Raw genomic sequence first — 563,823 nt, forward strand, 5'->3', positions numbered from 1 at the left:
TAGCATTCGCACTTTTTGATTTGATGTTTTTGTTTGTTCGCTTTTTTGCAAACCTTTGTGCGTGTCGTGTCCTTTGACGATCGATCGCTTTTTAGAAGCAATCAAGCAGCCAGGAAATCAGAGGACCTGCCACTCCTGACCTGCCACCCCGTCGCTAACTAATTAGATTTCTTCAGAATTTCTAGCTAATTGAAAGGTGAGGAGTACGCTTCAACTCCTGTCAGTTCACAAGTTTTAAGCTGTGGCAAATTTCAGGAAAACTTTACAGTTTGAGAGGAAAGTTTCTAGGCAACAGCTTAGCAATAACTCATTATTCAACATAAATATAAACGGTAAAACATATTCATTTCAATGTTTTGCTCTTACACTTATATTATAAATATGTCCGAATAGCTAAAAATACTTAACTTCGAAGCATTACAAAAAAATAAGTGACAAAAATATTAATGCATTAAAGACATTTCAAGTTCTAAGCCAAAAAATATGATATTCTCTAAGCTCTTATTTAAACAATAACCAAATGGCGACGACGGCTGGTTTTACTCCGAACAACAACTGCAAGTTATTCATCTTAATTAAAAGGGATCCTAACGGCCAAGGATTAAACAAAGGACTTAGCTGACGGCGACGCGACAACGTTTCAAGCCAATTGCTTGGGAGACAAAAGAGTCAAGTTATTGTTGTTAATTTAAAAATAGTGCGCACCCAGCACAAAATGGATCCTTAAACAAGGAACTCCTACTCAAGCATTCGTAGCTCTGACATTTATTTATATTTTATGATAGTACCGCAAAAAAGAGAAAGAAAACAAGAAAGGAAAGCTAACTTCGGGCGGAGCCGAAGCTGATATACCCTTGCAGAATACTCTGTAAATTATATTCTCCAAAATTATTCATATGATGCATTCTTAATACTCATAAAAAATCCCAATTTCCTAACTTTAAAAACACCAAAGTTATGGCATTTCCAATCGTTGAGTTATATGGCAGCTATAAGATATAGTCGGCCGATCCTTATGAAATTCGGTATGTCGGATTGATTGGCCAAAAATAAAACCCATAGAAAGTCCCAACTTTTTATCTTTAAAAACACCAAAGTTATGGCTTTTCCGATCGTTCAGTTATATGGCAGCTATATGATATAGTCGCCCGATCCGGCTCGTTCCGACTTATATACTACCTGCAATAGAAAGACAACTTTTGGGAAAGTTTCGAGCAGATAGCTTGAAAACTGAGGGACTAGTTTGCGTAGAAACGGACGGACAGACGGACAGACTGACAGACGGACAGACGGACGGACAGACGGACAGACGGACAGACGGACATGGCTAGATCGACTCTCCTGGTGATACTGATCAAGAATATATATACTTTATAGGGTCGGAAATGTCTCCTTCACTGCGTTGCAAACTTTTGACTGAAATTATAATACCCTCTGCAAGGGTATAAAAACATAATAGGAAAACGTAAAAGTATTTTCCTTTTTAAAATAAAAATATTTTCTTTTGCAGCCACGTAAAATTTTTAAATTGCTTCTTTATTATTAATATTTTTTAACTTCATATCATTTAAAATAAAAATTGAAACAGTTGATCAAGTAAATTTGCAAATGTGTTTAGAAGCATAAGCAAAACACTATAATAAAATGAATATTATTTGTGAAATGGAACATCTAGGTTTTTTAAATTGTCCAGATTTTAGTAACACTTTTATTTATAATCAAATCGAAGTATTATTTTTTCAGCACTAATACAATTATGTAGTTCACAGCTGTGTATCCCCTGTAATTATTTTTTCGATATGTTTAGGTGCTAATTTTTTGGCGGCTTTTTCAATTGCGGTTTTTGCAGGTTGCAGCTGCCACGTGACCGCAAATGTCCTGCGGCATGTCTATCCTTTGTAACTTAAAATCATGCACTTACGTTTTCAACGCGATCAGTTGACAACGGCGAAGTAAATTCAATTAACTCGAAACTAGTTTGGCACATGAACAAAAATGGAAAAAAAATAACGAAATTGAAGGAGAAGTACACTTGCACACACAAAATTAAAATATAATATTTTACTTTGTATATTTTTTTTCGTGGCTCTTTCAAAACTGGTAAGAATCGTTGGCCGTCTTGTTGTTGTTGTAGTTTCTGATCGCGGCACAAAACGATGCTCTCTTCGAAGAGCGCGCGAGAGCACAAGGATATGGATAAGGAGAGGAGACGTCCTCGCGCGAGCAGCACCAAAATCCAACTGCGGCCGAATCCCACGAATCCCATGACGACGACGCCGGCAGCGCCGCAAATGCAGTTCACTTGCCACATTCTAGGCCAAAATGATAGTGCTTATGTGAGAAATGGAAGTTAAATTCCTCAAATCCAATTTAAATTCCAAAAATAAAATTTAATAAAATAAGGGTTTTGACTGTGGTTGGATTCGTTTAATTCTTTGAAAATAACAAAAAAATAAATTATATATTGTCTGATATACACAATATAATTTTGTGTACATTCATATGTACTATGTAAATTGTCAGACCCAATTTTTAACACAATGTTGAATGAGTTGGGAAAAACAATATTAAAGTTTTAAGCTACCAATATTTTTGTCCGCTGCTGTGCGAATGGGGTGCAGAAGGAAAGGAACAAGAACTGCCAGCTGAAACAAAAACAAAAAGCGGTAAAAGCAGCGGCAACAACAACAAGCTGATGCAGTGGAGTTGTAGTTTTAGTAGGAGTTGGAGCTTGAATTGGAGTTCCAATCAGACGGAAAGCAACTAGCGACGCGCGCGCTCTTTTCCGCTCTCTCTCTCTCTTTCTCTTTGCCTTGGCATTACGTATACGCCAAACAACGTAAAACTTAAACCGGCATTTTGTTAAGCGCACGTTTTGGGCCTCCGAAAAGAGGGATCAAGAAGGGGAGACAGGAATAGAGTAGAGAGGCAGGAGAACAGGTGCGGATCAGCTTTACAACGGTGCAATTCTTAATTTTGTATTAATTTATTAGGTTTTTTAAAACATATCAAAAGGACACTTAAAACTAATCATCACACATACGAATGTGCCTTTATAAATTTAAGGTACATGTAAAAAACATACACACTTTATTTTCTTTTATGTCTGGTAAAAGCACCTCCTTAAGCTAAAAACCCAACTAAGTAGGCAATATAATCTTACCAGGTTTTCCAATGGGACTTATTTAATTAAGGTGATGCTAAGATTCATGGGGATCTTTATATATTTTACATTTTTTAATCTTTCTCTGTTTAACTGTTTTTTTTTAATATTTTATTTATACTTAAAGATAAAATCTGTTTAAGATTACAAATAGTTTCCTAATAGTTTCTTGGTGCTACTAAAACGAGCAAACATTTTTTGATAAAAATATCTCTTATTTGTCTTATTCGCAAAATCCGCCCCTGGAAATTTAGCATTTTCGCGCGTGCAGCAGCCAATGCAACAACAGCAACCCCATTGCCGCAGGAGAGAGGAGAGTGCATCGGTGTGTGCGTGTGTGTGGGTGTGTGTCAGTATGTGTGTGTGAGCTGCAGCTGGCAGAGAACTTCCTACTCTATTACTGGTTTCCAACTTAATAAAATATGTGGAGCGTCGATGTCGCCCGCTTGATTTACTCTCAAAAAGGATTCATTATGGTAAGGGAAGAGAGGTATTAAGAAAGAGACTGGGAGTTAAGAAAGAGAGAAGTTTGGTGGAAGGAGGGGCTAAAGAGAGCGACTTTCTTCGCCAGCTGTTTCACAGAGCTTCTCCCGTTGCTATTTGTTTTTGCCGCGCATTCGCCGGCTGGGATCTCTTTCTTTCTCCGTCCCGCTTCTACCTTTTGCCCTCTCGCTTCCGCACCAGCTGTTGCATCTTAAGCGCCAGCAAGCCTAAATACACTGACAAAAAAATGTAAGATCATACTATTTAACCCCAAGCTACTATAAACAAAACTCTTCGATGAGAATGTTTCTTAAACTATATTCAAAAATTAAATACAAATTCCATATCAAATTATAATGTACAACTAAGACTTTTCAACATTTTAGTAAGCATAAAATACAACAAAGAATACCTGTTTGGTCAAACATAAAATTATTTTTTTTTAACTTGGAATATATTTTTGAAAATTGTGGAGTAAGACTATTCTATGTTTTGAATACAAAAGGTTTAGATTTTTTTAAATAATGTTTTAGCTTAGTCAAAAACACAGATCTGGGTAAGTTTACGGTATAACTAATTAGAACGAGTCCCTTTTGTAAGTTTTTCTTGTAGCCCAGTGTAGCCAAAAGCCCATAAATTGGTATTTAAAAATTCTTTAAGTGCATACACGGATTGCAGTGTGTGCTGTGTCTTGTAGTTTATTGCAATTTCATATTAATAAGCGCCTTTTATGTGGGGCCGGGCGTTAGTGCCGTCCCAGGGGCGACATTAACGTTAATAATAATAAAATGTGTAATTGCATACAAGGAACAAGAAGAAGAATATCAGCTTCACCTTCTTCTTCTTGTTCTTCTTCTTTTTGCAACCAGTTTCGCAGACGTCGTAAGCCCCATCTTTTCCCCCAACTTTTTTCAAAGCCAGAGGTGTAAATCATTTTCTAATCGTAGCCAGCAGATCACATGCACACGCATCAACAAGCCAGCACACACACAGATACACCTCAGAGCACACTGATAGATACCCGGGACACACAGATACTTGGGACACACACAGATACTCACTCGCACAGGAAAAACAGTTGGACACTCGAGTGGACTTGACTTTTGTTTTTGGCACTGCATTTACTTTATGTTTACGTTGTCGGGCTGAAACTTTCCAGATTTTCGGTTTCGGCCAAAAAGACAATATTGTTGTTGTCGAGTGGGTGAAAAAAGGGGTGAAAAGGGGGTGGAAAGGGGGCGCAAAAGGGGGTGAAAAGAAGGCTGAACTGCAGCCAAAAGTCGAATGCAATCAAAGCTCCAGCGGAAACTTGCGTCGCCAGAGATGCAAAAGTGGTGAAAAGTTATCCGAAATTAAATCAACTAAAAAATATAATTACAACATAAAACATTGGCAAGCTATTTAGTAAAAAAATATTTAATTATCAGAAAAAAAAGACCGAAACAGATAACTAATAAAATAAAAACAATGTTTGGTAATGACAAATATTGTACACAAAATAAAATGTGGTAAGCCGATTTATAAACAAGAAATTCAATTATTTTATTTAACAGGAGCTTTTGATTTGATTGGATAAAATGTTTTTTATAAAAACTTTTAAGCGAAAATATGAGGAATAAAGAAAAGTACAAAATGAAGTGCTTGTAGGTGTTGGATTTAAAACATTTAAGCTGATTGCCTTATTTGGTTCTTACTAATAAAATATTTTGGACATTTCCCTCTGAAAGGCATAAACTTTATTGTTGACATTTGTGTGCATTGCGTCCGAAGGATTTAGTTCCATAAATTCATCGAATGTTTTGTGGACCTTTGCTTGCTGCTGGCATTTCCTAATCGAAGTGGCTCGTAAAAATCCCTTGGAGGTATGGCATTATATGTACTTCGTAATGCGTCTGGCTGGGAAAACTTTGGCGACTGCAAAACTTTGCTCGTTCTTCTCGTGGCATTTTGTGTCTTAATTTCTGCATTATCCTGGCAATCTTAATTAAGCTGCCTGTCACAAGGCGCCACGCCCACCGCCGTCTGCTCATTTGTTTGCCGCCATGTTTCGTGGGGTGTTTGCCATTTTTTTTTCAAAGCTAGTACACACTGTACAGAACTTCCGGTTCCGGTGCCCGTGGCACATTGCGTATCCGCAAGCCACATTTCAGTTATTGCCATTGTCCTCGCGAGTTGGCTTGGATTTATTTTACGACGCCTGTTTTCGCATCTTTTTATTTAATTGTTAATTATACACCGAGATACTTAATTATGCTAGTATGGCCCTAGATAAGAATAATTATATCATATAACAAAAATATTACGCATACGTAATCAAAATTGTATTCAACAATAACAGAACTAGTTGTTGACAAAATTACAATTGGGTTTTTTGTGATTTTATTTAACTTTGATTTTTAGAAGAAACTTTGAAATACATATGTATTTTTGAATAATATCCAATTGTTAATACATGATTATTACGTATACGTTATGGGTTATACTTATGCTGGAATTTTTCTTAATATACATTTTTTTAAGTTTTAAGTTGTCTTATTCAACTCAAATAGTTCTTTGGTAAGAACTCAAAAGTCAATTACCGTTGAATTTAGAAGAATTCTGACAATAAACCTGCCCACACCTTTCTCTCAGCCACTTCTTAATTGTTTAATTAGTTTTTTAACAACTTGGCAATGGCCATCAACTGAATCAAAGCGATTTCATTAGTTTTAGCACTTTTATGGGCCATTTTAGAAATGCAAATCGAAATTCAAGCACACAAGAGCTCTCAAACGGAATGCGGAAGAGCGCTTGTGTGTGTTTGTTTGTTTGTTTGCTCTTTCCCCTTTTTGCACCATTTTTAGAATGAGGGGAGAAAGAGGGAGGCAAAAGATTTGAAAATGTGTGTTCCTTTTTTTTTAAGTACGCAAACAGCGCTCTTAGCTCGCTTATTTCAATTAACTTTGCTAAATTTATTTATGCATGCGATTGCACTGACATAAATATCACAGAACAAACTCACCATCATAAAAGATTTAATAAAAATGTACTAGTTTTTAAAAACCATATCACTATTAAAAAAAATTGTTGGCTCTAATAATTTTAATCGATGTTTTTATATGTATATTCTTAGATTTTAATTTTAATATTGTCCTATTAACACAGAACTAAAATTATTTATATTTATAATATTAATTATACGTCTACTTCGCTTTCTTCTTTCTACCGGGAGCTTTTAACAATTCTAACTTGACTTAACTTTATTTTTTTCAGTGGATCCATGCGCTTATTTATTTGTGGGCGTGTGTGTATTGTCAACAAGCCCGTTAACAGTTAACAGGCACTAATTGTTTTTTGTTTTCTTTGGCTTACTTGTTCTGACTTCTTTTTATTTATTTTTTTATTGTTTATTATTTTTGTTTATATTTCCCTTTAAACTCCGTGCTGGTTTTTAATCCTTGACGGCGGGGTCATAAAGCGATCGTTGCATCTTAATCCTCGCCATAGAACCGCCTCCTTTTTGCCAGTGGGTAAAAAAAATACAAACTATGCGGCGGTTTCATTCACAGAAATATGCAAATGGGGGTGGGGAAATCGGGCAAATTGAATGCGATGCTGGAAAAACACAAGCCCAGCACACCCATTCCGTTGGGAAAGCGGAAAAGCAGACATCGTTGCGTACTACGCGGCTTACAACTGCAATTACAACTGCGACCACCACCCACGCTCCACCTGTTGGCCGTTTTCGGAGTCTATCCTGCTCTCTCCCTTCCACACTCACACGCTCTCTCTTTCTAACCCCTATCAGTGCTGTAATTATAGCTACTTAATAGTAGATGGATCTTTTTCTTTATTTAATCGGTAGCTCTTACACACTTACCATATCTTAATGTTGTATCTTTCACAAACCCAAATATACTTATTTTCATTAATTCATAATTCATAATTAAACTTTGGTTTCAATAAAGAGATAATAGGCATCCATACAAATATTATATCAATTAATCCCCCATTCAATTGCAAACCTAATTTTGCATAAGTAAAACTTTTTTTGTTTAGAGAAATTTAAACCTAGAAAAAGCCAACATTTATCATCAGTTATTTTAACTTAAGAGCTAGCCATTGCTAAATTCTCCATGGAAACAATTTGAATAGGTCTTTAGCCATTTCAGGGGCATACTCCGACCATTTTCATTAGTCAATAGTGGGCAGCACTACGGGGAATTAACAATGAGCCAGCAACGATGTTAACTGAAAAATGCTTTTCGCTTTTGCTGAGCTGTGGCTGAATGCCGGGGATTTGGGAGTGGGTTTAGTGGGTTCAGTGGGTTAGGGTTTCGGGGTGGGAGCCACAGATGCAGCTGGAACTGAAGATGGGAGTTTTGCGGGTGGGTCGGCGGTTAGTTGCCCCACCGTCGCCATAGCCATCGCCATCGCCATCGCCACCACCACGGTGCAGTGAACCCGCCGCTAAGTATGCAGCACAGAACTGAAGTTTAATTGGGAACGAAATCCATCGAAACATTCCTGCGGCAGTCGAAAGTATTTCGCTAGCGGATTTTATTTATTGCTGGTGCACATATATTGAGGTGATACATTATATTTATTGTATTTCATATTATATTTATATTAAAAAAAATAAAAAAATAACTAGAAGATTAGTATTTACTTTCCGCAGCGGCTGGTGCATGGGAAACTGATTATATTACTATACGGTTAAATATTGATTTGTAGATTCTTTCAGTACAGCTGTGTTCAAAATAATAATACAAGTGGACAAAAACACCAATTTGATAATTTTGTGCATGCAAGTACCAACATTATTTTATCCACAGCTGTATGTTCCAAATATTTTTTTTTATGTTTTTGGATATTTCATATATCATTTGCATTATCAGAGAGCCGCCTCCACTCCACTCCATTTTCTATATTTTTCTTAATTTTTTAATAGTGTATTTTTTAAAATAAATAATCGACAATTTTTCAACAGAGTTTTTGCGTTTGGTATTTAAAGTTTTGTATATATAAAAATTTATTGCTTTCTTGTTTTAGCTTTTAGGGCATATATTGCGAATGATCATAGGTTGTCCAAGGATTTTTTGTATTACTCGTATAACCATTGTCGGGCAAAACTTTAGGTGTTCTATAATAGTTCTTTGTGTTGTTCGAATAGTCCTAAAAAATTGTTTTAAAAAAAATGTAAGCATTTGCAAAAAGATTAAGTTTTTCCGATGCACTAACCTTTAGGTTTTTTTTCTGATGAGGTAAGAAAGGATTCTGTGATCCTGGGGCTTCCGTGGCGGGTCTCACCTTCAGCACCGCCGACGTGGGCCCATCGCCAACCCTTGATGTCGAATGGGATCTCAAACTCAATCCCAAATCTATGGAGGGTGGTGGCTCCCGCCGGATTCGCTCCTCGATCTCGTAGAGCTCTTGCTGAAGTGTCGAAATGTAAAACATCCCAAGGCATATACATATATATAAGCTTCATGATAACTCACCCGATTTTTATAGACCATGCAGCAGGCTCGCAGAGTAAAATAATAGATTATCTCCACACCGGAAAGCAGTGAAAATCCGAGAAAAAGACTGGCAATTCCGCCGAAGGACACTAAAAGATCCACCCAGCCGAAAAGGACCTCACGTTTGTAGCGAATAATCGGCCAGGTGAGAAACTCCACCAGAACACCTGTGCTCTCTGGTCGGTCCACTCTGAAAAATGAGCAGGATATTGATCACTTTTATTTAATAAACACAAAAAAACATAACCCACATTTTGATAAGCTTGTCAATGTTGAATACGGTTTTCGAGCAGCTGAGTTCGCACTGAAGGCAGTCCTTGATGTTGGTGATGTTCGCCTTGAACTCATAGAGGCAATCGAAATCCTTGATCATGCACATGGGCACATTAGCTGAAACGATTAGAGATGATAACAATTTAATTTAGGCGGTGCTACATATATCATTTGGGCTTTAAAATCACTTGTAAACTTGCTTAAAAGTATGAAAAAATACAGTTTAATTTGAAAAAGTCCAGTAAATTCAATGGAAAATCCAACGTTCTTAATTTAACTGCATACTATAAGACAAATTTTTAAATGACTGCAAAATAATTTCACCTATGGGCTTGTAGAAGGGCGGATTGCATTTGCAGAGCTTGATGGCCTTGTTCATGCGGCACTGCTTCATGCAGGATGAGAAAGTGTACGCATCCGGGAAATAGTTGAGCTTCACCTCGTCGCTGAAGATGCACTTCCTCTGGCCAATCGACAGCTGGCGGGCATCGTCCGTGGTATAAGTGTTCTTCTTGGAGATCCTTACCTCCACCAGCTGAGTCTCCGACCAATCGATCTGCGCGTTGAAATCCGAACCAAAGTATTCCTCGTTGGAGAATATGTATATCTATATAGAGTATTGTTATTATAAGGCATCAAATATACTAAATAATATTGTCTTATCTACAATTAATTTATTATACTTTAAAAATTAATACAACAAAATTGGTCCACGTTAAAAGGACAAATTTCCACAGTACATCAGAAATTTAAAACTAAGTAACAGGATACAGATCAAAAAATGTACATATTTAGATAATTAAACCACAAGTCTTTAGAGGTGCCACTTTTAAATCGGCTTAAATTTGGTAAAGTTATGGAATCTAGAAGTCCAATTTTGAGTCACTCTTTTACAGACATCGGAAAATAAGAAATAACTAACATGAAAATGGGTCAAAAATTTTATCAACGTTAAATTAAAAATTTTGTATGCAGATTTTTAGAGGATCCAACCACAAGACTTTAGAGGTATGCCACATTGGAATCGGATTAAATTTGGGGAAGTTATGGAGTTCAGAAGTCCAAGTGAGGGTCACCATTTGACACATTATCGGAAACTTAGAAATAACTAACATGAAAATGGGTCAAAAATTTGATCAACGTTAAAATGAAAATTTTGAATGCAGATTTTTAGAGGATCCAACCACAAGTCTTTAGAGATATGCCACATTGGAATCGGATTAAATTTGGGGAAGTTATGGAGTTCAGAAGTCCAAGTGAGGGTAACCATTTGACACATTATCGGAAACTTAGAAATAACTAACATGAAAATGGGTCAAAAATTTGATCAACGTTAAATTGAAAATTTTGAATGCAGATTTTCAGAGAATCGAATCACAAGTCTTTAGAGGTATGCCACTTTGGAATCGGATTAAATTTGGGGAAGTTATGGAGTTCAGAAGTCCAAGTGAGGGTCACCATTTGACACATTATCGGAAACTTAGAAATAACTAACATGAAAATGGGTCAAAAATTTGATCAACGTTAAAATGAAAATTTTGAATGCAGATTTTTAGAGGATCCAACCACAAGTCTTTAGAGATATGCCACATTGGAATCGGATTAAATTTGGGGAAGTTATGGAGTTCAGAAGTCCAAGTGAGGGTCACCATTTGACACATTATCGGAAACTTAGAAATAACTAACATGAAAATGGGTCAAAAATTTGATCAACGTTAAAATGAAAATTTTGAATGCAGATTTTTAGAGGATCCAACCACAAGTCTTTAGAGGTATGCCACATTGGAATCGGATTAAATTTGGGGAAGTTATGGAGTTCAGAAGTCCAAGTGAGGGTAACCATTTGACACATTATCGGAAACTTAGAAATAACTAACATGAAAATGGGTCAAAAATGTGATCAACGTTAAATTGAAAATTTTGAATGCAGATTTTCAGAGAATCGAATCACAAGTCTTTAGAGGTATGCCACTTTGGAATCGGATTAAATTTGGGGAAGTTATGGAGTTCAGAAGTCCAAGTGAGGGTCACCATTTGACACATTATCGGAAACTTAGAAATAACTAACATGAAAATGGGTCAAAAATTTGATCAACGTTAAAATGAAAATTTTGAATGCAGATTTTTAGAGGATCCAACCACAAGTCTTTAGAGGTATGCCACTTTGGAATCGGATTAAATTTGGGGAAGTTATGGAGTTCAGAAGTCCAAGTGAGGGTCACCATTTGACACATTATCGGAAACTTAGAAATAACTAACATGAAAATGTGTCAAAAATTTGATCAACGTTAAAATGAAAATTTTGAATGCAGATTTTTAGAGGATCCAACCACAAGTCTTTAGAGGTATGCCACATTGGAATCGGATTAAATTTAGGGAAGTTATGGAGTTCAGAAGTCCAAGTGAGGGTCACCATTTGACACATTATTGGAAACTTAGAAATAACTAACATGAAAATGGGTCAAAAATTTGATCAACGTTAAAATGAAAATTTTGAATGCAGATTTTTAGAGGATCCAACCACAAGTCTTTAGAGGTATGCCACTTTGGAATCGGATTAAATTTGGGGAAGTTATGGAGTTCAGAAGTCCAAGTGAGGGTCACCATTTGACACATTATCGGAAACTTAGAAATAACTAACATGAAAATGGGTCAAAAATTTCATCAACGTTAAATTAAAAATTTTGAATGCAGATTTGTAGAGGATCCAACTACAGGTCTTTAGAGGTATGCCACATTGGAATCGGATTAAATTTGGGGAAGTTATGGAGTTCAGAAGTCCAAGTGAGGGTCACCATTTGACACATTATCGGAAACTTAGAAATAACTAACATGAAAATGGGTCAAAAATTTCATCAACGTTAAAATGAAAATTTTGAATGCAGATTTTTAGAGGATCCAACCACAAGTCTTTAGAGGTATGCCACATTGGAATCGGATTAAATTTGGGGAAGTTATGGAGTTCAGAAGTCCAAGTGAGGTATATTGGTGTAATTATTTCACACATTATAAATTTTATTCAAAAGTTTGTGGACTTACCTTAGAAGTGCTGTTGGGCACAAAGAAGAGCGCCCACTTCTTGTCGGTTTCGTAGAGATCATGAGGGGCCCCGGTCTTGACGCTGTGTTAATATATGTATATATATATATACCCGATAAATCCGAGATCAGACAGATCCCGCCCTGGGGAACTCACTCTTCGGTGGCCGTGGACTTGAACCGGCTGTTGAAGGCGTAGCAGAAGCCGTGCTCCGTGTAGATGGGCTCGAAGTGGTCGCAGCAGGGTATCTCCTCGTCGCGATACTTGCAGGACACGAAGGTGCTCTCGCAGCTGATGGATCCTTCGAAGGCCCACTGCCGAATGGTGTTCGCATCCAGCAGGTTCTGCGGGATCGAATGCGCCAGGACCTTGGCGTCGCGGATGTTATCGAAACTCAAGGAGGTCAGCAGACGCAGGAACGGACTATACAGTAAAGCCTGCCCATTATCGTAGTTGCTTATGGGTTTAAACATGTATTCAAATTACCATACATTTTTTTTCTATATAGTAGCAAGTGATATCATGTGAGTGAATAGCTTTTGAAAATCTATGAAACCTGCATATTGCTTATTTTTTAGCTTCTTATAAATAGACCTATTAAAAAATAAGTAAGTAACTAAAACACTTTCAATTTATATGAGGCTTCTTTTTGAATGCCCAAATTTGTTATGAAAACGCTCCTTGAATTTTCTGAAAGTTTTCGAGTACTCACGCCAGTGTCTTGTAAACCATCTCGTAGGTCTTGTCGTGGTCGAAGGCCGCCTCCGGACAGACGACGGTGGTGGGGAAGACCACGTTCTGGTTGTGGAAGTCGGTGTCCAGGCCCGTGATGGTCGGATTGGTCTGGAACTTCTCCCAGAGGCTCATGATGATGACCAGCGCGGTGACCGCCCCGATCGATGTGAAACAGAACCACATGAACTTCTCGCCAATGGGGCGGCCCGTTTCCGCGATGTAACGCACTCCGTGGAGCGTGGAGTTCTGGAAGAACTCCTTCGTCTGGTAGATGAGGCTGCGCCGGAAGATGACCAGGGTGTGGAGGCCACGCTGCCTCTTCGTCTCCGGATGGTGATTCTCTTGCGGCATTTTCGTTTCAGGAACATCGCACGCCGCCACGGCGCAGAATCGAAATCAAAATCGAAGGCCTAGCATCCGATCCAAAGCCAATATTTAGACTGAAAGTGGTCAGAAAAACACCATACAACATATGGATAGCCCAAAACCAAATCGATGCGTGGGTCATTGGTGGCTGCGTGCGGTTCCTAAAAGCCTTTCATTGTTTATATAATGCCATTTGCATGCTTTTGATTGTGCCACGAATTGGGGCAGTTTACGTGGCCTATCTAGATCTATATACCCTGCGTTTTTTAGTTAGGAAGCCTTAGAAATACCCGCCCATTGTTAAGTGGTGCTACAGAATGCGTGGTTATGAAATCACTAGCTTTATAAAATCATAATTCAATAAATATAATATAATATAATAAATATAATATAACTATAATACAATTCATTAGACGCAGTTATTTTTTTCATTGCACACTTTGCATTCCTTTTATAGGTGATTTTAAAACCGTAGTAAAAGGTAAAAAATATCTATAAAATTGTTTTTTTATTTAAATAAGTTTTTAACCGTGGCAGAGTTTCTTAAACCTTTTAGTTTAGTTTAACAAATTATAATATATAATGCAAAGGAAATTAATTTTTAAATAAAGCAACTTGCTCATATGTATTCATTTGTATAAATTAAGATACATTTTTCTCTAATTGCCATAAACTGGAAGTATGAAATTTGCAGGGTATATATCGAACTCAATTCCCAAAACATATTTAGCCGTTCTAACATGACGAAATGCAAACGAAAGGGCAAGAATTTAGGAAAAGTCCTGCGCATTTGTAGGTTAGTCCAGCTTTCGAATGCAGCTGCCTAATATTAATGGATGGATTGATGTATGGATGGATGGATGGATGGATGGATGAATGGATTGATGGCTTGATAAATGGCTGGTTAATTGGTCGAGGCTGTCTGAACAGCTTCCGGCGCCGCCTTGCATTCCAAAAAAAAACGCATATCCCCATATGGGAATGGCCACTCCACTCAACGCCACTTCACTCCAAGGATCGGAGGAACTTCACAAGTTTTGTGTGAACTTCTGACACGGCCCAGACTCTCTTTGTTAGCTCTTTCGCCCTCTCTTTCCCTGTTTTTTGTTAAGTGTTCTCAAGTTTCACAAAAAGTCCAGAATTGGGTTTTGGATTTTCTGTTTTCGGTTTTCGAACAAAAGAACTGCTGGAATGAGTTGACCCTGATGGCGGTGGTCAGATAATCGGGGCCACTGGCGCCAGTCGATTGGCATCCCTTTTTACCCCGCTTTTTGTTCACCTTAATCCTACATAGTCTGGATATTTGCATATATATTATATTATTGTAGTTTTAGGTTTAAAAATGCATCATCTTTTTGCGCATTTCTTGTCCTGTTTGAATTGGCTTTAATATTGATTAATTTGGCTATATCTTTTATACAAAAACTAACGTATAGAAACTCTTTTCCAATTCACTGTCATATTTTGAACAACTAATCTATGATTATAGCTAGATAACTATTTTAATACAAAAGTACTTTGGCAAATAGTAATTCAACTAGAAACGAATGTCTTGGGTTAAAGGAAATCCTAACGGACCGTAGCATAAATTATCCAACCCCAAGGATCCGAGGCTGCACCTGCGGTGGGAGAAATAAAGTGAGAAAGGGCACTGTAACTATAGTATACTAGGCTGGAATCGCGACCCACTTATGGGTCTAACCCCCCATAACTCCCCTCACCCACGAAAATTCCCCGTAACTCCCGCTCTACCAAATCCATTGCCCCATAGCCTCTCAATTAGTTTCGCTTTTCGTATTCTCCCCCGGTTCGGTTTCTTATCAGCGATCATTTGTCAAAGCCCTGCCATTGAAAAGTTGCCCGACCACTAAACGAAACGGCAATTGCAACAAATTTGTTCGCTAACCCCTTCCACATGCCACATGCCCCACACCTCTGCCCCGCCTCCTTCTGCTCCAGTTGACAAAAGAAGAGGAGCAGAAAATACAAGACACCAAAGAAGAAGGACAGCGAGAGAATGTGGCGACCCAAAGATACTCTGGTACAGGCAGTTAGATATTGAAAATTCAATTAGTTAAAAAAAAAAGAAATATTTATTAAAATGAAACCTTTGTTCTTGGCTTCTTAAGAATAATAATTAAAAAACAATTATATCCGTTTCCTCTAAATATTTGTATATCCTTAGGTGTATTGTATACTTAATTAACTAATTTTTCTTACAAGATACATTATTTTAAGTGTTTCCATTTTACAATATTTAAATCACTGAGTATCTCTATGTAAAGTTTTTTTATAAATAATCAAGGGATTTTAGGGGAAACGTATCTCTTGGTGTTTTATATTACTTTCACAGGAAGCTGAATTAAATGTTATTTAAAGGTATTTTATACAAAGTTAATTTAAATGTATAAATAAGATACCACATTTTTAGTTGTTAACCACTGGCTTATCAAAAGTAACCGCTAACCAATCGGGAAAGCTATATAGTTTAAAAAATTAATATAATTATTTGATTGTGAATACTTTTAAAGACCATTTTCAATTCTAAGTGTTTAAGGAGGAGAACCATCTTGCACCTGCTGGCACCGCTCCCCATCGAAAGTCGGGTATACGTAGAAATACCCATTGTAATCCAAGATCTTTGGACGACAAGAATCAGCGCTGCCATCGTCGGGAGCACTCTCATAAATAAGAAATTGAGAGTAAACGAGACCTGGTCGGGATCGTCGAGGGGATCCCCTGAGCAGGGGCAGGATCTATGGGTATACGGGCTTCGATAAACTTTTTTTTGCTTTCCCTTCTTTTACATTATTTTTTTTATGCCGAGCGGTTTCAGTTTCTCGTTTTGCATTGCATCGAGCACCAAGATCGATCGGTGGCGAAGAATGTTCCTTTCAGCCGCGATCTTACCCTGCGTCTGGGTCTCCACTCCACTGTCCGTCCTTTTGTGTGATTAATGGTAATTGCTTTTATGGCTTTCTACGGCGCTGCTCGGCCACAATTTGTTGCGGTAATTTCGCTTTTAGTCGCAGTCGCAACAGTTGCAGATAGCCCCCCTTAAAAAAAAACCGGGAAGTATTTAGAAAAGCACTGATTCGATTCGCCGCGAAATAAACTATTTCAGACTATTTGAAAAGTTTATTTTGGTAGCTTTGAAAAGTTATTATATACAACGACTAAACAAGTTAAAAGCGTCATATCAAGGGAATTAAAACACTTAAAAAATTTACAAAGCCGGCAATGTTTAATTCACAAATTCGCAGATTTACCTTTAATTTTTCATATCATTTTGATAAGTGAATCATCTTAAGTCGAAATGAATTTTACAATTCTTTACATAAAATAGGCCAGAGCGTATAACATCTGCCTTTAGTAACAAATCCCTCCGCAGCCTAAAATTCTTTTGTAATTTATTAACTCAATAAATAAATATCGTTGCTTTGACGTGTTTATATTAAATTTAAATGCTGACATCTGGTTAAAAATTATATGTAAAATCATCAAAGTGATTATCACATCATATCAATTTTTCTTTTTGTGTAGCAAAACAAACTTATGTTACAATTAGTAGCAAAAATTTTGAGTGTTTTATTTCACTTATTTCCATGATTTTCAAATAGTATAAAAAAAATTAACATTCATGCGACTAACATAATAATGGGTAATGGGCGATGAAGGGTACATAAATGTAAGTATAAAGACGGCCAGCACTTTTCAGTCGCTATTTTCGTTTCCTGTTTCCGGTCCACATCCGTTTCTGCTGCCGATCGGCGTGTCTACCTCGTTGTATGCCCGTTGATCTCGATATTGACTAAACAATCCGCGCACTTTGTTCAGCGGTGTTTGGAATGACGCCGCAGCCGACAATGCCGAAAAAGCCCAAAGCGGCGATGAAGCAGCAGGGGCGGCTACCGTTTCGCCATTCATGCTGGCTGCAACTTGAATACTTGCGGCGGACGGAGTGCGCGGCAGGCGCGGCGGAACTGGCGGCGTTAATGGTCCGGAGCCACGCCTTCCGGCGGCCACGGCACACAGCTTGGGGGTGGCAAGGAGCCGCTTGGGATGCAACGGAGGCTGGCTGTTGGATTCCGATTTTTGCACTTTAACGTTCTTCGGCGACGGGAAGCTGTAAAATAAATGGGCGAAATCATATTATTTAGACTATGGTATCCAGTTGCTTGCTATATTCTTTATAAGTTGACTATACATATTAAAAGAAGGATCAGAAACACTGCATTTATACATTAAAGTCGATACATTCTCTTTAAAACACCAACACACATTAAAAAATGGTAGTAAAAAGAAAGAAAGCTAATAAGTAAGCTTGGGGAAAAATATTGTTAATACAAAATATAACACCTCTACAATCTTTTCATTCTGAATACAAAATGACAATAAGTTAGCCATCGCACTTGAATCCCAATGTTTGTGCTCTACACTCACAGATTCATTTCAGCATCGGAGAAGCTCTCCATAGCAGTCTTCCACGCGTGGACATGCGGCAGCGTCTCCTTATCCACGTCCACACTGGAAATGGCATTCAGAACATCCACATCCCGCTTTGTTGGCTTGTCTCTGCAGAAGATTAATACTTAAAAAAACATATCGAGGTAAAGGCATTGCAGGAACGCACCCACATATAAACAGCTGGTACTGCGGCTCCAGATCCACGGACATGCGTGGCGACAAGCTTTCTGGCGGCGTACGGAAGTGCTCCTCGTCCTCGCTGCTGCTGCCATACGGCGGAGTAACCTCAGTGCAGTCAAACTTGAAAAATTAAACAATGTAGCTGATTAATTTGCATACTACTTAATACACAATAAAACTCACAAAGCACACATCTTCGTCGCTGTCGTCGTCCTCGTCGTCACTTTGCTGCCCGCGCCAAGCGGTTTTCGAAACAGGCGCCACGACAGCTACTCTGTGCGCTCCCAGGCTCAGCGAGACGTGCAGAGCGGTGGAACCCGCTGCATCGGGCAGCTGTCCATGCGACACAGGCTGGATAGAGGCGTCTGCGCGCAGGGACTTGGTGCGCTTGCGCCGACTGGTCTTGCGACTGAGACTCGCGTCCCAAAGGCAGGCGCAGCACTGCTCCGTCTCCCAGGCGGCGGAGCACAGCTCCTCGGTCTTCAGAGTGTCCGGCAGATGAACGGCGGTTGTCGGCGCCTGCTCCAGCATAAGCAGAAGGCTGCCGCACACACAGCCCAAATATTGCTCCCTGCCACGCTCGTCGGCCAGCACTTGGCGCAATGTCCGAAGCATCTGCAGCAGCTGGAGGCGCATGGCCACACTCACCTCCTGCGAATGGGTTACATAGCTAGCCACCAGGTGGGCAATGCGCGAATGGACCTTGCTAAAGTCTACACTAATGAAGCGGGCATCATCCTAAAAGATTTACAAAATATTTGTATATTTCAACAAACCATAAACACAATTTTACTGATCACCTTAAAGCTGACAATCAGCGATTTCAGTCTTTTCAGCTCGCATAGCAGCGTATCGTTAATGGAAACCATGTTGCCGATTTTGTTGATAAGTGTTTTGGTGATGCGCTTGGCGAACACTTGAAGAGATTTCTCCACGCAGGTGTACGGGGTCATGACCCCGGCAGATGACGAAGTTGCTCCAGCCGCCGCGTCTCTGTCTTTACGGAGCTGCTGTTGCTGCTGATCATCAGCCATTAAATCGAAATACTGATGCAAATGGGCAAAGTTCCAGATCGTTTCCGACTTCTCCGCCTGTCGCTCGGCCCTTTCTCGCAGATAGGCGTCCAGACGGGCCAGGCCATCGTGCGTACTGAAATCCATGAAGGTGTCGAGGAAGTCCCAGTGCTCGCGCCACTCAACCTGCTCCTGGCGCGCCAGCTGACGGCCCACCACCTCCAGTCCCTTCTCGATGTCCGAGTTCTTAATGTCGCGCTCCCGAAAGCTGTCATTCAGCGACGTGTTCAGGCTGCGGCTCAAGCTCGTATCCAGCAGCAGGGAGTTGTCGGCCATCGAGGGCGAATCGAAACTGTTGTTGTTGCGATAGGCCATAAATAAAGCCGGTTTCAAATGGCGTATGGGTGTTTCCGGTAATTCCAAGGGATACACGGGCTTGATATTGTTGTTGTTGTTCTCACACTCATTATTGCCATTGGGCAATCGTTTTGGTGAACTGGTCACCGCCGCCATGGGGCTGAATAGCACCCTGCGACCCGTGTGGACAGGACTGGTGTTTCCAACACTGCGGTTAAAGATCGACTTGTTCGGCGTCACCTTAACCGGCGAACTAAATGGCGAGCTGGCCATCGGTGACATTGCATTACTGTTCACCCGCGGCGGTGTCTTCCACCGGCGATGGAAGTTTATGGCCTTCTCCCGGGACATGGGTCCAGCCAGAGCGCTGATGGTCAAGTCCACACTGAGGCCCTCACACTCGTCCGTCTTGTGTTGCAGGTTCTGGAACATATGGAGGACAAACATTAACTCGTTATTCATTATAATTTAGTTCTAAAAATAAATAAGATTAACAACAATTGACGTGCTTGTGTTTCTTATTTCATACTCTAATGACTTCAGTTAATAATATAATCCAGGGAGCTTAATTATTGAACAAACAAAACCATAACTCCCACCTTCTCACTTCAATTTTAGGAAGTAAATAATGCTAACCATACAATTGCCTGGGGAGGTTTTAGATTTCTTTGAGAAAGCCTCAGCTCATATTCTTGTTAAATAAAGAAACATTTCAGAAAACTTTTTTCAAGACATTAAAGCTTGCCATATATATGTTAACTTTTGTTCGATAAGGCAAAGATAAATATAATTGAATAATAGTACTACAAGAACTGCGTAATTAAGAAGTGGTTCTTTTAAAAATTAATTTTAAGAAAATGTAAAATAATTAAATGTGATTTAGGATTGGGGCGATGAACACACTTAAGAAACATGCAAAAGATTTCTAACATACAAAATATTTATTCAGTGAAGTTAGGCCCTGTGCCAAAATATTCATATATATTTAAAATAGTCACTCACCGGCGGCTCTCTGGGCGAGAACGGTTGACCCACTTGCGGGGGCATTGTATTGGACTTGGATCTCAGCACTGGCACAAAGTACGGATCGTGCAGGAGGAGCTCCAGTTTTCTGATGGTCACGTTTGTGGCCTGCGCATTACGTAGACAAATAATCTAAAGGGGGAGAATAAAATACATTTAGATATATGGACTGGGTGAAAGGATTTTCTACTCACCTCCCTGGGCTCCTTGCCCTCGTGATTCGTCAGCGACTTGCACTCCGGATAGGAAATGAGCACCTCGACCATGGACACATGACCGTTCTTTGAGGCAAAGTGGAGCGGCGTCTCGCCACGCGCCTTATCCGGCATATTCAGATAGTAGTCTAGCAAACTCTTGTTGAGGGCGGCGCACATATCGCCGCTGCCCTTCTTGCCAACATACAACTGCGTGAACTCCCGATCCGAAATGGTCTTCAGCAGCAACTGGGCGATCCTGGCCTTGTTCACCTGGGCGCATATGTGCATGGCATTATAGCGACAGCCCTCCTTCAAACTCGTCGGCGTATCGCCACTGCTAATCAGAAATCGTGGGTTCTCCCACACAATCCTCTTGACACGATCGATGTGGCCACCTTCGATTTGCTTGCGGAACTCTTGCAGTTCCTGTTTGGTGGGCGCCCGGAACGGTGGACGTTCTCCTGACAAATCCTGCTGCGGCTGCTGATGCTGCAACTGCAACTGCTGGCGGCCATTGGCAATGATATTGCTGGTGCTGCTCGTCGATGAAGTGGGCGAGCTGCTGAGCAGTAAACTGGACATTGAGGGACTGTTCCCTAGGGGACTGATAAAACCACTGCCACTGCCTGTGGGCGAAGAGGAGTACGAACTGTCGGTGGAGCCCGGTGAGCTCTTGTAACCGCCGCCGCTTAGCGGAATGGGCTCTGAAAAATGTACATCTATTTAGTTAAGCAGCTTGAACCCTTCCTAATATTGCTCTACAATACTCACTGCTTTCTGTCTTGGCCTTGCCGAATCTCTTAAGCGCCTCGATGCTCTCGAACCCAAACTGCACGTAGCTCTCCGCCTGCTCCAGGTTGGGAAACTCGCGGAGGCGGGCCTCCTTGTAATGCCGCAGGACGTCCAGCGCCTTGGATTTTTCAGTAAAGATCAGCCACAGTGGCGAGTCCGCTGCTCCGCGTTGATGTTGATGATGTGTGGGCATCGAGAGGAACAAACCATTAATAAATGAGCTGGCTTTTTGGTCACGCCATCGGGTTGGCGAATAGCGAACGAGTGGCGAAAGCCGCACGAGTAGAGGATTGTGTTGAGCAAAACAAAATAAAAACAAATACGAGGGGGCGTTGGGTGGCCAGTGGATGTCGGATGGTGGGTGCGCTACATGCGTGTGACGCAGCTGTTGGCACAACGCCGGCAAAAATTTTCCGAGGCGCTCCCTTATCAGAAGTATCAACAGTTTTGGTATAGAATTGTCACAGATTTCAAAGATGTGTATTGGCTACGATTTTAGGCAACAAATGAAATATACAAGCTTTTTACAAAACGTCCACGTTTTTTTTTACCACTATTTATGTTTTAAAGGATTTCATATTAAAATTCCCCAAAAATAAATATGTTTTTAATTTTCTAAAAACTAATACAAAATTTATAATCAAATGAATCTTAATCTTTTTTTAGAGGAATTGTTTTTCAATTTAGAAAACAATTTTTTTTAGAATTTCAGCTCTCTTAATTATTAATATATTTTACATTTTTATTTTACTAAATTTCACAGCACTCTAAAGACTGAATAGACACTATTGAAAGCTATGATCACTTGGGACTAACTAACCCATTTAAAGTTTACTTGTTGAATTTATAAAAAACAAAAGCAGATAAATTTAGATCGCAGCTGTGGCGTAAAAACATTTCATTTATTTTTCTCAACATTACCACTTGAAATTAGCGGGTATGCCATAATTAAATTTACTTTCAACTATTCGCAGTGTGCGAGCAAAACAAAAACATGAACTAGAGGGAAAAGCACCGCACAGCCTTGGAGGTGTAGTTCTAATCAAAGATCTGATAAAAGCTAAACATTATAGCATGTAGAAATAACTACAAGTGTAGGCCAACAGATTGCAGGTATGAAAGTTCAAATAGTAAGGCATAAAACATTTTCTAATAGATTATTGAGACACTAATTAGGGGTATTTAGGCTGCTTATATTTGATCAGGTTAAAATGACATTTTAGTTCATCCCCACAATGAGGAGCAATTTTTAAAATAAAATTACCTTTGATACATGAGTTGTTTGTGCACTTAAAATACCAAAAATTATATAATATTGGAGTTTTAAATATATTCCAACCATTTTTGGAAGCGATTATTTTTAAATTAATTAATCCCCTAATTTTAGGGTATCATATAGGCCAGTAGATTTAATTTTCCAATAATGTACTCTCTTGCCTTTGCGCTTGTTTTCGTTTTCTGGGCAACGACTGTTGACTTGGGCCAAGTGACAGGGACAAGGGAAAGGGACTGGGACTGGGATATAAAAAAAGAGGCAGACACAACCCACAATAACACAAGCCGGCAAAGCTGAGGGTATATAAATATTGGATCCGGGGACACTATAAGTACACGCACACTCTTTTTTGGGGTACTTGATCTGCAGCTCGCAGTATAAATAACACTTAAACAAAATACAAGAATTGGGGGAATACTGGCAGATATACATTAGCGACCGCAATAAGAGTTGTTGTAAAGATATTTGTTAAGCTCTGCCTCGTAGGTTTTAATATTTTGATAACGATTTCAGAATAAGCAGATATTATCTGTAGTATTTAAAAAAATCCAGTCGGTAAGAAATTTAAGACATTATTTAAAACATGAAGAATTAGTATTCTTATAATTCCTATTAAAATACTTGACCAATTTAAAGACACAATCCAATTTTTAATAATAATTTTTTTTATAGAGAATATAAAAATGTTTACATTTCCATCAAAAAAATGTATAAACCTATTGTTTCATTTGAAATATTTGTATACTAATGCGAAAATGTTCTATACAGAATGCAGTGTAACTGCTGTAGAAAAGAAATAAGGGGGCAAAAGAGAAGTGGGCAGTGGTGACAGATCAAGGTCCTAGTAATGTACCCATTTTGGCGATTGCCTGGAATGGATATTGGATGTGGAAGGGGAATGAACTCGCCCCAATCGGTTATTGTTTTTAAAGCGCATTTAATTGGATTAAAGAGAGAATGAGATGGCAGTGAGCAAGCGAGAGCGGGACAGTTGCATCTAATTAAGCAGGTAATGGCAATTGTTCCAGATTTGTTTATAATTAAACCGAAAGACCGCTCCCAGACAAGGAAATCGACTGTGCGAGCGGGATAGTCGCACAAGTTATTTTTTTATTTTCCTAAAATTCTCAGAAGTGTGCACACACACATGGTAACTTCTTTATGGATAGTTAGTCACGGAAAAAAAACAACGAAATTTCAAAAACAAAGATATAGGAATCCCGAAGTTGGGAATACCCTCAATAACTATTTTAACTGATTTTCGAATTTTTATAAAAAAAAACCGGTTTTGGTGGATTAAGATTAGTAATCAAACAAGATAAAATGTTATGAGGATAATACACTAAGCCGATCAAGAATATTCCTGTTGGAAATAAAAATGTCACCCCCCTTATAGAACAGACCTCAAGGGTTTCAGATATTCAATAAATATATTAAATTTCAAGAGTAACTCAAGGGAAAATCAAACTTTCTATCCTGAAAAAAGAGTCTGCAAGCAAAGCGAAAAATGGACCCATTGGAAGGATCCTGTTAACTTGATACCCTTGCTACGAACTGACCAACGAACCACACACGCCTCTCAATTATTGGGTAGCACAACAGCAACAAGCGGCAAATAACTGGAACGCAACACATACAAATCCACACCCGCACGAATATATCGCCCGCTCTCTCTCCTACTTACGTGGATAGTCGGGATCCTCGTACTTAACGGCACTACCTTCAGCTGTAGGTCCCGTCGATTTGTAGGTTAATGCCGATCCGGATGGAGATCCAGCCGGATGATGTGGTGGCTTTATGTTCACCGCCGCTATGGACCCGACACACAGGCCCGCAGATCCCTCAAAACAGCCCGATTTCAAGGGCGGGATATTGACTCCAAAATAGGTCGACATCTCTGCGGAAAATGGCGGCTGGAAGATTAATAACTGTTATAAATAGGTATTCTCGTGAAATACCAGGCAACTTCATCGCCTCTCTTGTTGTTGTTGTTTTCGGCTGCACTCCACACACACGCAAACAAACATAAAGACGCAAAAAACAGGGGGCAAAAACAGCCAACGCTCATCAACAATAATGACGAGAACTTGTGAACATATCGGAAATTCACGATTCGGCTCAAAAACACTGCTATCCCGTTATTCTTACCTCTTAAAACATCACAACATCTAATATAAAATTAAGCGTCTTTCAAACAAAATGTGCACAAACCGAATGAATTTAGAGGTGGGGTGTCGTTACTTTAGGGGGTGGAGAAACATCGATTGCTTTTTCGTGGCTATCGATGTTTGTGAGTGTCCGTTTTGTCAAACGGAATTTAAAATATGTTTAATTCCATTTTAAATTTAAGTACTCGAAGGCCCAGAATAAACTATCGTTATTTTGAAACAATTTGAAGAAAGTAATTACCAACCAAAAAGATAAATTTGATTGCGGATTATTAGATAAGAGCAATGCCACTTTAAAATACAGTTCCAAGTTATTGTCTCAAAATGCATTTTTGGACCCGTTTTATAACAAAATTATTTTTGCCAGGCTCTTTTCAGTGGCTTAAGTCCGTACTTCTTTATGTGGTATTATTTGCCAATCTCGAAGAGTTATACCAAACAAAACGTGAAATAGCTTTGACCAGTTAAAAATATTTTTAGAATGAGCAATTTGCAATTTTTAAAGTCTCTCTTCAAGCTGTTCTTGTGAAAAAGTATATTTGACTGGTTTGAGTCCGGGGTGGATTTCTTGTATGGTATTTTCTTGGTATATTTAAAAATCCTCCAATTTACTGGGGGATTTCTTGGTCATATTTAAACGGCCCGCCGACGGTTGCAAACATAACGTTCGTGAATTTCGAGCAGAAAAGCGGGTTTCATTTCTCGCGCGATCTTCTTTTTTTTAACGTGTATGTGCTGTGTGTGTTTGGCGTGCGGCTAACTTTATTGTTGTTGTTCTGGTGTTGTTGTTGTTTATTGTTGGTAACAACGTGCGGCGCGCGCACTTTAATAAACAACAAAAAGAGATTACTATTCCCAAAAGTGAGTTGGATAAAAGGAAAATATATATACTATAATTTAAGCCAAAAAGGTTTGTTTAGTTAATTAGCTGGTGTTTCCAAGAGTTATTTTGTTTTTTTTGGTAGTTCAGGGATACACATACACAGCAAGGGTGTGTTTTCCTGCGCGCGGGTGCGTTTGAGTGTGTGTGTGAGTTTTGAACCTGTCTCTTTTTCTTGGCTAAAAATCAATAAAATAAAGCAAAAGTCGAAACAACAAAGTGCAGGTCCTTTTGTATCCGTGCGACTATGTGTGTGTGTGTGCCTACGTGTGAATGGGGACTCTTGCAATTGTTTTTCTTTCAGTGTGTAGCCGCAATAAATAAATAAAAGACCGTTAAACGAAACTCACTTAGTTAGTCGAGCATGGCCAAAAACCCCGAGTTGCCAATTGCCAATTAAAAGCCCAAAACAAACGAAAAATACAGTGAAGCACGGCTAACGGTAATTAGGCGATTACCCGCCCTGTAAATTGCACCTGTATTAACCGTTCGTTTTACAAACATTTCCCGTATCAAATGGCCAAGTTAATTGCCGTTTTTAAATATAAGCATCTAATTGATTTTGGTTTGTTTGAATTTCATTCATAATTACTAATCCTTAATTAAATACCTCTAATTAATTTAGGTTTTTTAACAATTGTCTTTTATTTGTTTATTAATTTGCATATTCCAATGGCTAAACGAAATTTGTTGTTTAACTAAAAATGTATGTAACCAATTTGTTTAGCTGCATTCTTAATTTGTTTATTTTAATGAGAACTTATAAAGCAGTAACAATAAACAAATTTCTTACCAACATATGTACCTATACATTTGAAACCGTTTTTATACAAGAATTAATGAATTATCATTCTATTGAAGAACTTTTAGTTTTAACATTTACAAGCTTTTGTTGTATTCTTATCAATAACCACTAGCAATGACGTATTTATTTATTTTTTGTATAATGGAGATAGCAAATGTCTCAAAATGTTGTTCCATTATCGTCCAAATTCTTTTAATGGTTTTTTCCCATTTAAAGAAACTTCCTGTGTGACTAATATCATCATCTTCTGATCGCTAGAACTGTAGTACTGAAATGGCTTAGAACAAGGGAGCAACATAAGGAAATATTGTCAATGATAAATTGGTTAAATTATAAGAATTTTTTTAAGAAAGCCAATTATTTATTATATATTCTACCCGCATTATCTATTAACCGCTTATCGCTGTAGTTGGCCGCACTTTGGTGTTAAGTGATATATGATAAAATGAGTTAAACCCAAAGAAAAAGCCTCGAAACAATAATCCCAAGACCCCATATTAATAGTAGTAGTGTAGTGGCGATTTTATCTCTCCGCTCGGCGTTTTGTTAATATTTTCTTTACAGTTAGCGAGCAGCTTACTGTTTTTTTTAATGCCTTTCTTAACTGGATTGGCAATTGCTGACTGTATATTAAATCATTTACACTTTGCCAGCTGCCATGCACTGATTCTGATACAGCCCCTCTCATCCATTTCCCCTATTGTCTTTTGTTTACCTCTTTCTATTTGTCTATATATATATAAACATATATTTATTATTTTTATCAGTTGTGGCTTTATCTAATCTGAAGAGGGTGCGACGATTCCTGTTGCTGAATGAGTCACACCGCCATACAATATTGTTGCCATATTTATATGTATCAAGTGCAGTTGGACTGTCAAGTCCAAGTGCAGCTTCAATTGGCTGATTAACATTTTTGTTGTTTCGCTGGACTTCATAGTGCCTACCTGACTATATCCATCCCCCTCTCTTTCTCCACCGCTCAGACCCTCTCTTTCACCCCGCTCGCCTGTAGAACTTAAAGTCGTTAAACCAGTTTATGACTGGCCGGGCATAGAGGCCATACGTTAAGTAAGTAGAATCAACAGACTCTGAATCAGCTGCGGATCTTACGGCCACAGCTACTGTGGCTGTGTTTATGACCTGTAAAACAGTGAGAGCAGAAGTGTATTGGCCAGAAGAGGTGTTATGGTAAAGCTCAAGCCCCTAGATCTTCCAGCTAGACACATACAAATTGGTATGCAATTTACTGTATACATAGTTTCTAAAATTAATTTAAATATTCCAAATCGCCCTATCTTATGATGCTTTGCAGCTATAGACAGCAATTATTCTTAATAATATGTATAGAAAGCATATTTTTATTGACTAATAGTATTAAATCCTTTATTTATAACCAGTTTTATAACACCTAAATACTCGATTTAACACTAATGAAAACTAGGGTATCTTCTAGTTGAAAAGCTCAAACAAAGCGTTCTTAATAGTATTTTCTTTGTTGCTGTTGGGGGGGGCTTGGGAAAAAGCGGAAGAGAAAGGGGTGAAAGAAGTGAGGGGTATTCACTTTTATGGTTGGGGGAAGCGTGCCCGTGGCTGCAACTTCCTCATATGTGCGTTTAATGAGCAGCGACCGTAATCGGTTTTTATAAAATAGTTAAAATTAAATGTTCAATCCGGGACAGAGCTTTTCATCGTCTCTATTTCTGTAATCAAAATCATCGAAATTGGTTTTGGTTTCCCCTTATTTAACCAGATGTGTCACCCTTTGATTCTAGGCCCTGAAAAATCCGATTTGTAACTTAATAGTTGTTTAACCAAAATCGTATTTAAATTTAGGCCAATGTCAGACGGGGGGGGGAGTTGGGGAACGGGCTAACTGAAATAATTGACCAAAAACAATGATCAGAAAGATGATTAAACATTGAGTGATCAATGAGGCAAGTGAATTGCCGGCGGCGAGGATGGAAGCTTCACTTTGAGTTTCGTATTTCAAGTCTTCAACAGCTGCGCCCGATATTTACCTGTCTTGGAGTTTCAGTTTTTTGTACATTATTTGTTTAGTGGTATATTTGTACGGTTTACTTCACACTTCCTTGTTGGCTCGACTTTGAACTTGGCATCTTCTTGAAGATCGTGGGCCTTTTGACCTTCCCGGTTCTCTAGGATCGATCCATGGTCGCCTATTCACCCGTTGACCCAAATGCTGTCTTATAATGGATGACTTCCACGCAACAAAACAAATTTCGCATCAAAAAAAAAAAAAATTTAATAATACAAACAACTTATATATTCAACGGATTGCAAATGCAGCCACAATGGCTATAGTTTAGTTTATTGAACGCACAATAGGCTGAATGAAGCATGCAAAAATGTTGAGCCAATTCGAAAATTGTGTCGGCAATAACAGCATCCAAATCCACGTGCCAAATGGCCGAAAATCAATTTGTATTATTTCCCCATTATTAGATATTTTTAGAAAATAAAGGTACTTCGCTTTTCTGCAACCTTGAATTACAGATTAATAAATATAATTGCAAAGATTTACTTTTATGTTCTTATTAATAATTTGTTTAATTGAAAGGATTTTAGCAAGCTAGAAATTGTTATACCCATAAACAAAGCTTAAGCATGTAGTAAGTAGTGGTGAGTTGATTAATAAAAATGATTAAGGCTTACTTCGTTTAGGTGGCTTTTCCAATGCCTCTTCATTTCACTAATTACAAGAACGTTAAGATAACAGTTTCGATATAGCGGATGGCAGAGATACATATATGTTTGGGACGCCTCCTGCCTGTCACTTTTGTCTAAATTACTTTCGACCCTTTTTGTGGGAAGACAATGTCAATGACGGCTTTTTTTTGGTTTTCGTCTAACGATGACGAAGGCGATCGCAGATGACTTGTCTTTCGGATGCCAAAAAATTTCTAAACATCATTATGGGAATGACAGTGCCTTGAGATGTAGATGCAAATGCAGATGCAGATGCAGATGCAAATGCCGTTGCAGTTGCATTTGCAGTTAAACAATTTCATTGTCGTTGCTTTATTCATATTTTTTTGCATTTTTTTATTGGGTTTTATTTTTGTATTTATTCGGTGTCTTTTGTGACCTGAGACAACAATGGGATTTGATGTCTTCACCAAGGGCTCTCTGTTATCGATTGTGCTGCATAAATTACACGCTTTGTCACCTCGATTCGATTACAAATTTATGCAAATCGCTCTTTAATTTATTTAACAGCTGCGAGCCATTGATGATGGCAATGTAAGTGCGAAACAAGTGGGTGGGTGGGTGTAATACCTATACTATATGGTAAATACTGTTTAACTGTGATGTCATCACCGCCGCATTCCGGGGCAGTACAGTGAAGCACCGTTTTGTGTTACAATACCCAATCGAAAGTACCGTTCACATGCAAAAATGCAACAATAAAAGTAAGGGGTAAAAGTACACAGTGCAAAATAAGGTTTTCTCTTATAACAAAAATCAAAGCTCTTATTATTTACCACAAAATAAATTGAATATGATTTCAAAATGTAACATAAAATTAGATTATGGTTGAAAATAAAAATATAACTATATAAAAAAAAAACACAATTATATAGTATAGTATAGTTACTTAGACTAACTAATAAAATACGCAACTACACAATGTGACTGTTTTAAAAAATCATAAAAATGTTAATTATCAGTCAAATGTGTATTTTGTTTCGCTGTGTAGCAAGAAATAATTAGCTCACATACGTTTTCCACTCTAAGCATTTAATGAGGCCTCTAAGCTATTGTCTGGCCCCTGTACATCCCATAGCACCCGCTTAGCCCCCTTCGATGTTGTGTAATTTGTTGTTAAACTGTCAATTCAATTGACGTTACTCATACGACCCGTTGTGCAGCGGATGTTTAGCGCAGCGAGAGCTCCCCTCTCTTTTTATTTTGCATTTCTATGACAATTTTCCCCTCGCTCACTAATTTCTAGTTCAACAAAGGCGATTTCTCAGTTCTGCAAATAAATGCGGAAAAGGTCTCGGAGCCTTAACTTTTGCCTTCAATGAATGTTGCATAAGAGACTTTCAATTTCCGATTTTCATCGGCTTTAATCAAGCTGTTAAGACCTCAATGGGATGTTTTAATTTCGTTTTTCTTGGCATCTCTTTGATGTTGTGCCATAAATTTTCCTTAAAAATGCCTGGAGCACAGCCAAAACAGTAAAAATAAAAAAGAAAATTCAATGTGCAGCACGTGTGTATGTAATCAATCTGGAAAAATTTATATTTTATGTAGAAAATATTTCAAAGAGAGAAAAGTGGGAATATAAAGACGTCCTTGATTAATTACCTAATTTATATGACTTGGATTGCATTACAAAAAACAAAAGATATACTTCGCAATCAATATGGAAAATGTAATTTTTTAGGTTTTTATGTTTTTGTTATGTAAAGTGTTTCGATTCACCCAACACCTAAACATTTTCTCCTATTAAAATGTAGCCACAAGCGGAACGAGTGAATTGTCGCTCCAGCGACTTTTCTTTTCTAAATGTTTCTGCATTTCTCATTTTCTCGTCTTAGATTTGTGTATTCTATTTATTTAAAGCCAGAATTACATCCTTGATTCGTATAATTAGTCTCGAAGGTGTGGGTGTACCCTGTAATTAAGCTGTGATTAAAAAGGTCGCCTGAATCCGTTTTCTTTGTTGCCTTGATGATGTAATTTGAATATGAGTGGATTACAAAATTAATTTCCCCTTCAACTGTCTTTTTTAATTCTTTTTAAGAGGTTTTTTCTGCGTTTTTATACCCTTGCAGAGGGTATTATAATTTTGGTCAAAAGTGTGCAACGCAGTGAAGGAGACATCTCCGACCCTATAAAGTATATATATTCTTGATCAGGATCACCTCCTGAGTTGATATAGCCATGTCCGTCTGTCCGTCTGTCCGTCTGTCTGTCCGTCTGTCTGTCCGTCTGTCTGTCCGTCTGTCTGTTTCTACGCGAACTAGTCTCTCAGTTTTAAAGATATCGAATTGAAACTTTGCACACACCCTTCTTTCCTTTGCACGCAGTATATAAGTCGGAACGGCCGGGATCGGCCGACTATATCCTATAGCTGCCATATAACTGAACGATCGGGAATGCCATAACTTTGGTGTTTTTAAAGTTAGAAAGTTGGGATTTTCTATGGGTTTTACATTTGGCCAATCAATTTGACGTACCAAATTTTATAAGGATCGGCCGACTATATCCTATAGCTGCCATATAACTGAACGATCGGAAATGCCACAACTTTGGTGTTTGTAAAGTTAGGAAGTTGGGATTTTCTATGGGTTTTACATTTGGCCAATCAATTTGACGTACCAAATTTTAAAAGGATCGGCCGACTATATCCTATAGCTGCCATATAACTGATTAATCGGAAATGCCATAACTTTGGTGTTTGTAAAGTTAGGAAGTTGGGATTTTCTATGGGTTTTATTTTTGGCCAATCAATCCGACCTACCAAACTTCATAAGGATCGGCCGACTATATCCTATATCTGCCATATAACTGAACGATTGGAAATGCCATAACTTTGGTGTTTTTAAAGTTAGGAAGTTGGGATTTTTTATGAGTATTAAGAATGCATCATATGAATAATTTTGGGGAATATATTTTACAGAGTATTCTGCAAGGGTATATCAACTTCGGCTCCGCCCGAAGTTAGCTTTCCTTTCTTGTTATTTAGTGAGTCACTATTGCATTGACTTGAAATACAAAACAAGCTTAAACGTAAGTTCTTTAAAAACGGAAATGCCTAAAAATGTGTCATCTAAAAATGCCTAAAATTTATAAACAATAATATTTGTAATTACTATAATACTTTCTTCACTTCTCTTTGTATTAGAGAAATTAGAGACTAAACAAAAACAAGTAAAATATTTTAACGTTTAAAGGTTTATATTTACATAGATAGAATACACAAATAATAAAAGTAAGTTAATGTTTTAAAATGTTATTACAGCTTGAATAATTTTGCAATTTCCTAATTAAATTGAAAGATTAATTTTTAAAGCGAAACTCTTAATTTTTTCCTGCAGGCACTAAAGAGTTATGTTATATTTCCTGTACCCTTTAGTAGCAGTCATTCCCCTCTTCACATCCGCATCGGAAACACCGAGAGGTGTTTGTAAGAGTAAAAGACGCAGAAAATACAGGAACTGAGGTATCTCTCCTCTAATGATCGGATTTTGTGTTGTATCGCCTCTCCTCCTCCAATTATCTATATTTAAAATCATGTAACGCATTATGACTTCATGATAGACATGAGATGGCAAATTGATTAGGCACAATTAATTGTAATTAATTACAAGGAGCTATCGTCATTATGTCACCCCGTCCAATCAATTTGCCAACTTCTTTTGTTCACCTTTCTTCGCCCTTAACTCGGTTATATTTTTCACACAAAAGGAAATGGCTTTTTAAGAGATCCATATTTTATTGTTATTAATTTGCTTTTTTTTTTTTTTTTGGCTGCCGTTTTGGGAAAGTGGCGCCGCCTGCTGGCCAAGTAGTGCAATTAGCCGAAAGTAAAAGTGGGCTTCACCGCGGGGAATCGGGGATATATATACCATATAGCATACATATATCTATTGTCTGAAACGGTAGCGAGTGGAAAGGTTTTCCCCAAGTCCATTTGAATGGTAGACGAAGATGCAATGTTTTCGAATCGCTTTGGTTCGGTTTCGTTATATATATACATATATATATACATGGATAAATCTTTCCACATGTGAGGCTCGCGTGCAATCATCAATAACCAGATTTCAATGCCAAGACCTCTTGCAGCCCCCCGAAAGTCATTAACATTAGTCAAAATGAAAGTTTTCCCAACGGACAAATAGTCACCTTGAGAACTCTACACCAGAAAAAATATTTAAGTCTAGAATGGACATGAATTTCAGTTGGAAAATAAGTTAAGAACTAGTCGTTTTTATTTTATAACAATTAAAGGTACGCTTAGGAATTCAATGTTTTCAAGTATTTTCATTTAATCTATTGGTGGAAATTATCTTCAACAAAGTTTAAATACTATTATTTGTTTACCTTTAGTTCAGTGTAGAATGCCATTTTTGGCAAATTAAATAAGTAATTGACTTCTTCATTTTTAGAATGTTGATGTTTCAAAAAAGCGTAAACCAACTTGTTGTTTTCGGAAAAAAAACTGTTGTTTCGTGATCTTGACAACCAATTTGTTGGCCTTAATTAAATATTTTATAACGAAAACCATGTCTGTTTATGATCAGTTATATTGTCCCATTAAAAAAAATGAATAAACATGTAATTCTCAATATTTAAGCGGAGTTACGTGCTTTTTTCTAGATTTAAGTGATATTCTTGATATCAGAACACGTCCGAAAAGGGTCCAACGTAGAACGCAGTATGAGATGGGAAATTCTGGAGAAGGGCGGGGTGATTTGGGGGCTGGGTCTGCTGACGTCAATGTCTTTTGTTGCCACTTTTTACGTGATAAATACGTGATTTATACGCGAATAGAACGCGGCGAAATACAGGCATTTGCATAATGAGGAAGAGTTACTCGAGAAGAGGGGAAGAGGGGGTGGCCAAACCACAATTATGCAATTTCCTGCCTGGCTCTAAGCACTTAATTATGGTTATTAAAAATTTGGCAAATAGTTTCTTCGCTTTTGCGCGCCCGAATCGTTTGCACATAGTTAGCTTGAAGCCCCAGACGCATGTGAAACATCGGAATTGGCCATATCATTATGGTTAATATATATCTGTATATATGTACATATCTATGCGGTGGCTCGGATGTGGCGTGCCAGCTTAGCCAGATTTGCAAATCCGAAACGAGTTGAACGAACGCTGGCAGCGATGTTTTGACCATCATCATTCGAGAGATGACAAACTGAACAATAGGGAAATTGTATGGAAAAGCAAAAGAAGTGGAGAGAAAGAGTTGGCAGCGAATGGTTAAATATGTTTACACAAACTCAAGAGATTAATGTCTTCATTTGTCTGATTTGGCAAATTGATTTGACGATCTCAAGTCACAATAATATTAATAAATTCTAAACTAACTAAATATGTTTTTAATGATAAATGTGTTACTAAATAGCTAAAGAGCTTAAAGAAAAATAAACAAAACTACTTACACCCTTAAGAACTATGATAAGTAGCCACTTACAAAAACCAATTAAATACGAAAAACCGATAAATAATAAATGAAATCATATCGGTCAGTGAATAAGGTCAGTAATTGTTTGTTCAGTTGGGGGTTCAATTAGCTATTATTCAATTATGCACTTATCAACCCAGTCCGGCGAATGAATTATTAAACACAAGATAGCAATGAAACCGGGTTAATTCCTGTTGGCTTTTCCTTTTGAGGTCAGCGTGTTGGGAAGTTGGGGGAAATAGCTTGGTGTAGTTAAAGTCAATCAATTCGATTAAATTTTGACTTGGCTCAGTCTCTGTGGCTACCTTATCAACCACCGGGAATCGGTGTCAGCTAATCGCACCCACAACGAACCGCTGACCTCAATTGAGGAGCACCACCCTACCAAAACCCACTTGGCCATGCCGACCACGTCTGATAGAAATGGAAATGGGAAATGAAACAAAAACAGAAGCAGAATCAGAAACAGAAATAGAAACCGAAAACAAACCTAGAAGCCGAAACCAAAACAGAATAAGAAGCGCCAAGTCCAAACATGGTCAACGAAATTGGTTTGTCACTTTCTCAGCCCAGTCCAAAGAAATACGAACGCGTCATGTGGGTGCGCCCTTCAGAAAAAAGAACACAGTTTTGGACAACAAAATAGTTGATAGGCTTGTAACACCATATGAAGTATTGCACTAGTTAGTGTTGTAAAAGTATTGTAAAAGTATAGTACAAGTATTGTAAAAGTATTGTAAAAGTATTTTAAAAGTATTGTAAAAGTATTGTAAAAGTATAGTAAAAGTATTGTACATATTCTGTAAAAGTATTTAAAAAGTTCTCAAGACTTTTTTAAAATAAAAAAGCCTATGCTAAATACAAAGTACACTTTAAAAACTTACAAAGCATTTGGTAGTTATTACTTAAAAAAAAAGTATTTTCGAATACAAATATTTGAAACTATAAAAAAGTCAATGCGTACTAATATTTTCCCCCAACTGTTGCAACCACGTCATTTGGCGGGGTTCTGAACCCGAACCCAACCCATAGTAGTTTACGTTACACTCGAGCACGTTCTTATCGCATTAATTGCCTCGCATTGCATAAGCATTGTAAAGTCTTAAAATAATAGCAAAACATAATCTCCGACTCAGCTCAGTGGGTTATAATTGTAATTAGCCAAAGCCAAGGCAAGTCTTAGGTTTGATTAACCAAAAACGTAGTCGGAGGCTGAAACCGAGTCACATTACACTATAGTAGTGCCGATATCTGGCGGAGATCGGTGGGATCAGCCAGCCGGATCCGCAGTGGAGCGCAACTGAGTGTGTCCAAGTCAGCGGGGCATCCAAATCAGACCAAAGATCTCCGAGATCCGAGGAACACTTGGGCGGAATCTAGATGTTGTCCTTGGGGTCACCAATGTGGAACTCGATTAATTATTCCAACATTTTATTTTGGGTGCCCTGAATGTTTATAGAATTTGTATATATATTTTAATTAAGTATTTTAATCAATAAACTAACTTAAGTTCTTAAGTCTTAAAATTTGTAAGTTTTAATGAAGTAATATTTTGTTCCAGACTAATATTCAATTGAAAGCATTTATTATCCCCCATATATCACATATCTCTATTAATAGTTTAATTTATTTACCTTGCAGTTGCCTCTCAAAAACAAAAAGGAAGCAAAACCCAATTGACGAGGGAAGAAAACTAAGGAAAACTGAAGCCGCAGTGAGGAAATCAAAGTAGGAACAACCACAACTGTGAGTACCACGGGGAAATGAAAACAAACAATCTGAAAATCATATGCAGAGAGTCGCAGATGGGAATGGGAATGGGAATGAGATTTCAGATTTTTGTGACCATATCCGGTTGCCAGTCGGCAGTTGCAATTGCAGCTTCCATCATAACAATAGGAAAACTGAAAACTGAAAACCGAAAGACGAAAAGCGGAGCGAACTGAAAACGCAACTTGGTCTTTTAGGGCTCATGGAAATCGCATCTTGGCATTCGCCATTGTTGCTACGGGTATGTTTTTTTTTTGGGGGGGGAAGAAATATCTTAGGGGAAATTGCGTAAAACGATGATATATTCATAGCAGATCTCGGCGATTAGATCGGTTGGCTGATGATGGGGAAATCAACGTGGTCAAAAAACGTTTCGATTAGTTATCTTCGACTTTTTCGTGCAATTGCGAAATTTAATTATTTTGGTGATGCAATTAAGAATTTCATTTAACTTGTACTTGAGCTTATTTTTATTTATTTGACTAAGCTCATTACAAGGTTAAAAGTTATTTAAATTTATACTCAATATTGAACAACCTGAATTTGATAATAGTTTGACCATTTAATTAAGTGTTATATATTATCATTAATTAAAGTGTTGTCTAAATATTAAAATATAATAAACATACGTTCGTGTAATTTCAACCTGTGTTGAAAAAGTGTTAGCTACAATCGTCCATCCAAGTAGGCTGTGCATTTTTTCAAGGCGAATGTCATTTCGTTTCCATTTTCCTCAAATCATTTTGGCATACCGTCTGAGCAGGAACACACATAACAACGTTAGAAAATAAAATTCCAACCAAGATGCCACATCGAAAATTCCCTAGAATGTCGCAGGCGCAGCTTAAGCTCTTGATTAAAAAGCAAAATCAGAATATGGAAAAGCCCATGGCCATACTGCAGCCGCCGAGGATTATACAACAGCCGCCGAGAATCGAGATGGCCAAGCAGCCGACTCCCGTTTCGACCAAGAAGCAGCCCAAAGCTGGGGCTCCTCCTGGTGGGGCTACTCCTGGTGGGGCTACTCCTGGCCCAGCTGGACAGGAGGAGACCGGTGAGAAGATGCCTGTGGCGGAGGAGGAGGAGGATGAGGGGCCGCCACAGTCGCAGCCGAAGTTCTGCCAGCAGGATAGAGCTCCCCAGCAGGATCAGCAGGACTATGCCCACCTGAGCTACTTTTCGGTGGGTCAGAGCGAGCAGGATCAGAAGGAGATTCAGCAGAGTCCCGCAGAATACGACCAGGAGGAGCAGCAGCAGCCAGAGTCGGTATCCCCAGTAACCAGTGATGATCCCTCATCCAAGCAGGATTTATTTGGCTATCGCGACAACCAGGACTGGCGTCGCATTCCGAGCAATCGTGTCGTCCCGCCAGCCGAGGATGAAAACCAGGAGCTGCCCGGATCGAGCAGCTCCTCATCCGGCGCGTTCAATTGGCCACGTCCTGAGAAATTGGATGCCAGACCGGATCGACCGGAGGGTGTGCTGCCCGATTTGTCGTCAATTGTCGATAATTGGAATCTATTCGACAGCTCCGAGGACGATCATCAGGCGAATGGCGGTTTTGGTCTATCCACCACGGTGACCATAACACCCCAGATCATGGGCGCCAACCAGCCGGAAATGACCACCACCATGGAGGTGGTGCCCATGGGCTGCTATGAAGTGCCGCCCTTGGAACCCGGCGCCCTCAACATGGACTTTCAGAGCTACATCTTCTCGGACTACTCGGTGCAGGAACCGATGGCGGGCGAGCCCAACCGGCCACCGGGATGCACTGTCTTTGGCGCCAGTGTGTCGCCCAGCGTAATGCTGACCCCGGAGCAGCAGCAACGCCTCCAGGCGGCCGTCTCGCAGCGGGAGGTGCCGCTGGAGGATGCCCTCATGGCCATTGTCCAGGATCTTCGCAAGGAGCGGCTGAAGCAGCCGACGGCGCAGACGACTTACTCCTCGGATTATCAGCAGAATGCCTATCCGAGTGGATACCACCCCACTGCAGATGCCAATGGATATCGAACTGGATATCCTACGGCAGATTCCACTGCATATCCCACCGCAGATCCCGCTGCATATGCGACTGCAAATCAAACTGCATATCCCAGTGCATATTCCAATGGATATTCGACTGGATATCCGAATGCATACTCGAATGCATATCCGAATGCACATCCGAATGCATATCCCAATGCAGGTTCGACTGGATATCCTACTGCAAATGCTACTGGATATCCCACTGCAAATGTGACTGGATATTCCAATGCAAATCCGACTGGATATCCCTCTGGAAATGCGAATGCATATTGCAATGCAAATGTGAATGGATATTCCAATGCAAATGTGAATGGATATTCCAATGCAACTGCGACTGGATATCCCACTGCAAATCCGACTGCGTATCCCAATGCGTATCCCACTGCCTATCCGTCGGGCAACCGCTTCAACGAATACCAATCTCAGCCAGGACACGGCTATGAGTCCCAGTCCTATCCCGATACTAGTAGCCATCCCCAGTCGTATGGCCAACCGTCGATGACCATGCCGATGCCGGGCATGCCCATGCCACCGGACTACAGCCACCGTACGCCGTCGCATCGCTATCCGATGATGCACCACCACCAGCAGCAGCAGCAGCCGGACTTTGGGCCACACTTCAGCCAGCGATCGCCGCATTCCAACCAGCCACAGCAGGACTTCTTGCCGGACTACATGCCCGCCTTTATGCCGGACCACAACCAGCCGCCGGACTTCAATGCCAGCAGCTCCAGCCGATCCAGTCGCTCCAGCCGCTCGAGCCGCGCCAGCATGCAGTGAGGAACCGGACGGAACTGGGAACTGGGAACTGGGTACTGTAGCACACTTACATACATCATCCATCCATCCACCCACATCATCCCGTCTGGCGAGTAAAGAGACCAAAATTGATTTTAGCCCCCATTTGGGGGTCTGTGATGTAACAGTTGACACCAACTGGAGTACTGTAGTATATTTTATTTTTCACCACTGTATTAATAAATGTAACGAGATGTGAAAAATATATTGTTTTTCAAGTCATAATTTAAGTGATTATTTTTTAAAACAAAAAAGTTTGTAAATAACACACACATTTTGGGAAATATTAATGGTTTTTTTTTTAAGCTACAACCAAGGCCTCGAAATGAATACATTTGGCAGCAAAGCACAATCATCACTAGTTGAACATTGATAAAAGCCTGGCTTAAGTATATAAATATAAAAACAATGTTTTAAATTGTCTTTCAAGTAGAGTTATTTTAAACTAAAAACAAGAACAAGTTGATATACCCTTGCAGAATACTCTGTAAATTATATTCTCCAAAATTATTCATATGATGCATTCTTAATACTCATAAAAAATCCCAACATCCTAACTTTAAAAACACCAAAGTTATAGCATTTCCAATTGTTCAGTTATATGGCAGCTATAAGATATAGTCGGCGATCCTTATGAACTTTGGTAGGTCGGATTGATTGGCCAAAAATAAAACCCATAGAAAATCCTAACTTCCTAACTTAACAAACACCAAAGTTATGGCATTTCAGATCAATCAGTTATATGGCGGCTATAGGATATAGTCGGCCGATCCTTATGAAATTTGGTAGGTCGGATTGATTGACCAAATATAAAACCGATAGAAAATCCCAACTTCCTAACTTTACAAACACCAAAGTTATGGCATTTCCGATCAATCAGTTATATGGCAGCTATAAGATATAGTCGGCCGATCCTTATGAAATTTGGTAGGTCGGATTGATTGGCCAAATATAAAGCCCATAGAAAATTCCAACTTCCTAACTTTACAAACACCAAAGTTATGGCATTTCCGATCAATCAGTTATATGGCAGCTATAGGATATAGTCGGCCGATCCCGAGCCGTTCCGACTTATATACTGCGTGCAAAGGAAAGAAGGCTGTGTGCAAAGTTTCAACTCGATAGCTTTAAAACTGAGAGACTAGTTTGCGTAGAAACAGACAGACGGACAAACGGACAGACGGACATGGCTATATCAACTCAGGAGGTGATCCTGATCAAGAATATATATACTTTATAGGGTCGGAGATGTCTCCTTCACTGCGTTGCACACTTTTGACCAAAATTATAATACCCTCTGCAAGGGTATAAATATATTAAGTACTTTTAACTCTCAGGATGAAAATATAAGTGTTATCTTAAATATATAATATATAGGAAAGCCATCAAATTTCACTTTTCATCCAACTCAAAGCGAAGAAGAAAGTGAAAAATGTGCGAAAAAAAGAGGAAAAAATGAGCAGCTTACCCACAAATGGAATGAAGGAAAAAATAAACTTGTCAGTGTCAATTGTTTGGTAGACAGCAGTTTCGTTTTCTAATATTACCAAACCAATGCCAACAAAAGGGTTTTTTTTTTTTGACCAAGTCTCTGAGCGGAAATCAAATTAGATGTGGTGCTTTAAACTGTATTCGCAAAAATTGAATTTTGTCAAGTGTAAAGACATCTTTTGGCATCCCATTGATTTACCTCCACCACTTTAAGAACTTAGTTTTTTGTTTGTTTTGCTTGAGTCATCGCATCAGCATGGGTTATCTAATCAACATTGTTAGATAACGCCTGTCAAAATAAATTAAACAAAATCAGCAAATCAATTAAGCTGTCGTATGATTTATGGAATTCAGTGCATTATCGATTGGAATCACTTATGGTTTTATAAACTATCGCAGACATATCAAATCACCTATTAAAGAAAGCTATCTGGTCACTGAACGCAGACAATTATGTAAGTAATTCGAGTCTATCAGTAAATCAATTAATTAAGTGTAATACTCTCATTAAAATATTATATTTAAATGGAATTATTGATTATGGATTGATTTTTTGATTAATAACTCGTATTCAGTTTGACTTAATATTTATCATTAATATTAAATTCATTATTCATAGTACTTTTATATTTAAACAAAAATCAAATCAATCAATAGTCATAACGCGATTTTTATTTGCATTGAGTTTCATCTGAGTTTAGGCATTACTATTTGCTCTTAATGTACACCCATTAAAAATTACCCATGGGACTCGTTGGCAATTATTTTGCAGTTGTGACACGCACGTTACTTGGTGGTGACCCCAATCTAGAGGCATTTGTGTGTCGTATGCTGAGCGCATGGAAATGAAATTTCACTTTGTTCTGCAAAGTGGGGGAGCCTTCACTTTCGATTTGCATACCGAAAATTAACTTATTTGTTAGGTAAGTGGGTAGACTGAGACAAAGAAAGCCCTCAGACTTTGTGAAAAGAAAAGAAATGCTGGAAAATGGCAGGGAGTACCAACAAAATGGGTTTCGACTGTGCCGAAAGTAACAATTACTTGCCGTTGTGGCGGGTCTTTGCTAATTCCAATAAATATATTTATTTATCCGCAGTGAATGACACTCAAACAAGAAATGGATGAGATCACCTGGGTTCTCTTGTACTTAATTGGATACCAATTATATGCATATTTACTCTCAGCCTGATTAAAATTATAATTTTTGGAATTTTTTAAAAGGGTTTTTCGCAATTAACTAGAAAATAATATAAGCAAGTTCTCATATTAAATGCAATTGAAGTCCCACGAGCATTATTTTGTATGTTTTATCAATCGAAATTTAGAAGTTAAATTGTGAATCTCGATGCTCTGAAGTAATAATTGTTGGGCGGGATTCCAGCTCCAACTTTTGCGTGCCGCGAATAGAAAGTGAGCGTCAACTTTCCCACCCACTTTTCCAGTGCCGCCCACCGCCCCTTTGAATATAATTATTGCACTTTGCCATTTCAATTTTGCCTTTGTCGCCTGCACTTGAAGGTTGCCTTGTTTTTATTTTCTTTAATTTGCGTTGTGTTCTCCCTCTTTGTGGTGCTTGTTTTCCAGCTGGGTATTTTCGTTTTTTTGTCAGATTTGTCAAAACTTAAACAAACAATACAAAAGCAAACAAAGTTATATAAATCAATTGAATGTGCTTCGTACAAAACATTTTAAACCAAATTACCAATGAATCATATATTATTTGTGCTTGAATAAATGGATTTATTTAATTTAATCTTCAATTATTTGTTCTTTTAATATGATTTTCTGGTTAATTAAAAGCCCTTATATTGAGCTTTACAAAAAATGTTTAAACAATCTTTTCTAAATTAATTTTTAAGAACACCATTGCCCAGACCAATCATATTTAAATCGATTATAATTTTAATTGTCTTAGAAACAATATCAAACTGGTTTGTTATTTTGAGATCCGGTTGTAGTTTTTTTTAGATTATCACGACCGCATTTATTCAGGTCGCTAGTCAAGCCAGTTAATCCATATTAAATATGAGAATATAAAAAGTTGTTAAATTATGGCTCTCGATGGATCTTGATAACAAATCGAAATTTAAATGTTTGAGTAAACTCCATCACTACTTTGCCTCTGGGAAAACCAATTGCAAAGAGTATCTGATGGAACGACCAGTCAAATAGGTATTTCCTTGGGTATTTTCTTTGTGTCAGGGCTTAATTGCAATGTGGAGGCACTTGCTCCAGTTTTGCGGGCATATGAAAGTGCATTTGGTTTTTTCTCCTCCGTTTTCTTTGCTCGCCTTTGCCTTTGTGGTATTATGAAATGGTCTGCATAGAGGGCCCAGGGCCCAGGGCCTTGAGTCCAATTCGAAAATGCGGCCCAGAGATGGCAGACTTACGGCCAGAAGGCTGTATTCAAAATAATGCAATGCAGTTACGAATTGAAATTACCCGTTTTTTAAATTTGTATACAAATTTGAATAGTTAATCTATATATTTATTATTAATTGAAAAGAGTACTTGTAATGTAAACTTGTTTTAACGTTTTATTAATTTAAATTCAGAAATATGTTATTAATAGACCAAATATATTCAGTCATACAAAAGAGTTTTAAACTTATTTTAAAAGTGTCCTATAATTTAAATTATTTAAGAAAGTAAACAAATAAGTATAAACTGATTTTTATAGGATTATTTTCTAGGTTCAATCAGAATAAAATGATCTGTTTATAAATTTCCAGAATCAGAGATTGTCTAAAACGAACAAAGTCTCATAAAAAAAGTTAACAGTTTTTTTCTTAGTTTTGTTTGCTATTATTTTTAAGCTATTTGTAAATAAGGTGCATCTGTTTTTCCGTCGGCTGCTGGGCAAATGGTTTTACGATGCTGATGATATTAGCATACAACTTCCCTCGGGGCTCGGATTTGAAGCCCAGTCTGGTATGGATGTCATTCGTTATGGTTCGCAGAACTTCGCTATTTGCCGCCTGGCTTTGTTTGCAATAAATCCGGCGGGCTTTAAACAATTGCTGTTTTGTTTTACGGGCCCTCAAATTACCATGCAGCATAAAACAAAAAACCAGGCGGCCAAATGGCAATTGTGACCTTTAACGCCTGATGCCGTCATGTCAACTGTGCTGTGTGCCAAGTGGCGTATGCGTAATATTCGAGGTGCACTTTCATCAGTCGGCATGTCTAGATATTTCCTACGTATCTTATCGGCCAGAGAACACAACCTCAGGCAAGACAATTAACCCAAATAAATGAGTAAAATACGTTTAACATATTCTCGGTTCGTTTTTAGCACAAGCAAATGTGCGGCGACGCACAAATGCGAATTAGGCCGGGCTTCAAATTGTGGTTTTCGGCTCTCGGAATTGCCAAAAGCTTGTGTATAACAAAAAAAAAAACAACAACAACAACAACAAGAAACCAGCTACCACTAAATTTGTATTTTCACAGCCGCCCAAAATTGGAATGCTAATTTTTTTCTTTGTCAAGTACCTGGTAGTTATGGGGAATATTCGACGGAACAAAAATAGAGCATTTAATTATCAGCAAGATTATATACATTCAAAGAAAATATACTTTTTAGCTTTAAAATAATTATTAAATATATATATATTAAATATTACATTTGCCTTCTCTTAAGTTTGTTCTTTAAAAGGAATCAACATTTATTTCAATATTTTTTAGCCAACTAAATGTCCGTTAAATAGCTTAAAAAGCTACAAAGTAAATGTTTTTTTCATTTTTGGTCTGTCAAGTATCTTGAAACAAAAATTAGCTCGATTTCCAGATAAAAGCCAGTTATTTATTTATTTGCTGGCTGGGTATTGCAGCGTCGACCCCATTAAACCGCTGTTTGTTGGCTTTATTTATATTGCCAGTTGGCCAGAACAAAGCGGCGAAACAATTAAGAGCAAGCACGAGAGGGCCGAAGTGGTGGTGGCCCATACAGTCAGAGCCATTTAAGACAGTTACATCTTTTTGTTTTTGGCGTGGGCAGAAACTCGAAATGTTATTAACAAATAAAGGGATGGGCTGGCTGGAAATAATCATTCGAAGATGCGACCGAAGAAGGCTTTTGTTTATGACACAAGTCGTCGACCTTCAGTGGGTGGATGCACAGAAAAAATAACATTTTGCTAATGAAAAATTATTAAAAATATAAGTTACTCCCCTTACTTATATTTTTAATAATTTTTCATTAGCAAAATGTTATTTTTTCTGTGCATAAATAATCAATGTTAATGTGTTGTCAAGTCTTATCTGTGGTGATAATATCAGAAAACCATAAGGCCTCAAAAATATTAAAAGGGAAGTCTCAAGGGATCTTGAGTTTCTGATAAGTATGCGGAATGAGAGTGGGGCACCCAGAAATGCCCAAAAAAGGGAACTCCTCGGGGGACAGCCGACTAAACCCGTTTCTCAGAATGTAAAACGTATTTCGTATTTCGAAAACGCGATTTCGATGACTTCATCGAGCTCCACACACTTAATGCCAATTGTTTCCCCCAACCACTGACTCATCCTCACCCACTCTTTCTCCCCATCTCTTCCAGCGTTTTGGGAGCAGTCGACGCAAGATCGCAGAACGGGACGCATCATGACTTTCTACTGGTGGTCACACTGGTTCTGGATAACCCTAATCCTGAGTGGTAAGTCCTAAAGTAATAATAATATTCACCATAATTTATAATTAAACTATATTTTTGTTGAGAAGGTTAATTTTGTATTTCATATTATTAAACACATTAGTAAGATTTGTATTATCGTGACGAAAATAAAAAACTTTAATCAAAATTAAGGAATTTATTTATTAATTTAAGTTGAATTAAAATTCAAAGTTGGTTTTCTATATCATTTGATATTACTTTATAATTGTATTTAAATATTCTAAGCAAGTGTATTTATGCAGTTAAAGCATATGTATTTAAATTTGTAAGCTATGTACCATATATAGATGAATTAAATTTAATTAAACTTTCCGCAGTTAACTTGCTGTCCAGCCATGTCCACACATATCCCAGCCAGGAGGCGGAATCGGTGGCCTCCAGTCCGCATCCGCAATCGCAGCCCGTGCGCACCACGAAGCTCTACCAGACGACGGTGACCCAGACGTGGGGCACGGCCACCCAGAGCAACATCATGGACCTGACCCACCGACCCACCACCAGTCGTCCGCTGGTGACCCCCAGTTATGGTGGCGCCGAACAGCCGGAGGTCGACGAAGTTGACCAGGCGGTGGAGCTGCAGGAGGAAAAGCTGCCGCTCAACGAACGAGAGCAGGAACAGGAGCAGGAACAGGAGGAGAATCCGGATCAGGAACAGGATCAGGAACAGGATCAGGATGAGGCAGATCCAGATGCGGATGCGGATGCGGATGCCGAGGATGCTGCGGCCAACGAGGAGCTGGCTCAGTACGAGTTCAAGCGATCGGCGGACTTCACCTCCGAGCAGCTCAATAACTTTACGAATTTCAGCAGTAGCACTAGGTGAGTCCACTAATTAAGTATTATTTATAGCGAATAAAAAGTAATAAACCTAAAAAATAAAAATAAAGAGCTAATATTCAAATAAAAAGATTTATATTATAATAATTATTAAAAGACATATATTATAATAATAGTTTTAAATATGTTTTGTTTGTAAACATTTATACTTACTTTAATTTAACTCTTGCTGAACCTGCTTCTTTTGTTCCTTCGATCAGTACAAATGGCAGCAGCAGTGGCACTACCACAAAACCTGTTGCGATCAGCAGCAGCAGTCCGGCCACAAGAACAACCACCACCACATCCAGAGCGGTGGCATCATCGCCGACCGCTGCGACATCGCCAGGACCCAGAGCCAGTGCATCCTCATCCACGCCAGCGGCTGGCTCGGCGGCTACTCCGTCGACGCCCAAGATCAACACGGAGTGGCTGTCCGATGAACTCCTGGCGGGTGCTAGTGCTGGTGCGGGGTCAGGGGTCACGGGCAACGGCGAAGGCAATGGCAATGTCGAGGGCGAGGGCGAAAAGGCACCGTTCACCTTGGAAAACGCCAACAAGGAGGACGAACTGAGGCGAGCCGAGAGCGAGCACAGATCCCGCAAGTCCAAGGTCCTGTCCGCGGAGTACAAGCACATCAATCGCTACATCAACTTCTCCAGCGACACCAAGAGTCTGCTGACCAGGTCCGCATCCGCGGCGCCCAGCGTGGCGGGGGGCGTGACCGGATCCGGGTTCTACGATGGACCCGTCGGCGACGAGGGCAAATTCGCATCCGAGGCCCTGGCCATTCAGGTGGGTTGAGCCTGTCATATCACATATGAAACATTCTTAGAAGTGAATTAATTAAAATAAAATGTTGATACCATTTCAATTTTCATATAATGTCAGATATTTTTTTAACAAATGCTTGCCACTCAAGATACAAATGTTTAATGCTTTCAATTTCGATTATCTTTTTCAGCGAACGTATTTCCTAGATGCGGGTGCCATTTCGGCGATTTGCTTCACTGTCTTCGGCGTCTGCTGCACAGTGGGCACCATCGGCATCGTCCTGTACCGTCGGCGGTATCTGAACAAGCCGCAGGCTCTTAGCGAACCGGACTCGAGTGTCTACATCGATGACAGCACCATGCGGGTGAGTGTAAGGATTCGTTGACCATTGCCATTGGCATTAGAAATTCCTATGCACTCAGTAGTTCTCTCTCTTGTTTTTGCAGGACAATTCGGATGAGATGTACAGCCTGGACAACGACTCGTTTCTCAATTCGCTGGAGGCGATGACAATACAGAACTACTGGACGGACACGGTCAAACATACAAAGCTTTAATTTCCGGCCTCTCCCGTTGGAAGTCCACCACCTCCTCATTTTTACTCGTTTGTGGTTTCATTTCGATTCCGATTTCGATTCGTTCTTTTGTGGAATTCCTGATTTAAAACCAGACATCATAATCATTAAGTAGCGTAGCGTTTAAGCGTGTGTATGTATTTACTAATGTTAGGCAACCAAAACGAGCAACTAGTTTAAGCCCAAACTACCAAAATTATGTTTAGTGTACGTGTAGATCCTAAGTGCGCAATGTTTTTGTCGGTTTTGGCTGTTAACTGAAGCCTTCATAACCACTTCCCCACTTCCCAATCCATTTACACTCCCTGCTCTCTTGATAAACCCATTCGTACTCGTATCTGTTAGTTAATTATTAAACCTTATTTATATTGTTAACTATTTTATCGACCTCCCCGCGCCCAAACCTAATTTTTAAAACAACTATTTATTAAGTTTCCAACTTTGTGTCCAACAATTAAACGCAATCATTCCTTCCAGTTTAGCCTATAGAGCAACTTTACACTGTAATTACTGTATTAAAAGCGAAGCAAGGAAACAACAATTAAAAGAAAACATCACACATACACATCGGTGTTGCTAGAATTTTAGCGAAAATAACGTGTTTTTAATGTTAGCATCAAATTCATTGATATAAACTTTTTTAAAAGTTTGTGAAATAAAAAGTTTCGATGGGAAAACAGAACTGGCAATAAGTGCCAAAAAACAACACCTTTCAAGCAATAGATATTTTTTAATATATTATCAAGCGGCTTAAATTAAATGTTATGAAATCAGACAGTTTTCTGGCAACCGCAACTCATTTTCACTGAGTTTCTAGCAACACTGCATACAATTGTTTCAATATATATTCATATATCAAAGAAGTGTAAGAACAAAAAACTGTTTACTGCCACACAATCCTTGTCAATTTTGCTCATCGAACTTTTATACACCACTTGTACTTGTATTATCCGTTCGAATGTTGCAAATATAAAACGCAAAACGAAGCCCAGATGGTACATTAATCATTAAATGCTAAACTGAAATTATTCGAAAAACTGTTATTAATTGGCGTAGCCACATCGTTGGGGAATCCCACCCGCAAGCAGTGTTGGGAAAGGTATTGCCCAAAGGGTCAAATGTACCATGGTTAAAGGTAATGTAAATTTATTTTAGTAAATAGGAAAATGCCTTTAATTTTTCAATTTAAATTTAAATTCTTAAATGTTTAGGTACGAAAAACTACTCTTCAGCACTGATCAACACTGTTATAGGGTGTTATCGATATGCACTCGACATCGATAGCGCCGAAACTATCTAAATGGTTGCCAATCGTTCTGCGCCAATCGAGTTGCTGAAGGAGTGCAATAAATATGAATTAAATGGTAAATATAAAACCGCGACAGGTGTTGTTTTCGGAGTTGTTTCGTTAGCATTGTTTTTGTTCCCGCTGCTGCACCGTTGCAATTGTTGTTGCTGTTCCTCGAGAGTCGCGTGGTTGTGTGTTGTTGTGCGACGGGTGTATGTTTATCAGTGTGTGTGTTGTGTTGTGCGGTTCCTCCACCAAAAAAAAAAGGAGCTGCGAAAAAAAACACGGCAAATCTATTGATTTTTAACAATACGCACATGTATAGACACACATAACGGTAAAGGGGGAGTTTGTTTTTCGCACGCCTCCTTTTTGACTCAGCGGTTCAGCGATTGCAACAATCGGCGACAACAAAGGGGCACCACCGCCCCGCCCCCCGTGGCAGCAACCGCATGCACCATCCACATGCACCACCCACCATCCCGTGTTGTTGTGTCTGGCTGCAGCTTCCTTTTCTGCGTTTCCTGCGTTTGTTTTGCCTGCGCGAGGACTTTTGGAGGCCAAGTTTACGTGTGCGCAATCAACCACGGACACGGGAACCCAGAAAAGGGGACACATATAGACAGTTAGTAGTGGGTTAATGTTAATTGCCCGCATTGATTTCGCTGTCCAACAAGGGTCACTATTAAACCAGAGGTCACCACACCTGCAGCACCATTAGGAAGCTCAGAATAGCCCCCCAAACACATGTACAAATGTAGTATATATGCAAAGTGATTAGGAATACCTACATATATTAGTTAAACATAACATAGGAATGCCCCCTGGCAGAATGGCCCAAAGTGGTGAGAAATTTTGAAATATCGCAGCAAAACTAGGTGTTATAAAAATATCACCCCAAAAACTAATACAGGATTAATCAAAACAAAGGGACTTAATATACACAATTAGTATTTGTATAGGCGGCTTGAATTTTGATTAAAAGGATGTTCTAAAACCGACCCATTAAATTTATAAAATTCAGAATAGTTTTATAATTCCTTTTCATATGTCCAGATTAGTCCCATATTTCCCTTTTAAGACAATAAAAAAAATTACAGTTTTCAATTTAATTTTAAAGATATTTTAAAGTAAGCTACGATAAATTTTATACACGGCATACAAAGGGTTAACAGCTAAATAGGACGTTTTAAGATATTTTAATTTCAATATTGAAATACTTTTGACTTTCCATAAAAACATAATGCCGCATGATAGGGTATCGCAACCACTACATCACCGACAGCGATGGCAACCTGTCCCTGACTTTTTGCTGGGCTGTGCTGCAGTGCAGTGATTCACTGCCGCCTTAGATCATCGACTAATCACCCATTCTCCTCCAGGCAGTGGCCCACAGTGAAGCAGCAATCGCAGCAGCAGCAGCGGATGCAGCAGCAGTCCTCGAACAGTAGTAGCTATCGAAGGAGCAGCCACATCCCTCATCCCAGGAGATCCCAGTTGTTGTCCAGCCATGAACTCCAACTCCTGCAGCGACAGCAGCAACGAGTCCATGGTCAATCCGGCGCACATTCAGATGACCTTTGGCCAGCAGACGCAGCCGCAGCAGCAGCAATCGCAGCAGCTGCAAGGACAACAGCAGCAGCAGGAGCGATATGTGTGGGAGATGCGCACCCGTAGTCCGAACGTGACGCCAGCCAGTACGGTGCTCAATTCGCCGGATCTCAATGCCGAGCTGTCCTACGTCCCAATGCAGGGTCTTTCGCCATCCGGCGGAGGGGGTCAGGTGCCCGGTGGCTATGGTTTAAATGCCGCCCGAGATTCCGGCGGCTATTACTACCAGCGACCGCATTTGCATCAGATCCGGCTGGGCAGGAGTCCAGGTAGTCAGTTCGAGTCCCGGGATGTCCTTCCACAGGTGAGAGAAACTAAGAAATACTTTTGCACTCAATAATTACATTTTTCCTCATTTTCTTCAAGGGATTGGCCAGTCCCGGCTCACCAACGGATGTGGGCAAGGCGGATGGTCAGTGCCTGCGGGATGGCGAGATTGTGGTGTTCGACGACATCGACACCAACTGGATGAACAAGGCATCGAGTGGCCAGCGACCAGGCAGCAACGAGGATGTCCTCAAGGTGACCAAGATGATTGGCCAGCTGCCCATTGCCGAGTACGAGGGATCACCGCGTCGATTTGGCAGTCAGCCGAACTCAAACACTATCACCTTGGGTGGTCCACGGAAACGACCGCCGGGATTTCCGCAAAGAGTTTCGCCCACAACCAGTGGTGGAAATGCAACTGCAAATGCGACAAATGCCTCGGCCAAGGCTTCCGTGGGCAACCTAATCGATTTGATCGATCACGAGGAGGAGCGTTCGGGGACGCTACGCGAAAAGACCCCGACTTTCGATTACCTGTACGAATTCTCGGAGACCAGGAAAGTGCTGGAGGAGTTCTTCAAGGCGAATCCGGAGGATGAGAAGCGATACACAGACTACACCACGGAAAGCGGCGACGATGTGGCCAGTTCGGTGAGTATAAAAGCATCCAAGTGGCTCAATATACCAATTTAACATTTTTTTTTTTGGGTAGCAGCAACAGGAGTACCCGGCCACGCCCTTGGAACAGGCATACATTGGCCAGCGGCTAGCGAGAATACCCAAAGATGAGCTCTACATGGTGCACCGCTCGCCTATTAAAAAGCCAGTGAGTCTTTTCAAAATAAAAACCATTAAACTTGCTCACATGCAACTCATATCTAGCCCAGTGAACAGAATCCAGCGACTGCCTACCAAGAGCACAATGACATCGAGCTATATATCGATTCGAATAGTCGCAGCAGCGGCGAGCTGGCGGACACGGAACTGGAGGCCAATCTGCGGCGGCACTCGCGAAACTTCACATTGTCGCCGGAGACTACGGATTACGATTCGAATTGCGGCGACCTGGATAGTCTGTCCAACGACATCAACTGTCCCACGGATTATGGCAAGCTGTATACGAGCATGCCCGTCTTGGAAGATGGCCTGAGCAGTGGTCACGCCTCCGATACGGAGAACAATGTGTCCGTGGTCTGTGACAAGCAGCAGTCGTCCCAGTCCCAGCCCGTCCACGAGCACAATGGGAATGGTGAGCGGCTGGAGAACGACTACAATGTGATGAGTGCAAGCATGGCCACTCTGACCACAGATGCATCGCAATCGGCACTGATTAGCGACTTCGCCTCGCTGCCCATGCCCATGCCCCCGGCTCCGTCTCCATGCTCACCGCCCCAAATCGAGATCGCCGATGCCAGCGAATCCATGACCATGGCCTCAGAAGCAGATAATCCATTGGACAGTCACTACGGAGCAGTTTATGCGGCCGCTTTGGGAGGTTCTTTAACAGAACAGACAGGAGGATCGGGACTGGGGGTGACTTCGGTGACTGCAGGGGGATCTCTGCCATCGCATGCTGCATCGGAAATCCAGGAGGCCATGAAAGAGATCCGTTCCGCCTTGCAGCGTGCTAAAACGCAGCCAGAAAAGCTGAAATTCTGCGATGAGGTGCTGCCGACAGATCCGGAATCGCCGGTTTGGGTACCTCGCAAGACAACGACGGTATCGGTGGCCCAGGCTGCTGCGGCGGCGGAGGAGGAACCAGACACGGACCTGGAAACGGATCGTTTGCTTGGTCAGCAGCGGCACGATGAGCAGGATTTTTTTGCCGATCAGGTGAGGAATACAAATATATACCCATGTGCAATTCGTTAACAATAATTTTGTTCAATCCCGCAAAGCCCCTTTCCGACAGCAATGCCAACGAGGGCACGGAGATCGCCACCAATGGGCATATGAATGGCGCGGCAGACAACAACAACCCGAATCCAATGCCTAATGTCAAGCCACAGACCTACTCGACGGCCACCATACGGCAGGGTATCGGCACCTCTCTGACGCCCAATTCGCCGGATATCTGCCAAATCGTAGGCACGGCTGACATCTCCATCAGTTCTCCGGAGAAACTGCAGTTCAGCAAGAGTCCCACGGGATCCATCAAGTCGCTGAAGGACTCGGCCAACTCGGACAAAAAGGCCAAGTCGCGAAACAAGGAGGGTAAGCATTCTGGAATTCTATGTAGTTTTACTGGGCAACGCCCCCGGTTTTTCGTTTACTGATATCGAAATCCATTCGACTTTTCACGCTGCAATCTGTACCCATTTAATGCTGATATTATGTAAGTCGCTGTTGCCAGGCGAAGATTTCGCAATATTTTTGTTTATGAGTGCACTTTGTTTATAAAAAGCAAACCTCTTTTTAATTAAAACCGTAAACCATGAACCTATTACCCCATTCCCTCAATAACAATAAGTATACATTACCCTTTAGGTCTCTTGGAACCCAAAGTTCTCATCGAGGGCGTGTTGTTCCGGGCCAGATACCTCGGATCCACTCAACTCGTCTGCGAGGGCCAGCCGACCAAGTCGACCAGGATGATGCAGGCCGAGGAGGCGGTCTCCAGGATCAAGGTAAGTAGGCTAAGCCCCGTGGAGCACTACAAAACCACCTCCATCCAAGAAACCCCGCTAGGCTATGCTCTATGTGTGTGTCTAAAACTTTCTCGTTCGCTTTTCTCGTTCCCTGCTGCGCATTCCTCTCGATAGGCTTTGGTAAGCGATCGTTGGCCCCTTAATCGTTGCAAAATAAAACCCTCTTTAAAGTATTATTTATTATAAAATGCTTATTCATATAATATTCTTACCAGGCTCCCGAGGGCGAAAGTCAGCCGAGCACTGAAGTGGACCTGTTCATATCAACCGAGAAGATAATGGTGCTGAACACGGATCTCAAGGAGATTATGATGGACCATGCTCTGCGCACCATATCCTATATAGCCGACATTGGTGATCTAGTTGTGCTAATGGCTCGTCGCCGGTTCGTGCCCAATAGTGTGGTGGATCCAGCGACCGCCAGTCCACTGGGTGATGTGCCCAGTCCGGGAATGGGCGAGGATGGGTCGCCGCCCAAGGAACCACTCAGCAAGCACAATCGCACGCCCAAAATGATCTGCCACGTGTTCGAAAGCGATGAGGCACAGTTCATAGCCCAGTCGATCGGACAAGCCTTTCAGGTATATATTTGCTATAAAATATAGTCCCACTACCACTTAGAAATTAATATATTTGCGAAAGCTTGATCATGTGCTTTAAAAACTTGATTGGCGGTTATCAATGGTTTGATTTTATTCTCAGTAATTAAAAAAAAACATTTCCAAAGTTAAATGAGTGCATATCAACAAGCATAAAATAGCAAATACATTATTTTTAAAATTATAAGTTGCAGTTGGTATTTCAATATCAGCAATTGTAGAGGGCCACAGAAATACATTATTAGGTTTCACATTTTTGACATTTTACATTTTTTTTCGAAAATTTCACGAAAAAATCTGTGAATGCCAGTCGATTTGAAATTATGTTACGACTTCGACAAGGTATGGCATTTCATTATGGGACCTTTATTTACATTGCTATCGTAAAAATACTGATATTTTTAAGCGCAAAATCATTAAAAATCACATTATTGACATTTCACATTTTAATATTTTTTAATTTAATATTTTTCCTAACTAGGTGGCCTACATGGAGTTTTTAAAAGCAAACGGCATCGAGAACGAAAACCTGGCCAAAGAGATGGACTACCAGGAGGTGCTCAACAGCCAGGAGATTTTTGGCGACGAGCTAGAGATCTTCGCTAAGAAGGAGCTGCAGAAGGAGGTGGTGGTGCCGAAGGCCAAGGGCGAGATCCTGGGCGTAGTGATCGTGGAGAGTGGCTGGGGCTCCATGCTGCCCACCGTGGTGATTGCCAACCTGATGAGCTCCGGAGCGGCCGCCCGCTGCGGCCAGCTGAACATCGGCGACCAGCTGATCGCCATCAACGGCATGAGCCTGGTGGGACTACCGTTGTCCACCTGCCAGAGCTACATTCGCAATGCCAAGAACCAAACTGCCGTCAAGTTCACCGTTGTGCCCTGTCCGCCTGTCGTCGAGGTCAAGATCCTGCGACCCAAGGCGCTGTTCCAGTTGGGTTTTAGTGTTCAAAATGGCGTGGTAAGTCGGGCACAACTCGACAATTAAATGTTGTATCCTTAATTAATAAACTTTAAATTTTTCCAAATCCCTGGCAGATCTGCAGCCTTTTGCGTGGAGGAATCGCTGAGCGGGGCGGAGTGCGCGTTGGCCACCGCATAATTGAGATTAACAATCAGAGCGTAGTGGCCGTTCCACACGATACCATTGTCAAGCTGCTGTCATCGTCAGTGGGCGAGGTAATTAGTCAATTTAAAAACAATTTGAAACCGGGGACTAACAATTATTTTATAAACAGATCCTGATGAAGACAATGCCCACGTCCATGTTTCGTTTGCTCACCGGCCAGGAGACGCCTATTTATATATAAATATATGAAACTGTTCACACGCCTGCTCTGGAATCGAAAAACTATAAATTCGTCATCTGCAATCAACAAAAATCGAATCGACTGGGAATCGATTCAAAAATAGACCAATTATTAGCCTTATATTGATGAATGCACATACCGCACTTTTGGTTTTTACAAAAGGATAATGTTAGTATTAGCCTATTTTAATGAGTCATTTATTTGGTTGAGAATTTGACAATTTGTAAATCGATTAAGCCTTAAATGAGATTAATTGTTCGTCGATAAATCGTTCAACTGCCCAATATCGATATACATGCTAAGTGCAATGGAGATTATTATTATTGTTCCAGCAAATATTACTTTTTGGTCATTTTTCCCATCTTTGTATATGAAAAAGACTGAATTTAAAGCCAGTGCGAGTGTATGTGAGCAGTCATTGTAAAGTATTCAAAAAATTGTAAACCCAATGTCCCCCAAAAAAAATATACCCAACCTTCCCATTATTCCCTCGCATCCCGTAGCTTAAGCATTCGATTGAATTTACTTGCAAGCAATTATTTATGATATGATCTAATCCATTATTTGTCATGTAAATTAACCGTACTTTAGTTCTTTAACTACATTTATAATTTTCGATAAAGAGAAACAAAAAGCAACACACCTTATGCCAAAAAAGAGTTAGATTTCGTTATACTTATTATTGTATAGAGCCATTGCGGATGATTATTGCAATACCATTACCGATATTTATAATTAATAAATAGCCTTAGAAAAACGAAGCCATGCCTGCAAAACAACAAACAAAATAAATGCATTTAAAACGCGTCAGAACAAAAATAACCAAGCGCATATTGATTCTAATTGTATATGTCTGTACAAGAAATCTGCACATTTCTCGATTGATAATTGCCATATACATAACGATATATACTCATACGAAATTATGATAAATCTAAAGCGAAACAATAAGCAAAACAGCAAAAGTAATACGAAGAACAATAATTTCAGCATTGTCTAGTTTCTGTTAAGCGAGGGCATAAATGTATAAGAAAGAGATGGAGCCACATAAAAGACAGAGATGGCGCCACAGGAAGCGAAAGAGAGGGAGATAGAGAGAGAGAGAGAGCTTATTTTTGCATACTTTAAGAAGCGACAAACAAAAGGCAAATAAACCACAAAAAGCAAATAATTAAAACCAATATGTATACATATGTTGTTAATCTAAATGGAAACGACTTAACTAAAAAAATATTTTAAATATTTCAAGTGCAGGTAACAACAAAAGACGCAAGTTAATAATATTTATATAAATATATATATAATACTTCTGATCGCCATTCGGAAGCGCAGGTGCAATATTTTTGAAAAACATAGAAACACAAAGCCATAACAATTAATTAATAAATTTCTAAGCTACTCGGGACACGGCAACAACACTAAGGAACCCACTAACGAACTCTCTGCTACTGCGCCTCTAACTAACTTCTAAAACCAAACACTAATCGTATACTACCTAATGCAATTTATTTATTAATACTTAACACGTGACCGAATACAAACAGCAGCGAGAAACAAAAATAAACTACATTTATACACAAAAGTTAAGTAATGTGGTTTGGGGTTTTCTCCGGTTATGGTGGGGATTATCCAAAAGTGTTTTTGGTAAGTTTTCAGTTTATTTCTAATAATACAACCAATGTAAGAAGTGTACCATTCCTACTAGTAATTAATTTCTTGAAAGCATTTTTAACTTCATAAGCTTATAACATGTATATTTTTTAAAATTATTGGTTTCATTTAGTTTTTAAACATTTTTTATCAGGTTTTTTTTGTTTTCAGCCATGGTTTTAATGGAAGTGGCTGTTTTTGCTGCGTTGTTTTCGATTAATTCCACCCATAAAACATTAATTGATTGCATGGGTGGTGGGGGTGCAAAATGTTGTTGTTTTTGTTGACGCAATTGCAGTGGAACGAACTTTATTTATATGCGCCGCCCATGTGAAATGTAAAAAAGTCTCGCTGCAAGCAACTTTTGATTTACGGCGGAGCTTTCACAATTTCATGGGGAAACAAAACTCAATTTGTTGGACTCTGTTTCCGGCTGGAGGCGAAAAAATTGTTGCTCCAATTACGCAGAAATTGCACTGGCTGCAATGGCACACAGAAAGAACTAAAAGCATTCATGAATTGCCTCCACAAATGGGGACGTGTTTTTGGAAACATAAAATAACATTTAATACCTTTGAGTAATCCACGCACAGCCAAATAATGACTGTTTTGTGCCGCTGAGGACCTAAACTATTGATTCCAGGTTGATTTGGAAATATATATTTATTTCTTGCAAAAGTATGTTTTATAAGATTATTTGCGAAAATTTGAGTACATTAAATTTTTAACAATTTCAATGAAGTATTAAAAATAAATTAAAAATTTTTATTTACTTATACTAATGTTTTATGGGTAACAAATTAATTAAAGAATAACAAATTGATTAGAATCAAGTGTATACAAAATCCAGTAAACATTTGTTCTATATTTCTGGAGATTTTTTCTTTCTGTGCACACCCTTTTGCTACAAATGTGGCCCAGAAAAACTTTCAATTTAAAAATATTTTTACAACTCTTTTGCGAAAATGGGATTGTAATTTTTTGCCCGGGGAAATGCAAAAGCAAGTGAAAATATTAATGTGCAATGCACGTTTACAACCATGTTTATATGTTTTAAATCGAATAAAAACGTCACTGGGGTTGCGGTAGTAAGGTATAGTGAAGGTATTTTTATCTTTTGCCATTTTCGCATCGAAATCGTATGTAAATATTTATTAATTGAAGTCATTTAAGAACGAAAAAGGGCTGGTAAATGGAAATTGTTAAAAAGACACAAGTGTTTCGACCATGGACAACCGTTTACGTATAATTATTTATAATAATTGATAAACTATAAATAAATATTAATACTTGGGTATGCCATTTAAATACAAATATACACATTTTTATTATACTTTTTTATTTTATTTTTGAAAGGTTTCTTCTGAATGTCCTTTTTTACCTGTTGCAGTAAGCTGCATCAAAAACATACATCCATTTAGCCAGAGGAAGGGAAGTTCTCGGCTTTTCTTTATTGTTTTTCCGCAGAAAATGCATTCAAATGGCCATGCAGCTGTCATATATCATGCTGCACCATATCAGATCCTTTGACCAGCGAGGACTCGGACTCCAACTGCCATCCATTCCGCACCTCCATTCCGCATCCAATTTGCGGTCGGAGGTGGCCCTTTGTGTGGATTGCCTTTTGTCGCTTTATTGCCATTGTTGGTCTTGTTTTCGCTGTAAATTAAGTGACACGAGGAGTGGAGTTTGCTCGCCCTTTTCGCGCGTACTGAGCAAACACAGTGAGTACTGGCAATATATTTCCTTTCTCTTTACCTACATTCTACATTACAGGGCTTACATAGCGCCACATTACATTACATGACTTTTTAAGTTACATTTTCTACCTACATTTCTTACTTGTTTATCTACAATTAATATTAATATTTAAAAAACCAAGAAAATATATTTAACTAATGTCTTTATAAACTTGGAAATATTTCTCACCGATTGTCGATTTAAATTTATTTTGAAGAGATTTCGACCCCGGATTTTGATTTTAAAAAGAAACATACGTAATTAAAAAGAATTACTTAAAGTATATATAATAAATGCTAAATCAATGTTTTTAAATTATCGGAACTATAATAACATAATTTTCCGTTAGAAGCCAATGTTTACTGTCCCCTTCACGTATTATGCATTGTTCGTTTGACAATTCATCTGCGACGAAAGTGGAATTTAATATGCGCTTTCCTCTGATTCTGCATCTGCCACGCCTCCTTTTTTAAACCGCCCTTTTTGGAAGCATCGAGCTACAGCAAACTTAATCAAAATGCGATGTGGTCAGTAGGGGGTTTGGAAACCACGTGTTTGGCATTTTCGCACCTTTTTTGAGAAAATTAAATTGCCTTCAATGTCATAGACTGCAATCGTTTATGAAATATTGCCAGATAATTGGCAAAGGTATTAATAGTTATCAATTTAGCCGTTTAAAAGGGGAACATAAGCAATAAACTTAAAAAACACTTTAAAAAATGTCAATAAATTACTTAAAAAAAAACAAATTAAATCCATTAAACTTTTAATGCATGTGTGTAAATCAAAATAATAACTTAAGAGGCATCTTATAAATCTGGCTTTATTAAACCAAATTATCATCATAAAACTTAGACAAAGAACTCATTTTGCAATTTTGTATTTCCCTGTGCCATAAAGAAACTATGAATAATTTTATAAATTTGCCAAAGGAGTTCCTTCTGCATGGAACCCTGCAAATTCTGCTCCTCAACTTTGTTTCTTGGCAAAAGGAAAAGTTTTTCGCACATGTCGGGATGATGGAAGGGGGCGGGGGGCAGGGGTGGTGGCTGGGGCGAGTTACAAGGGGTTAACCTGAGTTAAAGTTGAATATTTGAACTTGCATATAATGTGTTAAATAAGTTGTCTTTTGCGCCGTGCCGCACGTGGCGTATACTTCATATTTCCCAACTGAATCGCAGTCGCTGTCGCTCCGCCTGTCAGTGTTTGTTGCTTTTGCTTGTGTGCGTGGGTTGGTGATTTTAAGGCGGGATTTTTAGAAATGAGGGTGAGGGTGGGGGGCGTGGATGGTGATTCGTATTCGGCATGACCTTGCGTTGCTTGGCCCCACCCAAGGTTGATGGAGGTTTTTGCCACTCGAAACGCAGCAAAACAAAACAAAACCGAACAATTAATGCAACTGGGTTTTCGTGCCTCATTTGCATGCAGTCAAGGCAGCTGCATCGTGTTTCCGTTTCCCCGCTAAAACCTCAATTAGCCTGGCTTAATCAACAGCCAAAAGCATTTGCTCTGTATTTTTTTTTTTGTGGGGATTTTATTTCGGCCTAGAACACAAGTCAAAATGTTTCTCTCGCTCACGGGAAAATGGTTTCGCTTTTGGTTTACGAGCAATCACAGACACTTTCCACGGTCACCACTCTTTTCGCAGAAAACTGTCGAATGGCCCTTTCCGTGTCCCTTTTTTTTACTGCCCGCAATGATGCCAAAAAGTATGCTACAAAAAGTTGATTTTCACCCACGCACGTGTAAAACACACATGTACACGCACTGTCGCGTGAAGTACAGTGAAAGCTCGCAGAAACAAACCGATTTTCCTACCTTAATATAAAAATATTACGAAATTGGTATAATTTTTATTTTCTTTGTGTTTCAAATTTGTTGTATTAAACTATATAAATATAGAATACATTATAGAATTGATTAAATAATATCATGCTCATACTTAAAAATCATTTTTAGACCATATTTTTAAGCATCCACATTTTACAACTATAAATATTTAAAAGTATGTGATTCATATATTTTAAGCCTAAGGTTTCACACTTATAATTTGTACTGTAGCTGCACACACAAACAATTGAAAAACCAGATTCGTCCGAATTATGGAGAATTTTGCGCAAATGTTTGTGGCCAAGTCGTTTCATTTCCTTTTCCGTTTATGATTACCCGTCGATGGAGAGTTTTGTGTGCACTTTCGAAGCTTTCTATTCTCGCATTTAATTTAAGTTTATGCTTTTGTGTAAAACGTATATGTTCACAGCAGTTGAACAATACAACATAGGAATATGCGCATATTTTGAAGATATATAAGCTGTGGCCCCAAGATACCCATAAATACAAGCGGTTGCAGTTTGTGATTTAAACAAAGGACTCGCTAAATTTCAGATTTAGGCTAACGATTGAGTAGGATCGTAAACTAGCATTGGAAGATGAGAATTTTATTGTCACAAGCTAATATTCTTCCGATTTTAATGCAAGTTTTACTATTGAAAATGTAGATTTGAAAAAACGGAGCAAGTTGCGGGTAGAGAAAATCGTTAAAAAGTTTTTAACACGCAGATTAGTAAAGAAAAAGAATCTTAAAACCAAGATGGCCCGGATCCAAACAAGACATATCCTTTTATTTGTCTTTGCATATCAAGCTCTATTCTGCATTTTGACATGCCATTACTTAAACCCTTGCAGGGTTGTAAAATTCAGCACTTTCTTACAGTCTATTAAATTCTCAAGGATATCAAGAATGTTTCTGTCCGAAGGACCTCAGCTGGACAACCTTGAGCGAAACTCCACGATGCTTTCTGCTTCATGTTGTAAAGTTTGCTCTGTGAAGCACCTCTAGTTGCTCTATTTTCTTGTTTAAGAATCTTACACTTCATTAATTCACTTTGATAGTTAAGAACTAAATATTTTTTTAAATTTTTTAATTCCGCGTTAATCCGATTTAGGATGCACATGAGTTGAGGTCATCAGCTAGGAACTCCGTGCTAAATTGAGTTTCATGGTTTTGCATATTTCGAAGGAAGCCAATTTAATTAAGTTTACCTCGCGTTTTGTTTGGTTTGCTTCACATTTTCCGTTGTGTTATTATTTTTTTTGAAACCATGTCATTCAACCTTTCAAGAACATGAACCTTTGACTACCCAACACCCACAAAATCTTTCCTTGTCCTCAAAAACCAAGAAAAACTGTTCCCTGTGGCGTAGTAAACTTGATTTCATTCATAAATCGCGGATTTCCCCTGAGGACCGACTCCTGCGAATAAGGGGAAACTTATCCGCGCAGACGCAGTCCTCACTGTACCCAGCTGGGGTAGCATCAAATAGTGGGAAGGATATCAATTGGGGAAAATAATGGTAGGGAAAGCCAGTTAAGAGAACGAGTACTCTCTTAAATTTTTAATGGGAATGGTTTTTGCTAAAAAAAAGATTTATTTTCTTAATTCTTCTAAGTTTATTTCCTAACAGTTTTAAGATTTCTTTTTTTTTCTGTTTTAATAAATATGGGCATTTGTGTAGTCAAAAAACAAAATCCTACCGTTATCTATCGTAAACCTTGGTGTTCAAATTTAGCTTTTAAAGCGTCTTAAAGTTTCCATAGAAATTACTCATACGTTACGTAAGCCAATTTAGAACTATGTACAAAAAATCTTTACTAAATTTCTAATCTTGTCAACTTATTGATCTCGTTTAAATAAGAGTCAAAATATAGAAAACAAGAAAAACATTTTTGTGGTTAAACTAGTCTAGTCAGAGGCAACAGTGCGTATGAGTGATAAGCTTTAATGAATCAACTCAACTTTAAAATGTTGTAACAAGTTAAATTTATAATCATTTAAGTCAAATTTTGAGAACAATTTGAATTAGTTAAGTTAATTAAAATCAAAATATGCTACATTTCAAAAGGAATTACACCTACACTAAGGAGCTCCCAAAAACCAAAATTACATAAAATCGTGTACCAAATACTTTAAAAATAAAGGCCAAACTGTAAAAATATGTTGTGTCTAATGCTATGCTAACTATAAAGAAAGTAGTTTGAGAACCGAAAATGATCGCATTTTTGGGCAGTGTCTGTATTTTATCTCCCGTCTGGCAGCCTGTCATCGCTTGGTATTCCCTGCACATCCGCAACTTCAATCTGGACATCGACAGTAGACTGGAACTCGGAATCGCAACTACTTATCTACTCATTGTATTTGCACGCTTCGCTGACTCTTGCGACACTAAGCTGTCAATGGAAAGGGAGGGGGCTATTGGATAAAAAGAGACGGCACGTTGTGGGTTAAAAAGGGACATAAAAAAATCAGAAAGAAACCACATTAGAGGCGCTTTTGCAGCCAATTGCTGCATAAACTGAAGAAAATCACTGAAAACAAGTCGGAGTATAACCAAGTAAAAGGAAAAAGCAGAGAATAAATATAGCCACGAAAGAGATGGGTACTTGACGGTAGAAAGAGATGGGTAGTAGTGGACAGTATAAAGATACTGGAGAAGCAGATTAGATGCTCTGGTGACCGCCAGCTGCTGAGGATTTGTCGTTGAAAAAATCACATAAAGATATTACAAAATTGCATCACAGGTGATTCTACCTTGTCTCTTTTGCAGGTTTTATAAAGCTTATAGGGGATTATGGCACATCGATTTCATAAATTTTCACATGCTATTACCTTGACCCGCACGTGGATTAAAAATGAAAAACCCAAAGGAGATTTGTCAAAAAATCAAGCCAGGAAAATCGGCTTAAAATCCTTTCAAGATTTAAAAGTATAGTACAGCATTTTTTAAGCATTTATTGAAAATTTGTATAAGAATTCCTGCAAATAATATTTTAATTTAAAAAAGAAATGGTATTATAGACTTAATAAAAAAATGGTGGATTGCTGTTCGTTTTAAAACGATGAAGAGCACTTGTCTTTGCATTTGCTAGCAGTTAAGTGGCCATAATACTGGCATTAAACAGATATTTATATAGCAGCAATCAATTCTTCATTAATTTTTTACATCGAATTACGCCTCCAACCCTTAAAAAGTGCAAAATAAACACACTGGGCGAATAGTTCGTTCAACCCGTAATTGCTGTTCGCAGGACGAAGGACATCGGACGCAAGACGTGGACGTGCTCATGTCCTGCGGCGCATAAACCAAATGAGCGGAGCCTTCAGCTGTTAACTGTTAATAGAGAACGGCGGCAGGGGCAGCGTTATTGGGCCAAGGGGGGTCAAAGGGTATGTTGTTATTTGGGGGAAGGGGGGTAAGGGGGTCGCCGCCAATTATTTTGAAACAAATTGTCAATAAATGAAACAGAACTTTTAGATTACTTTCGCCTCTCTTCTTGGTTATTTTGTTGCTTTTGTTGTACACCATGCACACCCCTCTTCATGTATACATGTTCTTTAGTTTGAGCGCCTTTGGGGCGCCATCTCATTTACATAGACAAAAGTCCAGGGATCTCAACGAAGGCCTGGCCTTAACCCATTTGCCTGGCTTAAAACATTTAAATAACCCTCAAACGGCACCTCAGTTTTTCCCTGAATTTAAACATACCTAATAGTCAAAAAATATTCTCAACAAATATTACATATAAATAATTAAAAAATTAAAAGGGTCATTTTAGTTTTAGCTTACATAAATAATGTAGGAAGTTACATACAAAAAATGTTGTTTTAAAGTTGTTACTTGATACAATTTTACATACCTATTTTTGTTTTGTGTTTTAAGCTTAAATTGTTAAAAAATTTAACGTGATCTTAGGAAAAGTATTATACTCCAACTACTACTTTACTAAGATTTAATAATTGTGGTTCCCAAATAAGTGGATAAATAATTAAATATTGTTAAATCGTTTACTTAAATAAAGTGTGGACAAATAATACTCTGGCTTAAAATGGGTTAAGACAGGCCAACTTTATTCCAGCTGCGTCATCATCGACAGCTTAACAGTTTGCTCTTCTTTTCTCTCACCAAATATTATTCCTAAGTTCTTCTATTTTTTGATGATTAACCTTTATCGCCGCCTAGCTAAATTAATTCGATTTACGCTTTATGGTTTTAGTTAATTTGCAAAGTTACAGCGCAGCTGCTCCTTGGCACTTTTCGATTTCATTTTATTAGTTCCCTGCAGTTACATTCTTTGAAGAGTGGAAATTTTAGGACTGCGTCTTAAATAAGATATTGTCTGCATCCAGGTTTTTTTGTTAAAACTTTTTTGTACACTCAGAAAAAAATGTATAAGTAACTTAAGGTATAGAGCATTGGAGATTTTACAAATATATAGTTTAATGGAACCATTGTACATATTGCAAGTACAAGTAAGGATAAATAGCAAATAGTTGGGAAATAAAGGCCACATAAAAATACAATTCGTTTGTCAAAAATAATATAAAACATTTGTGATGAAAATAAAAGATACATATTTAAAGAATTAAAGACAAGATTTTACTGCGCAATAACTTCAAAAATGTATTTGGAAATTAAAAATAACACTAAAAAATGTTTAAGATTTCCTTAAAATAATTTTAATGCCAAAGATTTTTGATTTATAAAAAAATAGAGAAAAAACTTTTTTAATAGGTACCCAGAAAACCTTTTAAAAAACAAATATTTTCAAATTAAATGGTGAATCTTAGAAAAGTTTTCCATTTTTTTGGGCGACTGTAAAGGGCTTCGGCAAAGTTCTTGCCCACCTTCTGATGTCTGTTCCCTGGCCATATGTCAATTTAGCTAATATTGTCGACGTTTATGATGAATTTATGTGCGCTGCGCTTTTGTCTCACAACCGAAAGAGACGGCCTGAGGACGTGCGAAAGAGAGGGCTAGCTGCGAGACAGCCCAAGGCAAACAAAGCCATTAAAAAGCCAGCACAACAATATTACAACCTTAAATGTTTATAAGGAGCCGCCAACAACAATGGCAGAAACGACAACGACAGTGAAACTCAATTTGTACTTAAGCCAGTTCAGACAAGTTGAGAAAATCAAAGGTCGAGGGTAGATGGTGCATAAAACACATAACCAACAACTAACAACTTTTTGACAGCACATTGGCGTTCAAGTTCCAGCAAAATGGAAAAAATAGAGGACTGTTCGCCACTCAATTTGCCTATAGTGCCACGAAGAAGAAGAATAACAGCCGATGGCCAACGGATATAGCCATATATATATGCATAACGAGTAGCGGTAAACGGTAATGGCCAGCGATTAATTGGAATATTATCAGCAACACACTGCCCCAAAAATATGGTGAATATTAAGCATCAACTCTCACTTTGATCCCATAGAGTTTTTACATTATACTGAAGGAAAATAATATTTATAGAAACAAATTTATTTTCCAATGTTATTTTCACATCATGAAACTCATTACTAGCTTAAGTTAAAATGTTGGAATTTAATAAACTTCCAATAATGAAATTTAAAAAATTTGAATTCAAACTCACGATCTATTTCCAAAAACATTCTTTATTTCTCTTACGAATTGATTATTAATAAATACATAAACTTAAGTCAGATAAGTAGTATACTACTATAGTTGCCTGTTAAAAATAGCCTTTAACTTATTAAATGGACTGTTAACAAAGATTAGGGCCCCGAGTTGACCGCTTAGCCCAATCAAATTTGATTTATTTTACACATGTTCCCCTGACGGACAGAACCCAGTCTGTGATTTGAATTCCCATTCCCGGCACTATCCCACGTCCATTGTCGGTTAGCGTTGGCCCATCAATGTCATCATCATCGTTCTCATCATCGCCACCAGTCAACCGGATTCCATTTCTCTGGGGCATCTTCTCGGCAAATATTTGCCGAGGTAAATGGCTGTAATTTAATCTTCAAATTTGTTTCAATGAAATTTTCTCAACTCTGCTCCGTTATCTTGTCTTCTTTTGTTTTTTTTTTTTTGCCCCTCCTCAGTTTGGGTCACTTTATTTATATAGTATTGCGTATTTATTTAGTGCTTTTCCGATTTTTTTTTTGTTCTTTACCCCATGGCGGATGCGTAATGCAATTGCATTGGATTCCTTGGGACACTTTTCATGTTCCATTTGTCTGTTGAATAGGTTTGGAAAGTTTTGCCGGCGAAGTTTGCCCAATAATGGGGACTACCTCAATGGAAAAGGTATTGGAGAAAAGCGGGAATAGGGCCATTTGTCATTCAGCTTGTTGCTCTGCGAAATCTGCGGTGATTTTCGCACTCCAAATCTATAATGGGTATGTTTTTTTCAGGTGCTTTAAAAACAATTTGTACTGTTATATCAAAAATATATAATTGGCCCAGGATAACGTTCTTAAATTGAAAATTAAAGCCAATTAATTTGATATAATTTTAAACTTGATTAAAATCTATTATCATATAAATATCTATTATCATATAAGAATAATTAAATATATTGAACTAAACTCTTTCGTATAAAATTATAGCATACTTTCCAGGGTAGTCAAACATTCTTCTATTTCTGCACGGTTATCCTTTGTTTGGTTAAGTTTGCCATGGCTCACAAGAGAAAAAGGGGAAACCCGAAGGCCACTGGGGTCCTGTAAATGTCGCAGTCGATTTGTTTGTTGGTAAAGAACGCAGAGTGGGTGGTTGGGTGGCCACCCACACCAAGGTCGTTTACGCTGGTTTTGGCATTCAGAGTAAAATACGCGTAAAATGATCGGAAAATCTACTGCCAACAACAAACACCCACTTGTGCCCAAATGTGTGTGTGTGTGTTTGTTTCATAACCCACAAACACCAATACCAAAACGCCTTTGTTTGCCACCCACAAAAGAAACAAAGTGTCAAATTTCATTTTATTTTTACGCCTCTCGCTCACTCTACCGCCCGTCGGCATCGTTTCCTCCCTCTCGCACATATGGCATACGTCCGATTTCGCCTGCCATTTATTTGTCTGCATATTTGGCGTCTGATTCCCATTACTCCCCCTTTTGATACCCTGGAAAAAGCCCCTTTTATCAGCGACTCAAAAAAACACGTCTGTTTTTTTTAGGTACCCTTATGTATTAGGGAAAAATATTCCTGAAAACTCACCAAATTGTAAATCAAAAATCATTAATTGTGTATGTTTCAAAGTATCTGTTAAAAAATATTGAATTTGTAAAACATCTTTAAATATTATATAATATGTTCAAGATATAATAATTTAGAAAATTTATATTTTTCAAAATTTAAGATGTATTAAAAGCTTGTTCTAGGGTATTTCCCAAAGTCGATTTAGTATTTCATTTGTCCCGCATTTCCATTTCTCATTTGAATTCAGATTTAGTTGGTTTTCCGTTGGTGTCGCTGTGCGTTTTGCTTTGCAATTTGTTTTATTTACAGGCATTAAATTACTTTAAATGTTTTTGCACATTCGCCCACGCATTTCGTAATTAATTTCATGCGTGTGTGCCCAGGAATACAATGGATTTTGAGGGACAGGGAAAGCCTCCTATCAATGGAACTTCTTCGACTCCACTAGCCCTCCTCCATTTATCGCACTTCCTTTGACTGGTCCACACTTTATCATCATTAATTTTACAGTTAAAAGAAAGCGTTGAAATTCCATTTAACTCAACACCCCCCAAAACATCAGCCCTATGCTGCATTTCCATCTTATTTAATCATGTGCGCATACGGGTCGCCATATAATATCGCCAGATATATTATTTCACACACACAGTGGGTAAGCGAAATTGAGTAGTATACATATATAAAAAACAAATAAATAGGGAACCAAAGAAATCGTTTATTTAAGCCATATGAAGTAATATATTTTATACATGTACATATAAGTGTCACTTGCCAGTTATTTTTCTGAATATTATTATACAAAGAAAAATGTTCATTGAAATGGTAACATTTGTTATTACACATAATTTTAAAATAACAAAACAAAAACTCCATTATTTAAGGAAATATAAAATAAAAAACGAATTTGGTAAAAATTAAATAAATAAAAAACATAAATTAATATTCAATTAAGCTCGTTGTTGTGGATGTAAACGATAAACATGTTCGTAATTCGCATCCTGTTCCACGGTGTCCTACATCCTGCCCTTCGTCCTCGTCCTTTTCGGTTGTCCTCATTAATGTGCGCCGTGTGCGCTTCAAATTAGGCACGCAAAGCGTTCCCATTAAAAAGGAGCACAAAGGATCCGCGGAGGAGGTAGGAGCAAGGATAGCTACAAGCAGAAAAGGCAGAAAAAAACCAAAGAAAAAAAGAACCCACTGAGAAACGAATCTGTCGCATAATTACAAAAAAATGTGTCAGGCACGGTGGGAAAGTGGAAAAGCGGGACTCCAAGGCTTTTATGTGGAAACGTCTAGACGCTGGAGGACCCAGCTGATGGATGAGGGCGGTACGAAGGACGAAGGACGAGCCATATGTCAAAGCAAAGCGACTGCCAATCTTTTTTTCTAGTAATTGTTGTAACAAAATCAATATTTATTCCCTTGCAGAGATATTACAATTTCAGTCAAAGGTTGGCATGTGCAGGACCCTATAAAGTATATATATTCTTGATCAACATCTCCAGTCGTTCTTTCTGTCCGTCCGTCTGTCCGTTTCTACGCAAACTAGTCCCCAGTTTTTATTTGGATGAAACTTTGCAAAGTCTTGTTTTTCTTACAGTTAGTATTTAAGTCAAAAACAGCAGAATCGACCCAACGTATAACTCAGAAGGAAGTAATTCCAAATTTTCGAAAAATTGCTTTGCCTAAAACCTGAAAACAATATTAAAGAAGTTAATTTTTTGAATAAATTAGTAACATTACTATATGCATACCTCGTTAGAGGTATTATGTTACAGGACATCATAAAGTTCAATTTGCGCTCTACTTCGAATTGAAAAAACTTAGAGACGAAAATAAAATCGTTGTTTTTTTCAGATCCATAAATAATATTAAATAAATAGTACAACCCATTTTGCAAGACTTACTGCAAAAAAGAGATGTTGCAATGGAATTTTTCTATTCTTAAGGAAAACCTCTGGGAATTATGACCTATCCACACTTAAAAATAATTGCCTTTTTAGGTGTAATTTTGTATATTAATTATTATAATAATGGTACGTACCCCGCTAAATCCTTGATGCAGTGCATCCGGTCAAAGTAAGATGGAATCGCTGTGAGCCTCTTGCAGTCGCTTTTCAATAACACACACACACACAATCTGGAATTAGAATTTGAATAATTAATTAAGTGAATTAATTTACAATAGTATAATCTACATACCTTGAAAGGTCCTTGATCCTGCATCCTGGTGGACAATCCAAGTAAGATGGCATTAAATGGTAATACCACATCATCTGGATCCTCTCAAGAAACACACACTGAACTTCCGGTCATCCCAGTAAACTGATTAATGGGCTGCCACAACACCTAGGTCGTAATTTTTTGACTAGAACTGGTTGGGAATTATAATTCAGAGGGCGAATAAAAATTAAGAATGACGATGACGAGGCCAATATGCACTTTTGTTAACATTACATTAGCATTACGTGGATGTTATTTTACATTACATGGGTTTTATTTTATATTATCTAACATTTATCAAGTGTAATTTTAATTTGTTGATTGTAGATTGTTAATTGTTGATTGTTGATTTATGATTGTCGATTTTTTATTGTTGATTGTTAAGTGTTGAATGTTGTATATTGAATGTTGAATGTTTATTGTTGAATGTTGAATGTTGCATGTTGCATTTTAATTGATAATTTTTGACTGAGTATTAATTGTTCATGATTGTTAAATGTAAAATGTTGTATGTTGCATGTTACATGTTGGTTGTTGTATGTTGTATGTAGCATGTTGCTTGTTGCATGTTGGATCTTGCATGTTGTATGTTGCATGTTGCATGTTGCATTTAGCTTATTGCATGTAGCATATTTCATGTTGCGTGTTTAATGTTAAATGTTGAATGTTGTATGCTGTACATTGTCGGTTATTGATATATATAGAAAATGCATTTTGTTTCATTATTTTTGTCCAAGTGCAAATTGCCAGTCATATTCTTACCAATCTAAAGCTGAAAAATTTAATATTATTTTAAATAGTATTAATATTATGGTAGGCGGTCGTAATTTTTGTAAAATGGTTTCCAGTTATCCTTGCCTAACCCCTGAGACTGTGCCCTTCACTGCATTCTTGTGTCTGAAAGTATAATACCCTCTGCAGGGGTATAAAAAAGAGGTGTAAAGGTAATACATAAACATAGCACACAGTTTAACAAACTTGGTATTAGATATAAACATGCAAAAAAAAACACTTCATTTAAGCCTTTAAAAGCATAAAATATTGTTAATATATTCCATGTGTGTAAAATAAATTATGATTTTGGATGTTACTACAGTACACACGGCCATAAAGTACTCGCCATCAAAAGTGGTGATTCCATTCGATTGATTGTGGCTCTAAAATGAATCAGACTGAAATCCGTCTAAAATCTGCGACATTTAATGGCATGTAGAAGACCATGATGGGTCAGCATCAGCAGAAATAATAAAAACAACGAAAAGAGCTGGCCGAAAGGCAATTTAGCCATTCAGTTTTTTGCCCCGTTTTTCCTTTTTTTGGCGGTTTTTTTTCTTGTCTGGGCCAAGAAGCGCATTGATTTAAATTGGCCATTTCATTGCTTCATTATTTGCCCGGCGATTCGGGGAGATACTCAAGTTGATTGTTTGTTTTGTATGGCTGGCGCTTTCTTTATTTATTTCTGTTTATTTAGTAGTATTTATCTGGTCGGGATTTCTTGAAGATTTGTGGAATTTTCAGAGTCGCCATTGACAGGTTAACTTTCAAGTAAAGTCCCCCATTTAAACCTGATTACCAACGAAATTGGGTATAATTTTGGAGCCGAGCCACGCGCCTTTTCTGTTTGGTAAATTATGCAAATCGAGAGCAACATAAAAGTCGCTGCCTCAACATACGATCGGCGGGTCAAAGGCTCCCTCAATTTATTTATATATATATATATTTTTTTTTTTTGGCGACCCACTCGTCTCAAGTCTGTCTACAAATGTGGATTTACTTAATCAAGTATTTATGTTGGCCTACAAAAGTTAAAATTATGTGGTGCCCATGGTGGCCGTCGCCTGTCCGTGTCCTTTTTCGCCAGAAGACAAATAAAAAAGGCAGCAAGGACAAGGAATTCAGACTGAAAGGATATCCTGCACTCGGTTGTTATAATTTATCAATCACTGACCTCGGAAATATATAATTTCCATTGTACAGAAGAGTTGTAATTTGTTGGTAAAAAAAACAATTTATAATTAACCCTTGGGGTAGACAAAACAAAATATTTCAGTTTATTTATTTTTCGTTGTTGCCCCTAGAGAAAAATTACGTATACGCAATGTGGTACAAGACGGGCATGCACTACATCATTTTGTATGTACATGCATTCATACTCAGATAATATTTTATTAGTGGGTATTAAATATCCAACAACAAGATGAAAATATGTACCTCGTCTGCTAAGAAAACTCTCAAGGACGTCAACGAAATTGAAAACTTTTTTAATACCCATGGCCGTCGTCGTGGCTGCAGTCAAATGAGCGAATCGACGGCGCAAATGTGTCAGGACTCGAATTAGAATTCGAATTAAAGTCGCTGCAAAAAGGACCCCTTAAACCCGCATCCCTTGGGTCATTTTTCCAAGAACCATTTAGTTAACAGTTTCTGTTTGACTTTACAATTAGTTGGCCTGCTTGGGCGCCTTGGAAAGTCCTTTGTTTCTGCACGGCTTTCGATTTGTTCAGTCGGCCGAAAAGATGCAATAACAGATGGCCTTGGTAAGCAGAACAATGCGGTACGAAACCGTAAGGCAGGGTTTTCGAAAAATCTCAAAAGAAAATATCAAGTTTATACACCATTTTCAACATTTATACAGTCTTAATTACAAAATATCGCCAAGAGTATTAAGAGTTATATTCAAGTTTAGAATAATAAATAATAAACAAAGAACTATAGCACATATAATTTTATCCAAATACTTCTTACAGATAAAAAAAACCTCTATAAATAATTCGTATATCAAATCGAATAATTCCTAATTAAATGTGACAAAAAACTATCTAATCAATTTTGTTGACAGCCAAAAGAAGCATTTTTATTTTAGTACTAAACAAATATATATGTTATGTCTTAGACAACCTTATTGCAATGAAACGCAGCTTTCTGCTTAGCTATCCCTTCTATTGTTCTATTGAATAATTGAAGCTTTTCAATCTTATTTAATTAAGAAGCCAGGAGCTGGCCTGCCGCCACAAGGATGCGTAGATGGATGTACAGGTTTTTTTGGGGCGCGTGTTCAGATTTCGGATCCCTTGGTCTGCTGGCCACAGACAGGGCTATAAAGGCGATTAGGCATAGGGATTGGGATCGGGATTGGGATTGGGACTGGGATTGAGATTGAGATTGGATGGCTGGTGCCAGAGTCCAGAGCTCTGATAAGAATACCGACTAAAATGAATTGAATTTGGATTAAATTGAACGCATGTGCGTGTTTCGGGTGGCCTTCGATAAGCACTTGATGGACAATGAAATTAAATTTCTCATTTTCCTGGAAGCGAAACATGAAGGAGGTCCTGGGTCCAGAGTCTGCCAATTAAAAAATAATACACTGCTAGCAAACTGGGGCTCTTTGTTCGTTCCGGTCACGTCAGTCAATGCAAATCACATCTGTGCCAAGCCAGGGCCTAAATTATCGGCCAACTGCAGATCCACTTCCAAGCTCCAGGCCCTTCAGACTTCTGACTTCCTCGACACTGGGCGAAAAGTTTCAAAAAGTGGTTAAATGTATTAATTATTTTTTTTTAAAACTTATATTAAATTATCTGTAGGTCAGATTTTATAGAAAAACATAGGTAAAAGTTGTTTGAGCTATATCTTTACCAACTATTTTTAATTCTCACATAATAGGGTATGCTAATTTCTTTTATTATTATTCCTTAATATTTATTTAAATAAATTAAATGCAATTCAACAGTTAATTTGCTACAAAATCCCACTGTGCGATGTCAGTGCAAAATTTAGCAAAGAGCACGTTTGCCAGTGAAGCCCATTCCCTTGCCTTGATTGATTTGCATAATTGGCAGACTGGGCTACAAAGTGGATTAGAGTCGCCCGCCCAGGCACACACAACACACTTGAGTTTCACAATTTGGGCTTTTCTATTGCCAAAAAAAAACATTTGGGTAGACGAAATTAAAGCGAAAATAATTAACCTTTCAGTTTAAAAAAAAAGGAGTTAACCAGCATAGAAATGTGCGAAATGAACGACTAAGAGAATGAATAAAAACATCTACATTTATCTGTCATTTGCATAGGATCAACAAAATAATATAATTCATAGGGGATTCCCAGTTTAGACTGAGTTTTATTTTATAATAACAAATAAATTAAAATAGATTTCAAGCGAATTAAAATATGATAAATTGTTTATTGATTTTTATGGTTTCCATTAAACCCAAAATGAAGCAGAGGTTTTTTGCTTTAGTTTAAGCATACGTTCCTATGTGTTCAGCCTCTGAGCCATTTACCAATTAATCAAATTTCAAATTAAATTTTCATCGATATTTGGGGGGTGTGTGGGAGGTAACATCCCTTGTAGGCTATGTAAATCGCTCGACAAAGCCTGTGCCTGCAAACTAATGAAGTGCATAATTTCCAAACGATTACGATTCCCTTTGGCTGCCTTTGCCGCTTCCACTCCCATTTGTCTGGGCGCATTAAGTGATCAGAATTTGTTGCCCGAAACAGACAAAAACACTCGGAGCACCCACGTCGGCCCATATCTGTACTACTTAAGCCCAATAAAGATGTGCATATTTTTTAGGCAATTACCAAAAGTTGGCGTACGCCTTTGTACTGATGTAACGCATGGCGGGCGAAATTATGAGCTCGTTAATACAATTTCTATGCTGGCATGGTCATACAGTCCTGCATCGCTAAGAAAAATAGTGTTGATGTTACTCTAAATAATAATATGATAATAATAAATAAGATTACATTGTGAGTCCTTAAGCATAATATGGTTCCGAAAATACTTAGTTTAAATCAATCAATATTGTTAAGCTTTTCCCGATTTTCTGTCTGCTTATAAAATTACATTTAAGAGCAATACAATTTATTGTACATTTGGCAGGATTGCTCTCTTACCAGTTTTAAAGTCATGCAAACATATTTAAAAGTAAAACGGGATTTCTCATAACCAATCAGCACTGTAGTCTTCATCACGGGCCTTTATGTTTCACTACACGAAACCTAAATCAATTACCAAGAGCAGGACTACAGCAGATAAGAGCCATGATGTGCGTGCTTGTATTGCTCGGCACAATTTCTATGGTTTTTCTGGCACTGTGTGTGGGGGACACCTGTAGCACAGTCTGTCTGGAAACCTTCTAATAATAAAACAAACCACAAGCTTCCAGACTGTTGACAACAATTCTCGTGGGCCAACCGAAAGTCACTGCCAAAGTTAAAGTGAATTAAAAATATTTTTCGAAAACGGATCTCTCCAGTTAATCCTTTTAAAAAAGTTCGCCCAACTAATTGAGCAAACAAATCAAATGGCGGCCAAAACCGCAAGAAAAAGAAAAATAAAGACAGCCGAACAAAAACAAAAACAAAGGCCCAACAATAACAAAGGCTAATTAATATCACAACAAGGAATAAGCGTCAAGGGAAACAAAAGTTTTGGGTGGAATAAATTTAAATGGTAAGAGGCTAGAAGGCAAAAGTTCTGCAACTGAGTATTTAAAGTTACCGCCAAAATTTTGAAAAGCTTGCACAAAAAGCTATTTTTTTAGTCATTTGACAACACTTGATTGTGGTAGCTTAATATCAAAATAAAACGTTATATTTCAAAAGAAGGTACACAGTAAAAGTTTGTTAAAACACTAAGACATTAGTTGTTTAAAAATAATAATAATATTTGGTATAATAAGTTCAATTCCCAAGAACTATATGAGGTTCAAATTATAGTTTTGCCTAAAAAATATTAAACAATGTATAAAATATATTAAACCACTCCAAAAATCAAAATGAATTATTTAACAATTATTTTCTTACCACCCAAATAACAACACATATTTCTTAATTTGTCTTCCTTGAACATTTACTTGCAGACACATACATACATTATAATTTCTTTTAACTTACATACGTTGCGTAATATTCAATGGATTTCTGCTAATTTGATTTACTTATAGGAGAACTTTTCTAGTAAATACTGCAATAGCACTAAACAAAAATTCACTAACTTAAAAACAATTGATGGAAATATATGATGCAAAAGTTGTTGGTAAGAATACGTTTAGAAAAAAATTAATAATGTAATAATAGGATAAACACAGATATTTTGTAGTAGACTTAAATATAGTGGATCGAGACCCGAAGTGGCTTTTTTCGAAATATTCTCTTGGGGCGGGCTTTTTCTTTCTTTGCCGCGTTTACCGCGGTTTGTGTGTTTACCTTTTGTTTTGTGTTTTTTTTTTGTAGTGTATGAATTACATTTAATGATTTTTCGGGTTGTTTTGGTTTCAGTTTGGGGAATAGCATATATATCGGACTGTGGACGGCACTCCTCCAGCAGCTTACGCCTCCTTCTTGTGCTTGAACTTGTTCTTGAGCAGACCGGGCAGCAATGAGGCGCAGGCGCAGACCATCAGTATGCCCATAGAGGTCCAGGAGAAGGCCTCGCTCGAGCTGGTCATCTTCTGGAGCGTCTTGCCCGCCTGGATGGCGATTACAGAGGGCGGTGCCACGCCACAGAAGGTGCCCAATGCGAAGACGTGCAGCGGCACACCGATCACCGGCGATGCGAGGTTGATGAACCAATTCGGCAGGATCGGCGTCATGCGCAGGAATAGCATATAGTTGAACAGACTGTCCCGGTACTCCTCCACGTGCTTCGACCACTCGCTGGTCTTCTTTGGCCAGAAGTGCCGGATCAGGCGGCGTCCAACCAGATTGGAAAGTGTGTAGCATAATGTGGCGCCCAGCGCCGAACAGAAGCAGATGAGGAACAGGGCGATCGGGAACTTGTACAGGAATCCGAGTAGAATCGACAGAAACAGCGATCCGGGAATGGCGAATGTTTGCAGGCTATAAATGAATTTCAATTGGGTCAAGGCAACCAGTCGCAGGCGGTTCGATCTGAATAATAGCTGAATTATTATGTACAGTGATACCTGGTTAACAGTCAATTCCTTGGATTTAAAAGGGTTCTTAAGCATGTTCCCATATGGAAAGCTTATCTTTAAGTGTCTAAATAATAATGGTATATATACAAATATATATATATATATATGTTGTTGTTTTTTGCTTATCAATCGAAAAAATTTTTAAAATTCTGGTTTTACTCATTGGTTCTACAAATAAAAACAATTATAAGGGGCAATTCCCAGTTGAAATGTTCCAGTACTGTGGTTTCTTAGTAAAGTACTTATGTACGTATGCTCTCATTTTCTAGGAATCCCTGTGCCTGGGATTAAAAGGCAGATCGTACGACTAGTTGGACGCGTGCTCGAACGTCTTTGGGCGGGTATTTATAGACGCCAAGAACTGACAATGACACCCCCATCAACACGAAAGACCCCGAGAATCCCGCAGATTCGTATCATCTGGCATCGGACCACGTAGTCTACAAATGCCCGATAACAATTGCACGGGGGCAATAAAAATATTCACCCACACACTGGCGCACGGCCATAAAGTTACGTATTTGCTTTTGCTTTTGCTTTTTTCTTGCTGCCTTGGCTGGGGTCTAAAAACGCAATTGAATTAAAAGAGAGCACTAAACACAGCAGACAAATCAAAATACTGACGACAACAAAATTGTGTCCAGCTCAGCTGATTTCTGAGGCGAAAACAGCAACAAACACAAAGAATGCGTCACTCGAATGTCCAAAGTCAATTTTTGAGGTAGCTCATGTTAAGTGAATTAAAGTGAACCAGTACAATTATTAATTAAATTAAACTTTCAATGCTTCTAATTAATCTAAAGCTAAAAAAAAATATTTGTTATGGATTTTATGTACATAGTTATCTTCAAACATAAGCCAGTCAATATTTTGCTTCATTCAATCCAAAAATCTACCAAGTGCCCTAATAATTAATATTTCACTTGTAGCCCTAGGATGTTGTAACAAAAAAATCTGGCTTTTCTAGTGTTTGAATTTTAAGAACTGTAATATTACTTTAGAGGGAAATGTCAAGCGCTTGAAGGACAACAAATATGTCACCCCTTCGTAAGTGTGAGTAAGACTTATTACTCATACGCAATGTGGCACCATTTTTTTTAACCCTGACTAGCTTTTAAAAATAGGTTGAGAATTTAGATCCAATTATCAAGATATCCGTTTATCACTAAAACGCTCACTACAATGAATATGAATTAAAATTTTAAAATATAATTCACAATATTTTTTAGGTAGAAAACACCTCATTATTCGAGGTTTTTTCTTTAGATTAGATTTGGAAACCCCCACATACTATGGTCCACTCTAGAGAGTGCAAGTAGTAAGTGCGTGGGGGAGTGCGAGCGGGAAGGCAACAACAGCTGCTCTGCTGCTTCCTACAGCCATCGCACTCGCACTTCCGCGTGCTCCCCACGTAATTAGTATGCACAATATGACCGCCGATCGGTGATCGTGCATTAATTAAGGCAAAGAAACACACGATCATACGACCGACCGTGAATAGTTTGTTGTGCGGGGGACCTTCTTTTTTGGTATTCGGGTCAAGGTCACCGTGCCGGACAAAAGAACTCTTTGACGCTAATCTAATCGGTCTAACCGATTTTTGATACTTGATTTTTGATACCAAATTCTTGATTTTTGATATGGCAAAAAGGATACAATACGTAGGCGACCACCACGCCGAACATCACTTCGAAATAGTACATGTCCTTGTAGCGATCAAGGACCTTGGCCAGCATCTTAGCATCTTGGATATCACGCGGAATTTTCAAATGTTGTTTCTCCGACCTGCGGAAATCGGAAGCGAGACAAGGTGTAAACATAGGACATATGTATAAGTATATATATTATATTGGTGGCGTGACTCGATAAGTGTGTGTGTGCGAATAAACCCTCTCGCCAGATAGAACTGTAGATTCCGACATTTTCCAGCCGAATGTGGCTATTTTACTATAGTCTTAACCAAATAAAGGTAATACCTATCTAAATACAAAAATTAAAAGTATAAAGTTCCTCAACAAGTTTTACTAATAGTTTGTTACGGATAATAACATTTTACTATTTAAATTAAATTTTGTACTATTCTATGGAATAAAAGGTTCGTAAAACGTTCTACTATTTATAGCTATTCGTAAAAAATTCTTATCTTTACTCCCTGAATACGCCTCTTGAATGGAAGCAAACACACAATGCAAAAGATAAGAGCTTTTATAATGTTGTAAAAGATATTATCATTTGGTAACTATTGCAATTGCCTTATAATCACTATATGGCAAAACGGTAAATAACATGCCCAAAAAACACAGACAAAAAGAAAAAGCAGATAAGAAAACCTTCACCACATTATCAATTGACGACAAAACAAATAAAGTGAATCTAGCAGGGACTTAAAAAAAGATTAGAGTGATCTCCACTGATCGTTTTCAACCCCTTGCGTTTGCCAAATAAATTTGACAAACAAAAAACTAAGAGATTATGCGATGACTTGCTGATTCAATGCAAATCAAATTTCAATCAAGGGGAGAATATATGTACATATATAAACAGACGTTTTGAACTTTTCACAAAATGATTGCTTGTTATTTCAGTCTGTGACTAACATGATTTTCGAGGAACAATCGAAGGTTCCGGTTCGGAAAAGTACAACAGTACAACAGAAAGAGGAATTTCATTTTCTAAAAATGCAAATCAATATACTTAGAGTAATGTCTAACAAGTTGTTATTCCCTCTTTTGCTTAAGATACAGATACAAAAATTAAAGGTTTTCTTTGGGAAATTTAACCAACTGTCTTAGGACGGATATTTGTTATTAAGTTGTCTTTTTTAACCGTAGTTAGATGTGATCTAGCTACATTTAGCGGATCTTACACTGTCATCTCTGCTCGCAAATCAAGCGAGACCGTGCACACACACACACACCTTACCCACTTAACACCTTACAGGTGCACGAATGCGCTGGGGACACATCATCCGTGGCGGATTAAGCCCAGATAGACCGACTTACTCGTTTAGCTCGGGGAATATGGCGTACACATAGCACATGGTGGCCAAACTAGCCACGAAAATGCACGCCACGATGACCAGGGACTTTTTAGTGGCCTTCTTTTCGTCGGGCGACATGGCCTGTTTTTGCGGGGTTGCTTGTTGTGGGTTCAGGTCCTGTTGCTCCTGCGCCAACTGTGGGACCACCTGATCCTGCGACTGCTCCTGGGGCGCCTTGGTCCTGCCATTGCGCATCGTAATGCCCTTATCAGACATGTCTAGAGGGGGGAAAAACGAGAAGGTGTCGTTTTAATCACCACCGACTGACTACTGTTTAATCAGCGTTCTTTGCTTTGCAGACAGCACACTAACTACGGGTTAATCACCGTACTTAAGTACCAGCTGATAAGCAAAAACAACAAAAACGCACACCGACAAGAACTACTCACCCACACCAGTGCACCAAGACATTGCGGTTTGGGCGATGTAAACCTTATTTAAAACTTCTGCAACGAATTTATTTCACGCGTTTGTTCGCTTATACGATTGACTCATTTAGCGTCTAAGCAATTTATCAATTGTTATGGTTATGTGTGTGTATTTGCGCGCCAGCCACAATTTGTTGTTTTCCTCTCTATCCGCGTGCCCGTGTGTATGTATGTATGTGGGTGTGTGTGTACTCACAATGAATTTAATCAATATAAAAAAAAGAAGTTGGCTAACAAAGTGTTGACACAATAGATTTGACGCTGCCTGCTGGTTTATTCTTGTATTTTTTAACTGTTAATTTTGACCGACCATCGAGACGCGCACTCACGACGAGAAATTAATTTAACTAAATTAAATTAATTTCATAAATTTCCGTCGCGTCCAATGTGGCTGAGACAACTGGGTTGCTCTATGCCAAACAAAATGTTGCAAACATACTTTAAATATACCAAAAAAGATTAAACATATACTTCAGGCTGGTCACACTAAAAAAGAGGCGCGTTAGTCTTTTTATTTAAATTAATGTTACGATTGAAAACTAATTACGGTTTTAATAAATATTCCGATTAAACTGTAATAATTGGTTTTCCAGAAAACATAGCCACTTTGATTTTGTTTGGACTTACCACGAATACGAATTGAGAATATCTGTCCAAATTTATATTAAGAAACAAATCGATTATAACTTTGTAATTTTTTTTTTGGTAAAAAACTAGATTTACTAAAAATCTTATTAAACATTGCAAACCAAAATACAAAGACTTTTGTATTCCAGTAATTAACAAATGCATTTACGTAGCTTAAGTGATTAGGTTTAGGGTAAAAAAATCAATTAGTCGTGAAGATCTAGTCTAAGTTTTTTCAGGCATCCGCTGACGTCTTGTTCTTAAGCTGACGGTACAATAGAACCATTTTGTTGCGCTCCGATTCGAGCATGGACCTTGTGGCCAAAGGCAGATCCTTTCGCTTGCCCTTCATTTGGGCCTTGGTTGGCGTTTTAAATATGCTCTTTGATTTGGCCGCCAACTTGGCCCGACTACTCTCCTCTTCATCCTCCTGCTGGTCCTGGATTTTCTCAGGATCTAGTATAGATTTCAGAAGTAGATTGGTCTTGCGTCCTGGCCGCGGCACCGTCTCGTTCTTTGCTGCCTTGCGTGGCAGTACTTTAAGGGAAGGCGGGGCATGGACGATCTCCCCGAAGGCGACTACATCCTGTTTGTACTCCGTTGGCCCAGCATTCTGCTTCTCCTCAATATCAACCTCTTGCTGGGCCTCCTTGTAGGCCCGTTTGACCAGTTCCCGGCTGGTCTTGGCATCCAAAGTAGCCTTCTGTGCGGCTTTGGGCTTCCTTCGAGCGTTTTTCCCCGCCAAACGGCGTTCCTTTTGCTTCTGCTTGAGCAGCTCGTCAATCTCGTTTTTGGGCCTCTTTTGGACGGTAATCTCCCCCGTTTTGGGGTTCCTTAGGACATTCACGCCGTACTTGGCCTCGTATTGGGCTTCTTTAACGGATGCATTGGTTATGCGATTCACACGGCGCAGGTAATCCTCGTCCGTTTCGTTGGCAAACTGTTTGATGTTCCGCGTTTCCTTGGAGGCACCACTGGCCTTGGCTCCTGGCGCAGATTTCGGTTTGTCTTCCCGGCCAATTTGGGCCAGTTTCACCCGCTTGCCCGTTTTGGTGGCATCGGCCAGCTGCTTGAACTGGCGGAACTTGAAGGACACCTGCTGCTCGTCCTTTTTCTCGGGGGGATTGTTGGTGATTTTGGAGAGCCTGCAATGTGGAAATGTATTATTTAAGCGCTTTCTTATAGAGTTGAACATACTTCTTCTCCTTCTGCTCCTGCTGCTTGAGGGGATCGCGGACGCCGTGGTGCTTGCGCACGGGAATCTTTCGTTTACGAGCCATTAAGTTTCTTTATTTTTAATTTTTACAAAAGTAAACGACTTCAATAAACTCGTGGTCAAATATAATATACCAATCGCTTCGTGTTGGGAAATACCAAAAATACCAAACAAGAAACACTTTTAGCAAAGACTTCAACCTTTGGAATTGAATTATCTGCAATTGGCGCCAAAAAAATTTAATTTAAATATGATTGCATCTTCTTAAATCGTTTAAATAGTTTGGGTATAAGTATTCTGTCACAGAAAAAAAATCCATTCAATGATAAAAATAAAAGTCGTTATCTCTTCATTTACCAAGGTAGTTTTTATGGAACTACTATATTTTATTCAAATTAATCAATAAAAATATAGTATTTTAACATGTTTTATTTTACCATACAGATAAAATTATTTTAAGTATACAGATAAAATATGTGTTATTTTAAACAGAGAAATCTAAATTCAATAATTATTTAATTACAAGATTTATGAATTCTCAGTAAGCGATGCATTATCGTCAGATTGGTCAGCATTGCTTTCGAAAATTGTCGATGGGTGGGGTTGGGCCATAGGGAATTTCTTGTCATCCAGTTTGCGACGTTTGATCGCCACTGGTTCATCCTCGTCGACAACTAAGGTATGTTTTGTATAGCGGTTGCGAATGCCGGTTGAGGTGCTGGGCAAGTCGTCGCTTGCCTTTGAAGTTGAATATTTAGGTGCTGAAATACGCTCCACACTGATTATCTGCGGAGTTTCGGGGATAAAGCTCAGGTTATTCCCGCTCTTGATGGGCGACTTCTGCTTCGTCCCCGTGTTATTTGTTTTCTGCCCCTCTAGATTGGGTTTTGTCACCTTATCCATTTTTGAGGTTGCCTTGTCTTTCTCCTCCTCGCCTGATTCTTGCCCTCCCGATGTCTCATCGTCCGATCCGGAATCCTGACTTTCGGATCCCGATTTCTCAACAGATCCGTCCAGTTCTGGATCCGATACATCCAACTCAATTTCGGTAAATTTTGCTTCGGTTTCTTCCACTTCGTTATCTGAACCATCTTCTGGTTGCTCCTCGTAAAATTCTTCGTCTGATGTCTTCGATTCTTCTTCTGATTCCTTATTTGATTCCTCCTTTAATTCTTCTTCCTCCTCCTGATATGCTTCTAGTTCCTCCACTAATTCTTCCGGTTCATCCTCAGATTCTTCTGGTTGCTCCTCATTAAAATCCTCGACTGATGACTCCGTTTCCTTCACTTCGTTCTCTGAATTATCTTCTGGTTGCTCCTCATCAAATTCTTCGTCTGATGTCTTCGTTTCCTCTTCTGAATCTTTATTTAATTCTTCTGCCTCCTCCTGAGATTCGTCTAGTTCCTCCACTAATTCTTCCGGTTCATCCTCGGATTCTTCTGGTTGCTCCTCATTAAAATCCTCGACTGATGACTCCGTTTCCTTCACTTCGTTCTCTGAACCATATTCTGGTTGCTCCTCATCAAATTCTTCGTCTGATGTCTTCGTTTCCTCTTCTGAATCTTTATTTGATTCCGCCTCCAATTCTTCTGCCTCCTCCTGAGATTCGTCTAGTTCCTCCACTAATTCTTCTGGTTCATCCTTAGATTCTTCTGGTTGCTCCACATTAAATTCCTCGACTTCGTTCTCTAAACCATCTTCTGGTTGCTCCTCATCAAATTCTTCGTCTGCTGTATGAAGTCTGCGACATTCATGATCTAGAAGTTAACGCAATTAAAAATAATTTAAAGAGGTTATGTGACAATGCCATAGCTTTTAAAATTATATAAAGTTTAATTCAATTAATTAATAACGGAATGAATAACATTCACTATTCAAATATCATATAGGTTTTAAAATGGTAAATGGTACCCGGTAAAAACTTCTAGAGTATTTACCTAAAGAATATTTAAATATTGGACGTCTACTTTTGTATGATAGCTTTTGTTATTGTTAAATGCTAATTTTAATACGGAATGCTGAAATTATATTAATTAACTAAGGTGGTCAAATAATGCCTTGTCACTAAGATTTTTCGAGTTAAAAAGAGACAGAAACTTACCGATATCGCGTGACTCGAGGATGGTCTTCTGCTTCTTCTCCTCGACTATCTGCTCCTCGAGGATTCCCATTTGGCGCTGGGTGCTCTGCTCCTGTTGCTGAACCTTGGAGCGCAGGATGTCCTGCAACTCGACCTCCTCGAGCAGATGCGCGGTTTGCATGGTATTAACCAGGCAGCTATTCGTGGTGGTATCCGCCTTCTCCATCTGGGCATTGGAGCCTCCCTGTTTTTCTAGAGTTGTGTCAAACATCAGCTCCTCCAATTTCGGGCGAATCACTGTGACAAAAAAAAAAGCATGGTGGGACCTCTCACGGATTATGCGGTTCTCCGCACTTACCCTCTCCTTCGGCGTTCAGTTCGTTTTGTTTCTTGATCTCTTCCTCAATTTGCGACATTTTCTTAACGTTTTGGGCACCTTGGTCGCGAAATTCTCTAGCGAGCGAATAATGTTCCCTTTTTTTCGTTTGACGTCTTTTGACTTTTCAAGTTTGCGCGTTTTTCGATTAGCAGGTCAATCGACTTTTTTGACAGTGTTAGAAGTGGCATTTAATGCGATACATTGGAGCAGCTGCGATATATATCGCCAAAAAAAATTCTATAAGTTTGATAACAAGAAAATTATTAATATACGGGGAGGCCAAATAAATCTTCCTCCTCCACGGACAGAAAGTAACTTAATACCAGTATTTTTAGAATTTAGAAACCTTTAAAATTACTATATCTTTGAATATTGTTTAGGAGACAACGAACTTATAATTTTATTTTCTGCAGCCATTTTTTGAAAATTTGGAAAGGTTATTTAAAAAGGACGGAAGATCAACCTAAAACACAAACCAAGATTTAAAAATAGATTTTTAGGTAATTAATTCAAAATCATTTAGAAGTATGCCCCTTTGGATGTCTCTAAGAAAGGTTATGAGCTTGTAGGTGCAGTTTTTGGTCACATTTCAGTAAAACCATTTTTGAACTGGCGGAATTTAAGGGCACCTGCTGCTCGTCGTTTTTCTCGGGCGGATTGTTGGTGATTTTGGAGAGCCTGCAATGTGGAAATGTATTATTTAAGCGCTTTCTTATGGACTTGAACATACTTTATTTTCTTCTGCTCTGAACTACTATATTTTATTCAAATTAATCACTAAAAATAGAAAATTACAACATGTTTGTTATTATTAAGCTCTGGTATTATTTTACCAGAGTGAGTTAAGTATACAGCTCTCTAAGGCTTAGGAACTTATTTGTTCTTAATTTTATGTCAACCAAAATATCTGGTATTTTAACAGAGCTCTCTCTGCTCAACTGCTTTCTAAATCCAAAAATTATTTAATTACAAGATGTATGAATTCCCAGTAAGCGAAGCATTATCATCACTGAAATTCAGGAGGAAATCATCGTTGAGATCGTTATTGGGAGAGTTGAAATTTAGAGATTGGTCATCATTGCTTTCGAAAATGGTCGATGGGTGCTTGAAGTGCATAGGCAGAGGTTGGGTCATGGGGAATTTCTGGTTGTCCAGCGCCACTGGTTTATCCTCGTCGACAACTATGGTATGTTTTGTATAGCGGTTGCGAGTGCCGGTTGAGGTGCTGGGCAAGTCGTCGCTTGCCTTTGAAGTTGAATATTTAGGTGCTGAAATACGCTCCACACTGATTATCTGCGGAGTTTCGGGGATAAAGCTCAGGTTATTCTCGCTCTTGATGGATGACTTCTGCTTCGTCCCCGTGTTAATTGTTTTCTGCCCCTCTAGATTGGGTTTTGCCACCTTATCCATTTTTGTGGTTGCCTTGTCTTTCTCCTCCTCGCCTGATTCTTGCCCTCCCGATGTCTCATCGTCCGATCCAGAATCCGGACTTTCGGATCCCGGTTTCTCATTAGATCCGTCCATTTTTGGATCCAACTCAATTTTGGTCAATTTTGCTTCGGTTTCTTCCACTTCGTTATCTGAACCATCTTCTGGTTGCTCCTCATCAAATTCTTCGTCTGATCCGGAATCCTGACTTTCGGATCCCGATTTCTCAACAGATCCGTCTAGTTCTGGATCCGATACATCCAACTCAATTTCGTCCAATTTTGCTTTCGATTTTTCCAGGTTTTGGATGTCGTTTTCTGATCCCTCGTCTGATTGCTCCTCAAATTCAGCTGGTTCCTCTTCATCAAATTCTTTCTGTGATGCCTCCATTTGGTTCTCTGAACCATCTTCTGGTTGCTCCTCATTAAATTCCTCGACTGATGACTCAGTTTCCTCCACATCGTTCTCTGAACCATCTTCTGGTTTCTCCTCATTAAATTCCTCGACTGATGACTCAGTTTCCTCCACTTCGTTCTCTGAACCATCTTCTGGTTGCTCCTCATCTTCGTCTGATGTCTTCGTTTCCTCTTCTGATTCTGTATTTGCCTCCTCCTGAGGTTCTTCTAGTTCCTCCACTAATTCTTCATCCTCTGATTCTTCCGGTTTCTCGTCTAATTCTTCTGTTTCCTCTTCTGATTCTTCTCGTTTCTCCACTGATTCTTCTTTAGGTTTTTCTGATTCCTTTAAATCTGAACCCGAATCCTGCTTTTCTACTTCGAACTCAAAAATTTGGCTTAGTTCCGGATCAGGAGCAAATCGAACTTTTTTTGATGGCGATTTAGTAGAGAAAACAGACGCCTCTTTCTTACGATGGACAAAAATGGATCGCAGCGGCGTCTTCTTTTTTTGATTTGTACCTGCGTTGCTATCGTCGCTCTCATCGCCAGCCTTTGTGGGCTTGCTCAACAGAAAGTTTTTGAGAAAGTCCTTAGATGACTGAAATAATGAACCGCTGCCATTAGATGGTTTTACTTGAGTCTGTTGCAACGATGTTGGACCAACGGTTTTTGTTACTTTCTTGGCAACAATATTCTCTTGATTAATGTGATTTTGATTTTTATCGATTGTAGCATTATCACTTGGTTTTATCTGAAAAATGAGAAAAAATATTATAACACGAAAGTTTATTTGAGCTGCAGTTTTTTTTTGGTTATTAAGAAAGTACCCACATTTGACTGTATTTTACCGATATCCTTGCTGATCTGTACAACAGCGATTATCTTTTTGTTACGAAGTTCTTCCAAATCTTTAAACGACGTTATGGCCTGGCGATTTAACTGGTCTAATTCTTGTTTAAATGGAGTTAGCTTATTCTCGGCTTCATTTCTTGAGGTCTTTACCAAGCGATATTCATGAACTAGAAGTGAACATATTTAAAAATAATTTAATCATTGAAGTAAAGGTAAATTATATAATGTAATAACAGGATTAATAACATTCACTACCCAAATATCGTATAAGTTTTACTTAAAGAATGTTTAAATATTGGGGGCTTAGCTTTCTATGAAGGCTATTGTTAGGTAAGGTGGCGAAATAACACGATTAATACGAAAGAGATTTTTTAAGTTACAAAGAAACATGATTTTACCGATATCGCGTGACTCGAGGATGGTCTTCTGCTTCTCCTCCTCGACTATCTGCTCCTCGAGGATTGCCAGTTGGCGCTGGGTGTTCTGCTCCTGTTGCTGAACCTTGTAGCGCAGGATGTCCTGCAACCCGACCTCCTCGAGCAAGTGCTCGATTTGCATGGCATCAAACAGGCAGCTATTCGTGGTGGTATCCATCTTCTCCATCTGGGCCGTAATCTCCTCCACAATGGCGCCTCCCTGTTTGATCAGAGTGGTGTCAAACATCAGCTCCTCCAATTTCGGGCGAATCACTGTGACAAAAAGAAACATGTTGGGACATCTCAAGGATTATGCGGTTCTCCGCACTTACCCTCTCCTTCGGCGTTCAATTTGTTTTTTATCATGATCTCTTCCTCAATTTGTGCCATTTTCTCATCGTTTTGGCCATCTTGGCCGAGAAGTTCTCTAGCGAGCGGATACTTTTCCATTTTTTCGTTTGACGTCTTTTGACTTCGTAAGTTTGCGCGTTTTCCGATTAGCAGGTCAATCGACTTTTTGGACAGTGTTGGAAGACGCATTTAATGCGAAACATTTGAGCAATTGCGATATATCGCCAAAACAATTCCAAATTTGATAACAAGAAAATTATTAATATATCGGATATATAAATGTATAAATGTATATGTGAACACTATTTAGAATAATACAGCCATACGCTGTTACAGAAATGAAATATTCTGTATTTCCATGCTTAAAAATAACATAGCTTCAGGTAGATTTTTCAATACATTTTTCGATCGCTCGTATGAAAGATATTTGTTATAGTCGTTAGATTTTTATAGAAATAAAACTGGAATTTTAGAGATAGATTGTTTAAGAGGCAACGAACTTTTAATTTCATATTACTGCAAAGCAATTTTTGACAGTTTGGAAGGGTATTTAAAATGACGAAAAACTGACCCAAAAATACAAGCCAAGTTGAAAACACAAATTTTTAACGAATTGAACCAGAATCATTTAGAAGTATTCCACTCTGAAATCGGATGTCTGTAAGAAAAGTTATGGACTTGGAAGTGCAGTTTTTGGTCACAAATCTCCAAAGCCATTTTTCGAAAATTTTCAAAAGGGGTTCTATATTCTTATAGAATGCAATATTCTTAATGAAAAAGTAACTTGTTCGATTGACCATCTCTCACCGCCCGTGTCAGTGTTGGAAAACACGACCCCACAAATCAGCTGTGAGAGGTGCTTGTCAAAAAAAAACTCACAGCAGGCAACGAACTTCACATAAGAGCAAATTTTCAGCCTTTCTTTATTTTGGAAACGCCAGAATGCTGACGAATTGTGCCTCCAAGACGCTGGCCGCTGTGGTGAGTAATGCACCGTCCAAAATAACCATAAATGTGGTCAGGAAGTCTGCGATTACCTGCCGCCATGGTTATATAATTCGTGCCAGGAAAACAATAACATTAAGGATCTGTGATTCTTCTGCAGCGTGCCAATATCCGGGCAATTGCCACCAGCAGTGCCCGGGCCAGCGACAATCTCTTCGTGCATCGCGACACGCCGGAGGATAATCCCAACATCCCGTTCGAGTTTACGGCGGAGAACAAGAAGCGCGTGGAGGCCATACTCAGCATCTATCCGGAGGGTCACAAGCGCGGCGCCATGATCCCGCTGCTCGATCTTGCTCAGCGCCAATACGGCTGGCTGCCGATCTCCGCCATGCACAAGGTGGCCGAGATCCTCCAGCTGCCCAACATGCGCGTCTACGAGGTGGCCACTTTTTATACGATGTTCTTGCGCAAACCAACCGGCAAGTATCACATCCAGGTGTGCACCACCACGCCCTGCTGGCTGCGCGGTTCCGACGACATCCTGGAGACCTGCAAGAAGCAGCTGGGCATCGGCGTTGGCGACACCACCAAGGACAGGAAGTTCACCATCTCGGAGGTCGAATGCTTGGGCGCCTGCGTCAATGCCCCTATGGTGGCGATCAACGATGACTACTATGTAAGCATTCTCAGCTAGGAATTCCAGGTCCCTTAACATCCACACCCTTTGAAGTGCTAATAACCGGCCAAACTACAAATTTTGATTGTAAATGTAGTGGATAGCTCGCTTTTTTCCTTGAAATTAATCATCTTAATCTGTTAACCAGCAAAGAGCTAATGAAATCCTAGGAACTAAATGTATTTATTGGATATTTGTTAAAAAAAAAAGATAAAATTAATAATAATAATTATGAATGACTTAGAGGTAAAAAGCTTGCTATTAAGTTTCCCGTTATAATTTAAACAACTTGTCTTATTTTAAACGTTTTCACTACCTTTTTTATTAGTTGTTTTCTAGTTTTAATAGCTGAATTTGAGTTTAAGATTGACTAACCATTTCAATTATTAAAACTTAACATTTAATAATTTTTAGATTTCTTAAAGTATATAATAACTAGATAGATTGTCCAAAGAGGAAACCAAAAATATGTATTTTATTAACGATTTCCTTGCTTTGCAGGAGGATCTGACGGCCAAGGACATGCAGGACATCCTAAACGACCTGAAGGCGGATAAAATTTCGCCCCCTGGCCCACGAAACGGTCGCTTTGCCAGCGAGCCAAAGGGCGAGCCCACTTCCTTGAGTGAGGAGCCCAAGGGACCTGGTTTCGGACTGCAGGCCGGCCTTTAGAGGATTAGCAATGGAGCAGCACCTATCACTGATTGTCGAACGAAAGTTAAATAAATGTTAAGCAACTCTTAGAGGTCATTGATAAGTGATTTTTGACTTTTTTCGGGAAGCTTCAAATACTTTTGCGATAAAAAATGCAACCAATAGCTGCATGCTCAGGTAACATTTCCGATTAAAATATAGTTTGGTCCTTTTAAAAATTGTTTTACTGATATACATTAAGTATGATTTTAACTAATGCGTTTCAATCTTCAATTGAGGCATTTAGAAGAATAAAGTCCAATTAATGTGAACAAATTATATTTAAATAAATTGATAACGTAAAGTAAATACTAACACTTGAAATTAATTAAAAATGTTAAAAACAAAACGAATCGCCAGAGAATCCCCAGAGAAAAGGCAATAATTGGAGTGAATTTTTGACATGGTTTACATTTATTCATCATACTGGAGACTGCTGCGCCTCCTTGCTAATTATTATGTAATTATTTTGTGTACACTATTGTATACATATTTCAAATGGAGACGATTGGGAAGAAAAGTTAAGAGGCTATTTGCAGCTGTGTCAATTACTTGCGAAGGACTTCATTTACTCAAGAGACAAAACTTAGGTTACAAATTATTAAATTTCAGCTTAAGGGTTAAAGTTGTGTGTTTAGGTCTAGGTTTACATTGCTTATATCCTACGCTGGTTGAATGCAGCACAACCAGATATAATACTACATATATACCGTGCTGCAATCGAGCGCCTGACCTCACTTAAGTGCTAGGTAAATTGTATTTTTAAATGTGTTGTATTTGCTTGGGTTTCTTGTCAGGATTTCGGGGGCGATAACTTTCGGTCCGTGCCCCATTTGCTCCTTCAATCCTTCCTTGTCAATTTCGCACAACACTTCACGTACACCGCCCGCGTGTGTCCTTACACCAACGCCGAAAAAAGGAATCAAAATGCACTAAAATTCTAAGGTTGCCGCCTCCGCCGACGACCATTTCGAGGGGGCGGGGCCGCCACCTTTCCTCAGTCCTCGCCGTAAAATACACTGCAAGTAAAGAGTGATATCAATTATCATATAGTAATATAGTCACAAACTTCAAAAAAGTGAAAAGGAAATAAGATAATAATTATTCTTTAACAATTAAAAGAACCAAAATAACAATGGAGCAGCAACGTTGAGTTATATAAAAATAAATAAGCTAGTAAAGAAAAAAAATATTTTTTTTAACAACGAAATTAAAAAAATTGATCTTTCCAATTGTATATTTAAATATAAGTTTAAATTCTTTAATTAAGAACTTATTGGGATAAGCATAAGCATAAATCAATTTTTTTATTTCTGGTATCTGCCTTTAAATGGAATTTTGGAATTGGGAATTTTCGAAAACGTAAATAAAATACAAATAAGTAAATGAAAAAAAAAGACTCAAACTACAAGAAAGCAAAGAGCATCTACTATAAATTACTTTAGAACTGTGTCATTATTCTAACCTTATTTTGTATATAGAGATATTAAACGCACCGGTTCTTGGCGGCAGCACGCTTCGATGAGCGCTCAATGCGATTGTGAAGATTCGTCCTAGGGTAGTATTCGTTGACGAGTCGCTTGGTCTTCTTGGGTGATTCGCGCAGCTCCTTGGTATCTACGTTCTTCTGCGTGACCAGGTCGCGCTTAAACTTCTCAATCAACCCCTCGCAGGACAGATTTGACTCTGGCTCCCAAGTATCATCCTTGGCGCCGAAGCCCTTCCACCTGATCCTGTACAGACCGCCCTCCTCGTCGTCCACAAAGTCAATGATCCGCTCAACAACCCACTCCTTTTCAGGATCAGCTGGGGTAGCAGTCTTCTTTGCTCCGCCTGGCGGGCGTCCTCTTACGCCAGCTCCGCTTTTCTTCACGACCTTTAGGGGGGGCTTGGCTTTTGATTTTGCGTCCGGCTTTGAGTTCTTAACGATGGAGTTGACGAAAAGGTATGATAAATAGTTCATTTCTTGAAAATAATTATTTATTAATTACATTCTTAGAAATTAAAGAAAATTGGAAGGAACCTATTTATACCCAGTGGAGGGTTACACTTGATGAATGTGATTTTTGTTTTTATAATGCCAATGATGTATAAAGCATATCTGAATATTACCTTAGCACGGAATTGAGCGATCAAGTCGTCGCAGTTTAGATCGATTTCTGGCTCCCATGTGTCCGAATCCTTATTGTATCCTTTCCAACGCACCAGGAAGTACGATGCGCCGCGCATTGTCTTGTGGCCTATGATCGCCTCCACCTTAAAAAGATTGTAATTAACTTATTAGAAGGTCTGATCAGAACTTATTGTAGTCGTGTTATCAAGTATAAAAGGTTGTAATATCTGAAGTATAAACTTACAATTAAAGTTAACTTACAGTTTAAAAGATACCGAGTTTCTTGATCCGTTCAGGACATTTATATTTTTCTCAACAACTGTACCAATTTTTTCTAAATATCTTCTGTCTCATTAAAAAGATCGATTTCCCTTTCTAGTTCGTGTTTCGAAAACAACTAATAAGAGAATGAATTGTTCCAAAAACTGTACGTATTCGTTTAAGAAAATAAACTGTTTTGAGGGAATTATGTTTTTAAAGCAGCTACTTTAAAAAGGGAATGCAGTTTTCTTTGAACAATTGGACATGAGTTTAATAAAACACTATGCTTATTTATGAACAAGTCTTTCTAGTACAAGTCTACAGGACTACAGGTTGATAAATTTGTTTGTAAGACTCATATTTCGTCAAAATCTATAGGATTCTTTTAAAAGATATATATCTGATTTGAATCAATTGATATTTGCAACTTGCACTTGTTAAGAAGCTTGATTTAAAAGAAACTTTCCTTTGGAAAGTTGCAAACTAATTTAGCTTAAACTTCGCGCACTTTTTCGTTGAATTCCTTTAATTCTTGGAAATATGATTTTTCTTTTGTGCCTTAGATATTCCCTCCATACCAAGCCTCAATATAGAATAGTACCTCAGATATCAGATAGTTTATGGTAAATAAATAATTTAACCATAATAATAACAACTGCAGGGTACAAAACTTTAAACTTATCTGTCTGGGTTAATTAAATAAACTGAACTTAACCAGACTACCGGGCTTTAAATGTTTTCTTTCAGGTCCCACCTCGTATTCCTCCTCGGCTTCCGGTTCGTCATCGCTGTTGGCCAGCTCGACATCGTCCACGAGATCCTCTGGAGCGGCCTTCTTGCCATTTTTGGCGGCAGAAGTGTGGCTGGTGGCTTTGGGCTTTTCCAGCTTGCGCTTCTTGGGCGCGGATGCTCCAACGCCGGCGGAGGAGGCCTTGTTCCCGTTGAGGGGCAGGTCGTCGCTGTCATCGGAACCGGAGCGCACCGTGGACCGGGCTTTGCGCTTGGCCAGCGGCTTCTTTGCGGAGCTGGCCGTCGACTGGGAGGCCGAGGAGATGGTGTCCCCGTTGGAGCCCGGCTGGTCCTTCTCCTCGTTATCGCTTTCTGGGGCGGCACCGTTCTTTCGCTTGCCCTCCGATTCCAGCTTCTTGCGGGTCAGCTCTTCGACCACCCTCTTCTTGCCCAGCTTTACCATGTTGCGGCCGTGTTTCGTGGCTTGCGTTGTCGTTCGATTCCAGCTCGTATTGGATGCGCCAATTGTTTACCCTGCCTTCTCTTTAGCTTTGCCGCAAAAACAAATTCCCGACAGTACAACAACGCGAAAAAACTTTTTTTATTTTCCTATCGGCCTACCGATAGGCCTTCGATAACAGGAGGCGTGATGTGACGACTGTACTGTACACAATTAAAGTGTGACCGCACCGATATCTATCAAAAATACTATTGGCCCAAATATATATATACCTTTATTTACAGTTTGAGTTAAAAAACATGTTAACTAACTTACGGTATATTTAAACGCTCTGGTCACTTTAAGTCAACAGCACGTGTAGGGCATTTCAAAAAACTTAGCAAAACATTTGCTAATAGTTAGTTTAAGTTTCGAAATAAATTAAGAAAACATGGTCAGTTTGGAGCCAAAGGGAACTGGCAAGGAGGGCAAAACGGGCGACAAGCCGCCGCCGGCCTTCAAAGGTAACAAATCGCCAGGCAAGCCCGCCAATGGACAGAAATTCAATCCTGGTGGAGCAGGAGGCGCCAGGAAATTCGACAAATCTGCCGGAGGTCCAGGGAAAAAGTTCGATAAGCCTGGAGGTGGCGGCTTTAAGAAGTTCGACAAGCCTGGAGGTGGCGGCTTTAAGAAGTTCGACAAGCCTGGAGGTGGAGGCTTTAAGAAGTTCGACAAGCCCGGAACCGGCGGCTTCAAGAAGTTCGATAAATCCGGAGGAGCAGGCGGTGGCAACAAGTTCGCCGAGGGCAACAAGTTCCGGGGAAAACCACAGACACAGCCACAGGCGCCGGCGGAGGGCGAGAAACAGGACTGGAACAAGTTCAAACAGGAGAAGAAGGACCTCAAGCTAAAGCGCAAGAGCTCCAAGGACACCTACGAGATCACCAAGGAGGCCAAACAGATCTACGAAAAGCTGCGATGGTGAGGTTCCCCAAAAACCACGGGGCTTAGCTATGGTACAAGCCTTAGGAGTCAGAACTTTAAAATCAAGTCTTGGAACTTTTCCAGATATTTTGAAGTCAGCTATAAAATAGTGTTCTCTACTTTAGACCAATCATATTTGTACTTCTAAATTATCATTGAATCAAAATAGCATTCCTATACCTCTTTTAGTTTTTTAAAATAACAAGAGATGTATGACATAGTCGACTTATATATTACCTACCGTTGTAAACGTTTTAAGCCATAAAGCTTCAAAACTGCCACATCTACTTCCTAAGGTTTTTCATATCGGTAGATAGCCTTGGCAATGGTTTATATGTACTTACTGCTATGTATTTCCATCATTTTAATAACTCAATTTTATGTTTATCATGCAGCCGCCGAACAGAGAACAAGGACAAGCTGGTGGAGCAGATATACAAAGTGCTCAACGTGGGCGACACCATCTCGAAGGTGGTGAAGGCTCACGACACCGCCCGCGTGCTGCAGTGCATGCTGAAGTACGCCTCACCAGCTCTGCGAGCCGAGATTTCCGATCAGCTACTGCCCTTCATCGTGGAGATGTGCCAGTCGAAGTACGCTCAGTTCTGCGTCCAGCGGATGCTCAAATACGGTGCACCAGCTACCAAATCAAAGCTTGTGGACAGTCTGTACGGACATATAGTCCGTTTGGCCGGACATAGCATCGCCAGTGGATTGCTGGACACAATGTACCAGAGTGCCACGCCCCAACAGCGCATTAACATGCGCCAGGAGTTCTATGGCGATCTATACCGAAAATCTAAGGATTCGAGTGTGAAGACGCTTAGCGACACCTACAAGGAGGCTACCAACATGAAGGCCTCCATTCTGGGCTCGGTAAAAGCGAATCTGGATCATGTAGCCAACAAACAGCTGGTGGACAGTTCGCTGGTCCACGCCGTCATGTTGGAATACCTGCGCGCCTGCGACGAGGATGAGGAAAAGCTGGAGGAGACGGTCACGGCATTTGCGGCCCTGGTGCCTCACATGCTGTCCACCAAAGAGGGCAGCGAGGCGGGTGTCATATGCTTCTACAAGTCCACGCCCAAGAACCGCAGAGTAAGTGAACAGTATATCCCAGATGGTAAATAGAATGCAATGTTATATATGTTTTTAACATCCCTGCAGGCTATTATCAAGAACATCAAGGAGCACCTGCTTAAGATCGCCACCCACGAGCACGGACATGTGTTCCTCATCTCGCTGCTGAACGCATTGGACGACACCAAGGCCACCAAGAAGGCCATCTATGACCACTTGCACGGCGACCTGAAAACGCTGGTAGGCAACCAGTACGGCCGACGAGTGGTGCAATGGCTGGTGGCTCCCGGCGACACCACCTGCTTCCATCCGGAGTTCATTCGAGTGGTGGACGAGGGCCTGGCATTCGGCAAAAAGGAAAAGGAGCTGCGCCGCAAGGAGATCTTCGAGCAAATCGAGGCGCCGATTGCACAGGCCATCGCCGAGGAGGCAGCCTTCTGGCTGTCCAATAGCCACATCGGCCTCGTCACCTCCGACATTTTGAATCACAGTGAGTGCACTAATCAAATACCAATCAAATATACAAATATATATATCTTTAAGTCAACCTGTTTTGGGTTTTGTTTACTTTGATTTTTTTGTATGATTAAATTTATTATCACTTTATGTTAAAATCCTGTACTTTCCTGCCTTTCAGTTCAAGGCGAATCCTATGAGAAGGCGGTAACTGCCCTCGCCCAAGTGATCGCCCAGCCTGATTGGCGCATTTCAGCCGATGCCGCCGGTCCGCTCCCACAGGATAAGAAGAAGCCCCACAACGATGTGGAGGCCATCATAGCCGAGGCCACCAAACAGCGTAGGAAACTGCTAAACGCCGAAAGTAGCAGTGGCGAAGAGGATGAAGATGAGGATGAAGATGAAGATGAGGATGCGCAAGACGATGACAAGAAGGAGAAGGAGGAGGAAGATGAAGATGAAGATGAGGATGCGGAGGACGATGACAAGAAGGAGAAGGAGGAGGAAGATGAAGATGAAGAACCCAAGCTGAAGAAAGCCAAAAAGGCAAAGGCGAAGGAAGAGGAGCCGGCGGCGCCATTGGTCACTGGAATCGAGGAGGCCGGCATGCACATTGTATTGAAGAAGATCCTCAAGAACGATGGAAAACGTGAGGGTACGCCGTTCAGCCAACAGCTCCTGCAAAACTTGACCACCGATGTGGTAAGTACCTGCATTTTAGATGTTTATTTCTTCAAATCTATTTAATTAGTTTAGTAACAAAATAGATTATTATATTATTCTTCCAAATTGCGTTGAAGTAATGTTTATTTTTTCGAAGACATGGTAACGTTACTATTATTAGGAACGCATCGTATGTATGCTAAATTGATCAGTGCTTAATTATGGGTTTTAAATAAATTGAGTATTCCTAATTTAAAATTTGTTGATATTAATAATTTCATAAATAAGTAGTTTTCTATGCTTAAGATACCGAAGTAACCCAATTCATCCTGGTCCTAATTGTCTTTACGATATCATTTTTCCAGCTCAAAGTCTGGCTTGGCGTTAACCGGGCCTGTTTCGTCCTGTTGAAGCTGGTGGAGGAGAGTCCCTCGCTGCTGGACGACTGCAAGAAGGTCTTCGCGGCGGAGAAGAGCCTTACCCAGACACTCGTGGCCCAGAAGACGTCCGGGGCCAAGCTGCTGGCCGCCAAACTGAACTTTAAAAAATGAAAACCCTTTTTAGCTTAGACAAAACCTAACATTTTAAAATACATAATTCTATATTGAAATGGCTGTAAATTCCGTTTTATTTATGTTAAGTGACGTGAGCTGTGGTCCGGTGGTCGAGGAGTCTTTAGGACTTGCGCAGGATAATGTGTAAGCCGGAATCGCTGTCGACGATCCCCGACAGCTGGCCGACGTTCAATTTGAAAGCAGCCTCTTCGAATGACGGCTGCATCTGACCTGTAATAATGAAGTGGAATTAATGACAGTTCTACAAAAAGCTACAAATAGCTGGGACTACATACTATTTTGCATTATCTCGCGGTTAAGCTACAATTTTATACCAACTAACCGGTTTTTTTTAAATATTTTGGTGCAGTTTGTTTTTGATTAGGGCTTAATATTTGCAATTAGCATCTATGTGAGGAGTTATGTGTAAGTTATCTTTTCGTGCAAGCAGCTATATGAGTTGATGTTAAGAAACCTTATTAGAATCGAAATATCTTGGAATCTGCTTCTGCAGAGCTTGTAGAAGCTATCGGAATACCGTTTATACTAAGTCCTTGACAGGATGCTACCTTTCCAGAGATAAGAGAATGACCAACAAAAAACCTGGTTAAACGGGCAATGCCTTGATTTTGGTCCTACACAGATCCTAGAAACCAATATTCTGAGCTCTTTTGGAACATGCCATAGCAACGCTGCTCGTACAGAATGTGCCTACAGGATGTGCCTTTTCGTACCTCTGCCGAACTTTCCCAGGTCGCCGCCCCTCTTGGCGGAACTGCAATCGGAATAGGAGCGGGCCAGTTCGTCGAAGGTGGCCTCCTGCTGGACGATCTTGTTGCGGTAGACCTCCAGGAGCAGCTGGGCCTCCTCCTTGGTGCGGGTGATGTTCACCTCCCGCCACGAACTGGGTCGCCGGCTGCCCTTATGCTTCACCAGCAGATGCAGGCACTGCACCTCGTCGGGGCCATCTCCTCCAGCCGCGGATGCGCCGCCGGATCCTCCTCCTCCGGTTTTCTTAGCCGGCTCCGTGGGCTGATCCCACTGCGATTCCTTGGTGTGCACATTGAGGTAATAGCTTAGGCCTGCAAAAATATATATGTATTTTTTAACATGCCGGTTAAGGATTGTTTGAATTTCGGATTGCGGCTATCCTGGCACTTTTAAGGGGCATCTATACGTTCGATCCATACCTGTGGAACGGCTGGTGCGCTTCTCCCAGCCCTCGGGCAATTGTTCGGCATCTGGCATACTTTATTTTAACTTATTTATTTAAAATGTAAAAATAAATTTGTAAGTCGCGTCACACATTCGCACATTCGCCGCGAGCAAGGTCTATCGATAGTATATCGAGCGATGGAGGTGCCTATCGATAGTTAGCTGAGCGGATTCGGTTTAACAGTTCAATGAACTATCATCTGGTATATTCTAAATTTAATATATATAGACAATGCACGGGCATACCTAGCCTTCAGCTTATGGCCGTTAATGGTATATTTAAAAGCAGAAATTGGCCAAAGAACACTTGCTTTGAGTGGCCCCGTTTTATAAATAAAGTATATTTTCTGTACGAAATTCTTAATGCCTAATACTCAGATCAAGAAACAAGTTCGCCAGCGAAAAAACTTTAATCTTTTCAGTGTGACATCATTTTTGAGAGTTCACTAGAATTGAGTGTGCTACGCCCAGCTGGGTTGGTTGAAAAGCAGCTCAAATTCAAAAACATATCTGCAGGAAAGTGCCCTTGAAGAATATTTCCAAGTACCTTGGCAAGACGAGTCTTCCGGTAAACAAGAATATTAAAAAACAACACATTTTAAATTTAATAGTTGTTTTTTCATCGCCAGGCCTCTTTTTCATCCTCGTACTCAGATTACATCGCGCTGCCAACCATCTGAAATGAACTTTGGGTAAACGTCTGGCAGTGCAATACAATTTTCTGGTATTTTTTCGTCGATTTGAGTACCGATGTGAAAAATGGGGGATCTGAGTACCGGGGTAAAAAAAGGGTTCGTAAGACGTTTGCCTCTCGCTCCCTCTCATAGCTGACGAACAGATTTGGTCGGTATGAGTACTAGACTTAGCCGGTGAATTTTGTTTGCAGGATGTTCGTTTAAATGAATGCCCTTAATATCGAAAACAATGTTTTGTGGTATATACTTAAAAATTTTAAATTGTAAAAGAAATCGAGACGGTATCTTTTCCCGACTGTTCCACGGTCACATCATCACTTCACGAATTTCATTCGCCAAGTGAGCACGCGGCTTCGTCTGATTCTGCAAAAGAAGTTTTTATTCTGTGACTTTTGTGAGAAGTTAACAACTGAAGGTATTGTGCTATTTTATACATAATTATCATCTTTTCGAGCCCCCAACTACTTAAAAAAAAGACGGGGAATAAGTGCATGGTGTGCCCCGTAATTCTGCCATTGATTTTTTTGTTTCACGTCACCTTGCGCTAGATTCTGTAGTTATGTAATGTGCTAATTTTTTTATTGTGTCGGTGGTGGTTTAACTAATTTTTTATGTATTATAATCAGCCTTGGTTTGACTGCACTGAAAATAACTTCCTTGAAAGGTATAAAAAAAAGCCGAAAAGTGCTTACATAACCAGCCAAAGTAATTGTGCCGAAACGGTGTTTGCCTTAAATGAAACACGTAATAAACTGGGCATATAAACGGCCTTCTCAAGTCTCTGATCCCTGTTAATTAAAGTAAATCTGAAACGCCCAAGGAAAAATTAATAAAGCCACGCTGGATAATTTGTCCCCCATTTTTTCTTCATATTTTTTTTTGCAACCACGCTGGAACTGCCAACTTATGCAATTGGCAAAAAGTTGGCAGGCCGGCATGTCTGAACGAAAAATTTGCACATCAGCTGCGGGTATTTTCCGACTAAAATTATGCCAATTGACTTGCATTTGCATATTGCAAACTATTTGCAGGCGATTTATTAGTGAAAAGTGTAAAAATTGACTATTCTACTGCCCAGTCACACTCACGAATACATTGGAGAATAAATTCCATGTGCCAGAAGCGCCCTCTCGCTCACTCCCATCCCAGACACCAGCGGCGCGTGCAAGTGCTTAGCTGTGTTTGTGTGAGAGTGAGTGTGTGAATGTTAATGTTCCGTTTTTTTAAGAGAAAATGTAACCATTTCTCTTTTTACCCCTTTCTCTTCTGACCTGCTTTCTTCTTTTCTTAAAGGTAAAAAGTTCTTGCAAAAAACCCGCGAATCCAAATCAGGTTTTCTCCACAGTTCCGTCACTTTTTTTTTCCTTTGGGCGACTTAACCCCTTCTGACGTCAAACTTTGAACTGTGTCTACTATTCATGTGATTTTATGTTTATTTTGCCCCTTTGTGTGGCCTTTTAGCGCCATTTTGCACTGATTAGTGATTAGTGTTTAATATTACATCTCCCTGCCAAATCACATTTCTCGCGTCTCAGCGGATTTTTTCAGCTTGATTTTCAAGCATCTTGTTTATTGTACTCCCCTTTTTTTGTTTAGTCTTAGAAATCTGATTTGCAGACTGAACAAAAAGTGAGCAGGATAAACTTGGCCGCTTTTGGCTTTTACACCAACTCCGCTGCACTTTTGGTTCAATCTTTTTTTGTTTATGGGCAGCCGTCAGGGGCCGCTCTCATTGTTTTTTATGTAATTTTTTGCGATAGCGGGGGACCTTGAAAAAGCGTCGCAGACAGTTATATAAATAACTGTATTAGCAGCGGTGTTTATCTAATCGCTTCACGCACTTTTTTTTTTGAGCGCCGCCCTTCTTCCGCGTGCGCGAAAGTGATGGGGAGAGGAGAATAAAGAGAATGAGAGAGCGGTGGACAGACGTCAGAAAGCTAAGTCACATGCTAACAGTGTTGCCCATGCTATCTTTTACAACTAAGCTAAAGGTTAAAAATAGCTTAAAAATAGCTACATTCAAAAATATGTAGCTTTAAAATAAATTAAACGATTTTACTCGTAAAAAAAAACAATAAGAGTTCTTCAAATATTGTAATCGCTACCCTGCCTTGTGGGCTAGTGTTTTTGTGTCAACTCGAAATGTTTTTGTTTTAAATAGAAATGCCCTCTTCAGTCTTGTAAAGAACAAATGTTGTGAACCAAGTTATATATAATTTCTAACATTATTACACAATTTTTTCATCGCTTAGCAGCATAGACATTTGGATTGAGATCTTTTTAACAATACACATTCTTATAATTGTAAAATATTTATTAACTGTTTACTGTCCAAGTATACAGTGATTAAAAAGTATGTGAAAAATTGATTTCCAGTTTAAGATTCGATTGGCCATGCGCTTTAAAGAATTGTACATTTGACTAAACCAAATCTGACTAATAAGTAGTGGAATCGGCAACTCTGCTACGCAGCTGACTTGTCGGCTCTTTGCCAAATGTAAAATCTTGTGCGTGTTTTCTTTTTTGGCAAGCATTTCGAAAGCGCCTCCGAAAACCTCGAAAGGGGCAAATGAAAAACAATTGGCCATATATGCATTTTCGGGCATGGCAAAATGAAACAAAAAGTGCTTTACAATGAGTTTGTACTCATTCGTACAACACTTCCTCTTATGCAACAAAAACGGCATTGAATTCTTAGCAACTGATAAGAGCCGATCTATCGCTCTTTCTCTGCCCCCGCCCCTCTTGCTCTCTCTCGCTCGCACACGTGCTGTTGCTGTTGCCAACCGCTAGATGGAGCTCTCAGCATTTCGCACACTCAGTGAGAGCTCTCTCTCGCCCTCGCTCAACTGTTGCTGAACTTGACAACGACGTCAACGTCGATGCCGTCGCCGACGCAGGCAGAGGCAGCACAGGCTAGGTGGCTGATTTTGGCGAACAGAACATTCACAAGCAATTCAGTTGCCGTCCGGTGCAGACTTCTGACTTCCAAGGGAATAAGGATAATTTTTTTTCGGTTTTGTGCTGTGATATAAAACTCATACAAATAGTACGTATGGCGAAAACAAATTGAAAATCAATTGAAGTTACAACTGCAAATGCATATGCATGCATCTCATTCAAACAAAAGTGATATTTTTTTTTCCAAACCAACCTTAATCAAACTAGAGCAATGAAAATAATTTGCCTGGTTATGTAAAACAATAAGTTGAACTTGAATGATTTTTTTTCGTGGTGTGTGGTGCTGCCTTTCATTCTTATGCAATCAATAACAATGAATTAAGAATAAACTTAACCCTGGATTGGATACTACTACTCAGCCTTCGGTGGAAGCTTTCCACGTGCAACTGTAGAATTTTTCCAGCTGGGGCTATGGCTATTACATCACACGTTCTCTCTCTTGGCCAAAAGCTTCGCTCTCTTCCAGTTAATCAAAAGTTTAACCCGATTAGATAACGGTTGTTTTGGAAGAGAATTTATGTCGAAGAGAAACGCTCTCTTTTAGCCTGTGTGTTACATAAACCTTTGTCAATAGAATGCTAATTTAATTTCGCTAAATTTTATTGAAACACACACGGCTCTAGAAGAGTGGGGCTGCTCTTGAAAAATTCTAAAATTAACGAAACACGCTTCAATGGCGAATGCCAGCTGCCAAAAAAGTGTGGCCTCTATAGCCATCTTGCTCACACCCACGACAATGCCCATATACTGGCTTTTCCATTGAACTTTTTCTATTCTCTTATTTAAATTTTTTTGTGTGGTGTGGCAATTATGCAATCTCAAACATTACTCAATGAAAACCAGTAAAAGGCTGTTTTATTGAACTAGAACTGCATATGATTTATGCAATTTTATATAAAATAAATTGGATAAACAATTTATGCCACGTAACACACATAATCCCGACCGTAAAGTTAACTCAACTCCTTAGTTTTTAGCTGCAAACTGGTTAGAACTAAATTCGAATATTCTACAATTATTCATTTATTTAGCTCGATTTAAACCACGTGGCAAATTTAACCGGCCAATGTTCAGTTTTTTTTCCGCAAAACCAGTTTTGCCGGCGACTGCTCATACACTCATACCATTATAATCATTTATACATGTTTATTTGTTGTAACCAAAATGCTGAGTCCCCATAAATCATCAAATATACAATAAACTAACTTTAACCTTAAGTTTTGATTTTCATTTACACTAACACATTCTACTGCATGTTTAACATTTTCGCGTTATTTAATTTTTCATTTGTCGCTAAAACCTTTTTATTTTTAACCCCTCATTTCATTTAATCGATTAGTGTTGATCCAAAAAAGTGCATGTTTTTTGGTTTCGGTTTGTGTATCGCATCTCCAAATATCATTTAGAACATTGAATATTTTCACATTTTCATTTGGCTTTGGGCTATTCTTCTATTGTGCCTTCTGCACCTGTGTAAAGAAAGTGAATCGTACATCCACCATACATACCGTAAACGTAAACCGTAACATTATGCAACGCATGGGGAGCGGCTCCTCCTGCCTCCCATCCGTATATCAAGCACCACCTGCATGCCATTGGGATATCGTCATCCATAACCATCACAGAAGTACCATCATCGGTATCAGTATCAGTCATCATCCAACGACGGCTAATGAGACGAGCGAGACTAATGAGAGTTTCGGGCAATTGCGCGATGTGTTTACAGCAAAATGGGCAAGGATTTCGATGCTGTTGGATTCGTCAAGGACTTCGCTGCCGGAGGCATCTCCGCAGCCGTCTCAAAGACCGCCGTCGCCCCCATTGAGCGTGTGAAACTGCTCCTGCAGGTTCAGCACATCTCGAAACAAATCAGTGCCGACAAGCAGTACAAGGGTATGGTTGATTGCTTTATCCGCATTCCAAAGGAGCAGGGATTCTCGTCATTCTGGCGCGGTAACTTGGCCAACGTCATCAGATACTTCCCGACCCAGGCTCTGAACTTTGCCTTCAAGGACAAGTACAAGCAGGTGAGTCGTTTAACTCGACTGGGAGCTGTTGCAAAATTGGACCCAAAAACTAACGCCCTGTGCCTATAACGCTGTAGGTCTTCCTGGGAGGTGTTGACAAGAACACCCAGTTCTGGCGCTACTTCGCCGGCAACTTGGCCTCCGGTGGTGCCGCTGGTGCTACCTCTCTGTGCTTTGTCTACCCCTTGGACTTTGCCCGTACTCGGTAAGTTAGAAAAGTGAAACGAAAAATTGTAAGGAAAATAACGAAAATCTTTCCCTCTAACCAACAGCTTGGCTGCTGATACTGGCAAGGGTGGCCAGCGTGAATTCACCGGTCTGGGCAACTGCTTGACCAAGATCTTCAAGAGCGACGGCATCGTTGGACTGTACCGCGGCTTCGGAGTGTCCGTGCAGGGCATCATCATCTACCGTGCCGCCTACTTCGGCTTCTACGATACCGCCCGCGGTATGCTGCCCGACCCCAAGAACACACCCATCTACATCAGCTGGGCCATCGCCCAGGTTGTGACAACCGTCGCTGGCATCGTGTCCTATCCCTTCGATACCGTGCGTCGTCGCATGATGATGCAGTCGGGTCGCAAGGCCACCGAGATCATCTACAAGAACACACTGCACTGCTGGGGCACCATCGCCAAGCAGGAGGGCACTGGTGCCTTCTTCAAGGGCGCCTTCTCCAACGTTCTCAGAGGCACTGGCGGCGCTTTCGTGCTTGTGTTGTACGATGAGATCAAGAAGGTCTTGTAAATTAAATTATTAAATTATTCAAATCAGCAAAATACAACAACATACAACAAACAAACAGAAAACTAAACACTACCAGCTAATTATGTTAGATAACTGAAAGAGAACAGCTAAAGCAACAGCAAAGTTTGATCTGCAACCAACACCTCTTACCAAGAACAACGGCAAGCAATAAGAACCCTTCCTTCCTCCCTCCCCCTGATATAATTATGAAATTATATTAGTTATAATAACTGGGAACTAATTTACGGAACGATGGCCAGAGTCAATAGAACAACAATACAACAGCAATGCTAGGAGACGAGGAGACGACTCAGCTCATGCGATACCCACTACACTGAAAGACGAACGAACATAGCGACGATATTGATTAGTATTGTTAAGTTTGGGTTAGGCTATTTACTATATCCCATCATGCTGCTGGGTCGCGCCACATCTCCCCAGCCAAATCAGTGTTATCGATAAGATGCAAAGAATCGACCGAAGACCTGTAGATTCTTTAGCCTCCGACACGACAAACAAACTCAACCTCGGTTGGTTTAAAAATATATAAAAATTGAAAAAATAGTACAATGTAGTGTGTTTTCTTTCTGCGCCGTGTGTCAATGGATTAAATTGCAAAAATTAATGTGTGTTTCGTTCTACGTGATTTAAAGAATATTATATGGGATGATGATCGTTGGCTTATGTTACTAAGGGATCTTTGCGGTTTTTTAATTTAAGAATTTATAGTAGCATACTTACATTGTATTTTTGCTTAATACAAATATATATGCCGTTCTGACGTTCAAAATGGTTTAAATGCTTCACAGAGTCATTAGGGCGAGCCTAAAAGCTCACCTTTGTGTATTAATCCTACTGATGCTAGGGTAATACGAATCTTAGGAGTGCATCTTTTTACAAAACCTTTTATTTAAAACAAATATACAATAAATTTTTAAAAACCAAAGGCAATGTTCTATGTTGCTATTATATTATAGTTCTCGAATACTTTTTGAACCAGACTAGAATAATACAAATTTTAGTTAAATGTGCAAACAAAAGAGAAAGTTGCCCACGGCACAATTCCAAATTTATATAAATTTCACTTTGAAATAATTTATAACGAAAGCTAGCCTTTACAATAAGAAATTTATGGTGGTCGTTTTTCATAATCTTCAAGAATTATTGACAAATTTGGTAGGTTTATGAAGTATATTTCTTTAATTTATCAGCGAGTGCATTTTTTTTTCAAATTGTTCGTTGTGTTATACAGCAAATTAGTCACAGTTTCTTGAAATCTCAACTAAATAGTCTTGACTCACTTTTCATTATCGAGGGACTTTCTTCGACTGGTATTCCCGATTCCCTTTTACACAGTAACGTTCGATGGGAATACAAGTGGATAATGAAAAATTTGAAAACTAAGTTGGCCAAGCCAACGCTTTCGTATGTTTTCAGTTCAAACGGGCTCAGAACTTCGTCAGTCTTTGTCAGTTCAGATCTCGTTCGCTGCTGAATCAAAATTATAAATTGTGAAAAAGTAGAAGTCGTTTTAGTCTTTTTACCTTCCAACTTTGATACTAAACTGAATTGTTTTAAACTAAAGAAAACCATAAATCCAAAATGGGTGATGAAGGCGGTGGCGGTGGCGGTCATAGCAAGGACCTGAAGGGATTCCTCACGGACTTCATGATGGGCGGCGTTTCGGCGGCGATTGCCAAGACTGCTGTGGCGCCCATCGAGCGGGTGAAGCTGATCCTGCAGGTGCAGGAGGTGTCCAAGCAGATAGCGGCGGATCAGCGCTACAAGGGCATCATCGACTGCTTCGTTCGCATTCCCAAAGAGCAGGGATTCTCGTCCTTCTGGCGCGGCAACTTGGCCAACGTGATACGTTACTTTCCCACCCAGGCCCTGAACTTCGCCTTTAAGGATGTGTACAAGTCGGTTAGTTTCAACGGCGAAAGAGGAGCGCTCTTTTGTCAAAATATGTCCTTAATATCCTTCCTTACAGGTCTTTCTCGGCGGCGTAGACAAGCATAAGCAGTTTTGGCGCCATTTTGCAGGAAACTTGGCCTCTGGCGGTGCAGCAGGTGCCACTTCCTTGTGTTTCGTTTATCCCCTTGATTTTGCCCGAACCCGGTGAGTTACAGAGGCGTTCATCTTTTAACTTGTTAATTTAATTAATTAGGATGGTATACTCTTTTTGATTTCTACTCAAGAAATATAATATTTTAGGACACAAAATTAACTTTAATCCCTGAGCTTGAAATGAAAACCTGGGACTTAATTGCCAAAATTAAATTAGTTTGAAAAGCATCATTAATATTATTTATTCTTATGTGACTAACCTCTTGATAAATCATTTTAATGCTTTATCAATATACAGTTATTCATGTAATTTTTTTTAAAATGAATTTCCTGATTATTTATTTTTGTACTGATCCTTTGTCATCTCTTTTCAACAGCTTGGCCGCCGACGTGGGTAAGGGCGGCAATCGGGAGTTCAACGGCCTGATCGACTGTCTGATGAAGGTGATCAAGAGTGACGGCCCCATTGGCCTGTACCGCGGCTTCATAGTTTCGGTGCAGGGCATCGTCATCTACCGGGCCGCCTACTTCGGCTTCTACGACACGTGCCGCGACTTCTTGCCGAATCCGAAGAGCACGCCCTTCTATGTGAGCTGGGCGATTGCCCAGGTGGTCACCACCGTGGCCGGCATTGCGTCCTATCCCTTCGACACCGTGCGCCGTCGCATGATGATGCAGTCCGGCCTGAAGAAGTCCGAGATGATCTACAAGAACACGGCCCACTGCTGGATGGTGATTGCCAAGCAGGAGGGCATCGGTGCCTTCTTTAAGGGCGCCCTATCGAACATTATTCGCGGCACCGGCGGTGCCTTAGTTCTCGCCATCTACGACGAGATGAAGAAGTATCTTTAGCCCCGTTTTCCGGCCGTTTGTGGTGCGCCCGCTTGGTGGCCATCTGCATCAGGCGCACCACATAGCACACCACGAGAGCGCCCCACCGGCAGAACCCACCGTCAACACACCGGTTTCACCCCTTTATAGCAAAGGATTAGGACCCCAATAAATTAAAATGATTTGATGGTAGGTGGTGGCATTGCTGCCCCTCTTCTTCTCATTTTGTGTTCACAGTGGTTGAGAAAATACAAATAATTTATTGAACTTAAATCTTTGTTGCGCGCTCTTTGTTTTTTTTTCGTCGCGTGGTTGTTTTTCTTTCTTTTGTTTTTAGGTGCATGTGTGTATTGACTAGGGTGGGCCGCTTTTAACTAAGATTTTCTCAAGTTTACTACAATTGTTTTCCTTTCTCCTAGCTGGCTAGCACTTTCGTTTAACGATATAAATTGTTTTTTCTTAACCTGAATTAACAATAATTTTAAGCGTGTTTAAAGTGTGATTTTTTTTTGTCGGAGTATTGGAACAAAGATATTATAACAAACCAAAATAATTGCATTAAAAAAGTTAGAAGAAAATAAATACAAACCATTGTAGGGCTGAAATATTTTTAAAGACTAATTATATTTTCCGAAAAATATTTGTGGGACTGTTAGTTCCACATTTTTTTTTTGAGCTAAATAAGTATTACTCATTATACTTTTAAAATTAAGACGTATACAATAACTATTTCACCGACATCTATAAATATTTTCAATTTCTTTGGAGCGCCCACCCTAGTCTTAGACATAGATGTGTTCTTGTGCGGGTGGGTTTTAACTTAAATGTTAGTTAGGCATTAAAATAACATTAAGAACTCATCAAGTCGAGAAAGGCTTGGCTTTCCATTGAGCTGACCGCACATGCCGTGTCGATTTGCATATGTCCTCGCATAAATTAACAACAAAAACAATAATACGTTGACAAAAAATAAGAGGCGAAATTACAAGTAAGCAAACTGCACTTATTCTGTAAACAATTAGATATTATTCTACGCTAAGATCCAGCCTTGAGTTCGCCGGACTTAGTGGGTGGCCCCGGACCTGTGGGCGAAGAACAGGAAGACTGCGCCCGCCGCGTAGGCCACAAAGTTGAATAGTCCGATAGCTCCGGCAGCCGTATTAGAGCCGGCACCCTTGCCAATAACATCCGACCACCTGGCCAGCTGGACGATGGATCCGATGAAGTACAGCAGCGTCAGCACGGCGGTGGTGATCAGCTCCTGTTTGTGAGGAAGTGGTATGGTATTTAGTACTTTACTTATATATATCCTATATCCTATACTGATATGCTATGTCCACTTACAGCAAATATCCAGTTGATGTTCAAATTGAGGGCCTCGCGAATGCCCAAGAAGTAGGCGGCAATCAGCAGAATGGTGATGATGAACGAGAGCACGATCACAAACATGAAGAACGAGGTGGCCGAGGTCAGGGGCGGAGAGGCCAGGGCCATGCAGATAATGCCCAGCACCTGTGGATATAAAGAGGATAAAGGAGACATTCGTGAGTAGAAAGGCCAGAGCGATTTAGATTTGACTATTGCCAGAATTGTTTAAAAGGCTATAACTTTCTCATTGCATTGCCAAAATTAAGAATGAAAAACTTTTGCATATATATATCAATGTTAGTGCATATTAATAATACAAACTACGCCCATTAAAACAAAAAAAAATAAAAGGATTTCGTAAGCTTTGTATTACGAAGAGAATTATACGAAGATTAGGCTTGTTTAACATTTTTAGAAATATGAAAAATCACCTTCATGTTAAATTTAATGACCACCAAATAATGAATCGAAACAAGAACAATAAGGAAATTAAAGTGTAATTCCTTCTTTTTCTCTTTTAATTATATTTTTCATCAGTGCTCGCCCAGATCGTGATCTCCAATTGACGGGCGCCTCTTCAAGGTCACATTTTATATGAAGTAAGCATGCTGTGATGTCACCTTTAATTGAATTCACACTATGAACGAAATGGCTGTTCTGAAAAGCGAATGTTTTTTTCTGCCGTGAATTCCAAGATTTTTTCTGCACATATTTATTTTGGCAAGGGTTTTTCTTTTTCTAATGGGATCGAAGAAGCTGTAAATCCTTACATATGATAGCGTTAATTTACGAATTCAATTATAAAGGTTAATCGATGCTTATTTTTTGTTTTTTTTTTTTTTGGCCGATTTTCCTTTCCAAATTTCCGAAAAATGGGTTTGCAGAAAAGTGTCCAAAATCTGCACTTCTAAGCTCATAACTTTTCTTATAGACATTCGATTTCAAAGTGGCATACCTCTAAATGATCGTGGTTTGATTCCCTAAAAATCTGTGTTTTCAGTTTTTTTTTTTTTTTTTGGTCGATATTTCGTCATTTTTAATGATGTCACCCCTTTCCAAATTTTCGAAAAATGGGTTTGGGGAAAAGTGGCCAAAATCTGCACTTCTAGGCTCATAACTTTTCTTACAGACATCCGATTTCAAAGTGGCATACTTCAAAATCATCGTGGTTTGATTCCCTAAAAATCTGTGTTTTTAGTTACATTTTTTTTTTTTGAGTCGATATTTAGTCATTTTTAATGACTTACCCTTTCCAAATTTCCGAAAAATGGGTTTGCAGAAAAGTGTCCAAAACCTGCACTTCTAAGCTCATAACTTTTCTTACAGACATCCGATTTCGAAGTGCCATACCTCAAAATTATTGTGGTTTCCAAATTTTCAAAAAATGACTGTGCAGAAAAGTGATAAAAAATGTTTAACGAACTTCCCAGTCCAACTCTTTGACCGGTCTTGTTATGTTTGTCCGATATTTTTGATGACTCAACTATCTTTAAGTAAATTGTCAGAACCTTATCAAAATTGATTTGGTTGGTTAAGTACCTTTAGAACATAAGACTGGATGACAGGCTGTGATGACACACATTCTCCTGCGAGTGAAGCTCAGATGACGTGGTTGTTTGGGCAATTAAAAAGCAATAAGCTTTTGGCGACAAAAAAAAAAAGAAAAACAAATAAGCACAAAAAAAAAGCAAATGAAAACAAGCAGGTGTGCGCAGTCGACTTCAACATTTGGTTTTGGTTTTGGCTAAAACAAAAGGTACACGAAAAGTGAAAGCTGAAAGTTGGTAGCCGGGCCAAAAGCGACCTGTTGATAGCGACATGTTGTGTCTGTTGCTTTTGCCGTCTCCTTTGTTTTTTGCCATCTATCTGGCAACAATTTACTAACAGCAGCAGCGAATCAAAGGTTGATTGAACCGTCAGCGATTTGTTGATCTTGGATTGCATTCGCATTCGCATTCCCAGCGACAACAGTGAGCACTTTTTGAATGGTGTTCTTCATGTTTTTGTTTGCTTGTTTGTTTCAGGTTCGCACTGCCCCACAAATTTGCGTCACTTTTCAAAAATAAGAGAAAGAGATCTGTCAGGGAATTATACGAATTTTATCATCTCTAAACATAATTTATGGACGCTTTTTTTTTATTTGTACTTGTGTGTATATATTTAACGACTAGATCTGCATATACATGGGCGTAAATATATGTTTTACTGGCGGGGTCTGTTGGTCACAGCTTTTATATGTAGATTATGTGTGCACGATAATATATACCGAGTTTATGTATTTCGTAACGCTCCAACGGCCAAGACAAATGGCTAAAAAGAATAAGAACTGCGGTTTAGTACACACTATGGCCATATACATACATACATGTGTATAGTAATAGCAATTTGCCTTGTGGAGCATTAAACAGTGCGTAGAGACCGAATGCATCAAAGTATATCGATCACGGTTCCAGCATAATTGTGTATGTACTTTTTCTGCGCAGTCAATGACGCGAAACGCCACTGAAATTGGATATAGTTCTTGGCCTCCGATTATACGGTCTGGGTCCCAACACTCAAAAAAAAATAGCACATAGTTTTGGAAGCATTGTCTTAAAATTAAACTGTTGACATTATAAAGTTATACGATTGGATTCAAAACTAATACAATGTATGTACTTTGTAGTTTTATTTCCAGAGTTATTTTTTAGTTTGGAATTCATGTATCAATAGTTTCCTTCTCTGGGTTAATTTTTTTCGGTGTAGCATTGTCTGTTGTTTGTGAAGTTCAATGGAAGCCACAGCAAATCCAAAAGCCAGAAACACAAGATCAATTTGGACTTAATATTAAAGAAATAAAAAAACATGGTACCTAAGGCATATTCACATACAATAAATTTGTTTTTTAATATTTTTTTCATACCTTTATAGTTTTTATCTTGTAGCAGTAGATAAACTCTAGTTATCTCATAGAAAGGTCAAAGGCGGGTCAACGCACCTTCGTGTTTTCTATCAGGTTAATTTTAAAATTAACAAGAAAGGAAAGCTAACTTCGGGCGGAGCCGAAGTTGATATACCCTTGCAGAATACTCTGTAAATTATATTCTCCAAAATTATTCATATGATGCATTCTTAATACTCATAAAAAATCCGAACTTCCTAGCTTTAACAACAACAAAGTTATGGCATTTCCAATCGTTCAGTTATATGGTAGCTATAGGATATAGTCCGCCGATTCTTATGAAATTTGGTAGGTCGGATTGATTGGCCAAATATAACACCCACAAAAAATCCCAAATTCCTAACTTTACAAACACCAAAGTTATGGCATTTCCGATCAATCAGTTATATGGCAGCTATAGGATATAGTCGGCCGATCCTTATGAAATTTGGTAGGTCGGATTGATTGGCCAAAAATAAAATCCATAGAAAATCCCAACTTCCTAACTTAACAAACACCAAAGTTATGGCATTTCCGATCAATCAGTTATATGGCAGCTATAGGATATAGTCGGCCGATCCTTATGAAATTTGGTGGGTCGGATTGATTGGCCAAATATAAAACCCATAGAAAATCCCAACTTTCTAACTTTACAAACACCAAAGTTATGGCATTTCCGATCAATCAGTTATATGGCAGCTATAGGATATAGTCGGCCGATCCTTATGAAATTTGGTAGGTCGGATTGATTGGCCAAATATAAAACCCACAGAAAATCCCAACTTTCTAACTTTACAAACACCAAAGTTATGGCATTTCCGATCAATCAGTTATATGGCAGCTATAGGATATAGTCGGCCGATCCTTATGAAATTTGGTAGGTCGGATTGATTGGCCAAATATAAAACCCATAGAAAATCCCAACTTCCTAACTTTACAAACACGAAAGTTATGGCATTTCCGATCAATCAGTTATATGGCAGCTATAGGATATAGTCGGCCGATCCCGGCCGTTCCGACTTATATACTGCGTGCAAAGGAAAGAAGGGTGTGTGCAAAGTTTCAATCCGATAGCTTTAAAACTGAGAGACTAGTTTGCGTAGAAACAGACAGACGGACAGACGGACAGACAGACGGACAGACGGACAGACGGACAGACGGACATGGCTATATCAACTCAGGAGGTGATCCTGATCAAGAATATATATACTTTATAGGGTCGGAGATGTCTCCTTCACTGCGTTGCACACTTTTGACCAAAATTATAATACCCTCTGCAAGGGTATAAAAATATGCCATCGATGTAAATATTTGTTCTGTGCTTGGGATAAACAATACAGATAGCAATGCTTGTTCAAGATAGATACACGCAAAGTTGAGTGGCCAAGTGGCAAATAATCACATGATATGTTTAGCAAAATCATATAATAAATAAGGCTCTATATATTTGGCCCCTTTTTTTCCATTTTATTCGTTAACAATTTGTTAACCGGGCCAAGACGAAGCTTAAAAGATGAGCTCACTTTTCTCAGCGCAGTGCACTTAGTCAGCGTCAATTACCTTAAATATACACAAATACACAATATAACACAAATACACAATTTGCATAGCTTTTTGCACTTAGTACAGTACGTTTCGAAGCTGTAAAACTATTATGACGTAGTTAGCTACATATGAAGAGAAAATAATTATAATTAATAACCACAACTCCATTTCTTTTATCAAAAATAATTAAATATGGAAACTATCTTGAAAATTATCCAATAGTCAGAAAAATTAATGATAAATATGTATAAATATTGTGTGACCTAGACAACTGACCCAAATAGATAAACATAGCTACCTTAATTCTTAAACGTATATTTATTGATAATATACTCCTACGTCTTTCAGAGTTTTGCTATCAGAAAAAACCAATCGGCTTACGTATATGGGTCGCACTGTACCTATATGCCCATATACGAATGGATGCCGTAACGATCGATCGCATTCTCCAATCCAAAAACAAACAGCAGCAACTGTCTAAGGCAACTTTACTTTCTGGTGGTTAAAATTTCTTGAATGACACCGAATGTGTGTCATAATTTCCGCTTTTGGCGAGAACATTCAAATTAAAATCCACGACAATGATGCCAAACAATGTTGTGTATTCTATACGAATTGGCAGCTTCCAAAATATCTTACGTAATTGCTATTATAAAAAATTCTCAAAGGCAGGCACCGCGACCAACAAAACTTAATAATAAATCGTGCTTGTTCCGATTTGCATATACTTTGTATGTGTATATAGATCATACTTGGCCATGGAATGCATAAACATATACATAAAATATGTATGTATGTATGCCCGATCTACTTATAAGTTGGGGCATTTCAGGGTCCAAAATGCTAATTTCCAGGGCAGCGCACGATAAGATAGGCCGAATTTGATTACAACTCCTGGAAGTGTAATACTTTCGGGGGTTTTGTCGATATTGGACTATGGGGCGGATGAGTAATGGGCAGGGGCAAATTAGCAGTCGGCAGTCAGGTGTCAGGCATCAATTGCCTTATCACGACGATGGCTTCCGAATCTGCCTTCCCCCGTATTCTTCTCCACTCGAACAGGTGGTCGGCTCATTATCGCCCACCTCTTTCGGATAACGGGGCGTATGAGTAACATCCGATTAGCCAGTACTCCAACTATCCGCAAAATTGTGCAACATGAGTCACGGTCAGTTAACCCGTTTTAAACCCTAACTGCAGGGTAATTAGCACTTCAAGTGCTTTGCAACATATACATACATAAGTATTATTTGCATACAATACTGTTTATCAAGTTCTTTTAAACTAAAAAAATGTATTATGATTTATTGTAAGGCCGCCCTTTTTTAAAATGTGTTCTACATTGGAAAAAAGAATTGTGAGTATTTGGTTTGTATGCACATTCAATAATTAATATTCAAAACAAGTTTCAATTTCACATAGGTTCTAAAAATAATTAATAGTTTAATGAGTTAAACGCCAATTTGATAATTGGACTATTGAATTATTTATTTAGAGGGTTAAGGCCTCTCTATTTCAGTTGGGAACCAAGCAGGTGCATATATGGCCCTGTTTTTGTGGCAAAGTTAAGTGGCGCACTTTTACACATTTTGGTTGCGCTGGGACTATCAGCTGACTATCGCCAAAGGTGGCCGATAAGATTAGTTTCCACAAAAATCCTATTGACAGACACAAAGGAAACCAAAAAATGAATGGCCATTTATGACATCAATGCATAAGTAGTTAGTTTCGTTGTTGCCAAATGAATGGGATTTCTAAGAAAGCCCTTTGAGTAACTGCAGAAATATCAACTCCATCGCTCGTTTATGATAATCGCTGTTTGTCGGGGCAGAAAATCAATAAATAGCACTTTATAGCCGACAGTTTATTGCGATGGTAATCATATCAGCAATTTCGCCACCTCACCACCCCACAGTATTCCTCCCCCCAATTATATTCACTATTGATTTTGTATAACAACTGACGAACAGTTAATAATGCATTTTTCATGTGCGGCCCCAACAGTTGTCGGCGCCTGTATCCTTTGACCTTGGCTCAATACAGAATGCTTAATGAGGTAGATATGGTATAAAGCATAGGAATATTGTATATTATAGGGCGGGGATACCTTAAAACTTTCTACAACTGAGCAAGTGACACACGCAGCTAAGACAGAAGTACACACGAATTAAAAACCTATAGTTTAAATTTCATAAGAGTTATCTTAAAAATAAACTATAGGCTGTTTGAAGGTATAAGTATTAAATGAGTTCCTTATATTATACACAAGTAATAACAAACGAAAGTTTGAAAGTTTAGAGTTCATTTAACAATTTTGTTTCTATGAATATTTTTTTCTGTGTACCCCCACTTGTAAGTGCGAGTGCGAGTAACTTGTGTTGGCGTAAATGCAGCGCCCACACGACTTCATTTGTGCCCATTGCGGCTGTGGGAAAACTCAGTGCTTCAAATTCCAGGCCAAATGGAGTATTTCGTCTGTTAAATTCAACTATTGACCAGAATTTCTGCAGGGGCAGGGAAGAACCGAGTGGTAGGTGGTTTGAAAAGGGGCGCCATTGACCACATGGCCCTGGGCTCACATGTTTGCAGTTCCCACAAGCTGTCTTCCCCCTATCTTATCCGCCTTAAGTCTAATGAGATCCTGACATACCTATATGTGCGTATACACACTTGTTGATATATTTCTATAATTGAGTACACATCGAGGGACTCTTGGATTTCTTAAGTCCCAAGATATCTCAATAAAGAATGGTGGGGAAACGAAACCTATAGATAAAACCATTCAATTTGTGACGATAACAGTGTTCGCTACTTTTTTCTTAACCATTTATTTCCTAAAGTTATTGAAAGCTATTGCTCCAAATTATAAAATTAAGTTAGCAGACGAAATATAATATAAAATCCCGAGCTTTCAATCAAAATAATATTTATATTTAATTTTTTTTTTTCTGTGCACAACATTTTGAGAATATTTCTTAGCTTAAAGTGTACTCACAAACTCAACAATTTTGATAATTCCCGGGGTGGTGCGGAAATAGTCGATGTTGAGGCGGATGGCGCTTCCGAAACCGCCATTGCTTCCGACGGCCGGGTTTGCCCCACCGGGCGGACCGTTCGTCGTTGTTGTTGTTGTGCGTTCGATGTTGACCACGGTCTCGACCATATTGTTGCTGCTTTTGGTGGTTGGCGGGGGAGTTTAGCTGGGCAACTATTTTTAAACACTTGTCGCGATTGTCACAAAAAAATAAGGCAAAAAATAACCACTGGTCGATCGGCGGCTATATCTATATCTATATATTTATATCTGTATGACGCCCTCGCGCGCTTCTGATTTTAAAATATAAAGTGTGTGTACATATATATGTATATATCTGGTAGTAAGGCAATATCGCGATGCGATTGCTGCGTTGTTTTGTCCACGGCGGTCGCTTGTCGACTGAACTGCGAACCGCTGGCTGCGCCGCTGCCTTGCGGCCGCTGCAGGCTAACGGTTAACTAAATCGAGCGCCGCTCACTCTCGCTCTCACCCGCTCTCCCACTCGGCCAGTTGGTTAGTTAGCCAGTTAGTTAGTTGCGCGCGCCCTTTGACGACGCCCCTGCGCCAAGCCACAGCCCACCGCCCATCGCCCCCCCAGCGGGCAAACTAGTTTGCTGCGCCTGCGCCGCCGCTGATTCTTAAATACTGCACAATGGGCCAGGTTGCTGTTTTTTATGGGAGAAATAAAACGAAAAAAAGTTTGGTTCCCTTTTTTGTATAAGGAGCTCCCACAGAAATAAATATAATTTTAAGTTTACTTAAAAAGGTTTCTAACAGTTTGCAGCAAGCCAAAAAGGAAGTCGGTTTTCCGGAATGAAGTCATAGGACTTCCGCACTACAAAATATTATATTATTATTGCATACTTTTAGACAAATTTCTAAGCAACAAATGTTTTACTTTTAAAATACGCATAAAAATAATTAAATAGCTTGTTGAACATAAATTAGTTAGAATTGCATTTCATAATTGAAAAATATATGACTTATTGATTTATAATGCTATTTTACAGTGTGAATTAAATATGGAAAAAGTTCATTTAAAAAAAAACACTCCTTTTTTCTAATCAACTCTAATTTGGGTGTAAATCATACGGAAATCCCAACCGAATTTCAAATTTTAGTGTCGCCGAGCTGTGTAATCGAGCTGTTTAAAAGAACAGTTTTTAAAAATAGCAATCTGGTCCAGTGTTAACTGCAATTATTATTTTCGATTGCCGTCTCTTTCTGCTTCGCCCTTCTCTGTCATTCTGGACGCCCACTGTTCGACATTCGCAACTGGTTTAACGTTCTGATTCGACTTTTATGGCTGCCGCGCTGCAGCGGCCGTGGGACGCGTCTGATTGGAATTTGTTAACTGTGGAGCTTATTGTGGATGCTGTGGCAACAGTGGGTGGCATGTGCGGTGCACAGTGGTCTCGATCATGAAATAATTTGGAACACTTGGAAGCCACAACTGGTATTTATTCATTTTTATCTTATCTAAAGGTTTTTCAAAAACTTCGGTAATGAAAATGTTCTTTGGTTGGAATTAGCAAAAAAAAAAATCAAAGAATTTTTTTTTAGAAAAATATTACTTTATTTTCCTCTTCTCTTCTCTTTTTACCCTTAAATAAAAGTGTAAAATTAAACATATGTGAGAGAACCTATCCTTTTCATAAATAAATTAGATACAAATAAATGGTCTTTTACACTATAATGTAAGAGTATGCTGTAATTAAGGGTGTTCTCAGATTCAGCGCGCTGTTTGTCTACACTTGTCACCGATATCGCGTCATCCCGCTATCGTAATTGCCATGGAAGTTAAACAAGACGCTGTGTAGTTCATTTTTTTGGTTAGCTTTTATTTGGGTGCAGTACAAACTATGACAAATTTTGCCTAATAAATAGAGCTTACTTTTTGGGCCGCTCGAAGAGCCTAGACTATGAGTTGCGGATGAACTGGATAATTTTGGTTGGGGACATGGACAGGACACAACTCTGGACAGATGCCGACTCCGTGTTCGGACCTCGTATACAATTTTGGTTCAGCTGCTCGGAAATCTCATTCGAGTTCGCGATAAGTATGTGCATAGAATTAAGTGGTATTCCTAATATAAATATAACTCTGCTGCCTTGCAAACAAAAGGAATTCTCTCTGGATCACAATAAATCAAAACTATATATATATACATTTTGTACATATATATATTAAGGTATGAACGCAAAAACAATTAGCGATGCGAATGTTTTGGAGCCCCAAAATCGGGGCACTGGGAAGGACTAGATAACAAGAGCAGCACGGCCTGCAAACTACAAATAAGCGCAACTAACAGGGTGCACACTCTGCCAGGGATTAACAGTTTGACCACAGGAGTATTTCAAAGGGATCAAGTACAAAATATCATCATCTGCAGCAGCTCTCAGCGCTCCTCCTTCGTGTCCAGCTCCACCAATGGCGGCACTGGTTCGGGCTCCGCACTCTGGCTTCTGCTCCTGCTTTGGCTTGGGCTTGGATTGCTGCTCGGACTGGTGCTTGTGTTGGGGCTTGCGTTGGGACTCTTGCCTGGCTCATTTCGCTCTCGCTTGAGAGGCGGCGAGACTGAAGGGGTTAGAGGAGCAGGCAGCGTCGGCGTGGTTGTCGGGGAATTGGTCGGCAGGACGGGGACTTCGGCCGCTGCTTTTTCCTTGGTCTGCTCCGTTTTGGGAGACTGTGTCTGTGGCGGCCAGTGGGTGGACTTTAAGACGCTCTGGCTGCTGGTCGAAGAGGAGGGACTTTCAGTGAGGGCAGCCATCGAAGTTCCTGAGGTAGAGGCAGTATTGTCATCTTCAGGCTTGACCTTCTTGTCCGTCTCCCGCTCCTTGACCTTCTCCCGATCCTTTTCCATGTCGGCTATCTTCTTTAAGTAGCACTTGTCCTGTGTGGGACATTCCAGGTGGACGCAATGAAAGATCTAAAGGCAAGAATCATAAACTAAATGAAATCCCACAGACATCAAGTCGCACTGCTCACCTCATTCGCCGTGTTGCGGGTGCCCACGATGCGGATGAAGACCACGGGACGTGGAGTGAAGTGAAAGTTCTGCCAAGAGCGGGCCTTGTCATTGCGTCGGTCCACCACCATCTGCCAGTCCTTGCGGTTCGTCGAGGTTTCGATGTAGAAGCTGTATGTGCGGTCATCGCAGTCCCACAGCAAAAGGCGCATGGAGCCGACGTGATAGGGTTGGCCCAGACGGACGACGATCTCGCCGCTGCCCAACTGGTGGCACGTGTAGCCCGAGTCCCAGTCGTATCGCACATAGTCCCCATTAATCAGCGCATTCCTCGTGCGACTTACGCCGTCCGTCACAATTGCGCTCTTCTCGATGGTGGCCACGTTCGCCTTGGGCGCCACGAAATGGTCGATTAGTCGCGGTACGGCCAACGTGTGCATAGCTTCCAGGCCCACCACATGAAATACCTATTCGTAGTAAATTAAAAGAATTTTAAATCTTTATAAATCAAACTAATTTTAGAGGTGTACAGGTAAAATACATTCTATTAACTCGACATATCTTGAATCTATTTCCGACTTTAATTATTAATAATTTTACAGCCACCATTTTGTAGACAGATATTAGCAAGTCATACATAGATTAAATTGCGCGATTAACATAATTAACATGAATGGAATGAATGCACAATCAAGCTCTGATCATTTAAGACACAATAATTTCTTGTATTTTACTTACCCGGTTGACCGTATTCTGGGTGCCCACTAGGCGGATGAATCTCACGGGACGCGCTGCGAAATACAAGTATTGCCAGGAGCGGCAGTGGTAGTCGCTGTAGTCGACCACGCGCTCCCAGTGCTGCTGGTCGCCGGACACCTCCACGAAGTAGGAGTACGCCCGACTGTCGCTGTCCCAGAGCAGCATTCGTATGTGATTGATCATGCAGAGCGTGCCCAGTTCCACCACAATACCCGCGTCGTTGCTGTCCGTAATGCAGTGGCGGGTGTAGCCGTGCTCCATGTCGTAGGTGGTCACATCGCCATCCAGCAGGGCCGTGCGACACTCGCCTTGGATGCAGCGCGACAAGAACTTGGCGGTGGCCACGTTCTCCTCCGGCCAGAGGGCCGCCCTGTAGGGCAGTGTTTTCGAGGTGCTCCGCTCGTCGATGGCGTCGAGGATCTTGTCGGGCTCCAGGATGCCCGAGGGACGGACCACCTGCAGCAGGTGCTCGAGGTTCATGAGCGGCAGGCGCACAAAGCTCACCACCGACTTGATGTCCACGTTGGGATTGTAGCGGCTCCACTTCCAAACGGCCAGGAAGATCTGCACCTCGGGGGCGAAGAAGCAGTCGCGTCGCAGCACCTCCTCCAGCGATTCCTGTAGGGATTAGCTATGTTTATTGCTGGCCTTAACCAATCTCATATCCACCTACCTTTGACAGGGTCTTGAAGGAGTCGTGCTGCAGCAACTCGGCCGCATTGCGATCCATGAACATGAGGCACACCTGGGTGAGCTCCTCCAGGTTGTAGAGTCGTGCGGCATCCAGGATCATACAAACATTGTTGAGGGCCAGGTACTGGCGCAGATAGTTCGAGATGGCCATTTCGAGGTCCTGGAATCCGTACTGGTTGGCCATGCCCAGGACATCGATGACGGCGTCCTCGTCCAGGGTGGACAGGAGCAGGGTGCCCGAGTAGATGTACCGCAGCAGGACTTTGAACGGATCCAGCGGCACTTCGAGCGGTATTTGGCGCTGTGTGGTCTCCGCCATTCCGCCGTAGAGCAGGGCCCGGAAATACTCGCTGCGGGCGGCAAGGACGACGCGGTGGGCGGGCAGGCGCTGCTCCTCGACGACGAACTCCACGTCCGAGTAGCGCTCGTTCATGCAGAGGCGGGCCATGTCCGCCGAGAAGCGGTCGCCCAGGTCGATCTCGTCGGTGAACTCCTGCTCCTGGGCGCCGTTGTTCTTGCCGGAGGCACTGGATGCGGCACTTTGCATTCCGCCGGAGAGTCCGCTGCATCCCTGCATTTTGTGGTGTCCCTGGCTGCTCATCCTCTTCGTCCGTTGGTTCCCCTTCTTGCCACTAAGCGAGTGTGCGTCCCTGTTTGTCTGCGTGTGTGTGTTTGTGTGTGCCAGAAAGAACAATTAACAATTTATAGCTACTGCGTCAAACCATCGATGACACAAATAACTGTAATATCGATGGTTTATAGTTGCTTTGCTTAAGTTTCGAGACAAGACTAAAAATCTGATCAGATTTGGTGTGGTGCTGCTTTTTCCAATCGGAATACCAAAACGCGTCGATAAGATGGCGTTTCTGATCTGCCGCCAACTGGTCACACTCCCTTCGCCAGACGAAAATTAAATTAATTTTTTATTTAAAACCAAATTGCGGACGAATTTTAATCATTTTGGTAGTGATTAAATTGTAAGCCCCAAATAAATTAGTGTCGTTAAAGAACCATCCAATGTTTGCATACCTTACTTGACATCAAAGTTGAGTTGCTAAGGTTAAAGTCTCTATTCAATTTGAATCTAAGCCTTAATTTTTCCGTTATTTTCATTTGCCCCCTTTCAAGCCAACTCGAAAACAGTGTTGCGAAACGAGCCAAGATTAAAATATGTAAGTACTAAAAAATACTAAATGCTGGTATTCCAAGTTATCAGCTATTTGCTTTGTGTGTGTGTGTGAGCCGCTGATAACGCAGCTGATCGGGCAATCGGGTGTTGGTTTTAACTTTTCGATCAGAGGAAACCGGGAGCAGAGCATGGCCAGCAATTCCAACCGATCCCAGCAGTCGGACAACCAGGTCACCAGGATCACCAGCGACATGGTCAACCAGCTGCAGCCGTCTTCGAAGGAGGTGGAATCGAAGGTCAGTGCCCATCCCCCACCACGAATTTCAGACATAACCTTGATCCTATTCGGACACGGAGAGAAATTCGTTTCCAAATCGGATCATTGCTATAGCTTTTTAGTGGGTACTACAAGTTTGTTAGATAAGGACACATCTTCGAACCCTGCAAAGTACATTTATTCTTTGTTTCTGATCTATAATATATGTATACATATACAAGAAGGGCGAGTTGATATCAGTGATGCGAAGGGGCACCATTTGTGGACTTAGGTGAAATATAGCTACAATAATAAGTACCTAAACAAGATAATATGTACCTGGATCTTGATAATTCTATTTGGAAATTCGTACAATTCGACCAGACACCCGTTTGAATACCTAAAAAATCTGTTGGGAAAACGTTGTCTTTAAAATTTAATATTATTTAAGTTTATTGCCTTACTTTGTATTCTATATACATTAAAGATTAGTTAAGGTTTTTTAAAATTTGTATTTTGTAAGTTCAAAAGCTGAAGATTTACAATTTCTTGTAATGTTGCTATTCATTAAGAATAAATGAGACTCTACAAAGTGTAATTAATCACAAATAAGATGCCATATCTTAATTTAGTTTTATATACCAAAAAACCCTATTCTCAAAACCATATTTTCCATCCCCAGGTTGAGACGATCCCCAGTGTTTCCGAATGGCTTGCCCCCCAGTTGATGATCGTTTTCGAGGACGGTGATCTGCACTCTGCTCGCCAGCAGTTGCTCGAATCCCTGCAGAATCCCTTCGCCGAGGGATCCGTGGCCGTTTTAGTGATCCAGGAGAGCATTGCCGATCAGTTTGTGGGTCTGGTGGCCCAGGATCTTCGTTCGTTGCCGAAACAAGTAGCAAAGAATCCTAGTTTTATCAGCACGCTGGCCAAGATCGATCAGCTCAAGGCGAAGGTGGTAAAGGGCGTAGGCCTGAAGGCCGACGAATCTCCACTGTTGGTCTACGACTGTGTGCACAGTTTTCTGGGAACCGGAGCCACTGGAGTTGTAACGCTTCATACCTTCCGTACCGCCAAGGAGGCCGGCCAGTTGGCTAAAAGGGACCTCCTGCCCTATGGCCAAGTAAGCGTGTGGAATGAGAAACTAGCCTGTGCCTACGAACTGATACCACTCCTGCCATCCGCCATTGTCGCCCTCAACTGCTTCAATCCGGACTTGAGTCCCATTCAAAAGGCCTTCGAGGGCGATCGCAACGATGTCGCCCTGGTCAAGAACTATCACTACGAATCCCTGGTGGTAGGAGCAAAACGGAGGATCATCGTATTTCCCGTGGGCACCATCTTCGCCAACTAATAGTGGAGGTTGAGGAATCCAATGATCAAGAGGAAACTTACCAGGTGCTCTTTCAGCAATACTTTAAAATACCTCTCTTAAGCATTTTACGTGTATTTAAAGGCTTCTAACACAGTTCATTTGGAATTAGTTGCATGGAATCTCTACATTTCGAATTATAGCGAACACATTTTTACAGATCCATATGACTATGAAAGAGAAGAATTATAATTTGTTTTTGATGTATTGCGATTTAAACTTAAAGTTTAAAGGTGGCCATGATATTCCAATTGAACTGTGCAGAGGTCTTAAGCCAGAACTATTTTTTATACTTTGCCAATAATTGTCCACTGAAAAACCCTTAAAATATCGTTCTGTATCTGAGGGAGTTGGGGTAGGTCCACGGATTCCTGGATGCAACAGGCATTATCGAGACATGCGCGTATGCTCCTCAAAAATAGAAATACTTGGAAGTCTTGATGTAACCTCCTGCAAATCAGTAAAAAAGCAACGCAGTAAAAAGGCGCACCTACACTTTAGGTCAAAATAATAAAACTAAATAAATATTTTCCTACCATTTAATCATCATCATCGAGTCTATCATCAAAACCAATGAATTAATTAAACTGATAGATATTACAAAAAGAAAAATATCTACAAATAAAATTATAAGCAATTGTGATTATTATAATAATAGTCAATCATTTCTTTTTAAATAACCAATTTTTTTATTTTGAGTTCAATGTTTTGTTTTTTTTTAATTATTTAATAATAGCATAACTTTTGATATACATCATTTTTTTAATGCACCCATCGATCAATTTAACCCTTTATCTTATCTGTCATGTTGAATGCCCAAGAAAAAAGTAGAAAATTTTCCAGATGTGTGTGAATTTTTTTTTATTTCTTTTGTTGTTTAAATAAGGCTTAAATGTACGTAGAGTTATTGTGTTGGCCCCAGTTGTATAAGTGTGTGTGAGCCTGTTGGCAAATATTTTGCTTTTCTCTCTTCGCCTTAATGGTGTTGTTGTTGCTAACCTTTTGCGAGTGTTAGTCAAGTTTTAAGTACAAGTTCCCTTTTTGATTTCGATTATCTGGCTTTGTTTTGATTTCCTCACAAATAATTCAGTTCGGGGTAAATACGCCATATCAACGGTGATTGTGTGGGTGTATTTAAAGGCGGGTGTGTGCGGCTAATAAACTAACTGTAACTACACAAAGATAGTGTACTTAAGATACTTTACAACAATTTCCATAGTGCGCTCTCTCCCTCGCTTCATCGCTCTATCTCGTTTGCGCACCGCCCCCTTTCTGTTGCCCTCTCACTCTTACTCCCCTTTCTCTTCGACATTCTCTCCCGTTCTTACACCCCTTGGATGACGTAGACGCTCTTTTGCCAGCCATTCATTGCTCCACTTTCACACGGCTGCGAGAGAGCGAAAGCGCCAAAGAGCATTAGAGAGAGAGCGAGCTCCAGGGGCGCCCCGAAGGGGTATCTAAAAAATTGTAAACAAAATTTTCAAAAAATCTAAATTATTACTTTAAAAAATTATGGAATAGCTATTAAGAGCAAATTAAATGATTTTTTTTACCTATACTTTTTTGGTTCCAAGATAGTTTACGTTGTTTCTGTAATATAGTTGTAGTTTTTGAAGAATTTTTATAAAATGTATCAAACTTTTAACTCAATTTTAATTAAACTTCCATAATACCAAATTTAAAACCAATCAGATTTATAGAAACATTAAAGTTTATATAATACGGCTCAACTGTATTTCATAGGAGAGCCTTCCTATATCATCAGTAAATATGGGCATGTCATGAGCAACAAGCACAGGTAAATTACCCAATGGGTAAATAAAGACTTACATATATATTTACCTGTGTGTATTTTTAACCTTTTTCCAAGTTCTCCATTTGGCCTGCCCCACTGACTACGCCCCTGTTGTTCCTCTTGTGCTTAGAAGCAACATTTACTGGCGCTGCCTTTTGTTTAGGTTTGTTGTTGCGCTGTCCGTTGCCCGTTGCCAGTTGCCAGTCCGTCAGTCTGCGCTGGTTCCCACTGGCGTGGTGAGGTGTCCGCTCGCGCTCTTTCTATCCGAATCCCGCTTCCGTCGTCGCCGGCGTCGCTGCTGGCGCTACAACTGCAAAACAACTGCCGCTCTGGCAGAGAAAATGCGCTGGCTGTTAATGTTCCAAACGCTCCATAAGCTTAAAGCGTCTCAACCATTGAAAACGCTCCAACTGCTCCAAGCGCTGCATTTGCTCCAACCGCTCCAATAAGAATCCACTACATCAAGAAGCTAAACATAACGCAACGATGCCACCGCACAAGTGGACGGACGAGTCGCGGGACGCGTCCTGTTACTACCAGGATGCGGCCGCATCCCGATTCCGTCGGCCGTCGTCCTCCTCCAACTCGTCCGCTTCGGTGGACCGCTCCGAAGACGAGGCGGACGACGAGCGAGAGGCGTTCTGCTCCGGCGAACGACCACTAATCCGCTCCAGCGACGCAGCGGAGGGTGAGTAGACAAGAGAAAAATAGTAGATGGCCGAAAAGTACTACTAAGCCATTACAAATTTCAATTCGTTATTATTTACGAACTTCTCAGATACGGTTTTTTTTATGTTCCAATTTGTCATATGTAAATTGCTTATAAATCTTTTCTGCTTATATAATTTATATACCAACAAGTTTTCTATATTAATGCCGTCAACAATATGAAGTTGTATAATATTACCAATTAGTTAAAACCAGAATTGATATCTTTCTTAAAAAAATATTTCACATTTTGGTATTACGCTATTCAATAACGCATTTATTATTTCTCTGCATAAAAGATATTTCTAAATAAAGATTATTTGGATTTTGAAAATTTATTTTTGTTTAGTCAGACAACTTGAGATACTTTTAAAAAATGTATTTACAATAATTTTTTTTTATTACCTTGTTTAAATTGCTTACTCTCTTATTGATCTATTTGATTTCTTAAACTATAGAAAAAGCTAGATATAGCGTACTTTTGAGTAACGCAATTAAAATAAACAAAATATTTTATGGATATCTTATTTGAAAATGACTTGGGAAACTAAAATTTCCATAAGTAACTTATATTGCTGTGTTTTTCTTTTTGTTTAGCCAATCTCCGGTTATAATTTTAACGGAATATTCATTTCACACATTTTTCTGATACAGTCTTTCATGCCTATCTGTAATTTTATTTATTGCGAAATGACGCTTCAAAATTAATCGTTAAACAAAGTCGAATTTATCTACATTTTTTATTTTTAATTTCGCCAAGACAATGATTCCCAAACATATGTATGAATAATATAAATTTGTTTCACTTGTGTAAAGTGACACAGCACTCTATTGAACAACAATTGGAGCTTTAAAATATGTTAATTAAATGATTTGTTAAAGTTAAAGAAAAATTCTTAGATAATATTTCAGAATTGTTATTATTATTTTTATGATATCAAATAATACTAATATCGAAGTATGTTTAAATAACACGTAGTTAAGCTTTCGAAGGTAGATTAAGGCAATTGCGACTGCAGACTGAAATAATCTTGCAGGGCATAAAAGGAATTTTTTGGCTTGGCATTTTTTTTTATCGAATTCGAGTTGTGTTAGTGTCGAGCCAGACCGGAACTGATACCGTTGAAACGCCTCCTAATCAAGCCCTTTCTCTCCGCCTCTCCCCGCAGTGAACGAAGGCTGTGGCCCCAAGACGCGTCACATTTTCGGCTTTATGGGATTCCTGGGATTCGCCGTCGTCTATGCGATGCGGGTCAACCTCTCGGTGGCCATTGTGGCCATGGTGAATCAAACGGCCATTCCGCACAGTAACTCATCGGTGATCGACACGGACACCTGCCCACTGCCAGCACCCAATCACAATGGCAGCGATCCAAATCCCCAAAAGGAGGGCGAGTTCGTGTGGGATGAGGCCACGCAGGGATTGGTCCTGGGCAGCTTCTTCTACGGCTATGTGCTCACCCAAGTGCCCGGCGGACGGATGGCCGAATTGTACGGCGGCAAGAAGATCTACGGATACGGAGTGCTGGTCACGGCCATATTCACACTGATCACCCCGCTGGCCGCCCACTGGGATCTGCCGCTGCTGGTCCTGGTCCGCATCCTGGAGGGAATGGGCGAGGGCGTCACCTATCCGGCCATGCACGCCATGCTGGCCCACTGGATCCCGCCGCTGGAGAGGAATAAGTTCGCTGCCGTCGTCTATGCGGGCTCCAATATAGGAACTGTCATATCTATGCCCCTCGCCGGATGGCTTTGCTCTCTGGACTTCCTGGGCGGTTGGCCATCGGCCTTCTACATCTTTGGCCTGCTGGGTATTTTGTGGTTCATCGCCTGGATGTATCTGGTGTATGACAAGCCCAGCGATCATCCCAGGATCTCCACTTCGGAGCGGGAGTACATCGAAAGGTGTCTGCTGGCTCAGCGGTTGATCAGCCAGGAAATAGCGGAGCCAGAGGAGGAAGAGGACGAGGAGGAAAAGGATGAGGTGAATCTGAGGAGGCCGCAGGAAGAACCGATACCCTGGTCATCGCTACTCACCTCCGTGCCACTGTGGGCCATCCTGTTGACCCAATGTGGCCAGGGTTGGGCCTTCTACACGCAGCTGACAGAACTGCCCACCTATATGAGCAACATCCTGCACTTTGACATCCAGTCGAACGCCCTGCTGAATGCCGTTCCCTACCTAACCTCCTGGTTCGTGGGCATCGCCTGCTCCGCCCTGGCAGATTGGATGCTGGCCAAGCGTTACATATCCCTGTTGAACTCCTACAAGCTGTGGAACACGGTGGCTTCTGTGGTGCCGTCGCTGGGCTTGATTGGCATCATTTACGTGGGTTGTGATTGGGTGTGGGTCACCTTTATGCTCGCCGGCGTAGGTTCTTTTGGCGGAGCCGTTTACGCTGGCAACCAGATGAACCACATTGCACTCAGTCCCAGATATGCAGGCACCATGTACGGGATTACCAACTCGGCGGCCAATATCTGTGGATTTATGGCGCCCTACGTCATCGGGCTGATCATCAACCACCGCGAGACTCTGACCCAGTGGCATCTGGTATTCTGGCTGGCGGCGGGCTTGAATATCGCCGGTAACTTCATCTACCTGATCTTCGCCAGCGCCGAGGAGCAGAGCTGGTCGAAGAGACCACCCACAACACGCATCTCACGATCCCTGCGCGCTTAAAGCAAGCAAAACTATTCGCTATTTTAGCTAGATCATAAGCATTTGTGATAATTCCGATATACATATGTATCCCACATATATTTGGGCTCGATGTTTCCCGGTTGCACTGCAAAAGAAGTGGCTTCCAAAAACAGAAACTAGTGCTACCAAATTGGAATGGAAAATCGAAAAGGATGTTAACTGTTTTAGTGTATTATATACGTGTATCGTCCTTTTATATGGACTTTTGTTTTGCTAGACGTCTTTTTTGTATACCAGTATACCAATACCAACAATATATATATTTATATATCTAAGATATACACGCTCGAAGGCACTTAGGTCTGTCGAAATAAACAGCACATATCGAATGGCTACACCAGACTTTAATCATTAAATCGAAGTAAAAGCGTATGCCTTTAACTTTCAAGTCGTTTTTATGGATAGTTGGATATGGGTAAGTATTACTATCCGAAAATAATATTTTTTATTTAGAAGTAGTTATTAATGCAAACCAAAATTGTTAAATTGAGTTACCGGCGCATCTAAAAGTAGGCAGCATTTTGATCCAGTTAGGTTTCTGCTTTAAACTTATTTTATATTGCTGACATTTTTTAGGCTGCTTATATTTGCTGATGGCTTAAAAGCGTTGCATGTTTTTAGGATCGACCTGGATTTGCAGAAATTTAATTTTTGTGTTGACTGTTCGTCATTTTTTTTATAATGCAGCTACTGGACTTTTAGGATCATAACATTTCTGACTGATAATTCAAAATGATTCTGATTAAATTTTGTAAAAATCTGTATTTAAATCTGGGTTTGTATTTTTGGGTCGTTTTTTGGTCATTTTCAATGATGTACATATCTTCGAAAAATGGGTTTGCAGAAAAGTGTCAAAAAACGGCACTTCTAAGCTAATAGCTTTTCTTACAGGCATCCGATTTCGAAGTGGCATACTTCAAAATCATCGTGGTTTGATTCACTAAAAATCTGTGTTCTTAGTTAATTTTTTTTTTTGGGTCGATATTTCGTCCTTTTTAATTATGTACCCCTTTCCAAATTTGCGAAAAATGGGTTTGCAGAAAAATGTCCAAAATCTGCACTTCTAAGCTCACAACTTTTCTTACAGACATCCGATTTCAAAGTGGCATACTTCAAAATCATCGTGGTTTGATTCCCTAAAAATCTGTGTTTTTAGTTAAATTTTTTTTTTTGGGTCGATATTTCGTCATTTTTTTAATGATAAAACCCCTTTCCAAATTTTCGAAAAATGGTTTTGCAGAAAAGTGCCCAAAATCTTCACTTCTAAGCTCATAACTTTTCTTACAGACATCCGATTTCGAAGTGGCATACTTCAAAATCATCGTGGTTTGATTCCCTAAAAATCTGTGTTTTTAGTTAAATTTTTTTTTTTGAGTCGATATTTCGTCATTTTTAATGATGTTACCCCTTTCCAAATTTGCGAAAAATGGGTTTGCAGAAAAATGTCCAAAATCTGCACTTCTAAGCTCACAACTTTTCTTACAGACATCCGATTTCAAAGTGGCATACTTCAAAATCATCGTGGTTTGATTCCCTAAAAATCTGTGTTTTTAGTTAAATTTTTTTTTTTTGGGTCGATATTTCGTCATTTTTTTTAATGATAAAACCCCTTTCCAAATTTTCGAAAAATGGGTTTGCAGAAAAGTGCCCAAAATCTGCACTTCTAAGCTCATAACTTTTCTTACAGACATCCGATTTTAAAGTGGCATACCTCAAAATGATTGTGGTTTGATTCCCTAAAAATCTGTGTTTTTAGTTAAATTTTTTTTTTTTGGGTCGATATTTCGTCATTTTTAATGATGTTACCCCTTTCCAAATTTTCGAAAAATGGGTTTGCAGAAAAGTGTCCAAAATCTGCATTTTTAAGCTCATAACTTTTATACCAGACATCCAATTTTTAAATGACATACCTCAAAATGATTGTAGTTCGGTTCTTAAAAATCTATGCTTAAATCTTGGTTGGTGTCTATTTTTTGTCATTTTAATACCCTTCAGTCAAAAGCTTGCAACGCATTGAATACAAAACAGTTAATTTCAATATTTGTAGCTTAATTGCATTATATTTCTATATGGGAATGTAGCTCATGATCAGCAAATAACACCAGGTAACAAATCATATCAGAAAGGCCTTTAGCAGTGCATATAAACTATATGCATCCGACATTTCGTCGCAGCCTCCGCACGCATTTCAGTTTTCGGTTTCGGTGTGATTACCGTGGCACAGTTTTGGCCCCTGCCCGTCCGTAAATCTGTCCGTCCGGAGACGTGAGGCGTTGCTGGCTGAGCTGCCACGCCCCCTTTGCCCCCAGATAGCCCCAAAATACCCGCAGATACCGGGGCATTAATAATGGGTAAGTGACATTGCAGTTTTTGTGTCGCAGTCTCTCACGCGGTTTTGTTTGTATTTTGCGCTTTGTCTTATTGTCAATTTTCTCCTCATTGCATAACGATCCACGTCCCCCATTTCGCCCCACCTCCCCCCTGATATTTCCCCGATCTGCGATCTGAGTTCCCCGGTGAACTTCGCGGGGCCATAAAAACAGAGCCGCAAAAGTCAAGTGAAAATATTTTGGCGCCGTTGTTACAACAGCGACCCTCTCTCTTCTCCACACAGAGAAAATTTGTATTTTTAGGTCAATATAAGCATACTTTTTGAATTCATAGTTACATAAATGATAAAAACTAATATGCAATCCCTGTGATTTATATATTAATAACAAAGTACTAAGACTAATTTGTTATTTGTTAAAATCTAAGTTAAAAATCAAATTGTTCAAAATATTTTGATAGATCGATTACATTTTCTTTTAGTTTTCTGAGGTGATCTAAAATTATAATTTGGTAAAAATTTTGAAGAATAAAGGAATAGAGTTGTGGGAAACATATGATAAAAATATTCAATAATCCAATAAGTTTATCGCATAGGTACTTACATATGGACATTATCCCATGGTTGTAACAACTATTTATAAGATACATATTGGAATGGAGTGCCTTTCTCTCAGTGCACACTCACCTGCGCTCATTTGACCGTGCGTTTGCGTTTTTAATTAACGGTAGTTTCTTCTATTGCCACACGAGAGATTGCAAATGAAGTAATTATAAAAAAGAAATAAAACAGCAGATGAGGAAAGAAGCCGTGGCATGGACGGCGTGGAAAATAAAAGTTACGACCGACATTCGGTTCAATTTCATCCGTGCGATCTGCGTTTTTCCTTGCCAAGAAATGCGTTCATGGTCAAAGTATCAGGCGTGACGCAAGCGCAAACAGCAACAAACAATTAACATCAACAGTAACCGAACAGAGCATCAACAATGGCATTAAAAAAACCCAGAAACCCAGCAACAATGCGCCACAAGTGATCCAAAAAATGTGAAAATTTGTGCAACTAAATATTTGGTCGAATGATTTCTGAAGTGTCAAAACCGATTGTCGAGTGTGCATCAGAAGAAATCACTTAAAGAAACCACAATTTATGTGAATCTTTTTCAACGATATTACGAAACATCAGTTTCTAGAATGGTATACATAGAAACACCCACAGAAAATGACTTCAAGAAAGAAAATATTTATTTTGTTCGTCATCAGAAAACACACTATTTACATATAAAAGATTTTGTATAAAATATGAATAAACCTGCAGAAGATTACTCAAATGAATCAAATGAGCTTAAATTAGAAACAAGTTCCTATCATCTTAGTTGTCTTAATTATTTCAGATCTGTGGATCTATAAAATAAAACTGTTTTCTACATCAACCATATTATTTGCAATTTTCAAGGTTTTATTGACAAATGATTTGGATCATAAATTATTTATTAATTAAGATGATTCCGATAGAAATCGCTAAACATTGTCAAAAGACATGTTTAATATGACCTAAATCGAATGTTTCACAGAGGAAACTTTTATAAAAAAGCTATATTAACAAATTTGAAACCCTAATCCAATGAATTATGTATTGAACTACCCGACAAGTGATAAACTCTAATTTTCATCTGATTTGAGACCTTAATTTGGGGTCACCTTTGATTAATCTAATAGAAAGATCGATGGGAGATTTGCGACAATTCCCATACCCAAAGATTTGGGTTCAGTTCGGTTATCGGTTAGCTAATTGATAAACCCGGCCGGATTTGATTTCTGACTAAATTTCGTATCTCGACTTGACGCAGTGGCGTGTTTTTATTTATTCACTGTTAACTGAACCCCTTTTGGCAGTCGCTTTGCTTATTTCTTGACACTTTCACTTTTCTCATTAAGATATGAGCTCGACCCCGTTGGGCGGGGAATCGGGCAGGTGAGGCGACAGGTTTTCATACATACATATGCTGACAGACCTTACGTGTACCAACCGACCGCGTGAATGACAGACGATCGGTCAGACCCAGACCCTTACACTGCCCGAAAGTTTTAACAATTTTCGGTCAATTTTTACACCAAAGCAACCATTCGAAAGATCCATAAGTATAAAGGGGCGAAACCGTCATTTCGAATGATAAATAATTTATCCAAATTCTATTATTTGTACTAATTAGAAAAGTACTCATAAAATGTAAGACTTGGGAATATATTTTTTGGAGTTTCTTAATGCCTATATATTTTTATTTATAATTAATAGAAACATTATTTTCGACCTGTTTTTTTTGAGTGCATCTGAGATATTAAGGCTAACCTTAAATATTTTCAGATTTCATTTGCATCTTCATTCATGCCCATCGCTTCGTCTCGCTCTTACTCTCTCTCCTTCAATATCTCTGTCTTCCTCTCGGCCCCCTTTCTTTTTTTGCTCTCATCTTCTGGATGCAGTTTTTTTTACTGTATTTTTTTTGGTTTTTGCCCTGCAAACCTGTTTACCGTTGCAAGATCTTCTGCAGGCTTCTGTTTGTCTTCTTTTTTTCTTGTTGCTTTGAAAATGCACGAAATGCATTTTTGTTTCATTTTGCCACTTAACATTTAATTTTTGGCAGCCTTTCTGCTTCTTTTGGGGATTTTTTCTCAGAACTGGTTTCCATTTGCTAACGGTAAATGCACCATAATGCTGTCTCTGTCTGTTCCCAACTTTTTATTTGGCTTTTGTGGAAAATTGAAAATTGAAAAGCATTGCACGAGCAACGTCAGACGTTTGTTGGATTGCACAATATATGGCAATATATAGTTGGGGAACCAAACAGACGTAATTTACAACTTTTTTTTTAAGGAGAGAGGGGGGAGAGGGAATCTGCGCCAGGTGCAACTATCTCTTACTCCCTCTTTCCTTCTGGTATTCGCGTGTGCTTGTAAACAGGTCACCAGTGAAACAACAAAAATTGTTCCATTTCTTGCGACATTATCGTTCGCATTCCTTCATTCCCGGTATTTCAAATGGAAACCTGGAATTGGAAAGGGAGATGGAAATTAATGATTTTCATGCAAAACTAAATAGTCTCCGGAACAATTTTAATCTCTTATGAACGGATTACAACCTTGTTTTAGGATACCAGAATTTTGGTATTGAAAAAAATGAATCAAATTAATTTATATTTAGATATAATTTGTTTACTTTAAATACAATTTAACCTAAACTTCAATAACATATATGTACATATGTTTAGGCAATATTTGCTCTTCTATTTTATACAATATCAATATTTTTGTAAGACATATATACATACATATGTAAATCGCTTAACGAATAACCCACTTTTTTATGTTATTCACCCCTTGTTTGAGTGAATCATTTATAGCTTATTCATGTGCCAAAAGTTTCCAATTCTTAACATTTACATTAACTTAACATTAAGGCGAGATTTTTGTAATCATTAAATGGATACCCGCATACCCTACCCCACAAATAATCGTAGCATCGTGTTATCTTTAGATTTTACCTTAACAAAATTACCAAGTTACCATTGAAGATCTTACGGGGTAATTATGTAAAAATACAAAAAAAAACATTATATTGACACGTATTATTATTATAATTCAGAGATCGGCTTTCAAAGGGCCCGTATAAGAGGTTCGGAAATGTGATTTTGGCCATCTTGGTTGAGTGCGAATCCATTTAGCTCATTTAAGCGACTTGGCTTAACTGATTTGACCGACTTGGCTGGAATTTGGGACCGCTGGCTATGGCTATAGTGGTTATAGTGATTGCGATTGCCACTGCTCTTCGCCTCCTGTCCCCAAAACCTCGTCGCGTATTCAAATATCAATGGCTAATTTCATTTTTGCGGCCACTTTTGCAACACTCATACTCTCGCAAAATTCCATAACATAATGTTCACACACACTGAAAGATATTACCACACAGTCGATGACGCAGGGCTTTTGCTTATTTCCAAGAGAGAGAAAAAGAGAAGCTCTCCCAACGAAAGTGCTGCTAACGGTACAACTTACTTGCGCTTTCCAGAGAGCGCGAGCGAAGAGAGACAGAGAGAGCGAGAGATCAGATACGAGCTCCAGTCTGAGCTGAGATTTTTTTCTTTTTTTTGGGCCTGCGTTTTTGGAATTGTTAACATATTTTTACAGCTGCTCAAGACGCGCAGTCGCGATTCGTGGACGTGCGTTCATGCCAAGCGGTCGTCGTCGCTCCCCAAAAATATATAAAGGCGAAAACTATAAGAAACCGCGCGTGTGTTTTCAATATTATCCCCAATCTACCACCAAAAAAAAATATATAAAGAAGTGCCAAAAAATATCATGTTCTAACGGTTCTACCGAGTGTTTATCATCTTTTTTTGGTTGTGAAAATGCTGGTGCAAAATATATAAATAATTCGCTGTTAACCCACATTGGATTTTATTATTGTTTTTTTTTTTGTTCGTGTGGAGTGAAAGTGAAGCAGGCCGAAAAACAAGCAAATAAAGACATCGCAGGAACGTGCCCAGCCAATTTGAATATATCGTCTATAGGGCACATAACCGAGCGATATGATGCGCAGGACTTTGGTGCTGGCAATGCTGCTCTCGGTGCTGGCAACGCCCCAGGCAGCGATCGACAAGGACGAGGGCAAATTTCCGCCGGGCAGGCACAACCTGAGCTCCGGTTCGGACCAGCACAATGTGATTAACCTGAGTCTGCACGGGGTGCCCCATGGTGACCCCAAACTGAGCTTCGACCTGTCGCGCACCCGCCGCCTGAGGGAAGCCCTCAACGTATTCGATCTCGCCGTCCTGGCCGCCCAATGGGGCCAGGTGGAGAACTCCGGCGCAGTGTCCACCAACTGCAGCCGGGACATGCGGAGCTACCTGGCGGGGCTCAGCGATGCCAAGATGTGGGCCGTCAAAAGTAAGTACCAACGACAGGATCCTTTTAGGGGGATATTCGATATACCGCCCGAAATTTACAAGATATAATCGGACTATCTTTTTACATTTTTTTTTACTTTTACCGATCTTTGTTTGCAATTATTATAACTGGCATTCTATGAATGTGTTAAATATTTATATTTTTAATATTTTTTTTAATACGTTTATTTTTTGTTTTTAAAGAGATTACTATTGAAGATTGTAGTTATTTGTAAACCATCATAAAATCTTAAATAAACATCTCCCCAATTTTTCTGTTAAAATTTAGGGACTTAAAAAAACTGTTGTAACTTTGATTTTAACTTATTCTAGCAATTGGAAATTATTGGTTGATAAAATTTCGGTATTTTTAAAAAATAGTTTTGTAATTATATGGTCAAACAAGGATTTTTAAATCTCTACTGCAGAAATTTTTAATTGACAGCAAAAAACAGCTTGCATTCAATTATATGAAACCACCACCTTCATTGATCTCAATCTAAAATTGCTGGCCACAGAAATCAATTAACCCAAACCAAAAGGTTTAAGCAGCAATCGAATAATGTTAATAAGAATTTAAGATTGAGGTTGAATTCAAATTTTTGGAACAAAAAACATAAAAACTTTAGAAGACCTTAGGCCAACATTTTCTTTTTTGTTTAAATTCTTGTTTGTATTTAATAAGTATTATTATAGGAAGCTCCATCGAACTTTTTGTTTGTATTAGTATAGTAGTAGTAGTATTCATCTTAAAAATAAAAGTAGACATAGATGTGTTATCTTTTTTGCTTGTCAAATAAAGATTTGATACGTGAGATGGCCATTCACTTCCCCTCATGTTATCGCAATTTCCACACACATTTTCCACCTGAGACTGATCTTGTTCGCGTCTTATTCGATCGAAAAATAAAACCACCGCCGTGAGTGTTGGTGCAGTGTGTGTGAACGTGCCATTCGCCGATTTGGCTGGCGATCGGTGGAGATATATGCGCTGCTTTTATACAGACTTTGGAGATCGCGAATAGACAAATTTGCCCATAAGCACACAATCTACATAAGTGCACGATACGATGCGAGTGATCGCCAAGGTCGCAATTAGTTCTTGCCAGTGCAGCAGCAGCAACATGTACAGCAGCAACATGCAACAGCAACACAGCAGCAACTCAATCAAATTTTTGGCCTGATGGGCGGATTTATTCGCCGAATTTTTCCCCATTTGGGCAAATTGGTTTTTCCTTTTTGTTTTCTTTGTAGTTTTTCGGCCTTTTTTTTTGTTGGTCATTATGTCAGGGGGCTTGGTATTGAATAACGGAACGGATCAATTGCACGACCAGATCAAATTGAATCAGCTGCCAGTATTTGCAGTCGAAAGTGAGACAGGCCGAGAGCTAAAGCTTGAATTATGAATAAATGTTGTGCGACTTGTTTTATTTTCGGTTTTTCGGTTATTCGGCTGTTGGTTTTTCTCTTTTTTTTGGATTTTCGATTTTGCTGGTTGCGACAAGTTGCCGCACCACCCAAAAAGCAATCCTATCGATTCCAGCAACCTGAGACCGAAAACACCACTGACCAACTGACTTGGCCAAGCTGAAACCACTCTCCAGATGCTGGTTATGTAATCAATTAACGCAAAACACAAGAAAAAGAGAAAGAGAGCCGAAAAACAAAAAAAAAAAGACGAAATAAAAGTGTTTGAGTTTCTTTTTTTTTCGTATCATTTCACTGGTTGCACCATGGGCCAAAGTGCCCGGAAAGTGAGCACATTCATTGAAAGCGCCTCTTAACGACGGTTCAAGTTCATGGAGCCCAAGGAAAACAATAGAGAGAAAGATGGTGATAAAAGAAAATGCATTTTCCCCGCATGCGGAAGCATTTCCCGTGCTGTTTGAGGTTTATTTCGGGGAGAAAGGCCAACAGCGTTTCGGAAGTTCGTCTTAATTTCTTTTTTAATTAACAGGCAGTTAAATATCTCAGTTACCTCACTAAATGCACTGCGAGTCTGCATTTTGCCAGAGGAAATATCTTTTTTTTTAGCTTATCCCAGAAAATTATGCTTTTCCAGCGAAAGTAATTTTCTCCAGTTCATTTAAGCGTTTTCCATTTAATGCAGACTTTTGCTTGCGTCATTTTGATATAGTTGAATGGTACATTAGAGAACTGACATTTTCAAAAACAGCGCGATTGCTAACTTACTTGATCTTACTATATTTAACTTTCATTAAGCCCATAGCAATTAACTGCTTATAGCAAAGAAAAATATATTATATATGTAGGTATTATATATTAAATAATATTATTTGTTTGCAAAAATGTAATGGTTTTAAATATGAAGATTTAAATTTAAAGATCCCAAAAGTCCTTCTCAATTTTTATTTATTTTGACGATTACCGGGAAGATTTTTCTCCACCGCCTTCAGGTCCACCAAATGCATCATAAACCTGGGTATGGATGGGTTGCAGAGATTTGGGAGGCTCAGAGCCGGGACTGTAACTGGCATCTGTGTCAATGTCTCCATATATTGTGTGTTACATTACCACATGAACGTGTGGCCAGGGCCAAAGTTTTTCCTCGTAAACCGGACTCCGACACTGGCTGGAAATTGTTATTTAAACGGCTCGGACATAATTTTCAGCACTGGTTTCGTATCTGGAGCTCCCAATCCTCGGCCAAGATCAATGGCTAATAAATTGTGGCCGGTGTTACCTTTGTTTTTTGAGCCGTTGCTGTTGCACATTTTGCTATTTTTCTGTCTGCCTTAGCCATTGCAATTGCAAATGCAATAGTTTGGCGGCAGCTTCGCTTGGCTGAACTCGATTGGCAGGTTGAAGGTTGCCCTGAAATGCACTCGCCATGACAAAAATTGCAGTTGGAAGTCAAGTCGAAGGCCCCTCGAAAAGCCCTCGCTCAATAGATCGAAAAACCAAAACTAATTTGTTAATATTTCGGCACTGTGTTTGTTCAGTCGAGAGTAAACAGTCGGCAAAAGTCTAAGAGGAAGTGTAAATATTGTCTCATCATCGACGGCGATCGGCAAACTTCCTCAAAAATCGAAAAAAAGCTTTCACAATCTTCGTAATCTTTCTTTTGGTTTTTTTTTGCAAGTATTCCGGGAAAAGAAATATCGTTAACGACAATTACTTTGGTTTTTTTTTTCCTCCCCAAGAAAATTACCAAATCCCAGTTTTGACCTCGTCTTGCATTTCACCTGTCTGTCTGAAAAACCTGAAAAAAATAACCATAATTGAAATGAAGCCAAGTTAACCAAAAACCGACAAGTGATCGAGGTTCGATGGCTTGGTTTTTGGACTTTGCAGCCTGTTCGGTCATTAGTTGGTCACAATGCACAACGGTTTTTTTAGGCCAATATACTTAGCCGACTTTTGAGTGAGGGGTGGGGGTAAACGGGCCCAATTACAGCCTTTGTGCGAATTGAAACGTCACGCAACATAATTTCTACGGCTTTCCCGTATATAATACCACCTGCCACAGCTGTGGTCCGAATTATAGTACAAGAAATATAATACTACCAACAAAATTTAAATGAAATTACATTTGTTTGCTTAGGAATATTAACAATCAAAACATAACACTTTTGAATTTTTAACAAAAACAAAGAAAATTAAATATAGTTTTATCTTTTGGAAACTGTTTATTTGGCAGCCAACTGATAGTATTTTGAACACTGCTGTATATATTTATGCCTGCAACAAGAAGAAGAAGCAGGCACCGAAATTGCACAAGAAATAAACACGGCAGCAATATCAGCACAGCAGCAACATGCGACAAGTCTCTCTTGGTTTCTCCCCGAATATTTCTCAGTATATCTCTTTTTTTCTATTTCTCAGTTTCTCCCCCTCTCTTTCTTTCTCTCTCTCTCGCTCTCTAGCTATCTCTCTTTACTGGACACAAGCTTAGCTTATGTAATGTAACTTTAATTTGATTGTTGCAATGTCTTGCAGTTTTTTTTCGAGGTTTTTTTTTGTTTTCAGCGAAAATGAAATTATGGACATGACGACTTTGTTGTTTTTGTTGTGAACAATAACGGTTCATTGGAGTGGAGATATGTATGTAAAATACTTTCAACTTTGACCGCGATTTTGGCCTGCTTTTTTCACCATTTTTTTTGTACCGCCAAACGAATGACTTAGGCAACAAACTCGTTTTCGGATAATTGTGCGTAATTAAAATCCGCGCCACGCAATGCAATTGGCCAAGTCAAAAAAAGTGGCAGCCAGTCGCAAATCGGGGGCCAAAAGGTCTAGGCCAAATACCGATCGGTCAGCGTAAGACTGAACCAGAATAGACCACATTTTCAAGGGGACTGTTCAGATCAGAGATCACCGCCAATTATGGCCTACTTTTCAGCGTTGCGTTCTAGGAAAAATAAAATATGATTGATCATTAGGTTTTTAATGCGTTCTTTTGGCCAAACTTAATTTCAATCAAAAATATTGTATTGAATACATTAGACTTCCTTATTATCAGGAAAGAAAGTACATCATGTTACATGCTGAACTTTAATTAACAATTCCAAGCTTTAATTGTGTTTTTTAAATATTATTATTGATTGTTTTCATGACTAATTTTTCTGTTAATAAATAAATACAGGTAATCTTAGCTCGTAAATTCAAAAGAGGCTTACTAATCAAGAAATATGAAAGAGTACCGATTTTGTAAACAATTGCTTGTTAATTATTTGAATTGGAGAACAAAGTGAGGATGAGTAAACAAAGTCATTATTATATGTTTAGAGTGGCATAATAATGATAAAAGCACTTGAAGGGAAGATTTAAGAGGGAGTCTGGGTTAATATTTCACTTAGATGACCGCCGACAAATGGCAATTAACACGCAGACCGTTCGAGGGCAAACGTCTGTCTTAATGCCATAATTAGGCAACACCGAGTTGAATTATTACGACCGCCTTCCAGATAGACGATAATTAGCCAGAAATTACATTCCATCATGAGACGGCGCTAATTTCGATCCTAGCGAATTGTGTCCGTCATGGCGGGACGCTTGCCAAATCCATTTGGGGTTTCAAGTTTAATGCGACACTCGGTCTTGGGCAAACAACAAATGGCAAATGGCAAGTAGCTAATCGATCGATTTCTAGTCGAGCTGCATTTTGGCCGAAGGTCCCAGTCCCGTCCACACCCCGCGATCCCTAATGCCATAACCATGGGATCCATTTGCATTTGACACTGGGTAAAAGCAAGAAATCATTTCCGTTAGGTAAAAGTCAGCCAGCCACAATGCAAATGAATTATATGCGAAGAAATGAGTCAAAAAGAAGCAAAACAATAGCGGCAGGTGATCGTCTGATCGTTGGCTCGACGTGCCCGGCATTAATTTCCACCGATTCGGTTATGAAACGGCCGACAGCCATTTGAACGAGCTCTCAATTTGGGGTTATTGACCATAATTGCAATTTTGGGTGGTCGTATCAATTTGTTTATAGCGCATTAGGGTTATGCAATCGAAAGTGGCTGCGAGAAATGACGAAATCCTTAACTAGATCGTCGCTCTAAATACTAGACATATTATTTATTGATGGCCCTCTAAAGTTCCGGTTCGCAAAGCCATGTGTAATAACAATAACAGGTATTAAGGTTGGTTTATAGACTTTAGAATTAGCCTACTTCGGATTTGAAGATAATTAAAAACAATATTAATGCGTTATCATCCGTTCATAAAACATAAGTCACTAAGCATAAAACGCTTCAATTAATAACCGTTTTTGTTAGATTACACAGAAACCTGTGTATCGATCGTTATGAGTACAGTCCCTCTAAATAAACAAATCATTATATTTGAGTATCTGCTAGATAATAGATAAATCACTGGAAAGACGAGCTAATTTAAGATGTGATGAGCTGACGACGATGCACCGTGACGCCGCACTCTTTGGGCTAATTATTCAACAAATATTCCAAATTACATGCCCATCAAATAATCGTTTCGGCAATGACAATGACGCTCGACGGTTTCCATATGTGAGTCACATTTTCGGGGCCCCAAAAAGTGCAGCCCTGAGTTTTTGAGCCATAACTGGTAACCTGAAACCAGTTTCATCGGCAAAGAAATGCGCAGAAATAATTTAATTGGTTCGGAGCCATCATCATCATCATCGGCGATCCATATCCATTGCGCAAATGTTGGCCATGCCACGTGTCAGTGACCAAGTCGAAAATCGGAATACGAATACCAGTTGGTAGTAAGGCGAAATAACCAAATCTGAAGATGCAGCTGACCTTGTGCCGAATCTGTGCCGAGAAAAAAACCCAAAACCCCAAAGACAGGCCAACTCTTTAATTCGTTGACTCGTTGACTCTTTTTCAATTCGATTTGATTCGTTTTGACTCGACTCAACGCGACTCTCACTTTCGTCTGACGCTTTTTTCCATTACTTCTTCTTCGTGGGCGTCGAAATTCCCCCGAGGGTCTCTTTCTTGATCAGACTTATGGTAAGCCCCATTGGCCCCACAACATTGACATTGAAAAGCGGGAAAAGAAAGACGCTGACTGTGGGCCAACGAGACCTGAATACGAAAGTAAAAACACACACAACCTGGGATAGGTAGTATACAACACAACACATTCAGGAAGTAATCGCTCCATCTTATGGGCTCCTACTATCTGGGGCACTCGTAGAGATCTGACTTTGCGCATCTCGGAGCATAAAATTGCCAAACGCGACGCGTTTTATTATGTGACTCAATTAGGCAACGGCAAAGTGTAATTATTACAAGGTAGAAAAACGAGAAAATGGTAGGAGTAATTATGAATTACGGACCGAGTTACGACGGCGAGTGTTAGCCAGCCCATAAACTTTGATCATCTGTGGGACTTCACGTAGTTAAATAACATAAGCTATATGAATATTTTATGCAAGCGACTTCTTAAGAATTATTAGCAAAGGATCCAATAAAATTAAAATAAAAGGAATATACAAGCAAACCTGAAAATAGACTTTTAAAATTATAAAGTTTCTTATAAGAAAAGAATAATGAAGAGCTCCTCTAATAACCTGAGAAAACAGAAAACTAAAGAAAGACAACAAATTGCTTGGAATTCAAAGACAAAAAAAGGTTTAGCAACTCTATGAGCATAATTAGCTTTAGCCCGAAAAGTGGCAACTAATGTGTCCTCCTGATTCGATCTAATAGACACACCTCAGCAATAAGTACACAGAACGCTTCACCCAAGTTCAAAGACTTTGCCAGCTTTATAGCCAAGTTGCGTGCTGAATGACAGGAAATTTATTTGGCCAAGACAAACGAGTGAATCTTAAATCCACAACACACGCCTCTAATGTCCCCACATTACCTGCGACTTGACTCTGGGGTTCTAATGACAAAGCCAAACATTAGTGGGCAATTGCCAAATTTAAAACTGATTTATCGGCACTTAGAATATGACTTCCTAGAACCTAATTTTAAATATGCAAAACTCGAAGAAATACGTTTAAGCAATGGATTTATGGAAGTCTCAAGAGCAAGTCAAACATACTTCATGTAAACATTTACAACAAGCCATAATTTACTATTGGGCAGTCGAAAAAAATAGTTTTTAACACATAACAAATATGTGCTTGTTTAAATCTAAGAAACATTCTTATCTAATTATAGATTTAAACGTGGCTCTATGTCAATTTATTTCAGTCCTTGCTTAAAGCTAAGCGTAAACATTGTGAACAAAATTAAAAGTGGCCAAAGACTGAGAGAATGAACAGCTAAAAAAATAGTAAACAAAATATTATTTATGGATTTCCAGTGGGCTCTTTTTTGGTTCTTATGACGCAGGTCATTTAGTAATTTAATGTTTCTATTGCCTTAATTAAACTGTTAGCAGTTGAGACGCGTTGCTGTTGCAATTTGTCGTCTTTTATATTTTATTAATTTTGCCTGCTTTGATTTTGCGTTGTTTCACAACGGTTCGGAAAGTCGCGAAAAAAAATATTTATAAAAAATGGCAAAGACGAAACAACAAAGGTATTTGTATAATGGCAACTATTTGACAGCGCAGAGCACATTATTTATTGCCATTATATATTTATACAATCGTTTCATCAATCAAATGGATTTCAACAGCTTTGTCACCGGGTTTTGGCCTGGCTTTTTGGGCCCCGCCCTCATTGTTTTTTCGCCACTCATTATGGTCGACTGCAATCGGTTTTAGTGTGTTAACACATTTGCCTAGCCTGCCCCGCCTTTGTCCTTACCTTCAGTTGAGCACACATATATCTTAATCTTCTTGCAAATATGTTGAGCGATTCAAGTGCACAGTTTGATCTTGGGCAGGCTTTCAATGAAATTTCTGCGAAATTGTAAATAGCCATTATATGGCAAGTATTTAATTGGATAAGTGAATGAGCTTTGGGTTTTAATTTGTATGTTTCTTATTCTCCAATTAAAAGTCTTGCTATTTTTGCAAAAGACATTGAGTTTTGTGTGGGCTTTCAATGAACTTTATTAATTAAATATATATATTTTCCAAAATGATGTTTAGCTATTTGTTTTGTATGACTATTTTTATAAAATGTATTTACAATATACTAATATATAAATCATACTAGTCAGAAGTCAACACAATAAAAATGAATGTTTTTATGAGCTGTGATCGCACTCTGGCATTTCAATTATTTTTGGCTGTTGAGTTGTAATGTACAGAAAATTGGCTGAGCTTTGAGGTGCGGCGGGTCTCGTGAGTATTGAGTATCGATTTCCCTACCTGCTGGACCGCTTTCCCCCGACCTATATACACGATCACATGCTGAACGACCTTCCGCATCGGCGGACAAGAATACACGATGAAATCTGTTTTGAATCTGTTTCGGCATCGGCTTTCGGTAGCCGCTACCAAGTTCATCTGGCCCGGGGATTGGGTGAGCTTGGTCATGTCACCTTGATAACCTCATTGTCTGTCCCATCTGTCGATCTCGTTTGGCTCCGGCTTGGACTTCGACTTCAGCACTAGCTTCCATTTACCAAGAGCGTTAAACGCCTGAATGACACGTTCAATTGAAGAAGTACATATATCACATCGACATGTATTTATGCCGACCTGTTCGATGGAGGTTTTGTGATGAAATGCTTACTACCAGCAAATCAAATGACCTCAATCGCTAAATTAAATTGAAAACATGTTTAAACATTACACAGAGATCGGTTGAGGGATTTTAAATAGAGACTATGGCGTAGTAGGATTAAAGATTTATCTTATCTTTGCGGCACTTAATTGCTTTGTTTTTTGGGTTTTCAACATATATTAAAATCCGTAAATATTTTGGTAATTAAGACCTACATAATAAAGTATTTCTTTTTGGAGTAAGAAATACCAAATAAATTTTAAGATAATTTCATGTTCACATGATCAATAGGGAAAAACTCTAAAGTGAGTGGAATATATAATTTATATATTATATATTTAATCGGTCACCCCAAAGTGAATGTAACGGATGTTAATTTTATAGCCAATCGGTATAGGAAATACCATATGGTTTTAAATATTCAAAAAGAGCCTAACAATTGAATGCCATTTTCTTTTCCGCATATAACAACTCCGCAAAGTTTGGTTGTTAAACGGTATTTAACTGGTAAACACTTCTGATTTCGGCACATGCAAATGCTGGCAAACATATCCGTCTGCCAGCCCCTCATGGTCACGGCCGGGTCTTGTGTAACCCAGAGATTACCGGATAGTTCCTGCTTTTGGCCAAGGCTTCGGGGAAGTTGATGTGGAAGTGGGGCCAAGCCAACTTGTGGATGCTGGGTGCTCATGTAAGAGTTGCCATTTTCCTTGTGTCACCACGCAACCGAACAAAAGACCGTTGCATGACTTATGTTGCCATTTTCGAACCGAAAAACTAAAAAAAAAAAAGACCGATAAAAAACTGGTTGGACACAGTCCCAGTTCCAGTCGCCGCCTCAAGTCCCCGATCTGTTTGGCAACTGGTTGCAAGAAAACGAAAACAAAATAGCAACTTTGTGCAAATAAATCAGCAAAGTTACATTGGGCACGGACTGAATCTGAATCCACTGCAGCCGTTAAGTTGGAGCTGATTAGTTAATCTGTTAGTTGCTCTATTTATATATAGGTTAAATGTGAATACTTTAAATTCCAAGCCATAGGCTTGATATATAGTATTCTATATAATAGATTTAATATATGAATAATGCCCAAGTTCATTTTTTAAACATGTTTTAATATGTTTCTAAAATAAATTAAAAAATTAAATTAAAATTATGATAATGGGTAATGAAATGGAGAAACATTTTTACTGATTTTTTTAACTGCATAGTTAAATATGCGTTGTATATTTCTAACGACCTCCTTTAAACTAAAATAAAAGAGTAAAAAGGAATAACTAAAAATTCCACTTTTGTAACTAGAATATTATTTATTTTCACTTACAAAACTAGAGTACATACATTAAGCTGTGTAGGGTATTTCTGCGGTCGCATAGCAAGTAAGTCATCAAGATGATGGCGGATTTTTGAAGTTGGCAGCTTGACGGCTGTACTGCGATTGCATAATGGCCAGTTTTTATATGTTACATACACCCCATTCACACTGGCCGCTGAGCAGTCAGTATGTTGCATTTCGGACGCTTCTGATGCCCTTCCCTTCTCTTTTCTTCCCTTTTTTCATTTTTTTTTGCGCAGTGGACGATGCTTCCGGTCACTATACATCCGGTTTCTTCTACGGCAACAACTACTGGATGGGTTCGTTGGCCCTCTGCGATGCCATTGACGACGGCCAGATCGCTGCTCCCGGCAAGGACAACAGCTCCTCCCCCGCCGCCCCATCCTCGCCAGAAAGCGAGTCCAAGAACACCGGACTGCCCTTCGCCGCCGCTCACACCCAAGGATACAGCAGCGTCTACAACGCGCCGCCGCCCTTCCTTCCCGGATTCTACGTGATCAAGATGCAGCTCAACGAGACGCTGCCCACCCAAGTGGTAAGAAAAACATATGAAAAGCTACCGCAAGATCTAATAAACATAACAAGATTTTATATATTAAAGCTTCTTAACTATTTACGTAAATTGTATATTATAAATTAACTCTAGAGTAGAGTTTACAGAACTCAATGCATTCTATATTATTACTATACTATTCTATTTATAATTTTTTTTATTGGCCTTTGAAATATTGCCCATTTATTGGGTATTTTTTAACCACGTTTTCTTTCTGATTTCCCTCCAGCTGCGCACAATCTACGTGGGTATGTGCCTGCCCTCCAGCTGCTCCATTGCGGACATTGGCCAGATGAGCACCAAGGCCCACGTGGAGCTCGCTTCGCGGGATCTTCGCGTCCTGGACATCCGCGTGCCCACCGACAAGGAGTTTAACATCTGGGCGGATAAGACCTTCTGCCTGCTGATGTAAGTACCCGAAACAAAAAACAAACCTTAAAAAACGCAATCAAAACTTCACTTTCAAAAATGCCAGAGAGCGCTAAACAATTGACTAAACATTAAGCGGAGCTTTGGGCAAGTTGGTTTTGGACATTAGCGTTGAGACAGTCCCTTTTGTGTGAAATTTTGCTTCCCCCCAAATCGAATTATAGTAAAAAGCGAAACTCCATTTGTTTGCTTTAAGTATTAGCGGGTAATATGATTATATGCTTCCCTATGTCTGTTAAAACTACACGGAGAACAATTTTATATCTGCTAGATATTCGTTTAATAGAGCTTGACATTCATAACATTTTTGTAAAGTATTTGTTATGTTCATTCGGCAGTTAATACATACAAATTTGTTGTATATAATAAAGGTTATATTAATTATAAGTTTATAATATAAAATCTAATTTAATTGTCTTCTTTATAGTGTGGTATCCAGTATTGTGCTGTGTTTGATTTGCTGCGGCACGCTGTACGAGATTTACCTGCGTGGCAAGCTGAAGGAGGCACTGCGTCGCCAGGACAAGGAGATGATGAACAACAGCGAGACGAGCTCGGGCATTGGATGTGCCTCTTCGGACTACAGCGATACGATGACCGCCCACGACGATCCTCTGAAGCAATCGACCCGCACCCACGATCACGACCACGCCCACTCGCCGACGAGTTCGCTGAAGCAATTGGATGCCTTGGTGCTGAACCTGCCGCCCAACGATAATGACAGCGGCAATGGACACCACGATGCGGATCACGAGCACGATCATCACCGGAGCGGGAGCAACAATAGCAACTCGGATGAGCACCTGGAGGGTCATCTGCATGAGCCGGAGAAGCTGAGCATCTACTCGGAATTGCTGCTCTCCTTTTCGGCGATAACGAACTTCAATGCCATCTGCGATCGGAATGTCGGAGCCGATACCATTCCGTGCATCCATGGCCTGCGTGCATTCAGTATGGCCTGGGTCATCCTGGGACACACCTGCATTGTGGTCTTCAAGTACTCCGACAACATGGAGATGCGCAAGGAGGTGGAGCAGAACTTCTTCTTCCAGGCGATCACCAATGGCCCGTTCAGTGTGGACACGTTCTTCTTCATCAGCGGCTTCCTGATCTCGTACATCTACTTCCGGACGAATGCCAAGGGCAAGCTGAACAAGCTGAGCAAGGGCGCCAATGAGTTCACCGCCGGAACGGCCCACTTCTTTGGACTGGTCGCCTATCGGTTCATGCGCCTCACCGCCCCCTATCTGTTCGTGCTGGGCGTGGTCCAGGTGACCATGAAGTACCTGGCCACCTACTCGATCTTCGACCCGCCGACCATGGATCACATCACCTGCCCGGATTACTGGTGGCGCAACATCCTCTACATCAACACGCTGTTCCCCGTGGATGAGATGGTGAGTGGTGGAGAAGGGATCTGCGGATCTTGAATCACTATTGATATTTACTGTGTCAAGGAAGATTTTTATTACTCATAAGCAGTGTTGACGTTCCTTTTTGCGTACTTAATTATTTTTAAACTGTAAAAAACTTTATCAATTGTAAAAGTATAACGCATTTTAATATCTATATTTTACAAGTTTCTTATTTTTATAAATTTTTAAATTTTTTGTTACTCATACGCACTGTTGACTTTATTTTAAAAGTGTACCACATGTATCTATACTCCACAATTTCTTTGTTTTGATTTTGAGTTAATTTATTTTAAAATCATAAATTTAGAAAGTTTCCTTGTGCATTAACAAAAACCTAGTTTTAGAAAGTAATAAAAAGGTTTAAATGCCAAAAGAGTGTTTCTTATCACTCATACGCAGTGTGGATTATAGTGTGTGGAATATTGATCTTTTATAATACAACTTCGAAAATTGTATTTTGTATTTACCATATAAACTATCTTCTTTTATCCCCAGTGCATGCTCTGGAGTTGGTATTTGGCGAATGACACGCAGTTCTACATGATCGGCGCCATTATACTGATCGTGGGCGTGAGGCACTTCAAACTGTCGGCGATAACGACGCTGGTGTTCCTGGTGCTCTCGTGGATCACCACCGCGGTGATTGCGTTCACCAACAATCATCGGCCGAACACGGACGATCCGCTGGCCCTGTTCGACAAGATCTACGACAAGCCATGGACCCGCCTGGGTCCCTACCTAATCGGCATGGCCGTGGGCTGGATCCTGTTCAGGACCAACTGCAAGATCCGTCTGCCCAAACTGACGGTGGCCACCGCCTGGACCCTGGCCATGCTCAACCTGTTCGTCCTGGTCTTCGGACTGTACAAGGCCGACCTGTCGCAGTTCACGGCCGCCGCCTACAGCTCGCTGAGTCACTCGGCCTGGGCGTTGTCCCTCGCCTGGATCACCATCGCCTGCTCCACGGGCTACGGCGGCTACATCAACTCGCTGCTCTCGGCACCCTGCCTCTACCCCTTCTCCCGCGTCACCTACTGCGCCTACCTGGTCCACCCGATCGTCATCCGCTCCATGGCGCTCAACTCGGACGCGCCGCTCCATCTTGGAGGGGATCTGATGGTAAGTTCTGTCCCGAAACAAGTCGGTAATCTCCAACATGATACCAAATAAATCTTTCTTGAATATATTAGAAAACATATTACAAATTCCTCCGATTTCTTTATATCTAATTATAATTTATTCCTCCTTTCAGGTTGTCATGTTCTTCGGTCTCACGGTGGCCTCCTACTTCCTGTCCTTCATGGTGTCGATGTCCTTCGAGGCGCCCGTCGTCACAATGCTGAAGATCTTGTCCCCTAGTCGAAAGAAACGACTCGCCTAAGTTCCGCGTCCCAGCTCCGCCCATTTCCGATTATTTATACCCCCCATTTTGTCATGTTATCTATTTCTTGTCTATCAAGCAAAGCCCACATATTTATAGCATCGACTCATCTGCACACACACGACTCCTTTCGATCGGTTTCTATATACTCTTTTCACTCTGTGCACCACATCTTCCACTTACATGTGTTCCGCTTAAAAAAAAACTATAAAGTTGGAAAAACGACGTGCAACGTGCAAATCAATTCAACCTATATTTTGTCATCTTTTTGTTTTATAATGTGTACATTTTAGTCCCTTAATTTATTCCAAAGGTTTGGAAATTTTGCGCGTGACGAAGAGGAAGAGTTATACATAGTACTTAATAGCTATAATTATATGAAACTCTAGTACCTAATTTTATGAAATCATGTTGTATATACTTATATATACCTTTAAATAAAAACTGCTACCAAATACAATGAAGGGGAGTTTCAAAAGAAGGTCAATGTATTTTTAAAATTTTTTATATTTAGATAATGAAACAAAAAACAGATATCGGCACGAATTCCATCAGCCTTTTTCAATGCAGAAAAAAAAATGGTTTACAAAAATAAATAATATTCCTATTATTACTATAGTATTCTAGAATATTTGGTATTGACATTATTAAATATTTATGTAAATTACTTAACTGATCTATAAATATTATTTGATCTAGTAAAGAAACATTAATTCTTAGATAATGGAGTTTTACGTCAACAGGACAAATATAGACATAATGAAATGATATAGATATCTGAGAAACAAAATTAAACTTCTAAAAATTGTACTTTGATTATACTGCCTCGGCTTGTACATATACTAAACAACAAACAATGTATTTACGCTCCGATAAAAGCAAGCCACAGGTGGTTAGTAGAGGTGTCCGCATTTACTCTATTTTGGTGGCAATATGTTGTCCTCATGTGGTTGCGATTCTAGTTGGTGCTGAAGGTATATATCATTCTTGAAAGCACTTTGTGACCGATCGCAAGTGTCGCTTAAGATTTGAATTAGTTGTAAAGGATTTTGGGCAATGGGAACATTGGAACGGTCGTTCTCCGGTGTGGGTTCGCATATGCACCTTGAGGATTTCGCTGGTTTTAAAAGCCTTTAAGCAGAGGTAACACTGGTGCGGTCGATTATCTACGTGGTTTTCCATATGTACTTGAAGTCTTGATTTCTTGTCAAAAGTCAACGAACAATAGTTACACTTAAGGGAACAATTGTCTGTCATTTTGGCATTCCTATTATTAGTACCATGACCATTTTTCTTCTTAGAATGATCCTCTATCACTTGGGGAGAGTCAAATTCGGAATCTGAAATACAACAGTACTTTTCCCAGAACGAGTCATCTTCTAGGAGGTCTTTCTTGGGTTCCTCACTGTCTGGAGTGTTTGGAACTTCTTCTTTTATCGGTTGGACAACGTACTGATGGGCTATTCTCCCGTCCTCGTAGGCCTCCTCCAGAGAATCCTTCAACTGGTGACCTCTTTCGTCCGTTGGCTCCATCTCGTATGCATTTTTCGCATCCTGCAGGCATAAGATGCATATGGTTTTGGGAAAGGGATCTTCTCTCTCAACTGGGTGGCCACTCCACTGGGAAATCATCTGCGCAATGGAGATCCCCGATTTCTGGGTCGCTTCGAATATATTAACCATGTTCCCTGTATTCTCCAAACAAACACGACATATTGACGACTCCATGGCCCTAAAATCAATCAATCATTTGATAGAACTTAACGAAATATCAGTTGCGGCCGTATATTAAAGTACAATCCTTAGATATTTTGTTGTTATTACATCTCAGCTGTAAGAACCGGGAACGGTTATCGGCGGTTATCGATTGTGAACTCAACTTTGTTCACTATTAAGGGGGTTCCTGAGATTTATTATATTTTAATACTGCCCATACAAAATTACAATTTGAATTTACAATACGATTCAGTCTCTCGATTTGAACACAATTCAAAGAGTCCTAAGCAATATCTCAATTTAGATATAACTATGTTTGAAAACAAAGAATTTATTACATTTTTACCCGATCGCATAAGCTATCAATATTCTTTCGGCAACTGATGGTGCCCGTACTATCGGTGCTATCGATAGTGTCGTCCCATCCCTGTTTTGCCGGCTCCAGTGGATAGAGGTGCAAAAACATCGATGTATGGACCCATCGATGTTTTCGATGTTTTTCACCCAAAACATCGATAAAACATCGATGTATTTAAAAATTAAAAAAATATTTTTTAAATTATTAAAATGCACACTTGTGGTTGTATTAAAAATAGAAAAACAAAACATTTATTCACTTGGTTTAGAAAATGGAGATCATTTCTTAAAATTAAGTGAAACATTTTTTAAAAAAATGTGATTTTTGTTAATGAACATAAGTTGGTCAACAACATCAGCCGTTAGGCGCGGTCCTGCGGTCAGAAATAATTTGCCCCGCCTTGCTGAAGGCTCTTTCTGACTCGCAGGAAGTGGCAGGGACACATAGAAATTATTTTGACACTTCTTTGAAGGGCGCCATAATGTTCGGCGACTCCTGAAAGCATAATTAATTACTAACAAGAAAGGAAAGCTAACTTCGGGCGGAGCCGAAGTTGATATACCCTTGCAGAATATTCTATAAATTATATTCTCCAAAATTATTCATATGATGCATTCTTAATACTCATAAAAAGTCCCAACTTCCTAACTTTAAAAACACCAAAGTTATGTCATTTCCAATCGTTCAGTTATATGGCAGCTATAAGATATAGTAGGCTGATCCTTATGAAATTTGGTAGGTCGGATTGATTGGCCAAAACTAAAACCCACAGAAAATCCCAATTTCCTAACATTACAAACACCAAAGCTATTGCATTTCCGATCAATCAGTTATATGGCGGCTATAGGATATAGTCGTCCGATCCTTATGAAATTTGGTAGGTCGGATTGATTAGCCAAAAATAAGACCCATAAAAAAAAAACTTCCTAACTTTAAAAACACCAAAGTTATGGCATTTCCGATCGTTCAGTTATATGGCAGCTATATGATATAGTGGCCCGATCCGGCTCGTTCCGACTTATATACTACCTGCAATAGAAAGACAACTTTTGGGAAAGTTTCAAGCAGATAGCTTTAAAACTGAGGGACTAGTTTGCGTAGAAACGGACGGACAGACGGACAGACGGACGGACAGACGGACAGACGGACATGGCTAGATCGACTCTCCTGGTGATGCTGATCAAGAATATATATACTTTATAGGGTCGGAAATGTCTCCTTCACTGCGTTGCAAACTTTTGACTGAAATTATAATACCCTCTGCAAGGGTATAAAAATAATGACTTAAAACAATTTAGAAACGCACCTTCCAATACTTCACTTCTGCCTAATTCGTAACTATTGCTTCGCAGCGCGCCGTGGTATTTTTTGCTTGCAATTTTGCTTGCAAGCAAGTGAAATAGTCCGAAGATTCAGTCTGGCTTGGTACGGACCTTTTTTTTTTTACGTAGCTTTCCTTTGCCTTTTTCTCTTGATAGTGACGGCACAGAAACATCGATGGTTGAAAAAAAACATCGATGACTTAGAAAAATATCAAAAACATCGATGCATCGATGTTTTCATCGATGTTGCTGCACCTCTACCAGTGGACCGGAAAATCACTGGGAAATAAATAAATTAAAGTTTCATGTTGTTAAAAGTAAAGAAATGTTTGTAATTATTTTGTTGAATTAAATCCTATAACCTCCCAATCGATATCGGTCCGAGAATATCGATATCACAGCTTCCAGACTTCGGCTCGGGTCGCAACCACCTCATCACCCGCAACCACCCACCAAACACCCGAAAGCGTAAGCGGAACCGGAACGGAGATGGCCCTGCCCTCGATCTCGACGCTGCTGGGCGTGGCATTCCTGGCGTACATCGGCCACTCCATCTACCAGATGTCGCAGCTCTTCACTACGCTGCAGTGCAGCGGTGTGCCCTGCTACACATCCTTCCTGACGGACCGGCCACGCCTCCAGCTGGCGCTGTTCTCCTCCCTGAGCCGGAATCCCATCGCCTCCGAGGTGCGGGACCTGTACAAGGCCAAGCGGTTCGACTACCATCAGAGCTTTGAGCACGATTTCGAACTGGATGTGCCGCTGAAGACCCGACGCAATGGCTCCCTGTACTTCCATGTTGTCCTAGCCCTTGAGGGTGAGCCTCTAGAGTGGCGCAGCCTCCGAAGAGATGGCCCCACCGTTGTCCACACGCTGAGTCTGACGGATTACATGGTGCCGCGAGCAGAGGCCTTCAATTTGCTGGGAGAGTCCGAAAAAGGAGCGGAAGCAGCTGCTGTCCAGGAGAAGGGCAAGAAAGCATCATCCGGACGTGCCAGCACTCACATACGGTCAAATGTTTACGTTACTCTGCTGACCGATCTTTTCTCCGTTTCCCAAGCGGATGTCCCACCAGAAATGGCACCTCTGATACGTGTCAATCGCATGCAGCAGATTCTGCCCATTCTGCAGACTGACACATTCAATACGCGGCTGAAGGACCTTGTGCCCGTCACCCGGAATACCACCGAGTTCACCTTTAGCTTCCACTACAAACCCGTGGGCGTGGGCAAGCTCCGGCTGATGCTGCTCATGGAGCACGCCACCCAGGCCCTTCTCACCGTCGGATTCGCCACCAAAGACATCGACGAGGTGAAAGGCATCTTCTCTGACACCAATGTGTACCTGCTGTGCGGTACCATCTTTGTGTCCAGCATTCATGTGAGTACACTTCAATTATAGAAATAAACAACTTAGTTTTATGTCAGATTCATTAAAGAACATATTGATTTAAAATGTTAAGCTAAGAGGCAATTAAAAGTATTAAATTTAGTTTGTTAAGGAGCAAATGCCAACTGATGATTAATGGCTTACAATAACATTTCAGATTAATAGAAAAAAGTAATAAATCCATTTACACTAATACTACCAATACTACAACTAATTATCTTCTTCCGCCCCACAGATGCTCTTTGACTTCCTGAGCTTTAAGAACGACGTGGCCTTCTGGCGCAAAAAGCAGTCGTACGAGGGTCTCTCCACCCGCACCACCATGTGGAGGGCGTTCTCGCAGATCGTTATCTTTCTGTACCTGCTGGATGAGAATACATCGTATCTGGTGCTCGTGCCCGTTGGCCTCGGTACGCTGATCGAGCTGTGGAAGTGCAAGAAGATCCTGCGCCTAGAGCTGAGCTTCGGCGGCCTGATTCGTCGCAAGCTGGAGCAGGTGGACAAGCGGAATGGAAAGCAGACGGATGAGCAAAACGGTCAGCTGGCGAAGGAGGAAGAGCAAACTGACCAGTTTGACAGGCAGGGCATGCGGTATCTGAGCTACTTGCTGTATCCGCTTTGCCTGGGCGGAGCGGTATATTCGCTGCTATATCAGCCGCATCGCTCCTGGTACTCCTGGACCCTCAACTCGCTGGTGAACGGGGTCTACGCCTTTGGGTTCCTGTTTATGTTGCCGCAACTATTCGTCAACTACAAACTTAAGTCCGTGGCTGCTTTGCCATGGCGCGCATTTATGTACAAGGCATTCAACACCTTCATCGACGACTTTTTTGCCTTCATTATCACCATGCCCACGGCCCATCGGGTGGCCTGTCTGCGCGACGACATTGTGTTCATCATCTACCTGTACCAGCGCTGGCTCTACCCTGTGGACAAAAGTCGCCTAGACACGGGCCTGGCTATCGGCGAAACTACGGACACTGCCAACGAACCATCCACCACCACTGCGGCCAGTCGCAAAAAGCGCAACTGATCCCACGTCATGAAGAGAAGCCAAGATTGCTCATTCCGTCTATAGCTCCAGGTCTAGCCCGAGCTGTAGTCCATTAACATTTTTATGTAATCCGATTCCGTCTTTAGTTTAGTAGTGATATAAATCCTATGTTTTAGACTCCACTATTGAAAACGTGTGTTTAAATAGTTATTAAATGCTTATATATAAATGGGGTACTCCATTGTCGATTAGCAGGCAGTGATCCCAAATGAAAATGGCTATTAAACAAAATGCATTTTATAAACTTTTTAAACAACAAAAAGCACCAAAAGGTTGAAAAATTATGGAATCAACTAAAATCACACATTTGTAAAGTTTAAACTAAGAAAAACTGTGTAATGACTTAAACGCTGTTCAAATTTTTTATATTGTTGAGCAGCTAAAATAGCCAAAAGGTAAACTAAACAATAATATATACCCAACGTAGATCAAAAGGTGTTTTAGAAACAATCAGTTAACAGAAATTCAGAAAAGCAGCCAATAAGTGATCCTAATCGAAAATATATATTGAACAAGACAGAACGCATTTTATAAAACTAAAAAAGAACCTAAAAGCACCAGAAGGCTGCATAAATATATAATTAAATAAAATCACATATTTTAAAAATGAACTTTGAGGAAGTGTAACATTATATACTCGTATTTAATGGCAAGATTTGGGGGAAAATCACAGGAAGTAGAAAACGATTAAAACCATGTCCATTGAAATTCAAAGATCGGTTTAATATTTGTATGCCGTTTTATTAGCTTACTGTTAAGTCCAATATTTTGTGGATGTGTGTGTTTTGGATGGGGGATTCGGGTTATGGAAAGGGTTGGAGTTCAGCTTGTCGAAAAAAAAGGGATATACTTTAAGCTTAAACTAAACTGGCGAAGGAAAAAGAGTTTGCCGTGCGCACGGTTTACGGATGCTGATTGGCGTTGGTTCCAGGAATTGGCTGCTGGAGGAGATCGACGAAGCATTCGCCTAGCCGTTGCGTATGCCCAGCGCCTGCTCCAATTCGGCCCGCTTCTGGTTGACCTTGGTGAAGAAGTAGCGCGACACGGCCTCGTGCGTCCATGGCTGATAGTAGAACTCGGCCCGTCGCTCCTCCTCCGGATTGCCCACTACATCAGTCATCAGCTGAAAGGGAGAGAAAGTTTAGAAAATGTGTGTAACTCAAAGAAAGCGACACTCACCTTCAAATCTCTCGTCTGACTGATGATCCAGCGATGTATAAACATCTGCGGATCCTTGGCGAAGCTAAGGAAGAACTCCCTGTTCGTCTTCATCTGGTTGATAGTGTCCACCGTCTCGTGGATTTTGGTGTCCAGCCCCTGGATTTCTTGCTGGCTGGCGGTGCTCATCAGGAAACTATTCATCTGGTTCTTGAGCGTGTCGTCCACCTCCACATCGATGTCGTAGCAGGCGGTCTGCTTGTTCTCGGCCCCGCTCTCAATGAAGTGATTGATCACGATCGGATCGGGCGGATGCAGCAGCGGATTGAGGCGTTGCGGTATCTCCGCAAACTTCATCCGCTGGCAGCTGAATATCTGCTCCAGATATTTGTCGCAATTGATGTACTCCCGCTCGTGGGCATCCTGCAGCTTGTGCGTCTTGATGTACTGCCACAAGGCGGAGATGATCACCGGCCTGGTCTGCGTGTGGACGCCGAGCAGTCTCGCGAGTCGGGGGTCGAGCTTGAACTGCAGCGGCTGGTAGTCGAGCAGCAGGAGGATGGTGCAGCGCACATTGCGATCGCCAGGCCGCTTCACCTGGAATCCGTCCGTCTCTTGTGTGGTGTGGGTGCGATGCCACTCAACCAGATGGTTGTCCGGCCCGTACAGCTCCTTGTCCAGTTCGATAACCAATGACTTGAAGAACGACGAGAACTTGCGTTTGATCTTGGTATTGGGATCGCCCTTGCCATCCTCCAGTAGGCGACCCTCGACCCGCAGTTCCCAGGAGGCTACGGCTCCCTCTTCGCCATCGTTGGACGGCTCCTTGCTGGGATAGAATGTGTTCGAGATGAAGATGCGTAGTTTGCGCTTTTGCTTCATTGGACGCTTGAGGGCCTCCTGGATGTCCAAGCGCTTGCGCATAATGGTGGCATCCAGTTTGCGCTCGAACGTCAACAGATCCATGTACGCCTGCGACTCCGGCACCAGGTCGCGCACTTTCTGCGGCAGAATCTTGTCTGCCAGCTTCTTTTTCTTCTTGGCCGTAACGAAGTCACTTTTGCCACCAGCGCCGCCCAAACTGCGCGATTCGTTGGACCGCTTGCTTCCTCCGCCGGAACCACCGCCTCCTCCGGCGGCGCCTGTGCCGCGTAGGCTGCTCTGAAAGGCCGGCTGTTGGGCGGCGCGCTGGAGTAGCGATGGCCCGGGTACGCCAGGCACTCCTGGAACTCCAGGCACTCCGGCCACGTTCGTTGTGCCCGGAACTGGTTGCGTGGTGTTCGGATGCAGGGGAAAGCCGCGCGGCTGTGGGGAATAAGTGAACGTTATTATACTCGATTGAAAAGGAGGTAAGCCCGAAGAAAACTTACCGGAAAAGTGGCGCCTGGCGGCGGATAGGGACGCATGCCGGGTGACGGCGGCGGGGGCTGGTAGCGCGACTGCACCGGCGCTTGGCCAGGTGCAAAGCGTTGCGACATCTTCACTAGCTGCTTCTGCTCCTGCGCCTGCTTTTGTTTTACAACCGAATAAACCCGCTTTTTACAGCCAAGAAAACTTTCTGGATTTACAACAACGCGTCACACACACAATTTCGCCTGTAAAATGGCGTCAAGACAGGGCTGCACTAACGATAACGGTGGACGGCTGAGCGATATGTTTTGAAACCTCTTCCAGGGCTTTTGTATATTACCATTTGCTACAATAAATTGTTTAAAGGCTTTTATTTTAAAAACAGCTTTTATTTTAGAAAGAATAATCTACTGATATTTGGTAACAAAAACAAGAATAAAATTTCTATTAAGGTTTTAGTTTCATTTCGATATCATCGATAGTACCCTAGATACCTCTACCATCTCGCTCTGCAGTGTAACCAAAGCACAAATTCTCAGGTATTTTAAAGTCTCTGGACGACAGCCACACTAAACTGCTCAAAAACAATTGTCATTTAAAACAAATTTTCGATTTATTTCTGAAAAAGCGACAACAGACGAAATGGAAGAGAGTTGGTGGGTAGCCAGTCTGAAGGCTCTGGAAACAAAGGCTCAGCGCATGGGGGCGCTGACCAAGATGAACACTGCAATCGCCAAGGAGGCGGCTCTTCCGCGCCAAATCATCGCTGGGCTGTTAACCAACCCGGAATTGTACGACTGTGCCAGACTTTCTGGGGATTCTGGCAAAGATCCCTCCGTGGATGTGGCTTTGGAGCTGCTGGGCCATTGCCTGGACCAGCTGGCGGTAGACACCGCCGACGAGCAGCTGCCCAGACTGCTGGGTCGCGGCCTGGCCCACTCGAATCCCGCCCTGCGTTCCCTAGTGCTGGCCAGTGTGCTTAAGGAGCTACGCCGCCAGTTGAACGCCGGCCAGGTGCACACGTTGCCCGGCAACGAGCTGCTCTTCCTTATCTTGGACGAGTTGAAGCAGCCGGAGACGGAGGGCAGCTCACTGGCCATCAATATCCTGTCCATTGTGCTCGTCCAGCGCCTCAGCGATGCCGGCGTGCAGGCCAAGCTGGTCGAGCTTCTGCAGAAGGACGAGATCGTGCGTTGTCGCGCTTACGAACTGGGCGTGGTCCTGGCTAAGGGCAGCGCCGCCTCCCTCACCGCCGTGGAGTTTATTCTGGATGCGGCGCTCAGCGAGCTGGACAACGACGATGTCCTCCTGCAGGCCAGTGTGATGGAGATTCTGGTGCCTTTGGCCGAACAAAACCATGGCCTATCCTACATGGAACGACGACGCGTTTTCGATGTTATCAGCACACGGGTGCAGCGCATCGAAGAAAATCCTCTAGATGCCCTGCTGATACCCAGCATCATGAAGTTCTTCGGCAAGATTGCCGCCGTGCAGCCTCAAAAGATCATTGCCGGCTATCCGCACATGCTGGCCTGTTTGTTCCAGCAACTGCAATCGGAGGACGAAACCATTCTGCCCACCGCCATGGACACGCTTTCCAATTTGGCCAGCACACCGCAGGGAAAGGTGCTACTGCACCTGCACTTTAACACCGCCGTGGAGGAGTCCTTTAAGAAGTACAGCTCGTACACCAAGAAGCTATCGGCGCCCATCAAAGAGCGGCTGCTCAACTCGCTGGATGTGATTTATTCGGTGGAGACACCTCCTACCAAGGAAATCAAGTAATTTGCACTACATATTTTACCCTTCTTCTGTTTATAATTCCGTTCTTCGTTAGTGCCATCCTAAAGACCTGGTACGAGAGCTTCGCTGGTGGAGCGCAGGCCAATGCCATCATGGAACTGATCAACACGCCATTCCCTGACCTCCAGTTGGCCGCCTTGGGCCTGCTGAAAACCATCTGTAAGTACGGCTGGGGCATTGTTGCCTTGAAAAACACTGGCGGAGCGGTGGAATTCCTGCTCTCGCGACAGAAGGATCTGCACAAGGACGTCAAGTTTCTCAAGTGGGAGATCATGGAGATGCTGGCCATTAGCTCCGAGTTTTCACCCACCGAAACCGTGCGTTTTACAGCGTACGTGAACGAGGGACCATATCACATCCAGGCGGACGTCAATATAGCCACCGAACCGCAGGGCAACGCTTAGAGGGCGGAATGCCAAGCATTTACCGCCTCCGATTACGAATCGTATGTACAGCGACGCGTTCAACTAACATCTGAATATGTATTTATAGGATTACAATAAGATTTAACTATTAGATCACATGTAACAATGCCCCATTGGGCAGGTCGATTGATGGGGATGCAACAAATAGTCAGAATATTTTTTGGACAATTGTAAATGGTTTGCCTTAAAAACTATTGGTAAAATATCAACTTTTGTAATTATGTAAACAGGCATGAATTTCATTGGGGTGCGAAATAAACAAAATTAAATGAAGAAAACTGTACATCTTTAGTTTAACATGTTAACATTATTTTTGTGTTAAAATCTTAAGAAACTGCTAGAAAAGAATGCCTTGAAGGGCAATAAAAATGTACGATTTCGGGATGCTTGTTAAGTAATAAAAATTCCATATAAAACCAATAGTTTAAGGCCCCAATTACTTGGAAGTGTCCAATGGTTAAGCCACCCGCCCTCTTGTCCCATTTTATGTAAGTCTGTTGATCTCGTGCTGCGCCTTCGGCCGGTTAAATCCTTTACAGATAGCTCATCTGCCGGTGGGACGGCCGCTTTCGCCCCGATCCGCCGCCCAAGACGCCACCCACATGGGCCAGGCTCACACTCAGTCCGGATTCGTAGGCGGTCTGGGTCTGGGATCGGGTCTCGTTGTTCACCAGCGAGCAGCTGGGCAGGGTGTGGCAGTATCTGCGTAGCTGCTGCTTGAATGCCGCCGTTGTCAACGTGTAGAGCACGGGATTGAGGGCCGAGTTCACAGGCAGCACCAGTACCGCCAACCAGGCGTACAGATCGGGCGAGATCTCACATCCTAAAGAAAGTACAGAATTAATTAAGGGGTGTTCCGGTTCTTTTGCCTTAAAAATTTCACCCGCTTTCCTTACCTGAGAGGGCAGCCACTTTGACCACAATTATGGGCAGCCAGCAGGCGCAATCGGTGGTCACAATGATGGCGAACCTGGGACAGATGAAAAATAGATTTAATTAATAATTAAAATTAATTTGATTTTTAGACCCCTTTTAATAATGTTGATTAAAAGTATTTAACGCAGTGGAGGATACATTTTGGACATTATTTGTGGTTTTTGAAGACAGCATTTTATTTTAACCATTTGTATGTCTAAGAAATGGTCCAATAATGGAATGCCATACCTTGTTGAACTCGTAACAACATTTCCAATCGACTGGCATTCACAGCTGTTTTTTGTAAAATTTTCAAAAATAATCATGATGAAAACCCAAATGCGTTCGGACTTCCCCACAAAATGTATCGAAGAACTCACTTAATTTTGATTTAATTTCAAAGTGTTCTTCATCCAGAAATTGTAAAAACTTTTAATTAAAAAAAAATCATATTCCAATGATTTTAAAGTGTAACTCCAATTTGTAATCTGTTACTGACAAAGGGTATTATTTAATGGAAACTTACCGAGTGGCTACCACATTCTCTCGACCGCTGTGAGTGCTCCTCATCCCGCCACCGGAATCTCGTATCGCCTGCAACATCCTTATGTAGGAAAACAGGATGAAAACCAGTGACAATGTGTTGACGAAGATGAACAGAAGCGCCGAATACTCCCAGCCCTGTAAGTATAATTTTATAATGATCACCCGTAATTGTACAAAGAGTTATTAACCTTCGCATAGGGATCATGGATGTGCAGCGATAAGCAGACACCATTTGTGCCGTAAAAGTGGGTGCCAAAGTAAGGATTGGGAAGTAGTGGAGCCGCTGCCAATCCGAAACTAATTCCCCACAGGAGTAACAGGCGCAGGACAATACTGCAAGATACATTTTAAAATAATGTAATAAAAAGTTATGAAATAAGCAAATAAAATGGTATGAAAAATAAATAAGTCTAACTTATATGGAAGGGGATGTAGTTTTACTTTTGGTCAATACAAATATGATTTCATTAGGAACAAAGTTTATTTGGTAAATACAGTTGTGTGCTTTGACAAATCAACAAAAAAAACTGCAGCTCTCAAAGATTGTTAAAAAGTTATTAAAATAATGGAATAAACAAAACATGTAATGTAAAGAGGCTATATTGTACTAGTGGCAAATGTTTGTGTAGCTAAAATATTGAAGTATAATCTGATTAAGATGACAATGTTTACAAAAGAAGAGTAATGACTGCATAGTGTTGAAATTAATTAATTAGGTGTTTATGTCTAATAATAACGTATACAATTTGTTTACCCTTTATTAGTTAGTAATTTCTTTGTAGCTTAATAGAATTACGTACTAATACCGATGCATTCTTTTGGATTCATGACGTTCTTGCAACTTAATTTTCCTTGCCAATTTACTTACCGAACTTTTTCCGTATCTCGGGGCTTGAGAGGTCTCGTCACAGACATCAGACGATCCCAGGTGACCAGTGTAAGGAGCAACGTCGACGACTGGCAACTGAAGGTGCTGAGGAAGCCTACACGTCGGATACATAATTCACATTAGCATCCCATTAGGGGAAGGGTATTGGGGTGGGTAGTTACGCACCTGCAAAGGCGCAGACACCGCTGTGGCGCCAGGCCTCCTCGTATTTAATGTACTCGCCGCGGAAGCCAATGTCCGCACAGGCAATCAACGTCAGGTAAATGCCCATGAGGAAATCACTGGCGGCCAAATGGCGCAGGTAAAGCGAGTGCTCCACATTGCTCCGCGACTTGTAGAAGTAGCGCCCCAGCAGGACCAATAGGTTGCCCACCACGGCGATTGAAGCCATCACCCAAACACTGCGCAAGATTGGAGATATAATTTATATAATATATAATATATAATTTATACAAAAATTGGAAATTTTTAGTAGTTTGATCTTGCACTTTTGCCACCAGAGACAGATATTCCACCCTCTAATCTACTTGCCATTTTAGTTATTATGATTTTAAATATTGAAATAATAAATAAAAGAAGCTAACTATGTATGTTAATTTCAAATTATATAATACTATATTGTTAATTCCCATATTTGGATCTTTGTACATCCTTTCCTAAATAACGAGATGTTTTTTTGTGTATACATAATAAAAATAGTCAGAATCACTTTATAACCTTGACTCGGACAATTGTCGTTATGCCGCTCCCCATAAATTCGGGCAATTAAAGGAAATTTAAGCGTTCCCCGTGGGGCAACACTTTTGCACGCCTTGTTGTTGTGTTTTGACCTCTGTGTTTTTGTGGCTCGCACAATTGCCAATTGCCCGGGTGTCTCATTATTGCAATTCTGCTGACCGGGGAGGTGTGGCCATGGATGCTTGAGTGGAGCGACGAGACTTGGGCACAAAGCAGAAAGCACAAAGCAGAAAGCACAAAGCACGGAGCACCGAGCACCGAGCACAGCAGCAATATCAGCATGCACAGGAGCAGGAACATCTGAAGCGAGTGCTGACTCTAATTCAATGACAATTATGGACACTGCCATGATGCATATGCTTGGAAGGTAGAGCAGCCTGTAATTTATGCCAGTGCCAAGTGGTGTTCCGCTTCCCATTCATTGCCAACACTCGGTCCTTGATGATGATTGACCACCAGCAGGCTTGACCCAAGTCACAGGCTGCGAAGATGCCAATTTCACTAAATGCATATTAAATTAAAAGGAGTTGCAGCTCCTTCTCCGAATGCCAAAAGCTTAGCCTTTATAATAAGGTTGAAGAATATAGAAACCAAAATAAAAAGGGAAAAAAGGTCTGACGCCATGGGAAGTAAACCTTAATTTTAATAATTTTAGGACTTTCAGTGGGCTTACAAAATGTATTAACGGTGGCGAATAAAGAATAATTTCTGTGAGTGGGGAAGAGGTAAAATTACCTCATACCTTAAACAAAATTAAATGTTTGGGTCAAACAAATTCAAAGCAATTTTAGGTTCACGTACACTCGGCAAATTTATTCTGCAAAATAAATCGGGGTCACCCGATCCGACGAAGGGAAGCCAGCAACAAGGCATTAATGTTGTAAATTTAAGCAAAACATCCCTGGTGCAAGGCAGTTACTTTCTCCTACTTTCTCCATCCGTGCACTACTACTCGTAAATAGAGGCTGGGACTCCAGGTGGCTAATAAATGTGGAGACCAGCCTGAGAGCAACGAAATGAAGACAGCCGGAAAAACGGCAGCCACGCCAACGACTTGAAAACCTAAAGTATTTAATTTTTATGAAAACGTCAACTAAGAATAATGAAATAATGTACTAAGCACAAGAGTAAATTCTCGCTGGCACCGGCATCCTTGCAGCCTCGTATCCTTGTATCCTTGGATCCCATCACCCTTCTCTGTTTGTCTGGCTGTGTATGTGCACATGTTGGTGTTTGCTTTTGGAGATGGGAGATGGAGATGTGGATGGAGATGAAGATGTAGATGTAGATGAAGACGGCGGCATGCAGAGTGTGTGGAAAATGTGTAAAAGGCAAACAAACAAGTCGACAAGGAAGCAACGTAATTTTCATTTTCCACAGGAACACATCCTAGACGACGAACAGGCGATGGCTGGCAGCCAGATAATCACTCAGCAGACTTGATGACAAGTGAGTGCCGGTTGCCTGTTTTCAGTTTCCACTTCCGAGTTCTCTGTTTTCAGTTACCAGTTCCCATTTGTTGATGTGTCTACTTATTTGTCTTGCCAAGTAGCTACTTGGCTAAAATACCAAATACGCAGCAAATTTAAATGTTTAGACGGTGGGTCTAGCCACTTCAAAGGGCCCGAATTCGGGGTGTGAGCCATTGGCACAAGAAATTAGAACAGCGGGCGATTGGCGCCCAACGCGGGGCCAAGTTGCTATGGAGGTTACCATTAATTAAATGATTGTCGTATTACAATTGATCACCTTTGACGGGTCGTGACTCTCATCCATATTAACTTTTCTTTCACAGATTAATCTTTATATTTTTTCTTGAAGAATTTATGAACCCGACACCCATAAATATTTTAGTCTTAACCCTTCATCTTTTAGTTTACCTATGCTAAATAAGAAGGCATATGTTAATGCTTGTTATTTGCCTAATTCCCTTTACTAACTTTGCATAAATTTGTATAATTTGAGAGCGCTCCTGTACTCAGTAGTGGTACTCCTCGTAGGCAAAACAATGCAGTTCCGCCACTCTAATTGCGAGCAATCTCGGTTGAACTTGCAATGGCGGTCTTCGAGGGCCATAATGACAACGATTTAATTGCAGTCTAATGAATGCGATTTACACACAGACTGTTGCTACCTCATGCTACCCGAAAAGCCATCCAGTTAACCAGGCTCTTTTCAAGGGCTCTTAGCTTGATTAAATCGAAATCATGTTATGTACGGGGCTTAGCACTCACCTGCCTCGCAGTATCTGATTGTCCAGGAGGTGCAACTTGCTGCTGATGCCATCGCCATGGGGATCACAGACCCGCACATTCATGGCCGCGCTACACAAATGGAACCACGAGAAGTAACTGCCGGCGACAGATGAAGATGGGATTATATTGCTCATAACCATTACAATTATAGGTTTTTGGGTTATTTGTTTTTTTTGGGGATTCCAACTCACATGTAATCCAGGCTGCTCAGGTTCTTGAGCACCCGCGGATCGAGGGTCTGGAAGCGATTGCCCGTTAGCAGCAGGGAGCTCAGGTTCTCCAGACAGGCGAAGGCGTCCAGGTCGAATCCCTCGATGCGGTTCTCGTTCAAGTGCCTGTGGATGGGAACATGGGGGAAAAAAGGTGAAATGGTTTTAACACGACCAGAACTGCGCGGGTTTATGGGCCACCCCGCATAAAATCCAAGCATTCGGTTCGACTTATTTCTGTGCTTATTTGCATTCAAGATTGGTCGGAGCGAAAGGAGCTTAGGTTCAGGCATCGTTCAGGCTCAAAGTTTCATCATTAAAGTTGGCCCACCGATGCCGATGCCGATGCCGTGGCACGTATCCATCCGTTTCTCTGATGTTTTTCTTGGATATCTCTCTTCTGATTTTTGCCCTGCATGCAAATCATTCCACAGAGGTCGGCCTCTTCAATATGCATTACATGAAAGTCAGTGGAATGTTGGGAGGGACTAAAACTAGCATAAGTTTTTGAGTATAATGAAAAACTGTCAGCTTTTCGGCTCGGCATTCCTCGGCCATGAGCCGACATTGCCCAGCCCACATAGCATTATTGATAAATTAAATTCCTCGGCCAAAGCGAAACTTAAACGGCAATAAATCCAAATGACACTTTCTGCCACAGTCCACCCCCTTTGACACTTTCTCCACTTTCTCTCTGGATCAGGAATCAGAAATCAGAGGGCGGGGTGCGGGGTACGAGGTCTGAGGTCCCGAAGTCCTCTGGTCACGGGTTTTATGGAAGATGGAAGCCAAGTAGAAGGAAAAATCCATCAGAGGTCACAGAAGTGACACTTGTTTGTTCGATGCCCTGTATTTATGACCCGCCAGGGAGTATATTCGAATTTCAGAGGCATTTAGGAAGCAAAAGTAATTTGTAGATAGTTGTTTTAACAAAAGGTTCTTATTCATCAAAATAGAATTTATTAAATTACTTTAGACTAACAATCAGATTCGGGTTCAAATCAAATAGACTAGCTATTCTTTAGAGATATCCCAGGATATTATAAGTCTTACGTAAAAGAATAATAAATTCCTATTTCTTTCTTTTCACCAGTGATATTATTTATACAGCGGAGACTATAGATTTTACAGGGTATTGCGTATGTATTCTTAAAACTCTAGAAAACTTACAATCCTTGTAGATTGCTGAGATTGCAAAAGGTTTCATCTCGTATGTGGGATAATCGATTGCCAGCCAGAAATCTGCAATCGGCAACGGATTGATATATTTATAGAGGTACCCGTATATGAGGGGAGTAACTTCCCCCTCTTTTTTCCCCCAGTTTTCTACTCACAAGTATTTGAGGCGTGGAAAGGGAAAAGTGTTGGCGGCAATGTCCTCGATCTGATTCTCAGCCAAGGACAAAGTGTGCAGATTAAGCAGGGTGCTGGGAAAAATATCTGGATCCAGTCGCTTTAGGTGATTCTCGTTGAGATAGCTACGAACCAAACTATGCGTATTTAAAAAGAGGATTTTATTAAAAGCGGAACTTACAGTACTCCCAAATTCGGTAGATTGGCAAACACCTCGGCTTCAAAGTTCCCAATGCGATTACCGCGCAGGTCCCTTAAACAGAAATATATCTCATTAAGGTGTGTAATTCATTTCCAGACATTTTTCAGACACTCACAGCTCCTGCAGATGCTGCAGATTCCGAAAATTGCTTCGTTTCAGGCTGTGCAAGTGGTTGCGTGCCAAAATTCTGAAACACCCGCCCCAAACCCATCGAAAACATATGAAAAAGATAAAAAATCTCATTTTAATGCTGAAAAGTTGGCAACAAAAGCCGCTGCAATTGCAACCAGCCAGTGAAAAGTCGGCACATATATCTCGATTTTAATTAGCCATTAAGCGCAAGTAACAAACGTGCCCCGAACTCAGGCATCCACATCCCGGAGACACTATTCCCTGGCCCAATTCCCGTACTGCCATCCACTGTCAACCGGACGGAGCAAAGTTTCAGGCCAATGCCAAGTGCAGCTGGTCCTCCGGATTCGGTGGCGCCAAGGATGGAGTACGGAGCTCCTCCTCCTTCTCCTCCTTCTCCTTCTCCTTCTCCACCTCCTCCTCCTCTTCCCCATCTACAATCCGAACAATCCACCATTCACCATCCACCATCCGCCGCAAAAGTGTAACTGAGTTGTTTATGTGTTATTGTGGACCGGCAGGTTTTGTCTATTTTGCAGGGCATGCAAACGGGTATGCGGGTTGGCAAATGGCTTTGCAATTAAACAGTTGGAAATTGTCTTGATTTTCTGCCCAAAAGTACTGATTTTCCGCACCAAAATATCAGTATTTTGACCATAACATTGCAAATAATGGTCTAATAATGGAATGTCATACCTCGTTGAGCTCGTAATTAAATTCCAAATCATATGGCTTTCAAACCTGGACATTTTTATTTTTGACCCATTTTCGGAAAAAAATATGATGTTACCCCTTATGAAAAACGCGAATATTGGCAAAAAAATAATGTTGGCGGATAGTAATGGGGGTCGTTAGATTAGGTCACCAGCTGCACAAAACAGTGTGTCTTTTCGCTGTGCGTCTAATTTTGGCCAAGTTACAACAAAAACACTCTTAAAAAATCGTGTTTTTGCAAAACTCCGTGTCCTGATTTTTCAAAAAAAATTCCTGAATTTTCGCCCAAAAATATCAGGATTTTGGCCATAACAACGAAAATAATGGTCCAATAATGGAATGTCATACCTCGTTGAGCTCGTAATTAAATTGCAAATCATCTGGCATTCAAACCTGGAAAATTTTATTTTTGACCCATTTTCGGAAAAAAATATGATGTTACCCCTTATGAAAAACGCGAATATTGGCAAAAAAATAATGTTGGCGGATAGTAATGGGGGTCGTTAGATTAGGTCACCAGCTGCACAAAACAGTGTGTCTTTTCGCTGTGCGTCTAATTTTGGCCAAGTTACAACAAAAACACTCTTAAAAAATCGTGTTTTTGCAAAACTCCGTGTCCTGATTTTTCAAAAAAAATTCCTGAATTTTCGCCCAAAAATATCAGGATTTTGGCCATAACAACGAAAATAATGGTCCAATAATGGAATGTCATACCTCGTTGAGCTCGTAATTAAATTGCAAATCATCTGGCATTCAAACCTGGAAAATTTTATTTTTGACCCATTTTCGGAAAAAAATATGATGTTACCCCTTATGAAAAACGCGAAAATTGGCCAAAAAAATTTGTTAAAGAAAAGTGATAGGGATTGTTAGATTAGGTCACCAGTTGCACAAAACAGTGTGTCTTTAAGCTGTGCGACTTATTTTGGCCAAGTTACAACAAAATGACCTTTAAAAAATTCACGTTTTTACAAAACTCCCAGTCCTGATTTTTTGCCCAGAAATATCAGTATTTTGGCCATAACAACGAAAATAATGGTCCAATAATGGAATGTCATACCTTGCTGAGCTCGTAATTAAATTCGAAAACATCTGGCATTCAAAACTGGAAATTTTTATTTTTGACCCGTTTTCAGAAAAAAATACGATGTAACCCCTTATTAAAAATGCGAAAATTGGCAAAAAAAAATGTTGGCGGATAGTAATGGGGAATGTTAGATTGGATCACCAGCTGCACAAAACAGTGTGTCTTTTCGCTGTGCCTCTAATTTTGACCAAGTTACGACCAAAAACGCTTGACAATTTTCGTGTTTTTGGCAAAAGTCCTAGTCCTGATTTTCCACCCATTTTAATTTAGAAAGCGTCTCCCTATACAAGTCTTCTATCAATCGTATTATAAATGCTCTTAAGGGGTTTAGGTTCGCTCAGGTTTAATGAGATGTACGTCATGCTCAATAGTTTGTGCAATACCAAATCAAAGGGCGTATAATAGCCGGTAAGTTGACCTTGTTTTGGCCTCTACCGCTTGCTCTTTGTCAGCTGGCGTTGTTATTGTACTTTTCGACTTTGGGGCGGAGGTGGGAAAAGTGGGCGTGGGCGTTGAGCTCCCGCTCGAGTCAATGCACAAAACAAGCTTAAAACTTTTTACCGTCTGTGCTAATATTTTTATGCTTTAAAGATGCGAGGGGAGATGCGAAAAGGGGGGGAAAACAAGAAAGTGGGAAATGGGAAATGGGGAAAGGGAAAAGGGAAAGGGGAAATGGGAAAAGCGCCACAACAATGAGGCAAGAATGCGAAGTGACATTGTCTGTCGATTGGGCAAAAGGTTGGCTTTAATCCGGCAACAATGGGCCCACTTTATGGGGCTACAAAGGCTGACAGCAATGATTGTGATTAGCATCGAATAGTATGGGTGTGTTTTGTGGCCTTTTCTGTTCTGGCCAAATCTCATGTGAGCCCTCCGATATAATCGACCCTCTACGGTTATTGGCAATTACTGGATTTTTGTCATTTAGCACCTCGGGCTGGCCAAAAATAATGACTTTTTATCGCTGCACATCCCTCCGCCCTTCGGAATCCATGGAATGCATTTGTGCTGTGTGGACAAAGTTGTGCAGTGGTAAATTGCGAAAATTTAAGCCAAGTTGCTGTTATTTTTGCCTAATTTGATTTATATCTAATTAGGATTCATGCGCATATACATCGGCAATTGTTTAGCAATTGAACTTTTTATTCAATTATTTTTATTACTACGAATGGCCGGAAGTTCCCTGCAAATCGATGTTATATGTTGATGCAGAAAAATAGTATTTAAGCTGTTTTAACTACTATTTATATTCAGCTCTATGAAAGCTGAAAAATATAGGGTTTATAAATTAAAATTTTAAATATTTGTGTTACCCATTTAAAAATATTTGAAAAATTGTTTAGGCAGTTTGTAATGACAGAATCAATATTAAATAAGCTGAGATGCAGGACACGTATCTGAAGATTAAGCTTGGTGACCCCAAACCAAGTTAACTTGCTTATAAATGGCTAATTAAAGTTCCATCTTCCTTTAATAAATATCTTTAAATTTAATTTATTCAGTTTTGGCGCATTTACAATTAGCTAATATTCATGAACCAACCGGAAAGCGATCATAAATAGGGTGCGAAAAGCGCATAACCGGCGTTAATGAATATCGACTGAACCGATGGCCGATACTTACAGAATCCTCAATTGATTGCCCTCGGGGAAGAAGTGTTCCGGCAGATGCGGTAATTTATTATCGTCCATATAACTGGAAGGACATCGCGGGCATAAGTTGTAGTGGGGTAAAGTATTGAAGAACGCAAAATGAGGTGGAGAAATGAGGGGGGGGAAAAGGGAAAACTGTTAAGTGCACATAAATAATGAGACTTAATTATGAGTTATTGTTGGGAGTGGGTTGGGAGTCGCGATGTCCACGGAAGCATCCGAGATACTCACAGGGTCCTCAGTGGGTTGTCCGCCAGGCGATCGAATGCATGCGAGGCAATCTCGCGGATTGAGCAGAACTTCAGCACTCTGCGGCAGAAAACAAATACAAATACACATAAAAATACAAAAACAGAAACAGAAACAGGCGACTCCAGTGAATAAAACGTAATAAATATGAGATTCAATTGTAAACTTTGCACAATGGGGGCCGGCTAAAAAGTTCCCATAGCAATGGCTCCCATAACTTTTCAGCCCCGGCCACGCCCCCTCATCCCCAAAGGATGAGATACGGATAATAATGCGCTTTGTTTTCCTCGTGTCATTGTTTTCGGCCCAAAACTTCGGGCCTCATTTGTATGAGCAAATACGGGGCACACAAGTTAGACTTGCATTTCGACTTCATTAGGAGTCTAGGGGCCTCTTTTTCCGATGAATTCATTTACAACTTATTCCCAAATTCAATTTTATATTTAAATTCGGAAAGTTCTTGAAGTTTTTCAAGAGATTATCCTTATGACAAATATAATGGAAGCAGGAACACGATCTAATTTTCACCATTTAAATTGATTTCTTCTCCCTGATTTCTATTATGTATATTTATATATTATATATCTATATATTATTATATATCTTAAAGTAAACTGAGTGCACTAATATTTTTAATCCTTCCCAAACTGAAGTGCTGAAACCATTAGCGGCTAAAATACCCAGTTTTAGTGATACAAAAATGTATTGCAGCTCCAATTTGGTTTCCATTTGGCACACTTAATGGCTCAATAAATTTATATTTATCCCTCTGTTTTTGTTTTGCATCTTTGTATGGGCTAGATGTGGGATAAGCGTGTGGACAGAAATGTCAGCCTATTTATAGAAGTAATTGTCTCCTTCATTATTCGCCTGGAATTGGCTAGTGAAGCAATAAAAAACATATCCTCACCCACACTCCAAAAAGTCGAGTCGAGAGTGTGAAAAAGAATCCTGCCCCTGGGCTGAAATGAACATTGTTTTCGGTTTCGAGGCGTCGTTAAAAATTCATTGTCACGAAATCTGCCCACGAAATCGTGTAAAGATAAATGTATGCAATTGAATGACTTGCTGGAAATATCCCTGGGATATACGCGAAATGGAAGGGAAGGCAGTGGAGCAACCGGAATATCCGTGTTGCACCGAAGGTCCTTTGGTTTGTACCCCACCTCCCCACCTCCCCCCCCACCCCACCATTTGCACCCAAAGGAATGTGCATATTGGTAACTCGAGCAAGCAACTAAACTCCGCTTTTGCAAAACTTTTGGATTTAAATTGGAGCTGGGATTGGTTAAAACTTTAACGTCAGCAGAAAACTTGTGAAGCCACTGGTACACAACAAAAAAAAGAGAGTTCATTCTAATAAATATATCTGGAATAAGGTGTCGACATTATACCTAATGTCATTAAAAAGTTTGCAATGAAAGTAAGCTAATGTACATACAGTAAATGCTAACTATTCTACAAAATTATCTTCAAATAAAACTAATTCTTCGTAGAGTTTTTGGTACAAAATCCAAGCCTGCAATAAGTTGAAATCATAAATATTTTTGGAATAAGCTAAATGGGAACACATTTGTGTTCAACTAAATTGTGCAGAGGACTTTAGAGCTTTAAATTTCTCTGAGTGCAGCAAGTACTCCCCCTCGCTGCTTAAATTTATACCTAGATCGTACGTGAGCTTACGAGAAACAAGCCATTCCTTCGAGGACCGTGGATGTCCATCTCCAGGCGACCGGCGATACGACATGCAGCAGCGAGTGGAGGCACGAGTGTCTGTTTTAAGCCGGGCCAGAGTGTCCTTTGGCACAGTGACACATAAACTGCGAGGCATTGAGGGCGGGGGATCCTGGCTTATCCTTCCGGCTGTCTAGTTTGTATGTAATTTGTATGTACGCCAGCGTGTTGGTGTGGCCATCATACCAGTGAAACTGACACAGCGACGACTACTTAAAGGCACCATTAAGGACACAGCATGTCGCTAATATTCAATGCGGTCTGGTCTGGTCTGGACAGGGCTGGTCTGCTCTGTTATGTTATGTCCTGGCTCTCGTCCTGGGCATCACCAACCCCCCCCCTTAAAATTTGAACATCCCACATCGGTTGCAGCCGCCGCAGTCAAAGTCAGCTGCTTGCATTTCCGTTTTAATTAAGAACCCAAAGGAGTGAGGAAGTTTATTTCCAAGAATGAGAAAGGGAAACTCCATTAAACACCCAAGAAACCATAACTTGCTAAATACGATTTTAATGGGTTTCCCCTAAAGTACTTTAGCTTTGATACACTCAAGATATTTAATCCTGAATACTACTAAATTTTAAGATTATTTAGGCTTAAATTATTGTTCCATGGTGCTATTTAAATCTAAAAAGTTTATTTTTGAGAAGTTTTTCACACCCAATAGCTTAGAATTTATCTACCAATAGATTAATTTCTAGAAATATATTTTTTTCGGTGTAGTATATCAACTTACAAGCTCTCCACGTTTGGCAACTCACTAAAGAAGGACTCATGAATATTCTCGAAATTGTTGCCCGTTAGATCACTGAAATTATAAAAGGAATAATGTGTAAATAAAACTGGTAAGCTAAAATATTTATAAATTTGTGTAACGTTAATTACTCCCTCTAAATTATAACTAAAAGTTGGCCATTATTTGCTAAATGTAATAATGTATTGTGGTTAAAAAGTAACAAAAATATATAGAATAAATATAGTACTTATATAGAATAAATATAGTACTTACAGAGTTCCTAGATCGTGCTGCGGCAGTCGTCCTGGAATAACGGTAAGCTGTTGAAATCGGCAGAGGACTTGGTCGCCTCGACAAGGACAGCTAAAGTTCTCGTTGAGCCACACTGAAAGAAACGGGGTTCCCATTAAACTCACGAGAATTTTCTTATGGTAAGTTCACTCGCTTTCTTAGATAAATAATACACTAATTTTGAACCAAGTTGCAGCCCGAACTAATGATTTGTGAAATGACTATTAAGTTAAATGTTTAAAAACTATGTTTAATAATATTTAACAATGAATTTCATGATCCTATCGGATCCATATACATTCGATATCAGAAACTGATACTTACGGCACTCGCCAATCCGGAGGTCGTCGTGTCTGCCGAAGGGTTGTTTCCTGTACAGGTGGTCCCAGTACTTGGCGTCCACCTCGTTCACGCAGTTCACCTCGTCGGAGCCGTCGTCGCAGTCGACGCTCCCATCGCAGTTGGCCCGCTGCGGCACACACTGCGCCGACGTGTTGCAGTGGAAGTAGCCCCCAGGACACTTGTCGCCGGAATCGGGGGCCACGATAACGGATTCGATGGCATCGCCCACGCCCAGCAGCGATATCACCTCGCGAACGGCCGCTTCCGGCTCCTTGACGACCACCATTTCCGTTTCCTTTTCCGTTTCCGGTTTCGTTCCCATTGCCGTTCGCGTTGCGTCTGTTGCCATCCTTGTCGCTCCTTCGGCTCCCGCCGCCGTTGAAGCGAGTGCGAGCAGGATGGAGAGAGTCATGGTGATGTACAGGCGACCTGGAAAGAATCATCATTAGGGATATCGATTACAGTTTTTCTTTTTCTCCATTAATCATCAATTTATGCATTTAAATGTGTTGTAAAATTCGCATGTTAATTTATATTCTAACATAATGTAGATATTATTATCATCAGACTCAACAATTAATGCAATCTATTCAGAAATGCAATACACTTAAGAACAGTTATTATTCAAGCCTGAAACTAGAGAATAAATAGATTAAAATAGCATCCAGGAAGTAATTGGAATTTAAACATTCAAAATGAAAATGCAGAGATCCCAGAACAATTCGTTTAACCCATGGCCAAAGGGAGTCCACAAACGTGGGAGAAATTCAACGCGTCAGAACAAACAGATGTTCTTGGCCTATATGGATCCATAAATTTCTTTAGCAAATGGCTTCGAAATATTTGTTTAACCAATTAAATGGGTTAATTAGCATCCGATTAGCAGAACGGCGAGATGAGAGTGGAGGGAGAAACACTTTTTGGCCTACTGCTCATTGATGTTTCACTTGATAAACTCAACGCGCTCATGAATATATCAGATATATATATACATATGTGGGATATATAGGTTCAACTCAACTTCCCCTGAGGCTGTTTGTCAGTGCATTCATCATTTTTAACGATTGCACTTAATGCGACGCAATTTCCAGCGCCCACATGGAATAGCAATCGATTGGGATATACTAAGTACATATCAATATCTGAAGTTGAAAATTGTAAATTGCAAATATGTAAAATGTGTAATAAAATTGTTTGTAATAAAAATTACGCACAGTACATTTGTGGCCCAATGGCGATGAAATGGCCCGTGAAATCCCCCTCCGTCGGCTGGCAGGACACTTTTTTTGCCACGGCCCCTTAATATAATCCATATCCACATACCACCACATGCCCCTTCCCTTCCCGGAATCCTGTTCCGTTCTTGTTGGGGCTGCGATAACGCATCATCCACATCATCAGCATGACTGGCTGACTTTCTGATGGACACCATCGAAAAAAGCAAAAGGTACCTGCACAAAAAGTATAATTATAATGCGAAAACGGATAAGGTAAACAAATGCAAATCAAATTAAATCGAACCGTGGATATATCAGGCTCAAGAGGAAAAGGGGACTGGCGAAGTTTGTGTACTCTATGGCACTCTACAAAAAATGGTTGATTTAATTATGCAGTGGATCCTTAAGGATATAATAAATATACAAACATGCGTAGATCTAAGAGGTAAAAAAATATACATATTTTAACATAATACCATAGTTGAAGTATTAAAATATCAGGTTTTTTTTTTAATTATTGGTTATTTTAAAGGAGTGGTCCTTTTATTTTAATTCTTTATCAATTTTATTTGAATTCTTTATCAATGAATAAAAACTTAAAATGTGTTCCATATCTTATCCTTATTCGATACTAAATAAAAGTGTTATTTTTGTTAGTTTAATTGAGTTTGTAAAGAATAGAAAATTGAATGCTAAATTTAAAAATTAATAGAAAAGAGAAAGAGGTTTTAAGTATTCAGAAAATTAAAGTAAGATGCAATTTTGTATACTTAGAGTTTCTAAGAGAACTTATTTCTCCTAACAAAATGGGAACAAAAGAGCCTTTGATGATTTCCTTAAAAAACATATTTGTAGATCGACAAATGGAAAATTCTTGGCGTTCGAGAATATATGGTCTGCAACCCCGGATAAACAAGGATGCTGATGGGCGATGGCATTACAGGTCATAACTCAGGCGGCGGCGAAGACAACGGATTGCAATTACGGATGGAGACGGAGGACCAGGACAACGACCACTGCCATGCAATGGAAATGGAAATGATGAGCAGGGGCTGCGACTCCATAAAATTGTAATTAAGCGCGGCATCCGAGGCGGGGATCCAAAAGCAAGGACAAGGACAAGGACATTGCGCATTTGACACGTGTTGCTAATGTGCATGGTGATAAGGGGGCATGGGGTTAAGGGATTGGAATAGGGATTGGCATTGATATTGGGATGGGGATGGTGATGAGGATGAGGATACCGACACCTCGGAGCATCAGCCTCCCATGCAATCCAATCCAATCCAATCCAAGCCAAGCCAACCCAAGCCAACCCGATCCCCCCGTAAACCCGACGAATGCCGATGGCGTATCAACGTTTTGTCAACACATTTGCGGCAAATTGAAATGTTTGATGTGTGCGGCTTGGACTCGTCTGGCTACTGCCATGATTGATGAGCCAGATGCCCCAGCAAGGGGCATCCCCTCCTCCAGAATGCATCCAGAGGCAGCTGCAAAAACGCTCCCATCGGAAAATATACTTTTACTCATAAATTCCCATTGAGCCACTCAAAGGGTTGCACTCCCATCGATCCAGGAATTTACACGGAACAAAGAACAAAGCATCGGATATCCCCAATAATTCCAGTGCAAAAACTTGAAACAAAAATTTTAAATGGATGTATTTTGGAGAGGGTTAAAAGCTTGCATTCCGAATAATCAAACATTTTTTAGACTAAAATCCTTGTACACAGGCAAACCAAGCCTATGCAGTGAAAGAAAAAAGGCAATAAATAAATTAAAGAAAATACAATAAAATGTTTTATTCCTGCTGTCCCATTATTCAATCCAATTTTATATTCCAAAAAACTAAGTAAGAAATCAAGATTGAAATGTATAAAGTAAATGGAAGGTAAACCCTCTAACCATTATATAGGAATAATACCTTTTTCTCACTGTACAAGCACACCCAAACAAACACTTTACCCAACCACCCTCAAAATTGACTCGGATTTGTTTATCCAGTCTGACCCTTGTCCTTCCCCAGCTTTTTTCACCTGTTGTGGCCTAGAAAGTGGCCTCAAGAGGTAAAAGTTCCGAGACTTTTGGGTGGGGACAGCAATTAAAACAAACGAAAGCCTCTAATAGGAACTCACGAAAATAGAAGTCAATTGTGCCCAACGGGTAAGTAAACAAATTGTCTGCAGTTCGATGTCCGCTGTCCATTATTCGAGATTCTCGCTGTCCGCTTTTGATGTCCGCCGATCAATATATATTAGGTCATCCGATGATTAAGAGTTCTTAATACCTAATAGCGAGCTACCAAGCTTATAATTATTAATAAACTGAACCATTTAAAATGGTTTAGTAGATATGTTATTAATACAAAAAATATTTAAAGACAACATTACTAAATATAAAAATATACATATTATAAGTGATACAGCTCAAATTAAACTTTAAGCAATATATTTATGTATTTCTTAATAATTCTTACTGCCAAACTATTTTAAAACCCCCAAAAAAATTTTTTAAGGTTTTTAATTGGTTATCATTAAAATTGGCATTACAAAAGTGTTCAATTTTTTTCAAATGAGTATACAACATAGGTACAGGTAAATATTTTGTTTTATGATTTCCACCCTCACTCTTAAACGATTGGGATCTGATTTATCTGCAAACAAACTGCGCTGGGCAACATATTAAATGGATTCGGAATTGAAATAAGCGGATCTCTGTCCATTACGACATGTACTAAAAACAGCTGAGAAATTCCAAAAGTTTTATTCACTCCACGCCGTTCGACTGTTTAGATTCAAACGGATGGATGCCGAGTTCGATTTTCGGTATTGGAATGGAATTTTTATACTCACCAAAATGGGAAACATAAACAGAGCAAACCGAGAAAAGTTTTCGGCTAACAACAAAGTTGTAAACAAGAATCTGACTGGGCGGGCCCCAAAAAACAAAAGAAATAATATGAAAGAATTATAAAAACAGAACCCAGTGATAAACAGAAAAGGCTGCTCAAGTGCCCATTTGCAACGAGTTAAATATATATATATATATTTATCAGCCGGTCTATATATACACACCGACTAAATCGTGCAAATATCTGACGGAGTTTTATTTTTAAAGAGTCTGCGGAAAAGGCCAAACAAATGCAATTGGCCTGTGGGTTAATGTTAATTGTGGGACCATCCCATTCAAGGGATTCATTTGGGTGTACCACACTTAATTACTCGATGGAAATTAATCATTTCATCGCTTTTTCGGATATGTATGTAGCTTTTCCCCCGCTCCAGATCTAATGATTAGGAATGGTGGGTGGTATTTGTCAATAGAATAGTTCGGCTGTTTGAACTGCCGCTGACAGAAGCCGCAAGAGGCCCAGATACAAATGGAAATAAATGCGATGCGAAATGGTTAATGCCCATGCGTTTGCTTCTGATGGGTCAGAGGTCATGTGACACACGGACAGGGGAAGTCCCGGCGAAATTAAGCGGTTTCAGGGCTGCCTTTTTTGGTGCACTGAGACAAAAAAAATCTTAGAAATTGTTGCAAAATGAATTTAGCACAGAAGTAAAAGGGGAAACGTTGTTTTTATTTTCCAACTATTCATCATCTTAAAAGCTATGGCAAAGCAAAAAAGCTAATAGAAGGCAAATAATATTATTCATGCACTGAAAATTTTCTATAAATCCTGTTTTTTGATATAACATATGGTTATTAAAAATATTTTATAAAAATTTAATTTTAATCACTAAACAATAGCTTCAAATGTAAGGAGGTGTCTGCCAGTTTACACCACTTAATAAATATTTTTTCTCTGTGCACCTCGCGTCGGATTTGCCTTATTGCTTATATTTTCCTTCCTTTTTTATCTGTCCTTCTCAGTTAGGCTTCAATCAGGGAATTACGCTAGCCATTTTTCATTTTTCCACTTGGGAGGGTCAGAGGTCACATCACTCGCACAAACACACACACACACACGTCAACACATATGTAAATAACGTTGTTTTATCGTGTATTCCTATTTGTTTTACCAAAAAAAAAAACAGTCTGATTACTGTCCCTTTTTTTGACCTACATAGATTTAAGAGAGAAAAAAGATTGGCATAATATTAATTAGATGTGCTTTTTTTGCAGTAAATATATTCCCAAGAGAACTTTCATTTCGATTTATACTTTAGTTATTTCGTCATCTTAAAAACATATAATCGAATTTTGTTATACAATTAATTTAAAAAAAAGTTCACAACAGAAGTAAACAAAATTAAAGCCAAATAAAATTGAAATTCGTTTAAAAAAATGATTTAAGAAATGTATTAATCAAAATAACGTCACAAAAAAATATTTTTTAATTAGTTAAAGTTAATTGCTAAAATAGGGGAATGCCCCAAATGTTTCCAAGCGATATTTCGCTCACGAACTAAGTTTAACATACGATCACGTATCGATGTATCTGTATCTATGACTTAAGTCCGGCATCGATTTCACAACAACAAAAAAGTACTTGTTGCTGAACAAAAGACGTAAGCTTGTAGTTTTGTTCGAAAACATTTACATACATTTATTGGCTCTTTCAGCCAATATTGAACACCGAGAATGGAGCAGGACCACTACATGATTCTGGGATTGGCCCCGTCGGCCACCGGCGAGGATATCGTAAAGGCCTACAGGCGGATGGCCATTATTTATCACCCGGATAAGAATGGCCACCCCCAAACGGAGGAGTATTTCAAGAAGATTAAGCTGGCGTTTGAAGTTCTTTCCGACGAGGACAGAAGGGCGAAGTACGATCTCAGTTTAAGGAACCGTAATAAAAGGCCTGCCGGAACCCACAACTACCAACAAAACGATCAGGCGGAAGCCCCGGATTTTCTTCCAGCAATTTGCGCCATTGGCGGTATTTTGGTGGGTGCCTTTATGGGATTTAGTGCTTTCAGGGCTTTCAACGGATCGAACCAGAATTAAGTGCAATCGACTTCCATGCACTGAAAATATCAAAATTGTACATTGGGTGTGAGCAATAATATATACATAGTTTCGGCTACATCTCATTTAGTTATAGATCAGGCGAATTTAAACAACATCATATTGGCTTATTGATATGAAAATAGCAAAATTACAACTGTGTATATTATTTTTAAAATTCAAGGCTTGTAAAATATAAATAAGTTTTTTAATTCGAGGTGTCTTTATCAACTTATTTCTCTTTAACATTTTCAAAAACAACATCATGAAATATTCTTGATTGAAACATTTTTCACTTTACGACTGAGGAGGAATTGTCACTCCCAATTTTCTCAAAGTTAATTGTCAACTCCAGTTTAAAAAACACACAACCATTTCCTAGGACCAAATAGTGTAGACTACATTATGCTGAATCTGAGATATGCTCGGAATATATGATTCAAGTTGGACCAAAAGTTTCTAAAGTTATTTGGTGCGAAAAGTTTGCGAATGGCAAGGAAAACTTTATTGAATGCCGATTTAACTTAATTCTTTTCGATGGTTCATTGATATTGCTTTATTTTGGAAATTAATTTATTTGCTAACTTATAATAGCAAGAAAAGCTAGTTAGCTAGCGCACAAAATTCAAGTCCAGAACAGTCTTGAGGAAATAGTTAAAGAAAACCATTTTGCTTTTACTCTGACTAATGGATATTTGAGTAGTTCTAAAATTTAATAATGTTTTTTTCTTTAAACAAAAAGTTTAAATGTTTAAACATGTCGTACAGAGATTTGAGTAACTTTCTAATAAATCCAATAAAACAGAACCCAACTCTTATCGAATGCCATTCCATTTCCTTTGAAGGCTAAATGTGTACTCACTTCATTAGCGAGTTGCCTATTTTCGACAGGACCTCTGATCCCTGGGGATTACATTTCGCCACCCAAACTGGGGATTCGAATCATTCGCACTTCAATTATACGAGAGTTCCATACGCCCCCGCCCCGCCCACTGGCAATCACTTTCATTTCGGGGGATTCCCCGCCCTAGTTGTTTTTCCATTTCGGCAATCACTCAGACCGTTTCACATGTCCGATTCGGATGCGGAGCAAGATGCTCTCGCCTTTACGGCTGAACACTCCACTTCCGGGTGAACGTGCACCCTAATGAGGCATAACCGTTATGGCGGGCACTGTCATCGCCAGGCTGTCATCATTGCCGCTGCCACGGACAATTCAATTATGCGACGCCTCCGAAAAAATAGCACCACAAAATTATATGGATTACTTGATCAACTTAAAAGCTCCGCTGGACCCAATGCTCCAATGCTCCGAAACCCGATAGCGGGCCTTCAATTCATTGGCCCTCTGGACATCGGTTCATTCGGCGTCGATTAGCGTCCGCCGGATAATGATGTGGATCCGGAATGGGATCCGAGAACGTGGATGCCCATACAGATGCTGTGGAGTATTTTGGCACTCGGAGAAACAGACTCGCACTAATTAATTAACAGAGGTCCTATTAAACATACAGTTTATAGGTTTAAAACCTAGTTTGTAGTCTTTGTTATCATTTAAATATATATATTTCAAATAAAAGAACCTATTATGTTTAATGTTATCCTAAGGTTTTAAAATGCATTCAAGGAAATAAAACCATTTTTTTCAATTATGAAAATTGTTCCTCGTAGTTAAAACACTTTTTAAATAATAATCAAGAATCCCTTTAAAAATGACTACCTTTAACATTCAATTTTTAATTTTGTTTTATTTTTGAAACTAGGATCATGTTAAACGACTCTTGATAAGCTTTACAGAATTAAAAATATATTTGTTCGAGTGTGGGGCTAGGATGTAAATGGATCCGCTGAAGAGCACCCACACGCGGAGCAGTTGAAATTGTATAGCCCCTGCCCATAAATAACGATTGCTGGCCGTATTCAAATTACCTAAAAGCGAAATATCAGAGTTGGGTGTGAATGGATATATGACAATGAGGGGGAGGGGGGACCCCTCAAGCCTCCGCCCCCGAGCAGATATTGCCATATTTTCGGGGTGAACTTGGCCGCCGGCGACAAGTTCTTAAGTGGAAAATCGCTGGACCGACTTGCACTTACGTTTCACATACTCCCATAGTTTTTGTTTTTGGGTGCCTTTGGGTCATGGGAAATCGGGGAAAATGGGGGCGGGAAAATGGAGGCGGGAAACTGGAGCAAGTGGGCGGCAGCATCGCACATTTTCACTTTTCTTTTTGGCTGCCTGAGTTACAATTTGTTTTTTCCGCTTATCCGGAAATTGTCAGGTATTTTTTTAGCTTAAGCTTTGTAACTAGGATTAAGTTTTACGAAAGGTGCGCAACGTTTTTGTGTTATTTTTAGAATTAACATTGGGCCGTTGGTTAACTAGCATTTTACATTTTTCTCCTTCTTTAAAATCATGACGTAATCCCTTTGGCGCCAACAAAAAAGTTTAATTTACATTAATGAGTAGGTTTTTAAATGGCATAGAGAAAGAATTTGTGTGGTTTCTTTAAGACTTAATAAAATTATTTTTAATGGAAACATACAACATTTTACTATTATTTCTGCAGACATAGTTATACAGCATTTTAAATTAAGTGTTTGATTTTATTTGGCTGTTGGTTAATGGTTTAGAACTACGTCACATAACCGTGTTCCAAATTATATTATTATCAAATGAAACTAAAATTTATGAACGATAAAATATCAATAGAAAAAGTCATAAAAATCCTTTGAAAATAGTTTTCTTAAACAAGAAGACAGCATCATTCTTAAAACACAATACTTAATATCCCAAAAATGGCTATTATGCTCAACAAAAATGCCAACATTTAAACACAAAAACCGTACTAAATACCCCGACTAAGTAATCTGGCAGCTAAGCTACCTAATAATTACCCAAAGCAGCTTATACAAATAGTTTCTCCACAAGGATTTCGGGGCCAACATTTAATAGAACTTCAGGGGAATAAATGAGACAATCTGCGCCGCATAATTGACACATTCCACTTGTTTTTCGTGTGGTATTAAAAGGTGTGTGGTGGGAGAGGGGGGTAGGGTGAAGGGGGGCTATAGGAATAATCCGTGTGGTGGCCATGGTGCTATATGCTATATAGACTGTCTGGTCGGATTTGTCTAAGCTGCCAACGCAGTTACAACTAATAACAGAACTTTTGGGCATTCCGGCGTTGTAGGGTCAGCGCCCATTTTTCTGACCGCAGGAACCGCAAGGATCCTGGTCCACCCTAGGCCACCCTAAACCCCCCACCAGAATCACCACTATTCCCACCTCACCGGAGCTCATCCTTGGCCCAACCATTTGCAATTCATTCGGGCCCATAAATCTAAACGGCACCACGCACTTACACTTAATGACATTTTATTACAAAAATTTAACACAAACCCATCGACGGAGATAGAGATAGAAATAGATATGGCCGGCAGCGGGGAGTGGGAGCGAGCGAGAGGGCGCTAGCATCCAGTCGTTGGGGCGTCTGCTCCATTTTAATAACATAAATTAATATGCAAATTGGAACAGAATTTTAATTGAAAATCGGTTTGGTAAAAATACATTTTGGTCAGGGGGTTTTTGGTATATTTTCGAAGTGCCAAACTGTATTCATGTCAATCATCGAAATTTTGATTGGATTCCGTAGTTTCTTTGGCATAATCCAAATACTTGGCTTACTTTTAATTTTACTGCCTAAGTAATTCTCAACATTGTATCATTTTTGTATTACAATATTGATTTGTACTTATCCTTTTTTTAGATTTGTTGCAAAGAAATGTTTCTGTCAGAGAAAGCCCGTATTATTATGCACCTAGAATCCAGAAATAAAACATCTTCATGCCCTTTAAACTTTGTCAAGCACTCAGCTCTTTCCTCACATTCTGCAACTTTTCTGAGAAAAAAACTTTTGTACTTACTTCTGTTAAAAAGAATAATGTACATATCTTGTTAGTTTTACTTTTCAAATGAAGGCTTATGAATCTCTGATTTTAATCTCAGAATATATGTATAAATTATTTATAGTTTAATTGCATTTACAGGAATTTAAGCCCGCATTTATTTATTATACTCAATTAAACTTGTTTGCCAACTATCTAATGAATAGTGTTCTTAGTTTTTTTTAAATGTCTTTTCTCTTGTCTTATTTTATGTCAATTTGTATTATAACAAACCTAGTTATTATAATTCTTGTCATACCGTGTAGTCTCTGTTAAATGAATTCCCTAAAATCACACATTGTATTTAGAAATCTTCTTGATATTCCTCTTGGAATTGCCAATTATCCCACCTCACAATCTGAAAATCCCCGACACTCGCAGTTCTACAGATGGCCAATATCTTGGCCGGGTTTGTTATTTCGATTCGCGTTAAACTGCCACACAAACATTGCGGATCAAGTAGATAAAAACATATACTCATGGATAACTTGTGGGATATCTGGCATCTATAACTGCATCGATAAATATACAAGACGGGGCACTGAAAACAAAAGGGGATTGTTTATTTTTCCGGGACGTACGCATGATCGCTATTGACATCCAGGGAGTTCTCCTCACTGCCACCGTTTTATCGGGCAATAAACAATATTTAATTATAGACTTCGATGGGCACAGCACAGGAAAAAAAATAAAACTTCGCCGCACTTCGATGTGAGATCGTTCCGGGGAACCGATCCGCAGATATGTATATATCCACTGGATATGGCCGAACCGATTTTTGGTCCGCAGCGCCGCGCGTTCGCTGCCAACGATAACAAACAACTGAGCTGAAAACAGCCGAGCGCCTGCAACATGTGGCATGCGGCTTTGCCAGGTGCCCCGCCCACTTTCCACCCGGCCGCCCAGCCACCACCCACCGCACTCATTCACCGAACCGGCTGGCGATTTATGAATGAAAAGCCCAAAGCTCAGCTGAGTTCCCCAAGTTCAAGGTGAAAAGCACTCGGCGGAAAAGCGCGCCGGAAAAGCTCAGGAATGGGGAAAACAACAACTGTCCTTTCAAATCGAATCGACATTTAACTCAATTTACACATTAAATGACCAATTAATGAGGATTAAGTCCTTTAGTTGTTATTTAGTCTTTTAGTTGTGCAACTTATTTTGGACAAGTTACAAAAAAATTACGTTTAAAAAATTCGTGTTTTTGAAAAACTCCAGTCCTGATTTTTCGTCCAAAAAAATCAGTATTTTGGCCATAACACTGCAAATAGTGGTCCAATAATGGAATGTCATACCTTGTTGAGCTCGTAATTAAATTCCAAATCATATGGAATTCAAATTTGGAAATTTTTATTTTTGACCCATTTTCGGAAAAACATATGATGTAACCCCTTGTAAAAAATCCGTAAATTGGCAAAAAAAAAATTTTGACGGATAGTAATGGGGATCGTTAGATTAGGTCACTAGCTGCACAAAACAGTGTGCCTTTTCGCTGTGCGTCTAGTTTTGGGCAAGTTACAACAAAAACACTCTTAAAAAAATCGTGTTTTTGTAAAACTCCTTGTCCTGATTTTTCAAAAAAAAAAGCCTGAATTTTCGGCCAAAAATATCAGTATTTTGGCCATAACAACGAAAATAATGGTCCAATAATGGAATGTCATACCTCGTTGAGCTCGTAATTAAATTGCAAATCATCTGGCATTCAAAGCTGGAAAATTTTATTTTTGCCCCATTTTCGGAAAAAAACATGATGTTACCCCTTATGAAAAACGCGAAAATTGGCCAAAAAAAAATGTTCGTAAAAAGTGATAGGGATTGTTAGATGAGGTCACCAGCTGCACAAAACAGTGTGTCTTTTAGCTGTGCGACTTATTTTGGCCTAATTACAAACAAAATTACGTTTAAAAAATTCACTTTTTTGCAAAACTCCAAGTCCTGGTTTGTTGCACAAAAATATCAGTATATTGGCCATAATAATGAAAATATTTGTCCAATAGTCAAATGTCCTACCTCTTTGCACTCGTAATGAACTTCTAAACAAACCTGGATATTTTTATTTTTGATCCATTATAGCCAGTTACGAAGGAAAAACAGCTAGAACACTTCGTATTTTCACAAAATAAAAGGCATCCTCCTCCCTTGATAATAAAACAATTTTTCGCAATTTTGATAAATAACTTATTTAATAATAACATAATTTACAATAGAAGTAAAAGATACATAAAAGCACGATGACAAAAAAAACAAAAAAAATTGAAAAGATCCCTAAGTTAGTGTTAAGCTCAGTAGTGGTGGTAGTTGTGGCCCTGGTGCTGTTGCTGCGCCAAATTGGCCTGGGCGAAGATGTGCTCCAGTTCCGCATCGCTCAGTTGGTCGAAGATGCCTCCCTGGCTTCCGATTCCGGCACTACTGGAACTCTGGGCCGATGGCTGCGAGCCCACGGGTGGCAGATAGCCTGTATAAAAAGAAAACCGGAGAAAAAATGATTAATATTATAAATATTTGTATTATATTTCCTTAAGGTAAAAACAAGAATTCATTAACATTTATTGGACGCAATTAGATAAATAATTTATTAAGAGCAACAAATAAAGTCCAATTAAATACATTTTGAAAAACTACATTGTAGTCATTTGTATGACTTATTGAATTTTCTAAAAGTCAAGAGCTTAGAAGAAATGTTTATCTAATTTTTACAAATTACAATGTTTACAACAAAAGCAAATGAAAAACACTTTTGTACTATATTTTAAGTGTACATGTTTGTTTGTATATGAAGTTAAATACGTATAAATAAAGTGCTTTTCAATGCATTGTATGCCTTTCTTAAGAAAGATAAACAATTCATTTGAGTTGCCGTCTTCAATAGTCAATTATACTATCAAATTGAATGTAGACGAAGTAAACAAAACAAACAGAATTAATTCATTTGGATATATCAATATGAGACCGTGAAAAATGTAGATCTGATATATGAATCATAAAGATCGTCTTCTTGACAGTGAATTTCAGAAAAATTAAATTTGAAAAACGTGATCAATATATTATATGATTGGCACTAACCTTCTGCTGGCGAACTTCCGTAGGGTGGGAGCAGGGTAACCGAAGGGCGATTGGGTGACGCTGGCGCGGATGCGGTGGGTGGTTGGTAGTAGACGGGCTTCCAGGGCTGCTGCGGTGGCTGGTGGGTTGGGGGTCGCTGTGGTGGCACCTCCGCCGGGGTCTCCGCCTCCGGCGACTGGGGAATCTGCGGCGAGGCTATGCCCGATCCCGATTCCGGCTGCACGGGCGAGGATCCCGGTAGTGGGACAATTCCGCCGGGGAACTGCGACTCCGGTTGCCCGAAACTGGGTGGCTGCTGGGGCAGCGGTGGCTGGGGGGCAGCCGGGAAGAACTGGCTGGTGGGTGGACTGGGGAAGGTGGGAACCGCAGGAACCGAGGCGGGAACCGACGGAGTGGCCGGCGCCTGGGGGAACTGGGGAATCTGTGGGAACCCGGGGAACTGAGGGATCCCCGGAAATTGCGGAATTTGAGGTATGGCAGGAATCTGGGGAATCTGAGGGATCTGAGGAATCTGGGGGATCTGAGGTATGGCCGGAATCTGGGGCACTTCCGGAGCCTCGGGAGCAGCTGGAGTCGCTGGCTGGGCGGGCACAGCGGGCTGGGCGGGCACCGCTGGCTGGGCGGGCTGGAAGCTAAAGGTGGGCACTCCGGGGAACTGGGGGAACTGAGGTGCCTGCGGGAACTGAGGAGCCTGCGGGAACTGGGGGATCACGGGGAGATCCACAGCTGGGGGAGCCGGAACTCCGAAGGCCACAGTGGGTTGGACGGGCTGAACGGGTTGCACTGGGGTGACTGGCTGCAGGGGCTGAACTGGTTGAACGGGCTGGAACTGATGGGTCACAGGCTGGATGGGCTGGATTGGTTGAAGATGCTGCACCGGCTGGATAGGTTGGATTGGCTGAAAATGTTGAACCGGCTGGATAGGTTGGACAGGCTGGATGGGTTGGATGGGTTGGACAGGCTGGAGGGGCTGGATGGGTTGGATGGGTTGGATGGGTTGGATGGGTTGGACTGGCTGGACAGGCACAGCGGGAGCAGTCGGAGCATAGGCCTGCACGTAGGTGGGCTGCAAAGAAGAACGCATGAGTAAATAAAAACAAGAAAAGAAGCAAGCTTCGGCCAGCCGAAGTTATAAAAATGTAATATTTTTTATTTCTATTTGGATGCCTAAAAAAAATGGAGTTAGGTCGATTTGCCGATAAATTGGCAGCTATATGATACAAACGTCCGTTTAAAAAAAAACTAAAACCGTATTTCTGAAATTGATAGCGACCCAATAAAACAAACTAAAACAATACAGATCGGATCTCTGTATGAAAAGTTATGAGCTTAGAAGTGCAGATTTTGGTCACTTTTCTGCAAACCCATTTTTCTGAAATTTGCAAAGGGGTAACATCATTAAAAATGACGAATTATCGACCCAAAAAAAAAAAAAAAAGTGAAAACACAGATTTTTAGAGAATTAAACCACGATCATTTAGAGGTATGCCACTTTGAAATCGGATGTCTATAAGAAAAGTTATGGCCTTAGAAGTGCAGATTTTGGACACTTTCTGCAAACCCATTTTTCGGAAATTTGGAAAGGGGTAACATCATTAAAAATGACGAATTATCGACCCAAAAAAAAAAAAAAAAGTGAAAACACAGATTTTTAGAGAATTAAACCACGATCATTTAGAGGTATGCCACTTTGAAATCGGATGTCTATAAGAAAAGTTATGAGCTTAGAAGTGCAGATTTTGGACACTTTTCTGCAAACCCATTTTTCGGAAATTTGGAAAGGGGTAACATCATTAAAAATGACAAATTATCGACCCAAAAAAAAAAAAAGTGAAAACACAGATTTTTAGAGAATTAAACCACGATCATTTAGAGGTATGCCACTTTGAAATCGGATGGCTATAAGAAAAGTTATGAGCTTAGAAGTGCAGATTTTGGACACTTTTCTGCAAACCCATTTTTCGGAAATTTGGAAAGGGGTAACATCATTAAAAATGACGAATTATCGACCCAAAAAAAAAAAAAAAAACTGAAAACACAGATTTTTAGAGAATTAAACCACGATGATTTTGAAGTATGCCACTTTGAAATCGGATGTCTGTAAGAAAAGTTATGGCCTTAGAAGTGCAGTTTTTTAGCACATTTCAATAAAGCAATTTAAAAAGAAAAAGTCTATATTGACTATATACTGAAATTAAAAAAAGGATTCAATCTTATTGATTTAACATCTAATTTTTGATTTTTGAAATATTTATGTTACAATCCTAAATCGAAAAATATCTTAAACCTATTTGGACACCTTTTCTGAGTAAAGGTCAACTAATATTTTAAGAGATTGATAAGGAAACAAAAGGTATTCGACTCACCTGCACGGCGTGGACATGGGCGTGGGCGGGGGCGTGGAAATGCAGCGGCTTCACGGCGGACTGGAAGACCACGGGCTTCTGCAGGTGCTGGTGCGGATAGTTGACGCTGTACGAGGAGACGAGGGCGTTGCCGGGTCGCAGGACGTACGAGGGCGGGGCCACTCCGCCGGCGAGGGCGGTGGCCACGCCGGTGGACAGAGCGGTGGCCACTCCGGCGGGAATGGCGCTGGCCACTCCAGCGGGCAGGCCAGTGGGCAGTCCGACGGGCAGCCCGGTGGGCAATCCCACGGGCAGGGCTGTGGCCACGGCGGGCAGCAGGGGAGCGGGGGCGGGGGCCGGAGCAAGGGCAGGCAGCAAACCGGAGGCGGAAACCAGGGGCTTCACCAGACCATGTCCGTACTTCACGAAGTGGCGATGTGGCGGAGCGGCGGCCAGGAAGGCACTGCCGCCGGGCAACTGCAGGCTGTAGCCGTAGTGGGAGGCATATGTGCGGGCCGGCCATTGGCCGTGCAGTTGGTGGGCGTGGCCATGCAAAATGCCCCTCTTGTGTTTGCCCGTCGTGACTTCCGGTTCCGGTTGGGGTTCGGTAACTTCGACGGCAGTGGTGGCAACCTTCTCCTCAGCGGCTTGTGGTGGCGCCTCCTCCTCCGAGGTCACCGTCACGGTGGGCGTAGTGCTGGCGGGGGGCGTGGCCGATCGGCTGGTGTGGCGCAGACGTAAGCCCGCCTCGGCTCCATGAAAAACCAAGATGACGGCCAAAAACACCAGAAGATGCAGGCTCCTCCTCGAACTGGTCAACAGATTCATTTTGTTTCGGTGGATTGGTTTCTGTTTTTTTATAGAATGGCGTGCACTAAATGTTGTTTCGCGATTAATCCGTTTGCTGCGATCGCCGCCAAGAAAATGAAATGAACTTCCTTGGTCGCTGTTGTATTTATAAAGCGGACATCGGACATCGCGGCACAGTGGCCATCGTCGGCGAAGCACCCACTGTGCATACCAATCGGCCAGCAATGCACTGCAGATTGCGGCTCATCGGCATGGAGTACGGCGATTGGGCAGTTTATGACTTTTACGCTGCCATTTCACTTGCCGCAATCGAAGGGCCCCACCAACCGCTCACCCACTACCCACCACCCACTGCCCACCACCCCCTGCTCCTCCTCATCCACCCACCGAAGGCGTCACCTCATTATGCTAAACCCTCCGACCACGCACTGTGGTTCCGCTTATCAATCCATTAACCATTGTGAATTTACTAGTTTAAAGAATAAACCAGCATTCGACCACTATTTCCCTGACTTTTTATTAAAAAACCGAAAAAATGAGTTGATTTTTTCGGATTTTGGACAAAATAATTTTCATAAGGGGTAACCTCATGATTTTTTTTCAAAAAATACCATTTATTAGCTTTGAACGCCACGTTATTAGAAAGTTTATAACGAATTCAACAAGGTATGAAATTCCAACATACGACCACTATTTCCCATAGTTTTTATTAGAAAAAAAAACGAAATTATTGATTTGTTTTTCTGGATTTCGGTCAAAATGTGTTTCAGAAAAATTGTTGTTACTTTACTTTCCTTTATTCCATCATTCACCACAAACCTTTTCATTAAAAAAAAAATTATATGAAAACCAAGCGGTTTGTTGATTCATAACTGCTGATTAGGATTCTATTATTTTGTTTATAAATTATTAATTACCACTGTTCCCATTGGCCGGAATCCACCTACGCATGCGCCACACGTTTCCTCACGCACAAAACTTTTGCTTTCAATGGCCTGTATGTTCCGCATGTTTTTCTTTTTTTTTGTTTTTATCGCCGGGCTCTTTTCACTTTCGGCTGCCGGAGATGGGCCGAAGGTTTATGATTTGGCTGCAATTTAGATACATATCAAAAGTGTCCGCTTACATAACCCGTAATACCCAAGATGGGGCCATTGAATCCGCTCTAATCAGGCGCCGGGTGAAAGCATAATTGTAATAAAAGCAAGCCAAACAATTGACAATTACCAATTAGCATGGCACGGTCAATTATTTTGATGGCATTTCAATGCTTTTATTTGAATTTCGTTAAAATTCAGCATTCACACGCATAAATTTCACCTGCACTAAATCTGAAGTCGACTGGGCCAGGTGAACCCATAGATAGTGCTGCATTATATCACACACTAACCGTAAATGGACTTTCGATTAGCCTACATTGATTTTCACTTTTTTTGGAAATTGCCTGTAGAGCGTTTGGAATTTCAATCGATTCGCTCGCATACCACCGCCACCTGGTACAGTTCGGTTTTTGGGTTAGCAGCATATCGCTTGGGGGCATCTAAGTGGGTCTGGCACAGTCCTCAAGGTCTTTCCCAGGCCTTGCCGCCGGAGATGTCATCAATTTTTGTTGGTTTTTGGCACATGTAATACATATATTTGACAAAGAGCCACATAAACCTCAAAATGTAAACACACAGAAATAAAAGCCGCCAGAGTAGCTTGTTCAATTCGATGCTTTATGACCTGTCCGACGTGAGCAGCATGGGGAAATGTGAACATACAAAGGAGGTAAGCCCCACCGGGTTGTTTCTAAATCGCTTACAACAGAAGTCGCACGGAGATCTCACAGCTTGAAGCCGGAGTGAATGCTGACGACGCCGAAGGTGAGGTTCTCGTAGGACACCTGGTCGAAACCCGCCTGCTCGATCATCTGCTTGAACTGCTCCTGCTTGGGGAACCGCCGGATGCTCTCCACCAGATATTGGTACGCCTGCCACTGGCCGGCCAGCAGTTGGCCCATCGGCGGTATCACCTGGAAGGAGTACTGGTCATACAGCCACTGCATCGTCTCGTTCGTCAGGTGGCTGAACTCCAGGCACATGAAGCGGCCGCCCGGCTGCAGCACACGATACGCCTCGGAAATAACCTAAAATGAAAAATAAGATATGTAGATTTCATTCACGTCTTTAAAAAGTGCTATTATTTATGGGTCGCAACAATTTCCTTTCATTTTATAGGTTCATAAGAAAATTGTTTTACTCATAGACTAGTTCTTTATAAAATATATAGATTTCTTTTAAACTTGATATGCAATTTCAAGCTTTTTACTATAATAGGTAAAATATATTCCCTAAAGCCCGATCCCATTGGGAAGTTGCTCCGTACCTTGTCCACATGCGTGCAGTTCCTGATGCCGAAGGCAATGGTGTAGGCGCTGAAGCTCTCGTCCTGGAAAGGCAGCTTCTCGGCATCGGCACACTGCCAGGCGACGGTGGAGTTGGGCAGTTTGTCGGTGGTCAGGCCCAGCCGCTTGGCCCGCTCCTCGCCGACGTCCAGCATGTGCTGGTTGATGTCCGAGACGGTGACATGGCTGGCGCGATTCTGGGGATTCGGTTGGTTGGCCAGGTAACGTAGGTAGCGGAAGGTAATGTCCCCGGTGCCGCCGGCCATGTCCAGGAGGCGCATCCCATGCTGAGGACCCAGTCGCTCCACGAACACATCCTTCCACACGCGATGGATGCCCAGGGACATGGCATCGTTCATCATATCATAAGAGTTGGCCACCTGTTCGAAGACCTCGTGCACTGGAAGGGGGGGAACATGATTCATGGGTTCCTCCTTCTATAGTCATTCCTGGCTACTCACCCTTTTGCTCCTTCTCGCTTTCCCTGACCGTTTGGAAACCGAAATGCGTGGTTTCCTCCGATCCGGTAGTGGATTCCGCTCCTTTTGGCCTTTCCGCTTCGGATCCTGTGGATTCACGGGCGGATTGCGCCACCGTCCGCATGTGAACGAATCTCCTGGCCAGTGACAGCAGGCGGGTGCTCCTTGTGCCTTGCATTTTGTCGATCCTTGAAGCTTTTTCTTAATAGTATATTATGAAATAACAAAAACACGAAACAGCCGGTTAGGGATGGAATTTACGCAGCCATATGTTGAACCTATCGATTTTTAGAATCATTTTCGCAGATTCGTTGGGGGCTCTCATGTCTCTGATTTCGATATTTCTCGTATGCCGCACTTGCCGCCTAATTTAAATTTGTATATAAATCAAAAAAGGATTGTTTTTTTGATATCCAAGATATTTAAATATCACATCGGGATATTTATTGTTCAGATAAATTCTTCGATTTCTAAATGCTTGTCGTGTCTTGTTTTGTTTATTTTAAATCTAAATAAACTATAAAATATATTAGAGGTATCGGCTATACACAAACATAACTTTGAGCGTAGCCACAAATGTTGTATTTTTTGTAAATTAAGGTTTTGCATAAATAATTCATTACATATTTCATTTCCGTCTGATCCCGAAGTCCAATCCAAATTTTTATCATTTCCTTCCGATTCGTTTTAGTTAAATTAATACCTTTGTTCCTGAGTAGTAGTAGTAGTAGTCCTTTTGGCGGTGGTCCTTAAACACAATATTATTCTGCAAAACCACTAGAAACCATTTTAAACAACAACTTTCTTTTTATCCGCACATTTATATTTATTAATTGTACGTATGCGTGCACAAATCATTCACATGAGTTTTTAGCGAACATTTTTCTGTCGCCACCTCCTATCTGTTCTTCAGATGCCTCTCAATGTCTGTTGGCTTTACTTAAGTTTAGTCATTACAAGTTAATACCTAATTACAAACAGCAGTTTGATAAAAAAAAAATGCCTTAGCTTGGGGGTTTTTGTTTTGCTGCGCTGCGCTGCAGCCATCGAAATAATCTTAAGAATGTTACATTAAAAACAATTAAAAAACGTATTTATATATATAATAATAATAATAGTAATAGTAATAAATAGTTTACAAAATGTGGCGGTTTATTGTGTGTAAACGTAAGCGTTAACTTAAACCGTAATTAAAATTAATCTTTAAATCATTGAGAAAGTCCATTTATAAGCGTTTTCATTTCGTTCTCTATATATCTTTTTATCTTTCCGTTGCGCGGGTGTCTGTATGTGAGTGAGTGGGTTTTATGAGCTATGACGAGCCAAAGTCTGATTCTATCATGGATGTGTGGTATGTACGTGCGTTTGGGTTGTACATAGTTAAGTCTATTTAAAATTAAGACAAAAAAAAAATATTTGTTACTCAAGCGTTTGCTGCTGTCCTGGAGCCTTAATTCATGTCCTTCTACACATACGCTATGTATTTAAGTTTATTTATAGTATTATTTATATATATATTACGACAGAGCCTATCTTGCTGCTCAATCTCCCTAACATCCGTTGTGGATTTAAATATTGCTTGGCCTCGGGTTGGAAGATACGGGGGGATAGCGGTCTCAAAAATGAAGCCATAACAAAATCACACAACTGCAACACTGTGTCGCCCCACACTTAGTAGTTAAACTCTTCCTGCTTCTCCGAATCGCTGCGCAGATCGGCCATCAACGGTTCGAAGCAGGACTTGGGTATCATGGTGCCCACAATCTTCTCGCCCTCGGTTGTCTTCATGCGTATCACTTGCATCTTGCTGTTGGAACGTGTATTCAGTATGTGCTCCACGCGTCCCCAAACGGAGAGCACGGATCCCGCCAGTACGTGGTACAAACGCTGACGCAGTCCCACCTGAAAGGGGAAGAGGAAAATGTGGTTAGGATTGGTTCTTCGAAGAAATCTGAATTCCGTGCAGCAAGGATTCCTGCACTCACTCACCTCACAGTCGTTGCCCAGGCTCACGTTCCTACAGTTGCCGTTCCAGTAGGCGTGCGAGCAGGTATTCACCGACGCATCGTACTGCTCCGTCCAGTGCGGCTCCGCTTCCTCGCTGGCCACCTTGCGGTACTTCTTCTCCAGCTCGAAAAGCGACTCGTGGCGCACCTGGAGACCGGTGTTCGGTCGGTATATCTGGCACATGATCTCCTTTTTGCTGCGCGACTTCTTTTTCTTGCCGCCATTGTCCGAATCGGTGGTGCTGCTCGTCGAGCTACTGTTGCGCGGTGGCTGCTGCTCCAGGATCACCACCATAATGGCGGTTCGCTTCTGGTTGCGCAGCTGGTGGGACAGGTAGAAGCCCTCGTTGTCGTTGAACAGATCGGCATATCTGCGTATGGATAAAGATCAGTTTAAATGATAAAAAATGCATATTTTGTTATATTTCTTTACGTACTTATCAATGGCCTCCTGCCAGATCATGCCACGCTCCACTCGAACCGTGTGCATTTCTGTGGGCGCCACTCCAGTGGCATGTTTGCGCACAAACCGGATAAGCCGGCAACGGGTCACGTTCTCGCCGGCAGCTCCCAGATCTAGTGGATTAAAATACATTGTAATAACTTGCACCGATTAAATGACCCCCTCTCTCATCCGCACTCACCCACAATGCCCAGGTCGAACCGACCGCCGCGCTTAGCCTGCTGGATGATTGCCGTCATGGTGTCCGTAAAGTACTTGAACAACCGATTCTGCAGATCAACCGGACAGCCGAGGATGCGATTGAGAAACTTTGATATGTTATTATAGTCCTTGTCGAGACTCAGCACACCCGGATTGCTCTCGCTGTTCACGATTATGCCCACACCGACCAGGGCTCCGGCGATGTCCTTGAAGAACTCTCCGCTGTAATCCGTCGGCGGTGGCACCAGTGGCGATTCGTAGCCCATTATGGTACGCATCACCGTTTCTAGGGCCTGTCGTCCGTACTTGTTGTCAATATTGAACTGGGAGAGATCACGAGTCTCCGTGGCCCTGCGATCGCCGTGGGTGAGCGCTCCCAACGATTCCAGGCGCTTGGCCACGGTGGAGGCGAAACGTCTTTCACCAGCCAGATCCGAGATGAGAAAGATGTATTCGGGCGCGTTCACCTGATCATAAATAAATTATTATCATAAGAAAATTATTAGATATATATATATATATATATATTAAACTGACCTGATTGGATCGATGGGTACGTCCAAACTGCTGGATGGCTCTGTCGGCTGACCAGGGTAACTCCAAGGTGATGTGGACTCGTCGGCGCTGGTTAAAGACCCGCCGATCACTCTGCAGGGAAATACCACTGGACGCCGCCTCCGAGATGATGGCCACATCCTTCTGGCCGTCCATGAAGCGCTGCTTCTCTGTGATATTCAGCGTTTCCAGCGGGACATCCGATTCGGTTCTGGACTCGTATTGGATGTTGCCCTCATCGTTTTGCACTACGCGACCCCGTCGACCCGTCATCTCGGCCACGTTATCGGGACCGCCCAGTTCGTCGATCAGTTGATCCAAGGTGTTCGGCGGGAGTCGAGAGCCCAGACGCTCGATCTTGCGCAGCAGCTCCTCCTTCATCGTGCAGGCTCGTTCGATGGCGTCTTTGGGCGGAGGACCGTAGTTCAGCTTAACACCATTCACGCCCACCGGCGTGACAGTGCCCTTGAGCTCCTGCTTCTTCTGCAGCAGGTCCTGGATCTTGTCCTGCGTGGAGAGCTGAGATTTGCGGGTCTTGGCCGCATTCAGAGCGGCAACCACGGTGGCGGACATGGCCGTACTGCCACTGGGATCGGTGGTGCCTGAATTGGCTGCCGATGAGGATGCCTCTTTTTTGGGCTTCTCCTTCTTCACCTTTTTCTTGGTTTTCTTCTGGGTCTTCTTGGTGGATTTCTTGCTGCGCGCATTTACCCAGGGATCGATGTCGCTATCGCTGCCGCTGAAGAAGGGATTGAAATCGGAGCTGGCATCGCTGGCCACGCTTCGCCGATCGCTGTCCACGTCGTGATCTTCATCGTCCTCATCCTCGTCATCCAGATCACTGCGGAACTCATCATCACTATTCGCCTCGTCGCTGTCGCTGTTAGAGTTGCCAGCATCCCGCTTTCGATTGCGTTTTCTTCCCGCATCGTCATCGTCGCTATCGCTGTATTGCCAGGATCCACTGCGCTTCTTCTTCTTGGACTTGCCGCCCGTGGAGGATCCATTATCACTGTTGCCAGCTCCCTTTCGTTTGGCAGCCGCAGTGGTGTTATTATTATTGTTGCCCAAGCTGGAGGTGGAATCGGCGATGGATAACTGAGAGGGCGTCTCATCGTAGAGACCTAGGATGCGATTGATGCGATTGCGATCGGGAGCCGGAAAATGGCGCTCCACAAACGACTGAAAGACACCTCTGTGAAATAAGATTAATGATGAGTATTTAATAAATTTAAAGGAATTAGTGAGAGCCACTTACTTAGCCGTAGAGACAAAATCGGTGAGCTCGCCGTCGTCCCGCTCCAGCTGATCCAAAGTGCGAGCCTCGCCGGTGGACTGCAGACCGATGACCACACACTTGCCGTACTTGATGGACTCGCGGGCCACCAGCACCGCATGGTTCACCTTGGCGGCGATGCAAAGGTACTTGAAGAAGCGCTGATGCGATGACCAGAACTGGCCCCACATCGTCTTCTTCATGCGGCTCTCGGCATCGATCAGTTCGGCCGCCTCGGTGAACTTCTGCATGGCCTCCACCCACAGCTCCACGGACTGATCGTAGATCTTGCGGAACTCCTTGGAGAGTGGGACCTCCTCGATCTTGAAGCTGACGCCCTTGAAGCTCAACTGGCGCGCAATATACATGCCGCGCAGTTTCATATCCATAGCCACGATCTCCATGGCACCCACACCTCTGAAAATGATTTGTTAAGTATAAGTAAAGGAATATAGGATTATTTGCGAAGTAGGCTCACCGTCTCTCCACGGCCGTGATGAAATCGTTAAAGTTGCCAAAGGCCGTGCCCTGTCCCCAGAGACCCAGACGCACCATGTACGCCATGTTCTTGGGCTCGGAAGCACCCGTTGCGGATGCATACACCACTCGCGCCTTGGGCAACTTCTGCTGCAGCTCCAGCACGGTCTGGCCCGTCTTCGTTGGCTTGCCGGAACCCACGGGACACAGATTCTTGGCCTTGTGACACTCGTCGAAGATGATGAGACCCTCGAAATCCTCGCCGCACCACTGCAGCAGCTGGCGGAATCGCGATCGGTACTTGCCCGTCTTGTTGTTGGACTCACCGATCAAAGCGGAATACGTGCTGAAGATCACGCCCCGCTTGCAGTTGTTGTTCACATCAGAGCTGATCTTGGCGTACTTGAACTAAGGAGATCGAAAGTATTAGCAAAAGTGTTGCCTTCGTTAAAGTAGATACCCACCTTGTTGAGGGCATGGACATCGATCCGCGTGGCTCCAATGTCGCTGAGATCACGCTCGGCATCGTACTTGAGATCGTTGGACACGGATATCCACAGCGCCTTCTTGCGCCCCTTCAGATAGTTCTCGTAGATGATGCCGGCGATGGTGCGACCCTTGCCCACACCGGCGCCATCTCCGATCAGGAATCCAGCCCGACTTCCGTCCGGAAGCAGGTGATCGTGCGCCTGGGAGGCGTACGTGATGGACTCCAATTGCAGGGCGCTGAGATGTCCGCTGTTTATTGTCTCGAGGGGCAGGGACAGCTTGTAGTACACATCGCAGGGCTCCACGGAACTCAGCGAGGCCGTCTCCACGACGGCATCCGGATGCTTCTTGCCCAGTTTCACTGTTGGTTGTGGGAAAACGCATTCATTAACGTATTTTATGGATAATAACTTGATTTAGAACTCACATTTGGCGGGCCAGTAGTCGGCATAGGTCTCGGCCACGCCCATCTCCTCGTAGTCGACCTCGTCCTCCTCCTGCTGGACATAGGCAGCCGCTGAGGCCTGGGCCGCAGCTTGCGCTGCCGCCGCTGCAGCAGCACTGGCCGCCATAAAACCGGAATTCACCGGTTGCATGGGCGCCGGATTCGTGGGCGGACGTTGCATCGATTGCATGAACAGCTGGAACACATTGTTCGGTATACCGCTGGTCAGGTATTCCGGATTCATGGCGATTAGCTTCTGCACGGCCTCCATCATCGAGTTGTTGCCCTTGACCCCGGAGGCTGCGGTTGCTCCGCCAGCAGATCCTCCGCCTCCAGCGCTCCCGGCGGATGTGGCCACCGATGGCTTCTGGCTGTTCCCCATTGCGCCAGCCACCTTAAAAGGGCGAATGGGTGGTACTCCGCCCGCATAACTCACTGCAAGGTAAAGGGATTCGGGTTGGTTCCGGTTTATGCGGTCGGTTGTTGTTGTTCGGATTATGATGTAGTAAATTAAAGTACATGACACCGAGGTGAGTGAGAGGTGCGTATGAGGAAAGACATCAAATGGAAAGAGACAGAGGAACAGAGGGAGATGGGGAGAAAGAAAGAGAGAGCTTTGTTAGTTAGTAATTAACAAGGATGGCATTATTTACTTGTCAAGTGTTGCTAACTACTGAGGCAACTTGCCCTACAGATCTAGTTCACAAAAAGGAAAAATCCCCTTTCTACCAACAATTAACAAACATTCACACATCAACCAATGACCAATCAACCAGACTACTACAAAACTGTACTTTTAATTTATATTTAAATTTATTAATATCCCTATCCTGTTTTTGTTTCGATGAGAGATTTCTGATACAGATTATACCACACGATTAAAAAACCTTGAAAATGTACAATTTCCCACCAAAACAAGCTAGACATTTTATTTATTTAATTTTGGCGAGCTTCGAGAACGGGACACAACTAGCACTATCCCACACAATCGACCAGTTCAAAGCGACTGGAGATTATCGTCAGTCGGAAAAAGGGGGTGGATCGATTGGCAGATGGACTTTTCCAGCGGGATGCCTAGATGCTCGTTGGTAACGCGGCCAGTAGCGATTGTTTCGGTTCAAGTGCAGGGAGAACAGCGACTTCTTCAGCATCACCAGATTGACCTCGAACTGGATTCGCTCGCGGTCTTTGAAAATGCGGCTCGCCTGGCAATCCAGTTGAGAACAACTGGGGTGCCTTTTGGAGCGCTTGCGATGGCGTGCCACTGGCTGAACGGTACAGCAGGGATTCTGGAAGATCACGTCTGTACTGCGGCGCTCTACATCCGGATTTTCAATTTCAGGGGCCTGCGGCCTAGCCACCTGAAAGTCATCCGTCGGATGCAGGAACACTGGCTTGAGGCGTTTCAGCACCTTTCGCACCAGTACGGCAATCTCCCGAAGATCCCCAGGGGAAAGAGAGTCTACTTTGTTCAGCAAATGCTTCTGTATTAGGCGCTCCAGCCTCATCAGAGCCTTCGAGTGGATGCTGAAGAAATCATTCATGGCCTCGGCCACTTTCAAGTTGATCATTTGCTGGACTTCGTCCCAATTTGGATGGTCCAAAGGTTTGGGTTCCGCCTGGGGCGCTGTCCCATCACCATTGCACATCGTTCTATTCTTCTTCTTTAAGCTTAAGCTGTCCATCAAACAATTGCACTCAAAATTTTGAATAGGTACCCAAGCACACGATTTTACAAAAGTAATATGTTAAAGCTTTGTTGGATTTTTAAAATTTTTTCTGTTTTTCTGTTTTTTTTAGATATTTTTACTTCGAAATACCTTTACGAAATGATATTACGAAATGATTGCTTTTAGAGGTCGTCAGAGGGAAAATAATAGGCCTACTGTTTTACAATTTTTCTACTCACTATAGAAATCATAACCAAACAGGCTATTGAAATCTATTTATTATTTTCCGAGTAAACTCATATCTTGTAAATTCGATTGGGTTTGTGATTTTACCTCTATAACCATATCATATAGACATTTTTCATTAACAGACAACCATATTTCACACATTTTTTATGCACGCAAACAAAACAAAAACTCATTTTTCTTGGTTGTTACCAACATTAATCGACTTACTCTGCGCCAATAAAGACGCGGCCATATTGAAATTAGCAGCAGAGGCTGAAGTCGACGCCGCCGATCCGCTAAAGAAATTGCCACCGGGATTACCGCCTGGTGGAGAACTCCGCACCGAATTGGCGGCCGTGGACGGCGGCGGGGGCGGTGGGGCGTTGCTACCCTTGGCGGCCACGTAGGCGGCCAGGTTCATCAGTTCGTTGGTGCTGAGGCTGTTTAAATAGCTGCTGGTGGACCCAACGCCCCCACCAGCCGACCCAGCCGCATTGCCGGTGCTCCTGGCGGCCGGACTGCCCATAGCTAATGGACCGCGATGTCCAGGAGATGGGATAAATCACAAAACAAAAATCCAACGAACAAAACAAATATCCACCAAACAAATGAAAAATTAAGCGAACCAAAACAAACAAAATTCACAAAAACAGAACGGAGTAAACCATACAAAATGAGTTTGGCAATTATATTTTGGGTGGTGGGATATGTCGGGAAAAACCAAGAAAGCAAATTATGTTTGTTTAAGAGAAGAAATAGAGAAAGATAAAGGAAGAGAATAGCACAAGCGGCATTAATAAGTGTGATTACAGCAATGTCTATAGTGTCAGTGTTGCCAAATTAAAGTTATTCCCTGCTTAATATTATTAATTGACATCTAAACCAACTTCTTAATGGGTCGTTTTCTTGTATTTTAAAATGTTATTTACTTAAAACCCAATACTAAAAAAAAACATTGAAAAGTTCTAAGCTGTTAGATTTGGGTTCTTTTTTAAATATACATCAAGGAATTTAAAAAATGTTTTTCGGAATGAATTCTATGATTTTTAAGCGAAAATATATATGCGATATATGTATTTAAAATATTTAAAAACAGTTTGTAAGGATTTGGATTTAATTTGAGGTTAAACCACGACATTAAATTAAAAATTAATTAAATTTGAATGTTCTTTGTTTTTTAACAGTGTTTTTCATTATATATTGAACTTGATTCTTAGAACTGAAGATAAGTACATCGCACATGTTATAAAACATTTTATATATTTTGTTTCCCAAGAGAATTCAATTTTAATTAAATGCTGAACAATGTTATCAGTTTTTCTCTACGCATTTGTGTATGTGTGTGTGTGTGTAAGTGGGAGTGTGCGTGTGTGTTGTGGAATTTTATTTTTTATTAAATTACACTTACCCGTTATCGTGTTATTCAGTTTCTTTGGCATATTGTTTAAATTATTCTCTACTGCTACTTTTCTGGTTATTATCGGTATCGCTGTGATCTTTCCGCCCAGTGCCACGCCTCCAACCGTTGACGCAGCGCCCGCCCCTGTTGTTGCTGTTGTTATTATCTGGCGCACAGCGGTATTGTTGCCGTTGCTATTGTTGTTGATGCCACTGGCGATAATGTTGTTATTGTTATTGTTGTTGATGCGCAACAGCGATATTGGCTTGATATTATTTTTGCTTAAAACAATTTTGGCGCCACTAATGGGTATGGGTGTACCGCCCTTGGTCACCACGCCCACTCCGCTACGGATATTTTGGGCGTACGTAACAGCAGTATTTAGATCGCGACCACCACCTAAAAATGGATATGGAAAGTTTTATTAAGTTTTTTGATGAATATTGCACGATATAAAATATATTTTTTTCTTTCTATCTTTTATCTGTTTACAGTATTTAGTATACAAATTTACAAAATCGCATAACGAAATATCTATCTTCAACATCGATGTTGAGTAAAGTTTATTATATAAATTAAATCTCTAGTTGTAACGATAAAAGGAAAACATAAATATGCATGGGTTCCAAAGTAAATTATTTTAAATATAACTATTCTTTAATCAAATTGAATAATCAAATAAACAAAAACCTATGAATATTCTTTTATATGCAAAATAAGCACATTCTCCAATCTTAAAATATGTTAATTGGGTTTCCTAAAACAACAGACACTTGACATTAACACGGTTAGTTAATCAAAAAACAGCAGCACTATCATTGCCAAAATACAAACTTGTTTGAGATGCTCATCTAGCAACAAAAAAAAAATATAAATAAACCAACCAGGTATATGTTCGAACTTATACGTCACCCGTAATTGTTGCTGCTGATTTGATTTCGAATCATTAATGGTGCTGTCTCTTTTTCCTCGAAAGCACGTGATTCCCCCGTTTGCCTATTTCTGTGTGCGAATATTTGATGAAATTTGCACACATTAGCCCCCACAATTGCCACAAGCCTTTGATATAAATCGAAGGCCTCTCAGAATCCCCATTTCCGCTGCACAAATTGCAGACATTCCCAGTCCACGAGCACGGCACCACCCTCATTTAAGGTAAATATCTAATTAATGAGCAAAGACAAGAGTACATAGATGGACCTAAGTATGTGCAATGCTATAATGCTATGTACTGGATACTGGCAGCACATTAAGGGGAAAGGTCATGTGGCTGATACATAATCATAATTATATGTGCAGAAAGGCACACACGGCCAAATATTCTCACATATCTGTCTATATACTGGATGTGTAAGGAAATCGTAGTGCGTAATGCGTTAATGCCTGTAATTTCCCGCACCACCCACCAGATGAACGTCGCGGTCAAGATGATGGCTACAAATCACATTCGGTATGCCTGGGCCACCACAAATGTTCAAGACTCCTGGCATTCTCACGAAAAGCGCAATATGCCTGTGTACCTATGAATCAACAAATGACCAAGCGAAAGATATAACCAAAAGGAGTTGGCAACCATATATATGATAATTATATGATAGGGATTGAACAACATATTGTCCTCACAGCAATCACAAGATGCGAAATACATCAAAGTAATTATAAAAATAAGGGATTGATATATTTACATTTCAGACATTAACTACAAGAATTCACAATATTAAATCCAATCAGTTTGTTTATAACAACAATAAATCATAATAAACTGGTGCAAGGTTCATTAAATGTTCACTCAATTTAAACTTAATTAATAAATAAGACTATAAATCTGTTAATGCACTTGGTACCATTTTAATATGAATGGAAATGATCGTATTATACTTTGTTTTGGCAGTATGAATGTAAACTAAAAATGAGTCATATTTTTCAATAAAAAAAGTGATTAAAAGAAAAACTACTTGTTAAATAGTTTAATTTCAAATTTGCTCCACGAGCTCAATACAATTTTTCAAGTACCAACAATTCAAGAGGCTATTAAAAAGCAATTTTCTATTCAATTATTAAGTATGGATTTATTATTCTCACAGTTTGCACACCTGTCAGTAAACTCGTACCCGACCGCCTTTTTCACACTCGCGAAACCTTCGAAAGGAACTTCAAGTTGCACAAGCCCGTCAGAGATATTGCTTTCTAAATAATTGACGATATTATTTCAGTTTTTTTCAAGGACTTCATAACTTGGCCCCTCGATTGTTGACGAACTTATGGGGAATGGTAATGGAGTTTAATAATTGAACGCGAGATGTCCAGTCCACGGTTAATGACGCTCGGAACCACTGGCTCCTCCTAGATATAGCCAACTTATATATGGCCATAAAATCGGGGTTATGTGCCGAGGAACCCCCTACGCATTATATATGTGACGCACAATAACGGAAATATAAGCACATATGTGCGCATATATAATTCCCATATAGCGTTATATATATATATATATACCGATATCTAGCAGATCTGAAGCAAACAGAGCTCAAAGCTTTGAGCAAAGACATCCTTCGGGCTCTGGACAGGTGTGCATCCGTCTCAGGCGGAATGGGAAGGTAATTCCATTAATGTTTCAGTGACTAATGCAAGTGGCCTTTTAATTAATGTTGGCTAGATAGCAAATCAATTGCACGGGTGGGCTGACCATCAAAGGATGGGCGAGGGATTTCACAGCCAAATTGGCATAACTCATTAGGGGCATTTGGGGCATAAAGGCATGTTGGTGTGCCTACAAAAGCAGTGGTCCGTGCGGAAGTCCTTTGATTTATTGTTTATCTATTTACCAGATTGCCTGATGTAATTGAAAATAGTTTTCTTGGTAAGAGAACTACTTATAAATTGATTGAATAACTTGTTGATTTAGTTATATAACACGGTTATGTACAAGATTTATATCTTGTAAGTATTAAATAAAATATGAATAAAAGTAAAGATTTAAGAACAGTAGTTTTACAAAATAGTTCTGAAATTAGCGTTATTCGGAATACTATATTTTATATTAGATTGCTTCAGACACATTAATAACAGATTTCAATTACATATCTTGTTACTTATTGTGTAACTATATAAACATAAAGTTCCTGCGACAAGATATGTGAGAAAGTGCTATAGATTCGTTGTGAGTATCATAAACATTTTATAAACTCAAATGAAATATTTATCTTAAAATGAGCATTGCGTTTGTACACGAGGAACTTCACTTGATCCGTACAGTTGATTGAAATGCCAACCGAATAAGTTGCAGCCTGGTAACGGAACTCCACACAACCCACCCGCCCAATTGCCTGCTTTCAGCTCAATCCCTCAACCCCTTCACCCTTCAGTTTACCACCCGTTTTCCTCCCCCTTTTGAACAAAATCCCTCCGTCCGAGAGGACAAAAAACTATCCCATAAAGTTCCCACTCGGCTCTGAAACTGCAGCCAGTATGGAAGTAAAGCCCACCCGGATCCTAGTCAGTCCACAGTCCACAGCCCACGTCTCACTTCCCCACAACAATGGGGCTACCTATAAAATTGTTGTCTAAACAATAGAGAACAGAGTGCCGTGGTGCTGCCATTGCCCTCCCACTTTTCAGCCTTCAGCCAAATCCCTTTCAAAACGAACCCACTTCTCAGCATTTATTGCAGGCGAAAATCCTTAGCCCAAGCATAAGCTTCAGGTTTAAAGCATCAAAAATGATATGCAAAATGCCACTACTCACCGGGTACTTCTATTTGATCTGGATCCTCGTCATCATCAAAATCGGAGCCCGAATCGTCCTCATCAAAATTATCATCGTCGTCATCGGCGTCCAACAGGGTTTTGCGTTTTTTCGATGTCTGTAAAGAATTCATTTTAAGGAAATATTTGGCTTATAAATGGCTTTGCTTAGATGAATAGTTTTTCAATGAAACAAAAACTATATAAATATGTAAGTTTACAATCTTCAGAGGCTTGACACTGAATATTTTAGAGAAATATTTGCTCTCTTCACAGTATTTGTACTTATTTAAGAAAATAAGAAATCTCAAATAGAATATTTGGTTAAAAATACTCTATTCCTAATTTTAAAAAATATTATTAAGCTCTTTAAAAAATACTTTTTATTCTGTTTGTCGACGACAATTTCCCAATTTCTTTTAGTGCACCAGTAAAACACATCGCGAATGAAAATCGATACTTTTATAGTTTCTTAGTTCTCAAATATGACGCGAACACTCGAAAGAAAATTCCCTCTTAAATTCAAGGGGATTCACAAAACAAAAAAAAAACACTAACCAACTCACACATACACAGTGCAGCGTGAAAACGAAACGAAAACAAAGCCGAAATTTTTTACGGAAAATCACGAAGAAAAACGTGTCTATTTTCGTAGCACACTTTTGAGGGCAATCAAAAGAGCGGGGGACTTCCCCGAATGTTTAGAAAAAACGGCACAAAAAGCACGAGGAAAAAAATGCGCACGCCGCGAGAAAAAAATAGGGGAAATCCCGAAAGCACCCACGCAAAAAAAAAAGATACATATATATTTATATATATATATAAACGCAGGGACAGGGCCATATAAAAAAATAGGGGAAGCACACTCACTGAGTTTGGTGGAAATTCGCAAGACCAGCGGTCAGATGCTGTTCGTCGCCGGTGCGATGAGGTTCTGCGGGATCCTGCGACCTAAGAGCCAAGAAATCAGCAAACAACCTATTTTTGTTCACAAATTATAGCCCACTACTTTTTGAGAGTTCGGGAATTGTGCGACTGGCTCGATGCTCGTGTGGGAGCCAACTACCTAAAACCTCGGCCGGAGTTCGAGGACCGGAGCAAAGTCGAGCAGCCACGGGCCACGGGCCACTTTGGAACCCCCAAAATGGAAATTTCGCATTCACATTCACATTCACCATCCATCCATCCAGCCAGCCAGCCAGCCCAAGCACAAGCACATCCAGCCGGGCTGCAGTTTTTCGGCGGCCAGCGACAGGGAGCGGGTTAAATGGGGTTACCAACGGGTTAAGCAGGGTGTTATGGGTGTAATGGGGTGGGTTTTTGGCCAACATCTCTCCAGGCGAGTGTGCGTGTATGTGAGACGGTCAGGACGACGACAGGCAAGCAAGAACGGAGAACCGAGAATGGAGAATGGAGAACTGGGAACAGGCCGATAAACAAACGCGAGATGCCAAGCCAACCCCTTGTCACCCCTTTAATGCCAAGCGCACAGTGAGTTCAAATTGCATTCAACATGTCCTAATTGTTCATTAGAGCCTTAATGTTCTACATCAAGGTTTTGGGGTGTTGATCATTATTAATTTCCATTTTTAAATCTTATAAAAAAGCTACGAGCATAAATACCAATACCCCGTTCTAAAAATCTTTTCCAAACATAATTTATTTCCTTAGACTGTATTATATCCTTTTAATAAAATACATTTATTTTAACTTTGTAAGTTAATTTGAATTTTAATATTATGATGTTTTCTTTAAGTTATTAGTATTTAATGACCGATTTTTTATTCACAAGAGGATATGCTTAAAAAAGTAAAGTTGAAAAATATCTAATCTATACTAAATAAAGGTTTACATGGGCGAACATGGTTAATCATTTTGGGATATCCCTGTTTTCGACCACAAATGATCTAGACCACAGTGCTCCACTTTGGCCCGGAAAGGGGGTTGGAGTTTTCCCACCCCCGCTCTGCTTTATTCACCGCTTCTCCCCCGCCAATCCCCTCACTCGACGAAATTCAACGTAGCAGCAGCAACACAATGTTTGGCATGCAGAGATACGAAGTTTCCTCCTTTATGCGGAATATGCATGTGCTCTCTGCCCTCCGCCCACTCCCCGAACCCTTTCGTACACCCAACCACCCCACTAGCACCTCTCTACAGACAAAGGGGTTTTGGCTCAGTTGGCAGATGAATGAGGACGAGGGGTTGGCCAGGAGGGCAGAAGGTTGGAGGACAAGGGGAGCGGCAATCTGTAGCGCATGCACAGCAATTAGAGCAAGACAGACTGTTGTGGATGTGGGCATATCCTTGTGGGAGGGCGGGGAGGGAGGCGACGGGTCTGGTTGGCTCGTTCACTGGCTATATGCGTCCATATATACCTTGTACCTCGGTGTACTCCGGGATAAAGCAACTGGCGAGGGACTTGGCCTAAAAGCAGAGCAAACAGAACGAGCCGAGCTAAATAGTTGTAGCCACAGTGAACACTCGCTGCAGGAACCCACCAAAGTCCTCTAGCAAAAAACAATTATCTTCGTAAATGAATTGTTGTACATAATATATCTTAGAAAAAAATAATAGTTTTCTAATATTTTGAAATTATGAAAGCACGAACTTATTTTTATTTCATTGAGTTTGAACATAGAGTTAACCGAAAAGAAAACTATAAAACATATGCTAAAATCTAAATTCATTGTTTTTTATGAAAAGAATATGACATTTTATTATTAGACTTAGATTCAGAATGTTTATGCAGCAGCTCACAAATTTAATATAATCCTTCAGGACCTTTTTTTTAACCCTTTCAAATTGAGTCCTCAACGAAATCATATTGCTTACTCCCATTTATACCCCAACTGTGCAAATTTTCACCCACACCTTCGTCTATTTATAGAATGCAACATTTTTGTTGACACACAAAATAAAATCAAAACGAATGACCTTGCAACAAGGGAAATGCTGAAAATCTCTGGACAAAAACATGTGTTTCCAGCCACCCTCCCACCCACTACACAAATAGCAACATCAACATGTTGTTGCCAAAAAAAAAAAGGAAAGGGATGAAAAAAAAAAATCAACCACAGCTTTAACCCTTTGAGAAGGTTTGGCGAATATAAAAATAAAAACAAAAGGTGCGGATAAAGGCACACCAAAAAGGAAACAAACAAAGGCCAAGGAAAAAAAGCATGTAAAATGTTACAAATAAGGGAGAAAATCAGACAAAGCGGGGACCAGGGAGTTGGCAACTCGAAGTTGACCAGGCCGACGAAAAGGTGAAAAGCGCAGGCGCCAAAAAACTCGGAATGCAGTGGACAAAACGGAAATGCTGATAAATAACACTGCTCGGCTCGATGGACCACTTACCCACCCCAAACGGAAAATCCCAGACTGCAGCAGAGGAAAAGCAGCGCAGCTTGTGGGAGGGGCAACTCGCACTTCCCAGGATGCATTTCCCAGCTGCAGCCGCATCTGCAGTAACTGCGGAACTACAGTAAAAATCCCCACCGGGGATTCCCCCAAAATTTAATTTCTGTGTGGTAGGAGTCCTGACTATGTGTTGCTTGCATGTTTGTGGTTCCCGTCACCGCTGCGCAACAAGTGACAAGGAAAATTAGACAAAGTATGGGCAGAAATAATATTGAGAGTCCGGTAAAAACCCTACAACAAATTTTAAATATTATAGCAAAAATAATTAAATTTGTGCAATATTTTTCCATGGCAGCTACACGATATAGTCAATTGAATTAGTACATATTGATGTTGATGCACTTAAATTCAATGTTTGAACTTTAATAGATAAACTTTAACTATAAATTTAGATATAGTATAACTATAACGATGCCGTATACAAATTTGAAACAGTAAATACAAAATATAATAAACAAACATTTTTATATCCATATGTTTAGTACTCACTAAACATAAAACATAAACATGTTCACAAGACTGAACATCTTAAGAATAGTTTACTGTTTTGAGAAAACACTGTATATACTTTATAATGTCAAAAATGTCTCCTTCACTGCCTCCAAAACTTGAGCTGGCAAACAAATATATACAGTTCTATTACAAATACTTTAAGACCTTTAAATAACATTGTAACCAGAAAATTAAAATACTAAGTGGGAATTATTATTCTTAAAAACTAAAAAAAAAAAAAACTATTTTTAGAATACTTTTCAAACGGAATTATTATCTGCACCTGTGAAAAACTTTTTGGTTAACCAATAGTTGTAATTAAAATCCGCAATACCCTGGGCAGTAGTAAAGTAACTAATTCACAGTTTAAAACCTAAGTTAACGTAAACCTAAAGAACACGAGCTTTAATAAATGTTGAAGACTTGTTTAACAGGACTAAAAATAATTCGAAGACTTTTTTTTTTGCTTATTAGAAACTACGCCTATATTTTAAACTTGTATTAAGCCAAATGCTTGTATAGCTGAATAAATGCTTAACAAAAGTTTAAATAACCAAATGATTAATATAAATAAATAAATAAAATGTACTTGTTAAGTGAGGAGGTAAACAGTTTCAATTATAATTGCCTCTTTTCAAACATTAAGGTTACCTTATAAAATTAGACCAAAGTTTTATAAATAGGATTTTAAATATCTTTTTACAACTATAAATATGAAAATTTAAAAAAACATTTTTAAGTTTTATGTTTTAAAAACGGAAATGTTTTTTCCAAATAATTTAATAAATAACAAAATAGGCAAATTTAAGGTTGTTCGTTTATAAATCAAAGAAGTAAGGCCATGTAGGATTAAAATGTTACTTCGGACAAAAACTTCTGTCAAACTAGAGTCATGAAACAATTTCAGATACATTTGTAGCAACCGTTCCGCCCCCTGATAAATATTTTTAACTATTAAATTATTGTTTAAAACTCCCCCTGCTGCTCTTAACCCACATGTTGCCCCCGAGTCGCGTGGCCTTAACCCTAACCTAGCGCAACTTTTGTCGACTGAATTCGCTTAACTCGTGTGCGGACCACAAAAAAAAACACCAAACGTGTGCGAGAAAGAGAGGGGGCTATAGAGAAGAGGGCGGAGAGAGGGAGAGAAAAACACATGGTTCCAGGCCACGCGAAAATGCGAATTGAAATGCGTCCTTAGAAATATCTCGAATAAAACAACAACAAAGTGCAGTGTGAGTGGGCGCAGGAGGAGAGCGGCAACAAAAAGAAAAACAACAATTATTGAATGAGTTGCCACTGCTTCTTCTTCCGCTTCTGCAGGCGCTTTGTTTTTGTTTAATGCATGTGTGATTGAATTTGTGTGTGCGTCCATGTGTGTGTGGAAAATAGCAAAATTTAGCAACAAAGAAATTATATTAAGTCATGCCAGCGGCAACAACAAACAAACAATCCCGCTAACAACTACAACTACAAAACTTACCATTTTGATGCTCCAATTGCTAACTGTTCTTGTTGTTGTTTGTCACTACCGTTGTTGTTAACCACAAAAAATAAGCAACAGACCGCGCACACACGCGTTTTTCTTTCTTTTGTTTGTTTTTTCGGGTTTTTTTCTCGTTTTACACAGTTTTTGGAGCTGCCAGCGGAAACAGTCAGCAAATGCAGCGAAAAAAAAAGATAATACTCCGCATTAAGTGTTTGCAACGCGTTGGAGACGTTGTTGTTGTTGTAGGTGCGAGTGCACGCGGTGTTTGGCTTTGATGTTTCTAATATTTATAATATTCGGACGCGATGTCGTGTTGTTGCACCGCACTTGCTTGCACTAAATGCAACAACATTCGGAATCGGAATCAAGGAGGAAGGAAACGAGAACGAGAAGGAAGCGAGAAAGCCGAAAACACACGTAACATGCCAACTATCGAGCACTTCGAGATGCCAACTAGAGCTGCAAAAAAATCGATGTCACCATCGATTGAATCGCTTCGATCGAAAAACATCGTTTCATCGAATTCATTCGATATTTTCTATACTGAAAAGTGACCAGATACACTTCTGGGGGCTTTTATTTTCTTAAATTATTTTGTGCATAAATTATTTGTATATATATTTTTGTAATAGGTTAATTAATGAATGCCTTAAGCCACTGTTTCTTGTTGGTGTGTTTAAAATATAAAAATGGTATATGTAGTATTTTATTGTTAGCCAGACGAAAGATATGAGGTATATGGGTTTTCAACAAGAAACATTTTTTTTTAAGTTCAAGTACTCGAAAATACCTTAAATCATAGTACTCAGATCGATAAACATGAAGAGAAAAAAAATTTAAAAACATATACACAAGAAAGCGCCTTAAAGGATACGTCTTAATGATAATTAAGTGATAATTTTCAATTTCAAGTCGCACCCAATTCTTGCAGGCGATTTTCCGTTGTTTTTTTTTGTGGTTTTTCCGTTCATTTTTAAACCAAGAAACACTGCTCTGGTAACAGACACTTCAAAAGATTAAATTTTTTATTATTACATTTTGTAATCTTTTTGCTAGGTTCTGACGAACGTTTAGAAGAGTTTATTTTAGGAGCTTGAAAATTTGTAATTATCTGGTATTTTTCACCTGTCTGAGTACTGGGGTTAGAAAAGGTCCTGACCAAAAGTGTATCATAGCTGAGAACGGATTTCGTCAATCTGACTTCTAAGCTGAATGAATGCCTAAATAAAATGTCTTTTATTAGTATATTCATGGCTTAATCGAAATATGAAAATGGTATATTTTGTACAAATTTTTTTTTGCCAGAAGGAATATTTAAGGCATATAGATTTTCAACAAAAATACTTTTCTTAAATCCTTTCAAGTAATCACACAGTCTTAGCCTAAATAGTAGAAAATTTTTTTAATATTTTTATATATCAAATTAATTTGAGGGGACTGTCAGAACGACAGTATCGGCGGTCTGGCATGCGTCCATGCGATAGTATCGATTAAACATCGATTTTTTTCCAGCTCTAGCAGCACATGTGTGTTGTTGCTTGCCATTGGCATCAAAATTTGTCGGTAAGTCTGGTTTTCCCGCTCCTAATTTCGCCATCCGCCGACACGAGTCAATTGTACGACAATTTCAGTGCGTTCGCTGTTGAGAAAGGAAAGGAACGGAAGAAAGGCCAGAAAACCGGACTCAGGACAGGATCAGGCGATCAGGCAGGTAGAAGTTTGCACAGACACGGAACGCGAAACGCGAAATCTACATAGCAAACATGCCGAACGACACGGTGGTAAAGGTTCAGGAGTACAAAGACACGCTGATCCTCAAGGCGGAGCTGCTGATCACCAAGCGCTTCCCGGAGAAGATCGTCCAGCTGAACGAGCTTTTGGCCACGCCGATGTTTAACGAGCGCAATTTCGAGGAGGTGCACCAGGACCTCAATATCCCGGCTCTGCCGCCTGTACTGGTTAAGAACCACGAGGACGGCCAGTCCGAGGACGGGGACCATCCACCCACCAAGCGGCAGCGCAAGGATGTGATCGTCTCCGGGCAACCGGTCCTGGCATTGCCGGCAGGAACGGTGCCTTGCAACAAGCCGCTCTGCGAGATGATCAAGGTGGTTAAGCCCATCATCAGGAAGCTCGTGGAAGATTGTAAGTACTCTGGGCGCTTAGTGATCCTAGGCAACCCTACAATTTCCTACTAGTTCAGTGCAGTGTTAGCTTATAATCCATGTTTTTAAGATGTGCATATCGATTATGCTAATTAATAACCCTAATCCACTTAGAACCTTTAAAAAACTCCCAATTCCCTTCTATTTAATATTGCCGCTTAATATTGATATTTTTCATGAACTGAATTCCTAGAAATCCCTATTAACCCCAGTAAGATGCGGATTTATGAACACCTAAAAACTCTTATTAATCCCCTATTTTCTTTTCCGCAGCTAATCTCCTCAAGATGTGGATCTCGTTCATGATTCCCAAGATTGAGGATGGCAACAATTTTGGCGTCTCCATCCAAGAGGACACGTTGGCCGAGATTCAGACAGTGGAGTCCGAGGCGGCCGCCTTCTTTGACCAGATATCGCGCTATTTCCTGTCGCGCGCCAAAGTCGTGTCCAAGGTGGCAAAGTATCCGCACATCGATGACTATCGGCGCGCCGTCGTCGAGCTGGATGAGAAGGAGTACCTCAGTTTGTGGCTGGTCGTCTGCGAGGTGCGCAATCGCTACTCCTCGCTGCATGACATAGTGATTAAGAACCTGGAGAAGCTGAAGAAACCGCGCTCTTCCAACACCGAGAGCCTCTATTAGGCGTTCCCCAAGCCCAACCCCTTCTCTTTTTTTTCATCATCCTATTTACTGTTCAAGAAACAAACAATAAACAGCCCGTAGAGCGGACGGTCAGCGGTTCTTGTGGCTACTCGAAAACTCAGCCTCCCCCCATTTCGATTGAACAACATCAAGGACATCAGTCAAGTAAAGAAAAAAGAAGATAAGAGAAGCATTAAGCAATAGCTGTAGCCTAACTAGCGCCTTTATTGATCCATTTGTACTACGTCTAGAGTTTAATGTCGAGTTTAGCGTAGAATACAAGAAACCGATGCTGTATAGATTCCACTAATAGCTATAGCTATGCATATAAATAAATAAATCGAACGTTGCCTTGTCGTTGTCGGCCGAGAGCAAGAAAAATTCAAGAAAAGTAATGAAACGAAAGCGGTTTAACAACTCAAGACATTTGCGATGGATCGACCGGCGCGATGAAGCAGCTGAGAGTTTGTAATAAAAAAGAACCTTGTGACCTTTTGGCAGAGTATTAAACTGTTTGGTATTCTTTATTTACCTAAGGTGGCTTAAGATTTAATTTCACAAGTATGTGATGGCGTCATGCATTTCGCCATTTGAAGGCGCGCCAAAAACATGACAGCTATTGTATGCAATGCGTAATGTTGGTTTTGCAGTCTCACAGCAGCGGGCTTTGTGTGGAGTTCCAATAAGAAGAAGCTAATTGCTACAGCTACCATAAAAAGACTGTTTGCTATATCATTTTATACAAAATGGCTGAAAACAATAAACAAAATGCTTTTAAACATGAGGATGGTATTTTGTATTTAATTTAATTAAAAATGCCTCTCAAAAAGATAAAAAACGGACTTATTTTTTTAAAATTTATTTTTGAATTTTACAGCACTGGAGCTCCTTGGTCTAGAACTTCAGTTCTAGCATGTTCGCTTCAAGCTCCCGCCACACATGTTCGGCTCGAACTCCCGCCAAGCATGTTCGGCCCGAGCTCCCGCCAAATATGTTTGCTTCAAACGCCCGCCAAACAATAAATTCAAAACGCAAACTTTCTTTAAAAAAAAGTAATCGTATATTAAATAGATAATGAAACATAATTACTATTTACACTAGTACTATCGATTTTTTATTTACAACTAATTTAACTAAGTCTCGACACCACACATGGATACATACAAAAACTAACATCTCGAGTGTGTTTCACAATTTTAAAAACTTAGTCGACCGAAAAAAAATGGAAAATTAAACCAAATAAAGATAAGCATGGCCGGTGTGTGCTAAATTCTGTGGCTCGTGGATTATTTATAGCTAAAGTTTGTGCTAATACTTTCGTTTTTCTTTTTATTAAGACGTGTCCAGTGTATTGGAATTACGGTTCGATTTCGAGGCACTTTTGATTTGTTGTTAAAGGCAGTGTTTTTCTTTTGTATGCTATATTCGGAATTTTCGCGTCGCTCTCTTTAGCTTAGCCTAACTTAGGCTTAAATCTATATATGACAATGAACATTTTTACACAGATTATCAACGTTTGGGCGCTTAGCTAATTCTTAGACTATAGGTCAGTACTGACATCAGCTAAATAAATCGGTAGCTTGGAACTGTTTATAAACTTTCCTGATCGTACATTTTTTATTTTGATTTTTCTTTAGTAGCATATTTACCTAAGCCTACAATTTTTAAGTCTAAAATTCCTACAGGTTTTAAAAAGCACCATCGTAAAGTTTTTAGGCACAAGACCCTCTTGAAAAAATTAAAAACCAGATAAATTATTCAAAGTCCGGGATATTTAAATCCTATGCCTTAAATCATATTATTCTGTGTTGGATTTTTCTGCTAGCTTGATCCCTAGTATTTCTTGTATATTTTTGGACTTCACTGGCTAACCGATTTCCATGGCTGATGTCAGTGACTGGACTTCCTGGCTACCAACTCCATCTGGTCTCTTCCACTGAACTGAACTTAGCCCGCTGCATTAAGTAAACGAAATGGCACATTGAACCACAACCCACATGATCCCTCCTGTGACGCCTCCAGTGACCCATCCTGTGACCCATCCGATCACATGTGATGGCCCCACCAGGCGGCGCTGGCCTGGTAGTATCCATCGTGTCCCCAGCCGAGGATGCTGAGCGGCGGTGGCGGCGGCGTTAGCGAAAGTACGTCCACATCACTGTCGTTGTTGTTGTTGTTATTTCTATGGTGGTCATTGTTATTATTGGACTTGTTCGCAGTTTTCCGCCAGCCATGCCGTGGCTGTGGTGGAACTGGGAGCCGCAGGGCTAGACGTCGTCGACGCCTCCGACGGCGCACCAGATCCCAGCCGACGGTGCCCTCTTGTTAGAAACCGCGAGGCGAGCTCTTCGCCGGCGCCAGGAAGGGCTTCTCCTCGTTCATCTTCTCCAGATTGCCGCTGAGCGTCGGATCGGTGGGCCGGATGCGCTTGAAGAAGCCGCACTTCCACAGCAGGAAGGTGAATAGCGCCAGGAGCAGCAGTCCGCCCACGATGCCCAGGATGATGATCAGCCAGGGTATCGAAGTGTCGCGCTGCTGGTTCCTCAGTTCCGGATAGGCCCGCGTCTCCACCTGGAAATGGGATAGTATTAGTATCTAGCATTCCTTGATCCCAAATGTAACTCAAAAACCTCACCTCTATGCTGTTCAGCTCCATCACCTCGACGCCATAGTTCTCGGGTATTAGGGCCGAGGCCTTGGAGAAGATCCTGACCCGTTCCACCCTGGGATATTCGCTGACCAGCGTGGAGTTCCACAGGCGGGCCTTGACCACCACTTGGGCCTCGGATGAGGCTGGCATATTGAAGATATCGCACTGGATGCGCACGCAGTTCGTCGTGTCCTTGGTGCAGTCCAGCTCCACGATGTCCTGCTTCTTGCCATTGGCCCCTGCCGCACTGTCACCCTCCGGATCGTACATTAATCGCTCCAGCCGGGTGACGCGGTCCAGAAAACTGCGACGTACTCGATTGTGGGAGCTGACTTGCGAGCTATCCACGCCATCCTCCCGCTCGCTGCTGGAATAGTAGCTCCTCTGCGAGTGGACCACACTCTTGTTGTACGGATGACGCGACTGCGAGGGGAACATTCTCAACTGAGCGGGAGCCCTCAAGTAACCGGTGCTATCCCTGGAGCCGCCGGCCAACTTCAGCGGGTTGACATACTCGGGCGCCACATGGCATTCGCCCTGGCTGGCCTCCACCGTGGGTATTTGCTCCAGATAGAGCAGGTACTGGACACCTCGACCGCTCTGGGGATCACTGTACAGTGAGTACGGCCAGTAGATGACCATCTGCACCTTGGGCGCCGTCGAGGGTCCCTCGTTGAAGATGGTGAAGCTGTGATGAACCTGCGAGCCCACATCGTCCATGCCCATCGGTCCGTGTAGCTCAGCATCCGAGATGCCAGTGGTGCCGGTGGTGGCCACACCCGTCGTCGCACTCGATCCACTGTAGAAACTCTGCTCGGGAATGGCCCATCCGCGGAAATGGAGCTTCGCCCGACGCACCACATTCACCAGAAGATCCCGCTCGGGACGCTCGCGACCCACCAACTTGGAGGTGGTATTCGCAAAGATGTGGAACAGCATGGACTTCTCACTCGGCTCCAATCCTTTGGGCTGGAAGCGTATGGTCACGAATGTGGTGGTGTCGCGCAGCATGGGATTACCCAGACTGCATGCCACCAATGTGGTATTGTAGCTGTTGCAGGTGGCATTCGTCTGTGGAAGCACAATAAGTTAGAGATGGAGTGGTGTTCATTTCTGGCAGGGACTTACCGGCTTCTTGGTGGCCACATAGGAAACTCCTGCCTGATGGGCGACGAACAGTTGAGCCTCGTAAGCGGAATCCGCCAGATTGCTCACATCGATCCGAACCTCCAGTTCCGATTCGTCCAGGATCAGGGTGTAATCGTTGCCTAAAAAAAGGATAAAACAGGTTAATACTTTAATATTCCATAAGCTCATTTATACATTTTAACTAATATACAAAGGCAACAAGGAACCTTTAAGTCTTGGGGTAACTGTCTTAAATTGAAGTTAAGCATTCTTTCTCTCATGACTAGATTGATAGCTATATAATCAGGGATTCACCCTACTCACCTGATGACTGTGTAATGTTCGGCTCCGCCCGGATGACCAGGTTGCTCTCGCAGAGATCGTCATCGCCGCAGTCCTTTTGGAAGGTGCCCTCGAAGTCGATGTGCGCCTGGGTCTGGTCCAATATCGGATTGAGGCTTGTCAAAGCGGACGCAGCCAGTGGCGGCTCCTGCAGCGAGTACTTCAATCGGAAACGCACCGGAGTCTGGATGTCCCGGGTATTGGCCTTGATGTAACCCGTAACCGACTGGCAGGCCATCTTTCCGTCCGTTCGCACCGTCACCACCCGACTGAGCACATTGCTCCGCTTGTTGTCCCGATCGAAGAAGACCCGGGAGAACTTCTTCAGATGGTCGAAGGTCTCCGCCTCGACGTTATAGGCCAGCCGGAGCTCCTTGCTCTTCTCGTCGAACGGATCGATGCTGCAGCAGGCTTGGAAGGTGAAGCAGGTGAGATTACTGCTGGGGTCTGCCAGGCAGCCCGGCTGGTTGGGGTCCATGTTGTGCAGTTCCTTGCGCAGCACCTTCGTCTGGATGCTGATGATGGGCCTGGCCAGCAGGATAACCGCGGCCGAGGAGTTGAATGCCCCAATTACCACATCCGGGTAGGAGTTATCGTCCAAATCCGTGTTGCCCGATATCGATATGCCGAAGGTGCGAATGGGCTGGCCAGTGGGTATGGTGCCACCCAATTCGGAGGCCTGTATCTTCTGGGCCGGCTTGGCGTTCAGTCCCTGCCTCGAGCCCAAGTAGATGTAGACCACACCGTTACCTTCGTAAGGAGCTCCCACCGCCAGATCGTCGCAGTTATCCTTGTTGAGGTCCCCGATATTGGCCAGGGCCAGGCCGAAACGACTCTCCAGAGCTCCCGTCAACTTCAGTGTGTATTTCGAGGGCAACGTGTCCTTGTCATTCTGGTAAACGTACACGGCTCCACCCTCTGTTTTGGTGAAGTACAGTGGAGCTGCCACTATCAAGTCCGGTCGGTGATCGCCATTCACATCGGCGGTGGCCAGTTCGTAGCCAAAACTCGATCCGAACTGCTCACCGTCCAGGATGGAGTGCACCGGGATCGGATTCTCGGTGGACTTGTCGAAGATCACCACCTGACCATGGCCCTCGGAACGTGGAGCTCCGGCCGCATATGACATATGTCCGAAGAACCGGCCACCGGTCACCGACATGCCCAGGTAGCTGTACTTGTCCACCGGCGAGCTGTTATCCGAGTGATCACTGTAGTAGGTCGTCTTGTCCCGCTGCAGGTACTCCCCGCCCACCTGGGTCACCCAGATGGATCCGCGCCACGTGTACGGTCCGGGGGAGCCCAACACCATGGTGTCATCGTCCAGGAGAGCGGCCGACGTTCCCGCCTGGCACAGTCCGTAGTCCTCGTGTTGCCTGCGGGTTGGAATAAAGAAGATTAAGGTAATTAAAGGTTTCTTATTGGTCAGTTTCATTATGACTATTCACTTCTCCAAGCATCCTTCCCCATATCCAATCCTTATTCCAAAGCATTAGCTTTCCTTTATGGTATTAATTAGTTTTAATTTACTAGAAATCTACATTCAAATTTTTAATTTTAACGTTACTTAATTTTTTGACCCATTTCATGTTTGTTATTTCCCTTTTTGTAAGAGCTGCAAGGATATATTAACTTCGGCGTGCCAAAGTTTGTTTTCTTTCTTGTTTATATTTAACTTTATAGTGCAAGTTAATTGGCGATAAAAACAAAAGCAATGACCACTTCAACTTCGGTTAGTTCCTGATTTATTATAGTTTGTTTTGCTTAGCAAAAGAGTCCAGAGACATGATGTCTTGGCCCTCTTTAAATAACCCCCCATGGATTATCCTATTCCCGAATCGGGACATTAATAGATGACCATGGTCAATGAAAGGACTCTATGGGCACCCGTATCTTTATTTCCCCGTCATTTGTCTATTCCCGAATGGAGTTATGCGTTGGACATTAATGGATGACCAGGGTCAACATTTGCCCGTTGACCTCCTGTTTTCCACCTATTTGTGTCCTCTTTTTTTTTACCCCCTGCCTATTCCCGAATCGAGTTTGGGCACGCGAGTTTCAGCTCGATGAAAAATTGCATATTCAGAATGATGACAGGCCACCTTTGAACCTCCCGTTGCCAACCGCTCCTTGATTTTGGTCATCATGTGGGTGCGGAATATTATCCCCCCCCCACGCTGTCATTTAAATAAATTAAATTTCACCTTTATGAGTGTGCGTTTTTAGCCTGCAACGACGTCATCGGTGTCACACTCGAAGTGACCCTGCCCCAACTCGTAACCCCTGAAACCCCCCACCTATTGCCACACACGCTGCATGCTAATTGGGCGAAACACCCCCGCATTATTCACCGCCGCAGATAATTCACCTTGACACTTTTCTTTTTATTTCCCTTTCGCTTCCCTGCCAGGAATAAAGAACAAACACACAACTGACCCATGTCAACTGGAAAGAGAAGGGGATGGGGTGTTATGATTGCCTCAACCCACAATAGAATACCCGATCAATGTAGAAAGCGATAGCAATGACCTAGGGCAACCGGCAAGAAATTCACCACACAAGAATTATAGATTATAGAATATAATATAAAGAAAACCTACATATGTAGGTTTTTTCTTAGTAATAAATTAAGTTAATTCGTTGTTAGAGATATCTTTAATAATCACATGTATATCATATCTCACACCATCACTTTTCCAAACGTAAATAAAGGAATTTATTAATTATTATAGGGTGATCTTTTAGGCAGAAATGAAAACAAAAAATTCTCCAGACGTTATTCAAATTATGACCAATAATTAAGATATTCATAGTTTTTCCGTTTTTTAAATTGATTCCGTATCCAGAAATTTATGAAGTGTCTGTTTGGAATGAATTATACTCTTCAAATAGTGCTACTGATTCATGCTCTGACTAATTGTGGTTTCTTATAAAGTGTTTTGAGTTCTTGGGTAAACATGGAATTTTCTCAATAATATAAATAGCTTTGAAGGGAAAATGATGCATGCCCTTAACGATATTATTATTTTAAAGTGTTTTTTCAGAAGAAATAAAATTTCATTAAATACGTTGATAAATATCTGTGATCTAACTAACAGTAAGTCTATCTCAGAGTACTCACCTTTGCACAGGTCGTCCTTTGCATGGTTCGTGCACCTCTTCAAACTGCAGATCGTTCGTAAGTAGATAACACAGACCCTGGCCATAACGGTTCTCTCGAACGATGTACATATAGCGATGGGCGCAGACGATTACCTACAATGCAATTATAGAGTAATATTAATTAAAACGTTTTATCTGTGTAAGTCTACAAAACATTATAAAGGATTGAATTTATCTTGGGGCTTGCGGATATGACCTAACTCACCTTTCCGCCGGATCCGTTGGCCTGTAGGGGATTCGAACGCACCGTTACGCCCATCCACTGGTCCTCCTTGATTTCGTCATTGCCGGGAGGTGAGAGGATTTCGCTGTCGAAAGCTGAGCGAAGAACGGAGAATTCGGAGAGCGAATGTGGAGATCGCGGGAGAAAGAAAGAAAGTGCAGAGTGTTAAACAATTGCCAAAAAAGAGATGCAACGTGTGATAGTGTATGTGATTGTGTCTTTCTGTGCGTTTGTGTACAAATGTGTGTGTGTGTGTGTGCATGTCAGCAACAACAACAATAATAATATAACATCAACAACAACAATAACGGTAATAATAATTAATAACTTTAAAAAACTAAGAGTAGTATGCATTAACAACAGTATATACATATATAAATGTATGCATGTATGTGGTAAAAACAACAATAATCATTCACAAAATTTACATACGTACAATACAGTGGACTTTGTTTTGGTCAAAGATTTTCATTTTAAAAGGTGTCTCTTGCTTTTACATTAAATGCTATTCCCTAAAGATGGATGTACAGTTTATTACTCATACGCAACGTGGAAAATGGTAATAAACATTTCAATGCAACTGAAAATCTTATAAGTCGAATAAAAATATATCCAATGAAATGTTTATGATTTTTGACTTAGTTCAAATTGGTATTTTACAAATATTTAAATTTTGTAATGAGCTGTAGGTCATATATATTTTAAGCTTTGTAGAATTTGTTGGTAAATGTGATATTTGCAATGATGATCACTTTAAGTTTTAAAAGTACACCTATATTCAAAATTACAGCTATAGGGTATACAGGACTACCCAAAATCTTTAACTTCAACTGGAAATCGAAATGGAAACAAATGCAGTAAAATGCAAATTCCAACCGACTTCGAACTCCGAACAATTTAATTATTTACAGCTGATTTTCGGGCAACAAGTTTTCTTGATTGTTTTTTTTATGTTGGCGGTAAGTTGTACAAAGAGGAAAAGAGTGGGGAGTAGAGGAGGAGGGAGTGGGAAACAAAAACTTGTTGATTAAACGAAGCGTGAAACGAAGCAAAAGAGCGGGAAAACAAAAATGGAAAGCGCAGCCGCAAAAGAGAGAGAGCCGAACGAAATTGATTTAGAATGCATTTTAAAGCATCAAAGTGTTGAAATATGATAAATGATTATGACACTTGCAAGAGCCAGAGGGAGGGGTGATCGAGAGAGGGAGAGAAGAGAGTTTAGTTGCAGTGCACAGAAAAAACATTACCAGATTTAAAGATCGATCAAAAACAATTTCCCATTTCACTCTGTTTCAACTATATTTTTTGGAAATCTTAGAGTCTATGCTTTAATCCCATAAAAAAACATAATTTTTAAACTAATTTCTACTACTCAATAAGAAAAGTCAATTTTGGTTATTGCCATAGAAATGCTATCTAAGTAAAAAACATAGTTTTTGTTAAAAAATAAATTCGAGATATATCTGGGACTTTGCAGAGTAACCCTTTTTTCATAAGATAAACCTTGGTATTATGGACTTTTAAAGTGATTTCTTTCGCTGTAAAGTTTTCTTTTCGGTTTTCGTGGGGCGTGGGTCGTTCTTGACGGGTTTCACGCGTTATAAAACGCGTATGGCAGTTGCGCCTGCGCAGTGAAAGTCGCGCAGCTGGCAGAACCGCGTACTGCCACTCCCCCTTTTCAAATTTCTTCATCGCAATTTCCCCTTTTTTCTGTGCTTTTGACATTGGATAGAGTGAAAAAGAATCTCTGAAGGTAATGAAAAGAAAAAGGGGTACTGTGTAATGTGCAGTAATGCAAAGAAAACCTCACCCAAAACCCCCCGTTTTTCCTCCCCTTTTTCACCCGCCTAAATTCCGAGATATTTTCGTCCGAGAATTCGCATATGCGCTGTGTTTTTTACAATTTGCAGTTATTTTTATGCCCCAACATTTGTTTTGCCTTTCATTCGTACACAGCAAAAAAAAAACATTAAACATTGTCATTAGTTTTCAATATTATACATTTAAACAACAAGCCTGAATATTCTTGAATTATAAATTAAAGAAATTTTGATTTCCAGAGAGGGCTTAGTTTATTTTTAAGTTTTAAGTGGGAAGATAATGCACCCAATAAGTTTACACCTTTGGATATCAGTGTAGCCATTGTTCTGGATTTCGTTTTGGTATTTTTTACTGCGCTCATAGTTTGAGAAATTTGTCACGTTCTTGGGCGGCGCCGTTGGCAAAAACCCACTTCTTCGGCTTTTGTAGTTTTTTTTTTTTTAGTGATTTTTTTTTAGCTGTTTCTTCTTGAAACTGCCACGCTCTGATTGTCAAAGAGCGAAGAAGAAGAACTGGAGGAAGAAGAAGAAGCGGCAGAAGAAACCCGGTCACAGTGTCGTTCAAAAAAAATGCAGACGACCCAGATGCAAGTTAACACTTGGGGTGACGAAGGGGTTCATAAACACCCAGCAGGGCAAAAGCACAAATGGATTAACATACGGAGTGGAAACAGGAGAGAAACCGAAGCCGGGATACCCATCCTAAAAGTGTTGTCACATCAAAAGGTAGGCATAAATCATTCGCTATATATTCGATATAGAATGATTTGTTGAGCATTGATTGATTCTTTCTTTAAAATCACTGAAATTATGATCCCTTTATGCGATCGTTCCAATTACCACTCTGTCTTTACTACGATCACTTGGTAATTTACTAGACTAACTTAGAATATTTATTTTAATCTGAACACTTTAAAATAATAGCATATCAAAATAGGTTAAATTTTAAGTAAGTTTAATTGAGATGGAATTCAGAAAGCATTAAATGTAAAGTCAAAAATTGCAGCTGTTTAAGTTTCGATATTGCATTATTTGCATAATACGTTAAATACATATTTCATTTATTATGTCAATATGTATTGCTAATTTCTGGAAAAACTCATGACACCCTCGACGAGGGTGTAAAGTGATGGCTATAGCAGCTGCCAGGGCTATATAATTAGTGCTAAATGAGTCGCCAATTGAAGCCGCCGAAAATGTGAAACCACATTTATGGGGCTTTGGGATTTTTCGAGTGGCCCCATCACCATGTCATTCCCCTGGTTTTGAGTGAAAATTCCGAGAATCAGTTGGGGCACGCTAAAGGAAATGGTTAACATGTGACGTCGATAATGAAGTTGTGGCTGCAATTGAAGCGTGTAAAGATACTTAAGAAAAGTTCAGTAATACTATCGCAAGCTTAGCTGGCTAATTTGGCCATTTTATTTTAATTTATTTAGAAATGGAGATTACAAAAAATAGCTGTGTCAATTTTACTCTTAAAGTTTTGTGAATACCAAAAGCTTCTTCGGTTTCCATATATTTATTAATGGTTATTGGTCGAATAATAAAAGTTATAGCATCCGTTTGATTATCACATTCCATTTATCAACTGCGAGTTCAGTTAAATAACACCTGGGTACTTGATAAGAGTGATAATGATTACTTCACCGATTAGGTGATTATTTAATCTACATTTCAAAAGTTTATATTCACTAAACTTCTTTAAAAGTTTGTTTATTATACCCTCTTACATATAATAATAGATTGCCGATAGGTGCCGATAATTAGCCCTATTTAATAGACAAATGTGTGCCTTTTGGATTGAATCACAAAATGTTAATAACATAAAATGATAACTTAATATAATAGTTAAGCATTGCCATATTTAAATGGGTATTTGTACAGCCAGATGTGTAATTTTATATATAATATTATATCTGATTGCAATTAGTGCGAGCATGCGTGGCAGGTCAGTAAAAGTAACGATAAAAGTAAGAGTAGGAGTGAAAGGGAGAGAGGAAAGCAAGATGGCGGCCATAGGCATGCGTGCGTGACTGTACATTTTCATTCGGTGATCGGAGATTTTCATAGATTTGCAGAAGATATATGTACAAGCGATTTATTTACTTTTTGGGAAAAAGGGAAAGATGGGTGCACTGAATCGAAAGTATGGTTAATGCCTGGGTTAATTCAACGAAAAATCAAACCGTAAGTGAACGAATCAATGCGCAAACCAAAGGTATGGATACTGATTACTGGTTATATATATAAATATCGATCAAATACTGAATGGGTGTTAGCGGTTGCGATGAGATGCGCGATCCTTGGTAGGGAATCGGGTAATTGGGATCGGTTTTTGGTGGGCAATACAACAATTAAAGCACCCAAAACCACTTACTCTTATTAATCTCATATGCTCCGTTCGCTAAGGGATTCGTTCGTTCGATTTATCGAATAGGAAGTATCGAAAAGATTTGTCAGTATTTTTGGACAGTTGGAGTTGGAAGGGTTAGGATTTCAGGTTGAGTTTGAGGCAGAAACACAAATGAATTTCCCAGTTATGCGCACCGAATACGGATTTCAATTTTGGCGTAACCAAAATATAGGTAAGGGGGAAGAGAACGAAAAATAAAAACATAAGAAAGAAAAAAGAGAAAGAAAGATCAAAATAATTAAAAATTAAATTTAATGTAGTTTTCGATATCGGTATTTGTGTTTTTATATATTTACTAAGATGCTAGGACAAAAAATGGATATCTATACAGTAGGTACTATAGGATAATACGAGTATAATTATAATAAGTGCTCATCGAGTGAACGTACGATCTAAGGACTGATCGCTTGCTAAGTTAATCGTACGATTCAACAAGTGATCAATAAAACGATTAAGCAATTAATCGATGGCAAAACCCATTAAAAAAAATGGGAAATTAAGCACACACGAAATTTTGTAGCCTGATTGATTCAATCAAAAATTTTAGATTCCAATTATTTATCGATTTATTCGCTTGCAATATCGTTTAGACATCGATCAAAGCATTCTCTCCTACTTAAATTAAAAACAAAGTAGTTGTTTAAATGTTAGACATGTTTAGTCACAGATCTCTGTACAGCATTTGGCAATCGTTTATGTACAATTCGCAGACTAAGTCAGGATCCAAAATAAGATATTGGGGTAAACTGAAAATGCGAATCGGTTAGCTGGAATGAAGATTGGCTTGGCCCGGTTGACCCTTGAACCTTGGCACTCCGGTTAGTCACTTGGCAGTTGGCAGTTGGGAGCGGGATTCAGGATTAGCGGGGTTACCACGAGACCGGACAATCTACGACTATAACTAGGTCGGTATATTTATGTATAACTAGGACTGGCACAAACCAATCAACCTTCACCAATGGAAACATGTAGATACAGACTTAAAATAGAAAATAAAAACAGGGTACAGATACTGAAGCTTGGTTATAAGTTATTGACTAACTTGAGATTATATACGTACGCTGTATTCTTTTTTTTTGACTCTAATTAAAAATAAGAACCTAAGAACTTAATATTTGAATATATATTTATGACTGCAGATCCTAGTTATTTTACACACATCTCAAATATGATTCACTTACATCGCCTGCCATCGGTAATCACTTGTTCGCAGTCATCGAAACTTTGTGTCATCGGACACCGCCAAAGGGCGCCAGAATGTGAAGTGTTCGGTTGTCGATTTTGATCCAGTGGGGCTCCCACTAATACACTGCAAAAATAATGGGAAAAAACCAATTTGTTATAACACAAAATAAATAAATAAAATGTAAATAGTATGGTATATATTTGATCATTAAACTTAAAAATTAACACATAATATCATTTTCATTTAATTAATATAATATATATTAGTAAGTTGTATTTTTTAAGATTCGATATATACACAATTTTTTCTCGTTAATTTGTAACAACTGCTCTTTTTATAATATATACGGCTAATAAGTTATAAGTACGTATTATTCCTTCGAACTTCATAATCATTCAACCACAATCTATTCAAGCTTCTATCAATGCCAGAGTTTTGTGAACTTTTACACCTGAATGATATTTTTGATTATAAGTACTTAGATATTCCGCTTGAGCAACCATTTGTAGACTTTGACACTAGCATGATATTTTTGATTTCCGCCCAAGTTGGAAATTACAGAATTTAAACGAAAAAAAAAACACGTAATATTTTTTCTGTGCATATATTTAACTTAACATGTTGGTAATCTGAGCCAACCACAAAAACCCGCAAGACAAGCGATCTGCGGTCAGTTATACTGGGTTATAGTATGGTGGTAGCCATGGCTATTGGCTAATTGCGGGTCGCCACTTTGGCTCCAACTCGTAATCGATTTGTAGGTGGGTTCAACTCAGACTCCGCGACAATTGCGACTTGGTTCAATGCACTTCGGTTGGCTCTTTGCATTTTATTCGGGGCTTGGCCCTGCCGAAAAGTAATTACTCCAGGCGATAAACGTGCTCAGATTGGCGGGGGATCTGGGTGCGTCTGCACGAAAGATTCCGCTAATGAGCAGTCAAGTTACCAAGGAGTAGCCAAAAGCCCAGCAGGACATGTCGAAATATAATCGTAAAATGCGGGAAATAATTTAAAGTTTAAGGGGCTTTAAAGTTGCAAGCTGGGAATATTTTTCAAAGAGGCGTATGTAAGAAAAACCCCAGAAGCATCAGCAATTACTGAAGACGGAGTACAACATAAATATTTACTTATCCCTCATTTTATTGTTTTGGTAGAATTTATGCCAGTTATTTACGCAATCAGTAAATAAATGCAAAAAAGATATTCAAATTTAAGTACAGATACAATTTTATGCAAAATAAATTAAGCAAAAAGAAAATGAGTAATAAAAGTGTATAAAGGAAAAAACAAAACTAAAGCTATTTCGCATGGTAAATAACAAAATAAGGGCAGTCAAAGATGTATAAGATATGCTAGAGAAATGCCGAAGTAAGTCTAATTGCCGATGCATGAAATCCACGAGAAGAAAGACATTTCTCCAGCGCGAAAAGTCGCCAAAAGGCAGTGGAAACATGGCCAAGAAACACGCTAAATGGCAACAAAGTAGGGCCGCCACAAAAGGGGGAGGCTAAATTGCAAAAAAAAAAGAAAACAATAAAAAACAAAAAAAAAATACACCCACGTTCGCTCGCTTAACGTGTTTAACATGAATGTTCATTATCCTGCAGCCGTAAGCTCAGCCATAACCCACAGCAACAACAGCAACATGCAACAACTGCTGCAGCAACAACGGCAACTTCTGCGACAACAACAACTGAAATTGCATGTACGACAACTACAAAACACGAAGGCGAGGAGTGGGTTTATGGCGGCCATTAAGTGGCACCTACACACCACACACACACACCATTAAAGATTAATACACAGAGAAAAACACTGAAATGGTAAGGATCAGCAATTTGATTTTATATATATGAAACATTCTAAAGCATGTTTTCAAAGAATTTGAAATGAAATACAAAATTTAAAAATTATTGTAGTACTATTATAATTGTGAAGTGTAGGTGGAATAAATAATATTTGCTTTTTTTTCTGTGCATCAAAGCTCAGCAATCAACCGTCACAGCAGCAACATCAACAGAAAAACCGAAGAAAAATCGAAAATAAAAGAAATCTTTTAGTGCCCAAAGGCAAAACTGGTGGCCAAATTGCCGATGAGGGTGTGGGTGAGGGGCGTTGGGGGGGCGGGGGGTGGAGATGGGTGCGGGTGGTGTAGGTGGTGCAAAAAAAAAAAAAAAACAGAAGAAGGAGCCGCAGCTCATGGGCGTGCTCCGAGTTATCGCTTTTGTCGCCTCACAATTGACACATTTGCCGGTTTGGCGGTACTAAAACCACAAACATTCAATAAAACTCACGAGCAATCAGTGGGATAGAAATCGCAGTTAAACAGATAAAATGGATTAATAGAACTTTCATAAAAACACTCTCAGAGGAAGATGAAAAGATACCTTTATAGAACATCAATGCAGAGTTAGAACTATTAAGCACTATTTATTACATGAATTTTTAATATCATACAGTCCCAGTCATAACTGAGATTAATACAAGTGAAAGCTAGATTTGCAGCTTTAATTAAAAACTTTATCTAAAGAGCATTCAGATGGTTTAGTGGTAAAGTGAATATAAATGGTAAGATATTAAAATCATTCGGGCTATATATTTCAAAAAATGTCTTTAATACATTTTTTAAATGTGTATATTTCAGAACCCAATAATTCAAATAATACTTTTTATATGTTAAAAATATCTTTGGGAGACCTTTTCTCAATTTTAATGATGTAACCATCTTCAGACATTCCAAACTTAGTTTTATTTAGAAAAACGAAGAACCTGTTCGCCGTGAACTTCACTCCCAAAACAAGGCCACAAAATGAGGCACGAAAACTAGATCAAGAGCGAGTCGGAGTTTCGGGGCAGGTTAAGACCTGATCTCTCTCCTCCGCTTCCCATATTTCTCACGTGTTTGTCTTGTGGTCATTAACGCTGACACTCGGATTGCAACAGACCCAAAAAAAGAAGACTTAAGATCCCGACCCACCGACCTGACCTGACCCTTCCTCATTTTCGTTGGTTTTATGGCCGGCTTTGCTTTTGACCCGAAGTCCAATGTCTCTTTTTTCCACGTTTTTTGTTGTTGTTTGTTTGATGCTGCTCATTTAGCAGGTGCCTGCATTTTCCACGAGGTGATGGAAACCTGGTAAGGAAAATAAAACACGAGTCACATAAATCTGGTCACCAAACGCCGCTGGTTGTAAATCTTTTGACATTGCCCGAGTCCATAAAACAGCCTTAATGATCTAGCCGGAATTTTGATTTCGTTGAGAAGGCAAAGTGAAGTGGGCGGTGGACTTGGAAAACGGAGCTATTTGATTCTTTTCGGGCTGCTTGGATTCTGGAGCGAGTTCGTTTTTATGGCACTTGCCACTTAGCTTATCAATTAGCGGGGAAGTCGAGGAAAGTGGGGTGCGAAGGGGCTTAGGATGGGATTGATCCCCTCAATTATCGTGGAATCGAACAAATGAGAATACTGTAAGAAAAAAACACTAAGACACTACACATTAACTTTTCTTTTAGATTAGGCCACTGCATTTTCACTGCTCAAAAATACAGCATCTCCAATAATTGTTATTTAAAATTAGAGAAATATATAGAAGCAACAATTACAATCATATATTAACAAAAATGTATTTTAAAATTATAGTCCCTAATTGGAAATAATCACTTCATGATTATATTATATTGACTCTATTTTTGATTTTAAGATCACATTTATAAATGTTAGTCAGTACAGCAAAATTATTACAAAATCAATTACTATTTAATCATCATTCCAATGTTTATATTTAAGATATACATCATTGTCATTCAAAACCTCTTCTTTGTTTTGAAAAACCCTAGGCTTTGTATTTATTTTCAGTGTATAGAGTGATCTACTTGCTAGCTTGCGTGCAATTAAAATCCGATGACGCTGAACTTCTAGCTTTAGCTTTTGGTGGTGGATCTGGATCTGGATCTGGAGAGTATAGGGTACGCGGGGGGTGGGGGGAGGTGGGGATGCAGTGCACTGGCGACGACTGCTTAGAATGCATTTAATTAAATTTGAGCATTAATTGCCGCTTTAAGGCGTCGCGCGTGTCGCCTCAATTGCCGGGGTCTCGAAAACCCTTTCAAGTGGCTCTACTCAAGTCAACCCCTCCACTATCCATTGAATCCATCCATCTATATATGCACCCCCAACCACCACCCGCAGCTGGAGAGTCTCTTGTAAGAATTTGATTGTTTGATTGAATAAAAAACGAAGAAAGGCCTTAGAAGGGGCATCGCTTGATGTCTTGGCTCTAATAGAAAAACTCAATTATTCTTTACAAATGAAGAAAGCGAAGATGAGGGGTTAGATAAGCCATTTTTTATTCAAGATCGAATGGTTATTTTTGTAATTCAAAAAATAATTAGGCTTTCGTAGAGACAAATCTCTGTGCTGACTTTTAGAATCGCTTCCTTATGAATAAGTTAGCTTTCTTTACGTTTATCAAACGAAGATATTTTCTGCAATATTAGAAGAATTTCTTGTGATACTCCATTTATAATGCTCATTACTTTATAGTATAAAACCAAATGCTCAATTAAAATATATAAAACTATATTTTTAAACTGAAAAAACATGGCTTATTTAATGTTTTGGTTATAATAACAGATATAAACATGTTCTAACAAAGAATGTAATGTATTGATTTATATATATTGAAACTTGTAGAACTTTAATTTTTGATTTAAAGTTATAATGGGCTTTTTAAATATGCATAGTTGGTTTTTCCACTTGCACACCCTTCGGTGTTTTTTTTCAGACCTATTTTCGTAACCCCCTTCCACAGAAGTAACTTCCCGAATTGCATTTGCCAGAATTGTGAGTACATACTTTGTTGTCTGAGTTGGGAGCCCCTTTCTGGTCCAGCTGTGTTTGCCTTCATTCTTATTTTTCGGTTGCTCAGACTCGTTCTGTTTGTGTATCTTATTAGTCATGATTATCACAAGTGTTCCCAAGTGTTCGCCCTCGCCCTCGCCCAATCCCCAATATTTTCCCCCAAGTGGTGCAGCATCGTCCGAACCCACTTCTCAGCATATTTATTTATTATCATTTGTCTGCCCCAAAACCAGCCACAAAAATTCAATTCATTTTCGTCTCCCCATGACCCCGTCGAACCCCCCCTCCTCCTCCCCCTCCCCGTATATATTTATGGATCTGCTGGGGACAAAGATATGGTACATTTATGGCTGGGAGTGGAAGTGGGATGTCTCATCTGTCTGGAGCTCCATCTAGGATCGATCTGCTTCCGGCAATCGGATGCCGTTCCGATTTCGCATACGTTCCGACGATTTCACTTGGAAAACTAGCCCAATTGCGTCAGTGCGATAAGATGAGAGTACTACCAATTAAATGGAATATGTTATCACACTGAGGTGACTTTATATTATGTTTGTTTTAATATATTATATGATATTAGCTATGACTCTTTTCCTGAGAGTAAGAATTCTATTACTAAGTCCGAAATTGCAAACATTTGTTTAATAATCATGAGACATTTAAATCTTCAATGCTATTCAAAATTGAGAACAATCTTCTTAAGTTTGAGCTACTTTAAAAGAGTATTTCGGTTCTATAACTTTCATAACATTTCAGCAGCTGCTAGATTTTTAAGACAAGGCATCAAAGTATTTCGCTCAGTGTTGGGCTATCGAGTATTTGATATTTGCAGTGAGGCATTTGCCCCAAAGTCATTGTGCTGAGGTGTTGCCAGGTGATGTTGTTCGGGCCTAATTATGCCCCTGTGCCCGTAGGCCAATCGGCGTTAGTCACGTCCTTCTCGATGTTTTCCTCCTTAAGGGGAAATCAGCGGAGAGCGGGATGCGTGATTCGCAGGATACTTCCTGCTGCGACAGGATGAAGTTATCGGAGGACGAGCTCTCTACCTGAACCGAACTCTTGTTACCTGTCCGATCGGAATCGAAGATAGGCGACATGCGGTGTCGTTTACCTGCAGCTGTCTTGAAAAGTGGAAATAAATAGAAGTTGTAGTGCCACAGACTCTAAGAGGAGGCTGTGTTGTGTAGCCACCAGCAGCATTTGCGTCAAATTGGAATGCGATTGCCGATTGTCCATTGTCCATTGTCGATTGCCCACTCCTTGCGTTTCGGGGGCCTGTAAACTGACAGTCAAAGTGACCAAAATCAAATTACGAATACAGAAAGCCGGCAACAATAGCAACAGAAGCAACTGAATTACCATTGCCTAATTCAATTTGCGCATTAAGTCGACAACTGCGATGACGATTGACACTCGCACATGGGCTCAATGTCGAAGTCATCCATCAAGTTTGTGGGTCTTGTGGAATTTAAGCAATGGAAGGAAGAAATATAAATATTTAAAGAAATCTACGAATGTAGAAAACTTCTTTCGATTCATCAGAACACTCTTGTTTCATATAATATTTCGACTTTTACTTCCCATCCATCAAGTTTGTGGGTCTAGTGGAATTTAAGCAATGGAAGGAAGAAATATAAATATTTAAAGAAATCTACGAATGTAGAAAACTTCTTTCGATTCATCAAAACACTCTTGTTTCATATAATATTTCGACTTTTACTCCCCCAGTGTTTTATATATATTTCGCTTTCCATTCCATTCCCTGAAAAAATATTATATTATTATAACCATTACAGCATTTATGTGGGCATTCGTTCTTCATATTTCGTTCTCGTGCATTTCAAGGCATCTGATTTCGTATTACTCCGATCAACTCAACCCTATACATGTTTATGCCACTCCTTTCAATCCGCTGCATATGATTTGAATCCATTCTGCAGAGTATGGCCTTCCATCATCGGATCCCTCAACACACAACGTAACCTAACCCAACCCAATAACCCGGGAGATTTGTCACTTCAGAAACTACAAAATACATCCGACAAACGACAGCGAAAAACATACTTCAATAAATTTTTTTCGGTTTTCGGGTTTTCTTTCATTTTTCTGTGTGTGGGGAGGGGGGTGGAGGTGTTGGGTCGCCGCGGCTTAAAATTCAAGACGGGCAGTCACCGAATGCGCATAATTTGATGGGATTTGGTTAAGTCATCCATTGTTTGGGTGGCGAGGGAGGGGCGGCGATGTTTGGGTGGGCGTGGCATGTCAAGGTGTCGCCATGACGCGCGTGTCCAAAAAAAGCCGCGGAGATTACTTGTCCGAATGAAGTCATGCCCAGAAATCATAGGAAAACCAGAGGCCCTCAAGGGTTCTTGTTGTTTTCTTTTTTTTTTGGGGCTGTTAATCATTTGTTGCTCGGTTATAGATATCGGATCCCATTAGCTAACATCCGCGGATGTTTCAATTTGCACAAAGCCAAATCCAAATCCAAATCCCAATCTAAATCCATAATGGGAGGCAGGCACGCGTTTCCGCCGAGGGTCAAGCACATAATGTGTCCATTAACTCGCAGAACAAGACGCCGTAGAAAAACTGAAGTGGGGATCTGGCCAAGTTGATGACGCCTTCAATGGCGCCGCTAAAAAGTGCGGAAGCTTCCCAAAAAGCTGGCGGGAAAATGCCAACCATTAGGCCGAAATGTTCTATACTAATAAATCTTACATTAATACAATATTTACTCACTTGGCCATACAACTTGCTTATTATCATATAAATTTCAGTTAGAATATCTTATTAAATAAAGCTACTAAGCACAATATTCCTAACAACGTAACAGCTAGTATGAGATCACAATATATGCCTTCTATTTAGTACGTTTATAATTACCATTTGAATGGGCTTTAAGTCCATTTGGAGTACTACCCATTGTGTTAGGTTCCACCACAATAACTATGGCAGAATTAAAATAATAATAGATATAAATAATAGCTAAATTCATTTAAGTTCATCTATTATTTTTTATTTTATTATTTGTATTCACTGGAATCTGTTCAGTGCCTTCTGAACTTAACCTAGCGTAATTAACGAGAAAGAAATTTTATGGATACATAGTAGCCTTAAATAAAATGAATTATTGACAATTGTCTACTCCGCGTTGGTTTCCAGTTAACCAACTTAGGATTGGCCATACAAATACTTATTAACGGCTGGCCAAATTAAGTTGAAATTAAAATAGGGTGAGGTCTAAAGAAGCGCTCTGGGAAAATGTACGATCTGCGCATTTCGTCGGCCCAACCTCGTTCCACATTCGATTGGGTCATCGCTCACGGCTCGTTAATTTGGCCAGCCAAATGGGAAATTGATACAGGAAATGCAGCCTAGTGTTAACTGATAACTCTGCCCAAAATTCGTGCGTTGTCCGCAGCTGTGCGGCTTTGATTAATTGTGGGTCAACACAGATGCAGATGTTTGTTCGCATATGTACATATATATCTCGCTGATCTACATATGCTTCATATGGTATGTGTGTAACCTCTGGAGCGTTAAATTGCCGCGGTAGCCCGCTTAACCGCCTACCCATCGAGCCCAGCTACCCATCGCACCAAACCGCCAACCCACCATCGATACATTCACCCATCTACACAGACAAAAATTCAGCTGAGTAAGGTTAGTTACAAATAAACTTATTTTCAACTTGAATAAGTAATATGTAGTTATATGTATTCAACCTATTTTTTTTTTTTATTATTACTTATTATAACTCCATCGAAACTAAATTATACTCCAGTTTTACAGAACATTTATCCACTTATTTTTGAACTTAAAAAATGAGCTTCAAAATATTTTGTTTTAATTACAATTTCCATTTTTTTTATATTCTAAGCTTATTGTTTAAATAACCCTTTATAGAAAACCCAATTTTATTTATAAATTTTTTTTTCTAAGTGCAACTGTGGGATCCACAGCCCCTTGATCCATCAACGTAACCCAAGTAGCACAAATTGGCCCGCGGCTTTGCAGCTTATCGCGTTTTGTATTTGGATTTTCTCTTTGTTGTTTCTGTTGGGAAAAAGCGGCCCAGCGGTTTCATTTCCATTTTCATTTCCCCCGCACTCACTAGCCATTTCCATTATGAGAATTGATGGCAAGGTCAAGCGTTTGGATCAGCGTTCGGAAATTTGTCTCTGGCAAAGGCGCATGCGCAGCTTCGGGCTTGACTTGATCTCTACAGTGAATACACCCTAACTTGCATTGAGATCTGACTATTAAAAATAAGTACTAGGCATTAATAAAAGGTTTCTGATATATGTTTAGTTAGTTTATAATAAAATAGGGAAGGGTGAGAATATTTCCTCAAGTTCCGACTTATTGAAGATAGACTGTACTTCTTCGCCTCCCTGTTTTTGACTTTTACTCGCTTCGCTCATAAATTGTTGGTAAACAAATTGTTGTTGCTGGAGGCCTAGCAAAGATCAAGAGTTTTACAAAAGGGGAAAAAGTGGGAAGGAGGAGGATGATGCTTGATTAATTCGATAAACTGAACGATAAATATCGCTTGCCGGTTAATGGAAGCAATCCAATTAATTTCTAACTCTTTGCGATATGGGCCTTAAACATTGAATACGGAAGAGAGATTAGAAGATTGGAGTGTGCTTCTCTTAATCGAAGTCAATTAATCGATGGTAACCTGTTCACTATGATTTCAGTCTTTAGTTTTATACGAGGGACCATAATATTATGTTGGCATCAAAAATTAAAACCTATTGCCATTTATTTACTTAGTTGTAATTGTAACTTTTTTGAAATCCAAATTAAAATAGGCTAAGATCCTGGTTATTTTGAAATATAAATTTCATGATATTTAGTTTATGATTTCAAAGGAGAAGGAGGAGAAAATCTGGAGAACAGGTCAAGGTTGGTATATGTATGTATGTCGTTCCCGAATATCTCTCTTTCCATTCGTGTTTTTTTCTGGCACATTTATGGGAACCGACATGGCGACAATAAAAACGTTAACACGCCTATGCCCCAAAAAAGAGTGTGAGGCAGGAGATATGGAGATATAGAGGGGATGGCCATATTTAAACATAATTTCGTTTTTTATTATCCTTTCATGACAAAGACGAAGCCGCACCATAAACAAATACACGCATATGTATATCCATACAGATGTACATATATCCATATATCCAGAAGAAGCTGAAGAAGAGGCGAAGAAGGCTTGGAGACAATGACGTTTAATAGCGGTCGCTAAGTGGAAGGCAACTGAAGAAGAAGGGTCCGCACAGAAAGAAAAAAGTATATGATACGTATATCAGTTTAATCTATTAAGATATCATTTTGGTTGGACAAATCAATTTTATATATTATTGTTTAATATTATTTACATAACCAAATGATATCATGTGTATACATATTTAGAGATGATTTCTTTCAGTGTAGAAAAAGGAGGAGGCAAAGAAGAAGAGAATGAGAATGAAAAAGGAGAAGGAAGGACGTGGAGAAGGGGGAAAGGTGAGCAATAGCCGGTGAAGAGGGAAATGCCGGCATAGGTAAACAAAACAACTCGGCAGGCAGGTAAATTACAAACAGCAACAGATGAAGAGGAAGAAATGCCACAGGACACTGAGAGAAAAATGTGCTCTATTATCATTAACTGTTCAACTTTTCGGGAAATTTAAATCATTACATTTTCTAAAGTATCGAAAGTATGTTAACCAGGATTGCGTAATATAATCGATTTATTTATGTATTAATTACTCTTAAGGTTTTTCTTTCCGTGCATTTGCATGCAAAAGAGACAGGAGAATAGGAGTCTTCTCCTTCATAATTTAGTGTTGTTTTTGTCTGGCTTTAGATTTGAATTTGAAAGAATTGTGCGAGAGGGAGAGGGCAGAGGAGTGAGTGAGAGGGAGATGCCGGCGGCTGACATGAACGGCCACACACCGCGAAATACGGCAGGTGGGAAAGGGATGGAGAGAGGCGTCGTGCCCCAAAAAAAAGGGGAGCGAGTAGTGAAGCAGAGGGGCGATAAGGAGTGACCCAGGATTTTCAAATTCCAGCTCATAAATTGACATCATTTTTGTCGCCATTCATTTAAGTACAGTGGGTCTTGGCTAAGACAAAAAAATAATAGATTATCTATCAAAATAATTTGAAATTTAAACAAAAACGAAAAAACAATTCCAATGTCAAAAACTAGACGTTTAAGTATAAGTCCATAAAATATTATACATTTAAATGGTAAAATTCATAATTAGCCAATGATTACGTTATATTCGATTACGAAGTATTACCTTATTTGATAAGATAAAGCATGATCGATGACAAGGGGCGTATTATCGCCGTGTTATCACTGTAATGACCTACAAAAAAGGGGTGTTCTCTTTCCCTGTAAATGCGGGCTGTAAGTCGTATAAATTTTAATTATGTCGCCATAAACTAAAATGAAAACGACACACCCCTCCGCCCCCTAAAAAAAAAAACAGCAACAAAAACAAAGAAAAAAAACAATTCTGCGTGCGTTGCGTTTAATGTTTTTATTTTCTGGTTTTTCGCCGTCTTTGTCAGTTTTTCGCTAGCAGTACTTAATTTTTTTTATTTTTTTTGGTGCTTTGCTTTTTGGTGGTGTGCGCATAAAATTTGCATAAATTACATGCGTCGACACTGACAAGTAAATTCACTTTGAAGGCAGGCTACCCCCCCAGACAAAACCCCCCCTCTACCACACCACTGTTATTGCTTTATTTTTGTCACATTCAGCAGTTAGTCGAGTGCTGTTTTAGGCCATTATGTTAATGAGTTTTAATTGAAGAGTCCGCAATATGAGCATTTTATTTATGGTTGGTTTTTGTTGTTTTAATTTTTTTTTTTCAAAAATTTTCATTAAATTTTGGCTTTATGTGGGCTTCTGCAGGGGGTGGGAAATGGATGGGGTGGCTGGGTTTGGCGAGAATTTTATGTGATCAGCAACATGTTGTCTGGGTTTTAAATTTCCATATTGAATGGAGGATAAGTTATGTTGATTTTTCGTTGCTAAATGAAATGGATTATGTGGGTGGAAATCACATTTCATTTTCAGGCCTTAACTGGCAATTGTAAGGGACTAGTTTTATTAACCCCAAAGGGTCTAAGCACTCCAGGGGCTCATAAATATGTTAGTTATAAAATATACAAGACTTTTAAAAGATTTACTTGCATATTATTAGTTTCTAATCATTGAAGTTCTAGCAAAAGATTTGAAAAATATGAAATTATACATATGTAGGTCTGCAATAATAAGTTTTCTTTGAATTTTTGCTGACTAAATACCAGGCTCTATTAAAAATTCGCAAGTTTGGAATGTTCATAATTATCGTATTCGCATTGCTTTAAGATATAAGGTAAAATTAAAAATAAGAACCGGAAGAACTCGTTGGAACAGCAATGTTACTGCTGAAAGTAGTTGGCGAACGCCCTTCGCAGTTTGCCGAATACGCTCAGTCCGCCGGTCGAATTCCTGCCCCCCGGAGGAGGAACAGATGCGTCGGGATCCTGGTCGAGGCGACCCAAGTGCCAGCGGAGCTGCATCCGTCCGGCCACCAGGCGCTTGGCCATGAGGACGCCCCGCTGCAGGTGCTCCGCGGAGGTGAACCGCAGCTCCAGGCCCTTCCTCCGCTGGCGATACACGGACACCGAGCAGAAGCGCGAAAAGATTCTAAGCAGCGGTTCCTCGGCGCCGGGTGCGAAATGGTGCAGGCTCAGCCACATGTTGCTCCGCAGATGCTCCGTGGAGGATCCACTCATCCTGGCCTGCTCCACATCCGTTTCCGGCCCCTCACTTTCGCTCCCACCGTCACTTCCGCTCTGTGAACTTTCCTCTGACATGCTTTTGTGTTTCTGATTGCCAATACTAAATTTTGTGGCCGATGGGTTTTTCCAAGTAAGCTTAGTTATTTTCCCAAATCATGTTTCTTTTTTTTTGTTTGAAAAATTCTCCGAAATTAGAGCATTGAACAAAGCTATTCAAAATAATCTTTATTATTTTTAAAAAAATATGTATTTCCTGGAAATCCGCAACATTATTGTGTATAATATTTTTAGCTACCATAGATAAGAAACTGAAAAAAATTATGTCTTCATGTTCACAACAAGAGAATGGTAAGTTAAATTAAAATTGCAAGATAACAAAAAATTGGGCTTTAAGTTTTGCACAATTTGTGTTTACTTTTGCAAACAATATTAATGCAATACTATGAAATACATACATAGCAACTGGATATTAAATTATTTTGCAGACCCATAAACTTTGGATAAACGTGATTTTATCAACGAATATTTTTTTGTCTTATCTAAAATGCATAAAAAACCCCAAAAATGCTATCGAAGAGAGATGGGGATAAAAAGATAGAGAAAGGTAGAGGGTTTGTGATAGTTGGCAGCTGTTCAAACAGAAACCGCAACTTCAAGAAATATTCGCTTGTTATTCAGATATTTTTCAAGATAGCCTGCCACAACACCAAAACCACGTAACTTTAATGCTTTTTTTTACCAGTAAAACTAATATTATTTATTTAAAAATATGGTAAACTCTTGAATAATCCTAAAAAGATAAAGCAAATAAAGTATCTTTCGTTAGAGAAGGGCTAGGGTAACATCTGCCGAATGGATATAGAACATAGAAAATGGAATAGCATCCCAGATACTTTCTGCTCCCCCTTTAAAATTGTAAGTGGGTCAACCATTTGGGGGCCATGCGGCATCATTTGCTTCCTGATAGCCACTATCAGTGGGTGAAAGGCAAACAAATAATTTCAGTGGATGCGGGGTATTAATAATTGTTATGTCCATCGCGATTGAACTCTAATCCGTATCGCCTCATTTTATGGATGGCATGCTGAAGTGTACTTATTACAATGCCTTTGCAGTTGTTTATTTTTGGGGCCTCTTCGTTTGTTGTTGCTGCGATCATTCGAAATTCATCGCATCCGGAGGAGGTAATCAATTTTGAATTCGTTTCGATTTGGTTTTGCTTTGGTTGCCAGTTGTTTTTCAAAAGCCTCCTCTGTTGCCGCTCCTCAGAAAGTAGCCCACCACTTGGGAAACCATCAAACAACAGATCTGATTCAGAAAGTTTTAAGGCTTTTGTTAAATAATACTGAGAACATTGGCTTGGACTTTTCTTATTTACTAACAATGTATGCAAAATAAAGATCATTTTTAATCTTTTTTTTTTTTTATTTTATAATACTAACTCATAAATTTGTATGTGTCGTTGAACTCAAAAAACTGTTCTTCATAACTCTAAGATTTATAATCTTAAAATTTAAACAGTACTTTTTATTTAAATCTATTAAAACCAATTTTCACAGTATAATCAAAGAACTTCTATTGAGAATCTCTCTTCCATTTGGAACTTCTCTAAGTCTTGTACAAAAAATTGTCATTCATAGCTTATCTCAACAGATTTTATTCAGAACTTAGCAATAATAATTTAAGTGTGGGTTGGCCTTAACGTGAACTGCGATAATCTTTGAGTCTGGAATCAAAGCAAATTTTTATAAATTCGAAAGATCTGAAAATCAATGGAAATTCCGACCGCCCCATAAACATTTGCAAGTTCATTAGGACCGCTGACTTTTATGGGTGACTGTGATCGCTCCTAGCTTTATCTGGAAATCACCCACACGGATACTGAAATACTGGAATTCTCCAGGGCTGGTAAACAAATGCTTTATTCGCGCCCTCCGATATTCAGATATCGGTTAGTTTTGCACGTTTCCGTATATATATTTCTGTTGACTCTGCGAATTGGGGACGCAAAAGAACCCAAAAAAACATAAAAAACTCCAACTGGCAACAGCTAACACTCAACAGTGAAAAAAAAATCTGATGAAAAGAAGAATTCAAAGGGGAGAATAATGTGGGAGTTCTTCAGATCTAACCAAAAAAATTTGTTTCATTTTTGGTTAACAAGTTTTTAGACACCGTTTTAAGGTGTTGTGTTGTTTAAAATACTTGATTTCATTGATTTTATTTTGAAATCTGTATCTATAATTTCTAACATTTTTCAAAAGCTAACTGGAATATGTATTTTAAGAAATCTCAAGCGTTAATAAATATTTTAAAAACAAATATAAATTGTGGGAGACTATAAAATATAAGAAGGTTAAATTATTTTTTAAACGTGCTAAAAAAAAAGGGCTTTGCAAGCGTGGAATCTGATCTCTTTGCATGCTCAATTAACATTGTGAATTCTTGAGCGGCCGAGCTTCCAGTGAATTTGAGTGCTTTTGGTTTGGCACGGTGGTGCAAAATTGCTTGGTGGTGCAGTATTAACTTGGTGGCTCAGTGGTGCGGTGGTGCAGCGGTGGGTGCTGGGCAAATTTATCGCTCTGCCAGAGCTGTCAGCCTGATGAGCGTCGACATGGCAGGCCAACAACAATAAATGGCGAACAAAGCGCAGTGGCTGCTAACCCAGTGCACCACCCCCCCCCCCTTCCCCTCCAGCCACCCCCTCAACCATCACCCCATCTAAAACCACTCAAAAGCAACAACTACAACTGCTGTCCTGTCCAAGCGAATGCTCGTTAAATGTGCTCAAATTTGAAATTCAAATGCGTTTGGCTGTTGCTGCCGTTGTTAACATTTTGCTGAAGTTAGACACTGAGAAAAACGCACGAATTTCAGTTTTTGGTTACAACTAAACAATGTAAAATATAAAATTGTGTTCATCAACGTTTCTGTTTTCTATTCATCGTGATTTTTGATTTTTCAATTTTGAACAATAAATTAAATAATTATATGTTTTTAATTTATTGCTTTTAAAACCATAAATCAGATAAATATAATATTATATTCGCTACCAAATGGCTCGATAATTTTCGTGGATTTTCTTTCGGTGCTAATGTGCATGATGTTGCTGCTGCAGTTGCAATTTCTGTTGCATTTGCAGCAGTTGCTGTTGTGTGGCTGCCTCATCTGCCAGTTGTCAGCGGAAGTGTTGATGAATTTATTTGTCAAAATCGCATTAAGCGGCTGACTTAATGAAACCACCACCGTTGCGATTGCCACTAAAATCAGCACCACCCGCACTCCTCAAATATGTGTGGTACAGTATAGTCTATGGTAAACGACATGTCCATGTCCCTGTCAGCATTTTCTTTTGTGCGTATTTCTGTGGCCCTGATTGACATTTAAATGCAAACTGTCAGTGGGGTCCGGTATTTATTTTCTTTTTGTTTCTCATTCACCGCATTGTTATTGAACTCACAATGAGACATCTCAACGGTTGTGCCTTAATTAATCACAGCTGCAGCTAATGGGTTAAGCAGTACATACCTGAAAGAAGAGGGGAAAATGCTCAATTAATATTTCGAATAGTAAATATTGTTATTAATAAATAGTTAACAACTTAAAGGGAATCGCAGCAGGGAATCGCATATGCAAATATAAATATCGGGGTTCAAGGCACCCTTTCTTAACCCCCATTTTAGATATTTATTTTGGTGTTGCTGGCAGACGCAGCAGCGACTAATTTAAATTCAAATTTAAATTGTTTGCCATCGCTTTTTTATTGACAACGACAAGCTGCAGCAGCCAAAGAAGAAAGAAAGCCAAGCCAAGCTCCAGAAAGTGCTGAATACTTAGCGCTTTTTTAGCTTAAATTACTAGATATATTTTGTAACCCATTTTTCTACTTTTCAGATAAAATAATAAAAACTAAAAAAATTGGCTTTTTATTTATTGTGTATTTTAAATAATTAAACCCTGACACTCAATTATCTGTTGATATAATAAAGTGTTGCTTTTCTTTAAAAGCTGAATAAACAATCATTAAAACTGATGCTAATATAATTACTTTTTTTATGAATACCACTGATATGAAAGGGTTACTAATGATAAATAGTTGCTGCTCCATAAAACAGCTTTACAAATAATGCTCTTTGTAATTGTATATATATATATATACCTGTACAGAAACTGACTACTTTTTGTAAAAGCCCTTACTTATAGCATGGAATGTGACAATATCTTAAGATAATACCATTTGAAGGGCTCGAAGGTCTGCCAATATCTTAGCCTGGATAAGATAACGGCAGGAAAGTGGAATTGGTAAAAAAAAAACCAGTTAAATAGAATTGTAGAGACAAATTTTGTGGCAACACTGATCGTTGGATCGCGGATCGAAGTTGCATGCTGCAGATGCACGCCCGGCGATTTGCCAGTTTCGGTTTTTCTCCTCCATTGGGAGGAAGAATAATGCTGCCAGCCTTTTGAGCTTTGCACCCACGCTTCTGGTGCGGCTACCCACGCAATCGATAACAGCGAATAAATATTATATATTTATAGTACACACAAAGCCATACGCCCACTGGAAATGCGATTGGGCGCGGGAACTGTCAATTAGGAGCGGATAAAAACCCTTTAAACATTGCGATATATCTATGGAGGCATCTGTAAGTTCCATCATTCAAAATTTAGTGATTTGCTTATCAAAAAATATTCTTAATTGCGGGGAGGAACTTTGTATAATTTGATTTCACATGGAATTTGTTTTCGAAATAGTTGAGGTTTTAAAGATGTAGCCCTTAAAATCAGTTACTTGGTCTTTCATTTAAAAAAATTTAAAATATACATATTAAATTGTCTTTATCTGTATTTTTTATTTAGTTTACATGAAAGTGAATAACTATGAAGAATACATTAAAGCATATTGATATCCATTTAATATTAGAATATGGTATTTTAAGTTTCTTATTTATTTGTAGGCTATTAATATATTAAATCTATAATGAAATATTTATATAATTAAACCCCTTTTGTTTCTCATAGGTAAGTCCACCATTTCTGAGGCTGGAGGGGACTTGGCCATGGTCCACCTGGATCAAAGACCATCCCAAACAGCGATTCCTATGGACACACATGCCTTTCCTCCATCATTCCCACCACGTAATCCCCGTTGCTCCTTGTGCCAGAGGAATCGTCATGCATTGCCATTTTTGGTATTTTCAGCCAATTAGCGGCGCGAAGGCTTCAAATGTTAAGTAAAAGCGAAACGGGCTAACGAAACGTGGCCAAGGCAGGCTCCTTGGCCAACAGCCCAGCGGAGCCAACTGGTCGAGAGCAACTTCCATTTTTAATGGTGCTGCCACAGGCGGCGGCAAAGGGGGTTTCGGAGGGGGTCCGCGAAGGAGATGGAGTTGGAGATGGCGATGGCAGGAGCCTGGCCAGAAGATGCTTAGCTGAATTTGCTCCATCGAGATGGCACACAAAGCCGTGACACGATCCCCGAAAAATATTTATATTATTATAATTTTTGGGGTGTCTTCGGATTATTAAAAACAATTATCCTAACCAATTCAATATTCTCTCGGAAATCTTTAAGAACTTAAAAACAATTATTATTAAAAGGGAAGTTTCCTTGCCAATCTAGAAATCTCTAGAAACCTTAAAACAAATATTTATTCTCAATTGTCATTTGCTAAAGCAATAAACGTTAAAATTCATATTTTATTAGGTAAATTCTTAAAGAAATAACAACGCTTATTTAAATGAAACAAACCCATTTTCATACATGTACCACATTTAAGCTTTTATTGAAAAATAACCTTGTCGAAGCCTTATTAGATTTATTAAGTTTCAAGTTTGATATATTTAACATCAAAATAACTCAAATAATAATAAATGACTTTAAGCCAAAATCAAACTATAGTGATGTAGCCAGTTATAGCAAGAAAAAGTAATTCAAAATGATAAGGCAAAAATAAAATGTTGATAAGGTAAAAATAACATTTTTTATTTAGATATGTCACAGAGAAGAGAAGATCCCTTAGACGCGATAAAAATATTATACTGATGACCAATTTCTATGATGTTATTTCCCCTTATGATGGTGAATCAGTCGACAACTAATTAAAAAATCATTTTCCATTCACAATATTAGGATTCCATGAATGGAATGTTCTATTTGCCAGTTATGAAATTTGGCGGAAAATTACTCACGCATGCGACTGACTCATTTGTGATGTCCTAATCCCCGTCATAATGGAGGTAAACATAAACACCCGATAAGATACGGAAAATGGAGCATAGAGCAAATTGCTATAAGGTTTGTTTTTTATTTTTTTAATATATTGCTTGTCTTAATATTAAATTGATAAATCGCATCACGCGATCATCGCTGAGCTCGTTAGTGGATTCCAATCAAATGAAATTTATGCGGCGGCCTTAGAGATCCTCCTTTTACACAATACTATTTATATGTGACTCCCTTCGGTTCCTGTATCGCCCTGTCTCTGTCCCACCGCCCCAAATAAGGTCACGCCCGTTTGCAGGACTTTTAATGAAGCCTTAAATGTCATTGATGAAATAACTGCGCAAGCGATCGATCCATTGCGATCCGATTCGATTCGATTCGACTCGATTCGCAGCGATTCGATTGTCGCCGGCTGCTAATTAAAGCTGACCATCTAAGGTTCGAAAAAGTCACAATCCCAATCCCGGGCCCCCTTCTCCGCCCCTCGGGTAATTGGCCAGATTTTCCTTCGGGCGACAGCGAAAGTGATGACAGCTCAGCCTCTGGGGACACGGTGAAAAAAGTTGCCATCGAAAATGGATTTAAGTTGGTATCCCTAAGTTTTTACAATCTATAGATTTAATTTCAGTTAGCTTATATCTGTTTATAAGCCCATGAAAATAGCTATAGACCTTATGTGCCTAAATCTATATTTCCTATTATTACGTTCAAAATCTTTTCTAGTAATTTGATAATCATTTTTTGTACACTTTTTAGAAAATTGTTTTTGATATGTTTACATAACATAACTACGTATAGTATATACATTTACTTATATTTTATTTTTTTGCGCTAAAACTATTTCGGAATAGTTTTTTTGCAATTTTTTGCAGTGCACCTTTTGCGGGCGTAGTTGAAGTTGCATTTTGAGTCTTAGGTTTCGAGTGGTTTTTGTTTTCCATCGATCTTGGGGGTGGCAGTTGAATGGCTCGCAGTTGGCTAATTGGCTCATTGGCCTGTGGCTAATGGATGTTGACGCTTCCGTCTGTGTCAAACCTCCCCCTCCCCCCCCTGGATTTTCCCATTCCATCTTTTGATTTTCCCCTCGATTGGGCGCAAACAAAAGGGGAATTAAACAGTAGCCTGCAACGATTTTCGGTCAGTTGGTCAGTTGATTTTCGCACAGCTGGCTGGGCAGCAAAAAATACATATACATATATGTATACAAGAAGGGGGCGTTTGAAAGCCGAAAGAGGGGCGGACTTCGGAGCTCAGAATCCAAAAACCAACCATTTTCGACTTATCACGCCCGCCTGAATTTTTTTCGTTTGACGACCTTGAATGCGCCTTTAAAATTAGCCGATAAATTATGAAAGGAATGCGAGTAGCTTGTTGAAAATTCATACATATAAAACATAAAATCTGTAGATTCAAAGAAGAAGTAGAAGGAGCGAAGCAAAGCGAAAGAAGGTGCAACCCCCAAAGGCGAGCAAAAAATATAGGAATACGCAACGAAACTAAAACTGGAATTCAAAGAAAAAAGAAAAAAGAGGGGAGATCCAGAAATTATGTTCCAGAGAGTGGATCAAAGTCTTTACTGAGAAGAATGTTACACATTGTCGAATTCGATATACAATTTCCAATCAATTGGCATTTGCAGAAAAATAAACATATTATTCAAAACATTAAAAAAAAAAACAAGAAAGGAAAGCTAACTTCGGGCGGAGCCGAAGTTGAAATACCCTTGCAGAATATTCTGCAAATTATATTCTCCAAAATTATTCATATGATGCATTCTTAATACTCATAAAAAATGCCAACTTCCTAACTTTAAAAACACCAAAGTTATGGCATTTCCAATCGTTCAGTTATGTATATGGCAGCTATAGAATATAGTCGGCCGATCTTTATGAAATTTGATATGTCGGATTGATTGGGCAAAAATAAAACCCATAGAAAATCCCAACTTCCTAGCTTAACAAACACTAAAGTTATGGCATTTCCGATCAATCAGTTATATGGCAGCTATAAGATATAGTCGGCCGATCCTTATGAAATTTGGTAGGTCGGATTAATTGGCCAAACATAAAACCCATAGAAAATCCCAACTCCCTAACTTTACAAACACCAAAGTTATGGCATTTCCGATCAATCAGTTATATAGCAGCTATAGGATATAGTCGGCCGATCCTTATGAAATTTGGTACGTCGGATTGATTGGCCAAATATAATAGCCATAGAGAGTCCCAACTTCCTAACTTAACAAACAGCAGAGTTATGGCATTTCCGATCGTTCAGTTATATGGCAGCTATAGGATATAGTCGGCCGATCCCGGCCGTTCCGACTTATATACTGCGTGCAAAGGAAAGAAGGGTGTGTGCAAAGTTTCAATTCGATATCTTTAAAACTGAGAGACTAGTTCGCGTAGAAACAGACAGACGGACAGACAGACGGACAGACAGACGGACAGACGGACAGACGGACAGACGGACATGGCTATATCAACTCAGGAGGTGATCCTGATCAAGAATATATATACTTTATAGGGTCGGAGATGCCTCCTTCACTGCGTTGCACACTTTTGACCAAAATTATAATACCCTCTGCAAGGGTATAAAAAACAAAATGCCTATTTGGTTTATATATTTTTTCTTGTGTATAACCTAAGATAGTGAGAGGAAGCAATGTGTTGGGATTTATCATCAGGTAAATGGAGCTATAACTCTGGAGCCCCCAGTGTCCCAACCTGAAAAAGATAAGCCTTGATGGACAGGTGAGAGGAGGACGTGAATAATGTGGCTTAGGCGGGAGGGGGTGGTGGATCTGGGAGCAATAACCACGGAGTGACAAGTCAGTCAGATAAAAACGAAGCGGATAAAAAGCCGGCCAAACGACAAGAACGATGAATCGAGCTGAATCCAAAGGGGAGAAGAGGGTAGAAGAGGGGAGAAGAGGGTAGAAGAGGGGAGAAGAAATGAAAAGAGAGAAAAGAAAACGAGGTGAGAAAATGGCTTGATGCATTTCCGTTTACAGTCAGCTCCAAATCGAATATGTATGTCGAATAGAGAGATATGTTATGTATGTTTTTCAAGGCTAAGCCACTGAAATGCAGCCAAGCAGGCAAAAGTCCGTTAGCAAAATACAACAACAAAAAAAAAGTACAAAACAGAAAAGAAAAGAAGAAGCCGGTGCTCGGTTTCTATTTGTACTTTCCATTTGTGTGTTGTCAACAAGAAAAAAGGAGAGAAAAAATAAACGGCAGCAGCGAGTTTGAGGCATTTTAGTTCAAGTGCAAGCTGTCAAGGCGAACGGTGGAAAATCAGGGGGCCAAGGAGGAGGGGGTTACCGGGGACTTTCGGGGCTGGGGATCCCATCGCGAGCCATTCAAGTGGTCGGCATCCATCCAATAAAGTAAAATGCTTGCGCAAGTCGCTCTGCAGATCGCAAGGCGGCCTCAAAAGTGAAAGATAGACGGGGAAAATGCCAATGAACAGGGGTTTTCGGGGGCTGGAGGGCCTCAAGTGGCCAAACAAATTGAAATTGCGGCACGCAAAAACATCAACCGGACAAGTCCGACTCTCCCTCGCTCCCTCGCTCCCTCTCTCTCCCCCCATCTATATACCTATCTCTTTCCGAACTTTGCCCAACTAAACACAGAAAACAATTACTTAATTAATATTAAGAAATCACACCATTTAAGTAAAAAAAATGAAAAACACTACTCTTCTTGGAAAATATTTATAATTTCACCTAATGACTAATGACCATTTAAAATCGGCAATTTTATAAAACATTTTTACTACATTTCCAATTTTTTTTTCAATATTAAAGTACTTATAGGTCGCTAGGGCTATTTTTCTGAATGACTCTCAAGTTTAAATGTTTATGCCTACCAATAAAGATTCGACTCGAAAGTGATAACATATCTGCATTGTTGTGAAACACCATAAGATGCCAATACGAAAATAGTTCACCTGAGCCCTTGTAATCATAATTTCAAAAGTATAGATTATGGGCTTGAACTTCATAAATTGTTAAAATAAAAAAAGAACTATTAGAAAAATATATGTGTTTCATTTTTGCAATAATTTATAGCATGATTTATAATCGATCGGAATTATAATATTAAATATTTTGTGCAATTCCTTGGAGTTGTCAATGGAATTGTTTACGAACAATTTGTAAAATAAATCTTTATTTATTTTTTAAATATTTTTAAATGACCCAATATTGTTTGCTGTGTATGCAGAGATGGCAGGCATGCACTTCGTCATCATCAGCATTCATTAGCGTGAGCGGACAGCCCATCGTGATCTGTGATCTGCGATCTGCGATCTGCAGCGGCAACTGCAGCAGCTGCTGTGGCATCAATTGTGGACGGCCCTTTGCTTTTGGCACTGGATTCTGTGCCACTGGTCATGAATGTGGTGGCATTCATGACTTGCATCCGCATCTCGGACTCGCATCTCATTGGACGGGCCATCTGCAAAGTGTCCCATTCGCATTCTGATTCCCGGAGCGAACTCCGGATCATTTGCCAGCACTTTGCTAATTTCTTCAGTGGAAGGCGGCTGGGGAAAAGGGTGACCCCGACTGTGGCCAAATGATTAGCGAGCTGTGAATTGGAGAAGTTGTGATTGGAAAGCGGGGTAATGGAAGCGGAGAAATGGAGAAAGGGGGAGGGGGCCCCTAGGAATGTGGCGAGGAAAGCAAAGGAAACCATTGACGGGCAAAAAAGAGTGAAGTGAATTGAGCTAGCAAATGGAAATGCCTTCAAACTGGAAACGCAGGGATTACAACAAGTACTTGGAATGCTCAATAAATTTTACCCAGGTGAAAGGAAAATACTTTAAATACAAAAGTTAAAATATATTGCTAAAAGTAATTTAAGTAAGAAAGAAAAAAATGCAGTAAATTCCGGCATTTCAAACTAGAAACTCGGGAAGTTAAACAAGTACAGAAATTGCTTAAAAAAAAGTTGCCAATGAAGAAAGTAAAATACTTTAAGTAAAGTAAAATTAAAATGTTCCTTAACTCATTAAGAACAGTTAAAAAAATTTGTACAATATAGAAATCTTCTTTGCGAATAAATATAGATAATAACATCAAGATGAGCAATTATATCTCAAGAATTCTTGGTTGGCTGCGTTTGTTTATTAAAGTCATAAAACAGGTGAGTAAACTTATTTAGAATTGAGATTCTTCAAGCACAGATCTTTACTGTGCTGAGTAAGACAATGAAAAACAGGAAATTGCTAATAGCTAACAAAATTACTCAGCACCGGAATTAAATGTATATGTATACATGAATACTGAACCACCCAGTGAATTGATGTGTTCTCGTCGCATGGCAAATCGAAGAGGTTTTTCAGGTCCCCAGTTGCCCAACACTTTCAGCTCCCCAGCATTTCCCATTCCCGATCCCCGATCTCCGATCCACATTCCCTCGAAAGAACCCTGCAGACGGGTTCTGGGTTATGGATTCTGAACCCAACTCTGGCGAGCATGTAAATGCAGTTCTGGCCAGCAATTCGCTTTCCTTTTGCTTTATACACTCAACAAAAAAGAATTAAGAATGGTGGATCATCTTAGCCGCCTATGAAAATGACTTCAAATTTTTCTTGTTGAAACAATGTATTCTTTTTAAAATCCATTGATAAACCAATATATCAGTTTGTCACTTGGTATATATATTTCTGTATTAAAATAATATAACTAATCAATTTGATCAATTTACAAAACTATTTTTAAAATTGCATCTATAAATCTTTCAATCTATATGGCATTTTGGCTATTGAAATCTTTTTATTGTCATTTCATAAGATCTTAAATAATTTGATGAGTATTTTTTGTAGATAATTGCTTTGATAGAATTGTTTAATTTGAACAAAAACCTGACAGATTTTTTTTAAGTGCAGCTACATGCCCGAAGTTGTAGTCTCACAACAATGACAAATTCCAGGGCAAGGTGCCACAATTGCTGCGAGTTCCGGGAACTGGATGGGTGGCTGTGGTCCGCCGGCGAGGGGCATTTATGCAGATGAGTTCACTCTGTGATTATCTGGCCCACGGTCCAGCGGATGGAGCAGCCTCGTCCTTCAACCCGATCCGAGACTTTTAATAAATTGATCACAACAAATTGCTGACAGCTGATGTGCCGCGCCCGTCTGCAGAAGTTGCTGTTGCTGTTGCTGCTGCCGTTGCTGTTGCTGCTGCAGTTGCTGTTGCTGCTGCAGTTGCTGTTGCTGTTGCCGCGGCAGCAACAAGTTCTCAATCAAGGCAGCAGTGCAACAGGTGCTGGCTAAATGACAGACAATTGCTCTTAGCCAGGGCCACTTTTCGAGCGGGTTCACTGCGGTTCAAAAACGACGGCAATTTTATTGGAATTTCTCGTGTGGCTGCCACAAATTGCTGCCATGCAAATGGGTTTTTGGGATAGGGGGGGCTTAGGGGTCGGAATAGGGATCGGGATCGGGATCGGGATTTCGCCTGCGGCTTTAGCAATCAACGTCAGCGTCAACGAAGCGTTGAAAATGCCAATGAAACGGAAGCTGCAGCAGCAACATATGTACATACGAGTGTATTGCAACTGCAGCAGCAACATCAGTCAGCCCTGGCAAAAAGGCAGCTGCCACAAAATACAAAAAATAATATAAAAATAGCGTAGGCAGTTGCAACAAACAAGTTCTGTGCGCCAAATAACAAATAAGTTTTAATAACGTTTAGCCAGTGTGCACCACCGGGCGTATGCGTAATGCGAAAATTGTTTGCCACGGAAAATGAATGGGGAAAAATATTAATTGCTTTTCCCAACCCCCCCCCCCTGCAACTCGCTTGTTTTTCGATCAGCGGGGTGTCCGAGTGGGTGGTGACCAGTAATTGGGTCGTGCCAAGTGCCACGCCCACCCGCTGGCAGCGCCTTAATTGCCAAGCGTGCCGAAAAGTGAAAAAGTTGTGTATGAGAAAGGGAGAGTTAGGGTGAATTCACTAATTATTTCTAGGAAAGGAAAGCAGCTTTTGCTGAAATTAATTATATGAGAAAAACCCTTTATGTATCCAGCCAAAATAAAACTTGTTTTAGTTACTTTTCAAATAATTTTTTTAATATGAATTTGTAAGCATTTTTCATTTTTTTTATAGGAAATCAGGCAAGTTTCTGCACAAAACTTCAACTGAAGCCGAATTCAAAACCAGTTTTTCTTCTAGTAATTAAGATATAATTGTAATTGGCCTTAACCCAGCTCAAGAACCTAAATGAAAATAGCTCTACAAATAATTTACAGCGCCCAGTTATTTAGACCGCTTTCTCTTACTCTGGCTAAAGAATTACGGAATTAACCACATCTAAATTGGATCGCTGCGCTGTGGACGATGTAGATCATGTTTATAGCCCATTAAAACGAGAAGCGATCGCAAAATTAAAACCGAAACTGGGCCGAAATTGAGAATTCGCCTGGGAACGGCGGTCCAAACATTAAAAAAAAAAAAAAAAGCCAAAATAATGATGCAAACAGCTGGCCAAAAGCGGCAAATTGGCGACCATAACTCTTGATGACTTTTCGCCATACATACCCATTTTTCATTAGCGAAACGGGGAAACGTTTAGTGGCGACAAAGGAAATTCGCCAGGCCCCGAATTTTCCCAATTAATTGGCCATTGAGAAAAAGCGATCTAAGTATGTGACATAATTTCCCAGTGAATGCTCGATTGCGTTTCTCCACCCTTTTTTTCGCATGTGATTCGCGCACTCGAGAATTAATTATCTGTGAGATTTTCCATTACGGAAGTGACCAAAAATGGGGAAAATGAAATGAAAAATGTGTGTGATCGGTGGCGGAGAGAGGGGCGGGGAAAACAGGGGACTTTCACTGGCAGCACGAAAGAAACGGAACGAGAAACGAAAGCAGTACTGCCCACGCCGAGAAAACCCGACGAAATCATAAAACGAAACGTGATTTGCTTTTTAATTACGGCCCCACAAAAATATATATAAAAATGAAAATGAGCTAGAGAACGGGGAACGGGGAAACGGCGAAAAAAAAATGAAAGAGAAAGACACTTTTCCGCCAGAATGATTTTCCAGCATCGCTCCAAAAAAAAAACATTCCCAAAGAAGCTGACGATGTCTGGCGTCAACGGTTCGTAAATTTGATGGCTCTGGAATCCGCCGAAAAAGCCAGGAATGGAAAGCAGATCTTGGCGACTTCATTTGGTTATATTAAAAAGTTATAAATTCCTTGTGAATAATGAAAGAATTTTTTAGAATTTTCCATGGGTCTCACAAAGCACACGTAATATCATTAGCATTGCCAGCATATCACATGTGAAACTAAATTTACATATTAATGTAAGAATAATGGTGCTGAATTTAAAGAGAAATAAAAAAAATAATAAAAAATAATTTCAAAATTCTTGAGATATTTATTTAGCAACCAAATATGAAGCAATAATTATATTTACATTTAGGTTTCTGTAAAGTTACTACAAATGTAAGCCCATAAACTAAGTTTAAGTTGGTTTTCTGAAGTACTTAAAGAAGTGTTTTGAAGGTGTTACCACAGTCAGGAAATATCAATCAGGGCAATCAATCATTTGAAGTGAAAAACCAAAACCGAGAACTTTGCCGGGAAAACTGTCAGTTGAACGAACTGCTTAAAGCCCTGGAACGCCTTTGGCTTAATCGCACCTTTTTTTCTGGTTTTTCTGGCTCTTTGGCGGTAAACGCCCCCGTGGAAAACGCCCCCGTGGAAAACGCCCCCCTGGATTGTCATTTTCTAAGAGGGGTGTGTGGGGGGGAGGGGTGTTCTGTTTTTAAGGAAACGCCCTCCAAAAAGGGAACAGAACGACACGAAACGGAACGAGAACTGAAAACAATAACCTTATCAATTAACCCATGGGGAGTTGGAGTTGGAAATGGAGTTGAAAATGGAGTTGGAGTATGAGTTCCAGACCCACACAGATACGAGTACGTCGTTTTGGTGCCATGACTGCAACTCCGCCAGATAAACGCAGTTGTTGGCGCTGCTCTTACCTGGAAAGCAAATAAGCCACAGAAAAAAGCAAAAAGCAGGTCTATGGACTGCAAGTAATACAACTCATAAAGTGGGGCCCAAGTGCATAAAACACGGCGACAACAACGAAACGAGTTGAAGTTGATCTTCTCTTTTAAAGGGGTACTATACAATTCATGTTTAAATTAATTTATTAACTCAATTTAGATAGATATTTCCCACCGTCATTACTTACTGCACAGAATATTATACATGATTTCAATAAAATGAATATGTTTGGTTGGGAATATTTGTTTACAGAGCAAACATTTTATTTTTGCTTACTTTAAAATTTTATCAGGGATATTAAACATTTCCTGGCTTATTTAATATACTTACTTATTGACATAATTTAGACCGGAATCTCTATCTTCTATCTTCATTACTTATTAAACAGGACTTAAAAAAATGAATATTAAATAGGAAAAATTGCATAAAGTTTTATATCCTCAAAAGGTCAGTTAATATTTTATTAAAATTGTCGACAGCATTGAGGTCTTTAAGAATTTGTAGATCTATAATTAGATTTAATACAAGCCTGCAATACTAATATTTAAATTTATAAGTTGATCAAGTTAAAAAACGAGGTATACTTCTTTAAAGGGAAATATTAATATATATATATAATAAAATATTATTAGAATTTATGTTCTCGATTTTTAGAGCATTCAAAGCCCCGACTTTCCCGATCAAAAACTCTTCATTTCTGGGTCTTGTTGTTGCCTTTTGGTAAAAGTGCCGCACTGCAAGCTTGTCAACATCGATGTGTGTATCTGTGTGTTCGTTTATTCTTATCAAGAGTTGTGTCGCCATCGCAGTTTTCGATTTTGGCGCCCACACGCAGTCGAAGAAGTTGATGTTGAAGTTGAAGTTGAAGTTGTTGCCCCAAGCCAGCGCAAAAGTCTGGGCCTATTAGTCTGGGTGTTTGCGAGTAAAGTTGCAGCTGGGAAACCGAAACGCAAGTCGAAACTTCGAACTCAAAATAGAAGTCGATGTCGACGAGCTGTAAGCCAGGCGAGCCAAGTCAAAATTCGTCAAGCAAACATGCCACCAAACACCCACGTGCCACAAATTTTCCAAGGCGGTGGGCGTGGCAAGTCGATTGGCGGCAGGATTTGCATTTGGGCAGTCGAACGAACAATCCATGCCACATGCTGCAGTCTAAAATGTCAGACATATCTTATAGCATGGTGGAAAATAATCGAAAAACTCCAAAAATTCCATAAGAAAAATCACAAAAATGTAGCCTCAATTTTAATATTATAAAAGATTTGGACATAAATGACATTTTTAATAGTTTTAAATTAATAATATTGTTTAAACTTTTTCAAATTATATGTTAACCATTTAAAAGCTTAATAAAGTAAAATACAAATTGTAATAAAACAATAAACAATTATACTGTTTTAGACTTGATAAAATTTAACACATTAATAAATCTAATATTTGTTTGCCGTGATTTAGATTATTTAGACCCGATCTTCCCCCTTTTTTCTCTCTCTGAACCAAGAAGCCAGTACAGATGGCCAGATAAAGAGGTGGGGAAAAGGGGGAGACAAACAAAGACGTCCCAAAAGTGGGCGACAGCAGGCGTGGCAAGCGTTTGTTGAACTTTCCAGCGTGGAAAACTGAAGAAAAAAAGCGGGGAAAACTTCAACTGAACAAATCTAATCAATCCTCAGCCCATGTATGTATGTGTGTGTGTGGGTATTACCACCCCCCGCCCACCGCCCCTTTTTCCAGCTGATGAACTGCCAACATCTGTGGCAGGCAGCCGCAAACTAAGTAAAACAAAATAAATAATCATAATAAATAAACGAGCCACGAAAATCTCGCAGCAGCATGTGAAAAGAACCGGCGAAGAGATGCAGATCGGGAAAATGAGGAAAGTCCGGAGAGGTGGGAGGGGGGAGGAGAGGGGGTGGCAAGGCAGTTGCAACCAAATTGCGCGAAGCCAAACGCCTCAAAGTGCCAAGAGCGAATGGCTCGCAATCAAGGCAGGAAAATGCCGAGGCCATAATTTGTGGCACCAAGAAAGAAAAAAGGGGAGGAGGAGGAGGAGAAAAAGCCCATGGAAAATGAAGGAAAAATGTGAAAAACTCACCAGAAAAGAGTGGCAGAAATCCATAAATGACAAGAAATAATTTAGAGCTCTAGGAATGATCGATTTCAGTGTCCAAACAAGGTGCATAAATAAGAATTAAGCCAGGAAATTGCTTACAAAATGCAGGCATCTTAAATAAGCACAAAGAAATTTGTTATAGTTGCGAAATTCTTTTATTAGAATTTTTGGTTGACAAAGAATAAAGAATACAAAACACCCAAAGAATGTTAGCTTTGAGATTCTTAAAGACATTAACATAAAATGAGAAGAAAGAGGCCGAATTTCGTATTTTCGACATATTTACATTACACAAGAATTCAATCACTTGGAAGTGGTAAGGCCAAGCAAACTCTCAATCAAACTCTGTCAGCAAATGAAGATCATTTAGCCAACAAATGCCAACCATTTTGAGTGGCTGAAACGTTTAAGCTGATCAAATAATGCCAAGGGTGACCCCGATCGACGAAAGGGGGTTACGGGTTGTCGCTCTCGTGTAGAGTTGCCACAACACCAGAAGTGATCAATTTCATTCGGGCTCATTTCTCCAGCGATCCCAGATGGCCAACTCCCCGAAGGCTCGATACGATCTTCATTTGGTTCACCCCGAATGGCCCAAAATGTTTAACAAACTGCCAGCCAAAATCGTTACAACCAAAAAACAGTAAAAAAAAAAAAAATAACAAAAAATGGAAGAAAAACAAAACCGATCGCCAGGCGATCTCCCAGCACGCAAAGCCCCCCAAAAAAAAATGAAATGAAAAAAAAAAAAAAAACAGGCAAACAGTAAAAAATCCAAGCTGGGAGAAAGAAACCAAACGAAAACAACTTAAATTACCAGCACGGCGTCAATTTTCATTAGAAACAAGCAACACGGCCAGCAGCACGATCGCAGATCCGCCAGAGGAGCGGGAAGAAGCCACTTGGACCGGATTGAGGTGGACGGGAAGGTTAACAGGGGCTGAGTGCCAGGGGGGGGATGGGGGATTGGGGGGGAACCAGGGGAGTCCGATATGACCGAGATGGAGAGCGATCCCAACAAAGTTTCAGCTTACTGCCACTGCACGGCGAGAAAAAAAGATCACCGAAATCAGACTTAAGCTGGGTCTTGAACTCGGTACTCGGTACTTGGAATTTTAATTTAGAAAAGTTGATATCTATATTTTGGAACAAATAGGGCACCACCTATTTAAAAAAAATTTTAAAAAAATATATCATCTAAGAAGTTAGTCGGTTTTATCTAACTAAGTTTAGGGATAAAGTCACAAAAATTGGAGTTAAACTAAATTTCAATTATATTCGGTTTCAGCAAAACAAAAGAAATCATATATGCTTATCTAATTGTTACGATTCCATATGAATATAAAAATGTACTAGGAAAAGGGTCAAAAGATGGAAATGTTAATATGCAAGTAATATTAACCCATTTTCCCCAGTGTACGTTGGTGACTGGGGCAGGTACGAGTATTGGCAATGGTTCGATCCATCTGCGGCTTTGTCTGGCCTGCTTTGCTTTGCTATTCCTTCGTTTCCCCCTTTCGGCTTCCCCGGTAACGAGTTTCATTCGCACAATTCTGAGTTTAGCCCCGGGGCAAACAGAAAACATCAGGGGAAAGGTGGGGAATTCGGAGGGGTAACCACGGTATTTGCTCCATAAATCTCACCCATGTGACTGCGATACGAATAGGGTTAATGCCACGGCCGGGGAATCTGCGTGAGATGATCGGGATCGGGATCGGGATCGGGATCGGTATGGCGATCTGATCCGAGATCTGCGGTTGCCACCTCGTCTGGGTCGAGGTCTGGCTTTCTCATACTCTCTTTACCAACGCATACTTATTTTCATTGACAACCCAGTTATCTAATTGATCTGGCTTTTTCCCATGATCCATTTTTGTGGGAAAATTTTTTTTATTAGATACTATACGACCCTTAAGATTGTACATCACTGATAAAAAGACATTTAAGCTTTAATATACAGTAACATAATAGCATCCATGGGAACAATCAATAAATAAATCGCTAATAATCTCTAACGTTGCCAAACTTAAGCCAATTTTAAAGTGGCATACCTCTAAATACTTGCGGTTTTTATTTCCAAAAATCTGTATTCAATTTATCGTTGACTTCCTTGCTTGTTAACCCTGTTCTTTAGTTTTCCTATTGATTTATGACCTCTATGCAGTATAATATAATATAATCCTAAATGGTAAGACCCTATAAATATGATCTAAACTACTTAATCACTTCTTTAACCAACTTATACGATATTGGCTTTGTAGCATTATTTATATTATCATTTGAACTTCCGTTTCAAAGTTTCTGAGTTCTGTTCTGGATTAAAACTCATCACATTTAAATACCATCCACTTTTTGTTCTCAACTTTTTTCGCTTGGTATCTGGAGATCCCCACAGATCAGCCGATCGATCCTCTGCTGATCCGAACCCACTGATCACTGATCTTTCGCCCAGCCCCCAGTCATTATGCCATTGCGGTTGCCCAGCCCAAAGGGCAATTTGTCGGGGTTTCAAGCGGTGGCAGTGGAAGCAGTGGTTGCCACATTTTGGGGCTTATTGATTTATCGGTTCCCCAGGGAGACGATTCTTCGGAGGTCGCTTCTTCTGCTCGGCCGATTCTTCTAGTGGGCTTGATTCTTCTCTCCACTTTTTTTTAGCCCCGGGCGTGGGCTCTTTGATTTCTATGCGCAAAATCATCGTGAGTGTTTTTTTTTTTTTCGTTCTTTACCCCAACTTCGTGTTTGATTTTTTTCCTGCAGTTAACCCACGCGGCAATGGGTTTTTCTTTTTTGTTGATTTTGATTCGGATTTGGGATTTCGAGTGGGGCCAAAATCTTCGCCGCTCTTCTGTGCGATTCTTCTGTGCGACTGCCATCCAATTGGCAATAAATCAAGTCGCCCACACGCTTCTTTTTTCCAGCTCTGTGCTCTATGTGCCTCTTATGACAGCGAGGGGTTAAGGAGTTACCAGGGGGGAGGAGGTTGAGCGAGTGCGGGTTGTAGCAACACTTTCAGAGCCTCGGGTCTCATTAGTCGCTGGCAGAAATTATGTTGCAAGTCTTCACTGCTCTCTGGGTATTTGCAAATGTATATGCGCAACACACTCGACAGCTGCCGCTGCCCAGGCAAAGTCCCCAGATCCCAGATCCCAAATCCCAGATCCCAGTCCCCAGATCGTTTTTCCGATGCGAATCCGTATCCAAGTCGGCCAGCCTGTTGTTTCCCACACCAAAATGGGCAATTTTTCCTTTGCATAGATACCCCCGCCTCCTATTCCTCCCATTTTCTATAAATACGCATGCCAACTACTTCGCCCTCAGCTCCCCGGAAAATCAATTGAATTTTCACGCATGTTTATGGCCCGCTCAACGTTCCATTGAGTCTACAGTGGGCACTGGATTAAATAATGCAATTAGATCTCGACTCTTTGAAGGTGTATTTACCAATGGGTTAGATCGTATAGGCCTATTTTCCCTTAAGGTTAGGCCATCGAATTAAAAGCAATTAAAAACAAGAAATATATATATGATATACCCTTGCAGAATGTTCTGTAAATTATATTCTCCAAAATTATTCATATGAAGCATTCTTAGTACTCATAAAAAATCACAACTTCCTAACTTTAAAAACACCAAAGTAATGGCATTTCCGATCAATCAGTTATATGGCAGCTATATGATATAGTCGCCCGATCCGGTTCGTTCCGACTTATATACTACCTGCCATAGAAAGACAACATTTGGGAAAGTTCAAGCAGATAGCTTTAAAACTGAGGGACTAGTTTGCGTAGAAACGCACGGACGGACGGACATGGCTAGATCGACTCTCCTGGTGATGCTGATCAAGAATATATATACTTTATAGGGTCGGAAATGTCTCCTTCACTGCGTTGCAAACACGATAAAAGATATTAAGAGAATTATATATTCTTCTAAGAACATCATTTTAATTTTTGTTAAAAACTGAGAAGGCATTGAAATGTATGACTTATCTCAAACCCAGTATTTTGCCATTAACAAATAACTCTCTCTACGAATAACACGTGTATATTAAAAACAACAATCATGACTTCTTCTGATAAGGAAACTCCGGATATAACTGAAGAGCCACCGATGCCATTAGCATTTGAACTCAATGAGGATTCTTTTTTTGAAACCGCTGGGGAGCAACCTTTGGTACCTCCAACTGAATCCAGGACCAGCACTATTATAGATCAGGTAAATATCGTGATGAGCACCTGGTGAGCAACTGCTGGTTCAGCACATAAGAATAGAACATAATTTTAATTTTTGCTTAAAACTTAGAAGCAATTGAAATCGGTTGCTTTACTTAAACCCAATAATTCCCCATTTGCAAATGCCTCTTCTACGAGTAACATACATATGTATACTAAAAGTACTGGTAAATCTAAATACAATTCATGTTTTCGTGTTGTATTATCATTTGCAGATAGAGTCACCAACTATGAATTCTGATGAGGTTACACCGGAAATAGAGGAAAAGTCGCCGAGGCCATCGACATCAGTGTCCAATGAGGATGATTTTGAAACTACTGAGGAGATACCACCTCCTGCACCCGTCAAGTTGCGCAGGAGCAAAAGGATTCAAAAACGAAAGGAGAATCGTGAAGAGCAAGAGGCCACATCCTCTGAGGTGGTGGCTCCAAGGAAACGCAGAAAGGTCATGAAACCAAAATCTTATCAATCCGATGTTAACTGTGTTACTTGTTACAACTGCGGAATTGTCCAGAGCCCTTTTCCGCCTTTGACTAAATTCTACCAATGCGCCGAGGTCAATGGCCGACTGTTCAGAATTAGACGGCTCCCCTCTGGAGATGTACTGGGCTCTGCTGACCGGAAGAAACCGCTAAAGCGGGTGAAAAAAACCATTAAAAAATCTGCACCTCCAAAGGATAAGCCAGCCAAGGATGATTAGATTTGATGTTACAAAATTGTTTTTAGTTTGAATAGTACAACAAATGGACAAGTTTAATATTATATATAGTATTTTATATGGTCCAAGTCACTTTATTGTCTTTCTTTAAACAACTTTTTATACCCTTGCAGGTTTGCTATGTATCATCAAGCGATTAGATCTAGACGTGTCAGAAACCTTACAAAAACAAGAAAGGAAAGCTATCTTCGGGCGGAGCCGAAGTTGATATACCCTTGCAGAATATTCTGTAAATTATATTCTCCAAAATTATTCATATGATGCATTCTTAATACTCATAAAAAATCCCAACTTCCTAACTTTACAAACACCAAAGTTGTGGCATTTCCGATCGTTCAGTTATATGGCAGCTATAGGATATAGTTCCGAATTATATACTGCGTGCAAAGGAAAGAAGGAATACCCAATGCAAGGGTATAATAATAAATGCCATAGTTTGTATTCGTTTTTAAATGTGAACTCTGAAGATGAGAACATAAGAACGTATTTTACAAAATATAAATCGAAATATTAAAGTAGTGAGCATTTACAAGGCATTTTCACTGTGGTCTCGATTAGCTAAAAATGGGCAACTGAACTTTTCCCATGGATCTTGGCTGCCAGAAGTCACACCCCCAACCTCCCCCTCCTTTTCCTATTTCTTCTCCTCTGGCAGTGTTAGGAAATTCGGCACTTAATACCCCACGATCAGTGCCTGGGCCTCCATATGTACAGTGGGGGTCACCATAATAGTAAGAAGCTAATCAACTAGATTTATTTGCAGTTTCCCTTAAAAAAAGATATTAGGTAATACTTAACATTCTATTGTTGCAAATTATAAGGAACTTATTTTGCATTATGTTTGTGCCTTTTTGAAAGTAATACATATAACTATAAAAACACGATACAATAATAAATATTCTAAAAAAATCAAATAATTGATTTTATTTTTGTTTATATAAAATATTATTTTATTTTTGTTTATATAAAATATTATTTTATGTTTAGTATAACCTATTATGTATGTTATTCTTGACCACAACTGTGCGTGCCAGTGTTGAAATTTATTGCATACACACATGTCTGCCAGCTTACATTGCGTTGGCAAGTGTTTTTTGGCCATTTCCTTGTCGAATTTTAGTTAGTTTGGCGCTTTTCGCTTTTCGCTCTTCGCATTTGGCGTTTTTGGCTTCATTTGTTTACGAGGGGTGAAAGGGAAAAGGGGGCGGAGTGGAGTGGAGTGGGGTTGGGAGATGAGGAATGGCCTTTTGGGTTGGGTTCTTATTTTTCTGTATTTTTTTTTTTTTTTTTGTGGGCCTGGGCCAACTATTTGGCGGAAAACAGACGCATAGATACACGCACTGGCAGCGAAAAAAGAGCAACAATAATAACCATAAACTGTCGACCAGCCCAGTGCCCAAACCACCCCACGAGGCACCACCCAAGCACCCAACCCCCCAACCGCCCGACCCCACGGACACCCCAACCTCCCAACCCCCTTCCCCATTTCCCCCGACTGTTTGGCGTCTGTTGACCTCATTTCGCCGAAACGTTTTTTGAGTTGTTCTTTAATTTTTCCTCTGTGCTGTTCTTCTTTTTTTTTCGTCTATATTTTGGCGCAAACAAGGAACACATGGTGGCGGCATAAACACGAAGAATGAGATGTGGAAGAGCCAGTACAAGAGATCTACAAGATCTACGAGATCCCCGGAATCCCAGAGATTTACAAGCCGGCAAAAAAGCGATAACATGCTACAATTTAATGTTGTTTTCTAGCCACACTGGCAAATGTTTTAGATTTTCGATTTGGGAAAAAAAAAATACTTTAAAAATATATTATTATTAATGTGCCGCACAAAGCAATTATAATAAAATAAAGTACTAACGTACATACATAAAAACATAATAAATTTCATTGTAATATATGCCATAAAAATATAATTTGGAATTAAATGTATTATAAAATCTAAGAAATGAACTTCAGCCCCAAATTAATCTTTCCCTTTAGTAGTTTCAGTTTAAAATTAACAAGCTAATTAAATCCATTGATTGTAGATGCTAATTAACAAAATAATATATAAATTCGCTTTATGACTGTGTGAATGCCACAAGTGTAATAAAATTCCCGGCAAGAGTAAGCGAAAAATAATTGTATACCGTAATCGACCTTCCCTGCGCAGTATCTCAATTTGTACTATATCAGCGAGGGTGATAATTGCGGCACGTAGGTTGGAATAAAAAAAATTAAGATCGGCTGGCGATAAGCGAGTGACATAATTTGCATATGTACCTTTACGTTTACTGCATTCTCATTAATAAAACAAATATGCGACAATCTCGGAAAGCAAACAATACAAAAGGCGGGCACGAAACGAGTTGGAAATTCAAGGTTTCGCACTGCAGCTATCGGTCAGAAAATTGCATGGCAACGTTTGCTTGCGTCTTTTCCAGACTTCTATAAAAATAAAAAACAATCCTCACATCCGTTTAGATAGTAAAGCATTATTCCCTTCTTCCGATTTCAAGTGCGTCATTTGCATGAAGCGGAAGGAACTTTAAGTCGAATCGATCAGTAATGGGTGATCTTTTTGCCAGACAAATCAAATCATCAGCACCTTTTACATTGGTTAAGTACAACTGGGTATTTTCTGAGTAAATTGAGAACAGGGTACAAAATTGCATTACAGTCTATTTGAATCGACTGAAGCATTTCCTAAAAAACAGCATCCAAGTCGAATAATATATACATACATATTTTTAAAGAAAATATATTGTGCATGCCATTTCTATTTTACAACGGATTGTTGGTTTTTATTTTAATTTCTCTTACGTGTGATATTCTTACTAAAAACACGCACATACATATGTTCGTATATATTAAACCTTCTTAGTTTTTGATTTAAATAACCCTAATGTCCCAATCTACTCACGTTCAGTTTATGCAGAGTAATAAGGTTCCATATTCGTGGGAGTGATGCATGTGGAGTTCCCATCTTTTACACAAATGAACCCCCATTTCTTACCATTCACATAGCTTCTCATCTAACTCGATTTAACTAACTTAAGGGATAAATGTCCCTATCTACTCACGTGTTGCCTCTCACATTTCACGAGAGTCACGCGTGAGTACGAAGTTCGGGGTTCCAGGTGCTGACGTCGGTTTTTCATTGTGAAGTTCCCATTCCGGCGACCCCACAACGCGCGTGATCTGCACGTCCAACTCGCAGTAGGCATTGTGGGGGAAACAGGGGGGGAGAGAGGCAAAAAGAAGGGGTGGGGGGGGGGCACTGCATGACGGACATGACGTTCGCTTGTCAGCAAATCAAAAGCTCCAATGCACATGACCGGCGGCCAAGGGGCCATCCAGTTCGGACAACCACGGATCGTGCGAGTGAACGTGTAAATGGATTTTTGATTGCAGTCGGCGGCTTTTGTGCCGCGTTTCATATTTTTGTGAACCCCCCCTTCTTACCAACTTTAGTTAGCCTTGATCATGGCCTGACAAAAAGTGACAAATGCATTCCACCTAATTGGGAATGCAGAACACTCGCTTAGAGAGATACATAAAAAAAAAAAGGGTACGACGGAAAAGACACATGTTTAAAGCCGGATCAAAAATGGGTAACTCAAATCCGTTGTGCTGTGGGAAAGTGTGTCAGTGCTTTCGAGGCAATAAAAGGGTACTTCAATCGTAATAAATATATATTTCGTTACTCTTCGACATTATTTATGAATCTATGGCAAGAACAGTAAGGATCTACGCCAGTATTAAGGAGCAGTAGTGATTCCCAGCATCACCTCGACTGTGAGAGGTTAAGTTCTAATTTGGTTAGATATCTAGTATTCAAAAATATGTAAGTCGACATGCATTGGCCTTAGTAATGATGCCAAATGGGATTAGACCTGAGGGCCTTATCGTTCTGGGCCTTTCGCTTCCTGGCATCGCTGCTTGGCTCAACGACCTCCTGTCGTTCCAAAAGACTGATATGTCGTTTTAGCTGCTCATTGCGTCCATGTAGCAGGTTCTCCGATATCTGGGCTCGCTTCTCCGCCTGTTGCGCCTGAACGGATAACTTGCCATAGGCAATCGGCTCGTGGACCAGCTCCAGTTGGTCCAGCAGACTGCCGATCTCGTAATTGCTCTGCTCCAGTTCCTTGAGGGCCGTGGCCTGGGTGGCCAGCACCTCATCGCGAGTGCCCTCCAATCGTTCCAGGCACTCCGCACTCAGGGTCGAGGAGCTCTGCATGAGTTGTTTGCGTCGTGTTATCCGACCCTTGAGCAGGGAGATCAGCGATTGGACGTGATTGAAGGGCGGCAGTACAATGGGTGTGACCGTCCGGATGGCACAATAGTTGGGTCTGAAGTTCTTGTCCAGGAAACTCACGAACTCCTCCTCTTCGTCCACGAATTCCGGCTCTTCGACGGGGCTGCGACTGGCCAGGCTCTCGTCATCATCGTCCCGAATGTAGATGGTCTCCTCGGCGAAGCGCAGGGCACGGATGTTCTCCAGCGCCTGCTCGGATGTCTGGCCAATGGTGGCCAGGCAGACCACACTGGCCAGGTGCTTCACATCGAAGAAGTGCCGCAGCAGCTGGGTGAGACTGCACTCCCGGAACGGAGGCCTCTGGCGGAGGGGTTTGCCCTTCAGCACCGCCAACTGATTCCGCTGGAGGACATTGAGGCAGTTGCGCAGCGTGTAAACGGTTTTCAGGGCGCCACAAGGACGTCGCGTGTTTGCGGTGTGGACTGCCCGCGGTGCCAGGACCTCGGCAATGCACAGATGACCCGACTCCAGTTGCTTGCCATTACGCGAATCATCAAAGAAGACCAGATAGATATTGATGACCAGATGGCTGCCACCATGGACACTGTACGCCTCGCGCTTGTTCAGGCCCGCCTGGACCATCAGATCCGCCTCCTCGACACTGCGTATCTCCAGGCGATTGGCCCCCACCGCAAAGCACCTGCCCCGGCGATCCTCCCGCAGGCCCATCGGCGCCGGACGTTGCACCTCCGCATCATTGGAATCGAATAGATCGTAGAAGTTGCCCTCTTGCACGATCAGCATGGATATGAAGCAGGAGTGCCGCTTGTTGCAGACCTTTATCTTGACCCCATCCCATTGCCAGCGGCAGAAGGGTCGAACGGCGGCGGTGCCCGGAGTTTGGGCGTTTTGCATGAAGAGATCCTCCTGGGCGGCCATCTTCTGGGCAGCTCGTGCCGGCACAGCGGTGAATCCCTCGCCCGTCTCGTTCGCCTCGACCATATAGCGATCCACCAGATCGGAGCCAGTGCTGCGGAAAATGGCATCGAAGATGCGCCGCAGCAGGCCGCTCTCCGCCGGTGAGTGTCCCACCCCGAACAGGGTGTGCGTCTTGCCGGTGCCAGCGGCTCCAGTCAGCAGGATGAGCCCACTGCCGCCGGAGTAGAGCTGCCGGAGCGTGGGCTCCGACAGAGCCCGGAAGACCTGCGCCTGCGTGGCCCGTTCGCCGAACACCCGTCGGAAGCGGAACTCGATGTCGTGGCTGGGATTGGGCACATGCACCCTCGGCGGACCGGTGGCGACGTCCGGTGCGGAGGGCAGAGCGGATCGGGTGATCAGCACCGTGTTCGGTGGCCTCACCTCCATCCAGGCACTCGCTCCCCCCTGCCGCCTTCTTCGCTCCTCTGATTGATTCGAATCCTGCGAGGTGGAGGGTCCCTGACTGAAAACGAAATCACATCCCGGTCGAATCCGCACAAAGACCATCAGCATTTGCTGCTGGATGCGACGTGGATCCAGGGGATCCAGTAGGGCCGGACTTATATCCTGTGATTTCCTATTTTCCGAGTAGGTTCGGGGTCTACGACGAAGATTGTTTGCTGGATTCATGCTTTGCGATCGATTGGATGCGGGAATCATGGTGAATGCAGATAGATACAAATGATAGGATGCTCTCCCTGTGAAAGAATCTCTGCGGGCATTCGGTGGGAATATCTCGATTAGCTTCTGTTTAAGGCAAACTCTGTGTGTGTGTGTGTGTGTGTGTGTGTGGTTGGGGGGGGGGGGACAACACCCAGTGTAATTGCTTTGACCCACTGAGTCGAGTTGACCGGCTCTAAAAGAGCTGCAAATACGAACTGGCTGGGGATTAACTAGGGGAATGCCTCAAAAGGGGCCACAATTGTATTACACTATACAAAAACGTATAACAAAATATAGATAAACGTTTATGAGTCTAAAAAAATATAGATATTGTTTCATTTTTCCAATACAACCTTAATTTTATAATTTAAATGGTGGCTAAATCAACAAAAGCATTGCTTTCAAAACATATGTTTCATATCACTCTGCAATAATATTTCAAACAAGCTTAAACTTTATCGATTCATATAATTCATATCATTTTGACAGCTAAATTTGTCCAATTATTTTTCTTTAATTATTTAGTAGAAATAACTATTTAATAGCTGTCAAAAGGGTTTGAAGTTCAGGTGAGCATAGTACATAGTACAACTATATACAATATACCACTTAATAGTTCGCTGTGTATTGGCGCATCCAAGCCGCCGTCTTGTATTATTGATTCCAGATTTGTTGTCTGCCCATTTTTATGGCCATTGCCGTCTGGCTCCGTTTTGTCTGCCGAGTTTGGCTTTGCCAATATAGAAAAAAGGAGGAGGCCAACATAGTTGCCATTTCGAGGGAGTGCAGACACACATTACCCGACCACTCGACCAATGCCACCTTTAATGAGTGCCACAGTGCCACACCAAACTCCTGTCACAAATGCAAATTAATCGACATCCGCTCCGGTTCAAAAAAGAGTGCGAATTTAAGGGGTTAAGCAAAAACACTCGACGGGGCAGCAAATGTGAAAAAAAAGGGAAGGGCTTTCATTTCGAAAGGAAGACAAACATTTCCCCTGTTCTCAGACTATCTGCCACTCGCTATCTGCCCCATAAAAAAAAATGTAAACATAGCAGGCAAAAAAAGACGTTAAACTGCGCAGATAAGCCGGTCACAAATATTGGCAAAAATAAAAGATGTAAAATAAACAGCCAGAAACTCGAAAATATTTCAAAAACAAACAGAGCGAATCCTTACTCAAATACGAAGACAAACAAGTAACATTCGTACCCAGAACTCATTTCCCTATCGCTAAATAAATAAATGGTTTACCCAGGCGATGAGTCTTTTGAATTTCCCAAAGAGCGAAAAAATTGAAGAGTTGGATTTGTTCCAGTATTATGCATCTTTATGCATTTAAATGTTTTAAGCCAGATAATTTTAAATAATACTAGCTCGTAGAACTGGAATTTATTATGTATAGATCGTTTTCATTTATATATAGACCAAAAATATTGCTTACTATCTATTTCAGTTAGTCAAACTAGCCTTATATTTACCATAAATATAAATAATCTGATTAATCCAACATGTTTTGCAATTGCTGTCATGCATTTAGCAATGCATTTAGTTTATTATTTATTTCGATTCACTTCAATCCACTGCGTTTGGCGGAAAACTATTTAAAGCCTGGCATCATCTCTCGAAATACTCAATATTCAGACACTTTATGGTAATCCAACAATAAAAACACGACTCGAAACAAGTTTCGCGCATTAGCAAACATTGAAAGCCCCAACAACAACAATATCGACGATTGCAATGCAAATTATTATCTGTTGTTGTTGCTGTCTGTGCTGCTGATTAATAACAATCAATGCCAGTCAATTAAGCTGAAATCGATTTGGCGAAAATAAAAACCTGTTTTCGCACCGATGAGATTCCCCGCGTGCCACCAAGAATTCGGTTTTTTTTTTTTGCTTTTACCTAGACAAGACAAGTTGCTGGCGATTCTCTTTTACCTGATCCTCATCGTTTAGTTTACCCTAAAATTTTTCTTCAGAAAAATGGAATACAAGCAACTATACATTTTGGTAGTAAATCATTTAAGAGGTTTTAAGTCTTAGCAACCGTAACGGAGTATTTAGAAATGGTGAAAAAGTTGATTGAACTATTTAAATACATATTTTTTTGTGAATCAGTTTATAATTACTAACATAATTTATCAGAAATATCATATCATTTTCATTTACTTAAAATAAATCATATTTGTGTAACTTAAAACTGCACATTTCTATGATTTTTTGGAATAATACTACAAGCTTGAAGTAAGATTTTACGTTTATTGCTAATGTTACTTTTATTATAACCAATTTTTGAGTATTCACTTTATGAAATATATAATAGTTAAAGTTAACTGGCCTTCCAAACACTATTAACAAAAAAGTTTGTTTTAAATTTATTTTGTACTTGTTGCTAAAGAAAGCCTAAACCATTTTACCAAATTGAATTTTTGCAAACGATTCTCTTTAGAATTGCGTAATTGCTCTTATATTTCGATAATCCTTCTGGGGATTATATTCCTTATTTTGTGGCGCCACTTACCAATTAGTTTTGTTGGGCCCATTGACCTCGCCAATTGTGTGGGTGGCCACCGAGTAGCCGAAGTGCGAATGTGGATGTCCGTATTTCACGATCGGTAATCTCTGCTCCAAGTTGAAGCCGGTGATGATAACCGCGCATTGTAGGATTAGCAAAATCTGAAGCCTTCTCGGCGAGAAAGACAGTGCGGAGCGAAACGGGGACTCTTCCATGATTTATGTTTATAACTTTTACAAATATTATATATTTTTTTTTACTTTAAATGCACGTGCACCGGGCACGGCAAAAAGGGGAAGGGTTTCAGCCCGCGACCTTCGGCCAACCAAACAAAAAAACCATTAATCCGGAGAGATCTTTGGCTCAACAGGTAGTCCGCGTATTTTCCACGCTCTTTTCCACTGGCTGCAGTTTTCCTTTTTATTTTTATTTCTCGTTTTCGGTTTACTCTCTTCACACGCACTCACAGTAAAAAAAAAAATATAATATGAAGGCGGTAAAAGTAAAATACTACTTTACTATACTATTACGTAAACACTGGCATTCGGCATTTGTGATAAAGATTCGTTTCCTAATCGAATTCCCCCGATTCCGGCAATCGCACACGACGGAGATATTTTGAATTTTTTGAGGTAACGAACCGCATGCGACTCGGGTATAACTAACAATAACAAACGTGTAGTGAGTCCCGGTGCGTTATATAGACTACCAACCTCGAACATGTTCGAACACTGAAGAAAAGGCTATGGTTCCAAAAACTAATTTGGCATTTTGACATTTTTCTCTGTGTCTAAATTATGTTTTAAAGTAATATTAAAAAATATATCAGAGTTATTCAATAAGAATAAAATACATAAAATAAGAACAAAGTTTTTTCAAGGTTTTAAGAAACTCTTTATGAAAAGATGTATAACTTTAGACTCGTTTGCTTTAATCTATTAAATACAAAAAAAAAATGTTTTTATTTTAAAATTAAGCCATTTTCAAGAACCTCTTTATATTAAAACATTTTTTAAAGAAACTTTGGCGCGGTACCCAAAAACAACAAATTAATTTATTCTCTACAAAGTAGGCTAATTAAATTAAACATTGCACTGATGTTATTTGCAGTAAAGTTGCTTTAGTAAAACCGTTTTCTGAGGCAATAGCTTATTAAAGTGCGTGGCAAGCGCTCATCGAACAAGTTGCAGCCAACATGATGCAACCAAGAAGTTGCAGCTAACATGTTGCAACCAACAACAGAATTCAAAGCGGAAATAAACGAATTTATAAATTCAAATGATTAAGTCATCGCGGATCTTTAAAATGTTTGCACTTCTTGTTAAAAGTTATTTCTCAAGATGTCCTTTTCATTCTTAAATCAAATACTCACTGCTGCTGCACTGGTAAATAGCGACTTTCTCCGTGAACAGATCTTTAGAAAACCATAGAAAAATGGGCAAAACTCGTTCTCAGAAAAGATGTAGAAAAAAATTATAAGGAACTATAAATTTTCACTCCGAAAGGCCGAAAATCTGAAATGGAAATGATGTTGTGCCTTACAAACCCGAATGACATGTAATTTGGACTATTCAATGGTTACTAAGTCTTCCGTTTTTTTGTTTAGGTTTAGGTTTTGGAAAATAATAATTTTGGAACAATAGTATATTGATAAAATATTTACATAATATCTATCGATATATTTATATAAATAAATGCTTAAGAAATATAATAGATAATTTTAATTATGACGGAAAATATCGATAGATTAGTAGTATTCGATATCAGGGGTATATCCTATTACATTTTTCTGAGCCTCTGTTGACGTTTTCTAACACTGCAGAAGCTTATACGAGGGCGCGTTTGGGTTCATCGATTGAAAAAAAATAGGAGCTTATGTTCTAAGGATTTAGCTAATTCTACTAATTGTGAATTGACTGAGATTCAGTAGGACCAAGTCAGGTGACACTGTTAAACGCCTGTAAAGGTGAATCAGTTCATAAAGCACCCCAAATTGTTTGGTCACAACTTCTATTATCCCTAAGAGATTATTGATTTTTAGGAAGAGTGTAAACAACCCCCAAAAAAAGGATCCAGATTGGGCAAAAACTAAAGAGATGTCTTATGTGAGTTGGCTTTTCATTTTTTATAGACATTTTCTGTGCTAATAGGTAAATAATAACCTCTGCAGCGCCTGAAAGCTACAAAATGTCCCACGGACGAGCTGTCCTTGACCAACCGGGCCATTGTGAATGTGTCCGATTTTCCCGAGGATGTGAAGTGCGTGCCTTATTCTGATACATTCATGTGCTGGTATTCTATAGACCCATTCGAATCCCTTCAGGTATGCGGACATATCGCCAGCTGCTGGTCAGCATTTCATTTTCGCCCTGGAAAAGACGGTGGAGGTGCCCCGGGGCTATGTGGGCTTCTCCCTGGTCCAACGGAAGTGGGCCATGGTGTCCATTAACCAGGAACTGGAGGTCCGGCCCTACCGCTTCGATGCCAACTCGGATGTCATCACCTGCGTCTCCTTCGAGACGGACTTTCTGCAGAAGAAAACGTTAGTAGGGATTATGTAATATTGATTGTTTTGTACCCACATGTTTCCTCCCACAGTGTTTCCCAGGAGCCCTATGACTCCGATCAAATGGCCAAGGAGTTCATCATGCAGTTCGCTGGCATGGCCCTAACCGTCGGCCAATCGCTGGTCTTCAATTTCAAGGACAAGAAGCTCCTGGGCCTGGCCGTTAAATCGCTGGAGGCCATCGATCCCAAGACACTGGGCGAGGGCAAGGACCCGGCCATGCGGAATGTGCGCTTCGGCCGGATTCTGGGCAACACGGTGGTCCAGTTCGAGAAGGCCGAGAACAGCTCCCTGAATCTGCAGGGCAAGAGCAAGGGCAAGGTGGTACGCCAGTCCATCATAAATCCCGATTGGGACTTTGGCAAGATGGGCATCGGTGGCCTGGACAAGGAGTTCAACTCGATATTCCGGCGGGCCTTCGCCTCGCGCGTCTTTCCCCCAGAACTTGTCGAGCAACTGGGCTGCAAGCACGTCAAGGGCATCCTGCTCTATGGTCCTCCGGGCACTGGCAAAACCCTGATGGCCCGTCAAATCGGCACCATGCTGAATGCCCGCGAACCGAAGATTGTTAACGGGCCGCAGATTCTGGACAAGTATGTGGGCGAATCGGAGGCCAATGTGCGCCGCCTGTTCGCCGAGGCAGAGGAGGAGGAGAAACGCCTGGGACCCAACAGCGGGCTGCATATCATAATCTTCGACGAGATCGATGCCATTTGCAAGCAGCGTGGCTCGGTGGCCGGTAATAGTGGTGTCCACGACACCGTTGTCAATCAACTGCTGACCAAAATCGATGGTGTGGATCAGCTGAACAACATCCTGGTGATCGGCATGACCAATCGCAGGGACATGATCGATGAGGCACTGCTGCGACCCGGTCGTCTGGAGGTCCAAATGGAGATCAGCCTGCCCAACGAACAAGGTCGCGTTCAGATCCTGAACATTCATACCAAGCGTATGCGTGATTTCAACAAAATCAACGACGATGTGGACAACAAGGAGATTGCCACGCTGACAAAGAATTTCAGTGGTGCCGAGCTCGAAGGATTGGTGCGTGCCGCCCAGTCGAGTGCCATGAACCGGCTGATCAAGGCCGATGCCAAGGTGACCGTCGATCCCGAGGCCATGGAGAAGTTGAAGGTGAATCGGGATGACTTTATGCATTCGTTGGAGAACGATATCAAGCCGGCATTCGGCACGGCCCAGGAAATACTCGAGAATATGCTGTCCAGGGGCGTAGTCAACTGGGGCACTCCGGTGAGCAATCTCCTCGAGGACGGCATGCTCCTCGTGCAGCAGGCCAAGGCTCCGGAGTCCAGTGGCCTGGTATCCGTACTCGTGGCCGGAGCCCCCAACTCTGGTAAGACAGCTCTGGCCGCCCAGCTGGCCAAGATGTCGGACTTCCCGTTCGTGAAGGTCTGCTCACCCGAGGACATGGTGGGCTACACTGAGTCGGCCAAGTGCCTGCACATCCGCAAGATCTTCGACGACGCCTACCGCTCCACGCTCAGCTGCATTGTGGTGGACAATGTGGAGCGTCTGCTGGACTACGGCTCGATTGGTCCTCGTTACTCCAATATGACTCTGCAGGCGCTGCTGGTGCTGCTCAAGAAACAGCCGCCCAAGGGTCGCAAGCTGCTCATTTTGTGTACCTCGAGTAGGAGGTGAGCTGGGAGCAATGTTGTTTCTCCTGTATTCTCTATATCTAATCTCTAATCTTTTGCAGGGAGGTTCTCGAGGAGATGGAGATGCTGACGGCCTTCACCTCGGTGCTCCACGTGCCCAATCTCTCACAGCCGGAACACGTCTCGGCCGTACTCGAGCACACTGACATCTTCACTAAGGGCGAGATCCAGGCGATTGGCAAGAAGATGTCCGGCAAGCGGTAAGATTTTTGATTTAAACTTTTGTTTTTTTGGGAATAAATATTTTCTTGGGATAAATAGTAATTCTCAAAAAGGTCAACTTCAAACTATACAGTCTTGATTTCCATTAATGGTGTTAGAAAAACAAAAAAATTTTCTTTATAAAATCTTCTTTAAATTGACTTATCTTCCAGTAGAGACTTCGTAATTTATTGCGTTTCCCCATCATTTTATATTTATTCATTTGTATAATAACTGAAACATGTTGCATTAGTCACTCTTGAATCATTTTATATTTTTACAATTTTTATACGATATTTCTTTAGAATATTTATTAATATAATATAATCTCCTCTGATGTGTTATGTTTTTTCTTGTATTATTTTTACCCTATTAAGTTCAAGGCAAATATATACATATTAAACTTAAACACTGATAACCTTTTCGACTTCTCTAGCGTTTTTATTGGCATTAAGAAACTTCTGGATCTAATCGACATGGCTCGCCAGACGGAGCCGTCGCACCGAGCCATCAAGTTCCTGTCCAAGATGGAGGAAGAGGGCGGTCTCGACATGGTGGCGCGGCAGTGAGGCATATGAAGGTGGATGTGCCCGAATGCAGTCTCAATTATTAGCTTCTAAGTGCAAATGGACGGGCAGATAGTGGAATCCAAAAAGGAATCCTATGCCGAATCAGAAGCGTTGACAAGTACACGTATACACCGCAAAACTTATACTATATAGACAGATATTAACAGATAATATATATACGATTCTGGCTTCGCGTTGTTTGTTCGATCCCGAACCCAGATAAAATACCACATCCACATCCCGGAGGAGTTTCCTGTGTTTCTGAGTTCCCCCCCAGAGCACAATCAAATCTGACAGATATGTGAGACCCGTGACCTGAAGATGTTGGCATAAGGCATATTACAGCAGAATGGAGAGATACTCAATTACATTTATAAATAACATGCGTAGCTGCTAACTCGTTATTAGCATAATAATCTTTCTCGTTACCTTTAATTTTAGGAATAACTTCAGTACATTTCCAGATTGAAAGAAAACACCAAAAATTTTGCCTCTGGCATTGTGAAAGTTGTTTATCGGTAATTCAACGACCTAACTATTTAATTAAATATTTATTAAACCAAATATTGTTAACCGCCAATGTTATACATATATCTTAAATAAAGAAAACGATCTCAAATTCCATCTTAGCTGGCTCGCTTTTACACTTATGTTTTTATTTTATACAAAAAAGTCTTGCCGCATCTTTGGGTATGTTGACTTTGATTTTGATAGTTTTTTCAAATCCTAAACAGCTTTAAAAGATAATAAATATGCTAATGATTATCTCAAAATTAAATAACTTGTCTAATCTATTTTTAGCACAGGAGCGGTCGAACTTTTAGAGCTCAGAAAAGTTTATGAACTTTTCCTTCCATTAAAATATACTTACTGTATTTCGAGTTATAGAGTTCTGAGAGGTATCCTCCCATCGATGGTAGTATATTTCCAGCCCAGAAAGGGATACAAATAAAAGACAGGAAAACTATTATTTACTCTTGACGATTTCTTTGTTTTATTTCGTTTAGAAAAAGCGACACACATTATTTATTTCTCTTAAAAGTTTCATGTTTTCTGTTCCTTGGACTTATTTGTGCAACAATAAACAAAATATAAATATTTGATTTTGCTTTCGGTTTGTTAAGCCATTTTGTTACTGTTTCTCAGCTTTTGGAATTAATTTTTGGTTTTTTTTTTGCAGTGCGCAACAACAATATTTTTTTTGCTCTTATAATTTTTTAATGATTCTTGTTATCAGTTTAGGGTTTTTCAAAAAATTCTAATCAGAGGAGGTAAATGGACGTTGGTGGTGGAAATGTAAGATAACCCTCTAGCCATTGCCAAATTTAAATTAGGGAACCAGAAATAGAACCTAAAAAAGAGCTTAGACAAAAAACAGAACAGAAGCAATTTAAAATTTGTATTTTAAATCGTTTAGACAAAACTGTTCAAAATATGTATATATTTTTTTTTAAATTTTTTCGAAACCGACTATGTTTAATCTATGTTTAAACTGTTGAGCGCAAATAATGTTTTCTTATGAAAGAGGGGGAAAAAAATAACTCTGGCAATGGCATCTCCTTTGCTTAGCTTAATAGTTACATATTTGAAATTTCATTTTTTCTGTTTAGTTTTTAGTGTCTGTTTCGATTTGTTAACAATTGTTTCTTCCAGTTGGAGCCAATCGGTCCATCTCTCGTTGTGCTTCATCTTCATCCTTTTGTTATTCCTTATCTTCCCCATCTCTTACTTATTTTTTGATCCTTGTCTGTTGCTCCTTTTTTCCGCTTTAGAGGTGCTCCTTTATGGTTAGGTAGCGAGATAGAAAGAGACGGCTATAGACAGCTAAAGGTACACGAGTACAAATACAATTACAATTACAGCGGTATTACAGTTAACGGTTAGCGGTTAAACGGGTATTCCAGAATTTTCCCGATTCACGCCTTTCGGGTCCTGCCGAGGCCGTATGTGTGTGTGTGTAAGCGTGAATCTGTTTGGGTTTTGTATTTTTTTTGTTTGTTTTTTATTAAAATTGTTCATTTTGTTTTGTGTTTTATTTACATATAATAATAGTTTTACTTCATTTCAGACATTTGTTGAACATCGTTATCGTTACACACACGGTGAAATACACATGTGCATTTATATATATATATATATTCATATATATGTGTATATATATAAAGGGTTATTATTGTAACAGTTATTAGGTATACATACGTATATAAGATCTCGGCAACATTTAACAACAATTTTCTCTTATTCGTTTTAGTTTTAGTTTCTGCTTTTGTGTGTTTTTGTTTTTGCTCTGCACTCGATTTTCATTTTCTCACATTTATTGCACAATATATATATTTAGATATATATAGAATTCTTTAAATAATATTATGTTGTACTTGAAACTTGGACTAAACTATAAATTGTACAAAAAGATTTCTCAGTTTTTAGGTTTTTCTTTCAATTTGTTAAATGTTAAGTTTTCTTATATCTTATATCAACTAAAGCATTCTACATAACACGTAATTCTCTCTCGCTTTCTCTCTCTCTCTCTCTCGATCTCTATCTGGGGTGGCGGGATAAGTGGGCGTGGTGGGGTTTATATTTGGGACTTTGAGGTTGAACCTTACCTAAAAAAAACACACGCTTCTTGCACCTGATCTCCTTTTAACTTTAACTTTATAGTTTACTGATTTACCATTAGGTTAGTGGTTCTATATCCTTTTAACACACTTACTTAAATTATAATCATAATAATAAGATACATTGAGTTGCGTGTGTTTGTTTGTGCGTTAAAATAACTCTCATCTCACCTTAAAAAAAACAAAAAAAAAAAATCTCTCAAGAAATTCTACAACTAAATTCTCACCATATGCTATATATATAAATATATGTATTCATATAAAATTCCCCAGTTTTTAAGGGTTAACCTTTTCTAATTATTATAATTATTTCTTTTTTGGAGGCACAGCCACCATTTTGAACTTTAGGCCCTGTTCTGCTTCTTTTACTATTTCCCCCTTCTGCTTTTTCGATGTTTCTCATTTTCGAGGGGCGGTTTAATTAATTAAGGATAGGGGGAATTCGGATATAATTGTCGATCGAGGGAGAGAGATAGGATGTTAGCTATAGACGATCAATGACAACGACAACAATTGCAAGCGAGCGCCACAACAACAACAGCAACAACAATCAATTCAACTACAACAAATAACTAAATGTGCATTGAGCAGCTTGCGGCCACGCCCCTCTCCATTCCCCTAGCCACGCCCACAAATTCTCGCTACGCCCTCCCTCTCATTATCCGCCTGCGTCGCCTCTTATTTGGTTTCATCCTGATCCATCGGCTCCTCGGAATCATCGCGGGATAGAGTTCTGTAGGGAGGATAAGAAAAATAAGATCAGTAACTCTTGATACATTCTTTTCAATTTGGGTATTTGTTTCTATCCTTCGGAGCACATTGTATCGCCCAAACCCACCTGTGCATCGACTGCATTGAGAGGCCGGCCATGGCGTTGATCGTCTCGGACTCGTCGTGCTCCACCTTGAGCGTCTCCAGCGCGGACAGACCCACCGTGTGCTCCAGCAGCCTCACGCAGGGCCAATGCGTTTGCTGCAAAACCGAATAAAAGACACATCAGTCAACGACTGTTAACCAAACATAGACATAGATCTCAATAAGCACCTGAATGGCTATCGTCTTCTGGAGCGTGTTGATGGCATTCTGGCAGGGCGGTCGCTCCAGCTCGGCCGGTGCTATCGGGGCGGCGGGATCGCCGAGCAGCGCCCGCACGCACTCCTGGGCGGAATCACAGATGGCGGCCAGATCGTAGCCGCCCTCGAGGGCCAGCACCACCTTGCCGTTGGCCAGTTGGAGGAGTTCGCGGGTCATGAACCCGAAGCAGGCCGGCGAGACATGGTAGCCGCCCAGCGGAGCCGGATGGCCGGTGGCCGCATCGAAGCCGGAGGAGACCAGCACAATGTCCGGATTGAAGCTCCGCGCGATGGGCATCACAACGGTACGGAATGCAGCGATATACTCGGCGTCGCCCAGCGGCGGATTCAGTGCCCCAGACCACGAGATGTTCACGTTGAAGCCGAGACCAGCACCGGAGCCGCACTGTTGTGGATAAATCATGTGATTAATAGCTAAATCATAAAGGTTTTCCTGCTGTCACTTACCTCTGTGGGTCCGCCTGTGCCGGGAAAGAAGTTACCGTCATCGTGTCGATGTATGGAAAGATATAGAATGTCGGGACTTTGGTAGAATGCTTGCTGGGTGCCATTGCCATGATGCACATCCTGCAAAGAAAGATGTTTTAGTTTCAGAAAGGGATTTAGCAATGGAAATCTCTGCAAATTTTAAACCACTTTTAAAGGTGTCCAAATATTTGGGAGCACCTTTATAAGTGATTTATATTTTAAGCCTCTAGAGATTTTAATGCCAATCAGGGGCAACTAAATCAAACACTCACCCAATCGACGATGAGGATGCGCCGCACCTCGGGCATCCGCTGGCGCAGCAGCTTGGCCGCAATGGCGATCGAGTTGAAGAAACAGAATCCCATGGCCAGATTGGCTTCCGCATGATGGCCCGGCGGCCGGACAACGGCGAATCCATTCCGTAGATCACCCTTGGCCGTCTTCAGCGCCAAATCGATCACACATCCAGCGGCCATTCGGGCAGCGGTGGCCGTGTGATGCTCATTCCACGTGGTATCGAGATCCACACCCAAGCCGCCGCACGACAGGCGCACAAAGCTCGCCGACAACGTGTTCTCCAACTTGGGCCTGCTCAACTGGCACTGATTCGATCCAAAGAGCAGGGCATGCGCCTCCGTGTGCACCGTCTGCAGCTCCTCCTGCGTCGCCTTGCGGGCGCGCAGGCGATCGCATCGCTTCACCAGATCCGTCTCATTCAGCCGCGCCCACACGCTCTGCAACCGGCCACTGTGCTCCGGATGCTGGGCATTGTCGCCGCAGATGCACGAGTGCTTCAGCATCAGCGGATCGTAGGCCAGCCCGGTGGTGACCTTGTGCGGCGGCGAGCCACTCGCCGGTGGCTGATGGTGGTTGCGCAACTGGCTGGCGTACAGGGTGCTCATCAACTGGCGGTGCTGGCGATGCGGCAGCGAGAGGTTCACGGGCGGTATGTGATCGGCCGACGAGGATGTGGCAATTGGCGCCGGCTGCTGTCCCGTGTCCGGGATCTGGCTAAGACCATGTGGCCCCAACGGCACAAGCGGACTACTGAGCGTTCGCGACAGCGGTCGCATCAGGCCCTTGGCCAGCTCATCCTCCTGCTGCAGCAGCAAGAGCTGCTCGCGCTGCTGTTGCAGATACTCCTGGTCCCGCAGCTTGATGATCCCGGACTTTGTGGCGGAGGCGGGATTGTTGGACGTGGAGGGCGGGGCACGGTAGGCGGCTGCTGCTGCCAACGCCGCTGCCAGAGAATCGGGCAGATTCTGGGACGTGCTGGTCGCTATCGTGTTGGTCAGCACCGTCTTCGGCGGTTTCTTCTTGTCGGTGAGGTCCATCACCTCGGCGGCCGAGTCGTCGTCCTCCTCCTTTAGCTGCGCCTCCCGCACCACCACATTCGCTGCGGCGGCGGCTGCAGCTGCTCCACTGCGGGTCAGGACGGTCTGGCGGAGTTTTTGGTTCAGCACCTGGTGCTCATACGCTTGGCGTTCCGCCTAAAAATAAAATGTAAAGAGCGGTATTAATACAGTCTTTGCAAAAGGTTAATATAAATATTAATATAAACATTCAACGGTTAAAAAAGATCTAAACACAGTTTAAAATAAATTTTTAAATGTGATTTCTAACAAAAATGTTATGATTTTTCGCTCATAAATTTCAGTATTTCCACGATAGCAATGCAAATAATGGTCCCATAATGGAATGGCATACCTCGTTGAACTCGTAACAAAATTTCCAGTCGAACTGCATTCACAACTTTTTTTGTAAAATTTTCAGGAAAACTCATGATGAAAACCTCACGAAATATGTGAAATGTGAAAAAATGGGATTTTAACCATTTTTCGCTTAAAAATATCACTATTTTTACGATCACAACGCCAATAATTGTCCAAAATTGGAATGGCATACCTCGTTGAACTCGTAACAAAATTTCCAGTCGAACTGCATTCACAACTTTTTTTGTAAAATTTTCAAGAAAAATCATGGTGAAAACCTCATGAAAAATGTGAAATGTGAAAAATGGGATTTTAACCATTTTTCGCTTAAAAATATCACTATTTTTACGATCACAACGCCAATAATTGTCCAATATTGGAATGGCATACCTCGTTGAACTCGTAACAAAATTTCCAATCGAACTGCATTCACAGCTTTTTTTGTAAAATTTTCAGGAAAACTCATGATGAAAACCTCACGAAATATGTGAAATGTGAAAAAATGGGATTTTAACCATTTTTCGCTTAAAAATATCACTATTTTTACGATCACAACGCCAATAATTGTCCAAAATTGGAATGGCATACCTCGTTGAACTCGTAACAAAATTTCCAGTCGAACTGCATTCACAACTTTTTTTGTAAAATTTTCAAGAAAACTCATGGTGAAAACCTCATGAAAAATGTGAAATGTGAAAAATGGGATTTTAACCATTTTAACCCATCCTTAAAAATATCAGCATTTTTACGATCACAACGCCAATAATTGTCCAATATTGGAATGGCATACCTCGTTGAACTCGTAACAAAATTTCCAGTCGAACTGCATTCACAACTTTTTTTGTAAAATTTTAAAGAAAACTCATGATGAAAACCTCATGAAAAATGTGAAAAATGGGATTTTAACCATTTTTCGCTTAAAACTATCAGTATTTTTACGATCACAACGCCAATAATTGATCAATAATGGAATGGCATACCTTTTTGAACTCGTTACAAAATTTCCAATTGAACTGCATTCACAGCTTTTTTTGTAAAATTTTTGAAAAATATCATTAAACCCCTTAAGAAAAATGCGATATGTGAAAATTGGATTTTAACCATTTTTCGAACAGAAATATCGTTTTTTTAACGATGGCAATGTAAATAATGGTCCCATAATGGAATGTCATACCTTGTTGAACTCGTAACAAAATTTCCAATCAGATTTGCATTCACACCCTTTTTTTGTAACATTTTCAAAAATAATCATTTTACCAAAATGTCATTCGCAGCTATGTTTGACCAATGAACGATGTGTTTTATTTGTATAGTATTTGTTGAGTATTTTGATGTGCTATTTTATTTGATATATCAAAAAATCGGACACTTACCTCACTATTCTCGTAGTGCGTTTGGACCACATTCAGCTGCCCGGCTCCGGTGAGCATTGGATGACCCAGCGGCAGTGGTGCGGACTGCGTCCGTCCCAGCGGCCGGTGGCCCTGCTTGTGGAGATGCACCTGCGCCACCTGGGCATCCGTGATGGGTACGTTGTGCTGGTGGACTCCATAGATGGCATGACCGTGCCCGTGGGCGTGTGCGCCGTGCGCATGGGGTCCGTGTCCATGGCCATGGCCATGACTATTCGTCGGCGGCAGTGATCCGGCGGCGGCTGCTGCTGCTGCCGCTGCAGCCACGGCGGCTGCATGGAGATTTACCGCCGAACCGGCCACGCCACCCAGTTGCTGCATGTAGGACGAGGACGAGGGCAGAATGGTGGAGGCGGCATGGGCCTGCGGCGGTGCCACATCGCCCACCAGCGAGGCCTGCGACGAGGATGTCGAGGTGGCCGACGCACTGCGCACCACCGGGGACGGCTGTTGCGGCGCAATGCCCGTGGCCGGAATCATGGCCAGCGGTGTCGGTGGCTGGCGACCCCCGAACATGCCCAACGGACCGTAGTAGCCTCCCGGCTGGCCTCCGCCTCCCTGGGTGGCAGTCACATGCTGGTGCAGGGCCGCAAACATGGCATAGTTCACCTGGGCCGTGGCCTGGGCCTGAGCTTGAGCCTGGGCCTGGGCCTGAGCGTGGGCCTGAGCTTGAGCCTGGGCATGCGCCTGTGCCTGCGCCGAGTTGGGTAAATGCGGTCGACCCAGCGAAATATTGGGCAGCGATGGCGAACTGAACAACGGCAAATCGTTGATGCTGCTCCTCTGGCCCGGCTGGTATTGGCTGCCCTCCTCGTTCTCCTCCTGGATGGGTGCACTCGTCGGCGATCCACGGCTACCGACCACGCCCACCGCCAATGCGGCTGCCGAGGGCGGCGAATTGGGTCCCGAATCCGGTGTACTGTTGCAGTCTGTGAATTCATTATGGGATAAACACTAATTAATCGCGATTCAATGCAAGAGATAATCCGTACGTATCGGTCAGTAAGGGACAAGGTTAATTCAGCTGAGCGAGTTGGTCAGTTGGGGCGTCTTTATGGGGTTAATTAAACAGCAGTAAAAACAACAGCCAAAACAACGAATAAACGATAACGACAACGATTATAATAACAATATTAAACAGTATTAAAACAATAATCAATTGAAATGTTTTTGTGGTCTAAGTAATTATAATTATAATTATAATACTTATTATAATTATAATATAATAACTTTAATACTTATAAATATAAAGATCTAAACTTATGTATGTGTTTAAATTGGTTCTGTCATAATCAATTAAGGAATTGATTTATAAATCTATTTATAAGTCAAAACAGTGTAATTAAAATTTTAAAAAACAGTCATTTTATCTTGGAAATCAGATTGTAAATCTTTAATAATGTCCCTAAAATCAAGAAATATATACTGATTAAAGTCATAAAAAAGAGATACTTTAATATTAGACAACCTTAGGTTGATTAAGGTTTTAAAAATATTTTCAATGACAAAAAATGTAAATGTGAATTCGTAAGCTAGATGGTAATAAATCTATTAATAATTATTTTCATGTTTAGTATAAAAACTAATAAAACGTGTAAGGAACCTCTTTTCAAACACTATTACTAATCTTTCCACCAACTGACTCAACTTGATTTTACCCCTCGCTACATCTTCCTCCGACCTGAGCATTCGGATTCGGGGTTCTGCCTCTGGATGGATACGTACTTGTGAGAACGGAGTTCTTCTGCTGCCTGCGCTGCGCCGCCTGAAGGAGGCGTTCGTGGCGCCGGGCTCCCGCCGGTCCGCCAATGCGGGCCTTGCGCTCCATGACGCTGTGCTTCAGCCGGATCTTCAGCAGGTTCGGTTCGGATGCTGTTGTGGGAGCGGTTCACACATGTGTTCGGTTAGTTCGGGGGTTAAGAGCTTCGGTCTTATAAATACAAATATAGGATTTGAGCTCTGCGTTTGAAACAAACTTGCAGTTAGTAGTTAGGACCATGCTTTTGTATATCTCTATCAACTAATATTTCCTTGAATTTCTGAATGCGACTTGAAGAATTTCTACCCACCACTTACAAATTGTTAAACAAAACTTGTAAATAATCTTATATTGATACAAAGTCTGTATGCCCTTTGGAATATAATGTGATTTACAACTGATTTACTAATTATACATTACATTTTAATAGTGTTTAATAAAAAAACTGTAAGTCAAACTGTAAATAGTCTATTATTTGTTTAATTTGATAATAAGTAAAACCAAAACTAGACATTTATTTTGTAAATATTAATAACAATGAAAGCCTTTACCTACTCTTCTATACAACATTAGTTAACTTTAATAATCCGTATTTTCAACATGCCCCAATTTATTTTATATAACCACATAATTTCAACACCAAGAACCAAGTACCAGAAATGGTTCTAGATCAACTGTTTCATAAGTGAGCTTAAGCTTGAGCAAAACTTTTACCTAAAAGCTAATCTTACCCAACAGAAACGAACCCTATTATATTCAGGTGTTGCCCAACAAAAATTATCTAAACAATTCATCCTCTGGCATTTTGGTTACGTGTCCATACAAAATATATTTCTATCTGACAATTTAATGCAAAAATTGTTGGTTTACTTCCTCCTTCTATCGTTTTGCACCCCTTTTGTGGTTAGACAACAAGTAGAAGTTACAGCAGCAGTGTCAGGCAAAAAAAAAGGGATTTTAATGCGGAATTCAGGCAAGAGCTTTAGCTTTTCATTCACTGCGTTCTTTTCCTCATCACAGGGGGTTTTAATCGCATCCCACCTGGTGACATGGTAATAATATTCGAGGGCCGTCGGTTATTTCACTCACCTGTCTTCCTTAGCGGAAAATCAGATTCATATTTGAGCAGTGAGGAGGGCGGCTGAGGTATTTTGTAGGGATGTGCACTGGTCACGGTTCCCGCTGGGAGGGATTCGCCCGAGGAGCTCTTCACCACGCCACTGTAAAGGAAATACGTAAGGATTATTTATGGTAGCAATAAGTGGGAATGGTGGAAGGCCATTTAAAGATATAGAATTTTTTGTGCTAAATTCCTTTTGAGGTAATCAACTTATACAGTTTTTATTGATTCAGAAATGTGTGATTTAATAAATATTTATTTATTGATAAATTGCATTAAATTTAATAACATTTTAAATTAATAATACTTTTTAGTTCGTAAAAACATTGTTAAAGAAACAAAATCAAAGCAAAATTTATGATATCTTTTCTGCAATGTTGTTTGAGATTTATTACTCAAAAAACATTTTCGAAAAAGATTTATTGGTTCGGCATTGATTGTATACCTATTATTTTAAATTTATTTCAACGTTAAGTGTCTCAGATGTTTATTTACTTTAAAACAATTTAAATAGATTGTTGTCTAAAAATAGAAGATACATCAAAAGAAAATATTTGGAAAGTCTGTTTAGGCAAAAAGTTTTTTCTAAATAGATTAATTTCACAGCATTGAAAATAAAGAGTTTTCAATATGACAATGTGGTTCAATTTATTTATTTTCAGTTAGGATTCAAATACGCATTGCGTTTCTATTGCATTTATCATTATAACCAATTGATGTTACACTTTTAGGGTCTTATGGAAATATATCTGCTGGCAAACCCTTCTTACCATTTCCGATAGGGCGACGTCGTGCCATTTGAAGTCGTCGCCTGCGACTTCCTGCTCATGATGAAGCACTGTCAACGGGATGGGAATGTGATCAGATCAGGTCTTTGGGTATTAGATATGGGATATCTTACGTTGAGAATCTGTTTGACCTCGGGACTGGCATTGGCGCTGCATGTCTGCTTGAGTTTCATACCGTCTCTGCCGCGTCCCTGTTGCTGCTGTTGATGTTGCTGCTGTTGTTGTTGATGTTGCTGCTGTTGTTGTTGATGTTGCTGTTGATGTTGTTGCTGCTGCTGTTGATGCTGGTGTTGATGTTGATGGGGCTGCTGCTGCTGCTGCTGGTGGTGATGCTGCTGCTGGAGTTGCCGGTGTTGCTCCGCTGCTGCCGCCGCGGTGGCTGTCACCATGCTATCGGTTTGCAATTCCTGGAAAGCGCCATGTGAATTCACCGCAAACTATATAATTGCAATAAGTTCGAGAAAGAATCGTTTGTTTGTTTGTTGTTTCTTATCGTGGTGATGTAGGAGTAATCAAAATTTATGCATTTCTGTTGGTAAAGTTCAATTGTCGTTGCTGTTGCTATTCTAAATCTATCATTCTTCTATCTATTAACCATTACGTATTCATATCGCTAATTAAGTCAATTAGAGTATTTTATAAAATTAACTTGGTGAAGTCTTTCATTTATGGTTACAAAAATCTACCTTTATATATACAAATAAATCTTGAGACATTTTGAATACTTTGAGTTTGAAAAATATAAATGTCGGGTAGAATAGAGATCGTCAAAGATTTAATGCGACATTTTCTAAAACATTAAATACCTCTGTGACATGGCTATACCTATATAGAGTGTTAACGATGGGCTTAGTCATCGCACAAGACGCTTCCGACACTTCCGGCACGATAATATAATATATATTTCATATAATTTCGTTTCATTTCGTTTCAATTCTCATTTACTTTGCCGTTTGTTTTTAATGTTTTTTCGTTTTCTGTCTGTCGCCCCCACACAGCCAGAGTCATATCCACATCATCATCATTATTATTATTTATGTATAAAGACGAACAAAATAAATAAAATAAGTAGCAACAGCAACAACAAGACTGGTGGAACATCAACTGAGCTGCGTAGTCTACTCACTCGATACTTGTGCTCCAGTTGGATCTTATGCTCCAATTCCATTTGCTTCGATTGCTCCTGAAATGTGTGGAAAAGCCGTTGCTTTTGCAATTCCTGGCTCTTCTTGAGCTGCAAAAAAAAAGATATATATAAAAATTATCAATCCATTAAAGTGTTTGGGTGAAATTTACAGAAAAGTAAAGGAATCGTAATGCAAAAGATCGGTCGTCTTTAATTTTTATTGGTTATCAATATGCGCTATCTTACACACGAACAATCAATCTGAAATTCGAAAGTACAAAAAATGTGGGACTCCCATTTTTAATTTATCATGGTTGTCGTTACTTCATCATTCTTTGCTTTAGATAACTACATTTTTTGTTTTGATCAATAATAAAATAAAAATAAATATAAGAATTTTTTATATTAGTTATAATTTAAAATCGTTTGAAATACTTTATTTCAAATATCAAAGTCATATTTTATTTGGTTGTTCTTTTCGTAAAATAATTTTAATCATTCACAAATTACCGATCATAGATTGCTGATTATAGAAATTATATGGATTACAAATCAAAGATCACACATACTGATCACTGTAGTTCATAGACCTCTGATCACAAGTCAAAAATCACAGGTAACAAACGAAAGTTCATGAAATCAAAATTTATACGAATGACAATCAAAGTTCGATCAAAGACGATCAATGATAAGAGTTGAAATGTCTTTATTGGATTAGTTTCCAACTTTTCACTTAATAATATAATTTCATTTTAGCCTATGTTTCTGGTTTTTTCGGTTCTTCGTCTTCCTGATCACTTCTGCTTTCGGATGTGTCATAATATTTGCATATTTCCCATGACCTTAGCAGTATGCTTTCTACTCTCTCTCTCTCACACTCTCTAATTTTCTCTCTGTGTAAGTGTGTGTGTGTGTGAGTGTTACCCCCCACGCAGTCACACCATGCAAAAATAAACGGAAAAATAAATAAATAAATAAAGCAATTGCTGTTTATCTCTGGTTTTTATTTGATTTGTCTTGTTAAAATGTGATTTTCAGGTGGAATAAAAGGTGTTCTCACTTTTCTGCTTACTTCACTCAATAAATAATCTTTGGTTTCTGCTGCCACTTTTGCTTCTTTTTCATATATTTCTTTGTTTTCTTATATGGTTTTTTGTATAGTTTTTGTCCGTTTGCTTTCGATATTTGGTTATAAACTTTTTGGCCAGGCACTCTTTCATGGAATTTCCAAAAACTGCGTGTTTGGTTTACGTTGAATTGTGTTTTGGGGTTTGGTTTTTAGTTTTTTGATGTTTTGAATTTGCTTTTGGTTTTGTCGTTTTGTGAAATTTTGAATTTGCTTTTCCTTTTCTTCTATTTGTATTTTTATTTTGTATTTTGATTTTTAGTTTTATTTGTATTTTCTTTTTGGCGTTTGGCGCGTTCGCTTTGGCCTCGGCATTCGCTGGGAAATGAGGGAGGCGCTTTCATTTCAGTTTCACTCGGCCGACTGGCCCAACTGGCGAAAAAATCAAATATAAACACAAATTTCGAAACAGTTACGATGGGATGGCAGAGAAAGAGCGCCGGCAGAAGAGCACAAAGCGGAAGAGCGGCGCAGAAAGGGAGAAAGGTGGGGAAAGCAGGGGCGACAGAGACAGAAAACTTGGGTAGACAAATGGGCGTTTTGGGCTCTTTGATAGAGAACCGTCAACATCATTACTCAAACATATCAACAATCGCATCTTACACGGCAACAATTATTCTACACACTCTGATGTTACATAATTTTTTAAGATTGATTAGATATTTTTCCATCTATAATAGCATCTTCTAATTATTAACTAAACATTTTCGTTAGAATCTATATATGATTACGCTGTTGATATTCTGAAGATTTTTATAAAGATGGATTCGATTTTCATAATTTAAGGGATCCATATGATATTAAAAATATAAATATACAAAAATATCGAGATAAAAATCATGCGATTGACCAAAGGTTAGTAGTCCCCAGCAACTACATGATTTGATGTTTCTGTGTTGAAAGAAGGAACCTCTACCATATGCCACATCGATTCCTAGGAAACTGCAATCTCCGCCCCCCTCCCCAAAAGGCACCCACCACCCCCTGCAGCGACGCCCGCTTGCACAACATTCGCCAGTTGCTATGGCCAATGCTATAATTATAAATACCTGCGCTATAATTATAGCGGGGCAAAAGACAACACACAGGCACGCCCATATAAATAGAAACAGTGCGGATCGGAGCGGGTTAAATAAAAAAAATGTTAAATAGAAGAAGGGCGGAGGCACACAAACAAATGAAAGCGGAAAAATGCAGTGTCTACCCTCACTCAATGATCATCCAAGTGTGATGATGAAGATGACTGAGATCGAACGAAGAATTTCCGGAAATTGGTAGGAAAATAGATTCACTGGAATCGCTTAGTAATCGATCATTGTGCTTGATCTATATTTAAGTTTGTAAATACGATTGTTTTGTTTTTTTAAGTGGATAATTATAGTTGAAAATTATAAATAAACACATTAAGATATTGCTTAATACGAAACTATTGTAGTGTTTAGTATAGGGTTTCCGGAAATGCTGATCTGTAATATTTGTAATACTCTTTGATCTCTACTTTAATATTTATATCTAGGAACTTTAAAAGGTTTGTGTAGTTATCTTAATTTGGTTAATTTTGCATCATACCCCCATCACATAATTGTATTATCGAATATAGATCTTAAGTTGCTACAAGGAAATGGAAACTATCATCATTAATTGATCTAATTCCGATAAGGTGAAAATATCTAAAATGGTTTAAGAACTTTGTATCTGAGGTCTATATATCTTGCTTTTCGACTGCCCCTCTTTCCATCGCAATTGAATTCCAATCTTCACGTTCTCTTTTCCCAAATGCAAAACTATTCTTGCCTAATTTGTGTGCGAAGATCAAAGATCAATGATCATCTTCATTAAGATCTTGTCAACCCTCCCACTCACTCCACCGCCCACCCACTCCCCCATCAATTTTTGCTAATTTGCATTTTGCTCGTGCCACCGAAAAAAAAAAGAAAAACTAAAACAGAACACAAAATGCTAAAGGAAAATAGACTGAGGAATTCTATAAAACATTTTCACTGATTGGCAATTGTACGTGTGTGCGTGATCTAACCAGCCAAGTGTATATGTGTGCGCTTGTTAAAAATAAAACCCGCAGAGTTTATAAAAGAACAAAAATAAATTCAAAGGAAAAACCGAAAATAACAAAAACGGCAAACGCGTTGATGAAAAACGAAGGCAACTCAAATGGGATGAAAATGAAAAAATTACACAGAAAACAAAATATTGATAGTTTTTAAAAGTTTTTTTTTTCAACTATAAAACCGTTAAGACCATGAAACTAACGATATGATGTGCAAATTAATATCTTCTTGCAAAAACAGCTATACAACAATGATGAGGATTTCTCCCAGTGTATAGTGAGGTTAACAAAATAGGTGGGCGGTGGGGTGTGGCCGGCAGAAAAAGAAGAAGAGCACGTCGAACATGAGGCTGCATATAAAACACTCTTTAACCCTAAAAATAAAGATTTCAAACGAAAACAAAACAAAAGAAATGCGACGATGAACCAACAAAAAAAAACTTTACATAAAAAAAACACAGAAATTACGACAAAAATAAGAAAGCGAACTGCAGCCAAAAATCGAGGCATAAATAAATCCCCGAGACTATAAATTGAATGCAAGCAGCACAGAAACAAGAAGAAGAAGCGGGCCACAAAGAACAGGGGCGTTGGGGGGTGAGGAGGGGCGGTGAAAAAGAAGGGGGAGTGGAGGGGGTCGAGCAGGTGGGCCTGCTGCACATGCTGGCCATCATGCCCGGCTACAGTGGGCACCAGGTCAAAGAGACAGTTGAAACAAATGCCAACCATTTGGTCAGGTGCAGTAAACACCCCCTATACAGATAAAGTAGTTTTCCCACAAAATGTATCTTAAATTAAGCTTTAAGAAAAGTGAAGTACTTTTAAAAATATATAATTCAAATAGCAATGAAAGTAGTCAGAGTTTTAGATTTCATAATTTAAAGTTAGTTAGAAAATCAGCATCTTTTTTACAATATCTACTTTAATAATATCATATTATAACAATTATTTATTAACGTGTCCTTTTCAATAATATCGAAAGTATTTTAATAACATTTTTTAATACTTTTTCGAATCAGATGTAAAACTCCCAACAGGGCCATTATAGGCAGTGATATCTATAAATCCTCCGTACTCTCATCTTCTCTGACATTTCTCGCTCACTGTGCGGCTCTCTTGACTCGGTTTCCGTTTATTTTTAGAGAATTTTATTTAAAAAATGCGCAAAAACTCATACATATTTTCGTAGTGAAAACAATAAATATAGAATCATTAAGTTGTACACGCGTTTAAATTTAGACTTCCAACAAGAGGAGCAGCATCGCATCGGCACACACACTACTGAGGAGCATGGCCAGAGCCAGGCGAATAAAGTATAAATAAAGCGGAAAGCGAAAAAGCTCAACAAAAATAAAACAACATTAAAGAAACAAGGAAAATGTGAAAAGGCCAGCTGGAGGAATTACTGGACAAAAAGCTGACAAGGAAAAGGCATAGAGATTGTCCTGGGTCCCTCTTAGCCAAGTCGAAAAGAAATCTTTTAAATTGTCTGTAGTCAAAAAATATTATATTAATAACTAACAAATCCTTTTTCAAGCCTTTAAAAATAATGAATGCTTAAGAAGATTTTTTATTATTTTACTATATAGCTTTTTAAACCACTTAAAAAAAGAACTTCCTGAAGGTATTTCAATCAAGGTTTTCTCGACCTTTTTTAATATTCCCCAATTTTTTTAATACTGTGAAAGTTTTGTTTCGATTACCTTTCTGGTATTCTATGATTCATTAAAAATACAAGGTTCTAAAAGATAACACCACTATTTTTGTTTTAACTGCCCATGGAAACAATAGGTTTACGATTTGCCCCTGGGTTTCATTCACTTATGATGACTTTGTGTTAAAGCATTCATTTCTAAATGCTTTAAATGTTTCAATTAACTTTCAGGTCTTCCATGACAGGTAACACCCTGAATTTTGTTGGGGGTTTGTCATTAGTCAGTTAGTCATCAATATCGAGACAAACCCCCCTAAACAAGTGGTATTTCATCACTGATCGCTAGTTGATGTTGGGGAACTGGAACTGGGAACTCACCTCCATGATCTGCTGATCGATATCCACCGTAGGATGGGGCTTGAAGTCCAATGTCAGTGTGCCCGGCGTTATGTGCAGCAATCGCTCATCGCTTCCGGCTTCTGATGGCAGATCTGCGAATTGACAATGTAAACACACAACTGAATGAGCGAAATTGGAACGATTCGGAGAGGGATATAGATTCGTATACGATTTATGTGTATGTACATATGAGCCATATATAGTGACTCTCCTGATCTGGAGGAGGTGTGACTGGCTCTCCGGCCGATTATGTAGATAAGGCTGCGCTTATCGGACGCTTTTAAAAATAAATCTAAAACGTATTTAGTCGACGCGTTGGACCTCGATGGTTGGTATTTGTGTTTGCCTTTGTAATTGTGTATATTTGCACAGGAAAAAAATTATAAATATTTCCTAAATAAAAAAAACATATTTAGGGGAAGGGTACAACTTTTCAAGTTGTATTTATATTTTTTTAATGCCTTTGTTGCACTTAATTGCACTTACATTTTCTTTTAAACTATTTTTATATGTAATTTTAAGCAATAAGCTCCGGATTTATATATAATTGGGAAGAAATAATATCTAGCTTCATTCCGGTTTTTTAATGGAAAATTTTGAAGATGATTATTTAAGAAGAGAAGAAGAATTTAATATCTTGATAAAATTGATTAAGATAATGTATTTGGATGTTAAAATGTGGTATCAAGAGTATTATTAACTTTTCTCAGTGCATGAGTGTGCGTTGACTATTTTTAGTAACCTTGTGTAGTACAAGTTAACAGCGATTACAACGATTTCCTCTCAACTTTTGCTTTAGCCTTTATTTCTTCTTATTTTGTTGCACGTGACGCCCAAGCTACTTTTATTGCTCTCTCTATTTCTCTCCCTCTCGGAATTGCGCTCTTTTTTTCTCTCTCTGTATTTTAGCACCGCTCAACAAATTTGATTTGCTGCCAAAGAAAAATGATGATGAAAAATTTTGGCAAAACCGAAAATAGATGGGAAAAATCGGTTGGAAAATGTTTCATTGATAAATATTTGCTGCGAGGAGAGTGGGGATATTTGCTCTCTTTTAATTTCCTTTCACTGGACTAATTGCGCGCCAATAAAAATGCAGAGATGACTAACCAAAAAGTCCCATTAGTAACGATGCCCCCTCCCTTTCCGTCACTCTACCTCTGTCTCTTTCTGTCTGTCAAACGCTGATCTAATCAGCAAAGTCGAGTTTTTTGGTCTAGAAATTGATTCCAATTGAATATTGGGCTATGTGGCGGTTCTAAAAATAGAATAACAAAGAGCAAAGCCCAAAAGCAGCAACAAAACAAAAGCACAAACGCATGTGCACATATGTACGCTACAGTTAAGGTCAAAATAAGAGACCCTTCTGAATATTAAATCAGTTTACAATTTTTTAAGGGTGTATTTGATACTTTGAGGTCAATCGCAATTGCAATTCAGAAAAACAAAGTTCTTACATTTAGCTTAAAAACAAATATGAACTTTGACATTCTATATTTGAAATTTCTTTTTCCTAAGAATGTACTTAAACACCGTTGAAATTTTAATTCTTCTGTGTTCCTTATGATTCTGATACTATTATTTTGACCACAACTGTTGCACAGGCCGTGACCTGCTGCGCTGCTTGCTGCGCTGCTTGCCGCTCTGCTTTGACGTTCTATTTTTAGCCGCGTTTATAAATCGTGCATGGCTTTGGGGAGTATATTTAGAAGTGGCAACACACAGATACTATAGATACAACTACTACTACAACAGCAGTGCATATTGCACAAAAGCTCAGAAGAACAAGTACAAAAAGTAAAACGAGATAAAATACTAAGGAAAACAAAAACATGTGAACTTTAAAAGTGAAGACAAAATTCAAATTTAAATTAAGTGCAAAATGCAATGTAATGCTAAATTCATAAGTATTCTTTCAGATTTCCAAAATCCTAAATTTGTTGTCTTATTCAGAACACTCACATTATAAGAAATGCTCTGAACAACACAAGAAGACTACAGGTGCAGAGACTGGGAGAGGGATAATGAGAGAGTGGCTTGCAATCAGAATCAGCTGTTTTATTTATTTTTTTTGAGGTAATGCCGTTTTAAATAAAAGTAAATGCGTAGCAGACTCCCTCTCTTTCTGTCTGTCTCCCTCTAACCCACAACTCCCCCATCTCTGGGCTTTTTCAACTTCAAGGTCAATTTGTGTGTTGACATAGAAACCAACCAAATGGCACAACAAAAACAAAAGCACGTGTATGTGTGTGGCCGCAAAATAAATATAAAAAAATTTTAAAAAGAAAAACGGTATAAAATTTTATGATGGGAGCGCTTGGTGTCATTGAAATTGAAACTGAAATTCAATTGGAAATTGATACGACAACAGAGAGTGAGAGAACAGCTTGATATATATATATATATATATATGTATATATACACTCCCCTCTCTCTCTCTCTTTCTCTTTTCTTCCTTCCTCAATAAGTTTGTTTTGAGCGATAGCTAAATTTCCATGTGTTTGTGCGTTTGTATGGGAATTTGTGGGTAAATTTCCAGCGCGCGCATTCTAAAAATAGAAACAACAACAGCTAAACTTTTGGGCCAGGCCGAAAAAAAATGAGCGCCGGCAAAACGTTTTTTTTTCGGGATATAGGCGGTTGAAGGCGTGGCATTTGTAAAGTTCTAGGCTATACAACTCAATAGAAAACCCCCCAAAAAAACACCCCGATTTTGCGGGTTTACCTTGACAAATGTGAAGCCAAAGAGCAGCTATCACAACCATAACTACGACTACAGTAAATACTCGTTTAAACGACTTTCAGTTATTATGGTTTGAATATAGTATAACTTATAGAATTTCATCATAAACATTTTAACTTTATCCATAAAAACAACAAAATAAAATTAATTTCAATTTTCGAATATACTGTTTTTAATTATCCTAATATTCATAACTCAGTCAAAAAATTCCAGGAAACAAATGAATCAAAAAACATATGAAACTTATTTTCTTATCTTTCCATTAGTTGCAATTTCCAGGAATTTCCTTGATTCAGTATGAAAACTAAAATGTATTAAAAACAAGAAAAGAAACTAGTTTCGGCAAGTCCAATTTTATATACTCTTGCATCTTTAATAGCTTTAGCTTATGATTATAGAATTTATTTTTGAACATGACTCATCTAATTTGTAGCAAAGTGAGGAATCCCAAAAAGAAAATTTTGTCAGGGTGTACTGTGGGTTGAAGTAAATGAAATGAATAAATAAACGCAGCGACGCAGCTTTCGATATGATTACCCCATTGTTAAGACAGTGGCGTGGCGAGGGTTTGTGGGGGGGTTTTTATACGGGCGATACATAAGCCCCTAACGATTTTATATAACAGCTCAAATACACAGAGACAAGCGCAAACACCGAGCCAAGTTTTATTCTTAGAATGCCATTACAATAAATGCTCCACTGGCACTGGAGAAAACAAAATAGAGTGGGGTTTTTTTTTGGGTTTGGGGGTCCGACCTTCTTGCAGGTGCTGCGTGTTTTTCACAATGGAATGGTACAAAAAATAACAACAGCGAAAGGAAAAACTTTTCACTTATTGCGTCTTAGACAATCAATTCTGCCCCACTTTGGGGAAGCGATTCGATGTGAGTGTGGTGTTATTCAAAGCTGGGGAATTCATTTATATATATATAAATATAAATATTCTTCAAAAAGTAAAGTTCCAAAAAAATGCGGACACAGTACTGAAAAATTATTAATTGAAGGAAATATTTACAAAACACATTTACTATTAACTTGAAAACATTATGAAAAAAATGTACAAAAAAGTTTTTCCAGCAAATTATTGGCGGAGGAAAACTTGGAGAATCTCAACTGTTTGCCATGCTATCAAAATAGCAATTAAAAGTCGGTAACAAAAATACGTTGCGGCCTTATAAATAGTTTGCTAACTTTTGACTTAATTTTTAATTCGTTTACCATAGTTTATCGGAGTCAATGGTTCTCAGATTGAAACATTTATAAATTAATTATTACAAAATTGCAGTAATTGCAGTTAGCAAAGTAATTAAAAAGACAACTTTATGATCAGGGAAAACTTATTTAATGTAAATAAGTTTTGAATAAGTTTCTGCCTTATCAGGATTCTTTGAGGTTGAAACAAATCAAAAGTGTTTGAATAGGATTTATCGCTTCAAAAATAAGTGGTTACAGAAAATAATTGTTGAATGAAGGAATTATTAATTGTGTTATGGTCGTACAAAGGCCAACAGATGGCAAAATTCTGAATTACAAATTTAAGGACATTTAATAGCAAAGACCTTGGAAAAAGGACACCTTCATTTTGTATGAAACTATAAATTGGCCAATTTGTAAGGGAACTAGTGGAAAATAAGTGGATAATGATAATAATTATTCGAATAATTAATTATAAACCTTGTTACTATCGAAAAGGGGGCAACAAGTCCTTGAATGAATATAAGCTAATTTTAAATCAACCCTTGACATTGCACATTTGCATGGGCTATAATCCAATCTGAATAAGTGGATTGTATTAGCTATTATCCAACACAAGGCAAACTTTCTGATTATTAATTCAACGAATTTTTCCAACAAGTTCTCCTGTAGAGAGGAAATTAAATTTTCGTGAATTCCTAATGGCCTATCGATGTCCAACAGCTGGACATTCTCGATGGGGAAAGTTACATTGTCCCACTCCGGAATGGGCCCAAGCAATTAGACGTAGACCATGGGATAAATATTACATGGTTGTGGAGAAGACGAGAATCCCCGGAATCCCTGGAATCCCCTAAAATCCTCGGACGCGTCGGCGAACTGCACGTGGCCAATGGAAACAAAAAAAAAAAAAAAAAAAGGGGGAGGAGGGAACGAAAGACGTGGCTCGGCTCTCCGGGTTTCACGGACTTTACGGGTCTCCGGGTCCGGCCGTCAGTCAACAGTCCACACACAAACACAACACACATTTACACCACCCATTTGAAAGGCAAGTAAATTTTGCTGTTGCTTTTGTGTCTAAAAATAGACGAAAATCGATAAACGAATGTTTTTCTTTTTGGTTGCAAATAAACAGACAGAGAGCAGAAACGAGCACGAGAATCGGGGAGCGAGAGAGCTGAGCACGAAGCGAAGATTACGGGGCTCCAAGCCATCTCCCCCCACACCCCACACCCACCACCCACTGCCCATTTTCTCGCATCCCCCACCCCAATTTCCATTTCCATTTTCCCGTCCATCCACGTGCTTGGCATTGGCAGTGGTTTCGATGGATGGCCAAAAGAAAATGCGTCCAAAAACCAGTGCTGTGTAGTTAGCTATTCTCTGATAATATTTTCTATGGGCACTTTCGGATGAGTTTAAAACTTATCAGCATTTGAGTTTAACAGACATACTTATAACAAAAATGTACTTGTTAAAAGATAACTAACTTATTGTAAAATGGAGTTTTAACACAGTGCTTTGGCTTGGATAATTTTGTAAAACGAATTGGGTTTTGTTTATAAAATATTTGTTTAAATAAAGAGGCGAATCATTAAAAGTACAAAGAGTTAGCGCTTGTTATGTTGTTGAAAATGTTATTAAATCAGGTGAAAATAATGGATCTTTTGGACTTGCTCTTGCCAAACAAATAATATAAATGTTTAATTGTAAAAGAGTATTAGGAGCAAAACGTTGAGAAATGGAAACAACATGTCATATATTTAATTACATAAAAACAAAATTGAATAGTGAATATTTCTTTTTAGAGCAGTTTACTGCAGTGGGAAATACCTGTCAGCACTGGTTAAGACTAAGACCAACCAGCTCAAAATACCAAGTAAAATATCCCGCCCCCCGGTTTTTCCGCCCATCTATATCTATATCTACATATATCTATTCTGTTTGCCGTGAAAAGAGACGAAAGAGACTTTGACGACCCGACCATGGACAACGTTCTTGTTGTTGTTCTCGGCCTGCCCGGGACAAAAAAGTTAGTAGATCCAACTGTATAGGCCCTCATACCTACCACCTTTTTAACCACCCGAAAGGAGCAACAAACGCACAGTGGTTAAAGCTGTGCAAATGTTTAACTGATTTGATTGACAGCTGGCAATAAGTTGAGTTAAGGAAATAGAGAAGTACGTAAATAGTCCTCACAAATTTGATAAACCATCTGCCACAAAAAAACAAAATACAATTGAACTTTGGAAGTGTGCTACTTAAGAAACAGTTTAAGCCATTGTTCTCAACCCATTTAGAGAACATAAACATTTGCCTATATTTTCAGACTGAATGGATTAAATAAATAAAATAGTAAGTTAAAAGCCAATAGTGAGTCTTGGATAGCGAAATGTGCCGAAGTTAGTTTAGGTCTTTTCATGACTTTAACATCTTTGGGGCTTTACCATTTATTAGACATTCAGATTTTTCTAGTTTAGTAAGCTTACCACAAAGACGAGAAAACGAGCCTAAGTTTGCTTAATAAAGTTGAACATTAGCCAACAGGTGTTTTAATAAATTCCTTGTAAGTTTGCTTAATTGCTTGGATAGTGATCACAGCTGACAGGGATAATTATTAATTTGCTTATAATTTAATAAAGGGGCATTTAAAACGTAAAACCATAAAAAATTGTTCAACAAATTAAATTAGTTTTTTTTTTTGGCAACGTTAAGATTTATGAGCTCCCCAATTCGCAAAAAGAAATTATTTTCGGAAATCGTAGCCCGTCGTGTGACCAGCTTCAACAATTTGCTTCCTCCTCCTATTGTACATTACGTGCCTTATAATTCCCAACCAGTTTGTGCAGAGCTTTTAATGCCGTTATTTGCCAGCTTGTGACCAATGTGCATCATCCATTGACAGCGCAGTTCTGGTCCGCTTTTGTGTATGTGCTTATTACAGTTATTTTTGGAAGGCAACACACACAAACACACCCATACGGGCTGTGTAAGCTTTTGTTTGAGCATGTGTATGTGTGTGGTCTGTGTACATTTTGAGTTATGTATTCCGAATGTTGTTAATGCTGTAGCTATATGCAGGTTACATACGAACAGCCAACAAAGCAGGATATAATATAATAACCCCCCAATACTGCCCTAAACTAAAACCCAGTTTATCTATGGGGTTGGGGATTTTGCAGGGACCTTCGTTCCCACTTACCGTGTATTGGTATTCTATCGTCGGGACTAGACATTTTGCATATGGATTTGGGGGAGGGCGGAACCTGCAACAAATCAGAAAATCAAATTAAACAATATGCAAAAAAAATTAAGTTAAACATTTTTACAAGGATTTGTTTTTCTATCATTGGTTTTCTTTATTATTAAGTAAAGAGTCCCCTAACCATTGCGATATCTAGTTCCCCAATATACATAATAGATTTATAATTGACATACTGAATTGATAAATACTTTGAATGTTAATGTGTACAAAAAAGAACTGTCAACATAGGAAGAACATTTTCTCAGTGTAATTTAAAAACTAAGAGATTAACTTTATCAGAACGTATAATTCTGATTCATTCCGGGAAGAATCTTTACCCATGGGAAATGCCTTCCTCAAACAAGCACAAATAACAAATTGCACATATTTATGTGCATCATTATAATATGAATGATTTCGCCGGACCTCCAAGCAAAAATTCATTCAAATTTAATTCGCAGAAAAAGATAAACAAGGGAAAACAAACTGAAAAACAAGTGCCTGATAAGGCAAGAATTTTTGGAAAATTTTTGTTGTCATTTTCGGAACTCCGATAATGGTATGTAAAAATAAACTCTTGTTTGTTTCTTCTTTTTTTTATTTTGTTTACACTTAAGAGCACTTGATAGGGAAATTTTTACTGGTCGGAAATAACTAAAATATTCTTTTAAGGTGAGTCTTTTAGGAGGCGTGGCCGAAAAAAAACGATAACGAGTTGCCCCATTGACCTTCACACACACCACACACATGTGACGCACAAAACAATTTCCGTTCACTAATTACACGAGCAAATAGAACAAAAGCGACCAACAACCAGAAAACCCAAATGGCAGAAATTGCATTGTAAATAAATTACCGTTAAATCGGATACAATTAAGTACAAAACCGATAGACTATATTCATAAATAATTCAAGCAATTAATTTCATAAAGACCCTTGCATTGACTTATCATATTCCAAAAAAGTTCTTTACAAAAAACACACTAAAAAAAAAACAATTATAAAATCAAGGTTACACTGGCCAAAAGTAATTTTCAATTAAAGACATTATGTAGTTGGAGTTTTCATGGGTACTTACAAATTTATCAATGAATTATCATTTTTATAGGTGTAAAGTTTGTAATAAAATCAATTAATTTGAAGTAGTAAGATTTAGGGTTTGTAGAAAATCTGTCAACTGATATAAATATCGATGAAGGCAAGTTTTTAAGGCGTACGAAGAAAACCTAGAAACAATGAGTAATACTAAATAGAAAAACCAAAACCATTAATTGTCGTGTTGAGGATTACTTAGGCATTTCCCTATTCAAAACAATGGATAAAGTTTCCATGACGTCTTTTATGCAATCTATTTAATAAAGAGTACAAATTGGGGCACTGTCTAGGAAAAACACAACCGCAAGGTCACACTGGAAATTTAATTAAAAGATTTGTTATAAATATCATAGGAAGTGAGACCATATCCGAACATAAACAATAAATCATTACGTTTAAACGTAATGTAAGCATTTGTCACAAGATAAAAACACCTCATAGCTGTAATTTTTGGATGCAAAATAAACAAATTAAGTTGAGGGGCGGAGGGTGGCTAAAAGAGTGAGTTGGCGGCCTCGATTTATGGTGGCGAGTCATATTAATTATAGTCATCAGTGGGTTGCATTGTGAGCTAGAAACGCATATTTTCTAAGCAACAAACTGCGCTCTTAAATGTTTAGTTTAAAGTATTAATAAATAGGGTATGAAAAAAACAGGACAAATTCCAAGGTTCTTATAGTTTCAAAAAGATGGCCTTTTGTATATGTATGTATGACCTATTTTCAATTAAGTGAACTCTACAGTGGTACCTTTTAGTGGCGGTTTTTTACAAGTTTTTAATTAATCATTTTTTTTAAATAGTCTTTACAAATACAAGACAAAATTTAATAGTGAGGAGCAAGATAAACTAAAAACTCCTGCAATGATTTTTTGCCAGGAAATATGTTATTAATTTAGTTACATTTTTTTGAGATATTAAAAAAATGTTATTTAAAGAATACATGCAAATGACCACTATAGTTGAATAAATGGATAAAAAGGAGTGAATAGACGGGGGAGAGCTAAGAGAGATCCCGCAAAAAAAGAATGAGAAGTTTGGCTCAAAGCGAACGAAATAACAACAACAAAAGATCAGCGAATTCCATTCTGTTTTTTGTTGTTGTTACTGTTTTATTTTTTCTGATTCCTGGCATCATGTTGATAACCAAGAAGAGAGAAGAAGATGAAAAGTGGAGAGCAAAGCGGAGAGAAGAGAAAAAGAAGAAGCGAGCACAACATAAACCAGTTCAATGCGCTTTGCGGTGGAGCTTTTATTATTTATTTTTGCTTCTTTTTCTTTTTTTTTTTGGTGGCAGCCACATTTACAGCAACTTTACTAAGTGAACAAAATCAAATCATCAAACGCAGAGAGAGAAAGAGAGCAACAACAAGAGAGGGGGAGAGAGCGAGCACTTTATTTAGCACGCACACACTTGTTACATAAATAACGGCGAATCGAGTGAGAAGCAAAACAGACGAAAAAGAAGACTGGCTGATCTAATAAGAATATGCTGTCTCCCCTTCGGCTGCTGCTGCTAATAAGAATACACGGGGCAAGACAAACAAACAAACATAAATACCTCTTCCAAGTGGTGCAAACTGCTTGCTGCTGCTTTTGTTGTTGTATTTTATATTTTATTGTCGCTTTTCTTTTCCAACTTGTTCCACCAAATGCGAAAAATGATTAACTTTACGAAAATATAAAATAAATAACGCACGCTCTCTCGCTCTCACACTTTGTGTTTGTGTGTGTGAATTCACGACTTTTTTAAGTTAATTTTTGTGTTGTTGTGGACGTATATTTTTGCGCTCTTTTTTATTCGCCTTTTTGCTTGTTACCTTTTTTTGCTTTTGCTTTTCTCTTTCGTTACTTGTTGTTGTTGTCACTTCACAAGCAGTTTTCGCAGTTTCTTTTTGGTACTAGTACTACGACAACTGCCTCTGCTTTTGCCTCTTCTCCTCATCATCGCTCATTCTCTTTTGCTTGTTGATTCGCCCACAATTTTTACGGTTTTTCTTTCGTTTCTGCACGCGCACGCACTTTTTGTTGTTGTTATTTTGATTTATTAAAAAAAATGGAATTTTTGTTATGTGTGTCGGAGAAAAACAGAAAAAAAACAAGAAAATATTCTGTTTGAATTTTCGTGGTTTTTTATTTGGGGAAAACGCGCGACGCTTAGACTTTCTGGGTTCGGAGCGACGCAAAAAAATACAAATTTGTTTCGAATTCCACGAGCGAATAGAGCTGGAACAATAACGATGTTTGTTCGATAATCACCGTCCTCCCAGAAAACATCGATTGTTTCCTACCGATACCCCCAGTCATCAGCATAGAGATAGCGATAGTTATCAAAGTCGCGCCATACTAAATAACAAAATCACATCCCTAAAAGAGTAACGTAAACAAATGGATATAGTTTTTTAGAAATAGCAAGAAAACCTTTTTGTCGACAACCTTAAGGTAAACATTCGTAATCAGGGCGCAAAAATACATTGATTCTGAAAATTTGAATAGCTCAGAATTTTTTTGGAAGATTGTCATTCATTCTCAAAAACTTTAAAAAGCTGATACATCTGAAGTTTAAATTTTGTTAAACGTCTGTTTTTCATAAGGACTTAAGTACAAAATTTGATATGAAAGATAAATGTTTTTTATTGTTATTTTCTTAATTAAGCGCTGGTATTTTTGGAGTTCGACTGCCATATCCTGCACAGATATCGATGATTATTTAAAAATAATCTGTTCTTTAATACAATTTGATTCATTGCACTACAGTCAGTGGTAACAAGAAACATATCAGAATATTACACCTTTTTTGTTTTACAGTTCAATTTAAAAAGAATGGAATAAAAGAAAGGGTCGATTTTCAAAAAAAAAAAGCGTTTATGTAATCGATAGTGCTATCAACGATTTGCCAGCTTTAACTGACCTGGCGCACATCTGTTTGTTATTATTTACAGCCGATTCGGCTTGCGCCTTTTATTTTTTGGTTGGGGGGAAAAACGCGCAACGTGGACTTAGAATAGAGAACAGAATAGAGTAGCACAGAGCATAGCTCACACCGAACACCTGCTGGCCCCAAAAACACCTGTGCCCCGCCTCCCGTTTCCCGCCCACCGTCGCGCCATCAAGTGTTTCCCATTTCAGTTCTCGAGAGGGTTTTTACCAAGACGACAGCATTTGATCTGGTGATCTGGCAAACTGGCAAATTGAGCGTACACATATAATAAACCATACAAATCCAGTGATAGCGATCGATGAGCGAGGCGAAGATGAACGGACGCTCCATACGAATCAACCGGGTGCCGGCCACCATTGTGGCCATCCTGCTGACCATCGTCCTGGTTTACTTCCTCAACTTCCACCAGGAGGAGCGACCCGCCATCTATGGGATGCTGAGAAGCGAGAATCCCAGTCGGGTCAATCTCCGCAAGATGCTGATTGCCGCGATACAGGCCGCCCAGCGTGGCGGATTGGAGGTCTTGGATGTGGCCAGAAGTCGCCAGCTGAAGGAGCGGAGCAAAGGGAAGACGGACGAGGGCGTCAATGATCCCTTTACGGACGCCGATGGCCGGTCGCATTGTGTGATGAAGCAGGGCCTGCAGCGCATTTTCCCGCTCGTCCAGATCTTCTCCGAGGAGGACAAGGAGCACTGCAAGCAGGCGCACAGCTACGACCTGGATCCCACGGTCCTCCACGAAACCGCCCAGGTTCCCGATGTGGCTGTGAATGCGCGGGATGTCACCGTTTGGGTGGATCCGCTGGATGCCACGAAGGAATTTACCGGTGAGAAGGGGCAGCGTTTTTTTCTGTCCCAATTTTATATTTTTTTTATCTTATATTTCCTTTAAAATGGGATTTCGATTTGAAAAAGATAATTAACTCGCTTTGTTGATTGAAAATTGCTATAATTTTTATTTAAAACTTTGTTTTATAACCTTAATGTAGCTCGTTAGCTTTGTGGTTCTCCTTATCATTAAAAAAGACTTTTATCTGATAAAAATTAGCATGCTATTTTTAAAATACGCGAACTACACCTTTAACTCAACCAAATTACATTTTTAACAAGTCAAAAAGATAAGAGTATTATCTAGATGTGATAAGGAAATAACTATTTGTTTTCTAATCAAGAAATTTAAATATGTTAACTCAGAACCAGTGGGAAATGTTTTATTACTTATTGTTTAAGCTTGAATATGCAAATTTGTTTCATAACTTTGAATAGATATCAGTTAAATGCAATTTAAGCTAAAATATTGAACTATCTGAAACACCGCGTTTCCTATTATGTAAATGTGAACAAAACTAACTAATGGCCCTTTTCTATTCCACAGAGGAGCTGTACGAGTACGTGACGACCATGGTGTGCGTGGCGGTGGCCGGAAGACCCATCATCGGGGTGATCCACAGTCCATTCAATGGCCAGACGGCCTGGGCGTGGGTGGGCAACTCGATGTCGGAGTACCTGGCCACTCTACATCCGCAGCATGCGCCGGACAACCAGGCGCCCATCATCACAGTGTCGCGATCCCACACGGCGGGAGCCAAGGATCTGGCCAGGGGCATCTTTGGCGAGGATGTCAGCCTGCTGACGGCGGCGGGAGCTGGCTACAAGGTGCTCCAGGTGGTGGCCAACAATGCCACCGCCTATTTGCACACCTCCAAGATCAAGAAGTGGGACATCTGCGCCGGCGATGCCATTCTGCACGCACTGGGCGGCACAATGACCACGCTGAATGACCAGTTGATTAACTATGGCCCCGAGGAATCGCCCGTCAATACGGAGGGTCTGCTGGCCACTCTGGAGCGGCACGACGAGTACATGGACAAGTTGTCCAAGTATCGGACGGCGCACAATGGCAAGCTGGCGTAGGGGTTAGCCAGACCCCTTGCTCCCTTCCAGAGGAAATCCCCTGCCTCCCACTGATCGTTTGGGCAGCATTCAAAAATAGCTCTAAGTTCTAAAGAAGGAAACCTGTTTTTTCGTAATCTCAATATATGTTTGTGTGTGCTTTTTTTGCTGTGCGGCGGGGTCATGAACCCGGACCAAACCAAACCGCCAAGTTGGCTCAAAAAATAAACCTATTTTAATTTGAACGCCCTTTCTTGCCAATTTTTAATGGGTTTTTAACATTGTATGTAAAAGTATTTAAATGGTAGAGTCGGGGATTGTCTGAAACTATATTATATTGATTTTATTTGGTTGTAAAAAGACTGAATTATACAATTCCTCACATATAATTGTTTTATTTTCCATACATATATTTTAATTACAATATTAAATAATTGACAAGAGAGATTTTATTAATAAAGATATTTAAATAAAAGGTTACCGCCTTAAAGTTGGAGTGAATAATAAACATTCAAAGATTTATAGAAAAATAAATTCTTTAGATGAGCACATTCTCATTTCGTGCTTAAACTTTTTGAAAGCTTTTAATGTCTTAATAACAAAGCATACATTTATTTATGAAATTGTTTAGCTAATATATACAATTTATTTAACAACAAAAATGTTTAAGTTTCTGATGTGAAATATTGTATTTCAATACGGCTAAATTCAAATAATTTATATTTTAATTAAATTGGAGCGTGAGAATATATTTTTTTTAAACCTTTCAAATAAAATAACTATCGATATAACGATGTAACAAAACTATCGATGACAGCGGTATCAGGCACTCCAATCGTCCACCGCCATTAAAACTTAGAACCTTTGAAACGTAGGGCAACACTTTTTTGTATAAACTAAAAAAAACGCAGTGTGTGTGTTTTCTATTGTTATTGTTTATTATGCATTTGCTTGGCCCGGAATTTGTTAATTAAATGTGCGCTACCTGCGCCCGGCATGTAATCAATCGAATCGATCGAAATGGGCGGCCAAACGAACGAGGGGCGTGGAGATCGGCCCCGCCCCCTCCTCCGCCGCTGCCCCCACTCCCACTGTTGTTGTTGTTCTTGTTGTTCCTGACGCTGACGGCGACGTCGACTGCAACCTCGACTGCGGCAGAGGGACAGTCGGTGCAGTCGGAAAATTCGGAGTCCCAGCCCCAAAATCCAGAATCAGCTATCTCCGGAACCGGAACAACGTCATGCCCGAGGAAATGCAGCTGCCGGAACATATCGGAAAACATCCATAGTCTGCGGGTTCGCTGCGATGAACAGCAGATAGCCAACTGGCGGGAACTGGACTTTGGAGAGGAAATACTTTCTTCCATTGTCAGCATGTAAATACATATTTCAGCAAATTCCACTTTCCCTTAGCAACTACATACATATGTTTTCTCCTTTTAGCAATGCCAGTAAGAACTCTATTGCACTGATTACTGCCAACGATTTCGTTAACTTCACGGAACTCAAACGCTTGGATCTGTCGTTCAATCTCCTAACCGAACTGGACAAAGAAACCTTCAACAATAGTCTGAGGCGTGTGGAGAAGCTGAAGCTGGCAGGGAATGCCATTAGCCACATCTATGAGGGCACTTTCGATCAAATGCCCAAGCTCAGGCAGCTGTAAGTAGAATATATAAAACTGATTCTGCATATGAGCAATGATAAAATAGGTCATATATAAAATGCAACAAGATCTTGACAAGTTATACAATCGAACTAAATATCCTTGTTATTGCACATTATTTCCCTATTATAAACCTAATTGGTGTCTTCTTCTACACAGCGATCTGTCTGGAAATCCCTTGGCCTGTGACTGCGGTTTAATTTGGTTGATTGCCTGGTCTAGCGCCCAAGATGTGCGCCTCCAGCCTCCTCCAAAATGCGATTCCCCCGGTAACTTTCGTGGCATGCCGCTGAAGAAACTGCGCGTGGGAAAGGACTTCCATTGCGAGACGCTGCTGCAACCGTTGCTCGAGCTCATTCCTAGTCAGAATCAGGTGGCTTTCGAAGGAGATGAACTGCAGCTGAAGTGCTACGCTCCACGGGTGGCTATCGGAGTTCCCAGGGAGAGCGAGGATCTGCCCACCAAGGCTTATGTGTTCTGGGGCTGGTCGGAGAAGATACGTGCCAAAAACTCCACCGAAGATATTATCTATCAAGACCCCACCAAGGTTTTCGGGGACGTGAACCTGGAGACGCGCCACTCCACGGACTCGGGCATCCTGCAATCTATCCTGCGCATAGCCAGCCTCACCCAAAACCACACAGGCATGTGGGATTGCACGCTGCGCAGCCAGCAGGCGAATCTTTCGCAGGCCATCGTACTCCATGTGGTGGCTAAGGGCACGCTCTACTGTGAAGCCCGTGTGGTGCACACGAACAAGGGCACCTACCACTGGCCCAGGACGATGCGGGGCGAGACTGTGCTGCAGGAGTGCGTAGAGGAGCCCAGCGATGCCACCCAAGCCCGTCGAGCTTCGCATGAGTGTGGACCGTCCGGAGAGTGGCTTAATTTGGATACCGAAAGTTGTGTTTATGTCAGTGAAACCACACGCATCCTGGAGCAGTTTGCCAAAGTGAATCTCACCTTGACAAAGGGTCAAAATGCTTTGGAGATTGCCCGCCGTTTGCACAATTTTACGCAGGCGCAGACTCAACTGAATCGCATACGAGATCCCATGGATCTGGAGTACATCGCCCGCACTTTAGTCAAGTATTTGGATCAACTGGCGCAACCGCAGCAGCAGCAGGAGATCAGTCACCTGTTAATGGACATAGTTTCGCAGCTGCTCAACCTGCCTACGCATCTATTTCGAGCCGCACAATCGGAGCAGGGAACTGGACAGCGGCTGCTCCATGTGGTGGAATCCTCGGCCATGCGTTTGGCCCTGGCCAGCACCCAAGCAGAACCCCTGCCGGCGGAGATGATACCCTGGCGGGGATCGCTGGCCCAGCAGCGAAACTTATTCGTGGAGTTCTTCAACATCAGCTTGGATGCCTTCGTCAGCCTGTCCTGCGTTTGGCTGGAGCAGAGTCCGCGGGGTTTCCAGTGCAACAGCGCCAACGATACGATACCCATGTACGAGCATGGCGACATCGATGCCGCCATCCAGCTGCCGTACAGCGTGATCGGGAATAGTTCTGCCAGCTCACCGACAGCCTCGCCGATTCGCAGTCTCCGCTTGATGATCTCGCTGCACAGGAATGGCAAACTGCTGCCCAATCTGAGGGGAAGCTACAATGAATCCTTGTCGTCGGCCATCATTGGTATACTGGCCTACAGCAGCGACGGAGAAGCTGTGCAGTTTAGAGCCGAAAACGAACTGGATCCGGAGGAGGATGTGTACCAGCAAAGGGTGACGGTGATGCTGAGGGCCCACCCGTATCACAATCCACTGAGTGCGCCCCAACCCGCCTGGTGGGATGCGGAGGAGCAGCGGTGGGAGCCGAGCGTTTGCCAGCAGCACTACCAGCATCGCACTCTGGTCATGTTCAGTTGCAGTCGCACGGGATACTACGGCCTGCTCCAGAGGAGTCTGTATCTGAACGATTTCCGGAGCGAGGAATCGGGCGCCAGGTTCCGGCATCCACCAGCTGCGGTCTACGCCGGATGTGGCCTACTCTTCGCCTGCTGCGCCTTCAATGCGGTGACCTTTGCTGTCTTCGGAAGAGCGGTGCGCATCAATCGGGTGCAGCGGCATGCCCTGGTCAACACCTGGCTGGCCCTGGGCGCTCTGGCTCTGGCCTTTTCGCTGGGCATTTACCAAACGTCCAGTCAGCCACAGTGCCGCCTGCTGGGACTGCTGATGCACTACCTCGGCCTGTGCGTGCTGCTCTGGGTTTGTGTGAGCCTGAGTAGCATGTACAAGCGGCTGACCAAGACGACGAGCTCGGGACAGGGACAATGCCAGGGCCAGGATGTGGAACCGCAGAGGGAGCGCGAACGGAAGCCCATACTGGGCATATACCTTGTGGGCTGGGGCATCGCCCTGCTCATTTGCGGCATCAGCAGTGCCGTGAATCTGGCGGAATACGCAACCTACGACTTCTGCTTCCTGCACAGTGCCACCACCTTGAATGCCCTCCTTGTGCCTGCCGTAATCCTCGTGATCTTCTGCGGCATTTTGGCCTTGTGCATCTACTACCAACTGAGCCAGCAGGCGGTGAATGTGCTGCAGCTGCAAATGCAACAGCAGCAGCATCGTCAGTACTCGGACAACAACACCCAGGCCACGGAGCACATCGATCTGGATTGGTTGGATGCGAACGGCAGTGCCACCACGGCGGCGATTGGAGGCGGTTCCAACAATCACGGCGGTCGCAAGGAGCAGGATCACATGCAGGAGCAGTACAGTACGCTGAGCAATCCGCTGAGCAGCATTGTCGACGATTTCGAGCGCTCGAATCTTTCCCACTTGCGTGGTCACTTTATATTCCTGGTCTTGTATGCCGGCGCCTGGCTATCCGCCGCTGCCTACGTAAGTGGCGGCCAGGAGCTCTATGTTATATCCTTTGCCGGCTGCTGTTCGTGTTTGGGCATTTTCCTGCTGATTTTCTACAACCTGAGCCGGAATGATGCGCGTCAGGCGTGGTCGCAGGGCAGAGATGGACGCAGCCGGCCCACGAAACTGGTGACCTACAACAATGGCAGCCAGGCGAGATGCGCGCATCCGTCGGGAATAATGCCCGGACCCGGAACGGCCATGATCAGCAACTCGATTGTGGCCTACAAGGCGAATCCCGGACCGGGCAGCTTGTATGAGGCCAACAACTCGGCGGGATCACGTTCGAATAGCCAGTGCTCCAGGAGCATGCGCAGCCAGACGAGGAGTCAAACGAGGAGCCAGCAGGAGCAGCTGCTTCAGGCGAATGGAGCGAGTGGCGTTACGATCATAAACAACACCAGCGGCCAGCAAGGATCGGGAATCGGAGGTGGAGCAGCTGGCGGGGTATCTGGTGGTGGGGCAGGAGCAGTGCCACCTCACAGCCTGAATGCCCTGCTCCATGGTTCCAGCCACGACCTCATACCCTCGGCGGAGATCTTCTACAATCCCAACCAGATCAACGTGGCCCGAAAGTTCTTCAAGAAGCAGAAGCGCCTGGCCAAGCGCAACAACTTCGAGCTGCAGCGCCAGACGATGCCGCAGATGCAGCTCCAGATGCAGATGCAAATGCAGCTCCACAGCCAGCACAGCTTGAGCGATGCCAGTTCGGAGCAGCTGTACAGTAGACACCACAATGCGATGACTCTGCTGGCGGGTGGCAGCAAGATAAACAACACCAATCTGCATTACAAGAACCAGGGTTCGCCCATGGCTGGAGCTCCCAAGGAACACGGAATGGGCATGGGTTCTGGAGGGGATTCCATGCAGTTTAAGCGTTTTGTGCCCGCCAGCGCCTCTTCGGCGTCCAAGATCATGCAGGCCAATATCTACACCAATATCCCGGAGACGTTGACTCCCCAGCACGAGGTGATCAAACTGAGAGCCAATGGTCGCACCAGGACCCCTTCCTTGTTGGATGAAACGCTGCACGAGCAGGATGACGACGAAGAGGAGGAGGAGGAACACGCGCAGGCGGCGGCCACGGTCGAGGAACCGGAGCCTGAGCTGGAGGAGGAAGATGCCAGTTCCCTGGACGAACACGCTCCATTGTATGCCAACACCTTGCCACCAGCCAGCGGGATGAGCAGCCTCTTCCGGAACCGAGGATCCTCCCATCAACCAATCAGCTCCACGCCCGTCAAACAGCCCAGCTTGGAGGCCATGAACAGCTTGGGCTTGCCGGAAGTCAGCCTCGAAGAGCCGCTCCTCCAGAAGCACGAGATATATGTGTCCAACTCGCTGCAGGTCACGACCAATAATAGCATCCAGTTGGAAGATGACTTTCCCAGTGTCCTAATCCGCTTCAGTCAGCAGCAACAATCCAAGTCGCTGAATAATATCAGTGAAATGCTGGCCGGCGCGGGAGGCGTTAACTCGTCCGGATTGGATAGCCTGGGCGACCAGGAAGATTCCGGCCAGCTGTCCGCCAACGAGGTCAGCACGCTGGAGGAGCAGCAGTTGCGTCAGGTGTACTCGTGCTCCAGCAGCAATCTCAGCCAGCTAAAGGCGCACCATCCGACGGCATCGGTGGACACGGAGGACGATGGCCGCCTGCTGTCCGGCAGTCCGACGAACGAGAGCGATCTGAACTACCAGAACTCGGAGATCAGCATCCGTAGTCATGGACTGTATGCTCCCCAGGCGGACAACGATCTGAATCTGACCTTAACCGATGATTTCCGCTGCTATCAATCCTCGAATGCCAGCGATGCGGATGTGGATGTGCTGAACGAGTTCGACGATGAGTTCGTGGCCGCCACGGGAGGTGAGCGGGTGGCTGGAGATCCCGAGCAGGATCACCATCACGATCACGACCAGGACACCTCCATCGATGAGCTGTACGAGGCCATCAAATGCCGCAGTCCGTTGAGGAGCAAACAGGAGACCATCGAGCGTTTCGAAAGAGAAAGAGAGCGAGAACGTGAGAAGGAGATGGAAGCCGCCAAGCCGCTGAGCAATTCCCACAACGAAAATCTCAACGAGACAATAGAGGATGATAGCAGCCAGAGCAGCGTGATCTCGTACATCGATCCCAGGGCCGCCAACGAGCCGCGCCCCTTTCCCAGCTAGCTCAACCCACTCAGCCCACCCCAGCCCCTAGTTAGATGTATATAGAATATATACAAGATATGTAGCACCCAGAAACCGGAAACCTACCCAGTCCTCCTCGCTTGGCCGGCAATCGGAAGGTTAACGACGTGCCAATGCCAAAGTATTCCCGCACCAAGCTTTGTACCCCACCCACTGACACTCACTGATGTATGATTTGTACTATTATATGTCGAGAGTGCATATACCCTAAGTTCGCCCACTCAAAATGCCGCTAACTGAACTTGTAATTATAGTAAGTCCCCCCTCCTTCCCACTATTTATTATGACTAGTATTACTCCACTGAGCCCACCCAGTTTCATATTCACCGGAGAAAAACTTCATCCAACCAGAGTTCACTAGCTGATCACTAGGCTAGATCGTTCTGCATTTCATCAAAATGGCTAGGAACCACCACGCCCCACCCCAAATGTCCTACACACATTTAATAAATTTTAAATTTTGGTAAAGCAAAATGCATTTAAATGTAGGCTAAGTTTATATTTAGATATAAATAAATGAAATGTTCACTTAAAACCACTGTTATTTTCCTGGTATTTATCATGTTTGTAGATAGATCATCTTTCCACCCAATAACTAGACATTTGGTGGCATTTTAAAGTTTATAAAGAGATTACAAATGTTGCATTTATTTCGAGGACAGACACTGAACACATTCAACAAACTACTTGTAAAGTAGATACAATTTATAATAGCAATTTTATCATAATAATACAATGATATCCGTTCAACATCGTCATGGAGTGTGAGTGAAGGAATGCTGACCATCTCGATGAGGCTGACGCCACTTTCTAACTCTGATTAAATTACACAACCTATAGGGTAACATTGAGTTGGAAAGTAGCATCGCCAGCACTGCCTTGATAATCAGATTGATTAGCGTTAGAGGTTTAATTTTAGGTTGTAACAATAACAAGAGATGTGTATAAACTATAATAAGATAATACGATATTGCTGATGCCTGGGCAGGGCAGGGAATGCAACCTGCTCCAGGGCCTGTTGTGCATGTTTCTCATGGCAATTCTCCTCACTCCGGGCTAGGTGATCCTCTCAGCTCCCTGAGATTCACAGGCTGCGTATGGACTTCCAGCGTCGCAGCAACAAACACGACGAGGTCAGTCCACTGGAGTATTGGCTAAATTCGCTAATGTTTATGTTGCGTGTTGGAATGTCGATTTTCTCTTTTAAAGTCTGTCCGAAAGGCGAAAACAATAGAAAGATCAATTAGCATGCGGTTCAATTAGAACGGGGTGGCGATGATGCTGACCTTGTAGGCTTCTGGAATTTCCATCGGCGATCTGTGTACTATCGTTCCGTTTATGTACAGCATATTGGCCGCTATCTCCTCCGGCAAGGTCAACTTTTGGTAGGTAAAGCTGGCCTCCCGCTCCATCCGCTTAACGATCTCCTGACAGGTGGGACTATTGCTCACGCACAGCACATCCGGGCCAGCCATGGTCACATAGTACTTCAGCCTCCTAGCACCATTCACCTGGATGGGATGGGTACCGCAGATTATTATAATATATGCATATAAGGTTGGCGCACAAAGAAAAACGTGTCGTTAAATAAATACGAACAGATTATAGGATCTTTGAAGACAACCGAATAAATAAACTCGGGATGGGAGTTAAAAGATATTAAGAGTTGTGTATGTAGATGTTTTAAAAATATGCAGGATAATGAACATGTTCATCGTAACGTTAAATAGTAATGGTACGATTTAAATAAGATTATTTATAAAGAATGTAATAATCTAAGATCAGTACCTTTAAAAAGGAGCATTTCAAATTTAAAACAGATAGATTCGGTTAAGATACTTGTACCAAGAAATGGTGTTGCAAATAAATACAGGAAGTTTTAAAAGATCATCTTTATAGACATTGTAATATACCCGAATCGGCGTTACAGGATACTCAGGATACGCCATGGCCACCGCCCGGGCACCCTCCTCATTGGTAAAACCAGAGATTCCAATGAAGAACTCCCGTCCTGAAATGATATTAATGATGATGAAATTAAACAGGCAAAGGGACTTTGGTGCAAAAGGAAAGTACCCGTAAAAAGCACATCGCCTCCATCGAGCAGTGCATGCGGCTCCTCAATCTCGATGACGGGTATGTCCAGTTCCTTTTTGAGGATAATGGCCATGCTCTCGGCCTCGCGTCGCCGCTTGGCATGCTCCGATCTCCCGATCAGGGCCACTCCGTTGCAGATCACGGCGCTGTTCTCCACGAAGACGCCCTCGGGCAGCTGGTCATCCGGGGGCAGCTCGATCACGTCCAGGCCAATGGTCCTCAGGAGGGTGCAGTACTGCTCGTGCTGCTGCTTGGCCAGCTGCACGTCGAACTCCCCGTTCTCCAGCAGGGCGTCCGAGATTCTACGGCGGATTTAAAGTGGATTTAACAATGGTTCAATTAATTGGGGTTGAGGAGGCGATATATTAAACTGAGAGTGTGATATATATATGGTATGTATATAGCTACTCTTTTTTAAACCTATTTATAGAGTAAGTATCGAGAATCATTGCAGGGTCGTTGAACCCACTGTGAATGTATGATATATGTTTATCTGTTATTTGAATTATAGGATTTCCAGTAAGTTAATTATGGTTTGCTTCTAATTTATGAATCATTTCCTATTAAATAATTTAATCAGTATTACGAAATAGAGGTTTGAGGAATACAAATGCTATGAGTTAAATTACCAGATATTTTAGCAATTTGATTTACTTAAATATATTAACTCGATATTAAAATACAGTTTTTATTTTGATAAATTCTGATTTTGTCTCTTTTTGATTTCCATACCATAAATATATTAATGTTTAAATGCAGTTTTTAATAGATTACAATAAATATTTCAGTTTTTAATAGATTACAATAAATATTTTCATGTTTTGAAAATGTTATTACAAATAGAATAACATAGAAACTAGCTTAAAAGAAAGTTTACAGTTTCTCATAATGTTTTTAAACTAAGATTTTTATTCATATCCTTAATAAACTAGTTTATTTACAATGTATTAAAAGGATACAATAAATTTTAAATAACTTCACTATAAACTTTTGGATCATTAGAAAGGCACAGGGATAATCCTCAGATACCCAATGAATCCTGGATCCAGGTCTCCAGGAATTGGGTGGTTGGGAGGTGCAGCCCCACCCACGGGCATGTGTACCCACGAACGAATGGCTAGGTGACCTAATTCCCCGCCATTGGGGCACTCCCTTATCCGGATGCTCCAATCCCCGACTTCCGGAGGATCTGGACTTCACTCACCTGGCCACAATCGCGTGCGTGTATTTGGGCGACATGGTCGGCGGATTGGCCACTGGGTGCTCTTCCTCGGCAGCGGAATGCAGATGCGGATGAGAAGATGCGGATTCGGATTGGATTCAGTTGGGGAAGTGTGACCTCCTCGCGAATGACAAAAAAACTTTTATTTGATTAGACTGGTCACTCTCCAAGTCACTTAAATATTTTTTAATTCCTATATACCATTGGACTTAAATGTTTTTTAAGTGAAAGTGTACATTTTAATCTTGATTATGAAAGAAAAAAATCCACAAAATGTAACATCCGGATCTTTATAAATTTCTATAAATCTTTTTGTTATTGATAATTACAGTAGCCGAATGCTTTTTTATAAGCCATACGTTTATGTGGTAAATTGAAGGGTTTGTAAATGTTATGGTTTATTTGTTAGTCATATCTTATGTTTTAATGCAATTGTATTTATTTTATGTTTCAATTGCCATTTATTGGACTAAATAAGGTAGTCCAAGAAATTGCATTGAAACATAAATTGGACTAAATAAGTTAGTCCAAGAAATTGCATTGAAACATAAAATAAGTACAATTGCATTGAAACATAAGAGATGACTAACAAATAAACAAAATATTTGATAAATTCTATAGAGTTTCATTTTTAAAATTAAAATATCTTTGGGAAATACGAGAAGTTTTCGTTGTATCAAATCGAAAAAACAAGTCGTTGCTCTTGAAAATAGTGAAATCCTTAAAAGCGTGACTGACGGTGAACGGTCACGGCCTAAGATGTGACCTTAAAAGTAGCCCGCTCTAGCGTTATCGATGACACAGCGATAACGACAGCTAACGCATACACATCGCCAATTTAGGCATTTTCTCGCACGTAAAGTTGCAAATAGTGCGTGCATTTTTCGCACTTTCCCGCGCGCACATACCTCCGGCAGCCGTGAAATTGATGCCCCCAGTTCTGGAAGATTAGTAGGCATGGACGAAGGTAAGTGGATGAGATTGGTTCAATCCGCGCTAGCATTTTTATTGATAGCGGCGTCTCGCGCAGATTATTCGGCGTCATCTTCGGCCGGCGGCGGCGGTGGCAAGAAGGCCGGCGTGGGCAAGCAGCACAACACGCTGCCCTTCTGGGGCAACGAGAACTCGATGAACCTGAATCCCCTGATCCTGGCCAACATCCAGAGCTCCAGTTACTTCAAAGGTGCGTACTGCCTGTGTTTTCCAGCGCGCCTCGCTTAACCCGCCTTTTTCTCACTGCAGTCCACTTGTTCAAGCTGAAAACCTATCACGAAGTGGTCGACGAGATCTACTACCAGGTGAAGCACATGGAGCCCTGGGAGCGTGGATCCCGCAAAACGTCCGGCCAAACGGGCATGTGCGGCGGTGTGAGTGGTTTATGAAATGTAGCGCTAATCGTTGGCGATGCTTGGAGTTATCCGCCGTGCTTTTGTACTTATCTATGTCCCCTAATCTATCCAGGTGCGCGGCGTTGGCGCCGGCGGCATCGTGTCCACGGCGTACTGCCTACTCTACAAGCTATACACGCTGCGACTGACCCGGAAGCAGATCAACGGACTGCTCAACCACACAGACTCGGCCTACATCCGCGCACTAGGTAGGTGTTGGTAAGTCGCATGAGTTCAGCCGTCACATATGCCGTCGCTTGCTCCTGCTCTGCTCCCTCAGCACACCACACAACATCACCCCAATGAAAACAACCAGGGTGGGTCGATTTGGACGGTTGCAAACTATAATAGAAAGCCAGCCGAAAGCGTGGTGGAGGTATTCTATGGATTGAACAACAAGCCCGTTTTCAATTCCTATTTCAAGTTGTGCCTTCTCCATTTGCAAAGCGAAAGACGAGAAGAGGACATAGCTTCTCTTTACATCTGCCTGCGAAGGTAAACCTTATCCTACTTGTAAAGTGAGAACACTTATGTATATTGTTTTAAATTATTTGATTACCTTCATTCCATGTTTATGCTGAGGTTCCCCAAGCATTTCATAAAGCATGCATAGAGAAATCTTTATTTTTCAATCCCAGCCTTTTCAGAATGTCTCAAATTAAAATTAAGGAAACATTTCTCTATTCTTAATTTGCCTTTTAAAAAATATGTTTTTTGGAAATCAAATACCTATTACAAATTTTAAACTGTTTTCCCTTTCAGAACTTAATATTTCCTATGTTTACATGTTTTCTAAATACCTTCATGCATATTTATGCCGAATTTTCCTCCAGAAATTGAATTATTTAAAAACAGAGTTCATAAAACATGCATAAGGCAATTCAAAAAATTATAATTTATTGTTTATTTTGGCTTCAGGAAATGAAGAATTGTTTTTACAATAAATAAGTATATATTTTAACCTTTAAATGCCTGTGTCTCCAGAATTCTCCGTCAAACAAATCGAACCACCCTGCCATAAAACACCTCCTTTGGCCAACCACACAGATTGGATTCTTTGACACAGCTCTAATACCAACTGTCTCGCCCTTAGGTTTCATGTACTTGCGATACACGCAGCCGCCGAGTGACCTGTACGACTGGTATGAGGACTATCTGCAGGACGAGGAGGAGATCGACGTAAAGGCGGGCGGCGGCCAGGTGAGTCAACTGTATGAGCCACCAATCACACGTACCCCAGCACTCCCGTTGAGCGAACTATCCACTAACTGGGAAATTTTCAGGTACTAAGCATCGGACAGATGGTCTATCAGTTTATGACCAAGCTGGACTGGTTCTCCACGCTCTTCCCGCGCATCCCCGTGCCCATTCAGAAGCAGATCGAGAAGAAGATTGAGCAGTACTGCAGGGAGCAGGGTCTGACCGTTAACCAGCTGAGCACGGGCCGGTCGGCAGCGGGTCAGGGCGCTGGCGGTGGCGGTGGTCAAGGAGCCGCTGGCCAGGATGCGGACTACCAGGAGTACCAAGAGGGAGGTGCTGGCATGGATCGTGGAGGCAACGGCGGCGGAGGAGCTCGTGGCGGCGGACATGCCATGGCGGGATCTGGCTCCCGACCCAACGCCTACCCACCACCAATTAACTACCGCAACGATCATGATGATCGTGACTATTATGCCGCCTCCTCGGGCTCGTCCCACGCCCGTGGACGAGGTGGCTACGAGGACTACCCACCGGCGCCGCTGCTGCCACAGATGCCCTATGGTTCGGGCGGTGAACGCGAAAGGGAGAGAGATCGAGTGCGGGATAAGGAAAAGGACTACGATCGCCACCGCAGCAAGCACAAGAGAAAGCACAAGCACAGACAAAATTCGCGTAGCCGGAGCAGAAGTCGCAGCAAGAGTCGCCACCGCTCTGAGCGGCATGAGCGCAAGCGCGACGGCGGTGGAGGGTGCTATGAGCGCAGCAGCAAGAGCCGGCACAACGAACACTATGAAGAGCGGGAGCGACGACACCGGTGAAGGCCGATCCGGATCCCACCCACCAGACAAACCTACTCCTGCTTCAGTTGTTTTACTACTAACTAACTTTGTTTCCACTATAACATATACATTTTTAATTGTGAAACATTTTCACTTCTTTGGGAGCCGCGAAAGACATATGCGCTTCTTACTCAGGTTAAACACTCCCCGAATACCTAAAATCCCCCAAAACTAACTCTAAAAACTAGACACAATCACACACTCAGACACAGCAGCAAGGCTATATTTTGTAATTTGTGACAACACTTACGCTGATAAAATAGTTTCCAAGTTGTGTTTATGCAAATAAAGTCAAAACTAATTTGTTTAAAATGGTTGTTTAGTTTTATTTATTTGAATCCTTTAAAGGAAAACGTAGCAACTAAAATGTGGTCTCGTTGCTTAAGAAGTCCAAGGGATTTGCGGTTTAGAAAAACACGGATTCATTAAATTTATGAAGTTAATAATAATTTATTTCAAATAAATGTCATGAACGGAATAAGAACTGACATGTTTTTTTTTCATTTTTAATGATTTTTCGCTCGAAATATCAGTATTTTTACCATAGCAATGCAAATAATGGTCCAATAATAGAATGGCATACCTTGTTGAACTCGTAGCAAAATTTCCAATCGAGTGGCATTCACAACTTTTTTTGTAAAATTTTTGACAAAAATGATGATGAAAACCCTTTGAAAAATGTGAAAAGTGAAAAATTGGAATATTGATCATTTTTCGCTTAAAAATATCAGTGTTTTTACGATATCAATGCTAATAATTGTCTGATAATGGAATGGTATACCTTGTTGAACTCGTAGCAAAATTTCCAATCGAGTGGCATTCACAACTTTTTTTGTAAAATTTTTGAGGAAAATGATGATGAAAACCCTTTGAAAAATGTGAAAAATTGAATATTGATCATTTTTAGCTTAAAAATATCAGTATTTTTACGATAGCAATGCTAATAATTAAAAATATCAGTATTTTTACGATAGCAATGCTAATAATTGTCCGATAATGGAATGGTATACCTTGTTGAACTCGTAGCAAAATTTCCAATCGAGTGGCATTCACAACTTTTTTTGTAAAATTTTTGAGAAAAATGATGATGAAAACTCTTTGAAAAATGTGAAAAATTGGAATATTGATCATTTTTCGCTTTAAAATATCAGTGTTTTTACGATAGCAATGCTAATAATTGTCCGATAATGGAATGGTATACCTTGTTGAACTCGTAGCAAAATTTCCAATCGAGTGGCATTCACAACTTTTTTTGTAAAATTTTTGAGAAAAATGATGATGAAAACCCTTTGAAAAATGTGAAAAATTGAATATTGATCATTTTTAGCTTAAAAATATCAGTATTTTTACGATAGCAATGCTAATAATTGTCCGATAATGGAATGGTATACCTTGTTGAACTCGTAGCAAAATTTCCAATCGAGTGGCATTCACAACTTTTTTTGTAAAATTTTTGAGAAAAATGATGATGAAAACCCTTTGAAAAATGTGAAAAATTGAATATTGATCATTTTTAGCTTAAAAATATCAGTATTTTTACCATAGCAATGCAAATAATGGTCCAATAATGGAATGGCATACCTTGTTGAACTCGTAGCAAAATTTCCAATCGAGTGGCATTCACAACTTTTTTTGTAAAATTTTTGAGAAAAATTTTGATGAAAACCCTTTGAAAAATGTGAAAAATTGAATATTGATCATTTTTAGCTTTAAAATATCAGTATTTTTACGATAGCAATGCCAATTTTGAAATGGTGCCTTTTTATTTTGGCCAAATGATATTTTTAACAGCAGTGGGGGAAAGGTGCATATATTTTTAAAGATTTGATTGCCCCTCCTCGGGCATAGGACCCTAAGCTTGATTTACGAAAACTTACATCAGGAAATTACAAAAATTAGAGGAATGTACTTTTTTATATTTTAAGATCTTTGGATTACAAACATCAGCAACAAATGATATACTATTAGCGGATCATAGAGAGGTAAACAGGTTCCTGCTCGGGCGCCACTTGAAAGTAAGTAAAATTAATATATAAACTGCAAAAGTAAAGTGAACTGTTCATGTGTATATTTTATTATTTGGTTACTACTATCCTGCTCTATAGTAGGTGATTACGGTAGCTCATTTGCCGGGGGTTTGGCAAGCTTCGGAGCGAGCACTAAATTATAATTGCTAGTGCTGCGCAGATTGTTGGCAGCTCGGATCGGTCAGGTGCGACAGCTGAGACAGGTGAGGCGGCCAAGCCTCCTGGCCCCGGAGTCGCCGAATTTCGAATTTCAGTTAGTGTGCAACGCCTGCGCCGGATTGTCGCCTCTCGCGCCGACCGTTAGAAAAAAGCGCCGGGCGAACGGACAGCCGAAAAGCGGCAAAAGCGAATCAGCAATGTAATTAGCATGTGCCAGCACCACTAAAGCCACCAAATCCGGACCATAATCCAATTCAAGCCCCTGACAGCACACAGACACGCACAGGCACAATACGATATACGATATCATATCAATGTCAGGCCTAAAAAAAATCCAAAAACATCTAAACCGGAGTGAATGAAATGGCAATAGAGCGAACAACAGTAAACGGCACACAATTCACGCGTGTGCGAATGCGCGCGTCAAATGGCCCGTTTTTACCATTTTGGGAAAACGTAGTAGTGTGTGTATGTGTGTGCCCGAGTGTGTGTGTGCTTATGGCCATAAAACATGGATAGCGCCCAAAAGCAAATGTGCAAAGTTTATGGCTGGGCCAGCACCTTTTCTCCGCTCTCTGTTCTTCTCTCTTTTCCTCTTGGCCTGTAAGCTCGGTATAAGGCAGTGCTGTCGGGTTTTGGGCGGAAAATAGGTGCTTTCAGCGGGAATCAAAGCTTTACAAAGCCAGACATTTATTTGGAAAATTTCTATTTTAAAAACAGAACATATGTACATGTTAATCGCTTATTTCTAAAGTTTAGATACCGCGGCTTTTAAGGTGCTCTATCCAGTCACAGATCATTATTATGGAATATTATTGATGTTTTCCCCCTTTATATGATATTAATATAGGTTAATATATGCAAGCTCATTAAAGATTCCTATCCTAACAGCTCAGCTCGCATTTTAAATATAATAATAAATGGCACTTGGTGTACGTGTCGTATGAGTAATGTTTAAATACGTTTCTATACCATTAAAAACGATATTTTTCTGCTTTAAATAATTTTATTGCGCAACAGTTTAAGATAGTGAGAGTTCGATTTTGTCATATTATAGGTATTTTTCTCTGGAAAAATAAATTACTCATACGTTGTGTGGGCTGTGTGTGAAGTTTTACGTCACGTGGCGTATGATTAATTTTTTGAGAAAATCAATAATAAATCAAGCCATTATTTCCTAAGCAATTTGTAAATTGTGTTTGGTATAAGTTAGGTTTTTAAAAGATTCCTAACGGATATCCATAGCAAAAGTACAAAAGACTACATTTCAAATTACATTAATTATTTAAATTTATAAGTTACTGAATATTATGCTCTTACTGTACTGATAAAGTTTAATACTTTACCTGATTATAATATTTGGTAATATAAAGAGTAATATTAGAATAAAATAAATATTATTGTTAAAAAGTGTGAGTTAGATGTGATGGATATTAGATAAACCTATATGAAGGAGATGGCATACAAAAGTATCTTATAGAATCTATCTTATTACACAAAGTACATCTATCTGGAAAATAGCTGATCTGGTAGCTTTGGTCTTTGAGAGACTTTGTGAGCTTTTCAAGCTTCGGAACTACGATTTTGGTCAGTGGGGCAAAAGCGTTGAGCGTTACGAGAATACGAGAATGCAACTGGTCATTATCCTTCACTATTTTTATTTGCACCTAACTTTTTTTTTTGTTTTCTGTTTACTTTTTTGCTACTCTACTCGCGCCTCTCGTCAAATGCATTGACGTAATTGCCCGAGCACAAAACTTAGCCGTATATCGATCTCAATCGCAGGTGTGTAAACCTAAAGTGGTTTTGATTTCACAACCGCAGAAGAGCTGGGGGGTGTCTTACTTTAAGCTGTTACCACGTCACTCCGCCGGTGCCTATCAGCGTCAGCAACTAGCGTCCGTGCGTCTTGTCAGTTAACAAAAAAAAAAATAATATAAATTTATATGCATGTATATGAAAAAGTCGGAGAAACAACACAACGCACACAGTGCCAGAACAAAAAAGACAGAAAATCACATAAAACAATAAAAGGAAAAAAATTGCATTTTTAATTGCCCCTTGTTATTTATACCGCATCAGGGAGGGGGAGCTTCGTTGGGGGTGCGGTAAGGAGTTGAATAATCACCGCGCCCTTGTCTACTTGGTAATCATCATCCCCCCTCTCTGTCTGCCATCTCGCTGCCTCTGTCTGAGCTGTTGCGTCTGCGTTGTTCGTCGCCCACTGACGTCATTGCCGCTGGCGTTTTGGACAAAGTGCGATGCCGCACCGTGGGCCGCCCATCCACCTACATCATCATCATTATAAACATTTAATGGCCATCGTATCATCATCATCCCCATGGGTGGGAATTTCGCAACCAGTGAATCACGTGCTATCATAGAGATTCCGGGCGTAACAAAAACCTGGTAATAACTTTAGACAACGAACCTGTCGATGGGAAATTGGAAATTGGGTTTTATTTTCTTGTGTGTTGTCGTTTTTGTTATACCTTAACCAAACTCCTCTCAAAAAAATCTGTTGCCTAAGAGCCATTTTTAAAGTGACTTGACAATTTTATCGACTACTTATAGAATGTACGTAAATATAGTATTTCTTGAAACTCATAAAAAATTTGCATTTTGCAACGGAATTTCTGCAACTACAATCAGTTTTGACGTAGGTCGTTGGTTTGTGGTTAAGCTATACTGACTTATTTCGTAAGTCATGTGCGCAAGCAGTTTCATTATAGTAGACTGTTCCGGGTTTGGTTTTTGAGGAATTTAATCGCAACCATTTTCAGAATGTTTTTCTTTATTAATAATACCATAATGAAAAGGCTCTTAACAAGAAAATTTTCTTTAAAGCTACAAATATTTGTATTTGTGATAAAATATATATACATACATACAGTGTTCTTAGTACCACATTTTCCTTAAATACCAATCATTTATAGGATTTGATATGTTTATAATAACAAAACTAACCTATTGTCTCTTACATGATAAGGATATTTATGAAAATGTCAAAATGTATTATTCCTTAACTTGAACTGTTTGTCTGGCAATTTACTTGCGTATTTGCGTAAGCGCCATAATAATTTTTGTTTTAATTGTTTTGTGGGAATATTTCACTAGTCACCCCAAGCGATAAATCACCGATTTGTCCCATTGTGCGTCAGTATCTGTGTGACATTGTGTGTGTGGTGGTGATTATGTGCTGGTAGTGGTGCTGCTGCTTTATTGCATTGGGTCGCATCGTCTGTCAGTCTGTCACTGTGTGTGCTGGTGTGCGTGCGTGCGTCTGCCGAGTGTGCGAGTGTGTGTGCGAGTGTGCTCTGTGCTCAAATGCAATTTACAATTACGCGCGCCAATTGGAGCAGTTACCGGTGTATGCGTGTGTACGTGCGGGATCATTGCACATTGCGTCAACGTTTCAAGATCACAATTACAATTACCCCTCCCCCCTTCTCCCCACAAACCTCTTTGAATTTCGAGAACAGTGGCAAAGCGACGGAACGACAAAAAATAAATAAATAAAATTAAACAAAAAACTATCAACAATAATAAGCCCGCCCGCAACAGCTGCTTTTCCTCTCCTCTCCACACACCACACTACTCCTCCTCCACTTCTCAGCTCTTCTCCTCTCAATTCTCCGCGATTCTTCTTCCCCGCCCCTTTGGAAAACGGGCAGAGAGGCAGAGCTGCAGAGCCGCAGAAAGCGATTTCAGTTCAACGACGGCAGCGCACAGGTGCCATTCGGAAAGTGCGGACGTAGAATGTTTGCCGGGGATTCCACAGTCCACAGTAATTTTCACCTTTAAAATTTCGGTGGAATTTACCTTAGCAGCGGCGTTAGCATCGAGTCACGGGATCTCGGCCTCACATCGTTTTCCACCACCTCTTTCCCTTTTTAACTAAAGTCTAACTCCTTGCACTCTTTCCTATACTTATTTTCCAAACTCTCTCTTTCCTAAACTTACTCTTCATACTAAATCACTCTTCCCCACAAGAGGAATAGTTCCTCAACGCCTTAAAATATAATTTTTACCATTTTTTACGGACGTTGCCTACCATTATTCAGTAGAAACTCTATTTCATCATCCTTCCCTTATCACCATCTTTATCTCTAACTCCCCATTTTCTCTTTCTCTTTCCCTTTGACTCTAACTCTCCTCTTAGCTCACCATTTTCCGTTTTCTACTTTAACTCTGCACTTTATTTTCACTTCTCCCATTTATTTATTTTTAAATTTCCTTTACGTTTACATGTTCTTTCGATCAACTTTTTATTGTTTTACTTTCTATATTAAAAGCCCCCTTCAAAACATTATTTTCGAAACACTATTTTCTATCCCATGCACTGTTCATTTTCATTCCTTTGTAAGATCATCCTTTTCACGAATCCCTAACCTTGTCACTAGTTTCAGATACTTCTTTCCTTCCCAATACCCACCTGTCACCCTTTCTGAACACCTTCCAAACCCCCTTCCCCAATCACCCCTTCCCTCGATCACCCCATTATCCATGTGAGATGAGTGCGTGCGACGGTTCGGGAACGGTTTCGCGAACGTCTGACGCCCCCGCTTTCCAATTCGATGTCATGCCAAAGATAACGACGCCGCCGTCGACGGTGACGCCTACGCCGGCAGCGACGCTGGCAGAGACGTCGAAAGCGACAACGACAACGGTTAAAATTGAAAATAAATGGCCGGCGGCAGAGGCAACGGCGTTCAGTTATCAGCGAACAGCGGAGCAGATTGGAGCTAAAACTAAAACACCACCCACCCACAAAAAAAGTGAGCAGAATATAACCGGAATAAACGAGATCTGCGGCGGTGGTAATCCATGTGAAGAGCTCCCCAACAAGTTGGCCCTTCGCAAGGCTCAATTGAAAGCGGCCTTTTTCGGCACCGGAAGTACTACTTGCCAACGCACTACCAGAGGCACCACTCACGGCACCTCTTACCGCACTGCTTACCCCACCAGCAAGACGGAACCAGGCAAGCCGGTGCAACAGCTGATCGACCAGTTCCAGGCCATGATTGTCCAGCAGCAACAGCAGCAGCAACAGATGACCGAGGGGGAGCATAAGGCCCTGCCCGGAGCCACTGCCTCCAATTCGGATGAGGGATGTAATGTCACCGGCGGCGGACTGAGTCCCTACAGCAGTGACAACGAGGACAATGGCCTATCCCCGCGCCAGCAGAAGCTCAAGGTCACACGCTGTGCCAGCAGTGATTCCGCCCTGGGTCTGGATGTGGACGATGGCTGTGGCATGGATGTGGTGATGCCGCCACCCCAACGCCGGATGACGCTCACGGTGACGGATTTGCCCCTGCGACCGGCACTTCTGCCCCTGGCCGAACCCACAGCCCTGCCGGATTCACCCCTGACATCGCCCACCGGCGGAGCCAACTCCAGTTGCGTGGGTGTGCCCACCAAGGTACTGCTGGAGGAGCGAGTGGTGGTGGCCGCACCGGGATCGCGACGCGAATCCACCCACAGTTCCTACAGCGAACTGGGGGGCAGTGGACTGCCCCTGGGCGTGCGCTATGTACGCACACCCTCAGTGGTGGTCAGCGACTACTCCGACGACATAACCGCCTGCGGGATTAGCATGGAGGAGATGGAGTACTTTCGGCTGCAGCGGGCGCGTTGCCAGCGTCGCTGTTCCCTGGAAGCGGGACATGGTCATGGCGGACACGGAGGCCATGGTGGACATGCGGGAACGGCGGGAATGGCACCGGGATGCGCCAAGGACGAAGGCCAGTCGGATGTCAGTGCGGCCAGTAGTTGCAGTAACCTATACTATTGTGGCTCCACCATTTCCGCCCTGGACGGAGGCGAGTGCATTGTGAATGGCATCCGAGTGGCGCTGGCCAGGAAGAGCAGCACGCAGAGCAGCAGCCTCAGCGGGGAGGAGGAGGAGGAGGATGAGGAGGAGGAGGAAGAGGAGGAGCACGAGCAGGAGGACAATCTCGAGGATCCCGACGAGGAGGACTTCGAGCGGGGGGATCGCGAACGGGAGCGCCAGATCAGCGAGCTCCTGGCGGCCACGCAGCTGGGCGATCGTCAGCGGGATCGCTCCAAGAAGGTAGGCGCCCGCAATGACGTCACAAACCAGGGAAATCTCAAACTAGACTAAATAACTTTGGGTGGCGAAAAAGGACAATGTCTAGTAAATTTAATATTAACCAATTTTTTTTTTGTTTCTGCGAGCATAAAAGAGCAGTGAATGAGGGCAGGTCTGAATGGCAGCGAAAGAGATAAGCAGTTTGGTGCATATACACAGGGAGAAACGGGTGCTAAAAAAATGAGGATCAATAATTAATTCCCAAATCAATTAGAGAAAACACAAATCTTAAAGCTTAGATCCTTTTATGTTGTTTTAGAGCAGTATTATATCTTGAAGGAAGAAAATATTTTTTAGTTTATTAACTTGCAAGACCATTATAATTAAAGTACCAAATGAAAAAGACTATATTAATAAGACTTATACAATATATTAAAAATAAAACATAAAGGAAATCTTTTGTACTATGGAATTGAAAAAAGGGATTACGACAACGAACCATTAATTTCAAGAGTTTCATCTTGTTCTAAAGATAGCCTTGAGATCCCCTGATCTTACCATGAGATTTACAATTACAGAACGATAAGTTCCGACATCAGCTGACGTTTTTTCCCACCGTGTATATGCAGGTATTTTTGCGAGTGTTTGTGTGCGTTTGCTTAAAAGGCTGTTAATTAATTTGATTTTTATCTTATCACAAAAATGAGGTTCTGTTGCTCCGCTTTCCGTTTGCTATTATTATTATTATTATTCCCTTTTTTTTGTGGCTTTCGTGTGAATGAGAACGATATGTCTGATGTTGAAAATTAAATAAAAAATATAATCAAAATACGAAAACCTCGGTTCGACTCGGTTCGTTTATTCCTTTTTTTTATATCTAGAAATGGAACAACGGCAACACACAACCACAGCGACAGCGACGACAAAAAGCTTATCTTAGTTAACTGTATATTGTATTATAGATAAATATTATGTACATATATAAACCAGCACATATTTACATTTATATAATGGTTATCCCATTCTTGTTGTTGTCGACAGACGGCAGAAAGTTTGTAAAGCAAATAAAAGTATTAGAAACCGAATTTTCGGCGTCATGATAACAATAATAAAGCAATCCACCTGGATATGTCGCCGTCTATCTGTATGTGTGCATGTGTTTGAAAGAGATATATATATATACGTGTGCGTGTGTGTGTTTGGTTAATAATGTTACGCGCTTATCAAGAGGGTTTATCTCCCTGGCATTTATATAGTATACACATATGCCCTCGCCGCCGACGAGCCACAAAAGCAATAATCGGAGGGATCCCAGAAATGGTCTGGAAATGCTCTTCTTCAACCCACGAGGGTGGAGTGTGCTTAATACCATATACTATATACTATATACCATATGGTATATATGTACATGGTTGTATCTGTGATGATACCATCCGTCGGACTAAGTCAATTGTATAACGCTCTGCCTTACGGCTTTATTATCGGGGGATGAGCGATATCGCGCATACGTCACCGTTCCCATTAAGACCCGCATACATGTCTATATGACACACGAGCCCTCGAGCCGGAGGGGATTACTCCATAAGTCATGGGGATCTTACTTACCAGTATCACTTTTGTTGATAAAACAGTCTCAGATGGAGAAACTCTTGCAAAACATTACCATTTTGGGTGTCAGCTATATTTTTATAGGTCTATTTTTCTTGAATTCTTAAAACTACCTCAGAATTAAATTCAGAATTATAGTATACAGTTTTCATTATGAAAGGTCATTTAATTTATAGCACTCTTTTGCATACACTTTATATTCAACCTCCACGTCGCTGTAGGATTAACTTCAATTTTATTAGCATGTCATTACCAGCTTCAACCCATTTGAATACGATTCTTATTCAACTTCCGTCTCTGCGTTTATTTGTTATGAGCATTGCTTCAGATTTGCTTTACATTTGCTTGTAAATATGCTCTATAAACAAAACGCATCTCAACAAGTGTACCAGATTTGTTTAGAATTTAAATGTGGGGAAAATAATCAATATCTTGCTATTCCCTTGATTACATATTTTTTTTGGTTTCTGTTTGTGTTTTGATAAAGCAACACTAATCTACTTGAGGCACAAACTAAAATCCAATTACTGGATATTGCCATATGTCAAGTGACTTTCCTCCTATCACTCGAGTCGGTTTTTCCTCGCAACGACATCAAGTTTCATTCATATTTTGAGTCGTAGAAGTACGGGCATTATCATGGGCCCCACAGCCACATGATGCTGGGCGTTTGTTAATTTCACCTGATATCACCGGTGCTTGGCATTCTTGGGACCCCCATTTCCTGGTATCCTACTCACCCGTTCGCCTGTCACCGCACCTTATCGCAGTTGTCATTACAGTTTTAGACGGGGGAGGGGGGGTTGGAAGACCTCGAGGGACGATCTTGTTTAGTTATTCTTCGCATTCCATTTTTGAAGTGGAATGGGATGGGTTTTTTTCCCTCTGTTTGTGATGGGAACTGAGGTCTGGGGACTGAGAACTGAGGACTGAAGGCCCGAGGCTGTCTTCGTATTGTTTAGCTATTGTGGGCAACGGACACTGCGGCGTGGGCTTCACAGAAATGCCTCTTGCTTACTTAAAGATAAAGCCCATGTGTGGGTGCCCCAAAGTCACCGACAATCGCCATTTGGTCCGCTGACGTCGCTGTGACGTCACTGGGGTGGCTTTGTTTATCCCCCCATCCGATCTGCTCCTCTCCTGATCCGAGTCGTGATCATTAATAATGATATCAGCTCTGAAGTGCAAAGTCAGCGACAATCTGCCAACAGACTCTCTTCATGGAATAAATATCTTCTTTATGAACCTCAAAATATTGATACAAATTATCCCATAATAAACAGGAAATATGACGCAGATATAGGATATATACAAGAATACAAATTACTATTTGCCTTTCAATACAAACTTATCAAGACGAACCAAATCTATAAAGCTTCCTCAAGGGTGGAACATCATTTCTACACCTAGAAAAATATTGATCCAAAGTATCGCTTTGTAATTGAGTATATATAACAATTGAGACCATTATTTAATTTTCATTCTATCACAAAATTTGTATAGAAAGTAATGCCTTTTTTTATTATTACTATATTAGTTTATTATGTTTAAGCTGGGAAATATGTGTTTGCTCATGTTAAATAATATTGTTATAATTCAGATAAAAAAGTTTCCACATCTATATTTGATGAGCTCATTTATTGCATTTGATAAGAATGCAATTTTAGAAATTTCAAGATTATTTCATTTATATATAACACCTCAAATAAGATTGTGTCTACATGGAAAATGGTTAATGACAACTGATAGATAATATTTGTACAGCCCTAACAATTTTTATAAGATAGATAGTAATCTAAAAAAAATAAATTCAAACCTATATTAAAAGAATATTTGGGCCCATTTTATTTTAAAAAGGGAAAATATTAGTTTTAAATACGTGTGTTTCCATTTAACGCTTCTGTTATAAGCAGGAAAAAGCGGTTTGGTTTGGTTCCATATTGGTTTAGTTCAGTTAAGAACTGGTTTTTAACCCTCGGTTAGTGTTCCAGTGTAAAGTGTAAAATCTTTTTTAAAGGTAGAATTTTCGAGATATCATAAAAATGGTTAGTCACATTCGAATTGTTATCACCGTTTTAGAGGGAAGTGTAGTCGATCTTTGCCTGACGTTCAACGGCATTTACCATTATGATTGGATCGTGTGGTGTGTGTTTTTTTTTAATAGCCTTTATGGTCTCTGTGGGTCGTGCACATCCGTCACAGTCCGATCAGCCCGTCCCAGTCTCAGACCCAGTCCCAGTCCCATTTCCAGTCCCAGTCCCATTTCCAGACCCATTCCCAGTGTCATATCTAATCAACACATCGGGGTATAAAGTGGGTATCGGGGGGAAATTCGTCAGAGGAATTGGAATTGGAATGGGAATGGGAATGGGAATTATGACGCCCACTAATTGTGTGAGAAATCGATTTAGCGGCGAGATCTGCCCCCTTACAACTACCCCTCCTTCCCCTACCCTTGTAAGTCGGATCTGGGAGAACTTTTTGTGGTACAATCCGTTGACCTTCGCGCAAGCGACAACTTCCGTTGACGTCAGCAGCTGTCGCCCATCAGCGATCGCGGCAAAGATCGTCGCAAGTAAATTATATTGCCGCAATACTGAACCACCCTTCCCCCTTCCCCCCACTGTGCCACCATGCCCTTTTCCGCCCCCCGGAAGCCACAAAGAATTCTCGTAGGAATTAAAGATCAGCTTGGGATACCCTATTGGAAACCAATCGAAACGCGGGGCTTAATAGCACTTGTATAGTTTTGTACAGTGTATCGAATTACTATCGAAAAATTGGTAATTAAGGTCAATAAAAAATCAGGGTTTTATAGAACATTACACTATTATTAATTAAAATTAGGTTATCATTAACCCCTTGAATTTTAAGTACACAAAATCTGACGAAATTCAAGAGGCTATCGAACTTTGAGGTGCATTATCTATAGACAAATTTGTCATAAATTCATAAATGAGTCATAATTTATTGGTTTATTTTTTATATATGACATTTTTGCTTTTTTATTGTTTATAAGAATTAGTCATTATTATATAAAAATTAAGTGTTGTCAATTAAGGTGTTGAATATTGAAGTTATCGTCAATAAAAGTCTTACTTTAATGAACTTTTGATTATTTATCACGTTAGAATAGATACAATTTTAAAATTATCGTTTAATTTTTTGGCATAGAATTTTGATTGTCATTGAAATAATCAGTTATAAATGTCTGCCAAAAATCAGGGTTCTGTTTTACTATATATACTTATCGGTTCTTTTGTATCAGAGTAACGGCTATCGAAATAATCGGTAATTAAAGTCACTTATGGCACTGATTGATCGATTAATTTGGAAAGGTGCAACAGTTTGGGTGGCTCCAAATATAGAACATAAAATAGGTATTATCTTGTCAAAATTCATAATAAATTGCAAGTTTAATTATGGAAAAGTTAATTTCTTTGCCTATTTTTAAAAGTGAGCTGTCATTTGCCATTACTTTTATATTAAGGGTATTTCAAAAAAATATATTTTTTTAAGAAGATGCGGTTTTGCAGCTGGGATCTCAGGTTGCAGGTCCAATCCGAGGTCCAGTCCCAAATCCCAGATCGGAGACCCTTTGGAGTCCGGCTTGTATTCTCGGGTGTGCGCAATTTGCGTCATTTGCTCTTGTCGAAGTTGTTTGTTTATTTTCAGTTTTTGTTTTGTTTTTCTGCTGGTTCTCTGATTCCACGGCTGGTTTTGTTTGTTTCGCGTTTGCAATTTCCACTGAATTGAATCCGAGTCGTCGATCTTGTGGGACCAGCAATCTACACAGTAAAAAATCATGGAAAAGTTAACAAAAGACTCATTTCTAGAAAGATCAAACAACCACCTGCCTAAAAATAGAACATTTTAGGCAGTTTTATTTGTGAATTATATTTTTTTGTAGTTTATATTAATCATTGTGAAAATAGAATTAATATATACATATATATTTTTGATACCATAAGTATTGATTTTATGCGTTTAAATGTTTTGGGAGGCTTTAAAGACATTGAATAAATTTCACAGCATACTTTTGAGCGTCTAAATTAGTGGCTTAAAATCTCGAAATATTCCAGAATATTTAGTTTTTTACTGTGCAATGGAGCTTGCGTGCCAGCATATTTGTCATTCCTGTAAGTGCAGGCAGTCGCCCTGCCCCTTCTTAACCCCTTGCTATCACCTGCCTTCCTCTTTTTAAAGACCCCCCCATTTTTTTTGTAGACCCCTTAAAGGTTATGTAGTTGTGTCGCATGTCCCCAAGCGATGGTACCCGAAACACACGCGCCACCAGCCACATGCAACATGCAACATGTGGGATGGGTTTTGATTTACACTCGACTGCTGGGTTTCCGTTTACAGCTCTTCTTGGTTCTAAAACTGATTTAGTTCAGCCATAACCAGTATTTCCTGGATTTTATTCAGAGCCGTAATCGCCAAAACAAACCAAAAATGTTTGCTTTATTCGATTCCAGTTAATTGCAGCTGCAGTAAATTACCGGCGAGCAGACTACTGATACTTGGAAAACAAAATTATACAAAATCAGATATAGTTAACAAAACATTTCCCAAGCCAGCTGCTACCTATTTTCTCCCACATCACGAAGTGGAAAAACTTTCGTTTTACTCAGAAATTATATTATATCAAGTGCCTTTTAAAAAAGAGTGCAAACATCAAACATTATTAAACGTTTAATATATTAATGTTTAATATAAAATAAATAAACTCAATCGGCACATGTTCAGATAAAGTATAATAAAATAGCGCCAAAAATAGATATTCCGAACTTTTCCATGCCATTTCAGTAAATTGCCATGGCAATAAAGAAATTAGCAAATATCTGAAGGTCTATGCACAATTCGTTACCGAATCTGCTAGTACAGTAAGACCTCCGAAGAGGCGCTCCCTAAATAATGCTGGCATGTTGTGCCAATTGCTGATAAGGGAAACAAGAGCACTTGTACAAGGCAATAGATATCGCCTTCTAATATTAGATGGCCACAGTGCAGATAACCGAAGAACAGATAAAGAAATTGGATAGGTCTCTTTGATCACAGGGAGGGGGGGTTGAGGTGGCAACTTCGATTATGACTACACTGAGAGATCAACCTTGCAAAACAAATAAAATTATATTAAAACATTAAGTTATTTATGCCTCATTAAATAATAAAAAAATGTTTTAAAACAAACTATTTTCAAAAATCAAAAAAATACAATTCACTTAAAAATATAACAATTTTCAGTGTTTTTATTTCATGACAATTGCTTTGTATCTTTGGCACAAAGTCGTGTTTTCGACATAATTTCAAATCCGAACCAACTTGACCTTGAGTTTACCAAACCGCTGACTGTTTTCCAACCAATTAATCGTCTATTTAAAAACAAGTTATTTATATAATATAATATTGTAATTATATGAATTTGCATTTAATTAATTAGCATTGTTTGATATTTAACAAGACCCATTTTTTCTTTTTTTTAAATTCGAATTTAAATACAATTTGTGTTATTCCTTGCCTAGAATATATCAGTCTAAAATTAAATTAAAAAGGACCAAAATAAAATAAAATATTTATTTAGCTGGTAAAAATTAAAACTGTTTATTTTTTAGTTTATATATATATATATTATTATATTTTTCGATTGTGTTGGCTTCTTGTGATTAAAAACTTTAAAAATCAACATAAATAAGCAAAGTATGCATTTAGTAAAGTATACTTCTTATTTTATTTGCTGTTTTTCCGCCTGTGTCTGAGATAATAGAACACTTAATTTTGCAACCAACTCGTGATACAGACCCATTCCTATTCGAAATCCCAGCCTCATTCCGTATGTATCTTTGCATCTGTGCGGCTTTTTCGCTCCACTCGAGACTCCACTCCATATGACAGGCTATGACTGGGATTTGGATTTGGATTGGGATTGGAATTGGAATTGGAATTGGGTACTCCGTCTCCATAGCCACATCACCAACCACATCCACATCCACATCCACATCCAGCTGCCTGCTTATCGGTTCAAGCCATCAGTGCGACTCCATAAAACACTTAGTATACCTCGATTGGGGGCGTGGCTGGCAGGGGGCGGGGGGCGTCAAGTGGTCAATTAATAGCACACAAATATTGTGACAGCCGCGCTCGTCATAAAGCCAAGTTCCGCGAGGTCTCCCAAGTTCGAGGGAGGGGGGGTTGGTGGGTCTATATCCCAGGGCGGCGAAGATGGAGCGCTACCGATTAGAGACGCCGGCAATTTGCATTATGCAAATCAAATGCCAGCGGCAATTTGCCGCCGCAATTAGTCGCCTTGTCAGAGGATCGGCGACAAGGAGTCCGAGTTGGGTTTTTGAACTAAAGACTCTGAGTTGGGCCCTACACTCAGAAAAAAAACCTATATAGATAAAATTTTAAACAGGTTTTTTGGGAGTCATTTTCTGTATATAGAACTGATTATTGATTGGTAATATCAAGTTCAATATTAAAATTTAAATAGTTTTCGTTTAATATATGGTAGATTTTTAAAATAACAATATTTAAAATTTGTTTTAACTTTGGCATTTTGAAGTTTAGGTGCCAATATTTTAGACTTTAAGACAACTGTCGAATACTTTGAACTCTTTTGATTTACTATGCCTTTGGCTGATGTTTAACGAGGGAACACATAGGATATATATTTATAAAATATAATAAAATGTAAAATATAGTAAAAAAAATGTCTTTGTAGTCTACGATTTATTTTCATAAAGATATAGCGCTAGCCTTGCAATTAAAGCCTTTATTTTTAATCACTATTTGTTCGCAGTGTATGAAAGGAATTGGCACCGGGAGTCAGTGAAGGGTTTTCGGACCCTTGGGCCGCTTGACGTTTGTCGCTGGGGTTTTGCATGTTTCAATCAGCGTCATTATTCCATCATGTTGTCGCTGTGTCGCCGCCTGATTTATGTGGCGATTACGTCTGGGGATTTGGAGTGGCCAGGATTAAGGATAGTTCTCAATTGGGTTCGGTGCGGTTCGGTTCAGAGCGTTCAAAACGTTCCCCAAACCTTCACTATCAACCACTCCCCCCTCCCCCCGCTCCGCCTTTTTATACGATCGTTTCAACGCCGATCACTTCGGTTTTCAACTTCGTTTGCGGCAGCAATCGGTTGTTAGTTGGGGAGCTTTGCTTGTTGCCGCTGTAACGGCGATGCCTCAGTTGCCCGAGTGCCGTTCCAAAGTCAACAAGCGGCCGATCGCCGCTCCGATTCGTTCCGATACGCCACCATATGTACTCTCCATACCCAACGATCCCAGCGAAAATACAAATAAAAGGCATTAACCAAACCTCGTGAAAACAATTTCTGTTCGGTTTTTATTTATTTTGTGTTACTTAGTTTTGTTTTTTTTTTTATTTCCCCCCCCGCGGTGTTGAAGTCGAGGATTCCCAGCCGAGTGTGAGCAGTGAGTGGGTTTTTGAGTGTGCAGCAGGTTTATCCATCTGCCAGAAATACTACAGATATATATTTTATAAACTGACCCTAGGGGCCTGACATGCAACTACCATAAACAGCAGTTGCAGTTGCAGTTGCAGTGGCTTTTATGGTCGCTATACAGTGGCCACTGGACGGCGGACGTACAGTGGAGCCTGTGAGGCGCCGACAAAGGCATTAATCAGAAGTCGATAAACTTTGACATGCAAGCGGCAGCCAAATGAAGCGATCTTCATAAATCAAAGTGCTCCGAGGATGGAAAAAATATGTGTGTAGGAAAAACCAAGGAGGTGGAGTGGTGGAGGGGGTGAGGGGGGTCTACTAACTGGGCACTCATTTGATTTATGGCCACTGCGGCGGACCGCCAACAAGTTAATTGAAAACGAGGCGTGACAGTGAAATTTGCCACCGCACGCCAACGGCGGAATATAAATATATATGTATATATATAACTATATATGTATATATATATAGTGGCCAAAGATGTCCCGCCGATCTCAACTGGATCAGCCAGTAAATCGGTGGAGAGGAGCCCGCAGCCTGAGGCACTTTTCCAAATGTGCCACTAAACTGACAGATTTGGCCATAATAAAAAATTTAAAAGCCAAATACAAACCGAGTGTGTGGCTTGTGGTTTGTGGTGTGTGGTGTGTGGAGTGTGGAGTCTGGAAAATAAGTTGCCAACTTTAATTTATTGTGACATAACGGTATAATCTGACATAAATTATTGATAAGACGAGCGCCCATAAAAGTACAAGACAGTTGGCTTAAGCAATACAACACAAACATGGTGGGGGAAAACTGACGGAGGGGGGAAAGAGGGGGTGTTGGCTTTTGGCTGGAAAAGCTGGAAAAACTAAAGCGAAGCCAACGCGATTGGGTGGCGGGAAAATGGCGAGGAAATGGCGAAGGGGGCCCACAAACAAACAAGACGAACTGGGTTTGCTCTACTGCACTCGGTTTCGGTATCGGTATCGTTAGATATCTGAACCGATTGCTGTTATTAATCTAATCATTGCCATTCCATTTTATTATTGTTACATTTATTTATTTAACAATCTTTTTATCTGTTGTTTAATTAAAAAGTGAATTGTAACTCACTGCCCACAAGCAAAATTGAAAAAAGTTAAGGCCGTTTGATTTGATATTATTCATATTGTTTTATCCTCCTGATCTTGTCTCATCTCATTCTTACATTAAAAATATTTAATTCGTTGCTACAAAATTTAATTTTGATTAAACAAAAATTTCCATATTAATATTTTATTTATGTATATACAGGGTTATGTTGGTTGAAACAAAGATTAACAATTCTTTAGTTTGAAAATTGATTACCGATGATTTAAAAATAGAGAGAAAGTAGTTAATGAATTTTTTACTCCGATACTATCATTTTTTTGACTGGTTGTTCTTTATTTATCATTATTATCTAAGAGAAATGCTCGTGAATTAAGTATGGGTAAAATTAAAGTCAGTGAATAACACATCTTCCCTAGAACTCGAACTTTTAAAGTGTGTTTGTATAATTATACTTAGTCATGACAATATATATTTTAATAATAACTTATTTATTCATAAATTCATTCAAAGATGAGTGGATAGAAAATATGAGACATGCTCCCGAATAAATCAAGTTCAAGTTGATAAACACTAAACACATTAATGACCTATTTTTAATTTGGAAAAGGCACGTTTTTAAAGGATAGAAACTTAGGTAAAGTTGGCAAGGCTAAAACTAAATCAGAGAATGTTTCTTTTCGCCTGCTAAGTTTATTTATTAGATGGGTAGATGATCCCCCTGCCTGGCTATTAAATTGTAGTACCCCTTTCGGATTTATGGTCAGGGTATAACAACGGCCAAAGCGAGCCTACAACAAATACCAGAGCCGCTTATAAATCATTTGGCTAACAACAACTGGTCGGAACTGCAATTGGAGTTGCTGCAGTTGGATCTGGAGTCGGAGTTGCTCGGTTCGCTGCAAAAGTATCTTTTGGATCTATTATTTAACTTTTATGTGCGCATAAATGCGGCGATATGATGCCGATGACGACTGGAAAACTGGCTAAGGAGTCCGAGCCAGTTTTTCCCCCAACGGCAGGTTTCAATTTTCCGTTTTTAAAGGAAAAATACAAATCTCGACCGTGTCTGCTGCACTTTCATGTTAATTAACAAGAAACTTTTATCAGCTCTGCGATTAAGCGAATGCCACTTCTAACGCCCCAACCCCAGATCTCTTTTCCTTTTGCGACTCTTTATCCATTTTGGATATGGATATGGCATATGGACCCCCTCCTCCCATCCCCCCCTCCCCACTTTATCCATTGATCCATTCAGATAAGCGCCGACACACAACAAATTGTGGTCCATAAATTTTTAAATTGCGAATGTCCAAAGAAGCCACGCCGCGATAAGATTGTCTGGGGTGTGGAGATCAATATTCCATATTGATACTGGTCATGTCAGTCGAAAAAGATTTCGTTGATTAAGCTAATTTGCCGAATTTATAAGATATCTTATGCAAATATTGATACTGGGCATGTCAGTTGAAATAGATTGGAGTGATTAATTTAAACTGGGAAAAACAAACTAGAGCGAATAATTTAATTGAACGATTCTTCGGGCAATATTCATCTAATAAATTATAATTATGATTAAAAATTCTCTGCAAAAGTATAAAAATGGTTAAACAAAAACTAGCAGGGGATTTCCCCTTCCTCGAAAATTAATAGATTTAAATGATTAATTCAATTAGCTCTCTCAACCTTAATGCCATTCAATATTGATACAAGTCTACTCAACTTAAATAGATGAGAGTCATTAATTTAAATTGTGAAAACTATAGGAGGTTGTAAATATGAATGTATGGGCGTCTATGGATTATTTTTAATGGTTCAATCAATTAAACTAATCTCATGCGGTCCATAAATTATAGCTTGTCCAAAGAAGTCATGAAGAGATAAGATTGTGTTGAGGACTTTGGCTGGCGGAGTTTAATATATTCAATATTGATATGGAACATGTCAACCAAAAAAATTCCAATTGATTTATACTTTTGCGCTTCAACATAAATGGAGTGGATTTTTAGTTATAAATTATGAATGGAAATAAATCATTCACATATTGCTCGCTTAATCTGATGAACTTCAATCAATGAATGTCAAAGTTGGCCTTTAATTTAAAAATAAAATTATCTTAATATATAATAATAACTACTTTTTCTCTTTATTTTTTACAGGTATGTTTCAACTCTCGCTTAGCTAAGATACATTGTCGGCATCTCGATCGGAAATCGTAACGTGTTGCACGAGGGCAAACGAAAGACTTAGGCAAGGAACTTGTCGCCAGCGGAGGTGGACGGAGGACCAGGAGGAGCGGCAGAGGGAGCGGGGGGAGGCGCGGGAGCTGGAGCAGGAGCAGCAGCAGCAGCAGGGGCCGGAGTGGGTGGCAATCGCCTGGCGGACATGGCCCTCTTCCCCTCCTCTTCGCGGCCGCGGACGCTCATGGAGCAGCTGCTGGCCCGCAAGATCGAGGCGGCCGCCGCTGCTGGCGGTGCTCCCTCCGCTGCCGCCGCTACTGCCACCGCCACCGCCCCCGCATCTCCGCCCGCTTCCACCGGCTCGGCCACGCCCTCGCCCACGTCCCCCAACCCGCCCACGGTCGTGGGGGAGTTGGCGTTGGCCTGCCCCTCCCCCTGGCCTTGGGATTGGGACTGGGCCTGGGTATGGGCGTGGTCAGCCGCCTGCGACGCACTGACTCCCTGGACTCCACCAGCAGCCTGGGCTCGCTGGCCTTCGGCGAGGATGTCTGCCGCTGCGACGACTGCCTCCTGGGCATCGTCGATCTCTACGTGATCAGTGCCGCCGAAGCGGCCAAGAAGAAGGTAAGCCATGTAAGGATCACCATTGGGGTGGAATGATATTTCACAGGGATGATTAAGACCCGCCCTAATAAAAAATTAAGAAGTAAGAAGAGAATATTTTACAAAAAAAATACATTTATTAGGCTTTCAACAGAAATAGAGATATTCCTTGTATTGTCACAGGAATATGAAATATAAAATATATAAAATAATAAATAATAGTTAAAATCTAGTTAGTTAACTTAAGTAAGTTAAGTATAAAATAAAAAATAAAATATTTTTAATTATAGAAAACCTTAAGTGTACCATTAATATTAAGTAGAACAAAAGCAACTAAATCTTTTACTTTGTAATTAAGGCAAGTCTCTGATTTTTTGAAATGTCATTTTGGAAAAAACACCACCTCATTAATCATCGTTATTATTGCTCCAAAAGTCGGAACTAAAAGGTAATCTTAATGATTTCGAGAAAATTAGCAAGTCACTAGCTTGAATAATTAGATAGTTCGCAAGTGGGTAAACGAATTAAGGGAGTGCAGTTTCCAAAAAGTAAGGAGTATACAAATAAATTTAAAGTAAATTAAAACCTAATGATCCCTCGATCGTTTTTAAGCTTTTGATCTACCTTACTGAAAAGCTTCACCTGTGGAGGTTGTCTCCGCTATAACGAAGCTATTTGCTGGGCACTGGGATTCAATTAGTGGTGGTGGAATTAACTGGAAAAAAAGCTATTAAAACCTGTTAGTAATAGTCGATTTTTAAATTATTATCAGTATCAGTATCCTGACGAAGCCAGGCAGCAAAGCCTCGTCCTTAAAAATAAATATGCAGATAAGTTACTTAAAGAATACTGTTTTTTAAAAAAGCTTAGGCATATTGGAAGTAAATTAATTAATTGTTGATCTATTAAAATAATAAACAAAATGAGGAAACTAAAGTTGAACTTCGCCTTGCTTATGTAAAAAGTAAATTGATTTATGAAAGTTAATATTTCGTGTTATATATATTTATAATAAAAATTTAGAAAATTTTTTTTTTTAATTTATTTGTCTGGTATATAGCCATAAATTGGCTGGAACACCAGCACTAACTTGGACTTGTGGACCGGTCCCATTGACGTCACTAGCATCAGTGATAGCGAATGAGAGCGAGGGAGACAAAGAGAAACCGCTCATGCGTAAAGCGTGGATCGTGTGAAAATGAGATCGTTCAACTGATAAGGGAAATCAGAGAGGAGGCGGGGGAAGTGGGCGGAGTGGGCGGAGGCCTTGAGATTTCGGAAGAGAGCGATCTCACCAAAGATCTTCCTCCCAGGAAGCTTTGCAAAAAAAAAATGATTACTCCCAAGAAGATCGCATCCCTACAGGTTATGCAATTTGATAAATAATTGTTAATGGCCTTAACTTTCTCCTGGAGAAAGTGATTTGTGACTCATATTTAATAAGGATCTTGTTGGCGATCTTAAGAAAGTCTTTTTCTCCTTTTTTTTGTGGATTTCTCTTAGTGACTCTTCATTTGTGTAAATATCTCTTTCTCTCTTGTGAATTTTGTTTATTTACATTAAAGCCCATGTTCGCTGATTTACAAAGCCAGCTTCCCATGTTCCCATAAACAAACAATGATATGCACTTATTTGTATAACAATGCCCAGACATTATAGGGTAAACACAATATTAGGCTGTGTTTATATTTTTTGTAAGAAAAATAACACACAAATTGTACGAGCTAAATAAATTTCACTGCAATTTCAGATTATTCCCTGAATTTAAAAACCTGGCCACGAACTGCTGGGAATATTTTTGCCAATAACACCTAGCATTTTCCAAATTAAAGATGACCACATAATACTGTTTCTCTAGGTGGCTATCTTTTAACATTTGTATAATGTTTATTACTCGTATTCAAATTTGGTATAATATACTTCTTATACCAAATTTGAATTTGTTTTCCTGTGTGAATCTGTGAAATTATCCACTGATATAGTTTCAATAACAAAATATGACACCATTGAACACATAAGGTCTTAAAGTTTCTCTGTGTGTAGTGATCCCTAAGATCTTAATCATACAGAACTGATAGAATGGGTTTATTTTTCTGTGTAACATTAAGGAGATTTAACCATATCGTAACGGCATTTTCCGCTGTTGCATAGGATCTCACTATCATTGACGTCACGATTTCGATCATTTAACTACGTCATCGCGGGTGAGTCTGGGCCAACTAATGAGCTTTGTTCCCCGGGTTGGGACCCTCTCTCATCCAGGTGATAATTCTGTGTCTGGATGCACCCAGGAAAATTCCCACCCACTTGTATTTCTTTTTCATACCGTTTTAAAATTCAAAAAAATATGAATATACCATACAATTTCAAGAAGTTTTAGCTATAGAACGTCTAACACTTGACCATGTCTTAAGTAGTTTTTTTTGTAAACAGAAAGAGATTAGTTTTTGTATTGCAGTATTTAAAAGTGTTATGTACCTTAAAAATGTCAATATTTCAGAGCACATTTTTCTATTTAAACATCACAATTCTAATTATAAAAGTAATAATATACTAAAAAGTTAATTGGTCACGGATGGGATGCGAACTCGGTCTTTTGTTACCAAAAGCTTTTAAGTCAACTCTATTATTTATCCATCAAAATTATATGGAGTATGCAGTTAATTTTTTTTTATGAGTGTACCACCCCCAAATCCGCCCACTCGGCGTTATCAATTTGAGCTCTCTGATTTTTATTGGATTTCGATGGAATTTGGGTAGGACTCCTGTGTTGCTGGTGTGTTGTTGCTGTTGCTGCTGTGTTGTTGTTGCTGTGTTGTTGCTGGTGTGTTGTTGCTGGTGTGTTGTTGCATGTGTGTTGTTGCTGCTGTGTTGTTGCTGGTGTGTTGTTGCTGGTGTGTTGTTGCTGGTGTGTTGTTGCTGGTGTGTTGTTGCTGGTGTGTTGTTGCTGGTGTGTTGTTGCTGGTGTATTGCTGATGTGCTACTGCTGTATTGTTGCTGTTGCTGCTGCTGTATTGTTGCTGTTGCTGCTGTGCTGCTGCTGCTGCTGCTGCTGCTGTGTTGTTGCTGCTGCTCATCGCCGGCGGAGCTCTCAGCGAGTTCGGTTCGGTTTGGCTCGTTTGGGTTCCGCTTTCCAGAGCAGAGTCGACCAGTTGAGCTTTTGCTGCGATCGCGTGCGGCTGGCTCGGGGTCTCGTCTCTGGGTTTTGTCATTGCTATTGCCTTTGGTAGAGTACTGTTGCGCTGCCCGTAGCGCCGACTTTCCGCGTGTGCTTCCACATATCTCTCGCCGCGTCCATATGTATTTGAATATCTCTATAAATGTCTGTGTGTTGTTCACCGCGGCTCTGAACGCCCCTCTCTCTCTTTCTGTGTGTGCCAAGCCAATGCCAGAGACCGCGTCAAACGGCCCACCGAAAAACGAAAAAAAAAAAAAATAATAATAATAATAACAAACAGCAACAACCCAGCAGCAATATTATTCCGAAAATATTATAATTTTTGGCCAGTTTTTTGATACGTTCATTTTGATTGGTTTTTGTGATATTTAAATTTTATATTCCAAAAAAGAAGAAAGCTGTAAAAATTCCACTAAAATTATAATTGTTCTTAATTAACAGTTAATTACTAAAGAGTGTGTATGTAACCAATTTTTTTGTATAGAAAAAAAACCTATAGAAACAATTGTTTTAAATAAAATGTATTTTGCTATAGAAAATGTGTCTATATATTACATATCATAGTATACAAAATCTAAAGGAAGATAACACAAACGATTGCACAAAATATTAATCATTTTTAATTGAATGTTAACTGCTATATTGCGTGTGTATTTTTGTTAAAATATATAATATAAACAAGCTTAATTAGTTCGATTTTTTTTTAAATGTTATAGATCTGATAAATTTACAATTAAAAGTTAACTGCTACAAGTATTATTTTCAAACTTAAAATTCTTATCAAAAATCTAAAAAATGGTTAACTAAAGTGGTTTATTTCTGTATAAAAAAATATAAAATAAATACTAAAACAAGTTTCACATCAATTTGAATACAAAATGAAATTAAACTAGTAGATGTTGCAGACTAAGAAGTTAAAAAACAAAATAACATTGATGTTATCTAAAGAGCAATTTCTAGCCCTAACATTTTTAATCAAAATCAATTATTTGCATCAGATTTTTTTTTACTGTGTGTTTTTTTTGTAAGTTAAATACAAATTTCGAAAGAATCAAGTGGCATGTTGGGGAATCTGCAATATGTTGCTGCTGTTGATGTTGCTGCTGTTTCGTGTTGCTGCTGTCATTGTAAAGTGTGTTAATTGAAGCACGCGCCAAAGCCCCCAAGAGAGAGAGAGACGGCAAGAGTCGGAGAGAAAGAGAGGGGAGAGAGAGTGAGGGGGAGAGAGGACATGAGACAGCAGACAGAACTCTTATACTAAATGACTGAAATAGCGAACTGACTTTTGCACCGAAAATCCGAGTATTTATGTAAACATTTACACACTACATATAAAAGCGACGACGTCAATGAGAACGCCCAACCACCAGCCCCCCGCCCAAATAAACCCCATCCAAATTGAGTGCTACGCAATTTGGGAGCAACACCCACACCCACACCCACCTCCACACCCACCCAACACCCCAATCGCCCACCCCCCGTCCACAAAATTGAATGTGAATTATATAATTGAAGAGCAGCACCTTCAGAAATCGTGTTCACTTGCGTACGACCAGCGAATTCGGCAATTGAAGCTCATTAAGTAGCCAAAAATGGAACTAAATCACCACTCCACCCTCCCCCTCCCCTCCCCCCACCCCGCTTTAATTGGCGCTTGATCGTTTCAATAACATCCGCCCAACCACCCACATCTCGAGGCCCAAAACCGTATCCGAATCCAAAACCGAATCCCAAAGCCAAAATCCATTCTGTGCGTCAATGGCACACAGCAAAAAAAAAAAAAACAGAGGATAAATTTGGGTGGCATTACTAGAACCATATTTATCCAGCACACAAAAACCAAGTGATAAATTCAATTGGGAATAATCAATTATTGGGGTAGCAGCTTTGCATTGTAGTTTTTTATATAAAATGTATGCATAGCTTCCAAAAACTTAACCATTTATGTTACTTAAATCCTTCAGTATTGCCTATTATTCTCTAAAATAATCTTTGGAATAGATGTTTTGAAATTTGTTGTTTTAGTGAAACAAAATTACATTTTGGACTTGAGATTAATACATGTTTATATTCTTAATTTTAATATTAAAATAATATTTTACTTCTTGACATGGAATATATACAGATATGTAAGCTAATAATTGTTTATTAATGCTAATTAATTAATTTATTAATTTAATGAATTGTTCAATTCTTTTGACTGATAAGAGATCAAATCTATTGCTAATTGTAGTTCTTTGTAGATTTTTGTTTTTCAAAATACCAGTTTCATTTTTTTGAATCAACTGTAGAATTTTCTATTCCAGATAAATCTATAATTATAATTTTTCAATACCAGTTCCAAATCGATTTAAAAAGCCATCAAAACATTTTCCAGTGGTCGAATAGAAGAAGAGAAACAGAGACTCACACTCAGAGAAACGGAAAGAGTGAAGGTGATAAAGAGCGGAGAGGGAGGTTGACAGCAAATTGTTTACTTTATTAATTTTAAGCTTTTGGTAGTTAAAAAAAAAAAAAAAAGAAAGGCTGAGAGAAATTGTTATGCGAATGTGAATGGCGTGCATTAAGCGTGTAGTGCCCATTTTTGAGAGTGGGTGGTGCTGTTAATTTAAAGGAGGGAGGGCGTCTTTAGGGGGGTGGTATCCAAGTGGGGGTGGCATTACGTACCCCCCCCCACCCCCCACATACTCACATACCAAGCACACGATCTAATGTATCTATATGCATAGTACATAGCGCGATATATCGAGTCGTTATCGTCGACGTCGGTTTTATATGTTTTTGTTGCTTTTGCCATTACCATAGCCATACATTGTTGTTGTTGTTGTTGTTGCTGGTGTTGACGGCATCGAAGATTGTACAATTGTTTTTATTAGATAACGAGCAAATTGGTATTTAAGAACGGATCGCAATTCGAAACCAAGCCCATTTAGATATATAAATTTATGCAAAGATAATAGTAAGAATATATCCTCACAGGTGAATAAAACAGGAATAGAAAACTAATATGCAATTATACAAATTGAAAGAATCTTGAATATATATGCACATTGGTTTCAATCTTTAATTGCGTATTGCTTCTTGGAAATTACTGTTAATATATTCAAGTAGCAAGTAGCATTAAATAACGAAATATCACACATACGTCATGTATGGCGGATCTATTAATAACATGAAAGAAGCAAGTAAACAAGGGGTAAAACCAAATTAGATAAAGGGAGTAAGAAAAGTTTCACCTAACATTAGTATATCAGATAATACTTTATATTTATTCACTGAAATCTTGTATGTACATTGCATTGGGAACTTTAGTGTAAAGATACAAAAAAATCGCTTAATTTCAGTTGAACTTGGATCACCCAAGTATATAGTCAAACATTATAAAATAGAGCCCTTAGTACTTAAATACTTTGAGCCCTTGTTAGACAAATATACACTTAACTACGATCTCTAAAAGATCTTGAAGTACTAGACGAATTGGAACTCTTAATGTTATGTAAATGAATATAACTCATAACTAGAGCTTTTCCTTTTTAACTTTGTGATCTTTGGATTATAAGTTAATAACAATTTTTCCGATAAAATATATTACATTTTTGACTGATTTGCTAAATCGGAAACACCTGAAACTTAGTCACTTTGATGAACCTTAAATTTAGAAAGCAATCTTGAATTAATAGCCAAAGGTTGACAAACCAGTGAATGTTCTGGAAGAGCTGATACACTGGAAACCCTTGTCCCACTTACATACACTTAGTATTCAAGCCCTTGCAATGGCAACCCTTGACTTGGGTTGGAATTAGATAAGCCAAATATATAGTAGGCGATCGCTAAGTAGTACCCTAGGCGCTAAGATCTATTGTTGATATGGGGAGTACCAAAGTTCTCCAGAGAGCAGAGCCAAGGTTTCCAAGCCTTGTTGCAGTTGCTGATGTTGCTGGCGTTGCTCGTGTTGCTGTTGCTGGTGTTGCTGTTGCTGGTGTTGCTGTTGCTCGTGTTGCTGTTGTTGCTGTTGCTATTGTTTCTGGTGATATTGCTGTTGTTGCTTCGTTATCGCCTCGCGACGACGGCGTCAACATTTGCAAATGACGTCAAATGTTATAAAGAAATTTCAGTTCGTATATGTTTGTATATATGGCCAGAGAGATATATACCTAAATGTGTTGTATGTACATACATATGTATATATATTCGGATTCGGTATTGTTGCTGTTGTGCACTGGCGTAACTGGATAGCCGCGTCGCTGGCATTTCCATTATTATCATAATGTGCTGTTCGATTTGGGTTTCGGATTGGATTGGATTGCCTTGCCCGACTCTGGGCGGTTTCGCTTGTGGTTGCTGGTTGGTGGTTGCTAGTTGCTGGTTGCTAGTTGCTGGTTGCTGGTTGCTGCTAGGTGTTGCTACTTGCTACTTGTTGGCTGGTGTTGCCAGTTGCCAGTTTCCCCGTTTTGCCAGCTTCTAGCTTTTGGATGCCGCAGATGGAGCTGCCAAGATGCCAACACGCTCCAACAATGCCTACTTAGTTTCTATAGTCTGTCTTTCCTTTTTTTTTCACTTTTGCGGACTGTGTTACATGGCACATACATATGTATGTATTAAATTTAATCAATTTTGATTGATGTGTGCGCATTACAGCCGCAGTAACAGCAACAACAACATCAGCCACATATATAAACCCAAAAGCAGTCAAAGGCCAAAAACCCAGCTGCAACGAAGCGATAATACCCTGATCGGAAAAAGGGATTCTTATTGCACTTCTGCATTCTGAAGGTATTTGCCTTGAAACTCTCTTAATAAAGAAGAAATACCAATGGGGAAGTTCGCATTATAAGCCCCTCAAAAAGTCCCTTCCGATGAGACATTCTTTAACAAGAACAATGAGTAATCATGGGTGGGCAGCATCATTCAACAGTGAGAAAAAAACTTTTTTGTATACCTAAAATCCCGTAAAGTCTTTTTCAAATTCATTTGTCTTTTATGAACATTAAATTCATACATCTTTTTAATGATGTGTACTTGATTGATTTATCTCTAGAAATTGTTAAAACTTGATAAAGATCTGTTTTAGAACTAGCTTTTTTGTGTCACAAAACCCATCTCTTTTTTTAAATAAATCATTATTGTGCTCATCTAGTTTTAAAGACATCAAAAAGCTAGCGGATTGTTAGAACTTTTGGGGACTAAAACTGATTTGTGTAAGGGTTTCAGAAGTATCACTCTTTGATTGAAGGGTATTTGAATGGCAGAAAGGCCTACTGAAATTACTGATGCGGTTTTTAGGCGCGAACGGGTTCGCAAATGCGCAGAAATCAAAATGCAGCCCCAGCTCTCCAGCTCTCCAACTCTCTGACTTCGGCAGCGGCTTCTCAATCTCAATCTCGATCTCTATCACAATCTCAATCTCCGATTTTCGATACCCAATTGCAGACGTAGTTAGACACTCGCCATAAAGTACCACTGATGCACTTAAGCGAGTGCCGTGGGCCAGATTCCATGTAAGATGTCCGTGTGCGCCCTCAGCCAGCCACAGTCGCAGTCGCAACCGCCGAATCCCAATCCAAAACCGAATCCCAATCCCAATCAAAATCAGAAGCAGAAGCAAAAGAGCCAGATACCGAGATTGCCGGCCTTGGCAACCGGAAACGGAAACGGAATTGGCAAGCTAAAGGGTTCCATAACGCCACCCACTCAGCCACCCTCGCCGCAGGTGAGGATCTACGAGGACTTCGACAGGATGAGCGCCAAGGAGGTGTACTACAATGAGGCAGGCAAGAAGGTCACCGTGAAACTGCTCCACTTTCCCGACGTTCCGCCCGAGGAGATATCCAAGCTGAAGTTCGAGGATGACGACGATGACGATGAGGAGGAGGATGGGAATGGGGATCTCGATCCCGATGGCAAGGGTGATGGCGATGAGGCCGATGAGGATAGCGATACCGGGCGGAAACCCAATTCGGGGGGCAGTGAAACGGAGACGCAGAAGGGTCAGCCAGAGGCAGGTGCCACGCCCAGCTCCTCGAAGAAGATCTTCCGCCGGAAACTCTCGGGAAACAATATGCAGCCCCGGAAATGCAGCCTCGCCTTTGCCCAGGCCCACGGAATCCGTCAGCGGGCGGAGAAGAAGCTATCGATGCCCACCATCAGCATCACGGCCAATTCGGGTGACCATGTGGCCCACAACTGTGGCCTGGGACGCCTTGGCCTGGGCCGGAAGCTATCGCAGCAGCACTCGCTGCCAATGGGGTCACCCACCTCGCCCATTGCGACGCACATGGGTCCCAGGCGATCCCATTCGCCACTGGGCCAGAGCCTCTGCCCCGGCTACATCCAGTACTCCAAGTCGCTGCTGGAGGTGCCCATGCCGCGGGACTACGGCTACGCCAGCAGCGACGATCTCAGCTCCGAGTGGGACTCCGACGTGTCCACCTCGGCGGCCGGCTCGGCCACAGGATCCGGCTCCTCATCTCAGGGAACCGCAGCCAAGAAGGTTTGTCCCTCCCAAAGATCATAGCAATATAGCTTTCAAAATGGTTCGTATCAGAGCTCCTAATGAGCATTACCTTTAAGGGAATGAGAATGTTACTTTCAAATTAATTTATTTTATATACACAAAAACATGAAACAATTTTTAGTAGCGATTTATATTTAAAGGTCAAATTAAACTACGAAAAAAAACACACTTTTTTATTATTATTTATTATTATTAATTTTATTGTACCCAATTTTAAATATATTGACTATATCTAACTTAACTTATATTTAATAAAACGAAGGAAATTAAAGATATTTCATCGTAACATATTTTAGTTTTAGGTATATAAATTGATTTGCCTTTATTATATTTAAACTATATATTAATATAGAACTAACTCTATAATATTTCATATTGTGATCAACTTAAAAGTGTTTACAAAAGCTTAAATAATGAGAAATCAGCTGAAAAATCAGGGCATATAAATGGGTCATTTGTCAGCTGTCAGCTGTCTCTTGTAATTTGTTTCATTGTTTTATTTCCAATACACAAATAATTTTAATTAGTGAAAAGCCTTTTTAGTTACCTCAATAAAAACATATGTTTTTTTCAATAACAACTAAATAAACTTGGAATGGTTTATACCTTGTTATATGAAAGGAAATGTGTTTTGTATCTTTAAATGTTAAATTAAAGTATATTTAGGAACATTATTATAAGTATGAAATGTTGAAGTATTTATAAAGTAAACTTTATTGGTTTTAAGGAACCTGCGATGTATTTTTAAATAATGAATTATAATACTTAATGGAATTAATCCCATTAAAATCCCGTGATTAATTGATTTACCCCCTGATCTTTGCAGAGCTCCGGCTGGCGGAAGATCCGCAACATCGTCCAGTGGACACCCTTCTTCCAGACGTACAAGAAGCAGCGCTATCCATGGGTCCAGCTGGCCGGACACCAGGGCAACTTCAAGGCGGGTCCCGAGCCGGGCACCGTGCTCAAGAAGTTGTGTCCCAAGGAGGAGGAGTGCTTCCAGATCCTCATGCAGGATCTGCTGAGGCCCTACGTCCCCGTTTACAAGGGCCAGGTGACCAGCGAGGATGGCGAACGTAAGTTGTCCCTAAGTTTTTGGTTGTTCATAATAGCAGGAGAAGATATTTACGATAGAAGATTATGTAAAATCGGGTATTACTAGTTTATATGATCTCTATGACTCTTAAAGTTCGAATTTTCGAAGAAATACAATTAGGCTCATTATAATTTCCATTTAATTTCCAAATCAACGCGTTTTTATAATCAAAAATACATATTAGTGGTATTATTATAATTCCAAATATTTTAAAGACATATGTTCAAAGAAATAAAATTTAAATTATTCCTTTATTTTTAAAGTTAATAATATATATGCCAAAAAATGCAATCAAGTATGATAAAATCAAAATTAAATAGGCTTAAAGTTACAATAGGCTTGCAATCGAAATAATTCCCTTTATAGCACGTAATAACTCTATAAATAGCTTTAGTTTCTAATCTTATCCAATCCTTGGACTCCTCCAGTCTACCTGCAGCTCCAGGATCTGCTGAGTGACTATGTGCAGCCGTGCGTGATGGACTGCAAGGTGGGTGTGCGCACCTATCTGGAGGAGGAGCTGTCCAAGGCCAAGGAGAAGCCCAAGCTGCGCAAGGACATGTACGACAAGATGATCCAGATCGACGGCCACGCCCCCACCGCCGAGGAGCACGCGGCGAAGGCGGTGACCAAGCCGCGCTACATGGTCTGGCGGGAGACCATCTCCAGCACGGCCACGCTGGGATTCCGCATCGAGGTGGGTTTTGGTTTCCAATTTCGAATGTATTTCTCTGACTCTGGTACTAATACTTGGAGGTTATGCCATGCTAGTCCGTTTAACCCCTTTAAATATCGCTTTCAAGGTCTTGGTTTTGTATCTAATCCATCTTAATTATAAATTCCTTTGTCATCAAGAATCAGTTTTTGCCCTTAATGTGAACGGCATTTTCAAGCATGTCATTTGGATAAAGAAATCCCCTGGCTAAACATCAATTTGCTTGATGACTACTCTAATAAATAATTCATTTTGCAGGGCATCAAGAAGAGCGATGGCACCAGTTCCAAAGATTTCAAAACGACGAAGTCACGCGAACAAATCAAGTTGGCCTTTGTCGAGTTCCTCAGCGGTCATCCCCACATTCTGGTGGGTATTTGATTGAACATCTACTATTGAATGATATTAAACCGGGGGATTCCCCTGCCCTTCCAAACAGCCCCGCTATATCCAACGTCTGCGCGCAATACGCGCCACCTTGGCCGTTTCGGAGTTCTTCCAGACCCACGAGGTCATCGGCAGTTCCCTGCTCTTCGTCCACGACCAGACCCACGCCAGCATCTGGCTGATCGACTTCGCCAAAACGGTGGAGCTGCCGCCCCAGCTGCGGATCGATCACTACTCCGCCTGGAAGGTGGGCAACCACGAGGATGGCTATCTCATCGGGATCAACAATCTCATCGATATCTTTGTGGAGCTGCAGGCGAACATGGAGGCGGAGGCGGAGGCATCCTCCATTCCCATCCCATCACCAGTTTCTGGCGAGGATCAGGAGGAACGGGAGGAACGTGAGGAGTCGGGAGAGGACAAACCCTGATGGGGTCTCCTCCATTTCCAGGGGGGAGTTTGGGGCTGGGCCCCAAAAGAAAAAAGACATTTCCACTTCCCGAATCGATTAATCCCCAAATTCCTAGTCTAAGCTAACTATTTTTTTTTTTGTTTTTTTACGACAGTTTGCGTACATACATTTAACCCCTTAAGTTTAAAATCAAAGACTGAAAACACAATATGCATACATACACATATGTATTTCTACTATATGATACATATATATATATAGGAAATATATAGCTTATACATTATGTATACATTATGTGCTGCTGCTGCAACCGCTGTTCTGTAGTGTAATTTATTTATCCCCAAAATGCACTTTTGGCCAATCTTCGAGAGACCCGAATAGTTGGTGGACATCTGCGGGCATTCAAAACTGTCGATCGTAACGATGACGATACGAAAAGTTACTGAGAACACCCAACGCGCAACAAGAGCTTAGTTTTAATTATTAATATGCTGGTTATGCGACTACCTACTAAATACTACTAATTGTGCACTATTAAATTCAGTTAAACCAGAAAATATTCGTTTTATTTTATCTGTGGGATAGTTAAAAATAATTTTTTTGACTTGGTGTATCCTCGAAAGAGTTGAATTTATTTAAAAGTACCACCGATGGAGTTTCATTTAATTGTCGTTAACGAATTTCCAATTTAAATTTAAATTTAACAGAGCCGTTAAAAAAAGTTTCGCTTATCGATAACAGCCAACAATCGGTGTTAACAGTGGGGTCGAGTCACTGCTTAGGGTTCACTTGAAATTCAAATAGTGGTTTGAGTCCATGATAAAAGCCCATTTTTAGTGCATTTTCGCAAAGGGTCTATTTTGCCCAAACGCTATTCTTTACCATAAGCTATAGTTTCACGATCTGAAACATTCGCGAGTTCGTACCCCGTGCCGAAAGGTCTGTGCTAAAGCTGAAGCTAGATAACCCACGCGGAAGTCGAGCAATTACCGATTCGTTTAAGAGTTCACTAAGAAAACTAAAGTAAAAGTGAGTGTTTTCAACGATGAACAGGTCGCTAATTCTAAGCAAAGTCAGGGAGAAATTGCGGGAGAGCGTAAGATTGTAACACTGATATGTGTGTTGTCTATGGATGTGCAAATAATATGTGATGTTGGGTCGAGATTATTTCACAAGTTTTTGCACCGCACCGAGAGCATAGTTTCCTCTTTCATCCGATTTTCTGACTTTTATTTTATTGGCACGTCCGTCGCACACGCTCACACACACACACACACACATGCTTAGCCGGCAAAAAAAAAGGGGCAAAAGAAATTTAAATTGACGGGAAAATATTTGCCAGTTCAGAAATATTTGTGATTTGTAATTAATTCGCTAAGAATTCGCATCCATTACATAGCAAAGTATGGCAAACGTGCCGAAAGTTCAAGAATTTTGGACTAATTTATTATTCCGGGTTTCTTCCATTTCATGCGTTCGTCGGCCATTTTGTAGAGTTCAGCTTTTCTTCTCTTCAAATCCCCTAGTTTATTGCGAAATAACTGGAAAAAGGCAATTACATTTAAACTTTAGGTAATTGCCACATTAGTTCATGAAATTATAGAGACTTTCACTGAGATATTAGCTTTGAGATTTGTAGCTTTACAATTTTAAAACCACATTTGTGGCTTTCACTATAAACTTATAATTGCAGTTAAGGATTTGAATTATTTATTTAAATATTAATAATGTTTTATTAGAATTTCCGCTTAGATCTGTTAATGCTGCGACTTTTTAATACTTTCTTAATTTTAATTAATTTTTTTAATTTTTTAAAGATCATTAGAGATCTGAAGATTTTTTAATTAAATCTTTTTTCATTACACTTTCTTTTGTAAATTCAATTTGAAAAAATGTACAAATTTCAAATTTTAATCAGAGAAACAAAATATTAACAAGTAAGGGATGTAGTTTATTGTAATATGGATTATAAAATTCAATTGAAAGTAATTAAAAATTAAATAATATACTAATAATAAGTAGTCAAGATAATAGCGATTTTGAAATGGAGATACGGGGACTTTTCTATTCAAGTTTTTAAGATAAGGATACTTTTGGGTAGTGACCCGTAAAGCACCGTGAATTTACTTTTACTATTCAGAGTTAATTTTTTTTTGCCATTTTTGAGACCTATTTTTGATTTGAAACCCTGTTCCGCTTACAGATGCCCCAGCTGCAGAAGCCCGCTCCCGAATTCTCCGGCACCGCCGTCGTCAACGGCGTGTTCAAGGACATCAAGCTGAGCGACTACAAGGGCAAGTACCTGGTGCTGTTCTTCTACCCCCTGGACTTCACCTTCGTGTGCCCCACCGAGATCATCGCCTTCTCGGAGAGCGCGGCCGAGTTCCGCAAGATCAACTGCGAGGTGATCGGCTGCTCCACGGACAGCCAGTTCACCCATTTGGCCTGGATCAACACGCCCAGGAAGCAGGGCGGTCTGGGCAGCATGGACATCCCCCTGCTGGCCGACAAGTCGATGAAGGTGGCCCGTGACTACGGTGTGCTCGACGAGGAGACCGGCATCCCGTTCCGCGGCCTGTTCATCATCGATGACAAGCAGAACTTGCGCCAGATTACGGTCAACGATCTGCCCGTGGGTCGCAGCGTAGAGGAGACCCTCCGCCTGGTGCAGGCCTTCCAGTACACCGACAAGTACGGCGAGGTCTGCCCGGCCAACTGGAAGCCCGGCCAGAAGACCATGGTGGCCGATCCCACCAAGTCCAAGGAGTACTTCGAGACCACCTCCTAAAGAGGCTATCATCCGATTGCCATCGGCGGGGCGGGGGCTGCTCCTGGCGAGCGGGAGCTGATTCGAATCGCAACCCCCCGCCCATGCAGATACATACTATATATATCCTACATATTAACCCTAGAGCGTAGTGAGAAGAAACTGTGAAGCCCCTTTCCCTGCATCAAAAACGGAAAAAGGAGAACACCTGCAGCAGCTATGTAAGCGGAAAGTGATTGTTTTTTGTGTGCTTTTTTTTTGTAATTCACCACAATAAATGATTGTACGGAAAAGAAAACGGACGCACGTGGGTCTTTATCAGGGGGTGGCGGGCGGACTTTCGCCTCAAACCTCTAAGCTTATCGCACCGGGGAAACATTTGGACAACAAAAAGGTGGAAAAAATAGAGACTTATCACCGTCTGCGTCTGGCACTTGCGAAATAGGAAATAAACTGAATCAGAATGCAAAGAATGCCCCGCTGAGACAGTGGCGTCATAGCAGCTGCACAGAGAGAAATCAGGCATGTCATCCTCCTTTAGCTTTATATCCCTAAGATTGAAGAATGGGCCAGTTTCAAACTCATATAAATATTTATATGATTTCTAGGCATTCCAGATTTTTTTTAAACTTAAACTATTTTATTTACTCTTCCCAGTTATATTATAGTTTTCATAATTCACCAGCATAAAATAGCAATGCTATAGCAACATTATTTTAATCGAAAAGTCTTAAAAATTGATTTAAAAATGTGATTACATGGAATTCACTTCTGCCATGTTGATAAAAACTTTTTTTTTTAAATAATCAAATTTCTGATCCAAAAAGTTGATATTCTGTACAAATAAAGCCATTTACCTGATGAATGGATTAGAGTGCACTTCGTAGATCAGATCTATATGATCTGATACTATTTTTTAATGCAATGTAGGTGATTTTTTCTCCGAGTGCAGTCGCATCTGTTGGTGACACAGTAACCGAGTGCACAATTCCCGTTTTGCCAGCACCCATTACCATCAGTTTTTATCGCATGGCACCCGGCATTTCAATGTTAAGTGCAAGCGAGAGTAGTCTAGTCGACGTGGATGTCTTACGTCTTGCATATAAAGCGGGTCTTGACTCCGTGTATGTGATTGTGTGTGTGTTTGTGAGGTTTCCAGTTACCCAGCGGCATCCCGGTTTTTGAACCCCCCCGCCTCAACGATGGTTCACCTATTACGTGTAGTTTGTGCGGCGCATCAGACGACGTGTCTTCGTCGGATCGCAATCTCTATCTCCGCCATCGAAACTAGTTTCTCCCCATGGCTGTGTATGTGTATCTGACTACCTACATATACATTTCCGACCAGCTGCGAGGCAGTGAAAAAGCTTTGGAACCTACTGGAAACAGAAAACAGAACACAGAACCCTTTCCCAACGCCACGCCAAGTGGTGCGATCTGATCCGTCGTTAGTTTTTTGCTGGATCGGGAGGGTATAGCCGACATGATGGCTCATTGCGGTAACGTCGCGTTCGCCATTATCAGTCTGCTAATTGCGCTTGTTGCCCACGGACACTCAAGTTCACTTCACACACAACGAGGGTTAAGATAATAGTCCCCACAATGGGCTTTCCCTGTTCATAGCGCATAGTTGTTTCCTTTAGTTTGTGGGGGAATTCAGAGAGTATAATTCAAGAAGTGAATTAGAAAAATTTAAGATTTAATAAGGCTTAGGTGTTTTATAAATATTTTAACTAATGACAATATAGATAATTTTGTCATTTTTTTGGGGCAACTCTGCGTATGAGTAATTTTTTCATAAGTTGTATTTTGTATACATGTTATAAAGATGAGTAAACCCAAAGTTTTTTACACATAAATATTAGGGAACTTGTAATAATATCGATATCAAATCAAGTATATTTTAAAATTCAACTCAAGGAAAGTATTATTCAGGAATTTCGTAATTGAAAATTAAATTTCAGTAATAGGGAAAAGTCATGTTAATATAATCACTCAGTTTAGTTAAAGTAATCAAGTAAGAGCAGCCCAACTTCGTGATGTCTAAAGTGCTCGATTGGCAATCGTTTTTACCTGAGCTTGTTTTGCCAAGTTGTACAGAAAACGCTCTATTCATATTCATCAGTCGCACGACAGCTGCAAAAAGAGATTGCTTCTGCTGAATCATTGCACCCAAAACGGCACAAAAAGCTACAGAAACGTACAATAATCGCGGTCTGAGCCCGATTTCTATGCCAACGGGCCTATTGAGGGCGTTGCAAATGTCATTGTCGGTGACTTTCAATGGGCCAATTGATGGAATCGATAATTATTGGGTGGCAGAAAAACGCACTTGCTCTAATGAAATTACCCGCCGAAAGCTGCAGCAATTGCAAGTGGGTGGGAAAAATGACTCTGATATACCCAATATGTATATGCCAATCGCTGGAAGTCAGTACCCGGAAAACAAGTACATACACAATAACAGCTAAGGGGAAAACAATAGTAGTAAGCGTAGTAAAATAATAATTAAGAAAATTATAAATGTAATTGAACACCTGTTGAGTAATTTTACTAACAAGCTGTTGTAATTCCTTTGAAGTTCAATTTAGTAATTATTTACCTAAGGAGTTATTATATTAGACCTTCAAGAAAGTTTAATATTAATATTGTACATATTATTTTAAGACCGCAAAAAGCATTAAAAACATTACATTGTCGGACACTTACCTTTCTTACCACTTTCAAAGGTTTGAAAATAGTAATCATCATCTTTCAAATACTCCGAGATATTAATATGTTTTTAACCCACGTACAAAAAATTATAAGATTCTAAAACTACGTATAATTCTGTTGATCCTAGTCCAAGAAATAAATTTATTAAAACTATTCTAATTAGTTGTTAAAAACTTGAGCAAGTGGGGACTGTATTTCTAACAACATTTAGTGCTATGCTATAGTGCTGTCTGTGGCGCTATTTGATTATTTTATAGACTGATAGCTCGTAATCGGGAGGCTTTTTCTGTGGTATTAGTGATATCAGTGGGAATGGGTCGTGCGGAATGACATGCCCGAAATGGCAAATTCCGCCATATTGTGGGCTACGCCAATCAATGGCTCGACCTTTCAATTACCTCTGCGATAAGGATATACACACGGGGGTGTGTTGGCCAAATAATTCCCCAGTTGTAATTGGCCCTCCCAGAGATAGATAACGCCAGGAAAACTTGGACTTGGGCTCATCAATTATCTTTATTCTAAGCCACACGCAACACCGATATCGATCGGTATTCAATATGAAGCTTAATTGCAGTTAATGACATAGCAATTGATTAAATACAGGAATCCCATTTGGGTCAGGATACGAATCAGATCGGAATTAAATTTCTAAATTAAATTAATTTCAATTTAACGGTCTTTTTGGAATGAGCTGCAAAGTATGCAATACATTTCATATTACTGAATCGTAAGAACAGTATTGTATAGGACCCCAAGGTTTAGGTGTTTTGAGTGTATTTTCCAAAACTGAAATCGAGGGCTGCTAACTACGAAATTTTTAGGCCCGCGACTTTGAGCTAGTTTTCAAATGTTGATAACAAACAATGTCGAAAATCCATATGTCCCCAACAACATATAGGAACGGGTTAAAATCATAGCTTTGGTGTTTTCATTTCTTAAAAGTTTTCCCCTCTTAACATTCCCTATAATAACTTTGAAAACCTGGCAATATATTTTCTTTGTGGTTTATTATAACAATTATTTTGAAAAAGTAAAACTATTTGTTTAGCTCTGGCTCTAATCTGTAAAGTACAGATACATAAATTAACCCTTTTAATTAGTTTATTTCGAATTATTAATTATATATTTTGTTCCGACAGTCAAGTTTTAACACAGGTCTTTATCTACTCCACTTAAATGCAGTTCTCTCTAATGAGAATTTAATCAAAATAATAGCTTATTGGCCAATTGTCTAGAAAACTGGCCAGGTAATTAAAAGTCAACTAGAATTTAATATAAATTGAAGTCTATATTAAAAAGGTTTTACCAAAAACTAACGAACCGGGCCATAGGTTAAAAACAATGCTTAAAATGTTTATTTTTCATGAACATTATTCTATTTGTTCAGTTGTGCCAATTCAGTTAAAATGTTTGCAAATGCTTTAGGGTAATGTTTCTAACCGAAGAAGTTTAATTTGCAGTCAATAATATAACCTACCTATTATTTGTATAGATAATAACGTTGCAAGTAAATTTGAAATAATAAATCATGCTGACTGATTGTTTGGGGTCGGGAAAATCTAAGAAATAAGTATTTGTAGTTTGGGAACAACATATGAAAATGGTTAATGAATTAATTTAAAGTTACCCAAGTTGTTCTTGGATTTCTTGACTCATTATATGGCAAACACGTAACTGTGGAAGGTCCGAATTGCCATGAAAGTAACCACATGGCTTGTATCTACTTAAGTGCCTAGATATCGGGTATATCAAGACGGCCAGACTGGGAAAGATTCCTTTTCTTCCAACGATTGGCTACCAATGATGCAGCTCTTGGCGCCTCCGCTCAAGGTTATATTATACAGTCGGTTTTAAGTTAACAGATAGATTTACTGTCGCAAACGTTTCATCACTGTATGGCGTACATATTTCATAGATTGTAAACAAAATCGTTATTAAAATTATTATGTATCAATCATTTTATTTCGTGTTTCTTTGTGAACAAAACATTCATTGTCGTGTGTTGTCTGAATGAATGTAGATGCGTTCTCGCCCCTGGTTTGCATACAAAACGTGTTTTGGATGTACTATTGTGTGTCGGTGAAATAAAACGTCAATCTCATATCAACTCCTCACACAGACTGACTCTTCTTCTATCATCCGTGGCTCTCTAGAAGAAGAAGCCGAGGATCTTTCCTCCCAGATGTTTTCTCCTGGCCTCCTCGTGGTCCATGATTCCGCCTGAGGTGGTCAGCACGACGTAGCCGAATTGACGGGAGGGCAGCAGATTGTTGGTCCACTTCTCGATGTCGTTGATGGGCACATCGAACCTGGGCGAGATGACACCGCACTTGTTGAGGCGTCCGGTCAGGTTGACCACGATCTTGCCCGACCGATGGTCGTCCACGATCTCGAACTCGCCGATGTAGCCGTGCTTCATCATCACAGTCAGGAACTTGATGATCACCTTGGAGCAGGGTCGCAGCAGCACCTGGCGCTTGCCTCGCTTCTCAGCATTGTTGATGCACTTGAGGGCATCGGCCAATACGTTCATACGCACCATTGCTGCAAAACGATGGGAAGTCTGGTTAGTTATGGTCTGGAAATCCGCAATTCATAGAAAAAAAAAGGAAAAAAGGCTATAGTCGAGTGGCCCGACTTTGATATACCCATTACTCAGTCTTGCTAAACAAAAATATAATGCCTATCCGAAAAAGAAAGGATTTGGAAGCCTACAAAGATCAACCTAATATGGTAACGTTCCTCAATTTATAAAGCTACATCCAAAAACTAAACAAAATATGGAATACCTTTCAGAACTAGCTTATGTAGCCTATAAACGTCAAGCATAAATGTTAACCCTTCTTTTAAATATTTCGAATGTCTATAAAATCCATATTTCCAAATGGCATATGTAGACAACCCTATCGAATCTTTTTAATGTGGTCTATAAACTAATATGGTTTAAAAACTTTTGAGATTTGAATGCCGCATAGGTGGAAATCTGAACAATGTGTGGAATAGTTCCTGAAAACTCACGGACAGACGGACTTTATCAAATCGGTTGTTGATGCTGATCCTCAATTTATGTTTTATAGGGTTCCTTTTTCCTTGAGGAGTAACGGGTATGTTAAAAAAAGGAAAAAGCAACAAGCGAAACACGTGCAAAATACCAGGAAAAAAACTGTCTGTGATTCTCTTCTTGTGTGTGTGTGTGTGCAAGTGGCTGTAAACAACAACTATTTCGGGTTGAGTTTCTCATCCCAAGTACTCAAAAACTCTTTTAATTAAGCCGGTTTTTGGTGGTACATTTAATTAAATTGAATTTCTGATTTTAGGCCACACTTTTAAGCCACTCACACACGCACACACATGCACAACAGCACTGTGAAACACAATTTCTGGCCAACACTTCACTTCAAATTCTTTTGCACAGTAAAAAAATAGCATAACCAAAAAAAAAGTATATATATGCGATATATCCAATATGTAGGGAGGCACTTCATGTATTGTTGACATGGTAAACTGCCAAGTAACCACTTAATTTCGGCTCTCGGCCCACAGTAAAAAAATTTGTAATAAAAAAATGGTATTTGCACATGTTTCACCCGGCGCTCGCCGCAAATCTTATCTGGCTGCGTTTTAGTGGTGAAAACAGGTCCAGTGGAAGCGGCAATTACCTGGGATTGGTTTGCAAACACTGAGTTACACGACCGCTGCAAATAAAGGAAATAAAATCAGTTTAGTTTCGATTTTAGTGAAAAAAATCGCGGAGAACACGCACTCACGTAAACGTGAAAAGGGAAAAGAAAGGGAAACGGAAGGAAAAAGACAGAGCATAGTGTGCCCGCACTCGCGAAATTGTGGCTAAAATCGATTTTCAATCGATAGTTTCCCTAGACACAATCCACTTTAGATGGCAGTGACTCAATTTTTAAAAAATTAAATAAAGAAATAAATTTAAAAATTACTTTATTCCCAAAGCAATGCAAACGTTTTTGGAGCACTATTTTTTGCTTAAAAATTTTATTTTTACCATAAAACTGCAAATAATGGTCGCATAATAGAATTCCATTTCCTGTTGAACTCGTAACAAAATTTTTGATTGACATTCACAGCTTTTTTTGTAAAATTTTCAAAAAAAATCATGATGAAACCCCTTATGGAAAATGTAAAACTCAAATATGTTATTTTTGATGATTTTTAGCTCAAAAAATACCAGTATTTTTACTAATAACAATGCAAATAATAGTAGCACAATAGAATGCCATACCTTGTTCAACTCGTCACAAAATTTCCAGTCAAACTGCATTTACAACTTTTTTTGTAAAATTTTAAAGAAAAATCAAGATGAAAACCTCATGAAAAATGGGATTTAAACCATTTTTCGCTTAAAAATATCAGTATTTTTAAGATCACAACGCTAATAATTGTCCAATAATGGAATGGCATACCTCGTTGAACTCGTAACAAAATTTCCAGTCGAACTGCATTCACAACTTTTTTTGTAAAATTTTAAAGAAAAATCATGATGAAAACCTCATGAAAAATGTGAAATGTGAAAAATGGGATTTGAACCATTTTTCGCTTAAAAATATCAGTATTTTTAAGATCACAACGCCAATAATTGTCCAATTTTGGAATGGCATACCTCGTTGAACTCGTAACAAAATATTCAATCGAACTGCATTCACAACTTTTTTTGTAAAATTTTTAAGAAAACTCATGATGAAAACCTCATGAAAAATGTGAAATGTGAAAAATGTGATTTTCAACCATTTTTCGCTCGAAAAGATCAGTATTTTTACGATAAGAATGCAAGTAATGGCCCAATAATGGAATGCCATACCTCGTTGAACTCGTAACAAAATTTCCAATCCATAGACATACAAAGATTGTTTTGTAAAATTTTTTAAATCTTAAGAAAAATGTGATATGTAAAAAACTGGATTTTTGCAGTTATATACCGATACCCTTATATAAAGTTGAATAATTTAAAATATTATAAAATGATTATCGTTATCTTAGGCATTTCTTACGCCCAAACATCAAAGCGCCTTAAAAATTATATAATATATATTAAAACTATCCTTGGTTCAAACCTTGGCTTTAAAACTATCGAACAACGACTATCGATGATTTTACCATTGTACAAGGTACTGATGTACAGGGTTGCTCCGCAAAGAAGTAGTGCAGTGCAATTTCAGTATTAGCTAAGCCGAGCTGAAAGGTCACTCTTACTAATTATAAACAAACACAAAATGTCCAAACAGTGAGTTATTAATTAACAATAGCCAGTTTAAATGGTTTCAAAACCTGTTTCAATCCACAGATATGGACTTATTATCTCTGGGCAGCAGAAGAAGGTTCCAGCGAAGCCCGTAAAGCCCGCCATTTTCGACGAGAGCAGCGCCTCTGAAAGCGACGACGACCGAAATGCCCCCCAATTGAAGTCAAAAACCGGAGTAACCAGTGGACCAAGTCTGATGGAGCGCCGTGTGGCCCGCCGGCAGCAGGAGAAGGCCCTGGCCGAGGACCCAACCATCTTCCAGTACGACGAGCTCTACGACGACATGGACAACAAGCGCGAGGAGGCCAAGCAATCGAAAAGCAATGAGCCCCGCAAACCAAAGTATATCGGCCGGCTAATGGAGCACGCCGAGCGCAGGAAGCTGGAAAAGGAGCTGCGCATCGAACGGCAGGTGCAGAAGGATCGCGAGGCCGAGGGCGAGATGTACAAGGACAAAGACACCTATGTGACCGCCGCCTACCGCAAGAAGCTAGAGTCCATACGCCAGATGCAGGAGCAGGAGCAGCGCGACGAGTATCTCGAGGCCATTGGCGACGTCACCAAGCAGAAGGATTTGGACGGCTTCTACCGTCATCTCTACGAACAGAAACTGGGTCCTGCCGGTGGGGATGTGGATGTGGTCAAACCAAAAACGGCACCCTCCACTGACGAGGTCTCGTACAAGCCCATCAAGGCGGAGGTGGTTAAGCACCGCAGCTATCGTCAACGACGCCCCTCCGAAGAGGAGGAGGATGATGTGGATTCCAAGGCCAAGTCTGGTCGGGTTGTAGAGACCACCACGTCCGCGGATCAGGCGGAAAGCAAGCCAGCCCAGGCTCATCTGGCCAACAATATAGATGCCGACTCCGATTTCAGCATAGACGACTCCAGCGATGACGAGGCTGAGGATAAGGACAAGGACAAAAAGAATGATGAGGTCAAGCAACAGCAGGCCCAGGAAAAAAGTAAGGAGAAAGATAAGCCACAGCAAAGTTTAAAAGCCACCAAAGAGAATGAAACTGCGGCACCGACTGGATCCCCCGACAAAAAAGAGGATTCAGATGCGGAGCTGGACGAGAAGGATCTGCCCGTGCCCATAGTTACTAAGCCTCCGGTGGACCGCACGCTCATCTGGCGCAAAAGGACCGTGGGCGACGTATTCGACGCCGCCTTGGCGCGTTATCAGGAACGCAAACGAGCCCGCCAGGGCTAAAACGCATCCAATTAAAGTTCGAGTAGATGGAACAACAAACCAGTGATTTCTCTATTGTCTCCTTATTATGCTAATTTCAATTTGTCCCATGCTCATAAATTATTTATGTGTATGCCAGCGCTCTTAGCAAACCCTTTTCGGTGCAAATATTTTGCATAAGTTGCAACAGAGTCCCCAGCCCGTTTCCACTTTTCATCTAAAACAGAAAAAAAAAGAAATGGGTAGGAGTACAAGGCATGACGGATGAAACCGCAGGAAAAGTGGGGGAAAAGCACTGGAGGATGAGGAAGTGCCTGAAGGAGCACAACGCGAAGATATTCCATTTATTTTGTATGAGGACGACACGACGACAAGTAGGAGAGCCAAAAAAATAACTAGGGCTAGCTTAGAGGAACGAAACTGGGGATACCCTTGTAGGTCACTTATTTCTTGCTCCAATCTTGTCTAGGATTAATTATGACTTGAGTAGATAGACCAAACAATTAAAAATTTGCTTTATGAATATACTATACCATTTAAAGTTAGATAAAAATAGATTACAATTCGATTAAGGGAGTCTACATTGAATATAAATAGATGATGTTTTGTTGCAGTAAAGAAAAGCTCAATTTATTATATTCCTGAGACAACTACATGACATACCTATCTCCATCCAGAAGCTCCAGCAAAGCTGTGCAAAAATTCATCCCTATTGATTTTATAGTCCCGGACAAATCCGCGTTGAGGCAGACAGCTTATGCAGAAATGACTTTTTAGGTTCACAAATATCTCGTTCACTGAGCCGGAAACTCCTAATCCAAGTTCTAATACCCTCTGCAAGGGTATAAAAACGGAAAGGCAGCGAGAAACTTGCCAAACGCCCAAATAACAAAGAGCCAACTTGGCGTTAGTTTATTTTTTCGCTATCCTTTTTGTTTTTGCAACATTGTTGTTGCTTCATTTTGCCGCAAATGCTGGGAAATCCTTTTGGAAAATAGGTGTGCCCGCGCCGTAAAAGCGAAAACCAATGGGCCAGGAAGGGGGAGTGGTGTGGAGGAGCCTCGGAAAGGAGAACGGAAAGCACGGAGAGCATGGCTGACATGGTTAGGATCAGTGATGGACACTGTCTGGGCACTTCTTAGGTACTTATTCCTGATGCCTTTCAGCCAACTTGGTTCGCCAAGGAAGTTAAGAGACTGTTTTTATGTGGCCTTTAAAGAACGCGAATTCTTTAGATCTGTGCGGCTCATCGAGAAAAATAACGAAAATAGAATGGGAATTCTTCAACTCAATTTTATTTGCTATTACTTTGACAGCAACTAAATGTATTACATGTACACTTATAAAAAATAAACGTACATTAAAAGTATAAAATTATCCTGCCAGTATCGAGTTTCATTTTTATCTGTAAACTTAATATAATACTTTTTTGGTAATATTTCAAGGGCTTACGTATTATTTTGTTCCTGTGTAGGTACATATTAAGTACCAGACTTGGGTTAAGCACATGCGGTACCCTAACCATCACTTTCGGCTAAACCACGGATATTTTTTTTTGCCCATACCTTGTACTTTTCCCATCATTGAAGTTAGATTCCGGCTCCGGGGTCCGGCGCATTGCAGAGATGGCAAACCGCAGTTTGCTCCCGTTCTTCATTTCTACATTCCGTCATTTGTGTCCCCCGGAATGCCCCCGGAATCACCCGGAATCCCCTCCAGCATCTACATCCACTGCATCTGCATCTGCAGCCCGGACGGAATGTCAAGACGGATATGCCTCGCTTTTGATGTTGCCAACGTGCCTTCGTTTTCGTTTTAGTTTTCGTCCTCGTCGTCGTCAGCGAAATTAATACTGAAATCCATTTTCTATTTGGCAGTCTCAGTCGCCCCGTCTCGCTCTTACCCATTGGCGTAAGCGGAGGGGGGCTAGTTTGGGGCAAAGTTTCCCCTCCCCCCCCACTCGGCTTAAAACTGATAGAAAATGAGCACCCAAAAAAAAATATACTTCAAAAAATTTAAGGGAAATTTTCCTAAAGTTTAGGAAACTTTACAGGAGATTAATATGGGTAAAATTACCTCGAAAAAAATGCAGGTAATTTGTACTAAAATAAATTAAATAGTTTGACCTAATTCCAAAATTTGAAGGTGGTATTTTAAAAATAATGCTGAACCCCCCCACAGTAAGTCGAGGATACGCCACTGCTCTTACCTGTTCGATTGTGTCATCAATCTCACATGTCCTTTGCTCCTTTGCTCCTCGTTTGCTCCTTTCTGGCGTTTTTGTTTATTGATGTGCACTGCTGCAATTGAGATTTGTGCCACATTTTAGGCAAATTAATTCGATACGAGCTGAATGGAATGGAATTTTTCCTTCGATTCAGTAGTCAGCAGCAGCAGCAGCAGCAGTCAGCATTCGTCGTTATTCATATTTCGATATTTGTTATTGTCGCAGATCGAAGAAGGGTGCAGCCATATAGCGCCGTCCCCCTCGGGTTCATGTGCCGCCGATCGAATCGGTCGTTAGCTTAACGTTTCTAATTGAGTGCTCTCGAGCTGAGTGCAATAACAACACTGCATTTGCAAGTGCTGCTTCTTCTGCCTCTGCCGCCTTAACCCTTTTGAGGTCTCAAGGGTCTCTCTTCGCTAAAAGGATATTTCGCCCAGGTGACGAAGGTTGCCTTTGCTGCTGGCGTTGTCTGATAAATGCATTTAGGCATTTGCATCAAACGCTGTTAAAAAAACAAACACCTTTCACATATCAAGGATGCACGAAAGGACACCACTGTTGGTTGTATCCTTACGGTGCTGGAATTTGTTGTTCGCCCAGGTGACGGAGTTTTATTGTCGCCCATTTTGCGATAAAGTACACAGATAAAAACAGCTCAATCTAGACTAAATACCAAATACTTTTACGTAAAATTAATATTTAATATACATTAGTTGATTAGATAAGTACCAATTAGATAAGTAACATATTATTTTTATATTTTATCTGATAATTGAATATTAATGTAATATGTAGTTAATGTTATCAAATAGGTAATAACATTATACAGGAAATAATACAAAAATGCAAAATATTGGATACATTTTTTTCTGTATAAGGCAAAGAGCCTTAAGGTCCTTGACATATGAGATATTTGCTCTTCAATATAAAAAAAAGTATGATATATAGATAGGTAAAATTACCTAGAAAAAAATGCAGGTAATTTGTACTACAATAAATTAAAGAGTTTGTTTTAATAGTTTACTAATCTTTATAAAAATACTTCTTAATTAGTACTTCCAGATTAGGTAAAATAATATACTAAAGTTCACTTTTTTGCCGACTTCTTGTTTACCAAACATAGGTAACGAACATGTTTTTGTCACTTTTTTTTATATAAAGAAAAAATCAGAGTCAAGTGACAAACCCTACCCTTTTGCCAAAAAACAAGTTGATGTTTTTCTAAATTTGTTTGTGTTGAAGTTTTTAGTGGTCTCAATCTCTGTTTCGCTTTTCGGTGAGACTCTTGAGATCAATAAAAGTTGTTATCTTTTTTATGCGGAAAGTGCTACAAAACTATAAGCGCACTGCATATAAAAAGTTAAGCAATGCAGAAAGTTTTTTAGGGTGATTTGGCGAAGGGTTGCTCATGGGTTAACCCGGCAGCAAAATCGGCTTTGGCGCAAGGGCCATGCTGTGGAACAACAGAGATTATGTAACACTAATTCCATTAACCCCTTTTGTGCGGTCCATCGTCCTTCGTTCCAGAACCGAAACAAACCCCTTCCCCCTTTCCCCTCTCACCGCACTCTCCTTTTTCGGGTCTAAAGACTTTGTGTGCCTCTCGTTGCCTAATCAATTTACGATCATAATTACTTGGCTTTTGGTCTCGGTTTTGGGCTTGGCTTTGGCATTTCGCTTTGCTCCTTGGTCCGTGGCCAAAAAGCCAGCGATTCAATCTGGGCCAATACAGCATCCGACCACCTAAATCCTGCTGCAGAAGAGGTCCTGGAGCAGGCCAATAGGCCCAGGCCGAGGCCCAAGTAAAGGCTTCAAGATTGTGATCATTCACGTGTGAATTCAATTATCAACATTTTCTATGCTCGGACACCGGGCCACACGGACCAACGGACTCCTAAACGGACACGGATTCGGACACGGACATGGAGGACCACCACCCGGTGACCCACCACCGGCGGCAGTTAGTCCTGGCTACGATGCAATTGTCCAGGGGCGTGGTCGAAAAGGGGATGGGCACTGGTGCCAGGGAAAGAAGTCATCAGAACTGTGGTGTAAATTGCCCCGACCCAAAAATACCCAGTAACTATGGGAATAATAAAATTAGAATGATTGAGATCAATTTAAGCATCTTAATTATTACTTAATTTTTATATTTGTAGAGCATCAACCTTAAATCAAGTTATTTTAAATAAATTAGAGTATAAAATACCGGTTTGTTTTTTGTTTAAAGCACTTACTATTTAAATGAATTTTTAGATTCTTTTCAACATTTTTTAACAAATATTAATCAATTCAAAACTAACTATGCGTGCCGACTTTTATGGTTTCTTATACGGTTGCAGCATATGTTTTATTTTTTGACATGGAAGCTGAGAACACTGTTGACACCGAGCTAAAATTACTCATACGCCATGTATGCCAGGTGAAATCTAGTCCTCGCCAACTGGTTTCAGGTAAAATGTGTGGCCAAGACAACACTAATTAAGGATAATCAGCTTTTAAGCCATGTGTGCGCATTAATTAAAAGCAAACATGTTGAGGAAACACAACAAGAGGAATCACAAGATTTAACATTTTTTTCTTAAAATATGTTGAATAAGGAAAAGAGTTCTGCTTAAATAAGACACACAATCCCCATGCTCTTTACCTATTTGAGTACTTTAAAAAAATTCAGAAAGAGATGCTCATAAAATGCGATACATCTGCACCTGAACCATTTTATTTTTTTTTAAAGCATCAAATGAAAACTACAGTTTATTGCTGCGGATTAAAAATAAAAACTAAATGTATTGCCTATAAGATGGAAGAAAAAAACGTGCATAAAACTGTGTGTACGTATATAACGATATCGCATTGCACATTTTGTGTGGTGGCCAATGGGAAAAAATGTTCATTGCGGCAGATTACGTAACGGGGCGTTTTGCTGTTTTTGACCGTCTCTTTTTGTATATGTTTCAGTCACGTTTTGGTATAATTCTCCAAATATGTATATACATTTCGCCGGCTTATATTAAATCGATATTTCATCCTACTTCCTGGTCGGTGCCCCTCAAAACTCCACCACTGTCGCACGTTTGTGTGAGTGCTGGTGATTTATATTGTTTGGCCACATGTGTGTGTTTGAGTATGTGTGTGTGTGTGTGTGTGTGGTCGAGTGTGCCGGTGTGTGTGTGTGTGTGTGTGTGGAGTGTGTGGCAAAGTACAAGCCGCCGTGGCAAGACGCGCGAGGCGCATCCAAAAATTTCGTTTGCTGCAAGGGACAGAGTGTGTAATGAAAAATGTGTGGGGTATGACAGGAAAACGAGCGATGCAGAGGGACATTTGGGAGGGGGAGGGGTGGTGGCGGTCCTCCTCCCAGGATAAGAGCGCCAGGGAGCGGGAAGCGGATGTGGGGCCTCGTAGGCTGGATGCCAACCGCGCTCATGACAAACAAAACGCATCACACACACTCACACACCGAGAGAAATGACAATGCCATTGTTTTTCTTTTCGCAGCATCCATAGTTTTTATGCTAGAGATTTCTGACTTGGGGAAAAAACATTTGTTTTTCAATTTCCCACCCACATCCCAACTTTAAGCTTGATGGTGCAAATAGAACGTTCGCAACTGACATTTTAGTTGAGGCCTGTAAGACTCGCCACCAGTTGCCCGTAACACTTTTGACGACTAGATTTCACTTGGCTTAATCTTAGATGATTGACTGTCATTACTTCTGTATCTCAACTGATCTAAAGACTGGCTAAAGTTGTTGGATCTATTATTTTTAATTAAAAAGAAGTGTGCCTTTAAAAATATTATTTAAAACCATCTTCTAGAAGTAAAAATCTATTTATTTTTTAACCAGAAATCTTTACAATTCATCTTCATTTCCTAGTGATTTTTTTCATTTACGCAAGTATATTTATTTAATTAACTTGCTAATGAAGTGTATTTTGTGGCAGTGTACTAATGCCTGCATTTATGTGCTCTGGGTAAGTGTGTCTGTGTGTCCCCGTGTGTGCGCGTGTGTGAGTGTATCCTGCAGCTGAGTATCTGTGTGCATGAGGAGCCCTGTCAGCCTGTACTTGTATCTTTGCCACTGCATCTTCGCATGTCCCGTTAGTCGCCTGGGTCACCGGGTAGATTCGCTAGTGGATTTTCTCGTCCTTTTTTCCTCTTCCCCATCCGTTTTCCCATCTTTATCCCCATCCTCTTCCTGGTCGGCATTTAACCGTCTCTTGTTCTCGGCCATTTCTCTCAGCTATTTGTGCAAGTCGTTCACAAATACACATAAATATCACTCATACGTCACGTACGCCAGGTCAATGTTGTACAGCCAATTAAAAACCATGTTTTTTCCCCACATTGTTTTTATTTATACAACATTTTTCGAGAAGAAACTATTTGATTTTGGTTAAGGCAGAAATGGCTAAATATACATATACCACTAATGGGATACAAGGCAAATAAACTGAAGATGAAAAAAAACATTTACTTTGCCAGAAAAAGTATTCTCCCAACAACAAAAAACTTTAGAGTAAACTTCGTGCCCTTTGGTGTAAAAATTATGTACACGACTGAAATGCAAATTCTAGATAAGAGTATCTATTTGCATATTTTAAAACTCCCCTTAAAGGTTTTCCTTTTCCTTTTGCTTTAATTAAGTTTAGAATAAAAATATATTTGCTCTGAGAACATGATGGCGAATATGTAGATTTTCCATGTGTTTCTTCCTTAAAGTTGTGGTCTTTACTACCATTTCTCCTGCGCCCACTTGTAATATTAAAGAAAAGTGCAATGGATATCTGCTTATGAGCAACGCTCTTGTAATCTCTACCATTTCTCGCTTTCCTACTTATCGGATTTTTTGCCTTCTTTGGTTTTGTGCCGTCTGTTCTCAACGATTTTCAAGTACTCACGTTCCCATCTGCTCGCTTTTTTTGGCTTATATTGGCCACTCCTTTTTCTTGTGCCTTAATTAGGTTTAAACTTGAGTTTGAATGCATTTTTGATAATGCTAAAGTAGTGATTTCTACGTACATTTTCTATTTCTTTAAGCTGTTAATGTTAGTTAAATGATTTGGTAGATTGTAAGCTATATTTATTCGTATTATAAGTAATAGTGGTTTATTAGAAATCTCTAGAGATTTGTATTTACTTACAAAAGTGTTTAAAAATATGCAATATTACAAATTTTTTCTTATTAAATAAAAGTGCAGGTTTCCCACTTTAAAGCAGCAACATTTCAGTAAAAGTGATTTTGCATTTAAAAGGAGGTTGCTCCGTTTAAATAACTTCTTATATTCTTAAGTAAAATGTATTTGAATGCTTAATAATGAAAAAATATCAATAATAACTTCGTGATCGCCTGCAAATAAAGTTTTCAAATTGTATAATTTCATCTTTTTTGCAACCATGCAATTTAATTTAGATGTCTGTGCACTTTAAGCTCGATTTGTTATATAGTTTGAGGGACTGTCCCCAAATCTTTGAAGGTTCTTGTTCTGGCACTTATCGGCTTTCGTCTCTTCGCTGTTTCCATTTCTCCTGCGAGGTTCTTCCACTGCGCTTTCTCGGCTTATATTTGCTCCATTTAAGCGCTTTCTTCAAATCTATTTTTAATCTCTTCGCAGAGTGCACTCCAAGTCGTTGTTTGTATTGTATTATTTGTGCGGGTATGGGTGACTGAGTGCATGAGTGTGCGGGCTCGTTAGCTGTGCCTGTGTGTGTGTGTGAGCAAGTGTGTGTGTGTGTGTGCTTAGGGGCGGGTGGGCGTATTAGTGTGGGTGCATGTGGGCTTCTGCATGTGTGTGTGTGTGTGTGTGTTTGGCTGTGTGCTGTGTTAGTTTGCGTGGGCCGCCCTTTGTGGGTGTGGCCCAGCTAATAAGCAGGAAATTAAAATGTTATATGCATTGCCATGGCTGCCGGTGCTGGTTTTCCTCATTTCACTTCAGCGACCCTCTACTTTCCCACTTTCTCCCCCCCCTCTGCACCCCTCCCCATCCCGCTCGTCTTCCCCTTCCTGCTTTTTCTCGATTTTTCCCGTGTCCGTCCGTCTCCTCGGGCATTGTCAACTCGGTCCCTCTTTCTTTTCCACAGCCATGTGCCACATATATACGGGCCAACTTCCATAACTCAAACTTTCCTAATTGCCAAGTCACAATTTTCATTCCCTTAATCTAGAATCTCTCGCAAAAATCTCTGGAAATTTAAAAACAACAACTAATCTCAAGAACTTAAAACCATTCAAATAAAGATGTGTGTTTTGTTTAGATGTCATTTTTTCAGAGGTTTGATTCATAAAATTTGGTATGTGGTAATGCCAAAGAAAAATCACTTGAGTTTTGAAAAGTAATTTATAAAAGTGTGAAAAATATAACGTATTTTTGTCGTTGTTAATGCATCATTCTTTTTTATTAATTATTTAAACATATTTATAGATCTTTGAAATGACCTAGTTGTTTATTGAAATGCATATCAAATTTTAACTTAGCTATTTATGCTATTCCAAATAGTTACAAGGTATTACAATAACTAAATATGATTAATTTCACCCAGATTCATTAGCCTAGGGTTAAAGTTAGCTCATAAAATAATGTAATTAATAAGACAGCTAACAACCAGCTTAAAGTAATATTTATACTTATACTTATACTTTTTCCCCTCTCATGGTGCGAATTTGTGTGTGAACAGATATGATTCCACTTAGGGATGTCCCACTGCCTCCACATATATATTGTAGTATGCGGTTTTGGTGGCGCGCCTTGAAGTATGCATTATTTTTACGTGTCAGTGCGCATTTTTGGCATAATTGAAGCACAAACAGCGACAGAAGCGGAGCTCCATTCTCAGCTTCTGCCGCCTGTGTAGCAAGGTCGTTTTGGGCCAAGCCAGCCCCATCCTTAACCCCCCTCCCCGCCATCCACCATCCGCCCCTGAAGAACCAAAGAGCCCAAGAACCCACATTCCACCCCCTTGTCACCACGCCTTTTGGCAAAAGTTAACATTGCGTGCATGCAGCTCAGCTCAGTTCAGTTCAGTTCAGCTCGGCTCGGCTCAGCTCGACTGGACTTGGATTAAGTTTTTCACTTTTTCACCCGCTCTCGTCCTCGTTGTTTTTTGCGCACCGAAAAAGAAAAGGATATAAAGGATATGGGAATATAGACAGCCAAACTTTTGTGTCACGCCTTTCTCCACAGCCCGCATGTTTTCACGACACAGTGAAAAACAAAGGCACCGCCATTTCCCATTTCCACATTTTCCACATCTTCCACCATTGCCATTGCCATCGCCATCGCCATCGCCATCGCCATCGCGAAAAATGTTGCCATCAAATCGATTTCGGTCGCTGACAAATATAAAAATTATTTTTCCAGCTGAGTCCCTAGAATCGCAATAAATAAACAATGGAAAATGTAATGCCAAAAGCAGCTGAAAGGTTCGAAATTAATTGTCAATAAAAGAGCGCTGGATTGTGTGTTTGCCAAGAGGTGTTAAATACTTCAAAAAATGTAAACGAATATTGTTGTTTACATTTTTATTTGTCGGCAACATGTTTGCATGTTCCCTCAAACAAAAGGCAACAAAAAAAATAAATAAATATATGTAAAATGTCTGCATTTAAATCGATTGATTGGCATTAAGGGTAATGAAAACCGAAGCAAAACTGTATTGGCTTTACTATACACTTTCGTTAATTAAACTGTTAGAGTCCCTGCTATTTCACTTTGAGATTACACCCAGCAATTTGACTGCAACACATTAAATATTTAAGTTCGTCACAGAAATATCTTGCTGTCATAAAATTCCGAAGGAAAATCAAACTTTGTTGTCGCAGGAATTTTGTCAGGAGATTTGCAAATCCAGTGAACAGTGGCAAATCAGGAAATTGCTTTCAAACTGCAAGAACAACAGTGGCAAAAAGTTCGATTTATTTTAACTTTTAATGAAATGTGAAAATTGTATAGATGTGTATTTTTCCAGGGTTTTTGTGGCACTCCAACATTCAATCTGCAATATAATTGTATAATGGAATGTAAATATTGGATTTCAATGGGATTTTGTAAACATTTTTACTTATCTTCGGTGAGAACAAAAACCATGCCACAATATAAATAGAAAATTTACAAAATTTCATACAAGTAATGATGAAATGTTTTTAAAAAAAATCCAACCATAGCCAATCGATTTAATTAGTTTTTTTCTCTGTGCAGCGACCACACCCAAACCGCTTCTTCTTTAAGCAGTTTTTAAATGAGATTCTGTTTTATGTTCACAGATCCTATAGTCGAATTCCCAGACCCCCCTCCCCCATCACCCCCTCCCGCATCACTCCTTTCGCATTTAACGACTTGTGCGTTTTTTTTTTTTGTGGGCGTTGGGTTCGAGGGCGTGGCCGCTGCTCTGGTCGGGGCTCTTATGTAAAAACCTAATTAAAAGTGCTTTATTATGCAATTAAAGCAGATAATGTCACATTGCAGTGTGGTTTAGGGTCGAAAAAGTGCGAGGGGCGGAGGGGGAGGGGGGAGAAGGGGAAGGGAAAGGGGAAGGGGAAGGGGAAGGGCAGGGGTTCTAAAAATGGTCGGTGAATTTATTTGGGCTGCCAAGGCGTTACGCATTTGCAGCTGATTTTCATGGAGTGGGAGTCAATTCTGGGGTAACGAGAACAATGCACTCCGTTCAATCCCCCCCTTTCCCCTCTCCTCTCTCCCCTCTCCCTTTCCTTTCCAACTAATTCAGAATAGCCCCCCATCCCCCCATCCACCACCCCCCCAAAATTCTTGTCGCTGGGAAAACTCTGTCCCTCATTGTTGACAATTGTTTTGCATAAATTCTTTTTTGGCCAGCAAAATGTAAAATCCTCACTTGTTTGTCCATTGGCAAGAGAAACTCTCGGCATTTCCCTCCATTTTCCTAATATTTTTGTGGGTGCTTAGGGTAGTTTTTCCAGGGGGGAGGGGGGGTTGACTGGGATGCGCTTTCCCTTGTCTTTGCTTTGTCCTGATTTATGTGCCTGCTGCATTTCTGTCGCCTGGTCTCCTCGGCCATTTCCCCGGCATCAGTATCAGTATTTTCTAGTTTTTTGGCCAGCCACATTTCTGAGCCAAAACTTCTCACACACACACAAACACACACATGCAAGAGGACAGCATAAAATATGCTAATTTATTGCTGTTGATTTTAATAACTTTTGCCCTGCCCACATAAGTATGCTACGCCTTTTGCTTATCGATGGATTTTCATTTCCGTTCCCCATTTCCCATTTCCCACTTCCCATTGGCCATTTTTTGGACCCGACCCGGGGGCGTTGGCCCATGGCCCACAGAGGGTTAAAGATAGGGCCCTGACACTTACATAAGTCACTCCGGCTTTAGTATAATAAATTCAACTGCTGCTGCTGCGGCTGCTCTTACTGTCAGTCCATTTCATTTCATTTCATTTTTGTGTAAGGCCCATTAAAGATGCAGTACGTTTTACTTCAGTCAAGAGTGCCATCGCACCGCATTCGTATGTCGCATTTGCCTCTTTCTTTTTTTTTTTTTCATATTATTATATTTTTTTTTATTTCTTCCCTCGTTTATTATGCGATGCCAGCAAAAGTTTTGGCCGGAATATTGGCTTACATGAAAAGATAAACAGAAGAGCTCTCCGACTATGAGCATAAAAGTTGGTTAACTAATGAAGGGCCTCACATGTCGCAATGTCGCAAATGTCGCTGCAAATAGAAAATGTTGGCAATGACAGCCAACAAATAGAACACGCCCTATTTGCAAATAAAACTGTCATCGTTGTGTATTTTTTATTAGCAAATAACAGTGGCACAGCAAACACTAATGATTAGCAGTTATAATTACAAAAAATAAAAATGGGGTGGGGCTGAAACAAAGGCATTCGAAATGTCATGACTTAATAACTTTCATAAATTGAATTTGTCAATTCGCTGTAAAAAATAATGACATTTACTCACTTATAAAGTTGCAGCTAATTTTACTGATTACCCGACTTAATTGCCAAAGGTGATTATTATGCTGTTTAATTTTGTTCATAAAGTATCGGGCAAAGTAAATAAGTGAGTTCATTTAAAATTACATATCATTTTATTTGATTACAAAAATTAAACGACCCACAATTTTTGGTTGAAGCTATTATAAAATCAAATATTCATTAGCACTTTGTGAGCTTTGTGAAAAAAGTGTCACAAATACGAATATTAAATTAGTTATTGTGAAGTGTAAATATTGATTGAAATATTAATAATGATTTTATGTTGGGGTTAACCGCTGCAAAGATTTAATTTATGAGACTCTCAGTTGGAAATAATATATTTTAATGTGTGTTAGATAGCATAAAATCCATTGAAAAGCAATACTCCCTTCACATTTGAACCTTCGAGTACCAAATAAATGTATTTCGTAGTGTGTCAAGTATAAAATATTTCATGTTGCAAATAGCCGGCGCATAAGTAAGCACTATAAATTACTGTAAAGACTTAATGACTTCATAAATTAAACTAGCTCCGGGTGTTTTTCCCCCTTTTTTTTCTGTATTTTTTTGGCGTGCTCAAATCATGACGACATTTAATGGCAGTCACAATGGAATAAAATCCATGTCGAGTGCTTCTCCCACGGGCCCCGTAAAAGTCAGCATCAAATTAAAGTTACATTTAGTGCAAGACGACTTTCGAGTGTAGTTTATGTCATTTGTCTGTCAACTTGTTGTTTACATTTTAAGGCCCATTTTCCGCTGCTCCAGCTGAGCTTAATGTTGCAGTTAAGCCCGGCAGAAGGCAGAAGGCAGAAAGTGTATGGCACTTGTTATTTATGCTGACACATCCATGCTGGCTGAAGAGCAACTGGAGGACCCTCTCCAGGACAATTCCCACCACAATACTTGCCTCGGCGATGAGCTGTGTGTTTTGCCAACAATTTTATATCAGAAAGGAGATTTTTATGAAATGTGTAGGTGCCTCCTCCCAATTGTTTATATTCTCTTCTTTATGGCCACCATATATATACATATACATGATATATATTTACAGGCAGTTTTTGGTCCACCTGACACTTTCAAGTTAACCGGAGCTTGAGACAACAGTCCTAAGTACATATAATTATTTTCGCCTGTTTCCCGTCTACTGGAGATTTTCTGGAGCTGGAGCTGGAGCTAGAGCCAGAGCCCATTCAGAAAATCAATATTTGGCCAGGCTTTTTGCACAATAAAAATTAAATGCTGAGGACAATTTTTGACTTTTAGAATGTGCCAAAAAATATTTTAGTGGAACAAGGCTGTTAGAAAACACAAAACTAATGCCAAAAGCACTAATGCCAAACCAAAGATTTTGTGGTTGGCACTCTTTAAATGTTATTAAAGAAACAAACTGCAAACTAGATTTGATTTAATTTGAATTTCAGGTGTAAGTGTGCATTTTGATTTTATCCAAATTTGTATTCCTATTAGGTGACTTAGACCAAATGTTCTTATGTAAGATCTTAAAGTTAAGTTAAGTTCATTTGAAATTTAATAAAAATATTCTTTCTTTCGCTGGACATCCAAAAACTACATAATGAAAGCCCAGAGCAAAGTACACAGAATTCTTCGCTATGGGTAAATATTAAATATCAAATATAAAAGCACTCGTTTTGACCAACTTAATGCCCAGTTAATAAAAACCGCATTTATCTGAAAGTAAATAAAGACCACGGGATACTCGTGTGACAAATCAACTTTGTTCGCTGTAAATTGCCATCTGGCTGAATATGAAATCTCAGTTCCGGCAAAAAAGCCACCTACTTTTTTTTTTTTTTTTTTCTATTTTTTTTTTTGTTGCCGCTCGTCAGCAGACCAAACGTACGTACGTACGTATAAAGTCCCAGTTGCCAGTTCTTAGTTCCGGCCGAATAAATCTCATGGCTAAAACCCCCTTTGAACAATCATCGCATCTCCGTTGGGGTCACACCCAAAGTCACAAAAGTCACGCCAACGTCAGCAGTGATCAGTTTGAATGGGGAAAAATGAAAATGGTTGGTTGTGTGGGATGGGGAGGGGGAAGGGGAAGGAGGGGGCAATGCTGGGAAAAGTGTGTGGGAAAAATGGGGGAACAAAGCCAGCTGGGGGTGCTGGGAAAAGCCCGAGCCCGAGCCCGAGCCTCAGCCCGTCATGAAAAGCGGCCACAATCAGGGGCCATCTGGCTGACATCGACGTCTACATCGATGGCCATCGAGGACACATGTCCGTCGCTAGATTCTGTTCCGACAAATGGTCTCCGGACCGGAGTCGCAATGCGAATCCGGCCACGGACCCTACAATGGCCACTTCCTTGCCACCTTTCCGGCGCACTTTTTGCGATTTCTTTGCCTGATTTTGGTTCCCTTCTCGTTCTTTTTTTTTGTGTTCTCTTCTCGACGTATTTTCTTTTTTTTTGTTTTTGTTGCCCTTTGTTGACAAATCATTCTATGCGTGTGTAGGCGGGATGGGGGGCGGAAAGGAGGTGGGCGTGGCTGGGGCCAGCCGCAGTCAGGTGGTCCATTGTCCAATGTCCATTGTCCAGGGCAACTGGTATATCATTCAACCAGCCGGGCAACGGATATGCCGATGTTGGGGCAACGTCATCTGGCACTTGGAAATGCACCTGGTCCAACTGGTCCACCACCCCCCTGACCTCAACCCCCGGCCCAAAAAAAAAAAAAAAAAAGGAAAATACCCTAAACCGACCCTCGTTTTCATCCGCTCAAAATGGTTTGGTTACATGTGTACCTGCACACGGAAAAAATGTGATCGGACATCAAGGAGATGACTTTTGGCAGCAATTATATCTTCTTACAGTTTCAAAAAATAATAAACAAGAGGATGGATATGAATCCATATGGTATATTATATAATTTTATAGTAAATCTATCACTTATATGAAAAAAAAAACAATTAAAAACTATTGTAAGGATCGCTTTTTTTGTTTTCATCACAAGCAAAAAAAGAATTTAAGCGAAAGATTTCAAATAGATCTTACTACTTTTGTAGATTTGTAAATGAGGTCTAAGTATATAAAATATGTGCAACAATTATGTAGACAAATTTCAACATTAAATTTTTTATTTTATACGTTCGCTTAAACCAAAACTGAATCCAAAAATGTAATAAAAAGAATCAAATATCAGTTATTATTATATTAAATAAATTATAGTTATTCCCTTAATGGATGTTTAATAAAATATAATACAAAAAATCAATGGCTCAGTAAATATTCGGTAAGTAAACTACCATGCAAGCCATGTACAATAACAATTATCGCTGAAGTCAATAAAATCACCCATACGCACTGTTGCTATTAATATATTGCTGTTAACATATTGTGAGAAACTTTTCGTTTCGGACACAATCCATTAGCAAAGTATTAAGAGAACCAACATATGGAGAGGAAGGGCAGTCCATTGAACTACTTAAATATAGCAGAAAACACCAATTAAAAATATATTAAGCCGGCTTTATGGAAAATCTGAAATAAGACCAGATTAACCCGCATTCGTTGCATATTTTTTTCCGCCTGCATATGTGTGTGCGCCTGGCAATGAAAGACACAAAGAGCCACTGCATCAATGGGCGAGTTTGAAGGCACGATGACTAGATTACGCTTATAATGAAGGCCCCAGAGGGGGGGGGATGGGAACAGATGGGGGAGGGGGGATTGGTTGGGAAGACCCTTAACCCCCCTGTCTGCCGTGCGGCAAAAGGTAAGCCCGGCAAAAGGGGTGCCACTGAGTGAACGCAAAAACGAGCAACGGGCTCAAAAATGGGGGGAAAAATCGGAATTATCATGAATGGAAACTAATCCCGCCTATGCCCTGAAAGCTTATCACAGAGCCGGCTTTCTCTGGGTCTTTAAAAAATATATAGGGCTGTGTGTGGGCTCGTCATTGAATTTGCAGAATTTTTGTTAGTTTTTTTTTTTGTTTTTTGTTGTTGTTGTTATATTCATTTGCTTTTGAGCAACGGAACACTTACATTACTAGTTTCGAGGAAAATTAAAAAGGGGAAAGGCTTTTGCAACAGGGAGTGTTTTGTGCTCGCAATGGGCACAATGAACGGACATTCCATCAGACTTATTGGATTAAAAAAAAAAAACTTTTGAATAGAATTTCCAAAAATTTGATAACAGGTGAGGTTTCTAAGTATTCCTATTTCGGGATACAAATGGGTAAATGAATTTTCAATAACATCAGCATACAAATGAAATACGCCTTTGTTTAAACATTGTTTACACAACGTTTATGTCTTAAACTTTGTTTTAATAAGATTGACGGATAAATTCTGCAGCCACGCCGTTGACAGTTTATCACTTAGTCAAAGTTTTGTGCGAGGAAACTTAAATTACTTACCTTTCTTTCCTTGAAAATTAAATTCCCAACTTTTTTGATGGCTTTCAACTTCCTTATATTGATTAAATTCGGAAGTAATAAAAAAGGTTCCTGCTGCTGACACATTTTGAAAATAAATGCCCGAGCTGAGTGAAAGGTCATTGAACATTTGCAACCTGGACAAGGTATACTGTTTTTTGTTTATATAAATCTTTTCATTTATTTATAATTAAAACACAAAGAGTATATTTTAAAAGTCATGCATATTGAACCCTCTGTTTTTTTTTTTTTGGGGTTTTTTTGAGCCGCACAAAGTCGTGTGTTTACACAACTTTTGCAAACATATTGAATTGTTGTTTTATGACACACAGAAGGGAAATGAATATTAATTGATTGAATCTTTGAAAGGCGGACAAAATAAACCCAGTTGTCGTACATATTTAAGCTGCACAAATTCCAGCACTGCTCCTTTAAAAACATTTATTTATAATTATAGCGCACAAAAGGGAGAGATGGAAAAAATGTCTGTGCAGTTGGTTAAAATCTCAGGCGAAGTTCATTGAACCGTGGGCGAAATGAACTCCATTTTTATATATTTAAAGTGTTGTGCCATTTTAATTATGTCCGTTGAGTTGATGGAACGAGTGTTGCGCTACTCTTAAAGCATTTCATTTGTAATTATAACAATTTCGCGTGGGAGAGAATGGCAAATTGCAAACTGCAGCGCAAAAAAAAAAAAAAATGGCAGTGCTTATGTAATTACAACACTTCTAAAGGGCCCAGTTGAGTTGCGATAAATGGGACTCGGGACGTTGAATGGGGATTACTTCCACGGGCCCACATACTTCGGGTAATTCCCGGTTAATTGGACTGTCAATTGAACGGGAACTGGAAGTGGTAGGGGTCTGGTAACGGGAGCGGGAATGAGAATGGGCATGGGAATGGTAATGGGATTGGAAGGCAGGCCCAGAGGGGTGGAAAACTTTGTTGGGCAACGAGTTTTCATGCAGGCTGCTGCATCTGCCGCTGTATCCCTAGGAAAGCCCCCAATCCCCAACCCCCGGTTATCCCTATCCATTTTGCCATGTTTTTACCCGCTTCTCCCCCGTGTTTACCCCTTTTCCTTATGTATTTTCATCTCTCATCACCCCCCCACCCCACACTATTTTCCTCTTTTTTCCACCCCCTGTCTCTTAACATTTGTGCAATATTTTGCCATGAATTGACGGGCTCGTTGATAGGCATTCGATGGGAGGGACTTTTGCCGTTATTTGTATGGCCTAAAACTTTTTCGTAATGCCCGATCGGTGGGTGGGCGAAGGGGGGAGGTGCGGAGGGTTAAAGCAGGAAAAGCCTGTTTGCAAATTCAATTGAAATTGCATTTGAAATCATTTCGGCATTTGCCATTATTATACATACTATACAGAAGCACTCAAACATAGTTGCTGTTTGTGTTAGTCGCAATTTACCACAATTTGCACAATTTATTTGCTTTGCCTTTGACTCTTCAACTCTCGGGATTGCCCTACTGTTATTATTCTATTTTATTTTATTTTATTTCATTCCATTCCATTGCAATTCATTTCATTTCATTTCAATTTAGACCTTTACGCCGCCCCACCCAAAAAAAAAAAAAATAAAATAACAAAAAAAACCTTTCGCCACTCATTTTTATTGTTTCATTTTAGCCCGAGTGCGGTTTTGGTTGCAGACCAAGATTTGACCGACAATCGAGAATCGAGCACCGAGCACCGAACACGGAGAACCGAGAACCGAAAAGCCCCATCCGGAATCCCTATCGTCCTTGTCCGGTGGATAGGAAATATCATCGCAAAAGTGTCGATTGAAAGCAATTTGATTTGGCCAACACCATCCGCTGATTGCTGCTGTCAGTGGGATTGTGAAATTCTGTGAAAATTATCCACGCAAAAGTGTGTACTTTTAATCATCAGTCGGCGCATTTTTGGCGCAGTGGGATTGGATTTTCGCCTGTGTGCCAAAAATTGCGTAATGGCCGAAAATCAAAATGCGGCAAGTTGCAAAATGGAAATTTATTAGCCGCTCCGGGGGCTGAGAGATGTAAAAACATTTCGCGCCGAGCATCCTTTGGGGAGTCACGCTAGATTGACCACGAATTAAAGCCATTATCGGCCGAAAGGCCGACCCTTGTGTGTGTATCTATCTATTATTCAGGTTTTAAGACCCGCTCTTCTCCTCTTTTTTTCTCGCTTTTTTTTTTCTTAATCCGCTTAAAGCGAAATCGGTTCGGCAAATGTTAAAATTCCAGGATTAGGGAGTGCAGTAACATTGGGTAAGGTCAAACTGTGCTACAGCTTTCGATCCACAAAAGTTAACCCCCTCCTTAACAGCGAGGAGAAGGTGTCAACATGTGGAGAAAGTAGCCGAACTCTAGCTGTTATTGGGGGCTAACAGAGCTGGGGGTTGGGTACACTTGGTTTACAGAGCTAGGGGCTGCTGTACCATGTACCCCCGTTGGGTACCTAGAAAACCCGAAGCCGGTTGCATCATCCCGGTACCTGTATAACGGTAAAGCTTTTAGTTACATGCCTTCCAATCTGAATCTTACCCGCTTTAGCAAAGAAATGCGAAGAAGATGCTCCCGTGGAAGTGCGTGACACGAGGAAACTGGAAAATATCGGATCAAAAAATTGACTTATTTTAAAGGGGTTATTTTCGTATTAAAAAAAACTATTTATTAACCGAAAAAAGCTATCAGTTTTATAATGATCTCAGAGATTATTTTGTATTTAATACTGACCAATGAATAGTGTTAGTTATTTTGATTATTAAAAACTAGAGGTATATTTTCAATTAAAATAAAACAAAACTTTTAAAATAAAACATTTAACATTTATTGTTTACAAAAATTGTAACTTGTTTCTCAACGCATTACAATGTAGATAAAATATGTATATTTTGTTTTTATAATTTTATAAATTTTTGAAAATTTGTATTATTTAACAAGTGTTTTTAATATAAGTCTTTGGTTGGTTTCTAGAAAATGATTTTTTTAATTATTCTAAAACTAATAGCAACTGAATATATAAACAATTTTGGCGTGGTGAGTTGCACGCGTTTGGGACTTCTCATCACCCATTTATGGTAAATTTATAGCAGTTGGTTGCAAATTTATAGAATCTGCGAATGCTTTTTCTTTGGTTTATAATTATGGCTTTGACTGCTATAAAAATCCTTTATGGCAGTGATTGTCCCAAAATTATAAATAGGACGAAATCAAGTATTTGACAAAGGCGCAAACCGGAAAATAGGACGAAATCAAGTTTATGTCCAAGGCGCAAACCTTAAAATAGGACGATATCTAGCTTTTGACCGAGGCTCAAACCTGAAAACAGGACAAAAAACCAAGCTTAAAGTTAAAAAAAAATGAAATTTCGAAGAGAGAGTGGAAATTGAGGAAAGTGGACCAAAGTTGTTGCTATTTTGGCAGCTTTCTCCCAGTTGGCCGCGAGTTTTGGCACCGAACGGTCTACGAAAATGAGCGAATTTTCCGCCCGCACTTCCGCTTCCTGCTCTTCCTCTTCCCGCAGTCCTGCTACTTGTTATTGTTATTTTTATTGTTGAAAATCAAAGGTGATACAACATAGTTGATGAAAGTGGTCAAATGAACAACAAATACGTCTGATAGAAAATTAGAAAAAAATCAAGTAAGTTGTTGCTCATTTTTTGTTGGATAAAGAAAAGCCAGGAAAATTCAAATGAACTACGACTGAGTGTGTGTGTGTGCGTATGTGTTGCTCTAGATTTTTGGTCTTTTATCTCGGCCCTCCATCTCCTGCATTTCCCCATTTTTGATTACTTTGACTTTCGCCTGCTTTTCACTCTCCCTTTCACAGTGAAAACTTTTTGATTTCTGTTCTTTGTTTTCAGGGAAAAAAGGTCTAGGGGCTACAGTTGTCTCTCGCTGACGTGACTAGCCTTAATTTTTCAGTTTGTCCCATTTTTGAGGCCACAAAAAGAGGTCACTAGCCCGGCTGCTTATTGGCTAATTCGGAGCGACACTTTCAGGCCCAAACTACTGTATATAAGGTATATAATGTATATATATCTGATATGGAGGGGGGAGGGGGGGTGCTGCAGCAACAAAAGACAGAGCAAAGCCAGTGGAATGACCTCGCAGTAGGTTAATGAAGAGTGCCACTTCTGTTGGCTGCTGCCTGCTGCCTCTTGGCCCGGCCTAAAAGTCCTCCTCGGCCACCAAGATGTGCTACCAACTTGGCAGTACACTAGCCAGAATTTAATTGCCTTCTACAGCTGATATTACACATGCTTAGTTTAAGGGAATATTATGGTATTTAGAGAAATTGCATCTCTGTTTCGCAAGTTCGCAATACTTTTCTAATGTCAGATTTGTGTTCCTTAAATGTAAATACATCCCAAGCTCTCGCCCACAATCCTTAATATTTGGTTACACTTGCAGGAGGTGTTAAAGTTTGACCTTTTTATTAAAACAAATACGATTTCGCAGTGCTTTGTGCGTAACTATAAGATACAATTTTATCCACAAATCTTATTAACTTGCAACCTTTTACTTAGTTTAAATTTTATCAAGTCTTATATATATACATATATATTTCCTTTAAATTCTATCAAGTCCCTTTAGTATTTTTATTATATTTCAGGCTAATCCCTGCCTGAAAATAATATTATTAAAATTTAACAAGGATTTTGTTTGAGTGCAGGCTACGTGTGTGGGCGCCCAATTAAGCTCTCATTAAACACGTTATTTACAGGCACTTACCACTTATGTTGGTATGCGCTCTTGGCCCAAGTTGTCTGCTCTAATCGACCAGGATCTCTTACTACAGGGTATCCAATGGGCGACTCCCCGCCTTCGCACTTAAATGTAATGCATTTACACTGGGGCATGTAATTAAAGCGACTTAAGGCTCAGCTCAGTGAACTGGATGCGATGCATCGTGGCATTAGTGGGCAAATTAATGCGGACATTAAACGGGGGAATATACACCAAGGCTTAGCGAACACTTTCATTGATTGGACTTGAATGGACAAAATACAGTGAAACTTCACTAATTTGAACTTTCGTGATTTAATACAATATTTTATGGGGAATATCAAAAATTGCTATATTTTGTGGGGCCAATTATTACTCTATTAACAAATCTGTCATTATTAAAAAGTCTTTGAAGTATCATTATTTCTTGTTTATTTGGCTTGTGATATGAAAAACAATTTTTGAGCAATAGACTATTAATATTTAAAAAATTCATTTAATAAAAAATAAGTGGATATTGAATTGGGGTAGAATATAGTGTAATGTTTTTAGGTCTCTAAAGACTTCTGACATACTTTCTTATAAGTAGGCATAATTTTTTGTCGCCTTCCGAGCTCTTTGTTCAGCTTACTGCAGTTTGACTGTAATCCGTCATAAGTCCCAAGTCCCGCGTTACCTAAGCTCTTTGAGTGCCCGACGACGACAGTCTAGGGCGGATGATAACACGGGTGATAAAGAGTTTGGACGAGGGGCTGTCAGCGAATGATCCATTGTCATGGTTCCTAGTCCCCGGACCCCACCATCCCACTCCCCATCACCTTCTCGAGTCGCCGCCGCTTTGAAGTGGCAATGCTGCGTCTTCGGTTACAAATTCAATTGAAAAACTGTCAAAGTTTGTGATTGAGAACGAGAACGAGCACCTGTACCCGCCCCCCAAAAAAAATAAAAAAAAAAGAAAACGCTCCACAATGATGAGGCAAATTGCTCAGTGTAAAGCGATGCGAGATGAAAGTGTTTTCCAAATATCTAAAATACCAGCCCCACCTCTCGCCATTATCATCAGTTTCCAATGAAAACATTTGGGTTTTATTTTCGTTTTTAGAAGGAGATGAACTGAGGAAAGATGACTCACTTTGTTATCTATTCTTTGCAGGAAAAAAAGAGAATGCAACTTGATTGACAGTGGTTTATAGTTTCAATTTAATGTTGTAGTTTCCGAAATAAAATGATTGCTTTGCTAAAATTTGACTTAAGTCATACTGAAAACTTGTCCTAAAACTCTTAATATTTATAATAATTGGCAATTAATTCACTGAATTTTTAAATACCAAAAACCTATTATCCTAAACTACACCTTTGCAAAAAGATATAAGGTAGAAAGTTCCATTAAAAACAAGAGAGTTTTCTGTTCTATTTTTTAGATAAATGCAATCTCATTATAGTTTCGCCCATTTCAGCAGGAAAGCGGGGAAATGAATCAGGATTGCTAGTGAGACGCGGATATGATGAGCTTCACCATTACCTTGGCGCTACTTCTGGTGGCGGTTCTGATCCTGGGCATCCTCTTCGCCTGCCACTGTCTTGGTCCGAGGGCCGCCAACTGGATGCGGATGCGCTCCAGCAAGGAGGAGAAGATCGGACTGTCCAACCACAAGCAGAAGCTCTTCCACGCCAACGGCTACATGGCCAGTGTAAGTATTCTGCTCATTTATATTCTGTCATTTATATTCTGTCATTTATATCCGAAAATGCCATGAATTTTTGCTAAAAAAGATCAGTATTTTTACGATAACAATGGAAATAATGGTCTCGTAATGGAATGGCATACCTCGTTAAACTCGTAACAAAATTTCCAATCGAACTGCACTCACAGCTTTTTTTGTACATTTTTTAAGAAAACTCATGATGAAAACCTCACGAAATATGTGAAATGTGAAAAATGGGATTTTAACCATTTTTCGCTTAAAAATATTAGTATTTTTACGATCACAACGCCAATAATTGTCCAATAATGGAATGGCATACCTCGTTGAACTCGTAACCAAATTTCCAATCGAACTGCATTCACAACTTTTTTTGTAAAATTTTCAAGAAAACTCATGATGAAAACCTCACGAAAAATGTAAAAAGCGAAAAATGTGATCTTCAACCATTTTTCGCACAAAAAATTCCAGTCTTTTCACCATAACAACGCAAGTAATAGCCCAATAATGGAATGGCATACCTCGTTGAAATCGTTACAAAATATTACGATAACACTGCAAATAATGGTCTCATAGTAGAATGCCATACCTCGTTACAAACTTTTTTATACAATTTTCATTCCCCACACTAATTGGTATTGAAATACAAATATTCTGGAATGTATAATTTTAAGAGCAATGCATTTGTTATTATTTTTTAAATTAAATGGTGTCTATTCTCCGCTTGTAATCGGCAGATCCAATCCGGTTCGGAGTTCCTGCTGAGCACAAGTGGCAGCTTCAAGCGCTTCGACACCATCGACAAGGAGGACTTCAACCGCTCGCAGCAGACGCACCTGCTCCTGATGAACGGAGGCGGAGGGGTGTCGATAACAGGATGCTCCGGCGTCCTGGAGGCCACCACACCCATGTGGCACCTGCCCTCGTCGGATATTTACATCCCGCCCAAGCCCACTCGACCCGCGCCCACTCCGAATGGCAAAACGGTGACCTTCTCCTTCAGCCAGGTGAACGAGGTGACCCCCGCCGACCAGGAGCGTCGCTCCTGTCTGCGCCTGAATGGTGGATCTGTGGGTGGAACTGTGGGTGGATCTGCGGTTGGTTCAGTGGGTGGTTCAGTGGGTGGTTCTGCGGGTGGAACTGCGGGTGGAAATGTAGGTGGAAATGTGGATAGATCTGTAGGTGGAAATGTGGGTGGAACTGTGGGTGGACCTGTTGGTGGATCTGTGGGTGGATCTATTCGTGAATCTGTGAGTAAGTCTGCAGGTGGAGCTGTGGGCGGTGTCCTGCCCCAGCCACTGGAGGCACCTCCTCCGGCTCGGCTCTCCACTTCCGTATCGGTGAATTTGTCGGGCACCGCGATACCCAGACCCGTTGCCAAGCGACAGGTGTCCTTGCAGCAGGGCATCAATCAGGAGAAGTCCCCGGTGACCCCGTCGCTGGAGAGTGAGAAGAAAACGCCGGCGTTGAAACGCAGAAACTCCAGCACTAATCCCTTCCTGTGCGAGTCCACGGAGCAGGTGCACATTTCGGATCCCCTAGAAACCGCTGTTACTTCTCTGCAAAACACCACGATCTCGGCCAGTCCAAATACTGCGCCACCTCCTCCTCCTTCTTCTGCCATTCCAAAGGGGACCCCCAATCACAATGGCAATCCCTTCGTGGAAACCCAAAGCCTCTCCAGCAGACTCCTGAAGATGCACAACACCACGAATCCTTTTACTGGCCTCACTCAACGGGTGAAGGGACCGCACCTCCTGCAGAAGACCATCTCCGAGGATTATCTGTTCCGGAAGCTGGGTGTCAATGGTCACACTTCCATGCCCAATGGTCATGTCAACGGGAATGGCAATGGCAATGGCAATGGCACCTGGTCCTTTGGACGCTCCTTGCTGCGACAGGAGTCCACTTTGAGTCTGGGCATGGGCTTGGGCAGGCGGAACAGCTCGCAGGTTTCCCTGGACTCCGGTTCGGGATCGGTGGCCGGTTCGTTGGAGGGCATCAATCTGGAGAGGGCCATCTCCTGTGACTCGGTCACCTCGGACTCCACCTTGTTCCTGGATCAACTGGATCAGCCCTACACTCAGATTACTGGCTACTTGTGCATTGGCCTTAACTACGACAAGTGAGTGGTCAGATATACCGCCTTATAATGTGATAACTTAAATACCTTTCGATTTGCGAAGAAACAGCATTAGCAATGAGGGCATGGAGCTGACTGTCAGTGTCCTGGAGGCCAAAGGACTCCTGTGTCCATTCAGCGTCGAGTCCCTGGACACCTTTGTGCGCGTCTACCTGGTGCCCGATCATCCCGGTGCCATGCAAACCAAGGTACGAACTGTTCACATAGTTATCAAAGATCTTCCTTGGCTCATTTTTGCATAGTCACAATCACAACTGAGATCATTATGTAATTTAAAAGGTAGACCAGCAGTTACGCTTAAAAATCATGTTCACATTGTCCGAATATTTCAGGCATTTGAATAATATATAATATTATATATGTAAACATTTAGTAATCGATTTAATGATACTATGTAGTACATATCATATATGTGTATGCACCTATCTTACAATCTTTACCAGAAACTTCACATTTAATAGTTTGTTCAATTAAAAAGCTATTGAAGTTAATTACTTTTTACACTTTTAAAAACTAAACCTTCTTTTGGGTTTTTTAAGTATTATAATAATATTTATTTTTTATAATTATAATTAATGTAAGGTGGTAAATGCGGCGCTAACTCCCAGCTACAACGAGAGCTTCAACTTCTGGCTGCAGAGGCGACAGGCGCGCCATTCGCTGTGGTTCCACCTGTACCACAACGGCCCCGCCCACACGCTCATTGGGGAGGCGGAGATGGAGATCGGGGAGCTGCCACGCCCCATCACCACGTGGATCCCGCTCTCGGACTCGCGCAAGTGCAACGCCCGCTGGGGCGAACTGATGTTCTCGCTGAGCTACCTGCCCACGGCGGAGCGCCTCACCATCGTGGTGGTCAAGGCCCGGAATCTCAAGCTGGACGCCGACCAGCCGGCGGATCTGCCGGAGTCCATGGACACGGTGCACAGCATCTTCGTCAAGGTGGGTTCTTTTGTGGAAACAACTTTTATCGGGTTAAGATAGAAAATAGTACATATATTTATTTTGTGTTTTATTTTGAAATATTTTATTCTTAACTTTTATTATTGGCTTTTGTTGGCGATTCTTAAGAATTCTCATTAATATATGCAAATTAAAAGACTCCGGAAGTCACATTTCACCAAAGACATATAAATGATTCGGGTCACCAATTGCTATCTTCAGCTAATAATAACTCAACTAAAAGTAATATATCTTGAAAATTAATAGCTCAAAGGGTCACTTTTCATACAAGCCAGGAAAACGTTCATTATCTCGATCATGTTCTAATTACTATATCCCATTTAGTAAAGCTGCGCAATAATCGGGGTCACGAATCACAGTCCTTAGCTATGGAATGTACATATTTATATATTTTTTTTAGGTCTACCTGATGGACAACGACCGCAAGGTGCTGAAGAAGCGCACCTCGCTGAAGCGCAAGGACCGCAGTCCGATTTTCAACGAGTCGATGATCTTCAGTGTGCCGCCTCCCAGTCTGACCACCACCCAGCTGCGGGTGACCGTGTTCGGGGTGACGGCGGCGGGGGAGTGATGGCCTTGGGGCACATCGCCGCCGGGAGCTGCGCGGTGGGCAAGGGGCTGCGCCACTGGCACCAGATGCTCTCCTCGCTGAGGAAGCCGGTGGCCATGTGGCACGTCCTGCGGCGGGCGGTCAACCAGCCGATTTTCACGGGCGGCGCCGAGGCGGTGGTGGCCGCCATGCAAAACACCCTGCAACGGAGCACCGCCAAGCGGAACAGCATCGTCTAGAGATCACAGATCACCGGCGGCACTCTCTCTCTCACGGAAATTTTCCACTTCGCTGGCAAACCCAAATTTACCGCCTTTTAGTTGGAAAAACCCCTTTCGAAAGGAGATCAAACAAAAAAAAGAGAAAAGAAGGAGAGAACACAGAAAACCTTGTGGAAAATTGCATTTACCACACTCTAGCCATGAGACTTTCTTACTTTTCTACTGCTTACCACAACCAGCCACAAGTATTTACTCTAGATGGCCATGTAATCTAAAAACCCGCACCAAAGGACAAACGAGCCTATTAACTAGTTATATTCCCACATTGTCGCGCACTAATTGTTATGTGAAGATCTGTATCGGAACGATTGATATACTATATACTATCTGGATGTCTGGTAAATACTTGTTGAAATTTGTCGCATACGACGAGCGAAATAATTGGGGAACTTGGATGGACTGTTTGGGTTTTTCCCTATATTTATTATTTTATTTTTATTAAGGATAAAAACTTGGAGTTTTGAAATCGCCCAGATGGAAATATTGAAAACATCTCTAAGAACTTTAAAAAATAATCCCTTTTTGAAGATTATTAATTTTGAAGGTTTTCATATTTATAAATATCAGGCTAAAAAATTAAAAAGTAAAAACCAGATAGTCCTTAGTTACATTTCAATGACCAAATTATTTTCATATATTTCAAGATCATCTGCCACTTGGGATCTCAAGTTTCCCACTTTAATGTAATACTACTCCCTGAGTTATTTTTCTTCTTTTTTTTTGTTGGGAAAACCCAATGGAAAACGAAAGATATTGCAATATAATCAAATCAGAGAGATACCAAGGTAATACAATTATTTCGCGAGCTGTATGATGTAGTTTAGCGACCAGTGAGCCTGTTATATTATAACTCTATAGATAGATCAGATTGTCGTTTGGCAATCAATCGTTGTTGAATTTGAAAACCAAACGAAATCGAAATTGAGAAAATCAAAAATCAAAAATCGAATATCGAAAAGCGGTGAGCCCTTTAAGCATTGTGATATGATATAATAGCAAACGAAGTGAATTCAGAGTGCGTCTGTTGTGAGGAGCGGAGGATCGTATCGTATCGAAGGAAATCAAAGTATTTACGATAGTTACATTCCATAGTCGAGATGTATGTATTATTATATATTATATATTATATAACGTTTGTACTTTTGTGATTTGCGTTCGTTCGAATTTTTGTAGAGCCGCGTGTTTTATAATTAGATTTAGTTGGTTCAAGGATCAAACTTTTTAAGGGGAAATGGATAATGGATAATATATACATACAACAATACGGACACACTTAGATTTCCATTTAGAGAGTGTTTTTTAAACAGTAAAGGACAATAACTTTGCAAGCATTTATGATTCAATGTAAATCAAGTAATTATAATTATCGAACATTAATCAGAGTTCGTTGTTGTCCCCGATTTAACAGATTATTGTCCGCTGGATTGTCCTTGTTGTAATATCCTAGATTGTAATAGAACGCACTCGAATACATACGTATAATCCTTGGCAGTCCTTTTCAAGTCGCACCTGTATTTTGACCAAACCAATGGAAAACCTGGCACACTTGTAGCTGAAGCTTTAATCCACGTACTCCTCTAATAGAACTCAGTCACCTTTTTGAATCACACTTACTAAATGGATACATATATACAGAGGGACAGTGCGTTTCACAAGTGATGACATCGTTTTTATTCGGTGTGAGGACAAGACCTCCAATTCAACACCTATTAATGGTGAGTTCGATTACATATCTTAATTTAAAACTCGCTGACAATCTTCTGAAATTCCAAGCCGAGCTGTCGCACACTTGTGAAACGCTCTGCACCAGAAATATATTTGAAATACATATATATCTACATATATAGAGAAGGCATTTAAAAGGCATCAAATGGAAAGTCCTGCCCCAAAACACTTACTATATAGTATATAAACCGCTAAGAATTTTTTTTCTTTTTTTACATACTGTTTCTTAGCTAAACTAATGAAGCGATAAAGTTAAACTCGTGTTGAATTTGTATTTATACGGAAATATATATATATATAAATGTATGTGCTATATAAGATAATGCTACAAATTGTTATACAAGTAAACCAAAATTGAGTCAAATAAATAAAGATATTAATGGAAGACAGCCAGAAATCAATATGCACTTTGACGAAATACAGAGTCCAAACAAAGACGTGCGGATGGGAAAAGTACAGTGGAACTACTTTAAGTCGAACCAGTGGAGAAATAAGGAATTACTTTGCCTTTTTTCAGGAATGTTCAGGTAGTGTTTAATACTTCCTTGTAAGTCTTTTAAAACATAAGGGGTAAAAGAATTAAATAGAAAGAAACTAGAATAATGACTAACTGGATAGCTTCATCTGAAAGCCTTTAAAGACATTTAAGTATTCATAATTTTATAGATTTCCTTTACCAAACAGGGCCATTTATAAAGCCAAGATTATGTTTTATTTACACTAATTTATATTGTTATTTAAACAGAGCTAGGAAACTACTGGAACATTTTTAAAGCGATATATTGATGTTTATTTTGTGGGCAGGAAAATAAAAAAAGGGAAAAGTTATAATTTCAGAAAGTTGCTTTATCAATTCTAAATGATTCCATTAACTAATCGGAGCTAACCAACAAACCAAAAGGAAATATTTTAAATTCAAAAGGGGAGTTTATTAATATTGTACATATTATTTTGGCTTATCAGAGAACTTGTAGAAAAGGTTGGTTGCGTTTAGTGAAGTCTGCCTGTGGCAGAATGTACCTCTCGTCTGCTGATGCGAGACATCTGTGCGGCGATTGGATCGTCTAAATTTAGAGGCAGCGATTAGCAGCCAATGGCAGCCGAGTATCTCGCACTTCTGGTACACCCCGTAGTATATCTCGAATGTCTCTCATAGATCGTACATCCCGGATCCCCCGGGACGGAGAAACCACTTGACACTGCCAGACTGTCTGACGGCGACAAGTAGCTGCGGTCGTCGCCTCGTCCAGTGTTTAAATGTTCGCGCCCCGGTCCGCATCCTTTTAGTCGATCAGCGAGTCAGGATGAGCAAGGAAGCCAGTAAGAGTGCGAGGATCGGGCAGCGGGAGCGCCGTCTCCTGCGGACGCCCAAGTGCGCGAGGTGCCGCAACCACGGCGTGATCTCCTGTGTCAAAGGTCACAAGCGGCTGTGTCGGTGGCGCGAGTGCTGCTGCCCCAACTGCCAGCTGGTGGTGGACCGCCAGCGGGTGATGGCCGCCCAGGTGGCCCTGCGCCGCCAGCAGACCATGGAGGCCCTGGAGGCCACCTCCTGCTCCGCCTCGAAGCCATCGCGATTGGCCACTGGAACGGCGTCCAGCAGCGAGGGCGAGGACTCCCTCAGCTCCACATCACCGCCGCCGGCACATCCATCCGCCGGACACACCGCATCCACATCCGCATCCGCATCCTCATCTGCCACACGACAGGCTCTGATGGCCCAAAAGAGGATCTACAAGCAGCGATTGCGCAGTTTGCAGCAGTCCACACTCCACATCACCGCGGCCATGGAAGGTTAGTTGGCTATAAAACTCATTAAGACCCGAAAAATCTAGTTCACTTCAGTGGTATACCCCTATTTATACCCCCACAAAATAATTCGATTCAAAACTTTATAAAAAGAAGATAAGATACCGTATAAAATAACTCCTTTTTTATACCTTCTTTAAATGTTCCCAATTATAACACTGAAAAACACAATCAGTTATAAACTATAAACTTGATATTAAAGGATTAGGTTCCTTATAAAATATTTTAAAGTTTTACAACATTGCAGAGTTCCCTGAGTAATAACAGTATTAAAACCCTTTTCAATTGTTTATTAGACTTTTTAACACTTTTTTGAAATTTACATTTTTAAATCACACTATTTAAATATGAAAGAATTGCCCAAATATTTTTTTAAACATCACAATTAAAATGCCAAACAGACAGACCCTTAATGAACATGCACTATCCACTTTGGAAATGAGTGGACCTGCCAGTAAAGTAGATAGCCCAGCTGAAATGATAAATACAGCCCCTACTCCTCCGATTTTCCTCCGCTTTTCCTCCGTTTTTCCACCGCTTTTCCATACGGTGCCAGACTGTCTGGCCCGTCCGTAATCGGAGATCTCGGGTTCGGATCTCCTGCCCATGGACGTGGACAGGAAATGACTGATGCTGATGCTGATGCTCATGCCCAACAACACTGGCAACAATAACAATAGCAATTATTCGACTGACGAAAAACAATTGAAATCGGATGCCTCGGAGTGTGTGTACGCACATTTTCCAATCACTTGAGGGAGTCGCATTCGCAGTCGGTAAACTGAGACGCGACCAAAACGGAAAAACCTCTTCGGGAAAAGAAGAAAATGTGGCAACAGCAATTGACTTCTTTGGGTTTTCCATCTGGTTTCCGAATAAGTGGCGATCCCAATGCCGATCGGTGCCAGACTGTCTGGCAAGGCGACGCGTGTCTCGGATTACCCAATATTAATGGGTCCAATCTCGACGACCATTCTATAACGAATCGCGGCAATTTGTAGTGATAACGCCCCCCGTGTAACGCTCACTAATCTTCCCATTTTTCCCTATTTTCCAGAGTACAAGCAGCGGTTTCCCACATTCAGCTCGCCGTTGATGGAGCGCATGCGCAAACGTCGGGCGTTCGCCGATCCGGAACTGAACTACGCCATGGAGGCGACGCTGGGCGGGAACGCCTTGTACTTCGCCACCGTTGCCTCGGCGGCGGTCCACCACGAGCAGCACATATATCACCCGATGCCGCCGACGATCCCGCCCCCGCACCAGCCCGCCAATCCCCCGATGAACACACCCACCGCCTCCGCGAAGAAGCCCAAGCTGAGCTTCTCCATCGAGTCCATCATGGGCATCAGCACGTAGCCGAGGCTCATCCTATCCCACATCCAAAATACATCCTGTACATAGCCCTAGAATTAGAAAACCTTTTTTTGACTAGCCATAAGTTTCGGGTGAAATAAAACAATGCAAACCTTATGAACAAGCGATATATTTTTATTATTTTCTTGGCTTAAAAAAAAACCAAACTCGAGATTGAAATATTGATAATAATTTATATGTTTCGAGTGGAATGTTATAATAATTTAAAATATAAAGTTAAAGTTTCTAAGCAGGTGGTTTAAATAGCTAATCACTAAACAATTATACCTTCTTCTAAACCCGAAACACTAGGATGTGGTTTAAACAAATGAAGCTAAAATCATTTTATTAAGAAGATACATTAAAAACATTTTTAAAAAACACATTTTCAAAACTCGGTAATCTCAAATATTTTTTTAAGGCCCAAGTAGGCAATAGTTGACACTTATAAGATAATTTTTTTAAAATATTCAGACGACACTTTACAGGTTGGGAGAACACACAACACCTTTGGGATTGCACATTTTAGGGATATCCAAAGAAACACCTAGAATCCGTGGGCCCTGCTGCAATGGCAACTTGAAGCTTTGGTGACCAATTTTGGAGGAAATATTTGGATCTATAAATTTGTATCCGCTACTATCTGGAAATCATTACAAAATTAAATAACGGCTACAGTGATGTTGAAGAATAGACGTAAGTAATAACACAAATATAAAACTTATAGAGACGTTTGCTAAAGAAATAACTAACATTTGAAAACTAATTCCGTTATTTCTTGAAAGCTTTCCAGTGTTGCAATACGGACGCCTACCGATCTATCGCGGGCAATCGCGGTCTATCGAAAGCCCAGAGAGTCAGGGCTGCAGACGTGATATTTTTAAAAACTAATCGCCGACCGCTTCATCGTGACTTCTCCACACGCCGTTTCCGCGCGGTGCAACAATAAGAAAAACATATAGACGGTACATCAACTGAAAACAACAACTGAAATTATTGCCAGCACTTCGGTTTCGATTTCAGTTTCAATTCAGTTGTTTAATTGCGGCTAACGGCCAAGGAGCTTTGATTTTCTGATTCGATTCTGATTGGAACTCGCTCGCACACACACACACACACACATACGCGCAACACACAGATTTATTAGGTATATACGTATATTGTGTATGATTATTAATAAGTTTATGCAAGTTTTTGGGATCACAACAAAAGCCGTTAGATAATCGCCACGCCCATTTATATAGCGCCCATCAAGGTGAACCGATTAAAAAGTGCAGCGAAAAATCGATTTAACGCTCTTGAACTACATAAATATATATATAGGTGTGCACATATATGCATATATATTTATAAACACCGTGGCCGAGAAATTCTAATTGGGAGCGCCGAGGAAGTGACAGTGAAAGTGATTTGTGCTCCCAAAAAAAATAATACACAGTAGTACCCTGATTTTGTTTATCGTTTTGCGTGTTTCTTTAATTGAATTGCGTGCCGCGTTTTTTTTTTTACCTATTTGTGCGGCGTTAACAGCTGTTTAGCGAGCCAATTAGCACATCACAATACAACCCACCCCCCACCCATCACTATTTATATTTTTGTTTTGTTTGCGACGTGTCAATCGAGTTACAAAATAATTGGCTGACACTTGGCAATAATTCTCGACGGCTGGAAAATACTTGATCCGAATGGACGGATTCTAATTGGAATCCTTATCGTTACTATCTTATCGAGTTGGGATGTGTCTGATAGTCCACCATGCGGGGGGTTAAAAATGCGGAGATGGGGGTTAAATTATGGTGCAAAGTGCACCACGTCCACAAAATATAGTTTCCTTTTTGAAAGCTTGTTGCATAAGGCAGTTTGTTGTCAAAACAATTCACAAACAAAAGAGGTACACATTGCAAAGTTATGGCAGATAAACAGTGCCTCTCAAATGTTCCATGCCAAGAAAAAATATATATAATTTAAACGTGCATTGAAGATTAAAAGATATTTGTTAAAATTGTTCGTTTTTATTAAATGTTTTGAGAAAAAATTATTTTATTTTAATATTGTATGGATAAACATAATAATAGATATATCTTAATTCTGAATTGCTAAACAAAAGTAGAGATTTAAATTAATCAAGTATAAATTCAATTGATTTTTTCTCTTATTGTTGTGTATCAATCAATTTTTCAAAAATTGTAGGTGTGAATTAGCCAGTAATCTCTGTACAAATGTTTGTCCGCCTTCCCTTTTTATCTTGCCTCCTAAATCCGCAACCGGTTTTTAAAGAATCTTAAAGTCGAACGAAATGTCTTCCCAACGAGTTTGGGTTGAACTTGAATAAACAAAGCTGCTATATACCACCGATATATGCATATTTGTATAGAACAGCATATGTTTTTCGGGACATGTATTCGGTGCGTTTTTAATTTCTAAAATTTCGCTGTCGCTAAAAAGAAAGCAAACAATTTGCGGCTGATTGACGCTCGATTTGAGTGCGAAAATATATAGTATGTAGAGGTAATGCGATTTCTGGTCATTGTCATGCTTCTAAAAGAATCTTTTTCCATTTATTCTTTTTTTCACATTACGCAATTAGCGTTTCAAAGTACAAAATTCTGAAACGTTAAATATATTATATATATTGTACTGAAAGATGAGGAATTTGTAAGCTGCCACTGGGACGTCACTGATAAGCTCTGCTAATTTAGCTCAAAGTCAAAAGTACGTTTTGCTGATACGGGCAACCATTGAATCTCGCCGGATTTTATGGAGAAATAGGGCTATTAAATCATATACATAATGCCAGAGTAAATAGCCAAAAAAATCGTTGGCTGCCTCTGAAAAAACTTCCACAGATAAGCTGTTTATTAAAGATAGTACAATAAGTTACTGTTATTTAATGCATAGTACATGTTATTTCCTATGCATAAATGTAGGAACATATGATCTTAAGACTTCGGTTAATTCTTCATATTTATATTAATTTGATTTCTTAGTTGTGTTTTACATTTACCTTATTTTAATAAACCAAAATTAAAGATAGTGAAAAATGTTGTTTACTTACAACTATTTTTCATTGGGTTGCAATTAATATATGCTTGTACACAAACATAAATTTAATGCGACTTAGAAATATTCCAACAAGAAATGTTAAGTGCATTTTTAAAGTTCGCGCCGAAGTGCAACTGCTTGGTTTGCGTCCCTACTAAATGCACATTCGACATAAAATTAATATATTCAATTGCCGGTACTCGTAAATATTTACTCTTTATCTTTAAACAGTTGTATATATTTACTTAAGATATCGAGCCATTGTTAAGCCCTTAAAATTTTATTGATTATTCGCCTTGCCATTGATAAGATATAAAAATATCGCACAGAAGAAAATAATGATAGGATAATTAAATTTAATTAATTATTGAGCAACCGGGTTGTTTCAACCAGAGGTAGATGTTCTCGTGAAGAAATGCAGTGCTATTTTGTATAAAAAGAATATAAAAAGGGTATACGACTTTTTACACATTTTGATTAAGGGCATAATCTTATATTTGTACTTTTAATATTTTAATGATTTTCGATATCAATACTGGATTTTCTTTCGGTGTATTGATAACAGCTGTGCCACCAATTCGCCGCTCTTATAATTGCGAAGCTGGCCTCTTATACACGTACACACCCCGGATTCTCCTCCTCTTCTTCTTCTTCCTATTCTTCGTGTGCTGCTAATTTGTTGCCATTTATGCGCTTGCTTTTTTAAGCAGTGCTTTTAGTACATATTTACTAACTGGATTTTACTCAAATTTTTGCAGAAATAATGAGCCGAATGCTAATAAAGCCCGCTGCGGCGACAGTTTCTGCCGCTTTGCAACAACAACAGCAGCGCCAGCAACAACAATATGTGATTCGCCGCTGGAAATCGTTCCTGCAAAACAATAGCAACAACAATGGTAGTCGCCGTGCGGCGAAAGCGTCGACGTCGACGTCTGCAGCGGCAGCGGCAGCAACGTCACAGCGACACGGTCAAAGCGGCGATTTCATTCAACCGTTAGACGCCCGCCGGTTAGTTTCGCTCGCTAAAAAAAGTGAAAAAATATTTGAAACAACATCTGACAATAAACAGTGTTTAAATTGTGAATCCGATTTTTTTTTCAGTTCGTTCTCAACCAGCCACAAAATGCCGACGTCCTCGAAATCACTGAAACTGGATAACATAAATCCCAACTTTATTGCCATGGAATATGCGGTTCGCGGTCCATTGGTAATACGCGCTGGAGAAATCGAAAAGGAGCTGGAAAAGGTGAGTACTAAATGGGTCTAAAGTAAACCAAGAGTGTAACCAAAAGTAGTCCAAAAGAGATCCAAAAGAAGACCCAAAGTAATGCCAAACAAAGCGCTAAATGCGTCGCCATTATCCAGCGTTTTATTCCCCTTTGATTCCCCCAATTTGACGGCAACTCAAAGCCCGCATTTTAATGTCTAAGCACGCTATAGCTTTGTATATATAGTAATCGTATATGTATGTGGTGTGCCTGTGTTTGTTTTGGATGTGTTGCCGCCTCGCTTTGCCGCCCTTTTTTATTATTTTTTTTTATACACGCTTGGATGGGCGAGACCGCCACACCGAATCATTCACCTCGTAATCCACCCCTTTTCAAGGACACCTGTTGAAAAATTACCACGAAAAGAAGTAATTAATGTTTTGCTAAGCAAAAAGTATGAGAGAAATATGCAAGGCGGTTCCAAATAATAAAGTTTTTATTGGTTCGAGATATAGTATATATAGTAAATAGCTATTAACAATTTTCCAAAAATATTCTTATTAGTTTGAGTGATTTAACTTTTCTACCACACAAAGCCTATTGAAGAACTTTTTAAATTATTTGTATATGTTGTTATACCAGTATTAATATTCAAGGTTTTAAATGATAATGGAATTAAAAAAAAAATTTAACGAGAAAAAAGGGCGCAGCACTTTCAATAAGCATTGTATTTGTAGGCCATGTGTTTTTTTTAAATTATTGATGTTTAGCAAAGAATTGTGTACAGCAGATGAAATTAATTGTTTGTTTTTATTACACTGGAGAAAATATTTAAATATTTGTTTTAGCAACAATATAGAACAAAAAATAGAGTTATTTCAATATTTTCCTTGGGATTTTTTTAGATGACTTACAGAAATTAAATTTCAGAAATTTTACATTCAAAGATTTCAAAAGTATTTCAACCATATATTCTGTTTACCTTGAACTAAAGGAAGCAATTTCAATTAAAGCTATCAAAAGTAACCCAGTCAATTGTAATCTTACCGCCATAAAATTATCGAAACTTATCTAAAACGAAATATATTCTTTATAGTGGCTGCAAAGAAGTGCCGAACATTTCCAAAGTGAACTTTGAGTTGAGGGAATTACACTTTTGGGGCAAAGTAAACAAGTCAATAAACTAATTAGTTTAAGAATTGCTCTGCAGGGTGAATGATTTGCCCCTTGGGAGCTTGTCAAATGCCGCTTACCCGTTTTCTCATCTTAAAACCGAGTTTTTTTCCCCCGTTTACCATAACGAGTCATGGTCTTAATTGCTAATGAATGTTTGTAATCATTCTAAATTGCGTAACTTGGACTTTCTTATAGTTTAATTGAAGTAGAAGAATATCGTGACACATTTTAAGTTCACTGAACGACCTTCAACTTGGCTTACATAAGCGCGGAAATTGTGGGTGGGTGGGATTCTGCGGACCTTTCTGTTATCACTGCGAGAAAGTGAAAAATCAAAACAAAGGCCCAACATGCGCATGAGCTATGAAAATATGTTGTACACACGCTTTCTTTGCTTTTTTGTTCGCAAAATTCTCTTCGAACTTTCCTGACCCGCTGCGAATGTACTCTCGTATATGTAGAAATATATAGCGTATTTAAATCCATTGTTGGCCCCACTGACTTTTCACATTCTGTGTGTTTTAATGCCGCTGACAGCCAGTTGATTTCCCCCCAGTTTCCCGCTGCGATTGATTTCCTTATCCGCACGACTGACTGAATCTTGTGTTTGTTCCTTCTGCGTTTTATCAAATTCCTACACTTGTGCACTTTGGCAATATGCCAAAAAGTCATCATCTGACAGCAACAGACATTCTTATCAGCTGAATGTTGAATTTTCTCCTGCTCCTAATACATATTTTAATCTCAACTGGTAAAATACCAACAGATATGGGATAAATGTGAATATAAATTGAATAATATGCATTATTTCAGGGATAATTCGTATCATTCCGAAGCGCAATTGATCCTAACAACAAGGTTTTTTTAAGAATCTCTAAAGAACCTCTTTAAGAACCTCTAATCTTCATTTCAACTAGCATTTTGTTTTTATTTCAAATTATAAATCTATTATAACTTTCTTCCATTTATACGTAGTGTTGTTTTGCAAATCTATTGTAATTTTTGTTTACTTTTTATATAAGGATCATCTATCAATCATATATTAATCTTTGTTTCTTTCAACGTATAATTGTTCACTTCTGCTTATACTTATTTTCTGTTTATTTTCACTTCCATTCGACATTAGAACTCGCTAGCTTAATCGCTATAGCATATTATTATTATTATTTAGGCTCGTTCAGCGATAATGTCTGGGTTGCCAACGCCTTTATACAAGTCCTCTATGATTATACGAGTCTACCTGTGCGAGTATATAGTTATCAATTATATTGCCACTTAGCACAAAAAGTTTGTTTACAACGACTTCAAGTACGAAATGTTCGAAGGGTACATATACATAGCAAGAAAACATGAGAGAATCTGAAATTCTATAAGTGCCAACAGCGGTGGTCAACTAATTAGTAGTCTATATAATGCTAATAAGTTAACTACGATCCTAAATCAATCATAAGATATACATTTAATTTATAACCTATGAGGTTGACCAATATGATAGTCTTAAATTTCTTCCCACGCCTAATATTTGCACCTCCACTGTTGCGATACAGTCGATTTCTATAGATATTTCCACGAGAAATACAAACACACTCGATTGTGGGTGCAATCCATTTACCTCGACTTGGCAACGCTTTTATCAGTAATTTTCGAAATTAAAAAAGAAATAATTAGCTAGATTCGATAAGGTGGCGCGATGCCCGTGTGAACACGTTTGCACGGAGAGAAGTTTGCGAAGAATGCTTTCGATTTCGGTATCCCCAGAAGCTATGTAATTTCACAGTCGTGTTGAGCTGTGAATTCCTTAATTTTCCAATAACGACTTTGTCAGTCACACACACCGAATGCCCAATGACGTCAACGGCACCGATGAAGCTCACTTACATGCCGCAATTTACATTATTTAGCCGCAAAATACACAATATACAGGTCCCTCCACCCTCCAGTACATTATGTAGCAAATTGCCCATTCGAGCGTGGTAAAATTGGAACCCGAGACGAGTGGCTCTTTAATGAGTGCAACTTGCATGTGCCCTGCAAATTGTGTGTTACACTGTTGACAGTTTCCACAGCAAATTATTGTGTCCCCTTTTCTACAAGGGGTATTATGAACCCGATTCGGTATATGAATACTACTGGGTGTTCTCTGGATTCTTACTCAACGTTAAATATTTTTTGTTGATCTGAACTTTAAATTTTTCTTTACCTTTAGAACTCTCATTTTCTTAGTATCTAAAACTTGACTTAAAAATGTTTAATAAAGATCCCTATAGAGCTAGTAAAAAGTAACACCAAGTTTGTTTAGAAAAAACTAGCAAGTTTATAAAAAGGTTCTCCGCAATATTTATTTTATATTCGCAATGAATTTGTTGTGCAATTTTATATTTGTTTAATCGTTATTACCAACTTCACCCACAATCTAATAAAAAAGTATATGGTAAACCCATGATGACACATTTGTGATAAGTAACTAATTGGAATTGCTGATCTTAGCTTCGGATGCATTTAAAATGATGGGTGATTCTAATTTAGCTCATTTGGTAGTTATCGCTAATAACCCAGCACTTCAGTTTAATCCTTGATGGTGCATGAGTGATACGAAATTAATTGGAAGTGCAGTTCAATCGATTACTCTGGCCTAATTGTAAATATTCCATGCCGCCAAATGGTTTGTATCCACTTATAGGGCCCAAATTACACTTGAGGGTAATTTGCATAGTGAAAGCCACAAATTAGAGGCTCATTTGATCCGCCATCATAATTAAATTTGACCAACCGAGTAAACAATGTGTAATTTACCTTCCGATTCGATTGAATTTGATTGCAGGGTGCCAAGAAGCCGTTCGACCAGGTGATCCGTGCCAACATTGGAGATTGCCATGCCATGGGACAGCAGCCTTTGACCTTCCTGCGGCAGGTGAGTTGATTTGTAGAGTCCCTAAATTGATTTATAGACCATAATTCAAATGTGGCTAATTTTATTTTACTAGTTGATGGCGCTTACCTTCGAGACCCGACTGCTCGATTCGCCCGATTATCCCGAGGACGTGAAGAAGCGCGCCTGTGCCATTTTGGACGGCTGCCAGGGTCAGTCGGTGGGCTCCTACACGGACTCCGCCGGATTGGAGGTGGTCCGTCGCCAGGTGGCCAAGTACATCGAGAAGCGGGACGGCGGCATCGCTTGCGATTGGCAGAACATCTACCTCACCGGCGGCGCCTCTCCCGGCATCAAGAGCATTCTCTCCATGGTCAAGTATGTGTAGCTCCAACGCCAAAAAGGTTCCGGAAAACAGGTCTTTATCGCACCAGATAAGACACTTTTTTCGGGAGCTACGTATCTTGTATTGTTATCTCTTTAATAACTCTGTTTTTTGGCTAAAGTGCCCCACTTTTAGCATGTAAACTTATAAAAGAAGGTAGCAAGATAAATATGTTTACGGGCTCATTAAAAATGTATGGTATCTTTTTTTAAGAGTATTTAACTTGGAATACAAAAAACTAATAGTACAATCATAATACGAACGATGAATATAGAATTAGAATATTAAGAACATATTATGAAATTGTGATTTGAAAAATAATGTTTTTTAAATGGTTTTAACACTACAATATGTACATTTGAATTGAAATCGAGCTTTAAGGAGGTAGAATTAAGTTTAAGTGCATAATTTTTGATTAATCCAAACCACTTTGTCATTTCAGCTCCGAGGTGGATTGCAAGGCTCCTGGAGTGATGGTGCCTATTCCTCAGTATCCACTTTACTCAGCCACCATTTCCGAGTACGGCATGACCAAGGTGGACTACTACCTGGAGGAGGAGACCGGCTGGAGTCTGGGCAGGAAGGAGCTGCAGCGGTCCTTCGACGAGGCCAAGAAGACGTGCAATCCGCGCGCCCTGGTCGTAATCAATCCGGGCAATCCCACCGGCCAGGTGCTGACCCGCGAGAACATCGAGGAGATCATCAAGTTCGCACATGAAAACAAGGTGCTGCTGCTCGCCGACGAGGTGTACCAGGACAACGTCTACGACAAGGACTCCAAGTTCTGGTCGTTCAAGAAGGTGGCCTACGAGATGGGCGAGCCCTACCGCAGCCTCGAGCTCTGCAGCTTCCTGTCCACGTCGAAGGGCTATCTCGGCGAGTGCGGCATTCGCGGTGGCTACATGGAGGTGCTCAATCTGGACCCCAAGGTCAAGGCCATGCTGACCAAGTCGATAACGGCGGCGCTCTGCAGCACCACCGCCGGCCAGGTGGCGGTCAGTGCCCTGGTCAATCCCCCCCCAGCCCGGCGAGCCCTCCTACGAGCTGTTCAAGAAGGAGCGTGACGGCATCCTGGCCGCCCTGAAAGAGCGCGCCGAGCTCGTTCACAAGACGCTCAGCAGCTTCGAGGGCTATAAGGTGAATCCCGTGCAGGGCGCCATGTACGTCTTTCCCCAGATCGAGATCCCGCCCAAGGCTGTTGAGGCTGCCAAGGCCAAAGGCATGGCCCCCGACGTTTTCTACGCATTTGAGCTGCTCGAGACGAGTGGTGAGTTTAATTCTACATATTTCTTTTCACTCCGATGGCTAATCCTTGGGCTTCTCCTCTGCAGGCATTTGCATCGTTCCTGGCAGCGGATTTGGCCAGAAGCCCGGCACCTGGCATTTCCGCAGCACGATCCTCCCGCAGACGGACAAGCTGAAGCTGATGATGGAGAAGTTCCGTGTGTTCCACGCCGATTTCATGAAGAAGTACAAGTAGACCACTCCCTGCGCCGCGCCCACCCGTCCCCCGCCCCAGTCCCTGTGTTAAAAGTGTCGATCCTCCGGCTTAGGATTAAAATATAAAATACCATATTTGTTTTTTTTTCTCTTTGTTACTGTGTCATATCTGAATGCTTCTTTACTCTGCTTTATATATGAATAATATATAAATATATATAATTTGTGTAAAACGTTTAAGTCCCTTTGATTTGTATCCCTATCCTGCGCAGCTTTTATATCTATGATATATCACGTTTCCAATTAGCAATTAACCCACTTGTTAAACCATATATTGATCCTTATTGAATTGATTCTCCTGGCGGAGAAGTGACAATAATTTTTGTTAGAGCCATAGGTTGGCGCAAAATTGATAATTCTGATATTGTTCTAGACAAAAGTTATTTGCTTTGTGTACACGTATACATATTTATCTACATATATACATATATAGCCTTGCATGTGCTTATCCCGAGTCGATCACGAAAACATTTGATGTGTGTGCGTTCAAGTCATTACTAATTGTTATAGACAAAAAACTAAATATGAAAATAAATCAAATCTATTGTTAAACAAGGCTTGAAATCTTAACTTGGGAAATCGAAAAACTTTTTAAATCCTTGCAGTGGTATTATTATGATTAGCATTAATATTTTATGGCATTCATTTATGGGACCATTATTAAAATACTGATATTTTTAAGCGAAAAATCATAATGAATCGATTTTTTTTACATTTCACATTTTTCAAAGGGTTTTCATCATAATTTTTCTCAAAAATTTTACAAAAAAAGTTGTGAATGCCACTCGATTGAAAATGTTGCTACGAGTTCAACAAGGTATGGCATTCCATAATCGGACAATTATTAGCATTGCTATCGTAAAAATACTGAAATTTTTAAGTGAAAAATGATCCATATTCCAATTTTTCACATTTCACATTTTTCAAAGTGTTTTCATCAATTTTTCTCAAAAATTGTACAAAAAAATCTGTGAATGCCACAGACACAGACTGTTTTGCATAGCTACTGACAGTAACCAATTTTAAAATCACCACTTAAGTAAAAGCTGATATAACTTCATTAAAACATTTTCTAACCCCTCAGAAATATATAAAACCATTTAAAAATTGTTTTTAAATTATGTTCAATTTATTGATTCTCATTTCACGACTTAATTACTTGCACTTTCGTATATAGAAACTTCTTACGTTTTCTTTCCATCCACTTTTCTCTTAAACATTTTGTGTTGCGACAGATTCAGAGAAGAAACAAACGGATAATGTGTTATATAATCGCGATTACCTTCGAACATGCTTTGTTGTTTCTTTCTTCTGATGCCTCACTCTTTGTGTGTTGTAGTTGTTGGTTGCTGCATTACTTAATTTTCATTTTTTCTGAATTAAAATCTACCAAAGTCTTAAAGCCTAAATACCAATATGTACCGTAATTGTACTGTGGCTATACTTGCGATCCAGATCCAGATCGGAGATGGCTGGGTTGTGTGGTGGTCTTTTGTGGAGTTGCTCGCTCGAGTTCTTTAGGGTGAAGGAGGGGGTGGGGTCGGGATATATGTTTTGTATGGGAGGAAATATTTGAGTCAAACTAAGGAATCTGTGGCGCTCTTTTCTTGGGGGCAAAACAGACACATTTGGCCCCAAAACTGTGTGGCTGTGTTATACATCTCTATATATATATATAATAAGGTGTCGTCCGGATCGGGGCTGCTCTCCTCTCCTAGTGCTCATCTAATGGCGATCCCTCGAGTCGGAGCGGCTGCGACGATCCCGCGAGAAGCTGCGACTGCGTGTCCTGGAGCGGCGTGGTGAGCGGGATCTGTAATGAAATGGGTGGCGCGTTTGGGGAAACAGATTGGCACGACACATAGACAGGGTTTAGAAAGAGAGAGGAGAGGAAGAAAGAGAGAGAGAGAGAGAGAGAGAGAGAAAATACAAATTAAATAGTTTTTGCACTAACTAGTAACTTAACTAGGCGTGTAGTAAGAAAACAATTCCTTAAATTACGTAAAGTTGACAGAGTGGTCTCGATCAAACAACACACAACTTGGGCTGACGGATCTGGTGGATCGGATACGGATCGGAGAGCTGATATTGGAGCTTTAATTTGAGCTGAGCGGAGCTGAGAGCTGGCTGTATTTTTTTTTTTGGTGGCTGAAGGTGCTTGAAGGTGGTGGAGATATAGCTGATATATTTTTTTGGTTTTTTTTTTTTGGCCCCATTTACGAAAGCGTTGGTGTGACATTTACATAAAGTAATTGGTGGTGGTTGGTTGGATTGGTTGGCTGATTGGTTTCTTGGTAGGTTGCTTAGTTGGTTGATGAGCAGAGCAGACTGAGAAGACTGTTGTTGTTGTTGAATTGTAGTAGTAGTAGTAGGTTCTTGTTGTTGAATTGTTGTAGTTTGTAGTTTGGGCTGTTGATACGATACGATTCTGAGCTGATTGACTGTGACTAAGGTGGCTGTGTGGTGTTTTTTGGTGTGTGTTGTTGGTGGATATATATATATATATATATTGGTGAATCATTCTATTCTGTTGCAGCAGCCGAAGAACGTAGGTCGTATGAAGAAGCAGTTGGTGGGGAAGCATCAGTTATCAGCAAAAGAGGTTCAGGTGGTGGTTGTGGTTTAGTGGTGGTGGTGGTGGTGGCGGTGCCGCTGCTCCTACCATCCGCGATGTGGAGACACGAGCTTGAAGAAGACCCTGCCCCGCTGATGCTGCTGGTGCTTGGTTGGTCGATTGGTGGGGTCGTTTGGTTGGTTGGTTGGTTGGTGAACCGTCTGATCTGACTTTGATTTCTGATTCGAGATGATCGGGTCAATGCATAAACACATTTACACAATATATATATATACATAGAGAGCAGACAGTTAGCGCGAACAACATTATCTCAGTAGATGTTAGGATACAAGAACGAAAGATAAAAAAAAAAACATTAGCAGAAACCATAAATAGAAATATAACAAACGGATTTTGTTAGAGACGTTACGTTTTCGTTTCGTTTCGGTTCGGTTCAAAGGGAAGTGGTGTTGGTGGCGGCCAAAGGTTTCATACTTGCTGCGATTGAAGGAATTAGCGTGAAGCAGCCTCAATCTTGTTGGATTGCAAGGGAAAGGTGCAACTACTGGGTGGTGGGGTCAACAAAAGATCTACCAAAGGCTGGGCGCCCTTGAGACACTTTTGCTGACTGGCTGCCAGATGTTGTAGTAGTAGTAGTAGAAGAAGTAGAAGCTGTTGTTGCAGTTGGTCTTTGTAGCTGTAGCTTGTTGCTGATGCTGCTGTAGCTGCACTAAAGATGACGGATGATGAGGTGGTGGGTGGTTTGTTGGGGACGAAGGAAGCAGGCTGAAGACAACCGCAGCAGAACTTGGAGGCGTAGGAAGTTGACTTTTTGAAGCGTTGCTGGACTGGTGAGTGTGTATATATATATGCATAGATACATATTGGAGTTAGATTCTTGATGGAGTTGCTCTGTTGTCGTCGATGCCCGGTTCGCTGTGGTTTCTTGGTGATTAGTGTGGTTAATGGTAGAGTGTGTATGTGTGTTCGTTGTGTAGCTTGAAGATGGGGTCAACTAACAGACCGTACATGATGTGAGAATTTGGGATGCACTTTGGGACCTAAGACCGCTGTTTTTAAGATTAGTTGAAATTACGTTATTTAACCGAAATACTTGCAGAGTATTTCATCGTTGTTTAAAAGTCAGACTTCTATATCACAAAGCACTATTGTGCACTTTCTCTTAATTTAAGTTTTAAAAACAAAAATAAGGCTTACAAAATTTTGATTTTTAGTTACGACTGAAGCTATAACAGGAAGCAATCCATTTTATAAGTGAATATAAATCTTCTTAAAATCGTGCTTTCCTTTCTTAACTATGACTGTACTAAATATACTTCTAAGTATTTGGTTTCGAAAGATACTGAGCAAAGTATTACAACGTATAATAAAAAACATTAAATTTGGCAATGGTTTCAAGTTATTAATAACCAACACAAATAGTGGTCATTTGCCCAATAGTGGGATATATGTATGTAGGTGGCTGTGAGTGAGTTTGGACTGGTTTTGGGTGCATTATTCTTGTAGCTGCGGAGCCGAAGACGTCGCTGATGATTCGTTTTTGGCCTGGGTCGAGCTGAACAGGTGGTGGAGGGGGTGTAGTGTTGCGGTCATTCGGTTTTTTGTTCTGGTTCTTGGTCAGCGGAATATATATATTGAATTTGTTGAAGTTCTGACAAGGGCCGCACAACAAATTGCATGGTGGTGGTGAGGTGGCTGTTGTTGTTGGTGAAATGTGTGTAATAGGAGGAGCAGGATCTGCTGTTGTACTAGTTGTTCTTGTAGTAGCTGTTGTTGTTCTTGTTGTTGTTGTTGTTGAAGGAAGAGGAGTAGTAGAAGTTCTAGTAGTAGTAGCTGTTGTTGTTCTTTTTTTGTTGTTCTTTTAATTATTATCATTATTATTATTGATGTTGTTGTTGTAGTAGTTCTTGTTGTGCTTGTTGTAGTAGAAGAAGAAGACTTTATCCTGCAAAATGATTGTGAGACCACATTAAAATTGGCTCTAAGTCAAACGATTTACTTTGGTTTTACTATGTTTTTTTTTTGTAATAAATTTTTATTTTTTTTTTTTACTAAAAAACAACAAACAAAACGTTTCCTCTAGGTAAAAGCTATACTCTTTGAACTTTAAACTATGAACCTCGGGGGTGCGTAATGAGCAATGAAATGGGGTACTTTATATTGAAATTACCCTAAAAAAAACTAAGAAAATCGATTGGATAGCAACAACCAGGACGCCACTGTGTGTGTGTGTGACTGTGTGTGGGACTGTTTTCAACGGACGCCACTGTGCGGTGGCTTACAGTGGTGTCCCACTGCTAAGGTAGACGTATGTGTTTGCGTGTGTGTGTGTGTGTAATTTGGCTGGCCCCGCTTTCGTATGTATACGCGAATCGATTTTTCACATGCATACATACACGCACACACGACACAGATCAAATATATGTGTATATGTTTTTCTTTCTGCACATATTGGCAAAATTATGATGTTTCATAATCGAATGGGGGATGATCTACTCACCTATAACGGCCGCCGCCATCGCCAGCTCTTGTACCGCCTCCTCCAGCCCGTGCGCCACTGCCTCCGCCGCGGCCACCGCCGCCGGATCCGCCCCCGCCTCCTCCGCCACCGCCTCCGCCGCCGCCCCCGCCGCGACCCTCTCGCGAACGGCCGGAGGACATCTCGACGCGGATGCGGGTGCCACAGCAGCGGGTACCGTCCAGGCCGCGGGTTGCGTCCTCCGCATCGCGGCGATCCTCGAACTCCACGAAGGCGAAACCGGGCGGATTACGTGCCACCCAGACGTTGCGCAAGGGTCCGTATTTGCTGAATGCGTTCTCGATCTCGTACTTGGAGGCGGAGCTTCCCAGGTTGCCTACGTACACCTTGCAGGCCAAGTCCCATTCCCGGTAGCGTGGCATTATTGTGGGTCGGTATCTGTGTGTGCTCTGGGTTCCTTTCTCCCGCTGGCTATCAGTGGGGTTCCTTCTCGGTTTTGGTTTGGCAAGCCACTTGGTTTTTCCTTAATTTTCCTGGCCTTTTGCGCAGCGAACACACCCAAAAAGCAGGACGAGAAAATATGTTTTGTGGAGAAAAAAAGATGGCGCGATGGGTAGTGTTGAAAAGTGAGCGATTTAGCAGGACCGTCCGGCAGTAGCGAAAAAAACTCCGAAAACGTACTCGCGAATGCGCTGCCTATCGGATTTTTAAAAATATATGTTTGTCTTTAATTTTTGGCCGTTGTTTCCTTGCTAGGAATAATTAAATTAGTTATATATTATTTTTCCATGACTTTCAATTCATTTTAAAGTACTTATTATTTTTCGGTTTAACCTCATCAAATTACTGACACTCAGGTTTATGATTTTTTCAGCCATTTATTTGTCCATCCATAATTTGAACTAAGTTCAAAAAATTATAATTAGTTTTCATAATAATGTGTTGATTAGTAATTAAATAAACTAAATAAATTAGTATATCTGAAAAACATACGCTATTTACATTCGAAAAATATAAATATTTTTCCAGATGGTCACCCTTCTCAAAAGTAAATAAAATTTGCCTAGGCAATTGTTCGTTACATTCCCGAAATATTAAAAATAAACTGATATTTAGAATTTAGAGATTACGTTTAAGAAATAGTTAAAATCGCCTGATATTGTTATTACATTACATACATCACATATTGTTATTACATTACGATTACATCCAACGGGCAATTTATCGATGAATAAATAAGATGGAAAACATCGATGAATCGACTTTCCAGCTCTACCAGCTGTCCCTATTATTTAATATAGGCACATTATTATTGGCCCCTTTCGTTTGGACAAACTTGAATAAAATATCGTAGCACAAGATGGCCAAAAGCCCGGAAAACATAGCGCTGGATCAGCTGGACAAGGACCAAATGAAAACGGTGAGTGGGATGGCCGTGGAAGTTCCACACAAAAGCCGGTGGTCACTGTGCTCATGATGCAATGTGGTTTTCATCTATTGTTTGGGTTTCGTTGTCCAGTTCTCCGACTTCCTCATGTCCTACAACAAGCTGTCCGAGATGTGCTTCACAGACTGCGTGCGCGACTTTACATCGCGAGATGTCAAGGATTCCGAGGTGGGTTTTGCAATATTCCATGTGGATTCACAAGTATATCCAATCGCCCATCTTTTTTACAGGAGAAATGCTCGCTGAACTGCATGGAGAAGTACCTGAAGATGAACCAGCGCGTCTCACAGCGCTTCCAGGAGTTCCAAATGATCGCCAACGAGAATGCCCTGGCCATGGCCCAAAAGACTGGCAAACTTTAGGTGTTAATAACAATCTTAACTAGTTTAGACAACTGAGATGATGCATTTTTCCTGCATTTGTCAAAATAGCTGAGTAAAGATTATTGTGTTACTTTATTGCTGATTGATTGATTGGTGATTGATTACGGTCTAGAGATCTTGTTTGAAAAGACACAAGTGTGGATCAGTTGCGGTTCTGCGGAACTGGTAACAGGACCTATCTCTTTCTTTTAGCACTTCAGCCTCATGACAGTAGTAGTTAATGGTAGAATCGGGCGCCGCAGCTGCTTACGTGCTAGATGTGCCTACAATTAAGTTTAAGTCACGTTAAGACCAGGGCCGTAGGCGAGTCCTCCGTGCCGGATGATGTGCAACCGGTTCTCCGGACTTGGGAGCTGCTCTCTACGGCGATCTCTAAACTAGGTCTAATGCATAGAAGCCATCGCCTGTGGCTTTCTACTCAATACTTAGGGCTACACACGGTTCGCCAATGCGTGGTTCTCGTTTTCCGGCTCAGAGCTTCTCCGTTCAATGACTCGTGGTGGGGGCCTCCGACGGAAAGCCCTCCGCCTCGGTGATGAGCGCGTACTCCAGGATCACACGACCCTCCTTGTACCTAACGGATAAAAAGAGATATTGAATTAGTAAGATCTTTCAGCTGGGACGCTCGTTAGTCCTGCCTGAAAGTAGTTGGTTGCCAAATGTCTTAGTTCTTAAGCTTATTCTCTCAGTAGTGATTGTTTAAATTAATACCAATGCCATATAAACCATTGTAACACATTTTCTTAGCATTCATTTAATGTAACTATTAGATCCTACCAATTGGTCAAAAAATTAATTATTCGAATTGGCTAAGTAATCATATCTCGCTTTCAATAAGTAACAGGCAAATTTTACACTCCTTGAATTCCAATGAGCATATTTATCTTCATTAGGTAAAGATGGTATATGTCATACAGTTCTCGACAAAATTTGTAATTTTGCAATGGAGATTCTTAATAACAAAAGAGTAGTTCCCAGAAGGAAAACTATCCAATATGAATCGGGACAATGAGTTGTATATCCTTATCAGAAGCCTGAAGCACTGAAACCTTTGATCTACAAATATATCTTAAGCTGATGGAGATGGAACGGTAATCTCGGTAAAAAGCTACTTAAATATCCCTATTACTGATCTGCGAAGATAATCCAAGCTATATACCCACTTTTGAGACTCCTCGGTGGCGAACTCGTACATCCAACCAAGTTTGGCGCCGCAGTTCTTGCACATGACATCGCGTACCATGTGGCGGCCTGTGAGCATGACCCGTTCCTGGATGTTGCTGAAGGTCAGGTTTACGACGCGTTTGAACAGATAGGCGCGTCCTGCCAGGAGAACATACGATTAACATTGCATAATCAGGGGCAATTATCCAGACCAGAGGACTCACCTGTTGCGCCCGTAAATCGTGTGCTGATCAGCTGGCTGCGGTTGGTCAGGTTTGTGTGGCACTGGGCGCAATTGAAGAGCTTCAGTCCGCCGAGGTGTTCCAGAAATATGCGTCCCATTGTGCTCCTCCCGCTCCCTCTTCCTCTCTCGCTCTACTGGTCTCGCCCCGTCTCGCTTGCACCCGTACGTGAGTGTGTGTGGGGTTCCTTTGTTTCTATGCGGGGAATAATGCGGGTACTACCGATATTACTGCGATTACTTTGGGCCTTGTAATACTCCTTATCTCGATCTGCGCTCCGCTTTTGTTTTGGACTCGGAATTTGCACAACCGAGGAATCGAATCGGGAATCACAACAACGCAGTACCTTGATCAGCTGTTTAGACCTGGTGAGCCCTCTTCCCGGATGCACGGGCTAATTCCTGTGCTCTCGCGCCACGCACTTGCAATCGGATAGGTATGATATGGGAGATATATACCCCCGATTTGGGTTCAGAACTACTAATGCGACGCTTGAGTGTAAATTTCTAGTGCTGCCACAGTATTTGCTCTCGGCGACGTTGCCAGACTGTTATAGCCAGTGGTCATCGATGTGCCAACTGAACTTTTAACGGTAAATTAAAAGTAGTCGATAGTATCGACTTCTTATGATTTTTTTAAAAAATATTTTTTCACAATTATTTAGTTTATTGACTCATGACTCTCGCACTTCAAATACTGCACACTTGTATTTATTCAAAATAGTAAGCTAAGCTAAAATTCTACCATGAAGCCCACAAATAAAAAAATTTATATATAAAATCAAAATTTAATATGGTCCAACCAACAATAGGAAGCAATTAAATACATGTACAAAAGCTACTTAAAAGAAATAATTTTTGTAGTTATTTCACAGTACCATTTTATATAAATGTTGATTTATATATCCAACAAACACTTTTCTGTGCATTGATACGTTGAAGAACGAAAAAAGGACAAAGCTTGGAACGCGACTTTCAGTTTTGGAAAATATGAATATGTTTAAAAGACTTGACTATTATTATTATACTCCTGCAATGGATATAAATATCACCCGTAACACCCGTTTAAAACGAACTTTCAAACCACCAATCGATTGATATTTTCAACCCGAGCTTATGCCGGATCGTAAGTAACGGTTTTGCAGTCGGTCAACGTGAACTAACCGTATTAAACCGAATTGAAAAATGCAACTGATGCATGGCTGGATCCTTCTGCTGCTGGCTAGACTTCCAGAAGCTGTCCGGGCGCAGGATCTGCTGGAGCTGTCCTGCAGCTCGGACGCACAGTGCGCGCAATTCGAGCGTGGCCGCTGCCTGGACATGGCCTGCATCTGCACGGCACGTGGCTCCAACGAGCGGGTGGCCTGCTCGCCGGTGGAGGAGAAACTGACCAACATCATTGGCGGCTCCTGTCCCTGCCCGATGCCGGATGCCAACTGCCATCACCGGTGGGAGCAGTGCCTCTGCTCCGCGGGCCATGTGCCCAGCGGCGACCGCCGGCGCTGTCTGAAGGAGGCTATCGCTCCGGGCGGAAGATGCGAGTTCCAGGGACAATGCCAACTGGCGGACAGGTTCAGCTCGTGCTCCGGCGGTCAGTGCCTCTGCAATGACCAGTTCGAGCTCCACGAGGGACGTTGCCTTGCCGTGCTACGTGAGTACACTGGGAGAAATCGTACAAGTGTATTGATTTCACGGAAACTTAATTTATCTCGATATCTCTATCTTGGCAGAATCAAGATGCAGCGAGGACAAGGATTGTGGGAGCTGCGGAGCCTCCCTTTGCCTGACCAAAGTGAAGAACTGCGGTTGTGCCGCCAGCTATGTGCACAACCACAACATGACCAAGTGCGTGACGGGTTCCGGATATGGTGGCAGCTGCGAGCATAGTGCACAGTGCAAGGTGAAGCTGGGAGCAGGAGGCCAGTGCCAGGATCACATTTGCGGCTGTCGCCCTTCTCACTACCCCAAAAGGGTAGCCAACGAGGAGGCCAAGGAGGATACGGCGGAGGAGGACCAACGGGAACGGATCGTCTGCGAACCCATCGTGCCTTTCGGAGCACTCTGCCTCCACGATGGCCAGTGCCGGATGAAGTCCCTCCTGAAGGAGGCCAATGCCACAGCACCGGCACCCATGTTCTGCAATTGGGGCGAGTGCTCCTGCAGTGAGAGCCACCGACTGGAGGACAACAAGTGCATCCGTGTAGAGAGTGGAGCTGTGCGGAGCCAATTGAGTTTCTTTCTCTTCTGTCTTCAGTTTATAATGATTCTTTATTAGGGTGTGTATAGCAAAAAAAAAATCGTTGAACTTATATATGAACAGAACGAATAAACGAACACACAGATACAAATCTCAGAGGCCGATCCTGGCCGGCGTGCGACGGGGCGTGGCATTGCCCGGGGTGGCGATCTCCTGCTTGGCGGCCAGCTGCTCCTCCCGATCGGCCGCCTGCTGCTTGCGCTCCTCCATCTCGTGCTGGGCTTTAAGCATCTGCTCCTCCATCTCCTTGAGATGCTCGGCCGCCTGTTTCTTTTTCTCCCGTCCGCTGCGCCCGGACTCCTTGACGGAGAAGAACATGGGACCCAGCTCCGCCAGCCAGTAGCCGTCGACGGCGGTGGCGCACTGCATGTACTCCTTGGCGGTCATGATCAGCTCGTGGTAGACGACATAATCGGGCGTGGTGCCCAGGCCGTACAGCGCGGACGTGGGATGCAGGTGGCAGGGCATGCCCGTACGCAAATTCACGTACTCGCCGATGCCCTTGAGCCTTGCGGCCTGGTAGAAGTACGCCGAGCAGATGCACTTGCGCACAATGTCCCAGTCGGTGCCGCAGCTCTTCACGCTCAGATTCTGCTGCGTCATGATGTCCTTCAGCTGCTGCCGCACCTCGCGCACCTTGCGCATCGCCTTGATGTGGATGAAGTGCTCGTTGCACCACGACGAGCTGTAGCTGTAAGTGAAGATTATTAGTGATTTCTGGCCGGGATTGGATGTACTGCGCTGACTTACTTGTTCTGGCGCCACTGCTGGTACACATTGAGGTAGGTCAGGTGGTCGGACTCAGGCACTTGGAACTTCTCGCGCACCCCATCCGCCTCCTCCTCGCGGCCCTTAGGTCGGTAGAAGATCGAGGGCACGGACAACATGGAAACTGTGGGGTATAAGAAAAAAAAACAGATTCATGATCAGTGACTTTTGTTGGAGGTGCAGCAAGTTATGTTTTATATTTGGTGAGTGGTTTTAAAGTAATATACAAAATGTCCCATTTAAAATTAAATTACACTTTATTAAATGGGCTACTATTTTTGAGTTTTAATGTAATGATGTTTTAGATGTTAGATGTTTAATTTACAAATATGACATCTAAATAGATTTAAAACTGACGTAGGTCCCTACTTAAAGCTCCATCCATATATGTTAGAACTTAGTTTTAACTATAGGTTACCAATTTATATAAAAGTAAACTAAAATCAAAATAGGACATAAATTAAATAAGAAAAGTATTTACCTATAATCAGGACCTCGGCGCTGCACTGAATGCGACAGGCGACGATGAGCATCTGGCACTGGGGCGGGTCCAGCGGGAACTCGGCCATCTGGCGGCCCAGTGTGGTGAGGGCGCCCGTGTGGTCGAGGGCTCCGAGGATCCACAGCTGGTACAGCGAGTTGAGGATGTTGTCCTGGGGCGGCGGGTCCATAAAGTGGAACTGCAGCAGGTCGACGACGCCCAGTGACTTGAGAAGCAGCACCGTGTTGGCCAGATTGGTGCGCTGAATCTCTGGAACGGTGAGGGCCAGCAGTTCGTCCTTGTACTGGCGCTGAGTGTAGAGCCGGAAGGCCTGACCGGGTCCTGTACGTCCGGCTCGACCACTCCGCTGGTTGGCATTGGCCTGCGAAATGGGATAGATCTGCAGGGCGTCCATGCCGATGCGCGGATTGTAGACCTTCAGCTTGCAGTAGCCGGAGTCGATGACGTAGATGATGCCGTCGACTGTAAGCGAGGTCTCCGCTATATTGGTGGCCACCACGCACTTGCGCACTCCGTCGCCGGACTTCTGGAAGATCTTGGCCTGCAGATCAGACGGCAGCTGCGAGTAAATGGGCAGGATGCTCAGCAACGGCGCATTGTCGATCTCCGCCAGACGCTCCTCCAGCACCTCGCACGTCACCTCGATGTCCTCCTGACCGGGCATGAAGATGAGCATGTCGCCCTCGTTGGGCGTGAGGTGCACCTGCAGCGCCTGCTTCACCGCCGATTCCACATAGTCCTCGCAGGTGTTCTTGCTAAACATCACGTCCACGGGAAAGGTCCTTCCGGGTATGGTGAACGTGGGCACATTCCCAAAGAAGGTCGCGAACTTGCTCGAGTCCATAGTGGCGGAGGTCACGATCAGCTTCAGGTCATGTCGCCGGGCCACAATCTAAAAGGAAAGTAAAATGTTTAGTCAGTGTTTAGAATTCAGTGTTAGTGTTAGTGTTAGTTAGTCTTTAAAATTTTGAATTAAGCAGGGGATGTTTTTTTATGTAATTTTGTTTGTATTTCTTATTTAATGCAATCTTACTAAAAGCTAAGGTTATTATTATTTCTTCTCTGTAGGGGGCTATTTTAATGGAACAGTGGGGGTCAGATAGCGCGGCTAACGGTTACAAATGTGACCCACATCCCGTCGAGCTTTGCTCTGCAGTCGATGACCCTTCAGTGGGTCAAGGCGTCTCTCTGGCCAGGCGCCCTAAAAATGTTAATCATTTCGTCTAGAAGATATCCTTTACACCAAAAAGAAAACAAAACAAAAAAACCCAATTTATTTTTGATTCAGTTCTAAACTATTGTGTATAAAGTGCATCTTCAAAAGATGCGTTTTAACTTAATAGGTTTGAAAGTATAAAAAATATATATTCAATCAACAGAACGAAAAACAAGTATTCCATAGCATACATATGCATATATCCTTGTAACTTTTTTTTATAATTGAAATACACAATTATAGAATAAGCAAAGTGGTTAAGGAAACAATATCCCCTCGAACTTTACAAGTAATGGGGATATCGAAAGACCCGAGATTCTACGAGATTTTCTCGAAATTTCGTTGGGCGACTCCTGCCTCCACATGTTAGCTGGAGGTGAAGGTGAAACCAGGACGACTGAGAGAGCACTCAGCTCACCACAACAAAAGGATAATCGAGAAGAGAAGAGAGCCAACGAGACCAATCGGGTTTATAAACTTCGTGTTCGAGTCGGCTCGTGGTGGATTCCCTTGTCCCACGGGGTTGGGGTTACGGTTTTGGTGGGGGGTGAGATGGAATGAGGTGAGTTTGCGGCGGACGTGCCAACACACACGTAGGCACTTTTAAATAAATATTATAATGAACCCAAGCAAATCGGTTTCAAATCGGAGCCCAAGGGATTTCATCTGATATTTTTGAGGGGCTCCCCTTAACTATGATATTAAACCAACATTTGAGTACGAACTCGATTCTTGTCTCGTTTATTTTGTTTAAGTTAATATTTACTTTAGTAATAATACTTATACTGTTTTTAAGGACAATATTCCAAGATAATCCATTCCTACTACTAGTTTGAAAATGTTGACGCTTTCAAATAATATTTTTTCTTTTTGCAGAAATGAACGAAGTGCGAAATGGTGTAGTGAAAAAAAAAAACCAAAACAAAAAAAAGAACCATGAAGGGTTTTCATCCCTTCAAATAAATCAACTTCAGTTAAGACATGACTCAGAGGCAAAAACTTTGAAGCAGTAGAAATAAAAAAAATTTTATATGATATAAAAAAAAACAATTTAGAATCAGTGAAATAGTGTATATAATTTAGTAATCAGTAGATATTTCACTGCTTTCGGGCGACCTTATCCAATATTCAGCTCAATGCCGATTACAATCCAATCCAAAATCGAATGGCAAGCAAACTGCGCATTAGAAGAACTTTCGAATTGCTCGCCTGCTCAGCCCAACACCACCCACCACCCACATTTCCACGATTTGCAACCCACTCGTAATGCGGTTTATTATGCAGCTTATCTGCATGCACATGATACACATATGGGCATACGTATATAGTCGTTGGTTTGTGTGTGCGCAATATTTATGATGCTGGCGGATGGGTTATAGAAGAGAGATCCGGAGGGAAGGTAATGGTAACATATCGCAATCGTGCATCGGTTCCATTATCTCAGCAGATGACGTCACGTGGGCGTTTACGATAGTCACTGCAATATATATGTACACTTGTTTATACATATATCTACATAGATGGACGCTTATCGCTCATTTGGCAATATAAGCAAATTTCTTCAATGAATATTGCACGGATATAAATCACCATAAAATAATCACAATCGCAATATCATAATGAGGGGAATAACCGGTACAGTGCTCATACGCTAATATGAAATATAAGCGAAGAAAATAGCACTTGTAGATATCATATTCTCCTGTACCTTAAGTTATATAAAGGAATGGTATTGCTGTACACTATCATAATATCTTAGTGTCATTTACAGAGTGTTTATTTCTTTTACAGTAGTAACTAAGAAAGCTACCACCATGATAATAATTGTTCATAGATTTTCCATCACTGGCAGTATTGATAAATGGAACTCTACAACCGATAAAATACAATAAACATGGTAGTATTGGTTTAAATTTACGCTAATGGGGTTGAAAATCGTTACCGGTTTTATACTTTGTTTAAAGGTCTCTTGTTTTAGACCTTACTCTACAAGTACAAGGTTATTATTTAGTTTACAATAGCCGAACAGCTGCACTTCTATTTTGCGAATTCCACTATCTAAAAGTCCTTATTTCCGGACGAAGTCGTTGAATTGTCTTTTATCTCACTTCCCAATCACTATCTCAAGGTCGTTGATTAAACTAACGTCTCTGTGGTCATGTGTTTTACGACCCCTCCCCCGCTAATCAGGTTGGAGTATATATAATGTATTGTAAAAATATTCAACCAACTTAAACTATAGACTTATATAGACTTTTGCATGAATGTGCGATTTAGGCCAACTGATAATGCTAGGGGGATTAGGAGTGCAAATATACAGATGCACGTACCCCCGATTTCTTACTCACCCAGAGAGAACTTTCCGTTTCTTTTAGGATCTTAGCACCAGATAGATAACGGGCGTTACGGATCGTTTTCCCAAGCTATAAGCATTATTTCACCAGTCGCATCGACTGGTGACTAACCCGACTAACTGACTAAGATCACGAGCTTTATTCTATATCTGCATGAGTAGTATATTGTACTCGTACACAAACTGATATTGGGACTAATTCGATTGAAGTCGTAAAATAATATCAGCTAGAGCGCCACCTTTATTTCTAGACGGTATTAGTGTGGGTTCCACAATTTTAGATCCCGATAAGACCACTCAAGTTCAGTGTTATGAGCTTTAATTAAAATAATCGAATGCACTTTCCTCCAATTTCAAGAAGGTGCACTCACAACAATAAACCGCCAGTATATCCCATATACATATATGGCTCATTTGCACATGATCTTATTATAGAAACAGGAAGCTTGCGAGAAAACGAAATATAATTCGAGCAGATAATGCCCTTAAATATTCTCGATTGCCACTTAATCAACATGAAAACAGAACCACGGCAATATAAACAAAAGGAAAGGAACGAATAACACATCAATATGGGATTGAAAATATATATATTCGCCGATGTGATATTGAGTAGGAAATTGCATGCACTTCTGTCAATCAAAAATGCCACGAATTTAAATGAAATAATTTTATTTTATTTTTCATAGGCATGTTGCCAAAAAGTTTTGACGATGACAACAATCCATTTGCATCTACAAAACGATCGGAATGGTAAACAAGCATGTGAGCACAAATACAAGACCCCAAATGCGATGAAGGATGGTGTTATCTATATATATAAAAGTGCACTTGTAAGATAAAGGGTATTAAGTTCGATATATAGAAAAATTTACGATGATTATAGATTTAATTCTTCTTCAGTAAAAAATGTGTATATATGTCTACTATTGAGAAACCACTTTAAAAATATTTAGTTTATAATACTAAAATTATAGATTTTTAAAGACCCACTTTATAAACATGTTTATCTTAGACCCCAAAATCGATCAGTTCTGCGGCATCAATATTTTGATTGATGAATCACCGATTAGTCGGAGGATAGACGTTATTACTCAGTCTGTTTGGCCTCCATGGGTCTAGCCTCACGAAAGTCTGGCACTAGCCCCCAAAACATATAGAGAAACCTTGTCGAGATGGGAAAAACGCTTTCCTGGCGCCAACAGAATCGTGTGTGTATATAGTATGTCTATGCGTGGCAATACGCCGATATAAATTACAACTGTACGAGCGTTTGTATGTTGGTAATTAAAAATGCCGCAGATGCAATTTACCGAGCGTTTGCATTGAGGCAGAAATGATTTTTGCCGAGGTTGCTGGATGCGAATTTGAACATCGGTGGGTGGCGAGTGAGTTATGCGGGTCTGATGAACCTCAGTTCCACTGATCCCGGCGAGACTCGAAACATACACTCGATACGGATGGTTGTACAATGTGCCAATATATGCAGTCCGATTTCTAATTGCCTCTCATGTTTGTTTATTTTTATACCTTGGCGGGGGTATTATAATTTTGGTCAGAATTCGGTAAAGATCGAATAAAATAAATACGTATAATCCAAGTCGGGAGTCCTAAAAAACATATTTTCTTTGTTGTTTTTAAATTAAACATGTGGCGTACGAAATCTGTTAGAGAAAAAACTGAACAAAATTAATAAAAATTCGATTCCAACACTAAGATTCAAATAAAGACATATTTGAGGAATCCTAAAAACCTTTTTTTTTTAGGAAGGTGAAAATCAAATCTTTACATAGATTTAACACTAAAGAATAGCAGATTTCGAGAGTAAAAAAAAACTAGGAAAGGGGGCTGGATAAAAGGGGCGGAAAGGGGTGTGTGAAAAGAGAGAGACGTCAAGCGAGAGAAGCGAGTTTTGCAGTGTGGTGAGTTTGAGTTGCTTTTGTTGTTTTGGAGGTGTGGCGGCATCAACAATCGCACATGTGTATGTGTGACGTAGTAGAGAGCAGTTTATGGCTTTTTGGCAAAAACTACGAGCACAACAAATAAACAGAGCGAAGCGCACGATGTAAACAAAACAAGCAAAAATTTGCAAGCCGAAAACAAACGGCGAATATTCAAAAACTGCCAACAGAATTTGCAAGTTAACACATTTCAATGAATAAATATCGAAACAGACACGAACCGAATTTACATTTTATTTTTTTTGCTGTTTTGTTTTTGCACTAAGCTCCGCAAACAAGTTATGTGCAAAAACGGAAAATTAAATAACAAAAACCAACTTTTCTTTAATTTGCAGATGGCGAAGGTGAATACACTGTAACCAGCAAGAGAAAAAAAAGAGAAGTGCGAAGAGAGTGGAAAAGAGTTTCCGAGAGTAAAGCATAATATAGAGAAAACGAGAGCAAAATACAGCCGGCGAAATAAAATTAAAATCTACACACATAAAAAAATGTAGACTTACACTTTTAATTTCAAAACTATTTCTCTTACTATAAATTTCTATTTACAATAAAAAAGAAGGTTTCCTAATCGGTAGCAATAAAGAAATAAGTTATAATAAAAAGAAAAGTGTAGTTGCTTGATTATGTTTTTCTTTCTTGAGTCTCGAACAGCTGTTCGGCTGGTCCTTCCGCCCTACGAATGTCCCCCCTCGCATTACAGTAGGAAGCGGCTCTGTCTTCCTGGCGGCTGTTAAAATAACCGAAAACAAAAACACAAATTGAGCGACAACTTTTAGCATATTTTTATTAATCCGTCTGTATTGTCTTTTATTTCACTTTGTTTTTTGTGCTCGTGCCTCGTTTGCATGACCATAAAATGTCTGAAAATAGCCGTCAAAACAAAAAAAAAATCGAAAAAGGCGCCGCCGAATGCTGGCAGAGGATGGGCAGAAGGGCGGAAAAGCGGGCGGAGGCTTTAACTCTAGAATCCCAAATCCAGATATATCTATATGTTCAACAGGTGGCTAGATCACGTGCAGTTCTATTGGTCCATTTTGCAAATAATAATAGGAACTGAAATGAATTACTCATCCACATAAAAATTGGTATATTTTTCTTATAAAGTTATGATGTGAGATAGCTTTGAGAATTCTGGATATCCCTTGGTTTATATAGGGATGGTGAAATCACTTCGACTTCATAAGGCTAGAAATACCTCTACCTGCTACATACTTTTACGCTACAAGTATCGGGAATTTACTTTTTGTTTGTCTGTTAATGTCTTTTGAGGAATTCCAGCTGAGTGCAAACAATTTTGTATTTTGATCAAATAAGCTTTCAAGCTTTGACCTGGGGCATTGTGAATGCTGTTGTTGTGTCGTGTTGTGTTGTGTTGTTCACGTTGACAGAACAACTAGACAGGCACTCAATTGAAAGTGTTTTTCGCTCGTACCTTTATCCCCATGCTCATCCCCATCCCCATCCCCATCCCCATCCTCATCCTCCCTTTCTCCGGTTCTTTTGTCTCCTCTTTGGTATTTTTCCCGCTCCGGTTCGCCTGTTTACTTTTATCTATCAAAGGGTCGCTGGCTTGAACTTTGGATTGTCGCCCTCTGAAAGCGCCAGCCATCCATCCATCCATCCATTCATCCATCTATCCATCCATACATTCTTCAATCCAACCATCCAATCACACACGAAACCTCCCACAAGCCACAAGATCACACAAGGAAAAAATATGTTACAAAAGTACTGCTATGAACATAATAGTTTCAGATTTACGAATTATGCTAAATAAATTGTTTCAAGCAATAGCCAACCCCATTATAATTCATAACACCCACCATTTTCCGCAGTACATTTAGTGCATTTCTAGTCATTTTTATTGGGTAGTCTTTAAAAAAAAAAGAATTGATTTTAAATTCGTAATAATTTTTTTTCTGTGTAGGAAGGGAGTCAAAACAAAAAAAATGTACTAATAAAAAAATAAAATGTGGCAGAATAAAGTAGTATATTAGAATACAATATAGAAGAATAGAGAAAGAGTGGAATAAAGTAAAATAGGGTAGAATATAGTAAAATAAAGTATAGCGAAACGGAAACAGCGCTGACAGAAGTGCAAAGTCTGGATATTACTAGATTGCGAAGGCATTTGCCGGTAAAATGCGCAAAACGAAGACTTTAAGTCCCAAGTTCCCAAACGAAACGAAACGAGTTTCGTTGCCACAGATACTCCACATGCAAATACACATTCGCGACAAATTCATATGTATTTGGATACATAGATACATAGATACTACGGGTATGTGAGTTTGGGTTCCAAACTAGACGGATAGATTGGCGCACGTATGCGGATTCCATTTGTCACTGGGCTAAGCTCCAACTAAGCGGAGATGACAGTTTTATTTATTCGATATTCATTCATTTTTAATTATTTATGCAACCCGAATCGGAAGCCCCGTGCATTTGCACCGACGACGAGGCAAGACAAAGGTAAACAAATACAGGTGGTTCGGGTAGCTCAGGTGGTTATGCCGACCACAGGCGAACGCAAGAGAAAAGCGCAACTATGTATGAAAAATTTCAAAACAAATTTAAACTGGCGCCAAAATACCCTTTTTAAAAATAAATGTACTTGCTTTTAGACACGGAAAACTGAAAATGCATAATCATCGCCGTTATGAGTAACTGTAATCTTATCGAATCGCACTTTAAATACGCACATAAGACTCAATTTAAGTACTAAAAATCTGAAAACCAGCACACAAACACTTAAAATAAATTAGAGACAGTAGCGGCAAATGTGTCACATGAAAGAGAATAAACAAATAGAAGGAGGAAAACGTGAGATGGCTTAAATACCCTATACATATAGTTGTTACTTGTGACACATAAAGAAAATGTTTAACATATTTCCCGTTTAAGTAGTTGCAATCTTATCAACTCTCACTTAAAATTAGTACTCAAATCGTGAGTATGAATGTGTAAAAAAATACTTAAGTTTGGCACACATATTAAAAAAAGTTGAGGTCGAGAAAAGCAGACTCAAGAACTCGAGGTAGAGATTAAAAACCTTTCTTTAATTTACTCAAATAAAATTGATAAAAATGTAAAGAATTCTAGTTTTAATTGAATAATTTAAAAACCATTTAATTTGGAACTATGTAAGAGTGTGCAAGCCTGCTTGTATTTTAGTTCATAAATAGTTTGCGAATACAAAAGCGGTTTTTTATGGTTTTGATTGAGATTGTTTTTTGGCAAAACAGTATCTTCTTCTAAGAGGCACTGACCTACACACACGCACTCAACGTTTTCAATTTAATTGCGCAATTTTCAACAAGAACAACAATAACGAAACAAGTCTGCAAGGTACATAAATATAAGCAATTTGCAGTGCAATTAGATAAACTGCAGGTGGCTGGCAGGGGAATGGGCACAGTTGCGGTCACAAAAATAGCACTCAAGAAGTATCTTTCTAACAACAATAATATGAAAAATCTGGTTGATTGATTCACAATCTTTGTGTATTAGTATTAGTATTTTAATTAGGCCAAAAATCTGTGGAACGTTACAAAAAAGATAATAAATCAGAAAAGCTACATACTAACTGCGACTTATTTATTTGAGCTGCAAGGCTAAAGGAAATTGTTTGATATTTGGCATACCTATAGATATTATAATGTTGTTATTTTGAGCAAAACTATACCTATGTTGAGCTGGACCGGCTTCGCTAATTAGACGCTCAGAACATTCCGGCAATAGGCAATAACAATGCGGACGGGCCACCCCCTATTTCCCACCCTCCCCAATCTTTGATTCTCCACTACGTTTTCCGACGACAGCCAAGGTTAAAAACTATAAATAGATATGGAGAAAAATCAACAACAACAGCAAACAATCAACAACAAAAACAGCGAGTTGCAAAATCTATTTTTAGCTGACAGCAACGAGACGCCGACCGTAAAAAGAGTAAATGAAAACTTGAAATGAAAACAAGACACGAAAAATAAAACAAATACGAGACCAAGTCGAACATTCTATGCTCTTAATTTAGTATCAATTGACCTATTTCAACTAAGATATCTTTTCTTTGACGGAAATATGTTTTTTATTCAAACAATACTAGTTAATTTAAAGAAAATAATTGAAAAAGTTCAAAGTTTTAACATTTTTTCCAACAATTATTTATTATGTCTTTTACAAGTTAGCAATATTAAAACCTTGAAAGCAACGTATTTAAAGTTCTTCTAAATGATGGTGTCGATTAAATAACAACGAATGATAAGTTCTTTGGCAAACATTTTAAAGATAGCTGTGCTAAACATAGAACAAATTTCATTCATATTTTTAGCAGGTATAAAATTACCTATTATCAGCAAATCTTTAAGAGTAGTTTGTTTGGTTAAAGTAATAAGGGAAATGGCTATTTCCATCATGATATCGATTGGGTAGCAAGAAGAGAAAACTGCTGTGTAAATATTAAACTCACATTACACTACTCTATTATTATCTAAATGTAGTGCTCATCATTAAAGTTCTAATACCTTCAATGCAATTGCCATCTACCTGCTATATTTACCATATGTATATCTTACAAATAATAAGGTAAATTAATGAGAAACCGGCAATACCGTGCCCCAAAAAGCTATTTGAAAAGAGCTGACCCGAAACATTCACCAATTCTGTTGCCTCAGCTGGCGATTCTGGGTGCTTGGCCCAGTTTAAAGAAGCTTTGGCAGCGGCAATGGGTCAAATGAGTTTTTTTTATTTGGCTGCCGAGTCGACTGCACTTCTCCTTCCCCTCGGAACGGACCCCAAAGTCAAATGGAACCCCGATACCGAATCCGAATCCGAATCCGAAGTACGTGAGCCAACGCACACACGCACTTCTTAAAAAAAAAGCACTGAAAAACATCAAAAAAGTAGGTACGAGAAATAAAACTTTACTACGTCACTACGAAAAGTTTCCAACTTGTCGTTTTTATCAACAAGTTTCCCCGCAGGCGCCGCACCCGATTCATAGACGATATCGATTCGCTGGATGTAGTATTGGAAATTGCTAGTAATACACTGAGAAAAATTATACCTTAAATTATTATTGTTAGACCATTAATAAACCAAAAAGACCTTAAACTAAAACTTAATATGCAAATGTTAGTTGCATATTAAACAGAAAATCAGTTATTTTTGGAATACCTTGGCTTTAACTAGGATAATTTCAATTCTTAGTTATTTTTGTATTTTATATATTTTAAGAATACTTATTTAAAGCATTCCCTAACTCGTAGAGTTAGAGTAATGGGTATAAAAATGCCACATTTTCTCCTTCGTGTAGTAGGTGCACTAGTTAGGGGCCGCGATAGTTAGTGGGGGGCACAAGGTCTTTGGCCATCTGATAATACGATAGCAAATAGAGAAAAAACAAAGGAGCTTGGTTGGGGAAAAGCTCGTTAACTAATGAGAGTGGTTTGTTGACTCTTGCTGGGTTTAATTTCAGCAGAAAGTGCAAGGTAATTAAAAGTCAGTTACTAGAAGTTTAGTTTAGTTACTTTAAAAATTCAATATGCCCCCTTAATGACACTTTATTATAAATTTGATCTAGACAAAAATGTCAATCCCAGAAATTAGTAGTACATTTTCTTTGAATTGATATCCAATTTTTGGATTGGGATACGTCAACGGCAATTTAATACAACCAACCAAGCACGTCACCATTAAATATTTGCAAAGGCAAAATATTCTAGCGTTTCTATAAATACAAATATCATCCGTGCTCCCATTTTCGAAGCGCACGATTTTATTTTTAGGTGCTCCGAAATTCGCAATTTCTGTATCAATCATTTATTTTCTCGCTGTTCTTTTATTTCGGTCCTTTATTTGTCAAAGCCGATTAATTGCGTAAATGCATAATGAAATTTTATAATTTTTTTCTAAGTATTAATTTGTTGGGGGTAATCATTATTTTATTAAGTTAAAAAAACTAAAAAGCAGAAGTAGGAACAAAAAGGTAATACAACTTAGTTAACATTTTTTTCGATGAAGATTTTTTGAAATGTGGTATTGGGAGTTTTAGCCTATTTATGAGAGAGTGGGGCAAAACCGACCATCTCACATTTCTCGTATCTAATTTTAAACCTTAGGCCATCTTAAACATAAACAGATGAAGCTTTTTAGCCATATTTGAATAAGTTTAAAACTTAATACTAATGTGATTTCTCTGGTTTTCGAAAAATCAAAAACCTGCAAGTTGCCCAAGTTGACGAGGGCTACCTGTGGTCGATCACATGTCCTAGGGATCTGGCAATAATCGATAGTTGGAACCGAGTCGAAAACAAACCATTAACCAATAAGCCATAAACGCCTTCATCCACATCAATCAACTCAGCTGGTTGGTATGACGTATCAGCGAATCGGTTCAGTGGGTGCTAATAGTGTTCTGGGTTCGTGACAAATAACTGCGACGTTGACGAAAACCCCAATAATGATTAGAATCGGGGACCATAAATCGCAGAGCGTTGGTTGCGGCACGAAGGATAGCCCCCACCGATCCCTTTAAGGATCGAAAATTATGAGCTTAATCGGCGTGGAGTACATAATTTATATAGATAATATGCATGGCAAAAAGAGTGGGAAGACTGCATAAGTGGAATGCCAAACTCACCACAGTTCAAAAGCCCCAAAAGAGCCCCAAACGAGTATTCTCTCCCTCTCCGAAAACCGGCTTTCGTTATAAATAATCTCGCTCTCCGTTTATTTATCTTTAGACCAAGTGTCTTGAGTGTCCGAATTTTATAACTATTCGCATCAATATTGTTTTTTGTATTCGAAAAACTTGGCGAAAAAATAGCAGCGTTTTTGATTTTTTTTAATTCTGAGGAAATATGTTAATATTTTGTATTGCTGATTATTAACATAAACTTTTTGCCATTATTTTGCCAACTAAAGCCCATTGTCGATCAAATTACAAACAAAAGTTTGTCTCCAAAATGGGTTTTTTCACAACTTTGCCATATTGATATTGTAAAACTGATCAATGCAAGTTAATTTCCAATTTGTGTGAAAGGAGACACCAATGGTGGCAATGTAAACATGAATTTCATGTTTTTAATCGACTGTAATGTGAATTGGCTATTACAGTGGACAGTGGTTTGGCAGCCATAGGTGCAAATAAAAACTCTTAGGTCAACATTTTGAAACCGAATAGCTCGGAACGTTTCCTTGAATAACAACAATCGTTCGTTAATTAACAAGTTTTTTAATGGGGCTCACACTTTGAACAATAAAAAAATAATAACTAAAAGCACAATTATACTCACAAAATAATTACTTATATTTCTAGAGTAATTTGCTTAGTGATTACTTAGCCTAGCTTTTAGTGTTTAAGCTGTAAACAGGTATGAATTTAAGTATCTCTCTGTTTTTGCGACTACATTTTCAGGTAACGTTTTTTTTGCCCCAAGTTAATTCCTTTGAGCATTTATCTACATTTTAGAAATCTAAATTTTGTATCAACTACTTTTAAAATACAAATTGCAGTTTTTATTCTGGTTCAAAGAAGTATTGACGTTTCTCATCTTTTTCAGTCAGTCATAATCAAAACTATTAACTTAAAATTGTTTTAAATAAAAGGTGATTGGAGATGATTTGACCAATTTTTAATAATCTTTTATATTTATTCCACAAAGTTGCACATTTTACCACTGTGCTGTAGAGAAATTCAACATTGGAGAGATACGAGAGAGAAATTGAGCGGCTTTAACATTAATGTTAAGATACAACTAACAGTGGCAGAGAGGAACAATTGATTTTTTTCGTTTAGTATGGTATGGTGAAAATATTCTCATGAGAGAGTTGGGTACAAACTAGCTCTCCCGCTGTTTTTTTCATCTTGCGTCGGCAGCGCGTCGGCAGAGCTTGGGCAGAGCTTATAAATAAGACGAGTGGCCCGAAAACAATTTTATTCGTAAAAAAGCGAACCGACGAGCGGATAAGGCGAAAAATATCTGAAAAGCAGAAGCGAAAAACACGAAAAGCCAGAAACAGTATCAGAAACAAAAAAAACGCAGCAAACAAACTGAAACTTAAACCGAGAAGGCAACCGAAACAAGAAACCGTAAAAGAAAAGCCAGAAAAAGAAGCGAATCGAAGCAGCGTAAATAAACAGAGCGAATTGGAGCGAACGCCAAAACCGACATAAAAAAAAAAAACAGATAAAACACAAAGACGTTTTTCCGGAAAACGCGCGGAAAAGTGAATTTCAATTTTTTTTGAGTGAAAGTTGGGCGTCTACGCCCACGCGCACGTCTACGCCCACAGCCGCCACGCCTACAATGAACCGTTCAAACAGCTTTGTTAGTTCGCTGAAGTGGTGGCCACTGCAGGGTCACAACAACCAACCGGCGGCGGCGGTTGCGCCACCTGCCGGCGGCTATTCGCAGTCGGCACCCAGTTCGCCCACCTCCAATTGGCCACCGCCACTGCAGCAGCAGCAGAATCCCACCCACCGGCTCCTGCCGCCCAACGCCCACCACAAGGTCGGTAGTGGCGGTGGCATCGTTGGAGCCACCTTCGGCAGCAGCGTGGCCGTCCAGAAGCTGCGCGAATCCAAGTGGTTCAAGCCCGAGGAGCAGCGCATCTTTTGCGCCGTCGTCGAGTGCGGATTCGTGGTCGAGATCCGGAGCAGCGCCGCCGCGGAAGCAGCTGCGGCCAGTGCAGCAGCGGCAGCAGCTGCCGCCGCCTCCGGCGATGGCGATGATGGCGACGTCGACGCCCTGGAGGAGATCGACTGTCCGCTGACCAATCAACCGCTCAACCCACCACCCCAAACCCAATCCCAGTCCCAATCCCACCAGCGGCTGGTCATTCCGCGCAACGGGAGCAGCTTCCTCGAGACGCAGGACGAAAACGAGACGCCAGTGGCATCCTGGTATGGCATCGTCCTCTGCAAGGTGGCCAAAGGTGAGTACCAACCCATCTGTTCACATTTTTCAAATGTATCTTTTCCATAAGTAACATTAAATCGAGAAAAGACAGCAGCTCGATAGAAAATCTCAATCTACAAGTTGGCCAAAGGTGAGTGCAAAAACACACCGAGAAAATAAAAACAGCAGCTCATATATTTTTGATAAAAAATTAACATTTGATATAAAAAAAAAAACAAGTAGAAAACGCACTCAAAAACTAACAAACGCACTTTATCTAACAAATGCGCAGGTCAAATTGATATTTACAGTTTTCATATCTTTTGGATAGAAAAATAATATTAATATTAAGTCTATCGTCATAGAGATGATTTAAAGACTTTATAGATTTTTTTCTGTGCAGCGAGCAGTGTGCAGTGAAATACAGTGAACACCAGCTGTAAGCCACAGAAAAAGTGGGATAACAAGTTGTCATTCGAATAGAAGTGATTTTTGATGTAACACTTATAAAAACGAATTCTGACGAAATCTGCATATGATAGACTTATCTATTACACGCATTGATGAAATATATCTATAGGATTTGATATTATTTGAGTGATTGTGTAATATCATTAATGCGTGCAAATGTTGCAATACAAGCAAATAGCTTTAGTTTAGACTTGTTGATCACATGCATTTTTATAGGCAGCAAGTGTTAGTGGGACTTTATATTTCATTCTGATTTACTTTTGTGGTTTGGGATTCGTTATCTTTAATTATGGTTGACTAATGCCCTTTTAGAATAAATGTTTATCCCCCGAAAGCGTCAGTTGCGATTTGTTTAATTTTTTTAAAATGTTCCCCTTTGTGTGGCAAATAATTTTACCACGATAAGAAGATTTGGGTTATGAACAGATATAGTACAATAAATTTAATTTAGCAAACACAAATATTATTTTTATTTATTGACGCAAATCTAAAGATTTTTATTGATCTAACTCGGGTAATTTTTGAACCAAAGAATAATAAGAAATTCCCAGTCATATGTGCTTGTTTGTTATTGGCCTATTTTAATTTTACCTATTACTTTGTTTAAAATTAGGCTTTGTTTGCTCAGTTGTTGACACTTGGAGTGAGTTTTATATGCCTTGGAAAATGAGGAATCTCCGATGTAGTTTCTTCTCCAAGAGGGTTTAAATTTAGTGCACAACTTTACAGTTGATGATTAATCACAAATTTTCGGACGTCAGAGAATCATTAAGCTAATCTATGGGTTCGGGTTTTTGGGTGAATGTCGGAATTGTAGAATGTCATTCAATAAACAAACATCACACACATGCGCACTAGCTACGGCGTACACACACGTACACCCGCGTTGTTTTATCTAATCGCAAAGAGAATCCAAGAGGAACAACAACAACGAGCTTATCAAATGCGCCATTGGCAGCGCAGTCGACGTCGGCAGAGGGGCCATTCACATTGCTGCGCAGACAGCTGCTAGAACATTTTTAAAATTTTGAACTGCAAGAACCCGAAAGCGAAGTTCAAAACAAAAGGAACGGAATATAAAACTGAAGTGGAAAAAAAAACAAAATAAGAAAAAAGATAAAAAAAATAGTGAACAAATAATTTATTATAATGTTTGCTTAGTCGGGTCTTTACTGTGCGTTTGTTGAGTTGGGGCTTTGGTGCATGGCCAAAAACTCACCACGCGCACACGACTGTTGCATCTCGTGTGCCGGCCAATAACCCACCACACGTGCTGCGACTACCATATATATGTGTATATAGCATACATATGTATATATGGAACACCAAAAGCCACAAAAATATCATTTTGGTTTGTTAAATACACATGAAATATATTATGATAGTTCAATTTCTAATTTTACTTATGATTAAATATCAATATTTGTATCCTTTTAATTTTAATAAGACATATTCAAAAGTTCATTATGTATTATTGAGACACCATTATCTACATATCCATTTATGGAATTCATCATGATTTAACATTATTCACTTATCAAGTTTATGTGAAAATTCTGTTCTTTCTTTTTTTTTTGGAAATTTGTTCTCATAAGTACAAATTAAGGATCTTTATTAAAATTATTAAATATTATTGAGGCAAAGAGTGCTATCTAAAATAATTCCGAATCTACACCTGCGTATGGTTACCTAAGAAATAATGATTTTGATAAAAAAAAAATGACAATGACAGATTGGGCTACTTGATTGATTTCGCCATAAAAGGTCTAAGAATCTGAATATTTCAAAGTGAGTTGCTAGGGGACACACACTTTCGATTTACCTTGACCTCAGTGCCATTATTTTAACCCGATTTGTGTGTAGAAATGTGCAAGCACATATGCAAATATTTGTGATAATGGGAGCTTTTCTGGGCGACAAATAGGGCTCAGTCCAATCAATAAAGCGCTGCATTCTGGCGCTAATCGGTTTCCATGGCACTTGGCCAGCCAGTGATTACTATCCAAAGGCGAATTACTCGCACTTGTCCGATTATACATACTATGTGTATGGTATGTGCATATGTCCCCAAAGAGTGGGGGAAAATGGCTGTGGAAATCGCTGGGCATTGCGCATGCGTGCTTATCAACGATATTTACAATGGCCCCATGACACGTACGACAATCACACACCCACTTCTCGGCCAGTATCAAGTTTGATTGATTATCTTGCATTAGAGAGCGTTACAGAAAAGCAAATATGCATTAAATCCATAAATATATTGAGGGGCTCTTGGGCAAGACAGGTGACACAGCTTTTTCTGCTCCACACAGCGTTCAATGATCCATGGGGAAAAAAGTGTGCACACTTGAGAGTACAGTGATCATTCAAATAATGAAACCATTCATTTCGCATTTAATGCATTTAGAGGAAGATTAAATATTTTAATTAAATAAGTGATAAATGTCTGTTTGTTATCACTTAGATTATAAAACATTTATTTTGAATTACAATAAGTGCATGGATATGTTATTTAAATATAAAATTATAAGTGATATTACTAATTTATGATTTCATATACATATGTACATACTACCTATTAGAAGCTATATTACTAATTGGATCAGCGTGAGCTCATTGGAATTGCATTCACATTTTTTGCTACTCTAAATTTCACGCTTAGAGTCCAGGGGGAAAAAATTGAATGCAATTAGTGAAATAATGGGAATTAGCTTACAAAATGACTGGCACAAGCGATATAGGCAAACAGCAATCAAACAACTCATTCAGTCAGCCACTGCCACCCATCACCCACCACCCACAAAAAGGCTCTAAACAATTTTAAATGCCTGCAAATTGGTTGGACATGGCAACAAATGAACGTCCAAATATATTAGGCCAAAAAAATACCATTAGAGCAGGAAGAAGCAGAGGCGGCTGAGTGTAAAATACCAAGGAGTGCTAATTATTGCATGGCAGTCATTAAATCACAAATGCTATAACGAATTGCGCAAACAACAGTCACTCATGACCATCCTGGTTGCCAGTGCTAGCCATTATGTCACTCGATTCCCGAACGAGGAGTTCCTAGAGGTGCCTAGGCATGACGAGAAAATGAACATAGTACTCGTATTTATACCATGGGTATTCATTATTGGGGACTTGATATACTAAAACTAGTAATAGGATTTATGAAGAGCATCCTATTATTGAAAGGTATATTTTTCCACCTTGTTCTTCACAGTTTATCAGTATTCAATATGGGTCTGTGCAACATCTTTCGATCGATGATCAAAAATCAAAATCAATTGATTTTATTATTAACTGAATTGTTTGTATGCACATACAAATGCATTGCAATGGGGTCCACCTGTTCGTGGGGTTCTGGTAAATTGCCAGGGAAACATTCCGAATTGCCTGAATTGATGTTAATGGAAATGCACGTAGGCTAATTTTGTTTCTCTTGATCTCTGATTTCAGACAATAAGCCCAAGCCCGAGACCATTGAGATATTTTCTGTGAAAATACGTGAGAATGGCACATACAAACTAATCAAGATGCAACTTGCGGATATTTGGAGTCATGGATGGGAGTTGCGCATCAACAACTTCGCCGACAAGGAAAAGGTGCCGCACAACGAAAAGGACATTCGCAATCAGGTGAGAGGAAATCGATAAATAAAGAAGGGTTCAAATGGAAACTCAGAAGTTGGGGGTATTAGTCATAGAATGCATAAAAATAATATGAAAGGAATGCAAGCAATAAAATATAAAAACGTTTTGAATGTTCTTAACACATTTTAGCAGGTTGTTATACCTATTATTATAATGTAAACCACTTTTAAAGAAATTTAAATTAAATTTATTGCCTTGAAATGTATTATAGAACATGTAAAAGCCGAAAGTGTGTAATGTACTTTACAATTTGTATTAACATTTTGTTTTTAATCTTGATCTAGTATAGTTTTGTGAGAAGAACTTCTGAGAGTCGATAAAATTACATTGGAACAAGTCAAATGATTAACCCTTTCCGGATATTCGCAGGTGTCGGTGGCGCGCAAGGCCAAGCAGAGTCTGTGGAACAACAACAAGCACTTCGTGTACTGGTGTCGATATGGAAGTCGTCAGCAGGATCTGCGGAAGCGACAGGTAACGACGAGTGCCAATCACGTGCTGCTGCACCTGATCAATTGATAAGCGGAGCCAGCCGGAAGCCGAAAAGCGAAAGGCCCAGAGCAAAAAGCGAATGAAGCACCGCGACACAGAAACCAAAATTTGCCACTCCCACCTCGCCAACTCCTAATCCTGCTCCTACCAATCCAATCCAATCCAAGCCCAACCCAATCCTCCGCCCACCCACATGCATTGATTGTTGTAGTTGCAGCAGCAGCAAAAAGCTAAAAAAAAAAAAAAAAAAAAAAGCTATGTAAAAACACAAAAACACACACACTGACCAAACCATATACTCAGAACTACGCATGCACGAAAAAAAAGTGGACTAAAAACGTACTGAGGGAACCAGAAAAACAGAACCATTAACTTTTCTAGGGCCCTATATATTTAACCACCATCATCAAACCACTGAATCATGCTTGCTTTGCTCATATCCAATATTCGCCAGAGAAAAAGTGAAGAAAAGAAGATGCTAACCCAGAGTAATTTCCACACAATTTAACCTGTAGAAACTCAAAACGCATCCAACCACACTACCCCACATATAATTCGTTCGAAAAAACGATCATCTTCTACAGTACCGAAAAGCATTACTTTCTGTGTATATATCTATATATATTTATTTCTGTGAGACTGCAAACTGCCCATTTAATGTTGAATGTTAATTAATGTGCAACCGAAAGTCGGGGCCTGTATTTTGGTTTTCGATTTCGTCAAGACTTTGCTTGATTTTCTTTTTCAACCACTTTCAGTTAGATTTTCCGGATTCAAAGCCAAATGCGTTGAGTTTCTGTTTAGCAAGCTCAATGTCTGGCAAATTGTACTGGAGAATCTTGCGGAATGCGAATGAAAAGCGAAATTATTGGCGAAAATGAAGATCGGAAACGGGCCCGGGCTGCATTGGGCACACATCTCTTCTAATTCTAATTCCGGCACTTATTCCGGCTATCTCATTCCGGCAAAACCGCCTTCATCGCAACCTGAGACGTACGTATTCCTGTTTGTACCCTGTGTCTTAAAAGTGAATCTATATTGCAGATGTCGGAGTGCGTGAAATGGGGCAGCGTGGGCATGAATGCGGGCATGCTGCTGGTGCTCAATAATCGGCAGAAATGCTATTCCCACTCAAAGTAACTAGAGAACCAAATCCTTTGATTTTCCAAATTCTATTCAAGAAAAGAAATAGGGGAATACCTTGCCTACTGCTACTGCTGCTGGCGTTCCACCGATTTTACACAGCAAACAAGTATTAAAGTAAATTCGGATGATAAGATAATTTATGGCTTAAGAACGCCAAGGGCAGTGGAAAAAAACCAAATGCAAATATACGTATTAAGTGCAAAGAGAGCCAAGAAAATTTAGATCAGGGCGAGGGCTTTTTGGCAGTATTAAAAAATCAATTAAATGAAATCAAATTAAATGGAATGGTATGGAATGAGGCGAGGCGAGGCCAGAGCAAAGCAAGAAACATGGCCTACCAAATCACTCTACACTACACTACACTCCCGCCCATGATTGTATAGCTGTTGCAACTCGAGCTACAATTTATCAAATACTTTTGTATTTACAATTGTGTATATGACACAGAACGAGAGAGAGAGACACACACACACTGTGAAATTCGAAAAGACTTATTAAATATTTGTTTGTTTTTTTTTTGTCCTAATTTTTTTGTTTTCATGTGATTAAAATACGTATACATTATTATATTTATACATTGTGAATGGCAAGCATATGCAAGGCAACAATTTTTGTTTTCTTTGTTATTTAAGCGTATTTAAGAGAAACCCACAAATGGGCAAACAAATTTAGCGAAAACTCTACGTTGCAAGCATAATAATTTAGCATTGTAAAAACAATCAAAACATTCGAAATGTTTCGTTATGTATTTAGCTCTACATGACCGACAAACGAGGACGACGACGGCGACTCAGAACCGAAACCACACTGAAAGAAAAACAGTAACAGAAACAGAGTATCCAAGCAAAAATGGCAGCTATATAGTTGCCGATAAATATTTTTGTACATAGGGAAACTGGACGCACTATGGACTCTCCACATACGTAATCAAAAAGAGGATGCAACCCACAAAAAATTTACAAAACCTAAAAAAAATGAACGCTAGTTCGTAAGCTATACATATACATTATATACATTATTACTTATTTTGTTTAAGTTTTGTCTTTTTTAAGCAATTTATAAAATATTTATAGTAGTCTTATATACATTTCGACAATGTGAGGAAATTTGAATATGAAACGTTTGTAAAATGCTTTATATTGATATTATTATTAAATGTTTACCAACGGATACAACAAAATGCAACAAGTTTAAATGGGAAATTGGGATTTTCTACCTTGTAAAGGAAACAGGTCAATAACAGGTAAATATTCGTCTTAAGTTTCAGGATACTATCAAGTTGGGTCTTTGTCTTTTGTAGTGTTTGAATTATACTTTAACGAGCTATTAAATTGATCGCTTCAAAATCATTAAATAATACTTCTGTACACACCTTGACATTGCTTACGATAGAATACCTCTTATAATCAATTAGATAAAAGTATCACCTTCAAAATCAATTGAATTATTTCATTTTGACCGACCCATTTTTAGTTTTATCAATCCTACATACCTTTCTACTCAAGAAGATAAGGCAGACAGTGTCAAATTAAGCCAAAAATAATAAAGTCAAGCAGTGATTTCCAAAAAGATAAAAATACAGACAAATATTTGACTTTTGCATACAAAATGAAAAAATATTTTTGAGAAAAAACTTGAATCTTTCTTGCTTATTAAAAGATATATTGCCATCAAAATGGTTTCATTGCCCGGTTTGTGTTGTCTATTGAACGGAAAATATAACACATTGAGCTAATATTTAAGGTACAGCAAAGTAAATACAATAAAAGCTAGCACGTAGAAGTGAAGGGTACGGCATTATACAATTGATCAGAAGTCTGTAATACACTGGAAACAATTTAACGGTCCAGGAAATTAGCATATATATTTAAGTGCCTTAGATACATTTGAAGGAAAAGATTGAAATTGTTAAAATTTGGGGAAGGTTAAGAAAAAACGATGGGTTTTTAAATTGAGAAAATATATGTACGGAAATTATCTGACGTACAATAAATTGGGTGCATGCAATCAGCCAAGAAGATTTCGGGAAAATATGTCAGTTTAATCAGACTATTTAACAACCCTTGGTTAAATATTTTATTTTAGAAGTCCCAAGTTAAACAAGTAAATTGTTTTTGCAACGTAAAAGTGATTCATTTGAATTGATAAGCAAACGCTACCAATCTTTGGGTTAAACGGATAATTGGGAAGTGGAAACGCCGGAGGGAAGGATTAAATAGAATGGTCAGAAACTCACCTCCCGCAGCAGTCCGAAGAGCACGTCCGTGGAGAGCGACCGCTCGTGGGCCTCGTCCATGATGATGGCCGCGTAGCTGTCCAGTTCCGGGTCGCGCAGACTCTCGCGCAGCAGGATACCGTCCGTCATGTACTTGATGACCGTGCGCTCCGAGGTGCAGTCCTCGAATCGGATGGCGTAGCCCACGTCCTCGCCTGGAAAACGAAGGAGTCTGAATTAGTTGATCAATGGTTTAGCCAATAGTCATAGATATCATGTAGTAAAACAAACTTAGGCACAAAAAAACTTATGACAAATGCTTGACTGACATTTCTTTTGGTTAAATTTAAAAGAAAATTAACCGAACACTTGGACAATCAAAAATACTAAACGATTAAGATACAATCCTAATGGGAATTGCCTACCCAGCTGGGTGTCCATCTCGTCGGAGACGCGCTTGGCCACCGACATGGCGGCCACTCGACGCGGCTGGGTGCACCCAATCATGCCCCGCTGGCTGTACCCATCCTCGTGCAGATACTGGGTGAGCTGCGTGGTCTTTCCGCTGCCCGTCTCGCCCACGATGATGATCACCGAGTTCTCCCGGATCACGTTGAGCAGCTCCTGGCGCGAGGCGAACACGGGCAGGAAGCGGCGCTGCTCCGAAATGGTCTTCTTGCGCGAGAAGTCGCTCGTGCCGCCCGTTTCCTGGTCGCGCATGTGGTCCGCGAACTTCTGGTCCTTGCGGTAGTCGGCAGTGTCGTTGTCCTTGTCGAAGCGGGCATCCTCCTCGTCCTGCGGCCGCTGCACACCCATGATGTTGCCCAGCTTGGTGCCGCCCAGTTCCCAATGCTTCTTCTGCGCCTTGCGGCGCTCCTTCTGCTCCCGATATGTGCGCACCAGGGCGCTGCCCTTCCGCGCCAGCAGCGCCATATCCGAGGTGGGATCCTTCACGGGCACCACCGGCTCCGGCTGCTTGGTGAACACGATCCGGCCGTCGAGGAAAGGTGGTATAATGTGGTGCACCAGCAGATGAACCCGCTCCAGCGCCTCCTCGTCGAAGTCGTCGTTCACGCTGATCGAAGTGACCACGCCGGAGGTGAGCATGCGGTTCCGCTCCCACAGCTCGTTGTCCCGATTGTTCTGCCGCTGCTGGGCGCTGATCCGCTTTGTTCGCTTCTGCTCCAGCTGCTCCTCGCGCTTGCGGAAGTACTCGGAGTTGGTGCCGGCAAAAGGATTGTTCTCGTCGTCGTAGCCCTCGTCGATGTTGTACCACTCGCGGTCCAGGCGCCGCTGCTCCTCCTCCCAGAGGTCCTGCGACTCCGGATCCTCGCCCCAGGGCGTGGCACCACTGCGCTTGCGGTCGTGGGCCCACTGATTGTACCGATGTGCTGGAGTGGGACGGGCCGTGTCGTCCTGCCGGCTCTGATGTCGCCGACTGCCGCCGCTCCTCACCGACCAATCGCCGGAGTGGCTTCCGTGGCGTCTCGGCGTGGGCATGTCCCAGTCCGACTTACGCTGGCTGCCGTCGCCGTCCTCGTCGTCCCAGGAGCTGTTGGACACGCCGCTGCTGCTGCTGCCGCCTGGTGTGCCCGGCTCTCGCGGCGTGTGGACACTGCGCTCGGACACGGACCGATCTCGATCCCGGTCGCGGCTGCGGTGCCGGTCGCGCTCCCTGCCCCTGTCCCTTTGGCGGCGCCTGTCGCGGTCACGGTCTCGCTCTCTGTCGCGATCCCTGCGTCTATCACGGTCTCGATCGCGATCCCTGTCCCTGCCCTCCCCTGAGGAGGAGGAGCTGGCCAGCCGGCCGCGCTCCTTGTCCCGCTGGATGTGCTCGCGAAGGCGCTCGCGGGCCTTCTCGGAAACGCCGCCCGTGTGCGAGGGCGTCTCGTCCTTGTGCTCGCGCAGCTGGCCACGCAGCTTCTCGAAGCTCTTGGTGTCCGGTTTCTTGAAGGCGAACTCGCTGGAGGCTCCTGCGGACGCCTGGGGCGTGGAGCTGCCGCCGCCGGCGCCGGTGTCGTCGTACTCGCTGTCCTGGAAGGAGATCAGCCGCTCCGACCGTTCCTTCTCGGCGCGCCGCTTGGCCGCCAGTTTGTCCAGGCCCAGTAGCGAGCCTTGCGGCACCTTGAATCCACCGCCCTTAGCTTGGTTGGCGTCCTTGGGCTTGCGGATTACCAGGCCGCCACGCTCCTCCTGGCCGGCGGTGCCCTCCAGCCGGTGGACACCCGCCTCGTCGTCGTCGGACATCCTGTTCTGCTGTGCTGGCCAAGTGGGTTAGTCTGATCCTGGGTATTTTCGCAAATCCTCCTCGTTGCCGCAAAAACGAATCATTCGCGTTGGCGTTGCTACTCACAGCTGATCGCCGGTGCTGCCACACTGTTTGAAATTGGAAAGCGACAGTACTGACACTCTGGCTATTTTAAAGCTAAAATTAGGCGTTTTAATAATTCCATAAATGAGTTAAGTTCCACATGCAAAAGAAAGGAACAAATTGATATATAGTTACATTTCATATATACATTCTATTACCATATACACTTATGGCGTGCATACACGTTTCATTTAATATTATATAGTTTTGTAGCTGAGAGCTGTTTTATCAACCCCCTTTCGGTAGACATAAAGTTAAAGTTATTTGTAACATTTTACAAAATTCATAAGTAATCTGCTGGGCAGAACTTCCAAAAGTCTGATATGGTTAAATGTGAAAATCTGTTGCGATGGACTCTGCTTAATGTTTAAAGGATGATTTTCTGTTTAAAATGCGGCGACTAGTTTTAAGAAAGAGCATGCCGGACTGCTAAATAATGGAGTGTATAAATTGAAAACTACTGGCAACTCCAGGAGTTGGCGCCCTTGGAAAGCTTCAAAAAATAAAAAAGAACGTTACTGAATTCAGTGAACATTTATTTGCATTAAATACATTATACATTCTGTATAGTCCTAGTCCTGGTTGTAAGCCGCCTGTTCCGGCACCGTCTGTGCGATCCAATCGAGATACGGTGGATTGCCATTCTGGATGGGCAGCGAAATGACTTCCGCGACGCTGTACGGATGATTCTCGCGGACGAACTTGCTCAGCTCATCGATGCGACTGGTGCGCGTCTTGACCATCAGCAGGCACTCGCTGTCCTCGTTGACCTTGCCCTCCCACAGGTAGATGGACTCGATCTGGGGCACGATGTTGACGCAGGCCGCCAGCTTCCGCTCGATGATGCTGCGCGCCAGTTTCCTAGCCGTTTCCCGATCCGGTGTGGTCACAAAGGCCACCGAACTGCTGCCCGCTTGGTAGGATTCCCCTTCTGCTGGTGATTCACCCGCTTTGTCGCTCATCTTGGAAATGCAACTGGAACTGGACGGCGGGACACTGGAAGAGAAGCACCTTTCCCGACTGAAGGCGGTGCATGAACTGGTCGTGGCAATCGTCGGTCGAATTGTGACGGCGGCGATGCTGGAAACGATCAACAGGTCGCGCGCAAGCAGCCAGCGAAAGGGCAAGAACCTTGCACAGATCCGATATTGCATTAACATGCACTTTGCACGGCACAGTAATAATAATCCCAAGTTCGGTGCAAATGGCAGATAGCAATAACAAAACAATAACCGGCTACAGCGTTGCCAGATTGCTCCACATTGCTTGCCGCCTGAGAGGTGCTCACAGTTTAGCCATTTTCAAGCCAAATCAGACAAATTAAGGCCCCAAACACGAGCCAACTTCTCATCTGAAGTTTAGGGAGCGTTACAGATTAATGGTTACGTTAAATTCAGATTTTAAAAGCAAAAGTGATTTAACAGATATCATACAAGACATTCACATATGTTCGCTACGTTTGAAATTCTCATAAAAAAGTAAATATGTTTTAATTTTTCTATGACGGATAACACGGTTTCTTATTCCTCGTAAACAGTGTAGGCAATTGTTTTCCAAAAATAATTCGATTTAAAAAGGATCAGGTAAAAAAAGTAACCATTTTCAGTAACCATTTCCAGTCTAGTGATAGGTGTCTTAGCTTATTGGTGTCTTTCGCCTAATGGCCTCTGGTCACATAATTTTAACGGCGCTTTTCCAGTGCCCGCCAATTGACCTGATCCCATCCGCGGGAACTCCATACTCGTTCAATTCGCTTTCAGCTTTTCAAGCTGCAAGCCGTACTTTTACTTGTTGCTGTTCCCGTTTCAAATCACATTTTTCCGTCTGAATTGTTAATTGTCGATAAAATTGTGTGTTTTGTGTTGAATGTTCCTGGCCGAGCACCAGCTGCCCCCCAGTGAGACACGGATCCGGTCAGAGAGCCAGAAGATGACCGCCGGCCGGCGAGGCCTCAACCTAACCTCGCAGACACGCGCTCGCCCTTCAAGTGGAGCCCATGATCCAGGAATTGGCAACCACCGAAACCGGATGGATCCAAACGATGGACTCGCATCTCTTCGAACTGTGGCGCGCCACGTGGCTATCGCGCTGCTCCTGCTCGTAATCCTAAACGGTGTGACTGCGGCCCTCCCTCCGAAGTGCAAAGTGGGAAATGGAGAGTTCCAGTGCAAGGACGGCGGCTGCATCTTACAAGCGAAGATGTGCGACGGACACGGCGACTGCAAGGACGGCTCGGATGAATTGGACTGCGGTGAGCGAGGGCAAAATGTTAATAAACAAGACAAGGGATGCGTAAGGTCAGAGAGCCCCCATATGAATATTCCTTTTATGCCGTGGGACAGTGGACAGTGGAGGTTATCCTTTAATGTGAGGCGATGCTAATCCCTGCGAGGTTCAGGCATCATATCGAAAAGGAAATTGACAAGAACTCTACATATAGTAGTTTTTCACTAACAAATATATTACATTTTAATACTGTAACGGAATCCATTTGAATGAGCATGGTTAAGCGATCCCCACCAGAATTCGGCTCTAAAACGGAAAGAAATCCGACATATATATATACTCTAACAATATTGTACTTTTCCTGCATGTAATAAACTAACAAGTTCAATTGAACCAAATCTTTTTTTTTATAAAATTGAAATACGGAGGGTGTGGGCCAATCCCGGAGTGATTTTGCGATTAAAAATGAGAAAGAAACTCAAGTTTTAAATTCTTTCCATATTTTGAATTTCCATATCTAAAAAAAAGTTAACCAATGAAGGGACCATACCATAATCACAACCTCTACTATTTTGAAACCATTTAATTATTAATATTTAATACCCAACACACGCAATCAAATTAAAATAGGCTTTGCAAGGGGGATTTCATCCTAGATTTAAGTCGATTTTGATGCATTTATAACTGCGGTAAACCGAACCCAACCTTATAAATCTCCAATCCCGATATCCAGACTACCGAATGTGCCGAGCGCCACATTGGTTCCCGTGTGCCCAGCCACACGGAGCCTGCCTGGCAGCGGAACTAATGTGCAACGGCATCTCCAACTGCCCCGGCGGCGAGGACGAGCTGAACTGCCCGGTCCGCTCCGGGTTCCGATTTGGGGACACCCACCGCAAGCGCAACTGCAGCGATTACGAGTTTATGTGCCAGCAGGATCGCACCTGCATCCCGGCCGAGTTCATGTGCGACGGACGGCCGGAGTGTGCGGACAAGTCGGACGAGGTGGCCGGGTGCACGCAAGCGGCGGCCAACTGCTCCTCCTCTGAGGGCTACCTCTGCGCCAACGGACGTTGCCTGCGCCGGACACAGTGGCTCTGCGATGGCGTCGACGACTGCGGCGATGGAAGCGACGAAAGAGGATGCGGTGAGTCACAGTTCCCAAATTGAATTTATTTTCCCAAGTCGTCCTAATTGAGTTGTGGTTCGATTCTCTAAAAATCTGTATACAATTTTTTTAATTTAACGTTGATCAAATTTTTGACCCATTTTCATGTTAATTTCTAAGTTTCCGATGATGTGTCAAATAGTGACCCTCAATTGGAGTTCTGAACTCCATAACTTCCCTAAATTTAATCCGATTCCAAAGTGGCATACCTCTAAAGACTTGTGGTTGGATCCTCTAAAAATCTGCATTCAAAATTTTCATTTTAACGTTGATCAAATTTTTGACCCATTTTCATGTTAGTTATTTCTAAGTTTCCGATGATGTGTCAAATAGTGACCCTCAATTGGACTTCTGAACTCCAAACTTCCCCAAATTTAATCCGATTTTAAATTGGCATACCTCTAAAGACTTGTCGTTCGACACTTTAAAAATCTGCATCCAAATTTTTTATATTAACGTTGATCTAATTTTTAACCCATTTTCATGTAAGTTATTTCTAAGTTTCCTATGATGTGTCAAATGGAGACCCTATAAATTCAGGAAATTTAATCCGATTTTAAAGTGCAATACCTCTTAAGACTTTGGTTTGATTCTCTAAAAATCTCTGTGCAAGTTTTTTTTTAACGTTAATGAATTTGTTGGCCCAATTTCATGTTAGTTATAATTATAATAACGCAGTGAACGGCACATTTTCGACCCTATAAATTGTCTGTCGATCTAGCCATGTTCGTCTGCCCGTCAAATGTTTTAAATTTAAAGCTACAATTAATATTTAAAGGGAACATAAAACTTTAATTAAATTAATGAAAATTATTCCTATAAAGCCCGGAAAAATGTGATTAAACCACCTATCAAACTATTCTTCCGTTTAGCTAACCTGTGCCAACCCCAGATGGGCAAATTCCTGTGCCGTGACCGCGAATCCTGCCTGCCCCTGAGCCAAGTGTGCGATGGCCACAGCGACTGTTCCGACGGCAGCGATGAGTCGGAAAGCTGCCACTCCAAGCCGGACTGCGAGGCCAAGAAGTGTGCGCCTGGGGCCGAGTGCCACATGATGCCGGCCGGAGGAGCCGAGTGCCACTGTCCGGCGGGATTCCGGCGGGCCAAGTTTGAGGACAGGTGCGTGGACATTGACGAGTGCCAGGAGCGAGATGATCTGTGTAGCCAGGGATGCGAAAACACGTCGGGAGGATATCGATGCCTCTGCGATGAGGGCTATCTGCTGGCCAACGATAATCGCACCTGTCGCGCCATCATTCACGACTCCGCGGATCAGCAGCCCCTCCTACTGTACACCACCCAGATGACCGTGATGGGAATGCACCTGCACGAGGACAACGTACGCAACCATGTCTATCAGGTGGCCGGAAATCTGAGCAAGGTGATTGGCGTGGCCTACGACGGCAGCCATATCTACTGGACCAACATCCAGAACGAGGGGGAAAGCATTGTGAAGGCCAGCGGCGATGGTTCGCATGCGGAGATCCTACTGACCTCCGGCCTGGACGCCCCGGAAGACCTGGCCGTGGACTGGCTTACTCAGAACATCTACTTTTCGGACAACATAATGCGGCACATAGCCGTCTGCTCGAACGATGGCCTCAACTGTGTCGTGCTGGTCACCCAGGATGTTCATCAGCCGCGATCCTTGGCGCTGTGGCCACAGCGGGGTTTGATGTTCTGGACGGATTGGGGTGCTAAGCCCATGATAGCCCGTGCCTCCATGGATGGCACTCGATCCCGACCGATTGTTAGCGACAATATCCATTGGCCCAATGGCATTGCGTTGGATATGCACCAGCAAAGGATCTACTGGGTGGATGCCAAGCTAGGGAGTGTCCAAACGGTGCGTCCCGACGGCACAGGACGACGTACGGTGCTGGACGGGATGCTGAAGCATCCGTATGGCCTGGCCATATTCGAGGATCAGCTGTATTGGTCGGACTGGGCCACGAAGAGCGTGCACGCGTGCCACAAGTTCTCCGGCAAGGGTCACCGTATCCTGGCGAAGGACCGCACCATCTATGCCGTCCACATCTACCATCCGGCCAAGCAGCCGGATTCCATTCATGGCTGTGCAAAGGCCAGGTGCTCGCACATGTGCCTCCTCGCCGAACCGGAAGTAGGTGGCCACAGTTGCGCCTGTCCGGATGGGATGCGACTGGCGCCGGATCAGCAGCGCTGCACCCTGACGGAGAAGCGCCAGCGGCTGTTTGTGGGCCTGGGACAGGTGCTGCTGGAGATCGAGCACACCGCCTTCGGGCGCCATGTGGTGAGCAAGTCGCACACGCTGCCCTGCGCCATCAACGAAATGGTCTACAACCGGATCAACGGCAGCCTCATCATAGCCGACAATGACCAGCGATTGATCCTGGAGTTTCAGCCAGAGCAGCAGGAGACCAGCGTCCTGGTGCGCTCCAATCTGGGCAACGTGAGTGCCCTGGCCTTGGACCATCTCAGCCTAAATCTGTACTGGGCGGACGTGGAGCGCGGTGTCATCGAGCTGCTCTCCCTGCAGACGGGCCATCGCGCCCTCATTCGCTTCTTCCCGGGCCAGGAGGTGCCCATCGGACTCAGTGTCATGCCCGCGGAGGGCTATCTGTATGTGGTGCTCAAGGCCAGGCGGCACAGCCACATCGACAGGATACCGCTGAGCGGAAGGGGCGAGCAGGTGCACGTCTTCGAGGACGATCTGGGCGATGATGACATCAAGTTGACAGCCGACCACGATACCCACACGCTCTTCTGGTCGGACAGCGACCTGGGCAGGATTAGCTACTCGGACTACCGACAGCCGCACGGCCAAACCTTCCGAGGCAAGCTGAGGCGACCGTACAGTTTGGCCCTGGTGCAGCAGGATCTGTTCTGGAGCGAGTTGGGCTCCCCGGGCGTTTACTGGACGCACAAGAGCAACATGGGTCCGCGGAAGAGGATCGACATCGAGGCTAAGGGTGATCCCGGTGCCATCCTGCCTTTCGTGCCCATTGCCGCGCCCGCCCGAATTCCGCTGGCCGCCAGTGCGCCGGTCAGCCGGGAAACGCATCCCTGCCAGCACCTGAACGGCGGCTGCTCGCACATCTGCGTCGGTGAGGGTCCCTTCCACGCCGTCTGCTTGTGTCCGCCCGGATTCGTCTACCGGGACGCGGGCAATCGCACCTGCCTGGAGGCCCTGGACTGCGAGTTCCGGTGCCGCAGCGGCGAGTGCCTCACAATGGCCCATCGCTGCAACGGGCGACGTGACTGCGTGGACGACTCGGACGAGATGGACTGCGACGAGGAGCACCGACGCAAGCCGAAGGTCCTCTGCTCGCCCAGGCAGTTCCCCTGCCACAGCGGGGATCAGTGCGTGGACAAGCAGCAACGCTGCGATGAGCACAAGGACTGCCACGACAACTCGGATGAGCAGCACTGCGAAAAGTTTGGTAAGCGAATCCCGAAACACCTGAGTGATTGTGTCCACGCCGATCACTCCAAGCGGGAGTGGAACGTACACTTGGTATTTGTTTGCCGGAAAAAATTATACGGTAAAAGCACATTTTAAATTAAAATTCATTATCAGAAATTGCTATACAACACATGTATGAGCTTACCCAAAGTTTAGCTTCCAAATTGCATGTTATATAATTGTACGATTGATCTCATCATGACTGAAATTTGATGATAAATATTTAGTTAGACGAGAGAAAAAGGTAGGAAAATAATAATCAAATTACATTAGTTTTGAATGTTTGAAGAGTTTGACCTTTTAAATTAGGTATTAAAATAAACTCTCTTGCAATTATTTTATTCTTAAAGCAGCAATCCTTAACCTACTTAACTTAAAATTAGATTTGATAGCTATATTTCTATACTTACCGTTTATTTCCTTATTACAAGGAACTCCTTTATTGAACGGGAATGTTTGTACCCTACCAAGAAAATATAAAAAAGTTAGATTTCCTTTAAAAATTATGAGGATTTTATTACTGTAAATCTGGTACAGGGGTACTTGCTGATATCACAGGCCAACCAATACCTCTTCTAAACCACTCCCCTTTAATTTCATCCACCCAGACAAGACGAAGAAGTGCCATGTCCACCAGCACGCGTGCGACAACGGCAAGTGCGTGGACTCGAGCCTGGTGTGCGATGGAACCAACGACTGCGGCGACAACTCCGACGAGGCCATGTGCGAGGCGCCCTCGGGATGTGAGCCGGGGATGTTCCAGTGCAGCAGCGGGTCCTGCATCGCGGGCAGCTGGGAGTGCGACGGACGGATCGACTGCAGCGACGGGTCGGACGAGCACGACAAGTGCGGCCACCGCAGCTGTCCGCCGGACATGCACCGCTGCCTACTAGGCCAGTGTTTGGACCGGAGTCTGGTGTGCGATGGCCACAACGACTGCGGCGACAGATCGGACGAGCTGAACTGCGGACCGGGATCCACGGCGTCCAATATAACCTGCGCCGATGAGCAGTTCCAGTGCTCGAGCAATCAGAAGCTCTGCCTGCCATCTGTCGCAAGGTGCAACGGCACGGCCGAGTGTCCCCGTGGCGAGGATGAGGCCGACTGCGGCGAGATGTGCAGCATCTCCGAGTTCAAGTGCCGCTCCGGACAGCAGTGCATCCGGCGGGAGTTCCGCTGCGACGGGGAGAAGGACTGCGGCGACGGCAGCGACGAGCTGAGTTGCGAGCAGGAGAAGGCCAATCACAATCGCAACCAGAGCCAGATTCAGCCCTGGAGCACTTCGGGACGGGCCTGCCGGCCAGATCTCTACGACTGCCACGACGGCGAGTGTGTGGACATGTCGCGGGTGTGCAACAGTTTCCCGGACTGTGCCAACGGCCGTGACGAGGGTCCGCAGTGCGCCACTGCCTGTCGATCCGCGTCTGGTCGCAAGATGTGCCAGCACAAGTGCCGGGCCACGCCAGCCGGCGCCGTGTGCTCCTGCTTCGAGGGCTATCGCCTGGACGCAGATCAGTCGAGCTGTATGGACATTGACGAGTGCCAGGAGCAGCAGCCATGCGCCCAGCTGTGCGAGAACACGCTGGGTGGCTATCAGTGCCAGTGCCATCCGGACTTCATGCTCCGCCAGGATCGTATCAGTTGCAAGAGCCTTCGATCCGGCGCCACGCTGCTCTTCACCAGCTTTAACGAAGTGCGGAACATGAGCGAGCAGCCGGTAATGTTGTCGGTTGCCTGGTCAGCGAATGACTCACGGATCGCCGGCTTCGATGTGGACATGCAGCGGCAGATGAGTTACTTCTCCTCCGACGAAGAGGATGTGCTCTATCAGTTCGATATGCGCAAGAAGTTGGTCGTGCGCGCCTTGGGTCTGCCAGCACCCACGAAAGTCTCCCTGGACTGGGTCACCGGCAATGTGTATGTGCTGAGTGGAGCGCAGGAGATCCATGCCTGCAGCTTCGAGGCGCGCATTTGCGGCAGGATAATGCAAGTGAAGAGTCCCAAGCATCTGAAACACCTTTCTGTGGATGGCTACCATTCCAAGATCTTCTACATAGCGATACGCACGGAGGGCTTTGGCCAGACCAGCTCGGAGATTCACATGGCCAGGCTGGATGGCAGTCGCCGGGATATGCTCCTGCAGAGGAGCGAGAGCTATATGACAGTTCTGACCACCGATCCCCACCAGCAGCTGCTGTACTTCGTGGACCTGCACAAACGCACCCTAGAGCGGATCAGCTATAGGTTTAAGTCGCTGGGACCACAACGCAGACCGGAGATAATGCTGCAGAAGTCCAATGCCCTGATGCATCCCTCTGGCTTGAGTATGTTCGAGAATAATGCCTTCATCGTGAATCTGGGCTCCATTGAAGCGGTGCAGTGTGCGATGTACGGATCCCGGGCCTGCAAGAAAATCAATCTGAATGTGCTGAACGCGCAGGACATTGTGGTGGCCGGCAGATCCCGTCAGCCGCTGAAGGACTCGTACCCCTGCCTGCATGCCCACTGCCATGGGCTGTGCCTGCAGGGGGACTACGGATACGAGTGCATGTGCGGCAGCATGGTAGTGGCCGAGGGCGAACGGTGTCCCCATGGCTCCGGCAGCGAGGTGACCGTGGGCACCCAGGGCAACAGCCTAGAGCTGCAGCAGCAGCTCCAGACGGGCAGCCACTGGCTGATGGCGCTCCTCGTACTGGCCGTTGGATCACTGGTCGCCGGATTGGGGTACATGTACTATCAGTACCGGCAGCGCGGCCACACGGATCTCAACATTAACATGCATTTCCAGAATCCGCTGGCGACGCTCGGCGGCACCAAAGAGTTCCTGGAGCACGAGCGTTCCGAGGCCGGAGTTGGGTTCGCCCCGGGATCGGGTACGGGCTCCAGCCGGGGCAGCAACGACACGTTCACCACCACCAGCGCCTCGTCCTCGTTCGTGCCGACTGCACTACAGCGATTCCTGCGACCAGGAAGGCAGTCGTCCAGCGATCCGATGGCTCAGGAATTACTTCTCGAGAGCCCCAGAGTGAGTAGTAGTGGTAGTAGAGATCACCAATGATTACCAATGATAACCTTACCTCCGCCCAACAGGAAAACAGCCTACACTCGCTGGACGGAGGACGGCAAGGAGGCGGAGGCAGTCGGCAGGTCCCGGACATACTGGTGGCAGATATTGACGACGATGCCGCCAATTCAGCTGGACAATTCGGCGGAAGTCACGCCAGCAATAATGCGAATGCACGAATTGTGCCGTAAATGAGGGACAACCCCATCCGGATCAGTTATTTGTCAGTTATAGTTGTTAAGTGTTAGTCGGTCTTGTTATCACTCAATGTATTTATTATAGCGTTGTAATTAATATCGTATTTATATGTTAATCGGTGATTGGTACTGCTTTTTATGCTGATATATTTTTCAAACATGGCTAAATAATAAGAAGTTAAACAAACTAAAATTAAAGTGTTCTAATTATTATCTTATATATTTTATTCCTCAAAAATTGGCATATACTAAGAAAGTAAACAAAGAAAAATTCTTTTAAGCCTGAAACAGGAGGATGTGTATTTGATTGCTTGAAAAATATGACAATAAATTATCAATGTTATTTGGTCATATAAAAAAGTCTATGAGACTGATCATATTTTACTTGTTGTTCTATTTTGGTTTTAGAAAAATGTTTTTTTAACCTCTTGAGAATTATTTTAGAAATTAACGAAGAGGTTGAAAATTATAAGAAAAAGCCCAGTTAAGTTTGACCAATTTTTCTGAGTGTAATCCAAATATTTAACCCGAGTGGCAACGCTCAACTGTCCGCGCACTACATATTTAAATTTGAAAGAGCCGACCATCAAATATCAAATCACTACACACTGGAGTATCGCAAAAGGATTGCACCAAATACAGAGTGATTAATTAGCTGGCCATGATGTCAGCGGTGTCTAGAAATCGCGAACCTCGGGCCAAAATTACTGCAGTGGGAAACCGCGGGATCCCAGACAGAAACAGAAACAGAAACATCTGCCCGTTCGGATGACGATCGCAATGACGGTGACCCATTGCAACAATTAATAACGGTTATGCCGCGAGATTTATGAGCGACGACATATAAACAAGACCAAAGCGCTTTAGCCGTCGACCGCGAAATGTCATAAAAAATGTAGAGACAAACCCGAACTTGGCTGAGCTTAGAAACCGAAACCAGAAGAGCACTCACAAATTGTATAATTAAGGAAAAGAGCGAGTGCGACTTCACACGCCGTAGGGGGCGTGCCGCACTCGTAAAAACAAAACTAACGCAAGCCAAACCCAAACCTGGGAATACACTGGAAGAAAACGATGGAGGGGAAGTGGTGTTTCATAAAAGAAGCGATCTGTACAATAAAAACACAGACTTAGACCCAAAAGTCACGATGCATGCATTTTAAAGCGTAAAGCTGCGTTGTTTTGATGACGAAAAATTACGTATACGTATCAATATTAAGTGAAGATCTCGTCTGATTTTTTTAAGTATGTGTATCGCTTTTTCCGTTTGAGGAGTCGAACTACGCTATGTTTAATTTCATTATTTAATAAGCTTTACTATTTTTCATTTTTTATATTAATTTCCCAGTAATGACTTAGATTAAACAACCTACAAAACCAAGTTTCTCTGAACCAAAACTATGAGTATAAACATTTTAAAGGCGAAATAAATGAAGCACAGACATGTATTAAATATTTCATTTTTATAATTTTAAAAACAATTTTATAACTATTAAAATAAAAAACTTAAAATTGCATTATGTTGTTATGATTATATATATGAATAAAGTAGATTATAAAGTTTATTTACTTTACATACGCTTCAGACAAACTTGTATGCTTAGGCTGCTACTTTGGTCGGACTTAAATAATGTTTAGATGTAAATTTCTCCATGTGTATACACTCTATAAGGCACAGCTCGTCGAACGTGGTTTTTCCACGGCCAGACAATTTCGGGGCTTCTCTGCCGGATGAGTCGTGGGACATCGAACGAGCTGCGATTGCGATGACAACCGAACATGACGAACCTCCCAGAGCAGCTGGGACTGGGACTCCGCTCTTCTGTCCGGTTGCCGGCTGCCCGTTGAGTAATGGGCCCTGTCCGCCGACATGTCCGCGCCAAGGCGTTAAAATCGGTTGTAAAGTATCTGGGGTGCACACCGCGATTCGCGCTTAGAAGCGTATAAAAACTAGACCCGGCCAACGGATCAGCCACAGTTGATCGTCGGCTTCCACTCGGTGCATACAGACTTAAGAACCCTAATCCTCCCAAGAACCAAACAAACAAAATCTAAAAATGGTAAGTTTAGACAGGATCAAAACCACATATTTTAAAAAGTTAAAAAATTTAATTTAAATATTTGTCTTGAATCAAATTAGTGTTTCAGTAGGAGTTTATAAATTTAATACTTTGTTTTAATTTATTCAAGAAATATTATTACTTAAATATTACAAAATGTTGAATGAAGGAAATGTTTAAAATAACACTCAAAAATGAATGTTGGTTTCATCTATGCAATAGTTTAAATTCTAATTTCTGATTTAATTTCTTAAGTCAATGGTAAATTTATTTAGTAAGGACCTACTTATTAATTTAGCATGATTTCTGATTAGGTTATATATTGAGTTTTAAATTTCTTAGATAATCTTCCCAATTTCCTATCCGCAGAACTCTATGACCGTGCTCGCAATCCTCGCCGCCTCCTTGGTCCTCTGTGCAGGCGATGTGTCGCACCTGTCGCGCAGCTATCTGCCCCCCTTGAGTGGCGGCTACTCCTCCGGGTACTCCTCGTATCCGTCGTACTCGAGTGGATCCGGATACTACTCGGGTGGCGGCGTTGGCAGCTACGCCTCGCCCGTGGTCTCCTCCAGTTACAGGAGCTATGCGGTGCCGCAGTACACCACCTATGCCACGCCCTCTCGCACCTACTTGCCGGCGGACACTGGATACACCGGCTACTCCGGATACTCGGGCTACTCCGGCTACAATGGCCTGGACACCAAGTACGGCAGCAATGGTGGCTACGTCTACTAGGTCACCACTTTGGGAGGCCAGCAACAATGGAGCAAGCGGACATCTATATTCCTCAACATTTTTTTTTTGCCTCTGCTAAGATATTTTTTGTGCAATTTATGAATACTAAAATTTTTCAAACGCTTTATGCAGATTAACATACTTGATAGTGTTTAATTTTGATGGGTATGGTTGGCACTCCTTTTTTTTTACTGCCAAATTTCTTGAGAGCAGGGATTACATTTATCTGCTGGTCCTTAAAATATATTTTTGAACATTTTTCAAAGAATTTCAAATTCAATATTATAACATTTAAACAAGTATGCTTACCTTAAAACAATGCCTAAGATGCCTAGGTAATTTAAATGCAAACTGATAGCTTCAATAAACATTATTTACCATAAAAATTGTTTGCGGAATAAACAGGTTTTGCATTGGATCAGTGAAAGTCCAGAGACCTTTTAACTATTTCATAAAATCAATTAAAACCAGACAAGAATTAAAAAAAAACAAAAATTGAAATGCCTTACAATATTATGTTTGAATCTCAGTATGACATGTGCATTTTCAAGGGGCATTTAGGGGGCTCAATGAAAATATAGTACTGATGAAGTATGCTACAATATTTTGTTTTCTTTAATATTCTTTATTTATTATTTCGATTGATAAAAAAAAAAGTTGTCATAAAATATTGTTCAATCGTAAGTTCGTTTTTGTTGAGATCCCTTTAATGCTTCAGGCGGTATTCATAGCCTCCATTGGAAGCGTAGGAACCAGATTTGTGCCCAGATCCGAAGCCACCTCGCAGGCCAGATCCTTGAAGGGAGCCCAGGCTGGTTCCAGAGCCATATCCGTGGCTAGATCCGGTATAGCTAGAGCCATGGCTGGATCCCGATCCCGATCCCGATCCGGAGTAACTCACATGGGAGACGGCTGGGGCGGCATAGCTCTTCCTGGAAGCCACGGGCGCCGAGTAGGAGACATGGGAAGCTGCAGCAGCTGGTGCGGAGTAGGATGATCCATGGGAAACGGCTTGTGCGGAGTAAGATGATCCATGGGATACGGCTGGAGCAGAGTAGGAAGATCCATGGGATACGGCTGGAGCAGAGTAGGATGATACACGGGAGACGGCTGGAGCGGAGTAGGAAGATCCATGAGAAATGGCTGGAGCGGAGTAAGATGACACACGGGAAACAGCTGGAGCGGAGTAAGATGATCCATGGGAAATGGATGGTGCGGAGTAGGAAGATCCATGGGATGATCCCACGGAGCTATAGCTGGTCTGGGATGCAGCCGGAGCCAGATATTGCCTGGAAGGAGCAGCCACCGGAGCGGAGTAGCTCGTATGGGAGGCAGCTGGAGCGGAATAGGAGCCATGGGAACTGCCGGCCGAGGAGTACGATCCATGGGACACGGCTGGAGCAGCATAGCTCTTGTGGGAAACCGCGGGAGCGGCGGACACAATGCTATGGGACACTGCAGCCGGAGCTATGTATTTCCTGGAGGGCACGGCGGCCACTGGAGCGGAGTAGCTGGTGTGGGAGGCGGAGGAGTAGGATCCTAGGGAGGCAGCTGGAGCGGAGTACGATGCATGGGAAACAGCTGGAGCGGAGTACGATGCATGCGAAACAGCTGGAGTGGAGTAGGAGGAGCCTGCCGAGCTGTAGCTACCGTGGGATGCGGCTGGAGCCACGTACTGCCTGGCAGAAGCTGCCTTTCGGACAAAGGTGGCCGCTGGAGCGGCATAGGATCCCGAGGAGCTGGAGGCCGCTGCACTGTACCCACTCTGGGCACCCACCTGGGGCGGCAGATAGGAGTTGCTCAAGGGGGTGGCCCATCCCACCGAGGCCAAGGCCAAAATCACAATAGCGAAGGAGCGCTGCAAAGAATGGAGACATGTAAATCCCCGAATTAAGACCAGGGAAGTACACTTACCATCTTAGTGGATTCTCTCAGTTTTTCTTAATCGTTTCTAGCTGCTGTTCCAGCGTTGGGGCAAGTGGAACTGATGCCGCTGAAGCCGTGAGCCGACACTTTTATAGGAGACCCCGAACAATGGCTGTGCAGGTGAGTACAAATCTTCCAATCCCCCAAAGACACACACACAAAAAATCAAAAAATAAAAAAAAAAAACAGAACTGAAGCGCAAAAAATAAAGCGATACTATTAGAACGCAATGGAATGGGGCGGCAAGAGATTTTGTTGTCTTCTTCTGGTGTTGATGATGATCATAGTTTCGGTGGCCGATGTTGGTTCAACGCACACTGGGCTACATCATAATACTTCAGATGTAGTACTTAAAATAAACTGCTTAACTAGCTTTTATTCTCCCCCTTTTGTTAGTGCAAAATTAGTAATGCCAAAATGAAGAAAAATTAACATATTTCCCACGCTTAAATAACTCTTAAAAAAAGTAAGCAAAAATTGTAGATGAGTGTCTCGATTAAAGGATACCTGGTATGCTTAATAAAATATATTGTTTTTGGTATCAGAAGAACAAAAAGTTTCAAATTTTATTACAAGTCGGTTGGGCTTAAACGATACCAAAAATAGGTAAAACAAATTAATTTTATTTATTTAATTTTTGTGTTTTTTATTATTTTTTTTCTTCGTTTTCTGTTAAAGTCTATACACAACATAAAAATGTGTATGTAAAATAAACCCAAGAAAATAGCTACTATTCCTTTATTTTTCATGTATTTTGATTTTGTTTTTCTATCTTTTGAACTATGAAAAAAGTAAATAAAATTGTTTTGCAAACTTGCAAACCTTGCTGAACAGTGCCAATGAAGAATAGCGCGATTGGAGGATGTCGTAGACTCTATTTATTTGACCGTTTATTTTTAGCCCTGTCCATTTCGGAAGTCGCCGGGAGTAATTAATGATGCGCCGTGCCGCGGGTGAGAAGATCGCGGGTTCGTGAGCCCAGTATTCCAAGCTAATCCAATCCAATATTGGATTGGATTGGATTCGATTCGAATCGAGACAGTGCCCCCATGCACTGACAGCCCGCGTTTTAAAGCAACGATTACTCACCCCACACATTAATTATATTCCACACATATCGGGCTTAATGGTCAGGCACCTTTTCGCTTGTACCCAAGTGTTTATGTCTTTTGCGTGCGTTTATATAATTAAAAAAGAAAAAACAAAATGCTAAAAGAGAAGAGGAATTAACAACAAACAAAAAATTGCTTAAGATCCAAGAAAAAAAACAACATACAAGGGAATAATATGATTGTGGATGTTAAAAATACCCTTGTGGGTTTATATGGTCAATGCAATTTGCATAAAATTGTCAAAGTCATCGGGGGGAATTTATGGCCTTAACTGTTTAAGAAGTTAAGTTGTTATCATAAGCACTTAATTTACTACCTGTTTGCTATTGTCATAAAAGACATTTTAACAAGATCATGAGGAATATACAAAAATACATAAATATGAGTCAATACTTCGACTTTCATTAGAGGAAGATGCACTCTTAAGCTATCTATAATTCACAATTGATGAAGATAATATGACATTTATATTTTCTATAATTTGTATTTATGGTAAGAAACAAAATAACTTTGGGATAACTTTTTACTGAACGCTATCATACCTGTTTCTTATAGAGTAAAACAAGATAATAAAAGACAGTAATTAATTTTTTGCCTTAGAGGTGCGTACTTGAATATGGTGAATAGTCAGTTGGGCTTGCTTTTAAAGTTCATTGTTTACTGGGGATCGGTGGAGTGGAGTTATCTTCACGCAGATTAGAAAGTGACTTCCAATCTAAAAATCTAATTAATACACTTTTTTCTATTTTTTTAAGTGCTTTTTTAATAAGTGTGTTTTATTGTTTTTTTTTACAATTTGTGTGTGTACAATTTTGTTGTATATTTTCTTGTAAACACGACTTTTTTTTAAAAGGATCTAAACAAGCTTATATAAATATTAATCAAGTTACAAATTTTAATAAGAATATAATCGTTGTGGTTGTTTTATCGTGAACTATTATTCATCCAGTTAAAAAAATCAGGCACCAGAAAAATATTTTATTAAGGACCTTTGTGTTTTTAAAACTCTTTATTCTAGCACACAGAGTTTAAAAAATATGGCGAAAATGGAAATAAATAAATAGAACTACCACAAAACTATTAAAAATTACAAATGAAAAAAAAAAGTAGGCTTTCGCCATAATTCTAAATAATTACTTGGGTGAAATCGTAAGTAGATAACACGGCATAATATTGATTGTTATTAGTAAAAGCCCCTTTAAAATGAAAGAAGCAATGTTTTATGGTTTGGATTTGTGGGCCAGATCCTTGGCGTAGGCCACGAACAGGATGTTGTGCTTGCTGGCTACCGGTTTGCCATCGTCCTGGTCGTGTCTCACCTGCAGGATGTCCGAGTCCAGGGTGACTGTGCCCACTAATTGGCCGGGCTTCAGGTAGTAATTCTGGCCCAGCGAAGTGGGACGATGTTCGGTGATGAAGTGATACCTCATGGAGTCGTCGTCCATCTGCTGGATGACCAGATTGGGTCGCCTTGTGGTCACCATCGATTCCACTTCCATTTCCATCTCCGCATGGCCCACTGGTTGGGCGCCAGTTAAAGCAAGCAGTGCCATTGTGAAGATTATGATAAAACCCTTAATCGCCATGATTTGTGTAATGCGATGGATCCAAATCCAAATACAAATCCGAATATGTAACCCGATTCCTGCAGACAGCGATGCCTCAATGCGATTCTGAGCCCTCCAGCTGCATTCTTTTATATCCTGAGCTGCGATTCTGATTCGGAGCCTTCAGGAAGAGCTCTCTCTTTCCCCAATTCATGGCCTGATTCTTGACCGCTCTTCATCCGACATTCGCTGGCAATTTTTTTTTTCATGGCCCGCTTTGGGCATAACAAGTTTTTTGGACATTAACCCGATTTCGATTTCGCACTAAGCGATACAATTTATAAATGTATGCACGCTTATATACCTATACCGATTTTATATATTGCATTCAAAAGGCAAACAGAAATGCAAATTCGGACATACCTCCATATGGACATATATACATATATCCGTATAGGGTATAAACATAAATACACGTTGCCAGCTGCACGATCTCCATTGGATTCGTATAATTAATAAGCTATGCTCTCTTAATGGCAAATAAATGTTGACTAGACTTATTTATTTATCATTTTGCTCGATATTCGTTATTTATGACTTCTTGATTTCTTCCGTAAAAGTCTTCATCGCAATGGTTTCAGGTTTGTATAACATTTTGCTAGCACATTTTCTTTGCTTGATTTCGGGGGAAAGAGTTATAAATTGGTTGCATTATAAAGGTTTTGTTTTCAGACATTTTACCATTTTACCATTTTAATTGGCTGTGATGTTGCGATTTTATGACACTTTTATAGGATATAAAGGAGGCAAGGTGAAATGGAAGTGGCTTTTGTTTAATGGTTATGTGTTTCTTCAATAAAACCAAAAATTTAACTGTGCATTGATTGGAAGCTGTGCCATAAACATGGAAACTGCAAGATCACACGAAATTAAATGAATAACAACTATCTAATATTTATAAACATGTTATTTAAATTTGTTCTTCTGTAGGCCAAGTTCTTTAAATTATAAGTAAATAAAAAATAATACAAAATGTCTTGAAAGATATGATTTTTGACTTAGACCCTATGACTTTTTTGAAGAAAGATCTTGGATTCCCCTTTTTTTTTTTAGCTTCCTTTGTGGTAGTTTTAAAATTAAACCAGCCAAATCCAATTCACAGAAAAAGACTCTAAGCATACCATAAAATATTGAGCTATCTTTAAAAAATCAATACTTTTGTTTATTCCCGGATGTATGCAAAATCGATTAAGCCTCTTGGGAATCCCATAAATTCATGACTAATTTCTTAGAACTGGCCAAACCAGATAAAATGCTTAACTTCTTTAACAGCCAACTAGGATTGGGCAAACTAAATGAAACATGCACTGGAACAGGTTTTAAAACTAAGACCACAATCTGTTCTTAATTAAACATTTAAGCAACCAATTCCATGTATTACAATTAGTAACTTGGGGTGCTCACTTCACTTAACTTTGAATGATTCTAAATAATGTTTGTTGTTTTAACATCCTGGTCTGTTTTAGATTTAAATAAAAAGATTTTATTTGTTTTAGCACATTAGATTCGATTTATTGTAAGAAAAAAAAAGGTTTCGTCGTATGATTAGTTTTCGGTTTTTGGGATGCAGTCTCTAGTAGACGTATCCGCCGTTGGAGCCGTACACGGTGCCCGAAGATCCGGAGTAGCTGCTGACCACAGCGGGAGCGGAGTAGCTGGAGTAGGTCTTGGCCACCACGGGGGCGGTGTAGGTGGACACAGCTGGGGCGGAGTAGGTGGACACAGCTGGGGCGGAGTAGGTGGACACTGCTGGGGCGGAGTAGGTGGACACAGCTGGGGCGGAGTAGGTCTTCACCACGGCGGGAGCGGTGTAGGTCTTAGTCACCACGGGGGCAGTGTAGGTCTTAGTCACCACAGGGGCGGTGTAGGCCTTGACTGCGGGGGCGGTGTAGCTGGAGTAGGTCTTAGCCACCACGGGAGCGGTGTAGGACTTCACCACGGCGGGAGCGGTGTAGGACTTCACCACGGCGGGGGCAGTGTAGGTCTTAGCCACCACGGGGGCGGTGTAGGTCTTAGCCACCACGGGGGCGGTGTAGGACTTCACCACGGCGGGAGCGGTGTAGGTGGACACAGCGGGAGCGGAGTAGGTCTTCACAACAGCGGGGGCGGTGTAGGCCTGGGTGTAGCTGGACACAGCGGGGGCGGAGTAGGACTTGACCACTGGAGCGGTGTAGCTGGACACGGCAGGGGCGGAGTAGGTCTTCACCACGGCGGGGGCGGTGTAGGACTTCACCACAGCGGGAGCGGTGTAGGTGGACACAGCCGGAGCCGAGTAGCTGTAGGTGGAGGCAGCCGGGGCGGAGTAGGACTTGACCACGGGGGCGACGTAGCTGGCGGCGGGCTGCTCGTAGGTCTCCTCGGCGGCGGTCTCAGCGGCATAGGAAGCGGTCTCGACGGCGGCGGCGGCAGGAGCGGCATAGGACTCGCTGGTGAAGGAGGCGGCCGGGGCGGAGTAGGACTCGCTCTCGTAGGTGGTGGCCACGGCGGGGGCCTCGTAGGTCTCGGAGGCGGCGGCCACGACGGGAGCGGCCTGGTAGGACTCGTAGCTGGAGGAGGCGGCTGCCGAGTGGGGGGGCAGGTAGGTGTTGGTCAGGTGGCTGACATCGGCCGAGGCCAGGGCCAAAAGGGCAAAGGAGAGAACGGCGAAGAATTTCTAAAAAAAAATATAAAATTTCATTTAGATACAAAGATAATAAAGATAAGAGAATCCCTTTAGAGGATCTCGGGGAACAGGATCCAAGCAGAAAGCTAGAGCTTACCATGTTGCTGGGACCGAAGCTGGGAGAACACTAGTACCTTCTCCACAGCCAAACCGCCTATTTATAGTCGCCGAAAATGTCTGGCCAACTTGATACACGAATGTCAAAAGGCGCTACAAAACCAGAACAAAACGCACACCCGAAAGCCACACAAACTATATCGTCTATACTCAAAAAACCCGCCATCGAAAATAAAAGAGCCATAATAATGAAGCATTTCGTCCGCGGAGCTCATTAGTCGCCAATAATATTCCGACTTTTCCCCATTCCACTCCCCTTCCCCCTTCCCCATCCGATTCTCAGTCTGATTCTAGAGCTGAATCCAATTTTATTCGCGAATCGCAGATGATGAGGTTGATAAAAAGGGGGAAGAAATGCTATACATGAGAAATGGCAAACACGGGCCGTATGAAACTCGTTATTGAAGTCCATTCATAAGTCGGTTCCGCCACTTACTCATCCATCAAAGCAGAATCAGAGGTTAGAGCCAAGGCGATTCAATACAAAAGCCCTCGAAGAAGAGCACTGCCAGCCGAATTCTAAACAGTTACTCCATTAATCATTATCGGGGATTTACCTGAAAAGCAATAGCTTACATGGCGGGAAACCTTAGCCACAGACTAATTGTGTTTGATGGGAATCGCCCGAACTTTCAGACATCCTTGAGAAATAAACAATCACCCTATTATATATTACAAACCATTTTCTAACATATATCAGTCAGTTTTTATTCCACACAAAAGCTAAAAATATTTACAGATCAAGACTTTATATCCAGTGATCATCAATTTAAGTGTTTGCTGGGCTATTCCCATTCCAAAGTAATTAATTTCCTTATGACACTCTCTCGCCAAAGTCTACTGAACCCAGTAATCACTCCTTATTTATTCTTCCCAGAAACATCAATAAATATCAGCCGCTTAAGAATTCAATTTAGCTATTAGATGATAATGTATCTGCCTAATAATTTATTAATGTAGAAAACCGCTTTAAGGTGATTTATAATTTGGTGGCTTACCGTTTTGTGAAATTGCCATATTTCAAGTCACACATAAGAGATGGAGTTTCACGATAAGTACTGGAATTTCAAGAATTGTTCTAAATATGTGAGATTTTTTTATCACGGTATGTTTTTGTTCTTCAGAAAGCAGTTGAGGCAAAAATAATTGTTTGTTAAAAAGGTAAACATAAAATTTAGTAAAACAAACATGCTTAGAATCTTGAAAAGTATTCTCTTGCATAAATTACGAGTATTTATATACTTTCAATAGTATTTTAATTTCCCATTCTACTTTGGAATATAAAAGAAAACCATATTAAGTGAATGGTTTTCAAATCCGACTAAATAAAATAAATTTGCATGATTCTTGACTTCCTTATCAATAAAACATTCAAATGAAGGCATTTTTTTTTTTATATAACAAAAACAGTTTATTGGTTTAACAAAAATTGTATAACGATAAAAAAAAGGTGCTAGAAATTGGCTACGTAACACTAAGTTCTGATGAACCGATTGGCGATCAGCGATTGGCGATTGGCGTTCGATCCCCAACTCGATGCGAGTTCGGACCTCCGCCGGGGTCCGTTCACGGGCATCCTACATCCTAGTACAGGTATCCCCCGTTGGCGGCGTAGCTGGTTCCGATCTCAACGGGCACTGGAGCGGGAGCGGGAGCGGCCACGATCTCTGTCTTCTGGACAATGGGAATGGCAGCAGGAGCTGGGGCGGACTGGGTGTAGGTCACCTGCTGTTGCACCGCCTGTGGGGCATACTGCACAATGGGTTGGGCTGGTTGCTGGACTTGGATGGGGGCAGGTGGTGCGGGCACAAAGGATTGCTGCAGCTGCACTGGAGCGGGAGCAGGGATGGAAACCGGAGCAGGAGCAGGAGCAGGAAGAGAAATCGGAGCAGGAGCAGGAATGGAAATCGGAACAGGAGCTGGAGCAGGGATCACCACTGGAGCTGGAGCTGGAATGGACACCTGAACCGGAACTGGAGCTGGCTGAGGAGCCCGGTAGGAGTAGCCACTGTACTGCGGCTGCTGCACCACCTGTTGGATGGGTTCAGGGATCGAAATAGGAGCCGGAGCGGAGTAAGTCTGCTGAGCCACTGGAGCAGGAGCACTGTAGAATTGTTCCTGAGCAACTGGAGCGGGAGCTGGAGCGGAGTAGCTCTGCTGAACTACTGGAGCAGGAGCATTGTAGAACTGTTCCTGAACCACTGGAGCGGGAGCTGGAGCGGAGTAGGTCTGCTGAGCCACTGGAGCGGGAGCGGCGTAAGTTTGCTGAGCCACTGGAGCTTGGTGAACCACTTCCTGAACCACTGGAGCGGGAGCGGAGTAGGTCTGCTGAGCCACAGGAGCTTGTTGAACCACTTCCTGAACCACCGGAGCTGGCTGGTAGACAGGAGCCTGCTGGACCACTGGAGCTGGGTAAGAGTAGGTCTGCTGGGCAACTGGAGCAGGAGCTGGTGCAGTGTAGGTCTGTTGAACCACCTGAGGCTGCTCCTGAACCACTGGAGCTTGCTGAATAACTTCCTGAACCGCAGGGGCTTGCTGAATCACTTCTTGAACCACTGGAGCTTGCTGAACCACTGGAGCTTGCTGAACCACTGGAGCCGGAGCACTGTAGGTCTGATGAACCACCGGAGCCTGCTGAACCACCGGAGCTTGCTGAATAACCTCCTGAACCACAGGAGCGGGTGCTGAATATGTCTGCTGAGCCACAGGAGCTTGCTGAATCACTTCCTGAACCACCGGAGCCTGCTGAATAACAGGAGCTTGCTGGACCACTGGAGCTGGGTAAGAGTAAGTCTCTTGAGCAACTGGAGCTGGAACTGGAGCAGAGTATGCCTGCTGAACCACTGGAGCAGGAGCGGGAGCTGAGTAAGTCTGTTCCTGAACAACTGGAGCTGGAGCGGAGTAAGTCTGCTGAACCACAGGAGCGGGAGCAGGAGCAGAGTAGCTTTGTTGAACCACTGGAGCGGAGTAGCTCTGTTGAACCACTGGAGCAGAGTAGCTCTGCTGAACCACTGGAGCGGGAGCTGGAGCAGAGTAAGTCTGGTGCACCACCTGGTGCTGTTCATGAACGGCAGGAACCTGAACTGCAATCGGCACTGGAGCGGGGGCCGTGTAGGTGGTGGTGATGGTCTCCTGCTGTGGCTGTGGTGCAATGGTCTCAACCACTGGCTCGGGAGCGGGCACAAATTGCTGGACGGGAGTGGGTGGCAGGTAGGCGTTCCTCACCGACGTCTGGGTGGCCACAATGGGCTTGGGTGGCTCATAGATCACCTGCGGAGCTGGCTGGGAGTTCTCCACGGGAGCGGGAGCGGGAGCGGGGATGACTGCTGGAGCAGGGACAGGGGCAGGGATCGAAACGGGAGCTGGAGCACTCTGGTACTGCTGACCGCCAGATTGGATGGTGAAGCTGGCCAGTGGAATGGAGGCCTTGATGGACTCCACCTGGGCGTGGATCTGCGACTGGATGACCTGCTGGATCTGTGGCTGCACCACCTGCTGGAAACTGGGTGCGGCGGACACCTCCTTCAGGGGCAGTGGTGGCAGGTACCCTCCACCCGGACGTCCACTGACATCCACCACGACCAAGCTGATGACAGCCAGAACGACAAAGGCAAAGGATTTCTGCACGTGGGGAGGGAAAGAAGTCACAAATCACTGAGTGGTAATCACTTGAAAAAAATACATGGGCGTGGGGTGGGGGGGTTGGGGTTGAGATGGCCACTTACCATCTTCACTGGGGTCACAAACAGAGAGCTAGAGGTGCACCGAGCGAACGTAACCGATTAACTGATGACCAACTCGGAGACCCCGTCTGCATTTATAGTTGCCAGCTCTCTTTCCCCTTAATTGGTGCGATCCGCCAGATGTGGATGTTGGTAATGGGAATGCTAATGCAGATGGCCAACAATGAAATCATGCAAAACACATCTCATTTTCGGTGTGGATTATTAAATGGCCAAAACCACGACTCGTGGCCGAGTCACCAAAACACTTCGTTTGATAACAAACAGTCCAATGTAGCTAAGGCCGGTTACACATCAAATTTTAATGTGCATTTTTAATTTTCCCGAGGAATCTATTTTTTATGGTCTTAGCCTGCAAACTCTACATGGAGTCATATAAATATGCATCGTGAAATTATATAAATCTGAAACTTAACGTCTCATATTAGCTATACTCATCCTGAATTAATGTTATCTTGAACAATAAATACTTGAATTTAAGGGAGATTTATTTTGAAAACAGTAAGTATCTATAAATGATATTTTTTTTTTACAACAAAAATTAGTTTAATACAAACTAAATTTCAGCAAAGGTAAAACAAATGTAAGAATTATTTTATTCTGTATCCGTTTTTGACCCAATTGCACTTCCCTAATTGGTTGTATTCCAATTCATTACATGGACTTTTTAAAAGTAGGTGTAGCTTTTTTTCACTGTAGCTAAGATAAGCACAAGGTTTTAAAAATCAATGGGTGTGCAAAAATTGTTTAAATATTTATCAATCGGTGTGTCCATCTGGCCAATTTACACCTTGGCCACTTAAACTTAAAGAGTCGAGTGCATTGACTTTTGCTTCCAATGGGTGATATAAGATGCATTATTATTTTGTAAGATTTATGCATTTTAGTGAATAGGTTGATTGATGTAGTTACATATTTAGAATCTTAACTTGTTATTTATAAATCAATTTGTTCAGAATTTAATGGTAATAATACTTGGTGTCTTACACATGCAATAGTGGAATTTAAATTTAAATAAATAGTTTTTGTTTGTTCCGGCTTCATCAACGACTTAAATAATGTGTTAGTGTACTAAGACTTTAAGGACATAGAATACTTTTAGTAAAATAAGAAAAGTAGTATATTTTTATGGTTTTTGGATTATATATATGCACTAGAATAAATTAAGTTATCAGTAGATTCAGCATAGTGAACATTAAATTAAAAAATGTAATTTATTGGTTGGGTTTGCTAAACCTTGCTTGAGACTTTCGTCCATTGTCTTTGCCAGTCAGCTCCAAAAATTTATGACAAGATGTAAATCGGTTATGGGCCTACCAGGCCGATTTCCCAACTTGTGAGATCTCACTCGGTGGCAGACATGTGTCCAACCTTCGGACGTTTTCAATGGGCCATAAGTTATCGGTAATCAGGGGCCACTATCTCAATATGGTTATATCTTTTGTATATGCATTTCGTAGGCGTGTGGCGGAGATTATGATAAGCGTGTTATGGGCTTAAAAGCGAGGCGTTCGAGATAATACAAAAAGTATACAAATAATAAGGCCAGATAATGCGGATCTTCGGAGGCCACATCTGGCGCCCCCAAAAAAATAAAGCCCAGAAAAGTAGTGACAAATTGAAAACAAGGTTTAGCAGGTTCACAAAAGAAAATGTCAAGTTGAGGGCCTTTGACAACCGCGGGCACAGTGTGGCTTAATTATGACTAATTGCTGTGCGAACAGCCTCTACATCCGAAACTATGGCTCACGCGCGTCCGCGATGAATATTCAAAATTGCAACAAACTGGTGAATCGAATTGGATATGCCAACAGGGGGAGCAGAAAGCCCAGCTCGATTTGCATAAAACCAGGTGAATGGCAACAGGTTAAAGCTGCAAAATGCTCCATGGAATATGAGATCAGAGATCTAGCAGAAAGTAAATAATCTCCTTGAAACGCTTTACTAATCTATACTGAAAGCTATTGATAACCGTTTTTAAAATCCGATTTCTTGCTTTCCATTTTATTCAGGCATATTCTTTATCTTCCAAAAAAAGTTATTCCAACATCAGCTAAGTAAGTCCACTCTCTATAAATTTATTTGCATATAACGATAAATAAGTAAGAATTATTAGTGCTTATACAGAATATTTGTACTTCCTATTAAAAAAGTTATTTGTAGAAAAAGTTCTTGCAATATCAGTTGTTTTAAGCCCATCTTTATAAATTTATTTATATAAAAAAGAAATAATTTTAAAAGAGCTTAATATTTAATTGTTCAGATATTAGTATAAAAATCTTTTAGCTTGACATTTTTACTAGATATTGTAATTTTGAATGAAACATTGTTTTTAAGTCTATAAAAAAAATTACAACCACAGTTTCTGATTTAATTTCAACGTTTGTTACCTAAAATTAATATTATAGACTTGTTTGGTATATAAAATTAATAACAGAAGGTCGAAAAAGAGTGGGCTATCCTCTGGCGAACTAATCCGCCATCTGATGTAAGATGAACCGTGTCATAAAAGCTGAGTGAAGATCTCCCACCTTCGTAGTGAACAAAAGACCCAAAGTAATTTTCTTCTTTTTGCAGACTCTTCAAAAGCCATAAAAAGTCGGCATAAAAGTATTTAAATGTGTTTACTGAATCCCAAACAACAACATAACCAAAAGCGAGGTATAAATAATTCAGTGGAGACATAAAAAAAGATGAATAGAAATCAATTCGGGCTAGCTGAAGTCTATAGTTTTTTGTTTGATATCATTTTGAATGTCTTTTGAAATGAATGCCCAAACATGGGAGTTGAATAGATCTGGAATTAATCGATGGAAAAATTCCCCTATTAATGCCCATTCCCATGTTGTGCCTGAAAAAGAAATCCATTATCATAAATGTTCTTTAAGGGAAACTCTTTGACGTCAGAAACTAGTTTGGCCCAAAGAAAAAAACGTAAAGCTAAAAATAACCTAGACGATTCTTCGAATTTGGCAGACATAATAGATGTAATTAATTTAAGCCTATTATGTTTGCCCTTTAGGAGATCAAATTTGTTCTCTACTTTTTTCTTCCCTATTCTTTGACGTCAACTTGTAATTAAGGGAAAACTGGTTTCTTTAGTTATCATTAAACATTTTTTTTTTGCTGAAAACCAGGTGATTAATGGATTTTGAAATTGTAATGCTTAAGTTAATAAATAGATTTCGTATGATACAGTAACTGATTTTGGACTTCTTTGATTGAACTTATAATAATTATATACTATACATTAAAATTAAATGAAATTATTGTGTCAATATGTAAAGAACGCAGATTTGTATTACAATAACGTTCATAATTTATATTAAAATCGAAATAGTATTGATATGCATACATATAAAACAGAAAGATTAGGATCGCCAAATAAATCCTATGATCAAATTCTTTGTCAAAGAATACATTTAGTTTTTGTGGTCAGAAGTCACTTAATTCTTCCACATAAAATGTTGAGAGTTCAATAAACTTTTAGGGATGCAGCCTATAGATCGTAAATATTGTGTGCAAATTAACCCCAGGATTATGATTTTAATCCACAACCAACTCATCATGTTTTTTTCAGACTTTTATCGCCATGTCTTGACTTTTGCAGACATCATAATTTATGAATCAGATGTTTAGCCGCCTGGTGTATGCATAAAACATATATAAATGTGTATTTGTGTATCAATCACGGCGATAGATTGTCTCGTTTATGGTTATCAGTCAGTTCGGCGATTTGATTCGATTAGCATAAAGACAAACGCTTTGTCTGTCCATTGGATTATGGCCACAAAACAAATGGATAAATAAAAACACAGACGGAAAAATACGAAACAAAAAAATGGTTGATAATTTATAATGAACTTGTTGATGCACTAGTCCCAAATTGGGTCTATAAAACCCTCGGATCACTTGGTCCGCTGGTAGATATATCCGCCATTTGTGGCGTAGACCGTATCCGCCGTGCTCTTGGGGTCATCGGCCAATGGAGGTGGGACCACTGCCTCGCTTTTCTGCTCCTTTTCCGGCTCATCGGAGTAACCAGGCGGTGCTGGTCCTCCGAATCCGGGTCCGAATTGCTGGTATGGATTCTGCCCGGGCACTGGTCCACCGAATCCCGTGGGCACATTGAATCCCGCGGGGTTGGGTCCCTGGAAGGGGCCTTGTGGATTGGTCAGTGGAAGACCCTGGTTGGTCAGGAATTCTGGGAAGGGTCCTCCTGGAGGTGGGAAGCCATTTCCGGGAACTCCTTGGGGTGGAAACCCGTTTCCGGGACCTCCTTGTGGTGGGAATCCTGCTCCTTGTGGTGGAAATCCGGCTCCCTGTGGGAAACCAGCTCCTTGAGGTGGAAATCCTGTTCCCTGTGGTGGAAAACCTGTTCCCTGTGGGAAACCAGCTCCCTGTGGTGAAAAGCCTGGTCCCTGTGGTGGGAAACCGGCTCCCTGTGGTGGGAATCCTGCTCCCTGTGGGAAGCCAGCTCCCTGTGGTGAAAAACCTGCTCCCTGTGGTGGGAAACCAGCTCCCTGTTGTGGGAACCCGGCTCCCTGTGGTGGAAATCCAGCTCCCTGTGGTGCAAATCCAGCTCCCTGTGGGAAACCCCCTCCCTGCGGACCAAAAGGACCTCCACCCTGAGGCAGCTGGAAAGCCGCATTCGGAGCTCCGCCCGTGAAGGGTCCTCCACCTCCATTGGGATATGCCGAGGGCACCGGACCGATGCCTGGACCCACTCCCTGCTCGCCAGGACCTCCGTTGAAGCCGAAGAAGGGCGGGTAGATGGGCAGGGGGAAGTTCGGGGGCTGGACAGGCGGTGGTGGAACGTTGCCGCCCGTGGGAATGGCATAGCCCGGCGGCAGGGGCAATCCGTTGGAGGGATAGAACCCGGACGGGTCCTTCTGCACCTCCTTCGCATCATCGGACTGCGTGGACCGGGTGGCTGCATCCTGATCCGCACTGGGCGGAATGTAGTCCTTGGCCAGGTGCCTCACATCCCCGCTAATTAGGGGCAGGAGCAGGACCAGCACGGCCCATGGCTGCTGCATCATCTCGTTGTCCGGCTTTATCTCTGGGAGCTTCCACGACGACGGAAACTATGTGGCCACGGGCCTCGGAGTTGGCACTTATAAGACAGCATATTACATAAATCGCGCCCGGCTCATTTCACTTTCCCATTCGCCGAACGGAAATTGCCTTGCATCATCACAAAGGTTCCATAAATAGTCGCGAATAGTCGGCTGGTCGAAGGTGCGAGGGGAAGTGCGAAAACTGAACTATAAAAATTAATTTGTCGGCCGGATTTTACATAAATAAACTAACGCCGAAATCGAATGCCAAATTTAGCATATGCCAAAGAAAAGAGACGATGAGAAATGGCTCTAAGAAAGAAAAGAGGAAACAATAAAAGATAATAACATTTGCAACAATTTTGAAGCAAAAGCAGTGTTGATAAAGCCGGAAAAAAGCATAAAAAAATATCAATTCACTTTGCTTGCTCAGAACCAAAGGCTTTTATTAAAGTCTTAAGAAGCAAGTATAAAAAAAGAATGCAAAGTTTTTCTTAAAAATAGATGTATATATCCCAGTGTTGACAAATTTATTTTGGAACTAGTGTTGACAAGTTCATTATGTAGCAAAAGCTTTAACAAGGGACTATTAAATTATAAGCTCGAGCCCACCAGCAAGTTTTTTTGAAACCCTTAAAATTAGCAGAAAAGCTTAAAAGAAAAGTTAGTCACAGCTTCCAAGTTTAATCAAAGCTCGAAGCTGTTTATAAAAAGCTCAATGGATTAATCAAAGCTTTATGTTAAATGTTTTTGCTCAATAATAGTGTTGTTAATGGATGTCTACAACCTGAATTCGCTGAATTAAAACATTATGAATAAGCTGAATGCAAGACTGAAAATTATGGAAAATTAAGAACACTCATAAATTTATAGTTTGGACATCGATGCGGCTCAACATTTTATGTTCTTGTTTACTATCGATGGGCTTAAAAGGCCTAAGATCATGGCTATTTTAAGAAGTGATTTTAAAATTCTGAACTGATGTCACTTTAGTTCAATCATAATATATATGCACATCTATCAAAAATATATTCAAGCTTAAATCCAAAAATTTGCATTTATCTAAGAGTTTCCTTTTATTATTTTCGGGTTTTAGGACAAAGGTTTTGTAAATGTCAAATAACCAGTTACCTATTTGAATTATTCAAACCACTTACTTTTGACGTCCGATTACTAAACCATTAACATTAATTAATTTGCATTTTCTTTGTTTTCTTAAGTCTTAGGATTCGTCTATAATGTTTTGGGATGGGTAATAGAAAGCATGTCTAGTTTCAGGTTTTGTAATTAGAGTGTTGGTATTTCTTAACTATATTAATCAATTTAATTATAGAGTAAAATCTTGTTTTACCAGCTTTTTTTTTGTTAGTTGTGAACATTTTTTAATTTATACATACTTGTTAAATTCTAAGTTTATAGAAGTATTTTGTGGACTTAGCTTGCATAACTCCTGAGATCCAGGTTTTCAAGCATATAAACAAATGATCTACAGATCTAAAATATATAAACCGTATTTTCCTGTTTTCTTTAGTATAATTTTGCACAAACAAAATATTTTTTTAAAGCAATTCGATTTTTTGTAATAGTCTAACTAACTACTTCTATATTTGTTGTTTATCATATTCTTCTTGAACTTATTATCAGGATTTCATTCATTTAAGAAGTTTTTATTTAAAATCCATCATAAAACATAAAATATTTCAGTATTGTTTTATAACAAAATGTTGTTTATAAAAAACAACTGCGTTTCTTAAGTTATAGCTTCCTGTTAGAACGACCCCCATTGTTCCCAAAACCCAATTAAAATACATATATTTGTTCGGATTATTGGACTTTTTACTTTTGCTTGTTAACAAAGTTTACAATACAGGTAAAAACAAAAAAAAAGGTAAGATGGTGAATTGGGGCAGAGTATGTATGTATGTACACTGTTTCGGATTCAGTTGCAGGCCTCTGGAGCCGCTTACTCCTTACTTCCTGTAGACATAGCCGCCGTTGGAGGCGTACTGGGTGCCCACATCCACGGAGGGAGCGGAGTAGCTCACCGAGGGGGCGGAGTAGCTGCTGATGGCAGGGGCGGAGTACGACTGCTGGACGGCAGGGGCGGAGTAGCTCACCGAGGGGGCGGAGTACGTCTGCTGGACAGCGGGGGCGGAGTAGCTCACCGAGGGGGCAGCATAGCTGACCGAGGGAGCGGCGTAGGACTGCTGGACGGCAGGAGCGGAGTAGCTGACGGCAGGAGCGGAGTACGACTGCTGGACAGCAGGAGCGGAGTAGCTGACCGAGGGAGCAGAGTAGCTCACGGAAGGAGCGGAGTAGCTCACCGAGGGAGCAGAGTAGGTCCTCTGCACAGCCGGGGCGGAGTAGCTCACCGAGGGAGCGGAGTAGGTCCTCTGGACGGCAGGAGCGGAGTAGGACTGCACGGGTGGCAGGTACTCGTTGCTGGGCGCCACATAGCTCTGCTGGACGGCAGGGGCGGAGTAGGTCTGCTGGACGGCAGGGGCCGAGTAGCTCACCGAGGGGGCGGCGTACGAGTTCTGGATGGGGGGCAGGTACTCGTTGCTCAGGTGGCTCACATCGGCGGCCACGCAGGCGAACAGGGCGAACACAATGAGGAATTTCTGCAAGTAGGATAACAAAACACTTCACATTATAGCACATTTACAGAATCACACAACAACAAAAAAAAAAATAGTAAAAAAATGTATATATTTTTTTCTCTCTCTGTAAATAGGTGGGTACAGCTGGTAATCCTTTACTGACCATTTTGAGTTGGTGGTCTGTGGGTTTTGAAGCGACTGTGCTGGATGAGCTAGAGGCTGCGACTGATGCCGGTCCCTAGAGCGGGCTTTCAATTTATAGCGGCCGGCCGGTCCGAAGAAAAGCCCCGGTTCGAGGCGGAGCGGGCTCAACTGCAGCGGCGGCAGCCGTCGGAGAAGAAGAAGAAGAAGGGCGAGCGGTAAGAGCGGTAAGAGCGGCCAACGGACCAACAAGAAGCGGCGGCAGAAGTCGCCACCATAAATTCAACGCAAAGAGCAAGAGGTGCTTGAAGTTCAGAGCCAATTTCACAGCTGGATTTTTCCAAAACTAATTGTCAAAAACAATTAAATGACAATAACTCGCTGGCAATGCAATGAAGAGTACCATAAAGACTTGTTAATACCCAACTAAAAATATACAAAGAGGCTTAGCTTTTAATGGTTAGTGTCTATAAACCCCAATATATCAATCATTCATTTTCCAATTCATTCCTATTGCAGCTTTACATTGCAGATTTCCGATTCTTTTTTATGTTTTTTATTTTGATTATGATTGTATATTATTGTTTTGAAACATAACCCAATTATGGATTTTCTTCTTACTAGTTAAATATTGTAATTAATAAGATTTCTAAAGCAGTGCTTTTTGTAAATTCATAAACTTTTTCAGAAAAAGCTAATGCTCTTAAGTAGAGGTATTTAGTAGCTGATATTATTATAAAATAAATTATTTAACTGCTCTTTTGATATTAACACAGCACGTAGATATAAAACAATTATTCACAGCTTTAAAACTGCATGTGGCAAAAGTGCTACTTAAAATCAAAAAAATAACAAGATGTTTGCTCATTTTGGAGTTTGCACATAATAATTAATTAATAGCCCTTACATCCACATCGTGCCATTGCATTTAGCAATAAATTCGCTAAAATGGCAACACTAAACAGGGAGGGGGTTTAAAATATAAAGCAAAACTGCCAAACGGAAAATCACATAAAAATTAAATTTAACATAAAACGAACGAAATCGCACATGCAAACGGGTTTGGTTTGGTTTGGCTCATTTACAATATTTTATTTTTTCCATCGACGCAACGGGTTTCGGTGGCTGAACTACTTTGGGACACCTTTCGTGGGGTCTTCAATCAAGCTTATTAGTGGGGGAGAGGGATAGAGGGGGTGCCCTGGGGGAGGGAGCCCATAAAAACTGAAGACTAGCCCGCCATTAGAGCCAAATGGGGCTCCACTAATTAACATTCAATTTAACACATTAAACGCCACGCAAGCTTTTCTCGTTTTAGCCACTTTTCGGTGGTTAACCGCAGAAATGGGCCGGCCCAGAAGGAGATCCATTTCCAGATCTGGCCTCGTCCGAGACACTCGGCTAGATGGATGGCCCCCAGAATGTCGTGTTCGGCAACGGGGCAACAGATCCACAGATCCACACTCGCACTTTCTAAAAAGCCATAAACACAGGCCCATCAGAGGAGCCGGCAGAAGACGGCCTTGAGAACAGCCGCCGCAGAGTTACGAGTTCCCGAGCTGGCTTTACATAATAAGTAACAACTTTTACTCGCATCCACATCTTGCGGCTGACGTTGCCCGTGAACTTGAAATGCAGCGAACAGTAAGGCTGTCCTGCACTGGCAAAAATCATAAACAGCAGAACAACTAATTTATTTTAATATAGACTAATAACACAGACGTACGAACAAACGATTGAAAAAATGAAATGCTATTCACAGCTAAAAATTTAAAAGAAATGATGACAAATTTAAAATTTAAAATAGAAAGTCATCATTTTTTGCTAAAAAATATCCGTTTTTTTACGATAGCAATGCTAATAATTGTCCGATAATGGAATGCCATACCTTGTTGAACTCCTAGAAAATTTCCAATCAAGTTGCATTCACAGCTTTTTTTGTAAAATTTTTGAGAAAAATGATGATGAAAAATGTGAAAGGTGAAAAATTTGAATATGGATCAGTTTTCGCTTAAAAATATCAGTATTTTTACGATAGCAATGCTAATAATTGTCCGATTATGAAATGCCATACCTTGTTGAACTCGTGGTAAAATTTCCAATCGAGTGGCATTCACAACTTTTTTTGTAAAATTTTTGAGAAAAATGATGATGAAAACCCTTTGAAAAATGTGAAATGTGAAAAGTTGGAATATGGATCATTTTTCACTTAAAAATATCAGTATTTGTACGATAGCAATGCTAATAATTGTCCAATTATGGAATGCCATACCTTGTTAAACTCGTAGCAAAATTTCCAATCGAGTGGCGTTCACAACTTTTTTTGTAAAATTTTTGAGAAAAATGATGATAAAAACCCTGTGAAAAATATCAGAACTTTAAAGATAACAATGCGAATAACTATCCAATAATGGAATGCCATACCTTGTTGAACTCGTAATCAAACTTTCAATTAATCTGCATTCACAGCTTTTTTTGAAAAATTTTCAAAAAAAATGGAAATGCCGATTTAAATCTCAGTATAGAGGTAAAGTAAGTTGGAAAAGGAATTGGGGAAACTTAAATTTAGCATCCGTATTCGGAGAACTATAATTGGGCAACAGTGAACGGGAAATGCTGATCTCAAAACCGGTATTTTAAAACAGTTATAAGAAGAAAAACATTTAATCGATGTTGTTTCTGACACTTTACATTGTTCAGTCACAGAAAATAAGAAATACAAATGTGTTTCACGTTAAAAAAAATGTATTTAATTATAATAGACTCTGGGGCTCTTAATGCATTAGCTTAGTAAACATAGCCGCCGTTGGAGGCGTACTGGGTCTCCTGTCCACTCGTCGAGTAGCTGGCCTCCAGGTGACCTGGGGCGATGGTGTCGCCGCCGATGGCCTCGGGCACATGGGTCTCCACATTGAACTCCTCGATGCCATTCGAAGCGGGCTCCTCGTACTGATGGGCAGATGAGACGACTGGGGCCTGTCCCTGGACGTAGGACGGGATCAGCTGGGCGGACTGGTAGCTACTGGCACCCGATCCGGGGAGGACGGCCTTGGCCTGGCTCTGGACGTAGCTGCTCTGGACCACGGCGGACTGATCTCCACCAGAAACAACAGCAGTAGCAGCGGGCTGATAGGAACTGGAATCTCCGCCAGGCACTACAGTCTGCTGTTGCTGAATGTACCTGTAGTGGGCCTCACGATCGGCCTGCGGAATAAACTTCTCGGGCGTGTAGGTATCAGCACCAATAGCAGCAGGAACTGGAGCATAAGTATCAGCTCCAATAGCCGCCGGCACGGAAGCTTTAAGGTGTGTGGAAGTGTATTCAGCAGGTTGGTAGGAGCTGGAATCGCCACCAGGAACAACCTCTGCAGCCTTGAGATGGACAGGAGTGTACTCAGCGGGTTGATAGGAACTAGCATCACTACCAGGAGCAATCTCAACGCTCTTCAAGTGCTCTGGAGTGTATTCAGCGGGTTGGTAGGAGCTAGAATCGCCACCAGGAACAATCTCAGCTGATTTCAAGTGCTCAGGAGTGTATTCAGCGGGTTGGTAGGAGCTCGAATCGCCACCAGGAACCACTTCAGCTGCAACAGCTCCATAAGAGGCCTGCTTGAGATGGGTGGGAGTGTATTCAGCAGGTTGGTAGGAGCTCGAATCGGCACCAGGAACAACTTCAGCTGCCTTCAAGTGTTCGGGAGTGTATTCAGTGGGTTGGTAAGAGCTAGAATCGCCACCAGGAACAATCTCAGCGGATTTTAAGTGCTCAGGAGTGTATTCAGCGGGTTGGTAGGAGCTCGAATCGCCACCAGGCACCACTTCAGCTGCAACAGCTCCATAGGAGGCCTGCTTGAGATGGGCGGGAGTGTATTCAGCAGGTTGGTAGGAGCTCGAATCGGCACCAGGAACAACTTCAGCTGCCTTCAAGTGTTCGGGAGTGTATTCAGCAGGTTGGTAAGAGCTAGAATCGCCACCAGGAACAATCTCAGCGGATTTTAAGTGCTCAGGAGTGTATTCAGCGGGTTGGTAGGAGCTAGAATCGCCACCAGGAACCACTTCAGCTGCAACAGCTCCATAGGAGGCCTGCTTGAGATGGGCGGGAGTGTATTCAGCGGGTTGGTAGGAGCTGGAATCACCGCCTGGAACAACCTGTGCGGTTTTTAAGTGCTCGGGAGTGTATTCAGCGGGTTGGTAAGAACTCGAATCGCTTCCAGGAATGACTTCTGCTCCAACAGCTCCATAAGAGGCCTGCTTGAGATGGGCGGGAGTGTATTCAGCGGGTTGATAGGAGCTGGAATCACCGCCTGGCACCACTACCGAAGAAGAGGATGATGATGAGGAAGTGGCGGAGAATCCGTAGCCTCCTTCGGCGGACAGGCCCAACTTCAGGTGACTGACATCGGCGGCGACCAGGCCCACAAAGGCCAATGCGATGACGTGGAACTTCTGGAAACGGCGATAAGAAAGTAAATAGGGATGAGAGGGCGGGTGGGGTGGCGGCTGAATTGTCCGCGGTGGTTCCCCCTAGAACCGAAACTCACCATGTTTTGGCTGAATCTGTTGATCTGAAGGAGGCGTTTCAGGTTTTTATACCCACAAAAGATTATGGGCCTATGCTAATTGGAGTTTTGTTTTGATATCCGCTTGATTTGGTTCCTACAAAATTTCTGTCAACCCATCTGCCTGTATTTTCCTATTTCTTTTTTGGGTTGCGAATTTGCATAGGCAACATAACAAAAGCGGCGATCTAATCAACATGATTAGAACCTCTCCGGGTCCGACCGCCTCGACCTTTACGTCAATTAAACTGTCGTCTGGCTAATACACAGAGAGAATAGTATTATACGACTCCTCATAAATTCTCATATTCATATGAAGCTTTATAAGTTTTTATCATGTGAAATTGAATAAGTTGTTAATAAAAGCGGTCATATTTTCTTTCATCCGATGTTTAAAAAAGCTATAAAAACATGTTTAAAATTGAAATTATAATAGCACTTAAGTAACCAATTTTTTTTTTGCCGTGTTCGACTCTATCCTTCCGATGGTTCGCTAAGTGGAGTTACTGATTAGCGCCTGGCAAGTTCAGTCGGGTGTTGGGTGTCATAATCGGCTTGGTTCGGCAACCAGTTCCTCGTCTTTGGCCAAGAGTCTTAGATCTGCCAATGAGTCTGCTAATTGGGCTGGGGGAATCAATCGATGGATGCTTAAACTCGCATTATTGCTGCTGATTAGGCGACGTTCGATCAGAATATCTCTTTTGGTTTTTATGACCCACGAACGGACTCGTTGCATACCCCGCAAAAAAAAAATAATAAAGCCAAAAAGGCTTCAGTTAATTTCATTTTAAGTGATTCAGTTTGCCAACTAAAAAATATCCAGTTTCGAATTAGTTTCCCCAATTTTGGCAACCATGCTGAATGAATTATGAAAACAACCTTTATATAAAGTTTCAGCTTACACTTTATGGATGAATTTATACGCTCGGCTGATTTTATGGTTATCGTTTGGTGAAATTAGCTTAACTTAATAAATTTACTGATTTTCATAATGAACGTTGAAGGGAAACACGTTGCAATCAAAACCATCAAAAGTGGAGTAAGATTTTGATTTTGTATTAAGCAAATGAAATGGGTATTTAGTGACTGCTGATTCATATATTCTCTGCCAAAAGTCTAGCATAATTAACGAACATTGAACTGGGAGGGAACATTCAAAACTCGTTTGTGCAAAATCGGATTTTTGTTTATTGATTTGTTTTGTCAAAAAAGATGAAAATAGATGGCCTGTCAATAGAGCTTATATCTTAATTGTATGAAAAATGACTAAATAAAAATGTATTGAATAAGCAATGGAGTTCCAAGGTGGCGCTATAAAAATGATCTTAATTGTTAATTATGATGCTTAAATATTTTAGTTCGTCAAAGTATTAATTATAATTATTATCAGTTAGAAAATTAGTACAAAATTATATACAAATAAAAAGGCAAATGTTTTATAAACTATTTTTGGAGAGCTTAAGGTTATCCTATATAATTGTAATCTATTTGCACCATTTGAGTGTCAAGGAAATGTAAATTTTATTACGAAAAATTTGCACTCCCGTGTTAATAAGTGAATGGCTTTAATATTGTTTAATAAAGTAATATATTGGCTTAAATCGTACATACGAAAATAACTTGATTATATTAAGGTCTAAGTATATATTTTATTTTATTTTGTAACTAAAAATTTCTGATATATACAAGAAAACCTTTTGAATTGTTTAATTAATTTGTAATTTTTAAAAACATACAATAATTTAAATGACAAAGCCTTTGGCTCTTTGTTATACAGTTACTTTCCATTTGTTATGATAAATCTATGAATATATTTATTTGTCTAGAAATCATGAAATAAAATTATAAATTTATAAAAACATGAATTTTTGATTGTATTTGTGATAAAGTTATAATTGCCCATAAAATTCCTTAATTAATGTTTCTATTTACAAGCTTAACCCAATAAAAAGACATTTTCTAGTCTATTTTCAACCATATTATCATATCTTCCATTTCTTTTGTCATTATTACAAATTTATTCAGTTAATTATTCACATTTGTGTTTTGATATGTTTACACCGCCAGCAAAATTGCCTACCAGTGACGTCAATCTATTGACTTTAAAGTATCTGGAATTATATTTTTAGAGCATGCAAATTTTCAGATCAGGCCAACTTTTTTTTTTGGCCAAGTCTAGTGTGAATCATATGGATTCTGTTCGGGGCATCCAAACTCGTTTCGAACACTAACTCTAGGCCTGAAAATATTCAGACAAGATGTCTTGCCTTGTCTGGGCTTCAGCTTTTGTTTTGCCCTTGCTTTTATTTAATTATGAAAATTTATGCTTTGAGCGGTGTAATTAAAAGACAAGAACACAATAAAATTAAAGCCTTAAATATATTTATGGCCTTTATGTAAAACAAATGTCAGAGTCTGTCCGAAAATCAGGTTGAGCCACAGAGATTTATAAGTATGGTTGAATCGAAAATGGATGTTTATCTATATTTATTTTCGTTCTTTCACTTTTGTTGCCAAACAATAGATCAAGTTTGAACAAGTTGTATATACATTTATTGATATTGATTATGCATTTGTGAGTCAAACTTGTTGGTGACTTAACAGAGGTGTGGACATCGGATGGGAGCTCAGCCCTCAATTATTTTCGCCTGCTCTTGGACATGCACTGAGAAAAATATAAAATAATAATCAAAAATTAATTAATTAATTAGTTTAATATTTTATATGATTATATATATTAATATATATTATTGGCCTAAAAGCATAACATGTATATTGAAAAACTATTGAAATTATGGGTCACCAGCAATCGGGTCACCAATTTCAAAATCGCATGTGTTTTTGATTCGACCATCTCATTAATTATTAATTCCAGTTGTTTTTTTGTTGGGTTAAATTTTTGGAAAGCCTTTATATTTTGAAATTGTTTTTGGGGGAAATTACAGTCCTGGAAGGTCTTCTTTTTTGTTTAAGGATTTCATGGTGCGAAATATATGTTTGATTTTGGCAAAAAAAAACATGTCCAATGTTTGAACTGCTTTTTTCGCGGTACAAGGTATATATATATAACTCACACCTTCGGTTTCCACTCTGATATAGTTGATTCTTCTCTGGTAGTCGCCCCGCCAGTGTTTTTCAAATATTTGTGCAGTTGGTTGTTTGGGGATGGCCAATGTTTGCCAGGGGTCTCGGCCCTCGGCAGCGGCCATAAAACAATTGCGGAACCAGCAGTGACAAACGCGGCAAATTGTTTGGCCCAACAGCAACAACAGACCCCCTTTCCCCCTCAAAAACGCCCTCCCTTTTTGGAGCCCCTTTGGGGGCACACATGCATCATGTTGGACACACTTGTTAGACATGTATTTTGACCACGTCTTGAGTTCGAGTCGCCGACGATCGTTATGAGAAAAACGACGCTTAAATAAGACAAGCACGGTGAGCTCTTAAATAACGTTTGCCAAATTGCATTTCTGTTTAACATTTTGCAAAGCCCCACAAAACAATATTTGCATGCTGCAGTCGCTGCTCTTGGGCAATTCCCTTCTGGAGATCTTGAGATTTGGGTGTGAGTCTGTGTCTGAGATTTCAATCCGGTCAGTAAGTCTTGTCTTGGCATTGTCGATTCAAGAGCGGAAAGCCCCATCAATCTTATAACCAGTAATTGCCTTTTTTTGGCACATATGGTGTTAATTAAGTAATTAGCTTATTTTATGGTGAATCTGTCAGTATTTCAGTGTGATATATGTTTTTTTTTTGGATTTCAGACAGCGAAAATTGTCCACATATGTTTTTGAGTTCACTTTATATTACTCTAACATTCACTTTTTTGTAACATTCAAAATTAATGTCTATCAAGCACTTAAGATAACTTCTATTTAATTATATTTTAAAAGATCTGGCAGTTTCTTAAACAATATATAAAGTGAATGTGATCTAACCCTTAAAGAACAAAAACACTTTTTTTTTAATGTTTTCTTAAAATGTAGTAAACAAACCGTAATTAAATAAATATATTTTTTTTTTATTGCGGCCTATCGAATAATACATAATTCAAGTGTCAACTGCGCATGTACATTAGTACAATGTACAAATTCTAGCATTAACTGCGGCACTGCAAATATCTGTTTAGATCTCAATGCTAGATCAGCATGAATGTAAAACGCATTGGCTTTGGTTTATTTGTTCCGTAAATTCCCAGAGACTTGCCGAAAGGCAAACAGTTTCACGGCTTAATTCGCTAGGTAAACAGAATGAGAAGCGCGTAGAACGGCGCTCGGTATTGGTTGACCGCCTTTTTTTTTTAACGACCGTGCATCTTCAAAGCCGTGGAAAATGCGCTGAAGCCCACAAAATCAAAACAGGAAAATCAGTCACAGTTGGGCTGATGTTTTTTTTTTTTTATTGGGATGCCACCTAATTGATTGGACAAATATCGCGGGGACTTTTCCCTCTACTGCGTTAATTCGTCAAAAACGACGACGACGATCGATCGATGCGAAGGTTTCTGGTACTTGTCTGATTACTCGGCAGAAAAAGAGGTTGGCTAAATTCGGATCGCAGACCCTGACCTTCTCTTCTGGCCGAAGTGCGAAACGTGCCAGAGTCCAAGACGAAATGGTATTAAATTTAATCATTGTTTTACGGCCATAATCCGCGAAAGTGAAGGGCAATCGAAGGAAGTCGTCCGCTGAGATCAGACATTTCGGAGTGGAGGTGGTAGCTTTACGACCGAAACGCGTTAATTAAAATCGTATTGAAAGCGAAATTAGTCCGCAATTGTTTGTTTGTATGGCTCGAACAAAGAAACTTCTTTCTTGCAGATCCATTTGATTTGCCTGCATAATAAAGCCATCATCAACGTGACATCTTCCATAAACTACGGCGTGGTTGGAAACTGGACCCCAAAACAAGTTTGAGCATCGTCATGGGGCTGGATACCACATTTGCGATCGCGTAATTCGCTCGCAATTACAAAATCAAGTTTAACCGACACTTGAGCATCGAGATCGATGCCAGATCCCCTCTGATTGGCATAATTAGTGGCATTTCAGCTGTCATCGGGCACTGTGCCGCGAAATGTCATTCAATTTGTCAAATGATTTTACGATCGCACCGCAAGATCGGCGCAATTGGGTGAGACCGATGGGGAAATGATTGGCAACTATGAGAAACCGAAGCAAATCGCCTCAAAAGTCTTATTCTATCTTTCATTCTTTGATGTGTTCACTCCCAATAAGGTATGTAAATAGCAGATGGGCTTATTGATTTTTTAATTGGATAATTGCGGGGATTTTTCGGTGGTTGTTTTTTCCAAAACCACAAAGAACTTAGTTGGTGCTGAGTTCTGCGTAATGTTATTAAAATGCCAATGTTGTCATGGTTGACTACATTATCTAAACTACTATATAAAAGTCTTCGAATAAAAAATGGGTAAGTGGTAAATTCCTACCAGAGCGGATTGACATAAAAATCTAGAAAAATCCGCATAATTCTGAAATAATTAGGAGACGTGTGTGAGGTACAAATTAAAACAATAAACGACCCCAAAGTGCCCCAAAATTCGATTCGTTTTTTTTTAAATTCTTTCTTTTGCCATTTTTTTGTTATAAATGTTGTTAAAATGGTTTAAAAAAATTATGATCATAATCTTATGGCATAGCCGCAACTAACTGCATTTAAATTTTTTGGAAATTCAGCCTCCTTAACCAAGTCCCCAATATTTTCCAATTCTCTTATGCGTGACGTCACGGCCTCCACATATGTTTGTATGTATGTTCTGCTGGCGCACTTTGCATTAAGTCGTAAATGAGTGTATGTAGCATTTTAAGTGTGACCGCGCAGGGGAAAAAATGAAAATACCAGTCACAAAAAAATTTAAAATGCGCGGTTAAAAAATCGATTATATCGCAAATCTTTTCATTTGTTTTCAAATGTTGAGTTATCTACAAACTTTGGATTTGTAAAAAACAAAAATAAATAATGATTCGCTCTGCTATGTACACACACACGCACGAAATATGTATATCCAAAAAATCAAGATAATACTGATATCCTTTTGCTAAAAGAATATTTAATTTACATTTCCACAACAGATTTAAGACATTTTGTAACCGATTTTTGTCATTTAAAATTCAAATCGCATTGATAATATTAAAAGAACATTAAATATTCAAAGCAATTGATTCTTACGCTCTTTATTACACGTGCCTCATATTGTTTAAACAAATGCAAATGTTTAAACAATTTGATTCACGGCGTCCCCCACCTGTCTTTATCTAAACTACTATATAAAAGTCTTCGAATAAAAAATGGGTCAGTGGTAAATTCCTACCAGAGCGGATTGACATAAAAATCTAGAAAAATCCGCATAATTCTGAAATAATTAGGAGACGTGTGTGAGGTACAAATTAAAACAATAAACGACCCCAAAGTGCCCCAAAATTCGATTCCTTTTTTTTAAATTCTTTCTTTTGCCATTTTTCTGTTATAAATGTTGTTAAAATGGTTTAAAAAAATTATGATCATAATCTTATGGCATAGCCGCAACTAACTGCATTTAAATTTTTTGAAAATTCAGCCTCCTTAACCAAGTCCCCAATATTTTCCAATTCTCTTATGCGTGACGTCACGGCCTCCACATATGTTTGTATGTATGTTCTGCTGGCGCACTTTGCATTAAGTCGTAAATGAGTGTATGTAGCATTTTAAGTGTGACCGCGCAGGGGAAAAAATGAAAATACCAGTCACAAAAAATTTAAAATGCGCGGTTAAAAAATCGATTATATCGCAAATCTTTTCATTTGTTTTCAAATGTTGAGTTATCTACAAACTTTGGATTTGTAAAAAACAAAAATAAACAATGATTCGCTCTGCTATGTACACACACACGCACGAAATATGTATATCCAAAAATCAAGATAATACTGATATCCTTTTGCTAAAAGAATATTTAATTTACATTTCCACAACAGATTTAAGACATTTTGTAACCGATTTTTGTCATTTAAAATTCAAATCGCATTGATAATATTAAAAGAACATTAAATATTCAAACCAATTGATTCTCACGCTCTTTATTACACGTGCCTCATATTGTTTAAACAAATGCAAATGTTTAAACAATTTGATTCACGGCGTCCCCCACCTGTCTTTATCTAAACTACTATATAAAAGTCTTCGAATAAAAAATGGGTCAGTGGTAAATTCCTACCAGAGCGGATTGACATAAAAATCTAGAAAAATCCGCATAATTCTGAAATAATTAGGAGACGTGTGTGAGGTACAAATTAAAACAATAAACGACCCCAAAGTGCCCCAAAATTCGATTCGTTTTTTTTTAAATTCTTTCTTTTGCCATTTTTCTGTTATAAATGTTGTTAAAATGGTTTAAAAAAATTATGATCATAATCTTATGGCATAGCCGCAACTAACTGCATTTAAATTTTTTGAAAATTCAGCCTCCTTAACCAAGTCCCCAATATTTTCCAATTCTCTTATGCGTGACGTCACGGCCTCCACATATGTTTGTATGTATGTTCTGCTGGCGCACTTTGCATTAAGTCGTAAATGAGTGTATGTAGCATTTTAAGTGTGACCGCGCAGGGGAAAAAATGAAAATACCAGTCACAAAAAATTTAAAATGCGCGGTTAAAAAATCGATTATATCGCAAATCTTTTCATTTGTTTTCAAATGTTGAGTTATCTACAAACTTTGGATTTGTAAAAAACAAAAATAAACAATGATTCGCTCTGCTATGTACACACACACGCACGAAATATGTATATCCAAAAAATCAAGATAATACTGATATCCTTTTGCTAAAAGAATATTTAATTTACATTTCCACAACAGATTTAAGACATTTTGTAACCGATTTTTGTCATTTAAAATTCAAATCGCATTGATAATATTAAAAGAACATTAAATATTCAAACCAATTGATTCTCACGCTCTTTATTACACGTGCCTCATATTGTTTAAACAAATGCAAATGTTTAAACAATTTGATTCACGGCGTCCCCCACCTGTCTTTATCTAAACTACTATATAAAAGTCTTCGAATAAAAAATGGGTCAGTGGTAAATTCCTACCAGAGCGGATTGACATAAAAATCTAGAAAAATCCGCATAATTCTGAAATAATTAGGAGACGTGTGTGAGGTACAAATTAAAACAATAAACGACCCCAAAGTGCCCCAAAATTCGATTCGTTTTTTTTTAAATTCTTTCTTTTGCCATTTTTTTGTTATAAATGTTGTTAAAATGGTTTAAAAAAATTATGATCATAATCTTATGGCATAGCCGCAACTAACTGCATTTAAATTTTTTGAAAATTCAGCCTCCTTAACCAAGTCCCCAATATTTTCCAATTCTCTTATGCGTGACGTCACGGCCTCCACATATGTTTGTATGTATGTTCTGCTGGCGCACTTTGCATTAAGTCGTAAATGAGTGTATGTAGCATTTTAAGTGTGACCGCGCAGGGGAAAAAATGAAAATACCAGTCACAAAAAATTTAAAATGCGCGGTTAAAAAATCGATTATATCGCAAATCTTTTCATTTGTTTTCAAATGTTGAGTTATCTACAAACTTTGGATTTGTAAAAAACAAAAATAAACAATGATTCGCTCTGCTATGTACACACACACGCACGAAATATGTATATCCAAAAAATCAAGATAATACTGATATCCTTTTGCTAAAAGAATATTTAATTTACATTTCCACAACAGATTTAAGACATTTTGTAACCGATTTTTGTCATTTAAAATTCAAATCGCATTGATAATATTAAAAGAACATTAAATATTCAAACCAATTGATTCTCACGCTCTTTATTACACGTGCCTCATATTGTTTAAACAAATGCAAATGTTTAAACAATTTGATTCACGGCGTCCCCCACCTGTCTTTATCTAAACTACTATATAAAAGTCTTCGAATAAAAAATGGGTCAGTGGTAAATTCCTACCAGAGCGGATTGACATAAAAATCTAGAAAAATCCGCATAATTCTGAAATAATTAGGAGACGTGTGTGAGGTACAAATTAAAACAATAAACGACCCCAAAGTGCCCCAAAATTCGATTCGTTTTTTTTTAAATTCTTTCTTTTGCCATTTTTTTGTTATAAATGTTGTTAAAATGGTTTAAAAAAATTATGATCATAATCTTATGGCATAGCCGCAACTAACTGCATTTAAATTTTTTGAAAATTCAGCCTCCTTAACCAAGTCCCCAATATTTTCCAATTCTCTTATGCGTGACGTCACGGCCTCCACATATGTTTGTATGTATGTTCTGCTGGCGCACTTTGCATTAAGTCGTAAATGAGTGTATGTAGCATTTTAAGTGTGACCGCGCAGGGGAAAAAATGAAAATACCAGTCACAAAAAATTTAAAATGCGCGGTTAAAAAATCGATTATATCGCAAATCTTTTCATTTGTTTTCAAATGTTGAGTTATCTACAAACTTTGGATTTGTAAAAAACAAAAATAAACAATGATTCGCTCTGCTATGTACACACACACGCACGAAATATGTATATCCAAAAAATCAAGATAATACTGATATCCTTTTGCTAAAAGAATATTTAATTTACATTTCCACAACAGATTTAAGACATTTTGTAACCGATTTTTGTCATTTAAAATTCAAATCGCATTGATAATATTAAAAGAACATTAAATATTCAAACCAATTGATTCTCACGCTCTTTATTACACGTGCCTCATATTGTTTAAACAAATGCAAATGTTTAAACAATTTGATTCACGGCGTCCCCCACCTGTCTTTATTATTAATATAATCTTTTTCTTTTGCATACTTCTTTACGTCCCATTAAATGACCGTTTGCTGTAATTAATTCAAGTGAAACAGAAAAAGATTGAAAATAAGAACTATCATGTTAGGCATTGTGAGGAAATTCAAACTGCAAAAAAAACACAACAAAAGAATACAATGAGTGCACATTCGTGGAAAGTAAAACATAATTCCGCTTTTTTATACGATTTAAATCTGGCATACAATTCTGATAAATCAGTTGATATTGGAATAATGAATAAGAGATGCTCATTTTGTGGCGCCTTAAAATGGAAGGAAGAGTCAAAAGGTATGTGTTGCAAAGAGGGAAAAGTCCAGATTCCATCTCTTAAAACATTACCAGATCCTCTTTTAAGTCTTTTAAATGGTGATCACCCAGACCATACACATTTTATGGGGCTTACCAGAAAATATAATAATTGTTTTCAAATGACTTCATTTGGTGCGACAAAAGTTATTAATGAAGGTTATATGCCCACATTTAAAGTACAGGGGCAAGTTTACCACTTAGTTGGTAGCGTTTTGCCAGCTTCTAAAGAAGAAGCTCAGTTTCTCCAAATTTATTTTATTGGTGAGGACAATGTAGAAGCCGATTTCAGGTGTAAAAACAGTCCTGGAGTTAAAAATGCGTTAGTTAAATCACTACAGTTGATGCTGCATGAAAGTAATCCATATGTTAAGGATTTTAAAACTGCTCTTAAAAGAGTTCCGAAGAATTGTAGCCAATTTAAAATGGTTATTCACGCCAATAAAAAGCCTGTTAGGGCTCATAGAGGTCGTTATAACGCACCCCAAGCAAATGAGGTCGCTTTGGTATTAGTTAACCAACAATTTGAAAAAAGGGACATTATTATTGAGGGTTATAATAATCAGTTAAAAAGAATCAGTGAACTTCACCGATCTTATGACGCCATTAATGTTTTGTCATGGAGAAGATGGTTACACTATAGATATACCCAAAATTGACCCCGTTTCAAAAAAAAACGTTAAGAAAACAGTCTCAGCGTTAGATTTTTACAGTTTCCGAATAATGCTTAGAGAAAATGTATGGAATCACCTGCACTATTTTAGAGCTCTCTTTAGTCAATTTTTGCTTGATATGTATGCTAAAATAGAAACAGAAAGGCTTAATTTTATTCGGCTAAATCAAAAAAAGCTGAGAGCAGAAAGCTACATACATCTTCAAGATGCTATAGGTAGGAATGATGTAGATTTAGCACAGTTTGGACAGATGGTAATTTTACCTTCATCCTTTACTGGCTCGCCACGGTACATGCACGAAAAAACTCAAGATGCCATGACATATGTTCGTTATTATGGTCGTCCTGATCTTTTTATTACATTTACCTGTAATCCTAAATGGAAAGAAATTAAAAGTGCACTATTTTTAGGGCAGAAGCCTCACGATCGGCATGATATCATTGCTCGAGTCTTTCATTTAAAGGTCAAAGCTATAATGTCTTTAATTAATAGTCATAGTTTGTTTGGGGAAGTGCAATGCTCTATGTATACGATAGAGTGGCAGAAACGTGGTCTCCCACATGCACATATACTGATTTGGTTAAAGTCTAAGATCACGCCTCAACAAATTAATTCAATTATATGTGCAGAAATTCCAGATTCTGAAAAGGATCCTCTCCTATATGAGATTGTTAAGGCTAATTTGATTCATGGACCATGTGGCCGCTTAAATCTAAAATCGCCCTGTATGAACGAGGGTAATTGTTCCAAAAAGTTTCCACGATCGTTGCTTAATGAAACTGTTACTGGAAAAGATGGTTACCCTAAATATAGGCGAAGAGCACCTGAAGATGGTGGCTTCACCATGGAAATTAATGGAAACATAATTGACAATAGGTGGGTAGTGCCCTATAATTGTGTTCTCCTGCGGACCTTTGAGGCTCATATTAATGTAGAGCTCTGTAGTTCAATTAAATCCATTAAATACGTTTGCAAATACATCAATAAGGGCAGTGATCAAGCTACATTTACTGTGGAAAGCCCTACTAATGAGGTTCAACTATATCGAAGCGGTCGATATATCAGTAGTTCTGAAGCAGTGTGGAGAATTCTTGCATTCCCCATACATGAAAGGTATCCGGCAATTGTACATTTGGCCGTGCATTTGGAAAATGGTCAACGGATATATTTTGATCCTAATAATCAAAATCAATTAGTTAACCAGTTAACCAACGCTTCAATAACGACACTGACTGGGTTTTTCGAACTTTGTAAAACGGATTCATTTGCAAGGACCCTTCTTTATGTTGAAGTACCTTCCTATTTCACGTGGAACAATAAAAAGTTCCAAAGGAGAAAGAGAGGTAATATTGTACCTGGTTTTCCTGGAATTAGAATGAATGATGTTTTAGGTCGAGTGTATACCATACACCCTAAAAATAGTGAATGCTATTACCTAAGACTACTTCTTCATGAAGTGCGGGGACCAACCTCATTCTTATTTCTTAAAACAGTTAATAACATTACGTATGCTACATTTCAATTGGCATGTAAGGCTTTGGGCTTACTAGAAGATGACACACACTGGGAATATACCCTAAAGGAAGCAGCTTTATGTAAATCGCCAATTCAATTACGTGATTTATTTGCGGTGATGTTAGTAAATTGTCAAATGGCTGATGCCGCACATCTTTGGGAAATGTATAAAGAAAGCTTTTCAGAAGACATTTTGTACGAGTTTTCTCTAATAGTGGCAGAAGTCAATCAAGATCTACTGGATAGAGTGTTTAATAAATGTCTTATTTTAATCGAAGATATAACACTGTCCATTGGAGGTACGTGTCTATTAGACTATGGTTTGCCCGAACCGATTAGAGTTAGTAGACCACTTCAAAATAGGGAATATTTAAACGAAATAAATTACAATATTAATGAATTCGAATTAAGTAAAGACGAAAATTCCCTTAACGATGAGCAAAGAATGGCATTTCAAAAAATATTACAAAGTGTTCAAAATGAAAACGGTGAAATATTTTTTTGGATGCCCCCGGTGGCACAGGCAAGACATTTTTATTGAATTTGTTGTTAGCAAAATTACGACATAATAATAATGTAGCATTGGCTGTTGCTTCTTCAGGTATAGCTGCTACGCTGTTAAATGGGGGACGCACAGCCCACTCTGTGTTTAAACTCCCATTGGATTTAATAAATGTAGAAACACCATGTTGCTCAATATCTAAACGGTGTAATATGGCATTGGTTTTTCAAGAATGTAGACTTATTGTTTGGGATGAATGCACAATGGCTCATAAGAGTGCTTTTGAAGCGTTGGATAGAATGTTGAAAGATATTCGTGGTAATGATTTTCTAATGGGAGGTATGACGGTTTTATTATCTGGAGATTTTCGTCAAACGCTTCCTGTAGTTCCTCGAGGAACAAGGGCAGATGAAATACAAGCCTGCTTAAAATCATCATTTCTTTGGCCTACTACTCAAAAATTGTGCCTAACAAAAAACATGCGTGTGCATTTAAAGGGCGATACAACTGCTGGAATTTTTGCACATACATTATTGAGAATTGGAGACGGTCTTTTTCCAACTGTCGAAGGAAAAATAATTATTCCTTCAGGTTTAGGAACTGTTGTAACTTCCCTTGAGGAGCTCACATCAAATATATTTCCGGAAATTTCAAAAATCTCAACCAAATCATTAGATTGGTTTTCGGAGAGAGCAATATTAACTGCTAGAAATGATAGAGCTGTGGTAATAAATAACATACTGTTAAAATCATTTGATGGTATTGAAGTTACGTATAAGTCTATTGATTCAGTCACTGAAGTTGATGAAGCAGTTCATTTTCCGGTTGAATTTCTCAACCAACAAAATCCACCTGGACTTCCCTTACACATTCTAAAGCTTAAGATTGGTGCACCAATTATGCTGTTGAGAAATTTAAGACCTCCAAAACTATGTAACGGTACAAGATTGCAAGTAAAAGCTCTTCATAACAATTTAATCGAAGCTGTGGTTTTTACTGGCTGTGCCAAAGGAGAAATTGTTTTTATACCACGAATACCCCTAATACCATCAAATCTACCGTTTCAGTTTAAAAGACTTCAGTTCCCTGTAAAAGTTTGCTTTGCAATAACGATAAATAAATCGCAAGGTCAGACCTTAAAACTAGCTGGACTAGATTTAAGGGACGATTGCTTCTCTCATGGTCAGTTTTATGTGGCCTGTTCAAGAGTTAGCTCCTCTGAGTCTTTAATTATTTTAGCGCCAGAAGGAAAATCAAAAAATATCGTTTATAGAGAAGTCTTGCAAAAATGTTAAACATTTCTAATTAAAATGCACTGTGGAATAGGCCTCATGGGGAAACCACAAAAAAAAAAACGCGCCAAAACCTCTACCTCTATGGTGGTGTGGAAATGTGGAATGGTTTTAGTTTAAATAAAGTAGCAAATAAAAAAGTTAATCAAAAGTATAGTTTTAAGCGATATAGTTAGGAAATTGCTAATCTTAATTTCCGCAGGCGAAGCTGCGGGCTACCTTGCTAGTAATAAAATATATTTCGAAGATGTCGATCATAAATATTTTACTTTATTTAATGTAAATACATTTATATATTATATATAATATATATTATTATAGCCAATAATATTCTTCTTTGTATTTTTTTTTTTTTTTTTTATTTTCTAATATACTTAAATATTTAAATCTTTGTTTTATAAGAGCATTTACACTTCGATGTCGTACATACGCATTCGTTTTCGTCTCTTTTCCCGACACTTGTGTTCACACACTTGAAAATTCGCCAAGTATTTATTATTATGATTTATGAAGGCGGCTTAGTCTTCGTTGGTCACTCGTTTTCGAGGGGGAACCCCATTGAAGTAACCTCGATACGCCCGTGTTCTTGTGCCATCAACTATTAGCATAATTTGATTTTAATTATATAATTTTTGAATAACACACGCTGGTAATCAATTTGTTTTTTGAAGAAGTTCGTGGAAAACCGCTAAGGCTAATGATTAATTAATTTATGAATGATTTATTGTTGAGATTTGATGAGGAAATTGGATATGGATGTAGAGCAAATCCATTTTGAAGTCATTTTGTAGTGCCAACTAATCGTACAATTTACGCCCAAATTAAAGTTATCTTTTGTTCAAATTACTATTTTAAAGAAACAAGTTTTACGTTTAGTTTAATTTATTAATAATTACTAGGTTATAGTAAATTATATTATATTGTTATATATAGATTTACAAAATATATAGATTTAAAAATAGATTTTCAAAATATATTCTGAAGACAAATTAAATTCTATTACCAAATTGCTAATTATTAGGAGAATAATATAATATGCTTGATGGGCTTAATGTTTATAAAAAGCTTTTGTATTTTGTTAATAACTTTTTATAAAATATAAATGTGTGTGTATAAAAAGCAGCTAACGGTTGTACTTATATGAAACCAAAACAAACGAAAAACCTGTTTCTATTTAGCAAGCCGCCTATAAGTAGGCATATTTTTTAAGTGGTTAATGGACAAAAGATGCCTAAAAGTAGGCAAATTAATTGTTAGAACCCGCCTTGTCTATTGGAGCACTAAAGTAAATTGTTTATCCTGAGCTGGGATGTTGAGAAAACCCCACCTTTCAATTAAGCCAAGTGGCTGAGGTTGTAAAACAAAAATATGGCTGGCCCATTAAAAATTAAGAAAATATTAAAGGAACAAAGAGGGGGGGATAGTGCGGTTGTGGGTGGGTGCATAAGTAAAAGGACACTCAAATATTACGTGCACATGTGCCGAGCCGCCTCATCTCATCTCATCCCCAACTCAACTCGTCTTATCCCATCTCATCAGAACTCAACTCATCTCATCTGGAGACAGGACAAGCCCTAAGATGATGATGGCTGCAAACGGCGACAGGCAGAAATAAAAAATCAACTTGGCAAAGGCCTCGAGCCCAAAGCAATCAAGCGAAATGAGGTGCAGTTGCCACGCCTCCACTCCCGCAGCGCCCACTTTTCCGGGGAAAGCCGAAAATAATCACAAGGCGACAAAATGTTGCATATAATGCGGCTGCTTAGGAAGGACCATAAATAAATGCCTCAAGGCACAGGACCAGGATGGCAGGACCATAACAGGACAGTGCTGTCATCATTTTAAATGGAATCATAAAGAATCAGTAAATTAAATAATATTTTCTATATTTAATATAAGCGAAAATAAATTTGAACAGTTAAATAATTGAGTGATAAGCTATATATTTACATTAAAATTACAATTGACTTATTTAATTTGTTATAAGATTAGGATTTTAGGTAAAGCAAGTCTTAACATATAGCAAATCGAAATATGTAAATATATTAAATGAAACATGGAATATTAAACTAATATATAAACAAAATTAGAGGATAAGCCCATGATTTATTAGGAAACCTATAGAAATAGTGCTGGATTCATAAAATAGCCAAACAGGACATCTCTGAATCGGACAGAGGACGAAGCCAGGATCAACAGACTGACTGACTGATGGATGGATGGATGGTTCGTGTTAATTATTTTGCTAAAATAATGCAAGAACAGCGACGAAAAATTTGACAAAATTTGATGCGCTCACATCGCCCACACCCCCGATTTCTATTTTCCCCGAAAATAAAAGGCAAAACACTGAAATGAAAAATCGCAATTTCCTGGGCCCAGATAACCGCCGGCAACGAACATTTTCTATATAGGAATATAAACAACAATAAAGAGCGGACGACAGCGACGGCTTAATGAGTGACGGGCGGTCATATTAGATGAGATGCGATGTCCTTGTGTTTGTGTCCTGTGTGTGTGGCTATGTGTGTGTCTGTGTGTGCCCTGTTAGTGTCACTGTGACAGAGTGTGTGTGTGTGGGGGCGTTGGTGAGTTATGGCGCATTAAGCTCAGCTGCGACCACACTGGGAAAAAAGACACCCAAATATACCCAAAAATATATATTAAAACTAAATTTAAATAATAATATTATTTAAGTGTATTGTTACACTTTGAATAAAAAAGTATGTAATAACAAGATCCTCCTAAAAAAAAGTACATAAGATCTTATTTTAAAATGGAAAAGCCATAATATTTTTATAATTAGATTGGCTGGCTGGAAATTAATATACTTTATAGTTTTAGGTACAAACATATTAAATTGTGATTTTTCTCCCACTGCATGTGTGTGTGCAAAGGCTATATCTTCCTTTTTTTGGGTGGATATCTGAACTCCTTTCGCATTCCCGGGCATTTGCATTATTCATGTGCTTGGAAGAGAGTGCGGGGGGTTGAGGGGCGAAATGATGGGGAAGAGTGGAGAAAGTCGCGGTAGTTTTATTTTAAAGCCCAAGCGTTCGTAAAAACCAAGCCCCAGACAAGTGCAGTTCGCTGTCGTGGGAGGTTCTGCAAAGGGGAACATAACTATATACCCTATAATCAAGCTAAAATCACTGGATTGGATTCAGGCTTACGTGCTGCTTCCATGAAAAACCAACCAATTATTAATAAATCTGTAAGTCTAAGATTATTTAATAATGAACTTTTTTATTCCCCAACTGCAATAGAGATTTTAACAAAGTATACCCTGTTTCTGAAATCTATTCGAATTAATTTAATTAAGTTCTACAAGAGGAATAGTTTGCATGTCTGATTTATTTATAATTATCCAAGGTTTTTAAAAATCTTAATAAATGACCAAATATTATAAAAACTATTTATACTAAATAAGCCAACTTCAAAATGAATGGTTAAACTGCTTAAATGTTTTTTTTTAGCAATAAAGAGATTAGTTTTGGGATGTCTAAAAAAGAGCATTCCCGTGGTCATGGTTTTTTTCGCTGGTGAAAGCCTCTTTCTTCGCGAAAGCACCTCCCATCTCTTTTTAGTTCGCTGGCTGAACACTTTTGATGGCTTTTTTGGGGTACGTCCTTCGCATCTCGTCCATGAGACCGCGAGTCCATCGTGTGTTGATGCTGATGACAGCATCCTCATCCCCATCCTCATCCTCATCCCAGATGCGGAATTGGGAAGCTGGGGAGCTGAGGAGACCACGTCGACCTCATGATGAAGTTGTCGTTCATCGTTCGTCGTTCATCTTTAATCGGGGGGCTGCTCGTTAAGTTGCCTTCAAGTCAAGTTGTTTGACAATCTCCGCAGAAAGATTCGCGGGAAAAGCCGGGGAAAAAAGTGTTATAAATTGCATTTAGTGTCGGGCCACGTCATTGCTGATTTGTTACCGCTGCCACGGTAAATGGAGGTGTGGGGGAGGGGGGTTTTGAAGGGGGGGCAAAAGGTCAAACTCCAGGCCTTTAACAATGGCTTCTGTCCGGACTCCGGAATACCAGATCCCAGATTTCAGACTTCAGATCCCACATCCCACAGTTGCCCCTCTGCATATGCAAATTGCGCTGGCAATGATGCGTTCTGGAATTCCGAATTGTTTACAAATTTCCAACAAAATGCTAGCGGGAGGAGCCTAGATATGCTAAAATAAAACTTCAAGTCATAAACTAAAGACTTTGTTTACAAATTAAATGCAGCATGCAACAAGCGACATCTTCATCGCGTCCTAGGAGAACCCATGGCTATATCCATATCCTCGCCTATCCAGATATGCGACTTCAGATAGAGGCCTTTGCTTTGCTTATGAATTCGCTGGGTAGAGTAGTCTACCTGGACCCCCATTCCACATCCCACATCCCCCCCCAACCGATCCCGATCCCTCCTGGCGCTTGGGTGTGATGTGTCCGTTGCACTGTCCACCGGTCTGTCCGTCCGTACAGTGAAAGAAAATATCACCGAGATAAGTAGTCTGCTCGATAAGTTCTAATAATAAGGTCTTTGAGGTATGGTTTTTATTTTGATGGAAGTATTATATTTTGTATCATCTTTAAAAGCTATTTTAGGGTTGTTAAATGGTATTGGCCATTTATATACAACACCAGTAAGTATGCAAAATAATACTACATAACTTTTAAATTTTTTATATATGAATACAATTTTTTTTTATTATACATTTATTTTCTCCTTTTTATATCAATTTAAACTGATAGTTGTTAGTAGTTATATTGCTTATAATATATTCTTTTCAAAGTAAAAAATTATTTATTTACCTGTAAAGTTGTATAATATAGTTTGTTGAGAAATTTGAAAATACTCAACAAATATATGAATATATACAGTATGCAATTTTTTAATGTTAGAGTGGTTTTTTTTCCCTGTACGTGTCCGTTTGTCCATTTTGTCCGCTGGCTCGTACTTTATGCCCACCGTATGCAAAGCAGCCCGCAGCCCAGCTACATGTGTTTTACATGAATTTTAAATGATATGTTAAATAAAAATGCGCAGCTAAACAGCCCAAGGCACCGCTCCACAGTGAAGACAACGAAAACGGACACGGGAATGGGACTGGGAATGGGAGTGGGAAAAGAAACCACTGCAACCACAGTGACTGCAAAGAGTGCGTGGACAGCTCACAGCACACGCAGTCATAAAAGAGGGAATCCCGAATGGGAGCACTTAAATGCTTTCTTCAACACTGAATTCCGTGTTGTTAAAGTTTATTATCCAATTAAAAATTGCTGAAAATTATCATAAAATACGGTGATGAGAAACTATTTTAATTGACCTTGAGACATTTAATAATATGAATAATAATTTAAAAAAAATATAAAACAAGATACAAATAAATTCCTTAGCAATATCTTTATTATATCTTAAGCACACGCAAACTAAGATTTTTGATCTTAAATTTAAAAAATTGAAAGATATACATAGGTATCTACATTACATTTCGAAAATTTATTAAAAAGCATAAATGAAAGTATTAAGTATAGTACTTGAATGTTGAATACAAAATATTTTTTGAAAGAATATTTTTTTTCTTCTTTCTTTGTCAATTTTTTAATCTGATTTCAACTTATGTTTTTAAATATCTTACTAATTAAATACACTTAAATTCACTTTTCCTTGTTCCACCCACTGTGCATTCGTATAAAAAGGCGGAGAAATGGAAGCGGGGAGCTGGGCGAAAACTATGCAAAGTTTATGCGAATCTAAAATATTTGCACTGGGCAAGCGCATGCGCAGCACACTCAATTGTTCAAATACATTTATATATATCTTAAAGGCGGGAGCAGAGAGGAAAAAGGAAAATCCAGCAGGAGAGGGAAAACTGGGCAGCAGCCGCCGATGGCCGATGGCCGGAGTTGGATGTTGGATGTTGAATGTTGGATTCTGGATTCTGGATGCTGCCTGATGCTATCAATTCAAAGTCAAATGGGGGGACAACAAAACAAATCGGCGCTGCATCTATAATGAGCCCAGGCCAACGTGGACCGGGCTCAGAGCCTTGGCTCAAAAAAAAAAAGGAAAGAAAAGAAAAGAAAAACAGGCCGGGCCAAGGCCCCGAGTCGGAATTGATGAGAGCGGGCAACCATATGGCCAGCGGGCTCGGGTCCAAGCCCAGACTGGGATCCAGGTCCAGACTCGGGGTCCGATGTTTTGACTTGCATGTGCCTCATTGAGTTGTTCGGTGCGGAGGCCCCTGGCCCCGATCTTCTTGGGGAGCACGATCGGCTACAGGGACACCCACCCGACGCACACACATAGGCCTACAGGCGGGGTCAAGAAAGTAGTAGAGCCCCTGGGGTTTCCTAGAATTCGCAGCCTCGATTAGAAAAATTATTATTTTAAAACGGCCAAAAACCGTAGTTATGTTCCCCTAAATTTTACAATTTTAAAGTGTTGCTTCACGCAACTAAAAATAAAAATATTAATAGTTTATATCAGTATTATTAAATGTAATATTAACCATATTAAACCATAAAACAAGAGCAAAATTTATATTTCCAAAAGGGAAAAGTTTACTTATTAAATATAAATATATAATATTATTTTTTTACTAAGTCTCGAAATATATTTCAATATAGAATAGTGATAATTGTAAACATAGTCAGGAAGAAAAGTTGTAGGATGAGCTAATAAAAATAAGCTACTGAAACAATTGCACAAAATGTAAATATATGTCATGTAGGCAAGCCACTTTATATGTTTTATTTTGTATTTCTATAAAAGCAATGCCAATATTTCTTTATTGCATAATAACTAAGCCGCCAAACTTGTTGTAAATAGAGCTTTGGTTCATCCGGTACTATTGCATTGACCGCAGGTGTGCACACAGATACGTTCAGTGCCCTGGGGCCATCACCGTTCCTAGTCCGATTCGCATTGATTGCGAAAATTGTTGAATGCCGCACAATTGAATCCGGTCGCGGGTCCATAAATGTCTTCATTATGATCTTGAGTAGTTTGGCCAATTTGCTGGGGCCCAACTGACCAACAGATACTCGAGGATAAAGAGGATATTGAGGGGTTTTCGGTTGAGTGTATTATTCAATTTTAAATTGTATGTGGAAGTACGTAAGCCAATATTTATATTTCCAAAAATATTTAATAATTTTGTGCCCAAAACAAAACTCAAATCGAAATTGAAGAATATAATTCCGCTTTGAATTTTGGACATCAAAAATGTGAATTATATTGTTCTCTGGTCTTAATTTTTAAAATATAACAAATTGAAAACAGGTTATCTCTTTGCTTTATAATGAGATAAATTTATTTTCTACAGCACTGTTTTAAAACTAATTTAAAAATCATTTCGATGAGGCATTATTCAAAGCATTGACATTTTGTCTCTGCTATCGACATTTAAGGAAGAAATTAAAGTTGATAAAACAATTAACTCATTTTTGCTAGATGGTATATTTAAACGCCCATCCTCGGGGAAAATTCGCAATTGAAAAACTGTGCCAACACCCAGCAGAGGAATAACCTACGTGGCTGGGGGAAAATCATGCAAATGCAACCAGAGTTCCTGTCGAAATCGGAGTCGGAGTTAAAATCGCAGAAGGAAAGGCAAAGGCAAAAGCAAAGGCAAAGGCAAATCAGGCATTAAATTGCTCATGAGGCCGACAATTTCTTTAAACACAGAGCACTGCGCAGCGGCTGAGTTGGTAATAGAAAAGGATTTGACTCGATTGAACACCCGAATTTGCAATTTTCGAGTTAAGCTCCGTTGCGCCCCCAACGCCTCGGAAAAAATGGTGGGCGGTGAGCTGAAATTATAGCCCGAGCCCAGGCAAGTGGAAGAGCAAACGGAGTTTTGGCCGTCTTTTTTCCAATTGCAGCCTATTTTTTGTTTTTTTTTTTCGGGGCCATCTCTTGGCCAAAGCACTTAACACGTCAACACGGTCGCCGGCAATGTTTTCCCAAGCAGTTTTCGGTGGGAGTTGCGATCTGGGCTTACCCACGAAGCGGGAATACGCTACCTCAGTTTGCCCATAAATAATATGTAATAATCCTTTATATAGTGCAAAACTTATTTAATTTTTAATGACTAACAGTTCTTCTTTTTTTAAAGCTTTTGTAGAAAGTAAATTAGGAATCAAATATTTCAATTTGAGAAGTGATAAAGAAATCCTATTACTTATTACCTGAGTATTTTAGTCTAATCGTACTACTTAAAACATAACTAATACTTTTTAACTGATTAGTAACATCGATTCTCAAATTGTTGTTCTAAATTTTCAATATTTAAAATACTTTTAATAATTAAATAAATTTTTAATTGGGAAACTGACTAAATCTTTGGTGAAAACACAGCTTAAACATTTAAATCAGCTTGAGTTCCTTGACATTCACTACGATTACACACAGACCTTGCAAATGGAGGAAACTCCATCACTCACCCAGTGTTTTGGCCATATCGATAAAAACAATGTTGCGGTATTCTGCCTTATGCTGACTTGATTACCCAGCTAACCAGCTGCCGTGCCAGAAATTGGAGCCAAATCCAAAGTCGAGGATAAACACGAATGGTTGATTGTAGGTGCAAGTTAAGTTGCACTGGGAAAAGTAATGTGATTCTTGTACGGGTTCAATGTGTTCAAATACATGTTTTACCATAAAACTTATTGCTTTATCAAATTATGTTTATTATTAAACAGATTCTTATAAATGAAATTTTTTTTAAAAATACATTAATGTATTGTGAAACCTATTCAAAAACTTGATCTATGTACATTTTGAAACGTGCATATATTTCTACACTACATAGGTTAAAATCGAAATAGAATGCATTCAATAGTAAATAAATATCCAAATGGTGAGTCTATCATATTTTCTTGCTGTGTGTTAGCCAACTGCGATAGAGAATGGGATTGGGACTCGCATGCTGCATGACCATATAGATCGATAAGATGGTCGAAGATCGATTATTATCTATTTTGGCAGAAATCGATCGTGATCGATTTATGCTGAGCGGGTCTGAGGTGCTTCAACAAGGTTAAGTGTCTGCAGAGCCTCAAAAAAGGAATTATAATAGCCCTTTTGGCCATCGGAGCTGTTAATGTGGCAACATGAGTTTAAGTGGACATGGCGAAAAATCACCTACACCTACACTGGATTGGGCAAAATATCGTATTAAGAGATATAAACTCGGAGAAATTTTAATAAACATATTTATTTATTACCATATATTTTAAAAATGGAAAAATTAATATATCTATATTTATCTAAAATATATAAAAACATATGATAGGTGATGTGATATTTCGGATCTCTGTATACTTATTTGAATTTCTGTGGCAATCTCAGTGTTCCCTGACTTATCCTTACCTGTCAAGTTGCCTGTTCGCCTTGCTTTAGCTTTTTCGATTTGGTTAGCATCGTAATCTCTGGCAGCACAAATAACAAATAAATTTATAAATTAGCGGCAAGGAGTGGATATGTCGACGTCCCCCGAAGATCGGCTGCGCGAGAGCCTCAACCGCTGTCTGTCGGACTCGCTGGTGAAGGGATTCGGAGGTCTGGTGATCGGGTCCGTGGTCACCCTGCTCTTCTTCCGGAGGCGCATCTGGCCCGTCTGGCTGGGCACAGGGTTCGGCATGGGCATGGCCTACCGGGGATGCGAGAAGGAGCTGAACGAGGTGAAGTTCGCCCACCGGAAGTGATCTCTGGACAGCCGGACATTTGATTTTACTCTTGTTTACACATGATTCAATGGCTTGTGCTTGGAATGTGGATGTCTTTTGGTGTGGGATAAAATGATTTAATGCAAACACAAGGCCATGGATGTTATTGATAGTACTTTCGTTTAATAAACTCATAAGATGGTTTTACAAATTGTAGAAAATATTACTGTATACTGAGTTGATCATATACAATTGTTTGTAATCCAACATTTTATAAGCGCGAATTAAATGGCCATAATCATTAATTGATATGATTTGTGTAGTCAGTTGTTGAATCCACCTTTATCTTAGCCAATTTGGAGTTGAGAGAAAGCTGTGACCTAAACACTTTTTGAACAGTCCTACGACAGTCTAATCAAGATCAGTATGCGATGAGGAACAAGTGATATAAGTCAATCGGCGACACCTAATTTTCTTTTTTGGTCACCTCAAGTGGCTCTTTCATGTTCACCGATCTTGGTGATCGTTCAAGGGCTCCATAAATCGTCTGATCCCGTTGCAGACTGGTGCTAATGCGACAAGTCCACCGGAATTCCCTCTGCCCCTCCACTTTTCTGTTCTTTCCCCAACTTGCGCTCTTCTCGGAAAGATCGCTATTCGCGATCCATTTGCCAAGATATAGTCGAGGGCTGAGGGGCTGAGAATCCAGTCTGCAGTCGAGGCAATCCGATCGTACGATCAGGCAGTCAAAAACCGGAGGAGATTGTGTAGCACGGTCGGCAATTATAATATATACAAAATCCATTACGGTTCACAGGTCAAATGTAGAAATTGAGATAGATCCGCGGCCAGAGGCTGGATTTGGTTCATTGGCAGCTTTGCACGTTGTCCCCCCTCGAGATTCATCTGCAATCCTCTTTTCAGAGCTGCCGAAAGCAGCTACTAAATGATTTACAAAATTAATTTATAATATAAATATGTTACATATAAAAATCGAATCAGCAAAACAGTTTTTTAAGTAATTTAATCTGAGATATATTTTTAAAAATATTAAATATTTGGTTAGCAAGTAGAAAATTAATTCTTCTCTACAAAGAACCCTATTTTCTTTTTAAGTACATTTTTTTTCTTTGAGGACCAAGATTTCTATTAATGAAGACAAACTATACTTTTAAGATTTTTAAAGCAAAATCAAGTTGAAATTTTCTAATGTAATATTAAAGTTTGCAAAAGAACTAAGAGTCTTTAGCTTAAGTTTTTATGATAATAAATACAGGAAATTAAAAGTATTGGGAATGTCATTTCTTAAGTTCGTATAACGCCTTCTAAGTATATTCTTATCATGGGTTTGAATATCTATTTATAATTTCTTGTTGGCTAACTCAATGGCTGAATGGGCAGCACTGATCCTGTCGACATCGTCATCGTCATCGTCGATCAATGCTCAATTCAGCTGAGTTGAGCCTGTAGCGCCGCATCGCATCGCATCCCATGCCCATCAAGATAGTCGAAGACCCATTGCCTCCATTGGGTCCCTCCACGCCTGATCCCCGATTCCCGATCCTCGATCCCCAATTCCCGATCCCCAGTTCCCGATCCCCAGTTCCCGATCCCCGATCCTCGATCCTCGATTTGAGCGGGGAGGCAATCGTGATCGACTCGAACTCTGTTTTCTGGATACTGCATTCGGGACTCTGGATTCCGTCTGTGGCTTCCACTCGCCGTAGCTCAGAATTCGGCAGCAATTTTTCCTCGCCGTTCCTTTTTCCACCTTTTCCACTGCCTGGCCATATATATATATATATATATATATACGATATACACGATATCCGATGCGGCGACAGATTCGTTTTGGCAGGTACGCAGTCCATAGCGGAGATGATCAAAGAGGTTCACCATTTACCAGTTCATTTATAGGGTATTTTGAAAACTTAAACTAAATAAAAACTTAATATTTCAGGATATATTTGATAATATTTTTATATTAATTAGGTAATTTATGTAATACTTAGGCATCTCCGAAAATATGATAAACGCTTTAAATACTGATGAAAACAATGCCATTAACAAAATCAATAACAATATTTTCGTAATGCTTTCCTTTTCCTTCTTATAATCAAAATGTAGAAATCATTTTTTAAATGTTGTAAAGTCTGTTTTAAATATTTGGTTAGATAGTTTTTCTTTGTCCTGCGAACTAGTTCCCAGTTCGCATTTGGCCATCTCTGGTCACTGCCAATCTTCGGCTGCACTCCTTGCCACAAAAGCTGAGGCCTAGACCAAGTGGCCAAAACCATTCCTCTGCACTCGAAGCTCTCGCGCTCTCCACGTTTAATAAGCAATTTTGATTTGGAGCAGATTATGTGACGACCGAACGAGCTGCAAGTTCAGGTTGCATGCCACACTGATGCACTGCACCACTGCTGCCTGGCTACTGATACACTGCAAGAAAACTATGTGAGCCATATATGAAAACATCGTTATGGGGATATTTAAAAAATATTTGCTTTGATAATGTTTTAAACATTTATTATAGTTTGTTTTTATTGCAAAATTTCGGATATTACTTGGTATTATTTTTATTACCTTCATTTCAGCTGCCTAGAAATAGTTGATACGTTTTTCGCCGAGTGTAGGCGAGCCGAAGGAGCTTTTGGCTGCGACTTGCACTTGACTTTGTCGCTGACCCGGCAAAGATTTTTAACTGGGACTTGTTGCCAGTTCCCCGGCTCCCTGATGCCGATGCTGTTTACATGGAACTTGTACTGATTGCTCCTAGTCATGCCCCCGATTTGGAGATTCGCAATTTTATGATAAGCGCCCCGAGTTGCCGAGAGTTCATTTTCGCAGGAATTGCCTGAATTTTTTTTTTTATTGAATTTTAATTGGTCAAATGCTGATGAGCCAGGCTAAGTTCAGTTCAGTTCGGTTCAGTTCAGTCCAGTGCAGTGCAGTGCTGTTCAGTCGGAGAGTCGATGAGTCCCTCAAGATGGCAGAAGCATGTGCCTGATGGCCAATCCGGAATGGCAATGGCAAAGGTTCCCAAGAAAATTTAGATCAATTTTCCTAATTTACCCGGGCCGCGGCGATTGCGTGTCGTGGCGTGAAAAACGGCACTTGAGGAAAACCCACAGAACGTGGATGAGAATCGAGGTGGAAATTCCACCGGCGGAGGAGGAGACACCAGCAGAGGCAGAGGCATTGGCAGAGGCAGAGGCAGAGACAGAGGCTGAGGCAGCGGAAAATAAATCACGACTCAAGTTTCGAAAGCGCGAAACTGTTACCAAAGCACTTAAACTTAAATTGGCCAAAGCGAGCTGCGAGCTGCGAGCTAATCCAGTCGAGATCCCCACAAAACCCCGACTTTTGCCCGGGCGGGGAGTCCCAAATTAGAAATAGTGTAGATAGATACGCCAATAGAATTTATAGCGAGCCTCGGACTGCGTTCCTTTTGCTTTTGCTCTTGCTTTTGCTCCTCATGATCATGGCCTGGTCAGGTTAATTTTGGGCACGACCACGCGGCCATGCGGCCATGTGGATGACGATGATGATGGCAACGCACGAAGGAAGCCGCACTGAGTACACTGCCAGAAAAGGCAGCCACACGATCAATAGGCTCAAGTTGGGCAGGGGTTTAAGTTTGATTTTCATATACATGAAAACTGAAGGCTAGTAGCCTGTGCTCCTATAAAAATTAACCATAAACAATAGCACTTCGTGACTATATATACATATACGTTAAACATATAGCTCTGATATATTAAAGTGATAAATAAATATATAACTTTTATTTTCGAGCTTTGGGATAGTTAGTTAATTAATAAATAACATATCCATAACACTTTAAGGTTATAAATAAACCAACAAACAAATAAATATATAGCAAATCCATTAGAATATTAATTTAATAAATTAATATAATATCCGTAGTAATATATTATTAAGGTAATAATAATAATAAATAAAACAACCAAAACATATACATTTTATTGTGCTTTTCAAGCTTTTCATAAAATAAAGATATATATTACAATCTTACTTTCTGTTATACAAGATTATATTTTCTATATCTGTTTAAGCCCAACAAGAGTTATCAGTTAACATATTGTTTGTGAACTATACAAATTTGTTTATGCAACTAAATGCTTAAGCTTTCCTTGTAAAAGCAATATTTGATCTTAAAGAAAAAGGTAAGTATATTGAATTGTTTGCTAGGCCCTTCGCCTTTCAACACTTTTGTTTTGCTGAGTGTAAAACTGGATGAGCAGGGGGTTGGGTGGCGGTCATGGAGCCGAGGCAGAAACGTGCTCAGGGATCGCAGCTTAAGTTTAATGGAACCAATTGAAGATATTTTGTGGGCAAGTGATAAAGTTGTATGCCCAGTTGGTGGGTGCCTTCTTTGCTGGAACCTGGCTTTTCCATCATCAGCCACTCGGCGGTGCAAGTTCACTCCACGAACCCATTAAATGATGCGTAAGCCCAACGTGATCATGCGTCTCCGAGGGGGCAGATCACACGATCCTGATACGCAGAGTGGAAAACCTGAGGAGAAATCAGCGTGAAAATTGCCAGCGCTGAGTTATGTGAAAATTGCGGAAGAATTTCGTGAGGCGGCTTGTTAGTAGATGGAAGCGAAGCCAGGCTAAGCAAACCAAGCCGCCAACCAAAACCAAACTCAAGTCAAACTGAACTAAACTAAAGTAAACCAACATTGAGCAGCCAGGTCCAAAGGCAATTGGCCTGCAATCAGTGGGGGAAGTGGGGGGAAGTGGGTGAAAGGCGCTGCAAAAGGGGTTGGGAAGTAGGTTAAGGTAATTCCCAGCACACAAACATATGGCCAACAAATTTTGGCTGAAATTGCAGTGAGAAAATAACTACCGTTAAGTCTTTCCATCATAGGTTGGCATTGAATAAACCCTTGCTTCCTAATCTATAAAAATCATATTCATAAAATATTTAACAAAGATCAAGTTATAAAATTGGAATTACTGTAATTGATTTAGAGGGGAAATCCCTATTTTATTATACCCTTGCAGAGGGTATTATAATTTTGGTCAAAAGTGTGCAACGCAGTGAAGGAGACATCTCCGACCCTATAAAGTATATATATTCTTGATCAGGATCACCTCCTGAGTTGATATAGCCATGTCCGTCTGTCCGTCTGTCCGTCTGTCTGTTTCTACGCAAACTAGTCTCTCAGTTTTAAAGCTATCGGATTGAAACTTTGCACACACCCTTCTTTCCTTTGCACGCAGTATATAAGTCGGAACGGCCGGGATCGGCCGACTATATCCTATAGCTGCCATATAACTGATTGATCGGAAATGCCATAACTTTAGTGTTTGTAAAGTTAGGAAGTTGGGATTTTCTATGGGTTTTATATTTGGCCAATCAATCCGACCTACCAAATTTCATAAGGATCGGCCGACTATATCCTATAGCTGCCATATAACTGATTGATCGGAAATGCCATAACTTTGGTGTTTGTAAAGTTAGAAAGTTGGGATTTTCTATGGGTTTTATATTTGGCCAATCAATCCGACCCACCAAATTTCATAAGGATCGGCGGACTATATCCTATAGCTACCATATAACTGAACGATTGGAAATGCCATAACTTTGTTGTTGTTAAAGCTAGGAAGTTCGGATTTTTTATGAGTATTAAGAATGCATCATATGAATAATTTTGGAGAATATAATTTACAGAGTATTCTGCAAGGGTATATCAACTTCGGCTCCGCCCGAAGTTAGCTTTCCTTTCTTGTTTAATTTAAATATTGAAAAGAAAAGAATATCAAGTGAATCAGCAAATCGAAAACAAGTAGCAAATTGAAATCTATAATACTAAGAAAATATTCCCTTTTTTTGTATTTTCCAATGATTTTCGTTTTTAGTAAATTTATATATTTGTTTTATATATTAAAGGAATACAAAATTATCTTATAAAGCTATGAGTTTTAATATAAAACCTGATGACTTTTCTTGAAAGTTTTTATAAAATTACACCGTATATATAGTTTTGAACAGATTGCATAAAAAGGTTCTGAGTTTTTGTGAATGTTTAACAAGGTTAAGTTAAAATCAATCTTATGAAATATGCCTAAAACCTTTTAGATGCCAACCATTTTAGATTCAACACTCTTTCCTTCCCATTTTCGTTCCATTTTTAGTTTTTTTAATTTTCCGGACAGTGAAAATCTATGGGATCATTTGCAGTTTCTGCTGCTGTCTGTGACGTCACGCTTCCGCTGCCAACCAATCAATCAAAGGGCCGTCAAGTCCGTAGTCTCCGTCTCTTTCTCTTGGCCCCCATGTCGTCTCTTTCTGCGAAAAAGTTCTTCGACTTCTTTGTGGCTCCGTTTGCGGCTTTCTTATTTATTTTGGCTCATTTTTACGCTTTATGCACTGCGCGTTTCCCGTCCCTTTTCGCCCATTTCCCATTTTCCCACTTTTCAAATGGATCCATCTCCATCTCCATCTCCACCCCCCAAAACCCCTTCGTTTGTTTCCCTGCGCTGTTGTCCATTAAATTTGATACCCACTTATTTGGCCAATAAAATTAACCTACCTCAACTTGTTTGGCCTTCGTCATAAAGGTGGGCGAAACTCCAAAGAGAGAGACGACAGGAGGGGCAAGACAGTGAGGGCAAGAGGGTGCTGAGAAAGAGATGGCGAGAGGGTGGTGGGAAGGAGACGCACAACAACCCATGCTCTCTGCTTTAATGTCAGACATGCGAGTGTTTAATGTTTGCCCAAGTCTCGTCTGAAGATGGTCGCAATTCCCAAACGAATCGGATTGAAAGATCCCCTTTTTGAAAGGAAAGAATATGGAAACTATATGCGTGTTTAAAAAAATTCATTCTGGAGACATCTTAATAGGATTACTTTCAGATTTAATTACCTTACCACATCAGAGTCAAAAAATGTACTATAATAACATACTTTAAACTATTATAGAATCGAACCAAACACTTTTTTCCAATTAGTCAAGTTATGGCCTTTGGAAGTACATATTTGGGCCACCTTTTTACCAAACTTCAGAACTTAGAAATATATAGGCAATCAAAATCGATAAACCTAAAGTAAAGTTATATTTTTTTTAATCCAAGATTTAGGCAAGTTCCCTAAAATGTTTTCTTTACTTAGCTTGGCTTTCCTCCTTTTGCCAGTAGCATGATCGTCTGAATCGATGGACCGATCGATGGGTGACCCCAACTCCTGGGAATGCACATCAACCTCATGTGGTGAACGCATCGTGCGCGCAAATAAATTAGCGGCCGCCAAGTGTTGACATTTATTGTCAAGCCAAGCCCCAAAAAAAGCGACTCAGAGCGAGTTCGAAACCGAAACCGAATTCCCGGCAGCAAAATAAAAAAAAAAAAAAACCCAACGAAACGAAACGAAACGAAACGAGCGACACTTGCAGCGGAGTTGCAACAAGATACGCGTCGCACGTTGCAAGTTGCACATTGCACATTGCCGCACGCTTTTGGTCAATTTCAATTTATTGCATCAAGTGACAATCGGGTTAAATGGGCGGGGAATGTGAATGGGAATTGGAAATGACAGTGGCAAGGACCCAAGTATCCTATTTAATTGGTGACCTGGACAATGTCTAAATTGTCGCACCTTTTTCAGGCGCAATTCTCTGCAATTGAAGTTTGGATTCCGGTTTCTTGTTTTAGAATCGATGGTACAATAAAAGGCCTTGCATTTTATACGCTTTATAACCTTTGTTATTCCTAGTTTTTGAATTTAACTTAACGTAACTTAGTTTATTATAACCCCATCCTCATTTTAACCATTGTTTATTTACGATCTCTTTTGCTTTTTAATATTACAAGGATAAATATAATTTCTTTAAAACATTACTTATGGTAAGTTTGATTTTAATACCTTATCTTTACTCTATTATTTATTTTTGTTTCAATCTTTTCCAATAGGATAAATAAGGACTTTTAAAATATTTTCCAGTTTGGATATTAGTTAGTTAGTTCTTACTACCTTATCCTTATTTGCCTTATTTCTTAGCGTTTTTCGCTTTACAATAATTCTTTTTCCATTTATTTTTCTGGCCAGCGAAGCGCAGCGGCAGAACGCTTAAAACAAGCCGCTTTTTTTTTTGGGTTGAGAAAAAGAGGTAACCAAATTTAGCAACTTGAGCGCGTTGCAAGTTGCCTGTTGCCAGTTTCCAGTTGCCAGTTGCAAGGCAATTAAAATTTTGCGCCAAACAAAAAACCGAACAGAGGGGTCCGGGTCCTCCTCCTTCCGTCTCTTTCTCTTCGACGTGTTGCCGTCCCTTTCTCGTTGTTTCGGTGCCTAAATAAGTCAAGTGTTGCACAGACAGCAACGCGAGGAACCTCAAAGTGGCAGCCAAATGGGCGTATGAAATGCAATTAAATTAAATTTGCACTTTTCCAGAGTCCAGTGGTGGGTAGTCCAGGGGAGGGGGGAGGGGGTAGGGGGGCTTGAGGTCCATACTACTCGCAACCTGTCATAATGGTCAATGTCAATTTCGCATAATTAACATTTAATTGAAAAGTTTTAACCCAATGATAGTGCATCAATGGGAAATTAGCATGGCAGTAGAGGGGGCAATTCGAGGAGGGGCTGGGGTCACCTTTTTTTTTTTGGGGTGCGTGACAGTGCGTGTCCTTTCAACAGCAACGTTCATTAACGGGACTGTGAACAGAGTTTACCGAAAGTGTGAACACCAGTTAGGTAGGAATACTTGATGTGCCATTCCCAAAAGCCTCATCATTTTATGTTTTACAATTGAAGTTTATAATAGAGCTAACTTAATTCAATTGCAGCTTGATAAAATTTATAAAATTGCTTGTTTTAATCAAAGGAATACCTAAACATAATAGTTTACCTTAAAATTAAACATTTGTTATATTAAAAAAAAAACTTAAATAACTTGAGGTTCTACTTTTATCCGCTTTTAGTATTTCCCTGCTATTTTTCCACCTTCCCGTTCGAAGTTCGCATCATTTTTGGTTTCGGCGGCTGGCTTTTTAGCCAGTTCCTCAGTCTATTGAAATGTCAGTCAACGGCCCTCCAAAATGTTTTATAGCCAATTATAGTTGTCAAAGTGTGTGTGCTGGCTGCCAGCGTGTGTGTGTGTATGTGTGTGAGTGTGTAGCAGGAGGGGGCTTTCGGCCCAACTTCTGGCCAAGTCTTACTTCCTGGCTGAGTTTCGGCTGCGGATTTGGTTTCAATTTCTGGCGCTCAGCCGGCCTATCGATAACAGATGATAAGCCGCTCAGCCCACTCAGCCACCCACTGACAGGCCATGTGTGGCTGCACTGGAAGAAATACCACCAACCTTTCCATTTATTTTGTAGCCTTATTAGTTTTCTTTTGTGCTACCTTAATTACAAGTTATCTTACTTCATGGCTTAAATATTACTTTATTGCTTAAACTTAAACTAATTGTTTTTCGACTCTACATTTTTAGAAATTTATATGTATTAATTATCAATGCCGAATACTAATTTCTGTTTTAAATAATAATCATTAATTTCAAAAGACTACAACCAAGAACACTATTATCTAACTACAAATATATGACAATTTTTGTAAGTGCACTCCACAACCTATCCCCACCTCCCAGGGTTTTCCTCCTTTCTCGCAGTGTGTGATTTTAAAAGGTTTTCCATGTTAAAGCGATAAAATGGCAAAAATTGAATAACTGACAGAGTCAAGGGAGAGGGCCTCGTGGATTTTCAGCAAATGCGGATGGGGGCTTAGCTGATTTGGTAAATCGATAGCGAGACTCTGAAGGCGAATTCGAGTGGCTAAAATCCAAATCAGCGAAGCTTAAACAAAGCAAAACTCAGCCTGTGGGTTAATTCGCATTTTCGCGCGTTTCTTGGCAGCTTAAGGTGATCCATCCCCAAGGAACTCCCTTAAGATCCCACTCCCATCCCCCCATTTATTTTGCCAGCCGCCACTTTGTTTACAAAAATTATGCAAAGCATGCAATTGTTTTAATTCCTCCTCTTGAGGTTCTGCTTTTTTGTTTTCTTTATTTTTTTTTTGGGTCCCCTTTTTTGTGTAATAAATTTAACGCCAGGCTTGGAATTAGGGAGGGGAAGTCCAGACTAACTGCTGGCCCCCAGGGCATTGGAAATGCATCACTGACCTAGCTGAGCCAAGAAAATAAAACGAAAATATATTTTGGTAAGGGAACCTTGGCTTTTTCGGTTTATATTTCCCATTCTTGATATCTCAGGTATTGCTTCAAAACAAATAAACTCTGTAATACATTCAATAAGACAAATAATGTTTGAAATATCAAATTAGTTAAAAAAAAAAAACTGAGGTCATTATGGCAATTCAACAAAGTCTTTTCTCTAGTTTAAGACTCTCCACCGCCAGTAAAAGTTAAGCCCACATGTTTGCATTCTTATTTAATTCTTTAAATTGATTTCCAGATTTAATTGTTAGCTTTAACTTCAATTAACTCAAATTGTTAAATAGAGTTGATCAAACTCCAGCTACAAATGCCAGAATTAAAGGATTATAGCCATTTAAGGTTCCTTGACAATCAGGACTAGCACACAAGTGCGTATTGCGGTGGTTGTCGTTCAAATGGGTTTTGTGTGGGGTTAAAGGGGGTTTCCTGATCCTGATTGAAAGCCCCAAACACAGAATGCGGCATATTTTAGCGTGACTATGTGCCACTTGACTCGATTGCACAAGAACAACAAAAGTTATGCTACAATTCATGCATGAAATATGACTTCTAACTCCCAGTCCCAAAAAACCTCCCTAACACTTAAAACCACAGGCGGGGAAAAGGGGGCTCCTAAAGGCTTGGTGGTGTTTAACTGAGAACTAAGCAGTGATGCACAGTGAGAAAAATATGAAATCTTTTGTAGGTAAGGCCAAAGATCCTCTTAATTAATTAATTACCAGAGGCTATCAAATTGTAGAAATTTTTTAAATGTAAGCCTTTGTTTAGTTTAATTGCAAGAAGTTTTCAATTCAAATTATACAAATGTTTTTTAATTGGATACCTAAAATATCAGTGATTTTTCAGTGCTAGTTTTTATGAATATGTTGTTTTTGTTTTATGTTCATAAATTTATCTCTTATTTTGTATTGAAAATTTTTATGTTTACAAGATGTTCAAGAGCATTTCTTATTTGTAATTCCACGAAGTAAATTTTTTATTATTTGTTTTTTTTTAATATTTTTTTATAAATTGTCTCCCTTTTAAATACATTAATTTTTTAAACCCTTTACCCATCGATTTCTGGAAGTGTCCTGAGCTTTATCGTCATCGTCTGCGGCTCAAATTAAACGCACGCAGGCGAAAGCTTTTCAAGCTTTTCTAATGAGCATGGCTCCTGCGTTAACCCTTCACACCACAGCTCCCCGCACCCCGCACCCCGAATCCCGAACCCCTTAACCCTCCGGCACCGATGGTGGTGCCACAGGCGCAATTATTGCAACTTCAATAAATTTTCGACTTGATTACGCACAGAGCGAAATTAATCGCCGGCATACGTCATACGCCACCCGGCAATTCCAATTCCAATTAAGACCTGCGCCTGCTGCCTATCGCCTATCGACAATCGAGTGGCAGGAAATTCTAGGAAATTACTCACACTCATTAACATATTTACACCTAAAAACGAACGCTGACAAATGACAAAGAGGCGTAGCCGGCAGTCTGGTGTTTATCCAGTTCGCAATTAGACAAGGGGCCTGCTTCCCTGCCTCTCATTTTTGTCAACTGCCGGTCCGAATATGCAAAAAGGCAGGCTTAAGCTCAGCCAGGGAACTTAATACACCATTCCCACTTCCACTTTCGCGAGATTTAATGGCGAAATTAAACCGACGAACTTATTTGCCACCCAAACCATTTGTTTGATTTCCTTTGGTAGTTTGCTTTGTTTATTAAAAAAATTCATTTTTATGATTGTTTCTCTATTTAATTTTCGCTCTTAGCTTAATTTTAAATTAACTTAAACAATATTTTTAGAGTAGAAGTTTGGCTTTAGAGTACTCGTTTTTCCAAGGTCTTAAAAGATTATATAAAGTTTGCTCCAATATTTAGTAGTATTAGCTTAGTTTCTATTATACTATTTTTATAGTTTATTGTACTCCTATCTATTATAATAAGTTCCTTTAATGCTTGTTGAGTTTTTAATTAGTAGATCTAGAAAAAATGTAGAAATAAAGCGGTTTCGGGAACACGGCTGATGGAAAACAGTAGCGGCTGCAGTCAAAGGAGTTGGGCTAGATCCGCGAGTGGAGTAGGGGGAACAGGGGTCAGGGGACCCCAGACGATTACGATTAATGAGCAGGCACTTAAAAAATTTTACACGGCACGCGCTCTACGCAGCTCCTTGCGAAGCCCCCCTTTCCCCCGCCTTCCCTCGTCCACGAACTCCTTTTCGCATTAAGTTGTCCAACACCTGCCCACTGGGCAAAGCGATGGAAAGCGGCCTGATTGCCAATTTGTTGTTGGCCAAGTTTAGCATTCGCATTTGTCTCTGTAAATCCCTCACAGAGAAAAAAATTAACCACATCAGATCAGCTATAATGGGACATTATAGTTTATGGACTTCATGGTTTTATGTCTCTAATCGACATTTGCTTTTATTGAGCCACTTCCTATCATTAAATTTATTTACTTTCTAGATAAATATTTATATACATATACATGTCTAATCATCTTTATTTAACTACATTTCGATGATCTCTCAATCTTTAATATTAAGATATAAAATGGGCTTAGTACTTATAAAAACAGTTTTACATGCTGTTTATCCTTTTGAAACGCTTTCATTATTTATAATTAATAATCAACTTAGGTTTTTGTTAAAGTTTATATAAACCTGGGTTATTAAATTCTTTTAAAATCGAAACAAAATTAGTTATTCACTGAGCTTCTGACTTTATTACTTTACCGACTTAACCTATGACACTTGTACCTTTAATTTCATTTTACTTAAATAGAAAAAATTGCGTTCTTGACTTTTTTCCGTGCACTGGAATGCAAGAATTTGGGAGGGAAAAGCCAAGTAAAGCAATGCACCTTGCACCAATTAAGATGTTCTCCCAGAACCCGTAACTAATACGCCTCACCATGGGTAAGCCCCTCCAATTCCTCTGCTGTTGTGACAGATTTGCCCATTGACAGGGCCTTAATGGATTAACATTTGTCAGTGTCGTGTTAGGCCAGAATAAAAAATAAAAATAATAAAAAAACGCAGCCACAACAATGCCCGCCAGGTGGAAAACAGGCGGAGGATGAGAAGGGGGTTGTGGACAGATTCTGATTTGCATAACCGACGATCATCGCTTTAGTCGGGTTTAGTAAGGCTTGAGATATGGCTGGGCGTCAAGTGGACTGGAAAATCTTACAATTAAAAGCAGGAGGATAAAGCTATAAGGAAATTCACCTTGATATATGCAGATTTTCATTTTTAAAGATTAATAATCCGTGGATAAGGAAATCTATACCAGCGATTAGAAATGCATAAGATTATTAGGCAAAGGAATACTATATGAAATATTATTTTAATAATAATTCATACACTGCAATTTCGAATTATTATTTAAAACAAACAGACATATTTTGAAGTAGCATTCAATAAAGAGAAAGTTAAGGTTAAGAGTTATATATACCTATAAATTATATTGAGAAAAGAAATGCTTGCAAAGTAACTCAATGCCAAAACTGATCATGACATTGAGAAATCGGTGCTAAAATTGGAATTTTATAAATAATATGTAGTTCGATTTGTTAGCACGGTATTAAATGATTCCACTGTGATTTTAAATTACTCTCTTTGCAGAGACACCTATTTCAATTTCGGTTTGAATAATTGGCATGTTAATCCGATCGTTGTCTGGTGCAATCAGCGATTTAGCCACAGTCTCTGTCATTAGTTAAACGACACGCAGCGGCGAGAATGGGGTTCTGTACGTTTAGGTGTAAGTGTAATTGTAAGTAAGGTAAATGCAATGGAATGGGCCAATGGATCGCATTGGTAGACGCACTTTGACAGCGGCCCAAAGTGAATAACTTGCGGCACGCTAAACTCGTATTAATTTTAATGATATAATATGAAGAGACACGCTAAATTGTTTACAGGCCGGTACATTGGTGGGAGGGAGGGGAGTTGGGGATTTTCTGAAAAACTGGGGGATTGGAGGCCCCGAGAAACCGATGCGTTCGGACCCAACGAGTTACCCATGATTATATAGAGTGAGGTGGCCTCTCTTTCCTTCTCTCTTCTTTCTGCCAGCTGAGCTGGAGCTCATTAACATTTTTAATTTTATTTTATTTAATTATACAGAAGTTTATTGCTTCCGTCGTGCCGATGCGTTATTTTCCCCCATTTTTCGCGCTAAACTGCGAACTAACCTGGTCGGTGGCGAACGCAGCGGGGAGCGAGGGGATCGGGGGGATTGACGGGTGCAAGAAATGCAGTTTTATAAATTATAGTTAAGAGCTGATTACACGCACTATAAACGTTTTACTCTTCGCACCACGCGAACCTCGAGGGGCAGTCGGGTGTTTAGGTCCTCTAATTGATTGGCCGCCACACTGAAATTAAAAGGGATACCATATTACACAAAGACGAATAATTAATATACATTTTTTCTATATCAATCTTACTATTCAATAATAATATACATGGTTTTAAACATAATTTATTATCAGGTTATTATTTATTTAGTTTTATATCAAATGGTTATTAATATATCTTAAAACTATTATATTTTCTATATTAGTTATATGCATTAAAGTGGCATAAAAAAACAACTAACCAAAATCTATTAATTTTAAATAATTGTTTAATAATCATTTGGTATTTATAGTTATGCGTCTAAATTTAAGATGCATATATGCCTTTACCCAACTTACAAGTAATATAATGAAAAATCTAAAGAAATATAAGGTATATTTATATTATAAATATTTTATTTTTATTTTCTATAGCTTATATTTTTTCAGTGTGGCTCAGAAGAGGTACGTGGAGTGGTCAGTGGCGGCGGGGATAGAAAAAGGAGATCTGGGCACATAAGCCGTCGTATGTTTACTGCCACTTATCAGTAGTCGTCTCTCAGTCAGCACATTATACAAATTAATTAGCGGTGGCTCATTACAAGCCAAACACCCCACCCAGAACTTCGGATTCCAGGCCTCTGAGTCCGCACTTTCCCCCACTAATTTACCACCTTTTGCCCATGTGGCTACACACACATATTTCACAATCAAGTTGGCAACAATTTGCCGAATGCCGTTGTTCAACAAGACAATGTCTCATAAATCCATCAAAAAGGAAAATTGTTAAAAGTGTGAAAAAATTATGTGTTGTCTTGAAGAAGGCTGGAACTGCAAATGTGAAATTAAAACATGAATGTAACAGAAATGGATAAAAAAAACTACTCGTAATTCAGTGCATGTACAAATAATTTGTGCCAGCGCAAAGCTAGATTTTATCTCTAACGATTATTTATTAATTCTAAATTTATGAAGCATATACCATTTTTTTTAAGTTATATAAATTTATTTACATAATATGTTCTGCTTATTTATGTTTTTAATTAGCCGCGTCTGGCATTGCTATTCGGCCTAGCAAACTAAATTTCCCATTTATTTTAATAACTTTGGTTAGTATTGAAATACTAATTACATTTTTAGTAATTTTTAGACAGCATTTTGCGATCTGCTTGCCTGCTAGAATCAATTTCCGTTGCAAAAACTCAATAATTGAATATTAATTGAAAACATGGCTGTCGCAACTTTAAATAGTTGCCGCTCCCATGGAATTTAATGAAGATTTGGGAGATTGATTCAAGCCCAAAAGTTGACCAAAACGAGAAACAAGAAGTTGGGCACAAAGGCGTATATTGAATGTGGGGATAGTATTCGAGTGGCCATGCCCACTCCATCCTGCCACTTGACTCCAGACAGACAGTCATGTGTGTGTGTGTGTGTATATCGGGTATATGGATAGGATATATACCCTATATGGTCTTGCACAGGTCGGACTGCGTAGACAGATGGGCAGATGGAGGAGTGTAGCGAATATCTATCAATGTGCTTTCGGTTATTCATCAACGAAAATGTCTAAATTATTCAAATGGAAATGTGGAAATGTCGTCCGCCCCCCCCAACTCCCAACCCCCTCTTTACCTACAATCTCCGATCCTTTTGGGCCACTCCTGTTTTGTTTCTGTTGGTCGGACATGGACTGAATTGATGAAGCGGCAGCAGACCGACAAACCGTTAGACGTAATGCGGACAGATGAGTGGGTGGTGGGTGGTGGGTTGTGTGCTGTGGGTGGTATGTAGTATGTAGTGTGTGGTGGGGCAACCGCTAACAATGGCCTCGTCCTTCGTCCTTTGTCCTTTCTCCTCTCCCCTCCACTCCACTTCCCCTCCCACCAACAATTTCCTTCTTTGCAAGTGCCCGAAATGGTTTCGTTATTCGCTCCTGTCTGCCGCTCGCTCTATATATGTCGGCTGGATTTTATGTCTAGTCAGGGGATTTCTATAAACACACAGTCCCCAAAGAAAATACCCTCCATCCTCTAAGCATTGTAAATATCCTATGGACATACATATGCAATTGAGTATGTAATATGTCATTTACTAACGTCTTTAATTTTGTCCACTCTCTTTATTCATTTTTCTTTTAAATTGTATTAATTTATTGAATATATCGATCTTAAATGCCAAGCCTCTGTGTTAATCCAAGTACGATGTAATATTATAGAATAAAAAACTATTACCTTAATGTAAACACAATTTTTAACAGTCTAATGGCTTTATCTTTAATTATATTAAGAAGAAAGTTATTTTGATTATGGTAAGACCTTTTTGAAAAGCGTCACTAATACAGATGGATTTTTTGCTGGACTTTTAAGAATCTGTTAATTTATTTGTAAACAGTCTTATTACCAATCTTAGAAAGGCACGATCTGGAAAAGAATTACCCAGTTACCAACACGCATTCTCCCCCGCATTTCCAAAGTCCCTGCTAATTTACTGTTATGACGTCAAAGAGCCACGTTGTGTTGTTGCTTTTATTTTTATGGCCGAGGTTAAGTCGAAGGTTAAGGTGGAACTTGAATTGCTTGTAATTGTTTTTGTTGCCGGCCGCAGCAGCGCCTGTTTAAATGTTTGTCAAAGGAAAAAGACGTGTCAACTGGCGCCGTTGTTACTGTCCCCCCGCCCTCACCATACCGCTCCCTCCCCCCGCAGTCCCCTCTCCTTCCATCTAATCGGACAGGTCCAGGCCCAGGACAAAGAAAAATGGTCCACGTTTCATTGGAGCTTTGTTCATCTCGTTGTTGCACACATAACAACAGCAGAGGTCGATTTTTTGTCACCTAAAAAGTCAAGGCTCTATCACTTTTTTATATTTAATATTTTTCATGATTTTATATATTATTTATGATATTAAATCTAAGATGCGATTTTATGCTAAGTCCACACATCAAAGAGCAAGTAGAGCGCTTTGAAGTGCAATTTATTGTTTAGTAAAGTAATATACTCCTATGGAATTTATTCCAGATTTACTAGACATATTAATTATTTTGGTCTTAGTATATACACTCTTATGTTCAAATGTTTCAAGTATATTTTTTCTTATGAGTAGTACAGCTTCGGACATATATTTCGTAAAATTATAAAATTAAGTTAATATACATTTTTCAGTTTTCTGTTTCCTTTTAACTTTTAAACTAATATGTTTGCAAACCAGATCTGGAGATCGTAACAGGCAATGGTTTTTGGTCATGTTTGTGCAGTGTTATTAACTTGACCGCTGCTGTGCATAAAAGTGTTGTTATTGGGGCTGCTGGTGTTGGTGTTGGCAAAGCAGCGAACAGGATAAAATTCGCTGTTTACATTCTCTAATTTCGCTTGTTCATTGTCCAGCGAAGCGTTTCGCGTGCATCGTTCGGCCCTCCCCCTCCCACTCCCCCTTTCGGCCGCCCCTTGACCCCCCAACATCCCCTACCCACCCCCTTACCCCCCCTCTTGAAGGCCAGAAAAAAGGCAAACTTTGTTTGGTCAGTTGACCAACAGAGCGCTGGTGAAATTAAGCCGAGTATCCATATCCGTTGTCTCAACTGCAGTCACACCCCCTGAAAACCGCATTCGAAGCTTCCTCTTAACCCATTAACCACCGATGGTTGAAAAGCCGATCAGTTACACTGGAAAATGTTATGCATGAGTGTAAATTCAAAGCGACTTTAGCTTAGTGCAGTCCTTAAGGAATTAAACAATTAAATGAGTAACCCAAACAAGTATTCATTTTTAAATTCCAAACATAAATAATTTAATGAGATTTTAAATTTATAAAATGAGCTACTTATATTACCTAATTTCATTAAGGATTATGTATATTTGTATTATAAATTAGAACTAAATCAAACTTCAAATCGGAAAACTAAATGGTTTTTTATGTTCTGTAAGTTAATTAAGAACTCAGCACTTCAGATGCCGACTTAAGTGGGTTAATCGCCCAGGAGCCCCACTCTTAGCCCCTTGTTGGCCAAAGTGGGCTTTTGCTTCTTTTGGGCTGCGGCGAACATCTTCTCTTTGCTTTTCATTTGGCTGCCTGGCAAAAGATTTCAAAGTAATGTTACATCAACTGGAAAACACTTGCACATACAGTGGAGCCTCTGCCCTCTGCACCCCATTTCGGCACCTGTAGACATCTCCTGCCAGAATCCGCCTTTGTTCTTCTGCCTCAGTCAGCATTTTCGCAGACAGGCGCAAGGTTCCTAATTTTTTATTTTCTATCTTGTTTTCCGTTGTTTTGCTCCCGGCCACTGTACAGTGCTCACATATCGATGTACTGGCGGAAAACCCATCTAAATGGGCGTGGGGGTGGGCCCGAAAAAACATTCGATACTGGGTGGCCCCAATCCGAACGGGAAATTCACTCAGAAGGGGTGAACATTTTTAAAAATTATTCTTCTTCTCTACATAGACATACATTTAGAAGTGGCATTTGAATCTTTCTGCAAGGAAAATGTAAAATCAACTGAACAAGGATTCGAATTTGACATGAAACTTTAAAAGACAATGGTCAAAAATCATGACAAAATAAAACAAATCATGATTTTCGCTTAAAAATATCAGTATTTTCACGATAGCAATGCTAATAACTGTCCAATAATAGAATGCCATACCTTGTTGAAATCGTGGCAAAATTTCCAATCGAGTGGCATTCACAACTTTTTTTGTAAAAATTTTGAGAAAAATGATGATGAAAACCCTTTGAAAAATGTGACATGTTAAAAAATAGGATATTGATAATTTTTCAATAAAAATTATCAGTATTTTTACGATAAAAATGCTAATAATTGTCCAACAATGGAATGGCATACCTTGTTGAACTCGTAGCTAAATTTCCAATCGAGTGGCATTCACAACTTTTTTTGTAAAAATTTTGAGAAAAATGATGATGAAAACCCTTTGAAAAATGTGACATGTTAAAAAATAGGATATTGATAATTTTTCAATAAAAATTATCAGTATTTTTACGATAAAAATGCTAATAATTGTCCAACAATGGAATGGCATACCTTGTTGAACTCGTAGCTAAATTTCCAATCGAGTGGCGTTCACAACTTTTTTTGTAAAATTTTTGAGAAAAATGATGATGTTTTTCATTCCTTTATGATGTTTTCATCATCATTTTTTTCAAAAATTTTACAAAAAAAGTTGTGAATGCAGCTTGATTGGGAATTTAGCTACGAGTTCAGCAAGGTATGGCATTCCATTATTGGACAAGTATTAGCATTGTTATCTTAAAAATACAAATATATTTTTGCGAAAAATGATCAATATTCCAATATTCCCTTTAAAAAATGTGAAATGGGACAAATTATAATATTGATATTTTTTGTAAACCAAAAAGTCAGTTGTACCAAAAAACTCGAGAGATAGTGAAGTTGGCAACTGAAATTCCGTTGACAAGCGCAAGTTGTTCGGGTTGTTGAAGTTTCAGTTGTTGTTGCCACCGTTGTTATCTAGTTAGTTGGCAGTAATAAAAGTGCAGAAGCACAGTTGCCTTGTCGCCCTGTCTCTAATTTGCACAAATGGCAAAAATGTAAGCGAATTTCTTGTGTTCATTAATTCTGTCGACGTCGACGTCGACGCCGACAGCGCTGCCCGGCACTTGTATCGTCGTGTCAAGTTGTTGTTTCAGCTGCAGCAGCAACATCAGCAACAACCATTGCAACTGCAACTGCAACATGATGCTATTTTTATTAGCCTGCCTGAATTCGGGACTTGGGGCTTGGGTTCTCTGTGTCAGCGAAAGGTTAAAGCCACTGGTCAAGTTCAAGGCGTGAGAAATAAAACAAAGTACTGGGTACTTTGGCTGAAGAAAAAAGCTGCTGAGATTCTAGTTTATCAGACACCTAGCATTCTTCAGCACTTGACTCACCCGAACTTTGCAATATTTTCTTTAATCACCTTAAATATATTTTAATACCAAAATATCCACTGATTGATTACTGTTACTAATGGCTGGCAAAATAATTTAAAATCGAAATAGCAATGAAATTTTAAGTTCAGTGAGAATATAATCGAAAAAAAGGAGACTTATACTAATCAAAAACATATTTCGAATCCTTTATATTGATTAAGAAATATAATTAAAAAAGAGAGATAATTAAACAGTTTAAATAATTAGGAAATGTCTGAAAACGAATTTTTTATTTGTAGTTATGTTTTTATTTAAGTTTAACCAACACATATTCAGAAGTTAATTATGTTGTGTTTAAATCATTTCCACAAGAGAAGCAAGAGCACAATGAAAATAGTTTTAATTTCAAATATTAGAACCAAGTTCACCTGTTTTACACCTTATTTCATTTCAATGTTTGGGATAGATATCTCTATGTTTTAGATGTAATAAGGTAATGCATCCCCTGCTCACCTTTCGGTTTTTCTTTGGACGTGGGCCAGGTTGGCGACCCGAAATCCTCAACAGTTCAAATTACAGAACCAATTTGGTGGCTCTCGTTTCTGCTATTTCTGGTCTTTAAACTGTCAAAAGCCCAAAAGGTGCCAGTCCGGCGAAGGAGTGTGAATCGGGGGCATATCGGGGGTATATCGAGGGTATATTTGGGGGACTGGGGGCTAGGGGTTTTTTGGGGGGGAGTCGAAGCTGGAGCTGGGCAAACGGGTCGCAGCTGCATGGGCCAACTAAAGGACCCAAGTCGAGTGCTGATCATGCTCTCAGCTCACGCAAAATAGTCGTGCACGATCCGCTTCGTGATTTTGTGTAACGAAGCGCCCAAAAAAATCTTTCTATATATTTACTATATATATATATATATATATATATATCTCTAGCTGGGTCCCATGACCGAAATGAAACCAAAAAGTAACAAAGCGAAATACGCTGGAAATTCATCTTGTCGCTGGCCAGTCGGAATCGCAATCGCAGCCGGTGCCAGTGCCAGTGCCCTTGACTGTGGACCCTCCTCCCAAGACCCTGCCTTCAAAAACCGATCCCCCACTCCCATACCCATGCCCATACCCACCACCATACCCATTTCCATTCCCATTCCTATAGCGCTCTGCCCTCGATCTTTCTCTGGGTTCTGGGGCGACACTTGTGCATCATTTTGGTGACTTTTGCTCTCTAAAATGGCAGAGGGTCACTAGAATACCCAATGAGTTTTGTTCTTGCTGTTACCAACAATTTTTTTTTAGTTCTTGTTTCTATAGGCTTACAACGACACCTTCAAGAGGGTATACAATCCTTTAAATATGTTATATAAAATGAAAATATTTTTACCTTGATAAACAAACTTTGTAACTAAAGTCGTACATAAAAATGAATATTTACAAGGCTTATTTGGCTGAACAATTTAATAAATATACACCCATACGTAGATTATTAAACTCATTTATTAATTATAATTAATGGTCTAGTATACAATTTTAATTCAACAAAATAAACATTAAACTGGAATTCAGTTAATTTAGACAATTGTCTTTCGAATTTTAATTACTAAACACAAAAATGTTATTAATTTAGACTTTAATTTTCTGTTTACCTTCCTTAAAGTGATCAGTAATAGAAATTCTTTGCCACTTGAAATGAGTAACTCTTCCCTTAAACTATCCAAACCTATTATTCCTGGATTCCATTGAAGATATGTTGTTTTGGGGAACCAGATCCCAACTTCAGGGTACTCCTGGCTAAGAGCTCCCCACTCCACGCCACCTCAAGTGTATCCAGAGTTCGTGAGGTTCGATTGATCGGGCTCCCCATCGCCGTTTGGCCCATGTCCATGTCAATCCCGATCCCGATCCCGAACCCAAACCCGATCCCGATCCCGACCCGATCCCCTCGCCCGGGTGTTTGTCTTACCTTGAAAATCGCTGACTACTCGGAGCAACTGTTGCTGCCTCGGTGGTCGGTGGTCGATGGATGTTGCTCCTCCGCTTCGTGTTTCATCGCTGCGAGACTCATCTGGAGACCATCTATGTCCATGTCTATGTCTATGTCTACGTCTATGTTGTCTTCCTTGGCCATGGATTTGGATTTGGATGCGGAGTTGGATCGCGAGTGCAACTGCGGCTGCGACTGCGAAATGCCTGCCAGTTATTTGCTCCCATTGTTCGCAGTTCGTGGCTCAATATTGCGTTGTACACGCCCCTCCCCCCCGCCGCCCTTTGCCCTGCCTCCTCGGGGAAGTGCACTGAGGAAAAATGGTGTGTTAATATGCTAAAACTGCAGCAACATGTTGTTAATGGCCTAGGATCCAAAAAGATTGACAGTTTAAGAATCAGTTAAATAAACTAATAAACCTAAAGTAAAAATATCGATAAATATATACACTAAAAAACATTATAGAGCTTAAAAAATATTATAATTTTGTTAAGTTTTAACTAAGCACTAAAAGGCATGAATAAAAAACCATCAAAAAATCAGGCATATTTAACTTCAGTTATAAACAAAATAGTATGCAATACAACAAAGGAAATAAATATGCTTTAGATAAAATTTTGCCTGCTTACTCAGATTTAAATATTCAATTGGCCTAACCAAAGAGTATCCTCAATTTTCTCTCAGTGTTCGGTGGTTGGGGGGAGTGGCAGCGAGCGACGCACGCCAGCTTTCGTTTTTCGTGTCCTGCGTTCGCCTCGAGTCTTTTGTCTTATTTGATTTATGAGTTTTATTGTTGGCTCTCCGCGAAGCTAAGCTCTTCACGGATCTTCTCCTCTCTTCTGGCGCAGTCTTCTTGAGCAGTCTTCTCCCTGAGACCCCCCTCCCCCCATTCCTGCACAGGGTTCTGCGCTTTTCCAGTTCATTTGGGCAAAAAAAAAAAATAGTAGCGTGCTTTGATTTCCCCAGCAATTGGCTCGATGTTGATGTCCCTCCTCCGTTTTTCCCCAGCTGCCAAATTTGGTCCGACCACGTCCTTCTCTCCCCGTCTCTGTCTGCCCGCCCGCATTCCGTCCCTTTCTCACCGCATCTGGCCCTCTCTTTCCCACCGCATCTGGCCCTCTCCCTCTCACCGCATCTGGCCCTCTCTTTCTGGCCATAGATCATTGCGATTTGTGGGAGACAAGTGCCTCAGCAGTTCGAGTTGCGTGGGCGTGGGAAAAATGTTGCCAACTAATTAGGCAATTGACAGGAAGGATAGAAAAGATGCTGGTGGAAAGATGGGAAAGTGGGCAGAAAAAGAGGAGAATTGCCAAGGTGGAAGGATCCGAAGATCATTGGTAGATGACTTCTGCGGCAGTGCCTGAAATTCGAGTGGAGTGGGCGCTACCTGCAGTCATTTTATAGCTTTATTGCATTTTTGGTTCGGAGTCCAACAAACTATCAAGGTGAGTTTGAGTAAGTTTACTATAGTTTTATTAACGTCAATTGGCTGCTTTCCCTATCTCGAAAGTAAATTGGCAACAGTTCTATGAGATACAGTTTTTATAAAATAGCGAATCTTATATTTTGAAAGCATTTTAATCAATACAATTTAATTTTTTTTGCTTGAAAGTATTTTAATAAATACTATTTAATTTTATTTTGGCTTTTCGGAAGTAGACATTTTAAGTATTAACTTATGATTTGTGAAAATTCATAAGATACAGTAAAAAACTAGAGTCTTATTTATAATTAAAGTTATTTTATATCTATTGTTTATTTTGTAAAAGGAATTTGGTGAGCTTTATGGCTAGACCACAATTAATTAAATTTATATTAAGAGCTGTAATTTAAGCTTGGACTTTTAAGAATCAGATAAAGTAGTTTTTGGGTATCTTTCAATGAGGTCATAGAGCCTTTCCCAAAACCAACTTGTCTTTGTCCAACTGACTGCACTGTCACCTCGAGGAGAACTCCATGTAGTCATGTCCCTGTCTCAGTATTTCTCTGTTTCTCCAGAGAAAGAGGATGAGAATGGGGATGAGACTTGGACTGAGACTGAGACTGAGACTAGGACTTAGACTGAAACTGAGGTGTCACCTTGAGGAGCGGAGCATAATAAATAATTGTGTGCGTTTCGGGGTTTTTTGGATTTGTTTTGGTTCGCTGCGACGCAGATTGGGATCGGACAACGACGCGTTCCCGATTCTCTCCATCTTCCTCTAAGAATATATATCCATAGAGGAGCAGGAACCCATTCCCATATCCATTCCCATACCCATTCCCACTCCCATTCCCATTCCGATCCCGATCCCGACTTTTCTCTCGTCTCGCTGCGAATTAAGCTGTTGACACATAACATCATGTCGCACTTGTCTGCTGGCACAAATCTCGCCAGGTGAGTGGAAACGCGCGCGCAACATGAGCCCCATGATCGCAGGTTGCCGTTGTGTGTGTGTGTTGCTGGTGTTGCTGGTGTTGCTGGTGTTGCAGCTGGAGTTGCTGCTTTGTCCCCGGAGCAACACGATGGCACCATGGCGAGTGCAACAACAACGGCGAACAACGGGCGGGCTCCTTGAGTGGGAAATCGGACCAAACGGACCAGCGAGTTGGCCAAAAAGCTTTTGGCACATCTTGCCGCATGTTGTCGCTGTGCCGCGATGTTGCTGGTGCGCCGCGATGTTGCTGGTGCGCCGCGATGTTGCTGTTGCTGTTGCTGTTGCGCCCATGACCACGACAACAACATTGAACGACGCTGGCAATTTGTGATTGGATTTTGTGGCCGGGCAAAGAGTCTTGCTGTTCACTTTTTTGTGGCAGTCTCGGCGATCGTCAAATTGTTTTCCTGGCCATAAAGTTTGGCGGAGCTGCGGAGGTTGGATGGCTCGGATGATGACCCAACCGGGTCTGTCAACCTCCTTCGACTCAGCTTCTTTTCGGCTCCTCTCAACGCCTGAATTTACATTTTAAAGGGTTTTTAGCATTTGGTAATTAAAGATATATTTGACATTTAATATGTAACCTGTATGTAACATTAATATTATGTAACAAATGGTAAACTAATATCTGAATGAATCATTAAAAATAATTGCTTGTGTTTTAATTGAAAATTGAAAGTAAATTAAAACGGATACTTGACCTCTTGTTGGCAAGGCCTTTACCAAATTAAATAATAGGCCCAAAACAAAGGATGATTACTAATCCTATTTAAAATTGTATTTGATTTAAAAACTAATTTTAGTGCTCTGTAATCGATTTGGTATTTGAAACCTTCAGCGATTAATTGAAACCCCTTTGAAGTTTGAAACTGGCAGCTTGGCTTTTCATTTTCTCTCGGTTATCGGCTGTGGGTGACATCGTGGCCAGGGGGATTGGGATTGGGATTGGATGCCAGAGCTGCATCACTCATACGCCTCGTGGTCGAAGTAGAAGGGGAAGGAAGGGGAAAGGGGGGGAGTGCTCCTGCAGGAAGCCGCCATTTTTGTTTTCTGGCCAGCCCCAGCATCATCAATTCCCACTGACACGTCATCCATCTTGGGGTAAAGGACGAAGGACGAACTACGAAGGGGAGCCACGCATACACAGCGTGTGGGGAGGAGGGAGGAGGGGGTGGTGTATGGGATGGGGGAGATGGGGTGGCAGGAGCAGAAGGCCTGCGGCAAAAGTCCTCTAAACGACCTCTGGCGCCAAAATGCTGCGACCCCCGAACCAATGGCAACAAACAAGCGGAGCCACAAGGAGCTGCAAGAGCAGGAGCTGCAGCAGGAGGAGGACTAGGACTAGGACCAAGACCAGGACACAGGAACAGGAACAGGACGAGGCAGCAACTGGGGAGCCGTAGTCCGCACAAGATTAGAAAATTCGACGTTGTGCAGCAGGCAAAATTAAAATGGCGACGAGGAGCCATACACACGGAGAAACAAGGAGTTCCAAAATAACACACAATAATTAAATATTGTAATAAAATGGAAAGCATTTTGGTGACCATGGTATTTCTAAAAAAACATTATAAGCACCTATAAACAATTTTGTAAAAGCCTTATAACTAGATTTAATAAAACCTTTATAAATGCAAATGTTAAGCTGACATGTGCTGAATAACTGGTCGTATACGCAATTTTTATACAAAAATACATATTTCATTTGTTTTGGTATTCCCCAAATATATAAACTTATAAAATATTTATATTAATATTTCGATTAATTTAATATGTGTATTTATAGAATCTTTTTATTTATGAATTAATTTTTTAAATTATAAGATTTCGATACTGCTTATATGATGACTATTATTTATATAAAAAACTAATTTTTACCAGCTCCCATTAGGTTTTTAATTCCTATTTCTTGGCTAGGAAGCACCTGTGTTTTTCTCTGTGTACCTGAGAGATGTGGGGCAGAGGGCAGGGGGAGGCGGTGGGCAAAGCCGGCCGCATCACGAATGCAAGGATGTGGATGCACTGCACACTGCGGGGACTCCCCGAGGGCTGCTGCAGCCATTAAAATCCACAGGCCAGCGGGTTCAGAGGGGGCTCAGGGGGGGGTGGTGGTACTAAAAGGGGGTGGCAAGGAGGGGAGGGGGCTGGAGACGTGGCACGTAAAATGGTCGTCGGCGTTTGCAACGCACGCAAGGACATTTGAAGGATAAAGTCGCGTGCAACAACAGCTGCACTGAGCTGCCGTTACTTGGCATACGAAATAAACTTGGGCCGCACCACCCACCAAGCACCACCCACTCTGCACCGCCCTGCACCGCCCCGAACCACCCCCTTTCCCCCGAAGAGCAACGCGACTAAAGTAGTAGAAAAATTGAGTAGTAAATAAATGATAAACGAAAATAAAATGCAAGGACTCCAGCTCGCTTTTTTAGAGAGCAAATGGGTGGGTTGGCTGGCAGAAGGGGGCGGAACGGGGCGGGGGGCGTGGTGAGGGACACACACGTGCTCTGACAGGATTACAAGAATGCTCGAAGGACCAACAATGCCTGCACACAGAAAATAAAAACGTAACTATATCTTAACTGTATAATATACTACTGTAAAACTTATTGCTGCTTAGCTAAAAATTATTCTAGTTTGAATAATAATATTTAATAATTTTAAAACTCAAATAAATAACTAAATTTAAAGTTTTATAAAAGAAAAGAACATGTTATTATGACATTTTTACAAAAACCCAACGTTTTTAAGTTTTGAACTTATAAATAGGTGCGCTAATCTTAAAATTGGAATTGGAATAAATGGAATTTAAAGTAATACGAGATTATAAATAAGTAAGTATTTTTTCTATAAATATTTGAAAATACGATATCGGTGATATTTTTTCTCTGTGTGAGCGAAAATGAGAGGAAACAGGAAAACCGTGTGAGGTAAAGGCAACCGAATGACTGCAATGACGTTGTCCTGTTCCGAGTCCTCCCTCCCTTCCCCTCAACATCCATTCTACCCCCCTGGTGCCAGCTTATTGCAGTTTTGGTGGCAACTAAATTCACATTTGCTGTACTGTCGTATAGCCCCCAGATACCGACACTGAAACGGCCCATCCGCACACACTCCACCCCCTTTCTTTTCACACACACACACTCTGCCCCCTTTCTTTCACACACACACACACACACACACTCTGCCCACCTGTCGCCGAACTAAAACAGATCCTAAGCCTTCTTAGTTACTCTGCTCCCTGCAGGTGCATATTCGTTGTACGAGAGGGGATTACCAGAGCCTTAAATTTTGACCATGAAAATAATACGAACTTTGAGAAAAACATTAAACTTAGGTGGTCTGCTAACTTATCTTCATCTATTATTGAGCTTATTAAATGTAAAGTTTTCGGCCAAAGTCTTTAATTAGTTTGGTAGTTTGAAAGCTGTAATATGGTTTATATATGCTATAAATCACTTAATTATATAAAGTATTATTAAGTATTATAATTAGCTAAGTATTAAAATATAAGCTCACATGCTAATGGTTATTAAATAAATCACACACTTTTACTTTTATTGATATTTAAGAAGTAAGGTTTTTTTAAGGGCATTGTTTAGTTGGTTCAGCGATTGATTTCATCCCAGTTCCTTTGGCCATACTTTTGTGCTGCTGTCGAATGTGGAAATGGTTAAAATAACAAGCAAATGTTACAAGGAACTGGCAAAAAAAAAAACACAAAACCCCCCTTGTGCGGTCACCTGGGGAACAGAGAGAGAAAAAAATCCAACAAAGTTCGGGCATTAAAAGGAAAACTCGGGGAAAATGAGATGCAAACGGCTATAACCATTCCGGTTAATTAAAGTCTCCCGATCCGCTGGCCATCATCATCATAATCACAGCACTGCCAGCGTCGACTGCGAAATAAATTAAATTCAATTTTGCGAAGCGTTCGAAGCGATGCCCAGGAAACATTTTCATGGCCCAAACTGCGCTTTTGCTGACCTTTTGCTCGCCAAACAGCCAACGGTAATCAGTGCCACATAACGCATACATGGGCGGTGGCGAGAGGGGGGAGGGGAGGTTTCGGGCCGGGCCAAAACGATTCAGAATGCAACTGAGAACCAGGCCCATTGCCGCGGTGAAATTTTGTAGCCACGCAAAAATCACAAAAATCGTGCGTGCCCTTAAGACGCTCATAAAAAACGGAAAACAGCAAATCGCAGAGGGGGTGGATGTAGGAGGGGGTGGTAGGAGGGGAGGGGAGGGGCCATGGCCACTAAAAAATTGGTGGAGGGAGGGGCGTTTGGGCTGCTTGGCAAAGGGGGTGTGAGGGGGGGCTCCAACTGCTGCACGTAAGGCACGACTTTTTATTATGCTTTACGTTCTTGGCTCTCGCGATGGGGCCAACGGCGCCCACCCGCCTGCGCTTTTTGTACGCCTCCACCGCCCCCCCCCCTCCTCCTCCCCCACTCCCACTCCCGCCTCTGACCTCACCCCCCTCCCCATCCTCTACGAAAATCTGCGCATTTTTCGCCGATCCCCAGTGCCATTGGAATGCATAACAACAACGCAAAGAAGAGCAGCTCGAGAAAAAAATAAATAAATAAAAGAAAAGAAAAGAAAACAGGGGCGGGGAGGGGTAGATGGCCAGGGGGAGTGGGAAAAAATAGTGCAACGAATGTCATTCGCATTGCTCGCCGACGATCCCCAGCGATCCTCAAGTTTATGGCGCCCGCAACTTGCTGAAAAGCGAAGTACGATAAACCATCATTAAATAAATCGTTCAACATATTTTTTGAAAAGAAGTTTCTGAGGTGATGATAACTTAAAAGAATAATAATTAGTTTAGCGGGCACATTTTAAAAACATTTTTTTTAAGAGTTTTTTGTTGTAACATTGCCAAAACAAGGTGCACAGCCAAAAGAATGACTGTTTTGTGCAGCTGAGAACCTATACAATCGATTCCAGGAGGATTTGGTACATTTTATTTTTTGACCGATTTTCGCATTTTTTATAAGGGGTAACACTTGATTTTTTTCCAAATATGGCCAAAAAAAAATTTTTTGAGCTGAGTATACCAATTAATTGGAAATTTTGTAACGAATTCAACGAGGTATGCCGTTCCAAGATCTGACCATTATTTCCAAGGGTTTTAATAAAAAAAACTGAAAAAAGGAGCTCTTTTTTTCTGGATTTTGACCATTAAAAGCATGTATTTAAAACACATATTTTAAGGTTTTTTTGTTGTAACGTTGTCAAAATAAGACTCACAGCGAAAAGAATGACTGTTTTGTGCAGCTGAGAACCTATACAATCAATTCCAGGAAAATTTGGTAAATTTTATTTTTTGACCGATTTTTGCATTTTTGATAAGGGGTAACACTTGATTTTTTTCCAAATATGGCCCAAAAAAACAAAAAATTTGAGCTGAGTATACCAATCAATTGGAAATTTCGTAACGAATTCAACGAGGTATGCCGTTCCAAGATCTGACCATTAGTTCCTATGGTTTTCATTAAAAAACTGAAAAAAGGAGCGGTTTTTTTCTGGATTTTGGCCATTAAAAACATGTATTTAAAACACATTTTTTAAGGGTTTTTTTGTTGTAACTTTTGCCAAATAAGACACACAGCCAAAAGAATGACTGTTTTGTGCAGCTGAGAACCTATACAATCAATTCCAGGAGGATTTGGTAAATTTTATTTTTTGACCGATTTTCGCATTTTTGATAAGGGGTAACACTTGATTTTTTTCCAAATATGGCCCAAAATAAAATTTTTGAGCTGAGAATACCAATCGATTGGAAATTTTATAACAAATTCAACGAGGTATGACATTCCAAGATCTGACCATTATTTCCAATGGTTTTGATTAAAAAACTGAAAAATCGTGCTGTTTTTTATTTATGGATTTTGGCCATAAAAAACATATATTTAAAACACATTTTTAAGAGTTTTTTGTTGTAGCTTTGCTAAAAAAAGACGCACATCCTAAAGAATAATTGTTTTGTCCAGCTGAGAACCTATACAACCAGGAGGATTTGGTAAATTTTATTTTTTGACCGATTTTCGCTTTTTTCTAAGGGGTAACACTTGATTTTTTTCCAAAATTGGCCAAAAATAAAATTTTTGAGCTGAGAATACCAATCGATTGGAAATTTTATAACAAATTCAACGAGGTATGACATTCCAAGATCTGACCATTATTTCCAATGGTTTTGATTAAAAAACTGAAAAATCGTGCTGTTTTTTATTTATGGATTTTGGCCATAAAAAACATATATTTAAAACACATTTTTAAGAGTTTTTTGTTGTAGCTTTGCCAAAAAAAGACGCACATCCTAAAGAATGATTGTTTTGTCCAGCTGAGAACCTATACAACCAGGAGGATTTGGTAAATTTTATTTTTTGACCGATTTTCGCTTTTTTCTAAGGGGTAACACTTGATTTTTTTCCAAAATTGGCCAAAAATAAAATTTTTGAGCTGAGAATACCAATCGATGGAAAATTTTACGAGGAATTCAACGAGGTATGACATACCTAATTTCAAGCAGTATTTTACAGGGTTGTCATGGAAAAACCGAATTTTTTTTACTCAATTTTTAAATTTTGACATAAAAAAAACATATTGTTTTAAAGTGATTTTGTTGTAACTTAAACAAAATAATATCTAAAGTATATTTTTTGATCTCTAAACTAATTGGGATTGATAATAATTATTGATTAAGTAACACTACTGCTGTGGTTTTCGATTATAAACCTTAATTAAGACAAAGGAGCTTCCGTATCTTCCTTTGTTTGAACTTAGCGTTTTTTTTCCCTGGAACATGTACATATAAATATCCCTAGAGGGACATCTGCATTCTCTGACCTGACAAAATCAAACAGCGAAATCAACGAAATATGTAATTGGAATTAGCGTTAATTAAAAAGAACTCGCTGTGGACTAGAAACAAGAAACAAAGAAAATCCGTGGAAAATCCGGAAAAGGTGGATTTCACCTGCATGCGGGCAGCGTTCAATCAATATGCCAGAGAGCTTGTCAAAGGACCTATCCCCCCCCTGCCCATTCCCCCCTAAACACACACCTCCTTTTTTGCTATGTAAATGTGTCCAGCATCGTCATCGGTTCCCATTTCTTTTTGTTGTGGCCCCCCATATGTGAATCCAACATCTGCGGCACCTATAGCTCGATATCGGCCCTGCATTGCCACGCCCCCGCATGCGGCCGCCTCCGCCGATCTGATTGGCCGGCGAAGGAGCCCGCACAGAACGGCCAAACGGCGAACACCGAAAAAAGGACAATAAAAGGATGAAAATGGAAACGGAGGGTAAAAAAATGTTGCAATGCGAAAAAACTGCAATTTGTATACCCTACATAGGGGCAGAGCTGCAGGGTATGCGAATCGGGGCAGAGTCCATAAGTTGCAAAGGATTTCGTTTATATACCCCTCAATTATAATTTCAGAAACTCATGACATAAAGTTGTTGTTCACCTAAAACAGATCTTCAAAAATCTTATACTCCGTCTACTTAAATTCGTAATATTCTGTTTGTATTTGTATTTGGAAAATGTATATTGTAAGTTTATTATCCAGAAATTAGTCCTTACTATTAATATTTAACATTTTTCTTAAACTTTTTTTTCCTATAACTATTATTTAAATCTATATACTTTTCCTCCCTAACAATTAGCGGATTATCTTATTTGTGATTTGATTGAATGATCTTTAAGGTAGCAAATAACATTGATCCTTGTTGAGTAATATTTCCATCCCATTTTCCCATAGCTTGGTATTTTCAATAGGGCATGGTCCCAGTCGAACGATTTAAAATTTTGCATATTCTTACACCCACACATACACATGTCCTGGGAAATTTTAATTTTGCTTTCTTCTCGTCCTTCATTTGCTTCGGCTTCTTCTATTTCTTGTGCCATTTTTTCTGTTCGCTGCTAATCAAAAAGCATAACAAGAAGCAGCCACCCTCCGATTTCGCCCCACTTTTGCCGCCCCCACTTTTGCCGCCCCCATTTTCCCGCCGCCGTTTTCCCGCCCCTTTTTTTCCCGCCCACTGCTGCACATGCTGGTTATGTTTGCAGTCGAATAAACAGCACCAATTCATCACATGCTGCAACAACAACGTTAGCTGGATACAAAATGGCGCCACCAGGCTCAGATACCCATCCAGAGCCACCCTAATCCACCCTAAACTGCCAACCACCCCCCCAGTGCCCCATCCTCGGAAAAAAAGGAGGTGCAACCTCCATTGGTGGTAGTCCCTTTTTGCAACGTTTTCTTCCACATATTTCTTGTTGTACTTTTTGGTGGCATCAGCTCGGGGCACTAAATCAACATTTCACTTTGATGAATGATGACCAATGTCCAGGCGCGGGTGTCCTCGCTTCGATAGAGTCCTGCTCCTGCAGCGCAGCATGCAACATCCTTGCCGGCAACAAAGGCATACAAAATAAACAACAGCGCTGGCTAAAAAATATGGGTGGAAAAATGGCAAAACAAGCAGAAAGCTGGAAAAACTGTTGGGCGCAGCAAGCACACACATAGGAAAACCCAAAACAACAACAACAGCAAAAAGAATAGGAGAAAAAATGGGGCCGGGATAAAAAATGGACAGCAAGAGGAGGCTGAAAATAGACACGAGCACTAATCGAATTATTGCCACTGCAGAGGAGCAGAAACCACCCAAAAACTAGCAGAAACATACCGAAAAAACCTCCAAAGACCCCCCCCTCCCCTCCCATCCCCTTGGAATATATAGCATTTTAGAGAGCGAGAGGGAGAGGGAGAGCAGAATCGGCGAGAAAGAGCGCTGCATCCTTCTTGTTTCCTTTGTAATTAAAAAGGAAAATACGACAAAAATCAGCAGAAACAGTGGTGGCCAACGGGGCGTATGTGTATCCAGTGCATATGCATATGGATATGGATATAGATGCGTGTCGATGCGCTGACCAACCAAAATCGAACAGCTCTTTTGGGGGAGGCTATAGCAGGATATAGCGCGAAAAATCGGTCGGGACTCGCTGGCGTATGTGCACCGCAATAAACAACCATAAGAAAAATAAAAAAAAAAAAAAAAAAAAGCCAGCATAAATTAAATGTCCCCAACAGAGCCGAAACTCAGTTATAAAACCGAAAACCCCGTCCCCCGAATTTTCATCTGCATTGAGTTGCTAATCAATGCAGCAAGTTGATGAAGGTGAGCGGCAAATGTTGTTTGTCTGCGCACAGTTTTGATCCAGCTTTATCCCCTCTTTACCTGTGATTTAAGCCTCTTTCCTTTCCGCTTGTTTTTCGATATTTCCACTAATAACAGATCAAAGTGAAATCTGTTTCTGCCCTTACTGTGATTATATCCTCAAGTTTTGCTTGACAACAGGCTTTGACTCCAATTAAATTGTCTTAACTTTGGGATTTGCATCTACGTTGGTTTTTAAAGTTGAAAAACTTAGTTGACAGATCTTCCTTCTTAAACATCTAACTATCTGGAAACTTTATATCTTATAAATTATTTAAAATAATGTTTTTTATTCGATTTTCATCCATTTAAATTTATTTAAGAAGCCTCACTTTATTGCCTTTCAACGTTCAATTATTTTTCAAAAAAAAAATGCATTATTTGCAAACGTTTATAAAACGTAACTTAATAAAACTTATTTATCAATTACAACTTATTTATCTGGGATTTTTCTCTTATGATTAAATAAAAATAAAAAAGACCATTTTAAGTTAAATAAAATATGTTAATCGGTAAACTAAATAACTTTAAGAGAGTAACAACAAGTAATCTTCTGTAACAGTCCAACATCGGCTTACATTCCTTAAACTATTCTGTTGAATCTCCATTGAAAATGAGATGGAAAGTACTGACAATTGTCTTTTGTTAACTTAATTCGAATAAGGCTCAAACAGAATGCAAAACCTCCAGCAAAACCCCAAATCTCAATCCAAACAACAAAAAAAAAAAGGCCGAAGAACTGAGAAACATGTGCACATGAATGGTTGTTGTTGCTGAAAATGCCAACAATGTTGTTGTTGTTGCTGCTGTTGCTGTTGCAGTCAATTGCATTGCAACATTTCATTTTCTGATATGAAAGATTTAAAGTTTGCAACATAAAAATGTCACGTTTTTCATGGTCGCCACAAAGACCGACAAGCCATGTTGAACTTTTCTCGTTGACGTTGCTGTTTCTGTTGTTGCAGTTGCTGTTGCAGTTGCTGTTGCAGTTGCTGTTGCGCATGTGCAGCAGCATTTGGAGGAGACACCCCGCCCCCCCGATCCCCTTACCCCTTCTCAACTCCCGCACCCACGTCCCTGGCACTATTTCTTCTCCCCAGAAGTGAATACTTCTCCACAGAAGAAGAAAAAATAACATTTTACAAAAATTTACATTTGTAACTAAAAGTGATAGTTTGGAATTCATCCAACTATATCTTAGTAACCATAATTGATATACAGTACACAGTACTTCAAACACTTGAAATATTATATTATTATTATCATTTAATAAATATTTATTTACAGAAATAAGCTTGCACTTTATTCATGCACTGAGTTCAATTAAACTATTTAAATTATTACTAAAACTTGATTTGTTTTAAACAATTATTTTGTAATCCTTAGAATATATAAAACATTGTTTTAAATAAACCTTTTTATAGTAAAAAAACAAATTCATAAGCAAATACAACTGTCCATTAAGAATTTACTAAGGATTAGAAATCTATAGCTTTCATTTTTTGAACGGTGTATCACAACTTCACTAACTAACTTTTGCCAGTCTATTTATGTTACAATTTGGTGGCTGCCAAGCGAAAAAATGTTGCCAACTTTGCGTTTGTTTTTCAGCTTTTTGTGTGTGTGTGTGTGCAGAGTGTGTGTGTTGGGGTTCTTAACTTTTGTTGTATTTTTGGAGTCTGTTTGCTTTTGTTGTTCAGCCTGGCTTGGATTTTTTTCGGGCTTGTTTGACAATGCGCGTCGTGACATCTGCCAAGGCTCAGTCGAATCAGGCTCAAACCAGGGGCACCACATCTCGGGGAGGGGGAAGGGGGAAGGCGGAAGGGGGGTGTAAGAGCCTAGTTGAGAAACGAGTTCCCAATGCATGCGCCCGATTCTTATTAATTTAGCAGCATCAGAAGTTGACGCAGTTGTACGCACCATCGCAGAATCGCCACTCCACCCCCTTTTTTTTGTCTTAACCCAAAAAGTTCCAATCAAAAAACCAACCATATTTAAATTAAAACCAAACGAAAATAACAATTTGTATATAAAAGCTTTATAATTAAGGTTCCCAACTTCAAATAGTCAACTATAATATTCAATATAAATTCAATGCTTAAGTTACTTTATTGTTACATTTAGAAATGAAAAGTTGGTAATACAAAATCAAATTTATTTTGTATAACTGCTAAAAAATACTGGAAAGAAGAAATTTAAAGATTTTTCTAAAGCGAGTACCAAAAACAAATGGTGTTATCTATAAAATATATATATTCCTTAAAGTTTAATAAAAATGGAAACCGACATCAGGATTGAAAACAACCTGACTTTATGGTGGAGAAACTGACAAGGAAATCACTCTGGTTGGAAGCCTTTCGTTACATGCACTCGCCCGTTTATCACGATCATTGGCCTTTAATGGGTTAAGCTTGAACCCTGTCCTCTCTCCTTCGCTGGCTTCATAAATTTTTATTGCCCCACCGTGGATAAAAGCCACTGGAGGCTGGGGCTCCGCCGCGGTTGAGTCGAAGATGCCACCGATACTGATATGAGTTGCGGCCAAAAGCCGTCCAAAGGGGACTCGGAATCAGTAGCCAACGTTGTCGGGAGATTTCGCTTCGTTTTGTCACAAATTAAACACGTTTTTCCGCAGAACCTAATGAATAAACAAGCTGGAGTTTTTTTTGGATTTGTTAAGCGAGGAGAACGCCACCTGACGGTGGATGGTTGAACTAGAGTCACAGAAGTTTTTTTTGGGGAGTCTTCTAAGAAATCATTAACAATTTCTAGATTAACAGAAATATAGTACATAGTCCCTATTGAACTAATTGTAACATCATTTGAAAGCCAAAAATCGACCAATTCCTTGCTTATAAAAAAACAAAAGCATAAGATATAAATGATGAAATTTTAGTACGGAAAAGAAATTCATTTCCCACCTCCGTATGCAAAAAATTGCATCGTTAAAAAATATCTATTAAATTTGGTGTTTAACCTAAATGCATCACATTCTTAATGACTAGCTCATCTGTTTGCTAACCGTTTTAGGATCATAAAATCGACTGGCGATAACTGAAGCCAGACTTTATATTCGATTTAACCCGAGCATTATTCGTAAGATCTTGTAAACACCGCACGACACTTCCGTTTACAAGGAAATTGGCTAACAATCTGCTGGAAAACGCATTCCATTCATTGGCCACGCCCACTCAACGGTGGCGCAAAATAAATGATATTAGGTGGCAGTAAATAAAGTGAAAAGCGCAGTTGCGAACGATCCAAAAAGCATCCGCTGATGACATAAGTGTTAATTGGACAAGCAACTCGGTGTTGTTAGGCTCCATTTTACGATAGATTTTTCCTTTTTACCACACTGCAAGTGAATGTGGCCGGGCAATTACGCACATCTAATGCAATTTCAATAATTGGGCATCAAATTTATGGGGCGTCACAGGCACAAATTACGAAGTGCGAACATCTCGACGCGTTCTTCGCAAAATACGAGGCAATATACGCGGCCAGGTGCGAATCTTGGCCACTTTCCATGTGCTCGCCAGCAATTATTTCTATTAAAAAATATATGGTGATTCGCCCCTTCGCTCAAATATGAAAATGTTAAATTGTTCTCCATAAAAATATTTCCTATTTGGCGCTGCCGCTCCGTATAATTGTTCGCAATTTGCATGCGATGCGATGCGATGCGCACATGGGATTCTATTAGGCAAAACATTTCGCAATTGCGTGCTGATTGTCGGTTGCAACCAGCAACCAGCCACCAGCAACCTGCAACCTGGAACCTGCAACTTGCAAGTTGCAGCACCGCAGCAACAAGTCAGTCAGTAGAATTCTGCGGCCAAAAGAACGGATGAAAGACCAGAAAGAAAGGCCTAAAGATGGGTTTGAAGTTAGATAGGGAAATTCTACTTTAAATTTAAATATATCCTCCATTGCTGTAAGTTTATTTTAGATTTATTAATCACCCTAGGGCCAATACACCAATGCTACTATGTATTCTTCTACTGATTTATAAATGGCTTAAACATTATAGAAATGTACGTTAATAACTTTACAAGCATAAGGTGGATTTAAATATGGCTTTGATTGGTTGTATATACAGATCATTAAGGTAATGCTAATCAAATTATATTTATACAGAACATAAAACTTATTTCATTTTTAGTATTAGTAAGTGGTTTCCCTAATGTGAATGGCTTAATTTATAAAGCCAGTTTTTAAGATATTTGATTGGAATAAAAAAGAAAACTTAAAATAGGTTCACAAAACACATTCGTGATTATTACAGGTTTAGATTGATAGTTTCATGTTTGTAATCGGATAAAAAATTTATGTAATGTGTGGCCTCTTAGTGTATATAAAATACTATAATTTCCTTTAATTATAATATATTTTTCTCTGTGCATCGGTGGCATCTCTGCTCATCGCTGACCGACCGAATAGCCGGAGGGGATTGGCTGGAGGAGATTTACGGGAGGAGGAGGGGGATTGGCAGTAGCCACTTTGCATGCACGGCATTATTAGTTCCGGCCGCCTGAACGCATTTTCTGCGCATCTTCTTGGCCACACCGCCAACCCCCCCTCCCCCCGTTTGGTCCCACCTCTGGTATTAATAATTTTAATTAAGTCTCGAATTGAGCTTTGCGCGTAATTATGCGAAACGCGACAGCAAAGCAGTCAAAGGTCCGGCATTCGAGTGTGTGTGTGTATGCAAAATAGCAAACCCCCCACCTTAACCCTTTATTAAACCCTCCTGACCACGCCCACTTTCCTTTTCAAGATGCCGCCCTTTAGATTTAAATCGGAATCCGCGTCTTTGCTTAGGCAAGCATAACTAATCTAATCGCAGGGCATTCTTCAAAATGCATGTATTTAGCTGGGGAAAAACAGAGCTGAACTTAATGGATGTCACGCGAGTCATAATATAATATGATAATGTATTTAATTTTTATGTATCTTAGGTATAAAAGATTGTTAAAAATTAAATTAAATTTAATTAAAATCATCAATGACTGAAGACTGTAGTTTCTGATTACCATATCTTCCCAAATGTACATAATTTTTCAAAGAACATCTGTTATCCTTGCAGATATAATATCTAGGCTAGTTTATTAATAATATAATGTTATTTTCCTTTAAATGGAGTGATCACTCTTCGAATCCCAAAATACTCCCTGCTTCTCTTTTATTTTTGCTTTCACCTTTTCTAGGCCTTTTTGATGTCATGACAATGTAATTACTTTACAGAAAACTTTGGCCATCGATGAAATGTGGCCCAGAAACCGTTTTAATTGCAGTTAGCAAAAGTTGAGGAGGGGGAGGAAATCTTCGGAAGAATTGGAAAATAGAATGTGGCCAACTGTGAGAGATGTTGCCGCCCACGTTGGCAGGCAATTTCATAGCATGGTTCGCCTTTTCCCCTTTTCCAACTTTTCCCCTCTCCCAACTTTTCCAACTTCGACAACCCCCTTTTCGCCGCCCATGGAGAAAAGTGCGTACAGCAGGCTGAGGAATGGTAACAGCAACAATCCAGTTAACAGTAATTGCTGGCGCGTCGTGTTTTCGGACCACCAATGGATTGATTAACTACGTGTTCGATATTTCAGCTGCCCCCTCTCAATCCCCCAGCCGGCGCCCCTGCCCACTCAAAGCTGTGTCACTTGGCTATTGATGATGTGGCCCAGGGAGCTCCACACTGCAAAAAATATAGTCTTAAATGGTCTTAATATTAATATTGCTTTGCAAATTAAATAGTACCTATTTAAAATGTATTACATTTTTTGGGCAAATCTTAATATTTAAATTATGAAATTATAAACTATGAGTTTATTTCGATGGGCTACAAATTGTCTCAGCTTGTAAGGTATGTATGGCATCTATTTTGTTTTCAGTGCAGTTCCGCCGAGCCAAGTGTTCCAAGTGTTCCAGCTTGAGCAAGGCAGCCAAGTCCAAATCAAATTTACTATAATGACCACTCAAATGGACAGCGTAATGGGCCATGCGGCGCTGGAAAGAGACGGCAGATGGGGGCAGAGAAAGAGACAGGGACAGCGGGAGAGACAGGGAAAGAGAAAGAGAAAGGCCGAGTGAAGTTGGCCAGCGGAAAGTGGGCGAAACTCGGGGAGAAGCTAATGGCATTTGGCTGGTGTTGCGTGCATTTGACATTCTGGCAGTCGATGCCTCCAATAAAAAGATCGCTGGTCGGGGGATGGGGGGCTCTTGGTGAAAACTCGGGGAAATGGGAGGAAAATGGTGAAAATACGCTGACGCAGCCTGTGGGCGACATCCGAGGAAGATATACCTCTCTAAGGATGATTTGCTAGGCCAGTTTGGTGATAAAATGGAGCACATATTTAGCCAAAGATTAGATAAGTCGATAGATAAGATTGCCAATTACGAAAGTAAAACCAGTTGAAAAAGAAAGGTTCTGAATTGCAATACCTTTGATCGGGATATAATAAGGAATTTAAATAACTCCGAACATCAGAACTTAAAAGTAGTGTACCACTGTACACATCATTAAAATTTGAATAGAAGTGGTATATAAGAATGTTTCTTTTGCAAACAGTTCATAGAGCATTCAATAAATATCAATTTAATAAATATCAATAAAGCAATGCCGATGACTTTGTATTTTATTTAAGCAACTATTATTTATTTAGTAATTTAGCTATTGATCCAACAAATTGGTTCTTAATAAAAGAAAAAACGGATTACTCTTTTAATTGCTAAATAAAATCATACGGCTTAAAGTAATTCCAATATTCGAAGTGAAACGAGTTAAGCCAAATGAATGCTGAAAAGACAACAATTTAAGGGCAGCGTTCGTTGAGAAGAGCGGTCCAATAAATCGATTTATGCTGCCAAAAAACTGATGTAATAACGAGGGGGAATGACCTGGAATGTGCCACGAATGATATCGGGGAATTTCGAGAGCCCAGGTATGGATAATGCCGAGTTCAGGGGACGCGTGTTCCCCCAAACCTAATCGCTTCCATAAATTGCGTGGCCCCGGAGCGATTATGATGCCGGTAATACGACTACCTCAGTGGCAAAGGGGCAGCTGCCAGTTTTACGGTCCTGCAACTCGAGAAGCACAGGGGGGATCCCCCAATTTGATATGTGAATGTGGTATGGGATGGTAAGTAACGGATACATTCGCATAGGGGCCTCCACCGAGTGTTTGGCATTTTTCGGCTGCCGTGCGTCGGGGATTTCGCACCTCCGCCGGCGACGTCGAGGGATTAGGGTTACCTGCCCAGGATCGGGGCACCTTGCGCACCTGCAATCCGAGGAACAACTTAATTGAATGTTGAAGGGGCACCTGCTTATCGCCGGGCAATTAATTCCAGCGATTTGCTTAGCTGTAAAACTTGTAACAGGGGTTCCATAAACAGATCCCCATTCCCAATCCCCATCCCCGTCTATATCCATATCCATATCCACATTCACATCCAAATCCAGATCAAGGGGAACCGCTGTCTCGCTGCTTCGGGGCATCGTTTCGGTGTTTCTGGTGTTTTCGGGGTTCGCGTTGCCTGTCAACTGGCCACCACAAAACGTAAATCAAGAAATTTGCTTAACCCACGCGCCACCAACTATGCCCCCCGCACTGTATCTCCCAAATACACTGGACAAAAACTGCTTAAAATTGAAATCTAAAAGTGGGTTAGCCAATTGGACAACCTTCTTTTCACTTATATCGCGAATTGGCAAACATTTTGTTCCCATTCCCCAAAACAGACTAAAAATATATACATTTTTATCTGAAAGTTACTTTTCTTTCTGAGATTTCTGATACTTATACAAGAATTTTTCATTGACTTTATAGGACAAATTAAATTATTTTCAAAAATATTGCCTTCATACTTGCATCTTTTAATAAGATTAAATTTAACCATTGGATGCACTTTAAAAATACTTGTCAATTAATTCTCAAGCACCACTGAATTGTAAAGGACTCTTAGTACCAAAGATAAAAATATGAACCCGATTGGGATTACTTATTTTTGTAAGTGTATCAATCCCTATGGCATAATACCCAACCCAGACCCCGCAACAGGTGATCTCTTTGCATATCCCAAATTGGGGGAAATTTGGGGGAATGGGCGGCGGGGCGGTGCTGAAAAATAAAAACAGGAACGGGGCGCATGCGCCGTGGTCTCCTTTCTGTCTTTTGGATCTGCCAAAGATCTGCCAGAGTTGCCATAAAGCACAATGGGTGGTAAATTGAAGCTTTCAGCTTGCACCAGTCCGCCGCTGTTTGTTGTTGTTGTTGTGGGGCCCCGTCTTGATTTCAATTCGTTGGCGGCTGTTTTGACAATGTGCGCCGCTTTAATTGGAGCCGTGTCATTAAGAGCACGCAATAAGAAAATCTGACAAAGCACTAGACATCGCAAGACAGCTGGAAAAGGGAGAAAATGTGGGGCGGAGAAGGCTAAAATTAGAAATAAATTTTGATAAAACTGTGTAATCTATAATCTAAAGAATACAGCTAATAAAAAAAGCTATCTTTTGTTTTCTCAGCTGTACTCTGAAGTACATAGATAACCAAGGCGTCTAACAAAAATGTACAGATATTCAACATTTAAGTCAACAAGTTTTTTCTACCAATTAAAATTTTTAAATACATAAACTAATGTTAAAATTCCAAAAACAAGTGGGGGATAGAGTTGAAAATACAATATTATCTTAACAAAGTTTTAGCATTAACTTCACACAATTATAGATTAAACTAAATATTTACCCAACTTAGCTAAGTATTTATAAAGACGTATCTGCAATATATTATAAGCATGGCAGATATTTTCACCTTTTCACAATTTATTGGGGACACCCACACATGGAGCAGTCGTGGCCGAGCGGTTAAGGCGTCTGACTAGAAATCAGATTCCCTCTGGGAGCGTAGGTTCGAATCCTACCGACTGCGATAATAAGAATATCTTTTTTTTAATACAATTCGTAAGGCGGTAATTAAATTACAAAAATTTTATATATAACATTTTGATTTACAATAATTTTAACTTTTGCATTTTTATATAAATCTATTTTTAGATCAGCGACCCTTAAGTTGAGCACACCATTTATATATTTCTTATGGTGTAGCGTAGCTCAGATGATAAGTTGTTCGCCTAATAAATCGGTAGTCCCTGGTTCAAATCCCAGCTGATGAAATAGTATATATGAAATTATTGAAATTTCTCTAATTTTTATTTATAGATCATCAGAATCTTTCTCTTTCTAATTCGCGACACATTAGAAGAGCTTGAAAAGTATCATTAGATATTTAAAAAAAACTATCCCTTTCTAATTCACGAATATTATCGAATTATATATGACGTTCGTATAAATATGGCTAAATCGAGGTAAAATATGCCTTGTTCCTGCTTCTGCTTCCTTTATCAATGCCTTCTCGATATTCAATGTGGAAAATGAAAATAAAAAAGGATACAAAAATAAAATCTGTCTTGCCAGTTGGCGATAAGCGAACGAGCAAACTCTTACCTTCTTCTGGCACCCACTCACAATCCTGCCGGCAAGTCGATGAAAAAGTTTTCGACAGGTCTCGGCATTTTAGGCCGAATGCCACAAAAACAGGCTAAAATAAGCATGGTAAAAAAATACAAAGCTCAGTTTGAATATCAAACTTCGACTGAATACCCTAAAGACTGACTTTTCCTTTGGGAAATATTTAAAGTATCCAATTCCATTTGACTGCGCTGGACTACAAAAAATCATCTGTAATTGAATTTTTTATTACTGTTTCAATGTCTATTTTGAGTTTTTAATTTTGCGGAGTTTTAAAGCCTCATAAAATTTGTAGTGCCATTTAAGCCAGACCGAAAACTACTTCTCAAAAAACTTTAATTTTTGCCCATAACTTAATAATTTGGTAAGTTGTCAAATATATATATTTTTTGATTCTTTATCTTTAAAGTTCGTGAAAATTTAGAAGAACGTAAAAGTTATTAACATTTAATATTAAAGCTCAAAATAATATATTATTATAATTTAGTTAACAAAACCTAAAATTCTTTTTTGACGCTTAAAAATTATTGGGGACTTGGAATACCCATTATAAATAGGTTGCGAAAAGTCGGGAAAATTGTCGCCACAAAAGTTCTTGAGGGTCCTGTCATCCCCCTTTCCTTTCGACCAACCACGCCCCCTCGTTTCTCCGCCCACGACTGTGGCTTTTGGCCTCTGTTGCTGTTGTTGGACTTTGTCTGTTTCCTTTTTGGCACAGACGCCGTTATGTCTCGCAAAGTTTCAAGAAACTGGTTCTGTCCCGCTCTTGTCCTGGCCACCTTTCTCCCCGTCTCTTTCCCTCCGACGATAACTTTCTGTGTCATATTTTTGGGACTGTGTTTGTGTGTGTATGCGATTCGTTTTGATATAATTTATTGTAAAATTATTTCCGTTTTGCTGTTACTTTGTGGCTGCCTGAATTCCGGTCCCCAAAAAAAAGATGAGAAAGCTCAAAAACATATTTTTCAAGTTTTTAAAACTTGGTAAAAGAAATTGACAACCAGTAGAAAAAAATAAAATTCAAATTTAATTTCAAAACACAACATCTTTATTTAATCATTATATTTTAAGAAAAACCAAACATAAATAAGCAAATATTATAAGCTTCTTTAACTTAGATCGATTTGAAGCTATCTTTTCGCAAGTGTAAAGACCGAAAAACGTGTCCCATCAAGGGCCCATTTAATTGGCGTCTATTTATGTCATCGCAGATAGTGCAGATCGCACCGATCGAGAACAGATCGTGAGTGACAAAGCCAAGGGGAAGGAATTGAAATCGGAATTGGAATCGGGCCTGGGCCGCGAAACAATGAAAATTGATATTGTGGAAAATCTTAAAGGCCGCAATCACCGCTATCGTAGCCGGCTCCTCTCATTACGCATATCGGGCGAGGTGGCCAGCTCCAAGCGCCGACTCCCAGCCTCCCAGTTTTGGGAAGTCTAAGGACAGGTCCAGTCCGGATTCAGCGGCCAGATCAAGCAACGCAGCCGGCGATCAGGTCTGTCCATCATTATGTCAACGCTCTCAATGCGCATGTCAATCAAGATGAAGTGCCGCAGATACGTTCGTCTCAGGACTTCAGTCTGGGTCCCCGACTACATAGTTGATTGCCCCGCCCTGACTCCCAGTTGTCCACAGAGTTATTGAGGAAACGTGTGTCCATGGGTGGGAAAGAATACCCGCATCCAAACCTGGTCCAAATGTAAAGATATTTTTTCTTTAATTTAATATATTTATATTACAACATACTCCATTGTATCAATTCATTATATTTTCAAGTATACTCTTCACTTATTTAGCTGAATCCTCAGAAATAGTTTGCTTTCTTTCCTTTTCCTTCCTCACTCCGAAGCCTAGACATATATGTTTTTTATAGCACATATAGTGGATTTATAACCGAAGCTCCGAATTGCTGGCATCCTAGAACGTTGGCTCTCACTCATTTCAATTTATGAGAAGCGCCGAGAAGGGCTCCCTCTTGGTCTGCTCCGAACCTCCGTTCTCCGTCCTCTGCGCCGCTATTTTATTATTTTGTGCAATAATTTTTTATTGTTTTGCTGGTCGGAGCTGATCCTGGCGGAGTGGCAGCAGGACGACAGCAGGATTCCCTCATCCGTTTCGTTTTTCGTCCACTTTCAATTGTTTGGCAGCCCTTGCAGCGCCGCTGAACGCTTGATATTTATTTGTTGTGTGCCGGCTATAAACGTGAAATTTACTGCGGAATGTCATTTAAAGTACAAACGTTCTGGCTCCCCCGTCCGCTGGGTTCCTTTTTTTTCGGGATATATTTACTTGTATTTTGTTGAGGGCCGGACTAACGGTTTCTATGCACGCCAAATGACGCCGCTGTCGATGGCGCTGGCATCGCCCCGAGTCAAAGTTTTTTTGGCCTATACTCTCTCTTTCTGAGGGTATAAAAGTGAAATTATCTGATACACTTCTACTTTAGTTCATAAACTGTGAAAATGGGGTACACAACTTTGCTTGCTAAAACGCATCGATTTCATTAATTAATTAATTTATATGTATATTTCTCTTTTGAACCGAAATTTGATAATCTAAAATTAAGTTATAAGTAAAAGTTAAAAACAGCTTTCTTTTATGTAAATTTTCATGTCGAGAGATTTTTGTTTTGAAATTTTGTTTTCTAATTTTGGTTCACTTTATCCTTTATAGGAATAAAAAGCTCAAATTGTTATGTTTATACTTAATTTTGCATTATTTTTAAAGTGTTCGACTAAATTGCAAATCGCACTTAATCTGTTTGAAACCTAATAGTGTATTTGGTTCTTCGGTCAGCGGGGCTTACCTCTCCGCCCAGTACTCTCTTTTTTCTGTCGTATTTTATAATCCTTTTCCTCTTTTCGGCTCGAGCTGGAACAAGGCATTTTGTCTGTCTCGTCCTGGATCTCCCCCCTTCCCTCTCACTCGCCCACTGTCCTGCCGTCTCGCTTCCACACGGCGTTTGTCATTATGTGGCTGCTTCCGGATTATATTTTCGGTAGGAATTTCTGTTTATTTTGCACGTCTTAGCAGCTGTCGCCGTTACACACGACCGCCCGAGGACCTCTCTCGCAGGACCCCTGGAGTATCCCTTTAATTTCGTCAAGTGGCCTAATGCCGTTCCACTAAGTGCGGCTAATCAGCTACCAACAAAAAGAAAGGTAGCTCTGCGAGATTGGAGTGGAGTGGAGATCCAAATCTGAAACGGATGTCGCCGGTTGTGCTCAACAAGGCCTCTGCTCCTGCGAAAAAGGACACGGCGCCAGAGGCTCGCCAAAAATTAATTATTAAGCCCGAATATATTCGCCGAGATATGAAATAAACTGTCTGTCTGCTGGCGAGAAAGGAGAAAGTGAGTGTGAGTGGGGGTGGGGGGGTGGGGAGCTATCTGTCTGGCCGCCTGTTTTACACCTGTCCCACAACCACCTGAAACTCACCTTTGATTTAGATGTTGTGCGGGGCTGTGTTTTTGTGGTAATCTAGATTTGGCAGGGGACTCAAGAACGACACTCAGCCGTTGGGTTTTGGTTATGAAACGTTTATCCACAGAGTTCTCAATTTAATGGGAGCCTTGACTCTCAAACAACAGACTTTACAGGTAAATTGGACGTTTATTATATTCGATTCCCATATAGAAATATTTCCTTGGTGTACCAATTGTACATTTTCAGGCTATTAAGCGGTTAATAAAATAATAAAGCTCGCAAAAAAGTGATTGACCGCAGCCGGTAGGATTCGAACCTACGCTCCCAGAGGGAATCTGATTTCTAGTCAGACGCCTTAACCGCTCGGCCACGACTGCTTGGTGATGAAGTTGCCAACAAGATCTTTAAAATCGTCTGGATCCCCCCCCTCTTAACTTAATAAAAGTTAAAAAAAAGTCGTGACTTCTTTCACGTTTTTTCTTAGCTGTATGGTTAGCTGAATTATTCAACATTATCTACCCCTCTCCACCTATCACACTATTAAGCAACCTTTCTCCCTCTATCCCCTACACTTTCTAACCCTTTCTCCCTCTTTTTCGAATTCTTACTTATTACGCACAAATTATAATCGTTTTATATGTGAACAATCTGCAAATAGATAAACAAAACCAAAGTTTACTTTTGAGATACACAACCAAATAAATTTTTTTATTTTATATAACTAAAAAAAATTTTTTTAGGTTAACAATAAAATAATTATTGAATAACGAACTTAAATTAAAAATGTTGCCGTAGCTTTCTGGAAAGTGTATTTAATAAGAATGGTAATATATCGAAACAAAAGGTTTTAATTTTCAATATTTTCCACTATTTGAAATCAAGATAAATGGAGTCTATACACATTTGTTTACCTAATTTTTACTGGTTGGCAACCACAATTTGAGGAAATTTAATTTATAGAGTATATCCCTCTCGCTCGATTCCGTGCTTTGGAATGCGTGCGTGTGTAACGCATGATAAGTTTGTAGCTCCTCTTTCGTTGTGTTCTAATTTACTTTAGAAATAATGTTAGCAATAAATTTGCTAATTGGTTGTGGAGTCCTGTTCAAGTTAGACTTGCTCTCATCCTTGCACATCCTTTTAAGATAGAGTTTTAACTCAGCTGGAGGCTTTTGCTGACAGGTTAAGCCACGTCGAAACAACTGACCGTGTGGCCTAATGGATAAGGCGTCGGACTTCGGATCCGAAGATTGCAGGTTCGAGTCCTGTCACGGTCGAAAAGTTCAATTTTTTTTATTTCTCCAGCTTGATAATAGGTTCTTATAAACTTTTACATTTTGTACTGTCAATTTCAGCATTTCAGCGGCAACACAAATGAAATGTAGACATTTAAGCCCTAAAAGTCATGTTACTTCTTTTATTATTTTTATGTATTTTTCTCTTATGTCTGATGTTCACTTTTAAATTTTTTTGGTCAATTCAGTGAAAGTTTGCAATTTCTGTGGCAATTAGCATTGCCAATTTGGAATGTTGAGTACGCCCATTGGCACCAACTAGAACAAGAAGCAGTCGTGGCCGAGTGGTTAAGGCGTCTGACTCGAAATCAGATTCCCCCTGGGAGCGTAGGTTCGAATCCTACCGGCTGCGAATACATCAGTTTTTTTGCAGGATAATGACTTAGTTTTTATATAATTTCGAAAAAATAATCTACGACTTGTAAAGCTTGTTCTTCTTTACAGAAAATTCTTGCGCCCTGTGGCTTACTTACTTAAGGTAAATAGGCACTCATATTTCATTATTTATGATCACCTTAATTCTGAAAGCAAGATGAAGTCCTTGCAATTTTCAATGAGGACATATTGGTGTCATTGCTATTTTTAATGAGGACATTATTTGTTTGAGAAAATCAAGCAATAACAACATTTGTATCACAAACCCTCAGAAAGAGCCACTGCTAATAAATCTAAATGTAGTCATTAGACCCGTCTAATTAATTCATATTTAAGAATGATAATTATAATAAAAGTTAGGAATAAATTTATTTGTTTAATAGTCAATATGCAATATGTTGTAAAACAAACATTTAATTCTTTTGTGTACAAATTAGATTTTTGTACACAAGAGGGTAATTAGTGAAAATAATCGTTTGTCTTAAATCTTTGAAACAATTTCGTTGAAATTATTTTGAACCATGGTTAAGTCTGGATTGGGGCTTAATTAATTAATAGTTAGCCCTTTGTCCCCAAGTCCTGTTATTCCTAGATCGGTGGCAGATATCGAGCAGTCGTGGCCGAGTGGTTAAGGCGTCTGACTCGAAATCAGATTCCCTCTGGGAGCGTAGGTTCGAATCCTACCGGCTGCGTATCGAAATCTCTTTTTTCACACTTCACCGCCATTAATTCCCATATTTTTGTGTCTGCTTCATTTAAACTTGATGACAAATTAAAGTCCGTCAGTCAGGGTTTTGTGTCTCGCGCTGCCCCAGCGGATTCCCAATTAGGAGACAACAAGTTTATTCAGCCATCACATCCAGCCATCACACACCCACTCATAGATGGCCTGGACCTTTACCAACATCATATCCTGTTTAATTACAATTTTCCTGTGGTCGCGTAGCGTTAAGCCAACCAACAGACCGCGTCGCCTCCCCACTTTGGTTTTTTCCAATTCAATTATTATGGATGGGGACTGGTTGACGGTGGTCTAAGGGTTTGACATTTTCTGGGGGGTAACATAGTTGGGGACCTGCAAAAAGAGGCAAAAAATGCCAGTAAATGCCCACGACATTGGTGCATGTGAAACATATTGTTGGCGGGGCGGCAGTCGCCCTCTCTCACTCAGTCCGCGTTGTTGCTGGCCCGCTCTATTTTTAGTTTCCGACTAGGCTGACCAGGGGGTATACATATATGTGTGTAGGGTTCGATCTGAGATTGGTGCATGTCCTGCATGTGAAACTAAGTTTTGTGAGGGATCCTGGCACTAATGCACCGATTTCAGCAAGTAATTTTAATAAATAAGGTATTAGTTCGTTCTTAAATAAACTTTTTTGCGAATATGCTGTGAATGCAACTTGGAAATTTTGCAACGAGTTCAACAAGGTATGGCATTCCATTATAGGACTATTAATTGCGTTGCTATCGTAAAAATACTGATAATTTTGAGCGAAAAATCATCAAAACTCACGTTTTTGACATTCCACATTTTTTTAAAGGGTTTTCATCATCATTTTTTTCAAAAATTTTACAAAAAAATCTGTGAATGCAGCTTGATTGGAATTTTTATTAGGAGTTCAACAAGGTATGGCAATCCATTATTGGACCATTGTTTGCGTTGCTGTCGTAAAAATACTGATCATTTTAAGCGAAAAATCATTGAAAATCACATTTTTGACTTATCAAATTTTTCATATGGGGTTTGAATTGAAAAATCTTTCTAAATTTCTAAAATTTGTTTCTTATAAAATAGTAATCTCAAGATTGACAGGGTATTTGCAGGTTTAAATAACTGTCAGGGTAGATTTTTTAACTGCTGTATTTGCCGCTGATTGAGACTTCACTTTTTGCAATCGATGGCAAATTGATGAACACAACACACCCGCACACACACACTCGCACACACACCCACTTGTATGTGCACAGATAGAGCGAGATGGGTGGGTGGTGAAATGGGAAGGGGTAAGGGAGAGAGAACGAGAACACTGCGGAGTAATTAACATGCACACGCGGCACGGCACATAAGCAACCCCCTGCGCCGGCGAAGGGTTAAAGGGGGTGGCTGGGCGACGGCGAACGCATGCAAATCGCAGGCGGGCACATGGGCGTCGCCTTTTGGTCAGCACTGTAGCTGCGTTTTTTTGCAGTGCTGCATTCGCGCTGCGATTGGTTGCGGCCAGTGCCTCATATCGATGAGCCGGCAGCACACATCCACCCACTCAAAAAGGATGCCCAACCACACATATTGGCACACGGGATCAGGACCAAAAAGGACCAAGGACCAGGAACCAGGGACCAGGGACCAAGGACCGACATCCATCAAGCACTCTGGGCCTTTGTCATTCCCGTGCGTTGCAATGGGGTTGCAGTTTGCATCGCATCACCCATCACCCCCTGGAAATTCCGGCTACACCCCCATCGGATTCCAGAGCAATCGCTGATAGGCCCAGCCATCGAAGTCCCCCGGAACTTAATGAATTCAGTGATTCTTACCGGGCTCGCAATTAAAGTGAAACAGTAACGAACGACTGACCCCTTCTCCAACATTTTTTGGGGGGGGGGGGGTGGCGGTCCAGACATCAGACATGCAAAATTCAAAACACAAAACTGAAATCCCAGAAAGAGCCACTCTCGTAGGCACACGTTCATGGACGGAATTTAATTTTGATAAAGGTACAAAATATTGACGATACATCAGAGAGGTAATGGCCTGGGGATGCGGAGGGCTGAGAGGATGCCGGCGGCTGTCTGAGTCCCTGAAACGGACGAGCGAAAGCCAAATGTGCGGAACTACTGAAGGAGCCGTTAACTGGGCCAAAACGATGACGGGATACTCTGAAAACATGGCTAAGCAACAATTGAATCAATGGCTAAGCAAAGAAAGAATCAATGCAGCCTCAATAAATTAAACACATCAGGAGATTTTTTTTGTGGTACATTGTTGATTGGTATTTTTAAGTTATTGTTTTAATTTATTAATTGGCCTAATTTCAAACATACACATTTAATCTTCTTTTTATAAAAGTTGAGTTTTTTAAAAGCCCATTTCCTCTAAATAAAATATATAGAATTATATATAATTTCAATTGTTTACAGATTTCGTGCCAAAAAGTTAAATTTTAAATAAAATTATATTTATAAGCTGCCAGATTTGAGTTTAACAAGTTAAAAAATGTTGATAATACCTAATCGAACTCTTCAATGCAGTGAAGTTACCTTTTTTGCAACAGATTGGTAGCAACAAAAGAGCAAGAACATGGCTAGCATATTTTTATGGAATACTACCATCCACCTACACCTCTGATAGACCCCCTCCCCACCTACCAATTTCACCTTCTCCCTCTCTACCATTTACCAAAACAAGAACAAAGAGACTTTTTTACGTTAACAAAATTTTTGCAAAGTTTTCTCGTTTTTTTCCGTGTTATCCTCTATATTTTCGAGGAGGAGCCGCATATAGCAGTCGAAAAAAACCAAAAAAAAAAAAGAGGAAACGCAAATACGGGAATACATAAAACGAGGCACAAGCTGGCGGAGATTGGACTGGGGTAAAGGGGGTCCAAAGAAAAGCCCGCACTCGCGACACCCCCCTCCCCCCCACAGGATCGTTCCCTGTGTGAGTAATCGGCTGTCCATGTACATATATCCGTAAATGTCAGACGACATCACGCTCCACTGGACACACTGACGACGACGTTGGCACTGGCGACCGATGGAGGCGCCTCCTCACGCTGACCAGGCCAGACCGTCGAAACCAACGACCCCCCCGACCCCTCCTGGTAAGCCCCTCCCCCACCCCCTTGGCAAGCCCCTCCAGTAACCACCTGCCCGCAAAATATTGGCGCAAACATTAACTGAGGCGGAGAGCAAGCCAATCCTGCACTAAACAAAATTATTTTTTATAATATTCGTAGACAAGTTGCTTGAAAGAAAATATGTGACCCACAGAAATGAAGACATTAAATTATTAACAATTATTAACTAAAATGGTTAAACAAAAAATTAGAATATTCCGCAATAAAAAAGATTTTCTCATCACTGACTTTTTTAACTTAAAGAGATAATTGACGTTCTAAATTAGATACAAATAATAATAATCTTAAGTGCCAAAAGGAGGTTTTTTTATATAATTAAAGTATTAAATATTTTCAAAAGAAAGAAAGAAGACAAATATTGTAGATCTTAATAAACTATGTTTCAAGGAAAAAAAATCAACTCTAATGGTGCACAACTACCTTATAGTTAACCATATAGCTTTTCGCAGAGTGTGTTTACAGTTTGAATTATTTGAAACAATATCCTTTAAAAAAATGCGATACGATTTCAAACGATGATGACAAAAAATCAGAGCAGGCCAGGCCAGGCCGCAGGAGCCACGAACAGGAACAGGATGAGGATGCGGATGAGGATGAGGATGGGGTCGAGTTCGAGTTCGAGGATGGGGATGAGGATGAGGATGGGACCGAGGACGAGGACGAGGACGAGCTGTAGGACCTGGGCCAGACAGGTGTTTGTCAGGTGCTCGGAATGGGCAGCGTCTGTCGCTCTTATCAAGCTCTGAAAAAACGAGCCGAAATAAGAATGGCAGAAGAAAAAGTGGCCCATGGATGACGGGCATGTGTGGGCTGTTGTAATAACAAAAGCAATAACCAAACAAAAGCTTTTGGCCAAGTCATTGACCCACGTTTCGCCAGTTTACAAAACGAGGAGGAAGTTGGAGGTGCCTTTAAAGAGCCGTTCGATACGTGAATATTATATGCGGAGGCGGAAGTCCTGCCTCGGCTTTTCAATAAAGATAAGCTGAGATCAATGATTTGTATTTGTATTTGCAAGTACTTGGAAATAATGGTGCACTCACTAAGCTTATAGTACTGTATGACATGTTCTAAACAAGACAACATTTATAGATAATAAGATGGACTTAGCCGATTTTTAATGTATTTTATTAAATAAATCAACCACGAATTTTTAGAGGCATTCTACCTTCAAATTGGGATTATATTGTTCTACCAGGTAAAGTTTGGAGTAACCAAGTCATTCGAAGCATAAAAGTTGGTGGAAAAACGTTCCATTCTTTAAATAGAAAATTGTAAAGCAGATTTTTACACAATTGAAATTCAAATTTTAAATTTATACCAACTATAAATCGGTAACTAATTGGTTTAAGTTGTTGTTTTGGGTCACCTTTCTGCAGAAATGGTGAATAAGGATTGGATAGAGGTTCAAAGAACTGTGCGATTGAGCGGATTTAAGTGGAGTAATTTGGCCAGGAAATTAATCGAAGGAGCAGGTATACATACATGAATCGGATTTGACTCAATCTGCAGCCAATCCAATGACTTGATCGATGTCCAGTGGCGGTGATAATGGCTCGCTGGGGGAACTCCTCGACTCCTCGACTCCTTGGCTCCTCAACTCGATGAGTGACCGCAGGACGTGGCTCCTGGCTGTCGTTTCTTGGCTCTTGGTTCTTGGTTCTTGGCTCGTGGTACTTGGTACTTGCTACTTGGTACTGGGAACTTGCTCCTGGCCAACTGTAATGGTGCTCCATTTGTCTTGGCCAACTCCGGCAGCTGTGCAATCTGTGTGCGGACGGTTGACAAACGAGGGGGCCCAAAGAAAGTCGCAAGACGCAAAGTTTTTGGGGCAGCCCAGTGAAATGGCTCAATCAATTAGGCGGCTGTCATAATGTCTCCCCCGGGAACTGCTTGCAAACTGTTTGAGAAACAGCTGCCTCAGCCGCTCTGCATGTTGCTGCAACATCAACATCAATAAAAATAAGGAATAAGAAATAAGAAATAAAAACAAACAAAAACCCGCTGCGTGCCCCTTTCAACTGCATCTCGTATCTTGTGTGATGAAATTTATGCTTAATTAAAAGCGACACAAGGCGTCACAAGCAACGCACCACGCGTTCGCCCAGATAAGAAGGGGTCCGGGGTGGCAGCTTGGCCATCGGCGGGTTAAGGGGCCCAGAATCGCCCGGGAATCGCGTTCGAGTTCGAGAACTCGCGCACAATTAATGCGATTTTGAAACGCACAGATCGCCAAGAGCTGGGAAGCAGCCTACACTCGCAGAAAATATTTAATTCAGGTGGCTGTAAAATGGTTTTTAGATTAAGTAGATTTATATGTATTTTTTCATTTAACAATTTGGTGTACCATTAAATATAAGGTCACTAATTTGCTATATAATCATTATGATTTAGTCTGATTACTGTTTTTATTTATAACGTTTTCATATATAAACTAATAGTTATTAAACATTGTGAAATTTATTGTTTTAAGTTTGACAACCTCTTGTATATTTTAATAACCAGCTGGTCTTACTTAATATTATTAAGCTCTTTTTTATATAGTTGCCTAATTGATTAAATTATCCAATGCTTGTTTCATTTAAAAGATATGATTTCTTGCGACCTCCTTATGTTGTTGAGTTGAATTTAATCTCGAGTTGAATTTAATTAAGTATTTCTGTATGTGACTTACTTACTTATTTCGCTCAGTGCCTTGGCTTGGCTGACTGGTCCCACTAATTCAATTAAAGACGCAGCTTCCACAAGACATCGTAGTGGAACCGCCAAACGCACGCATGTTGAGTGCCACGATGGATGAACGTCCGATGGATCCCGAACTTAAACTCAAGCCCAGATCCAAGCTGAAATCTAAAACCAAAACCAAAATCCAAGTCCAAGTTTAAGTCCAGGCCCAACCCACATCCAAAATGAGAGACGTCTTTTGAGAGAAAGGCCTCACGTTTGTTTTCGCTGGATATTCTGGATATTCTCCCACTTCCTCGACGGTTTGCACTCATTAGTCTCCCACAACGTGAATTAAGATAATCTGGCAGTTGGACTTGGTCCTGGGGTTTGAGGTACTGTATGCTGGATACTGTATACTGTATACTGAATACTGGGTACTGGATACTGGGATTCGGGACCTCGGATTCTGAAAATGGAACTGAGGCTGCTGGGCGCTTGTTGTGCAAATGAATTGTTGCTGATTTCGTTTGAACGATTAGCGCCAGTTTGCCTGCTGCCTCTTCGATCTGTCTTGGCCAGATTTGGACGGGAATGCAAATGGAAATAGCCCGGCTGGCATGCTTAGCAATTAGACTAATTGCATGGCCCCAGCCCCCAGATTCGGATGCTTCACAACTACTAGCTCTAAATAACTGCCTCCTCTGCTCGATTTCACACACAGGAAAAAAATAACATAAGAACTGGTCAAATAAATTGGTATTATTTAGCTTGAAGAGAATGTGAACTTATACAAAATGTTATTATGACAATATACATTAATTAGAATTGAAAAGTCTAGATAAAAAAATACATTTAAACATGTAATAATATTAAAAACAATTAAACAAGTGACCAAAATGGGACTGAGTTAATCTTAAGTTATATTGAATCTACTAACTTATAGGAGTGCATTAATTGAGGTGCACAAAACTATTTTTTATGAACTATAATACCAAAGTCATGTTAGTAATGATTTAAAAGCCATCTGTTTAATATAAAACTAAGTATTACTAACCAAATAACAAATAACAATATTAAAAATGATGTACGCAAAGTTCAAACAAGTTGAAACTGATATAAACCTATATTAGTTTATATAAAGTAAAGTATTACTAACTTAATAATATTTAACCATATTAAAAGTGATGTAGTTTTTGGTTGTTGTTGCCTGTGTGCCGATTTTTCAGTTTCAGTTTCCACTTTTAGTGTTCCTTTACCTGAGTGCCCGGCATTGCGCATACGCACTGTGCGCCCTGCACCCTGCAGATTGCGCCTATTGCAATATATGCCTGCAGATTGGTCAGTTCAAACACTGACATCCGGAGGGGGACCCAAAACCCCCCTCTTCCGCAGCCCCTGACACTTGCACACACATGCCACTCTGTGCATGCGTCGTATGGTTTGAATCCTGAAGGGTTATGTGGAGGAGGGGGTCCAGGGGGCGGGGGGCTTAGGCCAGGACACCCAGTGGTGCAGCAGATGCAGGGGGGCAGAGGGGCAGAGGGGCAGGGGGTGGGGCTGCGTCAGTAGCAACGCCTTCGCATCAACCCGGACATCCTCGAAAGGGAATTACTGCAGCCAAGGAGTACGATGAACTGGACAGCGAGTTGGAACAGCCATTACAATTTTGTAAAATATATACCTCCAAAAAAAGTTTCATTAAGATCACTTAAATACTTTAGCTAAGTATGTAAATATTTAAACATTACAATTCGGCATTTACCTTTACATAAATATTATATAATAAATAATACGTTTCCTAAACTAATGGAAATAAATCCAATTCAAAATTAGGTGTACTTAATAATCTATATTATGGAAAGCAATGTTTAAGGAAATTGTTATAATATAAAGTCAGCTTTTAATATGTTTAAACCAGAAGTGATATAATTATTATTGTTATTATATAATGTAATATTGCTATTGTTAGTTAACAATTGTGTTTAGTTCTAAGGCCACTGTTTATTTTCCAAGTTAGGGTATTTTCCGCGCTCCATCGATGCGACTTCCTGTGTCTCTGATTGCTGTCCACCCAACGCATTCCTTTTTTTTGTTTCCGACTCCTTTCATTTTTTTTCGGCTTGTCGAGAGAATCGGGCGAAGGATGTGGGTGGTGGGCGGTAGGTGGGTGGGTGGACTGATAGGTGGGTGTTACAGTCAGTCATCAACAGCAGCGGGGCAACAACAACCATAACAACAGTCGTTCAGCTGCAGTGGGCTGCAAGTATCTGTGGGTATCTCTGTGTGCCCCAGGTCCTTTTTACATTTAGTTTTTCCTTATTTTTTTCCCAACCATTTGTTGTTGTGCTCCTTGCTGTTGTTGTTGTTGTTGTCTGGCTGGCAGGACCTGGCAGGATGCCTTTTGCCTGCTTCTGCTGCCTTTTGGCCTGATGATTAATCGAATTAGTTTCTTTCTTTTTGTTTCGTGTGTTTCACTCTGTTTCCTTTCCCCCCCTTTTTTTTCCCCAGCAACACACGCTCTTTTCATTTACATTTCCTTTTGCACTTTTCCAGCGTGCATATATTTGTGGGTGAGGGGAGGGGAGGGGTGGGATTGGTGAAGGGTTTTTAGCTGACCAACTGCGTCCGGTTGGAGATTTTTTGGCAATGCTGGCAGGAATGTAGCATAAAAAAAAAAAAAAAAAAACAGGAGCGAAAACGAATCCACATTTCCATCCTGACGAAATGAAAGCCTCTGCCAAAGGGGGTTCCCTTTTTTTTTTTTTTTTTTTTAGCTGCGATGCTTTGGGGCAATAACTGCAAATTGCATGGGCGGCACTCAATTTCTTCCCGCTTTCCCCCCCCACTTTTCCCTTGTCTGTGTTTTGGTGTTTCATTTGATTTGCCGAGTGTGTGTGTGTGTGTGTGGCAAACG

The 563,823-nt window shown here is 40.3% G+C and overlaps 66 protein-coding genes, 1 long non-coding RNA gene and 5 other non-coding genes across 104 annotated transcripts; 36 read left to right on the forward strand and 36 right to left on the reverse strand.

Moving 5' to 3' along the window:
* Positions 1–8,671: 8,671 nt before the first annotated feature.
* On the reverse strand, positions 8,672–13,545 carry LOC108045201 (sodium channel protein Nach). The gene is made up of 8 exons (XM_017124430.1): positions 13,172–13,545; positions 12,616–12,915; positions 12,460–12,541; positions 9,745–10,027; positions 9,399–9,537; positions 9,127–9,337; positions 8,867–9,061; positions 8,672–8,800 (listed from the first exon to the last, which is right to left on the reverse strand). Exons 1-8 carry the CDS (start codon positions 13,543–13,545, stop codon positions 8,681–8,683), a joined length of 1,704 nt encoding a protein of 567 aa, XP_016979919.1. The 3' UTR covers positions 8,672–8,680.
* A 3,579-nt stretch (positions 13,546–17,124) lies between these two features.
* Positions 17,125–25,111, reverse strand: LOC108045260 (ankyrin repeat and LEM domain-containing protein 2 homolog). 2 transcript variants are annotated; one of them, XM_017124532.2, is made up of 10 exons: positions 25,014–25,111; positions 24,550–24,778; positions 21,569–21,748; positions 20,795–21,501; positions 20,580–20,732; positions 19,008–20,000; positions 18,391–18,945; positions 18,194–18,327; positions 18,004–18,135; positions 17,125–17,686 (listed from the first exon to the last, which is right to left on the reverse strand). In XM_017124532.2, exons 2-10 carry the CDS (start codon positions 24,758–24,760, stop codon positions 17,275–17,277), a joined length of 3,477 nt encoding a protein of 1,158 aa, XP_016980021.1. In that variant the 5' UTR covers positions 24,761–24,778; positions 25,014–25,111; the 3' UTR covers positions 17,125–17,274. The 2 variants fall into 2 exon arrangements, with proteins under 2 accessions (XP_016980021.1, XP_016980020.1); XM_017124531.2 differs by having other exon boundaries at positions 20,795–21,516.
* A 572-nt stretch (positions 25,112–25,683) lies between these two features.
* Positions 25,684–48,839, forward strand: LOC108045224 (uncharacterized protein DDB_G0271670). Of its 4 annotated transcripts, none has more exons than XM_017124470.2 (7): positions 25,684–25,943; positions 36,533–36,637; positions 45,536–45,631; positions 45,967–46,468; positions 46,687–47,260; positions 47,430–47,603; positions 47,665–48,839. In XM_017124470.2, exons 3-7 carry the CDS (start codon positions 45,580–45,582, stop codon positions 47,794–47,796), a joined length of 1,434 nt encoding a protein of 477 aa, XP_016979959.1. In that variant the 5' UTR covers positions 25,684–25,943; positions 36,533–36,637; positions 45,536–45,579; the 3' UTR covers positions 47,797–48,839. The 4 variants fall into 4 exon arrangements, with proteins under 4 accessions (XP_016979959.1, XP_016979960.1, XP_016979958.1 ...); XM_017124471.2 differs by having other exon boundaries at positions 25,684–25,894; positions 47,430–47,609; positions 47,686–48,839; XM_017124469.2 differs by having other exon boundaries at positions 25,684–25,894.
* LOC108045223 (trithorax group protein osa) lies at positions 36,672–39,712 on the forward strand. The gene has a single exon (XM_017124468.2). The coding sequence runs from the start codon at positions 37,466–37,468 to the stop codon at positions 39,467–39,469; it is 2,004 nt and encodes a 667-aa protein (XP_016979957.1). The 5' UTR covers positions 36,672–37,465; the 3' UTR covers positions 39,470–39,712.
* Positions 48,840–49,101: 262 nt separating the features above from the next.
* LOC108045221 lies at positions 49,102–57,121 on the forward strand. Of its 7 annotated transcripts, none has more exons than XM_017124461.2 (12): positions 49,102–49,178; positions 50,485–51,017; positions 51,080–51,631; positions 51,693–51,806; positions 51,863–52,813; positions 52,879–53,194; positions 53,468–53,607; positions 53,743–53,748; positions 53,844–54,209; positions 54,709–55,185; positions 55,263–55,403; positions 55,463–57,121. In XM_017124461.2, exons 2-12 carry the CDS (start codon positions 50,613–50,615, stop codon positions 55,532–55,534), a joined length of 3,540 nt encoding a protein of 1,179 aa, XP_016979950.1. In that variant the 5' UTR covers positions 49,102–49,178; positions 50,485–50,612; the 3' UTR covers positions 55,535–57,121. The 7 variants fall into 7 exon arrangements, with proteins under 7 accessions (XP_016979950.1, XP_044317050.1, XP_016979951.1 ...); XM_044461115.1 differs by lacking the exon at positions 49,102–49,178 and adding an exon at positions 49,361–49,727 and having other exon boundaries at positions 53,486–53,607; XM_017124462.2 differs by lacking the exon at positions 49,102–49,178 and adding an exon at positions 49,362–49,727.
* Positions 57,122–75,991: 18,870 nt separating this feature from the next.
* LOC108045262 (transmembrane protein 41 homolog) lies at positions 75,992–80,989 on the reverse strand. Its single transcript, XM_017124534.2, has 4 exons — positions 80,538–80,989; positions 80,111–80,366; positions 78,765–78,893; positions 75,992–77,010 (listed from the first exon to the last, which is right to left on the reverse strand). Exons 1-4 carry the CDS (start codon positions 80,557–80,559, stop codon positions 76,500–76,502), a joined length of 918 nt encoding a protein of 305 aa, XP_016980023.1. The 5' UTR covers positions 80,560–80,989; the 3' UTR covers positions 75,992–76,499.
* A 267-nt stretch (positions 80,990–81,256) lies between these two features.
* Positions 81,257–82,535, reverse strand: LOC108045261 (coiled-coil domain-containing protein 137). The gene is made up of 2 exons (XM_017124533.2): positions 82,401–82,535; positions 81,257–82,348 (listed from the first exon to the last, which is right to left on the reverse strand). Exons 1-2 carry the CDS (start codon positions 82,481–82,483, stop codon positions 81,439–81,441), a joined length of 993 nt encoding a protein of 330 aa, XP_016980022.1. The 5' UTR covers positions 82,484–82,535; the 3' UTR covers positions 81,257–81,438.
* A 412-nt stretch (positions 82,536–82,947) lies between these two features.
* LOC108045184 (aspartic and glutamic acid-rich protein-like) lies at positions 82,948–84,961 on the reverse strand. The gene is made up of 3 exons (XM_017124410.1): positions 84,858–84,961; positions 84,521–84,796; positions 82,948–84,176 (listed from the first exon to the last, which is right to left on the reverse strand). The coding sequence occupies exons 1-3, from the start codon at positions 84,913–84,915 to the stop codon at positions 82,948–82,950; spliced, it is 1,563 nt and encodes a 520-aa protein (XP_016979899.1). The 5' UTR covers positions 84,916–84,961.
* An 869-nt stretch (positions 84,962–85,830) lies between these two features.
* Positions 85,831–88,711, reverse strand: LOC108045185 (chemotaxis regulatory protein ChePep-like). The gene is made up of 4 exons (XM_017124412.2): positions 88,305–88,711; positions 87,955–88,245; positions 87,536–87,723; positions 85,831–87,455 (listed from the first exon to the last, which is right to left on the reverse strand). The coding sequence occupies exons 1-4, from the start codon at positions 88,510–88,512 to the stop codon at positions 85,845–85,847; spliced, it is 2,298 nt and encodes a 765-aa protein (XP_016979901.2). The 5' UTR covers positions 88,513–88,711; the 3' UTR covers positions 85,831–85,844.
* A 437-nt stretch (positions 88,712–89,148) lies between these two features.
* LOC108045242 (NADH dehydrogenase [ubiquinone] flavoprotein 2, mitochondrial) lies at positions 89,149–90,697 on the forward strand. Its single transcript, XM_017124499.2, has 3 exons — positions 89,149–89,304; positions 89,429–89,947; positions 90,449–90,697. Exons 1-3 carry the CDS (start codon positions 89,266–89,268, stop codon positions 90,617–90,619), a joined length of 729 nt encoding a protein of 242 aa, XP_016979988.1. The 5' UTR covers positions 89,149–89,265; the 3' UTR covers positions 90,620–90,697.
* A 328-nt stretch (positions 90,698–91,025) lies between these two features.
* On the reverse strand, positions 91,026–94,426 carry LOC108045239 (M-phase phosphoprotein 8). Of its 2 annotated transcripts, none has more exons than XM_017124496.2 (4): positions 93,769–94,426; positions 92,753–92,896; positions 92,137–92,561; positions 91,026–91,659 (listed from the first exon to the last, which is right to left on the reverse strand). In XM_017124496.2, exons 1-4 carry the CDS (start codon positions 94,204–94,206, stop codon positions 91,638–91,640), a joined length of 1,029 nt encoding a protein of 342 aa, XP_016979985.1. In that variant the 5' UTR covers positions 94,207–94,426; the 3' UTR covers positions 91,026–91,637. The 2 variants fall into 2 exon arrangements, with proteins under 2 accessions (XP_016979985.1, XP_016979986.1); XM_017124497.2 differs by having other exon boundaries at positions 92,106–92,561.
* Positions 94,427–94,510: 84 nt separating this feature from the next.
* LOC108045238 (protein penguin) lies at positions 94,511–97,979 on the forward strand. Its single transcript, XM_017124495.2, has 5 exons — positions 94,511–95,163; positions 95,562–96,264; positions 96,334–96,736; positions 96,884–97,404; positions 97,731–97,979. The coding sequence occupies exons 1-5, from the start codon at positions 94,634–94,636 to the stop codon at positions 97,914–97,916; spliced, it is 2,343 nt and encodes a 780-aa protein (XP_016979984.1). The 5' UTR covers positions 94,511–94,633; the 3' UTR covers positions 97,917–97,979.
* Positions 97,966–99,267, reverse strand: LOC108045240 (putative peptidyl-prolyl cis-trans isomerase dodo). The gene is made up of 3 exons (XM_017124498.2): positions 99,110–99,267; positions 98,654–99,001; positions 97,966–98,150 (listed from the first exon to the last, which is right to left on the reverse strand). Exons 1-3 carry the CDS (start codon positions 99,165–99,167, stop codon positions 98,041–98,043), a joined length of 516 nt encoding a protein of 171 aa, XP_016979987.1. The 5' UTR covers positions 99,168–99,267; the 3' UTR covers positions 97,966–98,040.
* Positions 99,268–100,125: 858 nt separating this feature from the next.
* Positions 100,126–106,131, forward strand: LOC108045250 (ADP,ATP carrier protein). Of its 2 annotated transcripts, none has more exons than XM_017124517.1 (4): positions 100,126–100,244; positions 104,517–104,817; positions 104,895–105,022; positions 105,090–106,131. In XM_017124517.1, the coding sequence occupies exons 2-4, from the start codon at positions 104,521–104,523 to the stop codon at positions 105,562–105,564; spliced, it is 900 nt and encodes a 299-aa protein (XP_016980006.1). In that variant the 5' UTR covers positions 100,126–100,244; positions 104,517–104,520; the 3' UTR covers positions 105,565–106,131. The 2 variants fall into 2 exon arrangements, with proteins under 2 accessions (XP_016980006.1, XP_016980007.1); XM_017124518.1 differs by lacking the exon at positions 100,126–100,244 and adding an exon at positions 102,755–102,878.
* An 877-nt stretch (positions 106,132–107,008) lies between these two features.
* Positions 107,009–108,735, forward strand: LOC108045258 (ADP,ATP carrier protein). The gene is made up of 3 exons (XM_017124528.1): positions 107,009–107,487; positions 107,555–107,682; positions 108,009–108,735. Exons 1-3 carry the CDS (start codon positions 107,167–107,169, stop codon positions 108,481–108,483), a joined length of 924 nt encoding a protein of 307 aa, XP_016980017.1. The 5' UTR covers positions 107,009–107,166; the 3' UTR covers positions 108,484–108,735.
* On the reverse strand, positions 108,703–117,738 carry LOC108045259. Its single transcript, XM_017124530.1, has 3 exons — positions 117,291–117,738; positions 109,807–109,974; positions 108,703–109,723 (listed from the first exon to the last, which is right to left on the reverse strand). Exons 1-3 carry the CDS (start codon positions 117,456–117,458, stop codon positions 109,526–109,528), a joined length of 534 nt encoding a protein of 177 aa, XP_016980019.1. The 5' UTR covers positions 117,459–117,738; the 3' UTR covers positions 108,703–109,525.
* Positions 117,739–119,147: 1,409 nt separating this feature from the next.
* LOC108045282 (BTB/POZ domain-containing protein 9) lies at positions 119,148–122,571 on the reverse strand. Its single transcript, XM_017124558.1, has 4 exons — positions 121,734–122,571; positions 121,040–121,678; positions 120,322–120,768; positions 119,148–120,262 (listed from the first exon to the last, which is right to left on the reverse strand). Exons 1-4 carry the CDS (start codon positions 122,352–122,354, stop codon positions 119,732–119,734), a joined length of 2,238 nt encoding a protein of 745 aa, XP_016980047.1. The 5' UTR covers positions 122,355–122,571; the 3' UTR covers positions 119,148–119,731.
* A 410-nt stretch (positions 122,572–122,981) lies between these two features.
* On the forward strand, positions 122,982–124,838 carry LOC108045299. Its single transcript, XM_017124583.1, has 2 exons — positions 122,982–123,178; positions 123,821–124,838. Exons 1-2 carry the CDS (start codon positions 123,071–123,073, stop codon positions 124,490–124,492), a joined length of 780 nt encoding a protein of 259 aa, XP_016980072.1. The 5' UTR covers positions 122,982–123,070; the 3' UTR covers positions 124,493–124,838.
* A 1,526-nt stretch (positions 124,839–126,364) lies between these two features.
* LOC108045269 (putative inorganic phosphate cotransporter) lies at positions 126,365–130,055 on the forward strand. The gene is made up of 2 exons (XM_017124543.2): positions 126,365–126,993; positions 128,183–130,055. Exons 1-2 carry the CDS (start codon positions 126,792–126,794, stop codon positions 129,697–129,699), a joined length of 1,719 nt encoding a protein of 572 aa, XP_016980032.1. The 5' UTR covers positions 126,365–126,791; the 3' UTR covers positions 129,700–130,055.
* A 6,185-nt stretch (positions 130,056–136,240) lies between these two features.
* LOC108045272 lies at positions 136,241–151,655 on the forward strand. Its single transcript, XM_017124548.2, has 6 exons — positions 136,241–136,990; positions 147,657–147,952; positions 148,200–148,378; positions 148,827–149,796; positions 150,310–150,933; positions 151,067–151,655. The coding sequence occupies exons 1-6, from the start codon at positions 136,633–136,635 to the stop codon at positions 151,193–151,195; spliced, it is 2,556 nt and encodes an 851-aa protein (XP_016980037.1). The 5' UTR covers positions 136,241–136,632; the 3' UTR covers positions 151,196–151,655.
* On the reverse strand, positions 151,409–153,047 carry LOC108045273 (zinc finger protein 700). The gene has a single exon (XM_017124549.2). The coding sequence runs from the start codon at positions 152,921–152,923 to the stop codon at positions 152,177–152,179; it is 747 nt and encodes a 248-aa protein (XP_016980038.1). The 5' UTR covers positions 152,924–153,047; the 3' UTR covers positions 151,409–152,176.
* A 563-nt stretch (positions 153,048–153,610) lies between these two features.
* Positions 153,611–154,732, reverse strand: LOC108045206. Its single transcript, XR_001769336.2, has 2 exons — positions 154,576–154,732; positions 153,611–153,764 (listed from the first exon to the last, which is right to left on the reverse strand). It is a non-coding gene; the product is annotated as an uncharacterized LOC108045206 (long non-coding RNA).
* A 103-nt stretch (positions 154,733–154,835) lies between these two features.
* LOC108045256 (cleft lip and palate transmembrane protein 1-like protein) lies at positions 154,836–157,645 on the forward strand. Its single transcript, XM_017124526.2, has 2 exons — positions 154,836–155,971; positions 156,216–157,645. The coding sequence occupies exons 1-2, from the start codon at positions 155,081–155,083 to the stop codon at positions 157,011–157,013; spliced, it is 1,689 nt and encodes a 562-aa protein (XP_016980015.1). The 5' UTR covers positions 154,836–155,080; the 3' UTR covers positions 157,014–157,645.
* Positions 157,646–157,754: 109 nt separating this feature from the next.
* Positions 157,755–159,812, reverse strand: LOC108045257 (brahma-associated protein of 60 kDa). The gene is made up of 3 exons (XM_017124527.2): positions 159,563–159,812; positions 158,214–159,497; positions 157,755–158,157 (listed from the first exon to the last, which is right to left on the reverse strand). Exons 1-3 carry the CDS (start codon positions 159,668–159,670, stop codon positions 158,002–158,004), a joined length of 1,548 nt encoding a protein of 515 aa, XP_016980016.1. The 5' UTR covers positions 159,671–159,812; the 3' UTR covers positions 157,755–158,001.
* A 289-nt stretch (positions 159,813–160,101) lies between these two features.
* Positions 160,102–162,053, forward strand: LOC108045267 (26S proteasome non-ATPase regulatory subunit 5). Its single transcript, XM_017124540.1, has 2 exons — positions 160,102–161,323; positions 161,380–162,053. The coding sequence occupies exons 1-2, from the start codon at positions 160,185–160,187 to the stop codon at positions 161,747–161,749; spliced, it is 1,509 nt and encodes a 502-aa protein (XP_016980029.1). The 5' UTR covers positions 160,102–160,184; the 3' UTR covers positions 161,750–162,053.
* Positions 162,054–162,276: 223 nt separating this feature from the next.
* LOC108045266 (relaxin receptor 2) lies at positions 162,277–186,730 on the reverse strand. Its single transcript, XM_017124539.2, has 18 exons — positions 186,518–186,730; positions 175,795–176,241; positions 175,453–175,564; positions 175,180–175,251; positions 172,694–172,771; positions 172,434–172,505; positions 168,993–169,064; positions 168,857–168,928; positions 168,657–168,800; positions 168,493–168,564; positions 167,305–167,448; positions 167,093–167,209; positions 164,286–164,521; positions 164,100–164,214; positions 163,420–163,564; positions 163,212–163,366; positions 162,667–162,740; positions 162,277–162,593 (listed from the first exon to the last, which is right to left on the reverse strand). Exons 1-18 carry the CDS (start codon positions 186,534–186,536, stop codon positions 162,304–162,306), a joined length of 2,436 nt encoding a protein of 811 aa, XP_016980028.1. The 5' UTR covers positions 186,537–186,730; the 3' UTR covers positions 162,277–162,303.
* On the forward strand, positions 181,465–182,205 carry LOC108045268 (dnaJ homolog subfamily B member 4-like). The gene is made up of 2 exons (XM_017124542.1): positions 181,465–181,546; positions 181,601–182,205. Exon 2 carries the CDS (start codon positions 181,620–181,622, stop codon positions 181,986–181,988), a length of 369 nt encoding a protein of 122 aa, XP_016980031.1. The 5' UTR covers positions 181,465–181,546; positions 181,601–181,619; the 3' UTR covers positions 181,989–182,205.
* Positions 186,731–188,146: 1,416 nt separating the features above from the next.
* Positions 188,147–192,254, reverse strand: LOC108045193 (serine/threonine-protein kinase WNK2). The gene is made up of 3 exons (XM_017124420.2): positions 191,366–192,254; positions 189,000–190,065; positions 188,147–188,391 (listed from the first exon to the last, which is right to left on the reverse strand). The coding sequence occupies exons 1-3, from the start codon at positions 192,170–192,172 to the stop codon at positions 188,219–188,221; spliced, it is 2,046 nt and encodes a 681-aa protein (XP_016979909.1). The 5' UTR covers positions 192,173–192,254; the 3' UTR covers positions 188,147–188,218.
* A 1,597-nt stretch (positions 192,255–193,851) lies between these two features.
* Positions 193,852–195,275, reverse strand: LOC108045190 (2-methoxy-6-polyprenyl-1,4-benzoquinol methylase, mitochondrial). The gene is made up of 3 exons (XM_017124418.2): positions 195,002–195,275; positions 194,522–194,940; positions 193,852–194,282 (listed from the first exon to the last, which is right to left on the reverse strand). Exons 1-3 carry the CDS (start codon positions 195,195–195,197, stop codon positions 193,980–193,982), a joined length of 918 nt encoding a protein of 305 aa, XP_016979907.1. The 5' UTR covers positions 195,198–195,275; the 3' UTR covers positions 193,852–193,979.
* A 545-nt stretch (positions 195,276–195,820) lies between these two features.
* LOC108045244 (protein strawberry notch) lies at positions 195,821–213,821 on the reverse strand. 2 transcript variants are annotated; one of them, XM_017124508.2, is made up of 13 exons: positions 213,370–213,821; positions 207,973–208,090; positions 204,238–204,627; positions 203,058–203,357; positions 200,914–201,366; positions 200,462–200,847; positions 199,999–200,405; positions 199,503–199,937; positions 198,227–199,439; positions 197,670–198,156; positions 197,463–197,601; positions 197,009–197,396; positions 195,821–196,921 (listed from the first exon to the last, which is right to left on the reverse strand). In XM_017124508.2, the coding sequence occupies exons 1-13, from the start codon at positions 213,370–213,372 to the stop codon at positions 196,691–196,693; spliced, it is 4,950 nt and encodes a 1,649-aa protein (XP_016979997.1). In that variant the 5' UTR covers positions 213,373–213,821; the 3' UTR covers positions 195,821–196,690. The 2 variants fall into 2 exon arrangements, with proteins under 2 accessions (XP_016979997.1, XP_016979998.1); XM_017124509.2 differs by lacking the exon at positions 203,058–203,357.
* On the reverse strand, positions 201,392–202,949 carry LOC108045245. The gene has a single exon (XM_017124510.1). It carries the CDS (start codon positions 202,614–202,616, stop codon positions 201,951–201,953), a length of 666 nt encoding a protein of 221 aa, XP_016979999.1. The 5' UTR covers positions 202,617–202,949; the 3' UTR covers positions 201,392–201,950.
* Positions 213,822–214,822: 1,001 nt separating the features above from the next.
* LOC108045298 (proteasome activator complex subunit 3) lies at positions 214,823–216,691 on the forward strand. The gene is made up of 3 exons (XM_017124582.2): positions 214,823–214,938; positions 215,007–215,520; positions 215,814–216,691. The coding sequence occupies exons 2-3, from the start codon at positions 215,139–215,141 to the stop codon at positions 216,179–216,181; spliced, it is 750 nt and encodes a 249-aa protein (XP_016980071.1). The 5' UTR covers positions 214,823–214,938; positions 215,007–215,138; the 3' UTR covers positions 216,182–216,691.
* A 527-nt stretch (positions 216,692–217,218) lies between these two features.
* On the reverse strand, positions 217,219–274,001 carry LOC108045211 (integrin alpha-PS1). 4 transcript variants are annotated; one of them, XM_017124438.2, is made up of 9 exons: positions 272,502–273,150; positions 229,104–229,231; positions 227,887–227,913; positions 223,669–223,781; positions 223,423–223,556; positions 220,284–221,677; positions 219,960–220,099; positions 218,817–219,902; positions 217,219–218,752 (listed from the first exon to the last, which is right to left on the reverse strand). In XM_017124438.2, the coding sequence occupies exons 1-9, from the start codon at positions 272,708–272,710 to the stop codon at positions 218,507–218,509; spliced, it is 3,477 nt and encodes a 1,158-aa protein (XP_016979927.1). In that variant the 5' UTR covers positions 272,711–273,150; the 3' UTR covers positions 217,219–218,506. The 4 variants fall into 4 exon arrangements, with proteins under 4 accessions (XP_016979927.1, XP_016979928.1, XP_016979929.1 ...); XM_017124439.2 differs by lacking the exon at positions 227,887–227,913; XM_017124440.1 differs by lacking the exons at positions 217,219–218,752; positions 218,817–219,902; positions 219,960–220,099; ... (4 more) ...; positions 229,104–229,231; positions 272,502–273,150 and adding exons at positions 267,751–270,021; positions 273,868–274,001.
* On the reverse strand, positions 241,302–244,100 carry LOC108045213. The gene has a single exon (XM_017124444.2). The coding sequence runs from the start codon at positions 241,830–241,832 to the stop codon at positions 241,395–241,397; it is 438 nt and encodes a 145-aa protein (XP_016979933.1). The 5' UTR covers positions 241,833–244,100; the 3' UTR covers positions 241,302–241,394.
* On the forward strand, positions 263,029–264,159 carry LOC108045212. Its single transcript, XM_017124443.2, has 2 exons — positions 263,029–263,351; positions 263,584–264,159. Exons 1-2 carry the CDS (start codon positions 263,199–263,201, stop codon positions 264,067–264,069), a joined length of 639 nt encoding a protein of 212 aa, XP_016979932.1. The 5' UTR covers positions 263,029–263,198; the 3' UTR covers positions 264,070–264,159.
* A 318-nt stretch (positions 274,002–274,319) lies between the features above and the next one.
* Positions 274,320–278,142, forward strand: LOC108045285 (vesicle-fusing ATPase 1). The gene is made up of 6 exons (XM_017124564.1): positions 274,320–274,600; positions 274,666–274,754; positions 274,819–275,037; positions 275,094–276,722; positions 276,785–276,943; positions 277,381–278,142. The coding sequence occupies exons 1-6, from the start codon at positions 274,592–274,594 to the stop codon at positions 277,511–277,513; spliced, it is 2,238 nt and encodes a 745-aa protein (XP_016980053.1). The 5' UTR covers positions 274,320–274,591; the 3' UTR covers positions 277,514–278,142.
* A 336-nt stretch (positions 278,143–278,478) lies between these two features.
* On the reverse strand, positions 278,479–305,370 carry LOC108045243 (histone deacetylase 4). 7 transcript variants are annotated; one of them, XM_017124503.2, is made up of 14 exons: positions 304,690–305,370; positions 301,994–302,057; positions 294,834–294,946; positions 289,611–289,718; positions 288,598–288,891; positions 288,467–288,534; positions 287,666–287,796; positions 286,543–286,689; positions 284,779–285,746; positions 281,966–283,183; positions 281,673–281,792; positions 281,176–281,610; positions 280,970–281,103; positions 278,479–280,864 (listed from the first exon to the last, which is right to left on the reverse strand). In XM_017124503.2, the coding sequence occupies exons 2-14, from the start codon at positions 302,025–302,027 to the stop codon at positions 280,810–280,812; spliced, it is 3,825 nt and encodes a 1,274-aa protein (XP_016979992.1). In that variant the 5' UTR covers positions 302,028–302,057; positions 304,690–305,370; the 3' UTR covers positions 278,479–280,809. The 7 variants fall into 7 exon arrangements, with proteins under 7 accessions (XP_016979992.1, XP_016979990.1, XP_016979989.1 ...); XM_017124501.2 differs by having other exon boundaries at positions 288,598–288,921; positions 304,949–305,369; XM_017124500.2 differs by having other exon boundaries at positions 288,598–288,921; positions 304,690–305,368.
* Positions 305,371–306,025: 655 nt separating this feature from the next.
* On the forward strand, positions 306,026–308,207 carry LOC108045294 (putative inositol monophosphatase 3). The gene is made up of 2 exons (XM_017124578.1): positions 306,026–306,896; positions 307,445–308,207. Exons 1-2 carry the CDS (start codon positions 306,368–306,370, stop codon positions 307,981–307,983), a joined length of 1,068 nt encoding a protein of 355 aa, XP_016980067.1. The 5' UTR covers positions 306,026–306,367; the 3' UTR covers positions 307,984–308,207.
* A 615-nt stretch (positions 308,208–308,822) lies between these two features.
* LOC108045230 (adhesion G protein-coupled receptor A3) lies at positions 308,823–315,197 on the forward strand. Its single transcript, XM_017124484.2, has 3 exons — positions 308,823–309,337; positions 309,405–309,623; positions 309,787–315,197. Exons 1-3 carry the CDS (start codon positions 308,937–308,939, stop codon positions 314,675–314,677), a joined length of 5,511 nt encoding a protein of 1,836 aa, XP_016979973.2. The 5' UTR covers positions 308,823–308,936; the 3' UTR covers positions 314,678–315,197.
* LOC108045231 (N(G),N(G)-dimethylarginine dimethylaminohydrolase 1) lies at positions 315,183–318,132 on the reverse strand. The gene is made up of 5 exons (XM_017124485.2): positions 318,000–318,132; positions 316,775–317,097; positions 316,612–316,709; positions 315,985–316,209; positions 315,183–315,908 (listed from the first exon to the last, which is right to left on the reverse strand). Exons 1-5 carry the CDS (start codon positions 318,032–318,034, stop codon positions 315,783–315,785), a joined length of 807 nt encoding a protein of 268 aa, XP_016979974.1. The 5' UTR covers positions 318,035–318,132; the 3' UTR covers positions 315,183–315,782.
* A 702-nt stretch (positions 318,133–318,834) lies between these two features.
* On the forward strand, positions 318,835–321,756 carry LOC108045293 (pre-mRNA-splicing factor 38B). Of its 4 annotated transcripts, XM_017124577.1 has the most exons (7): positions 318,835–318,984; positions 319,048–319,200; positions 319,260–319,384; positions 319,479–319,614; positions 320,499–320,605; positions 320,689–320,971; positions 321,003–321,756. In XM_017124577.1, the coding sequence occupies exons 1-7, from the start codon at positions 318,975–318,977 to the stop codon at positions 321,617–321,619; spliced, it is 1,431 nt and encodes a 476-aa protein (XP_016980066.1). In that variant the 5' UTR covers positions 318,835–318,974; the 3' UTR covers positions 321,620–321,756. The 4 variants fall into 4 exon arrangements, with proteins under 4 accessions (XP_016980066.1, XP_016980063.1, XP_016980065.1 ...); XM_017124574.2 differs by having other exon boundaries at positions 320,689–321,539; XM_017124576.2 differs by lacking the exons at positions 318,835–318,984; positions 319,048–319,200; positions 319,260–319,384 and having other exon boundaries at positions 319,543–319,624; positions 320,689–321,539.
* Positions 321,757–327,058: 5,302 nt separating this feature from the next.
* Positions 327,059–330,802, forward strand: LOC108045220. Its single transcript, XM_017124460.2, has one exon. It carries the CDS (start codon positions 328,144–328,146, stop codon positions 329,755–329,757), a length of 1,614 nt encoding a protein of 537 aa, XP_016979949.1. The 5' UTR covers positions 327,059–328,143; the 3' UTR covers positions 329,758–330,802.
* Positions 330,803–342,085: 11,283 nt separating this feature from the next.
* LOC123037953 (skin secretory protein xP2-like) lies at positions 342,086–342,652 on the reverse strand. The gene has a single exon (XM_044460866.1). It carries the CDS (start codon positions 342,650–342,652, stop codon positions 342,086–342,088), a length of 567 nt encoding a protein of 188 aa, XP_044316801.1.
* A 3,105-nt stretch (positions 342,653–345,757) lies between these two features.
* On the forward strand, positions 345,758–355,481 carry LOC108045219. 4 transcript variants are annotated; one of them, XM_017124455.2, is made up of 6 exons: positions 345,758–345,944; positions 351,231–352,290; positions 353,141–353,390; positions 353,839–354,107; positions 354,384–354,494; positions 354,565–355,481. In XM_017124455.2, exons 2-6 carry the CDS (start codon positions 351,304–351,306, stop codon positions 354,940–354,942), a joined length of 1,995 nt encoding a protein of 664 aa, XP_016979944.1. In that variant the 5' UTR covers positions 345,758–345,944; positions 351,231–351,303; the 3' UTR covers positions 354,943–355,481. The 4 variants fall into 4 exon arrangements, with proteins under 4 accessions (XP_016979944.1, XP_016979945.1, XP_016979942.1 ...); XM_017124456.2 differs by having other exon boundaries at positions 345,758–345,922; XM_017124457.1 differs by having other exon boundaries at positions 345,773–345,848.
* Positions 355,482–355,819: 338 nt separating this feature from the next.
* On the forward strand, positions 355,820–357,993 carry LOC108045187 (peroxiredoxin 1). The gene is made up of 2 exons (XM_017124414.1): positions 355,820–355,953; positions 357,128–357,993. Exon 2 carries the CDS (start codon positions 357,128–357,130, stop codon positions 357,710–357,712), a length of 585 nt encoding a protein of 194 aa, XP_016979903.1. The 5' UTR covers positions 355,820–355,953; the 3' UTR covers positions 357,713–357,993.
* Positions 357,994–362,349: 4,356 nt separating this feature from the next.
* Positions 362,350–364,238, reverse strand: LOC108045288 (40S ribosomal protein S15Aa). Of its 2 annotated transcripts, none has more exons than XM_017124567.2 (3): positions 364,173–364,238; positions 364,069–364,104; positions 362,350–362,953 (listed from the first exon to the last, which is right to left on the reverse strand). In XM_017124567.2, exon 3 carries the CDS (start codon positions 362,949–362,951, stop codon positions 362,559–362,561), a length of 393 nt encoding a protein of 130 aa, XP_016980056.1. In that variant the 5' UTR covers positions 362,952–362,953; positions 364,069–364,104; positions 364,173–364,238; the 3' UTR covers positions 362,350–362,558. The 2 variants fall into 2 exon arrangements, with proteins under 2 accessions (XP_016980056.1, XP_016980057.1); XM_017124568.2 differs by having other exon boundaries at positions 364,177–364,195.
* A 1,322-nt stretch (positions 364,239–365,560) lies between these two features.
* On the forward strand, positions 365,561–366,930 carry LOC108045292 (nuclear speckle splicing regulatory protein 1). Its single transcript, XM_017124572.1, has 2 exons — positions 365,561–365,660; positions 365,721–366,930. Exons 1-2 carry the CDS (start codon positions 365,650–365,652, stop codon positions 366,889–366,891), a joined length of 1,182 nt encoding a protein of 393 aa, XP_016980061.1. The 5' UTR covers positions 365,561–365,649; the 3' UTR covers positions 366,892–366,930.
* A 20,084-nt stretch (positions 366,931–387,014) lies between these two features.
* On the forward strand, positions 387,015–395,920 carry LOC108045291. The gene is given in 7 exon segments (XM_017124570.2): positions 387,015–387,108; positions 389,654–389,887; positions 390,637–392,024; positions 392,086–392,230; positions 392,625–392,984; positions 393,406–393,567; positions 393,570–395,920. Coding segments are annotated over 6 exon segments (2,469 nt in total). The 5' UTR covers positions 387,015–387,108; positions 389,654–389,698; the 3' UTR covers positions 393,795–395,920.
* A 43-nt stretch (positions 395,921–395,963) lies between these two features.
* LOC108045186 (doublesex- and mab-3-related transcription factor 2) lies at positions 395,964–398,733 on the forward strand. Its single transcript, XM_044461287.1, is given in 4 exon segments — positions 395,964–396,014; positions 396,636–396,746; positions 396,749–397,352; positions 398,425–398,733. Coding segments are annotated over 4 exon segments (1,068 nt in total). The 3' UTR covers positions 398,727–398,733.
* Positions 398,734–399,388: 655 nt separating this feature from the next.
* On the forward strand, positions 399,389–409,458 carry LOC108045263 (alanine aminotransferase 1). Its single transcript, XM_017124535.2, is given in 8 exon segments — positions 399,389–399,419; positions 402,524–402,773; positions 402,867–403,011; positions 406,971–407,060; positions 407,134–407,396; positions 407,846–408,416; positions 408,418–408,670; positions 408,735–409,458. Coding segments are annotated over 8 exon segments (1,737 nt in total). The 5' UTR covers positions 399,389–399,403; the 3' UTR covers positions 408,884–409,458.
* Positions 409,459–410,010: 552 nt separating this feature from the next.
* Positions 410,011–414,589, reverse strand: LOC108045254 (RNA-binding protein 1). Its single transcript, XM_017124525.2, has 2 exons — positions 413,979–414,589; positions 410,011–410,716 (listed from the first exon to the last, which is right to left on the reverse strand). The coding sequence occupies exons 1-2, from the start codon at positions 414,377–414,379 to the stop codon at positions 410,629–410,631; spliced, it is 489 nt and encodes a 162-aa protein (XP_016980014.1). The 5' UTR covers positions 414,380–414,589; the 3' UTR covers positions 410,011–410,628.
* A 628-nt stretch (positions 414,590–415,217) lies between these two features.
* Positions 415,218–415,862, forward strand: LOC108045296 (mitochondrial import inner membrane translocase subunit Tim9). Its single transcript, XM_017124581.1, has 3 exons — positions 415,218–415,377; positions 415,477–415,572; positions 415,635–415,862. The coding sequence occupies exons 1-3, from the start codon at positions 415,318–415,320 to the stop codon at positions 415,764–415,766; spliced, it is 288 nt and encodes a 95-aa protein (XP_016980070.1). The 5' UTR covers positions 415,218–415,317; the 3' UTR covers positions 415,767–415,862.
* On the reverse strand, positions 415,841–417,745 carry LOC108045295 (protein yippee). 2 transcript variants are annotated; one of them, XM_017124580.1, is made up of 4 exons: positions 417,540–417,745; positions 417,176–417,388; positions 416,951–417,110; positions 415,841–416,361 (listed from the first exon to the last, which is right to left on the reverse strand). In XM_017124580.1, the coding sequence occupies exons 2-4, from the start codon at positions 417,291–417,293 to the stop codon at positions 416,274–416,276; spliced, it is 366 nt and encodes a 121-aa protein (XP_016980069.1). In that variant the 5' UTR covers positions 417,294–417,388; positions 417,540–417,745; the 3' UTR covers positions 415,841–416,273. The 2 variants fall into 2 exon arrangements, with proteins under 2 accessions (XP_016980069.1, XP_016980068.1); XM_017124579.1 differs by having other exon boundaries at positions 417,176–417,745.
* A 551-nt stretch (positions 417,746–418,296) lies between these two features.
* Positions 418,297–419,540, forward strand: LOC108045287. Its single transcript, XM_017124566.2, has 2 exons — positions 418,297–418,843; positions 418,923–419,540. The coding sequence occupies exons 1-2, from the start codon at positions 418,378–418,380 to the stop codon at positions 419,465–419,467; spliced, it is 1,011 nt and encodes a 336-aa protein (XP_016980055.1). The 5' UTR covers positions 418,297–418,377; the 3' UTR covers positions 419,468–419,540.
* Positions 419,442–445,478, reverse strand: LOC108045286 (pre-mRNA-splicing factor ATP-dependent RNA helicase PRP16). The gene is made up of 5 exons (XM_044461430.1): positions 443,552–445,478; positions 443,148–443,341; positions 420,699–421,611; positions 420,200–420,341; positions 419,442–420,140 (listed from the first exon to the last, which is right to left on the reverse strand). The coding sequence occupies exons 1-5, from the start codon at positions 445,371–445,373 to the stop codon at positions 419,543–419,545; spliced, it is 3,669 nt and encodes a 1,222-aa protein (XP_044317365.1). The 5' UTR covers positions 445,374–445,478; the 3' UTR covers positions 419,442–419,542.
* On the forward strand, positions 434,199–442,091 carry LOC108039272. Of its 2 annotated transcripts, none has more exons than XM_017116201.2 (4): positions 434,199–435,186; positions 439,080–439,258; positions 439,643–439,747; positions 440,810–442,091. In XM_017116201.2, the coding sequence occupies exons 1-4, from the start codon at positions 434,559–434,561 to the stop codon at positions 440,903–440,905; spliced, it is 1,008 nt and encodes a 335-aa protein (XP_016971690.1). In that variant the 5' UTR covers positions 434,199–434,558; the 3' UTR covers positions 440,906–442,091. The 2 variants fall into 2 exon arrangements, with proteins under 2 accessions (XP_016971690.1, XP_016971689.1); XM_017116200.2 differs by having other exon boundaries at positions 440,524–440,923.
* Positions 445,479–446,012: 534 nt separating the features above from the next.
* Positions 446,013–446,738, reverse strand: LOC108039268 (protein CutA homolog). The gene has a single exon (XM_017116196.1). The coding sequence runs from the start codon at positions 446,655–446,657 to the stop codon at positions 446,070–446,072; it is 588 nt and encodes a 195-aa protein (XP_016971685.1). The 5' UTR covers positions 446,658–446,738; the 3' UTR covers positions 446,013–446,069.
* Positions 446,739–447,187: 449 nt separating this feature from the next.
* LOC108039270 (putative vitellogenin receptor) lies at positions 447,188–455,810 on the forward strand. Of its 2 annotated transcripts, XM_017116199.2 has the most exons (6): positions 447,188–447,748; positions 448,457–448,870; positions 449,764–452,313; positions 452,945–455,060; positions 455,125–455,361; positions 455,427–455,810. In XM_017116199.2, exons 1-6 carry the CDS (start codon positions 447,364–447,366, stop codon positions 455,593–455,595), a joined length of 5,871 nt encoding a protein of 1,956 aa, XP_016971688.1. In that variant the 5' UTR covers positions 447,188–447,363; the 3' UTR covers positions 455,596–455,810. The 2 variants fall into 2 exon arrangements, with proteins under 2 accessions (XP_016971688.1, XP_016971687.1); XM_017116198.2 differs by having other exon boundaries at positions 452,945–455,361.
* Positions 455,811–457,581: 1,771 nt separating this feature from the next.
* LOC108039269 (prisilkin-39) lies at positions 457,582–458,461 on the forward strand. The gene is made up of 2 exons (XM_017116197.2): positions 457,582–457,657; positions 458,027–458,461. The coding sequence occupies exons 1-2, from the start codon at positions 457,655–457,657 to the stop codon at positions 458,390–458,392; spliced, it is 369 nt and encodes a 122-aa protein (XP_016971686.1). The 5' UTR covers positions 457,582–457,654; the 3' UTR covers positions 458,393–458,461.
* Positions 458,462–459,087: 626 nt separating this feature from the next.
* LOC108039273 (endochitinase A) lies at positions 459,088–460,371 on the reverse strand. The gene is made up of 2 exons (XM_017116202.1): positions 460,307–460,371; positions 459,088–460,250 (listed from the first exon to the last, which is right to left on the reverse strand). The coding sequence occupies exons 1-2, from the start codon at positions 460,307–460,309 to the stop codon at positions 459,099–459,101; spliced, it is 1,155 nt and encodes a 384-aa protein (XP_016971691.1). The 5' UTR covers positions 460,310–460,371; the 3' UTR covers positions 459,088–459,098.
* Positions 460,372–462,650: 2,279 nt separating this feature from the next.
* On the reverse strand, positions 462,651–463,016 carry LOC108039265. Its single transcript, XM_017116193.1, has one exon. The coding sequence runs from the start codon at positions 463,014–463,016 to the stop codon at positions 462,651–462,653; it is 366 nt and encodes a 121-aa protein (XP_016971682.1).
* A 1,507-nt stretch (positions 463,017–464,523) lies between these two features.
* LOC108039266 (pupal cuticle protein G1A) lies at positions 464,524–465,814 on the reverse strand. The gene is made up of 2 exons (XM_017116194.2): positions 465,797–465,814; positions 464,524–465,690 (listed from the first exon to the last, which is right to left on the reverse strand). Exons 1-2 carry the CDS (start codon positions 465,797–465,799, stop codon positions 464,611–464,613), a joined length of 1,083 nt encoding a protein of 360 aa, XP_016971683.2. The 5' UTR covers positions 465,800–465,814; the 3' UTR covers positions 464,524–464,610.
* A 1,386-nt stretch (positions 465,815–467,200) lies between these two features.
* On the reverse strand, positions 467,201–469,589 carry LOC123036933 (calphotin). The gene is made up of 2 exons (XM_044461204.1): positions 469,542–469,589; positions 467,201–469,437 (listed from the first exon to the last, which is right to left on the reverse strand). Exons 1-2 carry the CDS (start codon positions 469,542–469,544, stop codon positions 467,401–467,403), a joined length of 2,040 nt encoding a protein of 679 aa, XP_044317139.1. The 5' UTR covers positions 469,545–469,589; the 3' UTR covers positions 467,201–467,400.
* Positions 469,590–473,367: 3,778 nt separating this feature from the next.
* Positions 473,368–474,619, reverse strand: LOC108039274 (basic salivary proline-rich protein 2). The gene has a single exon (XM_017116204.1). It carries the CDS (start codon positions 474,599–474,601, stop codon positions 473,468–473,470), a length of 1,134 nt encoding a protein of 377 aa, XP_016971693.1. The 5' UTR covers positions 474,602–474,619; the 3' UTR covers positions 473,368–473,467.
* Positions 474,620–476,433: 1,814 nt separating this feature from the next.
* Positions 476,434–477,444, reverse strand: LOC108039275 (cuticle protein 16.5). The gene is made up of 2 exons (XM_017116205.2): positions 477,383–477,444; positions 476,434–477,240 (listed from the first exon to the last, which is right to left on the reverse strand). Exons 1-2 carry the CDS (start codon positions 477,383–477,385, stop codon positions 476,590–476,592), a joined length of 654 nt encoding a protein of 217 aa, XP_016971694.2. The 5' UTR covers positions 477,386–477,444; the 3' UTR covers positions 476,434–476,589.
* A 2,660-nt stretch (positions 477,445–480,104) lies between these two features.
* LOC108039267 (spidroin-2) lies at positions 480,105–481,913 on the reverse strand. Its single transcript, XM_017116195.2, has 2 exons — positions 481,899–481,913; positions 480,105–481,803 (listed from the first exon to the last, which is right to left on the reverse strand). The coding sequence occupies exons 1-2, from the start codon at positions 481,899–481,901 to the stop codon at positions 480,148–480,150; spliced, it is 1,659 nt and encodes a 552-aa protein (XP_016971684.2). The 5' UTR covers positions 481,902–481,913; the 3' UTR covers positions 480,105–480,147.
* Positions 481,914–505,460: 23,547 nt separating this feature from the next.
* Positions 505,461–505,854, forward strand: LOC108047071 (MICOS complex subunit Mic10). The gene has a single exon (XM_017127129.1). The coding sequence runs from the start codon at positions 505,517–505,519 to the stop codon at positions 505,739–505,741; it is 225 nt and encodes a 74-aa protein (XP_016982618.1). The 5' UTR covers positions 505,461–505,516; the 3' UTR covers positions 505,742–505,854.
* Positions 505,855–548,605: 42,751 nt separating this feature from the next.
* Positions 548,606–548,687, forward strand: Trnas-aga. Its single transcript has one exon. It is a non-coding gene; the product is annotated as a tRNA-Ser (tRNA).
* Positions 548,688–553,010: 4,323 nt separating this feature from the next.
* Trnas-aga lies at positions 553,011–553,092 on the reverse strand. The gene has a single exon. It is a non-coding gene; the product is annotated as a tRNA-Ser (tRNA).
* Positions 553,093–553,919: 827 nt separating this feature from the next.
* Positions 553,920–553,992, forward strand: Trnar-ucg. The gene has a single exon. It is a non-coding gene; the product is annotated as a tRNA-Arg (tRNA).
* Positions 553,993–554,280: 288 nt separating this feature from the next.
* On the forward strand, positions 554,281–554,362 carry Trnas-cga. The gene has a single exon. It is a non-coding gene; the product is annotated as a tRNA-Ser (tRNA).
* A 633-nt stretch (positions 554,363–554,995) lies between these two features.
* Positions 554,996–555,077, forward strand: Trnas-cga. The gene has a single exon. It is a non-coding gene; the product is annotated as a tRNA-Ser (tRNA).
* The last annotated feature ends 8,746 nt before the right edge of the window (positions 555,078–563,823 follow it).

Source organism: Drosophila rhopaloa, unplaced genomic scaffold, assembly GCF_018152115.1.
Source record: "Drosophila rhopaloa isolate 14029-0021.01 unplaced genomic scaffold, ASM1815211v1 contig_3, whole genome shotgun sequence".
Classification (NCBI taxonomy): Eukaryota; Metazoa; Arthropoda; class Insecta; order Diptera; family Drosophilidae; genus Drosophila; species Drosophila rhopaloa.

Excerpts from the sequence above, each read along its gene's own strand:
- LOC108045201 (XM_017124430.1), bottom strand. The coding sequence starts at position 13,545 with ATGCCGCAAGAGAATCACCATCCGGAGACGAAGAGGCAGCGTGGCCTC. Across the intron at positions 12,542-12,615 it reads AAGTCCACGGCCACCGAAGA|CGTCAAGACCGGGGCCCCTC; the intron begins GTGAGTTCCCCA and ends ATATTAACACAG. Across the intron at positions 9,538-9,744 it reads GCCCTTCTACAAGCCCATAG|CTAATGTGCCCATGTGCATG; the intron begins GTGAAATTATTT and ends TAATCGTTTCAG.
- LOC108045260 (XM_017124531.2), bottom strand. The coding sequence starts at position 24,760 with ATGTCGACCTATTTTGGAGTCAATATCCCGCCCTTGAAATCGGGCTGT. Across the intron at positions 20,001-20,579 it reads TCTCGCCCAGAGAGCCGCCG|AACCTGCAACACAAGACGGA; the intron begins GTGAGTGACTAT and ends CATATGTTCCAG. Across the intron at positions 18,328-18,390 it reads GCGACGAAGATGTGTGCTTT|TTTGACTGCACTGAGGTTAC; the intron begins GTGAGTTTTATT and ends TAATTTTTCAAG.
- LOC108045223 (XM_017124468.2), top strand. The coding sequence starts at position 37,466 with ATGCCACATCGAAAATTCCCTAGAATGTCGCAGGCGCAGCTTAAGCTC.
- LOC108045224 (XM_017124470.2), top strand. The coding sequence starts at position 45,580 with ATGACTTTCTACTGGTGGTCACACTGGTTCTGGATAACCCTAATCCTG. Across the intron at positions 46,469-46,686 it reads AATTTCAGCAGTAGCACTAG|TACAAATGGCAGCAGCAGTG; the intron begins GTGAGTCCACTA and ends TCCTTCGATCAG. Across the intron at positions 47,261-47,429 it reads CCGAGGCCCTGGCCATTCAG|CGAACGTATTTCCTAGATGC; the intron begins GTGGGTTGAGCC and ends TATCTTTTTCAG.
- LOC108045221 (XM_017124461.2), top strand. The coding sequence starts at position 50,613 with ATGAACTCCAACTCCTGCAGCGACAGCAGCAACGAGTCCATGGTCAAT. Across the intron at positions 51,632-51,692 it reads GCGACGATGTGGCCAGTTCG|CAGCAACAGGAGTACCCGGC; the intron begins GTGAGTATAAAA and ends TTTTTTGGGTAG. Across the intron at positions 51,807-51,862 it reads GCTCGCCTATTAAAAAGCCA|CCCAGTGAACAGAATCCAGC; the intron begins GTGAGTCTTTTC and ends ACTCATATCTAG.
- LOC108045262 (XM_017124534.2), bottom strand. The coding sequence starts at position 80,559 with ATGTCTTGGTGCACTGGTGTGG. Across the intron at positions 80,367-80,537 it reads GTCTTGGTGCACTGGTGTGG|ACATGTCTGATAAGGGCATT; the intron begins GTGAGTAGTTCT and ends TCCCCCCTCTAG. Across the intron at positions 77,011-78,764 it reads GTGGTGGTCGCCTACGTATT|CCTGCAAACATTCGCCATTC; the intron begins GTATCCTTTTTG and ends ATTCATTTATAG.
- LOC108045261 (XM_017124533.2), bottom strand. The coding sequence starts at position 82,483 with ATGGCTCGTAAACGAAAGATTCCCGTGCGCAAGCACCACGGCGTCCGC. Across the intron at positions 82,349-82,400 it reads CAGGAGCAGAAGGAGAAGAA|GCTCTCCAAAATCACCAACA; the intron begins GTATGTTCAACT and ends TCCACATTGCAG.
- LOC108045184 (XM_017124410.1), bottom strand. The coding sequence starts at position 84,915 with ATGTCGCAAATTGAGGAAGAGATCAAGAAACAAAACGAACTGAACGCC. Across the intron at positions 84,797-84,857 it reads ACTGAACGCCGAAGGAGAGG|TGATTCGCCCGAAATTGGAG; the intron begins GTAAGTGCGGAG and ends TTTTTGTCACAG. Across the intron at positions 84,177-84,520 it reads CCTCGAGTCACGCGATATCG|ATCATGAATGTCGCAGACTT; the intron begins GTAAGTTTCTGT and ends GTTAACTTCTAG.
- LOC108045185 (XM_017124412.2), bottom strand. The coding sequence starts at position 88,512 with ATGCGTCTTCCAACACTGTCCAAAAAGTCGATTGACCTGCTAATCGGA. Across the intron at positions 87,724-87,954 it reads CCTCGAGTCACGCGATATCG|TTCATGAATATCGCTTGGTA; the intron begins GTAAAATCATGT and ends GTTCACTTCTAG. Across the intron at positions 87,456-87,535 it reads TCGGTAAAATACAGTCAAAT|ATAAAACCAAGTGATAATGC; the intron begins GTGGGTACTTTC and ends CTCATTTTTCAG.
- LOC108045242 (XM_017124499.2), top strand. The coding sequence starts at position 89,266 with ATGCTGACGAATTGTGCCTCCAAGACGCTGGCCGCTGTG. Across the intron at positions 89,305-89,428 it reads CCAAGACGCTGGCCGCTGTG|CGTGCCAATATCCGGGCAAT; the intron begins GTGAGTAATGCA and ends ATTCTTCTGCAG. Across the intron at positions 89,948-90,448 it reads CGATCAACGATGACTACTAT|GAGGATCTGACGGCCAAGGA; the intron begins GTAAGCATTCTC and ends CTTGCTTTGCAG.
- LOC108045239 (XM_017124496.2), bottom strand. The coding sequence starts at position 94,206 with ATGGTAAAGCTGGGCAAGAAGAGGGTGGTCGAAGAGCTGACCCGCAAG. Across the intron at positions 92,562-92,752 it reads TCGCTCAATTCCGTGCTAAG|AACTCAAAGCCGGACGCAAA; the intron begins GTAATATTCAGA and ends TCCATCGTTAAG. Across the intron at positions 91,660-92,136 it reads CGTGCTGCCGCCAAGAACCG|TGTATTTTACGGCGAGGACT; the intron begins GTGCGTTTAATA and ends CTTTACTTGCAG.
- LOC108045238 (XM_017124495.2), top strand. The coding sequence starts at position 94,634 with ATGGTCAGTTTGGAGCCAAAGGGAACTGGCAAGGAGGGCAAAACGGGC. Across the intron at positions 95,164-95,561 it reads ATCTACGAAAAGCTGCGATG|CCGCCGAACAGAGAACAAGG; the intron begins GTGAGGTTCCCC and ends TTTATCATGCAG. Across the intron at positions 96,737-96,883 it reads CTCCGACATTTTGAATCACA|TTCAAGGCGAATCCTATGAG; the intron begins GTGAGTGCACTA and ends CCTGCCTTTCAG.
- LOC108045240 (XM_017124498.2), bottom strand. The coding sequence starts at position 99,167 with ATGCCAGATGCCGAACAATTGCCCGAGGGCTGGGAGAAGCGCACCAGC. Across the intron at positions 99,002-99,109 it reads GCGCACCAGCCGTTCCACAG|GCCTAAGCTATTACCTCAAT; the intron begins GTATGGATCGAA and ends ATATTTTTGCAG. Across the intron at positions 98,151-98,653 it reads CCTGGGAAAGTTCGGCAGAG|GTCAGATGCAGCCGTCATTC; the intron begins GTACGAAAAGGC and ends TCATTATTACAG.
- LOC108045250 (XM_017124517.1), top strand. The coding sequence starts at position 104,521 with ATGGGCAAGGATTTCGATGCTGTTGGATTCGTCAAGGACTTCGCTGCC. Across the intron at positions 104,818-104,894 it reads TCAAGGACAAGTACAAGCAG|GTCTTCCTGGGAGGTGTTGA; the intron begins GTGAGTCGTTTA and ends ATAACGCTGTAG. Across the intron at positions 105,023-105,089 it reads TTGGACTTTGCCCGTACTCG|CTTGGCTGCTGATACTGGCA; the intron begins GTAAGTTAGAAA and ends TCTAACCAACAG.
- LOC108045258 (XM_017124528.1), top strand. The coding sequence starts at position 107,167 with ATGGGTGATGAAGGCGGTGGCGGTGGCGGTCATAGCAAGGACCTGAAG. Across the intron at positions 107,488-107,554 it reads TTAAGGATGTGTACAAGTCG|GTCTTTCTCGGCGGCGTAGA; the intron begins GTTAGTTTCAAC and ends CCTTCCTTACAG. Across the intron at positions 107,683-108,008 it reads CTTGATTTTGCCCGAACCCG|CTTGGCCGCCGACGTGGGTA; the intron begins GTGAGTTACAGA and ends TCTTTTCAACAG.
- LOC108045259 (XM_017124530.1), bottom strand. The coding sequence starts at position 117,458 with ATGGTCGAGACCGTGGTCAACATCGAACGCACAACAACAACAACGACG. Across the intron at positions 109,975-117,290 it reads TTATCAAAATTGTTGAGTTT|GTGCTGGGCATTATCTGCAT; the intron begins GTGAGTACACTT and ends TTATATCCACAG. Across the intron at positions 109,724-109,806 it reads ACATCAACTGGATATTTGCT|GAGCTGATCACCACCGCCGT; the intron begins GTAAGTGGACAT and ends CCTCACAAACAG.
- LOC108045282 (XM_017124558.1), bottom strand. The coding sequence starts at position 122,354 with ATGAGCAGCCAGGGACACCACAAAATGCAGGGATGCAGCGGACTCTCC. Across the intron at positions 121,679-121,733 it reads CCTTCAAGACCCTGTCAAAG|GAATCGCTGGAGGAGGTGCT; the intron begins GTAGGTGGATAT and ends TAATCCCTACAG. Across the intron at positions 120,263-120,321 it reads CCCGCAACACGGCGAATGAG|ATCTTTCATTGCGTCCACCT; the intron begins GTGAGCAGTGCG and ends TCTTGCCTTTAG.
- LOC108045299 (XM_017124583.1), top strand. The coding sequence starts at position 123,071 with ATGGCCAGCAATTCCAACCGATCCCAGCAGTCGGACAACCAGGTCACC. Across the intron at positions 123,179-123,820 it reads CGAAGGAGGTGGAATCGAAG|GTTGAGACGATCCCCAGTGT; the intron begins GTCAGTGCCCAT and ends TTCCATCCCCAG.
- LOC108045269 (XM_017124543.2), top strand. The coding sequence starts at position 126,792 with ATGCCACCGCACAAGTGGACGGACGAGTCGCGGGACGCGTCCTGTTAC. Across the intron at positions 126,994-128,182 it reads CTCCAGCGACGCAGCGGAGG|TGAACGAAGGCTGTGGCCCC; the intron begins GTGAGTAGACAA and ends CTCTCCCCGCAG.
- LOC108045272 (XM_017124548.2), top strand. The coding sequence starts at position 136,633 with ATGATGCGCAGGACTTTGGTGCTGGCAATGCTGCTCTCGGTGCTGGCA. Across the intron at positions 149,797-150,309 it reads TGTTCCCCGTGGATGAGATG|TGCATGCTCTGGAGTTGGTA; the intron begins GTGAGTGGTGGA and ends TTTTATCCCCAG. Across the intron at positions 150,934-151,066 it reads ATCTTGGAGGGGATCTGATG|GTTGTCATGTTCTTCGGTCT; the intron begins GTAAGTTCTGTC and ends TCCTCCTTTCAG.
- LOC108045273 (XM_017124549.2), bottom strand. The coding sequence starts at position 152,923 with ATGGAGTCGTCAATATGTCGTGTTTGTTTGGAGAATACAGGGAACATG.
- LOC108045256 (XM_017124526.2), top strand. The coding sequence starts at position 155,081 with ATGGCCCTGCCCTCGATCTCGACGCTGCTGGGCGTGGCATTCCTGGCG. Across the intron at positions 155,972-156,215 it reads TCTTTGTGTCCAGCATTCAT|ATGCTCTTTGACTTCCTGAG; the intron begins GTGAGTACACTT and ends TCCGCCCCACAG.
- LOC108045257 (XM_017124527.2), bottom strand. The coding sequence starts at position 159,670 with ATGTCGCAACGCTTTGCACCTGGCCAAGCGCCGGTGCAGTCGCGCTAC. Across the intron at positions 159,498-159,562 it reads CGCCAGGCGCCACTTTTCCG|CCGCGCGGCTTTCCCCTGCA; the intron begins GTAAGTTTTCTT and ends TATTCCCCACAG. Across the intron at positions 158,158-158,213 it reads GTCAGACGAGAGATTTGAAG|CTGATGACTGATGTAGTGGG; the intron begins GTGAGTGTCGCT and ends TCTCCCTTTCAG.
- LOC108045267 (XM_017124540.1), top strand. The coding sequence starts at position 160,185 with ATGGAAGAGAGTTGGTGGGTAGCCAGTCTGAAGGCTCTGGAAACAAAG. Across the intron at positions 161,324-161,379 it reads CCTCCTACCAAGGAAATCAA|TGCCATCCTAAAGACCTGGT; the intron begins GTAATTTGCACT and ends GTTCTTCGTTAG.
- LOC108045268 (XM_017124542.1), top strand. The coding sequence starts at position 181,620 with ATGGAGCAGGACCACTACATGATTCTGGGATTGGCCCCGTCGGCCACC.
- LOC108045266 (XM_017124539.2), bottom strand. Across the intron at positions 169,065-172,433 it reads GGCAATCAATTGAGGATTCT|AATTTTGGCACGCAACCACT; the intron begins GTAAGTATCGGC and ends CGGGTGTTTCAG. Across the intron at positions 168,801-168,856 it reads CTACCGAATTTGGGAGTACT|CTATCTCAACGAGAATCACC; the intron begins GTAAGTTCCGCT and ends TTTGGTTCGTAG.
- LOC108045193 (XM_017124420.2), bottom strand. The coding sequence starts at position 192,172 with ATGAATCTGTTGACCAGTTCGAGGAGGAGCCTGCATCTTCTGGTGTTT. Across the intron at positions 190,066-191,365 it reads CCCATGTCCACGCCGTGCAG|CCCACCTACGTGCAGGCCTA; the intron begins GTGAGTCGAATA and ends TCTTCTTTGCAG. Across the intron at positions 188,392-188,999 it reads CGGAAGTTCGCCAGCAGAAG|GCTATCTGCCACCCGTGGGC; the intron begins GTTAGTGCCAAT and ends CTTTTTATACAG.
- LOC108045190 (XM_017124418.2), bottom strand. The coding sequence starts at position 195,197 with ATGCAAGGCACAAGGAGCACCCGCCTGCTGTCACTGGCCAGGAGATTC. Across the intron at positions 194,941-195,001 it reads AAGCGAGAAGGAGCAAAAGG|TGCACGAGGTCTTCGAACAG; the intron begins GTGAGTAGCCAG and ends CCCCCCTTCCAG. Across the intron at positions 194,283-194,521 it reads ACTGCACGCATGTGGACAAG|GTTATTTCCGAGGCGTATCG; the intron begins GTACGGAGCAAC and ends TTTTCATTTTAG.
- LOC108045245 (XM_017124510.1), bottom strand. The coding sequence starts at position 202,616 with ATGGACAGCTTAAGCTTAAAGAAGAAGAATAGAACGATGTGCAATGGT.
- LOC108045244 (XM_017124508.2), bottom strand. Across the intron at positions 204,628-207,972 it reads AGATCAAATAGAAGTACCCG|GTGGTGGTCGCGATCTAAAT; the intron begins GTGAGTAGTGGC and ends ATCCATTTTTAG. Across the intron at positions 198,157-198,226 it reads GTACCCATCGATCCAATCAG|GTGAACGCGCCCGAATACAT; the intron begins GTCAGTTTAATA and ends ATTTATGATCAG.
- LOC108045298 (XM_017124582.2), top strand. The coding sequence starts at position 215,139 with ATGCCGAACGACACGGTGGTAAAGGTTCAGGAGTACAAAGACACGCTG. Across the intron at positions 215,521-215,813 it reads CAGGAAGCTCGTGGAAGATT|CTAATCTCCTCAAGATGTGG; the intron begins GTAAGTACTCTG and ends TCTTTTCCGCAG.
- LOC108045213 (XM_017124444.2), bottom strand. The coding sequence starts at position 241,832 with ATGTCAGAGGAAAGTTCACAGAGCGGAAGTGACGGTGGGAGCGAAAGT.
- LOC108045212 (XM_017124443.2), top strand. The coding sequence starts at position 263,199 with ATGACTTCTTCTGATAAGGAAACTCCGGATATAACTGAAGAGCCACCG. Across the intron at positions 263,352-263,583 it reads CCAGCACTATTATAGATCAG|ATAGAGTCACCAACTATGAA; the intron begins GTAAATATCGTG and ends TATCATTTGCAG.
- LOC108045211 (XM_017124438.2), bottom strand. The coding sequence starts at position 272,710 with ATGGAAGAGTCCCCGTTTCGCTCCGCACTGTCTTTCTCGCCGAGAAGG. Across the intron at positions 223,782-227,886 it reads AGCATATGAGATTAATAAGA|CTTTCGACAGCGAAATCCTC; the intron begins GTAAGTGGTTTT and ends TTCTTCGCTCAG. Across the intron at positions 221,678-223,422 it reads AAAGGACGACCTGTGCAAAG|GCAACACGAGGACTACGGAC; the intron begins GTGAGTACTCTG and ends TCCAACCCGCAG.
- LOC108045285 (XM_017124564.1), top strand. Across the intron at positions 274,755-274,818 it reads GATTTTCCCGAGGATGTGAA|GTATGCGGACATATCGCCAG; the intron begins GTGCGTGCCTTA and ends GAATCCCTTCAG. Across the intron at positions 276,723-276,784 it reads TTGTGTACCTCGAGTAGGAG|GGAGGTTCTCGAGGAGATGG; the intron begins GTGAGCTGGGAG and ends AATCTTTTGCAG.
- LOC108045243 (XM_017124501.2), bottom strand. The coding sequence starts at position 302,027 with ATGTCTAGTCCCGACGATAGAATACCAATACACG. Across the intron at positions 288,535-288,597 it reads AGGTCAAACAGATTCTCAAC|TGCTTCATCATGAGCAGGAA; the intron begins GTAAGATATCCC and ends TCCCGTTGACAG. Across the intron at positions 281,611-281,672 it reads GCACAGGCGGACCCACAGAG|TGCGGCTCCGGTGCTGGTCT; the intron begins GTAAGTGACAGC and ends TATCCACAACAG.
- LOC108045294 (XM_017124578.1), top strand. The coding sequence starts at position 306,368 with ATGAGCGAGGCGAAGATGAACGGACGCTCCATACGAATCAACCGGGTG. Across the intron at positions 306,897-307,444 it reads TGCCACGAAGGAATTTACCG|AGGAGCTGTACGAGTACGTG; the intron begins GTGAGAAGGGGC and ends TCTATTCCACAG.
- LOC108045230 (XM_017124484.2), top strand. The coding sequence starts at position 308,937 with ATGTGCGCTACCTGCGCCCGGCATGTAATCAATCGAATCGATCGAAAT. Across the intron at positions 309,338-309,404 it reads CTTTCTTCCATTGTCAGCAT|CAATGCCAGTAAGAACTCTA; the intron begins GTAAATACATAT and ends TTCTCCTTTTAG. Across the intron at positions 309,624-309,786 it reads ATGCCCAAGCTCAGGCAGCT|CGATCTGTCTGGAAATCCCT; the intron begins GTAAGTAGAATA and ends TCTTCTACACAG.
- LOC108045231 (XM_017124485.2), bottom strand. The coding sequence starts at position 318,034 with ATGTCGCCCAAATACACGCACGCGATTGTGGCCAG. Across the intron at positions 316,210-316,611 it reads ATCCTGTAACGCCGATTCGG|GTGAATGGTGCTAGGAGGCT; the intron begins GTATATTACAAT and ends CATCCCATCCAG. Across the intron at positions 315,909-315,984 it reads AAATTCCAGAAGCCTACAAG|ACTTTAAAAGAGAAAATCGA; the intron begins GTCAGCATCATC and ends CCTTTCGGACAG.
- LOC108045293 (XM_017124577.1), top strand. Across the intron at positions 319,615-320,498 it reads GGCCTACATCCGCGCACTAG|GTTTCATGTACTTGCGATAC; the intron begins GTAGGTGTTGGT and ends TCTCGCCCTTAG. Across the intron at positions 320,606-320,688 it reads TAAAGGCGGGCGGCGGCCAG|GTACTAAGCATCGGACAGAT; the intron begins GTGAGTCAACTG and ends GGAAATTTTCAG.
- LOC108045220 (XM_017124460.2), top strand. The coding sequence starts at position 328,144 with ATGAGTGCGTGCGACGGTTCGGGAACGGTTTCGCGAACGTCTGACGCC.
- LOC123037953 (XM_044460866.1), bottom strand. The coding sequence starts at position 342,652 with ATGGCTTACCTTCTTCTTGGCCGCTTCGGCGGCACTGATCACGTAGAG.
- LOC108045219 (XM_017124453.2), top strand. The coding sequence starts at position 351,304 with ATGTCCGTGTGCGCCCTCAGCCAGCCACAGTCGCAGTCGCAACCGCCG. Across the intron at positions 353,391-353,838 it reads GACCAGCGAGGATGGCGAAC|TCTACCTGCAGCTCCAGGAT; the intron begins GTAAGTTGTCCC and ends GGACTCCTCCAG. Across the intron at positions 354,495-354,564 it reads GCGGTCATCCCCACATTCTG|CCCCGCTATATCCAACGTCT; the intron begins GTGGGTATTTGA and ends CCTTCCAAACAG.
- LOC108045187 (XM_017124414.1), top strand. The coding sequence starts at position 357,128 with ATGCCCCAGCTGCAGAAGCCCGCTCCCGAATTCTCCGGCACCGCCGTC.
- LOC108045288 (XM_017124567.2), bottom strand. The coding sequence starts at position 362,951 with ATGGTGCGTATGAACGTATTGGCCGATGCCCTCAAGTGCATCAACAAT.
- LOC108045254 (XM_017124525.2), bottom strand. The coding sequence starts at position 414,379 with ATGCCACGCTACCGGGAATGGGACTTGGCCTGCAAGGTGTACGTAGGC. Across the intron at positions 410,717-413,978 it reads GATGGCGGCGGCCGTTATAG|ATCCCGCTCACCACGCCGCT; the intron begins GTGAGTAGATCA and ends ATTTCATTACAG.
- LOC108045296 (XM_017124581.1), top strand. The coding sequence starts at position 415,318 with ATGGCCAAAAGCCCGGAAAACATAGCGCTGGATCAGCTGGACAAGGAC. Across the intron at positions 415,378-415,476 it reads ACAAGGACCAAATGAAAACG|TTCTCCGACTTCCTCATGTC; the intron begins GTGAGTGGGATG and ends TTCGTTGTCCAG. Across the intron at positions 415,573-415,634 it reads GAGATGTCAAGGATTCCGAG|GAGAAATGCTCGCTGAACTG; the intron begins GTGGGTTTTGCA and ends TCTTTTTTACAG.
- LOC108045295 (XM_017124580.1), bottom strand. The coding sequence starts at position 417,293 with ATGGGACGCATATTTCTGGAACACCTCGGCGGACTGAAGCTCTTCAAT. Across the intron at positions 417,111-417,175 it reads ACGATTTACGGGCGCAACAG|GACGCGCCTATCTGTTCAAA; the intron begins GTGAGTCCTCTG and ends TTCTCCTGGCAG. Across the intron at positions 416,362-416,950 it reads GCCACCGAGGAGTCTCAAAA|GTACAAGGAGGGTCGTGTGA; the intron begins GTGGGTATATAG and ends TTTATCCGTTAG.
- LOC108045287 (XM_017124566.2), top strand. The coding sequence starts at position 418,378 with ATGCAACTGATGCATGGCTGGATCCTTCTGCTGCTGGCTAGACTTCCA. Across the intron at positions 418,844-418,922 it reads ACGTTGCCTTGCCGTGCTAC|AATCAAGATGCAGCGAGGAC; the intron begins GTGAGTACACTG and ends CTATCTTGGCAG.
- LOC108039272 (XM_017116200.2), top strand. The coding sequence starts at position 434,559 with ATGAACCGTTCAAACAGCTTTGTTAGTTCGCTGAAGTGGTGGCCACTG. Across the intron at positions 435,187-439,079 it reads CCTCTGCAAGGTGGCCAAAG|ACAATAAGCCCAAGCCCGAG; the intron begins GTGAGTACCAAC and ends CTCTGATTTCAG. Across the intron at positions 439,259-439,642 it reads AAAAGGACATTCGCAATCAG|GTGTCGGTGGCGCGCAAGGC; the intron begins GTGAGAGGAAAT and ends GGATATTCGCAG.
- LOC108045286 (XM_044461430.1), bottom strand. The coding sequence starts at position 445,373 with ATGTCCGACGACGACGAGGCGGGTGTCCACCGGCTGGAGGGCACCGCC. Across the intron at positions 420,342-420,698 it reads CGCCGAGGTCCTGATTATAG|TTTCCATGTTGTCCGTGCCC; the intron begins GTAAATACTTTT and ends TATACCCCACAG. Across the intron at positions 420,141-420,199 it reads CAGCAGTGGCGCCAGAACAA|CTACAGCTCGTCGTGGTGCA; the intron begins GTAAGTCAGCGC and ends CTTCACTTACAG.
- LOC108039268 (XM_017116196.1), bottom strand. The coding sequence starts at position 446,657 with ATGTTAATGCAATATCGGATCTGTGCAAGGTTCTTGCCCTTTCGCTGG.
- LOC108039270 (XM_017116198.2), top strand. The coding sequence starts at position 447,364 with ATGTTCCTGGCCGAGCACCAGCTGCCCCCCAGTGAGACACGGATCCGG. Across the intron at positions 447,749-448,456 it reads CTCGGATGAATTGGACTGCG|ACTACCGAATGTGCCGAGCG; the intron begins GTGAGCGAGGGC and ends CCCGATATCCAG. Across the intron at positions 448,871-449,763 it reads AAGCGACGAAAGAGGATGCG|CTAACCTGTGCCAACCCCAG; the intron begins GTGAGTCACAGT and ends TCTTCCGTTTAG.
- LOC108039265 (XM_017116193.1), bottom strand. The coding sequence starts at position 463,016 with ATGGCGATTAAGGGTTTTATCATAATCTTCACAATGGCACTGCTTGCT.
- LOC108039274 (XM_017116204.1), bottom strand. The coding sequence starts at position 474,601 with ATGATGCAGCAGCCATGGGCCGTGCTGGTCCTGCTCCTGCCCCTAATT.
- LOC108047071 (XM_017127129.1), top strand. The coding sequence starts at position 505,517 with ATGTCGACGTCCCCCGAAGATCGGCTGCGCGAGAGCCTCAACCGCTGT.